The sequence below is a fragment of the Ambystoma mexicanum genome, chromosome 8 (genome assembly GCF_040938575.1).
Source record: "Ambystoma mexicanum isolate Mex_15411 chromosome 8, UKY_AmexF1_1, whole genome shotgun sequence".
Classification (NCBI taxonomy): domain Eukaryota; kingdom Metazoa; phylum Chordata; class Amphibia; order Caudata; family Ambystomatidae; genus Ambystoma; species Ambystoma mexicanum.
The window spans coordinates 1,013,610,187-1,014,186,902 of NC_090929.1; the positions used below are offsets into that span (position 1 = coordinate 1,013,610,187).

Sequence of the window (576,716 nt, forward strand, 5' to 3'; positions counted from 1 at the left end):
GTGTATATAGGGTGGTGTTGAAATGGATTTCTAAACTCTGCCCTGGTGGATAGATGGATGTTTAGGATGCCACCCTTGTTAGATGACCAGGGTACACTTCTGGGAAGATAGCCAGACAAATTCACAGTAGTTTGACGGGCAGTCGAGGCTACATCTGATGAGGCGTGAGGGTGATCAGGGGTCTCCAATAAGCACACACAGTGAAACAGCAAGAATTACAATTAGAAAGTAGTATTCAAAAATACACTATTATAGGCCCAATAAACAACACATTATGTAATATTTATACACTCACTGGAGTCAGTGCGAGAAAACTAATAACTCCACCAATACCTGCAAAGGAAAAGGGGTGAATAACTTTTATAGCACCAACAGTCTCCAAAGATTGGATTGGATTGGATTTTGTTATTTATATAGCGCTCTTTCCCCACTTGTGTGGCCTCAGTGCAATTTTTTTCTTGGTGACCATTGTCGGTGGAGAGTTCTAGGAGATGAGTTTAGGAGATGCGTGGGTGCATGTTGCCGTTCTAGGACTTGGGTGGCTGACGAGGCTCGACTAAGCAGCCCAAGAGAGATCAGACACATGGGTGGGTGTTGTTGAGAGTTAGAGATAGATTGCTATTGTTGAGAGAGTTTATGTGGGTCAGCTATACCAATTTCCTTTCGGGTGGTTGTCGCTGCATGCTAGTGGTAGAGGTGTTGAGGTACGTCAGGTGTTTGTCTGGGTGGCTATGTGTGCGCTAGGCCGGATGTGCTTAGCAGTAGGCGTATTCTATCATGCATGGATGATTGGCCGTGCCTGCGGCCCGTATCCACGCTAGTGGTGTGAGATACATACATACCTTAGGTTCGAGAGCCACGTATAGCGGAGAGAGAGGCACACACCCAACAGTGCAATATGAGAAAAAGGCTAAGCACAGCTAGATTCGAGAGTCCTGCATAGTGGGAGAGCGGACCACAACCGACAAAGCAATTGGGTACAAGGCTAAACAAGGTAGAGTCTACATTAACAGTGCAATTTTAGTACAGGGCAAGATGGAGAATCCTTGAGTAGCGAGTCCCGGGTATCCCTTTGCAGTATGTTTCGTCATGAGCTAAGGCAAGCCCTACAGCTCACACTGACCCCATGGCTTATTGAGCCCCAGATTGATAATCCTCTATGGTCAGCAGGCGGCCCCGGTTTTGCGGTGCAGGGGGGTCTCCATATAAGATGAACAAATGGAGTGGGCTGCCCATTGATTCGTGAAGGTGAAGAAGAACCTAGGCATGAGAGGCCTTAGGTTACAGCCTATTATATAGTGTGTATCTGTAATGAAGCGGACATCGAGGGCTTGTTGGAACTAGCTTATGGAATAGCGGTGAGGAGGAGATTGCTAGTGGTGGGTGATTCCCAGGGTAAGCGCAGCGGGATTAACAGCGGCAGAAAATAGTTAATGATGTGGGTGAGCTAGCCTGGGCCCTTATCTCATTGTTAATTGTCTCTCGTGTGTCTGGTGGGCAGGGTCTCGCGGAGAGTGTGATGCGAGTGTAGCCACAGCGAAGGCTGCTGGCTTAGCTCGGGTTCTTGTAGGGTTGGATTGTTGTTGTGGGTGGGATGTTGGTGGATTAGGAAAGCAACAACGAAAGCTGCTGGCTTACCTGGAGATTCTTGACGGCGGGTAGAGTTGTTGAGCGGAGAGTGGTGGTGTGTCCGGAGAAACCGATGCAAGATCTTCCAGCCCGAGGTATGATTGAAAGAGGGGGGAGATTATTAGCAGGGTATTCACAGGGTGCAGTGGCTTAGGAGAGTATTGGAAAGAGCCAGGCCTTCCTGAATTTCAGGTGGTTTTCGATGTTGCAGATGAACAAGTTACTTTCTTACCTGGTAACATGCTTTCGATGGGATGTTCCGACGTATTCCACATCTATGACTGGTAATCGCCACAGTTGTGCTGCTTCAGAACATTTTTGGCGTCTGCATCCTGCGACGATGTTATAAGTAGGACGCACTACGCCCGTAGCCTCAATTGTAGTTTTTCCCCCAGAACGTGTGGCACCAATCTTCTGCCAGTAGGACTACAGAAAGCCTTGCGGAAACATAAGCTGTAATCGCATAAGAAATTCTGTAGAGGGGCAGGTTGGGAGGGTTCGATGTGGAATACGTCGTCGGAACATCCCATTGAAAGAATGTTACCATGTAAGAAAGTAACTTGTTCTTCGAGGGGATTGGTTCCTCTGACGTATTTCACATTTATGACAGACTCCCAAAGCAGTACCAACATATGGAGGTGGGAAAGAAATGTAGAATTTTAGAATGCCCAATCAAATTGCAGAATAGAGGACTCCCTTACCAAAGGCCAAATCTTGCCCATGGATAGAATCCAGGGAGTAGTGTTTGACAAAAGTATGGACACAGGCCCATGTGGCTGCTTCACAAATGTTACGAATGGGAACACTCCTCTGTAGAGCAGTAGAGGCAGCCACACCCCTAGTAGAATGGGCCAGTGAGCCTACTGGAGGGTCCTTATCCGCCAAATGGTAACATTAAGAGATTGTCAAGATAATCCATCTAGACAAAGTCTGCTTAGTAACAGCTTGTCCCAAACGCCTTCCAGCATATCCTACAAAGAGCTGATTGTCCACTCTGACCCGGACATGCGTGAGATGTAGAAACTTAAAGCTCTCCTAGGATCCAACCTTTGGAGCCTCTCCTCTTCCTTACCAGGATGCGGAGGAGGATAGAATGCCGGAAGCATGACCTTCTGGCTCAAATGAAATTCCCACACAACCTTCGGAAGAAAAGGATGACAAACCCTAAGGACAACCCTGTCCTTATGGAACACCGTGAAAGGTGGCTTAGCGGATATTGCCTGCAACTAAAAATACAGTTTTAAAGGTCACAGTCTCAAAGGACAAGAATGTAAAGGCTCAAACGGAGCTCCCATGAGGAATTTTAGAACCAGGTTCAAATCCCAACCGGGCACCTGGAAAGGTGACGGTGGGAACACATTAGTGAGCCCTTTCAGAAACTGAGAAATCAAAGGAATCTTAAAATAAGAACGCTCCTCAGACGAGTGCTTAAATATGGACAGCGCCACCAGGTAATCTTTAATGGTACCCACTTGCAGGCACTTATGGGCTAACGAAAGCAAAAAAGACAGAACCACAGAAATGGCACATGAAAAAGGATCCACATTCTTAACCCTGCACCAGTCGCAGAACTTTCTCCAATGGCAACGTACAGGGACTTTGTTGCAGGCCTTCTGGCCGAAAGCAACACCGGTCCCAATCCTTATACCCCAACCTTTCAGAAGCCGAGCATGAAGGTTGAGAGACTTGACCTCTGGATGGAGAAACTGACCCCCATACCGTGAGAGCAGATCGTCTCGGTAGGGAAGACAGCATGGAGGGCAGATGGACATGTCGAGAAGGTCCGGGTACCACTTTCTCCTGGCCCATGCCGGAGTAATGAGGATCATTCGGGAAGCGAACCTCCGTAACCTCCGCAGCACTTGCGGAATGACAGGTACTGGAGGAAACGCGTACAGCAGTGGTAAGGACCACTCCACTACGAACGCGTCCCCTAAGGCTCCTCTTGGAGGAAATTCCTGCGAGCAGAATCTCGCACTTCCGGTTGACACTGGTGGCAAAGAGATCCACTTGTGGGGTCCCCCAAAGGGCGAAGATCTCCAGGAGAATCTCCTGAGCCAGCTCCCACTCATGAAACCGTGCTCTGCTTGCTCACAGCGTCCGCCGCCTCGTTTTCGTCTCCGGTCATATGAACTGCTGAGATCGAAATTTCCTGCTGGATGGCCCAGAACCAGAGCTGCATCACCTCTCTGCACAGAGGGAGAGCCCCTGCCACCCCCTTTTTGTTGAGGTAGTGCATGGCCACTGTATTGTCTGTCAGAATCGGGACCTTCTTCCCCCGCACAGACGGCAGAAAAGCCTTCAGGGCTAGCCTGACGGCCCTCCGCTCCAACAGATTGATATGGAGTTTGGACTCCGACGGAGACCAACAGCCATTGACTGTCAACTCGTTAGCATGAGCTCCCCATCCCGTGAGGCATGCGTCCGTCACAATCATTACCTCCGGCCAGGGTAGCCACAATGGAGCCCCCTTCATCAGATTGCCTTCAACAGCCCACCACAGAAGATCCTGGGCGACTGAGGGCGGCACCTGAATGGGATCTAACATCCTGCCAGAGGACTGTGACCATCTGGAGAGCCCACTGCAGAGATCTCATCCGCAGCCTGGCCTCTGGCACCAGGAGAATGCAGGATGCCATGGGCCGAGCAACCTCAAGAACTCGAACGCCGGGAGACTGGGCATGTTGAAACTTGTTCACCATCTGCAGAATGTGAGAAGCCCTCACCTGGGGAGGCAAACACACCCCCAGGGATGTGTCGAGCACTGCTCCGATGTACTGGAGCCGCTGGGTAGGTGTCAAGTGGGACTTCTTGAAGTTGAGGGAGAAGCCCAGCCTGTGAAGGGAGTGGCAGGTGACTGACAGATGATCCAGGACTTGCTCGGGAGAGCGCCCCCTGATCAACCAATTGTCCAGGTAGGGGTAGACGTGCATCCCCCCTTTTCTGAGATACGCTGCCACCACCACCACCATGAGCTTGGTGAAGACCCTTGGGGCAGAGGTCAATCCGAACATCAGGACCCGAAACTGAAAGTGCGAGTCGCCAACCGCGAACCTCAGGTACTACTTGTGCTTGGAATGAATCGGCACATGAAAGTAAGCGTCCTTGAGGTCGAGAGACACCAACCAGTCCTGAAGTTGAAGGGCCTGGAGGACTTGAGAAAGAGTAACGATCTTGAACTTGTCCTTCCTGAGGAGCTTGTTCAAACCACGCAAGTCCATGATGGGTCTCAATCCCCCGTCTTTTTTCGGGATCAAAAAATAAGGGGAATACCATCCCTTGTTCCTCTCCGCTACAGGCACCAGTTCTATGGCGCCTTTCTCCATCAGGGAATTGATTTCCTGCGCAAGGAGCAAATCCGGACTCTTCAAAGAGAGATTCCCTGGTGGATTGTCGTGAGGCCTCTGCCGGAAAGGAAGACAGTAGCCATAGGCTATGATCTCCAGAACCCACACATCTGAAGTAGTGGCACGCCATTCTACAAGATGCTGCGCCAGCCTTCCCCCAACTGGCGAACCATGGGACATGGCCTCATGACTGAGCTGAAGCGTCTGCGGCAGTGCCTGAGGGCAAAGAGGCAACTGCCCGAGCGGCCTCGGCACCTCGAGTACCCTTTTTTCCACCTCTGGTACTCCTACGTTGGCCCCTTTGGTAGATTGAGGGGAGATGCAAGTCAAAGGTAGAACAGTATCGAAAGGAACCTCCCCTCCATTGCTGTCCCCTAGGACGAAAAGACAGAGGTTGGCGAACTGCAACCTTGCTGCCAAAAAGATGTTCACCATCAAAGGGCATGTTGAGAAGCTGGGCTTGTACATCAGGCGCAAACCCCGACTTCCGCAACCACGCAAATCTGCGCATCACGGTGCTCACTGCCATGGACCGGCTGACAGTCTGCCACGTCCAGAGCCGGTTGAATTGATTCACACATGGCATCCTTGCCATCCTGTACAAGTGCAAGAAATCCATCCCGTTTTTCCCCTTCGGGAATATGTTCGACCGCCAAAGAAACACAATTCCACAGAGTGTGAGTGAAACGTGCTAAGGCACACACAGAATTGGCTGCTTTCAAAGCCATACCCCCTGAAGAAAATACTTTCTTCACCCAACAGTCAAAACGTTTGTTGTCCCCATAAGGAGGGATGGTAGGGTATGACGCCTGCTTTGCTGGGGCCGTAGCCGCCTGCACCACCAAACTCTCCGGAGTCGGGTGTGCTGACAAGTAGCAGGGGTAACCCCTGGCTGGGCTGTACTTTTTCGCCAACGACTTACCCACTGCCGGGAGACTCTCCAGAGCAGTCCAAGCCACCGCCACCCTTCTTTGCAAGGCCATCTGAAATGGCAGTACCGGGTCAGTTGGTGGACCTTGGTCCAAGATATCTGTCAGGTCATCCTGCAGAAAATCCACTGGTGGCGCAGACCACCCCAAGTGCTCTGTCAGCCTCGACATGAGACGCCGGTATGAATACTCGGCATGCGTGCCAGTCTCAGGCCTACCGAATTCAACCTCTGGAGAGGTGTCCAGACCACTGGCATTGTGCAAAGACTGACACAGGTCTTCCATCTGGCAATGACCAGACAATAGTTCGCCAGGAACCTCATCAGGAACCAGACCATCATCAGACCCTTCATCCACCTCAGAGATGTAATCCAAAGGCTGGAATAAATCCCTGGATGAGGGCACAGAAAAAGGTTCAAATACAGGCCTCTGACTTCTTCAGGGACTTCCTCGGAGTTTCCACAGATGCATGGGGTACCTCCGGTAAAGCCTCCACAAAAGGCACTGAGGGCGTCAACTGAATCAGCATCGACGTAGAGAGTGGCGCCGATGGCTCTGACGCAGGCCTTGAGGGCAGTGCCCCGAGCGTGTCCTTCGACGGCCCCGGCGCCGATGGCATCGACGTCTTCCTCGGAAGCCAGCCTTGAGAGAGTCCCTCAACGGACATGGCACCGATGGCGTTGACCTCTTTTTAGAAGACCTCACAGGCTCCGACGGTCTCGAGGACGTCGGGGACCGGGACCTGGAGCGGGCATGGCTAGAGCGATCCACCTTGTCTGATCAGGACCGCGACGGCTCTCGATGATCGCAGCGACCGACCGAGCCCGAACGCATGCGAGCGGTGGCCCTAGCATGTTCCCTGCCGGCTTCTCTCAAAGGCGCGGACGGAACGGAGCCCTGCGATTCACAAATTGCCATCTCCTTACGAAATGAGTCCCATTCCGCAAGAGAGGAATGCTTGTTGGGACAAGCTACCCGCTGTCTGGCGGAGTCCTCGGACAGGGAAGGCGACCGGTGACGGTGCTTCCGCGCTTGCCTCGAAGAGGCAGAGGAATGGCGGCAACCACTCTGGGATCGAGACCCCCTGGACTTAAGCCGATGCAGAGAGTCGCTCCTCGAATCGTCGGTCGAAAGCCCAGCTGATTTCGACTTGCGGGGTTTGGAAACCCTACCTACAGATAGCTTCTTCTTCCGCTCCCGCAAGGCCTTTGACGTCAAAGACTGGCAATCGTCACAGTCGTCGGTAGCTTGGCCTTTGCTGAGGCACCAGAGGCAGACGTGCGGGTCCGTAAGCGACATCTTGGAACCGCAGTCCCAACACTTCTTGAATCCCGACCGCGGGGAAGAAGACGACAAAGACATGATATCTTCACAAAACAACCAAGTTCGAAGAACCGATAGAAATCAGAAGAACCGAGGCGCGCCGAGATCTCCGCAGCGAACATGTTCGCAGAAAAAAACGGAACTGAGGCTACGGGCGTTGTGCGTCCTACTTATAACATCCGGTGACGTCAGCTCGACGGAGGCCCTCAAAGACAGCATATCGACATCATCGATGCAGGACACAGAAAATTTTCCTAAGCTGCACAGCTGTGGTGATTACCTGTCATAGATGTGGAATACGTCGGAGGAAACTATCCCCTTGAAGTGTAGGACCTGGAATTCCAGATGATTGGTGCTTGGATGGAGAAGGAGGAGCCGCCAAGTGTTATGGAGCTATGCGTTGGGATCACTAGGCGAAATGTATTGCGTGATCTGATGTTCCTGGACGTTGGTAAGGGACAATTTTGTCTTGTAGGAATTCAGGGCCAGTGTTGTGGATTGCGCGATGGGTGATACACATGGCTTTGAAGGTGGTGCATCGAGCAATAGGGAGGCAGTGGAGGACTCTCAGGGTAGGGCTGATGTGTTCTCTGGCGGTAATGTTGATGAGCAGGCGTTCTGCCGCATTTTGGATTCTTTGGAGTTTCCATAGTTGGGAGCCGGGGGCTCCTAGGTAGAGGCAGTTTGCATAGACCAGGTGGGAGAGGATGATGGATTTGATGGCCGAGAAACAGTGGGAAAGGTGAGGTAGGGGAAAATCTGCCTGAGGATACATAAATGAAAGAAACAGGTTTTGGATACGTTGGTGGTGTGTTTGGTGAGGGATAGATCGCATCCAAGGTTTTTAACCATGTTTGCAGGTGCTGATGCTTGTCCTAGTGATTCGGGCCAAGGGATTGGTTGGGGAATGAGGGTTGTTTTCCCGCAGAGTAGGATTTCAGTTTTCCCAGGGGTGAGGATGAGGTGATTGGTTGTCATCCAGTGATCAATATCGGAGAGGCACGATGCTAGGTCCGGGCTGCCAGATCCTTCGGAATTTGGGATTTTGAGGATGATCTGTGTATCATCAGCATGTAAGGTTGTACGACCGGATGATTGCGGGGGATGTGTTGTATGTAGAAATTAATTATGAAGATTATTATCAGTGATGTGGATGCTCCTTGGGGAAGATGGCAACCCTAACATTTTAAGTCCAACCCTAAGATGAAAGGAGCCTTGTGCTCAATGTTCAATGTGCGCATAGAAGTGCACAGTTTTGCTCAAAGTTCACAAAGTACTTCTTGGAGAGCAGGAAAAAGTTAGGGGGACAATTCTGAAGTGGTGAAACAGGTTCCAAGAGTCGGGTGAGGATCTTGTACAATGAACAAAGCTGTTTCCGACTTTCAGAGGGCTTTAGGAAGGAAATACTACTGAAGACAACCGGAAGGCCAAAGTAACCTTCTAGGTTAAAATTTGTTTGGCTGAACAAAGGCGTACGGATAAGTAAGTGCCGTCACTACTCGCCATCCTTGGCTCGGTTTTGATCCAGATTTGGCAGGTCTACAGGCAGTCGCCAAATGTACGATTTCCCGCCCTCTGTTCGGCTTCCAGATGCACAGATGCTGCGGGTGCAGATACTGATATGGTACGGTACGGGACAGGAGCAGTTACTCTTTATTCCGATGAAGAAACACTGATACAGCAGGACTCGGGACACTGGAAGGAAAACAGGAAAACAGTCTTGAGCGACTGTCGCACAGTGACGTAGGGGGACCCAACTCTCGTGGTATGATGCAGCCTTCTATCTCGAAGCCCAAATGTGCTGGGATGATGACATTTGGTAGAAGGGTGCTTTGTTAGATAAGCTGAGATTCCCCAAGGTCTTGGTTCAAAACTCGAAATGGCGACAATCCTGCATGGTAACCTAGGATTGAGCTGGACAGCCCACTGGATGGCCGAGGGACACTTCCGTACAGGCTCACTTGCAGGATTACAAGGAGGCTTTGAGAGTGATTGGTCCTACCACTCCTAGGTTTCGATGAACCTTCACAGGTCTTCTGAGATCATGCGCAAAGCAGGGCTCCACCGGGACAGCAATGAGATTCGGGTATCAGGCCTCAGTGTATCAGTATACTTGGTTCCTTCTTCAGATCGGTTATGATCTGTTCATGATCTGCTGGAATCAATGCAGGACCGCTCATCTTAACCAGTCAGGTGCGTTTTTGCACTCAGCCCACCAATGACAAGATCTGCTCCATGCATGCACACCAGCAGTGGACCAATCGGGGGCCACTGGGGTTCTCATGAACACCAGATACCCTGGCACCAGTAGTGTGTATTGGGACCAGACAGTCCCAGCCCATTTCTTGGGTTCTTACACACGTGACCTGCATTTACCCAGGAAAGAAGCAGGTTTTGCGGGCAACTTCATGCCCAAATAAGGAAATAGCAGCCCTGGAAAGGCAGGGGGAAAGCAAAGAGACAACATGGCCATATGAGAAGATAACAGACCTCATGGCACGGCCATGTTAGACACTAGCCACAGTCAGGAGCCAGATGTAAATGCGGTAAGGCTTGGTAAAAAGTTATACAAATATAAGAAAAAGCTACTACTACCACCAGACTGTTCCAAGGCACATTCAACCACCATAAATTCCTTGCAGGGTGTCTAGGGCCATAAAACAGACCCCATTGTGCAGTACTGTGTAAGGTACTTTGTGCAATGATAAAATGCTACCAACAAGTAGCAACAAAGTTTGTTTCTCAGTACTGATGGCCTGAAGCATGCGTCAGTTTCCCCATAACAATGTGCTAAAGTGGAGTGCAGTGCAGCTGAAGGCTGTGCTCCGCTGTAAAAGGTCAGGTCACGATAAAGAAACAAATGCAAAAGGTTTGAGGGTCCATGGACTATGGAGGAAAAGTTGCTTCGAGAGAAATCTTTTGTAACAGTTGTCTAAACACATGACCCCTCTATAATACATGTACCAACAAACATTAAAGTACATTTTATGAACAACATTTAGAGTTACAGCTCAAAATTGTCTTCATGAAAAATTACAATAATGCAAACTGATACCCCATTTGGAAAAAAAACACTTCAAAGATTGCAGGAATTACAGGTAAAAGGGAAAATGTTAGTCCTCGTTCATACCACCAAGGGTGACCGTGTGTAGCCTCTTGATCCAAAAGGTTTCATGATGATGGTACTTATTACGTATATCTTCATGTGGCCATATTGGTGTCACAACCTCTGATTAGAAAACGTATCTGTGAAGTATGATGTTATTGTTCAAAATGTCGTACCAATGACAAATTCTGTTAATTGGTATAAATGTTCGATCTGTGCTCATTCCACCTCAATGTAGACACTCTGGTAGATTTGTGTTCTCATTAATCCAGCTATTTTCTTTAGCTAATGTTAATGGATTTTGTAGATTGGAGGCAATCAGTGGAATCCATGTCGTGTTTGGTATATGTGCCAGAGTCCTCTAGCTGCTTAGTGCATTGTCCTATAGTCACATTTATTCAGAAAGACCAGGGCACCGCTCTTGTCCGCTGGTAGAATTGTGATGCTCTCATCACTATAAAGAGATTTGAGTAATGCTAGTTAGTCATTGCAAATTCTGATATTTGGGTTTGGTAAATTACATTTATTTCAAGTCTTTCAGAATAGCATTGTGAAAGATATCAATAGAAGGCACATTGATGGGTGGCATAGACTTACTTTTAGGTTTGAATTCAATACCTTTTGATTAGGTTGTCTACGTGAAAGATTAATAACTAAAAATTCTTGTTCTGCAATCTGGTTAAAATCTTGAGGCTGCTTCTTCCTGCTCCTCCAGGTCGTTTTTTCTCTGCTTCTTTTTTCTATAAAAAAAAGAAATAGTTGTGGAAGATTTCTGGCTCTCATCAGTTACAATATTTAGTTGTTCATCAGTGTTGCCTATAACGGGACCGTTTTTTGTATTGGAGCTAGAAATGTTAGATGAGCTACTATTTTCGTGGCTGCTGGTAGATTATCTCCATCTATCTATATGTACACCTCATCGTTGAGATAATCAAATGGATCTTTTTTTCAGAATAATTTCAAGCAATTAATCACAGAATCTTGGCACATTATCACTGGCCAAAATGTCGGGACCATGAGCCAACAAGTAACATTTTAATCTGTGACTGATTTTGAGTCCAATATTGTCCTTTTCTTCTGTCTTCACAATTATTTGGTATGCTTAGGATAATGGTGTTACTATTTGTCCTTCCCAGTGATCTTCCGGGGTCTGCAATGTTTGGCTCTGCATATGCTTTGGTCGGTGTCCAGTCATAATTTCGAAAACATAATTTCGAAAGTAAAAAAAGTCGAATCAAAAATGTCGAAAAAAAAAAGTCGAATTGTTTTTTTTTCGATATTTTTTTTTTTGGCTCTAGTTTCTGTGAAAAAAATAGGTAAAAATAAAAAAGGGGGGTTGAGGGGAACCCCCCATTTCGAAAAAAAAAGTCATTAAAAAAAATTCGACATTTTTTTTTTTCGACATTTTTTTTTCGACTTTTTGACTTTCGAATATTTTGTATTTGAAATTGTCTATGAACTGCTTTGGTCTACTGCTCCTATCGGCCCAAGCCAGCATGGTCAAGGGTGAGGGATCATGGGAGTTGTGATCCCAAACCTCTGAAGAGCTCCAGGTTGCAGACCCCTGGTCCAGGTACTGCAACGGGATGCTGAGAAATTGGCTTCAGGAAGGCAAGTGTTCCCTCTGCCTAAAAAGGTCCAAACACACCAACGAAGAATAAAGACAAATTATAAATTGACATACAGGGGTGACTTTTTAATCTAATCCTGGCTTTTTTTTTTTTTTTAACAAAAACATACTTTCCAGGCCAACAGAGAAGTGTCTCAAGGCTTTAATCATTGGCTGAAAGGTAAAATATGAGAACTCAAATCGTTTTTTTTTGGAATCTGTGGTTTGAACGTCCTCACTCTAGACAGTTGGGAAGATGAAAAACTGCAAGCTTTGAGGGGAGACACCTATTTGGCAGTGCTTTTCTACGAGAAAAGTGACTGTCTAGCCTATAATAATCTGCTAAGCAGAGGATTTAAGAAATGCAGCACACGATTCCATGGTGAGGACATGCGTGTGGGCACTCTCAGTATTCCAGCCTGGCCTTCGCATAATCCGGGAAGAGAAGGCCGTGATTGCAGTCTATCCTCCGGCAGAAGCTCTCTAGATGATCTCTGGCAGCCCGTGTGTTTTAGAGCTGGCGCATGGCTCCTTGAATTGGGTCGGCTCGAAGGTGAGGCGTGGTGACCTACGTGGCGGATCTGGGCCAAGTGCCTTTTACTTCGTCGCCTCCGGAGCTTAATGCTAGCTTCCCCCTGTGGTGGCCACATGCTGGTTGAGGGCTCACTCATGTTATCGGGAGGCCTGCAGGAGGTCCGGTGATGTTGCTGCAATGCGCTGAGCCCTGGATCGGTATACAAGGGCTGGTTCTTCATACTGGCAGCAGAGCAGTAAGAGCCCCATATTCATACAACCCGTGACCGGAGCAGGGCAGCAATAGCCAGCAAACAACACAATCCCAAGGCTATACAAAACAAATGGAAGGTGGAGCGAGGGGCAGTGGGGGACGCATGCAAATGGTGGCAGGCAGAGGGCAGCGGGAGCCAGAGTGGTACTTTTCTAAAAGTGTGCTGTAAAGTCCTCAGCGCTACTATACACCCAGCACATTTGCATGCAATTTCGGACAGAAAGCAAAGGATCATAGTTGTATCACCCAGGGCTATGGTGGAGGCTGGGAATGTTCCAGGCTTATATCCTTTTCCCAGGAGTTAGCTATTACTTCCTCACAAAGTACTTTATGCGCATGATGCCAGTAGAGCATTAAAGAGTCAGGCTGCCACGCACATTGTTCTATTTTGTTAGGGCACACCTGTCCGAACGGGAATAAAGTTTATCAGCCTATACACAAGTGCCGTAAACGGAAGGTTTGCAGTGTGATCGGGGGTATCCTTGTATGAACCATGACTCTTAGCACATTCCAGGAGGCAGGAAGAAACAGACCTCGATTGGGCAAACGGAGTCTGATCAAAAACTGTCCAATCCATTGGAAAAACTCTGGGCAAGGGACTCTGGCACACCCGGGTCCTTGGCTCTGTCAGTGTCGCAACATCCACTGGCATTGCATATAAAAGACCCTGAAATAACTGCTTGCAAAGAAGATTTTACCAAGAGTTTTCAAGATTTTCATGACAAATTTGCTGTCTCTTTCCAACTGCAGTTTCCCACATTTACCTCGGAAATTAGGCATTCATTCGCAGATTTTAGCAAGGAAATGTCCTCTCTGAGGGAGTGTGTCACTATGAATGAGTGCGCAATTCAGGAACTTGTAGATGATGGCAGACAAGTGGATGCTGGAAGAATTGTCAAGGATGACACACAACCTAGAAATCAAATATGAAGATTTTGAGAATCGATCTTGGGGCTCCAACATCTGAATAAAAAATCGCCAGGAAATGGTCAGGGATCCAGAATTAAGAGCGGCTATTACACAGATTGTTTCAGACCTGATGGTAGCTGAGGAAGACATTAACATTCTGCTAGACCGGGTGCATAGGGCAGGACTCAGAAGGACAAAATTGGGAGCTCATCCTCGTGATCTGCTGGTGGTATGTGCATTATACCTGCAAAAGGAGCAGATACTCGTTCAGCCGAAACAGCTGCACCAATAAAGTATAATGGGGCAGAAATTCATCTTTATCAGGACCTTTCACTGGTGACTTTACAAAAACAGAGACATGCAGATAGTGGTCAAAGCTCTTCAAACACGTGGCATCTGTTATAGATGGTCTTTTCCATTTGGGCTGGTTTATTCCTTGGAGGGCAAACAACATAGTCACCTCAAGAGAGTCGGGTATGGCATTGATTCAAATAGAAGAGGACGCCGCTGGGTCGGTGCACCTCACCAAACAGTCTAAACAGCCAAAGCCATGGGAATGGTCCTTCCCAGAGCACTGCAGAAGGAAGCACAAGGATCCGCAAAGAGAAGAGCGGCGATCCCGTTTTAGAGGTACGACTTTGCAAACTACTATATAATGAACATTTCAAGGACATTGCTTTGGACTCAGTAACGATACGCTGAAGTCACAATTCAACACACCAGAGACAGAGCGCCACATCTTGGAACACATCTGTACTGGTTACAGATGGGGTGCTAGGATAACCCGCACCACTTTGCCCTGGATTAATCAGTGACTCAGAGCCGGTGGTTAGTACCCTAGGATATAGTAGGTACTGAGATTCACTCCAGGGGACATTTTGGGGGGGTTATGGGGGGGGCATAGGGTGATATTTGGTGGCGGGATTGGGAAAGTTGAGGAGGGAGAGAGGGTATGGGGGAGGGGAACCCGCTGTGCTTGGATTGCTTCAAAATATCTCAGTGGAAATGTAAGCAGATTTAGCAGCCATAAGGGAATGATGACAGATAAAATGTAGTTCAAGTTTTTATCGATGAACATTAGGGGGCTTAATACACCACTAAAACGCTGGAAATTGTGTCTAATGAGGTGCTACCAACCTGATTTGGTGGCGCTTCAAGATACCCATATTCGGCGTTTGGATAGACATAAGCTTCGTCTGCGTCAGTATCCTAATATTGTACAAACAAATGCTGAAGGGAAGGTAGCAGGAGCGCTCATAGCAATTAGGGCGGGCACCCAAATGAAGGTTCTATGCATCAAGAGCCATAAGGATGGCAAATATATCTTTACGATTTTGGAACAAGGCTCTATCACACTGACGGTAGCAACAATATATCCCTCTAATGCAGGCCAAGAAGGCTTTCTGAAAACGACTTTGGAACATTTGGAATCTTTCACGTGGGGTCATATATTGCTTTTGGGCGACTTCAATTTGGCATGGGACCCCGCTTGAGATTGTAGTATAATAACTTGAGATGCTCAAGTCCTGCCTTCTGTGAATTACATTTTTTTTTAATGACTCATTGGTAGATTTGTGGATAACTCTGAGGGATTGACAAAGGTTATACATTTTATTCGCATGTATACTGCTCGTTTTCATGCATTGATTATGTCTGAGCCTCTTTCGCTAGTAGTTAGTATAACCCAAATTACGACCCATGCAATTACAATATCAGACCATGCACCAATTACGATAGTCTTATTCGTAGCTAAGGAAAATCAGCGGCTTTGGGCATGGAGATTTCCTTCCGAATTGTTACAAGACCATGTTATCCGGGATAAAATTGCAGTGCAAATTTGTGAGTTTTATAGTTAAACCTGACGGAGGAGATTACCCCTAATGTATTCTAGGGTGCCTTCAAGGCAACCCTGCAGGGTAACCTGATTGCCGAAGAGGCTGCAAGACGTAGGCAGAAAGTGGCTCTTGAAATAGAGCTGGAAGAGGAATTCACAACACAAGTGATGAAAGGCTTGGATACAAATACTGTGCCGTCTACACAAAAAGCATTTAGGGCTGCAGCAGGCAGGCTTAATCTTTATCGAACTAGGAAGGCGGAGAAATCCCTTCTCTTCCTCAAACATAAATATTATATTAAAGCCAACAAGGCAGATCGATTGCTGGCTACTCAACTTTGCCACAGAGCGGTATCTCACATTATACAGCAGATCCGCCTTCCTTCTGATGACATAATTACTGAAATCCCACACATTCGTACGCAGTTCCATTCTTTTCACTCAAATCTTTATCGTTTGGAACTCACAGATTTGTATTCTCAATTAGAATATATGCAGACGGTCACCCTACCTAGTGATGTCTACTGATGCAGAGCACCTTGAGCTTGTTATCACTCAAGAGGAAGTTCTCTCGGTTACCAGGGATCTTCTGCGAAATAAATCACCTGGCCCGGATGGATACCCAGCATTGTTTCATAAAACGTACCGGAATGAACTGGCTCCCAAATTGACCTGTTAGTGTAATTCATTTGTACACTCTGGTATGGTTACCCCTACAATGGACAAAGCGAAAATAGTGTTATTCCCTAAACTAGGTAAAGACCTGAGTAGTTGCGGGTCTTATCGTCCTATTGCATTGATACATTTAGATACGAAGATCTACACTAAAAAGTTAGCCAATAGGATGGAGGATCTTCTCCCATCACTAATACACCCATTCCAGTCTGGCTTTATTAAACCGGGACAGACACACGACAATATAAGGAGAATGTGTCATATTTTAGAAAAAATAGAGAAGAGAAAGATCCCAGCAGTTCTTTTATCCATAGAGGCGAGAAAGCTTTTTATCAAGTTGAATGTTAGTTTCTCCTTCACACCCTGGCAAAGATGCAGTTCAGCACAAATGCATTGATAAAATCAAGGCCAACTATAAACACCCAACTGCGAGACTATTAATAAACTGACACCTATCTCTTCCTATTTCACTACAGCATGGGACCAAACAAGGGTTCTCCCTTTCTCCATTACTGTATACACTAGACTGGGAACCACTACTTGCCAGGGTTAGACAAACAGATGACATCTGCAGAATTAAATTTAGGGGGAATCCCACATAGTCATGGCTTACTCAGATGATATGCTTCTGTTGGCTTCCGTTGTCGTAAATACGCTACAAGCAGCGACTAAAAAATTTGTGAAGTTTGGAAAGGTAGTGAGTTTAAAAATAAATGAGTCCAAATCGGAAATCTCAAATTTATTTCTACCCCCCAAGGAAGTGCTGGTGTTACGGTTGCATACACAATTCGGCTGTGCACAAACAGGGATTCAACTATTAGGGGTGTCTATAACTCCTACATTAGTTGGGTTATGTGAAGATAACTATCCCCCTATGTTAAAAGAAATCAAAACCCAATTAGTTAGGTGCGACCCCTTAACTATCTCTTGGGCTGGTAGAATTAATTTGGTGAAAATGGTTACATTACCCAAAGCTTTACATATGTTTCAAGTACTACCAGGTCAGGTCCCTTCCACGTTCTTTAAGACACTATATAAAGCAATCTCTGCATTGATATGGAACAATAAAACTCCTAGACTGGCCTTAAGTATGTTAATGATTCCTGCAGAAAAGGGGGGGGTTGGGTCTTCCAGACTTTTTAAGGTACTATTAAGCACCTCAAATAAGGGTTTTCAAGGATTGATCTATGGAGGACTCTGGGAAAAGGTGGGTACAGCTGGAGAAGACGCTGGGTGGCCCTCAGCTTGGGGATAGACTGTGGCTGCCCAAACAAGACCGACTGCCGAATATGCATGCAAGTAGAATCATGAATCTGGTTGAGGAAATCTGGGAGGTATCAGTCAAGAAATATCACTTGATGACGTATCCTTCCCCTTTCACGCATTTATTTGATAATCCCCAATTCACTGCAGGCTTGGAACCAAATGCATTTATTGAATGGAAACAGGTAGGTTGTAGGAGAGTGAGAGAGTGGTGGTTCAGGGGAACAACCTGAAATCTTTTATTTAATGCAAGCAGGAGTTTGGTCTTTCGGAAGCAAGCAGATTCCAATTTGCCCCACCACTGAGGAAAGCAGCAGTAAGAGAGTTTACATCATTTGAAAAATTTGTTTGAAAAATCCACCCCATTTTAATGAATGGTCTTCCAAATTGTGGAACTTCTTAGCTTTAGAATGGATTACGTATTCTATGCAAGGGGATCATGCTAACTTTGCCAAGGACTGGAATGTTGTGTTGAACTTTTTGAAAAATTACCACAATGTGTATTGCCCTCAGAGCTTGCGTATACTGGGAATAGCCTAAAAAGGTGGCAATCGACTGTAATAGTATAAAGGCTTGCTCTGCTGTATGAGATTTGTTTTATGCACAGTTGGAAAGGAGAGGTTGGGGGCGGGGGGTGTTGCTGAAGGGTGCGGAAGGAGGGGGTGGTGGGGTCAGTGTATGATTGCTATCAATGTAAATGGCAATAAAAACAAGTAAAAGAAAATCCAGCGTCCAGCACACACCTCACCAATCCAGGTCCAGTTGAATTGTTTGGTTACAGTTACAGGTGGGATGAAAATTATTGGGTTAATAGATTAAGCCTACGGTTAAATTCCTTTTGTCCAACACTTTAATGTGCTGCTCACAGTATACCTCGCACTGTGAACCATCAATTTTTGACTTCTGTGTTTATGTAATTTGGCATATGTGGCAATTAATTATTTACTCACTCTCATGGTATTTATAACATGATAAATTACAAGATGTCTTTTCATGACACCTGTTCTTGCAGAAGAGTTGGTCATCACTTAGTATGAAAATACGGAATGGTGGAGGGGAGGGGCGGCTTAAGGCACCAGAGATTGCAGGGTTTAAACTCACTGTGGTGCCAAGGTCAATCTACGATCACAGCACATAACAAAGATCCTGCAGGATGTGTGATGGGTCATACACTATGTAGAGCCTTCTGAGCCAGGTCTGTCTTGAAAATGATGCAGAGGTTTCCTGGAAAACAGTAAAGGTCAGTGCTGATGACTCAAATGTTCTAAATAGCAGATTTACTAAAACATTTGCGGAGCCACACTCTTGAGAACGTTTAGCCTAATACTAACACATGCGTTATGATAGTATACAGGATGTTTTAGAGTTGAGGCTTTTTAATACAAATGTTTATTAACTAGTAATTTTAGTTCGAATGGATTCATGCCTCACTCAGATTCCTCATCTTTGAAATCCACCAGAAGATTTTCAACAGCCACTAAGTGGCGCTGGGCCACTCCATGGTTGTCTCCATCATGGTTGTGTCCACACCCTGGATGTTCGGATCTCATCCAAACTCCCCCTCTCCAGCCCTCTCACCACTCCTCTCTATTGGACTGGCCACTTTCTTCTCTCCTCTCACCTTTCGGCGCTCTGTCTCTCCGATTAAGCAGACGCCAGCACTGCCACCCACCTTCTCGGTCATCCGGCCCATTAAGCGTGTATCAGTGGAGGCTTTTGCTGCTGCTTTCTCTCCTCCTACACCTTTGGCTGACTCGCACTCTGACACAGCCCCCTCAAACCTTTATCTTTCTTCTCAAACACTCTGGATATCCTTGCCCTGTCATGAGGATCTGGTTGAAGCCTGCATCCAAGTGCAACTCTTAGTATGATTCTGACCTCGTCACCCGTAAGCGCAAGTGTGGGGTGGCTGAAAGGAAATGGAGGGTATCAAGCACACCCTCTGACAAACTGGCCTGCCACCTGCTCCAAAGGCAATACATACTCGCTGTCCTCTTTAAGAAGAGAGCATTCATCCAAGGCCGCGTCTCAGCGGCATCTAACAACTCGGATTAACTTTTCAAAATCTGCAAGGAGTTGGCCAGTCCTGCTGCAGTCTCTACCTCTCCTGTTCCCTCCCAGACCCTCTGCACGGCTTTGGAATCTCATTTCACCACTAAACCTCTGGACATCCTGTGCACTCGCTCTGCCTCTACCACCTCTCCCTCTGCCATTCCAGACCCCTTCCCGGCTGTTTCTCCTCTCTTTCTCCTCTTTCTTCCTGTTCACTCCCAGTGATGTTTCTAGACAAGTCATATCTATGAAAGTCTCATCAAAGTAGGTGCTCCCCTGTTCCTCCAAAACTATTAGGGACCACATCAACACCCTTGGCCTATTTCTGCAATCACTCTTTTGCCTCTGGAACCATCCCCTCAAGCACTCCCTTATGCACCCTCTTCTTAAGAAGCCCTCTGCCGATTCTTCCTCTCTGGCAAACTATCACCCAATCTCCATCACCCCTTTACTGGGAAAACTCCTGGAAAAGCGGGCCTTCTCCCAGCTTAATCTACATACTGAATATGTTGGTCATCTCAATGACCATCAGTCTGGCTTCAGGGTAAATAGAAACATTGAAACTGCTCTCCTGAACACCTGTGAAGACTTGCTCGCCAATCTGGACTCTTGCTTCTGTACTCATTCTCCTTGATCTATCCTGTGCTTTTGATACGGTCTACCACTCCGTCCTGCTCAGTCGTCTCTGCGAAAACCTGGGCATCTCTGGTCAGGCCCTTGCCTGGTTGAACTCCTTTCGCACTGATCGACCCCCCTGGTCCAACCTGGGTCTTTCCTCTCTTCTATCTCTCTCACTACTTGTGGTGTTCCCCAGGGGTCTAATCTCTCTCCCTGGATCTTAAATTCCTACCTGGCACCTCTGGCCCACAGAATCTCTACTTTATGCTCTAACTTTCAGTGTTATGTGGATGTCATCCAGCTCTCCTTCAGCCTCTATTGCTCCTTTTCTCATACCAGACTGTACGCAATTCAGGAATGGTGTGCCTCGAATGATCTCTGCATTAATGCCAGTAAGACTAAGACCCTCGCCATTGGGACACCTGCTCCCGCCTTCCCTCTCGCACTTTGGCCACCCACCCTGGGCCCTCTACCTGCCCCTTCCTGTGAGCCTAAGAACCTTGGTCATCTCAGATTCCACCCCCTCCTTCTTTCCTCACATCTTCGAAGTCTCTAAGAAGTTACACTATCAACTGCACTTCCTCAGAGGTATTCTTTCTTTACTCACTGTCTCCAGAGCCCTAGTCCCCTCTAGGCTGGACTACTGCAACAGCCTATTTCTAAATCTGCTGGCCTCTACTCTTCGCCCTATACAACTTATCCAGAACAGGACTGCAAGACTTGTCCTTGGCCTCAAGCCCACCTATCGTATCTCTCAAGCCCAGAAATCTCTCCACTGCTTCCCTGTGGCTGCAAGGATGAAGCTGAAGACCCTCTGCATTGTCCACAAGGCTTTCTGGGGCCAGGGACCACACTACATCCAACTTTCTCTTCTTAAACATCTTTCTTGAGCCCTCTGCTCATCCACCTCCAACTCTCTGAGGGTCAGACACTTCTCCAGGCAGACACAGACAGTGGGGGGTAGATTTCTCTCTTCGGCTGGGGCCTCCCTATGGAAAGCCACCCTGCCCCTCTCAAACTTGAGCAGGACCCACTAATGTTCCGGAAGCAACCAAGATCTTCCTTTTCGCTTTCTCTGTCTCGCTCCCTTGCTGATGTCTGCTGCAGACTCTAGTTACCTAGCCACCCACTGAAATTATGGGCCCAGGCTCCTGCACAACCCTTGCATTGACTCTGGGCCTCCCAACCACTTAAGGGACTGCATCTGCAACCATACAGTCCCCCGACTCTCTGCACTTGCCAACCGAAGCACTTATGAGCTACTTGCACTCTCTCTCCCCCTGGCACTTCTCCCCCTCACTTGTGTTATCTGAATGACACAAGGCCTAGTAAGATCTTTGTTTTGTCCTCCTCTGCCCCCCCTTCTTTGTCTTGTCGCGCCTAGAAACACTTGTGTACATGCGCATTATAAATATCCTATCATATCATCATGGCTCCTTGGTGCTTTTTGTGCTGAAAGTGATGCCAGTATCTATAGCTGGAGCCACTGACGCAATTTCCAACAGTTCATTTGTCCTGCATTCAACACAGACAGACCTTTTTCTAAAACAGTTGCACTTTTTCAACATTTGCGTAAAATGACTCCTTGCAAGTCCTGTAAGAAGTTTGGTCGGTCTCCGCTCCCTACTTGTGGTGCCAGTTTAGAGACTGTGACATGTAGGAGTGTGGGTTGTCCTGCTCCATGCACCTGAAGGTGGGTGTGGCAAAACATTTTCTGGCCCTTTGTAAAAAGACAATCCAGAGCAATCTGCTCTGGAGGGTTTTCAGATTTCAGATTCAGCATTTAAGGCCGCGGCTCTGGAACACTCTTCTAGACCTGAGGAAAGTTTGGAGCAAAAGAAGCAACTTTAGGACCACTCTTTTAATGAGTCTGTTTTCCAGGACTCAAGATTTCTCTTGTAGAAAGCAGCACAAGAGTTCATTTGGACATCGGTTTGATAACTCTGCCCTCCACATAGTGCAGGCAAGCTCTGTATATAGACCCGATGTGGGTCTTTGAGCGGGCTTCCCTCTGTGTGAAACTGCTCATTGTGCTTTCTGCATGGAATTGCCGTTGACCACTCTCATTCCTAAGACTTGTGCAGCATGTTGCAGTGCTCAGATCAGAGTTTGATGCCCGGAGAGCTGGTGCCATCTGCATCTTTCGCCCTGGGGCTGTTATGTTGGGTGTATTTATTAAAGCGCAGTAAAGACCCGAGGGTATCTTGGCACTGATGATCCAAAAGTCACCCATTCGGCCACCACAAAGCAGAGGAGAGGGAAAAGGCCACTCCTAATGATTAGACAAATACAAAAGTCTTAAGTATTTTCCTGAAGGAGAAGAGATCTGAAATAGCCCTCCATCAAAAAGGAAGGGATTTCCAGAGAACTACAGCCACTGCTGAGAAAGCCCAACCATCAACAGAGCTCCTAGACACCCAAGGAACAGAGAGGAGCATGAGGTCAGCTGAGCGAAGATTACATGAAGGAGCATACTTGACACACGTCTCCTGAAGATACACAGCTCCAGGGCCAGTGCAGGGCCTGTGCACAATGCAGAGATTTTTGTTTGACTCTAGCTTCCACAGGGAGCCAATGGAGGTCCCATAACACAATGAGAGGTATGTGCAAATTCAGGCAAGCCACATAATTTTGTAAAGGCCCGCAGAAGTTCGGTCCGAAATGTAGCTTGAGGAAGAAACAAAGCATTACAATAATCCAGTGTACCAGATACAGCGGCAGAGACCACCTGGCTTCTCAGACTCTCAGGAATGTAAGGCATGATTTTCCTCGAAGTTCTAATTCTAGGTAAACTTTCATGCTGGAAAAATATTTCTGTAGGGCCACTCTAAAATTGTCTCTGGTCCAGATAGCTGAGACAAGTGGTCTGGCCCTTCTCCTAACTCAAAGATGGGTACCTAGGTCCTAGGCTATTTATGTACAAGGCCCAGAGCTTGGATCCCTTAAAGCTGTAATATCAAAAGCTATGAATATACTGGTTTTGGCATCCCTTTCAAGTGGGAAAAAAGATTCATATTGTTAGGGACATCTTCTAACCAAACTGATTGAAGATACAGTTGTTGCCATTTAGCTGGGCATTGACTGATCTATTGATGTCTGCATGGAGGACACAGGCTTTTCCACACGTTCAGCCCATAGGGACCTCGCAATAAACATATGACACCCACTTCAGGTTCAATATTTTTTAGCGCAAACGCCACACCAGCGAGTTTAGCCATTGGGGGGGGGGGGGTCACATTAAGCACTAGGCCTTACAGCATTTCACACTGCTGTGCAAGTAGACACGCTAAAAAGATTGGTGCATGGGGGAGCATGGCTCTCCGTACCCTGAATGTGTCATGTAGCATTGTTTGGGATGCAGCTGAGGTTGCTGGGCAGCGTTTGTCTATAGACTTTCAGAGCTCATTCTTGCCGTTACCACATAATGGGGAGGAAACGGCAAAATAGCTTTCATACGCTCCACCTTCAAGTGGTAGACTGGCATGAGCAGTCAAGGCACACTTTCAAAAGCAGAGATCTGGTTTAAAGGCACAGTAAATAACGTTATCACTCAATAAGGAAAGGCACAAACAATTTAGCTGTACAACTTTATTCTTTATCCAGCAAAGTTATATTTAGTAATTAACTACAAAATATACTGGCGAGTACACTCTGCAGGATGTGAATGATAGTCGTAGGTTCGCAGGAGCATACAATATTCAGAGCACACAGCACTGGACTTTTTGTAAAAGAATATTAAGTCTAGAGACTCCAAGAGGGACCAATTGACTCACCAGAGGCAGTCCAGCACAAGAGCTGCTCGCGCCAAAATGCGGGATGGAAGTTTGCAGAAGAGAAGTGGGTGATGAGGTTGCCTGTAGGAGAAGTTCACTTTTGGATGGGCTAGCTCAGTGCGGGAGCCCTACAGCCAGAGATGAATGGAACACACCCTCACAGGTGACCGAGGAACCCCAGTGAAGAAATTGCCAATTGAAGCCCTTGGAGCAGCATCCTGCACTGCTACCATTTAACAACATGGGAGCAAAGGTTATCGCAGATGACCCAATCCTGGAGGAGTGCAATATGGCTCTGCGGCTGCACTGTTGGGCACCTTTGACGCCGTGCCTGATGTTGGATGGTCTATATGAATGCAGCAGTGCCCCGCTCAGTTCTTTTTTTCTGTGCATGCAGGAGGCTACTTAGAACACCACTGGATTTTTTTAAAAAAATGTTTTGATCACTGCATCATGCATAATAGTTTGTAACTTCAAGCCCTGCAGGTATTGTGAGATTCAGATGTCGGTGTACAGGAATACACACGTGACCTTTGAACATGCCTTGCTGTCACTGCAGGGCAACAGTTGGAGAGTTCAGTAGAATGTCACAACAAGGTGCTTGTGTGCTGAACCGAGAGCAGAGCATGCGCAATGGAGGCCTGGAAAAGTGAAGCCTTTATGAAGTAACACAGAGCAGAAAAGAGCAGTGCAGGAGAACTCCAGGGGAAAATATTTGCAGTTCAAGTCCTGCTTGTGAGTTTTTCCCTCCCAAAGTCTCTTACTTGAGTACAGAAGATTACAAATAACACTCTCCTATCAAGAAGTGGAATGTTCCACCGGTACAACGCTGTGCCTCACCAGTATATTCAGGAGCATGTGCACAGAGCGGTTGGAGTGCACGGAGCATAAAGGCGCTCGATCTCAAGCACCTACTGAAAACCACCATATCACATTGCCACGCTTATTCTCTTCTATACACTGCCACTCAACTAGAACACAGCGATACTATGACACATTCGGTATAGCTGTTCTCATACCAACACCTGCCACATACTGCCACATACTCCCCATCATCCTATCTAAACACAGCTGGCTGCGCACCCGCCAGTCTAGGTGTTCTCCTCAGGTCTAACACAGCCAGAATCAGTCATGGTATCACCCTGTCAGAACGAACACATACTCCTGATCACCCTCTTCTCCCCCCCCACCCTCCCCGACTTGATCTACGGTTCTCCAAGGGTGTTCAACCTACCAGCGCCTTGAGATCATGCCAATGGTTCATAAGGCGCTATATAAATGCAAAGTAACATAACATGTTACAAGGATAAATTGTGGTTCCTGTGTTTCTGTTCTGCCTTCCAAACCTGTATTTATTTAGTTCAAGTTATGGGTTTTATGACAGGTGGCTGATCCCTGGAAAACTCCTCTATTCTTCTGGGCCTCCCACTGCATTCATAGTTCAGCACATTTTATTAGCGCGCGCAGCAGCCAGGTTATACCAGCATATTCATTTGCTTAAAACACAAGGTAACATTCCCTATTCCCTTGTTTAAGACTATACTTGACTGCTTTTGCCAACCCCTCCTTTGGTTTAATGACCTCCGCTGGACTAACATGTCAAAGACATTAAACGGAAGATTTCAGGAAAACACTTTTGCTCTTCTGCAATGTCATTCTCTTGACATTTAAGACGCTTACAATGTTGTGTATCGCCATTTGTGTTCCTCAATTGTGCATCCACAGATCATTATAATTTTAAAAGACAAACACTCCTTTCCCCTTTTTTAAACACAACCTGCATCATCCATTGAAAAAATGCAGAGGCTGAATTCAGCCCGAAGTGCATCCTTTGGAGCTGGCATGTTCCAGTGGGCATAGTTATGTTGCAGTATGACCTTATGATAGATCCAAGTTCCCAAAAATACTTGCCCCACCTTCATATGTGAGGCAACGAATACTGCATTCTCGGAAGTGGGTGACAGTCCACCCACATCGTTGCATTTAGGTTCTATTACTAGCTGCAGTTCTAATAGATATGAGGAAGGGGGTACCACAGGTTTCTTTATGTCCTGGACGGCAAGAGTAGATAACATGTTTAGACTGCTGAAAGATGATGGTCGGGCATCAAATTGGACTAGGAGTAAAGGAATGTGGAGTTGGATGTTGCATAAGTGTGTCAGTATTATTGACTCCCTTTTCATTGGTGAACCAGGCAGGAAGGAGGAAATGAGACTTGCCACGAAAGAGGCCTCCTCTCAAACAGAGCTAGGGCCAAACGGGCCCCCTCCAGTGGATCCGCGGCACCACCACTTAAAATCAGGGCACATCAAGGCAGTGAACCAAGAGGCTCTGCAAAAGGGCAGGGATGGGCTGCCAAAACAGCCCGTGCAGGCACCTCTCTGCCAGCTGAGTAAGGAGAGGATGCAGCCTGGAGAGAAATCCGAGCATCTCTCCCCTAGCAAGATCAAGTTCTCGGCAGAGACTGATTGGAGTCGGCCAAAACCTCACATGAGGCCTGGGGGCAGGCCGGCTCCCAGTGGGAAAGAGCCGAGCAACACGGCCACTAGGCCACAATTAGTACAGAGTACAAGAATGTAGGGAGATCTGTCTGTGTGGAGGGAGAGAGTCAAGACTGGGATGGAGATGTATGAACTTAATACGTAGATTTAAGGGACGAACCCACAGTAACAAAAAAATCATACAGGGGAACTGCTTTCTACTATCTTGGATGTAAATGATATAACTTGCAACATTTTCTCCACAGTGAGGATCCCGGCTGATTGTATGTTTTGTGGGGTTGAGGGGTGTAGTGTGCGGTTAGTTTTAGGAACCTCTTCATCAGACTAGCATCTTAAATTGTAAGGAAGCATCACTTCAATATTTGCCACCTACACAACGACCGGCACATACCAATTACAGCACCTTGGCCACCAAAGTCGGACTGTACGTCCCCATGTACAGCCCAAACAGCTATGGCTACCAGAGGCTCGCTGCTAGATTGCCCAAGAATAGAACTTGAGAACTTGCTGAAGGAGAACCATGGACGCACTTTCATCTCGCGCCAGACAGTAGAAAGTGTATACTGATGTAATGACCGTGTACCACATCATCATCCGTGATGATGTGGATGCAGAGGAGAAAGAGTGTGGTATAAATTGTGTGAGTCAAGTAGTAAGGGCACAAGATACTCGTAAACACAAAGGGCTAAAGAAGGGGCAAGGGGACTGCCTGAAAGCAGGTAAGCTGAGGTTGATTAGTTGGAACATAGCAGGGATGAAAAATAAAGTATGGGACGTGGGTGGATACAGTGGCTAAGACCATTTGATGTTACAAGCCTGCAAGAAAACTGGTGAGAGGATGAGCTTATACTCAAGAGACCTATTCCCAGGCTTTGAAATCTTTGTTGTGAAGGCTCTTAAATCCCCCAAAGGCAGATAGAGAAGGAGGCTGACCACAATGGCACTTAACCCCCTACCATCTCTGATGGTGAAGTACAAACAGTCTAACGGCATAATATTAAAAACTGATATTTGTAGGAGGGACCAACAGCTCCTTTCAATAATAAATATATCCCGCCTAAACTCACTGATGCAACCATGGCTGGGCAGGGAAACTTACTATGTCAGCTCTAGATCTGCCACCAGAGTCTGATACTACTCAGGGATTTTAATGCCAAAATTGGGTCAGATCCAGCACAAACTGATGCTGAGCAATCTCTAGCAGACCTTTTTGGCATCCGAAACAGGAATTTATCTGACCCAACTCATGGTGCCTGAGGTAAGGAGTGTTATATAGTGTTTGGAGTGAATGCAGGTGCATACTGATACTGAGAGAATGTTGGTGTGCCTGAGAGAATGTTTGGGTGTGAATGCTGTTGTGAAGCTTCCAGGATTGAGCAATTGGAGAAGCTAGCCTGGGTGATGGGACCCAGTGGTTCACTGAAACAGCTGAATAAGTAACTACAATAAAGCTTACCTGTCGAACCTTATAGATGTGTCCAAGGAATCTGCATTTCTACACTGGCGACGAGGATGGTTTTCTACAAGACAAGCAACGGACCTGCACGGCAAAAGAGATGCAACTCATAAAAGGCGGGGAGCGTCCTCCCCTACATACTATGTATCTGTACACGGAAGGCATCCCCCCTTTCTACACTTGCTGACCTTAACATGATGTAGCGGCCAGCGTTCTGGCCCATCAAAAGCACCATCACCAGTGCTATAGCGTCATCACTTTGGCCCCGGTCACCAAAGACTGCGTAGCTCTAACGGACGCTCCCCACAGCACAGGAACACATGGACCCTCTGGGGCAGTCGAAACCTCTCCAGTGCAGCTGAACTGGTATCTACCTCAGGTCCTCATTCGGGAAACAACAGCTTCCAGCTGCTACTCTCACCAGAGACAACTTCTGAATCTCCAAGTGGCAAACGTGTGCACACTGTCGCAGAGTACATTTCTCCTTGGGGCACTCTCTTGCTCATGGTTGGCTGAAATAGGCACCTGCCATTACTCCAGACCTGTCTTTTCAAGCTTATATTCATCCTGAGGTTCGCCACTTCCTCTGTCCCAAAATGCTCAGCAGGTTAGTTCACTAACAACAGATGCGTGCATAAGGGTAGTTTGAAAAGAAGTTTGCCGGATAACTGAGACCAGCCCCCAGTGTAACGTAGTGAAGGCGGCGCTGGCGGACTATGGGCGTTAGAATTTTTAAATGTATTTTTGAACCGCAGCTGTGTGCTAAAATGCATGACTGTACTGGGAATTAAGGTGTTTGGCGGTATCAAGAGGAGAGTCATGATCACGTAGTGTGTGTGTGTGGGAATGGTGTCCCCCCAGGTAGGAGGGTAGCACCTTTCGTAATTTAAGTGGGAGTGAGTGGAGTGAATCCGTACTAAGTTATTAGTGGTCGTGCAAGCTTGCATCGGCCTCGGTTGATAGGGATGCGTTAATGTTAAAGTCAGCAAGTGTAGAAAGAGGGGGACGCCTTCCGTGTATGGATACATAGCATGTAGGGGAGGACGCTCCCCGGCTTTCATGAGTTGCATCACTCTTTAAAAAGATGCCGTGTTAGTGTGTCCCTTATGTGTTTCTTTTGTGGTTTTGTGTGCGAGTGTAAAGGAGGGAGATGTTATATAGTGCTTGGAGTGAATGCAGGTGCAGGCTGATACTGAGAGAATGTTGGTGTGTGAATGCTGTCGTGAAGGTTCCAGGATTGAGCAGTTGGAGAAGCTAGCCTAGGAGATGGGACCCAGTGGTTCACTGTAACAGCAAATAAGTAACTACAATAAAGCTTACCTGAGTAACCATATTGAAGTGTCCTAGGAATCTGCTTTCTTACAAGGACATTGCCCAAATTATGCACTCTAACCATCTAGTGGAATGAAATGGCAGCTGTAGCAGGGATAAGCCATCAAAACGTACTTTCAAGCGAGGCGGCAAGTAATCAGTTATTGAATACGCTATAGTAGACTGTCTATTCTTCAATAGGGTCAAGTCATTTACAGTCAGGGCTGGTGACGATCGAACCCAGAGAGAACATTGGGAACCTGAACTGAACTGTATCCTACAGGATTCAGAAGTTCAAGGATGGGGCACTAAAACACTGAATGAGAACGTTTAAGGAAGGATCATATCTCAGTTTGAATACCTCATGGGCTGCGTCTGAGGTAAATTACTAGCTCCACCAGCAAAGTTACATAACATGCAAGTTAGAGAGGCTGGAGATGCCCCCTGATTTGACGCGGTTAAAAAATCAGGACGTAAGGGAAGGCACACTTAAGATCACAAAACTGTATGGGAAAAAATATGGATATAAAAAGCTATTCAGAAAAAAAGGCCAACACATAGAGAAACTATGGGTCTCATTACGAGTCCGGCGGCAACCTGCCGTTTTTTTTGGCTCGGTTGCCGCCGGACTCGTATTACCATTCAGCCTCCGTGACTCCCGGAATTACCAGGGCATTACGACCCTGGTGTCCCAGGAATTCCGGAGGCGGAATTCGGTAAATCCCCATTCCCATTGAGTCCCATAGGACTCACTGGTAATGGGGAAGTGGAAACAACGGCACCATCTCAAGATGGTGCCGGTGTTTCCACGTCCGCCTGTAGGCGGGCGGTGTTAAACCCGCCAGGTCAGACCTGGCGGGAATGCCACCTCCCGCCTGCAGGACTTTACTGCCACTGTTATTTCCGGACCGCCCGACTCGTAATGAGGCCCAATGGGACCGACTAGATAGAGCAGTACAAGAGAAAGTGTTCTAGAGGCTGGGTGCAAAAAGATTTGGACAAAATGAGAAGGGGGATAGTGAATCTATTCCTCTGGTTAGGTGGGTAGCACATTTTTAGGCTATGCTAAATAATTAGGAGGCACAGAGTCCGCCGGATAAAATCAATGCCCAAAAGCAGGTGGAGAGATTAGTTTTCGGTCAGGAAGAAATCAAAGACACATATTTCTAGGTTAAAAACAGGCAATGCTGCGGGCTGGATGGGGTGAGACGAGAAATGTTTGTCTGGATGGCAGGTTGGTGGGCACCTGTGTTAACACGTTTTTAATGTAATCGCTTCAGAGCGGCTTGCCCAAGCTCATGGAATAGAAGTCTACTAATTACGTTAGCAGATCCCCACTGCATCGTCCAATCGCCCTACTTGATATCTCACGTACGATATTTACAGGGTGTCTGGCAGCTACGTTACAGTGCTGGGCCTTGGATAATAGGATACTGGATAGCCAAACAGGCTTTAGTAAAGGTTTCTCTGAATTGGATCAATGCCTCATTCTGCAAATTATTGTTAGAATGAAGGTTAGAGGCAGCAAAGTATATGTAGCATTCCTCGATTTAACTTGGCCATTTGACTCAATTGACAGGAATTTGTTATGGATGAAGTTAGCCCAAATTGGAGTTCCTGTTGGTCTGATGCAACTGATTCAATTGGTATATCAAGACAGTTCAATAGCGATCTGATGTGCGGGTGTGAACAAACACTCAGAAGACATCAACACAAATAAAGGAGTTAGACAGGGATGTCCACTAGCTCCACTTTTATTCTCCTTATTTCTGTCTGATTTTAATCCACATGACTTTACTTCTAAAGTCATTCCGTTAGGCGTGTTATAAAAAGCCAATATTAGGTGTGTTATAAAAAACAAATACCTATGGAGGATAGCACAGGGGCAACACGCTTCGAATCCCAGATCCGCGCTTAGAAACCAAACTCGGGTATGGTATTAGGAGCATTATAAAAAAACAAATCCTGCCAAAGCTAAATGGGGTGCAGTACAGTGCCCTGCTATATGCCAATGGCATGGCTCTAATTCATCTCACCGTAGGGGGACTCCAACACAGTCTTCTACACGCAGATGCCTTTCTCAGGGAACACACATTTTCATTAAATCTATCGAAAACACAGATTGTGGTATTTGGAAATGGCAGATCTATGGGTACATGGTGTATTTAGGAAAAAATAGGGGTGGTTGCAACATATAGATATGTGGGGCTAGTGTTCTCGAAGGAAGGGAGTTGGAATGCACATGTACAAATGTTGGCCAATCAGATGGAAATTAGTTTTGAAGGACTTCACTGGTTTTATTATTTATATGGGTGAGGGGGGGGGAGCAGAGGCTGGACAAGTGCATCGACGTGTACTCAAGACCCACATGGCAACATTATACTGTGGCAAACTGTGGGGCTTCACTTAATGTATAACATTAGGAACTGTGCAAAATGCTTTTCTAAAGAAAATAGTGGTATTATCCACAGCTACCCCGAATGACACATTACGGCATGAACTGGGCGTTCCCCGTGTAGGGTGCCAGCCGCACTACCGCTTTGCCCAGTTCTTCTTGAAATCACATTTCGATGCATAATTGAATCCTTACATTGAGAATGCACTGAAAGAAATGACCAGTTGTACCAGGCAGGGCAAATACCAACGGTTATCAAAGGGGGTTGCCCTAATTGAAAAATGGGGGCTGAGAGAGTTAGAGTTGTTAAGAATATGTCAAAAGGCCAATGTAAAAACCTGATTATTAAGTGTGCCAAAAAAGAAGAATGGGAAAATACCCAAGAACGCATGTCAAGGCTCCAATCTCTGAAAATATATAGGGAGTAATGTGCCGAGATGACACCAGGCAACTTTACTATAAAAATTGAAATCTCACGAATGCAGGAGAATCATGTTAATAATTAGATTAAATGTTTTATCGTACGTATTAGAATCCCAAGGTTAGGACTAGATAGGAAATGCCTATGTGGATCGGGACTGAATGGAAAGCTCCTACATTTTTTACTTGTATGTAAACAGCGTCGGATTGGGTCGTCGGCCAATCGGCCCGTGGCCGATGCAAAATCATGGCCGGAGACCTGGGGGCCGGTTCCTGAAGCCCACGTGGGCCGGTTTCAGCCCAGGCGTGGGCTTCACACTTCAAGAACCAGCCCCCAGGCCTCGGCCTCGCCGGGCGGATGCAAGTTGCAAAGGATCTGTAAGTAAATAACTTACAGATCCTTTGCAATTGCAGCCCCGCCGCCGGCCCGTCGCAGATGCAGAGAAAGGTAACACTGAAGTGTTACCTTTCTTTGATAAATGCGGCGGGCCGGTGGCTAACTGCCTTGGCCCACGACACCCTGGCGCCAGCAGCAGTCAGTGCTACAAAACACTGGGAGGGGAGCGGCGGCAGGGCTGGGCGGGACTGCCGCAGCCCGGCCTGCTCCCTCCCAGTGATTTGTAACAGACTCTGCTCGCCTCTCCGCCGCTGCCCCGCAGACCAAATACTTTCAAATCAAGTACAATAAAATAGTAAGTGTTCCACGTCATTGTCTCATGACTTTTCCAGTTGGTCGTTTCTTGTGTTTAAACTTGGTTGAGCATGTCATGGCCACTAATTTGCAATTATGCACTTTTTACTAGCACCGACTTGTACCTGGGTTATCCGTAAACGTCACCGTTGACTTTTGTCCTGACGAATGGCGTTATTATTATGACTGCGTCCGCATACACTGCAAGGTAAGACTCGTTATCAGTTATTCTGAATGCCACTTGCCGATAACGCATTGAAAATGAAAAACAAAGCCATACTTTCATTGCCGGAAAGGTTATTATTCGCTCCATCTATAAAGAGCTTTAGCTCGGAGTTAAAACTCTGCAGCACTATGTAGCGGTCCTCGATATCAATCAAGGGCTCTGCATGCGGCAGGGTACGCATTGGTGAAAGCTCTGTTATAGTCTCAAACATTTTGTAGACACTAGTGCAACTGTACACTTTGGGGATTGAACTGTTAATGTCCCTTTTAAGATCTTTTGTATCCGTGCTTTTGAGTGCTGCATTCCTTTTTTGTTTGTTTAATTGTTATTGGAAATAACACTGCACACGCTTCTTGTTATTGGAAATTGGCTGTAATGTATGTATGGATGCTACTTTTAGCCAGGTTAAAGGATATAAAAAGAAGCCCCCCTCAGTCCAAAGCAATCAATTGTTCCATGATGCAGTGAGTGCCCGGCTATTGGCTCATTTCATCTTAACTGATTTTCAGTGCACCATCTTGGAGTGGCAGGACACGCCTAACAATGCTACCATTTACTTGTGTGTGTGTGTTCGCAGATAATGTTTCAAATGTTCAAGTTCCCCCATAATTATGAGGCGGGACTCGTTACTTTAACACTTTTGTGTAAAGTGGTCACTGCCGCCTAATTTTCCTGCACGTCAGAGTGCAAAATGGCGGCACACTCTGTTGTATGCCACCCTTTTGCACTCGGATGTGCCGACGGCCTAACGCCATCTGCCATGTACGCATGGCAGGCAGCATTTACAATGGATTGCTATGGGTAGATAACACACTACATTATCCCCGTACCACAGCACAAGGCACATGCCACAATACCACACATTCTCCACATAACCACACACAGACCAGACCAAAAGCCTAACACAGACTGCAAGATGATGGAGAGGGCTACAAGGTTTTCAAGTCCTTGCCAGAACCACTTATCACTGAACACGGTCTAAAAAGTGATGAGAAGGTGGCGCCGCACACCGCCACTGCCGCCGGCACCATAGGTTGCAACTTGCAGCAGTGAGCTGCTTTCATCGGAATTATTTCTGTGTCCGCTTCGCTCCACTCAGGACTCAGGAGGCATAGAGTGCCTGCCTGGGACCCCACGGGGGAAGACCACCAATCCCAATGGTACGGTAGGCCGGATCTCCCTCCATAACCGTGGCTATGTATTTTGCTTTTTGCAAGTTGCAGTAATAGCATGTTTTTTCTGCCGTTGTCTCTGTTACGATCATACAAGACATTCCATCTCTGTATCCTCAGTCACTTGACAAAATCCTTGTGCCTAAAAGCTTGTGTACAGTGTACAAATATTTGACCATAGCATCACGTGTTTGCATTATGCAGGCACCGTTGTGGTGGGTGCTTCTTTGTATCCAGTGTGTTTGGGGTTCAGTTTTACTGGTGGGTGTGCACGCAAACGCAGTCATGGGGGGGTTTGCTGGGAAGGGGGGGGTTGCTGGCGTGTAAAATAAAAAAGTGTTTTTGTCCAAAGAAAGGCCTTGATTCCGGCTGGATGTAATTGGTCTTACGTGAGGGTGTTGGAATGGGGGAGTTTTAAACATTAAACGTATGCAAGGCTTTCTGTGGGGCATGGTAGCCTAGTTATGTGCTAATTAATGGTACCGTCCCTCGGATGTAGCCGTGATGTATAGGCTACCAGTTTGAGTCGACACGAAGGAAGATCGATCCGGTAGGTGGAACTCTTGAGGGGGGACACGGGATGGCTTGCAGTGCAAGACCAGACTGCTTAGTTAGCCATGCTGGGGGGGCGCCTTGAGTTGCCTCATGGCCCTAACTGGCATTCATTCCAACCTGGCATCCGAAACCTCCTCTCCTCACCCCCCCCAAAATACGGGTAACTGTTGTGGTCCTAATGCTTGCATGTGTGTATGTGCGAATCACCCTGGGCTAGCTTGGGAGATTAGCACTGCGTTGTACGTGTTAGAGTGGCTGCTCCACAATGCTTGGCATAGACGGATGTGGCAGGATACAGGCCTAAGGCTTAGGGGGCCAGCAGAAGGGTTTAGTATAGGGAATTGTCGCCAATCTGCTGCAAGCAGGGACAGTAACCTCCTCCCCTTCTCCCAGCATTCTCCCACTCAGTGCCGGGAAGCCCCGCTAAGGCGCGTGCTAACAGCACCAGGTTTACCCCACCCCCGGAACTACAAATAAAATAATGCATGGGGGGGACACTCCAGCTAACTTCACCTGCCTGACGCAAAACATTTCAACCATTGGGGCTGAAAAAAAAAACACAGTGTTACATCTTGGAGTATAAACTGTGGTGGTGAAGGCAGGAAAGGAGACGAAAGCAATAACTGCTTACATAGCCATACTGTGGTTTACTCTATTTCAGTCAAAGGCAAATCAATACAATGCAGCTATAGACTGCACAATTATGACTTTGAATCATTTGCTACGATTGTGCACAACACTTACACTTTCATTCTGTAGATTGGTAAAGTGTGTTGGAGTGTGGAAGCATTAAGAACTATCAGGAACAGCCAATGGGATTCAGGTGTTACTGTGGTATAGAATTAGAAAAGGTCCCTGTTAGGCTATAGCAGCACCACCACCATTTTAGGGATTTGCCTGGTCTTCTATTAGAATGGCCATGAAGGGGTTCTAAATGTGCTGGAATAAACTTCCATGGGTGACATATGAGAAGGGTTCCAACTCTCTTTTCCTGTCCTCTGTTTTCAGATACACTCCCAACAGAACCCAAAACCACACTTAACCACAACCGCACAACACTGGAGCTATGGCAATACTCAAAGTATTGGGTAGTTCATTAGGGCGCAACTGGTGTGGGATAGCACATCAAGTGGTTTACCATTGACTTCATTGTGCCACAATGAATGCTTTGTTGTAATGTGGCTATTTTTCCCATCTCCCTGGCATGCTGTTCAGAATGTTTGTTTGCATGTATGAGGTAATGAGTGCTCAGAGTATTCAATGTCCTATGAGTACACTGCTTTCCCTATTATGCCAACCTCTGAAGCCTGAAAAGTAGATGCACGCATGCATGAAATGCAGCCAAATTTGCACCAGACATGCAGATGAGCTAAACTGGTCTGCTGTTAAATCTGTTACCAGTTTAATGGTATCCACACTCCAGAATAATTGCTCATTTTACTCTAGCTGATTTGATAGCTCAGTGGGTTGAGTGCTCGCTGCTGTGATGTGTGTGTGATCTGCAGGTTGCAGGTTCGAACCATCTCAGCCTTTCATCCTTCTGAGGTCGATACATGAGTACCAACACAGGTTAGGTGATATTGTATGCATATTGGTTCTATAAAAAAGAGCTTAAGCGTAAGTGCTATACAATAACATATTATCATTTGGCCTTGGACGTCTGCTTGCTTTCACAGTAATTTGACAATATGGATCTATACAGACAGATATTAAGGGTACATATGGTGATCCATTCTTGTATGAAATGTATATCACATTAGTGAAATCATAACCATATTTTTCGTAGTGTACTTAGAAGCAATGCTATTTGATGCCACTTCCTGTTTTGTCAAGGGGTGAAAGGTCGTGTTCATGCTACTCCTGCTCGGAGCTGTGGACCCTGTTACAGAACTGTATGCAAAGTTATGTTATTTTATGTGTTGTAATGTAACAGACACATGAACCCTCCATAAGTAGCATTTTCTGTAAAGTCATGAATTGACGCAATTCACGGATGATGGTTTGAGGGCCACTTTTTTTGAGGCGAGGGGTGGGCCACTTTTTTTAAATGAGGGGTGGGCCACTTTTTCTTGGGTGTCCGGGCCTATTTCTTGTCCCAGTCCGACCCTGTATGTAAATTTAACATGGTGTTACGAAGAAGATGGCTAAAGCCACACTTCTTAAAGAATATTATTAGAAGCTGCTCAGAGGCCAGGTTTTTAATGATGCATTCGACAGACGAGGATTTTATGTTTGTTTTATCTTTTGTTAAACAATCTTTGGCTTGGGATATGTGAGTCCCACGCATTCGCCCAGGTACTATTATGCTGCGAGGCCTAGGCCTTAAGATATTTTATTGTGTATGTTTAATTTATTATGTTTTTTCATTGACAGTTAGGTTAAGATTTCACTATATTTATTGCAATTATTTAACGCACTGTAATTTTATATTGTGATTTTAATGGAGTATACCGAATACGCTTTGTTTGACTGACTCCAGGCTCCCAGAGGGCAGAACCAGGAGTAGAACAGGGGTAGTTTTGCATTCTGCAGGGAGGCAAAGATATCCACACTGGCAGTCCCAAACCTCTCGCAAATGCTCTGAAACCCATCCTCGTGTAGCTCCATTCCGCATGAAGGAAAAATCCTGCTCAGCTTGTCTGCCACAAGAGTTGTCTAGACCTCTGATATGTACTGCTTTCAAGACTAGGGGGTGCGACTCTACCCAGTCTCCCAACTCCTTTGGTAGCAGGGTTAGGGCTTTTGAGTGGAAACCCCCTGCTTGTTGATATAAGACAGTTATTCTGTTGTCCGTATGCAGCAAGGTGCTGCTAATTCTCTCTAGTTGGAGCAGTGTGGTGCTTCTTGTCTTGTTCATAATTCCTGGTGAGATTGTTTCCCCAGCACAGCTCATCAACCCATTTTGTTCGGCGTCTGTGGTAAGACTGATTGGAAGAGGTTGTTTCAGAGGGAAACTTCTTGAAGAGGTTGGTCAACTGGAGCCAACATTGTAATTCATGCTATAGAGATGGTGGGACTAGGATCAATGCTTTGAAATTTTGTGACCCTCTTTCCAGAATCAGTGAAGATGAAGCAATAATGGTCTCACATAGAGGCAAGCCCAGGAAACCAAACAAATACACAAGATCATGTGCCTTTGCACCCACAGAAAGTTCCTGGGAGTACCCAATGGCTTTGATAGTGAGTCCTTTAAAACTTCCTGTAGCATGAGAGCTAGGTCCTCTGGGAGCATCACCTTCCCCTCTGATGTGCCAAACCTTGCTCCAATGTATTGGGGATCCTTTGATGGAAGGAGAAGTGACTTGGATTTGTTGATCAGGAATTCCATTGACTCGTGTTCTGCAGGTCTGGTCCATGTTTTGCGCCAGCAAATACTAGGTCTTAATCAGCCAGTCTGTATGGCAAGACCTGGTTTCCCTTTAGATATACAGTGGCTGCAGACAGAGCCAGAATCTTTGTAACGATGCAAGGTGCCAATTTCGGCCCAAAGGGTAGAACCCTGATTTAATAATGTTCCTTGCCCACTACAAATCGAAGGAACTGTTGGTGAGCATTCCAAATCGGCACCTGGAAGTAGGTTTCCTAAAGATCCAGTGATGCTAAAAAGTATTTTTCCTGAACCAGGGTCATGACCTCCTGAAGACACTCCACCTTGAAGCGCTAGGACATCACCATGGGATTCAGCCATTGCAGCTTTATAATGAGCTTGTGCTTCCACGATTGCTTGGGAACTGGGAACCCAATGGAGTACACACCCTTCCTCCCTCTTCTACTGATAGCCTTTTTCAGCCTTAGTTACCAGATGGCTCGAAGCACTGCTCTCCTTTTGGTTTCCCCGCTGCGGACAGGGGTGCAAATGGTCCCTGAGTGAACAAGGCATCAAGGTGAACTACATTCAGTATCCCCACCATAACAGCTAGTTGGCCCAGGCATCACCAGACTTTTTGTGCCATTCCTCCCAAAACCATCTGAGGTAAACCACCAGTGGCCTGGCACCCACATTTCTGCTTTCTCAAAGGAGATGGAGGGTGTTTACTTTGTCCCCGTTACTGCCTGTTTCCCATTAGCTTGCAGCGTCTCTGTGCAAAGCCCTGAGACCTGGTGTTCTTTTTTAGAAAAGGATGATTTGGGTTTTGGATCCAGCTTCCTCCTGACAGTTACCATGTGATTATCAGACCTAAACGCCTTGTGAACATTATGCTCCAGGGAGTCTTTATACAACATTTGACCTTCAAAAGGGATTTTTATTGCAATAGACTTTTGGTTACAGTCAGTATGCCAGTTGCTTTATGTAGGTGTCTGCAGCCAGATTTTTCTCCGCCTGTAAAACCTTGCAAAGAGATTTTTGTCCTCCCAGCTCCATCTCAGCTGTATATAAAGGAGTATGAAGCTGATCTGAGCACTAATTGAGCTCCACCAGTGCCCCATCCAACTGTCTGTAGGGTCTCTAATGGCTTTCTCTGGGGCCATACAAGACCTTTCCGACCACGCTAGGGGTGTGTGAACAGGGAAGGGGGGGGGGGGAGTACACACCTGGGAGGAGGTAGACCTTCCTCCTCAACCCACCACACAGACTTTGAAAATCAGCCTGCAGAGAGGATGAAGGTGGAAGGGCAGAGGGAGCACTGGAAGGACCACCTTGAAGCTGCAAGAAAAAGAAGGAAAAGTGAATGATGGGTACAAGAAGAACAGATAGACCACCCTGCAAATACCTGATCCACTCTCGACCAGTCTTCGTGATATTGTGGGTGTGTCAGGAAGGAGGAAACATAAGAGAGTCCATATGTCAGAAAACCTGTTCCCAAATGGGAAAAGAAAGCGGTATTGCCCAATTTGTTAGAATTTAATTAATCGTAGGGTAGTTTTGGCCACACTGAGCCAGTACCATTTGTTTGATTAAATTCGAACAAATTCGGAAATCAATACCGAACATGGGGAGCAGGGGTTGTGGGGGTGTCCCCTGCTCCGCATGTTTGGTAGTGATTGCTTTGGGGGGTGGCAGCGGTGTCCCCTGCTTCCTGAGGACTGGATGCAGCGGAGGGAAAAGAGAAAAAAAAGAGAAAAGCAGACCCTGCAGTATCGGATCCGACCCGCATAGGAGGGACAGACCGATGCTGCAGGGTCAGAAGGAAGCAAAGAAGAAAAAGGTAAGTGGGGCATGGGGATGTTTTGGGGGAAATGGAGAGTCAAGGTTTTGCTGGATTTGGCCGTGAAAAAATTGTATTCATTTTGCGCCGCAAAAAATTCTGCCACGGGCAACTTGCGTATATCCAAAGAAAACACACGAGGGAGATGATCCGGGCGACATGAGGACCGGATACCAATGGAAAAGGGAACCAAAGAAGCAGAAATCCAAAATTGCATTGAATCAGGATACCAAAGAACAGGAACTCCTTCAAATCCTTGTAAAGATAAGTCCATACAAGTAAATGTCCAAATCCCAATGGAAGTAATACATTTCTTTTTAAAGACGAAAATGCCAAGGTCAAAAGCATTAGTCCAAAATCAATCCAGGAAGAAGAAGCTGAGTAAAAAAAAACAGGATAAGTCAATCCTTACCAAAAAATGGCAAATCCAATGAAGGGGTAATCCAAGAGAAAAGCCAGTTCACTGAGAAGGGATCCAAAGACCAAGGAAGAAGAACTGGACATGAATCAGTCGGAAACACTACTCGCGAGAGACCAGCTGCGTTGATTAGCAGAGTTGTATACAAAGTATGAGCAGCGTGACATGTGTGTCACAATCTCTTCTGGAGATGGTAGTCACAGGGCCAGTCCTGTATTTGCCACGGGAGCTTGCAGCTGCTCCTGAAACGCGGAGAGGGGTGCAGCAGCATCCAAGCCGTGACAGGAGGATAGTATACACCTGAATAGTCTGTGGCATGAAATGTTCTGCTCCTTTTAGAGGATAGTGCTTCACCAAAAACCTGGAACAGAGGTCTACCTGGGTTTTTCCCTTCCGTTAAATATCTTCTGAACCTCTGCGAGGAGGGAAGAGCAGCTCTTAAAGTGTGCTTGAATTTCAGGAACGGGGCTCTAGAGCCCCTGTCAACAGAAACCAAAAGGTCACACTCTGTGAACCCATGTGTAGTGTAGCTGGATCAAAATAGGAGCTTCTGCCTCTTTATCGAGGTATTTTCCCTTGTGATCTTTAGTCAGCGAAGGGGCAATCATCTGATGAGCTAGAGAAAGATGACGAGGAGGGAGACACATCTTTGCTTTTTTCACTTTACCGCCTCTTCCTTGCTGGATTTTTTAAAACTCTCAAGAAGCTTTTCCTCGGAAATCTTGAAATACCTCCTCTTCTTTCTGGGCCTCTGAAGGGATTGGGAGGAGGAGGTTGTTTTGGGCTGCAGATAGTGCCTTATCTATCTTTCCCCATTATTGAACCAGAAACTACAGCTACTTCCAACACTCCTTTAAAGAAAAAGGGTGCTCTATAGTGGTGTTGGGTGTGGCATTGTTGCCATGGCAACACATGGCTTGGGCATCCCTACCTCCTGCCTCCATGTCACTGCCCCAGTTTGGCTCCTGGGGCACCGCTGCTGAAGTTCGTTGCTCTGCTCCTTTCCCATGCAACATGGCATCTCAGCCTATACTATGCAAAAGCTTAGCAGCATTGTGTGTCCTCTTCTTTCAGTTGGGCCAGTGCCTCTTGCTCGGCCGGAGAACCAGGAACACAATCCGCTGTGCACCTTGCTCAACTGGCGATCCCTTTCTTTCCAATGATGCCAAGGGATTTTCCCGAAACAATGCGGCCTCCACAGTCCAGCATGGAGGCCTTGATGAGGCCAAAGGCCTTTCCACCCCCTAGCCCGACCAGGAAAGGAAGAGCTATCCAGCAGCTGCTCTCAGTTCCTGCTTGAGGGCAAGAACATTAGTTAAATGATGCATGTCAAGAGAAAGGGAATCATGCCCCCTGAGGGAGGTGGCTGGGACTCACAGGAAAAGAGCATGAAAAGAGAAGAATGGTTCCTGAATGGGCGGTAAGGTTACCTCACAAGGACTATGATGTGGAAGAGTGATGTAGGTCTGGAGTAATACGGCTTGCACGTGCTAGTGGTTTGATGTCAGCTCTTAAAGGGCAGAGTATATTTATTTGTTTCATATATGGCACTTTTATTTGCAACTGTCCCTGTTTCACTTTTTTATGGTGAGTGCCCGTGCTTCTCACAGTTCTCTCTTCTCTGGGAAGCAGACTCAATGCATTTTTTCTTTTATGAAGACATGAGTGTGCTGTCCCTGTGTATCAGGGACACGTGTGAAGGAAGAGCAACAGGCTCTTTTGCACACGCACGGATACAGAGATGCTGTTGCAACTTTTATTCACTGCCCAATGCACGGCTCCTGTCGTTACTTCACTTTTCTCTGCATTACCATGGCTCCTCCCACAAAATGGAGCTAATGGACCACAACATGACATTGGGTTCTATTATTCCTCCCTTTCCCTTTGCTGTGAAAAGTGGCCAGGGTCAGACATGGCAGTGCCCTTGCAACTCAACTCTCCATTAAAATATTGCGTGGGCATAGTTCCTGTCCACACTTTCTAGAAACCATGGCTCTTTAAATGGTGACCGCACGTCCTGAGTATTGTGCTGTATGATTGGTCAGAAGTTTGATGTCTGCTCTTTATACAGATGGCCTGGTAGGTCCCAGGCATGTAAGGGCCCCTTTAGAATATCAGACGATTCACTAGGGCTTTCTTGGACCGCATGTTTTACTCCTGGTGTAGCCCTCTGTGCTCACTGGCGGAAGCGGCCGAGAGTTGGAGTTTAGCGGCGAGTAACAGGACAGACCTGACTTGGAGAGCGCGTGGCAGAGTTAGACATGGTAGGTGGAGAGTCAGCCGGTCCCAAGGGGTGAAGCCTGGGCGGCCGCAGGGTGGCTGTTGTGGGCCTCGCCAAATCTCCCCCAGTGAAGAGCAGTTTCTGAGGTGGGTGTACTGTTTGCCACTTTGTGGGAGAGGGGTTAGTTCATTAACAGGCTGCTGTAGGCAGTGCCATAGTGGAAGTCATGGCAGATGGCGCTATGCATACTGCAGGGAAGGATGAGCCCCTGAGTAAAAAAGGGAAGCTCAGTACAGAGGAACACAGTGGAGAGACGAAAGACAAGGGGGCACACAAGAAAGGTGGTGGAAAGGGTGGGAAAAAAAGAAATAAAGGGGAGTGTGGCAAAGGGAGACTGTTGGTGGGAGGAGGGGCAGAGGTAACAATTTAGAAGGTGTTCCTGTGGGAAGCAGTGTCAAGGGGAGAAGAGGAGTGCAGAGAGCTGGTACAAAGGAGTAGTCCCGCAGTAGGTCCCCAGTGGATAGGAAGGTTGAAGAAACTGGGAGGGCAGGTAGTGGTCAGCAAGGTGAAAGAGTTGATAGCAGGTGCAGAACTGGGGAGGAGCTCATGGAGGCAGATTTGAGGTTGAAGGGGGTAATTAAGTCGGCTAGGCCTTATGAGGACCTTGGAGTAGTTGGCCTTTTTGTTATTTCAGAATGGGTAAAAAAATGGGATTGTTGAGGTACAATCTGTGCAGGTGATGAGTGGAGGGAGATTGCTGGCAAATGGCATAGGTGTGGAAACCAGGGAAAATGCTTTGGACTTGGGTAGTCTTGGAAAACACCCTATAAGTATGACAGAACAGTATGGGGATACGTGTAAAGGGATGATATAGCACACATGATAAGGATATAGTGAGATCACTGAAGGGTACGGGGTGTTAGAAGTGTGGTAGATAGGTAGGAAGAATTCTAATGGGGCACTAGCTCTATGACTGTGGCACTGCTGTTTAAGGGGAGCGAAGTCCAAGAATGTGTGTATTTGGAGTATCCGCACTTTAGGGTCGAGCAGTATAGCCCGGCGCCTTTTCAATGTTATGCCAACATTATGGCCATGTGGCACAAATATGAAGGAAAGATAAGCAGTGTAGAAAATGTGATGAGCCTCATGATATAAAGGAATGTGTGACCTCGGATACGCCAAAGTGCTGTATTACTGGTGGTGAACACGTTGCATATCATAGAGGTTGCCTTAAGCAAGTAGAGGCCTGGAAAGCAATGCAAAATAAATGTCAGCTATGCTGCAGTGGTTCAGAAAGTGGGAGTGGAGAGAAAGGAAGTGGCAAGAAGTCCTAAGGTCCCTGGGGTACAGGCAGAGGTGGAGGTGTGGAAGATGCATAGGAGTGGTGAGATGCCTGGGGAGCGGTTTAATGTCAGAATTGAGGACTTGTTATGTTTTATCATTGCAACCATTAACATGTCTGCCGAGTGTCAGTCAAAATCCGACAGATTGCAGGCGGTCGTGAGGGCTGCAAAGATGTATCTGAAGATGGGGAAAATCACCGACAGGGATGTTCACAGAATGTGTGTAGGTGATGCTACTCATGATAGTTCAGGGGTATGAAATTATGGCAGTGGAATGCTAGGAGTTTATTGTCGAATGGACAGGCCCTGAAGAGAGAGCTATTGAAAGAGGGTGATGTGGATATTGTGCGTATATAGGAGACTTGGTTGAGAGGTGGTCTAAACTTTCACTTGCCTTGTTGTATTGGAAGGAAAGAGCAGTGGGTAGAGGGGGTTGTGTTGGTATTTTGGTTAAGAGTGTTGTTCAATGCTCAGTAGTTTAGTTTGATGGAGACATTCAACTTGTAGGTATAAAAATGGGTAATGGGCCACTAGTTGTGCTCAACCTCTATAACCTGTGCAAACCCTTTGATATAGGGGCGTTAAAGCACACCCTGGGCCAAGGGGGCACATTTATATTCTGTATTGATTTCAATAGTCATAATACATTAAGGAATCGTTCTGTGACAGATATGAATGGGGATAGACTTGAGGTGATGGCAGAAGAGTGTGGGCTTGTATTGTTGAACTCTAAAGAATACACAAAGACATATATGACTACAGGAAAGGGGTCCTGCCTTGATTTGATGTGGGTATCAGCGATTTTGGTGCCTAAGTGTGTGTAGAAGGTGAGGATGGATGGGGAGCGATCATGTGTCTATTGCGATGGAGGTAAATGTCAGTATGGTAATAGTGATGGGTTTTGGCCCCCAGGGTGGTAACATTAAGCAAAATGGACTGGAAGATGTTTGGTGCGAGGTGCACTGGATTGATGGTTGACAGTGGAGAAGGTGGAGGGCAGAGTTCATAATTATCCTCCACAGTAGAAGAGGTGGATCAAGCGATAGTGCATGTGTTTCAGAGTGTAGTGGAGAAAGCAGTTTAGGTCCCGTGGTGGTCGTCGGAATGTTCGGTGGCTGTAAGGGATAGGAAGACAAAACCGCAGAAGGCCTTGGGTTCCAAGAGTGTGGAGGATGTGGTAGCCTATAAAAAGGCAAGGGCCTTTGCCCACTTTGTAGTCAGGCCACATAAAAGAGATTATTGGAGGGAATGCTAAAGTACACTTTCTGGGCATATGGGTATGGCACAGGTGTGGGCGGGATTTAAACATATGTTAGGTCAGGAGTGACAGAGTTATCAGATCCCACTCATCACTGTCGACGGTCGTGAATTGGTTGATTGTAGTAAAACAAATGCATTAGGGGCACATTTTGCGGGTGTGCACTGTATGTGTAATTATTCCCTGGCAGCTAGACAAGAAATGACAAATTTCATGTTTGCAAAAGTGAGTGTGTTGTAGAATGTGGAGCTGTGGATGCCCTGTATGGATGTGCCTTTCCCGAAGTGGGAGTTACGGAAAACCTTGAACGGGAGTAGGGACTTCCTGTTGACGTTACCAGATAACTACTTGGAGGCAGTTTTGAGACTGTATAACATGGTGTGGGCCAGTGGGATGATGCTACTTGGGTGGAAGAGGTCTATCACCCTCCCAATTTTGAAACAAGAGAAACCAGCCAATTCCTGGGGTCTTATCGATCCTTAGCTCGGACGGCTGTCATATTTTAAGTAATGGAGAAAATGGTATGTGAAAGACTGGTGTACTTTCTGGAGTCAGAGAGTAAACAGAGTGTGTTCCAACATGGATTTCGGAAGCATAGGTCAGTTATGGATTCCATGATTGCTCTGTCAGACATTGAAGAGGCCTTGAGCTGTGGAGAAATGGTGGGCGCGATCTTCATGGACATGGAGAAAGCATTGCGGAAGAAATGTATTCAAGGGAAATTATTTTGGGTGAAGAATATTTGGGAAAATAGTGTTTCGTGTGAAAGTGAGGGATACGTTATCCCAGGAATATCTAACGGAGAATGGGACTCCTCAGGGCAATGTTAGTAGTGCTGTCCTCTTTAATATAGCAGTGAATGGTCTCAGAGAAAAGATACAGCAGTGTGGATGTAAAGTAGGGTTCTATGCGGATGATGGAGTGCTTTGGGTGAGAAACAAGCGAGGTGCTAGTATTCAGGCGAAGTTGCAAATGACATTGGACGTCATGGAAGGATGGTGCAAGAAATGGAGTTATACGATGTCTAGCTACAAATCAGTTTGTATGCTGTTTCACTGACGTAGAACAGGAACAAGCCTGGACCTTAGACTGTGTGGGATTGTGTTGGACAAGTGACGGAATTTAGGTATCTGGGAGTGTCTCTGGATGAACGTTTGCATTGGAACACACAGATGGACAGAACGGTGGTGCAATGTAAAAGGTGCCTAAATCTGCTACGGGTGGGGGGATGTCAAAAGATCATGAGACTGCTGTGAATAAGAATGGTTAGGAGTGTTGGAGAATGGGGTTCAACTGCAGCCTAGCTACAGCAATACTCAGCTTTGTTCGCTGGATAGAGTCCAGGCAAGAGCATTTTGAATCGTGACAGGCACAGTAAGGTCATCACCTACTGAATTGTATGTTAAATATTTGTAGAAATGCACTCCTTCAGTGAATGGCACCCAGTAACAAAGTGCCTGGATGTTAACTTGTTGCATGTGTACAAACGTGAAAGCTTGGAGAGAAGAGGGGAGACATTTGGGTTTCATGATAGGTTAGTTAGCGTCTGGGGGTGGAGGCACTACGGATCATGGAGAATATCGAGAGAGTGCTTTTTCCCATATGTATGTTGCATGAACCAAAGATCTGTTTAGAATTGGCGAAGGTAGTGGTGAAAAGGAAGGGAAATAGAGGAGAAATCAAAAAATTGGTGCTTGGGTATGTGGGGGTAAAATAGGTGCACAAGTGTATACCGATGGATCCAGGGACCCCGACAGGCACAAAGTAGGTATTGCTTACTATTTTAAGGAGGAAGAGGCGTTTAAGATGGCAAGGCTGTCAGATATTGTTTCCATATGCACGGCAGAGTTGATGGCACTGAATATGGCAGTGGTTAGAGCTATGGAGAAACAGCTGGCAAAAGAAGTGGTATTTGTGTACTCACTAAGTGTGTTACAAGCTATGAAGGAATGTAACAGCAATAGAAAAGATCCATGGTTGCGTATTAGACAGCAGCTGGAGAAATGCGCAGTGGGAGGGATAGTGATTGCGTTGGCATGGATCCCCAGTCATTGTGGGATATTGGGTAACAAGTTGGTGGACAGGGCTGCGTATGGGGCCATGGCCAGGGAAGTAGTGGATTTAGAGATCCCCTTAAGTTTGTCTGAGGATCAGGTCGCTGTGATAGGGAGAATGGCAAAGCAAATGCGATACGAGCAGGAAGGGGAGACACTTGTACAAAGGAAGGCTCAGTGTAAGAGATGTGGGGGGGGTGCAGAGTTGGCACACAGAGAGGAAACTATCTTAAATTGGCTGAGTGGGCCATGCAGGTTTGAAAGGAATTGTGAGGCGCGCGTAAGCCCAGAAATGGTGGATCACTATATGATAGAATGCGAAAAGTTCAGACTTCAGAGGGAACTGCTAATATCCAGGATGAGTATCATCGGGGTGTCAGTGAGGAGTATATCTGACTTGCTTCACCTCAAAACGGGGTCAGAGGATAAGCAGTGCAGGTTCTTCCTTCAGTTTGTTAAGGAGACTGGGAAGTGGTGGGAGCTTTAGCAGAGGTGCATGGCTAACAAAGGTGACTAACGGCGAACATCATCGCTCCAGATGGAAATCACCGCCAGCCCTTGAGTAACCATCCCAAGAAGAAGTATGCTCTTTAGCTTGCTGCTTTCAAATGCTGAAACCTGAGAGAGACAACATCTGTTAATGTGTAAGACGTTTTATGGTTCTGAGCATACCCTCTTTGATTTACTTAAAACATGCAATTACTCAACTGTGTTTGCATGGGGTCTTACGCTGCACCAATAATTGTCCCTAAGGTTTGCTGTCATGTGAGGGGTTGCTGCTAAATAAAATGCCTCTGCATGTGTTCACTCTATGGAACTTTATGGGGCTTGGCTTCCCTGGAGGAACATTACCTGATCAGTATTGTTGACTATAGCAAGTCTTTCAAAGGTCATATGTTTAGCTATACAGTGAACCCCAGGTAGGGTTATCCCCTTCAACCTCCAGTCGTATGCCCTTTTTATATCTGGATAAAAGGATCCAAGCATCTATTTTGGGTTTCTCCCTTTCCCTCACCCACTTGTTCACATGCTCAAGACAAACAGACCATTTACCTGTGTTCCCTGGATCCTGATTGTCCATAAAGATTTCCCTGGAAGGAGATTGATATTTCTTCGACAGTTCCCTCACAAACAAAATGTTGGGTGTTATTGTTTTCATGGTTTTCTTGCTGTAGAGATCTGAGTGGCAGAATCGCCCGTTTCCTTCCTTTTATGAATGGCTCCCATTAGTTTCAAAATGTCATTTCAGTTCCAATCTTTAAGGTTTAATTATTTTTTGACTTTTTTAATTTCCCTTTCTCCTAACGTACAAAATAAATATCAGAAGACAAAGATGTTCTGGTACAAATTTCAGATCTTCAGTGTAGACTGGGTTCCTTTCCTGATACTTTCCCCTTGTTTTTCTGAATTGTTGATATCAACATTGGGGATAGGGGAGGTTGTTTACTAGTTTCTCATTCATCCACTGTCAACATTTCAGTCAGGATCTAGAGCACGGGCATCTTGAGGAAATATTTTAATTTGTCCTTTTCTCCTTTTCTATAATGGCACATGTGGTTGCATAAAACAGATGTTGAATATGGTCTGTTGCGATGCAAGCTCACCCTGTTCTTGATAGTGTGTTCCATCGTGCACACATCCAAAGGGTTGCATGTCAGTTTATATTTATACTTTGAACTTCCATAGTAGGAGGCATCTGGTCTTCACATAGAATGGCTAATCCCCCTCACTATCGTTAGTGGAGGGTTTGATTTTTTAAAGACGCAGAGGAGAGAGTGCTGTTCCCCCACTCTCCTAAAGAGGTTGCGTATCATCCATTTGATCCCATGTGGTAGTTCTGAAAGTAAGAGATAAGTCATACAATGCCCCCTCCTCGCATGTTTTTCTTCAAGGAAACCTGTTTCTGCTTTCAATTTACTCTGACACTAAGTCAATTACTTGTTACATCCTGTACTAAGGAATGCTCTGTTCTCCCTCCCTTCTTTTATACTTAAGTGTCATTCCTCTAGTTAATTGTCAATTAGATGATTGCACATGCTGTCCTCCAGCAGATGGCTCGGCCCTGTCACCGACGTTACAGAGCTATCAGAACATTCCAGTGTGTTTTTGGTAGGTATGGTTATTGTCCACATGTAAATAGGGGACCCACATTTTGGGATGTCTGATTACGAACGGATTATAAATTGACAGCATGCAAGAAGCATGTTGTAATTGAAACCTTTCAAGTGAATCAAAAGTACACAAGCATGGAAGGTGTCTTGGAGAGGCTATGAGGATCTAAATAACTGAGAATAATTATATACTGTTCTTGACCCTTAGCCTTTGCCAATAAGGGACCAAAAGAGGTCATGTGAAAAATGGTTTCCTTGGTTTTAAACTCTCTGCAAACTGCAGCATTACCTTTAAGGCATTTGATAATGATAGATCACACCATTAAAACATGTTGACATATAGGTTCCTTTCAGATATGCTTGCTCTCAGAGAAATTGTCCAATTGCCTCCATTTCCTAAGCAGTTCTGCTTTCAAGTATCTCCTCTCAATCAACGTTCTTCCACATTTAAAGCTAGAGTTTTTTTCTGTGTATCCTTCGGTGTAATGAAATTGTACAAATGTATGTTCCAGTGCACATCCATGTTAGCTTGTTCTCCATATCACTTCCTTTACAATTTCTTTTAAGTTCTCATAGAGCGGAGGAGTTTAACCAGGTTATTGATACGCGCTCTGTAATTGAGCATTCAGCCTCCTAATCTTGGCTTGGGTTTGTTAACTTGTGTCTTTTGCCCCACTCCAGCCTGGTCCTTCAGTATCTTTTGTCATACCTTTTAGAAGTCTGGTAACGTGCATGCCCTTATAGATTTCAGATAATTCCAGCCTCCTGTATTAAATCATACTGTTTAACTCTCAGGGTCTCCCTTGAGATGGAGAATATGTACTCTATTGATCATAAGTCCTCAGAATGTGCAAGGGTTAACAAATGCATGTATACCCAATCCTTTCCCAGTTTTTAATGTTTAAGAAGTAGGAAATATTAGTTTGCCATCTGTCATTATTCCTTTCCTAATTAAAGAATGGGCGAGTTCACCTCAGTCCATTGGTTTTAGTTTAAGGGGTCCCCTTTGCTTTCATCTTTGCTCAATAATGTTCTAACTCCTTCGAATGATTTCTTTTCACCCAACTGTTTCTCAACAGGATGTTAACTTTTTATTTCATTATACCATATATCTCGTATATATTTAGACTTTTTCCATAAATGGCAATATAACATCTGTTAAACTTTCCCCAAGTTTTCCACTTTCTTGATATAAAATTGCATGCCACCTATAACAAATTTGCCATTAATGATAAAGTATAGATTGTGGACTTACATAGTGCTTTGAGCAGCGTATCTCTTGCTTTTAAAAGCTATATGAAAAGTGTGCAATTTGTTATCATGTCCAAGGTTACTTAGTTTGTCATAAAGTTCATTCTTATATCTTGCTATATTAGTCTCTCCAAATGTATTAGGGGGTCACAAACTAGGAGTTCTAGGATTATTTGCTCCTTCACCCGCTTTCTCTTTACTCAGTTGAGTAGTGAACAACACGCTGAAGCAATTTTGCTATCTCTAATGTGTCTTAATAATGGATCTTGCAATGGCAGTGGCTGAAATCATGTGGAAAGAGGTCTTGGTTTGCCGATTGTGCTTAACTCTAAAGGTGGAGGATTTCTAATGGGAAAATGCTTAATTGGTTTCCAAGCACAGAAGAGGGACTGAGAACAAGGCCTTTTATGAGATGTGATCTGTTGTGATTTGCTGTTACAGGGGCCATGATCCCAGCTCATTAAGGAGCTCCATCTCTTGTTCTGACTCAAAATATAGGTTTAAAAGAAATCTTAGTGTATTTTATTTTGCTGATGGATGAGTAAAGAAGATGAAATGCAGATTAACCTCTTTCTTTAATAGAATCTAAACACCCACTCGCGATAGTGGGGGGGATTAGCCATTGCTAATACTGACGCGTACAGCACAAGAAAGACATTCACAACCTGAGTATTTCATCATTCACAAAGAAAACCAAAATTCCCCCCTTAATCTGGATTTTGTTTAGAGTCCATCGACTTCATTACCCTTGCAGACTTGAACATTGGGTTGCTTGATAGTCTTTAAATAACATAAAATATGTATTATTCAGACAGTTCTCCAAATACCAGTCAATCATGGAGCTTGTATTTTGAAGATCTATATTTCTTTTGGCCATTCCCCACATAAAAAAGGTTGACGCATGTTAGGGTTTCCCCTGAGTATCTCATCCCACTTATTGCTCTGCTGCCAATAGTAGAATTCTATAATCAGAACAAAAACACATCCTTTGTCTGGAATGCCATGAAGTGCCGTTCTCCAAAGAAGGACCCTAACCTATAAATGAGAGATGTTTAAAAGTTTAATTTTAAGAAACTACACACATCTTCCACGGTTTGCTTTTCAATGAGTTTGCTTTATTTCATATATTAAATAAAAGGTGTTCTTCACCTGTCTGTCTATGGTGATTACATCTTTTCTTTAGGACAATGGTCAACTTCCATTTTTATATTCTTTATAACATCATACATTACACATGGTCATTGCTGAATTCTATTATAATGGTAAGTTGGTCTGGAGTTGACGGGCAGTATTGTTTTTCTACAAGCAAGAAACTGGTGGTGCAGATACACATTGTTTGGAAGAAGTATGCTCTAAACCGTACGTTTCTTTTGGTGCAGAGTTAATCGTGTAAAAGTGGGTTCGCCCTTTATAGTCAGGCATCCATAACCGCATGACCATAGTTGCTAGCCATATTGATGTGCTTTTCAGAAGTGTATAACCAAAGTAAGGGTAGAGCAAGGCAACAACTCCCTAACCAAACCCAGTGTTCTTATATTATCTGTTGGAGACTTGGCTGCTTTAGGCATAGGGTATTAGGTGGCTATGCGCAACACCACCTAGTAAATAACAATTTTGAACAAAAAAAGGTCCTGTGTTCCTAGATCGCTAAGTCGATCATTAATCAATTGCAAAACAAATTGGAGTCTGAAACAAAACAATGTTCAACCAACTGGTGCTAATGTAATATAGATAAGATTGGACTGCACCATTACAAATGATGTCCTCATGTGTTCATTTCCACAGATGAAAAATGTCCGGCAACCAAGAAAAGCGTTTACTATGAGGTCTGGAGCATGCCAAAACAGGCCACATCTTTATTGAAATTATCCACCAATGTGCCGGGGTTGGCACTTCAGCGAGGGGGGTTGAACTAAAGTTTGTTATTACACCATTCTAATTGTGACAGCGGAAATGACATTAGCTGTATGACATTAAACAATCCAGCACAAGAAGGTTTTTGAACCTATTTGGCGTCTCTCCTTAGGCCAATCCAACTCCTAAAAATGGACTGGGGGCATATGATTGAAAGATCCCTAGATCTTCCATTGCTGCCCTTCAGAGATTACCCAAATCTCTTCCATGTCACAATCTAACCACCAAACCTCCGTTTTGACTCGACCATAACTGACATTTGAAATGACAGAGTATGCAAATTGTTTTGAAACCTGAGGATGCATCTGGTTTACTACTTATTTCAGTAGTAGAGGTAAAGACTTAGAAATCCTTTAACAGATAGATTGATTCTTCCAGACTCTGAGGTAGTCGATTCTGTTTAGAAGAAAGAGCGTCCCCAGCCCTCAATGCAAGGATTTCCTTCCTGTTCTCCCAAAAGCCTGTGCTGGAACCTCAAGAACTGTGCACTTACTTATCTGAAATCATTCAATGCAAATGGGTGAAAAACCTTAAATTCTTTCTTTTTTCTTAGTACTGCTGTCTCAATGGAGACTGAAGAGTTGTCGTAAGATATTTAGTCCACTTTGATGGGTTGGGAGATATGCACAGTGAGGTGACATGAACTCCAAAGCAGCTGTTTGCAAGAAAGGGTGTCCTCTCCATGTTGTTTTATTGGGTTTAAAGATAATTAACCACTTTACTTAGTCAAATCTCTAGTTTGAGTTCACCAACGTTGACACTTCATTGCTTTCATCATGTGCATCCCAATTGCGCAATGGGATAACTGTTTAAACCTTTGAAGACAAACCTGGCTAGCCAATGATGTACGACATGGCATTAGACCAAGAAGTGTTAATAAAACGATTGGTGCATAGTGCAATCTAGCTCCCACAGTCTTAATACTGACCTGAATTTGGGGGATAGTTGAAATAATAAATTGCATCCAAGAAATGCTGGCCACATTGACTTATAAATTGTGGGCATGAACATCTAGGCAAATTATGTCTCTGGAATGTTTGGTAAGGCCAATGGGCTTCCTCATTCTCCTATACTTTTTTCACCTTGAGTTGAGTCCAGAAGAAATGCTTATACATGTTAGTCATCTGTCACATGGGATGTACATGGTTTCTAACCTGTGACTGAACATCGTAAGGTGATGTGTGGGCCCACATATCTGCTATTAAATGGCATGTGTTGTAAAAACATATAGACAGCCAAGGTTGGCAAGGGTGAACTCTTAGTCATGCCTTGTGTGTGTGACTTGCCCTTGTCAATCACGTTATCGCAAACCTTCAAGAGGTAGGTAGCCCTCATTTCTCACGGTTGGAGATCTATGTGTGAGCTGTTGGTTGATCATTGATAACTGGTCTAATCATGGCTAGGTACAAGGAATGGATGTCTTTGGCCCTTTCATTTCTTCATGATCCACAGATCGAGGTCTGTAATCCCATTACTTACAGCAGTATATAGCAAGTTAAGACGCTCTTTAATGTGAAGCTCATTTCACTTTAAACAGTCTGTAGAAATATACTCCTATGGGAGACTTCTTTTAGAAGAAGTGGTTCCTGGAATGACTTTAGGACAGATAAAAGAAAGCTTGACCACAGTTGATGGTTTTCATCATTTACTTTGATCTTAAATGTAAGCCTTGTCCTGTACTTGTGGCTCTACATAAGGTAAGATATCCAATGTGTTTTAAGGGCCTGTCAGACAGGTGTTTGGCTCGTGATGATTGATTGGTAGGCTGGCCATCAACCTAACTTTGAGGATCCAACATGGGTGATTTTGGCTGTCGAGTGTCAGTAGTCCTAATGCTGCTGGGTTGCATTATACATGGTGGATTGATGGTCTGGGGTCCACAGCTTTCCTTCCACAGTAGCTAGCAAGGAGATCTGATTTCTGAGTGTTGTGAGGCCGATGTTGCTGGAATGTTAGCTGTATCTTGGGGTGTCACTTTACCAGGACGACCCTTGTCCTTCCAGACGCAGCTCCGGGTGCAAAGGTGGCAGGAGGCACAGAAGGAGTTGCAGCAGGGGATGGCACGGCAGGCACTGACTCTCCAGATAAACCATCCTGGTGACCAGCAGCACCAGAAGAGCAATGCCAAGCCTACAATCAAGCCCAGGATGATGTACAGTGCCAACAGGGATGTGTAAGTCTTTTTATCTGTTAAAAAAGGGAAAGTTGGTTAAAGTTTGAATCTAATTTCCATGTCAATTTTCTTCCAGAATACACTAATTAGCAATCCTTCTTTGCAAGTACAAATTGAAAAACAAATTATCTTAAATAAACAATGTTACAACAAGGTGAACTATGGGTGGATTTTCCATTCATGTAACCACTCATACTCCAGGTTTGAAAGGGAATTCAGAAAATATTTGCCATATTTTTTAAGAACGGCTTGTGTTTTACTCAAAATCTTCTTTTCATTGTACAAAACAATTCTTCAGAATTATCCCAACCATAAGGGGAGCCCTATGCTGCCAGTTCTTTAGTATTAATTTACTGACAATGACTATAGGTTTTGTGACCATGCCCCATCGAGTAAACCCTGAATAAAACAATAAAATAACACATCACCAATACTGGGTGATAAAGCACCACCACTGAGGTGAAATGTGTCCAGAACTGAGTCAAATTTGGACAGGTGATGAACAAGTGATTTATTCTTCCTTTCAAATTTCTTAAGAGTGTTCCCCTAGCAAGCACTGCTGGACACCACTCATTATTGTGCCTAGGGGTAAGGTACTTCCGATACAGGAAACCGGACTTCCAAAACAAGACCTTACACAGATTTAAAATCTTCTTTGAAGTTATGGTATATCCACCACTGGAAAGGCCTATTGCCAACACCCTGTTGTACTCTCCTACACAAACACCTAGATTTTGCTCCCCGAAAGTATACATCCTGGTAAATAACTGTGATTAGCAAGATTCTGAATGCCGGCAAAAATGGGGAAAAAAGGAAGGAGTCGGTACATTGTATCTTTCCTGAATTTGAGCAAAAGATTGTAAAGTAATTCTTGGTTGTTACAGTATTATGATATGAATGTTTTTTTCTTGACAATGAGATTGCTTAGATCTAGGTTGTCCCGGTTTGAGTGTTTTTTTTGTTTCTAGTGACCTTTCTCCAGTGCTTTAAAAAGTGAAATTTTGATTTCCCATTTTCCTCTATAAAAATCAGAGAATAGTTGTTTTTCCAGTTTGTACAAGAAAACATTGTTGCATGTATGACATGTTAACGCAGCAAAGCCAAAGGATTTGTAAACAAAATAAAACTATTTTCTGCACAAGATAAATACTGCTTTTATTAGAAGTATGCGTTTTCAAATGGCACTATTTCTTGATTGTTTTTTTGTAATGCGCAATATGCATCAAAATTGTGTGTCAAGGTGCATCAAGACAGGTGGGGGAGAAGGGAGTAAAATAACCAAAACGTTCTTAATTCTTTTTTATTGAATTAGCTGAATTAATCAACTTTTCAATTAGAAAATTTCATTTAGCAAAATTAAGAGAAATATTAAAATTAACAAAAATGTAACATCACATAATACGATAAACATAATAAAGATAAAAGTTCCCATTTTACAGAACAAACATCTGGGTTGAATAAGAAAAGAAAAAGACAGTGATTACAATAATTGCAATGTGATACAGGTAAAGTCGGCTCCTGTGGACAGTCAATTTGGCGTAAAGATGCAACTTATGTTGCTCATCAAAAACTGAGTTACATTAATCATTGTTTGGGTGTCTTTAAATTCTCATATCATGCAACAGTCCAAGCACAGACAGCAAATTAATTCATGTTTTTCAACAGAAGTTAAACTATGCCCAATACTTTCGAATCCAAAACCCTCCAAACACACTCACAGAATCCTCTGTTGACACAAACTGATGTGAACAGGTTAATCCTGATCATTATCATTATTCATCTTGGTTACTTACAGGATTATACTCGTGCCACGAATCGAGCGCACTTTGCTCACACATGCTTTCCCAATCATCTTCCCGGCAAAGATATTACATACGTGAATTCATTTTAACCGGAGATTGTTACGATTGTTTACAGTACTTTCCGGCCCTACATCTTCAAAAAACACAATCAGGCAACATGGCCTTGTATATTTAAGTTGTTTCCAGTAGTACCACTTTCCGCCGATCAGCGATGTATAGTAATTGCATGAGAATGAAGCGCAGAAACATAAAAACAAAAACAACAGGCATTTTACACTGGAAGAGATGGCCTTGCTAATTCCAATTCGCCGATATTCACTTTACCGGTCTCATCTAAGTAAGATTTCAAATCAACCTGGTTATCTTCCAAGATATTGTTGGTGAACCCCTTGATTTTACCCCTACTGTGTTAGTAACAGAGTTAGCAATTAGCCAATCGATTCAAGGTTGGCATGCACTTGCATTTAGTAATTCAATGCCAATGCTGAAAGGAAATTTACCATTGCTATTCTGATGCCGATGGAGGGGGTAGACAAAAGCAACTGCCATCTAAGGTTAGGACTCAAAGATCCTAGATACGTATAATGTTTTGCAAAATATTTTTGTCTTTCTACTATCAAGGTACTGCAGTGAATTATGAGATGTTCTAATGTCTATTTACAGCCTGATTCTCTACAGAATCGACAGATGTTTTTATTGACTTGTAGTAATTTTTGATCAGCCATAAGATCACAAGTCGACCGGAGGTTCAATCTAAATCAAAGGATGGAGGATCTGATAGAGAGGGACGGAGATTTACATAAATATGGTTCCATCACCCGAAACATTTTTCGCCCAAATGGATTTTTTGCAAAGTGTTTGTAGATTAAATAAATGTTCCTTGTCTCTATCCAATCCGCCAGATATATTTTCATTTCAGCACAGTCTGGGTCAGAGACAAGGACTTCCATAGCAACATCAGCATTAGCCAAGATTCGATAAATGCCCATAGTCCAAGAATTGGTGAACGTATGGTTGGACAGAAAGGCATAATCGGATAGAGTCCTAAGCAATGTACCTGACTGAGAGGATATGAGGCATTTTCTACACATGGCACAAAGTTGCCAGGGATATAATGCATTCAATGAGACAAGACCTAATTTATAGCACAACCATGCTAGCGGGGTGCACTGTGGAAGTTGCAATACTTGTCTCCTGAATTTGCTGTCAAGTTTATCAAAAAAAACAATTCGGCAAAATAGTTCTTGATTCCATGCCATATAAAAGGACCGGTGTGACTTTGTGTCTAATACGTCATAGCCAGACTTAAGGAAAACTTGCCATGGTTATACATAATGATCTTTGTCTGAGATACAGCTGATGTTGATTTACCCTCAAGATTCAGGAGATGACTTCTGTTCTGCACTTCTTGATCTATAATCATCCCCAGATATATATATTGAGATACTGTATCCAGACAAATGTTAATCGTCCACAAAAATTTGACACAAATTAGTTTCCTAGCGGTTCTTGCTAGTATTTTTATCTTTTGAAGATTAATCTTCAATTGATTTTCCTCTATATACTGAGACAGGGAGTTCAATAATCTCTGAAGACCTATTGGTGTTTTTGAGATCAGAACTAAATCATCAGCACAGAACAATGCTTGGATTAGTACACCATTTAATTTAGGGGCATCTGAGGTAATATCCTTAAATGCATCCCCGGCATCATGTGTAAAGAGGTTAGAGGGCTGAAGCAAGGACACATCCCTGCTTCAGCCCTCTAGCTGTGTGAATAGATGTTGAAAGCAGCCCCTCTATGGTCATTCTTATTTGAACAGAGGTGTTAGAATGAAAAGCATGGATTATATCGCACAAAGTGGGAGATTTGAAATAAGAAGGACTCGTGAAACAGAGTCGAATGCAGGGTGGAGATCAACAAATGAGAAATAAATGGGTTGTTTTGTCAGGAGGGCTTGCACCTTGATGGCATTAAGGCATAGAAGATTTATTCCTGTCCCCATTCCAGCTACAAACCCAGTCTGATTTGGATCTCGTTGATGATGCACCTTAATCCATGCATTAAAGTCTCGTAATACTAATCGATCAAAGACTTTACCTGGCGTATCCAACAAAGCTATGGGCCTGTAGTTGGTCGGGGATGAGCGGTCAACTTTTTAAAAAAATTGTGACAATCAACGATTTGCACCACGAGATTGGAATGGTGCGTTTCGTGACTATGTCCTGTTATACAAAATAATGGCCCAATTTCGAGCGTCTGCCTTAAACATGGCATTGTTAAGCCCATCAGGGCCCATGGCGCTTAAACCACTCAATTTATTTATTGGATCCTTTATAATTCAGACAGAGTAATGTAGGTTCCATGTTTCCGATGACAGCTGTAAATACACAATGTCATTGAATGCTGTGTTGGCATACAAAGTAGTATAATGTTGTAACCACTGATGTTCCATGACACCAATTGTTTGACTACTACTCTGCATGTTATAGTTAGTATTATTCAGAAGGTGCCATGTTTGTGCTGAGTTTTTATTATGCAAGGATTCCAGCATGGCTTCACTGTCACATTGAAACCACCATGCCATTCGTCGTCTGGTCCAATTGCAAAATCTATATTTCGCTGATTTTAAGGCTGTTGGTCTCTCCACTATTGGCCGTTTCAGAATGTTTTTTATTCTTTTCGCCACTCTGCTTTGATCCTGAGCTATGATGGAATGCTTTTGATCCGGCTGTCATCATCGACCACTTCAAGCCTTCCAGGATTTCTGAATATTGCTTGGTAGAACCACTCAGGTTCCACTGTATTAGTTTGTTATTTAATAGTTGTAAGTTGTCATCACACCAACATAAGCGAATTTTGACATTGTTGATAATTAATGCCAGCTTATACCATTGTGCTTTCGAGATGTTTGATTCTGATTGCCATGTCCATGACAGGGAAAGCATATGATGGTCACTGTGGAGTTGTTGCACAATTTCAAATGTGTCTACTACTGCAAATAGATGATCCTCGAGGTGGATGTAATCAATCATACTTTGCGAGCTCCCTCTCCTCCGTGTGCTCTTTGGTGGTACATCACCTGTCAATGATCCATTTGCCATTCTAAAATTTTGTTCTGATCTAAGCGTGGTCCATCTACTGAGATCAGAATATCTTGCTTTATGCATGGAGTTGAGGCAGTCTAAATTAAGATCTCCCGTAATTATGGTAGTGGATATACTTGCGGTCATTAGAATGATATCAAGCAGTGATGTTTATGCTTTGTAAAAGCTATCATCTGCTATGCCTGCAGGATTCCTGTATAAGTTCAACAGGGCTATTTTACGATCAAAACGTTTATTTGGACCAATTGTATAAAATAGTTTGGAGCTGCCCAAGTTTGAATGGTGAGCCCAGAGCTTGTTTAACAGCTACCAGCAGGCCAGATGTTCGTTGATTTTGCTGGTAGTAGGATAATGGCATGGTCATCCCATATCGGAGTTACCGTAAGCCAGGTTTACTGAAGGACTAAAATGCCAAATGTATTCATTTGATTATCATTGGATGATTGTAAGTGTAAATGAGTGCGGGTTTTCCATCTAGCCAGTTGTATTTGTTTTTTTGTAGTTTTCTACTGGTGGTTATGCCTTTTCATTTTGTTGCATGGCTAGTTGCTGAATTCTAGCATGTTCACAATTTATACAATTTGATGTGGGCTGATCAATTTGATTCGCTGATGGAGGCATATGGCTCATCTCTGGGTTTTGTGCTATAATAAAGCCTAACCTGAAGAGATCCATCTTTGCCCTCCACACTGCATTCAAAACCACACCAGAAGGGATCCAGAGTCTCACAATAGGTAAGTCCACATCATTCAAAAACTCAACCTGTTCTATGTCAATAGAAGTAATATCTTTTAATGTTGGCACTTCCGCAAAGATGTTCAATTTGCTTGTTCTACATAGGTCATATTTATTATTTGGCATTGGGAATCTCTGCAACGAACCTCCACCGGGGACTACTTCTGTTGGTATGCAGTCCCTAATGGCTTCAAGTTCATGCAAATCCAAAGTTTGATTTTTGAGATGTTCTACCAAATAGGCATCTACTGCCTTTTTGATTTCCGTGCATCTTTCCTCATTTGTTTCTTATGTTACTTGATTTGCTACCTGAGATTGCACTGTTTTTACCGATGGTCTTGGGATGTCTTGTTCTATTACTGTGATAATGTCATTCAAGGGATCAAGTGTTAGAGACCGTTCTCTTTTTTGTTCTTCAGAAATGTTCAATGGTGTATCATTTTTAACTGTTGTTTCTTTGCCTAAGGATTCCCCATTTGTGACATCTGCCGGGCTCTTTAAAGCTCTGCAGATGGCACAAATTAATGGTTTGGCGCTTTTAACGCTGGCTGGCTTCAATGCTCGCATTTTCTTAATTTTCTTTTTTTGTTAAGCTCTTGTTCCAACAATTTAGATTTAGACTTTCGTATGATCTGTTTTTCTAGTGTTGTTCTTTTTTCGGTAAATATGTCAGAAGGATTCGGAATGGTGTTGGCCAGTTGCAGGGAATTATTCTGCTCCACACTAATCCAGGAGTCATTTATTTTTACAACTGATGCATTTGGAATATCGTCTCTTACTGGTCTGATTACTTGATCAACCTGGGGAAGAACGCAGGACATAATATGCTTTTCTAATGACGTTAATCGTGAATCAGATAGAATAGGTACTGGACACGGTTTGGAATTTTCAATTGAGATTGTATTGCTTGTTCTAATGAGGATCTCTCGCACAATTCAATCTGCTATCAGTTGAATTTGAACTGATTGTTGGGCCATTTTGGGCTAATGATTCAAAAAGTTTAAACAGACTTGATATTGTAGGGTTAACCGCCGATAAAATTATTTCCAGAATCACACTCTGGTTTACATGCGTTTGCAGTGCTCTCGCTTGTGATAGCATGCGCCTTCGCAGTGTTGGTTGTGCATATGACGCCGAATGAACTGAAGAGTTCATTGAGCATCTGTCATGATGGTTAGTTGAGGAGGTATTATTCATGCTATGAGATACTTCACACACATTTGCATGGATTGAGATATCTGCGATTACATGATTTGTATTTGGGGGATCAGCCACTACCTCAGAAGCTATTGAGTCCAGTACAGGACGCAGAGGGGAGTGAGTTCCTCCCAATATTGTTTGATCAGAAATTACTTGGGTGGATTTAGCGCTTCTCAGTGTGTTTGAATTGATAATGATAATGTTAGGGAGCCTGTAGGCAAGGTGGTGTTGCATTGTTGGTTCAACTTGCCTCATGTGGGCATCAATCATCTCCAGTCCCTTTTGGGCAGATTGTGAACACAACACAGGAACGCACCCGGGGCGTACTGAGCAAAAATCGCGAATATCTGTGTTAGAGGGTATACGCTTGTTAACTGGCACCAGTGTTAAGACAATTATCTTCTGCAAGGTTTTTCGTCGGGATTCATTACGCTCAACAGACGCCATGGCCTGAGGTGTGTTCAAGTGCTCGGGCATGCTTGTTTTCAAGGAATAGAGACGTACAAGCATGTGTTGTTTTTTTTGTTGCTTGGATTCAGTGCCCCACTCGCAAATCCTGCAGCGACACAGTAACACCCCAAATGTGAACCACCAGTTGCCAACACTCACCGTTCGCCACTCTCGCCGCTGTGGAGAAGTGGTGCTTCACAAAGGTGCGCGCACGTGCTCGTTTTTATGCGTAGCAGCCAAGGAGGAGCCGCCAAGCGTTTGTAATCCACAATAAGTCCAATATTTCCTAAACGAGGAGAGGCAGGATAAAGCAGATAGTTATATAGTGGTCAAAAGTCCACAATGGATGATATTAGTGGGCTGTGAAATATGGTTACTGCTTGGCACGGAATAGTTGAGGTCAGGATCAAAGTCCAGATCAAGGTCCACAGGAGCAGCACGAGCGTCAAAGCGGTACTTCCAAGGTGTTTCACACAGGTGTGCGCGTGCGCGCAGTCGTGTTTTTATGCGCAGCAGCCAAGGAGGAGGAGCCAAGCATTTGTAATCCACAATAAGTCCAATATTTCCTAAATAAGGAGAGGCAGGATAATGCAGATAGTTATATAGTGTTCAAAGGTCCACAATGGATGATATTAGTGGGCTGTGAAATATGGTTACCGCTGGCCACGGAATAGTTGAGGTCAGGATCAAAGTCCAGATCAAGGTCCATAGGAGCAGCACGAGCGGCAAAGCGGTGCTTCCAAGGTGCTTCCCACAGGTGTGCGCACACACATGCTAGTTTTTATGCGTAGCAGCCGCCAAGGAGGAGGAGCCATGTGTTTGTAATCCACAATAAATTCAATATTTCCGCTTGCCACGTAATAGTTGAGGTCAGGATCAAAGTCCAGATCAAGGTCCACAGGAGCAGCACGAGCGGCAAAGCGGTGCTTCCAAGATGCTTCACACAGGTGCGCGCATTCTTAATAGGTCTAGAAACATTTGAACGTGCAAGTGCTATAGAGTGGGAGGAGAAAAAAGGGAGGAATGGGAGTGCAGGAGCAGAGGGAGGGAAGAAGACAATAACATAGCATTCTGACTAGGTTGTGAGACGATCTGGAATGTGCAAATGCTGAACAAAAAAAGGGGTGGGGGAGTGGTGACAAATTAAGTGCGGGAACAAGTAGGTAAACTGCAGTGAGGAAAAACCAGACATGCAGTTGAGTAAGGCAGTTAAGAGTGACTGAAGCCTGGAAAATCCTTGCCTGAGGGACAGAGGGACCGCAGGCATAGAGTCATGCACTAAGGCTAAGCAGGTGAGAGTGGCTGCAGCCTGGAAAAACCACACCTCGTGGACAGAGTGGCTACATCAGGCGAACAGACATGCAATTATGTCATTCCGATAGTGCAAGTACTGTGCAAGCAAGACAGAGAAGGGCGAAGTAGGGAGGGGGCTGCAGAAGGAGGCAGATGAATACACTAGTGGGGAGAAATGGTAAAAACAGTGCAGATGAAACAATTAGCAGCAAAGCAAGGAGATGCTTCAAAAGGGTGCACAGTTGGAAAAGCCTCGACTCACGAGGAGGGGCCTACATCAAGTGTGCAGGTGGAGAGGTAGGTCAATAAAGGAAGTCACCACCCTGCGGTGCAGGGGCTACAACAGATAAAGCACAGACAAATCAAAAGAGACGAGAGGTAAAGTGCAGTACATAGCACGAGCTGCGAAAAGTCACACCATTGATGCAGGAGAAGGTCCGGTGCACAGCGGGCTGCACAAAGTCGATGAAGCTGTTACAGGCAGGTACTGTGCGTTGCACAGCGAGGGATGCACAAGTCAATCAGATGTTACGGGTAGGTAAGGTGCGGTGGTTGATAGTATGCCAGGTATAAGGGAGAAAGCGCAGGGTGGGGCGTGAGGTACACACGTAGGGATGCATGTTAAGAAAGGTGAGAGAGACAGGATGAGAAAAGTCAGGTAACAGGGTGTTAGAAGGGAGGGACTAAGTGGAACGGCAGTGAAGGCAAGCGACTGAGCCGAAACAGAGACACATCTAGAGGGGGATAAAAGGATAAAAAGAAGGGAAAGGAAAAGGGACGTAGGGGGAGACCGTGAGAGGCGAAACGGAGAGGGCAGAGCCTGGATGTTGAGGAGTGTCGCGGGAAGCCGAGACAGTCAAGAGCGGACTGCAACCATCTTGAAATGGAGCACTGGCTCCGTTGTTGTAATCATGAAGAAGGCATCTATCTCCTCCCGCACTCGGCGACATGCAAGACGGGCCTGATGCAAGTCTCCTGGTTGGTGCAGATGGCTTCACAATCCTGGTAAGTGTGCAACTAGCTTGCATTCTCTTCATTTGTAAAGCCTGTTTTTTTTCTTGCCGTTGTTCTGAAACTGCATTGGAGGCCAAAGTTTCCTTGGTTAGCCACGCGAGTGTGTGATAGTTTAAAAACATTTTCTTTAAAAGCTATGGGAAATGTGCACTTATGGAAGGGGTGGAAGAGCAGGATTACTGTAATTTTTGGGGTGTTTGGCTGGAAAAGGTGATTGTTTTCTACAACGAAAGTACAAGGCCTGAAGCATGTACGGCAAAAGAAAAACGTCAGAGGCGGCCTTTCCCCACAGAAAAACGGATCCATGAGCATAGAAAATCTAACAAATAGCTGCGTTCAAGACACATCCATCAGGCTGTGCTTTTGCAAGATCCTATATTTACTGCTGTTCCTCTCTAAGTAATAATTTCAGCACATGCACAATACACACAAAAACACAGCTAGGCATGAAAAGGGTTATTTTTTAAATTTACTTTTATGCATCAATTAAAGATTTTACAAGGCTTCTGTTAGTTCATTGAGTCTTCCTTAAGTTTGAGTTTTCCTCAGAAATGTTGGTCGTTTAAAGATATTTATTTCTGTAATTTTCTCTTTCAAGTTAAAATGAGATCCAAAAGTAAGCCGAGGAGAGAAAGAGTAGTGCATCTATGATATGTCGACACTACAGATTGTCGCATGATGGTTTACCATGGGTCGTTTTTTGAAGCTTGTCAATAGCGGTCATGGCATTTTGCAAAATCTTCGCTGTTGCGATTGTCCATGCTGTTTTTTCTCCACTCATCAGGCGAGCCCACCATGTTTCTTCTTTGCATAAGCTGTGTGGGGGTGTTATTCGTTTTAAGTACACGTTTCTAAAGGGTAGAGTAGCTGGACATGTCATCAGTAGATGTCTTATAGTCTCTGTGTCTCATCGTTACACAGTCTGCAAGTGCTGGAATTCGATAATCCTCTGATATGTAGAATTTCGTTTGTAGGTAGCAGATTGAAGCATGCTCTAAGAAGATTTGTCTTGGTGAAAAGGTTTTTTTCGTTTTCTACTAAAAAGCGAACATAATCAGTTACAATCTAAATCCAGAGAGAATATGTGTATCCTAAGATTAACTGCAGTGTATATTGTTGTTGCAACAAATGCTCCATTAAAAAAAAATGTTCAAAAAGCAGTTGCCCTAAATATTCCACTCCCAGAGTATGTCGTATGTCTGAATTACTAGATCACTGAAATTCTTCTGAAAGCTTGTGTTCTCCCATAAACGCTAATGTACTTATGAACCTGTCTCACGCCAGAGGCCCTTGCAAATGCAATGGAGCATGTGCTTCGGTGCCTCTGTGGTGTGAATTTTAAAAAAAAAAGATTGAATCCCCAGTGCATCCTTTTATCGATTGCAGTAGCTTAATATAACTAGGGCCAAGCATCCTTTCCTGCTAAGGAGTATTATCCGACTCTCCAAAGTTGCAGGATTGTATATCTATAACTCTAAGGTCCGGAATGCCTTTACAATCTCATTGGCTGATCATCCTTGAAGACCTCTCAGATTCCTCCTTCCTTCATGTGTCCAGATTCACCAAGCATCTCCTTGCCAGATGCCCCTTAGGTATTCTCGGACACAATCTCTGGAACCGGCTGGCTACCCTACAATCTTTGACTTGAAGGCAGACATGACCGTTTTTGATGCTTATTCAAAAATGTTTTCCCCAAAACACTCTAAAACTCCCACCTCCTTCTCTTGAGTGTCCCCCATTGGATCACAAGCTCTCAAGCTATTTTTATTGAATGAGCAAGCAGCAAGAACTCTAAACCCTTCTTATTCGTTATGGAAAAATCCTAAGGGCAGCACTGCTGCGTGTGAGACTGAAAGTCCCCTCCTGCCTCTTCGGGAGGAGACCCTTTGAATGTTTGACTTTCAATGATGTGTTTACCTCAAATTTCCCCCTGATTAGTTCTTATCTGAGGCTGCATCAAAGATGTGAATAGCCTTTGGGCCGTCCCCACCCCCCGGGTCAGGGTACACCAAGAGCGCTTTTTTCACTGTGCGAGTTTCCTTGTATGGCTGCCTGTGCATGCTCCAGTCATTGGTGGCAGGCTTTTCATATAATCCTAGTACGGTACAGCTACTACCAGTGAATTCTGTGGAAAATCCAGGAAGCGTACAACAGTCATTGAGTCTATAGGTAAGCGGGATACACTTGTGGCCACACACGTCAAGGCTCCTGCCTGTTTCTGAGAACAGGGGTATAGTTTCTAGATCCACAGATGAATATGTGATTGGTGTCTGGGATTTCAAACCTGAATACACATCTCAGAATAAGCATGAAAGGAAGCATATGATAGTTGAATAAGGCAGCTCCCACCAATTGTGTGGCTAACCGAATATTCTTATTGGACCCTGGGTTTTCTCTAGAGCCCAATACCCTTTGAAGGAGGTGTCCTTCTCCCTTACCTTGTGTCATCTTCAGTTCAGTTCCATAGCATGTCAGAAGATGCAGAACTGGAGACTGATTGTGAGTTGGCTCTATCTGTGTCACCAACCGGCCAAGACTCTTCTTGAAGCAGAAGGCCTGCACCCGTTTTGACTGGTACTTCAGTTACTCAAGAGAAGTCAGGTATGGTGCTCTCTTCCAGTGACCCATCAGGATGAGTCAAATATTGCAGGCCATCAATATCACATTTAACTCGAGCGAACCTTCCTATCCCATCACTGCAGAACTCAAAACAGAGGAGCGAGAGAGAGCATGGCTCGCAGGACAAACCAGCAACCAAGGTTGTGAATGTTTGAACCCAAGAAACCTAGTTATAACCCAGAAGAAAAATAAAGTAAATGTCTGTACTCTGAAAAGTAAGCCTCTTGTCTGAAGTGCTCCCGCTCAACAATAGCGCTCCTCCTCCATTGCAACAGGGAGATGGCAGCATCCCATCTCCAGCAACACTTTGGCATTACTAGCCTCTCCAGTGGCTTCGCCATTTATTTATTTTTACATTTGTATAGCACACAGACAGCCCTTGGGCATCTAGGCGCTTTTACTTGTGAGGAACTTAGTTACAAGGAAATGGTAGTACAGGTTAGTCATATACATTTATACATTCTTATCTTACAGGCATAAGTCCCAGGCTTGCAGGAGTGTGGTAGAAGGTGGTGCTTCGGTGAAGAGCAGCGTTTTCACTGCTTTGCGGAATGCCAAGTGAGAGTTTTTTGCTCGCAGGGGTGGTGGCAAAGCATTCCATTGTAAGGCTGCTCTGGCTCTCTTGATTTTGGGTAATGTTGGCAATTTTTCCATGTTTTTGCAGACGTGCACAGGAAGAGGGCATTACAGTAATCTAATCTAGACTTGTAATAGCTCTTGCAATGCTAATGCAATTATCTTTGGAGAGGAATGGTCTGGCTGCGTTCAAGAGTTTGGTGTGGTATGCCGCAGACGAGACGATGGCGTTGACTTGCCTGGTCATTGATAGGTTAGAGTCAAGATAGACTCCCAGTGTTTTCAATGAGTCGGCAACTGCGATTCTAATGCAGTCATTGGTGAAATGGCTGAATTGTGAGTCGAGGTTCTTGAGTGTTTCAGTAGATTCTATCAGGAGCAGCTCAGTCTTGTCAGAGATCAAACAGAGTCTTTTTGCTGCCATCCATGCCTGGATGGTAGTGTAGATGTCGTTGAGAGTCCTGGAGTCAGTGTTGTAGTCGCCTGTCAGTGTGAGGAGGATTTGAGTATCGTCAGTATAATTGGTGTAAGAGAAACCTAGTGAGCTGGCCTACTTGCTTAAGGTTCGGTTTCTCCAGAACCACCATTCGTGTACTGAAACATAAGAACTACCCCTTTTAAACTCCAATCCCTCCTGAACTCATTCATCCAGTGGATAGCAGTTGGACATTGCTGTAGACAATCTACCATGTGATTCCCACTACTTGCCTCAACCTGGGAAAAGCACACACGAGCTCCAGAAACAATGTCCTAGATGTACAATTGCCCCTACCTTTAACACTGGGGCCTCTTTCTTAGCACTATCTATCGTTCCGTCTCAGCACCAATATGAACTCGGTCAATCAATCTTTAAGAGAGTTTCCAATAAGAGAGGCTAAATCCTGCTTTTTGAAAAATAATACTACTGCAACCATGGGAAATCCTATGATAGATTTGCTGGAAATCTTACCTAGTGCCTTTCAGGGACGCCCGCAGACCTACCGTGTCTGTGGATTCCTGGCGACTTGAGTCTGAGATGATATATCCAAACCTCTAGTACACGATCACTCTTGCCCCCAAATAGATGGGATGGTTTTTGCATGAAAATGAGTACTGCACTGGAATAAGGAACTCTTTTGTGCGTTTGGAAATGGTAACAAAGTGATTGCCCTGTTGACAAATTAAATAATGAGATTTGATGGGAATACTGGCCAGGAAAACACTCACTCTGGGTATTACAAATCCAGTCAGAATATACATAACTGTCCTTACCAAGATAATGGTCTTGAACTGGTGCAGCTGATGCAATTGGATTATGCAGTTCCCAGGAAGTGTGCCCAAAAATATCTTCCTTGCAGTTATAGGAGAGTGAATACATCCATCTCTTGCAACAGAATAAATGTTTAAAACAATTATTATGCTCTCCTTCGCAGGACAGGGAATCAACCAATGTCTTTTCTTTTTCAAATGTTCACATGAATGTCGGTGCACTGGTAGTAGGTTTAAACCAAGAATCTTGACTTCAGCTGAAGATGAATCCGCAGTGAAAATGTACGAACAAATTCAATGTCTAGAATTAAACTCGTGGCTCCCAAAGTAATATGCAAAGTCCATAAACTTAATTAGTGGCACGCAAGGTAAATACTTCAGATTCAGTATCCCTCTAAAAAAGTGCGAGCTTGGGAGATTGACTAGCCCATGAGCTGCTTTGCAACTGCAGAGGATAAGGTGTGCTGGCAGCGAGGAACTTGGAAATGGACACGGCAGAGGATAAGGTATGCGGAGTCCATGAGCAGTCTTGTGAAGAGCAGAAAACGTGTAACTAACACGCTGAGAACAATCTCGTGGAGAGCCCAGAATGTGTAAATGACACACTGCCTCCTTCTGAAACCACACCCTGAATGCAACTTTCATATAGAGAAAAATGAAGCAAAACATTCCTTTTAATGGATTCCCATTGCGAAAAATCTTGACATTCAAAAATGGTATTGCAGAAGCTGAAATCCTACCGCAAGGCAGCATACTGGAGTAGTCCGGTTTCTGCCCACAGGTGCAAGTCTTTGGGCAGTACATTCTGCGGGCATGGGCACTGAAACACACAGTAAGCGTAACGGCAAGCAAATGCAAAAAAAGGCTAAGCACTGTACTTCCTCCTGATAGGTGTTTTTAGAGGGCTGGATAGTTACAGAACTGCACAGTTACTGGTCTCTAACCTGTGTAAGGAATCATGGTGGCAACAGTAAAGACAGACACAAGCAATCACAGTTCAGGGGGGTTTATTAAACTGTTTATGCAGGGTGTAAAAACCCCTAATCTAAACAAAATCTAAAATGGGAGCAAGCTACGACCATCAAACAATAGGGTAGTCCTAGTGGCGTCTTGTCAAATAAAAGGGCATATATTAAGAAAAACCTATTGCCAATCCTTACAACTAAATACAAAAGGGTGTGGGATAATGTTCACAAGAAAGAAGTGTTCACAAATGATAAGTCAGGATGTGGTAGCCGGGGGTCTCCCTTCCCCACGGTTTAGAGCATGGGACAAGGTGGGACTCCTGAGCACAACACACTCAAGCTTTCCCAGCACGAGACAACAGTTCCGTTTTTAGCTATCAGGACCTTAGGTGGTTACGTTTCTTTTCTACAAAAAGTCTCTTTTCTCTGCGGGGCAGATATGGTCAAAATAACGGAATAGGAAGAAATGTCCGTATAAAAATTATCAACCCCACCAAAAGTTCTAACTACCAAAAGTTTGAACTTTTCGTGGTATGTGTTTAGGTGTTTTGGTGGGGTCGGTATGAACATTTTCTTTTTAAAAAAGGCTGTGGGGGGGGCACCCAGAGCTCTCCCAACAGAACATTCCACTGCAAAATCCCGCTCACTATACGTCGCAGTATAGTGAGCAAGGGTTGCGGGGGAAATCCCTGCATGTTCGTATCGGAAATGTATGACCATTTTGTGTTCCTGCATTTCCCATGCAAACATTTCCATCGCGGGAAATGCAGCCGCAGTAATATCACGTAGATCCAAAATAACAAACAAAAAGTTTCTTTCCAAATGTACCTTGGGTGATGACTTTTCACCCCTGAGTCTCCTTCTTCCGGAGTCAGACCCTTCTCAAATATCAGCCTCCCTCCGTCGGGTTCACTATGGCTTTTTCTCAAAACAGTTTCGTCTGTGGCATTCACAAGGCCTAATGTCTTTTTAAACAGTTCACTGTGGACATCCTTCTGTCGGGTTCACTCCTGTCAACACACTGTTCATCGGGACTTCAGACTTTGCCCCTTCCTATTGGCATCCCTCAGTCGTGTTCACTCTTGCCAACTTTTGCCAATCACACAATTTCTTCTACTTTCTTATGATGCAGGATTCACTTCCTTGGCTTTACAATCTTCTGCCGGTCAAAGACTTTCGACTGTACTGAGGATTTTAGTAGACCCGTGTATGACCACTTTGAACCTTTTCTCGCCCGTTCCCAAGGCCTTCTGGTAATGGTAGTTTCTACAATAGTGTAATCGCCCAGATTTTCTCGAGTGAGCACCCAGATGGTGCAACTGGTTTTCCCCTCTCGTATTGACAGTTCTTTGTACTTTTCTACAATTAGCCATTTGCTACTTTTGCTCAACACATTTTGGTTTCTTGTCGCTTCTCCCGTTGACTCACTGGCTGTGATGAACTGCTTGGCTTTCCTGGAATATGGAGTCAAGGACGGTACCACGGTAGCAGGCGTCTCTCTTGATCCTGCTTATCAGTGTAGGCATATACCGTTGACATCTGCTGCAGCAAACGTTGGCTATTGTTCGCAGTCTTATGACTCCTTTCTCTGAGGCTTCGCAGGTCTGGGTTGGATAGCGCAAAGTCACTTCTCTCCTTGTCACCCTCTCGATTCTTGCCACCTTTCTCCTCCTCTTGACCTTCTGTGCTTGGATGGCTGTCTCATCTCGTGGTCTGCCTAGCTCATGTTGTGCTGTCGTGCTCCACCTTTTATCCATGTGGGGAAGGGAAAGGGCTGTCAGTTGTGTGTGGTTCTGGTCAATTGCCTGACTCTGTCTGACCCTTGTGTTGGGACATGTCAAGTAAACCACTTTAGTGTTAGTCTGCTGTCTTTCGTGGTGTAAAAGTGTTTGTATTGGAAAAGGGGCAGGGATAGAGTGTTTGAGTATCCTACGTGGTAGGCTGGTGAAAAGGTATTATAAGAAGGGGATACCGCATCTCGCCCGCCTGTGTCCCCCCATACAGATGATCCTCCCTCATTGGTCCACCCCCAGGAACTGGATCCAATAGCGATGGCAGTGTCCTGGCCACCTGCATGACAGATCCCCAGGGACTAGTCCGGGAGACACCTTCAGGTTTCTCACACCTATCTTGACCCCACCTGTGGCCATCTTGGAGGTGTTCTTACTGGCACTGTGGCTTTAGAATATGACCATATAAGAACGGGACATACAGTTTTTACGAAAATCAAATATGCTATACATAACCGTTAATGTTTGGTCTTCGGATATTTTTCAGAAAAAAAGGTCCCTATCTACCTCACATTTTACATTTCTGTAAGAATTTGACTTCAGTTGCCCTCCTTTGTGACCTGCTTTCAAGCCCTGAAGGAAGATGTGACCTCAGAGGAGTCTGCAGATCCATTACAGCCTCAAAGGGACAAAGTAAAAGGTTGAATTTTATTTTACTTTACACTAGAAATGTCACTTACCTACTAATCCTGGCCCAACAGTAGCAGTGCTACTAAAAAACATAGTACCACTGCTAGCTACAGCAGAACTAAACCCATTACTAGTAGTAGCACTATTACAATTAGCATTTTAGGTGGAGCGTAGCTCACTCCAATGACTGATTTGTAGATGTATTCATTCAATTTAAAAGCTTTATTCGGATTAGACCTTCAGCACAATTAATCACAATAATCAATGATACAAAAATTTTAAATCGTCATACACACAACAATCGTAAAAACACATATAACATTTTAAATAGAATTCACGTATGATATGATAAGTCATTTATAATGTGCCTGTACAAAAGTGTTTCTATGCGCGACAAGACAAGGGAGGTAAGACAAAGGGGGGGCAAGACAAAGGATCTTACTAGGCCTTGTGTCATTCCGATCATGTGAGACCAAGAAGTGCAAGGGGTAAGGGTGGGGAGTGAGCGTAAGGGAGAGGAGAGGGGAAAACAGGGCAGCAATGCTCTGAGTAAGTGCAGCCAGGGCAGCGCGGCTCTGGGTAGTGCAAGGAGAAAAAGGGACTCTTGGGTTACAGTTACAGCCCCTAAGTGCGTGGTAGGCCCGAAGGCAGTGCAAGGATGGCTGATCAAGAAAGAGACTGGTACCCAGTGAGCATCTGAGGGTAGCCAAGCAACCAGTCGGTGCAGCAGAAAAGTACGTCAGGTAGGTCAGCAGGGAAACTTCAGGTGGTTCGGCTCACGTTTGAGAGGGGCAGGGAGGCCATTCCAGATGGAGGCACCTGCACAGGAGATGGATCTACCTCCCACACTCTGCCCCGAGAAGCGTCTAACCCTAAGAGAGTTGGAGGTAGCTGAGCGAAGGGCTCAAGAAGGAAGGTATTTTGGAAGAGGGTGATGGATGTAGTGCGGGCCCAGCCCCAGAAAGCCTTGTGGACAATGCAAAGGGTCTTGAATTTGATCTTTGCAGCCACCGGGAGCCAGTGGAGAGATTTCAGGGTTGGAGAGATACGGTCCTTGGGCTTGAGGCTCAGGCTAAGTCTTGCAGTCCTGCTTTGTATCAGTTGCAGAGGGTGGAGAGTAGAGGAAGGCAGATTGAGAAAGAGGCTGTTCCAGTAGTCCAGCTTAGAGAGAACCAGGGCTCTGGAGACAGTGAGCTTCTGGGGAAAAGTGAGAAAGGGAAGAGTCCCTTTGAGGAGGTCTAGCTGGTAGTGGGACTTCTTGGCGATGTCTGAGATCTGAAGAGAGGAGAGAAAGAGAGAGTGGAGTTGAAGATGACACCAAGGTTTTTTGCTTCGCAGGAAGGCAAAGGTAAAGGGCCTAAGGCAGGCGGCCAGAGTGAGAGAGGGAAAGCAGGGGTACCAATGAGAAGGATCTCAGTCTTACTGGTACTGAGGCAGAGATCGTTGGAGGTGCATCAATCCTGATAGACAGTCAGGAATGAGCGAGTGAGGAGAGGAGTCTGAGGGTAGCCTGAAGGAAACGTGAGTGTCAGCTGCATAACACTGAAAGTTAGAGGAGAAGGTACAGATGAGGTGGGCCAAAGGTGCCAAACACAGGTTGAAAAACCAGAGCGAGAGGATAACACCACAGGTAGAGAGAAAGGTGGAGGAGAGAAAGGGAACAAGTTGGACCTGGGAGGAGCGGTCCAAGAGGAAGGAGGTCTGCGACTCCAGGGCCTGATCCCTGATGCCCAGGTTCTCACAGTGCCGATTAATCAGGATGGCGTGGTTCACTGTGCAGAAAGCAGAGGAAAGATCAAGGAAGATGGAATCAAGGTTAGAGCACAGATCTTCAAGGGGGTGTTCAGGAGAGCAGTTTCCGTGCCTACGGCAGCTCAGAAGCACGACTGATGGTCATGGAGACAACCAATAGATTCAGTGTGGAGAGTAAGCGGGGAGATGGGCAGCTTTTCCAAGAGGCTTCCCACGAAAGGGGTGATGGAGATTGGGCTATAGTTTGCCCGGGAGGTAGGGTCGGCAGACAGTTTCTTGATGGAGGGGATGCACAAGGGAGTGGTTAAGGGGAGAGGGGAAAGTTCCAGTGGCGAAAGAGCGATTACAGAAATTGGCCGAGGCTGCAGCAAAGGTGTCAATATGGTCCTTGATGGTTCTGGAGGAGCAGGGGAGCACTTGTTTGGATGAAATTTTCATAGATCGGTCTTGTCTAGAAACCTTGTTGGGTGTTGTCAGAGAGAAAGAGGAGAAAGGATGAGGAGAGGGAGAGATGGCCAAAGGAGGCCGAGAGAGGAAGAGGGAGAGAAGAGATAGAGGACAGGATGTCCTGAGTTTTAGCATAGAAGTGAGAGGCCAGAGCCGTACAGAGGGCCTGGGAAGGAACAGGAGAGGTAGACAATGCAACAGGATTGGCCAGTTCCTTGCAGATTTTAAAGTGTTCAGCCGTGTGGTTCAGTTGTATAAGTTACAAATTGCCCATCAACCTCCTTCTTAATAACCAGGTGTGATGCACATATCTAGCAAAGGCAAAGACAACTTTCGACTCCAAAGTACAAGTTAAAAACTGCATGGCGGTGTGTTTCTTATTCTTCAGTCAATCAGTAGAGCTTTTAAGTACCTGCACCTTAACTCTATTGAGACTGGGCAAGTTAGCATAAAATGAGTCATTTTCATTTGCTGATCTACCGAGAGGACATTCGCCAGATCTCGACAGTGACTATGCCCGGGTATATATACCAAGCTGTATGCAGAATCCCTAGCCTAAAACGGATGTATAGAGAACGGAGGTTGGATTTCATCTGATATGTTTACATTTTCCAATCATGTTACAAGGTAAGAATTTAGGGTCGTTTTTCAGTGAGTACCTTCACACAGTTACGTTGAGTTTGACTTTTGATGTTATTTGACACTCAAGAGGATTATCTCAAATGGATTTAACATCCAGCCCACATAACAATTCTTTCACATGAACTATTCAGCCACACCTTTTGGCACCTTCCATTTGGAGAATGTTCCTGAGTGCATCGCTATATAGAACTAGACTCTGGGAAGACCAAAGTCTTACTCAGTCTTACCAAGTATAATGCAGGTTTGAGGGCAATATGGTCGGCTATCGGCCATACTTGAAGGTCCATTTGGATCAATGAAGATGGGGGTGTTTTTCGGTAACAGCAATAGGTTCTTCACAAAGAAGCAATGTTATACTAGAATAGCCCCAGATCTCAGAACCATAAAGAGCTGCTGGTAAGGCTTGTTTTTCAAATAATTTCAAAGCCGGCAAAAATTCACCACTACATGACTCCTAAAGAAAGAATAGATACCCTCACCATATTTACTTAGGTTGACTTTAGCTTTAAGGAGTTGGTCAGACCATTCCTCCGTTTCGTTAAACCTAATCCCCAAGTAATCAAAACACTTTACTTGCTCCAATTTTAAGCCCTCTACCTCTTATTTTCACACGGCAGGGCTTGGCGAACAGTGGTTTTAAAAACCATAACTTTTGTTCTTCTGTTGGCATTCAATTCAAGCTCTGCCTGCATTTTCCCATGAAAATGGGAAGGGATGTTTTCAAACCCTTTGGTGATGTGGCATGTTACAAGGTAAGAATTTAGGGCCGTTTTTCAGTGAGTACCTTCATGCAGTTACGTTGAGTTTGACTTTTGATGTTATTTGACACTCAAGAGGATTATCTCAAAGGGATTTAACATCCAGCCCACATAACAATTCTTTCACATGAACTATTCAGCCACACCTTTTGGCACCTTCCATTTGGAGAATGTTCCTGAGTGCATCGCTATATAGAACTAGACTCTGGGAAGACCAAAGTCTTACTCAGTCTTACCAAGTATAATGCAGGTTTGAGGGCAATATGGTCGGCTATCGGCCATACTTGAAGGTCCATTTGGATCAATGAAGATGGGGGTGTTTTTCGGTAACAGCAATAGGTTCTTCACAAAGAAGCAATGTTATACTAGAATAGCCCCAGATCTCAGAACCATAAAGAGCTGCTGGTAAGGCTTGTTTTTCAAATAATTTCAAAGCCGGCAAAAATTCACTACTACTATGACTCCTAAAGAAAGAATAGATACCCTCACCATATTTACTTAGGTTGACTTTAGCTTTAGGGAGTTGGTCAGACCATTCCTCCGTTTCGCTAAACCTAATCCCCAAGTAATCAAAACACTTTACTTGCTCCAATTTTAAGCCCTCTACCTCTTATTTTCACACGGCAGGGCTTGGCGAACAGTGGTTTTAAAAACCATAACTTTTGTTCTTCTGTTGGCATTCAATTCAAGCTCGAGCTGCCTGCATTTTCCCATGAAAATGGCAAGGGATGTTTTCAAACCCTTTGGTGATGTGGCAAGAATTACTGCATCATCTGCAAAGAAGAGGGTTGGCCACCTATTGGATGCAATTCTAGGGCACATCCAAGGCACCCACCTCCAATGCATTAACCTTTTCCTGAATATATATTGAAAAAGAGGAGCGGTGCCGAGACGCATCCTTGGTGGACCCCCTTCTGCACAGCCATGGGTTCAGATTGTTTCCTGCCTAGCCCATAACGGACCAAGGCCTTTGTGTCCACACGTAGGAACAGAATCAAAAGCAGTTTTGAGGTCTAAGAAAATGGCAATTTTATTTTGAGCAATCTGTTTTATTTCTGTATTAATAAGAAGAGAAGAAAGCAATGGTCCACAGTACCCCTACAGGCGCGAAACCCAGCCTGAGCATTGCTGATAATCCCAGTATCATGCACCCATTTTTGTAATTTGCCTTGAAGTACTTTCCTGAATGTCTTCCCAACACAATCCAATAACTGAATCGGGTGGTAGTTTTCAGGGTGCTTTCTTCCTCTTTTCTATACACTGGAACTATTATTGACCCTCCATGTTCTAGGGACTTCCCTTGAGCGTGCAGCAGCATTAAAGACTCTGGTCAGGATCAGGGCCCAGTTGGCCAGTTCAAATCCAGAGGTACCAAATCAGGACCAGTGGCTTTTCCCAGTTTTTGGGAAACCAGGGCCTCTTCCACTTCTTCCCTAGAAATCGACAATACCGCTACGGGGGGGAGGCAAGACCAAATCATCAATTTTAGCCAACATAAGCAGCCTTTCTGGGGCAGCATATAAGTTGGAAAAATGCCTCTTCCATACAACTCCCAGGACACAACATGGCAGGGTCCAATCACCATCCAGCACTTTCAGGGTGATCAATTTCCAAAATCGAGTTGTGTCCCTTTCGTCCAGAGCCAAAATATATTGCTTCCAAGGAGGCTTCTGCATATACCCCTTATTTACTTCTTAACAGCTTATATATTTAGCGGTTCGGTGTTGTCATATGCTTTTATCCAAGGTTCTGTCTGTTCTAACACAGAGAACTATATCACTCTTTGCCATTGAACACTCCTCGTCATACCACAGATTTATCGCAGCCGCCCTCCTTTTATCTTATCATTTGAGGAGGTCATAAATGATAATAAATTCATGCCCAGAGTCTTGAATTCTGCATTTACGGCACTAGCTGGGAAATTGGGATTACAGATGTTTCCCACATTCTCCACGATTGCTGCACGTGCCTCTGCTTTTAATTCCCTTTCGATCCAATTAGCCCACTTAACAGTTTTTCTGGGGTGACCATAGCAATAATTTGGTTATCCCTTCTCCCCACTGAGCCCACCAATCCCTATACATGATTTGAAGGAGAGAGGATTATGGCCACTCCCATCCTCATCAACAACTAGGTCCCTGGTTCTAAACCAGGTACTACCAGTGATGAAGATGTAATCAATACGAGAAGACCCCTTCAAGCCCCTAAATGTTGTTCATGCTGGTTGATCACCTGTCAATTTTCCGTTTCAGGCTCTAACATTTAAATGTGCAATGATACTCGCTGATTCCACCGCGACTTTGAGTTTATTTAGGGCGGGGTGGTCAGCAATGGTGGGATAGACCAAGCAGTGTCCTTGTCTTCCCAGAGGTCTTCAATATCTACCAATGGTTTTAGCTTCAAGTTCATGTCTCCGGCAACCAGGGTATACTGACCTTGTGAGGTCAGGGAGATATTAGAGTTAGTCAGTTCCTGCATCTTCATTAAAACCTCCAAACCTGTACTCACACTCGGTCTGTTATAAAAATTGAAGAGCAGGAACCGCTCACCCACTTTTGTAGACACTGCCAGCAATTATAGATCTGGAGAAGCAATTTCAATAGGAACCACATCCCAATCCAAATTAACATCATACCAAATCTGCAGACTTCGCACCGGTCTTCCTCTAAGGCCTTTGGTGGCAGGTTGTGGAATTTGCATATCCTTGAAAATCAATGCAATCCAAAGCCCACGTTTCCTGGAAAATTAAAACCTGGTGCTGTCTGACAATGTCACACCTGGCCGGGTTAGTAATTACTCTTTTTAGACACGCTATGTTCCATGATAGATTTTTTAGGGGGCTGCAAATCAATTCCTCAATCTTTATCCTCTTCAGTCAATCTACCTGCTCCAAGTCAGAGTCACACCATTACCTTCTACATGGGATTCTCTGCCCCTGGCTATCCCAACATTCCTATTTAATCTCACATCGTTCGAGTTCCACAACTTTGGGCAGTTTTGTCTAAGATTAAGTTCAATATATTGCTGGGATTGTAGCAAGATCTTTACACCCCTTGGTCGAATTACACGCAGGTCGATAGTTAAGATGCCGTCCACCAATTCCCAAGAACTCCACTACATCTCGTTGTAACCAGTGCAGCAATTGGGAACTGAGCCCCTAGCACATTTTATGAAGTCCTTCCCAATAACCAATAGGCGCCCCCTGGTTTCCCCGAACAGTGTAAACACTTATTCTTGAGAGCATTCACATCCTCATAAGGACCTCTAGCTAGACGCAAAACATTGGTCATATAGACCCGAGGGGCCATATTGCCTCCAGCCCCTTTTCCACCTGCCTCATGAGGCGCCTGTCCAGTTCTACCACCAAGAGAGAGTAAGTTAGAGCCAGAGAGGGGCAGACAAAAGCCCTGATGCTGCCTATAGGTAGACCTATCAGGCATATGTGGGTTGCTAGACCTTTGTTTTGTTCGTGTGTATCATGAACCCAAGAGTGTCAGGTGCCCCTATTTTCTGGGAGACACATCCATCGTCCACCACAGCCTTGGCACCCATCCCTATCCTGCTGAAAACCAGCCATATTTTCATGTGTCCTCCCCAAACTATTCACCCCCGACTCTCCCATTGTCCTCCTACTGTTGACACACTACAATGCCTCCCCCACATGAGCACTAGAGCGAAGATCATATGGGGTGGGTCCCTTCTCATTCACAACAGCAGTGCTTAAAACAGCCTCACTGGTCAAGGCAACAATCAAGCCCTTGAGTTCCTTTAGTTCTCCCAATAAACCTCTCATATGGTTGCAAAAAACATCAACAAATGCCTCCTTTAAGGATAAAATGCTGTTCTCTAGCCAACGGGTTACCCTATTCTCCTCTATGTTGATACAACTAGGACCCAAGACAGTGGGACTTTTCTGGGTGCACACTTCACAAAATGTGGTGGCCAACCCCTTATTTTCGCTTCCCCAGTTTCTGTTTTCCCTTGGGAGGCACCCTGCGTTGTTCACAACGTTTAGTGCGAGACATCATCTTCCATGGTGTTTCTACATGACTAACCCCAGTAAAAATAAGCGGTCTCACCAAGGGGTTCAAAATGGTTAGATATGTTCACCAAGGGGATTTCAGCACTTTTGGAAACAAGATTGGGTTCACGTTGTGTCAATTCCAGAACATGTCCCAGTAGGAGATGAATATGGGCCACCAATTGTACTTATGATGCCCTTGTCTGCCCCTAGATCTAAAATGGGCAATTTGAGGGAAGGAGAACGGATCGCCACAATGTTTGGCACCAAAGCTCCCAATTTCTAGCCCTTCTGGTTTACCTGAAGAACAAATCTTCTGCCCCCTTCTTGATTGAGATTAGGGGACACTTCAAACTGTCCCATGTGGTCCTCCCTTGTAATGTGTGGTTGGGAGCCCAGTGTACTCTCCCTTTACTGGGGTCTTATGACAAAGAGATTCAATCATGGGTTTCAGTGATCACACAATTGAGAGCAGAGTTCAAGGGCACTTTACCATCTTAACCGCCCCTCGTATCTACAGCTACCAGTATTTCATTATCTGGCAAGCTAATAGCCTTCAATGCAGCTGGGCCATCAATATTGTATAAAAAAATATTTGATTTCAGTAATCAAAAGGTTAACCTCATTGATTGGTTTAAAAAGTCTTGAGATTTTTTTTTTAAACAGATATTTTACTAGATTTTCAATTTATAACACAGAGCAGTAATGAAAAAACAGTTTGATAAAGTTCCTCCTAAATTCATACAATAAGAATAAGCGTAACAGTAGGTCATCTCCTAAAGCCATTGAATAGTTATTAAACAATAATCGACCTTCCTCCACGCTATGTTTAGCAACCCTATTACATAGTCCGACTTAGCTTGAGATCGAGTATGCAACATATGGGGGTACATTCGGGAAGTATTTTGCCCACAACAATGGATTCTAACTTAAGGTTCCTGTTGTGAAACTTTACAATACATTGCCTTCCCTGAAGCTTTAATAAACTCAGAATACCTCTGAAGGCATTGTAAATGACAACTCTGTTCAACTCAATTAATTACCACCAGGGCTTAGTTCGGGATTGGCCACGCTTCACCCTCCATTACAAGTTAAATAGCTTTCGTAAATGAGTAAATCCATCATTTGTCCTTAGGCCATGTTCTTTTAGTATTGTTTCAAAATGAAATTGTGCTTTTAACCAACTTTATATGTACAAAATCAATTTCACTTACATACGTTATATAGGACCGAGTTGTCTCTTAGTAACAGTCCATTCTAAGGCTGTTTCTCAGTCTGACATAACCATTTCGGTCTAGCTCCCACGTCTATTTTTGGTTCGAAGGCATATAAGCTATTACAGCATAGCTTTTGAGCACATTGAACTCTTATGCTCTACATTTTACTCATGTTCTTGTTTTACAGAACTTTATAGATCGCATTACCTCCTGAGATTCCCCAGTTCTCTCCTTCCCTCCCTCATCCCTCCTCCCCCACCCCCCCATTTCTTTTTATTAACCCCCCCACCTCTATACAATCCACTACCCCCCTACTATAGGTATTATTTTACATTTCAGATTCTAGGCTTTTACAGTTTTCTACCCCTTCTTAACCACAGCATCTCTTTATCTTTGTTTTTGAGAGAGTTCAGGTTACATGTGTGTTTCGGAGCAGGCAGAGTTTGAAGAAATGGGCTTCTCTGTCCCGTACATGTTCATGAAATGGATTCCATACAGTTAGGAATGTTAGGTATTTGCCGATGCTGATGGCGCATATATCTTCTCCATAGCCATCACCCCCCAGATCTTAACCCACCAGCATGCTGAGATTGGACCTTCTTTGTTTTTCCAATTTTGTGCAAGAGTCATTCTAACTGCTGATAGTAGATGGGTGATGAGATTTTAGCTGTCACGCCTGACATCGCGTATTTCCCTTCTATAGGGACTCCTAAGAGGATTGTCTTTGGAGATCTCGGTAGATCCACCCCTGACATGTCTTTTATGTAGCTTAATATTTCCTTCCAGTAGGCAACTGCTTTAGGGCACGTCCACCACATGTGGAACAGGTCTCCCTTCTCACTGCAGTTTCGCCAACAGTTTCGTGAGTAAGACTTTGCAATTTTGTGGATGCGGTTCAGGGACATATACCATCTGATGGACAGTTTGTACGCAGATTCCTTTATTGTGGTGCATCTGGAAGTGCTATATGCACGTGCTCATATTTGGTACCATTCCTCCTCTGTTAGTGACTCTTGCATATCTCTCTCCCAATTCATTTTGTATGCGAGATGGTCGGTTGGCTGGTCATTGGAGAGGAGTTTGTAGAGTCTAGAGACCCCCTTTGCCGTATTGCCTTCTTGAAGCGACAGTTCTAGGCCTGATGGCGTCCTCGTGCCTGCCTTCTGCACCGTTGGATGGGTAATCCAGTGCCTAATTTGCGCATATCTATAGCGTTCATTTTCCCCTATATTGAATTTTAACTGGCAATCTGTGAAGAGCAATGGAGCGCCGTCTTTGTACATGTCTTTCAGGTGCATCGTTTCTGCCCCTGACCAGCCCACCCAGTATCCCCGCTGGAGACCCGGTGTGAAGTCTGGGTTGCCCATCAGTGGCGTATATGGATTCAGTCCACCAGGAATGCGTTTCTTTTTCCGGGCTTTGTCCCAGCTTAGTAGAGACCATTTTGTCATTTCTAGTAGAGCTTCTCTGTTGTTTCGGTTTTCTTTGCTCAGGCTCAAGAGGGCTATTAGGGGGACGGATGAGACTGATTGTTTGATTCTGCACCATCCTTTATGATACTCTGGTTTCGCCCATCGCAGCATTGGTGCTAGTTGTGCCGCCATAATGTATCTGTCCATTTCTGGAACTCCCAGACCGCCTAGATGAGGGGAGCGCATTAGGATTCGTTTCTGGATTCTAGGTTTCTTATTATGCCATATGAATTTGAATATCGCATCTTGCAGTTCTCGGATCTTGGCCGGTGGTATTGGCCTGGCAGTGAGCTTACTACATAGAGGAGGCGGGGGAGAGTGGTCATTTTGATCGCTGTGATGCGGGCAAACCATGACAGCTCCTGGGAGTCCCATCTGCGCAAGTCTTCCTGTAGTTGTTTCCACAGCGGCGTTATGTTTGTCTGATATAATTTGTGCGGATCGCTGGCAATGTGAATTCCTAGATATTCCAGTTTTCTTTCAACCCAGCTCATCGGGAATGATCTCGCCAATGTCTCGATATCTTCTCTCTTTGCCGTTATGTTCATAGCTTTCGATTTGGAGAAATTTATGGAGAACCCCGAGACTCGTCTGAATTCCTCCAACTGGGCCATAGTTCTGGGCATTGTATTTTTTGGGTCTCCCATGAAGAGCATGATGTCATCCGCGTATAGGGCTATTTTGTGGTTTTCCTGCCCTATTGTAACTCCCTTGATACTGGCGGATCTGCATAGCACATGGTTCCATTGCCATTGCGAAAATTAGAGGGGAGAGAGGGCAGCCCTGTCGTGTGCCCCTTCCAATCTCCACGAATTCTGTGCCCTGACCATTGATCCTGAAACTTGTCGATGGATGGTAGTTGGCGAGCACCATTTTTGTAAATTCTGGACCGCATCCAAACCGCTCCAAAATCAAGCTCAGATAGCCCTAGTCCATGCTGTCGAAGGCTCGGGTGGCATCCAGGGCTGCTACAGCAAATGATTGTTGTGTACGTCGCCTAGCATCAATGACGTCTACTGCCCTTCTGACGTTGTCTTGTGTACGTCTGTCTGCGATTAACTCTGCTTGATCATCCTGTATTATGTTTGGAAGGATTTCCATTAGCCAAGTTGCTAAAATTTTCATGTACATTTTTACATCCGTGTTCAGCAATGCTGTAGGCCGGTAGTTTGCACAATTTTGGGATCTTTGCCTGGCTTTAGCGGTAGTATAGTTATGGACTTCCCCATATCTTGCGTGACCTTCCCCTCTTCTCTAATTGTGTTGAACAGTTTTGACAGCGGGCCTAGCAGTTGTGTATGGAATGTCTTGTAATAGCCATTGCCAAAACCGTCCAGACCTGGCAAAAAGTCTTGAGATTTTACTCTGCTCCCGCATCCCCCACTACAGCACTCTCAGCTTTCCTTTTCACCATGTCAAAGTGAGGTGAGTACAATATATAACCAATAAAAGCAGTATAAAAACACTATAAAAACATAGATCAATCACACTTTAGCGGCACTAAAAACATTGTAATATATAATGACATATAACACAAATGAGTGATGCAATTCTATTATCAATTTGTTAAATCCATTAGGTGGGAGAGAGGTAAGCCCGACTGGCTAAAGGGGCCTCTCTAGTCCCACTCCCCCTCCTCTCAACCTCACGTAGAAACAGTAGAGCCCAGCAATGCGTCTACATAAGAACAAGAAACGCCCCAGTTCAAGAGGCGGGTGTTTGGGTCGCAAGATTGATAAAAACAAGGTAGCAGTTCAATCTAATAAGGAATGTACTACAGAACCCCACAGGCCACACCACAGGCCACACCAAGTCACATCAGGCCGCATCCGTTGTTAATTTCAAGCCCCTCTGCTCTGGTCACTACTCCTACTTCAGTAGCGTGCCCAAATGCTCCAGCTGCTGCAGCCACAACTTTATTCTTGATGCAACAATACCCAGCAAGGCCCAGTCAACTTCGTTCTTCAATCAAAAATGAAGTATAAGAAGTATGAGGGCTAGCTGGAGCCCTCCCCTCCGAGCCGTACTAGCAGCTGCAGCTTGCAATGGGGTAGCAGCACTGAGATGTCGGCACCTTTTGCTGCCAACCGAGGGACAGTATAGGGCCAACAGAAGAACGACAGGAGGAATTGATAAGTCACCTTACTTGCGCACCATCTGTAACGGCAAGGAAAAGGGCTTTTTCACGAATCCATTGACCTTGCCGCAGGGTAGATCTAGAGTGTCGGTATTAGATTCTTGGCAGCCCACTACTCCAAAAAAGCCCAAGGCTCACAACAGCCGGCCAGGACACGCCGGACTTCACCGCTCCAGGTCCATGACTGAGGTTTTGAAGGCGGAAGGGGTGTGGCTTAGCTGAGAACGAGACTTCCTTGGCTCAGCTCTTTCGCAGCTCACAACAGCTGCCCTTGACACGCTGGGCTTCACTGTTCCGGGGCCCTGCCTGTGGCTTTGAAGGCAGGGGGGTGTGGCTTAGCTGAGAATGAGATTTCCTTGGCTCAGCTCTCCCGCAGCTTACAACGGCTGCCATTGACACGCCTGAGTTATTTAGATTCAGGGTGTGTGTACAATCTCCTCCTCTTGACTCAACCAACACTTTTCAAGTCCCTCATTCCAGAATGGAACCATGATGATATTCCATTCCACTCATCCCATGCAGAGATGAGATCACAACATATTATATCTTCCGTCTTTACACTTTACCTCAAACTTGGACATTTGGCAACCCTGCCCAGATTCCACCAACAACCATCCGGCATCAAAACACTGGTATTGGTCACTCTAACCACCCTAATGGGATCACAAAATGCTGAGTCACCATTACAGGGTGTGGCACTCTCACCTTAACCATATCACCAAATCTTACACTTGCATTTCCAACACTGTTTCTTTTATCATACTGAGCCTTAATCTTTTCTTTACTTCTCTATACAGCATTCTCATCCACACACCTCTCCATCTCTCTCCTGTCTTTCGGTTAAATCGGTCTGCCAAACCATTCACCTTTGGGTCATGTAAAGGTGTGGTAACGCGTTTAACCCCACTTTCCTTTACAAACTTTCTCATTCTTTCAGAAACAAATTGTATGCCATTGTCTGACAATTTCACGAGGTACACCCTCTCTGATAAATATGTTCTCCAAGAACTTTATCACCACATCTGTTTTAATTTCCCTTACAAATTGAACTTCTGGCCAATGGCTGTAATAAACTATCAATACCAATGCATAACTTTGTTTCTCTGTAGCATTGTGAAATGGCCCCATTATATCCATGCTCCATGGCTCAGTTTGCATTTCCTATGGCACCAAAGGTGGTGTCCTTGTTATAAATAACATATTGCTCAAATTACAATGAACCCACTCCCTGACTTATCTGTCAAACTCTCTATCCATACCTGACCACCAAAAATGTTCTCTGATCTAACTCTTTGTGCCTATAATTCCACAATGACCAATATGCACATTATTTATTATTTGTATCCTGACATCTCTCGTAGTAGTAACTTTCTCACCCCTCCTTAATATTCCTCCCTCCATTGATAACTCCTCTCCCACAATGCCAAAAGGTTTCAATTCTTCAGGATGGTTCTTGGGCAAAGGCCACCCCTCTTATGACTTACCTAGGGCTGGGTCGCAGAGACTTGGACAACAGCAGTGACTGTCCAGACATTTAATAAGGGGGACAGGGCTGACCCCAGCAACTACTGACCCATATCGCTGCTGGAAAATCTTTTGCAAAGGTAATCCTACAGCACCTAACGGCGTGGGTAGAGGAAACAAACCAACAAAGCCACCTTCAGGCAGGGTTCCAAGCAGGGAAAATCACTGTCAACCAATGCTTTAGATTCCACTTGATCATCCAAAAACACCTAAGGATTACAAAGACCAACTTGTATAGGGTCTTTGTGGACCTAATGGCAGCATTTCACAATGTACCCTGAGGGGCAAAAACATCCCTGAAGAACTACTTCGCCTGATTCAACTCCTGTAAGACAACACCAGGGCAGTTGTCAGATGGTGTTTGGGAGGCAAAGTAACAGACCAATTTTGGATGGCCAGTGGGGTTCGGCAGGGATGCATTCTGGCACCCATCTTATTCTGCCTATATATAAACTCAATAATAGTGAGATTGCAGCAGGAAAATGCGTATCCCCTGAGGATGGGGAGCAAACGTATCCCGGCTCTTTTTTCCCCCGGAAGATGCTGTCCTCCTGTCCACTTCCCCAATTGACCTGCGGCGTGCTTGGAGCACGTTTGAAAGTGAGTGTGCCAAATTAGGATTAGAAATTAACACCTCAAAAACTAAGGCTATGGCTTTCTCAGCAAAAACTGCAAGGCCAAAGCCCTTAAACTTGCGGGCAAATGGCAGCATCTTGGAGCAGGTGGATTGGTACGATTACCTTGGGATCCGATTCTCAAAGAGGGGACGGTGGGAGATCCAGGTGCTCAAGACCAACATCGTGCTAGAGAAAGCCAGTGGGGCGGTCAAGGTTTACTATGCAAGGCATGTCAGTGGGGCATTAGGGCCGGCTTTGGGCCTTTATCAGGCACAAGCTAAGACATTGGCTATTTACGGGGCATAGGTCTGGGGCTATACGGACACATCGGCCATGAGAACAACTGAAAATAAATTCCTGAAAGCTATCATGTTGCTCCCCCAAAGCACCCCAACTAGCTCCTCTTGCACGGAGTGTAATCTCCCACCAATTGATGAGGAACTAGCAATTGGACCAGTTTTTTATTGGGTCAGGATTTCACGTAGCTGGGATCTAGAGGAATATCGCCAGATCTTGGAATATGTGCTATCGCTGAGGGGTTGCCAGACGATTCCCTGGGGGTCTCTGTCTACTGGCAAAACCCACGTGAGATGGATCAAAGTGCCAAAAATAGAGTGAAAGACACCTTCAGCAGATACAAGGAAATAAGAGCTAGGACCCTCACACTTGGTCTGGCCACAGGCCTAGTGTATCTTGCCATGATAACCTTGTACTGTGACCCAACTGTGCGCTGCTCCATACTATAACCTGTACCAAGTGGCACAAACAGGTCTCTCATACTTACCTCTCCTCCATTTGCCTACGCTGCCTATTTGCATACTGTCCACTCCCTGATCCCTGCATTTAGCCATTTTGCCCAAATATTTGTTTGTTGCAGCATTGTGCCTTATTGACCTAATAGAACTGCTGTCTGCCAACTAATTGCACAATCTCAAATCTAGATATCACTTTGCACTGAGCCCAAATTGATCCCGTAGTCTGCGGTGTTAACTGTGTCTTAAGATACCTCCGGCGCTAACTGTATTTTAGCTACCTAGACATTGCTACCTTAATTGTAATCCCTCCTGTGGCACTATACTGATCAACCACCACTGCTTGATGCTTTTATCCAGTATGTATCTACTTACCTCCTACCTGCTGGCCTATATCCTGATCAGCCTCAACACTGCAATACCTACTAAGATGACTCCACAATTACCCAACATGCCAGCTTTATCTAGATCTAACAACCAAGTACCTTATTTAGATTTAATTGAGCCTCAGGTACTGCCACCCTCCAGACACCCTCGTATTACCACAGAAAGGAACCTTGGACTTAGAGCCAGGCTAGCCAAAATTTACCAGCCTTTGGCCCGCTCATTGCCTAATAGACAAAACCGCAGAACGCAACCATTCCAACCCAATCCCGTTACACAATTCAGTGACATATCACCTAAACTTCACTCCTCACCCCCTCATAACTCCTTCAACTTAGGCACTCCTCAACCCTTACAGGATAAGCGCCACACTACCACCTCAGAAAAGACAGATTCCATTCCCAAAAACACAGTCAGCCCCAAGATCAAGGGAGCTCTGATCAACGCCAGATCGTTGGTAGCCCATGCCATTGAAATAGCTGACTTAATATCGATAGCAGACCTTGACTTCCTCGCCATCACCGAAACATGGTTACACCCAGCAGCAGGCCCTATGGTCACATTGGCAATCCCAGATAATTACACCATCTTGAGACAAGACCGACCCAACTCTAGAGGAGGTGGTGTCGCCATTATCCATAAGTGCAGTCTTACCATGAGACTAGCCACCTCTATAGATGCCCCCTCCTGTGAAACCTTAGCAGTAAAAATACCTCTCACTAACACCCAAACCCTTAACATCTACTTGATCTACCGCCCGCCAATAGCGAATATTACAAACATCTCACCTTTAGCCTGGACTGACCACCATCTGATTTCATTCATGCTTTCCACTGATAGACCAACACCCCCGCCTATCATTAAGGCCCCACCCACCCTTACCAGAAACAAGAAAAACATTACAGGAGAAAGACTTATCCCTAATCTACTTCCCACTCTCAACACATTGCCAGACGACCTGAACTCTGAGTCCTTGGTCGAAGAATATAACAAGGTTATGGCCACCGCGATGGACCACATCGCCCCACTCAAACTCCGATCAAGCAAACCAAAAACACACCTCAACAAATGGTATACACCATTCCTCAAAAACTTAAGGCAGCAAAAAAGAAGTTGTGAGGCCATTTGGAAAAAAAAACCTTCAGACTCAAACAAACTCAAACTCTCCAAATTAGCAGCACTGTACAAGAAAGAAATCTACCTGGCCAAACGAACCTCATTTGACTCCCGTATATCCAAAGCCAAATCGAACATGAAAGAACTCTTTACAATCCTTAAAGAAATAGAAACCCCCATAGCACCCCCTGACACCTGCACCAAAGATAAAAACTGGTGCTCAGATATTCAAAATGCCCTAGCTAATAACATTGTGACTCTTCAAAGTAAAATTTCCAGCAAAAGAGCCTCCCTGAATAACACACTCAACTTAAAAACTCACGACAAACCTATGCTTACCGACCTAGCCCGCTTCCAGTTCGCCAAAGTCAATACTCTGGAAGTGGAAAAAATCATCCTATCTTTGAAACCGTCCAACTGCCAGGGAGACCTGTGCCCTGCTCAGCTCATCAAAGATGCTGCCCGGGACCTCTCCCCTTTCATCACAAAATTGATCAATGCCTCCTTCGCCACTGGATCTATCCCCACTAATTTAAAACAATCTTGGGTACTCCCATTACTGAAAACACCTACTCTCGACCCTGCCATACCCACCAACTACCGACCCATAACAACCGTTCCCTTTCTCATAAAAATTCTGGACAAGGTGGCCTATGTTCAAATACAGAAGCACCTGGAAGAACACAACCTCCTAGGATCTAGACAGTCTGGGTTCCGGCCCTAACACGGGACGGAAACCGCTCTCATTGACCTAAAATCCCAGATTGATTTGATCAGAGACAACGGGCAAGCTGCCTTACTCCTTCTCCTTGACCTATCTGCAGCTTTCGACCTGGTCGATCATTCTGTCCTATGTTCACATCTCCTTACTGCAGCTCACTTCTCAACAGAGGCCATCACTTGGATCACATCCTTCCTCAACGGTAGGACCATGAGGGTCTTCTCTCCCATGGCCGCAGCAGATCCCATTCCTATCACCTGCGGTGTTCCCCAGGGCTCGTGTGTCTCCCCCACACTGTACAACATATTTACCAAGCCCCTTTTCGATGATTTGGATCATCTCGGTGTCACCTACACTAATTATGCAGATGATACCCAGATCCTCCTTCCGTTTTCTGGAGATTATGGAAAGGATTCGGCCTTGTTAAATAGGGTGTACATCATCATCCAGGCATGGATGGCCACTCATGGACTATACCTGAATGATGATAAAACCGAACTCATTATCCTAGGTACTACACTTAATATAAAGAAACTTGGCCCAGCTTACAATTCCTTCATGATTGACGGAAACAACATCAAAGTTGGACAGGAGGTCAAAACATTGGGATTCTACCTAGATTCCAATTTTTCCTTCAAAAGACAACTGAGCTCCCTTGCATCCTCCACGGCCTACACATGCAAATTAATCCGCGCAGCCAAACCCTTCCTGTCGGATTCTAGTTGCCTGACACTCGCCAGAGCTCTTATTTTGTGTCGTCTTGACTACTGTAATGCCCTTTATCTGGGAGCCACCAAGGCTACCACCAGCAAACTGTAAACCCTTCAGAACAATGCTTTAAGAGCAGCTCTGGGCATTTCCAGAAGGGAACACATTACAAATCTCAGCCAACAGAACAATTGGCTAGCCACTAAAGATAAAATCCTTTTAAAAACAGCATCACTCATTCATAAGTCCTTGAACAATGCCGCCCAACTTACCTGATCAACAGATTCAACCGACAGTCTTCTTTAAGACCCACCAGAACCGCATACAGAAATTGTCTATCTGTTCCCTATTACAAACGGGCCACCATAGGGGGCAACAGCTTTCCAGTAAAAGCTGCTTTGTTGTGGAACTCCTTGCCTCCAAACCTTAGAATTGACATGCCCTATCAGAATTTCCGCTCACTGGTAATCGCATGGTTGAAACGTGAGACCCATTAAATTTGAAGCGCCTAGCGCCTACTGCATATGGAAACCACTTGTGCCCTCTTGCTTACCTGCCCGTGTGCCTCCTATTTACCTGTATATAATCACCTGTATATAACGGCCTTCTGGCCTACTACTGATTTGTATATAACATTGGTGTACTTTATTCTTGTATTATGTATTTTCTGTGTACTGTAACTACGTTTCGAATATTCTTGTAAAGGCTGCGCCTTGATACCCCCGGGTACGCTCGCGCATTATAAATAATAAAAACAAACAAACAAATAAAAGTGTCCCAGGGGTTTGAAACCGATCTGAACATTCTTAAACCAGCATTTGCCCGGGAGCTGTACATGAGGCTACCCCTGGGATCCTTGTCCTTACGACATACAACTAAAAAGTGGGCCGGGTCAGAAAATTCTGTGTGTCAACTGTGCGAAAATGGGGCGGAAATAATGGCACACTTTTTATCACTCTGTGACACATTGAAAGATCTCAGAGTATTGTATCTGAAACCCCTGTTTAGACTATGTGGTGCCCTATCTGTCAGCAATGCTGTTCACCTATGCAAGGAGTCCATGGATCTGACTGTGGCTCACTTTGTGTCTAAATACATTCATAGAGCTTGGCTAAGGAGGAACAAGGACCTTGTGTGTAGTCCATGAAGGTTTGGAAATGAAACAACCCCCTCATTTAAAGTTTCAGTTCTGATGAGGGGGGTACTGATTTGGTTTTGTCAGGTCTCTGGTCAAGTAATTACTGTATTGTATGTTGCATCCCTATTTTATGTTTAGCAAATGTTTTTAGAACTTATGAATTGTTCCCTTTTTTAAAAGAAATTATGATTTTAAAACCTTGTGCTGTTGGGATGTTTTTCGAATGAACATTTTTATTGTTGTGATGTTAACCGATATGGCTTATGGAGAATAAAAGTTATTTTGAACTTGAAACAGACTTACTTCCATCATGATGCCATCATTATTGTGTGCATCTACACACCTTTCTTTTGACATAGCACTCCCAGCTAACACACATACTTCAGCCACAGACATTCCCTCATCCTCCAATGTTTCAGCACTGTCATGTTGCTTCTCCAATACAGGTATTCTCGACAAACAATCGGCCACTTTATTATACGGACCTTCCTTAAATTGTATCTTATATACTCCATACAATCTCGATGCAATACTAAATAATCTAGGTGATGCATTCTCTACTCCCACAACACTTAATATCCTTCACAGTGGTTTGCGATCAGTTCTTCTAATGAATGGTACTCCCCACAAAAACTGTCTGTAATGCTGTACTCCGCAAGTACACGCTAAAGCTTCCCTCTCTATTACTGAATATGCTGTTTCGGTCTGTGACAATGTTCTTGATGCAAAACGTATTGTGACTTAACCTAGTTTCTCATCTTCCTGTGATAATACTGCACCATATCTTTTGTTACTGGTATCAACAGTAATTATTGTTCTCTTTTTTGCATCAAATGGTTTAAGTGTGGATGCTTTCAATATACAATCATTTGCCCTTTCAAAAGCAATTTGCTGTCTCCCCTTCCATTCAAATTGTACTCTTTTCCCTAACTGCTGTCTGAGTGGTTCACCATTTTATTTTTATTTATTGTGTGCTGACATTACAACAGAATTAAAAATCAACATTTTGGTAACAGCAAGTACACTTTTAGACAAACATTATTTTTAACTTTGCAGCATAAAATATATAGTAAAACGTTATTAAGGATGGAATGCGGTCACAGCGATACGATAGAACAGGCACTGATCGTTTGGGCCCTTAGACATAAGGTACCTTTAGAACTTTTGATCAGGGTCTTGAATTAACAACAGATGACTTCGGAAGGGGGCCATATGTATATGGGTTTACAGTTCAAAGGCTGCAGTAAGGCTCACCATTATTCAATGTCCGACGCCCATGTGACTGTGCGCAACCACTGCGTCACTGTTGGGGGTGGTAGGGCGGAGCCAGAGCAGCAAAATTTCACGGGCGGCTAAAAGCGAACAGAGGCTGACCAGCTTGCGATAATTGGACATTTTGGTGAAACGGACACTTTAGTATGGGATATGCTCAATAGTCCTATTGAAAATTTCCGACATGATCTCACATACCCCCCTCCAGTAGTCTCCCAGCTTAGGACCGCTCCAGAGCAAGTGGAAGTATCCTGCTTTCTCAGCATGGCATCTGGGGCATAGATTAGGATGGGACTGGAAAAATCGATGCATTATGGCCGGGGTGTAATGCAATCTCTGTAATACTTTAAATTGTATTAGTCGGAACCTAGAGTTGAAGGGCACTGCCCGGGTCTGTGAACACATGGATTCCCACATTTTGTCTGTAACGTTATGTCTGAGATCCCTAGCCAAGGCCTCCCGGAATTTGATCAGTGGTGTACCATTACGGTTCTGCAGTGCATTGTATAGTGTAGTTACTCGTCTTTGTGCAGTGGTCCCCCCCATTACAGTTTCTATTATCGGTTTGTCGGGTGGTTGTATGGGGAACTCCTCTGACCAGGTTTTTTTTTGTAGCTCGGCGCAGCCCTGCGTATTGCAACCATTGTTGCGCACATTGACGAGGGGGGCCAGGTAAATCTTGAAAGGAAATTAAAGTCTCCATCTTTTTGTGTAACCGTCTATGTCCCACCGGGTTGATTCTGTGCTGCTAGTGCTGGGGAGGGATGGGAAGAAGTTCCACAAGGGAAAATCTCTATGATAGGGTTGTGGGTTGCCCACCGACTTCCATATCAACTCCCAGGCATGTGCTGTCACCTGAACAGGGCCTGAGGTTTTCAACGTTAACGTGTTTTGATGGTAGTGTCAATGAGCGGATATCGCGTGTGCCCGCTGAGAGTCGTTCAATCTTTAGGTGTGGGTGTTTTGAGTCGGTGTCAAACCAGTAAGCCGCATACTGTGCCTGTGCAGCTATCCAGTTATTTTTAAAGTCTGGGGCGGCAAATCCCCTTGTGTATGTGAATGTGTCGGGGTGTCCCATTTAAGTCGTACCGCACCTGAATGCCACATCTAGTTGTCAATCGCTGCTTTTCTTAGCAGGCCGTAACGGAATATTTGTGAAATAATATAATAGCTTGGGGAGGATGATCATCTTGAGGAGAGCAACACGACCCGCAATGGCGAGTGGGACACTAGCCCAGGCTTTGAGTTTGGCCTCTCGTTTAGGTAGATATATCCAATAGTTGAAAGTGTATAGGGACGTGTTATGTCATGTTACAGTCACTCCCAAGTATTTAATCTCTGATGGGGACCAGACAAAATCCATCAAGTCGAGCAAGGGGAGCGGTGGAATCAGTAAGCAGGAATAATTCCGATTTGGTACAATTTACCCGTAGTCCTGACAGGACGCTAAAGGTGTTTACTTCCTGCATGATCGGCGCGAGGTGCCTGGCTGGGTCCCGGATAAATAGGGTGTCATCCGCATACATCAAAGTGATCTTGAGTTCCCCTGTGAGGCGGATTCCCCTAAGCAAGTTTCTACTGCGGATGGCGTCGTCGAAAGGCTCAATTACTATTGCAAACACCAGGGGAGATAGTGGACAGCCCTGTCAGGTCCCGTTGCTTATTTAGATGGGGGAGGAGCGAACACTGTTTACATTTACCATTGCAGTGGGCATTGTGTACAAAAGGCGAACCCATGCTATAAATCCTGTCCTGATATTGCATTTTTCAAGCACTGCCCATATGAATTGCCATGAGACAGAGTCAAAGGCCTTTTGTACGTCCAGAGCCGCAGCCACTGCCTGCGCATCTGGGTCAATTTGTGGCATTATGTCAAAAAGGCGTCTTAAGTTTATGGCCGTGCAGCGGCCGGGGACGAACCCAGATTGATCAGGGTGAACAACATGGTCCATATACGGGGTCAGGTGCACTGTCAGCACTTTGGCGAAGATTTTAACATCGGAATTTATAAGTGAGAGGGAGCGGTATGATCCACATTGCTCTAGAGGTTTTTCTGGCTTAAGCAATACAATGATCATTGCCTCGCGGAGGGAGGGGGGTGCATGCTTCGTCCCATTGTGAGAGTAGCCTGGGAGCTAAGGATGATTTAAAGTGTTTATAGAACTGCATAGTGAGACTGTCTGGGCCAGGGGCTCTGCTGGGTGGGAGGGCATCAATGGCACAAGATATTTCATCGAGGGAGATTGGGCGATCCAGATTTATTTTGGCATCTTTCAATAGCATGGACAGTTTGAGGATATCATGGAACCTTGTAATTTTGGAAATTTGTGTCAGTGCCTGAATTCAAATTCAGTGCGGTATAGAAAGCGTGAAACACTTGGTTCACGTCAGATGCACAGTAGACCACCCAGCCCGACGTATCTTGGACTGACAGGATTTGCTGGTGACCACATGCTTGTTTAACCAACTTCGCCAGCAGTTTCCCAGGAAATTCTCCCTCGCCGTATTTTCTAGCAAAGCTTGGGTTGCCAAGACATTTTATCTCCATGTCGGCATGTCCCCGGAATTTGTCAAGTTCTGTTTTAATGTCTCCTAATATTGCACTATCTGGCCAGTTTGCGTATGCCTGTTCCAGGAGGCGTAGGTTGGATTCACTGTAGTGTATGTCCCTTAGTATCGTTTTGAGCATGGCAGATTCCCTCACCAGAGCGACGCCTCGTATATAAGCCTTGAAGGCTTTCAAGAGGGTCGCAAGGCTGTCTATCGAACCTGTGTATTGTTTCAAAGTATTCTTTTATATGTTTACCTATATTGGCTGCAGAAATGGGGTACGAAAGTGACTGAGGTTTGAGACACCACAGTCTGTGTTGTTCTATAGCGTCTCTCAATGACAGTGAAATGGTGATGGGAGAGTGATCTGAGAACGTCCTGGGCAAAATATCAGTTTCCGTAAGGTGGCCAATTAGTGTATCTACACCCACCACAGATCTATTTGGGAGTGCGAGTCGTGGACTGTGGGATAGAATGAATACTTGCGTAGGGTTGAGTGTCCTCCAGGCGTCCACTATCCCCCAGGGTCTGCTGCAGTATCAGGGTGGATTTCATGAGATGCTGGGGTTTGGAGCCGGACCTATCGAGGGTAACCTTCATTATGGTATTAATGTCACCTCCACATAGCACAGGGACCTGGGGGTTGAGTGCGAGTAGACCCAGTAGCTCGGCATAAAAATCGGGGTCGTCAATATTCAGGCTGTACCCTTTACATAATAAGAGTTCTCGTCCCAAGAGAGTACCCCCGGTGTAGCACATATATCCCCAGAGGGTCTAGGTGTGATTTGATGTGAGTGAAATGCAATGAGTTATGGATGACGATCATGACTCCCCTACTCTGGGAAGAGTATGTGGTGTAATAGAGCTGCATCGCCCAACTCTTAGCGAATCTCTCATCTTGCGCTGTCAATGCACGTGTTTCTTGCAGAAATAGTATGTGGACTTTGTGCCTTTTGGTGTAAAGCTGGAGACGGCGCATCTTTACCCAGCCCCCCTACATTCCAACTCATATAAGTTTAACGGGATCAACCGCCATCCGGCAAAGGTTCCTTAGTGGTTGGGTCTCGTCAGCCCGGCTCTCATCCTTTTATTTGGGCTGGATACACAAATCTCACGTTTGCTGTCAACAATTACACGTATGTCAAACACATTAATTTTAACTGAACCATACCTCCCATTCCCGCCCCATCCCCGATTCTCTCCCAATTAGAGAAGTGATCATCCCCTTCAGTACAACCCAACAACGATTGCAACATTGCTTGGGGGGCCTCGGAGCTGACTGCAACCCTGCCTGTGGTTAGCTTAAAATTGCGTATTCATCATGCTATTGGGTGCTGAATCAAAGCTGTAGAGCAACCCTAGTTGCTGTGAATGTCAACAATTAAGGTAAAAGAGGGCTTAGTCCTGTTAAGCATCTTTCATAACATTATTGTGGTAGGATCTGCATATAAAGGTTAATTGCTGAGAGAACACGTCACGTTGGAAAGTGTTCGTCCATGAATCTCATTGCCTCTTCTGGTATGGTGAAGAAGTATACCTTGTTGCAGCATTCAATTCTCAATTTTGCCGGGAAGAGCATGGCCTACTTCACGTTGTGTTCACAAAGCCTCTTTTTGGCGGCCATGAAGGACTTTCGCTCCTGCTGCACATTAGCCGAGAAGTCTGGGTACAAGTGGATCCTGTTAGAGTCCCGTAGTAGCTCCCATTGGCTCTGGCAGCTCAAAGTAAGGCATCCCGGTCTCAGTAATTAAGCACCAGAGCAATAATTGGGCGGGGTGGGACTCCAGGTTTTGGCTTAGCAGCAAGCGTACAGTGGGCTCTCTCGATGGTGAACTGTGGAGACAGTTTGGGATTGTCTAGCAATGACAGTAGGGTGTGCTCCACGAACTGCTCCATTGGTTCAGTGACGTCCTCAGGCACCCCTATGACCTGTATGTTATTGAGTCTGGACCTGGATTCAAGATCGTTGCTCTTGTTACCTATAGCAAGCACCTGCTTTGATAGAGAGGCGACATCTGCTCTTAGTGTGCGGACCTCGTCTTTGGTGGTTCCAACTCTGTATTCCACTTCTGTGATTCAGGCATGGGATCTGTCCATGCGTGACTTGATTGAACTAATTGCACCACTCATATCATCCAACTTGTGTGGAGGGCAGCAAATCCCTCTCACATGTACTCCATCATCTGATGCAGTTCGCCGGGTTCGTGATGAGTTGGTGTACTGCATGATGCCTCGCGTGTGTCAGTGTTATCCTAAGTGGGCTTGGATGTGGTTTTCAAGGACATATTGATGGAGTTCTGTTTTTTACTGGCACATTTTTTCATAGTGTTGGACGGTGTAGCTGAAGCAGAGCACTGTGGGCAAAGCTACGGGGGGGGCCCTCGTGAGGACCTGGTGGGACTGCGAGGTAAGCACACCAGAGTTGTGTCTGCGAGTCACAGTAACATTTTGTGAGCTGTTGCTTCTTGTGCCGCACATGGTGGTTATGGTGGTCATAGCAGTCTTTGCCGCAAAAAGAAGGTGAGTGGAGCAACAGTGATCAGGTACTTGAAATAGATCAGGTTAGGGGATATATTGGGACTCCAAGCTCCAGGAGGGATTGAGCCAGCTGATAGTCGGTGTTAGATCAGTGCCAGATCAGGGTTACTTTTGCTGCGCTACTGCTTAGTCCAGTTGGGAGTACAAGCGTCACTTTGGCCAATAGATGCACTTCCCTCTGAGCGGCAGTTGAGGGCCCCATGTAGATTGCAGGGTCCACCCCTTTAGCTGTGTGCCGGTTGTTACTGTGTGCTACAGTGTTCCTGCGCTAAGGATGAGTAGGGAGTTCCAAGCAGTGGGACGTGGTTTAATATAGGCTGAGGCCTCAACTGAGCTCAAACTTAAAAGTGCGTCGGAGTGGGATAGAGCTGCCTTAATACACTGGGAGATTGTGCACTGGTGAATCCAGCTTCCCCTGAGGTTAGTTGCACCTGGCTGCTCCTGGCTCCGGGGGGGCTGAGTGGGAGGGAGCAAGGGGGGTATGCTTTAATATCTGCATTGTCAAGTATGTAGAAACTGGAGCTGGGACACCATTAGTGAGAGTCCAGCAGTTTGGCCTTCAAAACCATGCAAGGGGTCACCTGAAAGGCAGCAAGTTTACCTTCTAGGTCCCTTTACTGTTAATTAGGGGGGAGGGGCCGCCTGAATAGGCCTGCTGCGGCGTAGCTCTGGCGAGGAGGGGCCCTGATGGGGCGTCTCGGCCGAGTGTTGGGGCAGGCCACTACTGTTGATTGGCAGCCCAGGTGGCCACAGTTAGCAGCGTATTGGGGGCGAAATGGGGGAGGTGGCGTCGGGCTGGAGGGTGGCCGCCTTTGCATTCTGTCTCGGAAGTGGCTCTGGTGACGGACGGCTGCACTGTGGTTCTGCAGGGATTCACATGCGCAGGGACAGCTACACAACGAGCTGGCAGCTAGCTGTGCATTGCTGCGGGGGCTTGGTGTGGTCGATTATGATGCAGGTCATGGGCCGGAGAGTGGGCTCAGTGCTGGGCACTCACTGGGCACTCTTGCAGTGACGGGTGTAGATAGCGCAGTCACAGCCCCATGCTGTTCCTTCTGTGGTCTGGCCCGGGGGAGCGAGCAGGGAGGAGCGTATCATAGATGGGGTGTCGGGAAGGGTCCTCCGTGATGGCGGAAAGCGGGCTCAGCACTAGGACCTCACCGGGCACTCCTGCGATGGCAGATGTGGGTAGCGTGGCCTCGGCACTAAGGTGCTCCCTCTCTGGTGTATCCCAGGGGAGCGAGCAGGGAGGAGCGCACCACAGATGGGGTGTCGGGATGGGATGCTCCGTGATGGTGATGTGTTTGGAAGCTGGTCCCAGGAGTCCTCAGTCAGGGCAACCGGCCCCTCATTCAGCATGCCACGGTGTGCCTCAGGATGTCGTGGCCGGCATCAGCTCCCCTCAGAGGTGGGGACAAGGCCTCACCGGGCCGTTCCTGGGGTAGTTGTGAAAACGATGTGCTGCAGCAGTCCCTGGGCAGCAGATGTGTGGATCAGCCCTATGGTCTCGTTTCTGTGCTCTCTTCTAGGACTCACAGCAATTTTATGTCAGTATCAGCACCTTTTAACCAGTAATATTGTGAGAAAGTGGTGCTGGGCTGCGGCGCCCAGGAATCAGGCGGCCAACATCCTTGAGCGCAACAGCGCCCCCCCACCCCGCCCCAAGTGGTTCAACATTTTCAACCAAGTCCTTCATGAACTTCGTCTAAAATTCGCACATGCCTAGAAACGACCATCGTTCAGTTTTATACTTTAGCTCTGGAGCTGCAACAATGCTCTTCACTAATGACACCTTTTGGCTGATTCCATCTTTGAATAACTTGTGTCCAAGGTATCGTTGAATAATTTCTGAAATACTGAGGCTAGGCCGAATAGCATCCTATTGAAGTGATAGAATCTGCAAGGCGAAATAAATGACGTCAAAAGCTTACTTTCTTCTGTCAGGTCAATCTGATAAGCATTTCTCAGGCCTATTATCAAAAAAATTGTAGCATCCTGTATACTGTGTATCATTTCCGTTATATTAGAGGATGAGTTTCTACCACAAGGTTGTCATTCTCAATTATATGCAAAGTCTTATTGTTTTGTCTGGTTTGCTGACAAGAACAAAAGGCACTGCCCACTCTGCACTTTCTGCCTCTTCAATTATGTTCTGCTAAACCAGTTCATGTAACAGTACTTGCAAAGGACCCATCAGCCTTATAGGTACTCCACTGACACTATCTTTGAATGCTTTGCACCGTCTTTCAATCTGATGCTGTGATGATATCCCTTCAGAATTCCAATCCTTTCTGAGAACACATCTGGAAATTGTGCTATAATATAATCAAATTCTGCACAATAATCATTGTTCAGTCCTTGGCACCCGGTTTCAATTCCATTCCAAATTCTGCTTGATGTCCACGACATTCACCATTCCAACTATTTCTCGCTCTTTGAATTTAATTTTTCCAATTAACCAACTCGGCATGTCTAGTTGGTTTTGTAAGGAAGGCATGGTATCAACATTAAGACAGACACAAGTGACCACAGTTCAAGGGTGTTTATTGAACTTTCTCACGGATGAGATAAACGCCTACCTACACCTAAATCTACAGATGGGAGCAAGCTACGACCATCAAATAATAATAAGGCAGTCCTAGTGGAGTCTTGTCAAAGTAAAAAGAGCCTATACTAAAATAAATATTGCCAAACCTTACAACTAATTATTAAATAAAGTGGGGTAGTATTCATGAAAAAGAAGGAATTGTTCACAAAATTATATGTCAGAATATTCGGACCGTTGACCTCCCTTCCCCACGTTTTCAGCACAGGGAAAGGCGGTTCACTCGAGCAAAGCACACACTCTGGCTTCTTCGACACGAGGATACAGTTCGATTTCCAGCAACAGGGCCTTCTGTGGCCAAATCTCTTTTCTCATCAACGTCTCTTGTTTCAGAGGGCCTGATGTACACAAAATTAAGATTCACAGTTCAAGTATTCAACTCGAGTGCTTCACCCTGATCCCCCTCAGCCGGGATCAGATCACTGTTATTTTACTATGGCAACTGCGGATCCCCCTCTTCCGGGCTCAGATCCTGTCACGATGCCCGCTCCCGGGGAGCCGGCTCAGGCCCTGCGTCCCCAAAAGCGGACATCAAGTCCCCGGGGAAGGTCCCAGCAACCCCTTATAGGGGCCCTTTGGACAGCATCCTGGCGCTTATGGCGCCAGGCTCATAGAAAACGTCAGTCCTGGCGCCATAGGTGCCAGGCTCATTATGAAAGTGTTTGGGTGCACTTACCTGATGCAGACCATGAAAGGAACTACTTTACCTGTGGGACTCATTTACCACCCGGGCGTGGTCGGGGAAGGATACATACCTGATTGGAGGAAGGACACATTCTAGGAACTTCTTCCAAGGCTATTTAAACCACACCCGATCAGCCACACGTGCTTCGCGTTGTTCTGCATCTAGCAGCTGGACGCTCACCCTGTCTGCTCCTGCATCTTGACTTCTGCCACACCTGCCAGCATCCTGAATCACCTGCAAAGGAAGGGAACAAGAGAACAGAAGAAGGAAAAGGCCTCACCTGCTAAATCTGCATCCCAGAGACATTTCGCCGACAATCCTGAAAGGGAAGACATTTATTTTTAAAAGCACATCGCATCGATCACTGCAGCACCGCATTCTACGCACCTTTACAGGGCGCCTCCATGTTCAGCAGCGACCATCCGGATTCGCAGTCGTGCCCCTGCGCGTAAGGGAGAAAAAGACAAGAACAAAGGTGAGTGAAAGAAGGGAAAAGGGAAGCTAAAACTCCATGCCAAGACTTACCTGTTGGGTCATTCCCTTTTCATTTCGGGTCCGCGCCGCATCCAGGCATTTTCAGACCCCGGCCCCTAAGGGGAAAAAGACATCAGCGTAAATGAGTTAATGAAAAGACATTACCAAAACACTCATTAAAGACTTACCTGATTTCCACAAGGATTTCACCGCTCACCTCGGGTCGGTGCCTGTTCCCCGGCATTCCGTACCCCGGCCCCTAGGGGGAAAAAGACACTAGCATTAGAACATTAATGCATGGACACAAGGGGACCACTTATAGAAAAAACTTACCTGGAAGCCAATCAAGTTTGGTTCTCACCCATCCGAAAATCCAGTGACGTAACTGGATACCAACGCGCCCCTGCATCAGAAGCAGGATGGAGAGCTCGTCCTTCCAGACCCTAAGGTGAGACGCTACGGGGAAGCACAGAAGGGTTTTGAGGAGGGTGAGAGGGGTAAGTGGGAGGCCGATTGCATTACCCCGCAGATAGTTAACCCCCTATTCTCACCTACAGAAGGATACTTCTGCGAGTCAGACAAGCCAGATCTGGGGCCCGATCCAGTCCGTCTTCCGAACCCTGCGCATCACCTTAGACGAGGTCACAGCAGCGCGAATCAGGCCAGCGCCCCCGTGGGAGTCAGGTGAGCGTTACAGAATGCGAAGCCTTCCTACAAATTCCCACCCAGGCGCTATGGAAACTTCTGAGACTGATCAGTTGGCCCAATTACTGGGGGCATTACGGGCCGAAGTACATGCCGCTCATCAAGAGACTAATGCCCTCAAGAGGGAATTAATAATATCAAAGGAAAGAACTGATGACCTGGCCAGACAGCTTTTGCAAGGTCAAGCTGGACAAACTCCTCTACCCTGTTCCGGAGGGAATCCCGCTCCTGTGGTTCCCAGTAACCCTGTGCAGATTAATCTACCTGGAAACATGCCGCTGGCCCCACCTGAACGCTTTGCTGGGGACTCCAAACGATTCGCCGTATTCATGAATCAGTGTTGTTTGCACTTCCTATGCAGACCTGGGGCCTTCCCTAATGATCAGACCAAAGTAGCCTTTGTATTGTCATATCTCAGAGGCTGCGCTGCCGATTGGTCAGTTCCACTGGTTACTCAAGATGACCCGATTCTCCGTGATTTTCAAGGATTTCAAGCAAGCATGGAAAGGTTATTTGCTCGACACTCTCAGGGGCAGGCTCTGGATGACAAACTTCTATCCCTGCGACAGGGCAATCAGGACCTCCTATTCTATATTGCAACCTTTAATAGACTAATTGTGGAAACGGGATGGCCAGAGGATAAAAGAGTCACGTTATTTTATCGAGGTCTACGCGGAGAACTTAAAGATGTCTTGGCCCAAGTTGTAAATCCGCCCCAAGAATGCACAGAATATATAGACTTAGTGGTCCAATTGGATCACAGACTTCAAAACAGAAAAACAGATCGGTCCAGGTTTGAGACCCGGGTGTTGGTCAATACCCACGCTAACCCCAAGGGAGTTGATGTCTCTGAGCCTATGCAAATTGGAGGGGTTAAAGAACCCTTAACTCAAAAGGAACGTGAAAGGAGGCGGCAGTTAAAATTATGTCTTTATTGTGGGAACTCTGGACACTTTCTACGAGATTGCCCGGCAAAACCGCCCCGAAAAGCGGTAGGAGCCGCTGATAAAAACCATGAAGACTCTGTTTCGGGAAACGACTCAGCCCGACAAGCATAGGGGTCCGCTTGCCGAGTTTGAAAACTAACTCTCAGTCCTCGCATTTCATTGTGCCAATGGTTCTCGTAGATCCAGAAAAGCCTAAGCGGTTGCATGCAATAAAGGCATACATCGATAGTGGGGCTATTGGAAACTATGTGGATCGTGAATTGGCCTCTAGGTTTAATCTCCCTCTCCGTCCTAAAACCAGCAAAGATGTCATCACCACAGTCGATGGAACCGAAATTGCCTCTGGACCGGTAACACATTCCACTACTGGGGTGACTCTTATTGGTCCTGACGGCCATCGGGAGGCAGTTGTGTTTGATGTAATCAAGGCTCCACAGTTTCAGGTTATTCTTGGAATTCCTGGGTTAGAGACACATAATCCTCAAATTGATTGGCGAGCTAAGAGAAAAACCTTCCCGGATTGTGCACAAACATGCTACCCAGAAAACCTGAAGATTAATCTAGCATCTGTAACCTCTGCCTCCATGCTATTACCTCCGGAATACCAGGACTTTCAGGACGTCTTCCAAAAGGAACAGGCCAACACGTTACCTCCTCACCGATCGTACGATTGCCAAATCGATCTGGTGCCCGGTGCACAACCCCCTTGTAGCAGGATTTATGCCCTCACCGAACCTGAGAACCTGCATTTGAGACAATATTTGGATCAATACCTCGCCAGTGGTTTTATTCGCCCGTCAAAGTCCCCGGCATCCTCAGCTTTGTTCTTCGTGCCTAAAAAAGAAGGCGACCTTAGAACCTGTATTGATTACCGCGCATTGAACCAGATAACGGTTAAAAACCGTTATCCTCTGCCTCTGATTCCTGAACTCCTTGACCAGGTGAAGGACGCTTGCATATACACCAAGTTAGATCTCCGGAGGGCATATCATTTGGTGAGAGTAAAAGAAGGCGACGAATGGAAAACAGCCTTCCGTACAAAATATGGATTATTCGAATACCAGGTAATGCCTTTCAGGTTGTGCAATGCGCCTGCTGCCTTCCAATTCTTCATGAATGATGTCCTTCTGGAACTCATCGATGTTTGTGTTGTCGTCTATATCGATGACATTCTAGTATACTCCTCTTCGGAATCTGATCACAGAAAACATGTTAGGGCAGTTCTGGAAAAACTGCGCCAACACAAACTATTTGCTAAACTGGAGAAATGTGTTTTCCATACCACAGAAGTTGAGTTTCTCGGTTTCATCCTGACACCCAAAGGAGTCCGAATGGACTCAAGAAAAGTGGATGCCATCCTCAAATGGCCATCACCTAGCTCTGTAAAAGGGGTTCAAAGCATGCTCGGCTTTGCCAATTTCTATCGCAGGTTTATCCCGGAATTTTCACGCATAGTACAACCCATTACTGCACTCTTGAGGAAAAATAAACGTTTTGAATGGTCAGAAGAAGCCGAGCAGGCCATCCAGGATTTAAAAGCTAAGTTAACCTCCGCACTTATATTGAAACACCCACGTCAGGATCTCCCGTATGTCGTCGAAACTGACGCATCCAGCCTAGCCATGGGAGCAGTTCTGTCTCAAAGAGATCCTGAAACCAAGCAACTGCATCCCGTAGCATTTTGGTCCAGAAAATTCTCGGCACCAGAGATTAATTACGCAATCACTGACAAAGAACTGTTAGCCATAAAGTCCGCTTTTAAAGCCTGGCGGCATTACCTGCTTGGCGCTCGACATACCATCACGGTGATCACTGATCACCGGAATTTACAGTATTTGAAAACCGCCAAGGCCCAGTCATCACGGCAGCTCCGATGGGCTTTGTTTTTCGCTGAATTTGATTTTGTGATTACCTATCGACCTGGCTGCAAGAACGGCAAAGCAGACGCCTTATCCCGAATTGGAATGGGAGAATCTGATACAAACTCGGAACCAGTACCAATAATTCCCGAACAGAGAATTCTAGGCATGACTTCGTTACAGACGCTTGAAGACATTCAAGTCGGAGTGAAACAACTCCTGGACCCTACAGTCCTAATGGATTGGATACAAAAGGGATCAGACTTTAACCATAGATAATGGTTTACCTTATTACCAAGGACGCTTATTCCTGTCACACAAGGATTTACACGAACTAGTTATTTCAGGTTATCATGATACATTAATAGAGGGACACCCCGGTATTGCCAAGACAATGGAAAGTTGAAACGACAATTCTGGTGGCCCTCTTGGCGAAAAGATGTTAAATCTTTTGTGATGTCCTGTGGTGTTTGCGCCCAAAATAAAGGTCAAAAGAAAAGACCAGCCGGTCTCCTTCAACCTCTAGACATACCGCCAGCACCCTGGCACACCCTATCAATGGATTTTATTACGGACTTGCCTCCTTGTTCGGGATACAATACCATTCTGGTAATTGTGGATTTGTTTTCCAAAATGGCCCACTTCATTCTTTTGAAAGGTTTACCTTCAGCTTCTGTCCTAGCCAAAGAATTCCTCGAAAATATTGTTCGGCTACATGGATTCCCATCTATACTAATCTCTGACCGGGGAAGCAAATTAATTTCCCACTTCTGGCGCAAATGTTGTCAAATGGCACAAATCGACGTAAGATTATCGACCAGTCACCACCCTCAGACCGAGAGGACAAATCAGACCCTTGAGCAGTACTTACGGTGTATGTTACAGCAATCTGAAAGCAACTGGAAAGACATTCTTTGGATAGCCGAATATGCATATAATAATTCGGTACACTCTGGAACTGGCCATAGTCCTTTTTATACCTTGTTTGGACATCACCCTCGAACCTCAAACCTCGACTCACCTCAGATCCTCGGAGTGCCCGCAGTAGAACATCTGCATTCTACCATTACCCGAGCCTTCAAAGAGGCAACCACGCATTTACAACAAGCCAAGAGAAAATACAAGGAGAATGCTGACCTACATCGGAGTGAAGCACCTCCGTATCAGATTGGGGATCAAGTGTGGTTAGCTACCAGACATTTACCGCTCAAAGAGCCTCGAACTTTTAACCCAAAATATCTGGGACCTTATTCTATTGCGGCAATAATGAACCCAGTAGCGGTTAAACTCAATTTACCAGCTAATATGCGAATTCACCCTGTTTTTCATGTGTCACTTCTGAAACCAGTGGTCCCCGGAACCCGACTACTCAAACCTCCAGAACCTATTCAAATAGATGGGGAACCCGAATTCGAAGTGAAGAACATTTTAGATTCAAAAATGTTTAGGTCAAAGCTTTTCTACCTAATTGATTGGAAGGGGTACGGACCTCAGGAGAGGTCGTGGGAACCCAGTGACCATGTGCATGCACCTAGATTAGTCAGGAAATTCCACCGACTCTTCCCAAACAAACCAAAACCCCCGGAGGGAACAACCTTGGGAGGGGCCTTGCGGGGGAGTGCTGTCACGATGCCCGCTCCCGGGGAGCCGGATCAGGCCCTGCGTCCCCGAAAGCGGACATCAAGTCCCAGGGGAAGGTCCCAGCAACCCCTTATAGGGGCCCTTTGGACAGCGTCCTGGCGCTTATGGCACCAGGCTCATAGAAAACGTCAGTCCTGGCGCCACAGGCGCCAGGCTCATTATGAAAGTGTTTGGGTGCACTTACCTGATGCAGACCATGAAAGGAACTACTTTACCTGTGGGACTCATTTACCACCCGGGCGTGGTCGGGGAAGGATACATACCTGATTGGAGGAAGGACACATTCTAGGAACTTCTTCCAAGGCTATTTAAACCACACCCGATCAGCCACACGTGCTTCGCGTTGTTCTGCATCTAGCAGCTTGACGCTCACCGTGTCTGCTCCTGCATCTTGACTTCTGCCACACCTGCCAGCATCCTGAATCACCTGCAAAGGAAGGGAACAAGAGAACAGAAGAAGGAAAAGGCCTCACCCGCCAAATCTGCATCCCAGAGACATTTCGCCGACAATCCTGAAAAGGAAGACATTTATTTTTAAAAGCACATCGCATCGATCGCTGCAGCGCCGCATTCTACTCACCTTTACAGGGCGCCTCCATGTTCAGCAGCGACCATCCGGATTCGCAGTCGCGCCCCCGCGCGTAGGGAGAAAAAGACAAGAACAAAGGTGAGAGAAAGAAGGGAAAAGGGAAGCTAAAACTCCATGTCAAGACTTACCTGCTGGGTCATTTCCTTTTCATTTCGGGTCCGCGCCGCATCCAGGCATTTTCGGACCCCGGCCCCTAAGGGGAAAAAGACATCAGCGTAAATGAGTGAATGAAAAGACATTACCAAAACACTCATTAAAGACTTACCTGATTTCCACAAGGATTTCACCGCTCACCTCGGGTCGGTGCCTGTTCCCTGGCATTCCGTACCCGGCCCCGATGGGGAAAAAGACACTAGCATTAGAATATTAATGCATGGACACAAGGGGAACCAACTTACCTGGAAGCCAAGCAAGTTTGGTTCTCACCCATCCGAAAATCCAGTGACGTAACTGGATACCAACGCGCCCCTGCATCAGAAGCAGGATGGAGAGCTCGTCCTTCCAGACCCTAAGGTGAGACGCTATGGGGAAGCACAGAAGGGTTTTGAGGAGGGTGAGAGGGGTAATTGGGAGGCCGATTGCATTACCCCGCAGACAGTTAACCCCCTATTCTCACCTACAGAAGGATACTTCTGCGAGTCAGACAAGCCAGATCTGGGGCCCGATCCAGTCCGTCTTCCGAACCCTGCGCATCACCTTAGACGAGGTCACAGCAGCGCGAACCAGGCCAGCGCCCCCCCGTGGGAGTCAGGTGAGCGTTACAGATCCTTGTTATTTTAAGTTCAGAGAATATTTGTTTTCTTGGGTGAATCACAGTTCACACCGGATGCCCCTCAGCCGGGCTCAGATCCTCCCCTTTTCAATTAGTCTCCCTTAGCCGGGCTCAGACCAATTGTAGTTCACCTTGGTTTATCGAAGACTTTCGAATGTGCACAGGATTTAGCTTGACCTGTTGCAGGACCTCTTCAATACAAACTTCTGTTTCACAATACAGTCGCCATTCCGTTGGATACCTAACAGAGACCTTCGAAAGAGCACTGATGTGGCGCCGGACTACTCTGTATACAGTATCTCACTTGGCCTCCCAAAGTTCATTCACTCCTTTAGTTTCCAATTATATTCGCGTCGCTCATAACATGCGTTTCACACAGTGTCGTCTTTGGATTTCTTCATACAATGTTGCCACTTGCAAACTTGGTTCAAACACAAGCTTGTTTGGTATAAGTCTCTCCGACTCACCGGCTGTGCTGTCTTTAATGACGCTGCTTTGTTGTAGGAACCAAGGACAGTACCACAGCGGCAATCGCTTCTCCCTGCCTTGATTACTGATGCGGTAGAGCCCCAGGTACCTTCGATGCACATTGTAGGTTTGTTCAGCTTTAGTACCCGGTCTCGGGCTTCTTACTTTCCAAGGTTCCCGAAAGTTAGTCTTTGGAGGACAAGGGTACTTCCCTCCTTGCAACCCTCTCTGGTCTCGCCGTCTTTCTCCTTGTATTAAATTGCCATCTTGGAACTGCTGTCTCCTTGTGTGCTTTTCGTCGCTCCCAGTGAGCTTATGTGCTCCGCCTTTTGTCTGTGTGGGAAAGTGTAATGGAAGTCGGGTTTGTGTAATCATAAGTGATTGCCTGACCTTGCCTGACCGTGGTATTGGGACATGTCAGGTATATGGCTCTGGTATTAGTCTGTTGTCGCTCACTGTGAACTGTCCATGAGAAAATGTTTGTGTCAAGAAAAGGGAGCAGGGGTGGTTTAATTTCATAGGGATCCTACCTGGTAGGATGGGGAAAAGGTGTTACAGGGAAGGGGATACTGTGTGTCACCATCTTGGTGCCCCACTTCCACTCCCCGAAGACCCCTCATCCGGGTGATCCTCCCGCACTGGTCTAACCCCAGGAACTGGATCTAAAACCGATGGCCTTGTCGTGGCCACTTGGATGACAGATCCCAGAGGACTAGCGGGTGAGACACTGTCAGATTTCTCACAATGTCCAGAGTATGCACATGGCAGTTTTCTGATTGGATTACGTACTCCTACTCTCTCCTGTTATTCTCCTTTGTACAGCATAAACCACAAGCCCTAACTAGATGCTGGACCTTCAGTTTCACTGAGACACCAGCCACCATATTTAGGATGCACTCGCACGTCCGTTAGCACAGAACCTGATGCAAACGCACAGTGAAAAGGCACCACAAACAAGCAACTGCAGACTCAGCAAGACAAAGGGATGACCATAGACAACGATGCTGGACAGGGCTCACTAGTACCGGCGATAATTTCTAGAATGTAGTGCTACGACCAACAGAACTGAACTAGATGCAGCGGTACACCAATAAGCAATTGCAGATCCAACAAGACAGAGGGCTGACCTTAGCCTAACAGCCCAGAACCCCAAAGGGAGATACTATCCTCTCAACAGGCACTGGAAGGTCATCAGGAACAGGGTCTCCCTCCAATATGCTAACTCTCTCCTCTGCACCAACAAACAATAGAATGATATGATATGGCATTTATAACGCGCCTATACACAAATGTTTCAGAACGCAACTATACCCCTTGATTATGGCCTAGCTGCACACATACTTATACACTTCCATGATCACCTCAAAAGTCTTTAGAACCCATCTATACCCCACAAAAATTGGCAGAGCTGCACGCGTAATCCCATTCACAAATTATACCGCCACCAGAAAGCACCTACCCAAGTCCAACTGGCTTTGCTGCACACATTCTATTGATATTACACAACCACGGCACCATGCCTCGGACTAGAATTCAACTACACAACTTAATTCGCCCCAGCGGCATACATACAGAGTGCACCCAATCCCTATTTACTACACTACGCTCTCCACTGACCTGGACTACGGTCCCCAAGGGTGTTCAATGCACAGTGCTTTCGAATCATACCAGTTGTAAAAGGCGCTATACACATGCCCAATAACATAACATAACATCCTTTGAGGTATTATTGTATGCAATGATTCTGAGTCTGCCATTAGCTCTATTTTCAGTCCTGCAATATCGATCATACAGGTCAGTGTCGCAATGTTTGCAAGTTCTGTGTCATTCTTATCCAGATCCCACTCCATTAGTACATCCTTCCTGCGAAAGGATTCACTCCCTTCAACTGTAGTTTCGCCAGTCGGTTCCGAAATGTCTTGCATTATCATCGCTTCCTCCTTCTAATCACTTGTTGAGAAACTTCTTGGATTTCTATTTCTACACACTTTGGCTATATGTCCCATGTTTCCACATATGTTGCATATTTTATTTATTGCTTGGAATGCCTTCGATGGAGCGGTGTGACCTGTAGCTCGACATCTGTAACATCTGATGTTGCTATTCATTGGTAGTGTATTTTGATACTTATTTTGTTTCTTATCCTTCCTGGTGTCAACTGCACATATCTGACAATGATCTGATAATTCTTTTTTACCTTTTTCTTTTTACATGCTTCGGATGATCTCTCTATGCTCTTTTCTATGTGAATGACTTCCTCTAAAGATGGTTTTGACTCGTCCCATACATATCCTTTCTCTGATCTGGTTATGGGTGGTATGGACCATAAATGGATCCCTTAAACTTTAACTTTTTTTTTAAAATTGGCCAAAATTGCATTGTGCTGCAAAACTCCTAAGAGCCACCAAAAATTAATCAATGTACTCTTCTGGGAGTTGATCCCTAGTGCAGAATGTGTGTCCTTCTAGGATAACACTGTTCTTTTTCTTGTATTGCCTTTCCATTCTGGCCACCACTTCATCGTAGACAATCGAACCTTCTCCTTCATGGCCTTCCAAAATTGGTATTAGGGTTCTACACACCTCTTGTCCTTCTGACCGTAAATTGTGCATGAAGATTGCTTTTTTCCTTGCTGCAGAAAGTCCCTTACCATCTATGACCTCTAAATACGTGTCAAATTCTGCCTTCCATCTAAGTCAAGGAATTAGTGGTCGACCAGGATTTTGAAGAAGCATGGGAGGAGTATCAAGGTGTGTTGCATAATAACCACACTGTGTGTATAATTTACTTTATTGGTTAAGACTTGTGACACAATGTAATGTGGTTTCTGGTAATTTCTTTGTTTTCTCGGTAACATGTCCTTTACGGCTTACTCATTTAATGCCCTCCTTTTTTTTATCCTGCAGTGCGGTGAGTGAGCATCGGCAACGGGCAAAGCGGACCCCGTTGCTATGGATGCTGTTGCGTTCCTTTACAAAGTATCTCTGTACAGCGGATGTCGCATCACGCCAAAGGGCCCCTTTTTCTAATGTTATGCGTGTTAGCCCTGCGTGCGAGGAACGGTAATGTCTTTGCAAATAAAGAAATGCATCTCAGTTGTCTGAGGCCCTATTTTGCATTGACTGAATTATGTATGTACCAAGACTTGCCTGTAGCTGCACGCATAGGATTCCTAGAGGCATGGCCGTCGGATCCGCAGATCAGGCTGTAACTGTCAGAGAGGGTTGAGGTTGTCGCCACATATAAGTATGGCTTTCCTTAATAATTCTCTTGAATCATTGCGTTCATTAACTTGTAGGTTTATTGATTCAGGTTGTATATACATGACAGCTACAACCCATGTCCTCTTTCCTTGGCCAACTCTTCTTCTTTTCAAATCCCTCATTGCAGAATGGAACCATGATGACATTCCATTCATCCCATGCAGAGATGAGATTGCAACTACCTTTAGCAGAAATAGTACTGCTATCAGTATGGCTATTACTACTATTTCTACAGTAACACTAGAAGTGGTAGTACTCAAGTCATAGGCCCTCATTATGAGGTATGCCGGTAAGGGAAAAACGATGCCGGTATGCTAATACCGGCATCGTTCACCGTTCCGTAGCATTCCAACCTGGAATCCCGGTATTAGCGGAATACTAAACAACAGTGCCGTTCAGGGAGCAAATGCCGGCAATAGGGGGTAATTCCAACCCACGCATACATGCAAATACCGGCATCACGAAGCCGGTAATAACGGCCAGCACGATGCCGCCAAAACAGGCATTGCGGACCACCCGCAAACAGCAAGCAAGATACAAGGCAGCTGCCACAGGTGCACACAATCCCCAAAGGTGGAGTCAAAGGAGGCTGTGCCAGTATAAACTGAGCACACCCACACACCACAATCCCCCCACAGGTGAAGGCAATGTAGAGTTGCCCATTACAAAAGGAGCACAACTAAACACCACACCCCTTCCTATACCAAAATGCTACCACTAGCATTTGCAATCATGGCGCAGGAGGACATGGCCATACTGATACAACTACAGCAACAACTTCAACAACAACAACAACAACTACAGCAGCAAGAACAGGCAGCACAGAGGAGACACAGGAGAAGAAGGAGGGTGAGACAGGCCCAGCCATAACCACCAGCGCAGCAACCAGAGCCTCGTAGGCAGCCAGCAATCCCTCGCACCAGACCAAGCCCATTCAACCTAACCCCAGAGCAGATCCACACCCTGTACCGGATGGACTGTGACACCATCACCACCATAGTGGACATGATACAGAACAACATTGCCAGCCACATACAAATACGCACTGCCATCCCCCCACTACTAAAGGTGGTGTCTGTGCTACACTTCCTGGCCACAGGCACGTACCAACACACAGTGGGCCAGCTGCATGGCATTTCACAACCACTATTCTCATGCATGCTGAACCAAGTGCTGGAAGCCCTCCTGAAGCACGCAAGCACCCATATATCCCTACCACAGACTGGCCAGGAGATAGCCGAAACCAAAGTAGGCTACCACGCAATGGCAGGCATGCCCAATTGTGTCGGTGCCATCGACTGCGACCATGTGGAATTGGTAGTCCCCCATGCCATAGAGGCGGTGTACCGCAATCGCAAGCAATACCACTCCATCAATGTGCAAATGGTATGTGACTCCATCAAGATCATCAACCATTGCTGCGCCCGATATCCCAGATCCACACATGATGCCATGGCACTGCGCAACTGCACGCTACCCCGTCACATAGAGCGACATGTGGACCACGTACCTGGCTGCTTGGTGAGTTGCAGAACAGGGCACATCAGTGTGCGGATGAAGAAGAGGGGGGACTACTGCACCAGGGTGGGAAAGGGTGGGGGGGAAAGGTCACCTGGGTGGCAATAGCCAGTGAGTGGAGAATGCATGCAGAGCTAAACACTCCTCACCTTAACCAGCAAAATGGAACAGGAGACATCACTGGGCCACATATCACAAACATTGCATATGGATGACAACAAGTAACAGGCACAACTAGGGCACCATGGTGATGGCAGGCAATGCATGACTGAATCGGATGGCAACTGTGGCAATGCAGCTAGTGTGGCCATGCATACCAATCAATATACAGCAAGAATTTGAGACTAAACATTGTCGCACTACCACAGCACATCTGCCTCAGCATGCAGGATTACACCCTGCATTATCTAGTCAACCCCATCCTGTGTACCATACCTCTGTACAGTATACATTGCATATAGGTGACTATTTTGGACACGCACAGGGACATGTGCATGCCCACACCAAATAGCTGCTACCATGACCATGCTCCCTAAAGGTGGCAGTTCAGAGTGACACACACCTATTTGAATCTTCTTGCAGGTGATGGAGGATATCCCTTGAGGCCGTGGCTACTTACCCCTGTGCGGAACCCGCAGAACAGCCATGAAGAGGAGTACAATCGTGTGCACACTCATACCCGTGATGTGATTGAGCAGACCTTTGGCCTGTTGAAGGCACAGTTCCGCTGCCTAAGCAGGTCTGGTGGGGCCCTCCTATATAGGCCCGAGAAGGTGGCAAAGATCACCATGGCCTGTGTCATGCTGCACAACATGTGCGTCTGAGGGAATGTACCACTGCCACCTGACATTAACATGCATGGGCTGGGTGAGGATGAAGGGGATGGAGACGGAGTCGAAGGAGCCCCCCTGCCATTACGTGATGCACGGGATGGCCATGCTGTACGCCAAGCACTAATTGACGAATACTTTTGAAACGCAGGGACAATGTAAGTAATGTGTCTGCAACACACTGGCTGAATCTGGACATGCACACTGTTTTTGTTAGAATTGGCCCACTGTACACCATCACACAATAAATGTACATGTACAAAAAGAACGATGTCCAGCCAATGATTTGCTTGCACACAACAGTGTATTTTAAGCAGACGTGATATGGTGAACATAATCCCCTCACAACCCCCAGTAAACTCCCACTCCCACCCCACAAACCCCAAAAATACCCCAGTAAACTCTCACCCCACAAACCCCAAAAATACCCCAGTAAACTCCCACTCCCACCCCACAAACCCCAAAAATACCCCAGTAAACTCCTTCTCCCACCCCACAAACCCCAAAAATACCCCAGTAAACTCCCCCTCCCACCCCACAAACCCCAAAGATACCCTAGTAAACTCCCTCTCCCACCCCACAGAACCCAAATGTCCCCATATGTCCAACAAACAGTGGTCCCTTCACCAATGTACATTTTCAAAATGTCATTGCCTGTCCTATTATTTCTTGGCAATTTTTGGATCCGAGGGTGCCATGGTCAAGCGCCGTGCACTCCTCCGCGTGAACCGCACAGGGCTCGATTGGGCCGAGGTGGAAGGGGTTGTTGCAGTGGAGGTGTCAATGGTCAGTCCCATGGCTGGCTCAAGGTGTGGGCGCTGCATTTGCGGCAGATTTGCAAGAAGGGCCTGTGTAAGTGACCCCATACACTCCCTAAAGGCACATGTCGATGCCTCCACAGCAGCAGTATTGACTGCAATGGCCGTGGCAATGGACCTCATGGCCTCATTCCCAGTGGTCACTTGTTGCCGCATGAGTTCCAGCATGGACTCTTGTCGGGCCTCAACCCTTGCCAGGCGAGCCTCGAAAGAGTTGTCGGCTGCAGGAGTACTGGTGGCCAGGGTGGCGGTAGACAGGGTGGTGGCTGGTTGGGTGGTGGCTGACAAGGTGGTGGCTGGCAGGGTGGTGGCTGGCAGGGTGGTGGATGGCACCTGCGTGGGGCCCACGTCCAGGGCACTGTCCTCCTCAAAGATGCCAATGTCAGAGTCTCCTAGGTCCGAGTCATGGAGGCACGGATCGTCCATGCTCTCAGACTCTGTAGGGGGGGGGGAGACTGGTGATGGGGTTTGGGGTGGGTGTGCCGGACATGATCTCTGCCTCATTATCCACCTCTGTAGACACAACGTCTGTGGTGGCTGGCGGAGCATCAATGGATACGCCTCCCACTGTTGTGGGTGGCTGCTGCTGTTCTGTGGCTGCAGGTGTCCCCTGCAGGGTTACTGCCTTGCGTGGTACACTGGCTGTTGCTCTAGGCAGTTTCTTGGGCTGAGGGCTAGCCGTGGCCGTGGTCCCTTGGTGTGCAGTGGATGAACTTGCACCCCTGTCCTGCATTCCATCTTCCTTATCGGTGCCTGGGGGATAGAAGAGATGCAGGTCATCAGTGATGGTGTCAAATGGCAGCTATGATGTATTGCGGTGTGATATGTTCATACATTCAGGCATCATTTCATTTCTGGGGTGTGGCATTTGGTGTTCTGAGGGGGCATGTGGGCAATCAATGCATGGCTGGTGGCATGGCATTGGTTTGGTGTCTGTGTGGTGAGTTCCATGGGCATGGTTGGGTCATGTTATACCTCTGTTGGGATTGGCACTCAGCATGCGTGTGGTGCAGGGTGTGGCACACATTCTTGAATGGGTATGTTGATGTAGCCTTGGGATATGCATTACCTTGCCTAGTCTCACTTCCACATCACTTGTGCCACATCATGGTTTAGTCTGCATGGATGTGATGGTTCACTCACCTTCCTCTGTGGATGATGCGGCGCCAACCTCTTGGTCTCCAATTCCCTCGATTGATTCAGGGTCAATGAAGGAACTTGCGGTCTCCTCCCATGCCGTCAACTTCACAGGGGAGTGTGGGCCCCCGCCTGTCGCCATTGCGGCCCTCCTGTTCTCCGCAAGGATCTTCCTCACCGGGAGGCGGAGGTCGTCCCACCGCTTCCGGCAGTCACGGACACTCCTTGGGGTGCTCCCCACTGCCGACACCCTCTGTGCGACCTCCTGCTATACTTCCTTTTTTTTTGTTTGAGCCGCATGCTTCAGGTCAGTGCTCTTGATCTTATCTGCATGCTGTGCAAGGGTGTTGGCAAGCATGGTGAGTTCTGAGTCTTAAAAACGCTGCTTTCTCTTCCTTTGGGTCGACTTCTTGGTAGCCTTAGACATCCTGCTTCTGTTGTGGCACACAACAACACTAAAGAAGTGGTGGTTATGGAGGATGGCAATGGATTGTGTTTTTAAAGATGGCCGCCGGCCCTTTTCCCGTTCCTGCGCGATAACGTAATTTCCGGGTCCTTTTTTGCGAATACAGTAATATCATCCCGGTATTACTGTGCCGGTATTTAGGGGTTGTTATGAGGCGGTAACGCTATGGACGGGCCCCGCAATGCCGGTATAGGGGGGTTGGTGGCCCTTTACCGGCATGGCGGTATTGCCACTACCGGCATGGGGGAACGCACGTGCTTGCGCACTCATAATCACCCGCTGTTAGCGGGTTCATACGAGCACGGACCCGCTCATTCCGGTAATGCACCCGCTTTTACCGGGCAACTCGTAATAATATCTATAGTAATAGTACTACCACTATTAGTACTACTGATAGTGCTACCTCTGATGTGGCCAGTGTATTTATGAAGCTGCTAGTGCCACTATTACTACCAATGCCAGTAATAAAAAAACTACTATCGGTAGCACAGGCTGTAGTACTACCACTGGTGGTAGCACTACATCTATGTCTGTTGTAATATTTCTATCAATAATAATGGCAATAGTACTGCTACTATTGGTAGTAGTGGTATGAAAGATTCTACAAATATCATGACTACTATTAACAATAGTATTAGCAGAAGAAGTTTTATTAGTACTATTAATGGCATAAGAAGTAGCATTATAAGTAGTATTACCAGAACCACTAGAATTGCCATTATTAATATGACTAATACTGGAGGTAGTACTGCTAGTACTTGTACCACTGGCAGTAGTTCTATATGAAGTATGTTTGGTATTTTGGTATTACTATTGTTACTCAACGTCTTACTACTGGTAGTACAAGTAATATTACTGGTGCTAGTGGTACTACTGTTAGCAGTAGTACTATCATTTATATTAATAGTAGAACTACTCCTTCTGGTGCTGCTACTATTGGTGGTGTATGATTAGTGGGTAAGTAACATGTTGCAGTAAGATAAGGTGAAATAAAATTCAACCTTTTCCCCTCTGCTACTATAATGGATCTCACAAGTGCACTTCATCTCCTCTTATGATGTCACGTCCTTTTGAGTGTCTTGAAAGCAGCTCACAAAATGGGGATACATCTAGCAAGTACAATGAACCAAAAATGTTGAAAATCGGATAGATGGAACTTTATCTGCACTGGAAAATATGCAGAAGATATATCATTAACCATTAGGACCAACTTATTTTATTTTTGTAAAACCTGTATGTCTTAAGATTTAAAAAGAACATTATGGGAAGATGCCTCCTCCTGAGGCTCAGTTTGACATGGTGTTGTAGGTACTTTTAGTTTTTTTCTGTTTTATTGGTTTCAAACTGATACAGCAAAGTATTAATAGAGAAACCTTTAACAATTAAAAATATGTAAGGAGTAGGCCCCATACCGCCTACGGATGGCAATTCCCTGATTTGTAAGGTTTTTAAGTTTATTTCTCAGCCAATCCAATTGGGCACTTTCAATTATATTTTTGTTTATTGTAACTCCTAAATAAACAAATGTTTCTACTACTTCTAACCAGCATTCTTCAACCTTCCAAGTGAAGGATGTCCTTTTTTTCCTTCTAGCAGATGACATGATCAGGACTTGTGATTTTTGGACATTAATTTTCATTCCATTCATACCCAAGTACTCATTAAATGTTAACATTCTACGCTGCAGGCGTACAGCTGTTTGATCGAGGAAGACTATATCATCTGCCTTCCCCCTGCCCGCCCTCCTCCCCTGATTGGTGGCGGTTGATTTAGGCTTGCAGCCTACCTCCACGCTGAGCTCACCGCTCGCCATTGCTGGCTTGAGCAGGCGAGTGCTGCACAGTCCTTCCAAGAACCTCCTGGGCCTCTTTTCTAAAATTTAAATTTAAAATTTAATCTGTTCCTTGGCGCTCCCAGTCCTGTCGTTGTTCTCCTTCCTTCCCCTGCCTCCATTTCAGTATTGCCTTCTCCTCCTGCCTCCCTGCCCGCCCCCCTGATTGGTGGCTTGTTGTTAATCTCCGACCTTCCCGGGGCAGCCCCATACCCGGCAGCCCCTGTGGCTAAGGGCCCTAAGGCAAAGGGTGGCTCCCTCTGAGGCGGCTCGAGTTAGTGTCTACAAGTGTCAGCAGGGGAAGCCAGTGGCCAGCCGTCAACCAGCAGCAACTAAGTAAGGTAGAAGAGGCCCGGGTTAGGGATATAGCCTCACTCTGACCAACCTGGCCACATAGCAGACTCTCAGACTTAGGTGTGTTTTCCTCCATTACTTAAATTGCATTGTGAAAGTATCTAAAATTGAATTGTGAAGCAGCCTAGGCCTTTTTTTCCCACTTGCAGGACTCTCGGACTTAGGTGTGTTTTTCTCTTTTATTTAAATTGCATTGTGAGAGTGTCTAAAATTGAATTGTAGAGCCTAGGCCTTTTTTCCCCCACTAGCAGGACTCTCGGACTTAGGTGTATTTTGTCATTATGAGTGCTCCCAAACACCTGGAACTGATGGGCCCACCCCAGTCACTGACACCCATAAGGGCTCATCAAGCCCCAAAGGAGTGTCCCAGAACCTCCTGGACTGAGTCCTGGCATCATTGGTGCCAGGCTCTTAAGATGGATTGAACTGCATGGGACTACTTATTCAGCCTAGTGAGGCTGAGCCTTTCTGCATACCCTGGGTGTGGCTGAGGGACTACTTTACCTGAAAGGCACGGTGTGGTAAAGGGACTACTTTACCTGGAACTACTTGCAAGGCTATTTAAGCCACACCCTGCAGGCAGAACACGCTTCACATTATTCTGCACTCCTGCAGCGTAACGCTCACCGTGTCTGCTCAATCCTCAAACTTGTACAGCCACGCCAGCTCTGAGATTTCCATCTATCGGTACCTGAAAGAAGAAAGAGAAGAGAACAGCAATTAGTACAGCAACAAAGGCCTTACCTGCAGTTTTCATCCAATCGGTCGCGCCTTCAGCTGATCTTCGGATCGCCGTCCTTGCAGAGAAGAAGGCATCCGTGCAGGCATCCAATACTCACCCCGGGGTCTGCATTCCGTCCTGGACCCGTGCCGCGCCTGCACAGAAGGAAAAGAAACAGCAGCTTAGTCGCACGAAAACGAACAGTTATTCAGACATTCAGCGCCACTCACTCGCGCTAATACTCACCTGAAGGGAACCTGCTCAGCATCCTAGGAAGAGTCAATTCTTCATCCAAATTGTGCACGAGACCAGGCCTGAAAGAAAAGATAAAACACGTTTAAATCTGGGGCAATAAAGACTTTGAGAACCTAAACCAAGCATCCATTGGCATAGAGACTTACCTGTTAAATCCAGATATTCCAGACTCTGCGACAGCCACACTGGACCAGTGAAGTACCTAGGTCCGGGGAAAGACTGTGCTACTGCGCCCATACTAAAAAGACAAGCAGGACGGAGAGCCAACCTCACAAAACTCTAAGGTGAGACCGAAGAGGAGTTGGGCATCAGGAGGTTAAAGGAGGTGGGACCTAGCCACCCCCACTCAATAGCTAATTTCTTGTTTTGACATTTCAGACAAAAGTCTCCTGGGGTGATAACAAGGGAGAGGACATCATCATTCAAGCAGTGCTACACCAGTGTAGACATCATTCGTGCGGCTACGTGCTACGCCCCCGTGGAGACCAGGTGAGCGTGACATATTTTCCTCTGTTATTTAAATTGCATTGTGAAGTAGCACAGTCCCAAGGTTTTGCCTCCTAGCTAAGCATTCATCTCCTGAACTTTCTCCCATTATCTAAGCCCCTCTGGTCTTGTCCAATTGTCTACTCTTCTCTCATCTCTCTCTGTTGCTTCTGCTTGTGTCCTTCCCTAGTGTTTCTCCCCTCCTCCCACAGCTTTCCTCTTCTCTCCTGTACCTGCCTACCTACCCTATGGAAATCTGTCGCTCCTATCTTTTCTAACTGATTCTCTATCTACTATCCTGCTCTTCTCACTTAATCTGGTAGGAAGAAGTTTAAAAAGGACATCCTGTTCTCCAACCCAGGCCTCCCTATCGCTGATACCTATACCAGTGCTTCTTGGAGGCAAACTCTCACCAACATCCTTTTTGTCGTTCCCGCGCCAGAACTATGGACTCTTCATATGGTCTCTGTGATTTTTCCTTTCTCTTCTTCTCCCATCAATGGTGGCACACGGTGGGAGGCCCTCCTGGCCCCCTTCCACTCCTCTAAGGTCATTATTAATGTCTACCTGAATGGTACATTTTTGGTCCAAGACCCTCATGCCAACCTTCTCCAATTTGATAGACGCTTCTCGCACCTCATCAATTTCCTCTCCTCTCCTGCTGTCCCCTCCCTTCCCACCATGGTTTCTTGTCTCCCCCTGCTGTCTCCCCCTTGGCTACCTTGCCCTATCCCACCTCCTCTTCTGCCCGCCTCTGGCTTTTTCTACACCTCTGCAGGGCGTACTTCTGATTTGTACCCCTCCCGGGAAGTCTTTCAAGGATGGCAACCTTTTCCATATTGCCACTCTCAACTCTAGCTCTTCTGTAAAACACTCCTCTGACATCTGCCGTCTCCTGGAAGAACTCGACCTTGATGTCCTTGGTGTCATGAACTTCAGATCACGCCCCTTTTGGACCTCCTGGTCCTTGTCTCAACGGGGCTTGCATTCCATACTACTTCCAACATGGCCGTCCAGAGCTGACGCCCTTGCTCGCTCCTTGCGCTGAACGCGGCGTGGTCTATTTATAGACCACGCCTTCCGCGGCTCCGCGCGTCTCAATGCTATTGGAGAGTAGCCCAGACGTGTGTTCGTAGCTCGCGGTATTGTTTCCCTTGTCCCAGTGCTATTACCCATTCCTTTTCCTTTCCCCTTTCCTGGTTCCGAGCTTTTCTAGCCTTTTCTAGTCTCCCGGATTCCTGGACTCTGTGATCCCGGAACTAAACGCAACCTGGAACCAGACAAATCTCAAGCAGCGCTGTTCAAGACCAGGAGCATTTCGCAAGAAGGCAGCAATCGAAGTCACCCGCAAACATCGGACTCAGGTGAGAAGGGGGGAACTCCTTGACCGTTTGAGACGCCACCCGACTGAACCTAAAAACGAGATGTAAGCCGCCGTGCAGGACATAATGTGACGCATGCAAGAACTATCAACCGAGGTTCAAAATCTTAAGGCGGAAAACGCCACGCTCAAACAATTGGTGTTATCCCGGGATTCTGCTACAAAGGAGGGTGCCCTGTTGGGCGGTATTGTTGACAAGTATGATGGTTCGGCAAAAACACTCCGCGGATTCCTGGATTCATGCCTGGTCCACTTTACCTTCAAGCCCTATTATTTTTCGACTCCTAGGGCTAAGGTGGGTTTCATCATATCCCACCTTTCCGGCAACACCTTAACTTGGGCAACACCCCTTGCCAACTCCGGCAATGCCCTCCTAGACGACTACGATGGGTTCATACAGGCCCTTAAAGGCATGTTTGACTGTTCAGAGCAGGTCTATACTGCCCAAGAACGCTTGCTGGACTTTCAACAAGGCTCTCAAGATATGCTCACTTATGTGACCAGATTTAAACAATTGGCCAAGGAAGCAGACTGGTCCCCTGAGGCTAGTTTTACCCTGTTCAGGAGAGGCCTAAACGAAGAGATCAAGGATGAACTGGCCAGGGTGGCCAGACCAAATTCATTCCAAGCACTAATGGACCTGGCCTTGCAAATAGCCTTTCGCATCCAGGAAAGGAAGGCTGAAAGAAAGAAATCCAAGGGAAACCCACCCAAGACGTCCTTTGAGAGCACAGCCAGATTGGACGCAAACCCAAGTCCAGCCCCAGAACCTGAACCCATGCAAATTGGAGCCTTTCGTGGACCCATATCGCCTCAAGAAAGATTGAGAAGGATCCATACGGGTTTGTGTATGTATTGTGCTTTAGACAAACATTTGGTCAGGGAATGTCCTCTGGCACCTTCTCGGCGTTCGGGAAACGCCAGCTCCCGATCTTAAATGGAGCAGAGATTCGGAGAGAGATGTTTGCTCCACATCAATTCCAACCTTGAATTCTCCTGGACAAAACAGTTTGGTGATACTACAGGCTTTCCTGTCGCCCTCCAAAGACAAGACCTATCCCATTCTGGCCTTGGTGGACTGCAGAGCTATGGGAATTTTCATTGATCAAGACTGGGTGGTTAGTCATCATATTCTGTACGAGACCCGAAACACCATGCAGCCGGTGGAAGCAATAGACGGAAGACCACTCTCTTCAGGGCCCATAAGCCTGCAGACTAAAGAGATCCAACTTTCCATAAACCATCATCAAGAGCGGATTACATTCGACATCATTATGTCAGCCCATTACCCTATGGTTTTGGGAATGCCCTGGTTACAAAAGCACAATCCGTATATCAATTGGACAGCAGGATCATTATTCCTGGGCTCAGAGTTCTGTATGTCCCACTGTCTGTCCCTGGATCCCTCCTCGGTAACTCCTAAAGAACCACCAAGAGACCAAGAAACACCACTCATGGTTTCCAATATCCTACAAGTTCCAGAGGCCTATGCTGATGTATTCTCTAATGCCATAGTCCAGGCCTTACCCCCTCACAGGCCCGAAGACTGTGACATAGATACTGATCCCTCAGCTGTAATTCCTTTCGGCAGAATGTCAATTCTTTCCGAACCGGAGAAAAAGGCCCTTCGGGAATACCTAGACACTAATCTTGAAAATGGCACCATAAGACCCTCAAAATCTCCAGCGGGTGCTTCATTGTTCTTCGTTCCCAAGAAGGATACCAAGGAACTCAGACCTTGCCTCGACTATAGAGGCTTAAATCAATGTACTCAAGGATCGGTACACACTGCCCCTGATCTCGGATATCCTGGAAGCTGTGAGAGGAGCCGTAATATTCACCAAATTGGATCTCAGGGGTGCCCACCATTTGATCCGTATCCGGGAAGGAGACGAGTGGAAGACCGCCTTTAGAACACCCTTTGGCCACTACGAGTACCTGGTCATGCCCTTTGGACTAGCCAATGTCCCAGCAGTTTTCCAACGTTTTATGTATAGGGTGTTCTCTGATATGTTGTTTCTCTTTGTCATTGTCTATCTGGACGACATATTGATTTTTTCCAAGGACCCTCAGAAGCATGAAGGACATGTCAAGGCAGTTCTACAAAGACTCCGGGAACATCACCTTTTAGCCAAGTCTGAAAAATGTTTGTTTCACGTTACCTCTGTGCACTATCTGGGATTTATCCTTAGTCCAGAGGGGATTGGCATGGACCCTTCAAAAGTAAAGGCCATTCTCGCCTGACCTACTCCCACGTCCGTGAAACAAATCCAATCCTTCCTAGGACTAGCCAATTTCTACCGGAAGTTCATAGCCACCTTTTCCGGGATTGTACAACCCATAGTGGCTCTGCTAAAGAAGGACACCCCATTTGTCTGGTCAACTTTACAAGAAACTGCTTTCCAGCATTTAAAGACTGAGTTCACACAAGCTCCCATATTGGCTCAACCCGATACAAGTCGACCCTTTTTAGTGGAAACGGATGCCTCTAATTACGCCATAGGAGCAGTGTTGAAGCAGAAGATGGAGGACGATTTGGAACACCCCGTTGCTTATCTGTCAAGAACCTTAACTCCTAGTGAAACGCACTACTCCGTCCCGGAAAAGGAACTCTTAGCCATTCGCCAAGCTTTCACTGAATGGCGACACCTACTTCTAGGAGCCAGACATCCTGTCCAAGTCCGTACTGATCATCGAAACCTACAGATTCTACAGTCACTGGAGTGCAGGAACAATCGTCATGCACGTTGGGCCTACTTTTTTGCCCATTATCAGTTCCACATTACCCATGTCCCTGGATCACAGAACCAGATCGCTGACGCCTTGTCTCGCCGTCCTGACTACGTGACCACTGAAGATAAAGCATTTCCTAAAATGTTCTCTCCCACAATATTCGTAGCCCAAGCAGTTAATCTCCTGGAAGAAGTCCGATCGCAAACCCAATCCTCGGAATGATGGAAGGACATTTCAACACGAAATCTCTGGAAATTAAGAGCCAAGGAAGGCTACTTATTCAAGGACAACACACTATTCATTCCTACACGGAAGCTACAGCAAAAGATAATAAACCTTTGTCATGACACACTCCATTCCGGGCACTGAGGTATCAACAACACACTCCGTCTTATACAGAGACAGTTCTGGTGGCCTAAAATGAAGTCTGACGTTCAGCAATACATCCAGACTTGTATAACCTGTGCCCAAAATAAACATGATAACAAGAGACCGGCGGGTCTTCTTCTGCATCCCACTCTACCCTCTAAACCATGAGAAATCATCGCTACAGACTTCATAGTGGAGTTACCACCTTCCCGAGGATATACTACCATCATGGTCACCATAGATTTGTTTACCCATATGGCCCATTTTGCGCCACTGATGAAACTACCCTCCTCTTCAGACCTAGCTGGAATATTTCTGGAACACATATTCCGACTACATGGGCTTCCTTTCAAGATCATATCTGACCGGGGTCCCCAATACATTTCACAATTCTGGAAACACCTCTGTCGGGTATTAGGAATCCAACGTGCCCTCTCTTCAGGATATCACCCCCAAACCAACGGAGCCACAGAACGTGCAAATCAGACCCTGGAACAATATCTCTGATGTTTCGCTACCAAGGTTCAGGATGACTGGTCTCTCCTGATACCCGTTGCGGAATTCGCTTACAACAACTCCGAACACTCAGCGCTACAGACCAGCCCCTTTTATTGTAGTCAGGGGTTCCATCCATCGGTCTTACCTTCGGTTCTTCCTGACCCTACACCAGTACCTACTGTTGACTCCTGGATCGAAACTCTTATCAACATTCACCGGGAGGCTAAAGAACACTTAGAGAAAGCAAGATTACAGACCAAGAGGTATGCAGATTCCAAGAGAAGACCAGGTCCGTCCTATACGGTCGGTGACCGAGTGTGGTTGTCATCAAAACTATTCCCCCGACACTTACGACCAAACAAGCTGGCTCCCCGCTACTATGGTCCATTTCCCATCAAGGAGATTATCAATCCTGTCTCATATCGAATCAAGCTATCTGACTCCTGGAAAAGAATTCATCCAGTCTTTCACACATCCCTATTGAAACCCAACATCCAGTCCGCTCGAAATCCCAGTAGACCACCTCCTCTACTGGTTGACAACTAACTGGAATATGAGGTGTCCCGGATTTGTGACTCCAGGTATAAGCGGGGCCATCTTCAATATCTAGTGGAGTGGAAAGGATATCCTCCTAGCGAAAGGACCTGGGAACCTATTTCAAATATCAAGGCTCCTTGGTTGCTCAGAAGATTTCACCTAATACACCCGGGCAAACCTGGAGGGAAAGGCCTTCGGAGGAGGCATGCTGCCATGAACTTCAGATCACGCCACTTTTGGACCTTCTGGTCCTTGTCTCAACGGGGCTTGCATTCCGTACTACTTCCAACATGGCCGTCCAGAGCTGAAGCCCTTGCTCGCTCCATGCGCTGAACACGGAGTGGTCTATTTATAGATCACGCCTTCCGCGGCTCCGCGCGTCTCAATGCTATTGCAGAGTAGCCCAGACGTGTGTTCGTGGCTCGCGGTATTGTTTCCCTTGTCCCTGTGCTATTATTCCCCTTTCCTGGTTCTGAGCTTTTCTAGCCTTTTCCAGTCTCCCGGATTCCTGGACTCCGTGATCCTGGAACTAAACGCAACCTGGAACCAGACGAATCTCGAGCAGCGCTGTTCAAGACCAGGAGCGTTCGCAAGAAGGCAGCGATCGAAGTCACCGGCAAACATCAGACCCAGGTGAGAAGGGGGGGGAACTCCTTGACACTTGGTCTCACCGAAACATGGTTCACTGCCAGCTCTGTCACGAGCTTTGACACTCTCCTCCCTGATGGCTACAATATCCTCTTCGAGCCCAGAGCCAACTGTTCTGGAGGGGGTGTAGCCCTGATCTTCCCTGAGTGGATCCCTGCCTCTGTCATTCCTATGCAGGCCTACTCCCCTTTTCATTGCCTCGTCTACAGGCTCTCTCTCTCTCCTGGCCATTCCCTTTCTGTGGCAACCATCTATTGGCCACATGGTCAGATCTCCTCCTTCCTCTCTGAGTGGGCTGACCTCTCCTCCTCCCTCCTGGTCTCAACCACTCAACTCCTCCTTCTTGGAGACTTTAACATTCAGCTGCATGCTTCCCGTCCTTCCTCTGTACTCTTTTGCAACCTCTGCGACTCTCTCTCACTCTCTATTCTCCTCTCTGACCCGACTCACTCTGCAGGGCACACTCTGGATGTTCTGATCTCTTCAGACCATCCCCTTACTATCCCTCTCACCACTCCTCTCTCTTGGAGTGATCACTTCCTCCTTTCCTACCAGCTCACCCTCTCCAGCCCTCAGGCTAACCCACCTCCAGCACTGCCACCCACCTTCTCAGTTATCCGACCAATGAAGCGTGTGTCAGTTGAGGTTTTCACCGCCACTTTCTCAACCCCTAATCCCCTGTTGGCTGGCTCTAACCCTGACACAGCCCTTTCCATGCTCCACTCTGTTATATCGGATACTCTTGATGTTCTTGCCCCTGTCATAAGGATCCGCCTGAAGCCCAAAGCCAAGTGCAATGCCTGATACGACTCTGACCTCGTCACCCTCAAACGTAAGTGCAGGGTGGTTGAGTGGAAGTGGCATGCTTCTGGTATATCCTCTGACAAACTGGCCTGCCGCCTGCTCCAAAGGCAATACTGGCTCTCTGTCTGCCCAAGAAGAGAGCTCACATCCAAGCCTGCGTCCCTGCGGCATCTAACAATTCGGCCAAACTCTTTAAAATCTGCAAGGAACTGGCCAATCCTGCTGCAGTCTCTACCTCTCCTGCCCCCTCACCCCCAGGCCCTCTGCACAATTCTGGCTTCTCATTTCATCTCTGAAACTCAGGACATCCTGTCCTCTCTCTCTTCCTCTCCCCCTCCTTCCCGATTCCCTGCTCTTCCTCTGGCCCTTCTTCGGCCATCTCTCCTCCCCCTTCTCTGCCTTTCCCCTGTTCTCCCCAGACAAGGTTTCTAGACAAGTCCGATCTATGAAAGTCTCATCCAAACAGGTTCACCCCTGTTCCTCCACAACCATCAAGTACCATATTGACACCCTGGTTCCTGCTTTGGCCGACTTCTGCAACCACTCCTTCGCCACTGGAGTCTTCCCTTCCCCCCTAAAGCACTCCCTAGTGGACCCTCTTCTTAAGAAACCTTCTGCTGACCCATCCTGCCTGGCAAACTATTGCCCAATCTCCATTATTTCCCGGGCAAACTACTGGAAAAGCTGGCACTCTCCCAGCTTAATCTCCACACTGAATCTGTCGGTTGTCTTCATGACCATCAGTCTGGCTTCAGAGCTGCCAGAAGTACGTAAACTGCTCTCCTGAACATCCGTGAAGACCTGCTCTCCAGCCTTGATTCCAATACCTCCTGTGTCCTCATCTTACTTGATCACTCTTCTGCCTTTGACACGGTCAGCCATGCCATCCTGCTCAACCGTGTCCATGATAACCTGGGTACCACTGATCAGGCCCTGGCTTGGCTGACTTCTTTCCTCTACGATCGACCCTCCCATGTCCAACTTGGGTCCTTCCTCAACTCCATCTCTACCTGTGGTGTTCCCCAGGGGTCTAACCTCTCTCCCCAGTTGTTCAACCAATACTGGGCACTTCTTGCCTACCAAATTGCTGCTCGCTGCCCCAACTTTCAGTGCTATGCGGAGGACACTGTGCTCATTTTCAGGCTCCCTTCAGCCACCTCTTCTCCTTCTCTCATCTCTGACTGTCTGTCTGGTATCCAGGAGTGGTGTGCCGCCAATGACCTCTGCCTAAATGCCAGCAAGACTGAGATTCTACTCATTGACACACCCGCTCCCTCCTTTCCTGCCACTCTCTGGCTGGCCTCTCTTGGCCCTCTTCCTGCTGCCACCTGTGAGGCTAAAAGCTTTGGGGTCATCTTCGACTCCACACTCTCCTTCTCTTCTGCCATCTCTGACATCTCTAAGAAGTCACACTACCAGCTGCACCTCCTCAGAGCTATTCTTCCTTTCCTCTCCTTCCCCCAGAAGCCCACTGTCTCCAGAGCTCTGCTTCTCTGTAGGCTGAACTACTGCAACAGCCTCTTTTTAAATCTGCCTGCCTCTATTCTCCGCCCCCTGCAACTCATCCAAAACAGGACTGCAAGACTTGTCCTTGGCCTCAAGCCCAGGGATCGTATCTCTCCAGGACTGAAATCTCTGCACTGGCTCCTAGTGGCTGCGAGGATTAAGTTCAAAACCCTCTGCATTGTCCACAGGGCCTTCTGGGGCCTGGGGCCTCAATACCTTCAACTCTCTCTTCCGAAATATCTTCCTTTCCGAGCTCTTCGCTCATCCGCCTCCAACTCCCTCAGGGTCAGTCGCTTCTCCAAGCAATGAGTTGGTGGTAGATCTCTTTCTTCGACAGGGGCCTCCTTCTGGAACAGCCTTCCTGCCTCTCTGAAAATTGAGGAGAACCATCTCCGGTTGCGGAAACACCTAAAGACCTTCCTCTTTGCTTCTGCTTTCTCTCCTCTCTCCTGCTGAATGCCAGGCTGAAACTGAAACTGTCCTGGTCACCTGGCTACCCTCTGCTCTCGGGCACAGGTCCCCTTCCCGCCAGTTGCACACCTGCACTGCCCCCCTGGCAACTCTTGCACTCTGGGGCTGTTTCTGTGTCCCTACAGCCACAACACCTGATGTCGGCACTTACCTTTGCACCTGCCACCAGCTGGCCGCACTTCTTATTTATTGTTCTTGTTTATTGTTTTTATTTATTTATTACTTTTATCCTATGTACTGCACTTCACCCCTTTCCCCCTCACACTGTTCCCCTTCCCCCTCCCCTGCAATTGCACAATCTCAATGTCACCTGACCTAGCAAGATCGTTGTCTCTGTCTTCTCTCTGTTCCCCTCTCCTACCTCGTTGCGCCTTGGAACACTTGTGCATAGGCGCATTATAAATGCTATATCATATCATATGTAACCATGCGAGCTAACAGTCGTTCAGCTTAGGTGGAAATGCTCCAATAGATACAGGCTAAATAGTAAAGGGGAGATGGCCCAGCCCTGTTTCAGCCCTCAGAAAGTCTTGATTTTCCTAGACATCAATCCCCTTTCCCCCAATCTAATCTGTATTGGTGTTCCTGTGTATAGTGCCTGCATGGCTTCCAAGATGTCATCAGGACAGTTCCAATTTTTCAATTTTACCCAGACTATTCCGTTCGACTCTGTCAAAAGCCTAATGAAGGTCTAAAAAGGCCATATAGACTGTGGATTTATTTTTAATCGACCTCTGCTTCAATAGGTTAAGGATAAGTAGATTTCTAGATGTCCCTACACCCCTTATGAAGCTTGTCTGTCTAGGATCAAGTATTCCCGACCTGGTCGCCCAAGCGTTCAGATCTCAAAGAAACACTGAGGCAAAAATCTTGACAAGTGAGTCAAGGCGGATGACAGGGCGATAGTTTTTTGGGTCAGCCCTGTCGCCCTTCTTGAACACTGGGACGACCCAGGCTTCTCACCATGATTCAGGCACCTGTCTATTCAACATCACCTGGGTAAACAGGGACACCAAAAACTTCACCCAAGCTTCAGGATTGCTCTTTTGGACACCATTGGACACACCTTCTGGCCCAGCCGCCTGAGAAAAGCTAAGCTGCATAATCATGTATCGTGCATCAGTTATATCAAATTCGAAGCTCCAGCCCTTAGTCCCTCAAGCGTTTTGGGTCGGAAGCTGGGTGTCAGCTCCCGCAAACAACTTAGAGTAGTGGCCTACCTAGCCCTCCTCAGTAACACCACCCAACAGATGGTCTTTCCTGGAGTTTCCTCCATTGTTAATGAGCTCCCTCATATTGCGTGAGTTCTTCCCACAAACTGCGTGCAGCATCAACTCTGCATCATTCTGGGCCAGCACAGCTCTATGTGCCTTGACCCAGTTCTTAAAGGCCTGTCAACGTTTCTTAACTAGATCTTCCCAATCTATTGCATTTGTTCGTCTTAATTTCCTCACCTATGCCCTACATGCCTTGCGGGCTCTTACCAGGTCGATACTATAGGCGTGTTTGGGGGTCTGATGGCTTTTGTCCCCTCTAACTTCCCTCTGTTTGAACCCACAAAGGATCCAATCATACTCCATCAACCTGCAATCTCTAGCAATGCCCTGGTCCAGCCAAGATGGTAACAGGCACATTTTATTTTCCGGGATTTTCACTCTATTCATCCCCCCATTTAGCTCGACCCGAGGCATAACCTTATGCTTGTGCTGATCTAGAGACACCCGCACGGTGAAGGATAGCAGGTCATAGTCACTCTGTGGAAGGGGGGCTATCTCAAACTTAGTGACCCTCCCACCCAGGTTAGATGACATGAAACAGTAGTCCAGACAAGCTGTCTGTTATCCATTTCTCCAAGTGGGGGCACCCGGGCAGTCACCCTCAGTTTGTCCATTTAGCAGCTACAATTCCCATATTTTCACTTCCTAGGCCCATCTGCGTGCAATCCCATTAAGAATCTCCAGCCGCAATGGCCGCCCCTCTTTGGATAATAGCCATAGATTGAAGTTGCCACAGATCAAAACTTCAGGATGGTTCCAATCTATTAGAGCCTCATCAACCTTTTTCATAATAAGATCCACCAACTTATTCGCTTGCAGTCCCTTCACTCCCTTAAAAACATTTATCAGAAGGAAATTGGCTGTTCCTTTTAAATGGTGCCTGTCTATCGATAAGATTTGGACATATGGGTTAGGTGTGAGGTGATGATGGACCTCAAATCCCTGTTCTACTTTGATTAGAGTAAAGAGGCAAATGGCCTAGAGTTCCTTTAAGAGGCGGGTTCAGGAAGATTTGATAATCGTCACAACCCGACTTGTCCCGGAGCCATGTCTCCTGGAGACATAGAATGTCATAATCCCTCAAGACCTTCCCTTTCTCTAAACAAAAATTCAAAGCCCTGGGTGTTAGATGATCCCACTCTCAAATATTCTGCAGGTTCTTCCTTGACAGTCTATTCTCCAGCAGGTCTTGCAAACGCCCCCGCTAGCCATCTCAAATCAGACTGGTTTGTTACAGTATTGACAGGGAGCCTGTTACCGATCTTCTGAATATATATAAGTATATAAGTCTATTGTCCCTGATCGTAAAGTTCCCCAAGGATCTCGTTTCTTTCTTATGGTCACATGTGGTTAGTGCTGGCAGATCCGCCTCCCTTTTGCCTTCCGACTTTTTCCTACCTATGATAGAGGTTGGCTGAAGTGCCCCTTCCTTAACTTAATTATTACGAGTACACTCCGCACTGCATTCACTCAAATCGTACCCCATTTGTAACAGCTTTTCACTCTGTTCCAGCAATGCTTCCTTAACAAGGTGGGATTCAAGATGAAGGATTACAGAGTCTCCTCAGTCCTCCGATACAAATTCAATCACTATTATATCGTCTGTTGTTATAAATCTAAGTGCTGGGATGCACTGGAGGAGCTTCATCACATTTCCCCTGTTCAGAAGTGGAGCTTTCCGATCTTCTATAATTCTTTCCAGGGATATTTTCACGATCTCCTGTGTTCTTCTTTGGGAGTATCAGCGCTATTCCTGCAAAGGATTCTTCCGCGGTCTGTCGATGCTATTAGAATCTTGCCTCCCTTCGGGTTTGGTCTTAGAGCTGTAGGAGCTGAATATCTCTTCAATTCTGCAGCCTTTCTTTTTTCAAGGTTTGGAAATTGTAGGCCGATAGTGATTGTGTGGGTCTCACGGCTGGAATTTTGTTTCCGGGTTTTGTGATATTAAAGCTTTCTGCTTCTCAATTTCCCACCAGACAGAATCACTCATATTGTCCCACTGGTCGTATTCCTCATTATCCATAATTTCCAGATGTTCACTAAGACAGGTATCTGACTGAGAGGTAGTTTCACCTGCCCTCGATTGCAGACTTTGGTCCAGACGGTTCTCATCTGGGTCCTCTCGAGGAGACGTATCTTTTGGCATCACTAGTTCAATGCAGGGTCTTTTAGTAGGACGTGGGAGGTCTCTTTGGGGCGGGACTTGTATGTTCCGTAAGAATGCTCTTGAACCGTTCCTCTTTCTTTTCGGTGCCTGTTATAGATTTTTCGTTTTTTTTCTCTTTTCGAGCATTGCTTTTTCTTTTCCGGCCAGGGACTTCCCCCTCTGCAAAGGACGAAGGATTAAATATTGAAAATATGTTTGCCTTGGTCAACTCTAGGCAAGGTGCTTTTGTACAGTCAATCGTAGTGTTTCCATTCTCCTTGATGACCTTCAAGGCAGGCCTGTTCTCTGTCAGTGGATTGACCGGGGGAGGCATCCTGCAGATCTTGGGCCAGATATTGGGTTGACTTCCAGTGGGCCCTCATTCATTTTCCATCCTCAATGATGGCCTCCATTAATGAGGATTTATCGGCCATCTCCCTTCTGGCTAAATCACAAAGCCTTTGCTGCCACTGATTAGAGGTTTCAGCCTCAATGTCAAGCCTTTGTTCTAACTTTTTTGTGAAAGGATCTAAGTTTATCAGATTTTGCTGCATCGTAGACATGAGGCTTCCTTGGTCTTGTGTGGTCGTATTTATTGTCTCATATAATTTACAAAATTGAGATAGGGATATGGCCAATGAGGCCATCAATGTGTTTTGTATGTTGGCTATCTTGTCTTTACTACTGTGTGCCCCCTTTCCGGTGACCTCTCCTAGCCTCACTGTAGTTATTCAGCATACTGCAGTCCGAGGAAGATGAACCACGTCTTCTAGCTGGGAACACCTGGAAACCATCCTCCTCCTCAATACTTTCACCTACCAATGATGATTGCAATGGGGTTTGACCCCTCACAGGCACACTTCTGCAATTTGTCATTTTGCTCTGGGGGACTTTATCCACTATAGATTCCACTACCAGCGCGGGATACCAAACCTCTCCCTGGGAATCGCCTAAGTGGACGCTTTCCTGTGGTTCCGTAGGGGTGGCTGCCCTGAAGGGGCTTTGCTCTTCTCTCAGGGCATCAAGCTTCTCTTTTATCATAGTGATACTCAATCGCCTTTGCATGTTTATTTTGTCCGTCAAAAGCGATAGGTCCACTGCAAGTTTTGCTGCAAGTCTCGAGTTTTTCGGGTAATCCCGCGCCTCCTTTGGGGTTTGGTTCTGGGGGTTTTCTTCAGAATCTTCAGGGTTAGGGATTAGCCTATTCCCACCCCCTTTCCGCTGTGTCACTCCTGGGGAGGTTGCTTTCCAGTGAGCTCTGTACTGGGCTTATCAGCCCTGCATCTCTCACTTGCTCCTTAGTGCAATCGTTCATATCCCTCTCCCGAGACCACTCAGTGCCATTTATTTTGTTGTTTCTTTGCAGCGGGCTTGGGGACTGCATTTCCTGCTCTATCTGCCGGCTAGCCCCCTCCCCTAGATCCACAGAGTCTTTTTCTAATCTGTCCGAGTGCTTCTCTGCATTTGCATCCAATACCCTTCCTTCAATAAGCTTCATATGGACAGTCCTCCACTCTGATGCCCTTGGCTTACTTACAGAGCTCTTGTGATTATTATTGTTCCTTGATTCACGCGGCAACATGAGTCTGTTCCTGGGCCAGATCCAGCCTTTCCCTGGTCCATGTGCATGGGTGTGCACACCATGCTTACATTTGAGGACTGAGAGGTTACAGGGCTAGAGGGACAAATTTAACTCATGAGGGGAAGGCGGGGGGAACAGAAACAAAAATGGAGTTTTAACACATGCACTCACCTGCGCAGGCACAACAGGCTCTCCGTCCAGTCTCAACTGGGGTCTTGATTATTTGTTACCCCTCACGATCACCCACTTTACGCCACCAAATAAGGAAGGAAAGGTATGCAACCAGCTAAGCAGCCAGGACAATAACAAGTAGCTCTGAGCATGCTGACCGAAAAATGCAGTTCTGACAAGCATGCTTACCTTTCTTTTTGCCAGTAGCACTTTGCAGCTGTGCCTCCGCTGTTATAAAGCCATAAAGCCGCCCCCTGTGGTGCTCATGGGGCTGCTCTATGGACTCTTACAGCAGCTCAGCAGCACAGCCTCCTGACCTCTCCGTGGGGCAGCCCCTCACGAGGCAGCGCTCTTAGGGCAGCTCTTGGAGCAGTGGTATAGTAGCTCAGCAACGCAGCAGCCACCTAACCTCTCTCCTTGCTCTGCTCAGCTCCGCACAAGGATAGGACCTATCTGTGTAATCGTGACCGTCAAGCCGCATCGTTGAAACTCACAGAATCACTGAATCTTAGTTACTTGGTCTATGCCCAATCTAAGAAGCATTCCTATCTATAAGGATATGGGTTGAGGGAAATGCCTAGATAAACCACAGTGGGAGAAGGAATTCTACTGTTTATGTGACTTTGAAGAAAGTGGAGAAGATGGCAAAGAGGTAAGAGTCTTTTACAAACAGTAGTGGATGGGTGAGTGGTGTCAGACTAATAGGTGATGGGTGAAATGCACCACTGTAGGATAATAGCAGTGTAATAGGGAGAGGAATTGTTCTTGGAGAAACATGGTGAGATGTGGGAACAGATTTTGTAGCACACCGCTAAATCACAGAAAATGTCAACTCAAATCTTACTTAATGGTAGGGCATGTTACAAACTGGTATGCTGAGGTGATCCCCCCATCACCCCCTTGCTTACGAATACTGTGGGATGCTTCACGCGAGTGTCACAATCAAAGTCAAATGTAGAACATCCTATTACAAATGTGATGTCACAGTTTACAGTTGCAAATAATAGGGTTTAAAAGGTTCTGGTATCAAGTTGAAACAAATGTAGGTGTCTTTTTGAGAGCCAAATACAAATCCTACAATCGCACATAAGAGACGAGATGAGAACTGTTTGCCTGCATCAAATGATACCAAATCACTACCAGAGAAGGAGTGGTCGTCTACCTGCTCCTGATCCATGTTGAATGATGTTATCTGGTGAATATGGTTGCACATTCCACGTTGTTGCACGAGACAGGCTGTCTGATGGTAGCACTCTTGCATTTGGACGTGCGCTGGTGCCTACAGCATGTGCGGGTGCTGATGATGTCGAAACACCTGAATTTGGGGGATGAGAAAAAAGGAACCATTTGAGTTGTATTCATTGTATATTTCACTGGGACGGTCATCTGCAGACTGGACTGTTACTGCTCTACCATGCTGTCCTTCGCAATCAATGCTCTTCTCCCCCATTATCGCATGATCCTTGGCAGTATAATATCTGCAGTAGGATCACTTTGTAGCTTTTACCACATGCTCGCATAATCTAGATCAATGTTCTTTTTCCATCTAGTATCTTTCAACATTCTCATACGAGAGGCTTGCAGGCTTAATCAAATAGTGACTGTCGGTGTTCTCTCTGCCACTGAACACCTCCCCTGTGGTTCTGCCATTCTTTTTTCACAATTCCAGGCCCACTCTAACTCGGGGGTTGGGGGGGCACATACCATCCACACCCCTGTCGCCCACAAATTCCTGCATCCCAACATCCTACCTCCCCTCTCACCCCCCTTCTCAGACCTCCACATTACCTGATCACCACTGGGCAATAGTCATCCCATTCATGGAATTAGTAAAGGAACACTGTCCCTTTACTATTTCCCTGTCCGACTACCTTTGTTTGTAGTTTTTGTAGGGAAATTCAACACACACAATACACAAGAGCTCATTTCCCTTCAAAAATAAAACATGAACAGTATTTGCAGTACAGATGAAACTCCATGGTACAAATAGATATCACCTCCACTTTCAGGGGCGTACATGGGCAGTAACAGCCCTGAGCTCTCGTTGAGGCCCTTGCTTTATTGATTTTATTCATTTACAAAGCACCAGCAAACCCATAGGCACCAGGGTACCTAACATTTAACATCAAGACAACACAGAACTAACTGTACAAACTGAAAAGGTCACACATAAAAAAGGTATCAAATACATCAAATCAAGAAGAACAAAATCCAGGAAGCAGACGAAGAATCAATCACTTAAAAAGGTACGTTTTAAGGGCACGTTTGAAAGGCAAAATGGCTTTGATTTGTCTCAAATCAGGTGGAAGTGAATTACAAAACATTGGTGCCATGAGGTCGAAGATAAGTTTACCAGCTCGCTCTAGACGATATCTTGTTGGCTGAATTGGCATGTATTGTTGGAGCGCAATGCTCTGTGGACAGGCAGCCAATCAATTATCTCCTTAAAATAAGCTGGAACTACTCCATGAATACATTTATGGGTAATCTTGAGCAATCGGAATATAATCATTGACGCCACTTGGAGCCAAAGAAGTTTGCAGTGCACACTTGAAACATCTTTCTTGCGTGGAAGATTGTAGATGACATACACAGCCCCATTCTGGGCTGTCTGAAGCTTTGCAAGCTTATCTAAAGGAGTGCCCACCAGAAGACGGCCACAGTAAAGCATCTTGGAGAAGATAACAGCTTTTGAAATGATGCAACAGCTATCTTTAGACAGGGCTGTTGTAGCAGCTTAAGATAGTAGGCACAACTGGACACTATGCTATTAATATGTGGCCTCATAGAAAGATTGGAGTATAAATAGACTCCATGGGTTTTAGCCTCGATGGCAACCTTGATATCAATGCAAGCAATTTCAAGGCTCTGATACTCCTCTCCGAATTTCTTTAAACAAATAGATGTCCAGTAATCAGCAGTTCGGTTTTAGCATCATTCAGCGCAAGATGGCTGTGTGCCATACAGCTTTGGATGTCAGCATAAATGTTATTAATAAGCACAGTGTCCTTCCCGTGATCACAATATCGGGGTGTCATTGGCATAGTTCGCATAGAAGATACCTTTCTAATGGGTCATGTCCTCTCACCGATTCCTCATCTTTGATATACCCAATATCCTGCCTGCAGCTTTGCACATTTTTCGACAGCAGAGGTCGCTGTGCGTCATCGACTGATGATCCCTTGGCGGCTTCCGCATTGGCCATGACATAGAGGCTGGTATAAATAGCACGCACTGCGCCCGTTGCCTCAGTCTCGTTTTTCCACATGCACAGCACGCTTCGAACGGTTCGATCACCTCAGCACATTTTCTTCTGCATTCTACCCATCTTCGAGAATGTCAACTCAAATTTAAGAGGTGTGCGGACTGTGATTTTAAAATGTTGATCACAGATCCGTGCAGAATTTGCCTCTGTTGTCTTGGTACGGAGCATAGGGTCGACGATTGTGGGTTGTGTAAATTCATGAGCATCAAGGCTGCAAAAGAGAGGAATGTCAAACTTGTCTTAGGCCAGTTGGCTTCTAAATCTCCCATGTCTTCTCTTTCCAAAAGGAGGTCTTAGAGGTGTGTCTCTGCAAAGACTTAAAGAGCGCTCAAAACAATCAAAGCGCTCGAGATCTAGGAGCGACACTCACCGTTCTTCATCATAGTTGCCTCGATGAAAATCAAAGAAGAGACGCCATCGCTTTTCATCGTCTGAATCCTCGCCTGACAGGAAGAAGGTAAGGTTTACTCACATCTGTTTCAAAAGCAGAGTGGGAGGAGTTTAGTCTCCAAATGTTGGAGGTGTTTTCGAAGGCGGCTCCTACTAGCCCCTTGAAAGAGCCAAAGAAAGCTTCAGACTCCATCGCAGCTCAGAAGGCTGACAGGGAGTCGTCAATTGCTACCCCTTATGCGCCCAACTGCCCGTGTTGTGTTCTGGAGGATCTTCCTTGAGAGGCGTTGACCCAGTTTTCGTCTGGAGAAAAGTCAAAGCGCCTGGCTCCCTCTTCCTCAAAGGTTTCGGTGCCGACACCTTCGACGTCAAAGCCATCCATATCAAATGCGACCCTTCGACGGCTTTCAATTTTTTATTGAAGAAGGATCTTTTCAAGTCCATGGGGTTTATATTTGAGGGAGAGGATAACGTTGATTCTCCTTTTGGCTATCATTGTGGCACCCCAAATGTGCCAGAGGAACTTATTTCTGATGAAGCCAGACTGGAAGATTTAGCAACGTGCTTAAAGGAGGCTAGTGGACTTGACACTTCCCCTGAAGTGGAGTATGCCACGCCAGATCTTTCTGCTCACTCTAGTGGGGCTTATAGATGTGTTATGGGTAAGGTAACAGAGTACTTGGGGTGGGGGTCATCCTGCCAGGGACATAGTGCAGGATTATCTAACTGATATCCTGGACAAGGGAACCCCCAAAGGAGTCTTTGTTTACCTTTTCATTCAGCCCTAAAGAATCCAGTCCTTGAGAAGTGGCAGCCACCAGATACCACGCCAGATGTGTGCCATGATCTGGTCCGAAAATATAGACCTGCTTCATTTTACCTGGAATTTCTCTCCAGGCATCCTGTGCCTGAAAGCTTAGTAGTGCAGGCTGCTACCTCTACATCAAAAGCAGCGGCATACTCTACAATTACACCTGAAAGAGATGACAAGAAGTTTGACATCTTAGGAAAAAGAGTATTCTCTTGCACTTTAGCAAGATATTCTCACACTTTATGGGATTTTGTGGCACAAGCAGCAGAACATATTCCTGAAGGTTGTTGGGAAGGAACCAGGGTCCTCCCGCACCCCAAGCGCTTTAGAATTAGGCAACACTTCTTTTAGACGCTATAATGGACTGGGAGGAGGAGGAGTACTGGGAAGACTCGCTCATGCTGATATAATCACATGCAAAACAAAGGAGGTGATGGCTGGAAGGTTTAGAATGAATCCTAACCTCTGGCATTGCTCTGGGCAACCCTCCAGACCATCGTTCTTCGCCTGCCAAGCCATTACAGAAGGGGAAAGACCATATGCAAATCAGGCTTGGCCCCACCCCCAAAGGGGTAGTCCAGCCCGAACTGCTAGGTCATATCCCTTCTGCACGAGACCACAAGCATCCCCAGACATGTTTCAGCCTTGTTGGGCATCATCAGTGAGGAGTAGCTTGGGTCTCTAGGCCCAGCAGGCACGGGACCCACGTCTGGGTATACCCATCCCACTCTGGGTGACAATAGCAAAACAAAAGAGGTGATGGCTGGAAGGCTAGAATGAATCCTAACCTCTGGCATTGCTCTGGGCACAGACATGGGCAGGCACTGAAGAAGGACATAGGCAGACACTGAAGAAGTCAGTTATTGTTTAAATATATCTATTAAAAAATAGTCCACAGGCGCCCCTCTGCGAGAACAAACATGGCTAAATGACCTGTTCTTTGAGAAGGTACCCACTCGAGAGTCCGCAGCCACACTTTAGCTCACTGTACCTTTCACAGAAGGGAAACATCCATTATGGCAATTTTCTTCTGAACAAGAGTACCAACAGCAACCCCATTCATGTGTTTCGGCCTTGTTGGGCCTCATCAGTCAGGTAGTGCTGTGCCTCTCTGAGCATAGTGAGCAAGGGGTCCACGTCCGGATGACCCTAGGAAACTTAGGGTGACTAAACCTAAGTTCCTTAAACAATCAAAAAAGAGTCCATAGGCGCCCCTCTGCGAGACCGAACAAGGCTAAATGACCAGTTATTTGGGAAGGTATCCACTCGAGAGTCTGCAGCCACAATTTAAGCTAAAGTGTGGCTGCGGACTCTAGAGTGGGTACCTTCCCAAAGAACAGGCCATTTTTGCCATGTTCGTTCTCATAGAGGGGCGCCAATGACTAATTTTTGATTTTTTTGATGGGCCTTAGGTCTAGTCACCCTATGTTTCCCAGGGTCATCCAGACGTGGACCCTTTGCTCACTGTGCTCAGAGAGGAACAGCTCCACCTCACTGATGATGCACAACAAGGCTGAAACACGCGTATGGGGTTTCTGTTGGTAGTCTTGTTCAGAAGGGAATTGTCATAGCATTTCGGTGCTGGACTGCCCATGTGGGTGGGACAAAGACTGATTGCAAATGGATATTTCCCATCTGTGAAAGGCACAGTGAGCTAAAGTGTGGCTGCGTACGCTAGAGTGGGTACCGTCCCAAAGAACAGGCCATTTTTTGCCGGGTTCATTCTCATAGAGGGACACCCATGAGTAATTTTTTATTTTAAATATAATAACTGACTACATTTGTAAATATCAGATCCTATGCATTGTAAAGATCTTAGTACGGTAGATATAAACTCCCCCTCCCTCCCTTCAAGGAAGAATGTGGCTTGTGCAAAAAATGAACTACAGGCTTCTGCTGTGTTTGATAGCACTGGCAGAGCACACAGTGACACACAAGCTGTCTAATGTCGTCAAAAGTCCATGTAGGCGAAAAATGGGATTTATATGCTTGATGCACAAAATGCAGAAATGGGACATATTATGAGTATTAAGGGTGGGGGAAACCTACAGGGACCAGATGAGCATGAGTAAAATTAGCGAAATCTGGAGAGAATGACTGGAAAATGTTTTTATATAAAAAATGTTCATAGATAGTAAAATGAAAGAAAGCATGAGCTACAGTGTATTCTTACATATGCTAGCAAAATGTAGAGCAGCATGTTCTGACAGAAATCGCTGACAATGAAAAAAGGAAGGCTTTGGATCATCCCTTGTATGGAAGAAGGATGGATTGGGATGTAGCCATGGCCCGTATCCAGTGACTGATGTCACTGGATACGGGCCATGGCTCCAGTAAGACAGGACTATATAAACCCATGCCTGGGACCACTTTGGCAGGGGCCAGAACGGTAGAGGCACAGGAGTAGACTGTTCAGAGAGCAGTGTCCTTTGCTACCATCCTCATTTTTGTAAGATTAAACTTGTTATTCTTACAAGATAGACTCTTGGCCTTATTTCCCTAGAGGTGTATATTTATTATGGTGAGAGAGTAATTAGGGACACCCTTACAATTAGGGACACCCTTACAAGTGGTGACGTTCCCGACGTGATCTCAATTTTTACCTGTACTTTGCAAAGGTACCGGCCTAGTCACCAGGAGGGAGTCACACCCATCTACAGAGACCGGTCCCCCACATAAAAAAAAATGTGTATTCTGAGTGGTTTTTAGAAGAAATCCTTTCTGATCACTGAAGCGGGGCGTGGCTCCAGAAAGAAAGAGAGGCCAGTAGTGGGACTTCATTATTGAGGAAACTCGAGTGAACACACACATTTGAGTATATTCTTTTAAGAGATAACAATAAGGGGACATGTATGATGTTTGACAGTATGTTGGTATGAATGGATGAAGTATGAGGTCAATAGATTGAATAGGACTGTTGGTGATGTGTTATGGTATAGAATAAATAGGACTTTTGGTGATGTATTAAGGTATAGATTGAATAGGACCTTTGGTGAGGTGTTACGGTATAGATTCGATAGGATTTCAGGTGATGTGTTAAGGAATAGATTGGATAGAAGGTGGGTTGCATATTGAAATTGTCACGTATTTCTGTTTTTTTACTTTTTATAATGGAAAAAAGGAGCCTCAGCGTATAAAGACTGAGAGGAAAGGGATCCTCAGCGTCTAAAGACTGAGAGGTAAGGGATCATCAGCCATAATAGGTTGAGAAGGTAATATCGCGCGTTATTTTTTTACGACGATAAAAGCAATGGGCTCCTCAGCATATAGAAAAAGCAGGGAAGGTGGTATTACAAGGACATAAGGACAAAAAGTAGTGGCTCTGTATAAGGAATGACATGGATGTTAGTCAGTAACTTTTGTATATTTTATCTTGCTGTCTTTTGTGGTAAGAAAGGAAGGAAGGTAGAGGAGTTGTGTGTGTGAAAACAAAGTGGAAAAGAACAAAGGGGTTGGGGGAATAAGTAGGTTAATCTGTGTTTTTGTGTAACAAGCAGCAGCGTGCACAGCATGGTAGTAAGGTCTAAGTGAAGCATTAGAGATGCGCGCAACCTTATAGGGGAAGAAACCCCAATAAAACGCATGCATAGGGCCCTGCCACTGTATTGTGACAGGATAGATAAATATCATAAACAAAAGATATTGGAGACAAAGGAAGGGGGGATGTCCTGCTCCTGGCCAGAGCAGGGCTCCCATAACAGAAACATGCTAGAAAAAATGTCCATCTTTTTAGCAGCAAAATATAAAGAAAAAAAGAAAAAAGAAGAGATTCTAAATCTCTGGTGATTATTCAAGGATATGGAAGATGAGGAAGATGAAAAAGAGATCCAATGTAAGGAGATATACTCTGCAACGCCTAAACCTACATTAGGGTATACACATCCAGTCTACAAGCTTCCAGTGGTAGAGAGAGTGTCAACAACAGGATTAGCAACTACTAGGGGACAGAGGGGGGGGACTCGAGAGCTTTTGCACCTCCATATAACCAATCCACAAGCACTGACATGCCTGTAGAATCAGTCTACTCAGAGGGTTCACAAGCAGATATAAACAATGAGTTAAGAGCATTGCGGGAAAGGTGAGTCAGGTAACAAGAACCTGAAGAAGTACCACCAGAAATAAGGGTACTGATGGAGAAAATAGGGGAGTGGAAGTCAGGAGATTTTTTGGTTAGACTCAATCCTGGGGCAATAAGAAATGTTTGTGTTGAAAAAGATGATGGGGAGGGTTATGGACGGCCCTGGTACAAGAAGTAGAACAGGCAAGGGAAAATGAATGGGAAGATCAAGATAGCAGAAATAATGAAGAGGCAGGGCAAGAAAAAGATCAAGGAGAGGATGCAGCGAGAAACCCATCCACGCCACAGGAGGCAGTGAGAAGGGATAGACCAAGAAATAGACCAAATTTAATGGTGGTAGTACAAGATCAGAAAAATACTAAAAAAAAAGGGGTAGAAAACAAAAAACAAAATAGACATGCAGATGCCTCTTATACATAAAGGAGTAGGGATAAAGCAGTACGTGCCATGGCCTCAAATGAACAAAAATAATTTGATTAAACCTCTCCCCCCAGCTTACAGCCGGAGCCATTAAATGAAACTATGAATTTGAGAAACAAACATTAGGGGTAGCCTTAGCACTAGGATACCTTAAGAGTTTACTGGTCACCATAGTTGGGGACCAGGCTGGGGACATTTGGACAAGGGCTGGGTAACCTGGGGTAAGTCTTGCAGATAATGAACATAATGGAGCAGCCTTTAATGAAGTAAGGGCAAGGGTATGGGATGCCCTACGAAAGATGTACCCAGATACCCCTGATTTACATTCCTTAATTCAGTGCGCAAAGAGTGATGATGTGGACCCAGTTAGGTTTCTTCTTAAGTTACAGGAAATGTGGAGAGTTGAAACAGGAGGGCAATGGGACCACTCAGTACCATTTTTCTATTTTATCGTAAAGAGGGGATTACCAAAAGAGGTCCAGAAGGCACTAGATAGAATTGTGGGAGTTGAAGTCAAAGGGTGGGCAGAGATGCATTGTAAGAGAATCAAGGAGCAGGACAGGGAGACCGCCCAGAAGCGGCAGAAGGACGAGGCAAAACTAGTGGAAAAGAAACTAAATAAAGTTGTTGTCCAAGAACCAGTGACAGCATCGGCTCTGGGTAAAAGGACAAGAGACACTCAGCAAATTGTGAATGCCACAATTGCGGCACTATGGGACGAATGGCAGGGACAATGTGGTGGGAGACTGTACCCAACCCACAGTGGTAGTATGAAGGAGCACCAAGGGGATGAGGAGGATTTCGAGGAGCAAGAGCAGGAGGCTTTGTGGGGATAGGGCCCCAGGGAGGAGGATTGGGAACGTCACTGTGCTGGTACTAGAGGATTTGGGGCACTTTGCAAAGGAATGCAAGAACAGGCCTGGGATGGGATTTAATTATAGGCCATCACCTCCAGAGCAGGGATTCCAAGGGCCTCAAGGAATGGGACACCAGCAATTTGGGCGAGGGGGTCAAAATCAGTTCCTTTATGGGGCTGACAGGCAAGGGCAACGTGGGCAACCACTGCAGCAGGGTGAGGGAACACAGTTTAACAGGATGACAGGGGGAGCAGGTGCCCCGTTCCAAGGAGTTACATGGCGGGTGGCGGCCCTTTTTCATTCCCCAGGACAAATGCATATTCTGATAAGGACAGCCCACAGAGAGCACTCGCGTGTCCAATCCTATTGACAACCGCACACCCTGAAGAGGAACTCTTGTTGGAGGTGGAAATAGGAAACAAGCAATTTATATTTATGGTAGATTCAGGTGCAACTAAATCATGCATTATGGAGGGGAGCTTTCCATTATCAGGTAAAACTCTTGACATGCAGGGATTCTCTGGGGCTATTTCTACGGTTCCATACACTGAGGAGCTGGATATAAAAGTGGGAAGGAAGGTAGTACGAGCCCCCTTGTTATATTCAGAGAGCTCCCCTGTTAACTTGTTGGGTAGGGATCTGCTCAGTAAACTAAATGTAACTATATCATTCACAGATCAAGGGGTAGTGTGTTCCACTCCAGGGATGTGTGTAGCTCGAACAATGGTAATAAACTAATGCAATGGCAAGGGAGTCAGTAGTCCGTGGAATTCCTGTGGTCCCAGACACATTTGTCTATGACATCAAGGTACTAGCAAAAGCAGTGCCTAAAATTGCGACAAAATGTTGGCGAGTGCCCACAGATTTTATTTTCCGACCCATGGTGCCACCCAAGATGTTGGCAGGGACAATATTGTCATTAGATTTGCAAGGACTAGTAGTGTCAGACAAAGGAGTAGTCCTGATTGGAACAGATCCGAACGGGTGAGAGTAGCGCACGGTACTATGTGTAGACCTGACAGTACAATTGAAGGAAAGGACTGATGAGGAGTTATTTGAGGACAGTGAGCAAAAATGGGGAGTTCATTTTGTAAATCTGCATCCCCTGAGATATCATGGTGCAGTATAGGAAGTAACAGTGCCACCTGATGGCAGTGGTGACCCCATATTTATTTTTTGAGGACATGCGATATGTGCTAGCACAATTATGGACTATTGATCCACATGATATTGGGTTACTGAGAGATGTGACCCCCAGTATAGATTACATTGAAGTCAGGAGCAGTACTCCCGAGGGTGCGGCCGTACCCGTTGTCAAGGGAAGCAGAGGAAGGGATAAAAGGCACTATTGAGGCTCTAATAGAGCAAGGGATCATTGTGCCATTCATGTCCCTGTGTAATACGGCCATATACCCAGTCAAAGCAACAGTGGGTAGTTGGAGGATGATCCAGGATCTAGGTCCTCTTAATGACGTGGTACAGAAGGAGTTTCCGTAGTTCCAAATCCGGAGACAATCCTATGTAGCATTCCCAAGACAGCGATGAACTTCACAGTGGTGAATCTGAAGAATGCATTCTTTTCAATCACACTTCACCCTGATTCATGGTATCTCACTGCATTTACTCATGGTCAACGGTGCTTTGAGCAAACAAGATTGCCTCAAGGGTACTGCGAAAGTATGTTCAATAGAACACTGCATGCCGACTTGGGAAATATTCAGGTGCCTAGCACAATCATCCAGTATGTGGATGATCTGCTGGTATGTAGTGAAAATGAACATCAGTGCAGGAGGGATTCTATTGCATTATTGCAATTGCTGGCTCACAAAGGGTACGAGGCAGATAAAAAGAAGCTACAATAGTGCCAACGGGAGGTACTATACTTGGGGCAACTTATTGCTGCAAATGGGAAATAAATATTACCAGATAAGGCAGCAGCAGTACGCCACACAGAGGACCAGTACTGTCAAGGAAATGCAGCAGTTTTTGTGCTTATGTAATTATTGTAGGGCATGGATCTCTGACTATGCAACCTACACAAGGCCGCTGTTACAAAGTCTCAGAGAAGGACAGAAGACAAAAGTGGTAAATTGAAATGGACTGAAGAAATGAATAGACAATTTGAGGACTTAAAAGAAGCTATTTGCACAACCCCTGTTTTAGCAACTCTGGATTATACACAGGAGTTCTATTTATTTTCCCACTCAGATGGACGGCTCATGACAGCAGTATAGATGGACCCAAAAGAGCAAAATTGGCCATAAGCCGTTGGCTTATTATAGTGGGACGCTCGACTCAGTCATGCAGGGACAGTTTGCATGCGAACAAGCACTCGCAGGGATTGCATTCGCGATAGAGAAAAGTTCCACGATTGTCATGGGGTGCTTTGTTACCTTGTTTGTCGAACATTCACTAGTCGTCATTTCTGAAAGGTCTAAATAAACCTTTGATGACTCAGAGATTCTGTGCATATGAGATTATAATATCCAAACCTCATATTCATATAGTAAGGCGTAGGACGGTGAATCCAACCACATTTTTGACAGAAGCATCCACTGATGATGACCTGACAATGCATGACTGTGCTACATATGAGCGTGAAGAGGAAGGTAAATCTAAAGCTAGAGACATTACATTGACAGAAGGAGATACTATATGTTGATGGGTCCTCAACAATTGACCAGGAGACAGCACAGAGGCATACATGGGGGGCATTGGTGCTTGGTAAAGGGGGGAAGAATGAAGTTCTGATCATGAAAATATTACCTATGCATTATTTAGCTCAGGCAGCAGAACCTGTCGCTCTCATTGAGTCATTGAGAGCCTCCCAAAGCCAGTGTGTCACAATCTACTCAGACTCTGCATATGTCACGACAACAGTGCATGCGGGTCTGTCTCGGTGGAAGAGGAGAGGGTTTCGGAGAGCAGATGGCTGTCCAGTGCAGCATGCAAGGCTGTTCGAAGAACTGATTGAAGTCTTATCATGGCCCTCCACTGTGGCAGTGGTCAAATACGCTGCCCATACTAATGCCACAGATCAAGTCTCTAAGGGCAAGATGGCTGCAGACAAGGCGGCCAAGTTGGCAGCCTATCTCCCAGATACAATGTTAACAGAGTGTATAGTAACCACCCCTGTAGAAAGCGAGACCACAGTTCTATACCCATCATTGCCCATATCACAGATTATAGAGTTGCAAGGGAAAGCACCAGAGGAGGAAAAGGAGCTCTGGTTGCGCAGGGGAGGCAAATAGTCTCCCACTTATCTATTGTGGAGGCAGGAGAGTTATGAGAAGGTGGTGATGCCCCAAGAATTACTCTGTGGCATTTGAGCAACTCCATTTCCTCTCCCACAGCTCCAAACAACATATTGTGGCAGATATTCAGGTGGACTGGTTTGTACCAAACCTCCAGGAGAGCATTTCGGAAAAAGCAATACACTGTCTGACATGCCAAGGTTTCAGTACAGGGATGACATTACAGACATTAAGAGATACATTACCTCACCCTATGGGGCTGTTCCGTGAACTGCATATAGATTATGCAGATATGGGAAAAAGGTGCAATGGATATAGGTACCTTATTGTGGTGGTTTGCCCCTTTTCAAGGTGGGTGGACACAGGACCATGTGCACACCCAGATGCAAAGTGTGCAGCACAGTTCCTGGTCAGAGAGGTGTTTCAACAATGGGGTCTGTGCAAAGTATTGAAATCAGATAATGGCACACATTTCTATAATGCACTATTTCAGAATGTCGCAGTGTTATTGGGCATAATACATTGAATTTACCAGCCTCGGGCTAATGGAGTTGTGGAGAGAATCAATGGGCTTTTGTGTTCCACGTTACAGAAAAACTGGGTACACTATTTGCCCATGGCCCTCTTCAGTTTACGCACACAGCCTAGTAAGGACCACCATTTGACACCACATGAAATGGTCACAGCCAGACGCATGCAAACCCCCATATCCCTTTTGAGGAAAGCATCAGATGCACATCAAGCAGCGACAGTATTCAGAGAAGAATTTAGGGAATATTTAACTGCACTAACACGTGCTATCAAATATATCTCTCGACATATTGCACCACCCAGGAGTGAAAGACAGAACACACCGGAAGGGACAGCAACTGCAAACATATCTGCCACACTGGACCATTAGTACCCGGGGAGCTGATCTCCATGAAAAAATTTGTGTGTTGATGGAACAATCCCAGGTATCAAGGTCCATATGAAGTGGTTTTCTGTACGTCACTCGCCGTACACATGAAGGAGTTACGATATTGGGTGCATCTCTGGGATGTTCGAAGAGCACCCGAGACAAAGCAAAGCTCAATCGACAGAATAAGGACATAATCGAAGAAGACTTTTAGTAAAGGATCCATGCCTGCGTGGTGTGCAGTGGCACACGCCTGATTTTTCTTTTCTTTTCTTTTTTCTTTCTTTATTGTTCTTTTCTTTTTGAAATTTTTAGATTTTTTTCAAATTTTGAAGGTCCATAACCCAGTCGGTCATGGTGGGAAAAGTGTCTCTCCCTCGCCCTCTGTCTCTCTCTCTCTCTCTCTCTGGGTAACCTTTTTCTCCTCTCGAGGGATAAGCAAGGATGCCTGACCGACGTGTTCAAACCTCTCTGTTATGTAGGGATAAGGTTAAAATGAATGTCATTTGTTCTAGGAATTATACATTATATTTTTTTGGTATTATATTGTTTGATATGGCACTGGTCGTGGTTGTTGGAGCGTATGATGGTCTGTCTGGTATATGGGGTGGCCATATAAGGGGGGGTGGACAGTTACATAATGCTAGTATGAATATGCAGTTACATAATGCTAACATGAATATGTCTATGATAAAAAAATGTAAACAATGTCTCACTTTTTGCCAGCCGCCACTACAGGTTTTCTTAGACAAATAAAATGGGCCGTACAATTTATATAAGGGGTTGGGCTTTGACGCCATTTCCGACATTGAGTTCTCAGAATGTTTTGAACAGCTGGTACTCCGATATGTGTACTGCAGGAAGGAATGTGATCATTGAAAGTTGTGCACTTATGCTGCACGTGTCTGAGGCTCCTAAGGTTTTAGTTACACATCCAGTCCTAATTACAAAGGCACAATGCTTGGTACATCTTGCACTATTTAGGATAAAGTACACATTCCAGGCATGCAGCGTGCAGTTGAGGAGCATTGATCCAGACCTAGCACTATGCAATGGCAGTATGAAATATAGCAAGTGTCTACAAGCACCATATTTATCCTTGGTAGGACACTCACATGTCAACGACAAATGGGAGGGCACCACAGTGACGTGCCCAGTGGATGGACTGATTGAGTACAGCAAAGAAACAATAGCCCAAGTAGAGACTATGTGTGCGCAAATATGGTTCCAATACATCACAAGGCTGACATGGATTGCAACAATGGAGAAGCCAGTGCGAATACATAGAGACGTAGGGCCTCATTCCAAGTTTGGCGGTAAGGGGTTAACAGCGCCGCTGCATTATGAGGTCCTTTAGCGGGTCCCGCTAAGGGCGGCTTGTTTTACTTGGTGCCCTTAGTGGGAGCCGCTAAAGGACCAGGGAGCTAATAACCGTTGTTAGCTCCCTCCCCATTCCCATTGAGCCCTATGGGGGCTCGAATGGGAATGGGGATGGGTTCGCTAAATGGGGAAATACCGGGTCCTCCAAGGTTGGAATGGTCCGGTATTTCCCCATTCAGGGAACCCGGTATGAGGTATGGGGGTAGCCATGGCGCTAATAGCACAATGGCTACCTCCATACTCGTAATGACACCCATAGACTATGAGCTTTGTTTTTGCAATGAAGGAACAGTTCCTGTTGGCGCAAACACAAATTGCAACTACACTCTTGTGATCCCTGATATGACGTAAGGTACGGCAACAGTGATGCATTACTTCTGGGCTTGTGATCAGCAAGCCTACTTGCATCTCCCACCATCCTGGAGGGGCAAGTGTTCACTGGCCACCCTGCACTCAGTACTTCTAGTAATCCTGAAGGGAAAATAAATGCCTGTCAAGGTGCCAACAGCCACTCCAGCACCTAAGGAAGCAGAAAGAAACTTGCAGATCCCAAAAGAATTTGGTATGCTGCCAGAAAAAGAACGGTTTCAACAGCTAGGAAGAAAGAAGAGATCAAACTATGCCCTGAAAGACTCTTCTTTTTGGCTTCTGGGGTACAAGCAGCTACTAATGCCAACTGGATGCAGATAGTCCGATGGGAGCTAGTCCAGCTGGCCAATGACAGAGAGAATGGGTTCAACGCCATCAAAGTCGAGCTCCATGCATTGAGATTCATGACAATGTAAAACCGCTACATGCCGGATCTGTTGACGGTCATAGAAGGAGGAGAATGTAAAAAGTTGGGAAGCAGCTGCTGCACTTTTGTACCCACAGAGGATGCTGAAAATGGTTCACTATCACACGTCATGAGAGGCAGTGCACAATCTAGGTGTTCAAATAAAGAAGGTGGAGTTCAGAATACAGATTGGCTATCGCTTGCCTTTGATTGGGTCCCGTCATGGCTGGGGGCAGCAGTAAAAATACTGGTGCATGTTATCGTTTTCTTCTAGGTCCTCTTCTGCATGTGCCAATTGGGTCTCCAATGGTGTGTCAATATAGTTCCTAATAGTGCAAAGATGACGGTATCAATTGGGGGATCTAAGACACCTTGGCATACAATAAACAGTGAAACTCAAACTAATATTTATGGGGTTGTGGAGTTGTCAAATGGGGATGAGTTAGTTACTTTAGAAGTAACAAAAGGGGTGTCCCGCACCCACAAGCGCTTTAGAATTAAGCAAGACTTCTTTTACTTTAAGGTGCTATAATGGACTGGGGGGAGGAGGGGCACTGGGAAGGCTCTCTCATGCAGATATAATCACATACACAGACATGGGCAGGCACTGAAGAAGGACATGTGCAGACACTGAAGAAGGCTGTTATTGTTTAAATATAAGGTGCAATTAACTATTAGCTGACTAAATTTGTAAATATCCAATCCTATTCATTGTAAAAATCTTAGTACAGTAGATGCAAACTCCCCGTCCCTCCCTTCCAGGAAGAATACGGTTTGTCCTAAAAATGAACTACAGGCTTCCGCAGTATTCGCTAGCACTGATAGAGCACACAGTAACTCACCAGCTGTCTACTGTCCATCAAGAGTCCATGCAGGCTAAACATGGGATTTACATGTTCGGTGCACACAATGCAGAAAGGGGACATATTACCCTACAGGGCCCAGATAAACATGAGTAGAATGAGTGGAATATGGAGAGAATGACTGGAACATGTTTGTATATATAAAATGCTCACAGTTAGTAAAATGAAGGCAAACATGAGCTACAGTGTATTCCTGCATAAGCTAGCAAAATGTAGAGCAGCATGTTCTGACAGAAACTGCTGACAATGAAGAAAGAAAGGCTTGGAAACATCCCTTGTATGGAAGAAGGATGGAATGGGATGGAGCCATGGCCACTTTGGCAGGGGAAAGAATGGTAGAGGGACAGGAGAAGACCGTTCGGGCACCTGAGTCCTTTGCTAACATCCTAATTTTGTAAGATTAAACTTGTTATCCTTACAAGATAGACTCTTGGCCTTATTTCCCTAGAGGGGTGTATTTATTCTGGTGTGAGCGTAATTATAATAATAATAATAATATAATAATTATGGACACCCTTACAATTAGGGACAACCTTACAAGGGGAAATGAGAGAAGGCTTTCTTAACATTATTCAGGAAGTCAAAGATGCAGTATGCCAAGCTTTGCAATTAGGGTTGTACACATCTTATTCTGTTTGATAGTGTATGGCGCAGTAGCTAAAAGCTAAAAGATTTGCGTGGCTATGTAAATTGGGTTTTGCTCCAGAAATGGCGTGTAGGTTACTAGACATGGCTTTTCATACATCGCAACTTTTTGGCACAAAAGCTGATGAAAGCATAGAAAAGCTTCAAGCTTCCAAAGCAGCTGCTAAGTCTCTTTGTGCAGCTATTTGTCAGCCGCAACAGACTGTCAACTTCTCAAATTTGGAGGGGTTGGTCCTTTTGTTTTTATTCTTCCGTCAGGAGAAGTCAGAGAAGACTTCCACGCAGTGCAAGAGGGCATTGAGATTGAACTGCCCAGAAAACTTCTGCCTCTCTCCCATCTGCTGTAGCCACAGCATCAAAAACACTTAAAGTCCTTGTCATACAAGACTCCGATGGGAGGCAGAGTGGCCCAGCACTATGAAGAATGGTTAAACATTAGTTCAGATGCTTGGGTGCTGCAGACAGTGGTTCAGGGTTACAGCCTTAATTTCTTTTAAAGGCCGGCATATTGCCCACCGAGCAATCTCTTGGGGAACCAGACCCACTCCTCCTGGAGAAAATTCTTTCTCTGCTGGAGAAATGTGCCTTGGAAAGGGTACCTTTAGTGGAGCAATACCAAGGTTGGTAGTCCACAACTTTCTGGTTCCCAAGAAAGACAGGGGACTGTGCCCCATCTTGGACCTGAGACGCTTGAACAAGTTCCTCAGGAAGGACAGATTTAAGATGGTCACTCTTTTGTAGATCCTCCAGGCTCTTCAGCTCCAGGATTGGATGGTATCACTCTATCTTCAGGATGCTTACTTTCATGTTTCTATACATCCCAAGCACAGAAAGTACCTGAGGTTCACCATTGGCAGTTCTCACTTTCAGTTTTGGGTTCTGACTTTCGGGCTCACCTCGGCCCTGAGGGTCTTCACCAAAGTGATGGCTGTGTTGGCAGCAAGTCTTAGCAGGGGGAGGGAGGTTCACATCTTTCTGTGCCTATGTGATTGGCTGATCAGAGCTCGCTCTCCCGAACAAGCTCTGGAACATCTCAGAAGCACTTGCCATTCTCTCCTCAAACTGGGCTTCTCCCTGAACTTCAAGAAGTCTCAGGTGATACCTTCCCAAAAGCTGAAATTCACTGGCACGGTCCTGGACTCTTTCTCGGGAAAGACTTCACCTCCCGAGTTAAGGGCTCAACATATCTTGCAGATGGTGAAAAAATTTCAGAACACCAAACAGCCTTTGATTTTCCAAGGTTGTTCGGTCTCAGGGAAGCATATCCGATGCCCCCATTTCAGCCTCCACATCCGCGTCAGGCCCGCTCTCCCCCAGCAGACCCAGACACGGGGACGGATATGGCCATGACTATATCATCGCAGCGGGCGGAGGGTTTCCCCAGCCTAGGGCGTACCCACTGGATGAGGTGGTGGTGTTCCATTCCACAATCGCCTGAGCCCCCAAGCTATTTCCACTTGTGTCCTAGGAAACAAGGAAGGAGGGTTTCTTGTACCAGGGGCGCGAGGCTGAGAGGAAGACAATCATGGCGGTGCCCCTTCTGGATGACACGTGAGAGGAGGGCCTGGCCCTCTTGAAGAACCCTTGCACGGCTCAGGCCAAACGGGATAGGCTGGAGAAAAAGTACTGGGTGCCGGAATCCGCATCCAAGTGCCTGAGGTCGCAACCAGCCAGATTCTGTGGTTTCAGCGGCTGCAAGGAAGAGGTTGGCTAACTTGTCCTCTTCAGTCCCTCCTGACATCGAGGGGAAGAAGATGGACGCCATAGGAAGGAAAGTGATTTACACCATGGCGTCCACCATCAAGGTGGCCAACGCACTGGCAATCCTAGCCAGGTATGAGAACATCTGTGGGACAAGCTGGGTCTGATTTTGGGGTTCCTGCCTGACGACAAGAAGATGGAGGCCATCACTCTCTTCCAGGATGGGGAGGTAGCATCGAATCACACCATCGTAGTGGGGCTGGACATTGCCGACACAGGGTTCTGGCAGATGGGGGCTTAGTCGCCAAGGCTGGTTGAAGGACACAAATTTCCACCAGGAGGTCCAAATGAAGGTACTGGACATGCCTTTTCGACAGAGATAACCTTTTCAGGACGGTCGTCGAGGACCTACAGGCTATCAAGCGGGATACGGAGGCGGCCCGTTCCCTGGGCACCCTGCAAGAACACTGCTCTTCTTTTCGCTCCTCCAGAGGAAAGTCGAGCAGGTCTTCAAAAGGTTTCTCCTCTTCGGATCGTCAGCCTTCCAGGTCCACACCTCAGCTACCCTGCAACCTTCTGCAACATTTTACTATAGTAACATTAATATAATGTATTAACATTCTACACTTGATTTGCTGAGAGCAAAGGCAATCCCTGTCTTTTGGGGTCATTCCTTTGCAGTTCCTGCATGTAAGTTCATAATAGCACACTGGCTATGTTTGCAGTATGTTTGGACATACATGAGACAGGATATGCTGCTACACGCCATTCCAATGATCAGTGTAGCAATGGTATGTAAATAACTTACAGCATAATGCTCAGGAGTGGGACCTGGAATGCAAGCCCTGCACCTTATGTACATAAACACACACTGTTGTCTTAAGAGTTGGTGCCAGGGTGTGCATCCTCTGACTCTACTGATTTTATGGCCAACTTCCATGACACCCACCATTGACCACGATAGTAAGGGCTAATGGAAGCAGTGGACCAAAAGATCTGGAGAGCCAACGGTAGCACATCCTTCATTTAAACTAATAATGTGTGCCTAATGCTGCATCACAGAAAAATGAACAAGAAAGACCTTAACATTAGGCTATGTTTTCAATTCAGGTATGCTGTTCCAGTCTGGGAATGCTTTAACATTAAAGAAATGAGCAGTGGCACATTTCTCTAGGCAGCAGCCATAAATCTGCCATTCTGAGTGCCCATTGTTATCTTGCCTTTTGAAGAAGGGAGACCATCCTCAGCTGGTTCAAATCCTACCTCGCTAAACACCACTGAATCATCTAAATGGATGTCTCCAGATCACTAACCCTACCCATCAACTGTGAAGTCCTGCAAGGATCCATCCACTCCCGCTTGACATGCAACCTTTATACAGAACTGCTCTGAACCCTCCTGGTAACACAAAACATAAAAATCCATCAATATGTAGGTGACATGCAGCCCTACCTCAATATCACCTCCCTCACAGACATCCATGCCTCCCTCACTTTGGTCCAGACATGGATGCCCGTTTACCTGAAGCACAACTCCCTCAAAACCGACTTCCTACTGCTGACCAATAACGCCAAACACCCTAATATACAGACCTCGCTTTCTGTTATGAAAAATGAGAGCTTCACACCCCAGCCAACCACCTCTGTCAAATAAGTCCCTTGGGTTCTACATCAACAGACACCTCTACTTCCAGAAGCACATAGCAAGGAAGACACACCTTTCTCTCATACAGAAGATCAAGCCCTTTATTTCAGAAAACAACTTCACTTCTGCTGTCCAAGTCTTGGTCCTCTCCAAGCTGGATCGTGGCAATGCACTCCTAGAATGACTTCCGGTGACCTGAAAGCTACCTCCCTGGAAATGTCAACATCTCTGCAGGCCTATGATCTACCAGAAGCCAGGACATATGTAGACTTGCGCTCTGGCAGTGCAAGAAGGAAAAAAAAACATATGACAGGCATTTTATGCCAATGCCCCCAAGAACAGACCCCCTTACTTCTATATTTCAGGTAGAAGCTCAAGATGCTTCTCTTCAAGGAATGGCTCCTCACAAACACCTGGGTCCACACCCAATTCACTTCCCACCTAACCTGAGACTAGGCCATCTTCTCCCCCTGGTTTCCTCCCTGGTTTCTTTTAGATCTGTTGCTGCCAAATTGCCCGCCTTAGACCTTCCCATTGTTAGCTCAGCTCGTTCACCTATTGATCTCTTGTGATCTGCTTCTCGCGCCGTGTACTGCCCTCTATGACTTCTAAAGCACTCTGTTGCATCTCCAAGATAGCTCCATACTCAATAACTGCCATAGCCATGTTATTTTGCCTCATTCATATGCCCTAGGAAAATTGCTCTCAATGGGGAACTAATCTGCAGCTAGCCAGTTCCCACAATACAGCCAATATTTCTGGCTAAATATTTATTTTGCAATTGCTGTTGAGGAAATAGTATTGTTGACCCTTACAGAAGTCTATTACAAGCTACCTTGGCAGCCCGGCCCCTCTGCTCAGCCATCCACACTGTTGTGGGCCTTGGAAGATCCTTTCTACTTGTCTTAGGTATGGTCTCAACTCTCACTCCTTCTGTCTTCATGCACTCAAACTCCCCTGCCAATAGAGCTAGAGCTCTGATACTTGTCTCACAGTCTACAAAGCCCCAGAGCTGCACACGATCAACATCTCACAGCAGTATTAGCAACTTGAACAATTACACATTTCCAAAGAAACAGTTTGCCTTTGGGTGGTCGTGAAGCACCAAAGCCACTTAACACATACAGCATCACATTTTTGCACAGCGGCCAGTTGGAGGTTCTAGTAATCGGCAGCAGGCCAGATGCCATTTTTCTTATTCACGTGGGTGAACCTGCTGGGTGGTGCCTTTATTCCGCTAGAAGCATTGTGGTATTGCATTTGGTATTACATTTGACACTGAGCTATTCAGCAAGCCATCCAATTTGCCTGCTCCGGAAGGCACTACTGTATGACCGAAAGTTCCAAGCTATGGCTCTGAGGAAGCGCCTCTAACTTATTGCTTTTGTCACTGCTGATTCTGTCACAGGTAAGCTTGATTCCTAGAACTCATCAGGGACACAGACATTGATATATCTTCTGGGGGACCCTAAGCCCTTGAGGGTCAGGGTTCAATCAAGTACCATGTATTCCCTGTGTAATTAGCCATACACAGCTGCCTGTGAGGGCTCCACTGATTGGGGGCAAGGAATTCTACCTTCTCCCCAAGGGGGGTCCTGCTAAGCTTAACATCTCCTAAGGGACAGGGCAATGTTGGATTCCACTGGAGGCGACTCCCCCTTAGAGGACAATTAATCCCTAGAAAGGGATTTTATTCATCCTCCCTAATGTGAAAGGTCCCATGTGTGTTGGCTATATGGGGAGTGACATGTATAATTGTACTTAAGACTCTTTAGAAATGGCTGGTGTAATTAGAAAATCTACACCAGCCATTTCTAAAGAGTCATAAGGGACTCTGATTTGAATAATTCATTGTTAGATATTGAATGGAATCATGTGTGTGCGGGTCTTGTTAAATATAAGGTGGATTTGGATTTGAGGTATATTTGGATTGTAACAGAGAGGTGGGTAGCACGATCCACATGTTGTGGTTATGAGGAAAAATACAGATATTTTGTGGTTATGAGGAAAAATACAGATATTTTGGGATAGTGTTTTCCAGAGGATGGAACTAGTTTTGGGCTTACCTATACCTAGAGACCCTCTTCTAGGTGTGCTAGGTTTGATTCCATTGGGTATTGGGCTGTCTAACAGCAAAATGTTCTGGTTATATAGAGCCCTTCTCCTAGCTAAAAAGCACATTTATAAATTTTGCAAAAGTGATGCTTCTTCGAATACTGAGGATTGGTTGCAAGGTTTGTCCCTGCTATCCAGGAGAGAGAGGGTGTCTGTTAAAGCAGCAAGGAGCAAAATCTGAGAGGATTTGGGGGGTATTTAATGAGCTCTATGCTTAGTTGTCTATTGTAGTCTAGGAGAGGTTTAACAAAAAATATATATATTTTCTTTCTTTCTGCCATTTTAATTTCTATCCTTGATTGTTCTTTATGGATAAAGATAATGATGGAATTGCATAAGTATTCCTTAAGTATTCCTTGAACATTGTGTTATTGTATTATATTTTGTTGTCAATGTGAAATATTAAATGTATAAATAAAGTTGGAAAGGAAATAAAATGAGAAATGGCTGGTGTGGTTTCTGATTCTGGTATCGGAAACCCTTTACGATAAACACAGAATCAAGGGATCATCCAATATTGTTTCAGCTTGGGACATAAAGACCCAACAGGAACAAGCCGCAAGAGGAAACATCTCCTATAGGGATGAGATGCACAAGAGCACGACGAAGAAGGTGTCTGAGGCAGAAGAGCCCAAGAGCCTGCAGAACGCTGCTAGTTCAGGACTGGTCTGGGGTCAGTCAGACTCAACCATGAAAATGGAGGAGCACCGTCCAGACTAGAAGTGGTTGTGTGGCGCCCACAGCACAGACAAACCAACGAGCCTATGGCTGAAGAGGAGGCACACTAAATGAAGCAATGTGGAGAACGCAGGAAGAAGCCGAACCATGGTACCACAAGAGCAAAGAGACATCCTCTCAACGAACACCACCATGACACAGAAGGCACACAGCTGTCAAAGACTGTTGTACAAGGAAACAAGAAACATTTAAAAAGCTATTCCACCAAACACAAGGCGGAATTCTGAGCTATTCCACCAAACACAAGGCCTGGACATTTCCAGAGAGACATGTGGGTGTGGGTAAGAAGCCAACCACCATTTCAGCTATTGAGGAAGGAAGCATTTAGAGACCTGTTCTGGTCAACCTTTTGTTAGTTCATTTTATTATGCTTTTTGGGACAGCAGACTGTTTGTAAGACTTACTGATGAGCAACCAGGGCTTGCAAAATCTACTAACCCACCATCATTGGCAAGTAGTTTTTATGATGGGCGAGTGCCATTTGCATACTTGATTTTGCTGGCGAGTATGGGGATGTTCGAAACCTATTTTTCATTTACTGCAAGCACACTTTGTTTGCAAAAAAAAGGACAAATACAAGTTTCACTGTGCAAGCCTGACAGCATTGCACCAAATATGAAGTGTTTATGGCGACATGCACCATTTTACAAAAAGCACTAGTGATTATTTTGTCACCAGTCACCTTGGGGTAAGTGCATTTCTCTTAGGTCGAGTATGTAAACTAAAGAACTCGCCATGTAGGTCTTGTGGGATTTTTAAGAATTTGCAAGGCCTGGCAACATTTTTTCGTCTTATTTTTAAGATAGTGTCCAAGATACACTTTAGAGATGGGTTAGAACAAGTATTTTGCTTAGGCTAAATAAATCACAAGTTTGAACCTTGACCTCTTGTTCGCCTTCTGAGTCTGACTCATCGCAATACTCTGTCTTCTCTGGGCATGATCCTATCAGCTAACCTTGTTAAGAACTCAGTATGAGGTAATGCAGCAAGATATTGTTTCCATGGAGGAAGATCCACACACAGATCTACAAAGCAATGAGTATGTGTGCTGTGTCCCCTGCCAAGGTCAATTCTTCTATTGTATCTCACTCATATGGAATAAATCACTTGTTCCATAAAGGTTTTGTTTTGTGAATACGGGTCTACACTGATTATAAATGCATACAAATTAAACTTTGTTAAAGAATGTTTTGATTCGGTTCCTACCAGTTTTATGTAGTAGGAAAAAATGAGTTCAGGCCAGTGTGATCTCGTATAGATTGAAGATCCAAAAATGCAAAACTGAGCTGGGATGTGGGGACGGGGTGAGAAGCCAAATCATAGCAGAATGTCAAGGGATGTTTCTAAAGCAATTGTTCGAAAATCTGGATACTCGTTGAATCAAGGAAGGGGCGAATAATTACCTGTAGTCAGTCTCCTGGAGAGATGTATGTCCAATGCTCAATGGTTAGCAAAGCATATGTTACCTGGAACACTGGGAATGATTTGGTACTAAAGGACTATCAACATGCTCCTGGTTATTTAAGGCGAAAATACTGCAACATGTTATTAAAATTATCCCAAACTAAGTTAAATGAAAGAAATACGGGCATGCTAGCATGTTTACAAGGATACACCGACCCAGCATTGTTTACTATGGAAAGACGTATGTAGGAAAGAACTGGGGTTATTGTATTTAACATAGCAAATAATTATAAATGTTAATATATGAAAATCGGTTTATGTTTTCAAACTGGTAAAGAAATAAAAGAGAGACTTGCACAGCCATAGAAAAGGGCTTTTTTGCCGTACTTCGTAGTCCTTCATTTTTGATTTTTTTTTTTTTAAATTCAACCTAAAAGCAATCTATCGGAACATGTTTAAACTGGCGCTATCTCATATAACGTGCATCATTCAAAGTCAATTAATATGATACATACAATTAAACAGAGGAACAGGATTGTGGCTATTACTGTTGTATAAATTGTAATAATGAAAGATTAAATATGGAATAATTAAACTAATCATGTGGCATTTACTATGACACAGATCTCTTCCTTTGTTAACAAAGGTCTCTAACAAAGTCCTTTATGCCATAGCACAGATCACATCCCATACACAAACAGGCTATTACAAAGGTCACAAGACACAGTCTACTATGTAAAGGCTCATCGTTTGATTTTTATGACTCTTTGACTCTTTAGTGAGGAGGCTACTGCCATTGCTAACTAGAAACATCAAAGCGAAACGCTACTTAAATAAAAAACAACAAGGCTGGTTCGATCCAGAGTAAAAAAGCCAAACTGGCTCTCCTGCAAGAACTAAAGTCATCTAAAGGAAGAAACCCTGAAAGAAATTACAACAAGAGCTTAATTGAAAAGAAGAAAGCCGAGTCTCCTTAGAGGCTCTTTGGGTATCTCTCCTCAATGCAGTCAAGTCTCATAGTACCAAAGACTTTTGGCATATAATAAGGTCTGGACTAAGTTCAGATAACGGAAACTCTCCTAATAACATTCCGCCTCAGCCCGGCATGATTATTTTCAGTCATTGTACTTCAAGGAGGGGTATTACACTACATCTCATTTGGAACTCATAGAGAACCTCATTCAGGAGATGGACACTACTTCTGCTAGTACACCTCATCACTTAGTTTTTCATCTAACAAAAGCTGAGAGGGCTATTGCCTTTCAACATGTTGGCAAAGCCCCAGGTCCTGATTATTTTCCAGCAGACCTCGTCAAGAGGAATATTGATACCTGGGTGCCCCTCTTAACCAAGTTTTTCAATGAGGTGAATAGATCATACTTCCCACCTCATAGGTTGATGGGAGCAACAACACTACTCATCCATGAAAAGGGAGACGGAGAGGTGTCATCGAATTATAAACCAATTTTGTTGATAGATTCTCTAGCTAAAATGTACTTTAAAATCATGTTGTATCGACTTGAAGAGATGGCAGACAATGTTAATATTCATTCAGTAACTCTGGCTGGTTTTCGCAAAGGTGACTCTGCTGTAGACCAGTCCTTTAGACTATACCGCATTCGGCAGAAGTTTGTAAAACTGGACAGCCAACTATGCATTTGGAATCATGGACCTGCAGACTGCTTTAGATTCTGTTCCTAGAACGCTACTATGGCAGACCCTAGAAGAGCTCCAGGTACCTACTGATCTTTGCTGTTCTGTAAAATCCCAATACTGTTACAACTACCCCAGGATACATTGGGGATCTAACGGCGAGTGTACTGCTCTAATAAGTATTAATGCTCGAGTGAGACAGGGCTGTGTGCTGGCCCCTCTGCTATTTCTATTATATACAAATGATACTGCGACTGAAATTAACACCATAGCGGTGGATGCTCCATCACTAGGCCAAATTAAATGGAGTTTTTTATTTTTTGCACATGATGCTGTACTCCTAGCTAGGAGCCTTGTTGGCCTACAGTACCAGCTCTTCCCTTTTGTGATGATATGTAGGTATAAAGGATTAACAACACTACACAAACCAAAGACATGACATGTTACCCAGGGGGTTGTGGTCGCCACACTGTACCAAATTTCTTCTTAAACAATTGCCTTTTGGACTGTGTCAACAGTTCTGAATATTTAGGAATCTGGTAATTAATTGAATTGGGCTAACCAGATTGACAAGAGCAACATAATAGCGACCAGGCAAGGTGGTACTGATGCAAACGTTTTCTCCTGTTTTGGGAGGAATCCATCCTCACTTGCTTTGAAGGTTTACAAGTTGCAACCATCCCAGAAATCATGTTCTGATCAGAGCTCTGGGGACAGGTATCTTGTTCCAAAACCCAGAGCACAGAAAATAAATGTATGAAACCCCTAACGGATTTACCCTGTAGTGCACCATCTGTACCAGTTGCCAAAGAATTAGGCCTTGACTTCATACTGTGAGAAACCAAGGGGTGTCTCACCCGCTAGTCGTCAGGGACTTGTCATCCAGGTGGCCAGGACAAGGCCATCACTTTTGGACCCAGTTCCTGGGGGTGGTCCAGTGCGGGAGGATCATCTGGGTGAGGGGTCTTCGGCGAATAGGGTTGAGCCACCTATGGTGAGACGAGATATTACCCCCTTTTCCGCACACCTAACCCATCCTATTTCATAGGATTCCCCGATGTCCCGACTTCCTCCTCCCCCTTTCCACAAAAACAATGGGCCGAGGAAGAGGGCGACAGAGTAACAATGCTAACTCTTATACATTGCATTGGACATATCCCGCTAATTGGGTCAGGCAAAGTCAGGCACTTGACTTTAAGTGCATACATATGATACCAATTAGCTCTCCTCACACAGATAAAAGGTGCAACATGGAGACACACTCTGAGCAAGGTGGAACATGAGTAAGAGCAGAACTTCTGGGGACAAGCCGAACCTACTGGAGCAGAGCAACGGACCGAGGGATGAGAGCCACGGGTAGAGAACCCCAGGAGTTCTCTGCAGGAGGTTGTTGCCTGCAAAAGGCTGCAAGACATATGTGGAGAAGGCTGAATCGCAAACAAGAAAGCTGCACTGTGTTCCAAGGATGCCTGCAACCCTCCCGGGTGAACGGAAGAGTTGGGGAGGCGAGACCAAGCCTGCGGTACTAACCTTGACTCGCAAATTGGAAGAAAGTAAAACACGAGAAAGAAACGCACCCAGCCGGTGAGTTAGCAAGCGATGTGAGAGACCGGTGAGCGTTAAAGAAAGAGTGAAGTGGAAAAATTACATTGCAAAATTGAAGGCTGAACGCGTGTGGATGAGACGCAAAGAAAGGCAGAACTGCAAATGAACTCTGAAGTAACGATAGCTGTAAAGTCAGCAATAATGAGTAACGGAGTGGTCCGGCGAAAGGAAGTAGCCCACTCACAAGTCTCTGTGAAAGGTAGTAGGTTGTCTCGATAAAGTGAATGAACTGTAAAAACATGGTAATTGAAGTTAACCCAGAGGGAAGGGAAATGTGAAAAGCTGAACGTTAAACTGTGGTACATAATTTAGTGAACTACCCAGACCAGAAAGCACTGGGGTAAATAACATAGGAGTGTGAGATGCAAGCTGGAAAGTCGAAGTGGTCCTGCGGAGGTCTGTCACAAAAACCACACACATTTGAAAGTCTTCGACATCAGGAAATGGTCCGAGCCCGATTGAGGGAGACCGGAAGTATAATTAATACGTTAGGGGAAGGGGACCCCTCAAGGATATGAGTTAAGCTTGGGGAAGGGAACCGCTGCAAGTGTTGTGAACATTTAGCTGTGAAAGGTTTGAGCCTGACAAAGGGGGACCGACGTGAACTTTTGCTGTAAGAGGTCTGAGACTGATAGAGGGGGACCGCTGTGAACTTTTTGTTGAACTGTGTTTGTGGAAAATGGAAAGCAAAACGTTAACATGTAAGGCCAGGCGGGCCTCGATCCACGCTTTGAACTGCCTTGTGTTAAGTGACTGAGCCAGTGTGTGTTGTCTTGTCTACAAGGACCGCCTTACCCTGTGCTGTCCAACGTGGGGAGGAGAGCTGACTCAGCCACATTTATTCTTTTGAACACTGACTTTCCTTTATATACATATATTCCTTTTCACACTTTTTGCACTAGATATAGGGCAGGCATTAGGCTTTTGTTAGTATAGGCCATTTTGATTTGACGGACACAAGTAGGACTATTTTGCTAGAGGGCAAAGAAGGAGTTTCTCCAATCACACTGAAACTTTAATAAAGGTTTTACAAATTGTACCTTGTGTGTCAGTGTCCTACTTGTGATACCATGCCTCCTTTGTAATAAAGAGAGGGCTTCCCTGATGCACTACAATCTAATGTTGGTAATTCACCTGCCTGGTTCAAATTTGTGAAGCATATGCTTACGAACATAGGGCTTGAAGCTCTGTGGAATTAACCAATGCAATTTGGTACCCAGTTTAAAAGTGTTTTAAGAAATTATTTTAATGACTGGGTTTTGAAAGACATGTTGGACCTATGTTATTCTTGCCCCCTATCATCAAACTATATAGCAGTTAACGTGAACATAGGTATGGAACATTATGTTGACTTCCCCGCCCGTGACAAATTAAATCTCTATATTTAAATTTTGTCTAGGCACCCTGCTTCTTGCTATGTTGACTGGCCATTGAGGAGCAGGCAATGTGACTAAATGTCCACTTCGCAAATTAGAGGTTGAAGACTCTACTCATGTGCCCTCTTCATGAACGACCTAGACACAAGTGGCTTGGGCCGATTCTTGTTCAGTACTGTATTAGAACCAGAAGTGAAGCTGTTAAATGAATTAAATCTAACCTAGCCTTTCCAATATTCTTTGCAGTATTCTCATTTTTAACTAATGCTTTTTAAACGAGGAAGCAATTTGTGACCAAAGGATTATTGCCTAATTCTGTTTGTTAAATGTTCTTTTAAAGTTAATTTCTGATGTAGTCATTCAGGCAAAATACGTAAAATATGCTCTGCATTAATTAATGAACTATATGTGATGAAAAAGTATTTTTTTATTATGTTTTACATGCATATTTATGTCTTCTAGTGATTTAGGAAAATTTTACATGAAATGTTAATGCATAACTACATTACTCCATATTATTTGTAGTATCTGTATTGACATTAACTAATTATTTTCTATTAGCAAACCCGTTTGGTTTCCTTTTGCGGTTTCTTTTATTTTTATATACGCTTTTATGGTGGAGACTGAAATAAAGCTTGTTTGATTGGTAAAGGCACAGATCTCTCGCAGGTTATTACAAAGATCTAAATACAGTAAATTGTGTAAAGACAAAGATCTCTTCTGTGGCAGGTTAATACAAAAGTCTCTAGACACAGCCCAGCATGGTATGGCACAGACAGATTTTCATGCTTTAGAAGCTTATTTTAGAGGTATTAAGACACAGTTGTCCATGCATAGGTGCAGCTCTTTTCCAGTACTTTGGTATGTTATTACTAATGTCTGTAGACACTGCCCATCATGGTATGGTATGGATCTCTTCACATAGGTGGATCTGTTGTGCAAAGGTACCTTCGCACAGACCATCAAATAATAGCATCTACATCTTCCCATTTCATAGCACATTGCTGCATGGGTACCATTATTTAATATTTTATAACAGTCATCTATATACCATTGATCTAGCCCCAAGAGGGCTGAGAGATGAGCAGGTGTCATGCAATCTGGACATCACACCCAAGCTTCCAGATAATGGTCGTACCAGGACTTTTTACGCATAGAAATCTTGTAAATACGACAGCTTTAGCATTTCCCTGCGTACATTTACTCAGAGGTTTAGAGCAGAGGGCACTGTAAAGGTCAGGTTAGTTGACATAAACCAGAATGCTTCTATTGATTTTTATCTACATGGATGTAATTGCAAGCAATGGAGAAAGGCCTCTGAAACAGAATTATTTTCTCTGAAAAGTTTTCAAAAAAAGAAATCGCACACCGTGATAAAAAGAATGGCTTCTTTCCGTTCAGCTTCTGCTGTGTTGTGTGTAGGTGCTCATGGAGCAAACAGAAGCACTATGCATATTTATTTCCGTAGCATTTTAGGATTGCAAAATTAATAAAATGGATAACTAAATTGCAATTGAGGATTCATCTTTAGTAACACATGATACTTGTTTTCCCAGTGAAAGCAAAGCAGTATTGCACTATTTTATTTTTCAGAGTTCCTGTGCTGTGTGCACAATCATGCAGAGGTAGCTCATTTTTACAATGCTAATTTAATCTACACTCCAATTATGAACAAATTATGTAAAATCATGAATATGCACGGTTTAGATTACATCCATTCAACCTTGGGATACATTACTATAAATGGTCAGTGGCAGCATAGTCTTTGCTCAAGGGTGAGTGGTTGTCATTACACCAATCACAGGTTTTACAGCCTCTCAAATCTTCAAGACCTCAATTAAAACATCCAAAACCTGACTCTCCGGGAAGAGCTACCGCTGTTCAAAAACAAACAAATGAGAGTTACATTTGTAATTGAAATAGAAACTCAGCATAGCCTGTCCCTGTGATAATCCAGATATATATGTGACTTTATGTAGCGCTTCATGCATAGTTCATCCAACAACGAGGCACTGTGATTATTATACCTCATTCGATACTCAGTTTACCGACCTCTGAAGGATGTTAGCCAATAGGAGAGCACATTGAGCACTCATTGCTGTGATCTGCGTGATCTGTAGGTTGCAGGTTCGAATCTCGGCAATGCCAACTCAACCTTTCATCCTTTCGAGGTCGATAAAGGAGTACCAATTTCGGTTTGGTGATAATTGTGATAAATAAATATGTTCTCTGTACTGAACTTTGCCAAAAGCAGTATATAAATAACAATGACCATGAGATTAGATAAAGAATTTAGCATGGAGTCCTTGCCTCTCTGCACTCTTGTATCATAACATCCGCATACCATTAGGTAGTAATAGTTCCAGGAAATTAGGACTTTCATTAAACATCAAAAGGCAATAGTGCTGTCGAACCTCAGAACACACAATACAATTAATGTTTGCTTTACTATGGAATTGGCTAGGTTTTTGTGATTACAACATTTAAATATATACAGGAGAGATCAAAGAGCCAGACAGTAGAGAAATAATGATGGTTGTATTCATTCACAATGCAGAAAGCTGCCGCATGGTAACGATTTCCATGCAGTTTTTGCACACATCGGCTGGATGTCACATACTTATTTTCTGAGAAAATATTTTCTGAGAACCTTTTTTTGTTCACCTTAAAAACTGAATAAAGAAGGTCCTATAAATAATTTGATCTCTCTTATTCTTAAGTTTATGTTCACAGTTAGTTTTTCATGATTTGTAACATTTTCTTCCTTCTATTTTGTTACAGGTTCTGGTATTTGCAAGAAAATTTTAAATTTAAGAGCATTTGAAGCGTGAAATTTGATTCTATCTTCCAGTAAAATAATTTTTTTCAAAATGTCGATACCTCTAGATGTCGGAAGCCATTTAAAAGTAGAACTTCTGTAGAACCATTAAAAGTAGAACGTCTGCCAACAGCCAAAAAAAGAAAAAGGATAGCTGAGTTTTCTGTGTGTATCTTATGTCAACAGAGAAAGAAATCACCCCTGGTTAAACCAAAATGTTATGAAAATGTTTAAGAGTGTAGTAAGAAGAGAGCCGAGTGGAACAATAATGAATACTTGAAAAGGAGCCTATGATTAGGAAACTTAACAGCTCAAGAACTCATCATTCGATTCAGAATGCTAGAAGCAATGTACTCATAAGGCAAGCATGGATCGAAGCAAAAGATTGTATGGAGAGCAGTTATGTGAGCCAAAGCCGTCTATTTCCAGCCATGAAGAAGAGGAAGAAGTAGAACAAAGCTACACTACAAAATCAAAAATACCTATGTAAGACAACAATAAATGCTTCTGTTGTAATAAAGAAGGAAAAAGAAGAAATCAATTATATTCGATAGCGACTGTACTATACTCCCCGAAGAATCTCTAGGTTCTCGAATATTGATACACATACATGCGCCCATGTGGGGAGGAGCGTGCCGACCACCTGCACATGTTTTGGATGTGTCGTAAATTGGACCACTTTTGGGATGGGATTCTGAAGGCCCTAACTGAAATCACAGGTGAAATAGTCGATCCTGGCCCACTGGGAGTCCTGTTCGGGGTGTGGGAAACCGAGGGCACCAAATGGGACAATACATTTCTGAACATAAGCTGTATGATGGCTACAAAATGTGTGCTTCAGTGCTGGAAGAGCCGCACCCCCCAACCTTTCAGAAGTGGCTTGGTGCACTCACCTGGTCCCGGACCTGAGAAGAGGAATACTTGACTATGCTCCCTGCACACTCTCGCCCCAGGAATGTGTGGTCTTCTTTCAATAGTTATCTTATCAATCAATCTGAAAATGCAGCTGATGGTAACTCACCTATGGTTCAACAGGATTGCTCTTGAATGTTAAAATGCCTTACTAAGCTTCTGCCTTTAAATAAAAGTTAAAAAAATAAAATTATATTTGATAGCAACTGATTCAGCAGGCATCCGTTTGAAGAGGACAGTAGGACTGTCTAACAATGACACATTGAAGATTGGTCTTAACGATTGTACAGAACCTGGAGACCCTCATGCAAGGGAAACCGAGACTGATGAATTTGAGGCAGAATAAGCACCACTCACTACAGTACCGACTTGGTCAGCTTAAAATTCCATTATAAGTGATTCACCAACTAAAGAAGCTAGAGTCTGTGCACTCCAACTCATAAATGACAGCCCAACAAGCACACACACACAGCTCACAATCATGAACACGGTGGAGAAAATAACATCAGTTGTCACCCGAGAATTAAAAACAGTTCTAACATTGGATCATGGTCTTTAATAGCATGTTTAAAAATTAGCTATGGCTAAAAAAGACCTGCCAAAGAACTGGATGCTTAGACCAGATGAGCTGCATATAATAATGGCAATGCTTTGAGATATTGGTTCTTTCTTGGATGGTAGAGGCATTAAGGCTACGTTAACTGTACTTTATGATGTGAAGGCTGTGTTGACCATTCTATCAGGGAAGTGCGTAAGGAGAGCATCGAAGCACACATGTCAATAAGGCTTTCACTTTTCAAATGCCTTATCGATGAATTCTAAAAAGAGCATGTTGAAATCAAAGAAGGGTGGAACCTGAGCTGAAAAAAATACTTCAAAGTTTACAAGTGGATGAGTCCAAAGAAACAAAAGCAGTCTATAATTACGTTGTGACAGTTATGACAAATTTGAATATGATGGCCAAAATAGAAGCATCTGAGGCTACAGAATCTCAGGAAAAACTAACACTCAAAGTTGCTCTTAAGTACATTCATGTGGTGCGCACAATGCTTTTATTCATCAGATACATCCAAACTGGGATTTACACCTTGCATCACTTGAAGAGTTTGTTAAGTACTTTCTAGCCCTCGATTTGATAAACTATGCACATATGATAGCGGTTCTACGTTATTTTGCCGCAGGATTTTTCGTCGCAGGACTTTCCATCGCCGTTTTTTTATCGAAAACCACCCTTATTTTTTTTTAATTATTCCTTTTCACTCACAAATATTTATTTAATTTTTAAACCCCCCCACCCCCCAAAATCCTGCGGCAAAAGAACTGTATACCATGATAGCATGGTACTTCGCAGAAATGCAACAGCTTGAAAGCAAACACCCAGACTTGTGGAGCGAGTTTCGGAAAGGCGACTGGGTAGTAAGCAAGATGGTTTAGATGAAGCTCTGGAACATCAAAACAGGGCAATGAAAGTACTTGGTGGTGTGGTTAATTAGTCAAAAGAAAAAGGCTCTAGCACTACTCTTTTTTTGCTTCTCCTGAGCTGCCAAGGCTGTCAACAGAAGCAAAAAAAATCGTATGAATCACAGATTACAAAACGTCAAAATATCACCACCTAACAGCATCGAAAGCAACACGCCAAGAGGAAGATGTTCAACAGATCTACAACTCGATCATGACATTGACTAATCCTGTGAATTATGATGGAAAAGAACTCATTAACATCTCGACAAAGGTAGTATTTGATAAAACAATTCAGAAGGGCTCATCACGAATGACACAAAAAGGTTGCCAAATGTACAACAGCTTTAAATAAAACCAGATTAAATCAGACAGTTGTAGCCTCTGGACACCAATGAAGAAGGAGAACCTTCAGCTGTGTAAAAGTGCACACAAAGTTGTTAAGACAAGAGTATCAGACCCCAAGTACAGTTAAGGCAGATCATTCTTTGTTCATGCGTTTGTTGACAAACTGACATTGATCTTAGGAATGCTTGAGTAATTATGAAATCTCTGCAGTACATCTTTCAAGATTCAACTTAGATGGTACAATGATTGTATCTGCAAGCAAAAGCAAACTGATAAAGATACTGGAAGAAGAACAACATACAGAGGTTTCTAACAACATGACAGGGGTTTCTTCACTTGTTCATGAGGGCAGATTATCTGTACCAGCGCAAACATATTCAGCAGCTGTCCTTCATAGAATGGCAGAATTGCAATCACTGCAAAAACTATCATATGTGAAGACATGCCATAAACATGCAATTGAATTAAAACTGAAAATAGAACCTTATCTGCTCAAGTATGATGAAACTCACTTAGTATTAGATACCTGCCTAGACAATTCACTCAAGACCTCCAGGTGAAGGAAAAGAGAAGAAAAAGCAACACTCTTTCAGTAAAAAATCACGGATTCAACATTCTAAAACTAAAGATGAGTTAACAGCTTACCTCTCCAATAAAGCAATTCTGCATGCAGAGATAAAATGAAGCACAGTAACAAGTTAGGCTGAGTCATCAGATAGTGATGATGTTGGAGAACCTGAAAGCACACATGAGGAGGCAGACACAAAAATAATTATTCCATCCCTTTGTGTATCATGTCATCGTACTACTACCCTTTTTTGTACTTTCACTGTGGTGGTCAATGTTTTTCCCATCTGACAGCATGTTTGTCACAGGATATGGAACTAAGAGAAGATTTATAGATCTCAAACGTGTGTGCTCCTGCTTAGGGCCTTTATGCTCTTTCAGGGTGTGATATTACTGGGTGCTTTACGAAGAAAAGAAAACTATCTTTCTGGAAAGTTTTCAAGACTTCAGAAAAAGAAATCCTTGAAGTTGTAGGAAGACTTGGATGTCTAGAAGAATTTAAGAAGGAAGATGAACGATTGATAGAGCGATTCATTTGTGAAGTCTACTCGCCAGGAAGAAAGATTTTGGACATTGATCAACTGCGTTGGTGTATTTCACAAAAAAGAGATGCAAAGTGAAAATCTGCCGCCAACAAGATCCTCTCTAATACCATACATCTTAAGGACTCATTACGAGGTGATGGAGTGGTGATGCGCTGGTCAATAACACCCGAGTCTCCCATTATGTGTACACTTCCATGTGCACCACAATCAATCTTACAGCTGGTACGGTGTGCATGTGTCGAAGGACGGTATGCTGTGCATTGCAAAAGCCAAACTCAGTCCCTAAAGTGCACAGAACTGTGTAAGTCTGGTGGCGACAAAGAACTCTGTGGTAACGATTTTGTAGAGGATGAAAATGAACTCTGTGACTCAGAAAATGACCTGCAAAACCTTCTCTCTTCAAATGTAAATAGCTATCGTCGTTTTAATAAATAGTATATTCCACCGAGAAAGTTGCACATTATTTTTAACTTTTTAATTTAGTGAGCATACAGTCGAAGGTTTGCGATGAAGTAGCAATACTTTACGAGGCTATATCTCGGAAACGGTAAAAGATATTAAAAAAATCCTTATTGGAACTTTTCTATTCCTTTGATCATGTTTAACTAAAAACCTACTTACCAAATTTTTCATAGAACCACGATAAAAGCAGTTATATCTCAAAAACTAAATTAGTATCTGTAACGGGTTAATGACGTCACACAGGCCCTCTGCCACAAATTCAGACAAAGCACCTGGTAGTGCATTATTGTATGCTTCATTATCAATGTATCCCCAGTGGGCATATGTTCCCTTCATTCTAAATCCTACAAACTAGGTTATTGTTATAGATGCCCCTCAACTATGCAGTCCACTACCCAACATGTGCTGGCACAGTTTTGTTCCCACACGCCACCTCACCTGAACACCTGGCTGGTGGTCGTGTGGACTGGTCTGACCCATCTCCGCAATTATCAATGTTCCTTCTGTCACACACCAGGCTTGTTGGGATACATTTGCCATTCCGGCAATGGAAGTATGGCTCATCATTGCATGCAGAGGAATTGAAGCCTGAAACCAGAAGCAGAAGAACTCACCATTAATACCACATATTTCAAATCCTACCTTCACAGTAAAAACCTGTAATTGAGCCTTCTCCCCTCACATCCTCTTAGGTTTCTCTGAACACTTTGCACCTTAGGTGTCTCACTATGGCGACCATATTGGTGGTCCTTTTTTGCAGTGTTCCGACTTTAAATGAGGAGTACTAACCAATAATATATACTTTTGGAGCACAGGTCGCTAATCAGATTTAAGGAACTCAGTTGAACAAGAACATTTCTAAAGAGGTTCCCTAGTTTCAATATTTCTTTTAATCATCCTTGGGTCCATATGTGTCATTTGTATACAGTTGGTTTGTATTTCATTGTTTTCTTTTAAATATTGACATGCTTCTGTGACATACACTTGCATTCTTCTTGGCTCTCATGCCAATCCACTTCCCTCTGTTTCAAGGTGTAATGGTTTTTCCTTTCTTTCTTTATTACAGTACACCTTATATATATTTCACACATGTCTATCTTTATGTCTAGTGCCATATTTGGATATAAGATTGCATTTTGTATTTGAATGCTTTATGGTATCCTTCTCCCCCCAAGCCCCACCGAGTACAACAATAGGTAAACCTTCTCTCGGCCATTATATAGAGGGTCTATGCTTCGTTAGCTGTGCAAGTAGGTTGCATTTATATACATGCTTTTCCTTTTCGGGATAGGTCCTGTGCTCTCATTTAATATGTACAGCATCAACAAATAATTAACCTACATATTTCAGGAACCCCTGTGAAGCCTTCTACCAAGAAATATTAAAGAGGACAATCCCTTACATTTGACAGACATGGATTTTAAAAGGAAAGCTAGGCTATGGGTTTAAAGCCACAATATATCAAAATTGGCTATTAAAATTAAAATTACCAAATATTTATTTATTAATTTATTAATGGCTTTGTGTATACAACATATAAAACAACAGAGCATTACAAACAAATGATCACACATATTTCAACAATTAAAAATCTGTATAACTAATTTCCCCATTCATATGTTACATAAAATCCATAAATAAAAGTGAACTGGGATGCATACAATGCATATTCTTTAAATAAATAAATAACACCAAACATATTCTAATATAAAATCATACCCTACAATAAAAGAAGCTCTATTGTATTGGGGAAAGACACATCAATCTACTATCTCAACAATTTCAACACATTTCCAATAGAGTTTAATCAAATAAAAAATCAGATTGTGGTCACACCCATTTAAAAACCCTGACCATATTGATGTTGGGTCATCCAAGATAATACAATTGTTATATGCCTTCAAATAGCTTTGAAGGCTTTCACAATATAGTAACAAGTGTTCAATTGTTTCCAGTTCCCCTGTCCCACATAACCTACAAAATCATGTGTTACGCAAGATACCTAACTGAGCACCATTAGTCATGAGTGCTATACTTATATTAAATTTCACTCTTAAATACTGTCTTGCAATTGCGCTGTTAGGGAATGCGGTTATATATGATGGTTTGACTTCTCGCCAGGCTCAGATTTTAACAACTTATCACAAAAGATTATAGACTTCTCACGTGAATCAGTTACAATCCCAGCGAGTTCAAATTCTAAATACAAAAACTCAACTGGAAGAGATGATGGTAAACAGAATAGCTTACGCAGTATAACCGCTTCATATCGTCTTATCGAAGGTCCACAGTTAATGCCCCAAATTTCAATTCTATAGAAAATAATTGAACAGATACAGCATCAAAATGGTTTGGATGCCTACTTATAAAAGACCTAATAGTGCTAAATGCTATATTACATTTGCGTTTAGTTTCACGCCAATGAGTGTCCCACTTCAAATTGTTTTGTAGGTGTATACCTAAATATTTATAGCAGTTGACATTCTCCAGCTACATCCCATGTAGAGTACAAATGAGATGCCAACTCTTATGGGCTGACGGGGAAAAAGTCATTATTTTGCTTTTTTCTATGTTGATAACTAAACCATTTGTTTCAGCAAAATTCCCAAGTGTGACAATTAGACTTTGTAGTCCTCTGGGGGTGTGGTCTATAAGGACCAAATCGTCAGCATATGCCAACCAACTAGTGAAGTGATGTCCCATTTTTACTGGGCAGATTGCCAGATCGTTAAATGCTACTCCTAAGTCTGAAAGATATAAATTAAATAGGGTAGCAGCGACAATACACCCCTGCTTAACTCTACGTCGTGTTGGCAATGGGGCAGATAAATATGTACAGCATCAACAAATAATGAAACTACATATTTCAGGAACCCCTGTGTAGCCTTCTTCCAAGAAATTGGCCTCCATATTAAAGAGGACAACCCCTTACGTTTGACAGAACTGGATTTTAAAAGGAAAGCTACGCTATGGGAGTAAAGTCACAACATAGCAAAATTGGCTATTAAAATTAAAAATACAGAATATTATAGATTCCTGCAAAGCACAAGCACCTCCAAAAGTATATTTGTCACTTCCCCTGATAGACAGATGACATGGCTCTTTTTACAATTTCGATTAAATCTTCTCAAAAACATGGAGGTGTTGAGTCCAAGGTTAACAAAAAGAGAACAGAATTTCTAGATTATATAACAGTCTGAAGATCAAGGAAAGCATGAAACACTTGTTTATTTATTTTCCTGCTTTAAATGAGTTTACAACAGAGTGTTTCAGGAGATTCCGATTTTTTAAAGATGCAATTAATTTGGAGCATTTCTAGGGTTGCTACATATACTTGTCTCAATTAAGCACTGGTTCAGTACTGGAAAAGAATATAAGTCACATTGCATAAGATGGCTTTTTAGATTAATGTATATTTTCTTTTTAGATTACATTAGTATTGCATGTTTAGCAAACTATTTTCTGGTACTTTTATATCAAGTCTTATTTTTCAGTGTTTGTAAACGTGTATACATTTTAATTATTATCCAAACCACAAAAGCACTTTAATTTAAAAATAAACATAAAAAGATAGTGGTCACAGATCTTCCTTCACAGTTATAGCTAAAGTATGAGACATCACCTGGCATCACTGAATATCTTTCACAATTCTCTTTTGGTGCGTTTAAGCCTTAGCATCGTACAGAGGAACAATATATGTTATAAATAACAATGAAAATTGAATTGCTTTGCAAGTACAATTAACCAAAACATATTTGTAAGCTGACAGCAGCCGTTATACTAGCTTTCTTAAAGTTTGAACCCTATCTTTGCATCTTTTTGCACTGCACATGTGTGTATGAAGTACATTCTGGAAGTTAGTACATTGTCTGTCCTTCCTGGAGCAACTGATTCCGAGAGCCTAGCCATAAAATGTACATTCAGTTGTTCATGATTGTTCCATATTGTCATGACTGTAGGTGTGATTAGTAAAGAATCCTGTTCAAGGAATCAACTACTTGAAAAAGCAAGCTGCAAATTGCATTTGCAAAGAAATCAGGTGTAGATTACTCCTGATTAACAACCTTTGTCAAGTTTGCAGAGTTCACTTAGATCAGAGAAGAAAAAGCTGTTAAGATACCTTCATCCCGTTACCATCATAGAGTGGGGCAGGCGGTTCCCTGTCTATGGACTCAAATTATGGAACTCATTGCCGCAGGAATTAAGGAACATCTGCTCTTTATTTCTGTTTTTGTAAAGCGTTAAAAACCCACTTCTTCCAATGGTCTACCTAGAACTGTTTTATTCTATCTGAGTCATGCCTAATTTTTATGATCAGCAATTAATTGCAGTTGAGTCTGCCCAGCGCACGATACAAATAACTAAAATCAATCAATCAAGTTTTGTCCAATACTGGCAATCTGACAGGACATACTCTTATAGAGGCGTAAGCTTACTCAATGTCAGAGAGGAAAATATAAAACTTCAGAAAAAATGTTTTCAAACTTTTTTTCTCCCCATCTATTTTTATATCGCCTGTCCTTGTATACCCTACGCATACTACATATTTGACAACATTTTCATTTCATTACAAGCCTCTCATTGTATACTTAAACCTAGAATGTCCACATATACTTTAACTGCATTCACAAATCTTTGTAAGAAAACTATGAACTTATTTGAATACATACTGTTATGTATATGAATAACTGTCTTCTATCAAACCCTTTCTCTAGCATGGGTGTTTCCAGTGTTTTAAATTTGGCTTCCCCAAATAAACTAGCAAAGGTGATCCATTTGCAGCAATGACTCCAGAAAGTTCATTGATATAAATATGCGGGAGTCAATAGGGGAATGGTTGTTGATGTAAGGAGTCCAACACACAGCTAAGTTGCAACTTCACTTTATTGGTTTAAGTATGAATGCATAACAACCCTGCGGACACTTCTCTGTCAGCTCATGCTTCTCCGCCAGCTCTTGCTTCTCTCCACCTCAACCGTCTCCCTTCAAAACTTGCTTCTTCTAGAACCCTCTCTGACACAGAACTCCATTACATGTTTCAAATTCAAATGACCTTTCTGACACTCCATAACTACCCATTACACATCCCCTCCTTTCCCTCTTTTTCATTTTTTAGATTTGCTACTACCATGAATACGGTAATATGAAAAGTATACCTAAACATCCATTATCATATATATTAGATATATTATAATATATCTATAACCCTATAAGAAATGCATAAAATTCACACAACACAAATCATAGTAATATCACTCTTACGCATACACTTCTTAGTCTCTGAATTTCCCTCCATTTCCTGGTTCTCACTTTCAGGGACCGAAATTAACAGTTGATAAAGAGGAGCGAAAAGCAGCTCCTGGGGATTCAGCATTAACCAGAGAACAGGAGCTACTAGCAGGAAACAAAGAGCTAGTACATAGCGGTACGTACATCTAACTTCCACATAAAAGAAAAAGTTACTTACCAACTGGTAACGTTCTTTCAACTGGATGTTCCTCCAACGTATTCCTCATCTTAGATGTATTCGTCCAGTTTTGGCTGCTTCGGAAAATTTTTCGGCAGAGGGTGTCGTGCATCGATGTTGTTGAGTTGAAGTCCCTCAAAGGCCTCCATCGAGGGTGATTTCATCGGGTATAGAAGTAGCACGCGTTGAAGTTGTAATAACAGTAGAAATTCTACAGAGGGGCAGGATGGGAGGGCGATGAGTAATACATTGGAGGAACATCCAGTCGAAAGAACGTTACCAAATGGATTGCGTCCTCCAACGTAGTCCTCATTTTAGATAGACTCCCAAAGCAGTGTAAAGGTTCTTTGGAGGGAGTAGATGAACAAGTTCCTCTCTTACCTTGTAACGTTCTTTCGATGGGATGGTCCGACGACATATTCCATATCTATGACAGTAATCACCACAGCTGTGCTGCTTCGGAAAATCTTCGGCGTCGGCGTCCTGCGTTGATGACGTCGATACGCCGCCCTCGAGAACCTCCTCCGATGGCCGACATCACTGGATGTTAGAAGTAGGACGCACGATGCCCGTAGCCTCAGTTGTCGTTTTTTCCAAGAATGTGTGCCACCAGTCTTCTGCCAGTCTGACTCACAAAGCCTTGCGGAAACGTAAGCTGCAATCGCATAAGAAATTCTGTAGCGGGGAAGGTAGGGAGGGAGCGATATGGAATACGTCATGGGACCATCCCATCGAAAGAACGTGACCAGGTAAGAGAGTAACTTGTTCTTCCAGGGGATTGGGTCCTCTGATGTATTCCATATCTGTGACAGACGCCCAAAGCAGTACCAATGCAAGGAGGTGGGGAAAGAATTTAGAAAACAGAAATTTAGCATGCCCAATCAAATTGCGGAGTAAAGGACCGCATTGCCGAAGGCCAGATCCTGCCCCCGGACGGAATCGAGGGAATAGTGACGTACAAAAGTATGTACCGAAGCCCAGGTGGCTGCATCACAGATATTACGAATAGGAACACCCCTCTGCAGGGCGGTAGAGGCAGCCATACCCCTGGTAAAATGGGCCTGTAAGCCGACCGGTGGGTCCTTACCCGCCAAGCGGTAACACTCAGATATAGACAAAATAATCCAGCGAGACAAAGTCTGTTTCGTCACAGCTTGTCCCAAATGCTTTCCAGCATAACCAATGAAGAGCTGATCGTCCACTCTGACCCGGGACATGCGTGAAATATAAAAGCTTAATGCTCTCCTAGGATCAAGCCTATGGAGCCTCTCCTCTTCCTTACCAGGATGTGGAGGAGGATAAAATGCCGGAAGAAAAACCTTCTGGCCTAAATGAAATTCCGACACCACCTTTGGAAGAAAAGAATGACGAACTCTAAGGACAACCCTGTCCTTATGAAACACAGTGAAGGGTGGCTTAACTGAAAGTGCCTGTAACTCATTCACTCTGCGAGCTGAAGTGACCGCAACAGAAAATACAGTTTTAAGAGTTAACAGTCTCAAAGGGCATGAATGCAAAGGCCCAAACGGAGCACCCATCAGAAGCTTGAGAACATGGTTCAAATCCCAACCGGGCATCTGGAAAGGTGACGGAGGGAACACATTAGTGAGCCCTTCCAGAAACTGAGAAATGAAAGGAATTTCAAAATAGGAACACTCTTCAGACGAGCGCTTAAATATGGACAGCGCTGACAGATAACCTTTAATGGTACCCACTTGAAGGCCCCTTTGGGCCAAAAAAAGCCAAAAAGACAGAACCATGGGAATTTCATATGCAAAAGGATCCACATTCTTAACCCTGCACCAGTCGCAGAACTTTCTCCAACGGCAACGGTACAGGGACTTTTTTTGCGGTACTTCTGGCCGAAAGCAACACCTCCATCATGTCTTCAGGGAGGTCCCAATCCTTATACCTCAACCTTTCAGAAACTAAGCGTGAAGGTTGAGGGACCTGACCTCTGGATGGAGAACCTGAGCCCCCTCCCGTGAGAGCAGATCGTCTCGGTAGGGAAGACGACCTGGAGGGCAGATGGACAAGTCGAGAAGGTCCGGGTACCACGTCCTCCGGGCCCACGCTGGAGCAATGAGGATCATCCAGGAACCGAATCTCTGTAACCTCCGCAGTACTTGCGGGATGACGGGGACTGGAGGAAACGCGTACAGCAGTGGGAATGACCACTCCACCACGAACGCGTCTCCTAAGGCTCTGTTTGGAGGAAATTCCTGCGAGCAGAACCTCTCGCACTTCCAGTTGACACTGGAGGTGAAGAGATCCACTAGAGGGGTCCCCCAAAGGGTGAAGATCTCCAGGAGAATCTCCTGAGCCAACTCCCACTCGTGAGAGATCGCGCTCTGCCTGCTCAGAGCATCCGCCGTCTTGTTTTCATCTCCTGCCAGATGAACTGCCGAGATCGAAACTTCCTGCTGGATGGCCCAGAACCAGAGCTGCATCGCCTCCCTGCACAGAGGAAGTGACCCTGCCCCCGCTTTTTGTTGAGGTAGTGTATGGCCACCATGTTGTCCATCAGGATCAGGATATTCTTTCCTCGCACAGTCGGCAGAAAAGCCTTCAGGGCTAGCCTGGCGGCCCTCAGCTCCAACAGATTGATATGGAGTCTGGACTCCGACAGAGACCAACGACCGCTGACTGTCAACTCGTTGGCATGAGCTCCCCATCCCGTGAGGGATGCGTCCATCACGATCGACACCTCCGGCCGGGGCAGGCAAAATGGAGCCCCCCTCATCAGATTGCCTTCGTCGGCCCACCACAGAAGGTCCTGGGCGACCGAAGACGGCACCTGAACAGGGTCCGACATCCTGCCGGAGGACTGAGACCACTGGAGCTTGAGTGCCCATTGCAAAGATCTTATCCGCAACCTGGCCTCTGGGACCAGAAGAATGCAGGATGCCATGAGGCTGAGCAGTCTCAAGAACTCGAACGCTGGGAGAGTCTTGGAAAGTTGAAACTTGTGCACCGGTGGTCAGTCAAAATGTTGGAAAAAAAAGTTGAATGACAATAATGTCGAGAAATAAATGTCGAATTCCCTCTTTTTTAATTATATATTTATTTTGGGGTCCGGGAATAAAACAAAATGGGTAAAAAAAAAAAATTTAAAAAAAGGGGGGTACATTTTTTTCCCGACATTTTGCCATTCGACTTTTTTGTTTTCGATTTTATCACTATAAACCTTTTGCACCATCTGCTGAATGTAATGAGCCCTCACCTGGGGAGGAAAACACTGCCCCAGGGATGTGTCGAGCACTGCTCCGATGTACTGGAGCCTCTGAGTTGGTGTCAAATGGGACTTCTTTAAGTTGAGGCAGAAGCCCAGCTTGTGGAGGGAGTGGCAGGTGACTGACAGATGATCCAGGACTTGCTCGGGAGAGCGCGCCCTGACCAACCAATCGTCCACGTAAGGGTAGACGTGAATCCCCCCTTTCCTGAGGTGCACTGCCACCACTACCATGAGCTTGGTGAAGACCCTCGGGGGCGGAGGTCAATCCGAACGGCAGCACCCGAAACTGAACGTGCCAGTCGCCAACCGCAAACCTCAGGTACTCCTTGTGCTTTGGATGTATCGGCACATGAAAATAAGCGTCCTTGAGACAAGAGACACCAACCAGTCCTGAACTTGAAGGGCCTGGAGGACTTGAGAGAGAGTAACCATCTTGAACTTATCCTTCCTGAGGAGTTTGTGCAAACCGCGCAAGTCCATGATGGGTCTCAATCCCCCGTCTTTCTTGGAAATCAAAAAATAAGGGGAATACCATCCCTTGTTCCTCTCCGCTACAGGCAAAAGTTCTATGGCGCCTTTCTCCAGCAGGGATTGAATTTCCTGCGCAAGGAGCGGATCCCGACTCTTCAAAGAGAGATTCCCCGGTGTATTGTCTTGAGGCCTCTGCCGGAAAGGAAGACAATAGCCGTGGGTTATGATCTCCAGAACCCACACATCTGAAGTAATGGCGCGTCACTCTGCGAGATGCTGCGCCAGCCTTCCCCCATCGGCGAACCATGGGACATGGTCTCATGACTGAGCTGAAGTGGCTGCAACGTTGCCTGAGGGCAAAGAGGCAACAGCCCGAGCGGCCTTGGCACCTCAAGTACCTTGTTTTCCACCTCTGGCACTCCTACGGTGGCCCCTTTGACTGGCAGCTCCTCTCGCTTTACCGAAGGATGAGTAATAACGAAAGGAACCTCCCCTCCATTACTGTCCCCTAGGACGAAAAGGCAGAGGTTGTCGAACTGCAGCGCCCAACGACTTTGCTGCAGCTTTTGAGGTCTGCAACCTCTCAAGGCTCTCGTCAGCCTTGCTGCCAAAAAGATCTTCCCCGTCAAAGGGCATGTTGAGGAACCTGGCCTGCACATCGGGAGCAAACCCCGACTTCCGCAACCACGCAAACCTGCGTATCATGGTGCTAGCCGCCATGGACCGGCTGACGCAATCTGGCATGTCCAAACCCGACTGAACGGCCTCACACATGGCATCCTTGCCATCCTGAATCATGGCAAGGAAACCATCCCGTTCGTCCCCTTCAGGAATATGTTCAGCCGCCAAGGAAACACAGTTCCACAGAGTGTGCGTGAAACGAGACAAGGCACATATGGAGTTGGCCGCCTGAAGCGCCATACCCCCTGCAGAAAACACCTTCTTCGCCCAGCCGACAAAACGCTTGTCGTCCCTATCAGGAGGGATGGTAGGGTACGACTCCTGCTTTACCGGGGCCGTAGCCGCCTGCACCACCAAACTCTCCGGAGTAGGGTGCTTGGACAAGTAGCAGGGGTCACTACTGGCTGGGCGGTATTTTCGCGGCAAAGACTTGCCCACTGCCGGGAGACTCTCCGGAGTATTCCAAGCCGCCTCCACTCTCCTCTGTAGAGCCATATGAAATAGCAGTAACGGGTCAGTTAGTGGACCAATGTCGAGGATATCCGTAAGGTCATCCTGAACAAACTCCCCCGGGGGAGCAGACCATCCCAAGTACTTGGTGACCCTTGACATAAGGCGCCGGTACGAGGAGTTGGCATGAGTGCCAGGCTCAGGCCTACAAAACTCCACCTCCGGAGAGGTGTCCAGCCCACTAGCATCATGCAGGGACTGCCTCAGGTCCTCAAATTGGCTATGGCCCGAGAGAATTTCGTCTGGCACCGTGTCAGGCACCATGCCATCATCAGAGCCCTCAGTCACCTCTGAAATAAACTCCAGATGGCTGTAAGAAGGCACAGAATGTGAACCAAAGCCATGCTTGACCTTGGCCAGAGCCTTTCTAGGGGGTTCCACCGAGCCACGGGGTTCCCCCAGTCGACACAGCCTCGAAAGGCGTCGAGGGCGTCGAGTGAATCGGCGTTGACGCCGAGCGCGGCGTCGACAGCATCAACGGCGCTGACACAGTCCTCAAGGCCGGGGCCCCCGAGCGTGTCCCTCGATGGCCAGGACGCCGATGGCGTCGATGACTTCTTCGAAGGCAAACCCTCGAAAGATTCCGTTGACGACCTCAGCGCCACCGGCGTCGACGTCTTCCGTGAAGACACCACAGGTTCACACGGTCTCGAGCGCGTCGAGGACCGGGACCTGGACCGGGCAGGACGAGAACGATTCCCCTTGTCCGAGCGGGACCTCTTCCGTGAATGGTGACGACCACGCGAACCCGAAGGCGTGTGGGTGGTGTCTCTCGGCTGATCACGACCGACCCCACTCGGAGGCGCGGACGGACCAGTGCCCTGCGATTCGAGAATCGCCAACATTTTCTTCCCGAAGGAAGCCCATTCCTCCGGCTTCGCATGCTTGGTGGGGTAAGCGACCAGCCGACGGGCGGAGTCCTCTTATGAGGACGGGGAAGGCGACCGATGACGGCGCTTCCGGGAGAGCCTCAAAGAGGCAGAGGAGTGGCGAGACCGACTCCGGGACCGAAACCCACTGGACTTTCGATGACGACGCAGAGAGTCGCCCCTCGAGTCGTCCGTCGAAAGCTCCGCAGACCTCGACTTCTGGGGCTTGGACACCTTACCTACCGATAACTTCTTCTTGTGCTCCCGCAAGGCTTTAGACGTGAGCGACTGCAGTCGACACAGTCATCCATGTCATGTGCCTCCCCGAGGCACCAGAGGCAGGTGTCGTGCGAGTCCTTAACCGACATCCTGGACCCACAGTCCCCGCACTTCTTAAAGCCCGGACGCGGTGTGGAAGACGAGGTAGACCTCTTCACGAAAAAGTACTTCACAAACACCAAACAGGTTTGAAGAACCGAAAAACAACAGAAACTCCAAAGAGTCGAGGCGCGTCGAGATTCCCAAAGTGAACACGTTTGCGGAAAAAACGGAACTGAGGCTATGGGCATCATGCGTCCTACTTATAACATCCAGTGACATCGGCTGTCGGAGGAGGTCCTCGAGGGTGGCGTATCGATGTCATCGACGCAGGACGCAGACGCCGAAGATTTTCCAAAGCAGCACAGCTGTGGTGATTACTGTCATAGATATGGAATACGTCGGAGGACCCAATCCCCTCAAATTTTAATATTATATAGCTGACTACAGCACTGCTTTACCAAAAGTGAGCTCTTTAGAGAGGGAAGCATCCAGATCATAGAATTTAGAAAAAGTGTGCAGCGAAGACCAAGTCACCGCTTCACAAATAGATTTGAAGGGGCATTTCATGTTCTTGGGGGATTCGTCAGAAGATGAGGTGGAAGGGGACCGGTGGCGTCTCTTTTTAGACTTTTTCATCGAAGATGAAGAGTGGTGGGAATCACTTCAGGACCTAGACCTATGTTTTCGCCTTTCACGTCGAGGAGATACCTCCTCATGGGTTCTCGACTCGACGCTTGAGGCTTTTCGGTCGGGTTTTCAACCAACCTGTAGCTTTCCCTTCCTCTCTTGCAAGGCCTTGCCTATCATTGCCTGACACTTCGTACAGGCTTCCATGTCATGGTTTTTGCCGAGGCACCACAGACATTCTCGGTGCAGATCCGTGATCGACATTTTGGGACCACAGGTTTTACATTTCTTGAACCCTGAACGCAGGGTAGTCGGGGTCGACCTGGAGGACATCTCGAATATCTCTTCATAATAACTGCGTCACAGAACTATCGAGGCGTGCCGAGTCTCTGAAGCAACACGTACTGCAGAAAAACAGAACTGAGGCCAACGGGCGCCGCGTGTGCTACTTGTATACCCGATGACGTCACCCTCGACGGAGGCCTTCGAAGGACTTCGACTCAACGACATCGACGCACAGCACCCTCTGCCGAGAAAAATTTCCAAAACAGCTTAAGCTGGACGAATACATCTAAGATGAGGAATACGTTGGAGGACACAATCCATTTGAATGCAAACATATCCTTTTGTCCATTATGTATGACCTTTATGCTTTAAATGTTGCATAAATGTGTCCTAGTTTTTTTTTAGATTGCCCCAAATACACAGTTCAATTCATATTGGTGTTTTCTTTTCAGCATCAGTTCGTCTAGGGAGTCAAAAGTAGCTCCTGGTAGCTGTTAGTGTCAAGCTAACCAGGCCACAAGCTAGAGCTAAATATCTCCCAGCTCCCCTCAATTTCGAACCGTGGACTCTTCCTCCCATTTTCTACATTCCACTCTACACCTCTCCCTTGCCAGTGTCTCCCATTCCCCTTCCACACGTGTCCCACACTGTCCTTCCCTGCTACATATATCTCTTGAATGATCCCACACCATTTTTTAATCGCATTTCCTCTATTTTCTTTATCTCACCTCTCCCTTGCTCACACACCATACGATTTCATTTAGTTACGTTGATTTTTCAAGTATTTATAGCACGCGTCGAATAGACTCAACTGCATCTGGGTGCAGGTGATAATGGGAGACACAATTCCATACAGTCCTATCTTCTAATCTCATCACATTATTCAAGAGTTTGGCTACTTTCATCGAAACAGAGTATTTAGACATGCTTTTTATTCTTTGTCTTCCCCATTTTACTTTAACAAAATCTCTAACCTTAACTCCATAAATACTCCCTTTTTTATTCAAAGGGACCTTTTTATCATGGTATTCCTTGCACTTCCTCTGAGCAGCCAACATTTTGAGATAAAAATCCTCCATCAATTCTTTTAATTCCTACTCTCTCATTCAACCACAATGGCGAGAATTTACAGTTCAGCTCTCTGCACCTCATCAAAAAGTCTTAACAGAAACTGTATTTCTCCAGCATTGGTATCTTTCATAGATTCACAAGCTTGAATATTTCCCATCATCAGACCGGGAATCCTCAGTGATTTAAAAATAATTATATATATATATATATATATATATATTTACTATAGTAAAAAGCAATGATAATTTCCCATTATGTCCAATAAGACATTCACTTGTGCAGTGCCTCCACTTCACTTTGGTCGTTTATGACCCTAACCAATGAGGTGGCAGGTCTTAAGCTCCACCCCAGGCAGCCATCTTCAGATTTTGACCCGTATGCAGACTGCCGTGCCTCGGAGCAGCCTCTTAGGGGAGGCGGGCGGGCGCATGTGAATCTATGAAAGATACCAATGCTGGAGAAATACAGTTACAGGTAAGAAACTAAGACTTCTCCGGCATTGGATCTTTCATAGATTCACATGCTTGAATAGAGTACCAAGGAGTTAAGCATGTCCAGAATAGTTACGCCCTGAAGGTTAATCTTCAGTATACCTAATGTATAGCAACTCAACTTAAGCCACATATACTAGGGAAGGTGGGAGAAAAAGGCTGCACCTACCTTAAACAAATAAGTGGCGGAGGACCGCCTGCCCAACCGATTCTTCTAGCTGATGTGATGGCTATTAGAAAAGCAACTATCCAGGATAAGAATTTTAGGTCACATCTATGGATGTATTCATAGGGTGACTCCATGAGTGCCGACAGAACTGTGTGTAGGCTCCAAGAAGGCAATGGTTCTGGCGTTGATGGAAAGGTACATAGCAATCCCTTGAGAAAATCTTTTATTGCTGGATTGTTAAGTAATGACGCTTGTCAAGGGTTTGTTGTATAAGCCGATATGGAGGATAGATGTACTTTCATGGAGGGCAGTGAGAGCCCTGTTCTTGCCAGGTGTAGTAAATATGGTAACACTTGCTCCACTGATGTAGTAAGCAGATGTATACATGAAGTTTTCCACCATTTAGTGACATGGGTCCACTTCTAAACATATGTTGTTCATGTGGACAGAGCTCTAGATGCTTTAATGATGTCCCTGCATTTTGACAGAAGCATTAGGTTTGCTAATTTTCGCTGTTCAGGAACCATGTTAGAGCGGCAGGCACGCTGGGTCGTGGTAGAGAACCTTGTTGTTCTGTTGCGTCAGCAAACTCTGATGCGCTCTGAGGCAAATTGGGGACCCTTGGGAGAGGTGGCGGAGGGTCGGGTACCCATTCTAGGGCTATGAGTATCATCTTGCACGGTTCCTCCTTCACTCGGCATAGCACTCGTGCTATCAACAGGGTCGTTGGAAAGGCGTACAGGAACCCGGCCTGTGCAGGTTATTGAGAATACGTCCCCCAGTGACAGAACCTCTGGGTGTCTTGAGGCGATGATGTGGCATTTCTTGTTGTCGCTGGTGGCGAAGAGATCGATCTCCGGTTGTCTCCACATGCATACTATCCTCTGAGTCTCTTCCTTGTCTAGTTCCCATTCATAAGAGGTTTTGTAATCCCTGCTGAATTTGTCCGGTAGGACATTGTCTACTCCTGGCAGGTGTTCTGCTTTCAGCTGGACCTTGTGCTGTAAAGCCCAAGTCCAAAGCTTCTGTGCTTCCTTAGATAACATCTCTGATCTTGTGCCTCCCAGCTTGTTGGTATAATGTATGAAGGTTGTGTTGTCGGTCTGAATCGTGACTACTTGCCCTGCTAGTACAGGTAAGAAGGTCTCAGGTGCCCAGCAGATTGCTCTGAGCTCCAGGACATTGATGTGTAGTCGAGACACTTTGGTTTACCACATACCCTTTGTCTGCAGTTCTGCCAAGTGTGCTCCCCAGCCTGACAGGGACGCGTCTGTTCTGAGAAGCGTCAATGTGGGAGCTTGAAATGGCACTCCCTTTGAGAGATTTCGTGGTGTGCCCCACCATTGAAGTGTTCTGTAGAAGATTGGTGGAAGTTGGATGACATCTTCCGATGACCTGTGTGCTTGGGCCCATTGGTGGTCCAGAGTCTCTTGTAGTCTGCAGTTGGGTATGAGATATATACATGAGGACATCATGCCCAGGAGCAACTTGAAAGATTGTACCGTGGTTGTTGTACTGTCGAGGAACCATGTAATTAGTTGCATCATTGTGGATATTCTGTCTGCAGAGGGTCGTATGCTGGGGATGCAAGTGTTCAACTCTGCTCACAGAAAGAGAGCTGTCTTGGCAGGTACTGGACAGGATGTGGCTTTGTTTATGGAGAATCCTAGGTCTTTCAGGAGATCACTGTCTTTGCCACTGCCGCAGTTGCGAGGTTGAATGAACATGCCTTTATTAACCAATCGTCTAAATAGGGAAAAACCTCAGTTCCTGAGCGTCCGAGGTTCTCTGGCACAGGTGCCAGGCACTTGGTGAAGACTATTGGCGCCGACCTTAGGCGGAAGGGGAGAACTCAGAATTGGAAGTGTGAATCTCCCACTGAGAACCTGAGAAATCTTCTGTGTGCTGGGTGGATGGGACTGTGGACGTACACGTCTTCCAAATCCAGGGATGCTAGGAAGTTGTTTTTGTTTAACCCTGGGAGAACATTTTGTAAGGATGTCATTTTGAATTTGATGCGCTTGACAAATTTGTTTACCTCCCTTAGGTCCAATTCTGGTCGCCACTGGCTGTTCTTTTTTTTCTGATCAGGAAAAACCAGCAATAGCAGCCTTTCCCCTTTGGTCTACTGGCACTGGTTCTATGGCTGCTTTTTGGAACAGTTTGCAAATTTCTATTTTCATAGGTTTCATCAGGTGTGTTTTGCGTGGTTGGGGCAGGAGGGAGTGTGGTTGGTCTAACCATTTTATCATATGCCCCTTGCGAATGACTTGTAACACCCACTTGTTGGGGTGTAGGAGGGATGGGTATGGATTGTCAGTTCTGTTTAGATTGTGTTTTGGTGTGGTTTTAGCCACATCTGCCCCTTTGAGTTTTGAATCTGGCCGTAGATTCGTGATATTTATTGTCTTGAAAGGTACTGCCTTGCGTTCTCTGACCATAGGCCGGTTTGTTGTAACCTCTGAATCTGGAGGATGAGCCACGAAAAGACCAAAAGGTGCGGCGGTCCTTGTCTTTCGGCGAGCTGATAGCTCTGGCTGTGTCCGATTTAATGCCTTTAAGATGGTTATTGATCTTTTTGCTAAAAAGGTCATATCTAAAATGTGTGAACTTCTGGTCTGAAATTGGTTGCTTTCATCCAAGCCTGTCTTCTGAGGACCATTCCGTGAGCCATTTGCCGGAAACCTGATTCAGCAACATCTACCGCTGCATCGATCATGTGATTGGAGGTGGCTTCCTCATCAGTTATTATTGCCCTTGCTTCCTCTTTAAACTCAGCCGGTAGGTGTTTGGTTAGCTTTGATATACCAAGCCAGAGTTCTCGGTCAAATTGAGCTGTCATAGCTACAGCATTACCTGCTCTGATGGTTAGAGATGGCTTCAAGTTTTCATCCTTCCTTGCCAGGTGGTGCTGTCAATGGTTACAATTGTCACACTCACCTGTGTCTCTGCAGGAGCGATGGACGAGCCTCCCTTGACCCTGAGTCTTCACTTCCCCTGTTTCACCCAGATAAATACCTGTCAAATACAAGGTGTACACTCAGACCTGAATTCACCCGATTCCCCTGGGCCCTTCCCTTCTCTTTACTGTGTGCTGCGATGTCCCCCTATGGGCTTACCTTGATCTTTAGTAGGGTGTGCACTCCATCCTGCATTTGCAGGGGCACAATTCACTCATGTGATTGGTGCCAATGTCTGTAGTCTGAGTTCAGATGCCAAACACTGTTTTATGCCTTCACAGCGAGGCCGAGAGTTCAAGGCACCAGTTTCTTCACTGGCTAGAAAGTCCTTCCCACAGGTGAACGTTGCACGGAGAATGTTGAGTGTCCAAAATTGTCTGTATTGTCTTTGTTTGCCGGTATTTTTGTGGGTGAGTAGCGCTGCGTGTAGTAGCTAGCTGCTGGTAGGTTTGCGCAGCGCGTTCAATTCGCGCGCACCTGGTAATGTCTCTCCCTTTCCCTTGCAGGAGAAATTATGTGGTATTAGCGCCTCGAGTCTGGGTTCAGCGCTACTGGAGACTTGGTGGTTAGGTAAGTTTGCACGGAGGCTTTTGGTAAGTATGCACCGCATAGAGAGAGAGCACAGTGAAATAAGTGTCGGCGTTGTTGGAGCGAGCGCAATGAATAAATGTCTCTTCTTTCTTACAGGGGTTTGTGCGCTCGTGCAACTAACCTGGATTCCAGCATCGCGGGAAGATTCGGTGAGTATGCGCAGCGTTACTGATGTGCGCGTGTTAACGCTGTTCTTCTTTGTTTTTACAGGTGCCAGTATACAAGTCCCCTCTTGAATGGAGATAGCTGCGGCGTGGAGTAAGAACCAGGTAAGCTGAAGCTGAATGATCCAGAGCGGGTAAGCAGAAGTAGGATGATCCGGAGCAGGTAAAACAGAAATAGGATGATCCGGAGCAGGTAAGCAGATGCTGGCTGATCCAGAGCATGGCAAGTGTGTTGCTGATACAGCTCACAGTAAGCAACACAAAGCACTGGAAGAATCTTGGGTGTGGCTTATATAGCCAGCCACACCCAAACACTAGAGCGCTCATGAGTTATCATGCACTTCCTGTTTGGCAACAGGAAGTGGTAACCAGGAAGTTACTACAAACACTAGGAAGGAATGAAAGGAGGGATTTGTTATGGGTTCTTTGTGTGCCTATGCCAGGCCTGCCAAGCCTCCACCCAGCTTGCCCCAACTACCTGCCTGATATCCATGACAACAATGGATTTGCTAGGTTCTTTCTTGCTGCAACTGTGATGACTGACTGAGGTTTTGTGTGCCCTCTTTAGCCTATAGGAGCCGTGTCTGGGGCCTTATATTTTTTCTCTGGCTGTGTTACCAGAGCGGGTGTAGACAGAGGTGTAGAAAGGATTCTTACACCTGCATCCCAGACTTTGTCTAAAAGAGAGATAGTAGTGACAGTTCTTCTTCACTTATCCCTGAGATCTGTGACGTCCTCAGTGGTAGAGTGCCATGGCGAACTATTCTCTTTAGGGGTGCAAATGGGGTGTTCCCCCATGACTTCAGTGTCAGAGAATTCTGCTTGCAGAATGATATCTGGTATCTCTACCATCCCCTTGATTTGTGATAATTGTATTATTACAGGATCTTACTCTCCTCCTTGTGGTTAGAGTTGTGTCTTTAGCCTTATTTGCGTTATCCTCCGTGGACGGTGTTCCTGCCGCTGATGGGATGCCTGTGGACAGCTTTTCTGGTGTGTTGATCCCTGTCGACGTTAGTGTCAATGGTTTCGCCGTCGACGACTGATGCTTCATCGACGATGATTTCATGGACGGGTGTTGTGACGTTGGTTCCTTCGACGAGAGCTTCGTGGACGAATGGTGTGTTTCCTTCACCTTCAATGATTGTTTCGTCGACGACGACTTCGATGATGAGGATTCGCTCATTGACAAGGACATTTGGAGTGCGGTCGTAGACGGTTTTTCCTTTTCCTTCATGGACCGCTTGGATGTCGACAAATCCTTGTTATTACTACTGCTCGTAGACGGCGGTCCCATAGATGAGCGTTCCCCAGGTGAGATTTAGAAGTTATCTCCTTACCTTTTGAGGTAGTTTTTTCTTCCGTGTGATGCTTTTTCTGACCCACACAGCTCAAGGGAGGTGTAAGGGAGCTCTTCTCTACCTTTTCCTTGATCTTGTGAGGAGGGGAGGTCCCCCTTTCCACTAAAGAGGCCCTTCTTTTAGAAGCTTGTCTCTCAGTTGGTTTGTGAGATGTAACAGGGGCTGTTTTGGCAGATTTCTCATCCGAGGAGTGGCACTTGGACTCCAGATGTAATAGTAGCCACCTGTGCCTGTCTTGTAAAGTCTTGTTGGTGAAAATTTTACAGAACGTTTTACAGATTTCACACTGGTGGATATCATGGATATCATGAGGGTATAAACAGTAGATGTGCTGTTCATGTGGATCCCTCATGTACACTAGCTTCTTTCTGCATCTGCTGCAATCCTTGAACAAAGAAGGCTCCTTGGCAGTTGGTGTTTCCTCAGCCATGGTGTGAAGTAAATCTCGACAGAAAAAGGTTGAAACCTTGTGCTTTCTGATCACAGAAAGTCACAAATGGTAGTCCTTGACTAAATGAACAAGATAAAATTTAATTTGAAATGTATTTTGAACAGCTAATGATAGGAAAATCGAACAAAGCTCATCGAGCTGGAGGATTGCCCCTGTCTGGTAGACCATGGTGAAAAATCTGAAGATGGCTGTCTTGGGTGAAGCTTAAGCCCTGCCACCTCATTGTTTAGGGTCATAAAGGATCAACGAGAGGTGGAGGGACTACACAAGTGAATGTCTCATTGGACACAATTGCAATTCTCACTGCTTTTTACTATGGAAGTAATGTATATATGTAATTATTTTTAAAACACAAAGGATTCCTGGTCTGACGACGGGGAATATTCAAGAATGTGAATCTAAGAAAGATTAAATGCTGGAGAAGAAAGGTGAAACCGCCATTGTGCTATGCTGTGTTACTGACATACTCCACACCAAGTCCCTCATTGCTCTTTTCAAGTTCAGATCATTAGTCAATGCGTGTTGTACGCAATCATCCACTACATGATACATTTTCCCTATCATTCCATTTGCCTCAGGATGATACACAGAAGTGAACTTCCAAACATGGGGAGGAAGGATAGCTCAGGTGCAACGCGTTCGTCTTGGAAGCAAGACAACGCAGCACAACACAGGTTTGAATCCCAATCCCGTGCTTAGAAACCACTCGCTGGTATTAAGCTTGTTATAAAAGAACAATTATAATGATAATATATTGAACTTGCTCCCACAATTGCTTCTCTTCCTTTGCTGCAAACTGAGGTCCATTATCACTCAATACAGATTCTGACTTCCATCTCTCATTAAAAAAAAATCTAACAATATCACTGCTACCAGAGATTACTCTATCCATAACAGCAATTTCTGGCCACCAAGCGAATTGATTTTCTAGGACTACTACTACAAATGTGTTACACTGGCCTAATCTTTGATATGGCACTAGAATCTCTATTTCTAGATGCACCCACGGTTCTTTTGGCACCAGAAGGGGACTCAGCCATTATCTGCGTGTAGATATACTCTTATCATAATTTCTGCAGGGTGTACAATATCTCACTATCTGTTCTACTTGAGTGTCCGTTCCCGGCCACCAATACCTTTCCCTAAACTTCTGATTTTGTTACGTGGGTACCAGTGTGTTCTTCGTGAGCTAGATGGACAATACATACTTTAAGTTCATCAGGAGCTATAACCTTCCATCCTCTCATCAACCAATCTCCTTCTGTAGTAAGTTTCTTGACCACATAATAACCTCTATAAACTTAATTCAAATTGTTTTTATCCCTTTCCTGACCCAATCAGTAACAATGTTTAGAATGCAATCACTTTTCCTCTGCTTGTCCAATCGTCACTACTTCTAGCAGCATTCATCCGATAAACTTGTTCTCCTCTTATCTCTGCTTTCTCTTGCTCAACTATATTCCTGGATTTATGAACCATATCTGGGACGGGGAATGGCATTCTCAATAGGAAATCGAACACATACTTCCTGCTCCCTGATAAATACTCTACTTGAAGAGTGTGCATTAGCAATCGCAATCGTAATCTCACAATTATGGGGGTGTTCTTTGACATCCCTTGAGCTGTCACAACATCTACTAATGGTTTATGATCCATCCTCTTAATAAAGTATTCTCCCCAAATGTACTGCCCTCCCAATAACACACTAACAATTCTCTTTCTATAACAGAATAGCATGTCTCAGTGACTGCTCTGCAAGCAAATGTTATGATCCTTTTACAGTCTCCTTCCATCTGGCAGAACACTGCTACCAAACCCTCGCAACTCACATCCATTGTACTTATAGGATTTCCTCCTTTAGGATCACGGATTTCATGAGCCTTCCCAACCCCCTGATTACCATGACGGGGACTGGAGGAAACACGTAGAGAAGTGGTAACTCCCAGTCCACCACGAACATGTTTCCTAGAGCTCCTCCAAGGGGAAATTCCCTTGAGCAGAACAGTTTGCACTTCCGATTGGCACCTGTCACAAACAGATCCACTTGAGGGGTTCCCCAAAGGGTGAAGAGCTCTTGAAGGACTTCCTGTGCTATTTCCCACTCGTGGGAGACTGTGCTCTGCCTGCTCAGAGCGTCCGCTGTTGTGTTCTTCTCTCCGGCTAGATGAACTGCCAATAGAGAGATTCCTTCTTGTATTGCCCAGAACCAGAGCTGCACTGCCTCTCTGCACAGTGGTGTTGACACTACACCTCCTCTCTTGTTGAGGCAGTACATGGCCACTGTGTTGGCCGTCATTATCAGGACATATTTTCTCCGTACAGAGGGCAGAAAGGACTTCAGTGCTAGTCTGATTGCCCTCAGGTCTAAATGATTTTTGTGTAGTTTGGACTCCGATGGAGACCAACGACCGCTGATGGTCAAATCGTTGGTATGGGCTCCCCACCCCATGAGTGAGGCATCCGTCACAACCGTTATCTACCATGGTTGCCAAAACGATTCTCCTTTCAAGATGTTCTCCTGACAGGCCCACCACTGAAGATCCAGTGAGACTCTGTTTGGGATTAGTAGAAGATCCAACATCCTTCCTGAGAAATGTGACCACTGGGTTCTGAGAGCCCACTGGAGAGATCTCATTCGCAGGCGAGCCTCTGGCACCAGAAAAATGCAGTATGCCACGAGACCGAGCAACCTTAGAAAGCCGAATACCGGAAGATGCTGGGCATTCTGGAATTTTGACACCATCTGCAGAATGTCTTGAGGCCTCACCTCTAGTGGCAAGGCTTTTCCCAGGGATGCATCCAGTACTGCTCTGATGAACTGGAGTCTGTGTGATAGTATCATGTGGGACTTCTTGAAGTTGAGGGAGAAGCCCAGCCTGTGGCAGGAATGGCAAGTATAGCTGAGATGATCTAGGACTTGTTCTGTAACACCTTTCTGTAGCGAGTTAGTATCTCCTGCACAAGGAGCTGATCTGGAACTTTCAAAGAGTTGTCCCCCGGTGGTCGACTCTGAGGTTTTTGCAGGAAAGGAAGGCAGTAACCTTGAGCAACTGTTTCCAATACCCAAACATCTGAAGTAATAGCAAGCCATTCTGTCAGTTGCTGTGGCAACCTACCTCCTACTGCAGTTTTGTGATCGAAGACCTCAGAGAGGTTTTGGAGCGGCTGACGCAGTGACTGAGGGTAAAGCAGCCCCTGCTGTTGCGGTCTTAGTACCTCTACCCTGTCCACCACGGGGGAATCATCTTTTACCTTTTTGAGCTGGCTGTCCTCTGCCTTTTCCGAATGCGAAATAATATCGAAAGGACCTATCCCTCCAGGGTGCACCTTTGGGGAGGTTTGGAGTTTGCCGTATTGCAGCTCCAAGGGATTTGGCTGCCGCCTTGGAAGTTTGCAGCTTCTCCAAACTTTCATCAGCTTTATTCCCAAATAGATGTGTGCCGTCAAAGGGCATGTTGAGAAGTCTGGACTGAAAGTCTGGGGCAAATCCAGACTTCCACAACCAAGCAAATCTGCAGATTACCGGTCTAGCCGCCATGGCTCTGCTGATGCTGTCAGCAGAGCCGAGACCAGTTTGGAGGGATTCGCACATAGGTGTCCTTCCTGTCCTTGCCAATGTTCAAAACGGTCTCGTTCATACGCTTTGGGGATGTGGTCAGCCGCCATTGAAATACAGTCCCAAAGGGTGTGGGTAAATCTCGCCAGCATGCCTCTGGCATTAGCCGATTTTAACGCCATACTACCGGCCGAGAAAACCTTCTTGGCCATGACATCATATTTTTTGTCATCCGTATCTTGTGGAATTGTGGGATAGGTATTTTGTTTGCCAGAAGAGGTAGCTGCCTGCACTACCAGGCTTCCAGGTGTTAGGCATTTTCGAAAGGTATAGATGGTCAGAAGATGAAGCTCTGTATTTTGCTGTTAGTCTCTTATTCAATTTGGGACAACTTTGGGTGTTTTGCAGTTGGAAGTTACCCTCCTCTGCAGAGCCGTATGAAGTGGTACAATAGGGTCATCCCGTGGTCCTTTATCTACTATGTCCGTTAGATCGTCCTGTTTGATAACATGTGCGGGCCTGGACCATCCCATGTATTCCATTACTCTAGTCATGAGCTGTCTATAGTTGCTCTCAGCATGATCTCATGATTCTGCCCTACCAAATTCGATTTCAGGGGAAGTGTCAATACCACTTGCCTCGTGCAGAGTGTCCTGCAGGTTCTTTATTTGAGGCTCTTCCGATATGAGTTCCGCTGGTATACAAGGTGTCCCATATTCGAGACCGAATGGTCTTTCCTTCTCAGATGACTATTATGCATCTTCATAGATTGAAGAGTTTTGGAGAGAGGTAGGCCTCAAAAAACTATTACCCCGTCCAAACGTAAATCTTCTGACGAGTCGAGATCTTCGTCTCCTCGTCATAAAGAAACTAAACTTCCCTCTGCGCGCCCTCAATGTCTTGGCCGTCATCCACATGCATTTGTCACACTCGAAGCACGGATGTACTGCCCCTAGACACCACAGGCAGATCCTGTGCGGGTCCGTCATGGACATTTTAGCGCCGCAGTCGCAGCATTTTTTAAAACTGGACTGGGGAGTTAACGGAGCCGATGAGGAAGCCATCTCGTTCAAAAACTCGAAGTATATTCTTAGGAAACTCAAAGAGACCTCCGAGGGACATCGACTCGACCAGTCATCGACACACAGCGCCCTCTACTGAAAAAAAAAATCGGAGGCAGCAAGCTGGATATTGGGAAATATCAAAGATAAGGAATACGTGGGAGGACAAAATCCATTCGAAATATGCATACTATCTGGTGCTTATCATTTTTTATTTTACCTGGGCTTTCTAGTCAGAACACTAAATTAGGTTCTTAATTTCTCTCTTTTTGATTTAATAGAGTGTGTCAAGGTTTGGTGTGCTCTGCATAAATAGACCACTATCCTTGAAAGTCTTTTCACAGCATAGTTCCCATCCCCATCGCAAATAATACATTTCACATTCTTAACCACAACTGTGACATTGCCAAATTACATTATGAATGGTATCACATTATGGAGGATCTCGGGAGGATAGTTCAGCAGCAACATGCTCGCCTTGGAAACAAGACGACACAGAGCAACACAGGTTCGAACCCCGGGTCTGCGCTTAGAAACCTCAGGGTATTAAGCGCGTATAAATAACCTATTATATCATATTAGAAAAAATTATGCCTGTGAAATTGAACATTTGATTTCTTTGGTGGTAATGCAAATGAATCATGTGTAAATAGTGATTGTGCTCATGCTGGTTTTTGTAATACGACCCAATATGTGATTGCCCAATTTTAGTTCACTACCTACTCCATGTGACAACCTTTGTGGCAGGCACTCTTAGGTGCCTTCTCTGAAAAATTGAGCGGTCCAGTCCTTTTCCTTTATTTAGTAAGAGTTTTAGTTAAATTTGTTGGTTATCACACTCGACATTTTTTTCAAATGTTCTATGTTTTTGCTTAATACTCCATTTCTTCTTGGTTCTGGCGGCATTGCATGTATATCCTGCATATTTGGCATCTTTAGGTGGTAGTTTTTTCTCTGTTACGTCGGATGAGTTGTTTCCGGTTATATCCGAGTGGTCTTAAAGTCTATCAGGTGTAACTTTGGCGTGTTTCTATTACTGGCTAAAATGATAATTTGTTTCTATGCATTGTGACGTTAGCAGTCACCCGGTCTGCTGCCTTTAACATAAACTGGTACCTAAATCTTAGCTTTCAGAGGATAAAAGGCTTTGGGTTGGGGTGGGAGGATCCCATAGATGTTTCCTTCCTTGGGCCCAGTGTACAATGTCCACTATACTGTTGGTATGTTTAACAAAACAGAAAGAAAAATAAAATTCCGCATTGGCGAGCACATTAGTTGCATTAGGAACTGCACTCAGAATGCGGCCCTAGTTGATCACTGGAAAGAGGCAATAGACGACCTAAGATGGACTGTGCTGTACAAACTAAAAGCAAGGATGGACAGCAATAGGGACAAAAGGACATTGCTCAAAAAGGAACAGCAGTTGATTTTTGGGACCAACAGTATAAACTCAGGCCTGAATGAGAAAATTGACTGGTGGGCGTAATTGCATCACTTTCACTGCTTCACTTAAACACAGAAAGAAGATAACTTTTTTGCTAAAGTGTGTCTTTTTGTATCCTGAGTCAGCACGGAAGAAATGCCACAAGGATGCTAAGAAACATCAGCCAATGCATCATTCAAACTCAGGAGTTCATAAATGGAACTCCAAGTAGTGAGTAATTAACACAGGAAGGCGACTTACACATGCTCGGAAAAGAGGCTAAAGACCATTATCATATGAGCTTTAGCAACTGCCAAACGTTAATCTATGGCGGTCTGTGCATATCAGAAGAGCCATCTCAGTCTGTTTATTATCTTGAACTAAGAAAGCTTTACTCAATGGAACACCAGGACTCTAAGCTTGCTTATCCGCCCCAGAGGGGAGTTTGTTTGTTTGTTTGTTTGTTTGTTTATTTATTTATATTGCGCACCAGACCCTTAGGTTACCGGGCGCAGCAACGAGTATATGCGAAGCTTACAATGTTACAATGTTATATAAATGAATTTACAATATTACGCCATATTACACAAATTACTAGAATGTACAGATAAAGAGTTGCCGTATTTACATGAATGTACAGTTAACAATATACATGATTAGCAGTAATAAACATAAAGGTTGATGTCGCGTCGGGGTGCATTAGGTAGGACTACGCTTGTGAGTGTTCGGGTGTTAAGTCATTGTTGGCGATAATGTGTTTGATAAGGTTCCTTCTGAAATGGGGGAAGGGTTGGTCAGCTCTAAGGTTAGGTGGCAGGGCGTTCCACAGGTTAGCAGCTTTCACAGGGAAGCAAACGCCACCAATTTTGGCAAGTCTGAATCTAGGTACTGCCAAACAGTTGGAGTTGGCGAGTCTCATGGGTCTATTGGAAGTTTTTCTTTTTATTTTGTCCATCAAGTAGCTAGTTTAGCTAACGAGCCTCAAGTGGCTGTTCGGTACCTTATGAGAGCGAGCCAGAGGGGAGGGTCTCCACCTGGAGTTGATTACGTCACAACGCACACGTAAACATGCACCGGCATTACTTTAACAGAGGAAAACCCGCCCGGGATGCAGACGCGGTAGAGAAGCGCCAGCGACGGTTGTACTAACCGATGCAGCACGGGAGTCTTGGTCTACTTCTTTGACGGTAAGATACTACGGAACTCGTGGGCAAGGGGGCGTAACATTAGATTTTCCTGATTTAAGCCATGCTGAGCGGGTTGATTTTACATAGACTTCCCTTTCTATCTGACAGCCCTGAGCTCGAGCCAAGGAAAACGGTCGAGTAACAGTCCCGACCTCCTTATCACAAGTACCTCGCTGCAAGGAGAAACTGAGAGAATCTAGACCTAATTAGACGAGATGAAGGTTTTAGCTGATACAATTCCACCAACGTTACTAGCAGAACGCGCAGCTCCTACCCACTAAAGGTATTGATCTATATCCCTCGGCTGAAGGTTACTTTAAGAATGGCAAAGGTAAAGTAAGTTATTTTTCTATAGCCGACACTAGGAACACACATAGGAATCGAACCTTAGCTAATAGCGCAACCAGTGACTGGCACCCCAGGATTAGGCAGCCAGCACTGACCAGGACTCCTGTTGCCACAGAGTACGCTAAACAAGAGCGCCACATTGATCAACCCGCTCAGGGTAAGATGGAAAGAACCAATAGGGCTATCTACTAATGCTAAGATGTAGACTGCTAGATAACCTCTACTATATTTATCCAACAGTGTCACTCGGGCTCCCAAGAATAACAGACCCACTCCGCATTTACCCTAGTGGAGGACGTTTAAACCCGATAAAAAGAATCCCAAACTTCCACACAACGCGGACCCTCCTGAATTGACTTATGGTGAGTGTAGCACGACTGCTAGGGACCCGAGGTCGGGAGGAGAGTAATACCAAACAGATCCCGGCTACACAGCCCAAACTGGTAGTGAAACACCACATGGAAGTTAGTCCAGGGTTAACCTATCCATTACTTGATGGACTGAACATACAAATTGAATCAAACACTATAAGAAAAGATAATTTGCTTTGCTTACCAAATTGATGCTAAAATGAAACAGTGAAATGAAACGATGTTCCAGTTTTAGATCACAACCAACCCATAGTCTTGACTTCTGTTATTGACAAATAGATGTCTAGCGTAGTACATTTACGAACGTAATGGATAAGATATTAAATCTCTTATTGTTTGCTGTTCTCCTTTTAGGGAGAGACTCCTTCACTCTGCACTCAACGCAGATCAACCTAAGCCTATTGATGTAGACTCACGTACGACCAAGAAAATTTATTGTTAAACCGCATTTGTGTTTTGTCCATGCAACAAGTATTGCGCATGAGTAACCAAACTTTTGTCTTTAGCCCCTGAAGTATTTCCAAAAAGTTAGTAGATTTGTAAAACAGTTGGAAAGAAACAGGTCGGGCACTTTATAGATTGTTGTTTAGATATACATTAGAGGTGTACTTTACACAACAGAAACAGGATGAATGGTATGAGAATATGAGTGGTGTGTAGAATGAGGTATGTCCAGTGTGACGTATTTGCACAGCACAAGTCACTTTATGAAAACAAACAATAGAAATAGAGTTTGGTTATAGAAAAGTTTGTGTTTGTATCACAGCGGTAACGATGTTCTGGCCTGATGTAATATATCTGCGGCAGGACCACAGCGTTTCAAAATTGTTTTAACTGTATTGATGAAATATTAAAATATGTATATTTTTTTACAAACATTTGTGTTTGAATCTTCTCCTTATGCTTAATTTATTTCACAGTAGGTGTAGAAGTCATTTCCCTTTAGGGAGAACAGCTATAAACCACAAGCTTTGTGTTTGACGTTTTGAGGGTTTGTTTCCCCTTGTATCCAGAGGGTACGCTTGTTGGTTTCGCCTCCCCTTTACCTCTCTCTCGTGTTGTATTTTGTTTCCTTCCTGGGGCCCAGTGTACAATGTCCACTATACTGTTGGTATGTTTAAGAAACACCATCATCATTCGTTTTTCAGTGTCCTGTGGCATAAATCACTGCTCCAAGCTTTCTGCATGATCTAAAATCTCTAAAGTTGATTAGCAGAGTTTGCTAATTAAAATGTGCTTGGTTAGCAAACACACCTATTTGGTCAGCAATGATGCATTAATGTCTTGAATGTCACTAGACATTATTTGCTACACAATTGTTAATTGAATTAGAAAACCTACAGAACTGCATAGAAAATTGCTATGCAGCACTGCTCATTTTATGTCTCGAATCTGCACAATGTGTGTATTGGTTCTTTAAGGCATAATTAATCTGCGTGTATTGCCGTGGTACCTTTAGGAAAATCTATATCCATTTCAGAGGGGTTTGGGTAAACTCCACTATATTCCATTAAGATTTACACTCTATTGCAAGATCAGGGTGCTCACGATTAGTGAATGAAGATTGCTGGCTTACGTGTACGTTGTGGAGGGAATAGGCGTGATGGCACAACTATCTGCATTAGGGCTTTATCAGCAGCATTGCAAAGTAGCTAGACATTGCTTACCTTGTGTGCCTCTTGGCAAGTTATGACAAAAGGATTACAGATTGGCCAGAGAGATGGCTAGTTAACTTTGAAGTAATCAAGATGAAAATCATGTAGTCCAAACCAAGCAATTCTGGTAGGCTTACTGGCGCGGAGGCATCTAAGCATGTGAGAAGGCAGGGAATAAACAGATGAAAACAAATTACAGACAGCCTAAAGGTGGTCCGGGGTCTGCATCTGAAAATCCTTTGGAAAGCGATTCTTAAATAAAAATATGTACTAGTGTAATGGAACAGAAAAGTGGGTAACCAAGAGATTGGCGTTGGAATGTATTTGTGGCATTGAGTCACCAAAGAAGCTTTGTATTTTTAAAGAAATGTGGGTCTAGCATAAGAAGCTGCCCTCCAGCAGGAGTCTTTCCTAAAGACCATGATCACACACAGGAATACAGGTCCCTAAATAGACAAACCCACAACTGTTTCCAAAACTTGTGGATACATTTTACAGTTTTTTCCCTCGGAAAAGTGGCATAAAACATGCCTCTTTCCTGCTCAAAGTAGGACCAGAGCCAGAGAGCTGCTATAGATTCCTTAAACATATAATTTGTGAAGTACACAAACTCGTACACCAGTTTGTGAACACAAGATGGTTGCCAGACACAGAATGTTCACTCCGGCATGCACCAATCATGGCCATGTTTATGATTTCAATTCTGGTCTGCAAACTGTTTGCAAACTCAACGGAAATATATTTCTACTTGTTTCTTAACCCACTTTTGCTTTGTTTTTCTTTTTAAACACTGAACTGATTTTTACAAAACAAAGTAACAAATGTGCATTATAGCAGACACAACATTTTTGTTCAAGTTTGATGTCGAACCATTCAGAAGTTTTACTGCTCAAAGAGAGCAACAATAATTCTCTATGGATTTCTTTGCTGGGGGTGCTCATATGCCTTTTCGACTCCTAGAGAGAACTTCATATAACTTTCTCAAAAGAATCAGGGAGAGCTGTATTTTTTGGGGGGAACATTTTGTGCAATTAGGTCCATGGCAGCATCTTTCAAGCTACGTACTTACTAGCAGGAAAGTGAGCCGAGACACATGGTGATACAATGCTTTTCCCAAGCTTGTACAATTGTGATCACCTCCAGAGTCTGAGCATTTAAGCACTTCCTTCTTATTTCAAAGTAAACGACTTGGTCAGTAGCCTACATCTACTCCTCATCAGTCGTGCAAATATAAATCCCAGTAATAGATTCATGCCTTGGACTTTAAGCTTTCATTGTCTATGCCTCTTGCAGGAACAAGAGGACGGGCTTTAAAGGGCAGCAGCACTTGTTTTCAAACATGCACCAACCACTAACAAAATGAAATACATTACATCAATGTAACATCTGATTTTGAGAGCCGTGGGTGTAGATGAAACAAATATTCACAACATATCGGTTTTAGGAAAATAAATGTTTTTTGTTTCCGGTAAATCTCGTACCCAAACATATATTTCGATAAATAATCACTGATTTTTATACATGGTGTGCATTTTGGTAATTAACGCTGTTGGCAGATCAACACTTTGCATTGTCATGACCAATTGCGTTAAGCTACTTGAGGAGTTTATTCCATCCACAAGTGACTGTGGTGCAAATCCCAAGCTCAAAGAATTAACATTGTTGGTGCATTTGGTACACTTAGCATTTGCACATCCAAACTAGTTTTGCAGTTGACCATGTAATCCAGATTACTGAAGTGATACACAAGGTTCATCAATATATTCTGTTTGCTCTAACTCTTCACAACACTAGAGCATTATGTGACCTTTGAGAATCATGTCTTCGCTGATGGGATAATCTAAACTGCCGGATGATATAAGAAACTAGTTCTCACAATTTTGAAAGACATAACACAAAAGACCAAAATGAATATCGGTAGCAATGTTTACCTAATCGAAAAGAAGTGAAATCTCCAACAAAGTCCACCCGTGGCTGCTGGCCTCTAGTCACCAATCTAAGTGTAAGATAATTTCCGGTGGACAGCACAGGACGCGGGATGCTTTTCCCACACAGAGGCGGTCCCAGCGGCTGTGCACCCCGGTCCTTGCCATCATAAAACTGCACATACGAGCCTGAGTTACAGGGATCTGGATCATCTCGGCCATCCGCGCCCCTTAGGACAGACCGCGTGCTCTCCAAAAGTGTAGGCGTCCGGGTGGTGTTGACTAGAGGTGGAACAGCAGGTGTGGGCTGCAGGGCGGTTGACATGCGCAGCAAGCTGTATACCAGGAAGAAGCGGAATTGGAATTGGACCATATCTCTGGGTGATGAAGCCTGCATGGTTAGCCGGCAGTCTGTTCCTATGGCTACAAAGTAGTACTTCCGGGACTCTGCATGTGAGTAGACAACCATCCCGTCGTCTTTAATGACTTGTCCACAAAAATCCACCATGTGAACTAAAGAGAACCAAAGAGAAAAAGGTAAGATTAGTTGACATGGGAACAGAGATGGGACTTGTGTACACAAAGCATTCAGTCATCAGCATGATATCACTCCGTCTAGTGGTTACCATGTTCTTCTTGAGGCTACAGTGAGACAGTATGTCTAGCTCAATGTGAATATATTTAACTCTGAAATCCAGTGCCAGCAACATTCCTTTTTGAATGTTAATAAAGGTTTATTTTTGTATTCTAATCACAAAATAGTTTTGCTTACTGTTTTTATGTGCAACATGATAAGCAAAATACGGAATACAAAATAAAATTATTGACACATGAATACACAGGTAAGGAAAGAAGAAACACCCCAAAAACAGCATTCTCTGAGTGGCTTATTAATTGTGCCAATTTCCATATTAATACATCAATTTACTTTCAATGCCTTTTGTTAAGTGCAGTCCTGCTGCGGTTTAAAGGTGTGTCGCAAACTTTATATTTAAGTAAATAAGTCAACAAATAGTATGAGAATCACAATCAGGCCTAGGCCGATGAAGATTAAACTAGACTGGCTATGAGTATTGCGCTATTCCTGACTGAAACACCACATGCAGTACTGACCCCTATGGCATGTGATATTCTGAAGAGTCCACATGGGTTATGACTTAACTGCCACTAGGCTGATAAAGTCATGCAAACATGTAGCATTACAGAAATACTGCATGATGTATGTCTAAAACACAAGTCAAAAATGCAAACGTCTATTTCCTATCTGTTTGAGAGATGGAAATGCATATGGGAAAGGTTTTCCCATGGAGAGAAAATACACAGGAGGGTCAGTAGGGACCATTCTGCATATTGTGTATCTGAATGCACAAAGTGAGAATGTGAGGGCGACATGTGCTTACATTCTTTGCCCTTTGTGGCTTTTTAATGTGAACTAAAGGAACTCTGAGTTGATCCCAAAAAATGCTTTCTCCGCTTACAAGAAGTCGAGCGGCCCATGTGAGTTGCGACATGCAGACCATTTGCTGGCTTTGTGGCCAGCCTAATGTGTTTAGGAGTAGCCTACTCTGTATGCATCCATGCTGCTCATTACTAGCCATATTCTTCATTTTCTGGGCTTATCTGCTAGCCAGGAATTTTGCAAAATCTTTGCTCTCCATGTCGAGGAGGGTGTTTGCCAATCAGAGAGGCAATATCTAGAATATTTTTCTTTTACAAAGTTTATAATGATTGTCTCAGGATACCATCCTTCCTGACACTTTTCCTTTGATCATTCTCTCGTGGTCTTTCAAATCTCCTGAGTTCGAATATCCTGCCCAAGTTGATGACTCTGTGTCACGGGAGGATAGCTCAGTCCTCTAGTCTCCGGGGTATCAATAAATCAATCAATTTTTTGTCTAGCCAATGCTTCACAAAACAATACAAAAAACTGGGTACTGGAGAAGGAAGGGGCTCAGCAATGATTTCCAGTCTTTTTAGCTGGTTACAAGTCCAGGGGTACGAGTATCTGCTGAACTGAAACGTGCTCATTGAGGTCCAGCAAATTTTACCCATTAAACAAGAACAAGGACGATTCTACCATATCCCAATTAAAACAACTGTCATTCAACATTTCTGCTTACATGGTTCTTTGCTACTGTGTGCTTTTAAGAGTTATTAACTACTTTATACTTCATAATCCATGGGGATTCCTCATATTATTAAGGTGAAAATTAGTCTTGTATATAATGTAATGGATGTCAGTATTTTTAATGAAGCCTGTGATAAAATGACTTCCACGATGCAGGATAAACCGCCTACTTAGACCTCACATTACTGCTACTACTACGAGTTCTAATCCTCTTGAAGCATACTTGGATCATCACTTAAGAACATTTCGTTTGGCCCTGCTGAGAGAGCAGTTCTTTCTAAAGTCCTCCAGTTGTGAAGTGAAGGCAGTTGTTCCAAATGCATAGGCAAGCTCTGTCCCCTAACCAGCCCCAGGTACCATTGGGGGTAATCTGATGCTGGAATAGGACCTGCCTCTCTGCCAGCCACAGCAGTACCCAGGAACTCATTGTGTTGGAGGATGCTTGCAGCTGTGTTCCAGCCTCCCCCTGTTTGGGATCCCAAGAACAGGTACCTATCTTGTCCCAGAGTCACTGGTGTGGGACTCACAGTAGCCTAAGAAATAACCTGCTGCTGGAGCAAGACTGCCTCTTTGCCAGCCACAGCGGTACCCAGGAACTCACCGTTTCTAAGGACCCCCACAGTTGTGTGCCATCCTCCCTCATGTTCGGGAGAACAAGAAAGGTACCCATCTAGTCTGTGAGCCTCTGCATTGGGACTCACAGCACCCTGAGAGCCAGGACAGCCAAGATCCTAATATATTTTGCGACTGAACTGCTTGGAGCATGTTTCAAGAACTATTAAACACATTTGAACCAGCAGGACCCTCCTTCCTGCTGTATGCTGTGTCCCGATCTATGCGCAGTGCCAAGAAGTATGGTTTGGCATTGCCGTACCAAGAACTGCAAAGCAGGTGCTATTGATTACTGGCTGCCCTGTTGGTCAATTTGTTGGGCCTGGAGACTGGTTTGGTCACTTTGAACCCTTTTTGCTCATAGGTGCATATCCTTTTTCAAGCACAGTATTGCTTTTGATTGCCGTTCACCCCTGATTCATTACTCAGAGTGCTTGCATTTACCATTTTTGCTTCTCCTGCGTTCTTTCCTCAAGGGTGGGTTTTGTGTAGTGTTTTCAAATTAGTTAGTATTGTACACAATGTGTCTGATTAAAGTATATATTTTTTTATAGAACCTTCATTTGACATTCCTTTATTTTGGACTGTTATACTTCATTGTTTGGGTTGCTACTGGACCATATTCACCCCCATCTTAAGAGTTTGACCTTCCCTCTGCCCACATTAACACAAAAGGTAAAGGAGGAATATCTTTGGACTGTGCCTGTTTTACCTTCATGATTGTGTTGGGTCTTGGCTTGTAGAAGTGTGAGGGCTGAGTTGGCTTTTAGCCTCTACTTATCCTTGAACTCCTGCAGGGCAGAAGTCAATTTGTCACAGGCATGCAACATATAGTTTTGCTGAAGATTCTAGCATTTTGGTAATAAGAAGGGAGATGGGTGGTTCCACGTTACTTAGGTTTTTATTTTGAGGTGGGCCCCCCATCTTATGCTGAAATCTATGGATTTAGTATCCCAGCATCACCACCTGTTTGTATATCCTGACACTCCGGTGTCATATATTTTGTTTGAGATTTCAGTCAGGCACCCCCAGCACACAACCCTGGAATGGGCCTCTGGCAGGTATCAGCCTCAGGGCATTTAGCGTTATTTGGGTTTGGGGTGGAAAATGTATCAAAGGTGGGATGGTACTTGTAGTAGGGATATGCTTCAGATAGAGGATGGGCATGGCCTGGAAAAGCCTTGCAGTGGTGATGGGTCTCATCTGGGATGGGCCGTGGTTGAGGTGCTTCGTATGGTTTACGTCTGCTGCAGAAAGCAATGAAACATAAATTTCATTTGCAATGTGATAATCTCGCAACTAGTGGATTATATTATGCTACTTATGACCTATATCTTGCTGCGTATAACATTATTCTGAACTGTAAATTGTGTCTGTTAGGTTACACATTAAGTATGATTATGAATTATAAATTACTCACCGTAGTGACTAACGTTAGGGGGGAGGTTGGTGGGACGTATGGAGGAAAGGGGACTATGGACTAGGAGTACATTAGTCACTACGGTGAGTAACTTATAATTACTCTTACGTCCCGTCCCCTTTCCTCCATACTGTATGGGCGATTACAACTGATTGTAGCTCTAGGGTGGAGAGGAGAACCTCCTTAAGCAAATAGGTTCCTGAGAACCGTCTGTCCGAAAGCCGCATCCGATCTAAAGCCAGCACCCAAACAGTAATGCTTGCAGAAAGTCGAGGGAGAGGCTCAAGTGGCCACCCTGCTTATGACTTGCCAAGGGACATGGCGCTGGATGCTATGGCCGTTGCGTTGGCCCTGACTGTGTCGGCATGCATGTTGGCCGGGAGCAGCTTGTGCTGGCCCTCATACGCTTCTTTGATGGCAGAGACCATCCAGCGGGATATGGAAGCCTTAGAGACCTGATAGCCTGGCCTCGAGCCTCCGAAAGCAACACACAGGGCATTCGACCTGAGGAAGCCCTTTGTCCTGTCCAAGTAGAATTTTAGGGCACGCCTGACATCCAGGCAGTGCAGCACTCTCTGTGCTTCATCCTTGGGATCGGGAAAGAATGTAGGAAGGACTATTTCTTCGTTCCAGTGAAATGCTGTTGGAACCTTCTGCATTACTCCCTTGTCCTTGTGAAAGGTGGTATATGGTTCAGAGGCGACCAACCTGGATCTCGCTGACTCTGCGAGCTGAGGTAAGATCGACTAGTAAGGCCATCTTGATGGTGACCAGCCTAATGACCACGGAGACCACTGGCTCGAATGGTTTGTGCGCCAGGGGGCCAAAGACTATGTTAAGGTCCCACACCAGGTGCAGTCTCTTGATGGGAGGGTAGAGCCTAGCGAGACCAGTCAGATGTTTCTTGACTATAGGGTTGGAGTAGAAAAAGATGCCTTCCTCAGAGTTCCTATAAGTCCCAATGGCTGCAAGGTATGTGCGGCAGGTGTCCACCTGTATGCCCGAATGAGCGAGGTGCGTGAAAAGGAGAGCATGTCGTCCAAATTGCAGGCCAAGGGGTTGATTCCCCTGGAGTCTGCCCAGTGGCAGAATCTGGTCCATTTGCTTTGTACTGGGCCCTGGTGGCCTTACTCCTGGCGCCCTGTATGATCTCCAGATTGGCCTGTGAAAGGCTAAGGTGCTGCAGTGTTACCTGCTCAGGTACCACGCTGTGAGGGCTAGTTTCCCTGGCGCAGGGTGGATGATCCTGCCCTCTGCTGTGCCAGAAGATGTGCTGGGCCCGTCGGAAGGTGCATCAGGGGCACCTCCGAGAGGCTGAATAGTTCCGAAAACGATGGCCTGGCCGGCCACCATGGAGCTATTAATATGATGCGGAGTCAGTGAGACTCCTTGATCCTGCAAATTACCCTGTGGATCAGGGGAGTAGGCGGAAAGGCATAGGCCTTCATGCCTGTCCACTGGAGTTGAAATGCGTTGCCCAGAGAGCCGGGGCCCTGACCCTGCAAGGATGCGAACTGGGGGCACCTCTTGTTGTGCCAGGTGGCAAAGAGATCCACTTGGGGATGACCCCACCTGTTGAAGATCTCCTGAATAACAAGGTTGTTTAGCTGCCACTCGTAATTGTCCACTCACAGCCTGCTGAGGCTGTCTGCCTCCAGGTTGAATTCCCCCATGAGGTGGACTGCCGAGAGGTAAATGTCGTTTTACATGGCCCATTCCCACATGCTGATCGCCAGCCTGCACAGAGGAGGGGATCTGGTGGCTCCCTGCTTGTTGATGTAGTACATGCTGGTCGAGTTGTCTGTCTGGATGAGGACAACCTTTCCCTTGAGTAGTGGTAGGAAAGCTCTGAGCGCTAGCCAGCTGGCGTTCAGCTCCAGTCAATTGATGTGGTATTCCTGCTCCTTGCGAGTCCAGGTGCCGTGGACCGAGAGATCGTCCAGGGTGGCTCCCCAGCCTTCGTGAGAGGAGTCTGTGGGATGGTGGCCTGCGGAGAGGGCAGCCGAAAGGGCTTGCTCGTCCGTAGGTTGCAGTCCATGGACCACCAAGTTAGGTCCGGGTGGAGAGATGGAGGAATGTTGATCATCTCGTATTGCGAGCCCCGCTCCTGATTCCATGAGGCTGCAAAGTGCAGCTGAATCCTTCTCATCCTTAGTCTTGTGTGTGGTACGGCTAACAGGACTGCTGCCAGTAGACCCAGGAGATGTTGGTACCACCATGCCAAGGTCCCCTCTCTGCTGAGGAAGTGGGCGGTGGCCCTCATGATGGCCGAGATTTTGTCTTCCGACAGGAAAACCCTCTCGGAGCACGTGTCCAAAATGAGTCCCAGGATAGTCAGTCTGCGTAGGGAGCAGCTGTGACTTGTTGAGGTTGAGCGAGAAGCCCAGGTCGTGCAGTGTCTTCATAAGGGCATGGGAAAAGTGGTGAATGGCTTCCGGATGATGTAGCCCTGACGAGCCAGTCATCGAGGTATGGGTAGATGTGCGGGCCATGCTCTCTGGGGAGGGCTGCTACAGCGTTCATGAGTCTGGTAAAGACCCTGGGGGCCGAGTTGAGGCCAAATGGAAGGACTTTGTATTGGAAATGGTAGCCCATGATCCTGAACCATAGGAAAGAACGATGGGGCTGCTAAATTGGGACGTGTAGGTACACGTCCTTCAGTTCTAGGGAGCACATCCAGGCTCCCTTTTCCAATGTCTCTACTATAAAAGCTAGTGTAACCATCTTGAATTTTTTCAGGGGTACGGAGAGGTTGATGGTGGAAAGGTCCAGCACAACTCTCAGGCCCGCCTGGTTCTTCTTCTCATTGGTGAAAATCCTGGAGTAGAAGCCAAAACTTCGCTGGGAGGCTGGGACTTCCTCCACTAGCTGGCTCTCTACGAGCGACCGGATCTATGCCAAGAGTTGCTGTCCCAACCTGTGGGAGTAGAGGGGAGATGGGAGCAGAGGCTGTGATAGGAAGGCGGTACGACGTAGATACTACGGCGAGGATCCAGGTGTCTGCGAAATTCTGGGGCCAGAATTGTGCATGGAGAGCAAGCCTGCCCCCCACTGGAGACACGTGGACCCGAAGGGGCGTGTCATGCCTTCTTTCCCTCAGAGGCTGAGGAGGGGGACTGGAAAAAGCCCTTACTCCCCTCCTCCCTTTTTGTTGTTTGCACTGGTTCTGAGACGGTGAGCAGTCTGGCTGCCTGGATCTGCGTTCCTGGAAGCCGCGGAAACCCTCCACATGTACGACCCTTTTCTGAGCGCTGCCGAGATTGGGTGTACAATTTGGGCGTGGTCTTTGTACGAATGGATAAAGACTTCGCTGTTTGTGAGCTGTTCTTCTTTTTGTCCTGCTCTTTGTCCGTAGAGGAGTGGAAGAGGCCCTCTCCCCTCGAATGGTAGATCCAGAATGCGCTCCTGGACATCAGGGTTGAATTTCATCGCCCGGAGCCAGGTGGTTCTCCTCATGTCCATGGCAATGCAGATGGCGCGGCATGAGGTATTGATATGAGCCAATGTGGATTCCATGAGGTCATGCGCCACGAGCTTGGCTTCCGCTAGCCCCATCTTAAATGTGATTGGCAATGGGTGTGGAGTTCCGGGAGGAAGTCCGCAGTTTCCCACTATAACCGTTGATTCGCAGCAGCCAGCATGGCATCGGCGTTGGCCTGACGCAGGTGCAAGGAGGAGTTGGGGTAGATCTTCTTGCCGTATGCCTCCAAGGTCTTCTCCTTGCCTAGAAGTGCCGCAGAGGAGGAGGCTGAGGACGACTGAGGCTTGGAGTATAGTGATGCCACAGCGATCACCGAGGAGTGTGGCTGAGGATGGGTCGAGAGCAAGAGTGTATCCCCCTCCATCGGCCTGTACTTGGCAGCCACGCATCAGTTGACGGGCTGGACCGAGTGGGGCTTGAGCCAACCCTTCTTGGTCAGGTAGACTACATCTGTTTGCAGTTGAATCCCAGTGTTGGCAGAGGGGCGTCTTGTGAGGACTTCAGCCAGAACCCCCTCTGCCGGCTGTTTGACCTCGGGGTTGAGGGAGGCCAAGGTACTCCTCCACGCCAGCAAGACGTTCATGGAAGGCTCTGGCTGAGGATGGCAGGTCCGGATCCTGCTCCTCGTCCATATCCTGGGATCTGGAGCATCTTGTGGAGGAGGAGGAGTAGAGGGCGCTGGAGGCTGGGGTACAGGGACCGCAGCTGGAGGCTGAGAAGGCGGCAGAGGTTGCAGAGTTGGCTGTGGGGCCGGAGGAGGCGGCTGCACCGGGGCCTGGGGGCCCGATAGAGATATCTATGGTGCTGTTAGCATGGCAGGCAGGACTTCCCTGACGGCGTCTTTGATGATAACCCCCATCTGAGAAGACCTCATGAGGCCGAGAAACTTCTCGAAGAGCACCTCCTCACTGGCCAAAGAGGTGGCAGGGGGTACCGACGAGGTAGCGGGGGGCTGCTGGAGCCACTGTGTACCCTGCTCATACGGACGCAAAGGAAAGTTGCCCTGTGCAAATGAAGGGTAGACTGTAGGCCACGTACCTGGTTGAGGCCAGTCCCACCTTGACACTCGTTCTTCGCCGAATTCGTGGAATGCCGTCGGACGGGTGCCCCTGTCAAGCTGCCTGCCACGTGTTGCTCAGCCTGCTGGGCCCGGCCTCGTCCACGACTCTTGCGTGTGGATCACAAGGCCTACCCTGCTCCTCGGGCCTCGGCCCGGTAGGTGTAAGACTCTCGACCCAGGGGTCAGTAGAGCTGCATTTAGGCGCTCCCTCTGACATATTGCTGGTATTAGGGCATAGCCCCTCGGATGTATTGCCGGTGTTAGGGCGTAGCACCTCGGTCATTGTGCTGGTAAAAGGGTGTAGCCCCTCGGGTGTAGACCCGGTACAAGAACCTTCCTGTCCCTCAACACAGCGCACGGGAGGATCCGAGGACCCCTCGACCCGAAGGCCGGTAGCTGTAGCAGCTCGGGGCACATGCCAGTAGAAGGAGCTGGCCGGTCCCTCCCACACGTGAGAGTCCCTGGGAAGGAGTCTCGATTGGGTGGTGCGCTGGAAAATATTGGCCCTACCTTGGGCCTGGTTCGATGCTTCACAAAGTTCTTGAGATCCTCTGGAGGCGACCTCTGGAAGAGCTCCCTCCACCTGGCTAGTCTGTTCTTCAGTGACTTTGAGGACAGTGAGTCACACGCTGAACATGATTGCCAACCGTGTTCTGATCCAAGGCAACATAGGCAGAGGGCGTGGGGGTCTGAAGTTGGGAAGAGCCAGTGGCAGGAGGGTCACCTGCTGAACCCTGTAGAAGTCGACATGCGCCGGGGAGTAGCGTGACGCCTGAGACGCGAGTAGCTGAATGATAGATGAGACAAAAAAAAGACAAAGAGAAGAAGTATTCGTGAGTGGAATTACATGGCCGAAGCCAAACCCAGGAGCTCTGGTGAATTCGGCCCGTTCCCGTCAGTGCAGAAAAGGGGACTGAAGTGTGGCGCCAGAGGGCGGAGTCAGGGCAGCGGATGCTCCCTGGGCCGTCCAACCATGCGCTTCTAAATTTAAAGGGGAAGAAGGTTTTTTCTGGTGAAAAGGTTCCGTCTCCCGGCCCTTGGAAGGGACACCCATAGAGTATGGTGAAAAGGGGACGGGACGTAAGAGTATGTCGCAGACGGGCTAAAAAACGGTGGTGTGGAAGGTTGCCCAGAGCAACGCCAGGGGTTCAGATTAATTCAAAACCTTCCACCCATCACTTTTTTGGTTTCAGTTTGTCTCCCTATGTGAGAGAGGCTATGCCCAGACGTGGGTCCCTTGCTCGTTGCGCCATAGGGAACCAAGCTGCACCTCACTGATGAGGCCCAACAAGGTGGAAACATGTCTGGGGTTGCTTGTGTTTCCGTGCAGAGGGGACCTGGCCTAGCAGTTCGGGCAGGGCTGCCCCCATTGGTGGCCGTACCTGACTGATTTGCATATGGCTGGACCCCATTTGCAATGGCGCAGACGGGCTAAAAAACGGTGGTGTGGAAGGTTGCCCAGAGCAACGCCAGTGGTTCAGATTAATTCAAAACCTTCCACCCATCACTTTTTTGATTTCGGGAGTATAGCTTGTTATCCCAAAAATATACAATTATTTCTACATTTCATGTGAGCATCTGTCATTTATTTCTCATTAATGCAGCACACTAAAACCCATACAGAATTAAATACCTTCTGGATTCCTAACAAGGTCCTATTACCTATGGAACCATACTCGTGTACACTGAAATCACCCGAGTCTAGGAATTTGTTCACAAGTAAATCTGAAAATCTCTGCATATTTAGAATATATTTTGGCAGTCTTTATTTCAGTCTTCTACTGTAGACTTATATAAAAATATTACGTTTTGTACCAGACGTGTACACGTTAACTATGATCAAAAGATTATAGATGTGTTGTATAATTATAGTATTCTTACAATCTGCCAAATAGTGTTGCTCATTTTGGGTCTGGGAAGAGTTTTTGTGTACCCTGTGATGAGTTAACATGTGTGAGGCTGGGGGATGACGACTGGTGAGGGGATAGCTCGGGGCAACGGGTTGTGTTGGAAGCAAGACAACGAACGCAGTGTAACAGAGATTTGAATCCCGATCCTGCACTTAGAAACCAATCTCTGGTATTAAGCGCGTTATAAAAGAACAATTATAATTATAAGAGACCCTGCGAGTGGGGGTCCACCACCCACTCTACGATACTGGATCGAGATGCAGTATAAGGGCGGTCTATAAGACCCCCCTACATTCATAGCCTTGTGTGTCAAGTTTTGTTTTACAACGCAAGACCCCCTTGTGGACCAAGAATTTTAGCGTAGGTTTTAGGAAGTAAGCATGAAGAATGCACAGGGAGTCACTCGCACAACCGTGACTGCAGATCTCTGAGCTGCCTGGGAAAATTCGTGAGGGCCTGATTCAGAGGACGGTGGAAAAATAGAAATGTGTTGTTCCAAGCCAGGCCAACCCATTTCTTAAATGCACCATATTCTCCCTTTAGCATGTGCCTGATTTATGGGTTGACAGCAGCCCTAGCAACCATCCGGAATGCAGGGCAGCCACATGGAGGGGATTTCCCTCCCAATAGCACTGGTTTAGTACGTGAATAAAAGAGTTACAATAAGACAGCTCTGAGGTGCAGTTAAAATCCGCTGCACACTTTTTGCCCTTAAAACAGCATTTCTTGGATTGCAGCACTACTTTTCTGTTTGCATTAAAGTTTAAGAAAACTTTTTCTTAAATTAGAAAAGTGGCTGTCTTTAAAGAAATGCTTGCAATGCCACTGGAGCACATGTTTGCCACAGCGGGAGATTTTAGCAGCTTTTGCTGCTGGAAAAGTATGACATCTCCCATCCAATACTCCCACACACTTCAGAATGGTGGTGCTGGAAACTGGAGTGGAGAATGTCGTAGTTATACACCCTTTTTTTCATCATTGCTCAGAATCGGCCCCTCGGTCTCCCTTTATAGAGTGAAACCGGTGCGCAAGCACTGCCGCAAACGCAGCTATACGCCCTTCTCATGTCACGTTGCATGGTCCCATGTTCCTTCGAAGGAAATCGGGCTTCACAGTTCGGGAATGATTCAGCAGCAAACCCCAGAAGTGCCATCAGACAATAGGGTGACCTACAGGAGGAAGTTCTGCCCAATTCAAAGATGGCAGATTTACATTATTTTTATCCTCGTGCATGGAGGAGTGGGGCAGTGTGCACAACTGACAAGTTCACCAGGGGAAAACGTAGAGTGCCCACACCTACCCCAATCCTGCTCCTTGCCCACGCACAGTTACTGAGCATTTCATGCTCAATATGCCAATTTCAAACCCCACTAACACATAAAAGGGTAACGAGTCGGCGAGACGTGGGAGTTAGATGATGGTTAGAGCACGAGAAGAGTGAGAGAAAAAGAAGTGTGGAGCAAGAGGGTGGAGAAAAGGAGGAGAGAGCGGAAGGAGTGGATGAGCAGGAACCTGTGGAGAGAGAGGAAGGAGCAGAGAGAGGGGAACTTGTAGAGAGTGTAAGGAACAGGGAAAGAGCAGGTGAAACTCACAGAGTGAGAAAGAAAAAGAGGTGAAGGAGGACCATTTCAGGGGAGAGGAAAGGATGAAGAAAAAAACGGCCATCAGCACAGAGAGAGAACGGACGGGTCAAGGGAGAGGGAGACAGAGAGATAGATAAAGTGCTGTATGAGTGATGAGAAGGCTCCAGAGAGGAGAGATTAGAAGTAAACCTGAGGAAGGCAAAGGGAGTGAAGATCTTCAAGACCTGGGCTAGAACGGAACTCCTAAGGTGATGGAGGATGGCTCTAGGTGCTAAAACTAAGCCAGCGACAAGCACTTCTCGGTGGTGACCTCTAGGATGGCCTATGTTGGAAGGTAGTGTGGTAGGACCAAGCAAGAATAGGGATAAGTGGGTATAATCGGGGGTCCAACTGTGTGTTCTATGCCTGACCCTCCTTGGGAGACCGAAGGGTGCCGTTGGTGGCGGCTGTTAGTAGATTTCTGAAGAATCCATGTGAGGGCCCAATGACCCAGCAGCAACCAAGGAAAACCAAGAGCCAAGAAAGACACGTTTGGCATACTACAAGGTGTTTAGGTCACTGTTACACCCCACAGAAGGTGAGTGACTCCTTGAACTGCCTATGATGTGGCGTTGGACCAACAGGAGAGAGGTAAGGAATGAGGACCTCAGTCCTAAAGGAAGGTAAGGCACTGGTTGAGTGCTAGATTATTATACCATTTACAACCCCACCACGGTTAGATCCGTCAAATATAATTCCTTGAGTGATTACAAAAAAAGAAGTAGAGAACCTCAAGTTGACTCTGAGTTTATCACATGGGCATGATAGTTCTCACCCTTCCTCTTTCCCCATAGATCCTGAGATGTCTCATCTAAGGACTGGGCTGTTCATCCAGTCTTTCTGTCTACTTTCTGGTATTTATTGTTTGATGTTTCTATGATATGAAAACCTTTTTCTGCACACGGAAGCAAGGGAGCAAGCAGAGCAAAAGTCGAGGGTAAGCGTGAATGGCCAGAGCTGCCCAAGCGTTTTTTTTGTTGATGGAACTCAGTTTGCCCATAGGCCAGCAGAGGGAGAAGTGGATGTCCTATGAAAGTGTGAGTGTGTGGAGCAGAGCACCCAAGGCAGGGTTTCATTCGGGCTGCAATTGTTAACATCCCATCACTGTTTGTTTTGAGCCATATGTGTTATCTGCCCATTTGCATCTCAAATCCAAAACCCCACACAGCCCCCGATTGACTGTTAAGTACTTACATACATTAAATAACAAACGCTAAATGTAAATAAGAAATCTTTTAAAACTACATGGGGCATTTACAGGCTGAGGGTTTGCTTGATGGGTAAAAATGCATCTATTATGTTGAACCATAAATATAACCTCATCATGCATAACAGCAAGCTGCATGCGTATGTCAAAGGATGACTAAAACTTGGTTACTATATTGCAAGCACTTTTGACATTTGCTGTTCTATAGGAGAGTTCACGGAGATCTTAAATTGCCCCACACAAGGAGTTAGCTGCTCAGCCAGTCCTAGCGGTTAGGCCTTCAGACCTTGCAATCCCGCACTTGTAGTACAACATTCGTATGCAATCAAACCTTATGGCATGCCCTTGGACGACAGCAGATATAAAGTGGGCAATCTTGCGGCTGAAATACTCAAAGGCACCGGGTCCAGGCGGCATTCCAGCCTGTGTGATCAAACATGACGCAAGATTTTGGGCTTTGATACTCAAAATAAAATTTGATAACATCTTAATTTTTTATAAAGACCAAATTAATGGCATAAAAGGTAATCCTGCAAATCCAGGGAATTATCGTGCCATTGCACTGCTAGATGTATCTGAAAAGTTATTTTCTATATTAATTCTAAAGGAACTAGAATCTCACATAAAACAAAACAACTTATCTCGTTTTCATGTGGGATTCTGTCGGCAGATGGGGACCCCTCTCAACGCAACTATTTTAGCACATTTTCTGGAGACGAGCAGAAGCGCTAACTCTGGTCCCATTTACATGGCATCCTTAGGCTTAATTGCATCATTTGATTGCGTTATTCGTAATGTTCTTTGGAGAAAGATGACTGAATTGGGCTTCCAAACACACACAATCTCGCTTTTGTCTATGTTACATGAAGGTACGACTGTCAGAGTAAGAATTAACCAACAGGGAGCTTTCACTGACTCGATTCCAACTTATATCAGAGTCAAACAGGGCTGCAACCTGGCGGCTACTTTAACCTATACTTGTGCGATATGGGCACTATATGGTCTCAGAGAACAACTTTTCCGGCTATGCAAATTAAAGATCCATTGGCTAGTATTCGCTGTTTATATTTTTCTTTTCGACACTACGCTGTTTGGATTGCAGGCTAAGTTAGATCTTTTTGCTTCCTATACCAACCAACTGAACCTGCAGGCCAACCCCACCAAATCAAACATCATTTTCAATAATCATAAAAGTACAACATTCTTCAGGAAAAGTAAAACAGTGCAACTACAATAGTCGAATTCAAAACTATGCGACTAAAATCCAGGAGTGGATCACCTGAGGCCACTTCATGTGAATGATCAAAGATTGACATTAAATCACTAAGTGCAGCAGATTGTCAGCATTACTAGGTTCAGTGGCGTACCGAGTGGTTAGGGGCGGGGGAGCAGCTTGCCCCTCCCAAATGCTCTTTGAAGAGCCAGACCGGGACATTTGGGAGTGGGGCGCTGTTACATTTCTAATTGTGCACTTTCTTTTGGTTTCTTTGAGATTCATCAGATACAAACGGACTGGCCTAAAATCTGAACACCCGCAATGTTGCAGAGCAGAGCACAGAACAGCTGAGCTGTGAAATGCTGTGAGGTCTCAGACATGGCATGAACAGCCCCTCCTGAGAAGTACACAGTGATGACGCTTGCTGGTTCAAATCCCAAGGCTGCCAGAGGCTGCCTCGCAGAAACAGCCTGCAGTTACGAAATGTACTTTTCTTCCCCCTGTTTGGCGAAATTACCTGTTTGTTATGTTACGTGCTGTTAATGGGTGGATAATAGAGCTAGCTGCTCCATTGTAAATAATGATGAGCCAAGGCTGGGAAGGGCAGAGCAGAATGCAGCCCTCCTATGCACTTGTGTATGTTTGCATTACAGCACTTTTCACCCCACTTCTGGTCTCTTGTGTATTATTTGTGTCCGAGTACCCAGTGCCTGGAATGCAGTAGGTGGCGTGGAGGAGCAGGACGCGTCTGTAACAGACACTTCTCCCGTTCGGCACCCTATTGAAAATGAGGCTGCCTAATGGGAAAAGTGTTCCGCTGGCATGACAATGAGGGTGCTGAGCAGGAGCAAAGTGTTCCTGCTCAGCATACTTGTTTTGGTAGCAGGACACATTTGCCCTGTTTGAGCAAAGCATTTCAAGTGGGTGCGATTTAGATGTGATGGCCCATTTAAGAGACCATTGTTTTGGACAAGACTTTCTTAACGTTTCCTGGTTAAGAATTGCAAAGGAGCATTTTCGTTTTGGAAGCACACGCAAAGTACAAGTTAGCTGCCTACAATATATGCCCTCCACCAGGAGAGGTTAAAAGTGTTGTGTGTGATATATTTAATATTTTAATGATCTGCCTTATTTTCACAGGTTCATATTTAGCACACCAAAAAGCGGCTATTATAGATAGAACGTAACGTTTTTGTCACATTATATACAAGGCATGACTTTGTCAAACATTGAAACACGAACAGTCAACCTTTTCACACATTTCCTTCTGTTACGAGTCTTTTAAGTCTTGAAAGTACATTTTCAAAATCCACAGGCTATTTTGTGCCTTCTACTGAATTGCATTCTGGTGTTTGGAGTCTTCCATTCACGGTGGTGGGTGGGAGGGGGGATAATGCCATAATTGTACACTTTTTGCCTAGCATATTTCTATAAGGAGTTATAGATTTGTGTTTGTACTTTACTAAAGCGTATGTACATTTAAAGTTCTCTTTATAAAACAGAGTATGGTTGAAAGCTAAACATGGATGTGAGGAGTGGAAATGATGAGAGGGCAAGTGAGTCATGAATATTTGACCAGGGTGTGGCAAGAGAGGTTGCAGTCCAGGAGACTGGAGGGGTTATTTTCCCTGGTTCCGGTCCTCTGTTGATTTCCCGGCACCGAGGATACATGTGGGTTGATTACCTCCGTTCACTTTTTTCAGAGGGCAGACGCAACCCTGTTGGGAGTTCGAGGCAGGCATTAAAAGAATTGTGCTTGCCTATGTGTTTCGCTAATAGGATTTCACTCTAGGTAATCATGTTTCCAGTACAGACACTTACCCCTAAAACCACATACAAGTACAAGCACACGTCTCATATTTGGATTTTGTTTTCCATGTTATATATCATCATAAAGTGTTGGATTTAAGAGCCGGGCACCTTTAATACTTTGCCAGCATAGTTATTGCAAATTCTCCCCTCTGGTTATTTTTATGGGGTGAATCGTTTTTTTTTAAAGGCAAATTCTCCTTTGTCTTGCTCACTTTCTTGTGCAGGGTGGCTGAGAGGAAATGGTGTGCTTCCTGTACATCCTCTGACAAACTGGCCTGCCACCTGCTCCAAAGGCAATAGGGCTCTCTGTCCGCACCAAGAAGAGAGCCCTCATCCAAGCCTGCGTCTCTGCAGCATCCAACAACTCGGCCGAACTCTTTAAAATCTGCAAGTAGCTGGCCAATCCTGCTGCAGTCTCTACCTCTCCTGTCCCCTCCCAGGCCCTCTGCACAGCCCTGGCTTCTCATTTCATCTCTAAAACTCAGGACATCCTGTCCTCTCTCTCTTCCTCTCCTCCTCCGCCCTTGACTCACTGCTCTTCCTCTGACCCTTCTGTGGCCCCCTCTCCTCCCTCCTTCTCTGCCTTTCCCCTGTTCTCCCCAGACAAGGTTTCTCGACAAGTCCAATCTATGAATGTCTCGTCAAAACAGGTTCTCCCCTGTTCCTCTAAAACCATCAAGGACCACATTGACACCCTGGCTCCTGCTTTGGCTGACTTCTGCAACCACTCCTTTGCCACTGGAGTCTTCCCTTCCCCCCTGAAGCACTCCTTTGTGCACGCTCTTCTTAAGAAATCCTCAGCCGACCCCTCCTGCCCGGCTAACTACCGTCCAATCTCCATCACCCCTTTCCTGGGCAAACTCCTGGAAAAGCTAGCCATCTCATAGCTTAACCTTCACACTGAATTGGCTGGTTGTCTCCATGACCATCAGTCTGGCTTCAGAGCTGCCAGAAGCACGGAAACTGTTCTCAAACCTTGATTCCAATACCCTGTGTCCTCATCTTACTTGATCTCTCTTCTGCCTTTGACATGGTCAACAATGCCCTCCTGCTCAACCGTCTCTGTGATAACCTGGGTATCACCGATCAGGCCCTGGCTTGGCTGACCTCTTTGCTCTACTATCGACCCTCCCAGGTCCAACTTGGGTCCTTCCTCTCCTCTATCTCTATCTCTACCTGTGTGTCTTCCCCAGGAGCCTAACCTCTCTCTCTGGCTGTTCAACCAATACCTGGCACTTCTTGCCCACCACATTGCCACTCTCTGTCCCAACTTTCAGTGCTATGCGGACGACACTCAGCTAATTTTCTGGCTCCCTACAGACCTCTTCTCCTTCTCTCATCTCCGTCTGTTCGCTATCCAGGAGTGGTGTGCCACCAATGATCTCTGCCTTAATGGCAGTAAGACTGAGATTCTCCTCATCGGTACACCTGCACCGTCATTTCCTATCGCTCTCTGGCCGGCCTCTTTTGGCCCTCTTCCTGCTCCCACCTGTGAGGCTAAAACCCTTGGGGTCATCTTCAACTCCACACTCTCCTTCTCTCCGCACATCTCTGACGTCTCTAAGAAGTGACACTACCAGCTGCACCTCCTCAGAGGTATTCTGCCTTTCCTCTCCTTCCCCTGAAGTTCACTATCTCCAGAGCTCTGGTTCTCTCTAGGCTGGACTACTGCACCAGCCTCTTTCGGAATCTGCCCGCTTCTATTCTCCACCCTCTGCAACTCATGCAGAACAGGACTGTGAGAATTGATCTTGGCCTCAAGCCCAGGGATCGTATCTCTCAAGGACAGAAATCTCTGCACTTGCTCCCAATGGCTGCGAGGATTAAGTTCAAAACCCTCTGCATTATCCACAAAGCCTTCTGGGGCCTAGGGCCTCAATACCTTCAACTCCCTCTTCCTAAATATCGTCCTTCTCGAGTTCTTCGCTCATCCGCCTCCAACTCCCTCAGGGTCAGTTGCTTCTCCATGCAACAAGTTGGTGGTAGATCTCCATCTTCGGCTGGGGCCTCCCTCTGGAACAGCCTCCCTGCCTCCTTGAAACTTGAGGAGAACCATATCTGGTTCCGGAAGCACCTAAAGACCTTCCTCTTTGCTTCTGCTTTCTCTCCTCCTCTCCTCTTCTGAACTCCTGACTGAAACTGCACTGTTCACCTGGCTACCCTCTGATCTCTACCTGCACTGCCTCCTGTGCAACACCTGCACTTGGGGGCTGTTTCTGTATCCCTAAAGTCCCCTACCAGCTCTTGACACCTGATGTCCGCACTTACCCCTGCACTTGCCACAAGCTGGCCACTCTTTTTACCTTCTGTTCTTATTTTTTTTAATGTATTTTACTGTTGATCCTATGTATTGCATTGCCCCTTCCCCCCCCTTGCCCACCCGCACTTTTCCCTCCCCCCCCTCCACTGCACTTGTGCAATCTCAATGTCACTTGGCCTAGTAAGATCGTTGTCTTTGTCTTCCCTCTGTTCCCTCTTCTTTGCCTCGTCACGCCTTGAAACACCTGTGTATAGGCACGTTATAAATGCCATATCATATCATACCATATTATAAGGCAGTGCTATTCACACTTTTTCATACCAAGCCTCCCTTGATGAAAAAGAATTGTTTTCTGCCCACCTCCACCTAGGCGTTGGCCTCCCTAGGGAGCCCAAGGGATGTCTGGGGGTGGGGGAGCAGGTTTAAGGTGACTGATTTTAATAGAAAATATAAGCAGTGGAAGATCTGTTTATATTTTATATTAAAAACAGTAATCTTAAGTCCTTTTTAAAGAGTCTGAACGCCCACCCCCCCCCTCCCCTGAACATTTGAAGACCACCGTTTTAAGGGGAAAGGTCAATTGAACTATATGTGTATATTTCACTTTAAGATAACGTTCACTTACTCTGAATATATTAATGAGTGGCACTTTTTTTTTATTTTTGCTAGAGGGGCAGGGATTCCCACACTGAGTGACGCAATGGACCTGTAACCATCCCCAGGTCGAAACAACACATTTTACAACAGGAATAGGAAAAAAAAACATGATTTACAGGAATGTCTAAACATTTAACATCCCAGCAACGGTCACCTAACCTGATGAGTTGTTTTTGCAACATTATGCTGTAGGATCCCCTGGTGCCCCCTGCTCTGGCATGTCCACTGCCTCTAATAAAGTGTCTGGTGGTCCATTAATGAGGCTCCCTTTCCATTTTGAAGTTAGCAGAACTTGCAAATTCTGCAAGATGCATGCTAACACGTCACCAAGCTTGAACCCAGCAGGAGAGGAGACAGAAATATTGCCACAACCAGTGATCTGGATGCCCAGAAAAGAACATCATGCCATGGTAAGAAAGGGCTAGACTGGCTGCCCCAAATGCCACTCTAGCCAAGTAATAACATATACCATACCTGGTTTAAAACCAATTATGGTATGCGTTAATACTCGACTAGACTGGCATTTTGGGGCAGCCACTTTATCCCTTTCTTACTGTGTGGTGTGACATTTTTTTATGGGCATCCTGTCCGGGACAGCAGTGTTGTTGTATGCTCCTGCTCGGCCTAACTGCCTGTAGAACAGCGGTCTGGACCAGGACACGGACAGCAGTGTGGCAGTATGCTCCTGCGCTGCACCCTCAGTGCACTATGGGGGCGTAGCTGGAGCCTGCTCTGTGTCCCACTCCACGCCATTGACCTCACTGCAGGCCGAAAAGGGGGAAGAGCAGGAGCACACAGCTCCATGTCCCACTCTTGTCCGAATGTTGCAGGGAGAGGGTACGGAGTCAAGTCATCATATGGGGGGCTGGAACAATTGTGTGTCAGTTTAGCAGTTTTAGGTGCATTCGGGGGGAACAGTAGCATGACTTTCTTTCCTACACCCTCCCACTCTTGCCATGCTGCATCCTCCCCAGACTAGGTTTATTGGAATTCAGCACTTCCATAACTTCTCAGAGGAAGTAAACAGAACATGTTCTACATGCCCTTTACTAAAAGGTGATGGCATTGCCATGCCTTCATGTCCCCTTTCATCACTTTCCTTGGTGTTGCGCATACTGTATGCATTTAATTAGCTACCTCACACTTTTAGGATTTGGGCCTGACACAAAGCCAGGCTAAAACCATGACTGTAGGAGGAAACTGCAACAGAGATAGTACACCTTGACATCCCTTTTTCTCAAATTCCCCAAGATCCCTGGGTTTACCAGCTGTCGGATGCCAGTTGGTGTAAAGATTTGTTGCATCCTCTCCCCTTTCCAATAAACCGCCCCCACTGGCACTCCCGCCCTGTGCTTAGCCCTCCCTCGGCGATAATCGAATTCCATCTGATACGCAGATTTACGTCCGTGGCCTTTATTGGCCAGATCTCTATGGGGCTCGGAATGCAGGAATCCCACAGCGTGTGTGAGAATCCAGAGGAATGAAATGCAGGCACACCCCCAGACCTTTCTGTCAGTGGCAGGGGGCGATACAAATCAGTTAAAATGTAACTAGCCCAGTTTGAGATAAGGATGTTGGGCATGACTGGCTAATTAAGCTGATACAGGCCTCTCACACCACCCCAATGCAGCTTGCCTGGCGGTATAGGGCTCAGCAATTCCAATGGTTGGTCAGGAGTCCAAGAATTAAAGGCAACGTGCATACTATTTTAAAGTATACCTCCGGGTTAGGTGCGTTCTACAAATGGAAATAAAAGTTCAAACGTTCCATCTTCTGCTGCTTTAATGTCTCTTTAATAGAGTGAAATCATATTTTGTTTCAGACCCATGCCTTTGTTGTGTATGGATTCGCAAATATTGACATTTAATATGGAATTCATAATCAACTGCTATGATGAAGTCACAGCAAGGAGATGCATCATTTTTTCTACAATGTATTTTTTTCTTTCCCTTCCTTGTTCCTGTAAAGACAGGGGAGAGGTCAATTCATGTTCTTCATATGGTATACAAAGCCTCATGCCGCCACTCTACACCGCATGCAAGGCTGGTCGATAAAGGACCGTTCGGGCGGTAAAGGGAAGACCATACACAAAATAAAGTCATTGATGTGTAGCTTTCAACTATGGAGTTATTTCACTTCAGAATGACATTAGAGACAACTGAAATGTTGCTCTTGTTGTCTATCAATGTGACGAGTTACCTACTGCTCTACAGGGTTACGGAGATGAGCAGTGACTAAAAAGCATACGCAGTCCCACACTACTACTAATGCAGCAGTGATCCCAAAGATAAGGATGAAAATGGCACATGCCGCAAGGTATACTCCTTCGCCTTGTGTTGTACCACATTTTGGGGGCAGGTTATATCTCCAGGAGGGGTGTGAGGTGATATTGGTAGGAACCTTTACAACTTAACTACAACAGTCCAAATAAAAAGAAGGCCCAATCAAGGTTTTATGAAAATATAGACTTTTAAATAAACATAAAAAATGCAAATAAACCATCCATATGAAGAAACACGGAAAATTCAAGCTTTCGTAGAATAGCACTCTAGGTAGATGAGCAAGGGAGTTCAGGCACTCAACTGGCAAAATATCAGTGTTCACAAATATCTTGAGAAAAAGGGAGATAATGTGGCAATAAGACCCGAGGCGGCGGGCCAATACAGTCCCAGGTAATGCCCCGGGGCCGTAGTTACGGGGGCATTACCGTGGGCGGTATTGGCCCGCCGCCGAGGGTTTTATAGCCATTAGTACCCCAGCCACTTAGACCAGGGTACTAATGACAGTTTTTTCTGTTTTGAAACGCTGCTGCGTTTCAAAACAGAAAAAAAAAGTTGAAATAAAATGGCCGCCGGGAAAGGGAAAACTTAGTCCGTTTTCCCTTTCCATGGCAGCCATCGGGAGCAGACGCGCTGGGAACAGAAGTGTTTCCAGTGCGTTCGCTCCAAGAAAAGAAGAAAAAAGAAGGTAAGTGGGGTTGGGAGGGGATAGTTTGCGGGGTAGGGGTGTGGAGGAAAAAAAAACGTACCTGACTCCCCGGCAGGGGCACGAAGGCAGCCTCCAGCCATGGGGAGGATCGGAGCGGGGATTGCCCCGTTTCAAGCCTCCTCATTGGCTAAAGGACTGCCACGCCCCTCGCTGGGAACAGAGCACCCGGCACGCACAGCGTACACGGGAATACCATGTGGTATGGCTCGGAAAAGAGCCAATTGACACGTTGTATTCCCGGTGCGCATGGGCCCAAAAGTGGACGGGGGATATATCTTCTTCACAATACATTATTTATTGAGCTCAGGAGTCTGTACATCGGCCCGACGGCGAAAGCGTCCTGTGGTGGGTTGGCGGTGGCAGGTCCCAACTATTTTGTGCTACAATGGGAATGGCAGGCAGTGTCAAGTTGGCAATGCTGTGAAGCTCGGGCTGAAGAAGCAGAGACTTGCCACTGGCAGGCTGCCAGTGGACTCAGCTGGCTCAACACAGCATTGAGGCACTAACGCAGCATCGGCCAACAGCTCAAAGAAGCTGACATTGTCAAGTTAGAGACACTAGAAGACTTTTATGGCCGCAGATGTGGAAACTTTGAGCCTTCAGCTCAATGTCGAGCGAACTTGTAGTTCCAGAGGCAGTCGAGTGTCAAGATCAATGATATGATATTTTATTTGTATCACGCTCATACACAAGTGTTTCAAAGCGCGACGAGGCAAGGGACGGGAACAAGGGAGAACAAAACAACAATCTTACTAGGCCTCATGACATTGAGAATGCGCAAGTGCAGGAGAGGGGGAAGGGAGAAGTGGAAAGTGCTGAGCAAAGGATAAAAAACACAAGTTTTGCCATCAAGTGGCAAGTGCTTGGTTTAAGGCACATAGAGGGGGTGTCTGATAAGTGCAGAAGAGGGGGACTGTAGGGTTACAGATACAAACCTAAGTGCAAGGGTTGCCAGGAGGCAGTGCCGGTACGTGGCAGGGTGGACAAGTACCTTGGCTCGAAATCAGAGGGTAACCAGGTGCACAGTGCCAAAGCAGACGAGAGCAGCAGGGGAAAGGAAGAGAGAAGGCAGAAGAGGAAGGTCTTGAGGTGCTTCCAGAACCAGAGATGGTTCTCCTCACGTTTCAGAGTGGCAGGAAGGCTGTTCCAGAGGGTGGCCTCAGCTGAAGACAGAGATCTACCCCCAGTTTGTTTCTTTGAGAAACGACTGACCCTGAGGGAGTTGGAGGTGGAGGAGCGAAGAGCTCCAGTGGGAAGGTATTTACGTAGGGAGAGTTGTATGTATTTTGGACCCAGTCCCCACAAAGCCTTGTGGACATTGCAAAGGGTCTTGCATTTAATCCTTGCAGCCACTCAGAGCCAATGAAGAGATTTCAGGGCTGGAGAGATACGATCCCAAGGGTTGAGGCCAAGGACAAGTCTTGAAGTCCTGTTCTGGATGAGTTGCAGAGGGCGGAGAGTAGAAGCAGGTAGATTTAAAAAAGAGGGTGCAGCAGTAATCCAACCCAGAGAGAACCAGGGCTCGAGAGACAGTGAGCTTCTGGGGGATGGAGAGCAAAGGCAGAATACCTCTGAGGAGGTGCAGTTGGAAGTTTGACTTTTTAGAGACATCAGAGATGTGGGCAGAAAAGGAAAGCGTGGAGTCAAAGATGACCCCAAGGTTCTTAGCCTCGTAGGTGAGGGTGGGAAGAGGGCCAAGGGAGGCTGGCTAGAGAGTGACAGGAAAGGAGGGTAAAGGTGTGCCGATGAGGAGAATCTCTGTCTTGCTGGATTTAAGGCAGAGATCGTTGGCGGCACACCACTCCTGAATAGCAGACAGACAGTCTGAGATGACAGAAGGAGAAGAGGTGGCTGAGGGACGCCTGAAAATGAGTTGAGTGTCATCCGCATAGTACTGAAAGCTGGAGCTGAGAGCGGCAATGCTATGGGCGAGAGTTGCCAGGTATTGGTTGAAAAGCCAGGGTGAGAGGTTAGACCCCTGGGGATGACTGTGGTGGTTCCCTGGCAGCAGCTTAGATGGTGTTGAAGGTGGCCATACAGACGTCAAGGTGCTTCAGAGATGATGGGAGAGCCAGTGGTAGCTTCTTTGTTTCTGTGGTTGATGCAAATCCCAATCCAAGGGCTTCAGGATTAGGCAAGTACTTTTGTTGTACTCCCAATCGATAGGGCTGGACTGAAACCTACGGGGGTTCCTTCACCTCCAGTAACAGAGTCATGGTACCAGTGCAGCCACAGTGAGGACTTGGTCCAACAGCAGTTACCCGCTCTGTTCCCACAGGCTGGTTTCTGGACAGTGCTCTCCTCTGCCTTGGATGCCTTCGTTCTTCACATCTATGGGAGAGGACTCTGGAATGTACTGCACTCACAACAGAAGTTCAAAAGTGTATTCTTCCTGGTGTTTATGAGGGGTGCCTCTCTACTTTTAAAGGCAAAATGCCCCACAGGTTTGATCCAGAGAAAGCCTAGTGCAAAGGTTCAAATCCCCATAGTAACAAGCGTCTTTTGCTGAATAACATCACACCCAGAGTGTCTTGCTTGCAGGAAATGGTGGGGACAGAAAAGGGAAGGAAGCAGAAAGCAAGATGGTGAGACCCTTCCCCAACCCTTCTTGGTCACTCTGGCTACTCTAAACCCCACCCACTTCCCATGCCTGTTGACTTCTAAGGAATTCCAGTGATCAGCACCCTGGTATGAGGCCGGCTTTGATATGAGATGCCTCAAAAGCACTGTTCCCAGGATACCTCCTAGGAGAGATTTTTATGCTGTGTGGGAAGGTGTGCCCCTCTGTACTTGAGAATCAAAGGAGGCAGCATACTAGCCATTGCTCCATAAGGCAGCTGTGGAAACGTTCACCTACATGCCAAAACACATCACGCCAGAGCCGTGCTCACAGAGTTAATGCTGCTTTGATATCAGATTGTTATGGCTTTCATAATAGTATGCGCTTATCATTCACCATGTCACATTCAGGCATTGCTTACATTTAGAGACTTACCTGCCACCAGACTGATTAAGGTAACCAATTATTATAAAGGAGATCAGAGGTCAATAAGTTCAAATTGCTACCTCTGTCTGCAGTGACTTTGTCTCCCTGCAGCTGTCAGATATGCACATGAGGCATTGAACCTGCACTGTGCCAATGCAGAGCTGTGCTGTTATCTCAGTAGACTGGTTACAGCAAGTCACCTGTGTACACTATGATTTTGGCATGGGGAATTTTTAAAGGGGGTTCTGATTAGCAGACCTCCCTTTCAGGAACAGAATTACCTGCATCATTTTATATTAATAAAAAATAAAAGAGTTAGGGCTTTCACACCCTTGCATATGGCAATTCATAACAATCAGATGTCACTTGAAACACATTGATGGAATATATCCCCGTAGTTGACAGCTCGCTAATAGGCACCCCATTACACAAGCTGCACGCTGTGTCGTTTGGCCACACAGGGCTCAAACTGGTATTCAAAAAGGGGACATAGGTTTCTTCTTTAATACCAAATGCATGCCCCCAAAGCACTATGCATGCTTTAGGGAGAGGATATGTATTTGTTTGCATGGTTGCATGTCCCATGTCCATGAAAAGGGAACACTCCTATTGCATGCACAACCGTGGATTTAGTGCACATGCATGGTGCACGTAGCAACTGTGTACTTATAAAGGGGAAAAAGAGATCCCCTGGGACACTGTGGGAGCCACAATTTACAATGGGTTTGCAGTTAAAACCTGTACCCCATTTGCTGTGAAAGCCTCAAAGCTCTTGCGCTCACAGCCTGTCGTTTATGCGGTCAGTGTGCCAGCGGCCACTGCACTGACATTAGCCTGGACCAATCAATCTATAGGATTTTGAAATGTATGCAGCGTCACTCCCACTTGCTGTTTGGTGGCTCAGGAATGGCAACACTGGGAATGGGCTCAGGGAGGGTGATCAGCACTTCCTTTCTGCGATGGGAGTGCTGTAACAGAGGCAGCCTAGAGCTTTATTAATAGAGCTACAGGTGTTATCACTCAACTCAACGGTTCTCCTTTCATGTGATTGAAATCTCTGACTGGCAGCTAGTTGTCCGAGGCCGGTCCTCAAACCACAGGTCTAGTTGCCTGAAGGCGAGAACCTTTTATTCTGTCCACTCCCACAGTGTTGCATTTATGCAGTACTCATGCCTGAGCTGTTGTTTATGCTGCCACGTCATCAGCTTTCCCTAGAGATTTGGTATGGTAGAGAAATACATTTTGCTTCCATAAATGCACCATGCTGGAGTTTTGAAACAAAAGGGCTTCATTACTAGTTAGGTATAGTTCCAAAAGGAAATACAGTATGAAGAGATTATGGGTATTGCAAGGTGTATTTGAAAAAAACGGCCTAAATACCAGGTTGGCAGCAAAGGATGCAGATTTCCTAGAATACTACATGAAATATTTCAGGGAATCTGCATGCATTATTTTTCTATATGTTTCAATCTATTTCCCTGACAGTGCATGCATTGTTGAGAAAATCTGCATCTACAGGGGCCTAAGATCCACCAGAAGTAAGAACATGTGCAGACTTGAACTCAGCCAGTGCAGGAATGAAAGAACCAGACGGCAGGCCTTCTCTGTCTACACCCAAGACTCTGGAACCTCCTCCCTGTCAATATCAGACTCACCCCTTTGCTTCTACATTTCAGGAAGAAGTTCAAGACCCTCCTCTTCAAAGAATTGCTTCTCTCTAACACCTTGGTCCATGCATCGTCCACTTCCGAACCCACCCCACATGAGACTTGGGGGGGTGGGGTGTCTGTCCCCCCCTCCGATTCTAACCCTGGTTACTTGTAGATCCCTTGCTACAAAATTGCCTGCCCTCCCTCTCCTCTGTTATCTCCCCACTCCCTTGTTTCTCTTCTTCCTTCACCATGCTCTTGTTTCTATAACAATAAAGCATGCAGTGCTTCCTGAAGCCAGGTTTGTCGTCAATAAATACCCTAATAACAATAATATTGCTCCCTTATGCTACCGTATTCTAGGTGATCCAATCTGTGAGAGGTTTTGTTCTGCAACCCCTCCACCCCCAAAACATTTCTAATATGTTCTTTTTTCAAAATCGTCACTGTGTAGGAGCAATCACTCTACAGGAACATCTCTCTGTGTTTCCTTACAAGTTAGGTGGTAGAGGGGAAGGTGCCTTGAGTTAGGGAGCTGTTGATGATGGTCAGGTAAGGGAAAATTGCTTCCGTCGGAAGGGTCTCGAGTACAGAGGCATGGAGACTGCTGTCTGTGTACAATGTGGACGTGAGAGATTCTGGGGTGGCAGTGAGATCTTCCATAGTGAGTGTCTTGAAAGTTGTCCAGGTAATTGTGGTTTTGAGAATTGGAATGTGTAGTATGTTGTAATTTGTGGCATTGGTGTTTATGTGCTGGTGGGACATGCTGATGAACAAAGAGTTGGTGGCAGTGGATCTTTGGATGGAGTGATGTATGGGTGGGTCAGTCAGAGGGTTGATACAGTGCTTAATGGCTTTGAGGAGTTCTCTGCCTTCCTTGTTAGCCTTGGAAATAGTGTTTTAGTAGAAGTTGGCCTTGTCAGTGGTGATCAGTCGTCTGTGTGTAGCATGTAGCTCCTTTAGCAGGGCAGGGTTGGATGCGCTGCAGGTTTTTCATCAAGCCTTTTCTTGTTTACTGATGGTTTGTTTGTTGAAGTTGAGTTCTTGAGTGTACAAGAGTGATTAAGGTTTAGGCTTGAGGGTGCATTGTTTCACTGGGGCATGCTGGTTGATGTTGGTTGTGAGGGTGGAGTTGTGTTCTTGGAGAAGCAAGTGTCTGTCCTGGTTTTCCAGTAGTAGATCAGCCTATGTGAGTTTGTTGAGATCTTTCATGAGATCTTTCATGAGAGCCTCCACTGGTAAATTCTTGAATGATGTGTTGGCTTGTTTGCTGGGTTTACAATGGGCTTGACTGAATGGTGTGACTAATGTCAGCGGGAATTGACAGATGGTCTGACCGTTGGATCTTGATTGGAGAGCTGTGATGTAGAGGGAGTAGGGAGGTGATGAGGTCGAGGATAGTACCTTTTCTGAGTTGGGACTTTCGTGTGCTGTGTGAGGTTGAGTGTCGAGTAAGCAGTGGAGATTTTCCTTCATTGACTTGGTTGCTAGGGATGTTGAAGTCGCTGAGGAAGATGATGTTGGCATGCGTGAGATATATAGTGGTGGCCAAGTTAATTAAGTTTTCGATGAAGGATGTGTTGGACTTCGATGCTCTGTAGATGAGGTGAAAAATGACTCAGTCCATTGGGGAAAGCAGGAAGTGGTAGGAAAGGTTTTCAAAAGAGCCAATGGTGGCGACGTCTAGCTGGCTGCCTGGCCATGATGCCTTGTGAATAATGGTGAGGCCTCCACTGATCTTGTTTGGCCGGACCTGTTGTAGAATTCTGTATTTGTTGGGGACGAGGACAACTAGGATGTGGGAGGATGTGGATGTCATCCAGTTCGCAGTAATAATTGTTCATTTATAACGCGCTTAATACTGGGCACCAGTTTCTAAGCACGAGCCTGGGATTCAAAGCTGTGTTTCTATGTGTTTAATTGCTTCCAGGACAAACGCGTTGCCCCTGAGCTATCCTCCCGGCCCCATGAAGATAGCATCCAAGTCATATGTGGTGATGAGGTTGATTGCTCAACGGGCATTGGCCACAATCATTTTCGTGTGGTGGTGGGTGATGGAGTGCTGATGGGATCTATAGTGACGCAGGTGAGATTGCTGCGATGCAGTCTCTATGATATTGCTGGTGAGCACCGTGGTTGGTGGTGAGTAGTGATGGGAGGGATGGGCTGTTGGGAGAGAAGGGTGAAATACATATTGAAGGGAGATTATCTGATATTAGAGAAGCAGGGGTTCTGCTCCTGGCTCCTTCCTGTACAAACAGGAATTGCCCTTTTCTTCATTTGCCCTTCACTTCGACACCCGGGCGAGAGACGCCCTTGATCTAAGAGTTAAGAAAGGAAATGAAGGGGTAGGGGTAAGGCTAAGTAGATAGGTGGGGCTAATGTCATGTGACCATGATCCGCCACCACCTGCTCACCAAATGCAAAGGAAAAGAGGCTGGAGGGGGCTGCATAAGAAGGGAAAACGGGGGGCAAAACAAGAATACACCAAAAGATTACCAGTGATACCAGGTGGGTGAGGATTAGGTCGGGTGAGCAAGATCCACTTACACCTGCTTACCAAATGCATAGGAAAAGAGGCTTGAGGGCTGAGAATGATTGGGGCCGGCCCTATGATTTTTGGTGCCCCATACATAAAGAAAATGTGGGGACCCTTCATGGGGGGTGTAGTCTGCAGGCAAGGCCTCGGGTTGTTGGGGTGGGTTTAGATGAGTTTTGTGCATGGCCTCCTATGGGAGATCTCCAGCAGGGGAGAGTGGAAGATGTTCAATAAAGGCTTTAATGGAGGGGTTGGGGAGTCTCCAGGACCTCCTAGAAAGTACCTCCAGAGCCTTGATGCAGGTGAGCAAGAGATCATAGGGCCTCGTGGGGATGGATGAAATGCCTCTCATCAAAAAGCATTCCCTTCAGACTCCATTTTATTGAGTGCAGCAGCCAGTTAGTAAGGAGCTCTCAGGTTTCCCCTTGACATGTGTGACAAGGCAACTTCGTTCCTGTTTGTTCCTGAAATCCTGAGACGAGTCGTTTTTGAAAATTTAAAATGGGAAAGAAAAAAAGGAAAATGTCCCAGAATTCGAAAGGAAAAAAACAAAACTGGAAGGTCTCCGACCATGGCAAGGCAAGGGGAAACCTATAAGCTCTACTAGTATAAAAAGAGCACCTGCTGTCTGCTGGCCCCTGTGACGAGTCAAAGGAATTCGTCCCTTCTCCCCATGGGGGAGCCCCCCTCGTGAGGCTAGGGAGGTGAGCCCGATCCGCAACACCCTCCCTAGGAGTCGGGGCAAGTGGGACCTCCCCGGGACAGCCTCCCCCTTAGGGGACTGAGACTCCCATCCCTCTGAGGAACTCCCGAAACCATTACACAAAATGGCATGCGTGGGACTCTCTAAAATACCAAGGACTTACAAGTCCCAAGACTTGGGTGAAGAAAGTCAATTTATACCATTATCAAGAAGATAGAGAACATGTCCCTTTAAATACAAGTCTCCAATCAATTGAGACAAGTATGTTGAATAGTGAGCACATGCTGAACAGCGTGGAGAGAGATGAACACATACAAATGCATGGGAGGCCCACTTCCTGTGTAACACATGAAGGAGGTGGAGCAGAAGCGAGCCTCAAAGCCTGCAACATTCGAGCTTGCTCTGCACTGAAGGGGGGACCCAGAGACACAGCGTATCCCAGATGCAAGAAGCAGAAAGGGCCCAAAAATGAGGTGGTGGCATGACCATGAAGGATACGTTGTGGGAAGGCGGTCCACAAACCAACGTGATACCATCTTGAGAATGAAGCAGCAATCCAACCGGTTACTGAAGGAACACCGGGATGCCGCAGGAGCGAAAGAGAATCCCAGGAAAAGTATGCCAGTGACAGTGACCAAGAGAGAAGCTCCCAGACAGGCACAGAATCCAGAGATGTTCCCCTACGTTGTTGAAGGTAACGGAGAAAACAGTAAGACCAGGAGGCCAAAGGGGAATCTTTATACAGTTCAAGAAACTCGGGCCAGTACAAGTAAAGAAAGTTGAATATGAAACTGATAAACTTAAATTTCTTTTATGTAAGAAAAATAATAATTGAAGTCCCTGAGAGGGAGAGAAGGCAACCTTAAATATCACGACCATGGTAAAAGGGGAAAGTACCCAAGCCTTCAACACAGAAAGAAGGGAACGTAAGAGAAAGAGAATATTATGAATGGAAATGCAGAGAAAGCTTTAGGAACAATATTTATGCGAGAAGGAAGCTTATAGAAATCCATGAGGGGGAGAGCAAGAGAATTTTGATATCAATGCCCTGTGAAGAGAAAGCAGACAAACTATTCAAGACAGGAAGAAAGGAACCTAAGAGAAAGATAGTCGTATAACTTGAATTTCATAGAGATCACCAAAGTAAATAATATACAAGATCGAGAATATCAGAGCAAGGTGACAATTATCTAGAAAGGTAGAAGAAATTGTATGTTTCCAGGTTGTTCTGAAATCTCTAAAAAGTATCAAAGTCCTGACTTTGTTTATTGAAAATAGTGGTAGGGCCAGTTAAATTAGTTTTGGACAGCGGATGTATTCATTTGGACATTCACGGATGACAGTCAAGAATCCTAGTAAGTATATAGGTAGGGAATATCCCATAGCGATAGGGAGAGTTAGGCCTTATTCTTATTCTATAATAAATACATTTGGAACATGTCCTCATAGTGTCTGTGTCCTTCATTTGCCCCACCCCTTGTGACTCATGGCTCTGGGAAACAGCACAGACTACCAATGCCGGCCCTGGGCATTCTACTCATGTTCTATGTTTGGCAGGTAAGCAGGGGATTCTATGACCGAATGTTGGGGAAACAGATGGAGAGAGATAAGCTCTGGAGACTGTACTGAAATAGTCGTCGTCCTTTGCACTTGCTTTGTCTGGAGAAGACATTGTTTCACACAACTCAACTAAAACCACTGATGTGCATGTGTTTTTATTTGGCCAGACTTCCTAAGTGCGGGAGTGGTGTAAGGAACTCATGGTGGCAATAGTAAAGACAGACACAATCGATCACAGTTAAAGGGTATTTATTAAACTGTATGCAGGTTGGAAAAACACCTAATCTAAACCTAAATCTAAGATGGGAGCAAGCGTCGACCATCAAATGAAAATAAGGCAGTCCTTGTGACGTCTTGTCAAAATAAATGGCCTATACTAAAAAAAAAAAACTTTTGGCAATTCCTTACAACTAAATATAAAAAGATTGTGGGATAGGGTGTTCAATGGAAAAAAGTGTTCACAAATAATATGTCAGGATGTGTTTGCCAGGGGTCTCCCTTCCCCACTGTTTTGAGCACGGGACAAGGTGGGTCTCCAGAGCGTAGCACACACTCGAGCCTTCCCAGCACGAGTCGACAGTTCCGTTTCAGCTATCAGGTTTTCAAGGACCAAGTATCTTTACTCTCAAAAGTCTCTTGCCTCCGAGGACCTGATGTCTCCATAAACCAAATAAAAGTTTGTTCCAAATGTACGTTGGGTGATAGCTTCACCCCTGGGTCCTCCTCTTCCGGGCGCAGACCCCTATCGAATCTCAGCCTCCCTCCACCAGGTTCACTATGGCTTTCTTCTCCTTTACAGATCTTAAACTCTTTTTAAACAGTTCACGTGGACATACCTCTGCCAGGTTCTCCTTTGCAAACACACTGTTTCTTGGGACTTTAAACTTTGGCCCTCTTTATCAGCATCCTTCTTTCAGGTTCAATCTTGCCACTTCACATTCACATTTAATCTCAGCTTCAGGGACCATGGTGTAACAGACCGACGGATTTGACATAGGATGACCTGTGACACAGGGTGTTCTGAACAGAGTCAATATTCCCACTTTCGGCGGGCTTCACACAGTCTCAGCGGCTACAGGGTCGCCCTTGGCCCTCAGACATCCTCCTCCCACCTTCTCCATATTTTCCCAGCTTTCTGCGGGCAACCTCTTGCTTTGTACACCCGGTGCTCCATTACAGCACAAATGTCCACGTCCGTGACCCACTGGTCGTAGCTGGGTGTACGCTCCGAGCCCCACAGCTTTGCAATGTTCCACCTGAGAACCGCCAACGCAGCTGACCACAGCAGTTTCTCATAGCGGGATAAGTCAGATTCACCGGAGATCCCCAGAAGCAATTGTTTCGGGCACCTCTGTATCGGTTTACCCAGGATGCTAGACAGTTTGTCACAGCCTTTCTGCCAGAGCAGTTGAATATGACTACATTCCCACAGAATATGAAAAAAGGTATTCTTCTCGCTTGCAGCGTAGGCATTTTGCATCCGAGGCCCTGCCCCAGCGGAAAAGGGCCACTCTCGGGTAGTAGGAGCGATGCAGGATCTTCAACTGGACCAGTCGGAGCCTTGAGGAGATGGTTGTTTCTCGCGGGTACATCAGGGCCTCCACCCAATCCTCTAGTAGAAGTGGACCCACGTCACGTTCCCACTTTGATTTCAGACTGGATAGTTCCGGCGTCGCGAAGGAAGTTATCACATTGTACATGGTAGAGGTGACCTTCCGTTACACACGCTCCAGGACTATATTACGTTCTAGCGGTGAGCTTTCCGGCAGGTCTTGTGTGATCTGTCGATGGGCCGTCCAGGCATGATTCAACTACATGTGGTGGAACCTCTCTGTGTCCGGCAGGGAGAACCTCTCTTGCAATGTCTCGAATGTTGCCAGGTTATCTTCATGTACCACATCCCCAATGTTGGAAATTCCACACTGGGTCCATTCGGGCCATCTTGGCAGCTTTTGTATTTCGGGAAGGTTGCAGTTGTTCCACAACGGTTGGGCCAGTGTTATTTTCCCTCCCCACCCTATATATCGAAGCGCTTCTTTCCAAACTCTCATTATGTGTGATGTCATGTCAGGATTCGGGGGGCGACCCAGGTCTCTATAGAGGAGCTCTTTTGATTTAGTCGTGGTGCTACAATTGAGACCCTTGATGTGTGGGAGGCTCCCGTCACGGTGAAGCATATCATTCACCACCTCCATCTGACTGGCCCAGTAATATGATTGCAGCCTGGGCAGCCCAAAACCCCCTCCCAAATGGACCTCTGAAGAGTAGCAAGAGAAATTCTTGGGTGTCCTCCTTTCCATAGTAGTTTCCGGAGGATGCATTCGATTTTGTGGAATTCCCGATGGTGAATGTACAATGGTGCGTTTTGCAGGACGTATAGGAATTTAGGAAGGGCAATCATTTTGAACAATGCTGCCCTACCCATCAGCGTCAGTGGCAAGGAGATCCAGTGGCGAGTGTTGTCTGCAAATCTTGCTACCAAGGGGGAGAGGTTCAAGGTTGTGTATTCAGTAAAATGCGTCGTGATGCATATCCCCAGGTATTTGAACTGCCCCCTCTCGATCCGGTAGGGGCCAGTCGCCAGCTACGCCAACGAAGTGTCCCCTATAGGGAAGAGAGTAGTTTTGGACCAGTTCACACGTAACCTGCAGAATGCCTCATATTGCCCCAGCAGTTGCATAATTCTTGGCCAAGAAGTGTTCGGGTCCTTCAGGTAGATCAGTAGGTCGTCCGCATAGAGGGATATTCTGTCCTCCCAGGTCTCGGACCACCGGAAGCCCTCCCAGGTTGGAGTGTTCATTAGCAGGATCGCCAGGGGTTCGATAGCGATGGCGAAGATCATGGCCAACAATGGGCAGCCCTGCCGTGTACCCCTTCCCAGCCTAAACAGTCCTGATCGCCAGCCGTTGACCCTGGTCTTAGCAACCAGGGATTCATACAGCAGCCGCACCAAGCTCATGAAGTTCTCACCGAAACTCATGCGGCGCATTATGATCCAGACAGCCTCCCATCTCACCAAATCAAAGGCCTTTTCAAAGTCAATTGCTAACAGGGCTAGTGGCCCCTGTATGCCGTTGGCTCTTTCCAGAGCTGAATATAGCCTGCGGAGGTTCATGCGGGTTGATCTCTGTGGCATGAAGCAGCACTGGTCCGGATGTATCAGGGAGGAAATTACCTGTTGTAGGCGGTCCGCTAGCAGTTTTGCCAGTATTTTAGTCTCAGAATTGATAAGTGAAATGGGCCTGTACGAGCTGCAACTTTCCGGGGGCTTGTCTGGCTTGGGTATCACTACTATCGTTGCTTCTCGGAGGTCTGGAGGGAGAGTGCCATTTTCTCGTGCATGGAGGTACATTTGAAGTAATTGGGGGGCTATCACATTGGTGCCCAGCCTTCGCCATAGCTCTATCGGGAAGCCGTTCGGACCAGGGGTCTTGCCGGTCTGGAGACCAGAGATGGCACTTAGGATCTCATCTTCTGTGATCTCCCGCTCCAGCTGTTGCCGCTGTGCCTCATTTAAGGTGGGGATTTCAATTTGGTCCATCATCGTAGCGTCCATCGGGGTTGTGGGTTCACTGTATAGCTCAGCGTAGTATTCCGCGAAGCCTTGCGTTATCTCCTGATCTGTCACCCCTGTGTTTGATCCTTTTGCTTTGAGTCTCTGGACATGAGTGCGACCCTGCTCCTTCCTTTCCAGCCATGCCAGCATCTTGCCAGCCTTGTCGCCTGTTTCGTAGATCCTTGCTGTCATTGCAATGTGCGCTTGTTTAGCATTGTCCATTGCTATGCTTTGCAGTCTTTTTTGTGCTAGTGTCAGCGACCGATTAGAGGCCGGCGTGTTTTCACCTGTGCCCCTCCTCTACCTGTTTGACATGAAGCTCTGCTTCAAGAATCTTGCTCAAGTGCTGCCTCTTTTTGGCCGCTGTCCATGATATTAGTTCGCCTCTTAGCACCGTTTTATAGGCTTCCCACAGCATTTCAGGGTTCGTTGTCGTCTGAGTGTTGAGCTCAAAATATGTGCTGGTGGTCTCCTGTAATCTGTCCACCAGCTCAGGGTCTCCCAGATAATAACTATTCAGGCGCCAGCACGGTGGCGGGATCTTCCGGGATGTTATGATTAACATTTCTAGCGGAGAGTGGTCAGAGATACCTCTAGGCAGCATGTGTATTTCCTGTGCCCTGTACAGCTCAGTTGCGGGAGTGAAGAAGTAATCTAGTCTGGAGAGCGAGGCATGGGCCCCCGAATGGAAAGAGTACGTTCTAGTGTCTGGGTGGAGTTCCCTCCATACATCGCACAGTCCGAGTGCATTGGCGAACGTGGCAAGTCTGGTGGGGATGTTGGGGTTCCTGTTACGTATATGTGATCTATCCAGTGTCACATTCATGACTTCATTAAAGTCACCCCCTAGTATCATGCAAGTGGAAGTGTCATTGGTGATTAGCGGGGTAATGTTGGTGAGTAGTGGCTCTAGAAGTGTTGGTGGTGCATAAATAGCTATTAATGCGATGGATTGCCCCCACATCTCTCCCATCACATATAAGTATCTGCCGCCTGTGTCATGGGTCACTGTATAGAGGCTGAGGGGGAGGTTTTTGTGTACCAGGATCATGACGCCTCTTGAGCCCATCGTGAAGCCCGAGTGGAATGTGAGCTTATAGTTTGTACGTCTGAATAGGGTACATTCTGTGCCCGCTCAGATAGGAACACTATATCAGTCCTCCGTCTGTTCAGAAATTGGCGCACCAGATGGCGCTTGATTGCATTGCCCAGACCATTAACATTCCAAGACATGAGCCTCAGTGTTCTGAGAGCGTCAACATTACTACTATACTCTGCCATGTAAACACGTGCTGATAGCGGCCCTAATTGCCACTGGCGGTGTTATGCGCCCATTGGAGCCATGCCTGTGGGGTATTAACATCCTTTCTGGCCACATTCCCTTATGAGTCCGGCTGGTCCCCAATGAAGCTGTACTTAACAAACCCCTAACCCCCCACCCCATACTCCTCCCAACTAGAAGCATTGGTCGCCCGAACAAAAGACTCTATGGTATCAACTGGACACCTAACATGCACTGAACTAAATTTCAGGTAAAAGTGACCTTCCCTTAAATGGGACCGAGGGGTGAAGGTAGTACTCCTCTAAAGGTGGCCCCCGTGGGAGTCTATACGTATGATACACGTGGAATTTGTTGCACTCCCGGGGGAGGGGTTCTCCTTTTACTGTAGGGCTTGCGGCATACCGCGGCCGCTACAGGTGGATGTATGCTGCCTATCATTGCGTGTGTGTGTGTGTGTACTGTAGAAGGATCTATAGTCCGACTTGGGTATCTTGCATGGCCACGGGATATTGACAGGCACTGTGGGGTGGGGGGGGGTTCAACCCCCCAAGTCTTCCGGCGGGTCCTGCGCTGGTGGTCGGCGGGGTTCTCGCTGTTGGTCTAGCGGAGGTCTCCGATTTCTCCCCCTATTTTCGCAGAGGGTCGACCAATCTCCATCTATGTGTTGCTCGGCCCAGCGCCAAGCCTCCTTAGGATCACTAAAATGGATTGTTGTGCCTTTGTGGTAAATCTTGAGTTGTACTGGGAAGAGCAGGCCGTACTTCACTCCCATCGTGTGCAATTGTCTTTTCAGGCGGTCGAAGGATTTCCACGCCCTTTGCACTTCCCTTGTGTAATCCGGGAAAAAGGTGATTTTGGAGCCATTGAATGTGACAGTTCCTTTGGCATGTGCATGTTGTAGTAGGGCGTCAAGGTCTCGGTAATTTAGAAATCTTGCTATCACAGTTTGTGGGGGGGCGCCAGGGGGTGGTCTGCTCGTGGGTACTCTGTGTGCCCTCTCTATGGAGAAAAACTTGGAGAAGGCGTCAGGCTCGTACAGATCGGAGGGCCATTGTTCTAGAAAAAGTTCCATGCAGGCGCCCTCCGCCTTTTCGGGTATACCAAGGATGCGCACATTATTGCGTCTGGACCTGCCTTCTCCCTCTTCTATTCTATCTTCCAGCACCTTCAATTTGGATGTCGCGTTATGGAGCTGCTGTTGTATGCTGTTCATCCTCTCCTCCGTGTTGGATATGCGCTGCTCGGCCTCCCCAGTGCGTGCAGTTAGCTTTTGGAGGTCGTGCCTGAGGAGGGAGACATCCATGCTTATACTGTCCATTTTCTGCTCCATGGACGTGCGGGAGTCGGCTATGGCAGCCATGATGTCTTTCAGCGAAATCTCCTGGACTGTCTCCATCTCATCCGAGGATTGCAGTTGGCATTCAGTCGGCTGGAGAGGAGGAATGGTGTACTGATCCATTTTGCTCTGTGTGCGAAGCCTCCTCAGTTTATCCTTCCCCATGGCGCCAATCACGCTGGGTGTTTACGTTTACGTGTGTTGACCCCTCTGTAAGGGGTGCTTTACTATGTGTTTATGAGCAACCGCCCAGCACACGCTGTGGGCGTAGGGGCTGCAGTTATGTACCCCAATATGGAGCACACCAGGTCCAGTCCTCCCACAACGGGGCCAACCAAAGGCAAGCCAATATGTCCTGCTGTCGGGGGGCCTGCTTGTAAGCCAATTGTCCCGTCTCACCGAGCCCACCCCCGACTATACCCCACTTCGGCTCGGCCAGGCGACCGAGGGTGCCACAGTCCACCTTGCTCCAACTGCCACCCAACGTGCCTCTTGTCACTAGTACCGCGTTGGGTAGCCAGTCCCTTTCTTGCTGCCGTACTCTGGAGGTATGGTCTTGCTTTGCTTTACTCCCGGGGCCTCCCAGCTCCGTGCCTCCAGGGAGCCTCCGTTCGTGCTCCTCGTCATTGCAGTCGCCCACTGCCAAGCCATAGCATGCCTCCAGGGCAAGGCGTCGCCTCCGCCGCGGGCACACAGGTCCCTGCACCGGCGCACAGGCCCACGCGTTAGTCGCTGGATCAGCGGTGCCCGCCTTTCTCCGGGGCCGCCTCGCTCGCCGCTGTTGTCGGGGGGGGTAGGCTCACATGGGGACACAGTCTATACTCCCCTCGCCGGCCCTTTCGGCTTCCCAGCTGCCGACGTTCTGGTCCGATGCTCCCGCTGGGCTATCCAGCGAGCGGGTGTCGGTGCGGGGGGGCCCAGACTCCACTCTTCGGCGGAATCTCTCGCCACTCTCTCGTCTGTGTTGGCCTGCGGAAGCGCGCCCGCCAGTCGGGGTCTCTCTGGAGCCCAACCAGGTCTGCACCTTTCTTCCGGCGCAATCAATGGGTCTGTCGCGGTTGGGCTCCGCCTCAGCACGACCTCGCTGCATAGGCACAGGCCGTTTAGTTGTGCGCGCCCAAGGCCATTTTGAAGGCAGGCTGGATGCTGTTCGCCGCCAAACTTCACACGGTCGTCTCCGGTGAATCCGACCGCGATTTCCTTCGTTCTTCACTTCGTGTGTGCCCAAGGGTGTTTGCCGTCACACAGGGATATTTCCAGCCCTTATTTCATCGGAAAACAGGCTTTTTCATCAGGATATTGAATGCGGCCGCGGGAGCTGAGCAGACGCACGTCTACCACATCCCGCGGTTAGCCACGCCCGTTCTTGGAAGGTTTGCTTTTCTTGATGCAGGATTCACTTCCCTTGCCTTCTTAACATTTTGTCGGTCAAAGACTTTCGATTGTACAGGGATTTTGCTAGACCTCCTGTATGACCACTTTGACCTATCTTGGCGTCTTTCCTACGGCCTTCTGGTATCTGTAGTTTCAATCAACACTGGATCAACCAGAGTATCTCGAGTCAGCACCCACTTGGAGCCGATCCCCTCTGCAGCTTATTTTCCCTTAACAATTTTACAGTTCTTTAAACTTTCTTTAAAGTGCCACTTCGCGACTTTCATTGAACACAGTTCGATTTCTTATTGGCTCTCCCCTCAACTCACCGGATGTGATTGGCTTTCCTTGTATCTGGAGTCAAGGCCGGTACCACGGTAGCAGGAGTCGCCCTCGCTCCGACTTATCAGCATAGGCACGCTCTGTGTACCAATGACATCTGCTGCAACATACTTCGCGGTCTTCCACTTCCTCCTACGAAGGCCTTGCGGGTCTGGGACGGAAAGGGCAAGGCTCGCTTCACTCCTTGTCACCCTCTCAGCTGCCGCCGCCATTCTCCTTCTCTTGACCTGCTGGGCCTGGATAGCTGTCTCGTCGTGCGGTCGACTTTGCTCACTGTTTGCTTTCGTGCTCCACCTTTTATCCCTGTGGGGAATGGAAAGGGCCATCAGGTGTGTGTGATTCTGGTCAATTGCCTCACTTTGCCTGACCCGTATATTGGGACATGTCAGGTAAACGGCTCTGGTGTTAGTCCATTGTCCTTCGTGTTGTGCAAATGTGTTTGTGTCGGAAAAGGGGGGGGGGGTTGGGCAGTGTTTTCGAATGTCCTACGTGGAAGGATGGGGAAAAGGTGTTGGAAGAAGGGGGATACCGGGTCTCACCTGTTGGTCTCCCACTCCCCAAGGACCCCCCCATCCAGGTGATCCTCCCTCACTGGTCCACATCCAGGAACTGGATTCAATAGCGATGGCCGTGTCCTGGCCACCTATGACAGATCCCTGGGGACTAGCTATGGAGACACCTTCAGGTTTCTCAAAGTGGGCAAAATGACAGCAGTGATAACATTTTACAAATGTGCAATCACGTTGGAAAAAGCCTTTCTTTTAGCAGGACTCAATGGGCTCTGGCCCAGTGGCAGACCGAGGAGAACCCAGGGGGTTGACTACTCCCTTGGACACCTCCTGCTTCCCAGTGGGCTGGCCTAGATCAAAACACTAGATTAATAACATATTTACATTGAATGAGCAAGTGCGCCATTCAAGCGTCACACACTGGAGTCTATTGGTTTCTTGGCAATCAAGCTTCGATTCCAGGATTGGTGCCCTGCCTGACCTCAGCCATTTCTGCAGAAGCAGAAATAGACCAGCAAGCGTAGATAGGCATAGAAAAAAAGGGGTGCGAATGAATGTGTGTTTGAATGTGATTTAGCTTGTATGTGCACACAAGAGTTTGAATGCGTGTTCATGTGTGTGAATGTGTACACAAATGTATGAGTATATTTGTCTGAGCAAGTGTGACTGTGTATGCATGCATTTGTGCAGATGAGAGATGTGTGTTATGTTTGTTTGGCGAAGGAGGGAGGGGGCACATCATGGAAGGTATTTCCTGGATATAGTGTGCGCGTGACATCACCAGAGTAATTTGTTTAGTGCATATATTGTGGGAACAGCTTCTTTAGCATGATATACAAGCTGGTAAAATTGCTCACAGTGTTGAGAACTTGCTGCTATGATCTGTGTGGGATCTGCAGGTTACAGGTTTGAATCCTGGCAAGGCCAACCCAGACTTTCCTTCTTCCGAGGTTGATAAACGAGTACGAACTTGAGTTGGGTGATATTCTATGTATATATGTTCTATGTTAAGCGCTTAGCCGTAAGCGCTATATAAATAACACATCATCATTATCATACAGCAGCCATGCTGACAAATAACTCAATGGTGCATTCATGCCTGTACCACTGCCAAAAAAAACCCATCCCATTAATTTATTCCAACCCCCTGCCCCCCCATTTTATTTTAATTCATCCCGACCCTCTGCCCTTAATTGTCATTAATTTAACCCAACCCCCCTGCCCTTCATTTTAATTAATGTATCCCAACCGCCTGCCCTTAATTTTAATTAGTTTACTCCAACCCACTGACCTTAATTTTAATTATTTATCCTGACCCCCTGCCCTTAATATTAATTTATCCTGACCTGCTGCCCTTCATTTTAATGAATTTATCCTCAGCCCCCTGCCCTTCATATTAATTAATTTACCCCGATCCCCTCCCCTTCATTTTGTATTTAATCTAACCCTTATGCCTTAACTTTAATTTAACTTCTAAAAAAAGAGAATAAAGAAAAAAGACCCCAATCCTACCTCCCCCTTTCCCAACCCGAGACTGTACAGATTAGAAGGGGCTATCTGTATTTCTGCACCCTATGTGGTAGGGTAGAGACACCGAGCATCCCAGCCAAGGTTCTCTACATGGTCGCTATGGACGAGCAAACAAGGCTTAAGCTCTCAGGAGTTGATGCCTGCTAGTTCTTAGGTACAGTGAGTCCCCAAGCCACTACAAAGGAATGTCTACACACTAAGTTTTGTGCTAACATAGCTCTTTATATAAAATTAAGGTTCATATATATATATATACATACACACACATTTCAGTAACACACTTTGGACTCTGGTAATACTATAATTACAAATCTTTACAATTCTACGTGGTACCACACCTTGACCTTGAGCCGCATTACGACCCTGCTGGTCCAGTAACAACGGTGCCGGTATGCTCACCAGCACTGTTGTTACCGGACCGGCAGAGTACAAGTCTGTGAGCAGGATGCCTTTCCACCCGTAGGTTGCAGCAGATGACACGGTGCTGTTGCTTCCATCCTCCCCATTCCCATTGAGTCCTATGGGACTCGAATGAAGAGTTACTTTTTCCTGCGCCTGGCTTCTGGGACTGCCGGGGCTGTAATACCCCGGTAATTCCCCAAAGCCAGGCGCCGGGAAAAAACTCAACTCAGGCGGCAGCCGTGTCGTTTTTACCAGCACGGCTACCACCGGGGCCGTAATGAGGCCCCTACACTTTAGATTCCTTTAAAATGCATCAACTGCTGACAGTTATAATAAAGCATACAAATCATTCAGTAAGGTGTATAAGCATAGAAATAGGAAAGACAGGCAAGTTAACATTAAGCAATGGCAGAATGCTTTCTTTGGAGGCAGATACACAAATCTGAGTGAGGATCTCCCTCCTGGGAAACCTGTAATAAACGAGTTAATAACAAGCCCAGTCCATAAATGATCAATAAGCCTTGCTTCTTGGTTAAAAAGTTCAACCACTCCAATGTACCTAAAGTGGGTGAGTTTCTTCCACGGTTGTTCGATGGTGTCCTTCGAGGATGGACCCCCTTTGAAGAAGGAGCCACTGGGCGTCAAGATCCTCGAGGAAAGGTAAAAAACTTGCTGTGATACAGCAGCTTTGACCTTCGCGGTGCTCTCGACGATCGATCGTTTCCTCGATGGTGGAAGTCCTGGGAAGAAGAGGCGTGCGGTAGACCTCGATGTAAAATGTTTGGTGGTGCAAATAAAACTCTGTGGACTTGAAAAACCTTTGGCGGTAATTAATGCAGACCCGGCAGTGGGCGTCAGTTGTCGGGAGTCGCGGTCAGCGGTCCTCTGGCCTGTCGGTGCTGCAGCCGCAGCATGTAACTCAGGATAACTTCAGCAATTGGGACTAGACTACAGGCTGGACCCCGGATCTTCACTCTGTCAGTGTCCTGGTACCGGTAAACTCACTGGCGGACCTTCCTCGGTAGCCGGTGACCTCGACTTTCTCCGGCGGGACAAAGTGGTCGACAGTGATGGCAAGGTAACCCTGTTTCAATGTTCTTAGGCAAGGTGAAGCTTTCTCGGTTCTGGGCGTCGAGCAGCACAACGTCAAGGCGTCCCTGCTTCAGGGTGACATGATTCGACTTGGCTTCCAGCCGTCATGGAAATCTTCTGATCCTGGACGACGCCAATGGACTTCGGCGACCCTCAAAATCCAGGCGCTCTCTTCAGGATTCTCGGCGGACCCCTTCTCTGAACGTCAGACTAACAGAACTGGCTTCCAGGGTGCTTCGATGAAGAGCAGCAGTTTTTGCATGATGGTCCCTCGTAGCCCAGGGAGAGGTCTCCAAGCCAGGTCCTCTATTGGATCAGTCCTCAACAGCTTTTGAATTACATCGAAGGAAAAACAGCAGCAATTCTCCTCCAGCTGGGCTTCAAGGATTAGCTTCAAGTTTTGACTTCAGCTTCTCAACAAATTGGTAAGTGAGAGGCCCCCAGATATACACATCTGTCCCTCATTCACTCTGGCTGAGCCAGGCTCAGTCAGCCAATCACACAGAAGGGCATTCATGCAGGCAGGCAGGCAGGCAATCAGGCTCACATGTAGTCAGGCCATTGACTCCACCCAGACACCCATAACAAGGAATGTGGACTGGGGCAAGCACCCAGCCTTTCATCACACTACATGACATTCATGTCAGTTTCAAGCAGGGCTGTCTCATTCATTGTTTCACACACACAGACACCAGACACCCATAACAGGGAATTCATATTGGTCACACACTCCATTCACACAGGTCCCACCCCAAGGGTGTACCCACAACATACAGTCACTAGGAAGGCTCCAGCTCGTCTGACCTTGACTTCCCCCACAAGACCATATATGGTTCTTCCACCCAAAAGCCAGTCAGGGAAAAGGACAGGGTCAGGGCTTCCCAGGAGTTTGGGAAAACAAGGTAACAGGCAATAGAAACCAAGAGGCCTGAGGGGGCATTTTGCCTTCTATCAGGAATCCACTGATTCCTAGGGCAGGGTCTGGGTATGCCAAAATGGGGGATACTTAGAGCTCCTGTCACATCAGCATGAAGTTGCCACCAGGCCAAACCCTGTGGGCAAGACACAGCTGCCCAAAAACATAGACTAGAGTTACAGGTTTTTATCCCCGCCCATGGGTGCCATAAGGGCATCCCAAGGGTCTTGGTTCACCAGAACCAAAACGAGGAAGAGCTGCACTGCCAGGGGTCCCAAATGGACTCCTGTGCAGAAAGTAACACAGAACACACATGATAAGGGAGTACAGGACAAGGACAGGGAGGCCCTGTACCTCCAATGCATGTCCAGCATCACAGTCATTGTCGTCCCCCAGACTGAGGTTAGGGTGGTCTAATCTCCCATGAGATTGACACCCTCATCCAGACGGTAAACATACCTTCTGGAAAGGCAATCTCCATTATCATGACGACTCTTCCCTGGTCTATGCTCAATAGTGAAGTCTAGCCCTTGCAGGCTAATGGATCACCTGTGCAGTTTAGGGTTTTCACCCTTCATCTGCATAAGCCACTTTAATGGCTTATGGCCAGTTTGGACCTTGAAGGTAGACCCAGTAAGGTAGGGCCTAAAACCCTTAAGGCTCCAAGCTATGCTAAAACATTCCTTTTCAACAGTAGCCAACTTAACTTCTCTACCTTTGAGTTTCCTACTGATGAAGATAATGGGATGTTCTCTCCCTTTGTCATCTAACTGGGACAAGACGGCTCCAATTCCGGTGTCACAGGCATCAGTCTGAACAATAAAGGTTTTGCTGTAATCAGGAGCACACAACACAGGTGCCCTACAAGAGACTTTCCTTCAAGCCATCAAAGGCCCTCTGACAGTCTTCCGTCCAATTAACCTTCCTAGGTTGCTTGGGTGATGTCAGAGCTGTCAGAGGGGCAGCTATGGTGCCATAGTCTGCCATGAAGTTTTGGTAGTACCCGGTGAGGCCCAAAAAAGCTCTCACCTGGGATTGAGTAGTGGAAGTCTCCCAGTCATGTACATCCTGTACCTTACTGGGGAGAGGTTGGATTCGACCCCCTCCTCCCTCATGACCAAGGTATGTTACCTTTTCCTGAGATATCTGGCACTTGGTGGCCTTGATAGTTAGGTTAGCCAGTTTCAAGACCTACAACACTATCGAAATTAGTGAAATGCTCTTCCAAGGTGGAACTGTAGACAGCAATGTTGTCTACATAGGCCACACAAAAGGCTTCCAGCCCACTGGGTGCATGACTGACCAACCTTTGGAAGGTGGCAGGTGCAATCTTCAACCCAAAAGGCATGACCCTAAATTGGTAGAGCCCCTCAGGTGTTGAGAATGCAGTTTTCTCCTTGGCCTCTATTTGCCAATAGCCTGATGTGAAGTCAAAGGTGCTTACAAACTTAGCAGGACCTATGGTGTCCACAAGCTCATCAGCCCTGGCCAATGGGTGAGCATCAGTCTTGGTGACTGCATTGACTCCTCTGTAGTCCACACAGAACCTCCAATCTTTGGCACCTGCCTGGGAGCTTGCCTTGGGGACAAGGACCACAGGGCTGGACCATGTGCTGGTTGAGGGTTCAATTATACCCCAAACCAACATCTTGGCGACCTCTGCCTGGATGTGGTTCTTTAGTGTCTTACATCTGATAGCATCTGATTCTGACAGGTACACTGTCACCAGTGTCAATTTTGTGACTACACCACAGGGTGAGGTCTGGTGTCAGTGAGAACAGAGGGGCATTCTGCCAGAGCCAAGCCCTGCAGGCCCTCTGCTGCTCTGTTGTCAGATCGGGAGAGAGATGTACTCCCTCCACTGAGCCATCCTAGGGGTTGCTATGCAGCAAATCAGGAAGGGGCTCACTGTCATGCTTCTCTTGCTCTGAAGGTAGCAGAGGACATGCGACTTCGTGTCTTCTGTGGAAAGGCTCAAGTGCAATCCACTTGTGAGGCCTTAAGGTCATGCCAGTACTTATTCAATTCTTGGCTGGCCTTAAAATTCACTGATGCCTGGCCCATCATCTGTGCCATCCTCCTTCTGCGGCCTAACACATAGCCTCTCATTTGCTTGGCAGGACCTGGAGGGGTGGCTTCCAAGCCTTCTCTGATTAAGGCAAGGGACCCCTCACTGGATGTCCAAAGAGAAGCTCAAAGGGGCTCAAACCAACAACTTCTTGAAGCACCTCTCTATAGGCAAACAGCAGGCATGGTAGGAGAAGATCCCATTTCCCCCTTAGGGGCTATTCCAAAGACCCCAATATGCCTTTGAGAGTTTTGTTAAATCTATCAACCAGAGACCATTGGTCTGGGGGTGGTAGGAAGTAGAGAACTTGTAGGTGACCCCACATTCCTTCCACATTGCTTGCATGTAACTAGACATGAAGTTGGATCCTCTGTCAGAGACCAACTCTTTAGGGAAACCAACTCTGTTAAAAATGCCCAGGAGAGCCCTGGCAACCACCTTGGCAGTTATGGTTCGAAGGGTTTAGCATCAGGGTACCTGGTGGCATGATCAACCAGTACCAGGATGAACCTGTGTCCAGCCGATGTGGGAGGGTCCAAAGGACCGACAATGTTGATGCCTACCCTCTCAAATGGTGTGCCAGCCACTGGCAAAGGCTGCAGTGGGGCAAGGACACTGTCTCTAGTCCTGCCAGACAACTGACAAGTGGGACATGTCCCGCAGTGGGATTCCACCTCTACTCCCATCATGGGCCAATAGAAATGTGCAGAGAGCCTTTGCCTGGTCTTTGTAGTGCCAAGATGGCCGGCTAAGGGCACCTCATGCGCCAACTGCAGAAGGAAGGGCCTTAAACCTTGGGTACTACCAACCTCAGGCTTAGTGGGCTCACTATAAAGGAGCTCACCCTCCGAACAGAACCTGAATGACCTAGGCACAGGGAGGCCCTGGCCCTCCAACGCATTTCCAGCATCACAGAAACCGTACCCCAAACCTCCCCAAACTCCTGATTGGTACTGTTGGGGGTCGCTTGACCCAACCAGCACTTTTACTGGACCCTCCCAGAGCAGCCGTGCCCAGGCAGCCGGAAAAGGGCCGCGGATAAGGGTGATTCCTAATGGCCTGTTCGCCTGCAGCCCTCTCATTCCCCTATCCAGAAGACTATAGAAAAGAGGGTAAGGGACATGGCAATATAATTCGACCCAATTTGGTTCATGCTGCTTTTGATTTTAGCCACACTAGAACTGTACCGATTCGGTTCACAGTGTCTTGAATGTAGCCGCACTAGAGTTGTACCGATTTAGTTAATGCTGCTTTTGAATTTAACCGCACTAGAATTGTACTTATTTAGTTAACAATGCCTTTGTAGATAGCCACGCTAGAACTGTACCACTTTGGTTCTCACTGCCCTTGAATTTAGCCACACCAACAACTGCACTGGCTCAATCTCTGCTGCGTTTGAGTTTGGGAACACTGCAATGGTACTGGTTTAAACCCTACTGATTTTGAATTGTGCCACACTAGGGCTGTGCTGGAGACCTGTGTTGCTTTTGAATTTTGGCCACAATAATTCTATGCTAATTTGATTTCTGCTGCTTTTGAACATGGCCACTTTAGAGTTCATTCATTTAGCCCCTGCTTGCCCCAGATTTAGACACTCTAAAACAGCACTAACTTGCTTACTGCTGTCTTGAACTTGGCCACACATTGGAGTTGTAGTGGTTTACATTCCACTGCCTTCAAACCTTGCCTCTTTGAACTCTTCTGCTTTGATTGATACTGATTTTAACCTAAGTGACATGCAATCATACCAGTTTGGATTTCCGCTACTCTGATTTTTGGCAACTGAACTCTGCCGCCTTCTGAACTTAACCAATTTAAACCTGCTGGCTTCTACCCTGCTGCTATGAGTTTTGCTAAACCGGAACCCTGACTTCTGGCTCTTTGCCACTTGGAACCTTTACACACTGTAATTCTGACACCTTCAACTTTCTGGCCAAAAATCTTGCCGACTTCTGCAGCTTTCGAACTAAACCATCCTCAAACCTGACAATCTGAACTTTGCCAACCAGAATTCCGTCACTTAATCTTAGGACCTTTTTGAACCTGGCCTTTGTGAACTTTGAGACTCTGAATCTTTACCTCTCTGAATATTCCTGCTTACCGCAAAGCCCTGTGCTTCATTCCTCAGAGGGTAGCAAAACAAAAAGGTGATGGGTGTAAGGTTTTGAATTAATCATAACCACAGGCATAGCTCTGGGCAACCCTCCAGACCATTGTTTTTCAGCCTGCCAAGCCATTACAGAAGGGGAAAAACCATATGCAAATCAGGCTTGGTCCTATCCCAAAAGGGGCAGTCCAGTCCGAACTGCTAGGTCACATCCCTTCTGCACAAGACGACAAACATCCCCAGACATGTTTCAGCCTTGTTGGGCATCATCAGTGAGGAGTAGCTTGGGTCTCTAGGCTGGGTAGACTCGGGACCCAAGTCTGGGCATACCCATCCCACTCGGGATGACTTTAGCAAAACAAAAAGGTGATGCTGGAAGATTTTGAATTAATCATAACCACGGGCATAGCTCTGGGCAACCCTCCAGATCATCGTTTTTCAGCCTGCCAAGCCATTACAGGAGGGGTGATATGTGGTCACAGTTTGTCTCACTATGTGAGAGAGGGTATGCCCAGACATGGGTCCCTTGCTCGTTGCGCCATAGGGAACCAAGCTGCACCTCACTGAGGAGGCCCAACAAGGCAGAAACATGTCTGGGGTTGCTTGTGTTTCTGTGCAGAGGGGACCTGGTCTAGCAGTTCGGGGTGGGCTGCTACCATTGGTGGCCCTACCTGACAGATTTGCATATGGCTGGACCCCTTTTGCAATGGTGCAGACAGGCTAAAAAACAGTGGTGTGGAAGGTTGCCCAGAGCAATGCCAGTGGTACAGATTAATTCAAAACCTTCCACCCATCACTTTTGTGGTCACAGTTTGTCTCACTATGTGAGAGAGGGTATGCCCAAGGGGGGTCCCTTGCTCGCTGCGCCATAGGGAACCAAGCTGCACTGCACCTCACTGAGGATGCCCAACAAGGCTGAAACATGTCTGGGGTTGCTTGCGTTTCCGTGCAGAGGGGACCTGGCCAAGCAGTTCAGACTGGGTTGCTACCATTGGTGGCAGTACCTGACTGATTTGCATATGGCTGGACCCCTTTTGCAATGGCACAGACAGGCTAAAAAACGGTGGTGCAGAAGGTTGCCCAGAGCAATGCCAGTGGTACAGATTAATTCAAAACCTTCCTCCCATCACCTTTGTGGTCACACTTCATTCCTCAGAACCTGCTTCTTCCAACCCCTACTACATTCATTCACACCAACCTTACCAATTCTAACAATGCCACAACTGAGTGAGTTTTGTCACTTTGGACCCTCCCACCTCTGAACCAAGACACCTGGAATTATACTGACTCTTGAACCAAAACCCCTTAGACTGTGTCCTTTGAACCTCCCCCCATGGAAGTCCAACCTTTCCCATTGCAACTCCAATCACTTCCGAAGCATATCACCTCAGAAAACTCCAGAGACCAAGAAACAACTCACCATAGGAGGGCTTTTGTGCGTGCAACCAAAAAAGCACACAAGGCCCTGACACACACAGGCCACCCCCACCCCATAACCACAGTGAGGCATTTGCAACTGTGTTAAGCCAACAAACGCAGGCAACTCTGTTTTGTACATGCCCAACAACATGGCATAACTGGTGTAGTTAGAACCAACAGGACCTATCAACATCAGCGAACCTCACAACCAGGAATCCTTCGACCGGAACGGTTTGACGCACAACCACCACATCAATAGATCACATACCCACAACAATCACAAAACATCCACAACTATAAAGATGACCAGATATAAGAAGGACAAACGAACAAGGATGGAAACAGAAACAAAAAGGGCAAAAGCCACCACAGCTTAAAGAAACAAAAAAGAATAACCTCCTGAAATTCACAACACCTCCAAATCGCCACCAACACCAACTAAACAAACTAAAGATCCGGAATAAGACAAGAACAAAGACATCATACATCTCCTGCTACCCCTCCACCTACAAGCCAGCCACACCAAAAATCAAAGAGCCCACAACTAAGGGCACGCGGAGCACTAGAGGAGACCACAGTATACTAACAAAAAACAGACCACAACAAAGAGAACCCATCAATGGAGAAAACAGTATCCGAAAGACACTAGAAGAACGAGAGCTAGACTGGAATCGCTCACCACCTACAGCCCTTACAAAACCAGAGATTGGACAAAAGACCACCAAGACAACTAAACATCTAATTATGGCTTGGAAAAGAGAATCCCATTGCGTAACCTAATGCACCTCCTCAACAGAGGGACAGCTGAGACAACTGCACACCTGACAATTAACAGTCCAAACCAATAGAGAGTTGAAGGACTGACAAATGTTGCTACCACTGAAACACCAGAAATAACTCCTAACAGGCTAAACCGCACAAGCTACACTGCAGCCTAATCAACGTGCAGTCTATGAAAAAGCAATAAAACAGAAATGTACGACCTCCTTAGTAAAGGATATCTAGACGCTCTAATCTACACAGAAACATGGCTCTCACACAAATACAAAGTAATCGCCCATGAACCATACCCGACAATTACAAACTATTACAATCTAACAGAGCGATTCCTCCTGCTCCAATTTCTGCAACGCACAAAAATCACATCAGCTCCTCACCACTACTCTTAACAGACACAGAAGACTGTGAATCACTCCTAGTCAACCTCAAGGTCAATGACCAATTGAACGTACTTGTCCTTTCTGATTTACAGACCACCCTCCTATAACCCTAATTTTGCTGGAAAAAAGTCACTGACGCCAGAGCTAACCTTTCTACAAATCACGAAAACATAATTGCTGTGGGAGATTTCAACATCTGTTTCGAAAGAGAAAATGAAACCACAACAAACTCCCTCAGAACACCACTGAAAACTCTTCGATATCAATCATATGGAGTGAGCATCAAATCATCCCTTTCACCATCAAAATCACAAGCTGCATGATGCCCACAAACACGCAACTGCCAACGACAAACAAAAGAAATTGGAAAGACTTGAATTTGAAACTTTACCACAGAAATATTAAACTACCAAACCAGACACCTCCCACCTAAATGAATTGACACCAGACACACTTCACACCTGGATTACAGACACGTTAGACCAACTGACACAGCACAATGGTTCACACAGGAACCAAGGAAACTGAAAAAAACTAACCAGAAACTAGAAAAGCGACAGATGAAGCACTACAACCAAACAGACAAAATCAACTACCAGCGACAAATCTGGCTATATAATTATGAAAGTCAAGAAAACATGCTACACTGTCAGAATCCAGTCGGCAAAAAACTTATTGTATTCTTGTTGTTATAATGTACAGCGCTTTGTCGTAAAGCGCAATATAAACACAATAAACATAAACATAAACCCAAAAAGAAATGTTTTGAATCATCAAGGAAATAAAAACCTCAACCTCATGCAACAACAACATCGTACCCTCACAAACCCTGTGCAAAAGCATCACAGGCCAGCTAAGAGCAAAAATAGAAGCAATAAAAATGGTCATCGAAACATCGAGCAGGAGCACAAACAACACCCTCTGAATTACCAGCACCCCGACAGCCAACACAACACTCAATCGGTTTGAACCTATAAGCGAGGAAATCTTTGACAATCTAATGAAAGATAAGATACCAACATGGCCGGATCTCCAAACAACCCATGCCCACCAGATATCTACACAAAACGACTCTCCCACAAAACACCAGCCCTCTACATCGGCTACTAATGAACCTATCACTAGACATTGGAATAGTACCAAAGTCATTCAAATCAGCATATATCACACCTCTCCTAAAATATGAGATTGGAAATACAGATGACCCTACAAACCATAGGCCCATATCAAAGTTACAGTTACTAGAGAACATCCTGGAAAACCACATCTACAAATAACTACTCAATCATATAGAAAGCAATGGAATACCTGACCAATCCAAGGTCGTTTTCAGACCTATGAGAGGAAAAGAATCAGCATTCCTCTCCATATGCGACAACCTAAAAATTAACACAGACAACACCCAATCAGCCCTCATACTACTGGACATATCAGCTGCCTTTGATACGGCCAGGCATACAATCCTAATCAAGAGACTGGAGGAATCCAGAATACAAAGCTTTGCACCACAATGGCTGAAATCATTCCTCACCAACCAAACAAAAAGAACCCACATTCTACCGTACACAAAAGATATTGCATGCAGTGTACCACAAGGATCAAGCATCTCCACTCCTCTAAAACATCTACATGACCCCCCTTAATGAAACTCATTCAAACCCAACGTCTGATGGCCTACAACTACGCAGACAACACCCAACCCATCTTCAAGATCACTAACGACCCAGACAAAGCCAAATGCCTCACTGACATAAACACCTTGATGGCAAACAACAACCTCAAACTAAACCCAACCAAAACAGAAATATTAATCGCTCCACAAGAAAACAGTCCAACACAGACATCCCTCACATGGCCCCCGACTATGGGCACCCAACCAGAGACGTCAACCGTGATACAAAATGTGGGAATCCTCATGGACAACGGCCTTATCTTGGAACTAAAAGTGAAGGCAATAGCTAAAAAATGCATCAACCTCCTCTGATTAATAAGAAGGATCCTCCCGTACTTCAACTTTGCACACACAACACTTGCAAACATCTCCTTGGCATTATCAAGGATAGAATACACAAATAGTATATACCTGGGAATGTCTGAATGCCTCACCAAAAAACTACAACACATCAAAAATACTGCAGCATGACTACTCCAGAGATTAAATAGAAGAGACTACATCACATCAGCCCTAAAAACTCTACACTGGCTACCAGTAAAGAACGCATCAACTTAAAAGCCCTCTGCATTGCCTATAAACCACTACATGAACAAGGACCGAATTGATCCAAACTAAGAGACTAAAGAGAGACTAAAGATTCAGCACCGACCTCCAAATAGAAAAAAGACACTACGAGAAAAGAAAATTCGGGGGAACTGTCTTTTCCTATCTGATCCCCAAACCATGGAACTCGATCCTTAAGGAAATAAGAGTGAGGGAAGACCAGCCCACTTTCAGGAAAAGTCTAAAGACCTGTCTTTTCAACTACACGAGACAAACACAGATCGACCAATTAACTCCATGAACGAGCCGCCCAACCCATACAATCCCTGCTGCTACAAACCAGAAACAACGAAAACAAGGGATGAATTTAGAAGGCAAAACAATAACATATCTACAAATAACCAGAGATCAGCCAATACCCATTAACCACTCATTCTCTCCTACACTAATCAAACGCATGCCCAGAGGGCTAGTAAATAAACCCACCGAAACATGCAAACTACACATCACTCTAACCAAGCCACAAAGCCAACCGCCTCAGCCAACAAACAAATTAAACACTGGATGCCACCCTTCTGAACACAAGAAGCCCAGTGCACAAAACAAAGCATATCCAGAAAGTTCACATGCACAGACGCCAGTTGCACCTGGTTCTGCACCCATCAACAGATGAGTATAACATCTATTCTATCCCTCACTAACCAACCGTAATCACTTTTCCTTGCAGAGCCACGTGTGCGCCTGGAGACCATGAAAATGGCTGCGGTGCACAGTATAAATCAACTGAAGACAACATATTGGCAGAGCAGCTTTATGAAATGATTTGCATTGGTGATGCTGACATTTAATGTTAGGACAGCTTCATGAAAGGGGTTTACAGTTGTCAGGAGGCAAGACATGAATCCTTCCAGTATGGACCCAAAGGGGGACCAAAACTTAAAGACTCCAAGGTTAGCAGGGGCTAGCAACATTAGAAACAGACTACTTCCTCACAGGAGACTGTTATGTCCCATTTGCAGGAGAATGGCAGCAAAGACTTCATTACCCAGATCCCCCTGGGTACAGAACTACAAGACCAAGCCCAAGAGGGGCGGGACTTGCGTGCGCACAAAGAAAACCCAGGCAAGGGGCTTGTGCTTAAGCTCCCGGCAGGAGAAGACGTGTTCGGAAGAGCTCCGAGGTCGGGGATCAGTACGAAGGGCCACACCCCAACCAGCTCCCATTTTGGCCCCTCGCCAAGAAAAGCTGAGTAGCGCTCGCGCTGGGGGGACTTCAGAGATAAGGGGAGAACGTATGGTGACGCCACCACGGAGATCCAGGAAGGCAGTTGGGGCACGCGCAAGGGGGATTCCGCCCGCATTTACTGACCCCCTTGCCAAAGAAAAGCTAAGTCACGATTGGGCATTGCACCGCAAACCTGGCATATCGTGCGTGTAACCCTGGGGAAATCCCGAACCCAGCGCAGTGCATGATGTTTGCATGGCAATAGCCACGTGGGGAAATATTGTAGAGCGAAGTGCTCGAGCCGCTGCAAGCCACGTGCGGCCGACACCGCGCTTCCTTGGTTTATAGGCGGATCGACCCTGTGGCTTCATCAGTACAGTGCAGGGCCCCACGCGGCGACACCGCGTTGTTGGTTGACTGAATTAACCAGCGCACAAACTAACTACTAACTAATAGTGCTCTGAACTGTAGCATACGCAATAGGGTGTGAATAACCAATTGCATGCTCATGCTGGCCAGTGAAGTTCTGAGTGAGTGTGTGTGTGTGTGTGTGAAGTAACACACAAGGTTGTAACTCCATGCTCTCTTGCAGCGGTAATACGCTCCAGATTACGACCGGACCAGAGAGTACGCAGGCAGGAGGCCAGTACTCACCCCAGAGCCAAGTCTATTTCTATCTTCTATGACTCACTGCTGTATATGTGTACACTGTTTCTTGTAAATGTATATTGAATGTTTTATCCGATGTTCCCCTCCCTATCCACTTCCCCTCACCTAACCCTCTCACCGGTTACCCTACAATTGAACCTATCCAACCATCGAGTCCCTAACCCTCTTTCCCCGCTGGAGTCTCGGTAACTTGAATAAGGTCAGACTTGCAAGTGCCCAGACTGCTGAGGGGATGGTTGGTTCGTGCCACTCCTGAGCCTGAAGACTGGAGTCTGACAACAGTGGAAATGATGAATAGCTGAGGGCACAGAATCAAGGAGGTGATGTGTAGTGGTGGTTGCACATATTGTGGGTGCAGCACAATGGGTTGGCAGTATCATGAAAGTGATAAATAGTAACAATGCTGTCATATATTGATGTAGTTTCATGAAAGCTATTTACAGTGACAATGCCGCCAGATATTGTGTATAACACAGTGATTTACAGTGAGAAATCTGACATTTATTATAATTAATGCATTATACTGTTTGGTGGCAATGCTGACATATATTGTGGATGCAGGCATCATGAAAATGTGGTAAAATGGTCTTGTATACTGTTTAGTGACCGGAAATCTTTTGGATTTTTCATGTGCAACCCTACAGAACTAAGTACTAATTGTATGGCTTTTTTTATCCCTTTTGCTCAAAGGGTGTTCTGTAAAAAAACATTTCAATCGATTATTTAAAATAATAATAAATAATAATTCATAGAGCATGACATCCCTGACCTAACCGAACATCCCTAGATTACTCAAGGATCCCTGGTTGCACTAATTCAGGGGAGTTGTTAATGCGGTTCCACTAAAAGTAAACAGAAGCTACTACCACTGATTGTCAATTATTTACAATGCCAGTTCCTCCTAATCCCCTGCCAAACCCTCCAGGGTACCAAAGGTTGTCTTTGCTACTGCTCTGGACACTGAGAACATCTCTAGGTTATATGCGAGAACCAATCTCTGCACTGCATTTCGTAAAATTCTTTTCACTTCTTTGCATGGATTTTTGATCTGCATTAGGGCCCCCACACCATTTGGCCTAGGCACCTTCAGTCCTTGTTTACTTGTTACCGAGGAGCTGTTACAGCTTGTTCATAACCACGTTCACCTGTTTCATATATTGCTGCTTTAATTGTTGATATTTTGATTAAGATCATTAACAGTTCACATTTGATTTGTCTCCTCTTTGTGATCATGGCCAGTTTGCCGTGCTTCATCGAAATGAAGGATGAAAAGCTTAAGATCGCGAAGTATTTATTAAGGAAGGAGACACAGGAGATGATTTTTTGCAGGAAGTGGGCAGCAGTTTAACCTTCATTCAAACCCTGCAGGCTTAACATTCCACAAGAGGAAGCCGCTAGCACGGGGACGTGCAAGTTACAATGATGTGGATATCAATGTACACGAAAATGAGAACACAACACCCCTCACCCCCCCTCCGACCTCCCATTTAGTCAAATTAGAAAATATATAACCATGCTGGAGACAAAACGTATTGAAGGAGGTAGTGCACCCGTCATGCAAGTCCTGAGTTTAGGCCTAGGGCTGAGATCCCCACTAACACTGTCTCCCACATCTGCAGAGGATGTGGTTCCTCTATGTATGGACGCAGGAATGGGATGGAAACAGCTCCCATTATTGACCTGCTGGCTAGGTCTGGCTATACTTGGGGTAGTCAACCATCAGTCCGTCACATGTGAAGAAGAAGAGGTTATGTTAACCCTTATAACAGTCTCTTTATTATAAATGTGTGTTTTGTGCTTATTTAAGCATGATGTATGTTACGTATATCTGGCAACACATTTCAGTATATATCGTGCATGGTCTACATGATATGAGGTTATGAGAGTTGTCCATAATTTGGGTAACACTGTTCCAACATGTCCACCTTGTCTAGCCATATGGGTCGGAGGTAAGAGGATCCCCTTTCTAGTCTAATTGGTTGGGTCAGGTTGTAATTGACACAGTTCTAAATACAACGCGAGCAACATCGTTTTAAGAAGGTTGTTTGTACTAGCATTCGGTGGTGTACTCTAATTAGTACTTTTTCTATGTATGCAAGATATTAGATTTAAAGAGCACCTGCTGTAAATGACCACTTGGTTAATTCTGGCACACGATACGCAGCTTGCATTCATTTAAAGATGAGTGAAACCATTTCAAGATGTGCACCCGTGATCGTGACGAATGCCGTATATGCAAAGTAGCATGTTGTTTACATACGGACGGAATTAGACCTAACAAACGAGATTCTCACAAAAGTTTAGTTGGTTCACAATCGAAGTGGCCAGTTGGATATCTGTAGCAAAACAGTAGACTACTAGACAGGTAAGAAATTCACATGCCCTGTACTTTTAGTTAAATCTGGCTCGGGCATTTAGGTAGCCAGTATTTGGTCAAACCTTTACACTAGCCATTACAGAAAGCGTCCGTTCAATCCTCACTATGGACTCTTTTCACTTTTTTAGAATGGAGGACAGTTTGATCCCTGCACTTACCAAACAGACTAATGTTGCCAACTTTTGACAGCAAGCAAGATGTTTGAACAAGCGATATTGATTTCAAGATTGAAGTAAGCACTCTTTGATGTTAGAGAGGTGTCAAATACGATGCAATCCGAGTCTGAGTAGTTTGCTTGCGTGTATTCCCTAGAGAATGGAGCGATTATAAGTAATGCAAAAACGTATTAATGACAGTCACCTCCTTCTATGTCCATGAATCTCTGCAAGATTAGGTTATTTGGAGTGTTTGAAGTATATGCAATTGCCTCAACGCTCTAAGCTAATGCGCAATTTCATTTACATTGCAGATGCCAGGTGCTTATTCCCAGTAAGAATTTCTATGTTTACTGTTGAGAAGACAACCACACATATTGAGCTGACATCTCTACTCCACATAACCGTGTAAATTACTGCTCTAATCAATTACCCTGCACTAGATAAATATACAACGGTAATGATAGTCATTTGAAATCTTAAGTCTCTAATGACTGGTCCATGCACTTGTGTTGTTATAGGAAGTGAGTTATGCGAGTAATTGAAACTCCTTGAGATAACCTATGTAAACAAATGTACATAGGTAAGTGAGTGAATTATTTTTGCCATTTAGTGATACATTGCTGATAATATTCCTCAGATTATATGTCAAGTCAATGACAAAGAACAACTAAGTAATAGTTGCTCTTATGTATTTTAAAATACAGGATACTGCATATCTATTAAAGAGCCAACTAATTCCTCTTTGAAGTTGTGTTCATCACAACGACACAGACTCTAAACAAAATCCCCCTGAAGAAGTTCCTATAATCTGATCAATATGTGTAGATAGGAACGAAACATGTTGGGTAGCAAGGGTAGCAATTTCTCTTAGTTTAAAGTCTTTAGAAATTATAGATTGGCATTTATGCACTTTGTTCTAGTTAGAGATTAGAGTGGCTGTTTGGCACAAATTAACACTTATAGTCAGAATAATGTATTCATTCTGTTTTTTGTCAGTGAAGTAACGATTGATGTGGATCGTAGTCTATGTGTATAGTTCAAATATTTGTATATCAAGGTATTTATTGCTAGTTTTATTGTGAACAATTAATTGTAGTTTTAACTGTGAACAATATAGCTCTTTTGCATATTAATAAATGATCAATTGACTGTAATCGAACAAAACAAATTGAATATTCTTTCTCTCTGAATAACTTTCTCCTAATGTGACGTGGTCTCCTTTATTAGTGAATTATAGCACCCGGTCTTTATTTTATATGTTTTGTATTGTAAAATCAGGATTGACCGGAGTGCCTGTAAGCCTGTTGTCCGTAAATTTGTAATTGGGTCTGGCTTTGACCACATCCATCAATTGACTACACAGATCATTGTCATGTTATAGCCTTGGTGAAGCACAGAGAAACACACCCGATTTTCCATCTGCCACCATTCTCAAAGAACCTAGAATCCCCTCTTCACTCTTTCATTCTCTTGGGGCCAGGGAACCTCAAATTACTCTTAGAAACTATTCCAGGCTTTTTCACTCTAAACAATTCCCCCCTCTAATACAACTTGCTGCCTGTGTAGGTTTTTCTCACGCTATTTTTCCACCACTGTTCTTCACAGATTGCATTCTTTCTCGGAATCCCTTACAACAACACAGCCACGCTTAACACTAATTAGTGCATGAAAGATGCACTAACATCAGCTAAAAAGGGTTAGCTTGGTTGTGCCATGCTGTGTGGTGCAGTACGAAAGTATCCACTTACTATTGAAGTCCTATTCATAGACTTAACTGCACAAACTTCCTTAAGCTGCAATTCAATCTTCTTGTTTAATCATGTCCTATCGGGTGGTATACAGAAGTTTGTTTGAGTAATACTGATTTCCTTCAGTAAATGAGTCATTTCTGTGGATATCACTATCTGAAACACGTTCCTGTGATAGGTCCTCATTAGTTGCACTTATATGGGCATTCTTACTGTATTTCTAACTAAGGCAACATTACAAGGAGGAAGTAATGGCAGTTTGTGAAGAAGTGCAATGCAGCAATAAAAGATACATTGCATTGTTACATTCCAAATTGGGAATGACTGAAGGGACTGTTACAATGTTAACATACTTCAAGACATACAATGACAAATAAACTGAATAGACACGGTAAGGGGATATCTTCTTTTTAAATAGGTGTTGACCTATTGTTGCCCTTTCGTTAAAAGGTAATTCCCTATTTGTTTTGGTTTATTTGCTCAATTTATATCAGTCTTTTCCAGAATCCTTCAATACTAGCTGCATTCAGCTCACGCACTCATTGAACTATTGGCCACCTAGATAAGCAGTACACTAGGCTGACAAGATACTTGTGATTCTCTGGTAAGGCGTACAATTGCCTTCAAAGGTCTGAAACATTTTTTGCCAGAGTCTGTGAGGTTTATTGAACACAAACATGGAACTGCCATCTTATCACCCAACTGGCAAATTGAACACAAATGCACCTTTAATTCCACGTCTATATGAAGCCAGCAGAATTTCCACCTTAACTTTCCCTGTGCATCATTTATACTATGAAATCTCTGATAAGCAAGCATGATAAACCTGTTCCCTACACCTTGGTGCAGAGCTATTGGCCCATCACCCATCTCCCTTTCCTAGGTAATATCCTCGGTAAAGAGTATCCCTGCAACACATCGAAGCCAACAACTTGCTTCCGTCCTACCAATACCATCAAGGCGGTCAACGGTGGCCTAAACTTCCTTGATGATGGCCATCCTCATCTCCTGGATCTCCTCAACCTCTCAGCAGCATTCGACACAGTAGACCACCAGACACTCAGACATTCTACATCGCTGCATACGCATCAGCAAGATTGTCCTTAGATGATTAAAATCCCTCCTTGCTAACTGCCACCAATTCATCCAAATGGATTCCTCCAGATCACAAACTCTATCCATCACCCTTGTAGTCCTGCAAGGATCCACCCCCTCCTCCATGATCTTCAAACTTTACACAGAACCACTCAGAACCCTCCTGGATCCACACAATATCCACATCCAGCAATATGCAGATGACATGCAGCTCTGTCTCAAGATATCCTCCATCGAAGATATCTGCAAACTCAAGTCTTGCCTCACATTGATCCAGTCCTGGATGCCCAGTGCTTTCCTGAAGCTCATTTCCTTCACGACCAAATTCCTATTGTTGACTAACAACACCAAACATCCTGACATTCAGACTTGGCTCTCTGCTATGACCCTCGAGGGCTTCACACTCCAGGTGACCAACTGTGCCAAGTACCTTGGGTTTGACTTTGACCAACACCTCTCCCTCAAGCAGCATTTAGCAAGGAAGACACAAATGACTTGGTACCATTTTTCCCTCCTGTGGAAAATCAAGCTCTTCGTTCCATGAAACTACTTCAGATCTGCTGTCCATGCCTTGGTCCTTTCCCACCTGGATAGTGGTAATTCCCTTGTGGAAGGCCGTCTGATGACTACCCTGGCACCAATGATATGTGTCCTACATGCAGAAGCTTGACTCAAGCTTTGACTCTGAAAGTTTGACCACACCACACGTTACCATCTTCAAATCCTGCTGCATCATCTATAAGGCTGTCTTGCTGAAGTTGCCAAGCTAACTCACTGAGAAATTCCACATCTTTGTTGCCCTACAATCCACCAGAAGTAATAACATGTGCAGACTTGAATTCCGCCAGGGCAGGAAGGAAAGAACCAGAAGATGGGCATTCTATGTCTATGCCACCAGACTCTGGAACCTCCTCCCCATCAATACCAGAATAGCCTCCTCACTTCTACATTTCAGGAAGGAGCTCAAGACACTGCTCTTTAAGGAAAAGCTCCTCCCCAAAACCTAGGAACACACATCTACCATTCCCTTTCTCACTTGAGACTGGGTGACCCGCTCCCCTCCTCCCCCATTTCCTCCTCTGGTTGCTTGTAGATCCCTTGCTGCCTCTTTTCCTCCATCATGTGTCCTTCCCCTTATGACTTCTAAAGTGCTATGTTGCTTCCTGACATTAGGTTTGGGCTCAATAAATAACCTAATAATATTAAATATCCTTGAATTACACATCATGGCACCTCTCGTCATCATGAGTTCCTCACACAATATGCTGTAGGCCTGTAGTTCACTCTTAAATCCTGCTCGTATGGCCAACCCCTGACGCAGTACTTTTCTTCTAACCAAAGCACTTCATCTTTACGCTGAGCTTCGTCCTATTGTGTTTTGGGTAATACTGACTCATTGGCCCTCATTACATTACTTCCGCCTCTACATTATTCTTCCCAGGTACATGCTCCACTTTGAGGTTTTACTCAGATCGATGGCTAAAATGCAGCTATTCCAATTCAAAGACAATTCCGTTCATCCTCCTTTGGACAACACATTGACAAGTGTCATGATGCCTACCCCCAAGGAGCCAGATCAGATCCAGCGTCCCCGGAAGCAGACATCATGTTCTCGGGGGGAGGTCCAGCGGCCCCTGGTAGGGGCCCTGTGGACTCAAAGGCGCCAGGCTCGTATTGGACATCAGTCCTGGCACCACAGGCGCCAGGCTCATAACAAGTGAACTTATGTAAAGAGTGATTTTGTGTAAACTTACCTGATGCAGACCATGCTGCAACATCCAGGCCTCCTTGAGGCCTGAATGGGACTACTTTACCTGTGGGACTATTTTGCCACTCGGGCGTGGTCAGGGAAGAATACATACCTGGTTGGGGAAGGATACATACCTGGAACTTCTTTGGAGGCTATTTAAGCCACGCCCAGAAAGCAGCTCACGCTTCGCGTTGTTCTGCTCCAAGCAGCTGGACGCTCACCGTGTCAGCTCCTGCATCCCGGCTCCAGCCATGCCCGATTAGATCCTGGAACACCTAGAAGGAGAGGAGAGGAGAGAAGAGAGAAGGTGAGAACAAGAACATTGCCAGTTGCTTACCTGTGTCCGGAGTCGTCACGCCGGCTACCTGAAGAAGAAGAGTTTATTTTAAACGCTTCGCGTCGCTTGTTGCAGCGCCGCGCTCACTCACCTGTCCACGAAACATCTTCATTCTTCATCGCGACCCTCTGCATGGTCCACCACATACCTGCACCTAGGGGAAGAAGAAAGACAAAAGGTGAGCAGCAGGATCGTTATGATGAAACCTGGGTTCCATCTTTAATACTTACCTGAATGTACTAGGCGGGTCCTGTCAGCATCTCGGGTCGGCGCTGCTTCTTGGGCAGTTACCGTACCCCGGCCCCTAAGGGGAAAAAAAACAAAGCATTACTGGATGAAATTAAAAGACATTTTCAAGGAATCATCTTACCTCTTATCCACCTGAGTTATTTCCGGCGATTCCATTCTTCACTCCTAAAACTCCCGCAGTTTCTGTAATAAGGAACAGACTTCAGATTTCGAAGACAGATGAAAGGGAGATCATTTTCTTGAACTTTTACAAATTACATACTCACGGCGCTTGCCTGGAAAGTCAGGTGAACTTGAACCTCACGTTTCCAGCTAACCAGTGAAGTAACTGGATATACACGCACCCCTGCACCAGAAGCAGGATGGAGAGTTCATCCTTTCAAAACCTAAGGTGAGACTTAGCGGGGGGAATTTTAGGAGGTGGCCAACGGAGAGTGAACTGGGAGGTGGGAAGCCAAAGCGTCACTCCGTAGATAGCTAACCCCCTTTCTCCATCTGCAGAAGGATTCTCCTTTGGATTAGACAAGCAAGATTCGGGGGTCCTGTCCAATCGGTCTTCCGAGTTCTGCGCATCACCCTAGAAGAGGCCACAGCAACCCAGACCAGATCAGCCCCTCCGTGGGAGTCAGGTGAGCGTTACAGAATGCAAAGCCTACCTACAATTTCCTACCCAGGCGCTATGGAAACTTCTGAGACTGACCAGTTGGCCCAATTACTGGGGGAATTACGGGCAGAAGTGCATTCCGCCCGCCAAGAGACTAACGCTCTCAGGAGAGTACTGATTCTATCCAAGGAACGAACTGATGACCTGGCTAGACAGCTATTGCAGAGTCAGGCTGGACAAACTCCTCTACCTGGTTCCGGGGGTAATCCCGCTCCTGTGGTTTCAAATAACCCGGTTCAAATCAATCTACCTGGAAATATGCCACTGGCCCCGCCTGAACGTTTTGCTGGGGACCCCAAAAAATATGCCGTATTCATGAACCAGTGCCGCTTGCACTTTCTATGCAGACCTGGGGCCTTCCCTAATGATCAAACCAAGGTAGCCTTTGTCTTATCATATCTCAGCGGCTGTGCTGCCGATTGGTCAGTTCCACTGGTAACTCAAGATGACCCAATTCTCCGAGACTTTCAAGGCTTCTAAGCAAGCATGGAAAGATTATTTGCTCGACACTCCCAGGGACAGGCCCTGGACAATGAACTTCTGTCCTTACGACAGGGTAATCAGGATCTCTTATCCTACATCGCCACCTTTAATAGGTTGATTGTGGAAACTGGGTTATTCATCGAGGCCTGCGCGGAGAACTTAAAGATGTCCTGGCACAAATTGTAAATCCGCCCCAAGACTGTGCGGAATATATAGACTTAGTGGTCCAACTAGATCACAGGCTTCAAAACAGAAAAGCAGATCAGTCCAAGTTCGAAACCCGAGTGTTGGTCAAGACTCACCTTAACCCCAAGGGTACCGATGTTTCCGAACCTATGAAAATTGGAGGAGTTAAGGGACCATTAACTCAAAGGGAACGTGATAGAAGGCGGCAGAAGCAATTATGTCTTTATTGCGGGGCTTCTGGACACTTTTTACGAGATTGCCCGGTTAAACCACCCCAGAAGGTGGTAGGAGCCACTGACAAAAACCTTAAGGAATCTGATTCGGGAAACGACCAAGCCCGACAAGTGTAGAGGTCCGCTTGCCGAGCTTGAAAACTAACTCTTTGACCTCGCATTTCATTATGCCAATGGTCCTCGTAGATCCGGGACAGCCTCGGCGGTTGCATGCGATAAAAGCATACATCAATAGCGGGGCTATTGGAAACTATGTTGACCGTGAATTGGCCTCCTGGATTAATCTCCCTCTCCGTCCTAAAACCAGCAAAGATGTCATTACCACAGTGGATGGAACCGAAATTGCTTCTGGGCTGGTAACACATTCCACTACAGAAATGACATTAGTGGGTCAGGATGGACATCGGGAGGCGGTTGTGTTTGACGTAATCAAGGCTCCACAGTTTCAAGTAATTCTAGGAATTCCTTGGTTAGAAACACATAATCCTCGAATTGACTGGCGAGCGAAGAGAATAACCTTTCCAGATTGTGCAGAAACTTGTTATCCAAGAAATCCAAATTTAGGCCTGGCCACAGTAACCTCCGCCATTATGCATCTACCGCCCGAATACCAAGAATTCCAAGATGTCTTCCAAAAGGAACAGGCCAACACGTTACCTCCCCACCGGTCGTACGATTGTCAAATCGATCTGATACCCAATGCACAACCGCCTTGTAGTAGAATCTATGCCCTTACTGAACCGGAGAATCTTCATTTGCGACAATATTTAGATCAGTATCTGGCCAATGGTTTTATTCGCCCGTCAAAGTCTCCTGCTTCCTCAGCTCTGTTCTTCGTGCCGAAAAAAGAAGGCAACCTTAGAACTTGTATCGACTACCGCGCCCTAATTCAGATAACGGTTAAGAATCGTTACCCTCTGCCTCTGATCCCTGAACTTCTTGACCAAGTGAAAGATGCCTGCATATACACCAAGTTAGATCTTCGGGGGCTTATCATCTGGTACGAGTAAAAGAAGGCGACGAATGGAAGACTGCCTTCCGCACCAAATATCGACTCTTCGAATACCAAGTAATGCCTTTCGGGTTGTGCAATGCATCTGCTGCCTTTCAATACTTTATGAATGATGTCCTTCAGGAACTTATCGATGTTTGTGTTATCGTATATATCAATGACATTCTGGTATATTCTTCCTCGGAATCCGATCACAGAAAACATGTCAAGGCAGTCCTTGAGAAATTGCGCCAGCACAAACTGTTTGCAAAACTCGAAAAGTGTGTTTTTCATGCCACGGAAGTCGAGTTTCTTGGATTCATCCTAACACCTAAGGGAGTCCGAATGGACTCGCGAAAAGTGGATGCCATCCTTAAATGGCCATCACCTAGTTCAGTGAAGGGTGTTCAGAGCAGGCTTGGCTTTGCCAATTTCTATCGCAGATTTATCCCGGAATTTTCACGTGTGGTTCAACCCATCACTGCGCTCTTGCGGAAAAATAAACGCTTCGAATGGTCTAAGGAGGCAGAACAGGCCTTTCAAGAACTGAAAACTAAATTTACCTCTGCACCTATTTTGAAACATCCGCGTCCAGATCTCTCATACATAGTTGAAACCGACGCATCCAGCTTAGCCATGGGAGCTGTCCTGTCTCAAAGAGATCCTGTAACAAACCAATTGCACCCTGTAGCCTTTTGGTCCAGAAAGTTCTTGGCGCCTGAAGTTAATTATGCAATCACCGACAAGGAGTTATTAGCTATTAAGTCCGCCTTCAAGGCTTGGTGTCACTACCTTCTTGGCGCAAGACATACCATCACGGTGATCACGGACCACAGAAATTTACAATACTTAAAAACTGCCAAAGCCCAATCATCACGTCAGCTCCGATGGGCTTTATTCTTTGCTGAGTTCGATTTTGTAATCACCTACCGCCCTGGCTGCAAGAACGGTAAAGCGGATGCTTTATCCCGAATTGGGATGGGAGAAACAAATTCAAGCTTAGAACCAGTACCAATAATACCTGAGCAGAGAATTTTGGGCTTGACCTCTTTACAAACTATTGGAGACATTCAAGCTAGAGTTAAACAACTTCTAAACCCTACAGCCCTGCAAGAATGGATTCAAAAGGGTTTGTACTTTTCCGTCAATGATGGTCTACCTTACTTCCAAGGGCGATTATTTCTACCTCATAAAGAATTACAAGAACTTGTTATTGCCCATTATCATGATACACTGATGGAAGGACACCCAGGTATTGCCAAGACAGAAGAAAAGATTAAACGGCAATTCTGGTGGCCATCCTGGCGGAAGGATATTAAATCTTTTGTGATGTCCTGCGGAGTTTGCGCCCAAAATAAAGGTCAAAAGAAAAGACCAGCCGGTCTTCTACAACCCTTAGACATTCCCCCGGCACCATGGCACACCTTGTCACTGGATTTTATCACGGACCTGCCTCCTTGTAATGGATACAATACTATCCTTGTTATTGTGGACCTATTTTCCAAAATGGCTCATTTTATTCCATTAAAGGGGTTACCTTCAGCTTCCATCCTAGCCAAGGAATTCCTTGAGAATATCGTTCGTTTACATGGATTCCCATCCATACTGGTCTCTGACCGAGGGAGCCAATTCATTTCCCATTTTTGGAGAAAGTGTTGTCAACTGGCACAAATCGATGTACGATTATCAACCAGTCATCACCCTCAGACCGATGGTCAGACGGAGAGAACCAACCAGACCCTTGAACAGTATCTTCAGTGAATGTTGCATCAATCTGAATGTAATTGGAAAGATATTCTATGGATCGCCGAATACGCATATAACAATTCAGTACATTCTGGAACGGGGCAAACTCCTTTTTATACTTTGTATGGTCATCACCCTCGAACCTCAGACCTTGACCCCCCTCAAAGTCTCAAAATGCCCGCTGTGGACCATTTGCATTCCACGATAACTCGAGCCTTCAAAGAAGCAACTACTCATTTACAGCAAGCCAAGAAAAAATACAAAGAAAATGCTGATTTGCATCGAAGTGAGGCACCTCCATACCAAATAGGGGACCAAGTGTGTCTTGCGACCAGACACTTATCCCTCAAAGGACCGCGAACTTTCAACCCAAGATATGTAGGGCCTTAACCAATCAAAGCTATAATCAACCCGGTGGCCATCAAACTCGACCTACCAGCTAACATGCGGATTCATCCAGTTTTTCACGTGTCACTGTTGAACCAGTGCAACCTGGAACCAGGCTAATCAAACCACCAGAACCAGTTCAAATTGATGGGGAGCCTGAATTCGAAGTAAAGGACATTTTAGATTCCAAGGTGTCAAAATCAAAACTCTTCTATCTAATTGATTGGAAAGGATATGGGCCTCAGGAGAGATCTTGGGAACCTAGTGACCATGTACATGCGCCTCGGTTGGTAAAAGAATTCCACCGGAATTTCCCAAACAAACCAAAACCCCCGGAGAGAACAACCTTGGGAGGGGCCTTGGGAGGGGGTACTGTCATGATGCCTACCCCCAAGGAGCCAGATCGGATCCAGCGTCCCTGGAAGCAGACATCATGTTCTCGGGGGGAGGTCCAGCGGCCCCTGGTAGGGGCCCTGTGGACTCAGTCCTGGCGCCTTTGGCGCCAGGCTCATATTGGACATCAGTCCTGGCGCCACAAGCGCCAGGCTCATAACAAGTGAACTTATGTAAAGAGTGATTTTGTGTAAACTTACCTGATGCAGACCATGCTGCAACATCCAGGCCTCCTTGAGGCCTGAATGGGACTACTTTACCTGTGGGACTATTTTGCCACTCGGGCGTGGTCAGGGAAGGATACATACATGGTTGGGGAAGGATACACACCTGGAACTTCTTTGGAGGCTATTTAAGCCACGCCCAGACAGCAGCTCACGCTTCGCGTTGTTCTGCTCCTAGCAGCTGGACGCTCACCGTATCAGCTCCTGCATCCCAGCTCCAGCCACGCCCGATTAGATCCTGGAACACCTAGAAGGAGAGGAGAGAAGAGAGAAGGTGAGAACAAGAACATTGCCAGTTGCTTACCTGTGTCCGGATTCGTCACGCCGGCTACCTGAAGAAGAAGAGTTTATTTTAAACGCTTCGCGTCGCTCGTTGCAGCGCCACGCTCACTCACCTGTCCACAAAACATCTTCATTCTTCATCGCGACCCTTGCCTGGTCCACCGCAGACCTGCACCTAGGGGAAGAAAAAAGACAAAAGGTGAGCAGCAGGATCGTTATGATGAAACCTGGGTTCCATCTTTAATACTTACCTGTCTGTACTAGGCGGGTCCTGTCAGCATCTCGGGTCGGCGCTGCTTCTTGGGCAGTTACCGTACCCCGGCCCCTAAGGGGAAAAAAGACAAAGCATTACTGGATGTATTTAAAAGACATTTTCAAGGAATCATCTTACCTCTTATCCACCTGAGTTATTTCCCGCAATTCCATTCTTCACTCCTAAAACTCCCGCAGTTTCTGTAATAAGGAACAGACTTCAGATTTCGAAGACAGATGAAAGGGAGATCATTTTCTTGAACTTTTACGAATTACATACTCACGGCGCTTGCCTGGAAAGTCAGGTGAACTTGAACCTCACGTTTCCAGCTAACCAGTGAAGTAACTGGATATACACGCACCCCTGCACCAGAAGCAGGATGGAGAGTTCATCCTTTCAAAACCTAAGGTGAGACTTAGCGGGGGGAATTTTAGGAGGTGGCCAACGGAGAGTGAACTGGGAGGTGGGAAGCCAAAGCGTCACTCCGTAGATAGCTAACCCCCTTTCTCCATCTGCAGAAGGATTCTCCTGCGGATTAGACAAGCAAGATTCGGGGGTCCTGTCCAGTCGGTCTTCCGAGTTCTGCGCATCACCCTAGAAGAGGCCACAGCAACCCAGACCAGATCAGCGCCTCCGTGGGAGTCAGGTGAGCTTTACAACAAGTGGCTTGTCAAGTAAATATTATTTCCAAGAAATACAATAAATGATGTACCACACTGTATGTTGCTTATGTTGCCTGTCTTTAGCATCCCTTAAGAACATTAAGATAGTACTCAGCCCAAGTCATGAACACTGAAATCCCACTGAGAAAGCACTCTTTACATATATAAAGGCTAAATGACGAACTGTCATTCTTGATATCATTCCTGATGTCCATAAAACATCTCTGCAACATAGATATATCTCTATTCATACTTGGTTCTGTCCAAGGCCAAGTGGGCTCCACAGAGGACTCAACTATGGATGTAGTTAAGAGTTCAGTATTTGCTCATACTCCCAATATAGCATGTCAGCTACATAGCTGCACATTTTGGTGACCCCCCTTTCTCCTTTATTTTTCTTCTTTTTCCCCTTCTTCCTTTTTCCTTCTGTCTCTTGAGAAGGGCCTCGGATGCAGCTGAAGACGGTAATTTGAGTTTATTATGCAGAATAACATTTGTAATCCAAGCATATTCTCAATGCTCAAGAGGTTATTTCAAAATGTCAGATGATCCAGAATCTATGTATCGTTCTAATTCTTATGCGATTGTTGTTTATGGAAACTTAATACAAAAACATTTTTTAAAAAGAGTACTGTATTTGGAACTATGTACATCGTTTGGGCAACTCAAAACAGGGGTCTGAATGGCAACTGAAAGTCTTCAGACTTGAAAAGGCAAAATGATTAAGAAAACAGAGTTTGGCAAATGGTGATAATGAATCGAGAAGATCAGCTAAGAGCTAAAATGCACCTTTTGAATTGCTACTGTTATGTCATGATCATAAAATAATTTAAAATTGAACCAGACTATTCATAACAAAATTAAATAATGATATCAAGAAGAACTGATAGAAGCTGAAGGAAAATATCTATACATAGCACAGCCTTGCAGCCTTGCAAGAGTACCTTGCATTTATTTTCTTCTACATTTCCACCTGTCAGACCAAATTGCTATGGTATAAAAGGGGTAACAGAACACTCGTCAGAATTTATAGATGAGGTACTAAATAAGATAGTCATTCAAAAACCATATTATCTTCAAGACATTATAACAGTGCTAATAATCTGCAAAGAAATACATTGGAGTTTAGACTATCTTCTAACAATGGATGTATTAACATTCTATATTTTCATTCATCGTGCTTTGGGTATCAAAACAGTGGTATATTACCTTAACTCAGTAATAAGCCAGGAATATGATTATAGAAATGTTGGAACCTATTATTCAGGCCTGGTGCACCTCCAATGATCTCTGCCTAAATGCAAGCAAAACAGAGATCTTTCCCATTGGGACCCCTGCTCCCGACTTCTTCCCTTCACTCTGGCCCTCCTCCATGGGCTCTCCCCCTTCTACCTCGTCAGAAGCCAGAAACCTTGGAGTCATCTTCAACTCCTCTCTCTCCTTCCTCCCTCACACTCAGGACATTGCCAAGAAATGCTACTTTCAGCTCTTCGTTCTCAAAGGAATTCTACCTTTTCTCACTTTCCCCCAGAAGCTAAATGTTACCCTAGCCCCGGTTCTCTCTAGGCTTGACTACTGCAACAACCTCCTCCTGAATCTCCCCTCTTGCCCTCTGTGACCTGTCCAACTAATCCAGAATAGGTCAGCAAGACTTATCCTTGGCCTCAAGCCCAGGGACTGCATCTCTCCTGCACTAAAAAGCCTTCACTGGCAACCGGTTGCTTCACGGATTAAATTCAAACCCCTCTGTAACATCCAAAAGGCTGTCTGGGGCCAGAGACCACACTATCTGCAACTTCCTCTTACTAAATATTCCCCCTTCAGACCCCTGCGCTCCTCTGGAATCAACTCTTTGTATGTAAAGCATTTCACTAAACAGAGGGCAGGTGGCCGATCGCTTTCCTCTGCTGGCTCCCTTCTTCGGAACAGCCTCCCCATCCCTCCTCGTCTTGAGCAGGATTTTCTTAAATTCCAGAAGCTCCTCAAGACTTTAAACTTTCACCTCTTCCTTCCCACTCACTCTCCTCTGCTAATCACACAGTTGCCTGTTTGGTGTGCAGGGCCCTTATGCATCCTTGGGGCCCTGACCTCCCTCACCAAATTGCCCCCAGCTTCTTTCTTCCTGAGCACTTGCCTCGGCTAACCCTCCTCTACTGTGGCTTGCACTTACCCTGCATTGCACTTCACCTATTGCTCACCCATGAGCACCACAGCACTTAACCCATTCCCCCTCCCTTCTGCACTTGCACGTTCTAAACACTCACAAGAGATTATAGGTTTGTCCCCCTACCCACCCACTGTATTTAATATTTTGTATGTATTTAATGGTATTCATTGTTTAATTTCACATCCCCTTGTCCCCTCCATGCTGCCCTGTGGGGGCTTTGAAACAGTATTTACTTCCTGTATAAGCGCCTAACAAGGAAACAATAAATTCATAAATAAATAGATAAAACCTTTTTTGCATTTGATGGTGACTACTTTTTGCAAAAGAAATGATTGGCAATGGGGGCAAAATGTCTCCCATCACTAGCAAATGTGCTTATCACTTTACGAAAATGTACATGTCAAACCATTAATAGAGGATAAATATAAGGAGCAAATAATGTTATGGACTAGGTATATAGATGATATCCCCCTATTATGGAAAGACTTAGAAGAATTAGAAACTTTAAAGATGGTGCCTAATAATAATGCCAATGAGGTGTCACTAATGAAGATTTACAGTCCTAGTAATACTACACAGATTTAGTAATTGTAGCCGACAATAACTGTTTGCATACAAATACCTTTAGAAAGAAATGTGATGCTAATACAATTCTCCACATTAGCAGTACTGTGAGGGATCAGAAATGGAAGGCGTACAACTTTGTGAAGGTTTTTCAAAAGATGCCATTTTATTAACTCAAAAGGTTGGATAAACGCCTCACTATCCCTACCCTGACAAGGATTTCCCTGCCTAAACGAACTAAGGAAAACACCCTAACAAAAGGTTTTTGTCCCTCCCACTTGTACATACACCAACTCAACAAGGTAATATATGGCAGTTCAAAAGCAACAAAATATAACAGTTAAATTCATAATATGATAACTGTCTCTCCTTATAATCTGGGGGAATTTCATTTACCCAGATTGAAGCAGGATTCTGTAAATTAATTCCAAAAGAATAAGGAAACCCAATGTAGTTCTTTTGATTTCCACGTAACAACAAAAGGTTGAAACACTTGAGGATTGTTCAACAAGGGTTATTTCTCTTTTACTTGTGATGTTATGTAAAGCTACCTACTTCACATAAACCACGAACATTTCCTGAATTCAGTAGAATTAATATCAATTGTCTTTGTCAGGATTATTTTGCAACCACATATTTGTTTAGAAACAATTATACACTTCTGCAGCAGTTTATACAACACTTTCTTGAGCAGTGAATATTTGTCAGGATGATTCGTTAATACGATTTCATCAACTTCCACCTGTTTACTTCCATACCAGGCCTACTACAATTGCACCTGATTTACTCCCATGCCAGGCCTATTACCTAAAAATTATTTGTTCGGGTATATTCCCCTGCCTGTGAAAGTGTTACCACAACCCCTGACCTGGTGTAATTCCCTCTCAGGTCAGAATATTATGAAAAAAAAGTGTTTCTGTGGTTAAGATCAACTTACAACAACTTCCCAATGTCTCTTGCTTCACAACACCACGTTTTAAGAATCTCTTCAGGGGAAAACAAGATTCACAGTGGTGCGATTTATTACTCACAATATTTCCAAAACCTCTGCAAGATATGCTCCACTCATTCTGAATATCCTTTACCAGACGGGCAACCTTCATGCCACTCTTGTTTCCTCACTTCTTCATTAACCAAATACTGACAGTAATATGGTGTCACTCTATCTCTTTGGCTTTGGCAATGTGGGTTTTCACCAGCTTCGTTTATACATTTCTTTACAAACCTTAGATTCTTATTTCCCCCCTACTGATTTTGGCAATATGTATTATTTTTAAATTGCTTTTGGCCTGGGCAATTGTAGTTTGTATTGGGTTCTGAAATTATTGTCACCTCTTGTTGCTGACTTTGAAACAAACCTGCATGCTTAAAATAACAGTCAGTTTGTTTTACAGAATAATGCTTTCTCTGCTTTGTTTTAGATTTTTTAACACAGCTTTATTCGGCAATTGCCATACAAGCATAACACATTACAATTTGTAGTTATTAAAAACAATAGTACATCAAAATCACGTCACCATTAATAAAAGTACAGACCACAAAATAAAACAAGAATTCTTATAACATTTCTAAAAACCATCATTAGCTGTTGTCTACACAGAACATAGTCTTAGAATTCCACGTTAGACCACTAAAAATTAAACCCAAGCAGAGCACAGGGACCAACCGTAATAGACATAGTTCATGTTTCATACAAGTGTTTCTGGAGAGTTTCACACGAGCCACATGGCGCCCTGCCACAATACAGTGGTATATATGTAATTAATTAGGGCGCTCCACAGCAAGGAAATAGGGGGGCATTAAACATGGCCATCAAAACGGATTTCACCCGTCACTTGTCATTGCTTTGGCCCTTCGCAGCCAGGCCCTATTGATGTACTTTGCTGCAAAGTGAACTGCATTCAATTTGCCAGAGGATCTGCATAACTGCATGGCATCACCAGTTGTCGAAATACTAAAAAGCCGGAACAGGGGCTTCAAATGCCTAACCCTAAGGTCTTTTAGTCCTTTGCATATTAGCATGAAATGGAGAGTAGTTTCCACATTTGCCCCAAATATCCGGCAATCACCTCTGAAGTTCCTGCCCCAGTGGCTGATATAATCCCACACCTGAAGGCAACCTAGTCGGATTCTCAGATACAAAGAACGAGCATATACTGGAGTTATTGTATCCAAGAATTCTTCAAAGCCCAGGGTTGGTTTCAGGTTAAGATAGTCTGATATGCTGGCCAAGGTCTCGGGAGGATAGCTCAGCGGCAACATGCTTGCCTTGGAAGCAAGACAACACAGAGCAACACAGGTTCGATTCCCGGGTCTGCGCTTAGAAACCTCTGGGTAATAAGCGTGTTATAAATAACCAATCAATCAAAGGTGAGACACACAGTTGATGCCCTATTTTGCTTGTATCTCGCAAATGCAGGTTTCGCCTTGGCCTTTGGACCTCCTTCCATGGTGCTTGGGTTGTCCCAAAAATCAGAACAACCCAGAAGTGCAAGACATTTTCTTACATGGGCGAATCAGCAGATCTTTTGCCAGCCCCCCAGTGACATTACATATTTTAGAGCCTCTTGATATTTCCCCAGCTCCTGTTTTCCCCACGCCCGGAGCCAGTAGTAGACCGGTCAACTTCTTCTCCGTGTGGGGGCAAGTCGCATTCCATGCGAGTTGTCATGCTGGGCGTACTTTGAGGCAACAACAAGGTGCTTTTCAGAAATGTATTTTCTGTGACAGTCAAGGACACAGCATCTATGTGACCCCAAACTCAAACATTACTGCTGCCCTTACCTGGGCCTGATACAATTTTAGGGCTGTAAATACACTGTACAGGTTAGTATTAGAGATCGTTAGGTGCTTTTGAATTGTCAGATAAAGCCTGAAGCTTTGGTCGACTATGCTCATTCCCACCTGGAACCCAGCCTGCAGATGGCGAAGCTGGTTGGTGCCCTCGACCCATGACATTAAGTGGTACGACAGTGTCTTTGCAAAGTTTTTCCCTGCTGCGTTCAATAAGGAGATTGGCCGATAGTTGGCAGGAACCGTCCTATAGCTTTTTTTAACGGGACAATCACGGCATAAGTCCAACTAACAGGCACCCGGTTTAGCTGCAGGATGACATTAAAGACAGATGTTAGCACCGGGGCCCACACAATGATCTCACTTTGGTAGAAGCGCACCTGTGTGAAGCACCTTGGAAGCACCATTTTGCCCGCTTGTGCTGCTCCTGTGTATGTGGATTTGGACATTAACTGCTTTGTAGCAAGTGGTAATTGTACCATTTAGACCACTTACATCATCTATAGTGGACTTTGAACATTATATAACAGCTTGTACTATCTTAATTTTTCCTATATAGGCATTCGGAATGTTTTTTGTATGGGGTTGATGTAGGTACTCTTGTTCAGAGAGGAATTGCCATAGCATTTCGGTGCTGGACTGCCCATATGGGCGGGACAAAGACTGATATGCAAATGGTTATTTCCCATCTGTGAAAGGTGCACTGAGCAAAAAGCAGATGGCTGCGAACTCTCAATGTGGTTAACAACCACTGAACAGGTTATAATGCCTTGTTCTTCTGAGAGAGGGGCGCCTGCTACCTTTGTTGAATTTTTTGAAGGAACTTGGGGTTGGTCACCCTAGGTTACCTGGGGGCAACCAGACGTGGACTCCCTGCTCACTGTGCTTAGAGAGGCTCAGCTTTACCTCACTGATGATGCCCAACAAGGCCGAAACACCTGTATGGGGTTGCTGTAGGTACTCTTGTTCAGAGAGGAATTGCCATAGCATTTCGGTGCTGGACTGCCCATGTGGGCGGGACAAAGACTGATATGCAAATGGTTATTTTCCATCTGTGAAAGGTACAGTGAGCAAAAAGCAGATGGCTGCGAACTCTCAATGTGGTTAACAACCACTGAACATGTTATCATGCCTTGTTCTTCTGAGAGAGGGGCGCCTGCTACCTTTGTTGAATTTTTTGGGTTTCATTATAGCCCAAAATCCGGAGATCAAAAATATGTCTCAAATCGAGAATAAAAATTAACAGCCCATAATAAATTGCAATAATTGGGAACATGCCAGAAACCAGCAATTGCCAATGCAACAACTTGGCAAGGCATAACCATCAGTAGAAAAGTCTAAAAAACAAATACAATTGGCTAGCTGGAATACTCGCAGACACACACATTTACAATCGTCCCAGGATAATTATCTAAACACATTTGATATCATAGCCCTCCAGGAAAGCTGGCTCATGATAACACCAATATGGGATGAACATGACATTGTTTTACTACTGATGAAGCATTCAATAAGAGGTAGACCAACCTCTGGACTATTAGTAGCTGTAAAAAAAGCTCTGGTCCCACTATTCAACACTGGGCTGCACCAAATAATTGTTTACAATTGGTACAAATAAATTGCTCTGATCGTAAAATAGCCCTGTTGAATATATATAGGAATCCGGTAGGTATAGCAGACAATAGTTTCTATAAAGAATAAATAGCACTGCTAGACATCATGACGGCAAACATATTTACTACCATAATTGTGGGAGACCTTAATTTGGAGTGCATTAATTCCGGACCTAAAGCAAGAAACTCTGATGTAACGCGATGGATTATGCTTATGTCCGAACAAAACTTTAGAATGGTAAATGGATCGATAGGTGATGTTGCACCACAGAGTAGATGGGGAAGAGGAAACTCACAAAGCATCATCGATTACACCTATATCAATAACCATCTATTCGCTGTAGAAGATACATTTCAAATTGTGCACCAACTCCAGAGTGACCATAATATGCTTTCACTGACATGGACCTGGGAACTTGATCCAAATATCCCGAAAGCGCAATGGTATAATCCGGCTCTAACCATCAACAATGCCAAAACACGCTTTCACTGGTGTGAAGATAATTTGCAATTATTGAATGAGAAACTACTACAGAACCATCTAAGTCGCTCCATTAAGCACTATACAAAAATCTTGGACGACCTTAAGTGGTCATTGATGACAGCCGAATTAAAGGTATATCAACATAAACACTGCTTTGATCCTGAGGTAAGCGCGAGAAGAGCAGATTGGCGGAGAGAAAAGAAAGCCATCATCAAATTGCCGATAGAGGAGAGACTTATAGCTCTAAATCAGCCAAATGCAGGTATCACAATTGGATACAAGGAAGAAGAGCATGGTTGCTCCAGTGTGACAGTGAAGCCATGTTCACATCATTCCATAACAAGAACTCAGCACAAATTTGGAACTTATTGAATAATACCAAACACAACATGAAATTTGGAGCCAAACGAATGGAGTTATGGAATATCAGTGGTTACAACATTATACCACATTGTATGCTGATGCAGAATTCGATGACATGGTATATCCTCAAATGCCATTTCAAGCATGGAATTTACATCATTCCGTCGTAATTATAGAAGAGCTCATTAAAAAATCTAGTGGCTCACGGGCAATGAGCCTCAATGGGTTTAGCAATGCCATCTTTAAGGCAGACTCTCGCAATTGGGCTATAATCTTGTATAACATCTTCCGGTACATAGTCACGAAACGCACAATTCCAACCTTGTGGTGCAAACCAGTGATTGTCCCCCAATCTTTAAGAAAGGTGACCGTTCATCCCCTACCAACTACAGGCCGATAGCCTTATTGGATGCCCCGGTAAAGTCTTTGCTCATTTAGTTCTTCGAGATTTTATTTGTATTTATTGTGTTTTATATAGTGCTTTTTTCCAAAGCGCTTTACATAGGACAGTCAACAATATAATGAATCAGAATGCAAATCAGTGTTCATAAACAGTAACAATCAATTAGCGTTCATAAGAGTAAATGTATCAGTGTTCAGGGCAGATTAAATCAATTAGAGGACTGTAGCAGGTGGGTTTTTAGGGAGGAACGGAACAGAGGATAGAAAGTAATGGAGCAAAGAGACAGGGGAAGCATGTTCCAGTGAAAAGGGGCTAAGAGCTGGAATGAGCGAAAACGGGATTGGGCACAAGGGGGACGTGGGAAATTGAGTCTAAAAAGATTAGTAGAGCGGAGGGAGTGAGATGGAGAGTAAAAAGAAGGGAGAGATGCAAGGTAGTCAGGAGCAAGGCCATAGAGACATTTGAACACAAGACAGATAAAGTTGTATTTAAGTTGAGAATAGAAGGGCAACCAGCCAAGAGAGGTCAGGGAAGGAGAAATTGGGTCATGGTAGGGGAGTAAACGGAGTGAGCGAATTGAAGAATGATAGATAGATTTAAGAGGAGCAAGTTATGAGTGGGGCAGACCAAAGAACAGAACAATAGAATAGTCAGGAGAAGACTAGTGAGGAGATTTGTAGCGTAGAAAGTGAGAAAAGGGCGGACTTTGCAAATGTTGTAGAGATGAAATCGACAGGCGCGGGATGTAAGGGAGATTTGATGGTCAAAGGAGAGATTAGAGTCAAAGTAAATGCCAAGATTGCAGGCGGGGGGAGAGATTGAGAGACAGGAGGGAGGAAAAGAGATGGAAGAGAGAGGAGATTAACCAGGTTACTCACCATAGTGACCATCTTACTCGTAGTCCATAGTCCCCTTTCCTCCAAACTTATGGGACATCTCTCCGTCCTGTGGGACGGGACCGGAGCACTTTGTAAAAAGCATCCGAATTCTTCCAAAAATGTGTTCTTCCTCTCTTTCTTGCGCGGGGCCCAGCACGTGGCCGTAACCCCGCCCACCTTGGCTCTGCCCCACGCATCGCCCATCAGTCCTTTTCTATCGCCAGGTCAGAGACCTATTAGCAATAACAGAGGAACCTTATTAGAGGGGACGGTGGGCGTATGGAGGAAAAGGGACTATGGACTAGGAGTAAGGTGGTCACTACGGTGAGTAACCTGGTTATACTCCGACATCCCTTCCCCTTTCCTCCATACTTATGGGAGATTCCCAAGCACTCCTAACAGGAACTACGGGTGAATGGAAATACCCCTTACTGAAACAGGTTCTTCCGCATAGCCTGACCAAACTGAGCATCAGCTCTTGAGCTCATGTCGAGACAATAATGCTTACAAAAAGCAGATGGGGAGGCCCAAGTAGCTGCCCTAGCGATGGACTCCCAGGGGACATATTTCTGAAAAGCAACCGCGGCTGCCTTGCCCCGCACCAGGTGTGCATGAATACCCTTAGGAGGTTTCAGCCCTTGGACGGTGAAAGACTCTGTGATGCAGGCGGCGATCCACCGAGAAATAGTCGCCTTAGACGCCTGCTTACCCTGAGGGTTACCGAAGGTCACAAAAAGTTGAGAAGAACTCCTAAGCTCGGAAGTCCTGTCCAGGTAGAACTTAAGAGCTCTTCTGACATCAAGACAGTGCAGAACCCTTTCAGCCTCTGAGGCAGGGTTCGGAAAAAAGACTGGTAGGGAGATTGACTGATTCAGATGGAATTCAGTTACCACCTTCGGTAGAAAGGCCGGGTTTGTGCTCAGGACTACCTTGTCCTTGTGAAAGACCAAGAAAGGATGCTCCACTGACAAGGCCTGGAGCTCACTCACTCTCCTCGCTAACGTAACGGCGACCAGAAAGGACACTTTCCAGGAAAAGTATTTGAGGTCCACCGTGGCCATTGGTTCAAAAGGTTTATAGCACAGCGCCGTCAGGACTACATTAAGGTCCCACGGCGGATGCGGACTACGAACCGGAGGGTAGAGGCGTGTCAAGCCTGCAAAATGCCTCTTAACTACTAGGTTACTCAGAGAATAAGAACATTGGTTTGTAGAAAGATAAGCGGAAACCGCTGAAAGGTAAGTTCTGCATGACAGACACAGGACACGAAGGACAGTAGCCACCCTTGGATCCAATTGCTTCTCCAAACACCAATGACAGAACCTGAGCCATTTACTCCTGTATTGGGATCTGGTCGAGGGTTTCCTGGCTGCCTGGATAATACGCATGTTATCCGTAGACAAGTTAAGATGCTCTAAAGACTTGAACTCAGGCACCATGCCGCAAAGCTGAGCGATTGTGGGGAGGGGTGCCACATCTGCTGTTCCCCCTGATGAAGATTGGGAGTTACTAGTAACCTGATCAGCGGATATACCGACAGGTGTTGAAATTCTGAGAACCAAAACCTGGCCGGCCACCACAGGGCTATGAGTAGAAGCACATTTAGTATAGGTCAAGCCTATTCTTTGGGAGTAAAAGACCAATGGTTACTTTCCGATTACTTTTGGTAATACAAGGACAGTAGGCCCTTCCAATTGTACAGTGGGCCTCATTACGACCCTGGCGGTAAGGGGTTTACGCCAGCGTTAGCTGCGCCGACCCCTTACCGCCAATTACGAGGTCCCTTAGCGCCATGGCGCTTTTAACACCTGCTTTTAGCAGGTGTTAAAATCCATGGCGCTAAGGGACCATGGAGTTAATTACGCCACAGTAATTTACGGTGGCGTAATTAACGCCTTCCCCACTCCCATTATGCCCTATGGGGCAAAAATGGGAATGGGGAAGGGTAAATGGGACATGGGGATTGACCGCCCCGCCAAGGTCGGAATGGGGCGGTAAATCCCCATTCCGCCATGGCGTAAACTTAGTTTACGCCATGGCGGTAAAGTCACAACCCAGGCGGTAACTTACCGCCTGGGTTGTAATGAGGCCCAGTGTCTCTTGGAACAAATCACATAAACAGTCAACTGGACAATATACTTTTGGTGAATAGTGAAACACTTATTCTAGGTGCAGTAAAAACCTATAACTACTTTTGTCATAACACACAATTATACCAGGTGAGTAAAACCTAAGGATGTAATATACAATTACAGATGCTTTGGAAATCAGGGAACCCGAGATTGAGGTAAGCAATAACTCTGGTAACTTGTTTTAGATGGCACACAGCTAACACAAGGTAAGTAAAACCCACTTACTTTAACTTCACAATGAAGGGGAAAGTAAAACCCAATGTCACACTTTACTGAATAATTATTCTAGGTAGGCAACAACCTAATGTAGACTTATTAAGGGTAGGCTAGCAGCAAGTCAGGGGAAGCAAGACCCAGTTGGGGGACACTCATACAGTTATCCTAACAGGACTAACCTGGTGATACCAACAGTTGGAGGACACTCATACAATTACTCTACAGGAATATTCTGGTGAAACCAACACATTACTTTTGTAAAGAGGCACAACCTAATCACAGGAGAGTAAAATACCTTCACATCTACTTTCTTTTAGGCTGGTAAAACAGTGGCTAAGGAAGAAAAGATGTTAACCATACTTTTAAGAATAGTGCATCACACCCTCAAGATCAGTAAGAACTTTTGTAACTGTTCACTCTTAGAATTACAGTTACCAACCAACCAACTCTTAGCAAGTAAGTAAAACACTTGATTTCTTTTCTAGGGAGAAGTCCCAATCCCTTCAAAGTCTTTCCCTTAGAGCATTAGTGTTCTCAGTGGCAGAAGGGGGGTCACTATGACGAGTGACCAACAGGCAGTGTTAGAATAAGTTCTTTAGTAGCAGAAGTCAGAGTTTCCTTAGGAAAACTGGCAAACAAGTGAGTACTTTACTTCTAGGGTTAGAAGAGGGTCCAGGGGCTTCACAGAAGACACCCTAGCAGGATTCTAGCAGTGGGACTGGGTGTACTGGACGAGGGACCTCCCAATCACAGAAAACACCCCAGGACTACAAAGGAATCCCATCAGGCTTAAGGTAAGTATATACCCAAGCCAACACAGTACCTCAGCAATGAAGAAGAGATTGCAGCAAGAGAACTTCAGGGACTGCAGCCAAATACATGGTCAGTGGGTTCCTTGTCCTGGAGGCTGAACACAAGACCTCAGAAGGGACTTTGTAGCAGGGATCGATGAAGAAGGCTCTAGGCAAGATTTCTCTCACGGCTGAATGCGGTTCTGCGGGTTTGGACCCTTGTCAAGGAGCACAGAAGAAGACAGAAAATCGCGGTTGAATTCTCTTCGTTGAAGAGGTCCATCACTCTTGTGAGGGGACTTTTTGGACTCGATTTGTGTCTCTGGAGATTGACCAGGATGCCCACGAAGTTTCAGCGAGATTCGGAATTCGGAAGACTGTGCACCGCACAGTGGCTGGAGGTCCCAGGGTATTGGGGTATTGCAAGAACGCAAGGTCGCAGCAACCCATGGGATGGCTCAAAATGCAGGTTGTCTTGAGTCTAGTGGGTCTCACCAGGCTCTGGGTTCGGGTCGTCGTTTTCGGAGACCCCAGGTCGATCGGAAGGAAGGGCTGCAGCAGGCTCCGGTTACTTCAGCTTCCAGGTTTCCAGTATTTATCAGGAACTGCAACACAACCTCTGCATTCTCTCCCCACATTTTACAAGAAAGGGGCGTCTGGCTGTCCAATCAGGATAGCCAACCCCCCAATGGGATTTGGCCCAGTTGAAGGAAGACCTAAAACAAAGGAGGGGGAAGTTTTGGACTCCTCCCCCACTTCCTGTGCTTACAGACTGACTGGAGCCTGGGCGGGGTGTCCAGGGGACTCTTGCCAAAGCCAAAACTCAAACAAAGGAATATCCCACTCTGGATGTCAGGGGAAGGAACAAGAAACGACAAGAAACACTAAAATGGCAGAAAAAGAAGACAGGGGCCATTTTGGTAAAATGAGCACCCTTAGGTGCCTTTACTGCAGCTGTGATCACAGGCAGCGGTAAAGGTGCACCAAATTAGTAAAAGGTATCACTGCCACCAGCCATTAAACGTAAGCCTGTCACTGTAACAGAATTGTTACAGTTTTAATGTGAAAGGGGATACATTGTATCTCCCCAGCACGACACATAAACTGGGGTGTGCTGGTTTCACAGAATAAAATGTAAAAGGGATCCAAAGATGCTTTCTACCCTTGGGAACTGTAGTTCACTCAAGGTTAGCACAAGAAAGTTAAATGGGGAGCCCCTATGGGAACCCAGCAACAACAGGCACGTATTGCCAATAAGTTGTTAGACATGATAACTTTAAAAAGACACTATGGAGAGTCTTAAAAATGACACCCATAAAAAGAGTTAAAGATTAGGTGAGTGTGGAAAAAGGTTCCCACTCATTGAGGTATTGATGAAAAATATCCCACTAGAAAAGCAAAAAGTTCTGGAGTTGAACCAGGAAAGGAAGATTTACCAGCTGTGTGGAAATCTTACCTAACACCAACCGCCAACTCAGCCTTCGAAGGAAGGACCTCGGCACTGCCGGTAAAAGAAGAACTCTTTGCCCCCTCAACCGGTCTGGTATCACTGCAGGTGCGGGAACGGTGAGAAACAGCTTTCACCGACAAGGCCTTGTCAGGCCTCTCAGAACTGTTGGTAGCTTTAGCCTCTGAACGAGGGACCTCGGACCCAGGCCCAGTAACAGCCATATCCGCGCGGGCCTCGAACATCCGTTCGGTGACACCAAGCCCAACCAAGGCCTCGAGGTGCACCCCCGTCTTATTCTTGAAGGAAGCCGATAGAGAGGCCTCAGAGCGAACTCCGGTACCCCATGACTCAGTAGAACTGGGTCTACAAACAGCCCCCACAGGAGGGGCCTCAGAGTGTACTCCGGTATCCACAGGCCCCTTACGGAGACCCTCGGAGAAAACTCCAGTAGAATGATTAGGCCCAACGGGCACCTCAGGGCGAACCCCGGTGACAGAGCGATCAACGCCCCTCCCGGCCCGAGAGGAACCCGGAAAGGTATCCCCTGGCCGGGGTGCTCTGAAAAGTAAAGAACTTACCCGGCCTTTTTTCTTCTCGTCGATGAACGCCTAAAAATGTGAAGGAGGAGTTTGTCAAAACACCTCCTCCCACCGCTCCAACCGACGTTGAAGTGCCCGGACCGAAAGGGAGTCGCAGTAAAAACAGGAGTCCCAACGGTGATCCGGACCCAAACACTCTAAGCAAAGAGGATGGGGATCCACCCTCGCGAAACGACGGTGACATGATGAACAATCTGGAAAGTCTAGTTTGAACGACATAGACAGACTAGTAAACGATCGCTAGCGAGAGCCAGAGAGGAAAAAGGGAAGAAAATCTTCTGAGGATGCAAGTGCGTCCAGTCCTGAACGAGCAGAGAAAAGAAGAAAGAGAGGAAGGACACATTTTTGGAAAAATTTGGATGCTTTTTACAAAGTGCTCCAATCCCGTCCCACAGGACGGAGAGTTGTCCCATAAGTATGGAGGAAAGGGGACGGGATGTAGGAGTATGCGAGATGAGAGTGTTTACGGGAAAGAATAGGACCTCCGTTTTTTCGGCATTGAGAGTGAGGAAGTGAGAGGTTATCCAGGACTTGATGGCAGTGAGGCAGGATGAGAGAGTCTGATGAATGTCTGAGGAGAAGGACGAGAAGGATAGAAGAGCTGGGTGTCGTCAACATAGAAGTGGTGTGACACTCCAAAGGATGAGATAATGGGGGATATTGGGGGCAAGAAAGGAAGTATATAAGGAAAATAGAAAGGGACCAAGGACTGAACCTTGAGGAACGCCATGGACTAGAGGAACGTGAGGAGAAGTGTTGCCGCCCCAAGTGACAGCAAAGGTACGGTTGGATAGGTAGGGGAAAACCATGATAGAACAGATGCACAGACCAAGGGAGGAGAGAGAGTCCAGGAGCAAAGAATGATTTACAGTGTCAAAGGCAGCGGACAGATCAAGTAAAATAAGGATAGATGAGTGTTTGGAGTAGAGAGCAGTGAGAAGAGAATTGAGTATGTAGTAGGGCTGTTTCAGTTGAATAGTGGGGGCGGAAACCAGACTGAGTTGGAGGAAGGAGAGATAGGCTAGACACGAATGATGAGATTCGTGAATAAACAAGGCGCTCAAGGAGTTTGGATAGAAAAGATAAGAGGGATATAGGATGAAAATTAGAAGCAAGAAGGGGGTTAGCTGTAGGTTTCTTTAGGATAGGTATGATAATTGCATGTTTAAAGGCAGAAGGAAAGGTAGAGGTGGTGAGACAAATGTTAAAGAGGGAGGTGAGAAAGGTTACCAGAGGTGGGAAAACTTTGGGGATAAGTGAAGATGTCCTGGCGTAGGGAGTGTACTTTGGAAGAGAAAAGATTGGCAAGGTCAGATGCTGATAGGGATGAGTTGATGGATGGGTCAGGTGTAGGAGGAGAGAGAAGTCGGGTTAGGGTTTGGAAGAGACGTTGAGGATGAGTGGATTGACTGTGAAGAAGGTCAGAAAAGTAAGTACGTTTGGCAGCCTTAATACAGTTTAGCAGCCTTAATAGAGACTTTAATGCATGGACCGAGGCGCATCACCAACGTGATCCAAATCAGACTGGCTTTGTAGCTGGAATGGCGACTGGAATTAATCTTTTATGTCTTAATGCGATCACGGTGCAAGCCCAGCTGACAAAACAACCAATTTACCTCACATTTATAGATCTCCATTCAGCATTTGACTCCGTTTCACAAGTCCTTCTCATGGCCAAACTTAAGAAAACAGGCTGACCTCTTACATTGTGTGATATAATGTATGCTTTCCATTCTAATACCTCAGTGCAAATAAGAATGACTACGGAGGGGTTACTATCATCGTCAATTCATACATTGAGAGGGCTGAAGCAGGGATGCATCCTTGCTTCAGCCCTCTTCAATTTCATCATACGTGATGTCAGGGCAGCATTTTAAAATATCATCTCAGATTCCCCTAAATTAAAGGGAGTACCAATCAAAGCACTGTTTTATGGTTGATGACTTGGTTCTTATCTCAAACGCTGATAAGCCTTTAGAGATTAATGAATGCCCTGGCACATTATCTAGAGGAAAATCAACTGGTGATTAATCTCTAAAAGACCCGGGTATTGGCATGCATCTCAAAGAAATCCAGCTGAGGTAAAATGTCGTGGACGATTAATAATGCTCGTCTCGGCATAGTATCTCATTACACATATTTGGGGATGATTATAGACCAAGATATGCAAAACAGAAGCCACTTGCTGCAACTCGAGTGTAAATTAATATCAGCTGTATCGCAGACAAAAATCATGCACAGAAAGTTACACCGGTCCTCTTATATGGCATGGACTCGAGAAGTATTTTGCCAAAAGCCTTCTTTGATAAACATGAGGGCAAATTTTGGAGCCAGGTCCTGCAACTCCCACAGTGTACTCCGGTAGCATGGTTGCACTATGAATTAGGCCTTGTATCGTTGAATGCATTGTATCACTTGCGACTTTGTGCTATGTGCAGGAAATGTCTCATATATTCAAACTCAAGCACATTGCTAGAACACTATCTGATTATGTGATTTTTTCCAAGCATAAGTTTCTCAAAGTTTGGAACATGAGCATTTATTGAATTCTGGCTAATGCCGATGTTACCATAGAAGTCCTTGTCTCCCATCCAGATTGTGCCAAATTGAAAATATACCAGGTAGATTGAATAGAGACGAGGAGACACTGTCTAACCTACAAACATTTTGCAAAAAATCCCTTCGGGGAAAACATTTTTCGTGTGATGGAATCATATCTATGCAAAAGTCTGTCTCCTACCATCAGATCCTCTATCCTCCGATCCAGATTGAACCTTTGGCCTACTCGTGATCTTTTAGTCGATCGAAAATTACTACAAGCCAGCAACAATATTTGTTGTTTCTGCAACGAGTCAGGGTGCAAGGAAACACTAGAAAATCTTGTAATTCATTGCATCGCATTAGTAGCAGAAAGACTAAAATATTTCGGCAAGCATTACAAATATCTGGGTTCTTTGAATTTTGATATTAGATGGCAGTAACTCCTGCCCACCCCCTCTATTAGCATCAGAATAGCAACGGTAAACTTGCTTTCAGCATTGGCACTAAATGATTAATTATCTGAGTTTACTGTCCTAGAACCACTTGATTAAATGCTATCCTTGTTATTAAAATGAAGGGGGAAAACAATATTCAGGAAAGTAATGATGTTGGCTTGAAACATTGTGGAGTTGTGTTCATGGTTCTGATTCAGGGTTGTTGGAATTGGCAATGCTATTCATACATGAGCAATCTATCTACTGTGCAAGAGTAATTTCAATGCAATATTGTCCAATCACATGAATCAATTTTTGTATTGACCTCTGATATGAGAATTTAACACACCTATATTGGGCTGAATGAAGTCTGTTTTTAATTACTAATGTAAGTTGTGCCCTATGTCGCATTGATTGTAAATGGGTATCTGCTTACAATTGCGTTCTATATTGTAACTATTGCAACCTTTGTATTTTGTTATTTTTATGTTAATTTGCTTGTTTTAAATTTTCTAATTTCTTTGATGTTATTTCTAATTGAAAAGTTGATTAATTCAGCTAATTCAATAAAAATAAAAAAATAAAAAAGTCAACCAGGACACAATCCGGGCCAGGCGCTTTTCCCCCTTTCTGAGACTTGATCGCCCTCTCCATGTCTCCCAATGGTTAATACCAGATATGGGGTTGCCCACCCCCTCTTCCTCCAAACCTACACCTGTAGTACCCTGCACGCCTTGCCTACCCCCACCAGCTGGTGGCTGGTACAGTGCTTCAAAGTGACCTTTCCAACTGGTCGGGGCAATGCGCTCGTAAATATTTGTATCACCCTTCAGATCTGTGTCAGTGATCGATTTCCAGAATCTGACATGGTCACCCTTGGTCACAAAATCTGCCATACTGGCCCACTTCTCTGCCATGTACTGACTTCTTTTTGTGGCCACTAATCTCTTATAGGCCTCCCTCAGGGAGCATAGGTGTTCTCTATCGATCTGTGCCGCTCCCCTCAGGCAAGCCATCAGACTACGCCTTGGCTTCCCTACAGTCCCCATCATACAATGTTGCTGCTTTTTTGCCGTTTTCATATTGCCAGATGCCGGGGTTGTCACCATGGGCTTTATGAGTGATGCTGTTACGTCAAAGCTCCGGAATATATCCTCGGGCTGCCTGTTCACATTACACATTGTTTCAATCTGGCTCTGAATTTTACCATATAATATCGGGCCAAAGTCCTCCTGAATCATGGAAGCCCATTTAATCATATGGCGGGCATGGCCTCAGACAGTTGTCTCCACAGAGTTACTGCCAGCCCTGACGTGGGCTGTGCAATGCCCCTAACACAGAGGATTATTGGCATGTGGTCACTTTCTAAATGATTCAGCACCTCAAACCCCACCACCAAATTCATTTGCATCCCAAAACCAAGGTAGTCTAAGCTCGATCTCACGGTTGGGCCATAATATGTGTTGTTTTCCGGTTGGTTGGCTTGAAATCGGCCACTGCAGGCCCTGAGCCCAATATTGTGGAGCCTCCTCACAATCTCGGCCCTTCTCGAGTAGGTTTTTGCTGGTATATAAGCCGTCGCTTGCGAGACTCCCCAGGCCTCGTCCTGGTCATCCCATAGACCTTCCAAATCTCTCCACAGCTCCAGTTGGATATTAAAATCTCCCAACACGATAACCCCGTTGTTTGACCCATCAATCAATTCCCTGTTGTCGACCTCTTCGCATAGGGCTATTACTGCATTTGACATTGACTTGTCTTTCAGTCTGTTGTAGACGCTGAATAACAGAAACCTGTTGCATTTAGGCATACTAACCTCTCGTAGTAAGAGATCCGGCGATCCCATGGTACCTTGCATAACCTCCCAGTAGGGCTGTCTTCACCCAAACTGTCAGGCCTCAAACCCCTGTATCACTGTGTCCTCGTGGGCCAAGGTCTCCTGGAAAGCAATAACATCATATTCCTCCAATGATCTGACCCATTTACTGTCCACGAGATGTTTGCCCAAGTCTGCTATATTCCAGGAAAAACATTTTTATCAGGGACTGCCCAAGGGTTGTTTGTGATTCATCGGTCTGGGATAGTCAGTCCACACCCTCCAGGTTTGTGGTCAGTGCAGTCCACCTGTCCATAATGGCAGGCCGGCCCCAGTGGTTCCCTCGTTCCGCGGGTACCGCAGGGCTCGCTCATTATACGTCTGCCCTCCTCAATGCCCTAGGGCATTACCTTGAGCAATGTGGCCTTAAACGTGGTTTTACAGCCCGGGGAAGGGCAAGTTGTAAATTCAATCCCCAACAGTCCAGGCACCAACCACTCTTCCTTCAGGAACACTTGTATACAATGGCCCTTGGCATGGGGGACACCTAATCGCTTGCAGTATACAATGTCACCTCGAATCACTGTGGTGCATCCTCTCCTGTGGCATAGCCAATAAGTAACTTTATTGGTCAACGCCTCTTGACTCTAGTATCTTCCTTCGGCTAGCCTAGGGGCACTGGTCATAACTTCGAAGTGTTTATAACCCCCCCTGTCGTCGGCCTCCTGTCAGGGTCTCTTGGTGGTACCTACCTTGGTGCATTCCTGGGCTCATGTATGGTCCCAAGATTGGGGTTTCCTTGGGCAAACCTTGACTTACCCATTGAGGTTTTGTCCCATGGGTTCCTGCTTGCATTGACCTCCTTGTCCCTACACAATCCATGAGCCTTTACAGTTTGATGACTTGATATGACATGGCATTTATAGCACGCCTATACACAAGTGTTTCAAGGCGTGACAATGCAAGGGGGGAAAACAGAGGGAGGACAAAAAACAACGATCTTACTAGGCCTAGTGACATTCAGACCGTGCAAGTGCAAGGCTGAATGATGACTTCCATTAATGGATTTGCCCAGTTGGGGGCCCTATTCCCTTGCCTTTAGTCAGGATGCTGATCACCCTCCCTTGGCACACTTTGATTGAAATGGACCCAAGCCTGGCCCTCAAATTGGTTGGAGGCCTGGGGGCGCTGATGCTTAATCCTTTGTAACTATCTACAAGGGTGCTGGCACGCGCCTGGTCGGGGTTTGCCAATGCTGCGCCCAGTTCTGTCATGATTTTCACCAGCATGTCCTTAATGTGTGCCACACACTCCACTAATGGTTCAATAACCCCCACCTTACAGTGACATAATGGCCCTTTCCTTTCTGCTATCTTCTGCCCCTTTCGCCTCCTCTTCCAACACCTGGCCTCGGTCCCCCTCTGCTTTCTGTCATTTCGGTATTCAAAACTGCCTTCTTTCGTGGTTTGCCCTCTACGTGTTTGCTTTCTGTTATTAAAGCGACCCCCAGGTGCCATCGCCTCTTTTGAGGAAGACATTTCCCACCTACTAACATTAAATGCCAAACCAGGCTCACAAATCATTCTATTGGGTGACTTTAATTCAGGTCTGCATGATCCTAATGATGCTAATGCCTCTCTTCTTGATGACACCATCACACAACTAGGCTTCACACAAAGTATCAACCAGCATACCCACACCAAAGGCAGAACACTGGACTGGCTGGCCGACTCCTCCCATTCTTTAGAAAAATCGACTCCAACTGTGACACTTCCTTACTTAACATTACACCCTGTGCCTGGACAGACCACCATTGCATCACCTTCCCCATACCTAAAGATACTCCCAAGAGCACACCTACCACCACTGCACCACACTTTTTGTCCAGGAACAAACGTAATTTCACCATAGACAACCTGAGACCACTTCTACAGCCGATCACCAACCTTCAGCCCAACACTAACCCAGACCCAGCCTCCCTAGTTGACCTCTACAACGTCACCCTGGAACAAGCCCTAAACCAAATTGCACCACTAAAACTGAGAAAGGCTAAATCGACCGCCCATCTAAACAAATAGTTCTGTGCAGAACTAAAAGCGCTACGGAATATAAAAAGAACATTGGAAGCTAGCTGGAGAAATGCCCCATCCTCCCCCACCAAGGAAAGGTTCTCCATCGCAGCTGCCACATACAAAGCTGCCATAACTAACACTAAAAAGGAGATATTCAAAACCAGCATTCAGAATGCTAAATCTGGTACAAAATAACTTTTCTCTATCTTAAGAGAATTGGAATCCCCGATGCCGCCTATCGATGACTGCACTAAGGACAAAACTTGGTGTGATAACATCCAGCAAGCCTTATCAAACAAAATAGCTCTCCTGCAAGCCAAGAGCGAGTCTAAAAAGGCCATCCTTGCCCCTAAAGACCACTCACGTAATGTGCCTAGCTCTCTTCGACCAGACTGTCCCCCTTTCCACTTCTCCCCAGTCACTGCGGACGAAATAGTAAACATAATTGCAAGTCTCAAACCTTCTAATTGTCAAGGTGACTCATGCCCAGCTTCAGTAATCAAGGGTGGTGCTAAAGATCTAGCTCCCTTTATTACCACCTTGATTAACTAATCTTTCAAGAACTCCTCAGTCCCTAACAAACTTAAAGAAGCGTGGGTCATGCCGCTACTCAAAAAACCTAATCTAGACCCCAACATACCGACTAACTACAGACCTATTACGACTGTCCCATTTCTCCTGAAGATACTAGACAGAGTTGCATACTTCCAAATACAACATTTGGAAGACAACCACCTCCTAGGACTGCGACAATCTGGCTTTAGACCCAGGCATGGGACTGAAACAGCCCTCCTGGACCTAAAAATCCAAATTGATGAAGCTAAAGACAAGGGCAAGCTGGCCATCTTGCTCCTGTTGGATTTGTCTGCAGCCTTCGACCTGGTTGATCATCAAATCCTGACCAAACACCTCTCCACGACTGCAGCATTCTCCCAGAATGCCACTAACTGGATTCAATCCTTCCTTTCCAATAGAACGACTAGGGTCTTCACTCCGTCGGCTGCGGCTGAGCCAGTCCCTATCCAATGCGGAGTCCCCCAAGGGTCCTGTGTTTCTTCCACGCTTTACAACATCTTTACCAAGCTCCTTTTTGATTGTCTTGATTACTTGGGTGTCACATACACAAACTACACGGACGGCAACCAGGTCCTCATCACCCACTCCGGTTGCCATGAGAAAGATGTTGTAAAACTAAATAAAATGACCTTGAAATCCAGGCTTGAATGGCTACACATAGCCTCTGCTTAAACGACGACAAGACGGAATTGTTGATCGCCTTAACAAGCTCGACCCCCGTTACCAGTCTGTCACTATTGACAGTAACATAAAAGTCGCCAAAGAAGTCAAAATCCTGGGTGTCTATCTCGACTCCACTCTCTCGCTTATAAAACAAATAAACGCCACAGTTTCCTCCACTGCCTACACTAATAAAGTTATCAATGCATGCAAACCCTTCTCGTCCACTAACAGTTGCCTCACCTTAGCGAGGGCACTGATTCTGTCCAAAATGGATTACTGTAATACATTATTTCTCGGCTCCAGTAATTATAACCTGAACAGATTACAAGTTCTTCAGAACAACACCCTCAGATGCGCCGTTAATTTACCTCATACCACCCACATCTCCACCTTCAGAAATGATGCTCGCTGGCTTCCAATACATGACAGAATTAAACTACGGACCCTTGTCATCACTCACAAATGCCTTTCCCTGACAGCACCCCAATATCTATCTGACAAATTCACAAGACAGTGTTCCACCAGACCGACCAGAGCCCCATATTTACACCAACTGAACAAGTTTACCTTGAAAACAGCAGGGGAGCGAGCTTCCCTGTGCTAGCAGCAAAATGCTGGAATTCGCCCCACATAGACATTAGAGCTGAATCATCCTTTTGGTCTTTTAGAGCCAAGGTAACCTGGTCCTCCTAATGTATTTATTCTATTCATTTGTAACCATTTTCTCACATTGCACTTTCTATTTGTAACCTATGTTTCAGCTCTAATGTATAACCTATGTTTTGCTCCAAGTTTAATGCGCACAGATACCCCAGGGTTTGGCTGCGCTATACAAATAAATAAAGTAAAGTCAACTAAACTAAGCCTGTTAGTAGCTGACGAGTGGTTACTCGCACTGCGGTATCACAATAGCTTAGTTAACTCACCGGGTGTGGCGTGAGCATCCGTTTCCCTCGTTGTTCCCAGGTCTACCACCTCTGCTGCTCCTCACAGTCAGGCCATCTGCTCTTTCCAGTCTGCCCCGGTCCGTGCCACTCTCACACAGAGCTTCCTCTGCTCCAAAGGCTCTCCGGTGCTCGCCTGCCACCAGAAACAGCCTTTTGTGGGTGAAGTTTTTCAAACTTTTGCTTCCCGGTACGCAGCCTCTGTAATTTAGTTCTCCAGGGGGCAAGCTTCTTTCTCCAATGCTACCCGCTGCACGATCTTTGCAATTAAGGCTTCTGGAGGTGAAGACCTTCTGTGGACCGGCTACTGCTCGACATTCGACAGTGGTGCTGGCGGCTTCTTTCTCCTCCAGTATCTGCTTCTGCTGCAACATGGAAAGTTCACAACTCCTCCACCTACAACTCGTGCTCTGCTCCTTCTTCCTTCTCCTTGCCTGCACCTGAGGGGGCCTTTTAAGCCTCCCAGTCTCCCTCAGGCGTGGGTCATTTTCATTAACAAGCTGCACTGTGTAGTTTTGTTCCTCTTCAACCTGCTTCTTCGTCCCAGTACATGAGGGATTATGGGACTTGGAGTCCATAATGCAAAATTCACCTTTTCTAATGGAAATGTTTTCATGCTCATTTCTTTTCCTAATTATATTCCTTAAAGGAATATCACAAGGATAATTTGACAGGCTTGGTTTTACGGAGAAGAACAAGTTACTTACCGCTGGTAACATTCTTTCGACTGGATGTTCCTCCCACGTATTTCTTATATTTGTTATTTCCAATATCCAGCTTTGCTGCTTTGGAAAAAAATGTTCAGCAGGGATGTCCCTCGGAGGTCTCTGTCTCGATGTCAGCGTCACTGTAGGTGTATGTAGGTATTGTAGCATGCCGCTTTTACGACTAAAGCATTTATCTTGTGTTCGACGGTTACTCCCCCTGAGAGAGCGTAGAGTGCAACCGCAAAGGAAATTTTACTGTGGGGTAGGTTGGCTGGGGCGAAAAGGAATAAGTGGGAGGAAAATCCAGTCGAAAGAACCTTACCAGGGGTAAAGTAACTTGTTCTTTGAATGGATTGTGTCCTCCCACGTATTCCTTATATTTTATACACTCCCACGCAGTTTTCGTAATTTGGAGGAGGGAGTAGAATTTAATATGATATGAATATTTTATGGTTGTGTATGCACTGAATGCAACACTGCTTTTCCAAATGCAGATTCTTGACCCGAGGAAGAGTCTAAACTGTAATGTTTAGTAAAGGTGTGTACAGACGACCATGTGGCAGCTGCACATATTTCCCTTATCGGAAAACACCCCTCTGTAAAGCAGATGATGTTGCCATGCCCCTGGTCAAATTAGCTCTTAGGTGTTCTGGAGGATCTTTACTTGCCAGTTTGTAGCATTCCGATATTGCTAGTAAAATCCATCTGGATATAGTTTGCTTGGTAATGGCCAGTCCCAATTTGTGACCTGAATAGCCCACAAATAACTGGTCATCCTGTCTTAATCTTGCCAATATGGAGATGTAAAAGCTCAGTGCACGTCTAAGGTCAAGCCTGTGAAGCCTTATCTCTTCTTCATGTGGAGGAGGATAAAAGATGGTAACGTTATCTTCTGAGTAAGATGAAACTCAGAGACTATTTTGGGGAGAAAAGTGGGCTTCACTTTTAGTATCGCTCTGTCTTTATAAAATACAGTATGAGGAGGCTTGCAGGATAAAGCCTGTTGCTCACTCACACTTCGGGCTGATGTCATTGCTACTAAAAAGATGTTTTTTAGAGTAAGAAGTCTTAAGGGACAAGAGTGTAAAGGGTCGAAAGGAGCTCCCATCAAAAAGTTTAACACTATGTTAAGAGCCCAAAGTGGGACTTGAAACGGGATTGGAGGTAAAAGATTAGTCAGTCCCTTTCAGAATTGTACAATTACCTCCCCCTAAAGCCTGCACTGGTGCAAGCAGACCAAGCCGGCTTCATTCCAGGGCGAAGCACAACATTCGGCATCTGCAGACTCTTTGGTGTTATCGAGGCACTGGACCCCTTGACGCAGGCCATTGCAGTCTTACTCGACGCAGAGAAGGCATTCAACTTTGTCGAATGGCCCTATTTCTTTGCAGTACTACAGAAGCTGGGCCTCGGAAGATACTTTCCCAATTTAACATCTCTCCTCTACGAACACCCCTTAACCAGCATCACACTGGGGACCACAAAATCCGAACCCATTGAAGTAAAAAGAGGGACCAGGAAGGGCTGCCCTATCAGCCCTACTGTTCGCACTCGCGATGGAACCCCTAGCAGCCAACCTCAGATCCAAACTCATGGATAAAGGCCTCACCATCGGGCCCCACAAATTGATCCTATCCCTCTACGCTGATGACGACGCCATCCTAATCAGTGACCCGGCGAAAAACTTAAACCCGGTAATGAGAGAGGTCTTCATGTTTAGCGCCCTCTCCGGGTTAAAGATCAATCACAAATAATCAGTCGTAGTCCCGCTAACCCCGAGCACAGAAGCATTCAATTACGATTTCAAATTCAAATGAATTCAATAAACAAACAAACAAATGGGAAACATCAGGGGTCAGGTACCTAGGAGTCATGATGTCCAGGTGCTACGATGACCTATTCTGCGATAACTATGGAAGGCGATGACGATGCTCAACGAAAAAAATATCCAGATGGAAACACCTCCGCCTCACACTATGGGGCTGAACTTCAATTGTCAAACTTGTCATATTGGCCAAACTTTTATACCTGTTCGTAAATATACCACTGCTATTAACACAAGGCTTCTTCGAACATCTGCAGAGCCTGATCCTCGAACTACTCTGGGTGGGCAAACCAGCGAGAGTTGCTTACACAACCCTTATTCAACCTATAGCGAAAGGCAGCCTTGCACTTCCAGACTTTGAGCGATATTACTGGGTGGCCCAGGCACAATTCCTGAGCCACTAGTACACTACCCAATTTGTCCGGCCACACGTCCAAATCGAAAGAGCCCTCGTAACCCCCAACTTCCTCCGTGCGACCATTATAGGGGAACTTCAAGTACCACAAAAAACCCTAAACGTAGTGCTGACCACATATGAAATTTGGAGGAAGATCGCTCACAAAAACAACATCACTGTCAGATACTCCCTCGTCCTCCCAGCGAGATTTATACCGGGAATGCCACTCACAACGAATAAAGTATACCTCCAACTTACAGACAAACTGAAGATAGTCACCCTGAACGATTGGTTAGTGGAGGGTAACTTCATGACGCTTCAACAGGCCAGAGAACGGGGTGCAGACTCCCCCTTGGACATATTCATCTACTTCCGACTCCAACACTCCCTCAGGTCTCTGTTCCCCTCGTTCCCCGCTCAATCACCGACATAGCAGCTGCTACACGGAGTGATCCAGGCGCAGTGTGAAGGCAGACTGGTATCAAGAATCTACAAAGACCTACTGGCTACCACTCACCAGCCAACAATCCCTAAACTGAGATGGGAAAAAAACACTGGCAGACACAATAAGTGCAGAAGACTGGTCATACATACAGTGGCAGACACAAAAGGTGTCTCTAAACACAAGATATAAATGTATCCACTTCAGCTTCCTCCACCAGGCGTACCATACACTGGCCATGCTCTACCGGCACTATGCAACCATATCGGCGGCCTGTGAGAGATGTGGCACAGTCCCGGCAGATTTCCTCCACCTAGCCTGGGAGTGTCCGTCAGTCGGACGATTTTGGGACGAGGTACTGAACACAGCTTCCGCAATAATAGGAGAACAACTCAAACAATGCCCCACAGTGACAATGCTGGGATGCACTAGAGACCTATATCCCGCGACGAGGAGACTGGCCGGACTACTACTAGTGCTGGCGAGACGACAGGTGGCCATGACCTGGGGAAGAGGACCACCCCCTACCAAGCGAAAATGGCTACAAGATGTGGGGTAATCCCACAATGTCGAAGTGAGCTTTATTAAAACCTTACCCCTACACGCTCGGCCACCCGACGTATGGGGACCCTTTGTTAATTATTTGCTATCAACATCAGACTGAACACCATCTCACTGCTAATCTGAGGCCACCAGCTGAAATATTCCACTGTTCCACAACGACCGCACATGGCACATATAATTTATGCAAGCCAATCCAAGAAATTGAAATGCTCTGAGTGGGGGGGTGCAGGGTGAGTACCAGGACCACACAATGCAATTTCTGATTATCTGTTTTCATTTTGTAATGTAAATGTTTGTTTGAAAGACCAAAAATAAAGGTTTAAAAAAAGAATTGTACTATTAGAGGAATCTTAAAGTAAGAGATGTCCTCTGAAGGGTGCTTAAAAATAGAAAGCGCTGCCAGATATCCCTTGATAGTACCAATCTGGAACCCAAGATTTGCCAAATGTAATAGAAAGGATAGCACCATCAGTGTATTACATGTAAAAGGGTCAACATTCTTATCTCTACACGAGCTGCAGCACTTATTCCAGCAGCAGCGGTATAAAGATTTAGTTGCTGGCCTTCTGGCCGAAAGCAAAATCTCCATTACATCATCTGGGAGATCCCAATCCTTGTATCTCAGCCTCTGACAAACCATGCGTGAAGGCTGAGCATCCGGATATCCGGATGGAGAACCCGGCCCTCCTCTCGCGAGAGAAGGTCCTCTCTTAGTGGAAGACGTATTGGAGGACAGATGGACATGTCCAGAAGGTCCGGGTACCACATCCTCCTGGCCCAATCCAGGGCATCTAGGACCATGGATTTCCTGAACTTTCTCAACCTCCTGATTATGTGAGAAATCGCAGGGACTGGAGGAAATGCGTACAGGCGTGTAAAATCCCAGTCCACCATGAACACGACTACTAGAGCTCCTCTTGGGGGAAATTCCCTTGAGCAGTTCAGCTCGCACTTCACTGACACTGGTCGCGAACAGATCCACTTGAGGGGGTTCTCCAAAGGGTGAAGACCTCTTGAAGGACTTGCTGAGCTAGTTCCCACTAGTGGGAGACTGTGTCTGCCTGCTCAGAGCGTCCGCCGTCGTGGTCTCCTCTCTGGCTAGGGGAACTGCTGACAGAGAGATTCCTTCTTATATTGCCCAGAACCAGAGCTGCATTGCCTCTCTTCACATTGGTAGTGACCCTACAGCTCCTCTCTTGTTGAGGTAGTACATGGCCACTGTGTTGTCTGTCATTATCAGGACATTCTTTCCCCGTACAGATGGCAGGAAGGCCTTCAGCGCTATTCTGATTGCCTTCAGCTCTAAAAGATTGATATTTAGTTTGGACTCTGATGGAGACCAAGGACCGCAGATTGTAAAATCGTTGATATGGGCTCCCCTCCGTGAGTGAGGCGTCTGTCACTACTGTTATCACCGGCCATGGTTGCCAAAAAGGTTCTCCTTTCAAGATGATCTCCCAACTGGCCAACCACTGAAGATCCAGTGAGACTCTGCTCAGGATTTGACATCCTTCCTGAGAATTGTGACCACTGGGTCCTGAGAACCCATTGGAGAGATCTCATTGTTAGCCGAGCCTCTGGCACCAGAAAAATGTAGGATGCCATGAGGTCGAGCAACCTTGGAAAATCGAAGGCCGGTAGATGCTGGGCATTCTGGAATTTGGTCACCATCTGCAGAATGTCTTGAGCCCTCACCTCTGGTGGCGAGGCTTTTCCCAAGCATGCATCCAGGACTGCACCGATGAATTGGAATCTTTGTGATGATATCATGTGGGACTTCTTGAAGTTGAGGGAGAAGCACAGTCTGTGAAGGGAGTGGCAGGTATAGCTGAGATGTTCCAGGGCTTGTTCTGGGGAACTGGCCCTGATCAGCCAATCGTCTAGGTAGGGGTAAACATCAATTCCCCCTCTCCTGAGACTTGCTGCCACAACCACCATCAGTTTGGTGAATACCCTTGGGCGGAGGTCAGCCCAAATGGCAGAACTCAAAACTGATAATGAGAACCACCAACGGCGAACCTCAGGTACTGTCTGTGCTTGTGATGGCTCGGGATTAGAAAATACAGGGAGTACCGACCCTTGTACCTCTCCGCTACAGGTATAGGTTCTATGGCACCTTTCTCTAGCAGGGTTAAAATCTACTGCAAAAGGAGCAGATGTGGAACTTTCAAAGAGTTGTTCCCCGGTGGTTGAATCTGAGGTTTTTGCAGAAAAGGGAGGCAGTAACCTTGGGCAACTGTTTCCAATGCCCAAGCATCTAAAGTAATAGCAGCGTGGAAAAACGGAACTGAGGCCAAAGGGGGTTGCGCGTTCTACATATACCTATGGTGACGTTGACATCGAGACAGAGGTCTCTGAGGGACATCGAATCGACAGGCATTGACGCACAGCGCCCCCTGCTGAAATTGTTTTTCTGAAGCAGCAAATCTGGGTATTGGAAATATAAAAGATAAGGAATAGGTGGGAGGACACAATCCATCCAAAATAAAGATTCTTAAAGTCTAAATTGGTATTATTTTCAGACTTTTCTTTACTAGTCCTTTGGGGTGTAGAGAAGCATTCGGCTTTGATTCTCCCTGGTTTTAAAAGGACTTTCTTTTCTTCCAATGCCTAAGGGTCTATGAATGTTTTCACCCACATTAAGGTGTCCAACTTGGGAAGTTAAAAGCTCTCTCTGACAAGTCATCACAGATGTTGGTATCATTGACATTTCTTCCCAGGAGGAAGATAAAAAATGCATCTCCCCCAACTGAGTTCTCTTATTCCCCTGGGCCCTTTCTCCTCCCAGGTGATCCTGCCGCAGAACACCACCCTCAAGGTCAGGATCAGAAAGCCTCTGCCTTTCCCTGGCCACCTGGGAGAGAACTTTAGGTGGGGTCTTTGTAAGGACTCTGCGGGATTCATCACAGTACGCACAAAGAATCTGTACTTGACAATATCCCACAAGGATTATTCTTCGGGCTAAATGAATATGCAGTACACAAACTGAATTCCAAAAAGCTGCAGATGTAATGACCTCACAATTTTGAGGCAGAGGATACAATATAAAGAAAGTATATTAAGTTAGGGGAAAAGCAATCACGCAAATAGATACATTGGGTAAACCTAGAGAAAAGATGGACAAAATTACATTAATTTCAGAGATTTCAAGAAAGAAAGCACACTTGACCAACATTTTAAAGTTGTTATGTCTTGTTGTTAGACAAATAATGATGTCCACTTCTGGATGAAAGATGATCTAAAGGAAATCAGAAACCCTTAAAACAAGATTAGTTCAAGTTGTGTTTTCACAGAGATGACACTATCACATAAGAATAATAATAATTAAATTAAAAAGAATATCATCAATTGTAAGACAAAACTTGTAGTATATGTAAACCCATGTATCTGTAGAAAGTAGTATATTGGCAGTACCATAAGAAAAATAAGAGCATGCATGAATGGGCATTTAAGACGTATACAGAACAATGATGTGAGACAATCACTTAGTGCTCATTGGCAACAGGAACAGAATTGTTTAGGCCTTGGAAATGTAGCTTTTTTTGGATTCGACTGGATATCACCCTTAGCCAGAAGTGGAAATAGAGACTTGAAACTAAGACAAAGGCCTTCATTATGAGTGACCCGGTCTAGAAGAAAGTTCTGGTAACAACGGTTACTGGCACCTTGTCCGGACCGGGTCACTCTGAGTCCGCTGGTAGGGGCTATGAACTACAGGCAGGCCTGACCTGCCAGTAGTTCAGGTCCCTACTGGCAGAAAAATCACTGAAGCACCCGCACCGTTGCTAACTGTGCCGGTGCTTCTGTGTTCCTATTCCTGTGGAGTCCTATGGGACTGCACGGGAATGGGAACTTACCGTTCCGCCGCCGCCCGTGATATCCCAGTATCAACAGGATATCAAGCGGTGGAAACAGTAAGCCGAGGAAACAGTCAGCAGGAGAGACGTCAATTCCTCGGAGTCAAATAACTGCTAAGGGAGCGTAACGTCCCATATGCCATCCTCTTCCCAGGCAGGCTCAAATTCACCTTCAAAGAAAAGCTGTTCTTTTTCACAGTGCCTGAGGAAGCAGTCAAATTTATAGAGTCACAGGTACCGCTGCCGAACCCCGCTGGCAATCTTGCTGTTGAAGACTGAACTCAAGCCACGGTACATTATGACTGCTTGCTCAACATGGCTTGTCTTTTCATGTGTTGATAATAGTGTAGCCTTTAGGGCTCACCAGGGTACACGGGCTGAACACATATATTGATCACTTATGCTCAACTTGCCACAGGGGCCCGGGGGCGGCTCGCCGCCATGCAGTCCGGCCTGCCATTCCTGAATGCTCCACCTGACAGGCTACTGGCCCACTTGTCCCTACAGGCCTGGACGCGGAGTACGCGGCGGTGCGGGCCCTTACCCCCGGCCGGCTTTCGCGGCTCATTCAGTAGTTCTGCTACCTGGTCATTACTGCTTGTTCCTTATGTGTTGATGGTAATACACTTTTCGGGTTCGTGTTTGAGCACCCACTGATCACAGATGCTGTGCACCTATGCATGGTTCATATGTGTCATGCAAGACTCCGCTGGTACCCCAATGTCAATTATGTGCTCTATAAGCCATCCGCACGGCAACAGCGCACCCCACTGCGATTGCAATGTCTAATTTTGTTGATTTGGAATTGGTTGTTGGCCCCCGTTGGGCCAACGGGTTGGCAGGCTCATACTGGGCACTGTCTGTTGTTCCCCTCTTTGTGGGACCGGTTTGTATTTGCGGGGGGGGGGGGGTGGTGGGGAGTTCCACCGCCCGCTTGGGTGGGGTGGTGTGGGAGGGGGGCGTTAGGGGGCGTTTGGGTGTTATGGAAAATGGCAGAGGCGGTTTGGCAGACCACAGGGCATCGGAGTGGTGGGACGTACATTAGACTTTTGGGATACCCATGATTGCAATGTCTAGAAGCGCTTCGGGATTGAGCTACTGTGTCAGGGCTCCAAAGGTTATGGCATACGCCAATAGTCATGGGCGTAAAGATTACCTGTGCAAAAACACACTCCAGGGGTTCTTTATTTAAGTATGTATTATTTAGACCATTAGGATGCCGATAACAATAATGTCCTGGAATGTGCGGGGCCTAAGCAATTACACCAAGGGTCGCAAGATTATGGCATAGGCCAGCAGAAACGGCTGCAAAATATTGCTACTGCAGGAGACACACTCCACGGGCAGACTGGCTAGGAGTATAGCGCCAACTTGGGGACTGCACAGATATTTTATCTCATATTCCACTCGCTCAAGGGGAGTGCTGACATTGATCCATAAATCACTTAAGTTTGTTCTCCATAAGAGTTACATAGACCCTGAGGGGAGGTACACTGTGTTGCATTGTGCCATTGCCAACAGGGACTATTTGCTGGTAAATACCTATGGCCCTAATGTTGACTCCCCCGAATTTATTGACCAGGTGGTATCCATACTGATGGGGTATGTGGGGGTGCAGATCATCTGGTGGGGGGATATGAACTTCATTCTTGATACCCTGTTGGATAGGACTGGCACAGCCCCCAGACCCTTGCCAGGCGCAGCGCGTAGCCTCCTGACCCACTGTGCGACACTCGACATTCATGACGTATGGAGGACATTGCATCCGCAAACGTGGGAATTCACTTACTATTCATCAGTGCACGACAGTTCATCCAGGATCGACCTGTTCCTAATATCCGGCTCCATGCTGGGCAGGGTGGTGGAAACATGCATACATGCACGCACATTGTCTGATCACTCGCCGATTTCAATATACTTAGAACTGGGAATACCGGCTCCCACCATCAATACATGGCACTTCAAAACGGCTGCTCTGCAGGACATTGTGTTCAAGTCAGACATCCTTGCTGATATTCAGTCCTACTTTGAACACAACCTGCCACAGTCCACCACGCTGGGGGTCCGCTGGGATGCCTTCAAAGCCTTCATTAGGGGGGGCGTCCATCTCGAGGGAGTCGGGAGTCCTCAAATCCATAAGAGCCGCCCTATCTCGTACTGAAAATAAACTTTGGGACCTGGAGCAAGATCACCCAGGTGTCCTTTCCCGGATCAGTGAAGAGCTTAAGACCTTTAACGAGCTGGCCAATAGGGAAGTCCAGTACTACAGCCGCCCACAGGCCGCACGGAAATACGGCGAGGGTGACAGACCAGGCAAGACGCTGGCCGCTCTGGCGAGGGAAGAGTGGGGCCAATCCCAAATTACCTGTGTTAAGGACAATCGGGGGACAACACAGTGGTCTGATCAACATATCCTCGAGGTCTTCACAGGCTTCTAGTCTGAACTATACTCCCAGCCCCCCGAACATAGTGAGACTCAGATGCGGGAGCTCTTGAAACAGATTCCCACCACTATCGTCTCCCCAGCGACGAGAGACCAATTAGACTCCCCCATCGCATTGGATGAAATAGTGGAGGCTATCTCTGGTCTCCCAAAAGGAAAGGCACGAGGCCCCGATGGACTTACGGCAGAATTCTATCAGGAACATGTGGCTATACTTGCCCCCGAGTTGCTTGGGGTGTGGAATGAGTCACTTCGGTTGGAGTCTCTCCCCCCGACATTACGTGAGGCCGTTATCACGGTCCTGCTCAAACCTGGTAAGCCTAGTGATGACTGTGGATCATACCGGCCCCTTTCACTCATGAACTTGGATACAAAAATCTTTGCCAAGGTTATTGCTAACCGCTTCCTACCGGTCATGCCATATATGGTGCACGACGACCAGTCAGGGTTCGTTCCCGGGAGATCCACGTCACACAACATCAGGAGGCTTCTTAACGTCATGGCACGAATCAATCAAGATGTGAGTGCAGTCGCGGTCACCCTAGATGTCCAGAAGACCTTTGACATGGTGTCCTGGAAATACATGTGGTTGGTCCTGGAGACCATGGGTATCGGGCCTAGAATGATTGCATACATCCGACTGTTGTACACTTCCCCAGTCGCCAGGGTCCGAGTCAACTCTCAAACGTCCGCCTTGTTCCCTCTCTTCAGGGGCACCCGCCAGGGATGCCCGTTCTCCCCGACCCTGTTCGCACTGGCCATAGAGCCTTTGGCAGACTTTGTCAGGGAGCACCACTCACGCAAAGGGATACAGCTGCAGGGTACCCCCGAAATCATCTCACTTTACTCAGACGACGTGCTGCTGTTCGTTAGAGACCCAGACCTCCACCTTGACCCTATTCTGCGTGACATTACCCGTATTGGTACATACTCGAGGTTCACCATTAATTATACAAAATCCAAACTCTTCCCCCTCTCGAACTCCACGACCCAACCTGCCACGGAGTATCTGCTCCGCTGGTCCCCTGACGGGATTAAAATATCTGGGAATCCAGGTGTCTCTGACCAAAGAAGCTCTTTTAGCTAACAATTACCTGGCCGTGGCAGAATTGGTGGAAACCAAGATAGCGCGCTGGCGCCCTCTCCCGTTGTCATTGGCGGGGAGACTATCTCTGGTTAAAATGATATTGCTCCCCAAACTGTTGTACACATTCACGAATGTCCCCATATGGCCCGGCAAGAAGTATTTTGCAGACCTACACAAGCTGTGCGCGCAGTTCCTATGGCACTCTGGAGCAGTGCAAAAAAAAATGGATTGCCATGACTCTTTCCTACGAGAAAGGCGGATTCACTGCTCCTGATCTGATGCGGTATTGGACCGCAGCGCAGGCACAGTTTGCCACATACTGGTACCTGGGGCCCCCCCGCCCACATGTCAAGCTAGAAACCCTTGCTGCCTCTGGCACCAATATAATGACCTTAATCTTACACCCACGATATGAGCCAGACTCACCCATAGACCCAGTCCAAACCACTTTATTGGCTTGGAAGCGGATATTTGATGCGGGCAATGAGGAACACCCGTACTACAAGTGGCTCCCTGCCTGGCAATTCCCCGGGTTGGAACCCACGAATGACACAGCCCTGGCACGACACTGGCGGTCTCTGGGATACCTAGCCCTAACGGACTTCTACCCAGATGGGATATTCATAACACCACAGACTTGGAGACCGGGCCACTCGGGATCACCGTTGGAACTGTTACAATACTACAGACTCCGTGCTGCATTCCGTGGCACATGGCCTGAATTCCCCAACGAACCCCCTGACTCCCCGGGGATCTCCTATATCGCCAACTCGGGTGGGGCTCACGGGGTGGTATCATTATTGTACAAACTTCTTCTCACGACTGCCACGCCGCAGCTCTCTAGGGTGCGGGATGACTGGGCTTCCGAACTGGAGGTAGAACTCACGGATCAACTATGGGGGAAAATGTGCTCTCACACTAACAGGATCTCCCTGAATTTTAGATACCGCACCATACAGTACAAACTACTGAACATGCTATATTACACCTCGCGCAGGCTCTCCAGGTTCGCCCGCTCTGACCCACGACTCTGCCCTCGCTGTGGTGCCGGGGATGCGGGCCATCTACACATGTTCTGGGATTGCCCGCGGCTAACCCCATTTTGGGATGAGATCCTGAAGACTCTGTCTGAAATTTGCGATACTGTCATTGGGCGTGATCCGATGGGTGTACTGTTTGGAGCATCGGGGACGAGGAGGCCAGAGGTTCAGCTAAACTTTTAAATGTGTGCTGTATAATTGACAAAAAGTGTGTTCTACGGAGCTGGAAGAGCTCCGCTCCTCCTACTTACCGGAAATAGCTAAAGTTAGTGGCTTGGTCTCGGAACTGTGAGGAGGATACATCAGTACCCTCCTGGCCCGATCCTGGCCTAAAAACATTTGGACTGCCTTTAACAGTTATCTTAATGGTCTTGATGTCCACTCCTTGGCTGACAATTCACCGTAATTATTATTATTATGTGCCCTGACGCCATATGCTCTGTAGTGCTGCATTCTCCACGTGACCATTGTTCGCTGCTCATATGTGCCTTTGCTTTCTGTTGATGCTCAGACTGACATCTCATACCTGTTCTGTTGCATGTGTATGTCATTTGCCTCTGCCAACAAAAATAAAAGTTGAAAAAAAAATAATACATATTTGGAATTATACGTAATTCCTTCAATTGTTAATAAATATCAATACATATCTTACAATCACAATAATAATAATCACACACTTTAGGACGCATTTAAAAGATTATTTAACCATAAAAATTGCCCTCTTCCATATATAAAAAGCTGCCCCAATGTATACCATGGTCTCAGCCTCATAAATGGTCGACCAAAACTGGTCAGATGATATCATATTTAAATCACTCACCAAGTTACCAGATCCATTATAGTACCATTCTTGTAATTTACTGCACATAGTGAGTATATGTCTGGCGGTTTCTACCTCTATATTACAATGTCTACACAATCTTTCCCCCCGGGGTGTTTTCGTCCAGATCCCGGTATATTCTTTAAATGGGAGAACATTAAAACAGAGCTGGATAATAAATCTCACCATTTCTCTATTTCCCGTTTTTATGCAGAAGCCTCTGGGTGTGGCGGGTTTAAGTCCCTGTAAAGCATAGAAACCATATTTTTTCTTTGTGTAGAGGTATGTCAAATGTTTACTCAAGTCCCAAATTATTGCTTTTTGCTTAAGGTATTTAAGGTATTTAAATAATATGAAAACCTCCTCTTTCTCGGTTGGAGCCTTCAGGCCTATTTCTTTAAGAAAGGAGAGTACAGTGTCTTTTAGGCTTTCCATATAAGTATTACTTTTTCCTTTCCCATTCCTATTTTTACCAGTAAGCATCATTAGGCTCTCTTCCTCCCCCTCCCACATCACAATCCTAAAATAAAGTTTACAACACATAATTTTCCACAAGGTCGCCAGCGAGGTTACCCCCAATTCACACCTTATCGCCTCTATCAGTATGGCCCCAAAAGTTGTTGGGGGGATTATTCATGATAGGGATACCCAAATAGGGGTATATGTCCACCACCTCTAATGTTTTATCCAATAAAATGGTATCGTCCGCATACATTAGGCCATAAATAGCCTTACCTCCTACTTTAGGTGGATAATTATTTATGGTTGCATATCTATCCAATAAATTCGAAACATACATGTTGTATAGTACAGGGGATGTTACACATCCCTGCTTAAGGCCCAGATCTGTTCTAATAACTGGGGATATTTTCCCCCTTTACCTAGGCTAATAACAACCATTGTGTCTCTATACATTTCTTTCAGGAAATGAAGGATTCTGGGACAAAGTTTTCTATCTCTCCGTTTTTTTCCAAAGAAGTTCCCTATCGACACTGTCAAATGCCTTGGAATAATCAATATATCACGCATATAATCTTGTCCCTTTATTGTCCATGGTGTCAGAAATAATATGATTCAACATGGTCAGATTATCCAGGGTGCTGTAGTCTTTTCTGAATCCCATTTGTTGGAGAGGGAGTAATCCCTCCACTTTACTCCATTTATTAATACTATCCACAAGCAGGGAGCAGAAAATCTTACAGCTGCTGTCTGCTATTGCAAGTAGGCGATAGTTGTCGGGGATCTTTCTATCCCCTTTTTTAAAAATTGGAACCACTATGGCTTTCCTCCAACTATCTGGGAGGGTACCCTTTTCTCAAATCCCAGTGAAAAGTTGGAACAATAACACTGCCCATTTTCTAGGGTTTCGTTTAATCACAATATTAGCCAACCCGTCGGGGCCCCAGGCACGGGATGCTTTCATTTTATTTATAATTGCTAAAATGTCTGAAATTTCATAAGGGAAGTTCTGCTTCCCATAGTCCCAACTACTTTTGTGCATATCCTCTATCCTGTTTTCTATGTAGAAAAGTTTAGAAATAAACTGCATCCAGGTATCCTGTCCCACATCATTATTCTCCCTATTTCCTTCTTCTAACAGAAATTGGCGGTACAAGTACCACATTTATTAGAGTCATGGTTTTTACAAAGTACATATATGCTCCTCCAATTTGCATTATGTATGTTATATGTATGTGCCTTGAGCCAATTTTTGTATCTGGTCCTGATGTTTCTTGTTCTTAATCTTTTTTCATCATCATTTACATCATATGCCTCTTTAAAGGGATGGTCTAGTAAACATTTTTATTTAAAAAATAGATAGGCCACATAAAAAAAAATACTAGCATCCTCCGTTTTAAAACTTCCTATGTAAAATTTTGAAGCTATTCAAGCTCAAAATTCGACAAAGCAAGCACAGGGGTGCAGCCATTTTGTGAAATGGAGGCCCTCCTGTGCTGGCTTTTGCTTGTGCGGCACTAATGAAGGAAAAGCCAGCCAGCTGTAGTAAACAAAGTCTACCGCTGGGTGGCTTTCCCTTCATTAGTGCCGGGACTCGGAGGACGCGGACCGGAGACCAGAGCAGGAAAGCTGCAGCTGAAACTCAGTAAGTGCTATTTATTTTTTTTACAAAAAATAAGCACTAGCTGCGGTTTTTTTTCTAAGTTTTCCGGGCTGGAGGAGCCCGGAAAACTTAGAAATAAAACCGCAGCTTTAAAAACGTTGAAGCGACCGCAAACATAAATACAATGTTATTGTTTCGGAAAACGCTGCGGCTTTTCTTTCCAAGTTTCTCAGGCTCCTCCGGCTCGGAGGAGCCTGAGAAACTCGGAAAGAAAAACTGCAGCGTTTTCCAACACAACCGCGTTGTGTCCCACAGGGAGCCCGAGAGCCCCAAATGGTAAAGCAGATTCAGGCAGACACAACGCGGCATTGCGGAAAACAACCGAGATTCAGCTGCAGCTTTCCTGCTCTGGTCTCCGGTCCGCGTCCTCCGAGTCCCGGCACTAATGAAGGGAAAACCACCCAGCGGTAGACTTTGTTTACTACAGCTGGCTGGCTTTTCCTTCATTAGTGCCGCAAAAGCAAAAGCCAGCACAGGAGGGCCTCCTTTTCACAAAATGGCTGCGCCCCTGTGCTTGCTTTTTCGAATTGTGAGCTTGAATAGCTCAAAATTTTACATAGGAAGTTTTAAAACGGAGGATGCTAGTATTTTTTTTTATGTGGCCTATCTATTTTTTAAAAAAACATTTTTACTAGACCATCCCTTTAAGGTTTGCTATCACCTGCTTCATCTCTCTTTTTCTTTACTGAATCTATGTTTTTGTTTCACGTACAACTTAATGTTCTCTTTTCGTATGAGGCCCAAAAGATTACCATTCACCTTAAAACCATTGAGGGCTATCTCATGGCCATCTAAGGGTAGTATATCAAATAGTCTATCGAATTTATCCAAGTTCTTCTCAGACCACATGATCATATTTCCTCCAACAGAGGGCTGTATATTAATTTCCTTTCCTACTTCCCAGCTTCGTTGGGCAAATTTTCCCTTCAATGCCTTGTGCTCGCTAAGGGTGGTGGATATATGTTTCGAAGGAGCTCATGGAATTACTTAACCTTTTACTAACGAACAAGTAGTCCAGGCGGTGGGTGACCTTTCCATTTGTCCAGGTTTTTTCACTAATAGCCCTGTTGTTTGGTTCCAGGTATTCCAGCCCCCTATTTAATAATAGTTTCAGCCATAGGATCCCATTCACTATTTGTTTATGGTGTTTCCTATCTGAGCCCCGTTTCCCCATCTCAACCGGCATGCTATCTAGGGAATCGTCCCATAGCTCCTTCCATTTATCCATCTCCCTCTTAGCGACATCACGATAAGCATTGAAGTCTCCTACTATGGATATTTCAGAATCAGGAGATTCTAGTAACCATCCTTCTATTGTGTTATTTATAATATCACCTATTTCAGACATGTTTTGTCCCCCCGGGCGCGAATATATATTAATAAGCAACAATTCACCAAATGGGCTCACATTACCTATGGCTGCACACATAACAAAAGGGGAGTTCCCAAATTGGTCATAGACCCTATAAGGGATATGATTTTTCATCCCTATACACAGGCCTCCAACCAGCCGTCCTTTTTCCCCTCTAATGGCAGTTTTATTCCATTTATTATATCCCTCCAATAACATTTCTCCACACACCCAAGTTTCTTGGAGGGCAAATTTATCACTATCCAACAATAGTTGTATGCCATCTGTATGCAGGAAGGAATTAAATCCCCTACTATTCCAAGACAATAAAGTAATTTCATTTCCACTTTCCTTATCTCAGTGACCTGGGAAGTAAATACTCTCTGGGATCCATACTTCCTTTTGATTTCTCTCTGTATCCGTGTCTATTCTTTGATACCTTTGCACAGGCTCAATTTTGTTCTCCATCTGTTCAAAATTAGTAATAGTGTTACATATTATAATCTCAAAATCTTTACCCCAGATACTTTTAGAGTGTTCCCGAATCAGATCTACAAGAACCGCGGATCTGCATGTTACTATTGCCCAATTTTCCCAACTGCCAAGCTCAGGCAAAATAACTGTATCAATATCCATTGATTTCATATTGTGCAGTTGAGGGATTTTTATCAGTTGTTCCACCAGTAGCCAGGTCCAGTTCATGAATGGGCTCACCTCAGATGTGACTTTCTCAGTAATCTTAATACTTTTTCCCAGATTATTATATGTTACCTCCTCATTTCCTTTATTTTTACACATACTGATTCTAGAGCTTCCACTAATTGCCAGCCGTTCCATTTCTGTTATGTATATATTGTTCTTTCTTTATTTGTAAGGTACTGTGCTATTTTATTAATGGGGATATTTAAGTATCTTACTTCATTTACCATAACCTCTTCATCTTCCAATTCTGCCACTTCAAGGCTATGGTTTTTTCCCTTTAACCATTTTTCCCAACCCACATCTCTACTTGGAGGGATTTTTACTTCATCCAATTTCATTTGGCATATATTTCCAAACCTGTTTCCTACTTCCACACATTCAATATCTGATGGGACTGTAGCGGCTAATGCCACATTATTCCTTTTTACACACTTATTCTTTCTGACTTTGGCCATGGCCACCCTACCTCAGGTATTTTTTTTATTATTCTGTTTATGTCTAGTTCTTTTCTTTGAACCATGGGAAGCCGTTATGTCTGCCATTATTCCCAATGCTTTTGTGTTCTCAGTGGTCTGATGAACCAAGGATTTAATGTCCTTTTGTTCTTTCAATAACTTTGTACATATAACAAGGAGAACATCAATCGTGGTTGTCAAGGCATCCAACTTTTCTCCTAAATTTAAAGATTTATCGCCTCTACAACCTAGTACCAGATTGAGTGAGTTTTCAGTATCGTTTCCTGATTTATTCAAGGACTCATCACCCTCATTAAATTCCACATCTTCCTGTGCACATTTTCCCATGTCTAGTGTGGCTGACAGATTTATTCCTATTACATTATTCATACTGCTACCAGTTTCCATGCTGGTTTCGACATGGGAAATATCCAAATCTGTCCGTGCCCCCATGGATTGTCATATAAAATTCTGTACCAGGTTCAGCAGGGAGTTGTTATCTAGCATCAAACTATTGATAGGGGGGGGGGGGTTGTGTATCCTCAATCTGAGGTTCTTTTGGTTTGTCTTTTAAAGTAAGGTAACTCAATATTTTTGGTTGTTCTAAGGGTCGCTTATCCTGTATTATCTGACTTGTTTCTTTATTCCTTTTACCCTTTATACCTTTCTCTTTCCAATCTCTATTACCCCTTGTTTAACTTGATTAGATAGCGTATTTCTTTGGCATTTCTTAGATCTTAAATTATGGGAGCGCAGACTAGGACCCATATTACTATTCCTTAAGTAATGGGACAAATAATTCTAAATAGGGGTAGAGTAGAGTAATGTGGAACCAAAGGTATGCTACTTAACCCTCAATAAGTCCAAAATGTTGTACAAGAGTATTCGGCAGCTACCGGCTCCTTACTCACATTTAAATTTATACAGGGGAGGAATATAATCTATAAGGTATCAGTAAAGTCTAAATATCCCTAAAGGTCCCAGGATATATATGTAGATACTAACAGTCTAGCAAGAGACCTAATTCCTAGATGCCATATGGAGGGAGACAGTGGCTGAAGTTGTAATAAAAGTCAACGGAGGAGAGGAAACACCTTGCAGCCTCCAATGGTTAGTTTTCAGAATTTCACAAGCCAAACCCAACAAGGTAAGTTGTCCGCAAGAACATTTATATTCACCAGGTTAAAGTGCAATGTGCTAAAATAAAACAGTAATACTTTATCTGGGCATGAATTGGGGTACACATTTGTATAAAATACAATAATAACAGGGGAGAAGATTACCTTTGCAGCACCCGTAAGGAAGAGAGCTGTTTATAAGAGAATAATACAACAAATAACTAACAAATATTATAAGATCCACAATGTAAATGATAACACTATGTCCAATAAGAATAGATATTTATAAGTCCGCCACTGTCGGATGTCTGGATTTATAGTTTCCAGAAAGCACTTTTTTCTAGGAGAAATATCAGATCCAGCTCCGATGAAACGTGAGTTAACATTTTTGGGTGCTTATTGTACACAAATTTTGTCCAATCCGATAGTCACAAAGCAAAGGAGATCCTGCAGTACTATGAGTAGATTCAGGAGGGCAGTGGGACTCTTTCCAATAATTAATAATAAGTATCCTCAGTTACAAGCTGCAGCTCACAATGCGACTTTTCAAGTAAAGATTCCAGGATAAGGGAAACCGCCCGGATTGGGGACGCCCGACAGCTCGAGGAGCTGCCTTAATCCGACTTTCCCCCCAACTGGGTGGTCCCTCTCAATTGAACAAAAATTCAAACTTACTGCCAAGTGTACTCCAGCATGAGGGATCGTGGTTCACAGATCGAAGGTGCTTTGATGCAGCAGTCCGAAAAGATTTCAATTGATGGATCGGTCCGCAGGCTCGTTTCCGTACGACTACACGCCCAGCAGCCTTACAATATGGCTGCAACCTTGTCTTCGCTGCGGGCTTAACGCCGCAAGGGTGCCAGCGTACTCAATTTATTCTGCAGCTTCCTGAAAGGATGTGTTCCCAGCCCTTAAGGTGACAGGCACTGCAGTATCTCCTAGAGCCCTTTTGAAAAGTAAATGTTCTCCTGTTTAGCGTTTCCGAAGTGAAAGCACTAAACAGCAGTAACACCTAAAAGTATAGTTCTACTATTATAATTTAAAAGGGCATTTTTTATGTTATTTTACATTTTTTACAAATCCTACTATGTATACAGTCTGCTGGTGGTGTAATCTCAAGGGCCCTCCTGACAAACCAGACATGATTTATCTTTAGATGTTAACCTACCACCAGTTCCCAGGATACAGTTATTACTTTGGCAAAGGGTGTCTGTGAACACAAAGGCAACCCCCTCTCCAACCCAATCCACCTGCTGGAACTTTGGTCTCCAGCAAGACTCTATTCAGGCATGTACATGTGACCCTTGGCCTGCTCTGTTGAGACAGCACAGCAGTTGCTGGATGTTGTGAAGAGACTGTTGTGAACTTGGAAATACGTCAGGAGAGGGTGGCTGTGATGGGAGACACAGAATGTGCCGCAGTAAAATAGCCAGATAGTACTCTCTTGCGTTGTGTTCCAGAGTCTCCCTCCCTCTAGCAAGGAGTGTGCCACCGAGTGCATGAGAAGGAAGCACTGATTCCTTGTGTATGGGTCAGTTACAGTTTCACGTTTATTCAGGTGACCTCAGGATTACAGGTGCTCACAGGTTACAAATAGGAGATTTCAGGGTAACCGGCTTTGCTGGGTATACCGGGTCTCAGAATAGACGGGTCTCTGTCTGCATGAGGCTTCAGGGTGTACGTAGTTTCAGAGTGCTGGCTTACTGCGGGATGCTGGGTTCCTCAGGGGCGACTGGGTTCCTAGGGTATACCGGGTCTGAGGGTTTACTCAGGGTTTCAAGCTAGTTTGGGAGCTTGGGATCTCTGGTGGAGCACCAGAGTCTCAGGCTGACAGATGAGCGGTGAGGCTGAGGTGTTTGCTGGGGGAAGAGAGAGAGAGATATGAAATGGGACAAGGATCCTGCAGATCTTTGCCTCGACAGCACGACTGAGCAGTTTCACCCTGACCACGGGCCACAGGGCACTACTATCCCCCTTTCCGCTCTTCACCCAGTGCTGGAAGTACATTTCCAGATGGGGTGTTGCCTTGTGAGTGATTCTTATCGCTACAGCCAAATGACCCCTTGGTTAGGATGTGCCGCAGCCACAACATTAAAGACCAGGGCCCCCAGGGCTCTCCGGCGTGGGCTTGTAAAGCTGTTTGGGCAGAAAGCAGGTATTGTGGACATTCCCAAACATTCCCAAACCCACATGTTTTCAAGGAGGGGGTTCCGGGATCCCCACTGAAGCTGAGGAAGGGACAAACATGGCTGAAACAAGACAGGATGAGATGGCTGCACATAGGCTTGGCATTAACTGGCGCTAACTGGGGAGGGGAGGCTGCTCCAAGTGCACAGGGGCCAACCACGGACCACCAGGGACCAACACCAGACTAGCAGACGGAGCAGGGGTGACCTGGGCATGCCAGACTGAACATGGATCATAACGTGATACAGAGAATCCTAGCAATATACACAAACCATAACAGTGATGAATCAATACATCTAGTGCAGACAGGAATATTCCATACTACTAGGCCTAAACATTATGCATACCAAGCTACAGGCCAATACATGTGTAAATAGAGAGTGTCAGCCATTCGTTAGTAAGACGGGCATTTCCACACTGTCCCTAGAAGGATGATGTGGGTATACTATGGTTTTTGGAATGGGGCATTTATGAAGGAGATGAAAAAATGTTCAAGAGAAGATGCGCCTGTGCTGTATTTAGTTTGCTATGCGTGCTGCGAAGCTGTAAGTAGTGTGGCGAACCAGAAAAAGGCCTCGGACTACAAGTTTTATTGCAATACAAATCAAGACGCCTAACTAACCTTATTGCTATGAGGGAAGTTCCCTATCTAATAAAAGTAACTTCAAGGGTGCTCATCAAGTCCAAATAAAAAGACTTCTGTCCGAATCCAAAGTAGCTAACTGGCTCTACCACTAACTTAAAAGAAAAGGGAGCATTATTCACCAGCCTCTGTATGGACTTCTGCCTGGCACAATTGAACTGACTTATTCTCATTCTTAGTTCTTGTATATTGGCTTCACAATATTTGTACCAAAATCCTTTGGAAAAACAACAACTATCTCCTGTATAGGTTTCCCTCACCCTCTGATAAGGAAACCTTTTCTTATTTGTAAATGTTCCAATTCCTCCAGGACGACTTGAAAATATACTTATTTTTTTCCCACCTTTGTAGCGTTAGGACCTCCCAACATCTGTTAGCTCTGTGGTAAAAAGTTATGTATAACTATACACTTTAACTTTAGGGTTCTTGGCCAAGTCGAATAACAAAGTTCCTCGTGATTTATGCACTATGCTGTCCATGTAAGGAACAAGTTACTTACCTGTAACTGTTGTCCTCCAGCATGGGTCTGGCATGGATTCACATGCTCATGAATATTCCCCGTCGTCAGGCCAGGAATCCTCGGTATAGAAAAAAATCAGTATCAGTTTTGTTTCTGATCTGTCTTTCTTAGTAGTAACCAATCACTGGTCTCTGGGTCATACTGCCAGCAGCCAATGACTGCCCTCTCCCTAAGCCCCGCCTCTGGCAGCCATCCTCAGATTTGGTAGCACGTAAAGTGGCAGTATGACCAAGTGAAGAGCCGCAGAGGGGTAGGAGGGAGGGTTTCCATGTGAATCCATGCCAGACCCATGCTGGAGAACAACAGTTACAGGTAAGTAACTTGTTCCTTCTCCAGCATGGGGTCTGGCATGGATTCACATGCTCATGAATAAGAGAATACATAGCAGTACACACATGCACAACCACAGGAGGTGGCGATAGGCTCAACATTAAGCAATACAACAACTCAACATTAAGCATCTCTTACCTCCTCACCAGGCTCACCTTAGGCGAACAGGTTGCGCAGCACTGCTTGGCCGACCCTGGACTCCTCCCTGGAGTCCCGATCGACGCAGTAGAATCTTGTGACGGTGTGCGTTGACCTCCACGTCGCAGCCCTACAGATGTCTAGCAGGGGCACACCAGACAGGAACGCCGTGGTAACAGCAATCGTTATGGTCGAATGGGCTCTCGGACGGCCGGGCAGCGGTCGGTTCGCCAACCGGTGACAGTGCATGATGCAGCCGGAGAGCCATCTGGAAATGGAAGTCTTCGAGAGAGCCTTCCCTTGACTCACAGTCCCAAAGTTCACAAACAGCTGTGACGTCTTCCGAAAACTCTTCGTGCGGTCCACGTAGAACTTCAGCGCTCTAGCTACATCCAGCGAGTGCAAAGTCCTCTCGGCCGGCGACGAAGGCGACGGGAAGAAAACTGGCAACACCAAGGGCTCGTTGAGGTGGAAGTCCGACGGCATCTTGGGCATAAAGGAGGGGTGCGTCCTCAGCACCACCCTCGTGTCATGAAAAGTCCAAGTATGGAGGCTTGCAAGATAGGGCCTGGATCTCTCCCACTCGTCGTGCGGAGGTGATGGCCACGAGGAAAGCTGTCTTCCATGACAGGAACTTCAAAGGCATCGAAAGCATAGGCTCGAATGGGGCCCCCATGAGCTTGGTCAGCACCACATTAAGCTCCCACGCCGGGGCAGGAGCCTTCACCGGCGGAAATGATCGGAATAGTCCCTTCATGAATTCTTTCACCATGAGATGAGACCACAAGGACGCCCGTCCCGCAGTCCTGGTATATCGGGAGATTGCAGCCAGATGTATTTTGATGGAGGCGTGAGCCAGTCCAGCTTTGGCCAGCGACAGTAGGTACGGCAGTACTTGAGGGGCCGTAATCCGCAGAGGGTTAATCTTCTGTGCACGGCACCAGACAGAGAACCTCTTCCATTTATGTCCATAGCACTTGAGAGTTGAGGACACCCTGGCCTTTGCAAGAACCTCTCTGCAGTCGGCCGGGATGTCGTACCCTCCAAACTCTAGTGTTGCAGGAGCCAGACCTGTAAGTTCAGCGACTCCGGGTTGTGGTGAAGAATGGCACCTCCTTCTCTGGAGAGAAGGTCTGCGTCCGTCGGCAGCTTGACTGGTGTGGACGTTGACAAGTCCAGAAGGTCCGGGAACCAGATCTGTCTCGGCCACGCCGGTGCGACGAGGATCATCCTGCACCGGGATCTCTTGAGCTGGTTGATGAGCCGGAGCAGCAACGGCAGCGGAGGGAATGCATAAAGAAATAGGCCGTCCCAGGGGAACGAGAAAGCATCGCCCATGCTCCTCGGCTGGGGGAACCTGCTGGCGAACCTCTGGCACTTGGAATTCGTTGCCGTCGCGAAGAGATCGATTTGGGGTTCGCCCCATCGTCGGAAGAGTTGATCCACTTGATCCTGGCGTAGTTCCCACTCGTGGCACGAGCGCAGCTCCCTGCTGAGTGAGTCGGCGATCGAGTTTTTTATTCCTGCCAGATGAAGAGGCACCAGAAACATCCGTTGGGCGACGGCCCAATGCCACAGATCCTGGGCTTCCTTGGATAGGGCCGGGGACCTGGTTCCGCCCTGCTTCCGGATGTAGAACATCGTGGTGGTGTTGTCGGTGAAGATTCTCACCACCTTGCCCTTGAGGGACGGGAGAAAGGACCTGAGGGCCCAGAACACAAAATGTTGATGTGGAGTGACTTCTCCTCTGGGAGCCAAAGGCCTCTCGCGTGAAGATCTCCGGAGTGCGCTCCCCAACCTTCCAGGGAGGCGTCCGTCATCACCGTATCCTGGTGAGCTGGGATCTGAAAGCCCGTGCCCACCGACAGATGGGAGCGTGTACCCCACCACCGGATCGCTCGACGGAACGTCTCGTTGAGAGGGATCCTGTCCTCGAAGCTGCCTGTCGACTGGACCCAGCGGGCGTCGAGGAACTCTTGTAAGGGGCGCATCCGAAGCCTGCAAAGGCGCACCAGATAAATGCAGGAGGACATCATCCCGTGGAGGGACTTGATAGATCTTACCCTTGCCATGTCCGTGGCCAGCAGACGCTGCACCTTGCCCAGAATGGTCCTGGTCCTTTCCTCCGACGGCGAGGCCAGCCGCGCCACTGTGTCCTGCTTGGCTCTCAGAAACAGGGCCACTTGCGACGGAACCAGGTGGGATTTTGGAAAGTTGATGGAGAATCCCAGGTCCGTGAGCAGCTGGACGGTCTTCGCAGTGTGCTCCACGGCGAGCTCCCTCGTACTTGCCCGGATGAGCCAGTCGTCCAGGTAGGGGTAGACCTGGATCCCCTGTAGGCGCAGCCGCGCCGCCACCGGTGTGAGGCACTTGGTGAACACCCTGGGTGCCGACTTCAATCCTAACGGGAGGGCCTTGAACTGGTAGTGCCGCCCTTGGACCACGAACCTGAGGTACTTTCGGTGTCTTTTTAGAATGGGGATGTGGAAGTACGCATCCTCCAAGTCCAATGACGACAGGAAATTGCCCTCCTCCAGCTGTCCCAGCACGTGCTGGAGGGTGACCATACGGAACTTCTGCGCCTTGATGTACTTGTTCAATCGTCGTAGGTCCAGGATGGGGCGCCATCCTCCTGTCTTCTTTTTTACGAGGAAGTACCTTGAGTAAACTCCGGAGCCCCGAAGCCTCTTTGGGACGAGCTCGATGGCACCCTTCTTGAGCATCGCCCTTACTTCCAACAGTAGTTGAGGGAGGTGATTTTCCCTCCTGGCCACGGGTGGAAAGCGAGGGCACCTCTTTTGAAACTCAAGGGCATACCCTTGGGCCAGGGCGTCCAGCACCCAACGGTCGGTGGAGATGGACTCTAACAGAGGGGTGATTTTGAACCACAACTCCCTGTCGTAGCGGGCTACGATAGCCAGGGCGTTGGCCGCCTTTATAGTCGTCGCTGCGGATGTGATGATCCGTCATCCCATCGTGTCCAACTTCCTGCCCTCGCCTTCCGGCGGGGAAGTTGATGTCGAGGCCGATGCCCCCCCAGCTTTCTTCTTTGCCGCCGCCGAGATGACCGAATCCGGGGTAGGTTGTGCCCGAAGGAACAAGGGGGCAGCGTCGGGGACCCGGTACTTCTTCTCGTACCGGTCCCTCTTTGCCGGCGCCGTGGTAGGGTTCTTGAGGAGGGCGAGCCCCTCATCCCAGATGTCATCAAGAAGCGGTACGGCAAGGACCGTCTTCCTTTTAGCCTTGCGCCGTTGGTAAAGGAACCCTTCTTTCTTCTTCTCTTCTGGGCAGAGCTGGAAAAGCTCGGATGCCCTGGAAATTATGGCATGAAAGGATCCAATCTCGTCGGGCGGGAACGCCTGAGCAGGGGGCGACGGGGGACACGTCCCGTTGTCGCCTCTGTCGTCATCTGTACCTGTCGTAGCCGTGTGCGTGCCTGTATCATCCCCGTGGGTAGTAGACCGGGGGGAAGGCAGAGCAGGCCGCAGAGGTGGGAGAGGTGGCGTAGGATGCGTCCTCCTCCTCTTATGCGGTGGACTTTCCGAAGGTCCTGGCTCCGGTTCCCCCATCGGGTCTGGCTCAGGTACCTCCGTCGGGGGAAGGGGCAACTTTGTCCTTATCTCCGAGCATAAGGACTGAATCGCTGACAAAATGGCCACCGAAGTGTCCTGCGGCGCCGGAAACGACAGGCGCGAGGGCTCTTGAGGAGCCTTGTCGGCGATACCGGCGCTCTCATCGTCGCCCTCGTCGGGATCCCTCCCGATGGGCTGGGCCTCTTCCACGACTTCGATGAGCTCTTCTTCAGAGGTCGTGTCCGTATCCACGATGGCCACCAGCCCCTCCCCCACCTTTTCCAACGAGGACTTCGTGGGGGTCTTCTCAATGGGCCTGAAAGACGACTCCCTCCGCGGTGGCAGGGAGACTCTGGGTCCTGAGGGCGCCTCCACTGGTGTAGCCTCCACAGGCTGAGCCAGGGCCGCGGCGACATCATCAATCGAGGTCTTAGCAGGGTGAATTAAGGCCATCGCAACCTTCTGGTTGCCTGGGGCCTTCACCTTGGGGGGAGGGTCTGAGCCTCGCTCCCCCTCTGCCGGAATCTTCGAGATCGACCGGGGCCTCTCCAGAAGCTTTGCCGGGTTCTCCGACTTCCTCTTACCCGAGCCAGAGCGTTGGCTCGTGGTTGATGGCGCCGGGGAGGATGCACCCTGCCTGGCAGCCAAGGAGCCCGACCGTTCGGCGCTCCCGGTGCCCGCGGACTCGCGGTGCTTAGCCTTTTGTTGGGCCCCCGTCACCGGGGCGCCCTCACAGGACTTAGAAGACCGCTCGGACTTCTTTTTCTTCTTCTCGCCTGACGGGCTCTTCCCTTCCAGCCAGTTGGCGAGACGGAGGTGGCGATCCTTCATGGTCCACTCCAACATGTTCCCACAAAACGCACAGTCCTTCTCCGTGTGCGTCTTGTCCTCATGGAGACAGTAGAGGCATAACGAATGCTCGTCCTCCTTGAAAACATTCTGAAGCTGGCATCCATGGCAGGTCCTGAACAGCTTCCCGGGCATCGAGCTTCCTTTCTCCTGGGCCATGTCCGGGGTAGGCCTCGGAACTTCTGGAATCCTCCAAAAGCGTAACTCAACGAAAACTTCATCCTTGAGGGGTGTAGAAAACTCCGAAAAGGATCCCTGTTTATCGGATGTAGAAACGGTGGAGCTTGAGGCTCTATTTAACCGAAAAATGAGAAAAAACTCCTGAAAAAGCGCGGAAACGCAGCAAAAGCTCGAAAGCTACGGCACGAGGACTCCCAACACTTGAACGTGCGGTAAAAATCTGAGGATGGCTGCCAGAGGCGGGGCTTAGGGAGAGGGCAGTCATTGGTTGGGGGCAGTATGACCCAGAGACCAGTGATTGGTTACTACTAAGAAAGACAGATCAGAAACGAAACTGATACTGATTTTTTCTATACCGAGGATTCCCGGCCTGACGACGGGGAATATTCATGAGCATGTGAATCCATGCCAGACCCCATGCTGGAGAATTGTTTTATTTTATTGTATATGGTTTAAAACCTTTACAAATCGACCCAAAAAGAAACAGAAACATTTTACAATTCATCATAGCATTTCACTCATCATTCTAAAATCAACATAAATCACACCTTAATAGCATACACATTTTTAAAAAACCTTTTAGAACATTTGAATCATTAAAATAACAACTGACCTAAATAACAAACACAGATAAACATAGATTAAGACTTTCAAACAATAAGACATTTAAGTGAATTCAAATAAAATAATAACAATATTATTATAAAAGAGAATCGATTCATTTTGATTTAATGTTATACCACTGATTTCAAAGTCAAGACCTATGTTAGTCTTTTCATTCCAGTTGCAGAGATTTAAAAAAAGCTGCTACAGCTATAGTATCAGAAGGGTTTTCTCCATATAGACATCTATGCCAGATATTTTTATCAGAGCACCAGTGGCGTGAGGCGAACATTTTACCTAGGTAATTCACCCTTATATCAGTGATGGCTGTACAATGCAAAATCAAGTGTCGTGTTGTTTCTATAATTTCTTTATTCTTGCAAAATCTTCATCCAGAATCTGCAGCCAGAATCAAACCTCTGCGCAAGAGGATTACGTTAGATGGTAAAATAGTCTGGTGGAATTCAAGGAATATCGCTCTATGCACTTTATCCAGGAATCGAACTAAATGAGATGGCATTGATCCCCGTTTTTTATGTTCATTGCTGAGATGACACATTGATGAGTAACTGTGCAGTTTCTCTGTAGTAGCAATCCAATCGTTGCCATATAGGCAATTTTTCTTACCTTTATAGGATTCTCAATCAAATCTGCAATGTTCAGATCTAGACTTTGCAAGATAGTTTCACTCGACATAAGGATCTGGCAGATGTAGTTAATGGTTTTCCCTCAGGGATTATAGTTCATGCACTCACTGAGATCGCCATATAAAAAGCCATGAACCGGAAGGAGTATTTTCATATATAATGAAAATACCCTCCACTCTACGCGTGCTCGGATAGAAATGAGACCAAGCTCAAATTGTATTGCGACCAGTGGAACAGCATTCGGTACACACAGCACTCTCCTCCAAATCATTACCTCTGTCGAGTCCAACCATTTGGGGACCATGTGAAAATATAATTCCTGGCCATAGACACGTTTTGGAATTACTTTTCCTTTGTAGAATTTTAATACAGGGATGATGAAAAAGAGTTAGAATTTTAGATTTATCATAGAAAGTTGGGTGAACAGAAGTGCAGATTTTTGGAGGAGAGTTTGTCTGACGTTACAATAGCCTGGTGACGCCGATATGTGGAAGCCTAGATATGTCATGCCAGACGCAGATCTAATTACAGTGTTCTCCCATGACCACAACTGTACCCTCCTTTTGCTGCTTCTTGAGATCACTAAGATTTTCGTTTTCTTTGTGTTGATCGTAAGACCATTGTCACTCGCGAAAGATGAAAATGCAGCAAGTAGTCTTTTTAAGCCCACACAGGTTTTATCAAAAAGCAGGAAATCGTCGGCATAGCTAGCCAAGACGCCTTCAGAACACCTACCTTAGGGGACACTAATCCGCCTGAACACAAGTAGTCATTGACGTCTGATACATATAAGTTAAATAGACAGGCGGCCAGAATGCAACTCTGTCTAAGACCAGACAAAGTAGGGATACTATGAGACATGGCTCCCTCTCTATTCAGCCTAACCTGAATACTAGAATTTTCATTAAGCCAAGTTTCAGCAGACCATTGGGAATACCCCAACCTGCCAGTTTTCCTCATAGTCTAGAACGGTCCACACAGTCGAAAGCAGATGACAGGTCAACAGAAGCTACATAGGTACAGTCATCAGAGGTGGACCAGGTTGATGCTTGCATTTATCTCAAAACGAGACCATTTAGGTTTGTAGAATGGGCCTTACGGAAACCCGACTGAAATCTAGATAACCTATTAGAAGTAGAGGCCCATAATTCAAGGTGCTGGAGTAATATAGATGCAAAGATCTTACTATCCACGTCTAACAATGAAATGGGTCTATAATTCTTTGGTTCGGATCTCGTGCCTTTCTTAAATATAGGGACAACATGTGCTGTTTGCCATGATTTAGGAAAGATTTTAGTTGTAATGACGCTTTTGAAGATGATAGCCAGTACATTTGCCCAATTGTTTGGGTCTTTTTTAGAGTATTATTAGTAAGGCCATTGGGTTCTGCAGCTCTTGATGATTTACATCGGATATCAGGTTGAACACCATCTTGGTTTCAATCTTAATGTATATATCTTGTTGCGATTCCTTATCTGATCTGTTATTGATGATTAAGGGTTTGGCTTTGCCAGACTCATATAGGTCAGAGAAGAACGCCACCCAAGCTTGCTCAGCAACTGCATTTAGCTGTGAGGTAATAACTGATAAGTCCTGTCCATTAATTAATGCCTAGAACATGCCCAAGTCCTTTTTAGATAGGACTTGTCTCATAATTACTGGGTCTCGCTGTAGCAAGGCAGAGCGTCTATACTTACAATAATTTCTATATGTCTGTTTTTCAATTTTACATCTGGCTATCTGAGCATCTAGGGGAATATCTAGGCTCTTTATTAATCTTAGTGCTAATCTCATATCAGCTTTCTTGAAAGCTAGATGATCATCGAATCTGTGGAGATGTTTCTGAGTTGTTCTCTGGTGGATCAACCTAGGATTATTTGTAGCGGCCTTCATCAACTTTTAAATTGTGGAATCAAAATGGTCAACAATGAAAACTTCCATTTTCCACTCGCTGTCCGTGTTATAAAGTATTCTGTTTCCTTGTACTCGATCTCAACGTGGGACCTCTGTCGGTGCTCCCATAATCCTCGTAGCAATGATTTCAACGTTAATATACAGTTTCTTGTTTTACATTACATCCCTTTTGTCTATATATCAGAGGGGCCGGGTTTCTGTGATGTTCTCTTAACTGCTCGTAGTATCGGCGGCAATCTATTTACTTTGATACCCCCTTTGAGATCATTACATTCTGGGGGTATTGAGTTTGTTTCACTTCCCTTGGCGAGCAATACCCATATGTCTTTTTAATTTTACTCTGATATTGGGGCAAATTTGGTGTAGGGAAGAATGTATATTTTGCCCTGCTTCGGACAGGACTTGTTTGAACTCAAATGCAGCAAAGTTGTTCTTGACTCCACCCAGTACTGTACCAAATCTGCCTGTAACATCCGATAGTATGGCTACACGCTTATTAGCCTCCATTCAATCGGAGACACCAATAATTTCTAGGCTAAAAGATGTACAGGATTGTTCTTGGGTGGAGTCTGCCATTAAAACCTTTGCACCTCTTACGGTAGGACTAAACCAACCCTATCCCTTGTGAAATCACGATCTTATCTTGGAATGTATGTGGTTTGACAAGTTTTAGGCATACGTGGAATGGTTCATTGTGTCTACGTAATTGTAATGACGTGCATTACTCACTGTAGTAGCATTTCTGATGATTGTATCTGCTTAGATTCACATGCTGTGCATATGGTCCGACATCCAGTGGTAACCGCAGAGTATTGCATCTTGTCTTTCGGGGATCGAAAGGGGACGTCGGCATAGGCGTGTATGTAACACTATCCCTAACGTGATGTGTAGTGTACTCAAAATCCCTCACACGCCGAAATCCCTCAGATTGTATTTTTCTGCAATGAGGGAGCCCAAGGACTATCGTGAGTGAGTACATAAAAGAGCGAAAGTAGTAAGATGTCCATGTTCTTTCCACCCGATCGGGGAGGAGGGGTGGGTGCATGTGAATCTAAGCAGATACAATCATCAGAAATGCTATTACGGTGGGTAATGCATGTCTTGTGATGCTTGTTAATCTGCTAAGAATCACATGCTGTGCATAGACAAGCGAGCAGCACCCGGAGTTGGAGGTGGGTAGTGAGAAAGAACAGTAGTGAAAAGATGTCTTAGTACTGCTTGTCCCACCTGAGAATCAGACCTAGAATGAGTGTCTAGGCAATAGTGTTTTGTAAAGGTGTGTACAGAACTCCAGGTTGGCGCTTTGCAAATGGACTCTAGAAGAACATTTGCAATGAATGCTATGGAAGCCTCAGTGCCTTGAGTAGAATGTGCTCTAGGATTGAAGGGCAGTTCTCCCTTAGCAAGAGTGTAACAAAGTGTGATGCATTTGACTATCCACTTTGAGATTGCTGACTTAGAGCCAGGATCCCCTTCTCTGCCAGCCGCCACTGAAACGAAAAATTGGTTTGTCTATTCTCAGTAGTTTAGTTCTTTCCAGGTAAAACATGACTTCCCTCCGCAAATCTAACGTGTGTAGGCTTCTTTCGGCCATGTTAGAGGGGTTCTGGAAGAAAGTGGGCAGTTCCATTGACTGGTTCATGTGGAACCTGGAAATAAATATAGGCGCAAATCGAGGGTGAGTGCACAGAACCACCTTATCTCTGTGAACAGTAACGAAGGGGTCTAGTACTTTAAGGGCCTGTAGTTCACTAACCCTTCTTATAGAAGTGATAGCCACTAGGAAGGCTGTCTTATAGGTAAGGGCTTTAAGACTTGCCTTGTGCATAGGCTCAGCCACTAGGAAGGCTGTCTTATAGGTAAGGTCTTTAAGACTTGCCTTGTGCATAGGCTCAAAGAGAGACCCCATGAGTCTAGTCAAAACCACATTTAAGTCCCATCCGGGAGCTGGGTTTGAAATGGGGGGGATGAATCCTCTTAACGCCTTCCATTAAAGCCTTGATAACTGGTATTTTGCACCACAACACCTTTTGTTGTGACGTAGTGAAGGCTGAGAGAGTGTAACGCCCACCTGGTTCCCACGGGGGCGCTGATCTAGTCTGGATTACTGCGGCCTCTTATAGCGTGATGCGCAGGACCCGGAACACCGATTGGACAGGACCTCCAAATCGTGCTTCCTTGGCCCGTAGGAATATCCTTCTTATGGTTTGGAAGGTTGAACTCTCCATCCTGCTTCTGGTGCAGGGGCGCGCGTTCGTCCAGTTACTTCACTGGTTATCAGAATGGCGCTGGCAAAATCCACTTGACTTTCCTGAGCGATGCGCCGTAAGTATGAAAGTTCAAAGTTCAAGTGAGGCCCCCTTTATGCTGTCTTTCTCACCTGTGATCTGTCCTTTATTTCAGGTGCAGAATGAAGGTGATGTGTCGAGGGGTTAACCTGCCAAGGTGAGTAGTAATGAGGGCGATCCCTCTAGATGTCCTTATCATTCCTCTGAAATGTCTCTAGTCCTTTCCCCATAGGGGCCGGGTTACAGTACCTGCCAACGGGGCGGCGCCGACCCGAAATGTGGAAGAAAAGCCGGTAACTATTATGGCTGTTAATCAGGCTTTCCTTCTGTGTGTCCTTCTGCTCACCTTTTGTTTCTTCCTCTCTCCCCTAGGTGCAGAGATGTGGCATCCGATTTTGACAGCCGCGATGGAGCCGGGAGATGTCTCGAGGACAGGACAGGTGAGTGAAGCGTGGCGCTGCAGCGAGCAACGCAATGCTTTTAAATTGAAGTCTTCCTTCAGGGATGCTGGTGAGAAGATTCCGGATGCAGGTAAGAAGCTTGAAATAATCCTTGGTTTTCACCTTTCTCTTCTCTTCCTTCCTTGCAGGTCTTCCAGGTTCAAGACGGGCGTGGCTGTAGTCCAGGAGCAGGAGCAGACACGGTGAGCGTTAAGCTGCAGGAAGCAGAACAACGCGAAGCATGAGCTGCTGTCTGGGCGTGGCTTAAATAGCCTCCAAAGAAGTCCCAGGTATGTATCCTTCCCCAACTAGGTATGTATCCTTCCCTGGCCACGCCCGAGTGAAAAAATAGTCCCTATGAAAAAATAGTCCCTTTCGGGTCTCAGGGAGGCCTGAAGCGTGCAGCATGGTCTGCATCAGGTAAGTGCACAAAACACCTCCCTTTATGAGCCTGGCGCCTATAGCGCCAGGACTGATGTCCAACATGAGCCCGGCGCCAAAGGCCCCAGGGCTGAGTCCAAAGAGTCCCTATAAGGGGCCGCTGGGCTTTTACCCGAGGGCATGATGCCTGCTTCCGGGGGTGCTGGGCCTGGCCTGATGCTCCGGGGGTAGGCATCATGACAGCACTCCCCCCCCCAAGGCCCCTCCCAAGGTCGTTCCTTCTGGAGGTTTTGGTTTGTTCGGGAAATTCCGATGGAACCTTTTTACCAGCCGAGGTGCATGTACGTGATCACTGGGTTCCCAAGACCTTTCGTGAGGCCCGTACCCTTTCCAATCAATTAGATAGAAAAGCTTTGATTTTAAGATTTTGGAATCCAAAATGTTCTTTACTTCGAATTCTGGCTCTCCATCTATCAGGATTGGGTCTGGTGGCTTTATTAATCTGGTTCCTGGTTGTACTGGTTTCAAAAGAGACACATGAAAAACGGGGTGAATCCGCATGTTGGCTGGTAGATCGAGCCTGACTGCTACTGGGTTAATTATAGCTTTGATTGAGTAAGGGCCTAAATACCTTGGATTAAAAGTTCGAGGTCCCTTGAGCGATAAGTGTTTGGTAGCCAACCATACTTGATCCCCAATTTGGTACGGAGGCGCCTCCTTTCGATGTAGATCCGCATTCTTTTTGTATTTCTCTTTCGCATGTTGCAAATGTGCAGTTGCATCCTTGAAGGCTTGAGTTATCGTAGAATGCAAATGATCCACTGCGGGCATTTCAAGGCTCGAAGGTGAGTCCAAGTCTGAAGTACGAGGGTGATGTCCATATAGGGTAAAAAAGGGGCTTTGACCCGTTCCAGAGTGTATCGAGTTATTATAAGCATATTCAGCCACCCACAGAATATCCTTCCAATTACCCTCCGATTGGTGCAACATACATCGTAGAAATTGTTCAAGGGTCTGGTTCGTTCTCTCCGTCTGACCATCGGTCTGTGGGTGGTGGCTGGTCGAGAGTCTTACGTCGATTTGTGCCAGCTGACAACACTTTTTCCAAAAATGAGAAATAAACTGGCTTCCCCGATCGGAGACTAGTATGGACGGGAATCCATGCAAACAGGTGATATTCTCGAGGAATTCCTTGACAAGAACAAAGGCTGAAGGTAATCCTTTCAACGGAATAAAGTGGGCCATTTTGGAAAATAAATCCACCACGACCAGAATAGTATTGTAACCATTACAAGAGGGCAGGTCCGTGATAAAATCTAGTGACAGGGTGTGCCAAGGTGCTGGTGGAATGTCTAAGGGCTGAAGAAGACCGGCAGGTCTTGTCTTTTGACCTTTGTTTTGGGCACAAACTCCACAGGACATCACGAAAGATTTAATATCCTTTCGCCAGGAAGGCCACCAGAATTGTCGTCTAACCTTTTCCTCAGTTTTGGCAATGCCAGGATGTCCTTCCATCAGGGTGTCATGATGACGGGAAATAACCAGTTCTTGCAATTCCTTTTCTGGCAAAAATAAGCGTCCTTGGAAGTAAGGTAAGCCATCCTTGACTGAAAAGTTAGACCCCTTTTTGATCCAATCCTGCAAGGCTGAAGAGTCCAGGACTTGTTTTACTCATGCTTGAATGTCTTCAAGGGTTTGTAAAGTGGTTATTCCCAAAATTCTTTGTTCGGGAATTATCGGCACAGGTTCTGAGTTTGTGTCTATTCCTTCCATTCCAATTCGGGATAGAGCGTCCGCCTTACCATTCTTAGAACCGGGGCGGTAGGTGATTACAAAATCGAACTCAGCAAAGAACAAAGCCCATCGGAGCTGTCGAGACGATTGGGCCTTGGCAGTTTTTAAATATTGTAAATTTCGGTGATCAGTGATCACGGTGATGGTACGCCGGGCGCCGAGGAGATAATGCCGCCAAGCCTTAAAGGCGGACTTAATGGCTAATAGTTCCTTATCGGTAATCGCATAATTTATCTCCGGCGGTGAGAACTTTCTGGACCAAAATGCTACGGGGTGCAGTTGGTTGGTTTCAGGGTCTCTCTGAGACAGGACAGCTCCCATGGCTAAGCTGGACGCGTCGGTTTCGACTATATATGGGAGATCAGGACGCGGGTGCTTCAAAATAGGTGCGGACGTGAACTTAGCTTTCAACTCCTGAAAGGCCTGTTCGGCTTCCTCGGTCCATTCAAAACGTTTATTTTTTCACAAGAGTGCAGTGATGGGTTGCACCACACGTGAAAACTCTGGGATAAACCTGCGATAAAAGTTGGCAAAACCAAGCATGCTTTGGACACCTTTCACTGAACTAGGTGATGGCCATTTGAGGATGGCATCCACTTTCCGTGAATCCATTCGGACCCCTTTAGGTGTCAGGATGAATCCGAGAAACTCAACCTCGGTGGTATGGAAAACACATTTTTCCAGCTTGGCAAACAGTTTGTGCTGGCGCAGTTTCTCTAGGACGGCCCTGACATGTTTTCTGTGATCAGATTCCGAAGAGGAGTACACAAGAATGTCATCGATATACACGATAACCCAGACATCGATGAGTTCCCGAAGGACATAATTCATGAAGAATTGGAAGGCAGCAGGCGCGTTGCACAACCCGAAAGGCATCACCTGGTATTCGAATAGTCCATATTTTGTACGGAAGGCCGTTTTCCATTCGTCGCCTTCTTTTACTCGTACCAGATGATAAGCCCCCCGGAGATCTAACTTGGTGTATACGCAAGCGTCCTTCACCTGGTCAAGGAGTTCAGGGATCAGAGGCAGAGGGTAACGATTTTTAACAGTTATCTGGTTCAATGCGCGGTAATCGATACAAGTCCTAAGGTCGCCCTCTTTTTTAGGCACGAAGAACAAAGCTGAAGATGCCGGGGACTTTGACGGGCGAATGAAACCATTGGCGAGGTATTGATCTAAATATTGTCTCAAATGCATATTCTCAGGTTCAGCAAGGGCATAAATCCTGCCTGAGTACCTGCCAACGGGGCGGCGCCGACCCGAAATGTGGAAGAAAAGCTGGTAAGTATTATGGCTGTTGATCAGGCTTTCCTTCTGTGTGTCCTTCTGCTCACCTTTTGTTTCTTCCTCTCTCCCCTAGGTGCAGAGATGTGGCATCCGATGTTGACAGCCGCGATGGAGCCGGGAGATGTCTCGAGGACAGGACAGGTGAGTGAAGCGTGGCGCTGCAGCGAGCAACGCGATGCTTTTAAATTGAAGTCTTCCTTCAGGGATGCTGGTGAGAAGATTCCGGATGCAGGTAAGAAGCTTGAAATAATCCTTGGTTTTCACCTTTCTCTTCTCTTCTTTCCTTGCAGGTCTTCCAGGTTCAGGACGGGCGTGGCTGTAGTCCAGGAGCAGGAGCAGACACGGTGAGCGTTAAGCTGCAGGAAGCAGTACAACGCGAAGCATGAGCTGCTGTCTGGGCGTGGCTTAAATAGCCTCCAAAGAAGTCCAAGGTATGTATCCTTCCCCAACTAGGTATGTATCCTTCCCTGGCCACGCCCGAGTGAAAAAATAGTCCCTATGAAAATATAGTCCCTTTCAGGTCTCAGGGAGGCCTGAAGCGTGCAGCATGGTCTGCATCAGGTAAGTGCACAAAACACCTCCCTTTATGAGCCTGGCGCCAGGACTGATGTCCAACATGAGCCTGGCGCCAAAGGCGCCAGGACTGATTCCAAAGAGTCTCTATAAGGGGCCGCTGGGCTTTTACCCGAGGGCATGATGCCTGCTTCCGGGGGTGCTGGGCCTGGCCTGATGCTCCGGGGGTAGGCATCATGACAGAGAGCAGCTAAGTGAACCTTCAGGGAATTAAAAACCAGGCCTGAATCTAGTAAGTGAATAAGGTACAATACAATGAGAGTAGGAGAGCAGTCAATGGGACTGACGCCCTTGGCATTACACCAGATTACGCAGCGTTTCCATTTACTGGAATAGCAATATCGGGTGTTGGGTTTCCTCGCTTCCCTGAGTATGTCCATAAATCTCTGAGGGATTTGAAGGTACTCTATGAGCCAGGCCGCTAAGTTCAGAGTTTGCGAGCATCGGTGCAGTGTTTCTCCCCTGTCCTGAGATAACATGTTGTACAGGCAGGGCAGTTTCATAGGAGGGGAGAGGGACATCTCCATCAGATGCGAGAACCAGGGTTGGCGTGCCGACATAGGGGCCACCAATATCGTGGTGACTGGTTCCTGGTGCATCTTATGCACGATTCTGTTGAGTAAGGGATTCGGGGGAGGAGGGGAGCATAAACAAATTTCACTGACCATGCTATCCAGAGCCCGTTCCCCTTGGAGCGGTTACCTGGAGGTGTAATCTTCGCATTGAGCGTTCTCCAGAGTTGCGAACAAGTCGATCACTGGGAAACCCCATTCTGTGAAAACGTTGGAGACAAAATGTCTTAGTGTAGTCGCCATTCGTGTTCTACGGGCAGTGGGAAATCTCAGCTGAGCATGTCTGCCAGACGATTGAGCTCCCCTGGAACAGGTTGGGACAACAGGAACATCTGTGTTTGAGAGTACATATCCAAATGTTTTGAGACAGCTTGGATAGCCCTGGAGAGCGTGTGCTTCCTTGTTTGTTCAGGTAGAACATGGCTGTGGTGCTGCCTGTCAAGATCAGGACTGTCTTCCCCTGTAACTGTGCTAGAAAGGCTTTCAGTGCTTTGAATACCGCTAATAGCTCCAACAGATTTTTGAGGTTGGACGCTACTTGTGGGGACCACACGCCGTGCGTCGTCTGCTGAAGCAGGTGAGCCCCCACCCCGTGAGAGATGCGTTGGTCGTGAGAGTGGCTACTACTGCAGGGGTGGTGAAGGTCTTCCCCTTCAAGAGGTTTTCCCTCGACCACCACTGCAGAGAGAGAACGAGGGCTGGCGAGACAACTACCAGATCTTCCCATTTTCTGCTGGCCTGACACCACTGGCTGTTGAGCCACTTTTGCATGGGACACATGCGCAGACGCACGTGAGGAACTAAGTAAATGCAGGACGCCATCATTCCTAACAGTTGCATGGCTTTGCGTACCGTCACTTCCCAACTGGCTACATGCTGAGGGATCTGAAACAGCATGTTTTGAACCCTCTCGTTGGACCGAATTAGAGCCCCTAGAAACTGTTTGACCTGACTAGGGACTATGCTGGATTTCTTCTCGTTGATGGAGAATCCCAGACTGAATAAGAGGTCTATTGTCTTCTGCGTGTTCAATAGACCTATTCTGTAGGACTCCCCTGTTATGAGCCAGTCGTCGAGGTAAGGGTAAAGCGGGATGGATAGTCATTCCAGTATGCTGCCGCTACTGCCAGTACCTTTGTAAACACCCTCTATGCCGAGACAATGCCGAAGGGGAGTACCCTGAACTGATAGTGCTTGTCCCCTATCATGAACCTTAGGTATTTTCTGTGCGCTGGCAACATTTAAATATGAAAGTATGCATCTTTCATGTCCAGTTTTGCCATGTAATCCCCCTGTTTCAACAGCGGGATTACTTCCTGTAAAGTGACCATATGAAACCTTTGAGGTTTGACAAACTTGTTCGCTGGGCGCAAGTCTAGCACAAGGCGCATGGTGAGATCCTTTTTGGGTACAAGCAAGTACACTGAATAAATACCTTAGTTTCCTTTCCTAGAAGCGTCCCCACCTCTTGCAGTAGGATCCGCAGGTGGTCTGGCGTCTTGACTTTGGCGGTCTCAATTGGGATGGTCAGGCAAATTCTATGCAGTACCCGTGGGCGACCGTCTTGAGTACCCACTGGTCTGTTGTCTTAGGAAAGATTATTCCCATTTCATGTGTAATTTTACCTCCAGTTGTGAACCCCCAAACTTTTTGCTAATGTCTGAACACCATAGTCTGACTTTACCAGAGGAGCATAGCCTTCTGCTGCTCTCCCGTGGGCTTTTTTTCGCTCGCTCACTTCTTATGGGGAAACTGACATGCCCTTAAAGACAGTCAGTACTGGCAGACTTGGTTACCCTTAGTCCTTGTCCATGTTGCAACTTTTCTGCAACATGTAACAAGTGCACAATGTACCTTACAGTACAGTGCACTTGGGTTTAGTCATTTCCAAAGGCCCTAGATACTCTTGAAGAATTTTTTAGGAGAAGTGCAGATGTGCCTTGGACAGGGCTGGTGGCAGCTTATCATTTCGCATATTTTTACCCCGTTCTTACCAGGTAAACTGTGATTACCGCGTTTTGCACGGTTAGGTGGCCTGGCTCCAAAATGGCCATGCCACAAGGTTCTTTGTCCTGTCCTTTGGCCATCTTGCCCCTTCACCTACCACAGATCGAGCAGACCCGGGTCAGTCCTTATTTGGGCATGCATTTTCCCGCAAAGTGCCAAGCTTTCGTGGGCTTTTGCATCCCTTGTGTGCGCGCCCCCAGGATGTGGGCTGGAACATCTGGTTCCAATACACATCCTGGGTGCCAGAGATTCTGGAGTGCTGTGAATGCCTGGGACCAACGTGGTCCATGATTCGGCCACGTATGGTATGCCTGTATGTGAGCAGATCTCCCATTGGGTCCTCCTCGTTTTGTCGCGATGGAGATTCTGGATAAGACAAGGCCCCAAACACCTATACCATGCCGATCTCTGGAGTTCTCACTGAACGAAGGATAGGATCCAAATATCCTGAAACTAAGAAGCTGAGTCGAGGAACCGCTGGAGACCCGCTGGAAGGTTTGGCACCCTGAGCCCGCTGTCATCCCGCTGGAGCCCTATGCATCTGATCGTCCTAGAAGGTTTGTGAAGGCGCTTCGACCCATTGGAATAGTGGGAACAAATATTCTCGGCACCTTCATCTTAAGCTGCAAGTAAGCCTTTTCGGCAGTGTCTCTGGGCCATCCAGTGTACTGATCAGCTTGCGCAGACATTGTGCTCTGATACTGCCACGTTTTGAGTTGGTCCTTGAAACTTGGCACATCGCAAGCTCTGTGTTCACAGCACTCTCACATTTCGTACACTTGGCGTTCCCAGGTCTGGAGTAAAGTGAGTGTGCCCAAACAGTAAAGTGAGTGCGCCGAAACCGCAGTTTACGCGGTTGCCGTGTCGGCCAGCCGTGGTGATAAACTTTGCAAGTTCATTGCAGCTGTGGTCCTCTGTGCCCTGAAGCCTGTTACAGCGGAACTGGCCTGATCCATCCACCAGGAGCGGCGAAATCGCCACTGTCCCGTAGTGGAATCAACGCTGTAACTGTGTCACTGAAAGCCGCAGAGCAGCGATTGGCGCATCTGAACCTCCAACCACAGTTGAATTGACTGTCGAAGTTTGGTCCGAAGTGCACCGGGGCTCAGTGAGTAATCGCAACCCTAACCGGTGACCCCTAGCGCATCCATCAATTTTTACGCACGAGTGGCCCCTGAGGGCCCATCTCCTTTCCACTGCTAGTGCGAACTGGCAAACTATTCTCAACTCTTGGAATCAACTCTGCCCTCAAGTGGAGGCCCTCCTCGCATAGTGGGAACCTATTCTTCATCACCTTACCCACCTTCCTGAGTTGCTACAGACCCTTGAAGAGTTCCAGTTTGGCCCATTTGAACTACCGCGTGCACCAGCAGTGCAAGTACATTTGAGCAATAGGCTCCACTCTCCTTAGGGATTGGACTGCCTCTTAGTTAGGAGTGTGTTGGATGCAGAAGGGACTAAAAACTATTTACACTGCCTGTTTCCTTCCCCTTTTAGGTTGTGGACCCATTTCGCCCATTAACCCTTTAGACCCGATTGGTCTTGTATATATGTATTTAGATAGGATTGTGTTGGCTTAAAAGTATTACTGTGATTTGATTTGTGTGTTGAAACTCAAAGGCCTTGAAATAAATGCATTTGTATTTTTAATATATATACACCTGACTGGGAGTGATTTGTAAGTGTCCTTTGCTCTGTGTCCTCATTGAGGTCTTTCAGTCACCCTCACCCCTCCTGAGACCTAGTCTTGACCGCCGCCATAGCTACCATGATTGGTCTGGCTTGTCCAGAAGGTTACCCTGTTCCAAGAAACTAGGCTGGCCTCCTGAACCTTTGCCCACCAGGTCAGAGTTCAGAAATCTGTCTTAACAGTTTCCTGGCACCCTGCCTATGGAACTGAACCCCAATCCCAAACAGAGAAATTCCTCAGAGTTTGAAAGGGATTTTAAGAGATATCTATTGTCTTTACACTTCAAAAGCCACATTTTCTGGATATTACTGCATAAGGCATGGGAAACTCAGTCTTTATGGCTAAGAGGCTACCTGTGACAGACGTACTCGATACATTTAAGCACATAATATAACAAATGTTACGCTAGATCTCCTTTGCATTTCGGAGTCAGTCGAGCTAAAATGATAGAAGTGGTTCACAGGGTTTGACAACTATCTGGAGTACCTACAAGGAAACTATTCAACATATTTGATGCTTTGAAGCTACCGTAGAATTCTGCATAGCTCCAAAATAAAATTAGAAAAAATTAAATAATGGAGGATAACTATTCTTGGACCTAGGTATGAATGAGGTAGAACATTTTTGTGACAACTGTTTCACTGTGTCACAGAAACTCTAAGATTGTATAATGTTTATTGGACCAACTGAAAATAGTACGCTGCGATGGTACAATGTAATAGCTTTCAAAGTCACATAGACTTCTTCATCAGATGGTGAACACAAAATGAAATGAGTAAGAAATGTTTTGGGGCACTAATGTTCATCGCCCTACTGGGTGAGGTCACAAGAAGTCAACAAAGGCAATCTAGAGTATCTTAGCTCAAATGGTTGGCCCCCATAATTGGGGATGAGGCATACCGAGAACAGTGGGTATTGCACCGTCCAAACATGGGCAACATATGTTGTGCAACATTGCATAAAAGCAAGCAAGCCTCTATCATCAAGCAGGAGGCCCACTGTGAGAACATGGGACATTATTCCATTTAAACTTTTGCTACATTTTATGTATTGGTCACATTGCATGCGAGCCAGTAAACTTAATAAAATACTACACAGACATGACACTGTATAGAGGCTGCAAAACACATATATATAAATTTTTGACGTAATGCTTTAGAGCACACAAAGTTGTGCAAAGTGTTATTCTTAAGCTTAGTTGGACAATGAAATCACTGCATGAAATTATAAGGGGCGGGGATGCCAAGGTGATTGAGTCTAACATTTACTGTAGGAAAACAAAAAACTGAGAGTCGATTGCAGCAATTTAGGAATTTATAAGGATACAGGCCTCATTGCGACCCTGCCGGTCCGGAAAGAATGGTGGTGGTAAAACGGCCATCACCGTTCTTTCCAGACCGGCTGATTAAGAGTCCTGTAGGCGGGAGGTGTCACAGACGGAACCGGTGTTTCCCTTGTCCCCATCCCCATGGAGTCAATGGGACTCCATGGGAATGGGGACTTACACAATTTCGCCTCCAGAATTCCCGGGTCACCGGGGTCGTAATGCCCCGGTAATTCCGGGAATCACAGAGGCGGAATGGTAATACGAGTCCGGCGGTAACCTGCCGGTTTTTCCGGTTCGGTTACCGCCGGACTCGTAATGAAGCCCCATGTGCGTAAATGCAAACAACATGTCCTGATTTCAAATCTTGTGTTTTTAAAATACCCTGAATAATGTTTGCAACTTACTGGGTCCCATTTTAAGATTCCTAGCGCCCAATTTTTTTAACATATTATATTCAACACTTTTTTGTCAGTAACGCGTACCTTCTTAGAATGTAATTCTCAGCACTTTTAGAATTGTGAATCGCTTTTAATGAGAATCGTTATGTTCCCTTCTTGGTACCAGATTTTTGGCTCTAGCGATACAGTTGCCATCCAAAGCCTGCATTCCATGCATTCTCCTCCTTCATCCAATGCAGTTTAAATGGAAAAGTCTCTCTATTTTCTATGAAAAAGAAATGGCTAGCACTGTTTTATTATCATTTTACTATGTGAGCACCATATGATGAAATCTATGGGATTCGAAAGCTAATTCATTGCACAATCTCAGCATAATTGCAGCACAATGAACCGGACAACATTGGACAATGTGTAGGGGGGCGGGGGCAAAGCAAGTGACGCTGTAAACAATCAGCCTATGACACCTCTGGCTAAGTGCACCCCAACAATAACAACCTGACTACAAAAGGCCTGAAAATGTTGCTACTTAATACCAGGTAATTACTTAAACATGCCCTACAGGTTGCCACATACATAGTACTATATCATATTGATATATGTGCCTTAACTGAGATCTGGTGTCACGCGGCTGCTGGCCCCTCACTTGCCCTAGCCACACCTCAGGGGTACAACATTCTCCATCAGGATAGAACAGATATAAAAGGGGGTTGCGGGGCGTTTGCTTATAGTTTCAAAGTCACTCTCGACATCTGGAGAATCGAAATATCGGACCCTGGTGGGTGCGAAACTTTACATATCAAAATAAGGACAGATGCAGAATTTACTTTTAATATGGGTATTGTGTACAAGCCTCCATCACCCATGCCAGAGTTTGTAAATCAACTATGTAACTCTCTGCTCTCTTTTCTAAAAGCGAATTCCAAAGCCCTGGTCTCAGGGGATTTTAATTACTGGCTGGGTAATAAAAATGACACTGGTGCAAAGTCTCTAGAGGACGACCTAGGTGACCTACGGTTTGAACAATCTGTAAAAAAAAAAAAAAATAACAAGGGAAACATACTAGACTGGATATTCCTTCATAACATGACCTTGACCAGCCAAGAAAAGACCCCAATTGGTCAGACCATTTCTTTATTCATTTTACAGTTGCGTATGAAAAGGTGGCCACACATAGGGATGCACCCAAAGTCACAGTGGCCTCAAGAAACTTTAAGAATCTCACACTGAATGCATTACACCCCTGGCTTCTACCCTTAGCCCAGGAGATAAAGGACCTGGTCTCAGTGGATGCCATTGTTGACAAGTACCAAAGTACTCTTCAGTATGCCACCAATGCCCTAGCACCTCTTAAAAATAAAAAAGGTCACCCAGAGGCAGGCCAACTTTTGGTTTACGTCGGATTTACAAACTCTCAAGAGCGCCAAGATTAAATTATTATATATATGGAAAGCCTCTCTTAATGAGACAGACAAAGAGGGTTATAGGTATGCGGCGAAAAGATTTAAGGAAGCAGTCATATTAGCAAAAAAGTCTTCTTTTGATGATAGAATTAGTAAAGCACAATAGCTATCAAAGGAATAGTTTAGAATTCTCGAGGAATTAGAACACCCAGCTCACGGTATGACAGAGACCATCAGCAGGGACGCTGAATGGTGTACATCCATTCAGGATGTCATTTCTAACAAATTAAATACAACAAAACTTAACATTGAACTTGCCAAAAAATCCATGGCACCTAGTGAAGAGATAACTGTCAGTACTACCCAGAAACTGTGGAAGCAAGATGAACAGTTCTACTTTAAACCTGTATCTGAATCAGAACTGGCATCCCTAATAGAAAACTTGAAGCCGACTTCCTGCAAGGGGGATGCGTTCCCCGAGATGGTCATAAAACATACTCCCCCTTGTTGATCAGCATCCTTCATAAGTTTTTTAATGCTTCCTTCAGTGAAAGTTATGTGCCGGTGCCCATTAAGAACACATGGATCACGCCAATGCTTAAGAAGCCAGGTCGAAGTCCTTTAAATCCCCTGAATTATAGGCCAATCTCTAACTCTCCTTTTTTGCTGAAGATCCTTGATCGTGTAGCTAATACACAAGTCATGACGCACCTTAAGAACAATAAGATCCTGAACAAATGGCAATCAGGATTTAGGGAAAACCATGGCATGGAGACCGCCCTTCTAGATTTGAAGTTCAGACTTCTCTGTATCATGGACAAAAGGCAGACAGCCCTCCTAATGCTGCTGGATCTCTCTGCCCCCTTCGACCTGGTAGATCATGCACTACTGATCTTTTGGTTGAAGAAGGTGGCAGGGTTCTCGGGGTCAGCAGCCCGGTGGGTTGAATCATTCCCCACTAACCGATGGTGCAGAGTCAGCAGCGCTTTGTCTGAGGCAAAACCTGCTGTACTTACACATGGGGTACCCCAGAGGGCTTGTTTGTCTCCTACTTTTTATAACATTTTTGCTGTCCCATTTCTTGATCGCCTGGAGGAAAACAAAAGACATGCATTACTTACCGTAATGGCATTTCTGATGATTGTATCTGCTTAGATTCACATGCTGTTACATATAGTCCGACATCCAGTGGTAACCGCGGAGTATTGCATCTAGTCTTTTTGAGACCGTAAGGGGACGACGGCATAGGCGTGTCTGTAACACTATCCCTAACGTGACGTGTAGTGTACCCAAAATCCCTCACGCGTCGAGGTCCCTCCGATTGTATTTTTTCTGCCATGAGGGAGCCCATGGCTATAGTGAGTGAGTACATAAAGAGAGAAAGTAGTAAAGCGTCTATGTTCCTTCCACCCCGAGCGGGGAGGTAGGGAGGGCGCATGTGAATCTAAGTAGATACAATCATCAGAAATGCTATTACGGTAGGTAATGCATGTCTTCTGATGCTTGTTAATCTGCTTAGAATCACATGCTGTGCATAGACTAGTGAGCAGTACCCGGAGCTGGAGGTGGGTTGTGAGAAGGAACAGTAGAGAAAAGATGTCTTAGTACTGCTTGTCCCACCTGAGAATCAGACCTAGAATGAGTGTCTAGGCAATAGTGTTTTGTAAAGATGTGTACAGAAATCCATGTTGCCACTTTGCAAATGGACTCTAGGGGAACATTTGCAATGAATACTATGGTGCCCCGATTAGAGTGTGCTCTAGCTTGAAGGGCAGTCCTCTCTTAACAAGAGCGTAACATAGTGTGATACATTTGACAATCCACCTTGAGATAGCTGATTTAGAGACAGGATCCCCTTCTCTACCAGCTGCCACTGAAACGAAATTTGGTTTGTTTTCCTCAGTGGTTTAGTTCTTTCCAGGTAGAACATGACTGCCCTGCGCACATCTAGTGAGTGGAGGCTTCTTTCGGCCATGCTAGTGGCATTCTGGAAAAAGGTAGGTAGTTCAATCGACTGGTTCACATGGAACTTCGATATGAATTTAGGCGCAAATCTGGGGTGCGTGTGCAGAACTACCTTATCCCTGTGGACTGTAACAAAGGGTTCTAGAACAGAAAGTGCCTGTAGTTCGCTAACCCTTCTGATAGAAGTGATAGCCACTAGGAAGGCCGTTTTATGAGTCAGGTGTTTTAGACTTGCTTTATGCATAGGCTCAAAGGGAGCTCCCATGAGCATGGTCAAAACCACATTTAGGTCCCACCCAGGAGCTGGGTGAGAAATGGGAGGATAAATCCTCTTAACCCCTTCCATAAAGGCCTTAATCACCGCTATCTTCCACCACAACACTTTTTGTTGTGATGTGGTGTAGGCTGACAGCGCGGCTAGGTGAACCTTTAGGGAATTGAAGACTAACCCAGTGTCCAACAGATGGGTTAGGTACAGCACAATGTGTGTGGGTGAGCAATCGATGGGATTGACACCCTTGGAATTACACCAAATGACAAAACGTTTCCATTTGCTGGCATAGCAATAACGAGTGTCGGTTTCCTGGCTTCCCTGAGTATGTCCATGCACTTCTGATGGAGTTGTAGGTGTCCAAACTCTATGACCTCAGGAGCCAAGCTGCTAAGTTCAGAGTTTGTGGGCATGGGTGTAGGGTCTCCCCCCCCTGTCCTGAGACAACATGTTGTACGGGCAGGGTAGTTTCACTGGTAGGGAGTTGGACAGTTCCATCAGGTGAGTGAACCAGGGTTGGCAGGCCCACATGGGGGCCACCAGTATCATGGTAACTGGTTCCTGGTGCATCTTGTGCACTATCTTGTTGAGAAGGGGAGGCGGACGAAAAGCATAGACAAATTTCCCTGACCATGTTATCCAGAGACCGTTCCCCTTGGAGCGGTTGTGGGGGTACCTTGAGGCGTAGTCTTGGCATTGGGCATTCTCCCGAGTTTCGAACAAGTCGATCTCTGGGAAGCCCCATTCTGCGAAGAAGTTGGACACAATGTCTTTGTGCAGACGCCATTCGTATTCTTCGGGAAGAGGAACATCTCTGCTGAGCACGTCTGCCAGAAGATTGAGTTCCCCCAGAACATGTTGGGACAACAAAAACATCTTGTGTCTGAGAGCCCATATCCAAATGTTTTGGGACAGCTTGGATAGCCCTGGAGAGTGAGTGCCCCCCCTGTTTGTTCAGGTAATACATGGCTGTAGTGCTATCCGTTAGTATCAGCACTGTCTTCCCTTGCAGTTGCATCTGAAAGGCCTTTAGTGCTTTGAACACTGCTAATAGCTCCAGTAAATTTATATGGCTGGATGCTACTTGAGGGGACCACACTCCATGTGCTGTTTGCTGAAGCAGGTGAGCCCCCCACCCCGTGAGAGATGCGTCTGTCGTAAGAGTGGCTTCCACTGCAGGGGTGGTGAAGGTTTTCCCCTTCAAGAGGTTTTGTCTTGACCACCACTGCACAGAGAGAACGAGGGCTGGCGAGACAACTACCAGATCTTCCCATTGTCCGCTGGCCTGATACCACTGGCTGTTGAGCCACTCCTGCATGGGAAGCATGCGCAGCCGCGCGTGGGGAACCAAGTATATGCACAATGCCATCATTCCTATCAAGCGCATGGCCTTGCGCACTGTCACCTCCCGACTGGTTACATATTGAGGAATCTGAAAATGCATGTTCTGAACCCTCTCGTTGGAGGGAAAGACGAGACTGTCTTCCGTCTGAATTAGAGCTCCCAGAAATTGTTTTGTTTGACTGGGGACTAGACTGGATTTCTTCTCGTTGATTGAGAAACCCAGACTGAACAGAAGATCTGCTGTTTTTTGGTTGTTCGAAAAACATGTGTTTTATGAGTCCCCTGTGATGAGCCAGTCGTCGAGGTAAGGGTAAACTGGGATGGATAGTCTGCGCAGGTGTCCTGCAGCCACTGCCAGGACCTTGGTAAACACCCTTGCCGCTGAGGCGATGCCAAAAGGGAGTACCTTGAACTGGTAATGCCTGTCCTCTATCATGAACCTTAGATATTTCCTGTGCGCTGTCAACATTGAAATATGAAAGTATGCATCTTTCATGTCCAATGTTGCCATGTAGTCCCCCTGTTTCAGTGGTGGGATCACCTCCTGTAGTGTTACCATGCGAAACATCTGGGGTTTTAGGAACTTGTTCGCTGGGCGCAGGTCTAGAACAGGGCGCATGGTGAGGTCCTTTTTGGGTACAAGGAAGTACACTGAATAAATACCCTAGTTTACCTGAAGAATAGGGACTGCTTCTATGGCGTCCTTTCCCAGCAGCACTTCCACCTCTTGATTCAGGATCTCCAGATGGTCCGGTGAAAGGCGCCATGAGCGCGGCAGTCTGAATTGTGGAGGTCGAGCGAATTCCACGCACTACTCGTGGGCGACCGTCTTTATGACCCACTGGTCTGAAGTTATCCCCTCTCATGCCGGGAGGAAAGATGTTAATCACCCCCCTACCGGGGTGACATGGGAGACGACCTGGATCTGGTGGTCATTTCTGACCAGAGGCTGTGGCTCCTCTAGGATTGGTGCCTCTACCTCTGCCTTTGCCGCGTCGCTGACCCCTTGAAGGGTAGTATGCAGTGCTTCCTGAAGTTTGTCCTGTGTTGAAATTCCCCGTACCATAGTTGTTTTAACCTGCACAGGACTGCCCTTGAAAGGACCACCGAGAGTTATTACCTCTCTGGGGGGAAGGTTTTTGTGTGATCTGTTGCAGGGATTTAACCCCTTAAGTGCCAAGGACGAGGTATCTCGTCTTTGAAAGTGCATGTGCAGTGCCAAGGACGAGATAGCTCATCCTTTTTGGCACCTTGTTTTGTGTGTTCCCTGCCAATCTGGCACTGGGGTACCCAAACCTTACTGCCCCACCCACTGGGGTGCCTGTCCCACCATTTTTGGGGACCCTCTCCCCCCACACCCCAAATGGAGGGGGGTGTACCTCACTCAGCCGTTTGTAGGAGGCCCAGGGAGGCCTGCATGAGGTGCCCCCGCCACCCATTTGGGGTGAGTGGGACCACAAAAAGGGTGTGACATGCCCCCCAGTGGGTGGGGCAGTAAGGTTTGGGCACCCCGGGGCCAGATTGGCACATCAATGTGCCTCTCTGCGCCAAGGGGAGTTGGGTTACTAAAGGAAAAAAGTGAAAATAGTGGAACGCTTTTTAGGGGGCTGTGGGTCACCCCAAAGGGTTTGGGAATTTTCTAATGGGATGGGACGTTGACTTACTCCCCCCCACCCGCAATGGAGTGGGTGCCATGTCATGCAGCCCTCCCTGGGACCAGATATCTGCTCCTAGGAAGGGACGCCTGACCCCAGGGAGGAGTGCAGGACAGCCCCCCCCTTATCTGCCCCCGGGGAGGGCTACATTTTGCTGGTGTGACCGTAGGTAACACATGTTTTTAGTTTTGTTTACAGCTTTTTCTACCCGAGCAGCTGCAAAGTTATGTGAGAACTGTTTTTTATTATTCTATGGTTAGGGCCCACTGTCAGTGGGGTGGGTGAGACTGGGGCTGGATTGTTGGTGGTGTGGGTGGGAATGGCCCGTCTGGGCAGATCACCTCAAACTGTCCTGGAGTTGCAGCTGGGTTGCATTACAGCTTTTCCCTTCGGGGAGGTATTGGCACACTGCCGAGACTCCTTGGTGGGGAGAAGCTGTAACGCAGGGCAGCCAGGGCTCCAGCAAAGTCGGCGGTAATATCCCTGGCTTTGTGCACCCTTCTCCCATGTGGGTCTTTGCTGGGGGTTCTGGGTAATAAATTCTGGGCATATTTGCGTAAGTCAGACCTCTGTGGATTCCCACGGGTGTCCTCTTTTGGGAAATGCATGGGGTTCCCTGTTTTCCTTGCTGGCTTCAACACCCTAGGCCCAAATATGTAGGTTGCCCACATGAACAAAATGGTCAGTGGCAAAAGGCTTGGGGTTACCAGTGAGTTACCCTTTTCCTTTTGTGCCCCCGCTAGGTGCACCCACACATGCGAGGTACCGATTTCATCGGGGCACGTGCGGGGATGCGGGAAGTTAGGCCATGTGTTGTTGGCGGTGTGTTTTCGGTGGGTGGCCAGAGTGAAATGTCTGAGAATTGTCTTCATTTCCAGCCAATTTCAGAGACATTTCCGTGTCCACTCACTGAAACACGTCGCCAACAACAGATGTCATACCTTCTCGCGTTCCCACAGGTGTCCCGACGAAAAAGGTACCTCACATGTGTGCGTGCACCTACCGGGGGCGCAAAAGGAAAAGGGTAACCCGCTGGTAACCCCAAGCCATTCGCCACAGCACAATTTGTTCATATGGGCAACCTACAGATTTGGGCCTAGGGTGTCGAAGCCAGCAAGGAAAACAGGGAACCCCATGCATTTCCCAAAAAAGGACACCCGTGGGAATGCACAGAGGTCTGACTTGTGCAAAGCGGCCCATAATTTATTACCCAGAACCCCAGACAAAGTGAATATTGTGTTTTTTTTCCCCACCAAATATCACACTTTGTCAGGGATTGTGGCTAATAAAAACTGGGGCAATTTGCGCAAGGCAGACCTCTGTGGATTCCCACGGGTGTCCTCTTTTGGGAAATGCATGGGGTTCCCTGTTTCCCTTGCTGGCTTCAACACCCCAGGCCCAAATCTGTAGGTTGCCACCATGAACAAAATGGGCAGTGGCGAAAGGCTTGGGGTTACCAGTGGGTTAACCTTTTCCTTTTGCGCCCACGGTAGGTGCACCCACACATGTGAGGTACCGTTTTCATCGGGACACGTGTGGGGACTCGGGAAGGTAGGCCATGTGTTGTTGGCAGTGTGTTTCGGTGGGTGGCCAGAGTGAAATGTCTGAGAATTGTCTTCATTTCCATCCAATTTCAGAGACATTTCCCTGTGTCCACTCTCCGAAACATGTCGCCAACAACAGATGTCATACCTTCTCGCGTTCCCATAGGTGTCCCGACGAAAAAGGTACCTCACATGTGTGGGTGCACCTACCGGGCGAGCAAAAGGAAAAGGGTAACCCGCTGGTAACCCCAAGTCTTTTGCCACAGCACAATTTGTTCATGTGGGCAACCTACAGATTTGGGCCTAGGATGTCGAAGCCAGAAGGGAAAACAGGGAACCCCATGCATTTCCCAAAAGAGGGCACAAGTGGGAATCCACAGAGGTCTGACTTGCGCAAATCAGCCCAGAATCTACTACCCAGAACCCCCGGCAAATTCCAAATTTGGGGGAAAAAAACACAATTTCCAGAAATTTCACTCTGCTCAACAACCGAAACACACTGCCAACAACAGATGTTATACCCTCCCACGTTCCCACATGTGTCCCAACGAAAACGGTACCTCACATGTGTGGGTTCACCAATCTAGCCGCAAAGGCAAAAGGCTAACCCACTGATAACCACAAAAAGGTCTGGGTTGATAACCTACAGATTTGGGCACAGGGTGTCCAAGTCACCAAGGAAAACTGGAAACCCCATGCATTTCTGAAAAGAGGGCACCAGTAGGAATCCAGAGAGGTCCAACTTGCGCAAAGCGGACCAGAATGTTTTAGCCAGAATCCCTGACAAAGTGAAAAATGTGGGTTTTTTTGGCACATTCCGGAATTTGACAGGGCTTCTGGGTAATAAATTCTGGGCCGATTTGCGCAAATCATACCTCTCCGGATTCCCGCGGGTGTCCTCTTTTTGGAAATGCACAGGGTTCCCTTTTTTCCTCTGTGGCTTGGACACCCGAGGCCCATATCTGTATGGTGTGCCGGTCGGCAGAGCATCTGAAATTCAGGTGTCAAAACAGACTTGGGGTTACTTGTGTTTTAGGCTTTCCCCTTGGTGCCCAGGTGGGTGCACCCACACATGTGAGGTACCGTTTTCATCGGGACACCTGTGGAAACACGTGACGGTAGGCCATGTGTTATCAGGGGCGTGTTTCGATGGGTGAGCTGAGCGAAATGTGCAGAAAATGCGTTTTTTCCCCCACATTTCTGACTTTGCGGGGGTGTCTGGGTAATACATTCTGGGCCGATTTGCGCAAATCATAACTCTGCGGATTCCCACACGTGTTCTCTTTTCGGAAATGCATGGGGTTCCCTGTTTTCCTTGGTGGCTTGGACACCCGAGGCCCATATCTGTATGGTGTGCCGGTCGGCAGAGAGTCTGAAATTCAGGTGTCAAAATAGACTTGGGGTTACTTGTGCTTTAGGCTTTTCCCTTGGTGCCCAGGTGGGTGCACCCACACATGTGAGGTACCGTTTTCATCGGGACACCTGTGGGAATGCGGGACAGTAGGCCATGTCTTGTTGGGGGCGTGTTTCGATGGGTGAGCCGAGCGAAATGTGCAGAAAATGCGTTTTTTTCCCCACATTTCAGACTTTGCGGGGGTGTCTGGGTAATACATTTTGGGCCGATTAGCGCAAATCATACCTCTGCAGATTCCCACGGTTGTCCTCTTTTAGGAAATGCACGGGGTTCCCTGTTTTCCTTGGTGGCTTGGATACCCGAGGGCCATATCTGTATGGTGTGCCGGTAGGCAGAGAGTCTGAAATACAGGTGTCAAAACAGTCTTGGGGTTACTTGTGTTTTAGGCTTTCCCCTTGGCGCCCAGGTGGGTGCACCCACACATGTGAGGTACCGTTATCATCGGGACACGTGTGGGAACGCGGGACGGTAGGCCATGTGTTGTTGGGGGCATGTTCCGATGGGTGAGCCGAGCGAAATGTGCGGAAAATGCGTTCTTTCCCCACATTTCAGACTTTGCGGGGGTGTCAGGGTAATACATTCTGGGCCGATTCGAGCAAATCATACCTCTGCAGATTCCCACGGGTGTCCTCTTTTCGGAAATGCATGGGGTTCCCTGTTTTCCATGGTGGCTTGGACACCCGAGGCCCATATCTGTATGGTGCGCCGGTCGGCAGAGAGTCTGAAATTCAGGTGTCAAAACAGACTTGGGGTTACTTGTGTTTTAGGCTTTCCCCTTGGCGCCCAGGTAGGTGCACCCACACATGTGAGGTGCCGTTTTCATCGGGACACCTGTGGGAATGCGGGACAGTAGACCATGTGTTGTTGGGGGCATGTTCCGATGGGTGAGCCGAGCGAAATGTGCCGAAAATGCGTTTTTTCCCCACATTTCGGACTTTGCGGGGTTGTCTGGGTAATACATTCTGGGCCGATTTGCGCAAATCATATCTCTGCGGATTCCCATGGGTGTCCTCTTTTCGGAAATGCATGGGGTTCCCTGTTTTCCTTGGTGGCTTGGAAACCCGAGGCCCATATCTGTATGGTGTGCCGGTAGGCAGAGAGTCTGAAATACAGGTGTCAAAACAGTCTTGGGGTTACTTGTGTTTTAGGCTTTTCCCTTGGCGCCCAGGTGGGTGCACCCACACATGTGAGGTACCGTTGTCATCGGGACACCTGTGGGAACGCGGGACAGTAGGCCATGTGTTGTTGGGGGCATGTTCCGATGGGTGAGCCGAGCGAAATGTGCCGAAAATGCGTTTTTTCCCCACATTTCGGACTTTGCGGGGGTGTCTGGGTAATACATTCTGGGACGATTTGCCCAAATCATACCTCTGCAGATTCCCACGGGTGTCCTCTTTTCGGAAATGCATTGGGTTCCCTGTTGTCCTTGGTGGCTTGGACACCCGAGGCCCATATCTGTATGGTGCGTCGGTCGGCAGAGAGTCTGAAATTCAGGTGTCAAAACAGACTTGGGGTTACTTGTTATTTTAGGCTTTCCCCTTGGCGCCCAGGTGGGTGCACCCACACATGTGAGGTGCCGTTTTCATCGGGACACCTGTGGGAATGCGGGACAGTAGACCATGTGTTGTTGGGGGCATGTTCCGATGGGTGAGCCGAGCGAAATGTGCCGAAAATGCGTTTTTTCCCCACATTTCGGACTTTGCGGGGTTGTCTGGGTAATACATTCTGGGCCGATTTGCGCAAATCATACCTCTGCGGATTCCCATGGGTGTCCTCTTTTCGGAAATGCATGGGGTTCCCTGTTTTCCTTGTTGGCTTGGAAACCCGAGGCCCATATCTGTATGGTGTGCCGGTAGGCAGAGAGTCTGAAATACAGGTGTCAAAACAGTCTTGGGGTTACTTGTGTTTTAGGCTTTTCCCTTGGTGCCCAGGTGGGTGCACCCACACATGTGAGGTACCGTTGTCATCGGGACACCTGTGGGAACGCGGGACAGTAGGCCATGTGTTGTTGGGGGCATGTTCCGATGGGTGAGCCGAGCGAAATGTGCCGAAAATGCGTTTTTTCCCCACATTTCGGACTTTGCGGGGGTGTCTGGGTAATACATTCTGGGACGATTTGCGCAAATCATACCTCTGCAGATTCCCACGGGTGTCCTCTTTTCGGAAATGCATTGGGTTCCCTGTTGTCCTTGGTGGCTTGGACACCCGAGGCCCATATCTGTATGGTGCGCCGGTCGGCAGAGAGTCTGAAATTCAGGTGTCAAGACAGACTTGGGGTTACTTGTGTTTTAGGCTTTCCCTTTGGCGCTCCCAGGTGGGTGCACCCACACATGTGAGGTGCCATTTCCATCGGGACACCTGTGGGAATGCGGGACAGTAGGCCATGTCTTGTTGGGGGCATGTTTCGATGGGTGAGCCGAGCGAAATGTGCGGAAAATGAGTTTTTTCCCCCACATTTCGGACTTTGCGGGGGTGTCTGGGTAATACATTTTGGGCCGATTAGCACAAATCATACCTCTGCAGATTCCCACGGTTGTCCTCTTTTAGGAAATGCATGGGGTTCCCTGTTTTCCTTGGTGGCTTGGATACCTGAGGCCCATATCTGTATGGTGTGCCAGTAGGCAGAGAGTCTGAAATACAGGTGTCAAAACAGTCTTGGGGTTACTTGTGTTTTAGGCTTTCCCCTTGGCACCCAGGTGGGTGCACCCACACATGTGAGGTACCGTTTTCATCGAGACACCTGTGGGAACGCGCGACGGTAGACCATGGATTGTTGGGGGTGTGTTTCGATCGGTGAGCTGAGCGAAATGTGCAGAAAATTCGTTTTTTTCCCCACATTTCGGACTTTGCGGGGGTGTCTGGGTAATAAATTCTGGGACGATTTGCTCAAGCCATACCTCTGCGGATTCCCACAGGTGTCCTCTTTTCGGAAATGCATGGGGTTCCCTGTTGTCCTTGGTGGCTTGGACACCCGAGGCCCATATCTGTATGGTGTGCCGGTCGGCAGAGAGTCTGAAATTCAGGTGTCAAAACAGACTTGGGGTTACTTGTGTTTTAGGATTTCCCCTTGGCGCCCAGGTGGGTGCACCCAAACATGTGAGGTACCGTTTTCATCGGGACACCTGTGGGAACGCGGGACAGTAGGCCATGTGTTGTTGGGGGTGTTTTTCGATGGGTGAGCCGAGCAAAATGTGCGGAAAATGTGTATTTTCTCCACATTTCTGACTTTGCAGGGGTGTCTGGATAATACATTCTGGGCCGATTTGTGCAAATCATACCTCTGCGGATTCCCACGGGTGTCCTCTTTTCGGAAATGCATGGGGTTCTCTGTTTTCCTTGGTGGCTTGGACACCCGAGGCCCATATCTGTATGTTGTGCCGGTCGGCAGAGAGTCTGAAATTCAGGTGTCAAAACAGACTTGGGGTTACTTCTGTTTTAGGCTTTCCCCTTGGTGCCCAGGTGGGTGCACCCACACATGTGAGGTACCGTTTTCATCAGGACACCTTTGGGAACGCGGGAAGGTATAACATTTGTTGTGTTTGTGTGGTTTTCATAACGTTTTGACCCATTTGCTGGTGCCCTTTGTCACACAACCCTTTCATTTACCAAAGCGACCTACATTTGTGTTTAACCCTCCCCTTTCTATTCTTATTTTTTTTTAAAGGTGTTCCTTGATTGTGAAGCCCCGCCCCCTTCACAGAATCCCGCCCGCTACTTTTCCTTAAGTAGCTTCTCCCAGGCGCACCCTCGCCACGCACCGCGAAGCACCAGCAAAGCACTGTTTGCTGTTTGCTGCTTCGGTGTTTCCAGTGTTTAGTCATTCTTTTGATTCCTACTTTTTGTTTATATTTTTTTTTCTTTATGGTATTTGCCTGAATAGTCAACTCGGCTTGAACCGACTTTAGATTGGTGAGTTTTGTATGAACTTTTCTCACCCTGTTTAGTTTTATTTTGTATTTATGCTGATTTTATTAATTTTAATTGAAATTAAGATTCTTGAGTTTATCCCGTTCGTACAACTATTGCCGCACGCGTAACAATGGCAGGCGGCTTGCGGAGCAAAACCAATGAACTTGGTACTCTCTCAATCACATGTTTGAGTATTGATTCGCAGGTTTGCCACGGCCGCACCTCCTACATTGAACCTTATACCCCAAAAATAAAGACTCCAAGTACTTTGGGGGAGCAGTCGGTTGTGCCTAGACTTCCACCGCGTGTGGCCATGGTACATGGCACCGAAAACTCTCCTTTGGTATTCTCTCCTTTGGTATTCTCTCCTACCCATGAGAATTTTTATAATTCTGTAGGTCAAACCCAGAAGGAAGTTTACAGAAGTGGGTCTGAATCCCCTACACCCAACTTATCTCTTAATGATCAACATGAGTCTACCATAAAAAGTTTGGCTGTCCTTGATGCCCAGGTGTCCTCTGCAATCGGTATGTTAACTCGCCTTGTTTATGGACCCCTAAAAATGAGTCAACGAGCAAATCAACATACAATGGGTGATCAAAAGTTTTGAAAAGGACCCTAATAAGGACAGCCCTCATGAATCCAACCATGATTTACAGCCACCTCGTCTTATTCACCAGACCCGATAAATGGGTTCATTAAGCCGACTCAAAATTAATTCGCAGATGGTTCTATTGATTCAACGGAGAGGGCTTCGCGATCTCCATGTACCTTTCGTGTTATAATAAAAATACTTGACTTACTGGACAAGGGTCATGATTTAACCCATTTGGAATTGAAGGATGTTAAAAAAACTTTGCATCACTTATGTTCCCAAATGGACAAGATTGAAGGGTTTATTATTGCCACTGATACCCTAAGAACACTTAATAAGCAGTGTATGGACACTAAATCATCCCAAAGTGATAAAGGTACTCAATATTGTAATGAAGCCCTGCTCTCTTCTCCTCAGCCAAATGCGCCTGCCATGCTTGCACAGTGCAATTGTAGTAATGAAATCAAAGATCTTAAATTATCTATTGAAGGTATGAATTTGATAATATCTACTCATTTTGCTAAGTTGGACATAACTACTGATTCACCAGATAGTCCTTCGCCCCTGGTGAAAGCTTTGAATGAGCAACAGCAGAAAGATAATGATTGTTTGACTAGCGATGAGAATTTTTCCTTCTTGTCTCGCCGTGCAAGAAAAACTCATTTAAGAGCAGTGAAGCGATATGCTAAGAGGAGAAAAGAAGCAATCACTAAAAAACCCTGAACAATATGCCTAATACCTCCATATCACAACTCTCTGACGGTTCTCAGTCCGCCCATCAAGATCCTACGATATTAATTTCCGATGAGGAAAGTATTGGCCTAGGCCAACTAGCCAAAGAAAGTCAAGAGGCTCTCATTCCAACCCCAAGTACGAATTCAAAAGTAATATCTCGACTTAAGAAAGGCGAACCTATGTCAAAAATATTAGTGGATTCTTTAAAATCATCTAACGTCAAATCTCCTAAAGTTAATACTCCTCTTAAAGCCTCTCGCCTTAATAGTGAAACAGGTGAAAGTGCTAAGGAGAAAAAATTGTTAGAAACTGCTTCCACGCCTAATTCAAAATTAAATCTGAATAGTTACTTTCCGATTTTAGGAAGATTCTGTACATCCAGGAAGGATCCTTTAAACATACACCTTACTGACACTAATAATAGTGAAGTTAACAATGAGTCCATTATGTCCAAAAGAAAATCATATAGTGCTGTTTGCATTGAGTCATCAGGCGCACAAAGGGTTGACTTGCAACAGAACACTACGAATCATTTGAATCCTTTGAATATGGTAAATGGTAAAGGAAAGGCCTTTCAACTCGACATTACTCCAAGACAATCTAAGACTCCTTCTCCAACATTGTCAACTGACAAACGTATGGTCACTTGTGCGGCTATTGAGTACAGTATTGGACCTTCTATCGCTCCGAAAATAAATCACCTCATACAGAATGAGCCCATAAAAACGAAATATGCTCCCAATCGAATTTCCATACATGGCCCTGCACTTAGCAGGGTTATTGTAGAAAATTCCAAGGAGGACCTTGTGAAGCTCCCTCTGGAGTTAGATGAAACTTCGAGGAAAACTTTCGTTGATGGCTCTGTAAATGTTGAAATGACATCAAAACCACTTACTTAACTCCCATTGGAGCCCACTAAGGTGGAAATGACCCTTCCCCCTCCAATAGAGCGGAAAACTCTCGAGACCTCTCATTATGACATTCTTGAAATGTTTAGGAAGGCGTTATATGAGGACTCTCTGAAGAAAACACCACCAATGAATGAGCATCTTGCACCTTCTCCAAGGATGAGTAGGGCAGAAAACACTCTCCCTACACAAACAGAAGATACAACTTCTCAAAATAAATCTGAATCAGATAAAAAACTCTTTCTTATTGGCCTTGAAGGGGATATGATCTCCACTGTTGGGAAGCAAATAAATCGTTCTTTCATTTTAGATTTATTCTCTCGAATTCCGCAATTGAGAATGGTAAAAACAGAAGATATTCTGAGAGTTTCCATAGTGCAGTCGAACAATTGTAGAGCTGTATGCTATCTAAGCTCTGAGTCCATTCTGAAGTTACTCTGGTTCAATCGAGAGGAGTTAAAAAATTAAGGTTTTAGTTTATCAACTTTTGAATTGGAAACAACTGCAAATGATTTCTTGGCATACATTAACCCTTCTATTGCTGAGACACTGACGACAAACTCCCTTCCAAAAAATTCTAACATTAACGCCGATATGGATCTACAGGCATTAATGACCCATGTAGCAACAGGAAAAGGCATTCCGTGGCTTGCGCCTATGCTTACTGCTATTCTGGGGTCTACAAATCTGTCTTCTACTTCCTAGCACCCTGAAAACACTTTATTAAAGGTTCTATCATGGAATACGTGTGGATTTGCTAATTTTACTGGCTGGTTCTCATCACTCCTATCTGAGAATCAACCAGCTATATTATTATTACAAGAAACAACGAAAATGTGTTCCTTTTCACTTCCAGGGTTCACCACTTAATGTATGCTCGCAAAAAGAGCCCTTCAAGGACGGCCACGTGGAGGCCTCTCAATTTCAATAAATAATTCTGTTAACATTCAATCAAAATGGATATGAGAATCGGCAAGCTTGCTTGGTGTATTGTTGGAGACCAAATTGCCTAAATGCTCTGCAATCCTAATATTGTCCCTTTACTGGAACCCCGCTGACATTTCAATTGACGCAATGTTAGACGAACTAGATGATTGCTTAGAGATTATATCTAACCAATATCAATCTTTAGAAATAATTATTGGCGGTGATTTCAATTGTGATGCTCGAGATAGAAGCGTGACAGGGTTATGTAAAACATCTAATTTATCAATTGGCAGGGGTGCTAAATTTCGAGAATTATTAAATGATTGGGATATGGACATGGTTGTGAGTAAAGACTCTGAAGCGCATTGTTCTTGGTCCCGGGGTACTAAATCATCAATGATCGATTTTATATTTGTTACCCGTACTCTTGCTATTCTTGCATCACCCCTTCATATTAGTAATATTTCATCTAGTGAGCATGCACGTATCTCATGTACCTTGAAATTAGATTGCAAATTGCTGGCTGTGGAGCCAGCGCTAGCTCTGGTAGAGATGGATCGTCCTTATCTCTCTATTAGATGGAGTCATTCCTTATGTCAGCAATTTGTTAGTCATGTCTCTCTTAAAATACGATCACTTGATTACTTAAATATGAAAATGGATACGCAATTTATTAATCATCTTTCTGAACTGATTAATGAGACACTGATACTTTTCAGTAAGAGGTATATTAAGAAAAACCATCCCCATCCCTTTGACTTCAACTGTAAGGGTCTAAAAAGGGAAAAAAAATAAGGCACTCAGACAACTCAAGTCAAAGCGGCTGGATGTTATTTCATGTAGGAGTAAGCGCTTACTTATTCTCAAGGCATACAAATCCAATCTTAGGCACTTTCGCATTCTGAAATATAACAGTGACAACTGCGCTCTCATACGATCTATTTCATCTCATGATACCCGATCAATCTGGCGCACAATTAAAAGTGTTGATAAAAAAGTTGTGTTGGATACGTCTAACTGTATATCAGATCAAATGTGGCAAGACTACATAACAGCCAAATTTCAGATTCCAACTAAATTTGAGTCCACTCCATGTATAACACTGTGTTATAGCCATATTACCCATCTAGAATGGTCACTTGAAGACCTTAAATGGGCAATCTCTAGACTATCTTACTCGAAAGCAGCCGGTCCAAATGGCCTGCCACCATGCCTATACAAAACTAATCCTTAAATTTTGGGCTGCGATCCTGAAAATTAAATTCGATTCTATTATCAATCTTTGTTTGATCCCTCCTTCTTGGGTATCAACAAATATTGTGCCAATATTTAAAAAGGGCGATCCGACTCTGCCTAACAATTATCGGCCAATTTCCTTAATTGACACAGATGCGAAACTGTTCGCAATTTTTCTTTTGTATGACCTTGAACATTTTATAGCCAAAAATAATCTCTGCTCTAAATATCAAATAGGTTTCAGGAAAGGCATGAGTACTACCCTAAACGCTACTATCATGGCTCATATGATAGCGGGTACTAGAGGAAAGAACTCTTATCCCATCTATTTAGCCATGATAGATATGTCAGCGGCATTTGACAACGTAGTTAGAAACCTTTTATGGACGAAAATGATGAACATGGGGATTCCCATGGTACTGATCTATTGGTTCATTAAACTGCATACAAACACTTCGTATAAAATAAAAATTGCAGATGATGGAAGAACTACTCAGCCAATTCCTACATTTCTCGGTCTGAAACAAGGATGTAACCTTGCAGCAATATTCTTTAATTTATATCTTTCCGACCTTGATGCAGTATGGAAACTGAAAAACTTGTTCTCTGTTAAAATTGGGGCTCTTCGCCTACAATGGGTTGCTTTTGCTGACGATATTATTATCTTTGACCCCACTCCGGCTGGATTACAAACAAAGCTACTCCTTTTTGAGGAGTTTGCAATGGCACATAATCTGACACCTAATCCAGCAAAAACGGCTATCATGACTTTTGGCAACACAACTAACACCAAACGTTGCAAATGGTACATTATGAAGACTTAATTATCTCACATCATTAGTGCAACCTATCTAGGATACAAGTTGTTGTCTCAAGACTCGATCAAAGCATGGGTAGAGATTATTAGAAATAAGATCAGACCACTCATATCACAATTGAAGATTATATATGCTAAATATTGCAAATTTTCTTTAACACCTCTGATTGACTTCCTGACCTTGAAAATCGAAAGTGTCACCTTGTATTCCCTGGATATGTGTCTGTGTGACCTGAGTGCATTCTTAGATTCCACACAGGGATTCATTATTAAGACTGTAATGCGCCTACCCATGTCTGTACCAAATGCTATTATTCGCCATGAATTCGGTCTAGTGGCATTATCTGGACGCTGGAAATGGCGTCAATTATCCAACTATGTAAAAATTAATTATCCGCCAAAGAATTCATTATATGAAGATCTAAAGGATATGTTGGATTCATCCTCCTCGGCTTCCTTTTTGCAATACCATTGCAAAATGAAGCAATTATTGAATTTATTATGCGTTTCTATTGAAGATGTACACCAGCGTCCAGGTTATGCAAAAAAGAGGCTCTTTGAATATGATTGGAGGATGACTATAGAAAATATTTTGACTTACAAATTGTACAAGGAATATGGTAATTATGTCAAGCTACGTACTCCAAGATATGATCATGTTGTTTTTTTTCCCTGCAATCATATTAGGAATACTTATATACGCTATAGGATGCACTTATTCCATACCAGGGAAAGAATTGCAAATTGGAAACAGGAAGAGGAGAGCAAATTAACTCAGTGTCGCTTTCCATCATGTACTGAGCCCATGGAAACTATGAAGCATTTGATTCCTGAATGCCCTCATTTTAAACTAATCAGAACGAATCGTTTGATGAAATTTGTGAATATTGAATTTGAGGAGTGCTTGGAGTTTCTTTGGGCTCGCATGATACAGGGTATTCATAAACCTCTCCTTTTTGAGTTGGTTAGCTTCTGCAAGTATATAGAAAACAAACTGCTTAATTTTAATTAGTTTCTAGTTCCTACTTGAATAGGATTTCTTTTCTATTTTGTTTTGATATGTAAATAGATGAAAACCGATTTTATTTGTCAACTAAAAGGAAAATACAAAATATGTAAAATGTGAATTTAACTTGTACAAATTTTATGTTTTTAAATGTCTTTATTTTTTTGTAAAGGTTCTACTTCTTTGTAATTCAACCAAAAAAAAAAACAAAAGCAACCTACATTTAGTTGCTGCTTTAGGCACCATACACTTTTGTAACCTGCACAAGTCACCTACCCTTGAAAAGGTCTGCCTGTGCTCTTTCAAAAAACGTATGCTTGCTGCTCCTCACCACATTGGTTTTCCCGATTTACACATGCTAAGTGCGTCTGTTCAGGCCGTGAGCGTAAAACTCCTGTGTACCATGGCTCAGTGTTTGGCTTGTGATATTGCTTGTTTTGTAAAACACTACAAAAAATGTGTGCTTTCCTAACTGCAAGAGTCGGGGAAATGTAGCGCAGAATTGTTTTTCTCAAGATTCATAGAAGCCATTGCCGTACCAAGCCAACCATGTCAAACACATAACTTTTTTTTCAGGCATTTTCCCGCTTTTCCCCCAATCTATGGCATTTTCCCCTACCTAGTTGTTGCCTGACCGACGCAAATCACCCCTTGCTAAACTTGGAATTGTGTCTACTTTTCAGAAATATATGCCTTTCTGTCCTCCAATTCAGCTTTGCTACCCTTTTCTTCCATTCCGTCCATGCATGTCCAACTGGCCAAAATGGCCAAATTCGCCTACCTCTCACAAAACAATTGATAACCAAAATAATGTTTTTTTGTTTCCACTCAACTTGTTCTTGAAAGCCAGGAAATTGGGGAATTCAGCACAGCAAACTATTTGTTCCCAGCTCGTACAAGGAAAAAAACACAGGCTTCTTTGTGCATCATTTTATTTGCATTTTTTGAAAAAACACACATTTTTGCCCTTTTTGCTTATTTTCTCTCACCCCCCTACAGCAGCCTAGGATTCCTGGATGGCGTTATGACCGCCTACATGTGGGAAAAAAAGGAGCCAAATTTGGCCAAGATATCTCAAGTAACAAAAACGTTACAAGGCATTGAATGGCCACATACCGAAATCACCAAAAAAGGCCCTGGCACTGGGGGGGAAATACCCATGGCACTTAAAGGGTTAAGAGTCTCATGCTCTTTCTTAGCTGTTTCCAAGGGCTCATCAACCACTTTCCCGAAGAGGTTATCTTCCTCAACAGGCTTATTGATGAGAGAGGCCTGCGTTTCGGGTTTAAACCCTGAAGTACGCAGCCAAGGGTGTCTTTTGAGTAGGGTCTCTTGGGCCAGAGACCTGCCTGCTGTTTCAGCCATGTCCAGGGTGTTTTTAATCACATTCTGGTTCACTTGTCTTCCCTCAACTACAATAGAGAGAAGCTTGGATTTGACGGGTTCTGGAACCTCTTGGAGGCCTTCCTGGAGCAGGTTCCACTGAGCGTCAGCATAACTTGCCAATAGCGTGGTATTATTTGCTATTCGCGTAGTGTATGCAGCAGCCGAGGTGACTCGTTTGCCTAGAGCATACGGCCTCTTGGATTCTTTGTCCAGAGGTGCCTCCCCAGTGGCAAGGGGTACCCTGCCCTTTTTCGGGTGGTAGTCACTACCAGAGAGTCGGGGATGGGGTGCCCTCTAATGTATAGAGGGTCGGAAGGAGACGGCCGAAACAATTTTTCCACTCTTGGGTTCACTGCCCGGGTTTGAGCTGGTGATACCAAGGAGGGAGCCAACCTTCTCTTGATAGAATTAAGGAGGGGAATGGCTTGGCTAGATCGAGGCTTCTTCTTAAGGATATCCTCTACAAAATCCTGCTCAGGCACAGCCTCTTGAGTAGAGATCTGAAAGTGTCCAGCTGCCTTTTTCAACATAGAGTTGAAGGCCATCTGGTCATCTGGTCATCTACAGGTGAGGCCTGGCAAGCCAGGGTAGACGGAGGGGAATCCAGACACAAAACATCAGTGTCCTGATCTTGATGTGGCAATGTCCATGGGTCCGTTCCCTCCTGCTGGGTTTCTTCCCAATTGTCTGTGGCACCCTACTGTTCCTCTTCATAATTCTGTAGAAATGAAGCTTCTTCCTCTTCATTGTAAATGTCCCTATAGGTGTCCATATGGACAATGTCTTCCTGCTGGACGGGAACAGAAGGCTGATCTTCTTGAAAATGAGAAGAAAATTGAGGGTTAGGCTCTCGACGAGACCTTTTCGGGGATGGATAGTCAGAAAAACTGATAAGTCTCTCCAGCCGATCCATACACCCTTCGAATTTCTCTCTAGTCCATTTGGAGGACCCATGCGGGCCTATGGGTGGAAAAACATTGTCTTCCGCCATACGGCGCCGAAAAGGGTGTCAGAAAGAGGCTCTTGGCTATCTTCATGAGTATAGTGAGAAACGGTGCCCCAAACCGCATCTGAAGATTTTCCGCGGCTTGCCCCCTAATTTTAGGCAGAACCGGGATAAGTCCCACCGCCGCCGTAATCCTCTCGATGCTGTCTTCGATAACCGCCAAATCGGCGTGAGATAATTGCACCGATGGTCTATCGGTAGGTGTATTACCTTCCGTGGCGTTAGGGGGCCTAGCGGTCGGTTTTTCGACTAGAGGCCCAGTCGTAGCTTTCGGGCCTACTGCGGCTTTCGGGACCGTCGCAACGTCGGATTTCCGTGCTTCGACGTGCGAAGTTTTTGGAGTAGCGCCCTTACCTGTTTTTGATTGCCCAGTCACAAAACGCTGCTGCGGATGCGGGGAAGGCTTTGGATATGTGTGATCCGAGGAAACCGTTGACATTTTTGACGGACCTGTTGGCGCTCTCACCTTTTTCAACGAGGACATTGAAACCGGTGTAGGGGTTGTATGCTTAGTGAGATGAGTTTGTACACCCCTGTCGCCGGGTGTTGTCCCTGAAGCGAGACCAAACCCAAGCCTTAAAAGGTCGGGGTGGGCGTGGCAGACCTACAAGTGTCCGCCTCGAGGTCTATCACATCTGCAACGGATGTTTGGACATTTGAGATGCCCCCGTCGCTCTCAGCGGGTGTGGCGGTGGGGGACGGGGGTTCCACCCGCGACATACCGCACGCGGCCCACCGCTTTACACATCGCTCCTTAAGGGTCTTAGGCTGAAGGAGTTTGAAGGCCGCACACCGGTTTTCGTCGTGATCTAAGGGGAGACGGTGTTGCACATCCTGTGTTCGTCCTTTCAAGGATATCTGACCCTACACTTAGGGCAGAATCTAAAAGGAGTCCTTTCCATAGCCAAAGGGGAAGATGACTAGACCAAAACGGGAAAGGAGGAAAGACATACCGAAAATATGGCCACCCCGACCCCACTCTCCCTACTGTAAAGGTCGGCCAGAGGGCCCGACCACGTGGAAAGTCCAGCCGCCGGATCTTAGGTGCCGAAATCCACAGTCTTCGTCGAAGATGTTCTTGTGACCGAAGTGACTTAACGGGGAATAACCGACAAGTCGGTGTAAGATAAACAATGTCTCTTCTGTAAGAGCTCCGCTATAGGGTGACCAGTTATCTGGGCGGAAAAAAACAATCTGAGGGACCTCAGCGAGTGAGGGATTTTGGGTACACTACACGTCACGCTAGGGATAGTGTTACAGACACGCATATGCTGACGTCCCCTTTTGGTCCCCGAAAGACAAGATGCAATACTCTGCGGTTACCACTGGATGTCAGACTATATGCACAGCATGTGATTCTAAGCAGATTAACAAGCATCGGAATTGATTTCACAAACTACGCAGATGATACACAGTGTGTTATCCCTCTCTCTGGTAAACATAGGATGATTAGCAGAGGATGATAAAAGCATCAATCAGACTTATGGACTGATCCAACATTGGATGAGTGATAATGGGCTGGCCCTGAACACCGGCAAAACCGAACTGATGGTGCTAGGCACTGTAGCTTAACCCCATAAAATGAGAAATGAGTACGTACAGTTCCGAATTGGTGGTTGCAACATAAAAACCAAAAACAAAGTGAAAACTTTGGGTGTTTACTTTGACTGTAATCTCAATATGAAGGCACAGGTCGACAGCCTGGTATCCTCAGCCTCATATTACATTAAACTGCTGACTCAAGCACGCCCTTTCATCTCTAGGCCAAACCGTGAGATATTAGTTAGGACCATAATCAGTTAAAGGCTTCATTATTGTGGCAGTCTGCTTGCTGGCCTTTGGAAGTCTGACATGGGTCGGCTCCAAGTCATTCAGAATAATGCAGTCAGAACCGTCATGGATCTCAAAAGAAGGGATCATGTCTCAGAGGCAAGAAGGAGCTTGCATTGACTCCCTATAGAATCCAGAATTGATTTTCGCCTACTCCTTATAACACAGAAGTGCTTGACGGGATTGTCGCCTCTATATCTGAGTGAAGTGCTGGAGACAAAACTAATGTACGCAATCTGAGATCAAACAACACCAACGAACTTAGAGTCCCAGCACATAGGATGACCCAGGTAAAAAAGGAGCGTTTTTTGTGGCACCAAACATGGCATGGAATACCATCCCACCGGATATTAGGGAAGAGAAATGTACAGCTCAGTTTAGGAAAAGGCTAAAAACCTTTCTGTTTAGATAGTGGATCTGCACTGTCCTATGACCAGTCTCTGACACATATCTTCTGTACCGCCCTGAACTCGGTTCTATTTAATTTTATTTGCCTCTTAGTTTCATGTTTTTGTTTGTTTGTTGTGCCCTTAAGCATCGGGTCAGTGGTGCATGGTACAAATATAATAAAGTAAAAGTAAATAATATGTGTACTTAGTCAAATAAAAGATATCAAAAACTTGGATTTTTTGGTCATTTTAACACAGGACTTACATGATGTCAAACCGTTCTTTGCAAACTACTGAGAGCCAAACAAACGCCCCCTCGAGTAATGTTTGTGAGATTACTTGATGCTTGCCAACATAGACTCATGGCCAAAATCAAAGCAAGAGCAGATGCTCCAGCAGCTAAGAATTAGATACAGAATGTAACCTATGACCCCAGATGTCAAGCTAGTGAAAATAAAGAAAATGCCTAAGGGCAAAAGATCGGGCCGGTAAAGATGCAACAGGTGTGGCCAAACCTTTCCTCATGCAGTGTTTTACCAAGCAATGGGGCAAAAATGTTGCAACTCTTAGAGGGATAAACGTATGCAATTCAGAGATCGAGATGTAAGCCATGACAACAAAACGATTGTCAGTGAAAATTCAAAATGGAAACAATATACAAAGAGTTGTCCACACTTGGATTACAAAGCAGCTCAGATGTTATAAATCTACATCATGAGGCAGCAAGCGTGAAAATGACATAAACGTCACACTTAACATTGGACTCACACCACCAAATCCTTAAAAGATACTGTACCGTTGATCCACATCATGTGTGACAATGAATACAAACGTATTAAAGTAAAACCCACTCTGTCCCAATCTGATGTGTTGCAGGGGCAGTGAGTTCTCATATCAAGAACCAAGACAAATTCCGCACCACCGAGACAAATTCATCACCACCACATGGTATGAGCATATAACTGCAGGTAGTGAAATACATCTATTGGAGGGCCCGGTGGCTAGAGGCAATCTACTGGGAAAGATCACAGCACATAAAAAAAGTCAGGCTGCTATAAATGTCTTCATGACACCAACCACCAGGATTTTACAACCACAGCTATTCAAAGGAAGTGAAAACTGCGACACTCAATTAACTTTGCATTTTGATGCTACGGTAAAGTTGGGAGCCCAGATCAGGGAAGAATTTTAAAACACAAGCACAAGTGAACTAAGAAATGCAAGCTCTCATCCATTATGGCCTGAGTGAACAAGCTGAAGGACTGACAGTCTGGATTTGCCATGTGATATTTGTTTAAAAAAAGAATAGCACTAGCCAGATTCATGTGTGTCGGCAGGATGCAAAGCAAACGCAGCCATTGAGTGGGAACAACATCCAGGACTCCACATTACCGAAATGACTAGCTACCTCAATGGAAGACGTACCTTTTCTGGATTGGATCTCAACAAAGGAGATGGAAACTTTGAGTCTTTCAGGTGGAAAGAACCAAATGTTCACTCTCTGAATATGAATTTAATGGCCATGTGAGCCGGTCACCGTCCATACATGAGGGACTAAGGATATGTCTTGCTCAAATGTAAAGACAAGGTTGTGAATGTGGGCCATGGAAAAGCAAAAGGACTCCATAAACCAACACCTGCTTTGAGTCTAAGTTAGGTCTGAGCCATTGATGGGCCATTCACTCCTCACGGGTAATCGTGCATTCAGGTAAGCGACTGGAGTTGTGTAGTGATCCTGTTACAAATGTACTAAGGTGTGCATGTTGTGTGCACAGGAATAAAACATTAGCCAGAAGAGTAGATTAAGTGTGCAATGGGCCCTTTGTTTTGAGTGGACAGTATACTATGCCCATTTCTGCAATCACATGTAAATGCAAAGCGTCTGAAATTGAAGGATACATAGCTAAAAATAAAATGCACACTGGAAAAAGTCGGTGGTACAGAATGTAAACAAATCCCTCAATTTGACGACCCTCTTTTAATCACAATATGTTATCAAACATACGATTCCCCTATCTTTTGGTAAAATGAACATTTTCCTAACATGTGCCTCGCCTGATAAACCGAATGTTGGAAAGCAATGGCCGATAAAGAATCCTTGAGAAATCCCTGCCCGGAGCTCTGATTGTTCGGCGTGCATGTGTCACTGTCTAGTGTCCTCTTTATCTCGCCCCCTGCCCCCCTTCGACTATCTCTGTGTCACAGGCATTTGTATCCATGGCAATGAGAATACCAATGGGCCTTGTGGTAATACGTCTTTTAAAAGGCTCTCGGAGGAACCCTGCCGAGTACAGCGTTGCCCTCTGACGGAAGCGATCTACTGTCTTATCTTCCAAACAGTTGCCCGCCCTCTCCAGTGTATGCGACTGTTAGAAATACACAAGTCCCTCCCGGATCCCCTAACATCCGCCTCACAAGTGAGAGTATCAACAGGAGGAATGTGTGTCTGCCTATTACAATCCCTGCTGCTGAGAGCTTTAGTTACATTTGCTGTATGTAGCAAGGGTAAATCATACGTATAAAGCAATGTGCTAAGACAGAAACGGAAGTTCCCCACACAGATAGTGCTTGATAACCCTTTTACTAGAAGCAAATGTTTGTATACTATCAAACTCATCATAGCACTCTATATTTCAGGAACTATGCTCACTTGTCATACAGCTATCTACCTACACCTGGCAGAGCAGCAAATTCACCTTCCCTCCATTCTTACAGGTTAGGTGAAGTTCCATACATGCTGTGCCCCAATACAGCAAGGGGTGAGTACAATGCAATGTCGACCCCCTTTACGCATCAGTAACACCAAACACACAATGCATACCTCTCAACTCGCAGTTTTGGCAGGTCTCATCCACCATGTAAGCAGCTCTCTCACCCACCATGCCCCTTACGCACCCATATAAATCAATGGGATGTCACCTGCCAAAAACTAAATCGGGTGTTTTCACCCGCCCTTGGGCTACAAAAGGCTGAGAGCTATGCATGTTCATAACTCATAACAACCCATATTCTTTGTGCAGCAATCCAGTCACGGCACCCAGACATGTGTGGTGTCTAGGGTTGTGGGTGCCTCTGCTGTCTATTGGTATCTTGGTGGTATGTCATGATGTAAGGAGTGTTGTGTGAATGACTGGCATGTATGTTCTGAGTGTGTCAGTTAGATCGGTTGAGCTGGCTGGATGGATGTCCAGTGTTTTTCCTGTCACTACAACTTGACAACTGGTTATGGAATAAACATACTCTCCTACTTACCTCCTGTTTCTGGTTTAGTGTGTAACTAGAAGAACCCCATTACTTCACTGGCAACAGGGTGGTTTTGGCTGTTGAGGAGGGGGCAGCAGGTGGACAGGACACTGCCCTCCAGGATTTATATCCATTCAGGAGGGTGCCAGCCATAGTCAGGACCGGGCGGTATTGGTCCTGTGGTGCCTGCAAGCCGGGTGGTGTAGGTGCGGTGCCTAAAGGTGCTGGCAGGAGTTTGGGGCCCAAGGAGGACGGTCCTGAACGGGCTTACAAGCTGAGTGGTGCAAGTGGTGGGGCTGGAAGGAGCCAGCTGGAAGAAAGGGTGCCTGGCGGAGCAGGCCCACAGTACTAAGGAGCCTGAACACTGTGAAGCAATGGCAGTGGACAAAATCTTCTGCTGGCCGTGCTAGCGGGGTAGGGGAACCAGCAAGGAGGGCCCAGCAGGTGGCGGTGCCCCAGAGCGGTCACGAGAGTCAGCCTGGCAGATTGGACCCGTGGTCATGGTAGAAAGTTTACAGGCCGTTTGGTACGAGGAAGCGGCACACAACGGATCCTGCTGTCCAGTGCTTTAAGTGAGGTGGTAAAATGTGGGGAGGGGCTCTCGTTGTGGGGCGTGGCCTAAGTATGAGTGCATAGGCCACCCCCCCCAACAGGAGCCCCCAACAAGAGCCCTCCCAGAGCTTTCATTCAAGGAGCCATGGTTAAAGAATTGCCAGCGGAGGGTCACTGCCTCAACCAGGCAACCCCTTTAACCACACTGCGCAATGTCTCTTTATTCCAAAACAGGAGGAGGGCTGGGTTGGCCAGCCTCTTCTTTTTGTTTCTGAGTAAAGAGCTAACACGCAGTGGAAGACCTTTACGTAAGCACGGTTAATGGGCTTCCTGCTGCATGTTAGCTCTTTACTCGGAAACAAAAGGAGAGGTTGGCCAAACCAGCCATCCTCCTGTTTCGGAATAAGGAGACATCACACAGCCGTGTAGCCGAGTGCTGCTCGGTTACACGGCTGACTTCAGGTGTCAGGATTTCGGATTAGCAAAAAGAAAAGGCAATGCCTAATCCGAAATGCTGACACCTGCAGGCAGCCGTGTAACCGAGCAGCACTCAGCTACACGGCTGCCTGAGAGGTCGCCGTGGCTGGGGCTAGTTGGTGTGAGCCCCGGCTGGGCCCCGCCTCGGGAGCACATCTCAGAGACTGCAGGTGCTTTGCTCCGGCTAGCCCTGGACCACTTAAAGTCCTGTTGCTGTCGGTAGTGGAGGGGTATCAGGGAGATCCATCCTCTTTGGTGGACGTCTGATCAGATGTCATCAAGTGCACACTTGGTGGAACGCAGCAGTGAATGCTGTGTCGAGCATGGCTTGGAGATTGTGCGTGCTGGAGGAACGGTGGAGCAGGTTTGCTGAGGTAGTGGACTGCGTGGTGCAGCATGCGCACTCTGGCTTCTGGGCAGGAGTTATCACGGGGTGCCACCGTTGTGGGGGCAAGTGGTGGCATTGGTGTTCGTGGTGCTCCCGGGAATGTAGTCAAGGAGAGGAGAATCTAGGTGGAAGGGCGAGGGCTCCAATTTCAGCAAGGGAATTGGTAAGGGACTTAGCATGGTGAACATGTGCAAGGAGAACTTGAAGATAGCACAGTGTGCCTGGAGGGTGAGTTTACTGATAGAGCAATGTGCCCAAGTTGTTGGAGGTTTGCCAGGAACTTGAGGGAGCTGGACCCTAACCTCTGGGATTTCTTTATGTATATGAAGAATAGTGTTATGGAGGAGGAATAATTGGTGGAGGGTTATGTAGTCGTGGGGAGGGGCCTGTTTTGCTATTATGCTATTTGTGGTATATATTGGTGGCCTCTTTTAGTTTAGTTTTGGGTTCATTTCTCCCTAAGGGTTGGAGGGGGATATGTTTAGGTTTTGAGGCCTGTACTTGTATGGTGTGGGTGTCCACATGTTGTGGCCTCATTTTAGGTTCGGTGCAGTATTAGGAACCTGGGATTTCTAACTGGAGACATTGGGCCTTATTACGACCCGGGCGGTAAGGGATTACTGGTACCGGTAAGGGCACTGGTGCCGGTAATCCCTTACCGCCCAATTCCGAGGTCCCTTTGTGGGTCCTCCCTTAACGGCTGGTTTTACCAGCCGTTAAGAACGGGACCCGCAAAGGGACCTTGGAGGTAATTACAGGACCGCAATTTGCGGTACCATAATTACTGCCTTCCCCATTTCCATTGAGCCCTATGAGGGCAAAAATGGGAATGGGGAAGGGCCAATGGTGAATGGGGAATGACCGGCCTGCCAACCTTGGAATGCGGTGGTAATTCCGCCATTCACCATAGCGAAATCAGTAAGGTACCGGCGTCAACCATGGCGCTAACAGCGCCATGGTTAACGCCTGGGTCGTAATGAGGCCCATTATCTCAATGCCCTTTGCGGGGACAAGTGGTGCACTCATTTTGGACCTGAGGGAGCGGGGAATATGGCTGTATCCCAGTTACAAGTTATTAATTGGGTGTTGTTCATGGGGTTGGACATTTTGGGACTTGTGGTTGCGGAGAGGCGTTTCACTGTCATTTCAATTGTGGTAATTTATATGCACCTCAAAATGAATGCGTAGTGATCATTTGTGTGGTGCAATGTTGTCTTTGTCAGTCTGGTGTGACTGGAGTGGTTGTTTGTCCGGGTGGTGGATGTCTTATTCTTCGAGGACCGGTTGGTTCGGCGTGTGTGGAAGTTAACTTGCACACCATGTAGACTAAATTTAGGTTACATTCAGGTGGCAAATGTTGGGTACAGTTGTGGTTGGTCAGGGCCATGTTAGGTGCATGGTATTTTCAATGGTTGGTTACAGTAGTGGTTGGTCAGGGCCATGTTAGGTGCATGGTATTCTCAACTGTTGGTTACAGTTGTGGTTGGTCAGGGCTGTGTGAGGTGCATGGTATTCTCGACTGTTGGTTACAGTTGTGATTGGCCAGGGCCATGTGAGGTGCATGGTATTCTTGACTGTTGGTTACAGTTGTGGTTGGTCGGGGCTGTGTGAGGTGGATGGTATTCTAGACTGTTGGTTACACTTGTGGTTGGTTAGAGCCATGTGAGGTGCATGGTATTTTCAACTGCTGCTTACAGTTGTGGTTGGTCAGGGACATGGTTGATTGTTTCTGTGCTTCCATTATGGAGTTTTGGTTCCTATTAATCCTTAGGAGGGTGTGGAGTAGTGATGGTGTACTATTTACCTACTATTATTGCCATCTGTTATTGGAGTAGTGATGGTTTCTGTGTTTCCATTATAGTTTCCGTGCTTCCATGTGCTTTCCATGCTTCCATATGCCTACTATGATTGCCATCAGTTATAGGAAAGGGTTTTGCCTTTTTCCTTTCATTTCATTTGAATGGAGCATTTCGGGCTATAGGTAGTACTAGCTGTATAGTTGGCCGGAAACCTTTTGTGAGTGTGTCTGGCGTTTCCATTCTGGTTATCTTACATATGTGTAGCATACACACTTTTTGGTAGGTTGGTTTGTGCTTTTTGTTGGTGCAGTACAGTTGGGTTGTTTCAGTGGCCCTGTTTTATTCTTGCAAGGTTTTCCCTCTGGCTGTCTTGTCCATTGTGTTTCCACTTGTGGGTTCTGCAGTAACTACGTTCTCACCGCGCTCTCACCCAGCCCAACAATGGGAAGATCTGCTCCATGCATGCACACCAGCAGTGGTCCCATCAGGGACCACATGGTTCTCATGCTCTCGTGCACACCATACACGCCAGCATTAGTAGTGTGGATTGGGACCAGACCGTCCCAGCCCACTTCCTGGGTACCTACACACGTGACCTGCAGGTACCCACGAGAGAAGCAACTTTCACAGGCAACTGCATGCCCAAATAATGAAATTCTGCCCCTGGAATGGCAGGGGAAAGGCCAAGGGAACAGATAAAAAGACCTTGTGGCATGGACATGTTAAACACTAGACCCAGTCATGAGCCAAATGCGGTAAACGCGTTATGGCACAGTAAAAAGTTACACAAATACAAGAAAAAGCTACAGCTGCCACCAGCCTGATCCAAGGCACATTGTACAATTGCCAAACATTCCTTAGAGGGTGGCTAGGGCCAGAAAACACAAATACTATGTTACCTGGTACTGTAAAGTATTTTGCACAATGATAAGATGTTACCAAGAAGTGGCAACAAAGTCAAAAGACTGAGATAAAAAATGTTTCTCAGTACTGACGTGTCAGTTTTCCCATAACAATGAGCGAAAGTACATTGGGGTGCAGCTAAGGATGTGTTCCACTGTAAAATGTCAGATTAGGATACAGAAACAAATGCAAAAGGTTTGGGGGTCCATGGACTATGGAGGAAAAGTTGCTTTCAGGGAAATCTTTTCTAACAATAGTCTTTACTAATATGCACACAATAATTAAATACAGAAATACTGTAACCTTCCAATGAAAAAGGGAATACCGTCTGGGTGTCTTTACTTATACGCAGGTAAAAAAAAACAGAGAATTGTATTGTAAGATGGAAAAAATAGGCAACTGGCAAAAAAGGAAAACAAAATATTTTTGAAATGTCTTTGGAGAACGTAAGCAAATGGGGACATAATCATTCTCAAAGGCCCAATGTAAGGCCAGCAGGATAGGATGACTAGGATGCCTCCGAATGACACCTAGCCCACAGACTCTCTACTTCAGTCTCTTGTAGAAGGCTCAACAGTGTTATGCTAGTCTTCTGGATGCTTTCTAAGGGTTTTGGCTGTGGTTGAAAGGTGTCGAGCTGACTCAGGGTATTTGGTTATCACATTTGGTGTCAATAAATGAGCATTTCCATGAGTCAAAGTTGTTCAGGCGCTGTGGTTGTATCTTTAAGTCAGGCAGCTCGATGGTCACAATGTGCAACTCAATCGTAGCGTAGCAGAATGCTCGGTGCAGGTGCCTTGAAATTAGTGAGCGGATCAAATATGTTCAATCGTTGCAGGGAAGGCTTCCAACCAAGAAGGCTAGACTGGCCATTTCAGGCAGTTCTACGTGCTAAGTGGGTGCTCGAATATAGATGGTGGTGGGATCTCTAATAGGCCTTGCTGCTTGATCACGGTTCAAAGACGCTCAACGCTTTGAAATTGACTCAGTTCTGTTCTTTGTCTGCTGAGCAATTTCAGGTGCTTGTAGTAATGCCTATGAACATAGGGTTGTTTGGGAGTCTTTTCCAGCAAAGCCCACAGAGTTGAAGTGACTTACCCCTCGGGCTGAAGTGTACTAAAGCACTAACAAGCGCACTGCCTCCCTCTGGGTACTTAGGCATCCCGGTCAGTTGGTCAGTTGGTCCTAAGATTCAGGGAAGCTTAAAGTTCTTCTAAATGGTGTCCTTTTAATATCCCCGGGGACATTAAGGGAAGCTCCTTTTCACATCTATAAAAAAAAATTGAGCTTTTAACAACTCACACAGGTAACAAACAGGCTTCTACTCCATTTGTAGATGAATCCTAGCAGGGATTGCTGATTTCCCAGCCCTTTGCTAGGATACCTCTGGGACATCTCCCTAGAAAAGTACCCTCCCTCTTTGCTCCCAGTAGAGTTGCTGCAGAGCTAAGCATGCTGGTGGAAAATATGTTTCCTGTGACATAGCTCCCATGCTACCTTAGCTTTGCCCATCTTCTGCCTCTCTGAGAACAAAGGTCCTTCCTGTGATTGCCTTTTGTTGCACAGAGCACCCTCTGATGATAAAGCTGCAATTTCATTTTGGTTTCAGCCCAATCTTTAGAAGTCCTCCAGCTCACATGCTGTTGGGGTTGTGAAACTGTAAATTGGGATCAAGCAATCTAGTGTGATTTAACTAGAGGATCTCTGTTCCGAGCATGTAAATGTCTCTTTCATTTTTAGCACCAATGTGTTGAAGTCAAGTTTTGAAACTTTATTTTTGATAAAAAATAATATGGATATACCTTTGTTTCCAAGCATGCAATTTTAATTATGCTTTTTCTTATGTTTCCTTTAACCTCTGATCCAATTTATAGGACACTGTTACAAGGTACAAGTGAACATTTTGAATACCAATTGGTTTTAACATGAGGCCTTATGATTTTAAATAAAACTCCATTAAATTCATAAATTAGTTTTCAAAAATTGATTAGCAGTGTTTGATAATTCATATTTTCTTGATTAGCAAACAAACCTATTTGATTATTAATGTACTAATATTTTTTTATGGCACTGGAAGTTATTTGTAAGCAAGACATAAAATGAGCATTAATAGAGCATTTTTGTGTTGCTGGGTAAATGTCAACTTCAGGTGGCCACAATGGCCCTTGCCTTTCATTGATACCAACTGTTTTCAATATAGCGTTAAATAACACTTTCAAGGGAGGGCAAGGCTGCAAACGGCACTCAAGCCCAAGCGAGGTGGGCCCTAGCGCAGCATTCCAGCCCTGCGTACCCATGAAAGCAGTATTTAGCACTCAGAGCCGCTATCTGGTTTGCTGATACATTTCGTGTTTGTTTTTAAGGGAACCAGGCTTTGCGCAATTCACACTTCCCTTAACATGAAATTAAACATATGTCTGTGATTGGAAATAACTATTTCCAGGGCCTGGAGGTTAGCGAGGAGGTGCACAGGTGAGTGGGTGGGGGTAGGGTGTGGGTGTCAAGGTATGTCAGTCCATTGGAGATTCAGCCTGTTGCACAGCTTCCAAGGACAGGGTGAAGGCTGGGCAGAGGCGGAGCAGGCCGGCATGAAATGCGGGTGGCTACTTGCAGATTCTGCTTGCGTTACCAGCCACCGGATTGGTCAGCTCTCTCCCACAGGTGCTAACGTATAATGCAATCATAATCGTAGATCAAAGCAAGCTTTGGAGCTAACTCCAGCGTATGGTATTGCAGTAGGTCTGTAGATGTACAGACTGGATGGAACTATTGATCAATAGTTTGCATAAACATCTAGTTAGCTTTGTGTATTCATTAATTAAGAGACTAAGCCGAGTGGATGGTGTAGCAGGCAGAGGACTGAGCAAACTCAAGTTCAGGGTAGCTGGTAAAAAGCAATAGGGTGTTAAGATAGAATGTCAAGAACTTTGTGATCAGCTCATAGATGGAGCACCAGTTGTACAGATGTATTCAACCAGCAGGTCACAGAACTAGGTTTGCCATCAAAAGAATTTTTCTGTGTGGTCATGTACATTTTTAAAAGTGTTCCCTCGTTAATATGATGCACCTTCCCAGACAAAATGAAATAGAGTGGCACTATTAGATTTAGAAACACTAACCACTTTACTGAAAAACATGGAGACACTGAAGTGTTTTACAGTAGTAATACTATAATTATGCATTATGTAACAAACATTTTTAGGAATGGAATTGTCTTTTATGTGTCTTTTAACACATACTGATCTTTGGCAAATGAAAGTATCTTCCCGATTACTTCTGGTTTGCAAATATTTGAAAAAGAAAGACCTTTTCTTGCTAGCACACCCACGGAGGATTCTGGCACTTTTAAGAGTGGAGATGATTACTGCTGCGCTCTCCTGCCATTAGCTCCTTTGAACTTTCAGTGAACAGAGAAAAGTGGGTGGAGAGAGCTCTCAGGGCAAGCGAGGTGAACTGTGTTTTCATTGAACAGGGTAATTTAAATAGCTAGCAGTGCTACACACGTGTCAATTTACTTAGCAAACATACAGAATTGCATAGCAAACTTCTATGCAACACTAGTTATTGTATGCTCTGTCATTGCTGCCAGGAATGGTAGCTGTAGCAGATTTCCTTGATTAAAAGTATACTTTCTGTACTGATGGGGTCAGATGTGCCAACAGATGTGAATATAACAGACTAACTTCGTAGTGCAAATGCGTTCTTAAATGAAGATAGTACGAGAAAGCTGCTAAAGTTTCTCATAGGCACATTTGAGGCTGCATGTAACTTTTATATGTGAAAAATTGACATTTAGCCTTTTATATGCCTGTATGACATTGGATAGTACACAACAGAAGTACATATGTTTTTGCTATAAGAGAGACTGCAGGTCAGGTGCAACCAATGACACAACATTTTAATCCCAGATCATGTGAAGAAAATATGTTTAATGGAACAAATTATTAACTAAACACACTTTCATGCTGAAGTCCCCTTCACTTGGTCTTTACAAAATCAAAAATAAGTAGATTACACTTTTGCAGATGGCATTCTGTTACAGTACTACTGAAACATTTGAATATGATCACATTACCATGGTGATGTCACAAAGGAATTCACACTTTCTGAAAGGTTGGGGGAGGGCAGAGTGGGCCTCTACTGAATACAAGGTAGTGGTTTACCGCAATTAAGCCATTTTTCAATTCCACCTCAGCCTGTCAGTAACTTGCCAGTGATGTGAGCATATAGCAGCAATAATTGTCATTGGGAGAATTCCTAGCAAGTTCCTGCTATATAGAAGGACTTAACGAATGCCAATTCTATAGGGTTTGTCAATGTTCATTAAAGTAAGGCCTCCCTCAGTGGCATGCATGTGCAATTCTTCAAATGTCCCACCATTTAAAATCTCTCCTCAACCAATTAAAAGCCAGAGAGATATTCAGACCAACCCATCCTCCTTATAATTCTGCCTCTATGTAGTTTTCAGTGTTGGATAAAGTAGCACACTGCTGTTGGCACCACCTAAATATAAATGAGTCAGAACAGCCGGTAAATGATCTGCTTACTTGGCAGCAAAAAAGTGGCATGAGCTGCCAGTAAGTACCCACAAGATGGATATTCTGTTGACTCCAGGAAAACAATCAAGACATATCTGTTTAAATGTCATCTGTTTGTCTGTATTTTTAGAGCACTTGGAAGCCCATTGCTGATTTTTACTGCTATATAAATGCCAATAACAATTACAAATATAATACTGGGCCCATGCAGAGATCCCTTGTGTGTTGTGGCAGTCAGCCCAGAATCAGCGGCGTACACAAAAGGACTGAGACATCCCGAAAAATGTGGCAAAGGACCCCCGAGATTCCTGCCACATAGAGATATACAAAGGCTTTGGGCGGCTATGGGGGAGAATGAAAATTGGGGCGCTCCCTGCATACCATCTGCTGCATGGGGTAACGTTATGCCTATGTGCAGAATGTTTTAGATCTTAAGCGCAAACTTATCAAAGTCCAGCCAGAAGCATCTCTTCAATAGTTCTTTCTCTGTACAGTTAATGTGTGTGGGAACAAGGAAAAGGGGCGCTATCGTTGAAATCAGCCTGCTATTGAAGGGAGTGGTTTTCGGCATCCATTCTAGTTTAAATACACTTATAAATGTAGAGTAGACTGTTTTTCCAATTCCTTCAATATGAGATAGGCTAATGGTAGATAAGTTAGTTTTATGGGAACAACTTGGCATCGCGTGCAAGTAGGCAAGTATATTGCATTTTTTTCGCTATGCAATCTAACCTCTCAAAATGCAAAGTGTAAGAGTGTGCGATGCTATATTCTGTGTTTAGCATGCTAATAGTAACATTCTGGAAATCAACTATATTTTCACAGAGATTGGGGCAATGCTACTCTAGTGTACGATGAGAAAAATAGCTTGAGCACAGAAAGGAAGGCTTTTCTGAAACCCACCACCAATCAGAGTGGGCCATTCAGAATATGGCTTGTCCAAGCTATAATGAAAAAAAATAACTTGCACGTAGACACATGGGATTCCTCTGTATTACACTTAACGTATGTTGGAACTCCTACAGCCTGGACACATCATCTGTAAGTTCATATGTTCACAAGTACTGCCAAGGTCAACCTTTTGACGAAAATGATTTTGGTCATAGGATGTACAATGGGGAGCAAATGCTTTTAGAGTAGGAAAGTCAAAATATGGCTGGTTCAAGCTACAATGAAACGAATAACTAGCCGTTAGAAAAGATTTCCCATAGGCACAATTTTCCCTCCATTAGTGTACCCCCAAACATTTTGCTTTTGTTTGGCTTACCTAACCTGACTTTTTTCAGTGGAGCACAGCCTTCAGCTGCACTCCTCTGGGTTTTCGCTCATTTGTATTGGGGAAACTTGACACGTCCTTCAGGCGGTCAGTACTGTTTCCCTTAGTCTTCAAATATGCTGCCATTTCTTGGTAACTTTTTATCTATGTGCCAGATACCTTACAGTACCGTGCATGGGGGTCCGTTTGTTTTATGGCCCTACCCACCCTCTAAGGATTGCTTTGTGCAAGTGCGCCTAGTACAAACTGGTGGTAGCAATTTACTTTTAAACTATTTTTGCTTCGTTTTTAAGGACCATACCACGTACAACGCGTTTGGCCCAAGTCTGTGGCCAGTGCCGAAAATGGCCGTGCCACAAACAACGTATTTTGTTCTGGCCTTTGGCCATTTTGTCCCTTTGCCTTCCCACAGGTCGAGAGACCCGGCTATTCCTTATTTGGGCATGCAGCCTTCTGTGAAAATCACATCTTTCGCAGGCTCCTGCATGTCACGCGTTCTAGTGCCCAGGAAGAGGGTTGGGACTGTCTGGTCCCAATCCAGACTACTGGTGCCAGTATGTCTGGTAGTCCTGAATGACGGTAACCACTGTGGGCCACGACTGGCCCATGCCTGGCGAGCATGCAAGGGAGCAGATCTTCCATTAGCTATCTGAGATTTGAGCGCAAACCGAATCTTGTCTAAGAGAAAGGGCTCTGCATCCATTCCAGGTCGATCAACTAAGGTTCACACCAAACTTCAAAAGGAGCCAAGTATTCTTAACAAAAGCACATACTTGAGGAACCGTTGGTGACATGCTAGGAAGGTTTGGCACCCTGACCCCGCTGTTGTCTTGTCGGACCCCTGCTTTTGCATCGTACCAAGAAGGCCTACAAGGGTACTTCGGCCCTTTGGAATAATGGGAACAACTACTCTCTGCACCTCCTACTTACCCTCGCAAAGAGCCCCATTGGAAGTGTTCCTGGGCCACCCAGTGAACTGTCCAGTTCAAACCCAGGGTACCACACAGGAACAACGCCGTCCCGAGTTGAGACACAAGACTTTGGGAATCGCTTACTTGTGGTCCTGGGCCCTGCCCCACCAAATCTCGTCCTAGCTGCACTGGGTCGTGATTTATGAGAGTGCGCCACGCCGCTAGCATTTGTGGCTCCTGTGTCGCCGTGCTGCGGTGACTATCGCTGTAAGTGCCTGTAGATCTGCCCCACCTTGTCCTGAGACGTGCTGCACCAGAACTATCCTTCTCCTTTCTTCGAGAGCTGAGAAAATGCTACTATCCCACCACGGATGATTGTTCCGCCCTGCAGCTGCTGAGAGCCGGAGCGTCCTGGAACTGCAAGGTTGAAACCTACGAGAGAAGTGGACTAGACTGCCAAAGTTTGGTACGGACTGTGTCGAGGGTCGGTGAGTACTTTCAGCACTTACCAGTGGCCCCCTGGCACGTCAATCTATTTTTACGCATGAGAATCCCTTATTTATTTATTTCGAATTCTTGTAAAGCGCTGCACGGCCACATGCCTCAGAGCGCTACACAAAAACAAAACGTACAAAATCTTAAAAGATACTCACCTTGGCTGGGATAGCCGGCACTCCCCAGCAATTCCCGAACTCCGAAAGTCGCTCTATCTGCAAGGGTGGACCCTCCTCTCGGAGTCAGACTTTATTCTTCATCACCTCAAGACCCCTCCTCAGCAGTTACAGCCCCCAGAAGAGAACCTGCTTTTCGCTTTACGCACGACCACACGTTGTTAACACACAACTGTACTTTGAGCACAAGGCTTCTCACTTCTTAGGGCCGGACTACATAAGTTAGGGTTTGGCTACAAAGAACTGCCTAATGCGATATCTGTGTTGAAGTTAACCCTTTCTGTTGCAGGCTGTGGTTATTTTCTCCTCTCTCATCAGCATTAGGCTAAACATAATTTGTATATATGTTACATAGTGAATACGTGTGTGTGTTAATTGTTTTCTTGATAACTGTGGTTTAATAGTGTTTTGTTATAAAGGTCTATAATAAATGTTTTTTTGATATACATCTGTCTAAGAGTAATCTGTGGAGCTTTACTGTGTGTGCTCATTGTGGACTTCTGATCACTCTCACACCTCCTGAGACTTAGGGCCTCATTACACGGTAGGCAGTGGCACCTTGGTCCATGCCGGTAAATTACCGGCACCGCCTGGGAGGAAAGGGGAATTATCGCCCTATTCCAAGGTTGGCGGGGCGGTAATTCCCCCTTCCTCCATTGCCCTTCCCCATTCCCATTTTTGCCCCATAGGGCATAATGGGAATGGGGAAGGAGCTAATTACGGTAACGCAAATTGCGGTACCATAATTAGCACCTTGGTCCCTTTGCCGGTCCCTACTTTAACGGCTGGTCTACACCAGCCGTTAATGTCGGGTCCCGCAAAGGGACCTCGTAGTAAGGCGGTAAGGGTTAACGGTCACCGGTAACATTACCGGTGACCGTTAACCCTTACCGCCTTCCGTGTAATGAGGCCCTTAGTCTTTACCGCCTGCCAAGCTACCAAAGATTGGTCTGGTTTGTCCAGAAGGTTCCCTTGTTCCACTAAACTAGGGTGGCCTCCTAAACCTCTGCCCACCAGGTCAGAGTTTAGAAATCCATCTTAATACTAGCAATGAGACCAATGGGATTCCTCTCTATCCTATTTAACACATGTTGGAACCCTTACAGCCTGGCACATTGAACAACATCATTTTTAATTTCAGATGTTCACCAATATCACCAAGGTTAACCTTGTGACGAAAACTAAACTGTTCAAAGGATGCACAATGCAGAAAAAAAGAGTTTATGGGATATTCCTGAAGCTATACCTCTACTCTGTTTCAGTCAGGATAGGCAGAAAAAACAGAGTGTTTACCTCCTTTGACTTCCTGTACTTTGGTAACATGGGACAAGTGCAGGCTATACTCGCCATGCACATAGGTCAGTTGTGGAAGCTTCCAAAATAAAATAATACAGCATGTCCTACGATACAAGGAATGTTATGTTATATGATATGGCATTTGTATAGCGCCTACTGCCATTGTTAAGGCCTTAAAGCACTGTGGGGTGAACGCCCTTGTAGGACCGAGGTCCGAGATGTGAGACATGAAGAAGGATTCTAGAATGCGTGTGTGCATTTCTTAGCCAGCACAAAGGTAGCTGGGGGTGGCCAAGTCCCTGACAGTGACCCATAGTGATCTGGATAGTGGATGGGTGCTATGATAGACTGATTATGTGCACAGCTGTACCAAATCTTTCGTGGGACTCATCTGCATTCTATTGACAGGGGTGATGTGTGTTGTGAAGTCGAGTATTGATTAATGCGGGTGTGATGTGTTCAGGCGGGTGGCTGTGCCCCCCGGAGGGATGCAGCTATGTTCCATTGTGATGAAGTGCAAGCTTACAACAATATCCCTGTGGAGATAAATGCAGAGTGGTGGCATAGAAAAGTCGTGAAATTCAAATATGCAAATCCACAGAACTATCTCTGTAGAGAGGAGGAATGCAGATTGTTGGCACAAAACAAAGCGAAATTCAAATATGCAAGATCTCAACAATATCTCCTAGTAGAGAAAAATGCAAAGTTGCCACACAAAGCAACCGTGAAAGTAAAAATGCAAACTCCCAACAATATCCCTGTAGTGAAGAATGCAGAGTGATGAAGCAAAACAGCGGTGAAATGAAGATATATGCAATTACAGGCCAGTGGCATAGTCTCCTACCTGCCTGTAGCTGCAGACAGAAGACGAGGCATGGCATGCTGGAGCACTAGGGCAAAAAGGTAAACAGGTAAGGAAGGTGCCCAAGGAAGGTGCCCTTTACCTGATTTCTAGTGGGTCACATGACCCAGCTGCAGGCTCCAATCAGGGGAGGGTAGGCGGGAAGGAGTGTGCGGAGCAAGGATGGCCAGGGCGGGCTGGGGAACTGCTCAGAGGTCACGTTGGGCCTGGAGGGGCAAAGAAAATGGCGCTGGGAGCGCTATGAGGTCCTCTTTGCCTGGGGTCTGAGTTTGCCGCAAAAGTAGCTTGTACAGGGTGTGAGCAGGGCCAGTAGCTTCTTTGTGGGTCACGGGATCCAGCTGCAGGTCGGATCATTAAGGAGGGAGTGGAGCAAGGGTGGCTGGGGGCGGGTTGAGGAACTGCTCAGAGGCCGCGTTGAGCCTTGACGGGCAAAGAACATGTACACAGTATAGCAAAAAAGCACCACACACCCCCTACACCTGCAAAGGATAATGCACAAATAAAGACTGAATATGAACGTTAAGTCAATCTGTAGGATCACAGAAATAGGCTATTGACTGAAGGTGTGCTCTAGCACCTTGAAGCATCTTTTTATGCTAGATGGAATTACAATAATGATCTCAAACCAAATAATTGGACAAACTAAAAGAATATGGCAAAGTAATACTTTATTGTCAGGTAATAAAGTAGGGAGATCTCACAGACATCGGACTGATGCCTGTGCACTCAAATAGCAGCTTGATTGCATGGAGGGCTTGTACCCCAATATGCGTCATCTATGATGTCATTCTACGTGGTAAAATACAAAACCTATCAAGGGGAGGGGTTGGTTAAGGGAACATATCTACTTATAGATGCGAGAAACCCATGGTGACAACAAGTAAGACAGACACAAGTGATCACAGTTCAAGGGTGTTTATTGAACAATGAATGCTCTATGCATGTTGGAATAACGCCTAATCTAAACCTATATATAAGATGGGAGCAAGCCTTGACAATCAAATGAAAACTAAGGCAGTTTTAGTGGCGTTGTGCCAAAATAAAAAGGGCCTATACTAAGAAACCTTTGCCAAGCCTCACAACTAATACCAAAAAAGGGAGTGGGATTGTTCTAGAGAAAAGAAAGAAGTGTTCTCAAATAATATGTCAGGATTCAGTAGCCTGGGTCTTCCTTTCCCACGTTTTGAACACAGGGTAAGATGGGAGCTTGGAACACAGTGCAGTCTTGGGCTTCTTAAGTATGAGACAAGGCAGTTCTCAGCACGGTCGATGGACAAGTCTCCTTTCCCGTGAAAGTCTCTCGCCTTCGGGGCCTGATCTGTTCAAATAATTTAAAAGAATGTCCTTTAACAAGCTAAAGTTCATTTGGGTGATAATGATTCACCCCTGGATCCACCTCCTCTGGGCGCTGACCGTTCACATATCGTATTCTAGGCTTTATTGGTCAGTTCTTTTCTTACTTGACGTTTGGATGATAGCTTCCCCCTTGACTGTCAGTACTCGGTTGATGCTTCACCCCTGGATTCCCTCGGCCGGGCTCGGACCTCTTTCGACTACTAGAACTTGGGTGATAGCTTCATCTCTGGTATCCCTCCTTCTTGTTCACTCTTGCCGTTTCTTGCTTTGAGTTTCCTTAATTTTGGGGTGACAATTTTTCACCCTTGGGTCCCCCTCTGACAGGCTACCATTCCTCTCTATTCTTAGCCTCCCCTCACCGGGTTTACTGTGGCTCTCGATCAGGGTGATAGTGGCTCACCCTTGGGTCCCCCTCTTCTGGGCATTGACCCCCTTTTACTTTCAATGTTCTCCTTTTTACACAGTTCAATGTTTTCAGGATTCACTTTCCCTTCTTTCAAAGTGCTCGTAGATCAAAGTCTTGACCCTCTGTATGACCACTTTGACCTATTTCGCTGGCCCTCCTACAGCCTTCTCGTACTTGTAGTTTCTCTCATATGGGGCTCGTCACAGTTTCTTGAATTAGCACCCATGTGGTGCCACTTTCCCTCTGCAGCTGGTCTCCCCCTCACACTTTAAACAGTTAATTCAAAGTTCATCAGCTTTGGTTCAAAACTTGCCACTTTGCGATTCTCACTCATCACAGCCCGGGTTCTTATCGGTTATCCCCTCGACTCACTGGCTGCGTCGAACCGCTTGGCTTTTGGCTTCTCTGTAGTCAAGGCCGGTACCACGGGCGCGGGAGCTTCCTCTCACTCCTGCTTATCAGCATAGGTCTGCCCTGTATACAGTTGACATCTGTTGCAGGACAATTGGGCTATAGTTCACGGTGTTAGGATCAGCGGGCCTGAGACAAAAAGGGCAAGGTCACTTCTTTCTTCGCCACCCTCTTGATTCCTGCTGCCTTTCACCTTCTCCTGAACTGACGCGTGGTAGCCATCTCGTCGTGCTGCCTGTTGTACTCGCCTTGCTCATACTGTGCTCTCTGGCTCCCCCTTTTATTCCTGTGGGGAAGGGAAAGGGCCGTCAGGTGTGTGTGATTATGATCATTTGCCTGACTTTGCCTGGGACATGTCAGGTAAACGGATCTATGTGATCACTGCGATGGCCGAAAATGCCGACTTTTCTTTTTTTAACCCTTTACACCACATTTATATGCGGGGGAGACCCCCCGCAGCCACCACCGATATTAATATTATACACTTAACCCCCCCACATATATATATGGTGTAAGGGAGGGGTAAAAAGAAAATAAAAGTCGGCATTTTCGGCCGTCGCAGTTCCCAAGTCGACATTTTTGTACGATTCCAGGTAAACGGCTCTGGTGTTAGTCCATTGTCCTTAGTGTTGTACGAAAGTGTTAGAGTTAGAGGGGGCAGTGGTTTGGAATGTCCTCTTTGAGAGGATGGGGAAAAAGTGTAAAAGGAAGGGCGATAGTGTGTCTCACTTTTCGGTCTCCCACTCCCTGAGGACCCCCCCCCCCAGGTGATCCTCCCTCACTGGTCCACCTCCAGCAACTAGATCCAATAGCGATGGCCGTGTCCTGGCCACCTGGATGACAGATCCTTGAGGTTTAGACAGGGAGCCACCTTCCAGTTTCTCACATAGAACATATAGGGATGAGTGCATCATTGGCTACCCCTTATCTGTAGGGCACACATTGAACTACCGTTATATAAGTATAGTACTGATTATAGCGGACAAAACAACAGTGGATTGGTCTATGCTACGTTGCATTTTAAGTTGTCCCTCAATTCACCTGATTGGTTGGAATGCTATCCCAACCTTGGACTTTTGGCTCTTTAGCCGCATGTACGTGAAATGAAACTTGGTGTTTGAATCTCACCAACTACTCCCCGCTTTCCCAATTAGTCCATCCTCTCTCATCGATAGGCCATAAGCCAAAGTCTTCCGTTTGTAGTTCACCTTGTTGCCTGTTCACTGTCCTGGAACATTCAAGGGAGTGTGAGCACACCACTATCTTAGCTTGAGGCTCTAATGTATAGACTTTGTTTTCAACTTCTGAGTCACGTGTGAAGAGGCTACGAATGTGTTCATTTCAGCCTCTTATGTACTGCTATTTAATTTCGGTATACCTGGCGCTGTTACTCCTTTTGGCCTCTAGAGACTTGCTAACTCCATCTCATATGAACTTTGTATACTTTTAATCGACCAAAAATGTGGCGCTTACAGATGTTTTCTTCTTCTTTCATCTATGAAGAATGCGCCACATTCAGAGTTTATCCACATACTCCATTTGTGCTCTGCTTATCCTTTGAAAATAGCAACCTTAACTCTGGGCCAACGTTCACTCATCGTCAGCTCTGCAAATGGAGCTGTTTTTCTGTGTCTCCTTATTCTATAGCCTTCGCCTATCTCTGAGGTAACTTGGTTAAATTCAACGTGAGCGAGCGTCCATTTTATCATTATGGCCGTCCTTAGCACGTTATATATTCCCTACACTAAGCTTCTATACGTTTTCTTTCTACCTTGCTTTACTGCGTATTTACGGGTATTGGTCAGTAAGTTACTTCATCTTCTTTAGATCCATGATGACTTTTTTATTAGTGCTTCAGTTACATTGTAGCTCTTAAAGTATTTTCATATTGTTTCAGCATAGGTTCATATTTCTTCTTTATGACATCATCTTGGCACGCACTCCTTCTTCCATTGCTGTAATTAAGTCCAGGACATATCTCTTCTGGAGGGCCATAAGCCTGATCACCCTAATTTCTTCTTGAATTGCATTGAATCCTTTTATTGTCTTGTTTATCGTTTGCAGCCGTTCCCATCTGGTGATCTGTAACCACTTCATTCACTGCAGTCTGAATTCCTAGCATGAAGACAGATGTAAATATCACTGCTGTTCTACTAAACAGCTTATGTTTATCTGGAATGTCACAGTATGCATCTACTGATTTTGCTGAAAAGTAATTCTCTCTCTTTTGTCTGTGTTCCTCAGGTGTGCATCCATTTTCGACAAATGTACTGTCTGCGAGTCACTTTCTGGTACTACCAAGACGGTACACTCCTCCCCATTTTGGCGGTAATTTCATATATGCTCTGATTCCACAGGCCCAATAGTGCTCCATCAGAACTGCTGTTCCTTCCTTCATGCCTGGAACGTCAAAAACTCGACCACACTTGTGAGGTTTTCCCCTACTTTCATTGTGCCATTGTTCCTAAAACATAAAGAAACATTCTTCAGGGGTGATATTTGCATCTCATCATCGACCCATGTCAACAATCTTGCAGTCTTGGGCCACTGGTTTTTGCATTCTTTTTCTGCGTTCATCACGACTGCTTCCCATTGTCCAAAAGCAAAGATGGCCCATAATCAAACATATACATAAAAAATATTTTTAAACAAAGTTCCTATGTAAAGTTTTGAGCAAATGAGGCTCAAACTCGAAAATGTGAAGCACTAGGAGGCATCCATTTTGTGTAATGGATGAGCCTCCTGTGCTTCTGTTAAATTCTGCCCTTGCGGCACTAATGAAACAAAAGCCAGCCAGCTGTAATAAACAAAAGCTAAAAGCTGGTGGCTGTTGCTTCATTATTGCCGGAGAGTAGAGAATGCAGACAGGAAAGCTGCATGCGGGTAAGTGCTTATTTTTCTTTTTCTTAACATATCACTGCAATTATAAATACAATCGGGTTGTATTTATGATTGCCGTGGTTTTCTTTCTAAGTGTCCCGGCTACCCCGGCTTTTGCTTTGAGTCTACTGGGCTCACGGGGGGGGCTACAACGACGGCCACTTACCGCCTGTTGGTTGTTGCTGCTTAGTTCCACAGCAACACACCACCATTTGGAAAAAGTTGCGCATGAACCAGCGCTTGTGTTTCTTCGCCTGTATACTACATGCATACAGGTGGGTCCTCTTTGCAATAGGGCAAGCATGCACCACCACCTTTGATTATGGTTGCATGAAGAATAATCGCCTCTATATGCTGTCTTGAGACACGTTTTTCTTCACCACACCACCCCTTCAGTCCTAACTCCCCCCCCCCATTTCCTCATCCCTGGAGTGCCGGAACTAGTGCACTGCCAAAAACTAGTGGCCATGTATACTTGTAATACAACATATTCACAATTAATTTCACATTAACAAACAGTGTGTATATTATTAAAAATTGGCATCTTGCCTCTCCATGCAGATGAGAAATGGGTTGATTTATATCCCGTTCTCTCTCATTTGTTTTATACCCTCTACAGGAGACACAGCAGCTTTTCCTTCTTTGCCTCCACCCAAGGCAAAGCTGGAATACTGATTCACCACAGAAGACCATTTTCTGGTCCTGAAGAAGATGGTGTGAATCATCTGTACCATCGAAACCAGTCGACCTCTTTGGCCATGAGGGTGCCCATGACCACCTAGGATATCCCCTACAATCAGGAGCGATACATAATGAAATAAGATTTTAGTGCATACCTCACACTACATGAGTAATCCATGCTGTCATAGTTGATATGGGTACCTTTTAGCTATTGAAATCACAACTTCTGCATGTGGCAAAACTAGATGCCCTAGGATGAATAAAAACCGGATGAAAATCCCACAGCCATTTGAAGTCCATGCAAGCTAACTAGCTGCTCTGACAATGATCTAATAGTCAGTCTTGTCAATTGCAGCAGCTTAGGAGTTGTGCTTCACATCTATGTTTACCTAAGCCATTGGTTCATTGAATCTCCTACAAGTTTGTTTCTCCTAGAGAACAGTTTGTGATGTGATACGCCAACCCATGCAAATGACACTGGATATATTATTAATGCTGAGCCAGTTAAAATAACTTCGAATCCTGCCAAGCCCTTGCCATGTGTACATCAATATCCTATTTCCGACAGGCTGACAAAGGTGTCTGTCCTGTGATAGAATCCCTTCTCTAAAAAGTAGGGGCGTACCGAATAGTAGATTTAGTATCCGGACGAATACCGAATAGTTGTCCAAAGTATTCGGCCGAAGCCAAATACGCAGCCAAAATGTTCCTTCCTGCCTATGGCATGAAGCATAAGCTGTCATTGCTTATGTATTGCTTGAAACTTATGTAGTGCCCACCAATTACTGTCACTGGGGGGGGGGGGGCATCACTGTTAAAAGCAGCCTTTCTACCAGCTGGGTACACTATTGTTTTCCAAATATGCATCTTACACTTTCATAGAAATAAAAAAGACATTTCCAAACTCAGAAATGCTGCTTAAACTTGCATTCACTAGTTTTCTTTGAAATGTGTTTCTTTGCACTATTGGTCCACGCAGTGCTGGAGGGGGTGCAGGTAGTCCTAGTAAATTCCTATGGCCCGAATAATGGCAGCACAAACGCATCCGACTGGATCATGACCCAATTAACCAGGTTCCAAACAGTCACGTTTGTGTGGGGAGGAGACCTCAACACCACACTAGACCCCACCTGGGACAAGTCAGGCTGGGCCCCGGGCGAGGATTCCAAAGCAAGCAGGCAAATTTGAGAAATCTGCAAGTCGTACAATCTCGTTGATGTTTGGCAACAACATCACTTGAAAGCTGTGATTTTACATACCACTCATGGGTCCATGGCTCCAGCTCCAGGTTAGATTATCTGCTGGTGTAGCGAGAGGGGGGACTCCTTTGGAGGGATAGCCGCATTCTTCCTAGAACACTCTCAGACCATTCCCCAGTACTAAAAGAATGTGCACTTGAGACGGGTGGGAGAGAGGGGTACTCCTGGCGGTTCAAATCAAACGCACTCCAAGACCCAGTGTTTGCCCAAGAACTGCGAGTCGAAATCCAGTCCTTTCTCCTACATAACGAGGGAACAGTTGAGTCGGCTGGAGTGCTATGGGAGACCCTCAAATGTTATGTGCGGGGAGTCTGCATGTCCAAGGAAAGCGGTATCCTGCGGACCATCAGAAGAGAAATCACTGAGGTGGAAACCCGGCTTAAAACACTAGAAGGGGAGTACGCAGACAAACATGAACCCCAGGCACTAGCACATCTCTGCGAGGAACTAGATAAGTTTAGGATGAATACCGGCCGAGAAATCTGGTTCCTGTCCCGAGGACACCAGGTCGGACAATATGGCGAGGGTCAGAAACCAGGAGCGATCCTGGCACGACTACTTGCCGCTGATAGACACCCTCCCTTTGTGGAATGTATACAGGACACACGTGGGAAACTGATCCATGCCAAAAAAGGCATAGCAGAAGTATTCCGAGCCCTGTATCAGGAGCTGTACAGCTCCAAATCCTCAAAGGACCCGGCAGCTCTGAACAGCTCCTCAAAGAAACAGAATTATACTGGACCGAGGGAGCCCTGCGCGGATCTCTCAATGAACCAATCACCCTATAGGAAATACTAGCAACAATTAAGGATCTACCTGGGTCTAAAATCTCCAAGTCCAGATGGGTTAACCATAGAATTTTATAAGGCGTTCGCCGCCACCCTTGCGCCACTCCTCCACGAAGTGTACAAGGAGGCAATTGAAAAAGTGACATTACCCCCCCATGATGTGTGAGGCCAGCGTGATTCTGCTTCATAAGCCCGGAAAAACGCCCGAGGATTGTGCCTCGTACAGGCCAATCTCACTAATTAACCTCGATAATAAGATTATTGCAAAAACTCTGGCCAGAAGACTACTCCCGTTGATGCCTAGCCTGGTGCTGGCGGACCAGGCTGGCTTCATACCGGGACGAAACACCTTGTTCGGCCTTCATCGACTTTTCGGTATAATGGAGGCTTTGGCACCCTCATCCCAGGCAGTCACAGTGCTTCTGGATGCCATAAAGACATTCGATTCAGTTGAATGGCCATATCTCTTACAGAAGTTAGGGCTCGTGACCCACTTCATCACTTTGGTATCTCTTCTCTATAAGAACGCTTCAGAAACAATTGTAATGGGGAGAGAGAGAGATCAGCCCAATTTACTATGGAGAGGGGACTAGGCAGGGCTGCCCCCTCTCAGCAATACTGTTTGCTCTGGCTATGGAGCCGCTTACGGCGGGTCTAAGAGAAAGACAAATTGAAAGAGGGATTAGGCTCATATCATATCATTGTATGCCGACAACGTGGCCCTCTTTATCAGTGATCCAGATGTTAATTTAAACACAGTGATGTGGGAGGTTCTTAGATTCGGGGTGTTTTCCGGCCTCAAAATCAACCACAACAAAACCGTGGTGTTCCCCCTTACGGCAGGAACCAAGGAATGTCGAGGCGAATTTGGCCTCAAATGGGAATCCATGGGAGTGAGGTACCTAGGAGTGATGCTATCACAGAACCGCAAAGAACTTTTCGAAGACAATTATGGGAAAGCCATAGAATGACTGCGCGAGAAGATAGCCAGGTGGCGACACCTGCCACGTACTCTACTTGGGCGTATATCCATCGCTAAAATCCTTATACGACCCAAACTTCTGTATCTATTTGCAAACATTCCCCTAGTATTGTCCGGGGGCTTCTTTTTGGCAACTGCACGGCCTGATTCTGGATTTACTATGGACTGGAAAACCTGTGAGAGTTGCGTACACAATAATCGTGCAACCAACAACAAAGGGAGGCTTAGGCTTGCCTGAGTTGGAACGCTATTACTGGACAGCACAAGCACAATTCCTGGGACACTGGTACGCCACCCACCTCCTACGACCACATGTCCAAATCGAACGAGCTCTGATGACCCCTAACCTGCTGAGAGCAGTTCCCCCAAACACTCTGAACATGGTCCTGATCACATGCGCGATATGGCGGAAGATAGCAGCCAAAACTGGCATCCACTGCAGATACTCACCCCTATTGCCAGCTAAATACATCCCAGCGCTATCCATGACTAATGAGCAAGTATATCTGCAGTGGGCGGACAAACTACACATTGAGACCTTAGGCGACCTATTTGTGAACAGGGAATTCCTTACAATCCAACAGGCAAAAGAGCGTGGAGTGGACTCAGCCCTCGACATATTTCTGTATTTCTGTTTACACCACACATTTAAATCCTTCTTTCCTTAATTTCCGGTGTAACCGACCGTTTAGCAGCTGCTGCATGGGGTGATACAGACACAAGGGGAAGGTCAGCTGATCTCACGAATATATAACGACCTAATGGCAGACAGGCAGGAGGAGATGGAAAGCCCGAAGAAACAGTGGGAAACAACCCTGGGAATTAGCATTGCCGAAGAGGACTGGGCCTACATACTACAGCAGAGTCATAAGGTCTTCCTTAACTCCCAGTACAAACTGATTAATTTCAATTATGTACACCAGACATACCACACCCCGGCCAGACTCCACAGACACTTTCAGTCCATACCCGAGACATGCATTAGATGTGGGGACACCCCGGCCGACTTCCTGCACCTTCTCAGGCTCAGTGCCTGAGAGTCCAGCAGTTTTGGACGCAGATGTTGCCCAAGGTATCACAAATGGTTGGAGAACCTCTCGAGGCAAGTCCCTTGGTTGCTCTACTGGGTTGCACGAAGCCCCTACAGCCTGCCATGAGACGATTTGCTGGACTACTTCTGGTGCTGGCACTCAGGAGGATAGCCATGTCATGGGGAAGGGACCGCACAGCCAGTGCACAATTATGGCTTCCAGATGTTGTTTATTTTCACGATATGGAAACAACGTTTATTAGAACTTTGCCACTGGACGCGTGCCCACCAGAAATCAAGGGCCCCTCCTTCAATTATCTGATAACTGTTACAGACTGACAAAACACCATAGGCGGAGACTGCCATTCAAGCCTCATATGCCAAAGACTATCATTCTGTGTATCGATTGGAAATGTGTGCTTTGCAGGGAACAGGGGGCAAGGGGGTGAACCGGACTTCATGTTGTTTTTTTTCCTTGCTGTTTGTTGATGTTATTAAATGCAAAAATAAAAAATACAAAAAATGTGTTTCTTTTTTGTTGGACTACCACACAAATACTCAATTCACAAATGTTTGGGCCCCTTCCTTTGTGTTTTATCACAGGTTATATTTATGAAGACTCTAGAGAACCCAACATGCAGATTCAAATACCATACCCAAATAAAAACGATAACGTGTGTTTTTCATGTTGTCACACAGGTTTACCCTTGAGAAAACTAGCGCACATGGAAGTAAAGCCGCACTAAACACTGCTTTTCGGTGCCATTCCCTGTGCGCATGTTGTGAGTTTTAAAGACTCCAGTACCTCTGTCTTAGATAGCCCCACTTGACTCATTTTCATATCCTCTTTGATCTTTAGTAATGTGACAACGGGTGCCTAGACCAGCGAGCAGGGGCAGAGGTAGCGAACAAAAGCCATTTGGTGAAGAGCAGATGGCCTGCCAGGGGGGCTGATGGTATCTAAAGGTGTGTCCCCCCTCCCCTCCAGTCCCGCTCTCAGAGGATTGCACTTGTCACTGCAATAAATGAACATTAGAGTGCAGAGAAAGGAGGAATGACCATGGCCCGAGTCCCCCCTTAGTTCCTTCCAGCCACTGGTGGGCATGAGTTAAACTGCGGTAAGTTAAATAGTCTCCCCGTCAGGCCGGGCCTGTGAAAGGAAAAAAAAGGGCAAACTATTTAAAGAAACCCGAGGTTGCTGTCTGGGATGGTGTTGCTCGTGCGCTGCAGCAAACACATTCCAGAGCTTACAATAATGGGCTCCGATAATAGCGCACATTTGGCTATTAAGTTGTCATAAACCGATGTAGCAGAGGAATGCAGACAAGAGCAGTTCATTTGGAGCTGAAAGGGCACGCCCAGCCCAAGCAGGCGATGTGCATCGGGGGAGCCTCAAGTCACTGCTCGCCAAGTCTTTCATTTCCTGGGAGTGAAGAGCCTGCTTGCCTCATACTTCCGTGAGATATTAAAACTGAAATTACACTAAATAATAAAGCAGCCTAAAGACCCTTTTAACTGTGTAAGAACTACGCCCTCTTCAGATCTAACTGTATCAACTGGATCAAAGAAAATGACCGATAGTCCCGCCCTACACTAATATAACTACTGTCCTACATTCGTACTATGTACATAACCAAATACTCTCTATTTTCCTACTGCATATTTCCTGTATATATTATGTTATATGTTTATATTATGCACAATGTATACTCTATTGTCCTGCATTATGTAATTTCTACTATGTTTAACCACCATTTGTAAGCATGCGTAACCTGTAAAGTTTAAAGTATCCTTGAACAACGCGCCCGGTTACCCTCGGGTTTGGTGCGCGCTATAAATAATAAACAAACAAACAAACAAACTATCTTTCAGCAATGTTTTGTGACAGAGCTGATGCAAAGATGGATGATGGAACTTGCAGATGCTGGACTACCGTTTACCTCGTGTGTGTGGGCATACGGGGGAAGGTATTGGTAACTCTTACGTTTGAACAGAGGCAGGCCACAATTATTATAAGTTGATTTAATTTCACAATAGTGTACAATCGCATATTTTAGCAAAACAAACCTTTATCTGCAAGAAAGAGCACATAACCGGGCGTTTACGTATTGAACACTCACGTAGGGCAAACCGCTTCGACTCATACAACTCTCTCTTGTCGTTATCTCTTAGGAAAACGGCCACAGAAGAAAAAAATGCATTCTAAGGTTTTCTTTCACACAGGTTAGTGGCTGAACAAAACTGGATATCTCTTTCCCAAGCCCACTTGTTTGAGTTCTATAATATTCTTGTTTGAGTTCTATAATATTCCAGAGCAGTTTTTGTGAATCACATCTGTTAACGATATGGATTAAACCCAAAACGTCGCTCAAGAAAACTAACAAGAGTTCACAGCTTTAATTTAACATATGGTTTTTGGCAATGTTAGTGAGGGTTCAAGACTCAATGTGCCTTTTAAGATTATTTTAGCCTCACAGACACACGTTCTTAAAATGGCATAACAAAACAGTTTCATAATAGTTTGTGGCCTGTCACTGTGAATACAATACTGTATGCAAAACACATTAAGCTCAGAAATAATTAGGAGTGTAACTTCGGCTTTGAGTAAGGTTTACAGCAAGTAATCGGCTGAAACCGAATACCTTGTTTTTGGCAGAATTTCAGATGAATACTTACTCGAAGCCGAAGTTCGGTACACCCCTACTAACAAGGCATTACTGTACCGACCTGCAGCCCCAGTAATACTCCTATCTTGCCCACTAAGAAGCCAGGTAAAGAGGTTTATCATTTTATTCAGGATCTGCCTGCAGTTATTGCCTATGTGTTGCCAGCTTTTCCAGTTGTCCCCAATCCAGCTACAATTTGTCATGTATTTCCTACACAGTCAAGTGTTGTAGATTTGTGTTCAGCATTTTTCTTCCTACCCATACATCTGACATTCAGTAACTGTTTGCATTTACCCATAAATAAACCAATAAACGTTCACTAAGCTTCCAAAGGCATACGTAGAAATCCCTACCCAGTTCTCCCAAATTTTAAAGGAAGATTAATTTGATAGTTTCTAGGAGGGTCAGTGCTGGTGCAGTATGTAGATGATCTGCTCCTAGTCACGCCCTGCTTGGAAGCGTATAAGGAAGATTCACTTATTCTGTTGAAAGCGATTGCTGAGAAGGGTCACAAGGCATCTAAAGTCAAATTACAGTTGTGTCTGACCCTTGTGCGATACCTAGGCAATGAGAATTCTGCTGGGGAAAGACATTTGTCCCAGTATAGGATTGCAGCAATCCAGATAGTCCTTAAGCCCTAGACCAAGTAGCAGATGACAGGGTTCCTCGGGATGGTAGTTTCTGTGGGCAGTGGGTCCTGAGATATGAATCCATAACCAAGCCACTTCAGAACCTCACACATGATTCGACCCCCGAGGCCCTGCCATGGTCTCAGGAAGCAGAATTTGCCTTTGTCACCATTAAGCATGCACTGGCAATGGCTCCTGCTTTAGGTCTGCTGGATACAGAAAGCCCTTTGTGCTGTTTTGCGACAAGCGCAATGGGTTTGCTCAAGGTGTGTTGACTCAGTTACACAGTGATGAGCACCAGCCCGTATCATATCACAGCATAGCTTTAGATGCAGTAGCTGCAGGACTCTCAGCTTCTCTTAGAGTCATCGCCGCTGCTACACTGTTAATAGAGATAACTGACTCCCTGGTACAGGGCATCCTGTTACAATTGCGGTTCCCCAAGCAGTTTTTTCATTATTGCTTAAAGGAAAGACACAGCATGTGTCGAATACCCGCCTTACTCAGATATTAAAAGTTGCTTATTTCTTCTGCCAATGTAACCCTGATTCCCTGTTCAATCCTGAACGCTGCTCCCCTATTATCAACTCCTGAGGATGGGCAGGTGCATGACTGTCAGGTTGTCGGCGAGGTACTCTTGGCATACCGCTTTGATTTGTCTGGTGTACCTTTGCTGAATCCAGACCGGATCCTCTTTGTTGACAGATCTTGTGTCCGTGTCCCGAAAACTGGGGAATTCATTTTTAGGAATTCTGAATGTACGCCCCATGCTGTTTTAGAAGCATATTGATTACCTATGGCAAAATCAACCCAGGTCACCCAACTCGCGGCTCTCACCCGTGCGTGTACTCTGGATCGAGATAGATCGGCTACGATCTACACCGAATCCAGGTAAATCCAAGGGATGGTCCACAACTTCAGCATCCCATTGAAGCAAAGTGGAAATCTAACTTTCACGGGCACCCCAATAGTAAATGGAAAAGATGTTTCAGCCATAGTGAAATGCAAGGGACATGATCCTCCGCAGTCATTTACAGACCAAAGAAATGCTTTAGCAAATGGTGCAGCTTGCTCAGCAGCCTTGAACAGACCTCTGGCTCCTAATTAGTTTGTTGTTTGTGTTGCAGTGCCAATGTCATCTACCCCTTCCCTTTCCAGTCTGGGAATCCTCCAAGATCACACCCAAGAAGCAGAAAAGGTGATCTGGACTCAACGTGATTGTAAACTGGGAATAGACTCCCTGTGCCGTTCCCAGACGGCTACCTGGTCGCACCTAAGGTACTTCTCCCCTACCTGGTCGTGAAGCTCAAGGTGTGGCTCATTCGGGTAGAAATTCTATGCTCACTTTATTGCATTGAGATTGGATTGTTCCAGGTTTAGCCTTTATGGGTCACAGTTACTGTGAAAATGGCACTATATGCCTAGCATACAATGTTGGGAGAGTGGTGCCCACGAAGCTGTCTGCACGTCCTGTACCAGAAGGTCAATTTTTATACCTGCAGACAGACTTCATACAGCGCCCCGCTTGCATGACGTATGGTTACTCTTTAATCCTTGTGAATTTATTTTATGCCTGGGTGGAGGCAAATCCCTGTAGAAAAGCAGACGCTGTCAGACAGGCAAAGAAGTTGTTAGCAGAGTTTATATCTCAGTTTGGATTGCCCCGCATATAGACAGCGACCGAGATACCCACTTTACCGGTCAAGTCATTAGAGAAGTGTGCTAAGCTCTAGGAATAACTCAACAGTTCAATTGCGCTTATCACCTGCACTCTAGCGCCCATATATAACACTGAAATGGATACCTTAAATTAAGGCTGTCTAAAGTGTGTAAGCAGACGACGTTCAAAAGGCCCCAAGCTTTGCCCCTGGTTCTCTTTACCATGTGCAACAATCCGTAGCACAAACACAAATTGTCTACCCATGAAATCCTCACAGGTCACTCTATGAGAATAGGAACTTCCCCCCAAGCAGTTCCCTCTCATTCAAAGCCTGGCCTTAGAGGCTGATACCTTGATTAAATATTCTTGCATGTTGATTAAAACTGTCCGATTTTTTCTTGCCCAGGTCCGTGAAGCTGTGTCTGAACCAGCTTTTTAACCTTGTCACCCTTTACAGCCAGGACACTGAGTCCTGGTGAAGGTCCACTAGCAGTCTGCACTCCAGCCAAGGTAACATGGTCCCTTCCAGATTTTATCAACAACGAATTCCGCCAACAAGTTTGCATGTATCACTGCCTGGATCCATGCAGCGCATTGCCACAAAATTGCTGCCCCAGCAGACATCACCAACATGGCAACCGGTCATCCTCGGCTTGGCTCAGGCTCCACCGCGCCCGCCGACACCACCACCAGTGACGTCTCCAATCGCTAGCCAGTGTCAGACTCTTCCAGTGTTGTTTGAACGGAATGGCCATTGCCAGAAGGTGAGGGCTCGTCTTCCAATCAATCAGTATGTTCATGTGCTGAAACAGGATCTGCAGATTCAGAATCTCTTCCACACATAGAGGTCCCTGCAAAAGCTATAGCTAAAGCTCCTTCATCAGGCCCTCACTCTTGGCGTACCATCTTTAGTGTCTGACCTCTTTGGACCGCACAACACAAACTGCAAAAGGTACACTTTGCGATCCCGTGCAAGAGTACCAAGGAGTCAGTATTCTGAACAAAGTGGCAACTGGCCAAGTCATTTGCTGCTGGATTTGTCCTCTTATCAATGATGAAATCTGAAGTATTCATACATGGACAGGTAGGTAGCTATGCAACTCTGTTGATTGCAAAGATTGTATCATAATAACAGGCCCCACAACTGTCCCCCTTCAAACTCTCTACATTCTACCAACCTCAACACTCCATATTCTATTACATCACCACTGTGTATACAATAGCAATGCTGTAATAACTAATACAGTAAGATAAAACAATACAACACATGGCCCTCCACCAAATACAATTCTAAAATTAAAAAAATAAATTAAAAACAAATATCACACAATGTAAAGAGTCCTCTAAGAATACCTGAAAGAAAAACATACATGCTATACCTAACAAGGTACTACATGCCCTTGTGGCCCAGGGTGTATTTTGCAACCACTACAACCGTTTACATATCACATAATAACAGTACTTCAAGAGAACCTGAAAGATTCAACAGCATTATTTATATTATTTATATATCATGAATTCTCTATTTCCACATTGTCACTCATACCTAAATGACCATCGTCACTCAACACAGGAGAATAGTGCCAATGATCCCATTGCCTCACAACAATATCATTGTTCTTCTTTGCTCCATCGCCCAGCAAATTAAACATCTTGTTATGATTCCAAACCGCTCCACCTTCCACTCTGGCAGCTTTCTCAAAACACTCTATTACTCTCCTAGAATTGGAAAACTTAGAAACTTCTTTCCTACCCATTCTTCCTTTCTGCAGTTTTACCACATCACTCACCTGGGATTGATCACCCTTCAACGCAATGCTACCTTTGTACTTCCTATCATGATATTCCTTCTGACCCTTCAACATTTCATCAGCCACAAACTGTTTATCTACCACCGACACACTCCTGTTATTCAACCAAACAGGAGATAACTTACTGTTTGGTTCTCGCCCCTCATCAGCCTGAACGGTGACAAAAAAGTAGCACTATGTGGCGTTGGTCTCAAACTCCATAACATATCACAAAGATTATCCTTCCAATTCAACCCATCAGCCAGAGCCAACTGCACACAATCTCCAATGACCTTGTTAAGTCTCTCCACCATCTCACTGGTCTCTGGGTGGTACACCGAAGATCATTTCCACTGGAAACCCATCTTCATAACAAATTCACCCATCTTCTTGCTCCAACTAACTGCAGAGCATTGTCACTCAGTATCACGTTAGGAATACCTTCCCTCTTAAACATCTTCTCCAGAAAACCAAAGACCTTACCTGAAGTGACACAATCTAAAGCAGCAACTCCAGGCCATTTAGTGTATCTGTCAATCAACACTAATATAAATCTGTAGCGCCTTCCCAGACCTTGATAAGGACCTAAAACATCAATAGCTAATTCCATTCATGGACCATCTGCAACCAGTATAGGGGTCAGCGGTGACATCTTAACTACCATGTTGTTGTCACAATTATTACACACATAATATGATCTCACTTATCTTTCAATTTGTATAGCCATAGCAGGCCACCAAAATCTTACTCTAATCTTCCTTTTCGTTATAGTCACACCAAATTGTCCTTCATGTGCTAACATTATAATTTCCTCCTTCACCCCTTCCAGAGGTATCACCTTCATACCTCTAAACATTGAATCTCCCTCAATCGTCAACTCATCTCTTGCCATGAAATAACCTTTAAACTTATCCTCCACTAGTTCTTTCTCTGGCCACCCACCTACTAGACATTTCTTCACCTGGTTAAGGATTTCATCTTCAGTATTAGTGTCACTCAATTTCTCTTGACTTAACGCATACATGTTCCTGCTCATCCGAATTCCCATCAATGCCACAGGCCACATCTTCATTATTACCATTGCACGGCATGCAGGACAGAAAATCTGCTATGCAATTTCTCTTCCCTGGAAAATATTCTGTCACAACTGTACTCCAACAATTTGAGACTTAACCTAGCAATTCTAGGTGTGGCCTCCGCCATACCTTTCACAGTCAACACTTCAACCAGTGGCCTGTAGTATGTTTTAATAGTGAATCTTTCACCCCAAGAAATGTGTTCAAAATATTCCACACCCCAACTTGCTAGCAATTTTCTCTCCACTGAATAACGTGCCTCAACATCCCTCACCACTCTAGATGAAAACATAATTATCTTTGCGCGGTCTCCTTCCATTTCAGATCAAAACAACACCCAAACGCTTACCACTAGCATACAGGGTAATAATTGACCTCCTCCCTGGCATAAAGCTTCCTACCAAATGTTGCTTTCATGATACATTCCTTTATCACATCCACAACTTTACTATGCTCTTCCGTCCAAACATATCTTTCACTCTTCTTCATAAGCATTCTCAAAGGTTGAGTAATTTCAGCAAAGTGTTCCAGATTATAAAGCGTTTTAATTCTGGAGAACATAGCTTAGTCAAGTAACTCTGTGGTTTGCATATAGGAAAACCTTGGTGGGAATATTCCTTATATCTTTGTTTTGTATGAAGGGTATCAATGTTATTTATCCTATTCCAAAGTCTTGCCTTCATTTTTAATTTCTTCTCAAAGTTTGGGTCGGTGTTAATCGTATTTCTATCTATGCTCACTTCTTCGAAAAAGGTTTCTGTAGAATGTTTCAGCTCTATTAAGAAGGCATTCTTGTTTACCAAGCTGTTGGATTCCCCTAATAGTTTATACAGCTGATTGAAATTTGAATTTGTTTGCCAAAGTTTCATATTTGCCCTCTGTACTTGCCAGGATGATCTTAATGACAGCACTTCAAATTTAAGTCTTAAAGCCTCCACCGGAGTGGCATTTGGCATATGCATGACAGTTTGCACTATATTCCCTTCTAGTCCATCTAGCCATTTCGTCATTCTTTGTGGTAGAGATTCCAATGCTTACATGATGCCTGGTATTATCGCTGTCCTATGACACCCTGTATGTTATATCCGCCATGGTGGATTATATAATGACGTACAGTCATCCACTTTTTCCAAGATTTTGCTGTTATGTGAATTTTATAGTATTTCTCATCTGGGTTGTTCTTTATTGGGAAACCCAAGTAGACATATGTCATGAACCTTCGAACTCGCCCTTTCTGGGCCTCCTGGTCGCTGACACGTCGGGGATTACACTCCATAATACTACCAACAAGGCTGCAAGCTCAGAACGCTGCTCACCAGTCTTCACGTTCTACGCAGCGTACTCTATAAAGAGGCCACACCCCCGCGGCCTTGCGCGTCTCAACGCTGCTGTTAGCTGTGACCGGATGTGTGCTCTGTACTCTCCCTTGTATTATTCTGTTGTATCCTGGTTCCTGGAACCCCTTCTTCCAATCTACCTTCCCTCCTTCTTATCCAGCCCTTCCCGGAACCCCTGCACCGCCTCCGCGTGCTCCATATCCTTTTTCTGAATTTCCTGGAGTTTTCCCTTGATCCCGGACATCGAAGCTGAACGAACACTGGAAGCCGAGGACGGCCGAGCGGGCTTGTATAAGACCCGAACCATACGAAAGAAGACTCCTCCTAAAGAAGTCATCAGACAACGAAAACAGGTGAGAAAGGGGGAACTTGTGACAGATTGAGACACCACCTGACCGAAGTCGATACAGACATGAAGGCGGTCATCCAGGATCTTATGCGCGGCATGCAGGAACTAACGACCGAAGTGCAGAACCTGAAAGCTGAGAACGCCACGTTAAAGCAATTGTTGCTATCCCGCGACTCTGCCACAAAAGACAGTGTGCTATTGGGCGGCATTGTTGAGAAATATGATGGCTCTGCAAAAACCCTCCGTGGATTCCTGGATTCTTGTTTGGTCCACTTTACCTTTAAACCTTATTATTTCTCCACCCCCAGGGTTAAAGTGGGCTTTATTATTTCACACCTTTCCGGGAACGCATTAGCCTGGGCCACACCATTAGTTAATTCCGGAGATGCCCTCTTGGATGATTATGACGGATTCATTCAAGCACTTAAAACCATGTTTGACCGCCCAGAACAGGTCTTTAGTGCTCAAGAACGTTTACTTGATTTCCAGCAAGGCTCTCAGGACATGGTCACTTATGTGACTCGATTCAAGCAACTGGCTAAAGAAGCGGGTTGGCCTCCTGAAGCTTGCTTCACTCTCTTTCAAAGAGAGCTAAATGAACATATCAATGATGAATTAGCCAGGGTGGCACGTCCAAGTTCTTACCAGGCACTTATGGATCTTGCTCTACAGATTGAATTTCGCATCCAAGAAAGGGGGAAAAGGAAGACCAAGTCACCCCTCCAGAAGAACCCCTTAGAGACCTCCTCGAAATCCGAAGATACTTCTGTTCCTACAAACGAACCTGAACCCATGCAACTAGGGGCCTTCCGTGGACCCATATCCCCCCAAGAAAGGTTGCGAAGGATCCATACTGGCTTATGCATGTACTGTGCCTCGGACAAGCATTTAGAATGTCCAATAGCCCCTTCGCGGCATTCGGGAAACGCCAGCTCCCGATCCTAGATGGAGCTCAGTTTCGGGAGAGAGATGTAGGCTCCACATCTATACCATCCTTGAACTCTCCTGGACAAAACTCTCTGGTAATTTTACAAGCCTTTCTATCGCCATCCAAGAAGGAAACCTACCCCATCCTGGCATTAGTGGACTGTGGGGCCATGGGAATATTCATAGATCAAGAATGGGTCCGTAAACATCATATTTCCTACGAATCCCGGAACACCTTGCAACCCATAGAAGCAATTGATGGGAGACCCCTCTCTTCCAGACCTATAACCCTTCAGACCATGGAAATCGAGCTTGCAATAAACCATCATCGAGAGAAGGTAAAGTTTGACATCATAAAATCTGCCCATTACCCAATGGTATTGGGAATGCCCTGGCTGCAAAAACACAATCCATACATCAATTGGACAGTAGGTTCCCTGTTCCTAGGTTCCGAATTTTGCATGTCTCATTGTCTACTCCTGGATCTTTCTCCGACACCATCGGAAGAACGTTCAACAACCCAGCAAGGTCCTCTTATGGTCTCCAAAATCATCCAGGTTCCTAAAGCCTACCAGGAATACGTCGATGTGTTCTCTTCTGCTATTGTCCAAGCCTTACCACCCCATAGGCCGGAACACTGTGCTATTGAAACCGAACCTTCAGCTGTGATTCCCTTTGGAAGGATGTTTATTCTGTCTGAACCCGAGAAAAAGGCCCTTCGTGAATACCTAGATACTAACCTAGAAAACGGCACCATACGCCCATCCAAGTCTCCAGCCGGAGCTTCACTATTTTTTGTTCCTAAGAAGACACCAAGGAGCTCGGACCTTGTCTTGATTATTGAGGTCTAAATTAGTGCACCCTTAAAGATCGTTATCCATTACCCCTGATCTCAGATATCCTGGAAGCCGTAAGAGGAGCGGTAATATTCACCAAATTCGATCTCAGGGGTGCCTACCATCTGATCCGTATTAGGGAAGGAGACGAATGGAAGACAGCCTTCAGAACTCCCTTTGGTCATTATGAATACTTGGTCATGCCCTTTGGACGCGCTAATGCTCCGGCGATCTTCCAACGCTTTATGGATTGGGTGTTTTCAGATATGCTGTTCCTTTTCGTCATCGTCTACCTGGACGATATTTTGATATTCTCTAAGGATCCTTTCAAGCAAGAAAGGAAGTATTACAACTGCTTTGTGAACACAAGCTCCTAGCAAAACCTGAGAAGTGCCTTTTTCATGTTTCCCCTGTTCACTATCTAGGATTTGTCCTTAGCCCGGACGGCATAGGAATGGATCAATCCAAGGTTAAGGCCATACTATCCTGGCCAACTCCGACCACCGTAAAACAGATCCAGTCTTTCCTGGGCCTAGCAAATTTCTATCGGAAGTTCATACCATCCTTCTCCGAGATTGTTCAATCGATTATTGCTTTGTTGAAGAAAGATACTCCCTTCCATTGGACATCAGTCCAGGAGAAGGCCTTCCAACACTTGAAAACAGAGTTTACACAAGCCCCCATCCTGGCTCAACCTGATATAAATGGACCCTTCCTAGTGGAAACAGATGCCTCTAACTATGCCATCGGAGCAGTTTTGAAACAGGAACTCGATGACGGACTAGAACATCCTATTGCCTATCTTTCACGGACATTGACCCCCAGTGAAACTCATTACTCGGTTTTAGAATAGGAACTACTAGCCATTCGCCAAGCCTTCACAGAGTGGCGTCATTTACTTCTAGGAGCTAAACATCCTGTCCAGGTTCGCACGGACCATTGAAATCTCCAAGTATTACAGACCCTGGAATGCAGGAACAGCCGTCAGGCCCGTTGGGCCTTCTTCTTTGCCGAATACCAGTTCCAGATTCACCATGTTCCTGGAACACAAAATATAATCGCTGACGCCCTGTCTCGGCGTCCTGACTATGAACCCCCTGAAGACCGAACATTTCGTAAGATGTTTCCCCACACAATATTTGTAGCTCAGGCAATCAGTCTCCTAGATGACGTTTGCATGCAAACTCAATCCTCTGAGCTCTGGAAAGACATCTCGAGCAAGAACCAGTGGAATTTGAAGACTAAACATGGATACTTGTTCAAAGATAACGCCTTGGTCATTCCAACACAAAAACTACAACAAAGGATAATAAACCTCTGTCACGATACCCTTTACTCCGGACATTGTGGTATTACCAATACCCTTCGACTAATACAAAGGCAATTTTGGTGGCCCGGAATGAAAGCTGACGTACAACTGTACGTTCAGGCATGCTCTGCCTGTAATCAAAACAAACACGACAACAAAAGACCGGCGGGTCTACTACATCAACCTCCACTGCCAACAAGGTCTTGGGAATTCATAGCAACAGACTTCATTGTGGAGTTACCACCTTCCAGGGGATACACAACCATCATGGTCACCATTGACTTGTTCACTCACATGGCTCATTTTACACCCCTGTATAAACTGCCATACTCGTCAGAACTTGCTGGAATTTTCCTGGAACACATATTCCGACTACATGGACTCCCTTCCAAGATCATATCGGACAGAGGGCCTCAAAACATTTCTCAGTTCTGGAAACACCTTTGCCGGATATTAGGAATTCAACATGCCCTCTCCTCAGATTATCATCCCCAAATCAACGGAGCTACAGAGCGTGTTAACCAAACCTTGGAACAATATCTCCGTTGCTTCACTACCAAGGTCCAGGACGATTGGTCCCTTTTAATACCAGTGGCTGAATTTGCTTATAATGATTCGGATCACTCGGCCGTTAAGACCAGCCCTTTTTCTGTAGCCAAGGATTCCACCCTTCGGTTCTACCTTCTGTCCTTCCACATCCTACACCAGTTCCCACAGTAAACTCCTGGATTGAAACACTCATTAATGTACAAAGAGAGGCCAAAGAACAATTAGAGAAGGCCAGGACCCAGACCAAGCTGTATGCGGAATCTAAAAGAAGACCGAGCCCTTCCTACACAATAGGGGAAAAGTATGGCTATCCTCGAAGCTACTGCCACGGCATCTACGACCAAATAAATTGGCTCCCCGGTATTATGGGCCTTTCCCTATAAAGGAAATCATCAACCCAGTGGCCTTTCGACTCAAATTACCAGACTCCTGGAAGAAAATCCTCCCAGTCTTTCATACATCCTTAATAAAGCGATACGTCCAGACCTCTCGAAATAACCTCCGGCCTAACCCAGTGCTCGTCAATGACCAACTGGAGTATGAGGTCTCCAGAATTTGTGATTCCAGATATAGACGTGGCCAACTCCAGTACCTGGTGGAATGGAAAGGATATCCCCCCAGTGAACGCACTTGGGAACCTATCTCAAAGTTAAATACCCCCAGGTTACTCAGAAGGTTCCATCTCATACACCCGGGCAAACCCGGCGGGACGGGTTTTCGGAGGATGCGTGCTGTCATGAACCTTCGAACTCGCCCTTTCTGGGACTCCTACTCCCTGACACATCGGAGATTACACTCCATAATACTACCAACATGTCTGCAAGCTCAGAACGCTGCTCACCAGACTTAAAATTCTACGCAGCGTACTCTATAAAGAGGCCACACACCCGCGTCCCCGCGCGTCTCAACGCTGCTGTTAGCTGTGACCGGACGTGTGCTCCGTACACTCTCTTGTATTATTCTGTTGTTTCCTGGTTCCTGGAACCCCTTCTTCCAATCTACCATCCCTCCTTCTTATCCAGCCCTTCCCGGAACCCCTGCACCGCCTCCGCGTGCTCCATATCCTTTTTCTGAATTTCCTGGAGTTTTCCCTTGATCCCGGACATCGAATCTGAAGGAACACTGGAAGCCGAGGACGGCCGAGTGGGCTTGTATAAGACCCGAACCATACGAAAGAAGACTCCTCCTAAAGAAGTCATCAGACAACAAAAACAGGTGAGAAAGGGGGAAACCTGTGACAACATATTCATCTACATTTTCCAGCATTCCGTCCTTTATTTTCCACCTCTTTACTTTAGATCTTTTACCACTTTTTCCCCATGATCATGATTTTAGATTTTGATTTATTAATGTTCATGGCATTTCTATCAGCATTAGCAACTAATGCATCCAATTATCGATAAAGGCCGAGTAAGGTTTGATCTAACAAGATAATATCAAACGCATAGGACAGCCATGTTACATGTGTTCCATTTATCTTGGATGGGTAGTTGTTTATTGAGTAAAATATCAGCTGTATATCGGCCGTGTAAAGGTTGTACAGTATGGGTGAAAAAACACATCCTTGTTTAAGGCCACAGTTTGTGTTAACATAGTTGGTATGGTGGCATGTCTGATTTAATAAAACAGCCATGGAAGTATCTGTATAGAGTTGTTGTATAAAATATAGAATATATAGTATAATATGGGGATTTATTCCCCAACCTGTTAATTTCTTCCATAGTATTGGACTAGAGATTAGGTCAAAAGCCTTAGAGAAATCTATATAATATCAATATTGATTTGGTCTACTGCTTTTTTCTGTTTCAGCAATGAGGTATTGAAGGGCACATATATTGGTAAGTGAACTATGAGCTTTTCGGTATCCTGTTTAGAAAGGACTTAGCAAGTTCTTTTTTTCCACCCATATGGTAAGCTCTTTCAATGCCGCTGTTGCAAATATCTTATATCTAGTATCATTCATAGCCACCAATCGGTAATTTGCAGGTTTAGACCTATCCCCTCTTTAAAAGACAGGTAGTAATACCGATTTGCGTCAGCTGTCCGGTATTTTTGCAGATTGAATAATCAGCTGGTATCATTGTTAGTATTTTTGCCCATAGTGGCGGATTTGCTTTCATAACTATATTAGGGATCCCATCTGGTCCCGGTGCGCTCAAACGTTTTAATTTGACAATGTGTTTTCTATGTCATCTTCTTTCATTTATATTTTTGGCGCAGTCAGGTCTTCAGATTTCACAAGATCCTGTTGGTCATTGTGAGTGGGATTATAATAGAAGTCCCCGATATATTTCTGCCATTTGGTTGCGAGACCAGATTTATGTTTATAGGAGTCTCAATTTTCCTGAAAGCATTAAAATGTGCCCAAAATTTCTGGGTGTCATAAGATTTTAGCCATCCAAAGAGGCGAGACCAGTTTGCCGTGTTAACTGACAATTTGTGTTGTCGTACCCAATTTCTGTATCTTGTAGCTACATTTTTAATTTAGTTAATTTCTCCACCATAGGGATCAAAATGTTTCTCATCACTGCTTTCTTTGCCACTCGCAGAATTTGTTTCTGATCTGCAATTAGCAGGTCGAAGAATACATTTCCTTTAGTACCATTTTTAAATTTCATTTTTTCAGTATATTCTATTTGACTTCTTTGTCTGCTCCAGATCCGTTGATTTAGTTCCCAATTTACAGACAAACCATTTGTCACAAGCTCATATAAATTGTAGTTTAGGAGATCATTTATGTAAGTTATATCCTTTACACTCCATTGCAATCTATTCCCTTGTATATTTATGGTGTTCCTCGAGAAGAGTCTATGTTATATTTGTTTTCCAAAGTCAGGGACCAGATTAGCACTGTGTGATCACTAAGTATATAGAAATTAATTTCAATCTGAACACATTTATTTGCCAATACTGAATCGGCCATTACATAGTCCAAGTGAGAAACAGATGATCCATTTGACAATTTATACGTTTTTTCTCCAGAGGCAATGTTGGCAAATATAAGTTGCTCAGGATCATACAATGCCAATAGTGACGCCCAAAGGGATTTTGGTTTGCTGTTCTGAGACTGCTGAAGACTCAAACTCTCTGTGTTAAGGTTCCCAGCTACTATCATTTGACCTTTCAGTGAAATTTCATAATTATTATTTTGATATCTCTGTGTATCTGCTCTGTATGTAGTTCTCCAGGTGGATCATATACATTTATTATTAATACTGGAGCTTGAATGTTTCCCTTTGGGGAAAGAATGGCTGCTAAAACATAAGCAGATTTTGTCTTTACCGGAAACGGGCTTAGATTTTGTAACAATGTGGTACCAATAGCAATCCTCCCTCTACTTCGACCTCTATTTGAGAGAATTGCAGAGCTAAATATAATTTGAAAACCCTCTATTATGAAAGGTCTCACACACACCAGGTCTCCTGCAATAAAAATATATCCACTTCCATTATAATTTCAAGTCCTCTTGGGTTTGACAAAAAATGCCATAGCCAAGGTTCCAAGTGAGCCATTTTAATTTTTTCCAATCTTGTGTGGAGTCAATATGTAGCCTTGGTCATTTCATCCAGATCCCATTTCTCGATTTCATTATTGATCTTCAGGTTTTTCTTGACAGGAAAAGAATGTAATGCTGCTTTATCTGTCGATTCCATGTGTGTTTCCTTTTTATCATTATTTAATGATCGTACAGGGTTTCTTCTATGGGTAGAGCTCTTATTCTTTCTGCAAATTGTAAGAGATAGCCCTATATCACTCAATTCCTTTATACTTGCTTTCAAAAGAGGTACTATCAATACAAAAGAAAATTCCACTAATGCCCAGTTTGCTTTACTGCCCATCCAGGGTAATTCAATACAAGAGATGTCAGATGAGTTTATGAAGTCCAAAAGTGGTAATTGACCCAATAACTCCAATAGTCTTGTACGATTTAGGAAAGGGCTATATTCAATGGGTGTTATCTCCTCCAAGATAACCCATTTACCCAAGACTTTTAGCTCTTGATTTCCCTTGGCTTTATTTTCGCTCGAGGGGACATTTGGCATCTTGGGGTCCTCTGTATGCTTTTGGGACGTCACTTGTTTCTGTTGTGCTAGATTATTTTCTACATTCTCTTTCTCTATTTGCCAAAAACAATCAGCAGGATTTAAGCAGCAACATGATGAAAAATTATTCCTTTTTGAATCGGTTGTTTTTTGCTTTTTCCAATTACTTTTGTATAGCCTGTTTTGGAGCTGTTTTCAAGATCTTTGGGCCATTTAATGGCACTTTCCATATGAATCCATCCGAGAAAGTATGTGTCACCATCTTATTCGGACTTCCCCCTTTCCTTGTACCTTCCAACTTCCAATCTGCATTTAATGGCTTTATTTGTTTTCTCTTTGTCTCATGCATTTGATTTGTGTCCCCTAATCCAAATGTTACTGTTTTCAATGGCTTTACATTTTTTTTTCTTTATTTAACATCATGGCCCTATGTGTGTTTGGAGATATAAACACTTCTTCGTATTCCCAACTTTTATTTAGAGTTTTTTATTAATTTGACTATGTATAAAAGGGCAAGGGACCACCAAAGATCTGTCACTCTTTGATAAAGATGGCACAAGCTTTGTTTGTGATCTTTTCCTTTAATTTCCATGTTTACTGTTTGGTTTGTAAATGCAGGTGTTTTTTGTCCACTTTGATTCTTCGCCACCAATACTACCAGCATCTTTTTCATATCTGTCTGTTCATTAGACACAATAGAGACCAGAGCAGCCAATGCTTCAATTTATTAGGTCAGAAAATCAAAATTCTTAATGACGATTTCAGCAGCCAACTCGTTATGAGAATTACTTTCTTCTATGCTTGTAATGGATGTATCCGAACAAAAAGAATGAACAGATGCAGATAGCAAAGCTACCAAATCTGGTGAGTTTGAGAGATCTGTTTCATTCTTATTTCCATCATCCTCGTAGGAAGGAAGTACTATTTCCCCATCCAAAGATACTCGCTGCAGTCCACAACCATATTTAGGAGTGAATTATTATTGTCAATTGTAGGGGAAATGGAAAGCTCTGAGTTTTCGCACAATATACTGGATTGTTTTGTCCGTTTTGATGGAGCGCCGATAGAATCAAAACATTTTGCTATATTTGTTTTCAATGTTCCATCAGTCTTTAATTTCAAAGGTGGTTTTTGTAAGCGCCTAACATTTTTTACTTTAGTTACAGGATTCTGTGCCTGAGGCAGTTTTACTTTTGTACTCAGTGAAGTAGTCTTACGTGGATTTACGGTTGGCATCTTTAGTGCAGTTTTCTGGGTGTTTGAAACCATAAAAAGATTTAAGCGCTTACTTTTCAAAGGTAAAGATGACAGAAGAGTGACCTCGCTCCATGGCCACGTCGCCACCAGACTCCAGACACTCCTATTGCACTCATGGTGCACGACCTTGTATACACAAATCGCACTTTCAAGCATGGATTTTGAATGACAAACTAGTGGCTTGTGTCGAGTTCATCAACTTTTTTGTTTTCCTGGGATAGTAAAGAAACTCAAGTCCAACTAGAACGTAAATTGCAGGGCGTAGTTCGGAAGATTACCCCCCACAATCACCCAATCTGCTCCAGTAGTGCTGCTGTTCCCAAATTGTAAAGAGTAGAATAATTTGGTTAGATTTGCACCAAAGTACAGATTAGCTCAATGAGAATACAGCTTCTCCGCAGTCACAAACACTGCTTTTCAGAGGGCACTATTTAGTAGCAAGTTAGTCTCATTATATTAAGTAGAATAAAACACAGCGTGGCTCAAATAGGATTCAACCCTCCGCAGTCACCGGCTGCGTTTTCTATGCACAGAGTCTTTTACTTAATCAAGACCCGAAGCAGATCACGGCAAATCCAAATGTAGAAATGACAGCTGTTTATTTTAAACAAAATTGCAAGCAAGCTTCAGTTGAAAAAAAAGCAACTTATACAGAATGTACAAAACGACTGCTTGCAATTATTATAATTGGAATGTTTGTACTAAATGAGGCACAGCGTGACTCAAAGAGGATTAATACCTCTGCAGTCACCCTGTGTGTCTTCTAGAAGCAAAGTCTTTGCTTAAATCAATTCAGAGACAGTTCGCGCCTAGACCAATTGCCAAAATAACAGTTGTTTAGCAGTTGTGAGGCGGCTTCAGTAGAAGGCAATTACACAAAGTGTGCCGAGTAGTATATAAAACAGAATTATGGTTCCTTTTCCAAGCAGTGTGCGGTTTGTATTGAAAAGACAATGCACTAATTACAGTGAGCGCTTTCCATAGACACAAATCACTGAATGTAGAGATACTCTTCTCCGCTGTTCGGCAATAAAAAGTGTCCACTTGTGATGGGAAGCATAAATATGTCGGAGGAAAGGGACTCAGGAGGGGAGGTTTACCATGTTGATTTAAGGTGAGCAAGATTCCCTCACCTCGGGTCCTACACCTCTCCTCACCCCGCAAACACAGCAGAACCCTTTACTTCACTTTTCGCTCCACATTCGCCACTACAGCTGTTAATGAAGTACGGGATGCCTTATGGAAAAATAAGTTAAAGGTGCAGCAGCACTCCTTCTCCTTCTCTCACACAGAACACTTCACTCCAAAACGTGTATACAAATTTACAATCATAAATTAAATGGAAGAAATCGGCATTAGGTTAATGACAAGACAAGCAGTTATTGAGTTATTATTACTTTTGTGATTCTTAAAGGAGTAAGGAATGCTCAGTTGTAAAATAAAAAATGTAGTTTGAGTTAGATTGGCCGCTACAGGTGTTGAATAATATAGTTTCCATATTTTGGACCACATTTCTGAAGTGGGTTGAAAGTTCCATTTGAGCTCCCATTGCCTGATAATACTGTAATTTAACAAGTTAGGAGACTGAGCAACGTTTAAAAATGTATATAATTTGGCAGCTTTAATGTAACGATTGCTAATTAAAAATGCTAATAGAGGGGATAGGGATTTTTGAGTTAATGTGGGTAAGGATTTAGCTAGCGATTTGAGAAGAGATCTATGAAAGGGTAGATCAGATTCAGGGATATTGTATTGTAGACGAATCTGTACAAAAGGGATTTCTATAGAATTATGGAACAGATGTTTAACGAGTTTGATACCTGATAAGTACCATCTATAAATATTAATAGTGTTAGATTTGATAGAACAAAGTTTATTAAACCAAAGGAAAATATGCCCTAATTCAGTTCCGGAAAACAAACTGGCTGGAAGTTTATTCCAAATGGATTTGAAAAAATGTAGAGATGGAAATAAGGTGATGTTAGGCCATGCAGATGTAGTTAAGAAGTGGGAGAGGGAGAACGGGGCAATAATATTGGCCTCGATATTGATCCACTGAGGGTGGTTTTCATAGTGTTTGAATGTAACTAATTGTTTTAAAGCAAAAGTAAATTTGGGAAATTGTACTCCTCCTGAAAGCTTGGGAAGTCTCTGTTTATTAATGGCAATTCTAGGTGTTTACTGGCTCCATAAGAATTTAAGGCACAAGGAGTCAAGTTTTAAAAAAAATGTTGCTTGAATAGCTAAGGGAATCATAGATAAAGAGTAGAAAATTATAGGGCTGATCATCATTTTTGTAGACTCATGTCGTCCCCACCAAGACAAGAACAGAGGTGACCACCCAGAGACTATTTTAGTAACCTTTTCTATCAAGAGGTTGGTGTTAAGAGTGATTGTAGCATGAATCTCTTTAGCAATATGTAGTCCTAGGCATTTGATATGCGAAGATTGCCATGCCATACCGAACAGTGGAGTGTTGATTAAAGTACAGGCGTTAGTAAGAGGCATAACTTCAGATTTGTCAAGATTCAATTTGTATCCCAAAACACTAGAGAAATTAATTTTGCTAGATATTAGATGCTGAATGGAAGAGGCAGGGCTAGAAAGGTAGAGTAAAATAAGGTCAGAGTAAGCAGAGACTTTCACTTCTACGTTATTGATGGTGATACCTTTTATGATAGTGTTTGCTCCTATACTTTGTAGGAGGGGTTCTAGTGTTAGGTTAAATAAATAATAAGGGCGAGGAGCCAGCCTTGATGAGTACCCCTCTTTATTTGAAAAGAGGGAGAGAGGGACTTATTGATGAAAATTCGGGTGGAAGGAGAGGAGGATGAGATACGAATAAGGTTTATTAAAAAAAAGAGAATAACCATGCAATTTTAAGGAGTGAAACATAAAGGTCCAAGAAAGAGGGCCAAAAGCTTTTTCCACATCAAGCGCAAGAAGGGCTAAGGGGGTCGTTAGATTTTTGGGACTGTCATAAAATGTTTTAAAGTAATCTAGTTTCGGAGGAGGCGTACCGATCTTTAATAAAACCTGATTGATCAATATGTATGAGTTCAGGAAGATATTTTTCTAAACGTTTAGCTAAGAGTTTAGCAAATATTTTAGATTTACGATTTCTGTCCTCCAATTCTGTGACGTAAAATTCTAGTTGAAGAATATTTTGCTGCATGTTTTGAAGGCCTTCCACCCTATCCTCAACAAAAGATTCTTTCCTCAGCTTCATCCAATCTGCCTGAGAACATTTTTATCTCTTGTTTGAAACCTTAGTTTTCTTCCTGAATGTTGGAGGAATGGGAATCAAGTGAGGAAATGGAGGCGAATATTGTTGAGCTCCTCTAAAATCTTTTCCATGCAGGAGCTGAATGAAGGGTTATCTAATCTAGGTGATGCATTGGTGTTATCAGCTATAGTTGTAATGGAAAGCAGTTATAGCATGCCAGAAATTAGAAAAAGCAGATTGAAATAAAGAACGTAATATTGTATTTGGTCACAGAGTGTCAATATTGAGCAGGCCACCGAAACTCAGAAGAAGCCGGGGAGTAACGTGATCAGTGGGCCGAGTGACAGGAAGCAAAACAGCCGCATGAGGAATAAGGGCACCAGATATGAACAAATGTGATGGCAGTCGGGCAGAAATTAAATTGGGGTGCTAATGAGGGCAATTCCATTTTTTTTTCAGCAACGCTGTGGCTCTGTGACAGGTGAAGGTCCGCCAAAGACGTTATGCTCAAAATGTGTGGAGAGATTCACCTCAGGTGCAAGGCCAAGACTCTTACCGGCATTAAGGGTGCGTCGCTGCGATCAGTGCCTGAACAAGACAGGATGCCGGTAAATAACTTACTTCATCTATTTTGGCAGACTATACCAGCAGGATCCAGGAATACATGTAGAGGGAATGTATTCAAGAGACACAGCGTGTCGCGAAAGTGGAACCCGCTGCTGTTTAAAACTCCAAAATGATGTTTTGTTGACGATCAGAAAGATAGGAAAAAGTGCCTATGTTTAAGTAATTATCTCTCTGTCAGGGAGCTTCTCACTTAAGCAGCCATTGTCTTTACCGCTTAGCCACGCCCCCCCAAATCACACATATTCATACTTTCCCATCAGGCTTCCTAGACATCACAATGGGACACACCCACTCTGACGCATCCACCTCCTCAATCACTCCCTCACTTTTCAACAGAACAATTCTGTTTTAAGATCCTCTCTCAGCGCTATAGGTATGTGCCTTACACTATGCGACATTGGTTGAACTCCCTCCTTCAACTTTATTTTATGCTTATATCCATGTACTTTTCCAATACTCTCGTTAAATACATTGGGAGACAACTCCTTCTGCCTTCCTTTGACATATTTAATTTCCCTCTTCTTGCAGTTAGCCACGACAATTGAGATTGGCTCTTTACTGCCTGGATTGAGTTTAATCTGGAGTTTGGCTTGGTCCTCCCAACCTCAAGCATTCACTCAGTTGGATAATACATAAACTGTAACCTCGCCCAATCTGCCTTTGAATTCAATAAGGGCAAGTTTATAACCCAAAATCTTTATTATTGAACCCTTAAATTCACCTGGATTTCTAGGTATTACCCAAATTGGTCGTTTACAATTGTTCGAATGAACAATTGACCGAATTTAAAGGGTCACAATTGACCTTTTCACAATTGACCGAAATATATATATATATATATAGGTTTTGAGGGGTTTGGCGTTGGGTGGGGGGGTTGTGGGGGGTTTCCCCCCACATTTATGGTACAATTGACCTTCACAATTCGGTCAATTGTGAAAAGGTCAATTGTCATTCGAGCAGTTGTAAAACCATCAATTCGTATACAACCGATTTCTAATATCAGGCGCTTTCAATACTGCATCATATCCCTTCCTGCACAGTTCTTCCCATTTTTCTTTGGTAATTGTAGTATATGGTGAACCAAAATCTACAGTAAATTCCGAAACAATGCCATCAATAGAAAACATGCTTGTGGGGGCTTTTTTCTTGTTACCATTTCTCACCATAGTAACAACTTCTATTTCTTTATTTATTTCTTTAATATGCATATAACAATTAAGGTTTTATATATATAGCACATAAAATCACATAGTTTTTTCAGAACATACTATGTATCGCACGCTTATCTTACACTGATTAAAATATCGCTATAGAAACTTCAATACAGCATTTGATAGTTCTGTTAAAATCTCTAAGATTTTCGCATAAAACTTAATCAAATAAAAAATTAAGTTCATATCATTTCCAGCCATGAGACTCAGCCATATTTCAGACATATTGCACTTATATGTGCTATTATATTTCTTTAGATATTTTCTACGTATTTCATCAAGACTTTCACATTCACATATTATGTGGTGAGCAGTTTCCAAAGTATTTATCCCACATAATCTACAAAATCGAATGTCCTTATGAATACAATTTTTTGCACCTAATATTACTAATATATTACAAATATTGAATTTAAACTTTAAATACCATCAAAGGATATTACACTCTGGAAATGCATACTGATAGGTGGGTATGCCTTCTCTGGACATCAAATGATTAAGGAAGGGACCGCTATTTGCTTTTTCACCCAGGTTTACTATCATCTGGTCATACTCTTGTTTACAGATTAACCTTTTTAATTTCAGCTTAATCCGCGCAATAGAGAACAGCAACCAGTCATCTTTGTCAATTTTTGTCCACTTGTCATAAATCTTATTCCACTTGTTTATGGTGACAAAATTCTGTTTCGTTGTAGAACTACCATATTGTTCCATAACCTTTATCACAAACTTTCCATTTGTAAGTCAATTCAGTTTCACATATAGCATAGCCACCATTAGCTCAATACGACTATTCACACTAGTCAGTCCACATTCCAGCAATAAATATTCATTTGACAGGCTTTTAGGCATCCTCAACAATATATTTAGCATTTTAGCTTTGAATACTTTCAACTCTTTTTTAAAACCGTTTCCCCATATTTCAGCACCATAAAGTTAACAGGATACAATTTTGGCAGAATATAGAGTAACAACAGTATTCACAGAGATGTTTCCTTGGTTACCGATAAATTTACTTAAAGCCATGGTGGCTATCATGCATTTTCTCTTTGTTTCACACCAATGTTTTTTCCAGTCAAGCTTATTATCTAAGACCACGCCTAGGTATTTGTATTCGTTCACAACCTCAAGCTGTCTCATTGCAATCATCCATTTTGTTTTTTGGTGTCTAGTCAGGTGTTTAGAGTCAAACTTCATTACTTTAGTTATATCAATATTAATAACCAAATCATTCTCATTTGCAAACTTTACTAGTTCATCCAGTTTTACTTGAAGGCCCTTAGGTGTGTAGTCGATTATGACAAGGTCATCAGCGTATCCTAGCCAACCACGCTTAGCTGTGCCAATCTTGATATCAAATGTCTGACTATTACTGGCCTCGTTTAGAAAGTCTGCCAGATATAGGTTAAAAAGTATGGCTGCTAGTGTACAGCCTTGTTTGACTCCGCGTATGGTTGGTATCGCTTCTGATAATCTCCCTTCTAGGTCCAGGCAAACTCGAACCAAGGTATCAGTATATAGCAGTTGTATCATATACAATAACCCAGGCGGTCTACCGCATTTTTTAAGCTTAGCCCATAGCTTATTCCGAGTAATGGTATCAAATGCAGCTGAAAAGTCAATAAATCCAACATATACTGACAGCCCACGTACCTTGTGTGAATATTCTATGGCGGTTACTAGATTTACTATATTATGTGTTGTTGATGATCCTGCTCTGAAGCCAGATTGATTATCGGGAAAAACTCTGCATTTGGAAATCCCTTGATTTAAATCAATTAACAGAATCTTGGCAAATGTTTTTGCCGGGATGTCTAGCATAGCCAACATCCTGTAATTAACAGGATCTTTACGTGGGCCTTTCTTGTATATAGGCAGTATTATACTTTTTTTCCATGACTCTGGAAGCTTGCCTTGTCTCCCAATCCATTTAAATAAGGTGATTAGGACCCTAGCCCATAGTTCAGGGGCCTTTTGTAGTACTGCGTTACAGGTGCTATCTGGTCCAGCTGCTCTTGACTTTGGCAATCTTCTTATTATGTTTACCAGTCAGTTTACAGTCGTTTTACATTTCCATATCGTGGGCACAATCACTATCTCAATTTCTTCTCTTAGTAGCGTTCCCAAGGTACTTTTAGCATGAGTAACCCATCTACTTTCTAGCACACAATTAATAGGGAGAGAGACTTCTTTTTTACAGTTTATTATGTTCCACATTTCTTTACTATTTCAGTTTTTTGAGGCATGCGCCAATTTTAGCCATGTTTCTTCATGTTTCTTTTTCTGGTGGTGTTTCAGCCAAAAATTATACTGCCGTTTAAGTGTCTGTGGGCCTCATTACGACCCAGGCAGAAAACAATGGTGCTAATAGCACCATGGTCCATGCCGGTAACTTACCGACTCCGCCATGGAGAAAGGGGGAATTACCACCCCATTACAAGGTTGGCAGGCGGTAATTCCCCCTTCCTCCATGGCCCTTCCCCATTCCCATTTTTGCCCCATAGGGCTCAATGGGACTGGGTAGGGCGCTAAGTACGGTACCACAAATTGCGGTACTGTACTTAGCACCAAGGTCCCTTTCAGGGTCCCTACTTTAACGGCTGGTGTAGACCAGCCGTTAAGGTCGGGTCCCGCAAAGGGACCTCGTAATCAGACGCTAATGGGTTAACGGCGCCGCAGCCTTTTACGGCGCTGTTAACCCATTAGCGCCAGGGTCGTATCTTATAGGTTGCATCTATAGCCCGCTCCTTTATATATTTTTTTAATACCATCTCTGAGCTTTTTCTTTTCCTTATGTATCTCATTGTCAAATCTCTTATGATTTATCAGATTCCACTTTTCTCTGATTGTTTTATGTGTTCTTTTTTCCATGACTGATGTTTTTATATTTTCAGTCATGGAATTGAAATCACTGAGCATTTTATTCATTTTGTCAAGGGGGTCATTGTCAAATTTGCCTATAAAATTTTCCAATAGTTGTTCAGCGATCACATTTCCTTTCTCTATATTTCGGGGGTTCCATTTTATACGGTTTCCCGCCTCATTTACCTCTATATCGCCGTTCATGTGGTATTCATTGATTTTTACATGTTTATCTATTAGGCAGAGATAGAGAGGCATATGATCACTTTCCTCTCTACATCCGATTGCCATATCACATATTAGCATTCTTGCTTTTTACTTACAATCATATAGTCAATTGTGGTCATACTGTTTCCACATATGCGAGTAGGTTTTAATTCAGTATCTCCTAAAGTATTACCATTCAAGATAAGAAGCTGATATTTGTTTAGTAGGGAGATCCAATCTTTTACTTCCTTTTTCAAGTGATATATTTTAACTGGTTCAGACTTACGTTCAGCATCAGTGAATTCAGACTCGAACCTGAGCTTGATGTTTAGGTCTCCAACTATAATAACTGGTACTTATTTCCAAATTCCACCAGTACTTTGGTTAGTGTAAGTATATTTTCCCTATTATATTTTCCCCCGGGCGGGTTATATACATTTACCAGAATTAATGTATCTGTTGTAGGCAAAGTGCATATTACTGTAACCACTAAAATCATCTTGGTGGATGTTTCATGTTTAATCCCGCTCCACGGTGCTTTGACAGAGATCATGAGACCGCCCTTCGGCCGCCCTCTAGTTCCTTGTGTTGCGGGACTGACATAGTTGCTTTGTCCATCAATTTCGCAATCAGTTACCAACCACGTTTCCTGAAGGGCAATTATTCTGAATTTAGCAATATTCGCAATCAGACCGTCATCACTAATGTAATGTGCATTCCCTCGAGTATTCCAGGACATAATTACCTCTAGGTCATCAAGAACAGGTTTCAAAGTGGGGTATGAAAGCAATTGGGAGCCATTGCCAGTAGCCATCAGGAATCTTTGAATCAGACGGTGGATTTGAATTCACTTTCACTACGTTCTTTTGGTTTATTTGAGTCACCCCTGGTTTATTATTCACTTTCTCTTCCTTATTGCCAACTTGTTTAGTTTGTTTCACTTCATGTTTTTCCCTAGGAATTAGTTTTTTGTTACATGTATAACCAATTTTCTCAAAATTGGCTTTTTGACTCAATATAAACTTGTGTATTGTCTTCTCATGGCACCAGACATTGGTTATAATCCGGGTGGGATTAACAACTTGGTCTATTATTTTAAGGTCATCAGATACGATCATCCTCAATGGTATGATTGCGGCACATATTCTAATTATTTGTTGTCTGTTGAGCACCACCATTTCACTAGGATCTATCTTTTCAACTTGAAGGGCCCAGATCCTATTATTCATTTCATCCCGAGCTTCTTCGTTCAAGGGCGTACACCCATTTATTCCCTTTTTTACTTTAGGTGATCTATTCTTGGGCTGCTCCTTCTCCCGCAGCCCTTTGGTGTTTTCTATATTACTTACACTTCCCTGAGCATCTCCAAGTCCTACTGTGCATTCATAGAGCTTATGTACATCTCTCAATATATCATCAGCACATTCTATTTTTCTTCTCTTTTTCTTTTTTGGGCAGGTTTTCTTCTTTAAGGGGGTCTGACGGTCGGTATTGGGTTTGTCTAAAAGGGTCTCTGAAGGTTTTATAAAGAAGTCTCTGATATCAGTGTCAATCTCATTAACCTTCTTTTGTTTGTTCAGTACTTTCCCACTACTACCATTAATTCTGGGCTCATGTATTTCAACATTATGATCGCCTACAAAATTCGGTTCTTTATAGATAGATTTCGCTTTCTATTCTACTGGTTTTCTTGAGTCATTAGCTGTTTTATCAACAGATTTCCCAGGTTCGATAGTGTCTTCTATTTCAATTATACATCCATTCTTAACCATATTTATCTTTTTAGCACTATACATTGCTGCTTGCCCGTACTTATTTTTCTTTTTTCTTGCTTGTGACTTTCTTAGGTATTTTTTATGATTTTGTTTTTTTGTTTTCCCTGTTTCTTTTTATCACACATACCCTTTTTGCTTGGTGATCTATACTCTAGCACATTGTATTCATTCATTTTTTGAACAGTCAGACACGGTCTTATCTGATCATTTGTTTTTTTGCACGTATGTGTTTGTCCTCTGTTTCTATTACAGTATTCACACCTTTATCGATCATGTTTTTCTTATTTCTTTTACTGAGATCACATAATAACAGTGAATGGATTGCTAACTTGTCTTCTATAGACTCACATCTTTCTATAATGGTAGTTAATGCATTTTCTAATGCTTGAAAAAGATCTTCTGTGTTCATACTTCCAAAACTTGTTTCATCTAATGATTCAATTATTATGGCTTCTAGTTTTTCTACTATGGGTCTATCAGGAGTCTTATTGTTAATTGCTAAACAGGCTTTTCTTATAACTATTAGTCCTGAATCTGCATCAATTTCAAACCTTTCTCCTGCTTTTAGCAGATCACATTTTTCCACCTGCTTTTCCACATATGGTTCTGTCCCCCCATGCCCCATAGGGCACGAACAAATATTATCATCATGAATTTTTACATTGTCTTCACACGAACTTAGTCCAGTTGGTTTCACCATCTGTGATAATAATTTGCTACCAATACATGGAAAGGCAATTGCTAATTCATCCATTATTTCTAGTGCAGAGCATTCAATCTCTTTTGGTGTCATAGTTTGCTCGCTCTTTAAAGGCATTTTATTTTCAGAACTCTCAATTTTATTAAAAAATGTCGTCATTTTTGCCAACTTGCATACGGTTAATAGGCCTGGTTGTGATATGATTTTCCTTTTGCAAGCACGATTGGGCTTGCTCATTTGCTTACCAGCATCTGGTTTAAGGTCACCCATTTTCCTATGGCTGTTGTTCACAGAGCGTAATTACATTTAAAACCACACATACACACTTCCTTAGTACAAATCACAATCTACCACTAATATCCTTAAAATATAGCTGAGTCCCGAACTTTCTAATCAACTTACTTTAAAATTGGCTCAAGTGTTCAACCCCACAGCATAACATCAAACACTGTGCACCGCAAACAGCCACCAGCACACTTACGTGCACTTACTGGTGCGCGCGCATGGTGCGCTGTATGCCGGGATTATCACTTGGCTCAAAGGAAGTGGAGGGGAGGGGCCACCTGCAGCGGGCCAATCCTAGTGTCTAAAATGATAAAAGAAATAAAAAACAACCATTAGGGTCGTGCGTGTAAACGCTGGGTATGTCCAATCTAACAAGGGTCTGGATAAATGCCAGGTGAGGGCGTGTCCAATCTAACAAGGGTCTGGGGAGATGCAGATAAGCAAAACGTTTCCAGTCCAACTGATAAGACCAAGAGCACTCATCAATATTTACTTCTAGGTCAGGCAGTATCCGGGTGCAACTGTTAGAGACTTCCTCCACGCACTCGCGGCTCGCGAGTAGAATCCTCGAGGCTTGTGTCAGCCGGCAAATAGATCCAAAGTCCAAGCAGAGTCTGTGACAGCCAACAGCACACTTCCGTGCACTTACTTCTACTTCTTGCACTTCCCCCTCCCCATCATCTTCTTCCTGCACACATCTTATCTTTTGATTGGCTTTCTTGTTTCTATACACAATGCTAAAATGGCCCTTCATTCCACAATTTGAACACTTCTCTTGTTCAATGCAGGACAATTCTTCTTAGGCTTCACAGTATTCACCTTAGCCGCCAAGTCCCTTTCTCATTCCTTTATCGCTTTTCTGCATGTCATCATGTGCTCAACTGTCTTAGCAATTGCCATAGTTTCATCCAGAGAGGGATCCCCACACATCCATAGTCTCTCTTAGACAATGTTGCTATTCGTATTGATGATTATCTGGCATTGAATTAATTCCTCTTGCGTTACTCTTCTGCCAAAGTTCCACGATACCACCAATTTCCTAACAGCATTAACATACTCTTCCACTGTTTCATTGCTGTCTTGTTTCCTCATATCGAAATAATATCGGTTGACAGCTACAATGGTTTTCGGTTGGTAGTATTCATCTAAGGCCCTTAACACTTGTTCATAATCATCCATGCCTTCTCCTTCACCCTCACCCGCCCTTTGAGGTGGTAATTCTCGGTAGATCTTGTGCCCTTTAGGACCCAAGAGTGTAGAATCAATGTTTTCTTCCTGATAGCTGTGAAGCTATCATTTTCAATGGCATCAATATAGTTCCCCCAATACTCCTTTCATTCCTATCATAGGGTTGGGGGGAGGGGGTCACCTGCCATTGCCAAAAATGGCTGAGGTGCACAATTGCCACTAGCCAGAATGACAAATTCCTTTAGTTAAAGGACAGAGGTCACAAATTCTGCAAGAAAATGTGCTTTAAATCGTGCAGGGGATACAATTCTTTAAGTTGTATAAGCAGATGCAACTTTTACATTCTACGGGTAATTATCTTCAAATTGGGCAGGGCAGAATTGTGTAAGCAATTGCAAGTCCTTAATAGTACCAGGTATACTTTAAATCTTGCAGGCAGATACAGCTCCTTAAATCATGCAACAGAATTATGCAGGTAGATGCCGGCAATATGTTTGAATTGTGCTGCCAGATGCAATATTGGCTGGCTGCTACAGTCTCTAATGGCGCACAATCATCCACATGCACAGTAATGCGTTCACTGTATACCAAGGTACTTGAGACGATATCACTGTATCGCCCGTAATACGTGTTCACTTTATATAAAGGCTCCGGTATAAGCCTGGAGCAGAAATGGCTGCATGCAATGTCATGTTCGAGGGTTCTTTCCTCGAATGCGCGTCAGCAATCACCAGCTTGATGGAGACACCGTCCCTCCATGGAGTGTGTGCACAACTTCATATAATGCCAGCAAATTCAAATCTGGGTCAAGTCAACTTCTGAGAGAGGCATTGCGTGTCCACATCCATTGGAAATATGACCGGCAGGAGCCGAGGAAGAAAATGAAATAAAACGTACTGGCAGCAGCACTGTGCGGCCTGACTTCACTGGGCTGAAGAATCACCATGGGCATGGCGCTGTTCGCATCCCATCCTCGTCGCCAGCTGAAGTACTCATACACAGACAGCTATGCATTGCTGTTTATTGCAAAGATTATATCATAATAACAGGCCCCACAAATGCATGCTACAAGCTTAACAGCTACAATCCAACTGTCCCTCTTCAAACTCTCTACATTCTAGCAAGCTCAACACTAGGGATGTAACGAGTAACGGTATACCATTAAAGATACCGTGAACCACTTAATTGAACAATAATAACCGACACATTGTTTATACCGGTATACCGTTTATACCGTTAAGTGTGCTTTTCAATCTGATTTGGAAAGGCTGCAGTAAGCAAGTGCTGCACAGTCTTGGTCTTGCACTGTTGGATGTGCCGTCTGCCAAGAGGTTACAGTTGGAGCAGTTTTTAATGCCATTCCATAAACCACACGTGCCTGACATAAAATCAATATGTTAGCAATAGGAAGATTAAATACAGTGCCAAGAAGGAAAAAGGTTTACTTTGGGATCGCGGCTTTGGGGTTTATATATTTATAATGGATAAGGTTTGCTAAAGATGTGACAATGGGGGATTTCCCTGGTTCCATCATTGAATTTACATATAAGTCACACTGCGAAATTCACTCATCTCTGCGGGTATTTCCTGCTGCCATACCAAAGGGAAACATGTCCGTGTTTGCTGAACACCTTTTGGCCCGCAAGTAAAGTAAAGGCTGTAACGTAAAGAGAGAGTGTGTGTGCGTGTGTGTATACGCACAAGCGTATACTACCATCAGCCTCCATTGATCTGTGGCATGCAGATTATCAAGATGGCCACATGTTCATCTTCACCAGTAGCCAGTGGGCTAAAAGCCTAAATGACCTAAATGACCACTTAAGAAAAGCTATTCAGTTTGCTTTGCCAGTGCAGCAGGGCTCCCTCCCCCACCCCCCCTCCTCTCCACACGTGTGTTTGGTGGAAGCAAGGGGGGCATTTCAGTGGAAAGTATGTTGAAAAGCCCAATTCTGGCCCTGGTTTTGTTTGTGATGATGAATCTGACAATTTATGACCATTTAGAAAATATTTGTTAAGATTAGTTAACTCCACCTGCTATACCGCGATAACCACGATATACTGTCATTTGGCAAGAAGGTTATCGTACCGTCATAAAACTAATACCGTGACACCCCTACTCAACACTCCATATTCTATTACATCACCACTGTGTATACAATAGCAATGCTGTAATAACTAATACAGTAAGTTACAACAATACAACAGAATCCCCCAGAAGTGGCGGTGCACTTGCAAAGATTAAAGGCCACTGCTGTTGATTCACCAGCATCTGCAAGTTATGGCCACTGCTGGTATCATCTGTTGATCATTCTATTTGTCAAGATGACCCTCATGAGCGCGTGGCTCTGGCACCTGGGATATTTGGAGTTTGGAGACTTTTAGGCGGAACCTTCGATCCCAAACCGTGGACAATGGATTTCTTTACCCAGTATATGAATTTTGAAAGAACCTTTGAACATGGAAACCTACTTTGCTGCATTGTCGCTAACCCTCTAAACTGGCAGTTTGGACTGGTGGATTTCTTTTTCAAGTTTCTTGCTGCATCCTACCAGCTTTGATGAACTAAATCGAACTTTGTCTGCAAGTAACAAACTATTGTACTGCTGGTACGACCTGATTTCTGAACGTGAACAATCAAGGATTGAATATGGTATACATTATGTCGGGCTACATTTTTGTTATCAATATTATTGCTTCACTGCCGCAGATACGTTCCACACTGCTTGTAATGAGAATGACGGTCTCTCTGCACATCCTTGGGTTCACAGTGAGAACACTTACTTACACCTCTCCTGGCAGTATGCCTGCATTTTTAATCGACTGTTTGCTGGGTTTGTGCTAATTTGCCTCATGACTTATCCTCAAGGTTTCCTATTGCACCCATCCCTTTTCAGTGGGGGGGATGTTTGTTTGGATATCAAGTCTCAGACCCAAGGCCCAGGACTCTATAGGGATGCTCACTCCCAATTGGGCCTTACCAGTCCTGTGAATTTTCCCACCCCAGATCAAGTACACACTAAACCAGTAGCACTCCATCTTTACTCCCCAGCAATTGGTCTCATATGTTATACTAACCCACGTCCTTTGTTCATGGGAACTAGCAAATATCATTATTACCTGTCCACCAATTCCAGTGTAGTGATCAATAATGTTACATTGGCTTTTGAATCACATTTTTCTATTTCCCAGTCCAGATACGCTATGTATTCTGTATCTGTGGTGACAAATCCCTGGTTACCCATTAATTGGGGAGGGAGTTGTTACATGGCGTATATTCTGCCCGCAGTGCATCGTACTCCAACTTTTCCAGCTCAGTCCCATTTTGGGAGAAGGGCCGCCTGGGAAAACTTTGTTGTGGGTGGGATATCTAATACCAGCCCCTGGGATTAAAATAGAGATCGTCTGACTCAATTGTCACGGTTAGTAAAGGATATTGCAAATGCCACTGCAGCATTCTCATTGACTCTAATATCCTGAGAACAAGTAGTCATTCGAACCATGGTGCTTCAGAATCGTATGGCTCTAGATATTGTACTGGCCTCTCAGGGTGGCGTCTGTGCAGTCGTGAAGAGTGCTGTACTTTTATACCAAGTTTTGCAAGCAATACAACTGAATTTGTCATCCAAGTTCTTCATACTGTAAGCCTCCTTCACATCAGTCCGGAGGCTTCCTGGACCTTTGGGTCTTGGAATGTAGGTCTATTAGGACCCCTGGGTGTGTCTATTGGTCAGATTTTACTTATGGATCTAGTCATAATTCTGAGTTTATCATGTCTGTCAATTAAGTGCCTCTATTATCAGTGATGTAATAGCTTTTCTGAAGTTTCTCAAACTGCTCAAGTGCTTTACTGAAGATGTAATGTATTTGTTCCCCTCAAGATGTTTGTAATGAGACTGGAGTGAAGGTCTCATAGGAGGGGACTGTGGGGGAAAGTACGGCTCTAGCTATTGTAATGGCCTCTCAGGGTGGCGTCTGTGCAGTCGTGACGAGGGAGTACTGTATTTTTACACCAGGTTTTGCAAGCAATACAACTGAATTTGTCATCCGAGTTTGTCATACTGTAAGCCTCCTTCACACATGTCCGGGGGCTTGCTGGACCTCGGGATCTTGGATTGTAGGTCTATCAGGACCCCTGGGTGTGTCTATTGGTGAGATTTTACTTATGGATCTAGTCATTATTCTGAGTTTATTCTGTCTGTCAATGAAGTGCCTCTATCATCAGTAATGCAATACCTTTTCTGAAGTTTCTGAAACTGTTCAAGTGCTTTACCTTAATGGTACTGAAGATGTAATTTATTTGTTCCCCTAGAGATGTTTGTAATGAGACTGGAGTGAAGGTCTTATAGGATGGGAATGTGGGGGGAAAGTTTGGGAATTGAAAATGGTATGTACTCTCCTTGCATATTTCTGCATTATAATATTGAGCAGGTACTGAAAACTGCCATGTTTAAACAATGGTTCTTGCTTGTGCAAGGTGAGGCTGTAGACTTTACTGCACAAGTCTTTACAATTAAGGCGCTTCGCTTAGTCTGTGGAGATTCTTGCCTTTTTTCATCTCTTGCTTTCCCTTCTGAGATATGTAAGCATGTTTTAGGCTCCTGCTTTCTTACGAAAAGCGGCGTTAGTGGATGGAAGTCATCATTTTATAAGCAGTCTCTCCTCAGCGAGACCTTCATCAAATACATCAAGTTATGCTGCCCTCCCTGATAACATTATCTAACAGGAAAGAACTTAGGTTGCATAAAGGATTTGTATAATGAGGCTTTGTTCCATGCGAGCAACAATGTTGCAGTATGATTCCTTGCCCAGTATGGACTACCCCTTTCATTGAAATGCATGCGTTACTTTGGTTATAAGAGAGCAGTGTACAGAGGGATGGGATGTTCACTTGCGCCAAAGTCTTGTGCTGTTGGTTTTTTGTTTGTTATTGCTTTTATTAATAAATTGTTCACCAATGCACTGGAATCGTGAGAGGTCATTTTTTCCAGCACAATTCCATCCCATGCCAGGTTAGAACATTTCATTGGGCATTTTTGCCATGGGCTGCATCTCAAGGACTTCAATCTACTGCGTTATGCTGCATGTAAATGTCGGGTGCAGGTTTTTGATCTACACTACCCGTTCGAAAGCGAGGAAATGTAATATCAGAAAAACGTAAGAGAGGCTAGTATTAGTAAAAGAGGTGGAGGCATATACCGTTGCAATAGTTAGTCCGACTGTGAAAAGAAACTTTGCACTGTTGATAGGGTGGCCCGAGGCATGGGCAGTCTTTGCTGTTGCCTAGGACCCCACTGTCAGAGGGGCCCTGCAGGCACCAGTTCCTGCCTCTGCTACACCAAGTAATATTGTTTCAAAGGAGGTGGTGTTGCTTCCATCTACAAGGCTCGCTTTTCTGTTTGTCCGAGTGGACCCACAGTGTCACCTCCCAAACCCCCTGTGATGTTCTAAAGACAAATACCCCCACCCAGAGGCCCATCAGACTTTGTATTTTCTAGTAGAGCTTTTAAAGTAGGAGCGGTTTATAGCTCAGTTAAGACAAGGTAACCTTAACATTTCTGTGTTAAGAAATACACAATTTTTATTATGAAAGTACACACAAAGAACCAGTTGCCTAAATCTATACCCTCCTCCAGGACAATTAAAATATATCACACAAAAAAGTTTTAAACCAGCTAGATTATTTTCAGATGTTCATATTTAACACACCAAAAAGCATTTATTTTTGGTCAAATGTAATATTTTCACTCACTACATAAAATAGGAAGCGTGCATTGTCAAACATCAAAACAAAAATATGTGTTTCATATATTTCCTTTTGTTAGGAGTCTTTAATTCTTGGAAGTAAATTTTCAAAACCCAAAGGTTACCTTCTGCTGAATTGCATCCTGGTATTTATCGTCTCCCATTCAGGGTGGGGTTAATAATGACACAATTGTACACTCTTGGCCTAACGTATTTCTATAAGGATTTATATATTTGTGTAAGTGACTTACTATGGTTGCTGTACTTTTCAAGTTCTGTTTCTAAAACAGAGCATTATTGAAAGCCAAACATGGGAGTGGGAGGGAAAGTAAGTAGTGCATATTTGCCCAGGATGAGGCAAGGGGGTTGCAATCCTGGAGACTGGATAGGTTTTTGTTCCCCTTGGTGTGGACAAGTAATGCTTTTCAGGGCACAAGTAGAGGATGCATGTGGGTGGACTGTGTCTGCCCACTTTTTTCATCGACACAACACTCTTTGTATGTTTTTAAGGCCAGAAAGCGTGCTCATGTGTTTGGGTACCATGCTCTTGGTTCATCTCAGTGCGTCGTGCCTTATGGTCGCTAACGGACCACTTTAACTGTGTTGTGCCTTATGGTCGCTAACGGACCACTTTAACTGTGTGGCGCCTTATGGTCGCTAACGGACCACCTTAACTGTGTTGTGCCTTATGGTCGCTAACGGACCACTTTAACAGTGTTGTGCCTTATGGTCGCTAACGGACCACTTTAACTGTGTTGTGCCCTATGGTCGCTAACGGACCACTTTAACTGTACTGTGCCTTATGGTCGCTAATCGGACCACCTTGATTGTGTTGTGCCCTATCATCATTAACAGACCATGCACTCTAGCCCATACTGTGCTTCGTGAATATCACGCCCTTTATCACTAGGCGCAGCCCCAGCTTCAACTAGCCACCTGCACTACACCTTTGAGCCACCCTAGCCAGACATCTTAGCCAAACAAGGGAAGTAAAGTGCATCAGCGGACCACACCAACTACCATGTGCAGTAACTTGACCTCCCTGACCCTCCTAGCTACAATCATGACCTTTGCTACCCTCAGCTCTCGTCCCCCCATTGATAGAAATTTGAGACTCAGGGCAAGGCTACCTTGCATTTACGAACCTAAAAGAAACAGTACCAACAATACTGCTAGATTCCCATCTATACAGACACACATGGATAAGCAAACTCTAGCTACGACACCCTTAACTCCAACCCTAACTCCTACTCACCTCTATCAAAAGATACGCCAGAGTCAAAATAAGCATACAAAAAGACTTGCAAGTTATCCTATTCCCAACAACACCCTAACTCTTACTGGATCCCTTATCAATGCCAGATCCATGGTAGCACATGCAATTGAAATTGCTGACATACTGAACAACAGCAGCATTGACTTCCTTGCCGCAACTGAAACCTGGCTTCATGAGGCAGCAGGACCCTCACTGATGCTAGCCATACCTGACAACTACCAGATCCACAGAGTAGACAGACCCAATGCTGAAAGGCGGTGGCCTAGCAATCATCGCGAAAACCACCTTGCCTATCCGACTCACCACCTCACACCCCTGCGCTTCCTGCGAAGTACTCTCAGCAAAAATGCAACTCTCCAATAACCGCACGCTAGCCATTCACCTGATCTACAGGCCCCCAGGCCCCCTGGGAACCTTTGAAGATGACCTTACTACCCTCATAGCGAACAATACCCAAAAACACTTGCAAACGCTGCTGATGGGCGACTTCAACATCGGCTTCAATGAGCCAGGCAATAAAAATGCCCTTTCTATAACAGCTATCCTAAATGACCAAGGCCTTACCCAAAAAATTCTCTCCCCCACACATGCTAAAGGCAGAACCCTTGACTGGATCTCAGAACTCAACTGTAACATAGTCATCACCTCCATCACCCCTCAAATATGGACTGACCACTTTCTAATAAATTTCACTGCCACACTTGACCTCCCCAGCCCCAAGACTATCAAAATGATACCACCACTCCCTACCAGAAGTAAAAAAGATATTACTACAGAAAAACTTATCCCCCTCCTCCTGCCCACTATCAACGGTCTAAAGGACAACACCGACCCAGACACACTAGTAGACACCTTTAACAAAGCTATGTCTCACACACTAGACACCATTGCACCTGCAAAACTACGCAAAGCTAAGCAAGAAGCCCACCTCAACGCCTGGTTCACCCCCCAGTTTAAGGACCTTAGAAAGCAGAAACGAAAACTCCAAACCATCTGGCGTAATTCGCCCACTAACGACAACAAAGCCAAGCTAACCCAAGCTACAAAACATTACAAGTCTGAAATTATCAACACCAGAAAAAACGTATTCAATGACAGAATTACCAATGCCAAATCGAATACCAAGGAACTATTTGCCATCCTCCGGGAAATGGAATCCCCTATCCAACCATCTGACACGGTCCCAAAGGACAAGATATGGTGCACTAATATACAGAATGCCCTATCAAACAAAATCTCCACCCTCCAATTTAAAATAATGAACAAAAAAGACACCCTCTCTCTTACTGATCAACAACTGCCTCCAGTAACTGAACCTACCACTATCCCCCCTTTTAGCTTTAAACCCATCTCCATCATCGACACTGAAAATGCCATCCTCTCCCTGAAGCCCTCTAACTGTAATAAAGGACGCTGCCAGAGACTTAGCCCCTTTCATCTCAAAGCTTATTAACTAATCCTTCAAATCTAACACAGTGCCAGCCAACTTAAAAGAATCCCCCTTCTCAAAAAACGAACCCTCGATCCTTCCATCCCGACTAACTATAGGCCCATTACCACGGTACCCTTCCTACTAAAAATTATCGACAGAATAGCCTATCTCCAAATTCAAGAGTACCTAGAAGCTAATCATCTACTAGGCTCGCGCCAATCGGGCTTCCGCCCTCTCCATGGCACGGAAACCACCCTGATAGATCTCAAAACCAAAATGGAGGAATTTAAGGATAATGGGAAAACAGCGCTGCTACTTTTACTGGACTTGTCAGCAGCTTTTGATCTGGTGGACCATGCAGTCTTATGCAACCACCTCAAGCTGGCTGCCAACTTCACAGGAGATGCTATAGCAAGGGTCCAATCCTTTCTAGCCAACCGGACTATGAGAGTGTTCTCCTCCACCACCTGTGCTGACCCCATCCAAATCACATGTGGAGTCCCACAGGGCTCCTGTGTCTCACCCACTATGTACAATATCTTCACCAAGCCATTGTTCGACAAGTTGGACAGACTGGGCGTCACCTACACTAACTATGCAGATGACACCCAGATCCTCATACCCCTTTCGGGCAACTATGAAGTGGACTTGGCTCTGGTGAATAAAATTTACATCCTCATTCAAGCATGGATGGCCACACATGGCCTCTGCCTGAACGACGATAAAACTGAAATCCTGCTCCTCGGTTCAGACCACAAACTATCCAAACTCACCCCGGACTACACCTCATTTAACATTGATAACAATACTATTAAGGTTATGCGCGAGGTCAAAACGCTGGGTTTTTACCTCGACTCAGCTCTAACCCTCAAAAAGCAAGTGAATTCCCTCGCCTCCTCAACCACCTACACGTGTAAACTCATCCGTGCCGCCAGACCCTTCCTGTCCAGTGCTAGCTGCCTCACCTTCGCCAATGCCCTTGTCATGTCCAGACTCGACTATTGCAACGCCTTATACTCAGGTGCCAACAAGTCGGTCACTGATAAACTACAGAGATTGCAAAATAACGCTCTTAGAGCAGCTCTGAACATCCCACGCAGAGAACATATCTCCAAACACCGGTTAGAAGCCCATTGGCTAAAGATAAAGGACAGAATTCTACTTAAAACTATTTCCCTCACTTCTAAATGCCTCAACAATCAAGCACCCCCTACCTAGTGGAAAGAATCAACTGGAGACCCTCCAACCGACTGACGAGATCTGCCAACTCCTTCCTACTGGAAGTCCCCAGATTCAAACTTACCACAGCGGGCGGTGCAAGTTTCCCAGTTAGAGCTGCACAATCATGGAACACACTCCCACCCGACCTTAGATGACCTTTACCCTACACAAGATTCAGATCCTACGCTCTCAAATGGCTGCACAACAACGACATGCAACGACCCTCACCCTAGTGGAAACGGCACAACCTGATAAAATGTTGCTCTTATGCGCTTAAACTTGATATTTCATATGCATTGTATCACCTACTGTAAGCAACCACTGTTTTTCTGTAATAGCCTGTGTCAGGCACTGTAACTAAGTTTCGAGTCTTCTTGTACTGCTGCGCCCAGATGCCCACGGGCTCTGAGCGCATTACCAAATAAATAAACAAACAAACAAACAAACATGCTTTCACCCAGGTTATCATGTTTTCAATGCAGCCGCTTACCCTTAGGACCACATTAAAGTGTCATGAAAGCACAGGTCTCATATTGGGATTTTGTTTTCCAGGGAATATTTCACTACAGATTGTTGGATTTAAAAGGTGGGCATCTTATATACTTTTCCAGCGTAGTTATTAGAAAATCTCCTCTCTTTATTTTTCCGGTGTTAACACATTCTTTGAAAGGCCAACTATTTTGTAGTGTGCACTTTCTTCTAAGGTCAACTGAACTAAATTGGTATATTTCTCTTGAAAACATGTTCAGTTACTGTGCATATATTCATGGTGCAAGCTTTTGACATTTGCGATGGGAGCAGAAGTTTCCACACCAAGTGAAGCAAGGGAGCTGTACGAAACCCCAGGTTGAAACACCAAATTTGACAGCACATTTTGCAGCAAGAATAGGAAAAAAGCCATATGATTAACAGAAAAGTATAAACATAACATCTCAGCAAGTCACCTAACCTACTGAGTTGCTTTTGCAACGTACTGCTACAGGATCCCCTGCTTACCCGTGCTATTCCGCGCTCGTCAAACAGTTTTGACCTGCTCACCCCCTCAAATTAAGGCTCAGGGGGTAAATTGATACGGCTCCCTACATATAGTGATTTAGAGGAGCACAGCACTCAATCTGGATTTTTGTTTTATTTTTAGTTGCCCCATGAAAATATTCTACATAATCTCCAGAGGCAAAATTACACTCTTCACCATGTTGTTCAAGGAGAACTGGTGCAACTGTGCCCTGGGTCCCTATTTACTCAGCTCCTATACGTATATTATTGTGCCCCTACTTTTTTAAGGACTTGAGCCCTGTTAATTTGTTAACATTTGAAGAACTGCAAAATTGCTTCTCTCACTGCCTCACGATTCCCAAGATAAATAGGCTCTACCGCACTATACCTTTGCCAGGATCAATCCCTGCCCTGACATCCTTGGAAACTGCTTGAAGTCATTTCTTTTGACAGTTAAAATAAGCATAATCTGTGGCTTCTGAAATAAAATCATATTGCTAGTTTGGACAATAGGGCAAAAAATATTCACAATAAAAAAGAATTGTGAAACGTCCTGAAAAATAGCAGCTAGCTTCAGTTAGCAAAATGCAATCTCCATATTTTTGCAATACCTTCTACAGTCAGATGGTGTTTCCAAAACAAAGTTTCAAAAAGAAGACCTTTTGCAAACAATATTTCTACCAATTATATCTGTGAAGAGGTCTGTTCAAGTGGCTGAATTGCAGACGCTTTGCCACTTAACCAAAGTGTGTGCTCCCGGGCAAATCATTTTATCTCACTTCACCTTGTCCGTCAAAATTGGAAGTCTCTACAAGGTATTCAGGTCACTCGGTCTTCTATGTAAAAAAAAAGCCTCAATCACGATATTGCCACATAGCTAAATATTAACCATGGCACTTCATATACTGGACGTCCCAGTGTATTTGGCTCCTACCTTATCATGGCAACGTTTTTAATTTAACTTCTCATGATACCTTCGCGTATTAAAGACTCATTCTGTGATATTTACTATAATATTGATGTCACCATTTATGCAAATAAGGGGGACTCACACATCTTATGCCACCCAGGGCCATGCAAATCCGAATGACTCCCTCTCTCACACTTTATAGGCGGTGTCAGTGAAGTGATAAAATACAACAACTCGGGTGGAACAGGATACAAAGAATACAACAGGGACAATGACAGGCCCTGCGTAAATCATCAAGGGTTGTGGTGCAAATTCAGGATCACCGTGAAAAAAAATCGAACAAAAAAAATAACGTGGTGGAAAAGACCGACAGGGTAATTCATAGAATTTCGCAGAAAAGTGTCGCAAGCGGCTGGCGCAGAGTGTCCGCGTGCGATTGTCTGCGCCAGGCACATGCGCTAAAACCGATTTCCGCGCACAGCGTATTCATGGATTTCAGACTCCCAAACCAGCCGTGGCGCAGAGTATCGCAGCGACCCTGCAACAGCGCCAGTAACGCCCCCAAGAACGCCCTCGCGCAAGGAAAAGCCATCAAAATCGCTAAATCATCGCAAAGGGCTGCGCTAACCCTGGACCAGTTTACAGGGCTGCCAAACAAGGAACGCAAAGCGGGTAACGTGCATATCAGGGGTACGCGTGGTTATACACGCGATTAGCCAGGGTGCCAGGGTACGTGTATTTCAGGGGTGCGCGGGAAGTTCAACACGCGATAGTCCAGGGAACGTGTATTACAGGGGTACGCGGGAAGTTCAACACGCGATTGTCCAGGGAACGCGTATTACAGGGGTACGCGGGAAGTTCAACACGCGATTGTCCAGGGAACGTGTGTCCAGGGAACGTGTATTACAGGGGTACGCGGGAAGTCTTACATGCGATTAGCCAGGGCACGTGTAATACAGGGGTACGCGGGAATTATCACACGCGATTTGGCAGGGTACGTGAATTACAGGGTTGCGCGGGAATTCTCACACGCGATTTGGCTTGGTACGTGTATTATAGGGGTGCGTGGGAAGTTACACACGCGATTAGGCTGGGTGGGTCCTCACAGGTGTTCCCTGTACACCCTCCACGGCCCCTGCAGGCAGCCCACAAAACAGGGGACTACCCTGCACACCTGTTCATGTCCCCCTGCACCCCCACCCCCCAGCCACCAGGGGCACCCACCACCAGGCCCCCACCCATGTCTCCTACCACCCCCACCCTCCAGCAGTGCAGGGGCAGCCTCCACCAGGCCCCCATTCATGTCTCCCACCACCCCCACCCCCCAGCCACCAGGGGCAGCCTCCACCAGGCCCCCACTCATGCCCGACTCATGTCTCCCACCACCCCCACCCCCCAGCACTGTGGGGCACCTGCCAGCAGGCCCCAACCCATGTCACCCACCACCCCCACCCCCCAGCAGTGCAGGGGCAGCCTCCACCAGGCCCCCACCCATGTCTCCCACCACCCCCACCCCCCAGCAGTGCAGGGGCAGCCTCCACCAGGCCCCCACCCATGTCTCCCACCACCCCCACCCCCCAGCAGTGCAGGGGCAGCCTCCACCAGGCCCCCACCCATGTCTCCCACCACCCCCACCCCCCAGCAGTGCAGGGGCATCCTCCACCAGGCCGCCACCCATGTCTCCCACCACCCCCACCCCCCAGCAGTGCAGGGGCATCCTCCACCAGGCCCCCACCCATGTCTCCCACCACCCCCACCCCCCAGCAGTGCAGGGGCATCCTCCACCAGGCCCACACTCATGTACCCTATCACCCCCACCCCCCAGCAGTGCAGGGGCAGCCTCCACCAGGCCCCCACTCATGTCTCCCAGCGTGCTACGTGTATTTTAGGGGTGCGCGGGAAGTTCCACTCGCGAATTGCCTGGGCGCGTGTATTTCAGGGGTGCGCGGGAAGTTCCACACGCGAATAGCCAGGGCGCATGCATTTCAGGGGTGCGCGGGAAGTTTTACACGCGATTTCAGCAGGGTACGTGTATTTCAGGGGTGCGCGGGAATTCTCACACGCGATTTGGCTTGGTACGTGTATTATAGGGGTGCGTGGGAAGTTACACACGCGATTAGGCTGGGTGGGTCCTCACAGGTGTTCCCTGTACACCCTCCACGGCCCCTGCAGGCAGCCCACAAAACAGGGGACTACCCTGCACACCTGCTCATGTCTCCCACCACCCCCACCCCCCACCACCCAGGGGCACCCTCCACCAGGCCCCCACTCATGTCTCCCACCACCCCCACCCCCCCAGTTACCATGGGCAGCCTCCACCAGGCCCCCACTCATGTCTCCCACCACCCCCACCCCCCAGCAGTGCAGGGGCACGCTCCACCAGGCCCCCACTCATGTCCCCTATCACCCCCACCCCCCCGGTCACCAGGGGCACCCTCAACCAGGCCCCCACTCATGTCTCCCACCACCCCCACCCCCCAGTCACCAGGGGCAGCCTCCACCAGGCCCCCACTCATGTCCCCTATCACCCCCACCCCCCGCCACCAGGGGCAGCCTTCACCAGGCCCCCACTCATGTCCCCTATCACCCCCACCCCCCCAGTCACCAGGGGCAGCCTCCACCAGGCCCCCACACATGTCTCCCACCACCCCCACCCCCCAGTCACCAGGGGCACCCTCCACCAGGCCCCCACTCATGTCCCCTATCACCCCCACCCCCCCGCCACCAGGGGCACCCTCCACCAGGCCCCCACTCATGTCTCCCACCACCCCCACCCCCCCAGTCACCAGGGGCACCCTCCACCAGGCCCCCACTCATGTCCCCTATCACCCCCACCCCCCCAGTCACCAGGGGCACCCTCCGCCAGGCCCCCACCCATGTCTCCCACCACCCCCACCCCCCAGCAGTGCAGGGGCAGCCTCCACCAGGCCCCCACTCATGTCCCCTATCACCCCCACCCCCCCAGTCACCAGGGGCACCCTCAACCAGGCCCCCACTCATGTCTCCCACCACCCCCACCCCCCCAGTCACCAGGGGCACCCTCCACCAGGCCCCCACTCATGTCCCCTATCACCCCCACCCCCCCGCCACCAGGGGCACCCTCCACCAGGCCCCCACTCATGTCTCCCACCACCCCCCCTCACTCACCAGGGGCACCCTCCACCAGGCCCCCACTCATGTCCCCTATCACCCCCACCCCCCCAGTCACCAGGGGCACCCTCCACCAGGCCCCCACTCATGTCCCCTATCACCCCCACCCCCCCAGTCACCAGGGGCACCCTCAACCAGGCCCCCACTCATGTCCCCTATCACCCCCACCCCCCCAGTCACCAGGGGCACCCTCCACCAGGCCCCCACTCATGTCCCCTATCACCCCCACCCCCCCAGTCACCAGGAGCACCCTCCACCAGGCCCCCACTCATGTCCCCTATCACCCCCACCCCCCCAGTCACCAGGGGCACCCTCCACCAGGCCCCCACTCATGTCCCCTATCACCCCCACCCCCCAGTCACCAGGGGCACCCTCCACCAGGCCCCCACCCATGTCTCCCACCACCCCCACCCCCCAGCAGTGCAGGGGCAGCCTCCACCAGGCCCCCACTCATGTCCCCTATCACCCCCACCCCCCCCAGTCACCAGGGGCACCCTCAACCAGGCCCCCACTCATGTCTCCCACCACCCCCACCCCCCCCAGTCACCAGGGGCACCCTCCACCAGGCCCCCACTCATGTCCCCTATCACCCCCACCCCCCGCCACCAGGGGCACCCTCCACTAGGCCCCCACTCATGTCTCCCACCACCCCCACCCCCCCAGTCACCAGGGGCACCCTCCACCAGGCCCCCACTCATGTCCCCTATCACCCCCACCCCCCCGCCACCAGGGGCACCCTCCACCAGGCCCCCACTCATGTCTCCCACCACCCCCCCCTCAGTCACCAGGGGCACCCTCCACCAGGCCCCCACTCATGTCCCCTATCACCCCCACCCCCCCAGTCACCAGGGGCACCCTCCACCAGGCCCCCACTCATGTCCCCTATCACCCCCACCCCCCCAGTCACCAGGGGCACCCTCAACCAGGCCCCCACTCATGTCCCCTATCACCCCCACCCCCCCAGTCACCAGGGGCACCCTCCACCAGGCCCCCACTCATGTCCCCTATCACCCCCACCCCCCCAGTCACCAGGAGCACCCTCCACCAGGCCCCCACTCATGTCCCCTATCACCCCCACCCCCCCAGTCACCAGGGGCACCCTCCACCAGGCCCCCACTCATGTCCCCTATCACCCCCACCCCCCCAGTCACCAGGGGCACCCTCCACCAGGCCCCCACCCATGTCTCCCACCACCCCCACCCCCCAGCAGTGCAGGGGCAGCCTCCACCAGGCCCCCACTCATGTCCCCTATCACCCCCACCCCCCCAGTCACCAGGGGCACCCTCAACCAGGCCCCCACTCATGTCTCCCACCACCCCCACCCCCCCAGTCACCAGGGGCACCCTCCACCAGGCCCCCACTCATGTCCCCTATCACCCCCACCCCCCCGCCACCAGGGGCACCCTCCACCAGGCCCCCACTCATGTCTCCCACCACCCCCACCCCCCCAGTCACCAGGGGCACCCTCCACCAGGCCCCCACTCATGTCCACTATCACCCCCACCCCCCCAGTCACCAGGGGCACCCTCCACCAGGCCCCCACTCATGTCCCCCATCACCCCCACCCCCCCAGTCACCAGGGGCACCCTCAACCAGGCCCCCACTCATGTCCCCTATCACCCCCACCCCCCCCAGTCACCAGGGGCACCCTCCACCAGGCCCCCACTCATGTCCCCTATCACCCCCACCCCCCCAGTCACCAGGGGCACCCTCCACCAGGCCCCCACTCATGTCCCCTATCACCCCCACCCCCCCAGTCACCAGGGGCACCCTCCACCAGGCCCCCACTCATGTCCCCTATCACCCCCACCCCCCCAGTCACCAGGGGCACCCTCCACCAGGCCCCCACCCATGTCTCCCACCACCCCCACCCCCCAGCAGTGCAGGGGCAGCCTCCACCAGGCCCCCACTCATGTCCCCTATCACCCCCACCCCCCCAGTCACCAGGGGCACCCTCCACCAGGCCCCCACTCATGTCTCCCACCACCCCCACCCCCCCAGTCACCAGGGGCACCCTCCACCAGGCCCCCACCCATGTCTCCCACCACCCCCACCCCCCAGCAGTGCAGGGGCAGCCTCCACCAGGCCCCCACTCATGTCTCACACCACCCCCACCCCCCCAGTCACCAGGGGCACCCTCCACCAGGCCCCCACTCATGTCTCCCACCACCTCCACCCCCCCAGTCACCAGGGGCAGCCTCCACCAGGCCCCCACTCATGTCTCCCACCACCCCCACCCCCCAGCAGTGCAGGGGCAGCCTCCACCAGGCCCCCACTCATGTCCCCTATCACCCCCACCCCCCCCAGTCACCAGGGGCACCCTCCACCAGGCTCCCACTCATGTCTCCCACCACCCCCACCCCCCAGCAGTGCAGGGGCAGCCTCAACCAGGCCCCCACTCATGTCCCCTATCACCCCCACCCCCCCAGTCACCAGGGGCAGCCTCCACCAGGCCCCCACTCATGTCCCCTATCACCCCCACCCCCCCCAGTCACCAGGGGCACCCTCCACCAGGCCCCCACTCATGTCTCCCACCACCCCCACCCCCCCAGTCACCAGGGGCACCCTCCACCAGGCCCCCACTCATGTCTCCCACCACCCCCACCCCCCAGCAGTGCAGGGGCATCCTCCACCAGGCCCCCACCCATGTCTCCCACCACCCCCACCCCCCCAGCAGTGCAGGGGCAGCCTCCACCAGGCCCCCACCCATGTCACCCACCACCCCCACCCCCCAGCAGTGCAGGGGCAGCAGGCAGTCAGGCAGCAGCAGGTGGGAGCGTGCTCGGGCTCTGGGGGGCAGTAGTTCGGCCTTCCGGGCAGGAGCGTGGTATTCCCTGTGCGTACGCGTGGCCAGCTTGGTACGGAGTGATTTGGCACGTGAAAATCCTGCACGTCAGCGTGAAAACTGAGGAAAGGCCCTCAGCGCGTAAGCGCGTCTGTGACGTGACCCGCACAGGTGTTTCCCACACAGCACGTGATGACAGAGCACACGTGGAAAGACTGCACGTCAGAGTGTAATCGCGTGTGATTGGTGGAAATGGCCCTACACGCAGAAGTGACAAAGCGTGTGATTGGTGGAAATGGCCCTACACGCAGAAGTGACAAAGCGTGTAATTGGTGGAAATGGCCCTACACGCAGAAGTGACAAAGCATGTAATTGGTGGAAATGGCCCTAGCGCGTACACGCCGCGTAAGTGACGCTGGACGTGTGGGCCTGTATAAAAGGTACGTGTAGAACACGTTTTCCTTGTACGTGCTTTTCGTGGAGAGCGAGTGGGTGAATTCTGTACTTCTTGTCGTTTCACACGCGATTTACTTCACGGCGTTTCAAGTTCGTATTCCCTGTTACCTCTGACAGCTTTTTCTCTTTTTTCTCTTTTACTGGTTTACCTGGGCCTGTTCCCTCAAACAGTGTTCCCTTCTACTGTTGTCCTGTCTCTTGAGACAGCGTACAAATCTTCTTTTGGCAGGGGCGTTGCCAACCAAACGTGCTCCTTTTACACGCTCGTTTACCAGGCAGACGGTGAGTCACGCACGTATCTAACATCTGTGCTTGCCCCGTGTGTAGCCTACCCCTTCAGAGGTCATTCTAGGCTGCGTGTGACACGCATACGTTCATTCTTGTGTTACTGGGTGCCACAGCGTAGTGCAGGTTTTTCTTTCTGCACACATGGTCTAGGAGGGGTTGCGTGCACGTCATCTCCCTTTTTTGGGCCTCCTGTGCGTTGCGTGACCCGTCATCTTTCCCCAGGGGTTACATTCAGCCTTGCTAGAGCACTATGGTACAATTACCATCTGGTACCCAACCCCTTTGACCCCCAATTGCCCAGGACAATAGTCTACATCCACTCCCATACGCACATTAACATCAGTGCCATGGCTGGGAGGCGAGGATTCCGTAAGGGTGGCAAAGGTGGAAGAGCCACAAGTGGTGGCCGTGGTGGATCCGGTAGGGGACGTGGTCGTAACTTGCAGGGTGAGCCTGTCCCCCCATGTGTGGAGGACCAGTCACGGGCACCCATAAACCCCCCCCCCCCCTTCCATTGAGGCTGATGTGGCTGACACCATCCATGCTCAGCCCTTGTTGGACCAGCCCATTGTGGCACCAGACCTGGCTGACTCCATGGCTGACTTCCAGGTCAGCAGGGCTACGACACGTGCGCTGGTGCACGTTGATGCCATCATGCCACGTGGATCTGGGGCAGCAAGGTCATCTGCTGCACCAAGGAGGCAGGGCGGAGAGGCTGCAGGGGCAGCTGCGGCTCCATCCACCCCAGCCCTCACACACCCAGCCAGGACAGTGTCGGTCCTAGTCCATGCTGCTGACATTCCCCCTGACACCATCACACTAGAGCCAATGCCTGCACTAACTCCCATGCTGAGTGTGCAATCCCACACTCCTGATACAGAGTCCACCAAGGCTCCTGCCCCTAGTGTCCAGAGCGGCGCAGGACACTCAGGATCACCACCACCTTCCAAGCGGAAGAGGAAGAGTGCTCGTCCGGCACAGGCTGATGCCCCAGACACGGCTACACAGTCCGGCCCGTCCAGGAAGCCCAGCTTCACGGATGACGAACTGAATGCACTTGTCCAGTATGTGTCCGGACATGACAACGAGATGGTCATTGTTGCAGGATCCAAGACCACACCTGCACAACGCCAGGCACACTGGCAGACCGTTGCGGACATCGTAAGTGCCCTTGGAATCGTGAGGGGCACAGCCAATGATTGCTATAAGCGCTGGAATGACCTAAAGCGCAGGGCAAAGAGTAAGCTGGCCTCAAGTCATGCCGCAACTCTAGTGACTGGAGGTGGGTCTCCAGTAGTAGACACGGAACTCACTCCACATGAGTCAGTCGCTGGGACCTACGTCACGGAGGAACAGATCCAAGGCGTGGGAGATCTGGCTGATTACGAGGCATTGTCCGGTGAGTGCACATGCATGTGTGTGTCATCCATGTGCATGGTGTGTGTGTGAGGGCTTCTGTTTGTGTGCCAGGTGAGAGTGTGTGCGCCTGAGTCGTATGGGTCAGCCATGTGCTTCATGCAATACTTCCTGCGCAGCTGCATTTGGCCATAGCAGTATCCCTTCTGCCAACAGTAGACATCTAGCCCAACTGCACGCCAGTTGCCCTTGAAGTGTCACCTTGCCACAACATTGTTGCTTATTTTTCACTGTTCATTCAGTCAGATTGTTTGCATTCCCCCACTTTTACTAGCCATGTCGCTGTCCACTAGTCACATGTCTGACATGGCTATGGTGAAGTGGAGTGACTTTGTTACCTGGATATCATTTGTACACACATGTCCCTGTGCAATTGGACCATTTCAGACTGGCAGCTCCAGGTGAAAAATCTGACCTGTTAGAATTAGAAAAGCAATTACATGCGGGAACTGGACTGAATGAATAGGTGCTGCCCTCCTCTCCATCTTCACTCAATAGCAATGGTACATGCCATCTGTGTGATGGCATGTGTGTTTCACCTGGCAATCACAGGCCAATGTGTGATGCCACTGCCAGGCAGCATGCACAAAATGTGTTCATTTACCATCTTGGTGTCATCAGTGTGTGCCATTTGCCTGCACTTCATACGCAGTGAGGGTGCATGCATGGGAGGGTTTTAGTCATGTGGGACATGTGTCAAACAAGTACTGGTTCTCTTGCTTCTCAGCCCTCATTGTGTGCCATGGTGCTAATGCCTGTTTCCATTTCTTTGTTTTCATGTCTTTGCAGGGGAAGACGCACCTGATACTGCTGGGGTTGTGGAGATGGTGCAGACCCAGGAGGGGTCCGAGGGCCGACCAACCACCAGTGAGGGACGTGGTGTGGTGGTGGGGGAGAACCCACAAGTGCTGCAGGTCGTGCTCTCAAGGGGTGTCTCTGGCTGCACCTCCCCCGAGCTGTACTCAGGTGTTGATTCGGATGAGACCTACGTGCCGTCGCAGGTGAGTGTTCCAGGGAGGGATTCTGTTCTGTCTCACCCACCTGCACCAGGGTCAGAACCCTCCATGGGGATGTCAGTGTTGGCAGCTACGCCTTCGGTGGTTACGGATGCAGGGTCACACTCCGCGACATCTGATCCTGTTCCTGGGCCAGCAGATCAGAGGGGGAATGCAGTCCTGCAGCCTCAGGCAGTGCCGGCACAGCAAGGCGCAGTTCGCCTTGCCCCAGACAGGTGTGGTGCCCGCCGACGTGGTGGCCGTACGCCACCCGGCAATACCGCATGGGAGCAATCCATTTACGGTATGGCAACCCAACAGGCTGCATCATCCGAGATGATGGCTCAGGCCATGGATAGGGTGGCCACTTCCATTGTCCCCCCAGAAAGGCTGATGGAGCGACTAGAGCAGGCAACCGACTCCATCTGCCAGTCACACAGGGAGGACATGTTGGGGTCCAACAGGGACAGGCGGGCGGCACTGGCGACTCTGCAGGAGGCCATCTCCATTGAGTCCCAGGGCCACAAGGAAGCCCTGAGGCAGGAGCTCCTTCACCTCAGGACGACTCTTGTTGAGCTTGAGGCTTCAACACACCAAAGGACAGAACATCAGCTGGGGCGTCTCACCCGTACGCTCTCAGCTGAGATGCAGGCAACGAGGGCGGAGGTCCGGGCATCCCGTGAGTTGTTGCATGGGGACCTCCGCACACTCATCCTCCAGAACCAGACCTACCACACCCGCATGCTTGCAGCCATGGAGGAGCAGACTAGGGCCTTGCGTGGGCTGCCTCCCATAGTTCAACCACCTCCGGATGCAGCTGCACAGGGTGATAATAGCGACAGCAGTGATACTCCCACAACAGGGTAGCCGTGTGGGCCATGAGCCCATGGAGGTGTTTTATTTTCCCAGGATCCACGCAGGTGGGTTCTGGTGTGCATCCTGTCCTCGGACCTCCTGGGTGGCCTCCCCAACCCCCCCGGGCCCATCAATGGCCATTTTTGATTGTTTCTTATTTTTATTTTTATTGTTATTTATTTTATTCCCTATTTTTTTGGGACGATTTGCTGGCTTCCGTGGTTCCTGTGGGCATACGCTGCATTGTGGCTGGGCACATGCAGGCTTGTAATGTATTTGGTTCAGATGCTTGGGTTTGAGTCACACACACCCCTCCTGCTTCCCGTTTCCATGGGCTTGCAAAGGGTGTGCCCAAGTGACAGTGAATTACACAGTGACGTTGGACTCCCATGAGCTGTGTGGGCAGTCTGTAGTCAATACTGTGTATACATTCCTAGTGCATATTGCTGTTGTGTTGTACACTGCATGTTGCATTGATGTGTAACTCTTCTTCTGTGTCTACCTCCCAATTTGCAGGTCACTTCCTCATGTCTACACAAGGACCTCTAGTCTGGAGATGGGGTCCATGTTGGCAGCAGTGCACCTACAACTCTACATGGCGCCAACACTGCACAGTTGGTAGTGGTGGGAGTGCAGGCATTTCCAGGTGGTGAGACTACTAATATGTAACATTGGGGATGTCATGTTAATGGTACTACGTGCTCAAGTATGTTGTTGGTCCGGCATTGCTGTGAGCATTTCAGGTGTTGCAGGTTTCTAATAGGGACACTGTACATAGTGAGACTAGTGTCGTGTTGTGGGGATTACTTTGTTTACCTGCAATTAGCATGACATGGCACGGTGTGTCGTGTGGCGGTGCTGGGGTTGGGTTGGCTGACATGGCACTGTCCTCTTGTTGCATTTTGCAAGTGGGTAATCGTTTTAGCTGCTTGAATGTGTAACTTCACAAAACTGCATTGGTGGTGTCTGTGTGGGTAGGGATGCACACATTGTGACACTTCCAGGTGAACAATCTCAGGCTGATATGGTATTCACAGTTCATTCTCCAGACATTCAGGATCAGTGTCAGGTTGAGTCATCATTGATTGTCAGATGGAATGTGCCAGGGCAGTGTGCACTCCACAGGGGTGTGATTTCTATGTGAAGTAATTAGCCACTAGCTGTGTACGGGCTGCCTCCCCCCGTGCCCTTTCCCCTCCCATGCGCAGCGGCTGTGCATGTGGTTGGGGATGTGGGGCCACCACCATGTCCACGGCCAGGCCCCGGCGTGTTGCAACGTTGTGCAGGACACATGCTGCCACTATGATCCTGCACACTACTGGGGGAGCGTATAACAGCTGGCCGCCAGAACGGTCAAGGGAGCGAAAGCGAGACTTTAGCACTCCGAATGTGCGCTCCACTATGCCCCGGGTCGTAATGTGGGCTGTGTTATATCTTACCTCGGGTGGCGTGGTGGGGTTCCAAATTGGCGTCATCATGTGGGGGCTGAGAGGATAGGCACTGTCCCCTGTGGAGGTGGTGATTGGTATCATTGGTGGGGTTGTGACCTTGCTCAGTATCCAACATGCATGCATGTGCAGTGGCATAAATACTCACCAAGCAGCCATGTATCGCCATGCCGCCCAGCTTCTAGGTCCCGGCTTAGGGTGGACATTCGGTAAATGAAGCTGTCGTGGGTGGAGCCGGGATAGTTGGCATATACTGCGGTGATGATTCCCTTGGCATTACATGCTACCTGCACGTTAATGGAATGCCAGTGCTTGCGGTTCCTATAGATGTGCTCAGATGCCCTGGGGGGACGTAGAGCCACATGGGTGCAGTCGATGGCACCTAGCACTTTGGGGAATCGTGCCACACCGTAAAAATCCAGGGCGGCAGCATGCCTTTCTGCAGGTGTTCTGGGCAGGTATATGTGCCTGCGGACTGATGGGCGTGCAGTCATGATGTTCAAGACCTGGTGTAGGCAGCGTGACTGGGTGGCCTGTGACACCCCACCCACTATGGCACTTGTCCGCTGAAATGATCCAGTACATTGAGGACCTTCTCCAGGGGGCTGAGTGCTTGGGAGCACAGGGTGGGTGATGTGAGGTCATCCTCCCACTCACTCACCAGGTCCAGTATAATGTGTGGTGGAAACCTGTACCTCCCATACACCTGGTCATCAGGCATCCCGAAAAGGCTGGTTCTGGGTGTGAATATTCTGGCCCTGACTATCCTCCTCCTCCTCCTTTGGTAGCCCACTGCCACTGCTGCTAGGAACGGTATGTTCATCCTGGCGTCTGAGCTTGTTATTGTTAAAGTGCGCAAATTTATGCTTTGCGCGTGTTCTAGGCGAGCGTGTGACCCGCGCACCCCTGGAATCCAGTTCCCAGTCCAATAGCGTGTGGAAATTCACACGCACCACGGGATACAGCGTGTGACCCGCGCACCCCTGGAATCCAGTTCCCAGTCCAATAGCGTGTGGAAATTCACACGCACCACGGGATACAGGTTCGCTGACGTACATGCGTGTGTAAGTGCCCGCGCACCCATTAAATACACGTACATAGGCCAATCGCGTGTACGCGCACTTTTGTCCAATTACACGCGATGACACTCTGACGTGCAGTATTTCCACGTGCGGGTCACGTCACAGACGCGCTTACGCGCTGAGGGACTCTGGTCCAATAGAATCGCGTATGCGTGCTGACACGCTTACGCGCTAAGGGCCTTTCCTCGGATTTCACGCTGACGTGCAGGATTTTCACGTGCCAAATCACTCCGTATCAAGCTGGCCACGCGAAAACACACGGAAGACCACGCTCCTGCCCAGAAGGCCGAGTTACTGCCCCCCAGTGCCCCGAGCAGCCTCCCACGTGCCATCTGCTGCTGCCTGCCTGCCTGCTGCCACCGTGCCCTGCCATTTGGTGCCTGCACATCAGCCATCTGCAGGGGTCCAGTTGCTGTGTCCACCCCTGCTGGAACTGAAGACTCCCGACTGGGATTACATCGCTCCACAGCCCAGCCCCAGGACCCAGTTGCCCACCCACACCTGCCTCTGGGGTTGCCATGTCGGGCACTTCCACATCTGGCACCAGTGGCAACCCCAGGCCAGAGGGGCAGAGGGGCACCAGCTTCACTGCCACCGAAGTTGGTGTCCTGGTGGAGCATGTCCTGGGGCAGTATGCTGCCCTCTTTGGATCGTCCCGCGCCAGCAAGGAAGGACGGCAGAGGATCTGGGCCGACTGTGTGGTTGCCATCAACGCGGAGGGGGTGGCAACCCGCGACGTCCTGAAGATCAAGAAGCGCTGGGAGGACTTGAGGTCCAGGACCCTTGTGAAGGCCCGGCGCCTCGTGGAGGGGGGCCGGGGCCGCATGAGTTCCATCCAGATGAGGGTCCTGGAACGCGTACGCCCAGCGCTCCACGCCCAGATCCTTGAGAGGGAGGCCCGTCTGGAGTTGAGCAGTAAGTGTCCAAGCATTACTGTGTGAGACAGGGCATGTTGCGGTGTGCTGGTTCTATGATACTTGCCTGTATGTGTGCCATAGGCCATGTATGCATGTATGTGTGCAGGGACATCATGGTAATGCATGTGCGACCAGTGATGTGTGACCCACATGGTTGTTGCATGTGTTCAAATGCCGCATGGGGAGCCCTATGCAGATTTTGAACATGAGAGCATGCCAGTCTCTGTACCTGGACATGGGTGGGGGTGAGGGATGGGTGCTGATGCCAGGTACATATATGGTAGCCATGTCTGTGTGCCTGACCTGCGTGTCTGTGACTTGTGCATGCCATGGATGCATGACACATGTGTGTGACAATGCACAGATTCAGTGAAGCAGCCAAATTACCCTTGTATCCGCTGTGTTTGGTGTGTTTGGGGCCAGATGGATGTGACTGAGGTGAAGTGTGTGCATGTGATAGGCATGAGCCATGATGCATGTGAGTTACATATCATTGAATGTTTCAAGAGTCCATTGGACATTCATGGAAATGTCCATGGCATGCACCATGCCTGTTACTGTGTGTGTTTTGCCTGGACTGACCCATGTGTTGTGGAGGGACATGATGGAAGTGTACTTTGACAGTGGTGCTCATCTGCTATTGCTTCCTGTCTAGGGGACCATTGTACAGTGCCCTGATGCTTGTGTTCTTTGTCTCCCTCTACGCAGCGGCTAGTGAAGCAGAGGGCGGAGACGGCGCTGTGGAGCAAGGCGGCGGGGATGCCCCCACGGCTGCAGCGGAAGGGGTGGGTGAGCCCCCACAGGGGCCTGCTACGGTGGGAGACGGTGAGGAGCCATCCAGGTTGGTGGTTTGCACAGAGGAGGAGGAGGCCGCCACTGGGGCACACATGGGGCCTGGTGGGGGCATCCCTGCTGGTGCAAGTGGTGCAGTCCAGGGCCAGGGGCAGGAAGCAGCACAGGTCACCGTGGAGGGGCCTGTGCATGTCGCTGTCCCTGACCCTGTGAGTGCACCACCATGCACCAGCAGGGATGCCCCGTCCCAGGCCCGTCCGCAGGTAGAGGGGATGTCCATGTCACCTGACTCCCCTCCACCTGCGGACGTGGGAACCCCTGGCCATGCGGAGAAGGTCCTGATTGGGGTCGCGATGCGCACGGCTGTGATTCGTGATGCCGTGCGTGCTTCCCGGGAGGAGCACGCAAGTCATCACGAAGTGCACCGTGCCGACGTGGCCCAATTGGGATCGGCCATGTTCGGGGGTTTCCTGCATGTGTTGGCCAATGTGGCGGCCCTCTCCTCCTCTGTGCAGGCTATCCACCAGTCGTTCTCCTTGCCGTCTTCCAGCCCAGATGCCACCAGGGCCCCCTGTGGACCTGCCCCGACCAATGCAGCCAGCTCGGTGGGGATCCCATCCCTGCCACAGTTGGGAGTCGGAGGTCCAGCAGGGGTGGACAACACAGCAACTGGACCCCAGCAGGTGGAAGATGTGACAGCATCATCAGGCAGGGCACGTGCACGACGGCGTCGGTGGTTTCCATCAGCCTGGATGCCGTCGTGCTGGCAGAGGCAGTGGCGTCGGAGGCAGCAGTGGGCTCGACGTGGGAGGCATCATGGCTCGGGGCCATCAAGATCAGAGGGGCAGGCATCGGCCGGAGGGCAGGGCAACCCTGGGATGGTGGTGTCTTCCGTGTGGGAGCAGTTGGTCCAGCGGATAGGTGCGGAGCGGCAGCGGGCGGAAGAGGAGCGGCTCGCCATGGTCAGGGCGGAGTTCTCCATGCGTCGGGCGTTGAGGCGGGCTGAGTGCCTCGAGGAAGCTCGCAGGGAGTTTGAGCTGAACATGGGGTTATCCCTGCGAGACCTCGGGGCCAGGACAGAGTCCCGCCTCCAGGACATCGACATGGAGTTCGATGATGCCCTGGCCAGCAACATCAACAAGTGAGCCGCAGGACTTGCCCGCTGCCTTTGTATATAGTTATATAGTTAGTTAGTGTTATGTTTCCTTTATTTGTTTTTATTATTTTGGACCGCTCGGACAATGGCCACTTTTTTGTATATATTTTTTTCATTAGGTAGTAGTAGGTTTCCTTTATGGTGTTGGGCTCATGGACCCTGGTACATTCCTGTATTTAGTTTGTTTTTTGAAGGAACATTTTCTTTTTTTCATTATTGTGTTCACCATGTGGAAATGGTTTTTCATTCTTTTGCTTCTACTTGATATTGCTTTGGTCAACATTTGTTTTTGTATTCCTTTTTCGTTTTTTGATTTTTACTTTTGTTCTCCAACATGGACCATTTATTTTGTTATCCACATAGTTGTATGTTTGATTTGTTTACTTATTTTTAATCTTTAATGCATTTTTTATTTTTACTTCCACTTGTGTTATTTTGTCTTTGGTTTCATACATGTCATGATATGGGTTTTGACATTCACTTGCAGCCATTGTGTATGTGTGTGTGACGGACATGTGTTCATTTACATACTTGCCATTGGGGTTGTGTCATGTAATTGCATTCACTATGTGGGTGGATGCAATCCTTGCCTGGGTGTTTGTGCTGGGTATGCTGCCCATTACTGCCATGATTGTGTATTGTCAGGACCTGGGGGCAGGGGGACATGGGTGGGGGCCTGGTGGAGGCTGCCCCTGGTGACTGGGGTGTGGGGGTGGTGGGAGACATGAGTGGGGGCCTGGTGGAGGGTGCCCCTGGTGGCTGGGGTGTGGGGGTGGTGGGAGACATGGGTGGGGGCCTGGTGGAGGCTGCCCCTGGTGGCTGGGGGGGTGGGGGTGGTGGTAGACATGAGTGGGGGCCTGGTGGAGGGTGCCCCCGCACTGCTGGGGTGTGGGGGTGGTGGGAGACATGGGTGGGGGCCTGGTGGAGGCTGCCCCTGGTGGCTGGGGGGATGGGGGTGGTGGTAGACATGAGTGGGGGCCTGGTGGAGGGTGCCCCTGCACTGCTGGGGTGTGGGGGTGGTGGGAGACATGAGTGGGGGCCTGGTGGAGGGTGCCCCTGCACTGCTGGGGTGTGGGGGTGGTGTGAGACATGAGTGGGGGCCTGGTGGAGGGTGCCCCTGGTGGCTGGGGTGTGGGGGTGGTGGGAGACATGGGTGGGGGCCTGGTGGAGGGTGCCCCTGGTGGCTGGGGGGGTGGGGGTGGTGGTAGACATGAGTGGGGGCCTGGTGGAGGGTGCCCCTGCACTGCTGGGGTGTGGGGGTGGTGGGAGACATGAGTGGGGGCCTGGTGGAGGGTGCCCCTGCACTGCTGGGGTGTGGGGGTGGTGGGAGACATGTGTGGGGGCCTGGTGGAGGGTGCCCCTGCACTGCTGAGGTGTGGGGGTGGTGGGAGACATGAGTGGGGGCCTGGTGGAGGGTTCCCCTGCACTGCTGGGGTGTGGGGGTGGTGTGAGACATGAGTGGGGGCCTGGTGGAGGGTGCCCCTGGTGGCTGGGGTGTGGGGGTGGTGGGAGACATGGGTGGGGGCCTGGTGGAGGGTGCCCCTGGTGGCTGGGGGGTGGGGGTGGTGGTAGGCATGAGTGGGGGCCTGGTGGAGGGTGCCCCTGCACTGCTGGGGTGTGGGGGTGGTGGGAGACATGAGTGGGGGCCTGGTGGAGGGTGCCCCTGCACTGCTGGGGTGTGGGGGTGGTGGGAGACATGAGTGGGGGCCTGGTGGAGGGTGCCCCTGCACTGCTGGGGTGTGGGGGTGGTGGGAGACATGAGTGGGGGCCTGGTGGAGGGTGCCCCTGGTGACTGGGGTGTGGGGTGGTGGGAGACATGGGTGGGGGCCTGGTGGAGGCTGCCCCTGGTGGCTGGGGGGTGGGGGTGGTGGTAGACATGAGTGAGGGCCTGGTGGAGGGTGCCCCTGCACTGCTGGGGTGTGGGGGTGGTGGGAGACATGGGTGGGGGCCTGGTGGAGGCTGCCCCTGGTGACTGGGGTGTGGGGGTGGTGGGAGACATGTGTGGGGGCCTGGTGGAGGGTGCCCCTGGTGGCTGGGGTGTGGGGGTGGTGGGAGACATGGGTGGGGGCCTGGTGGAGGCTGCCCCTGGTGGCTGGGGGGGTGGGGGTGGTGGTAGACATGAGTGGGGGCCTGGTGGAGGGTGCCCCTGCACTGCTGGGGTGTGGGGGTGGTGGGAGACATGGGTGGGGGCCTGGTGGAGGTTGCCCCTGGTGGCTGGGGGGGTGGGGGTGGTGGTAGACATGAGTGGGGGCCTGGTGGAGGGTGCCCCTGCACTGCTGGGGTGTGGGGGTGGTGGGAGACATGAGTGGGGGCCTGGTGGAGGGTGCCCCTGCACTGCTGGGGTGTGGGGGTGGTGTGAGACATGAGTGGGGGCCTGGTGGAGGGTGCCCCTGGTGGCTGGGGTGTGGGGGTGGTGGGAGACATGGGTGGGGGCCTGGTGGAGGGTGCCCCTGGGGGGTGGGGGTGGTGGTAGGCATGAGTGGGGGCCTGGTGGAGGGTGCCCCTGCACTGCTGGGGTGTGGGGGTGGTGGGAGACATGAGTGGGGGCCTGGTGGAGGGTGCCCCTGCATTGCTGGGGTGTGGGGGTGGTGGGAGACATGAGTGGGGGCCTGGTGGAGGGTGCCCCTGCACTGCTGGGGTGTGGGGGTGGTGTGAGACATGAGTGGGGGCCTGGTGGAGGGTGCCCCTGGTGGCTGGGGTGTGGGGGTGGTGGGAGACATGGGTGGGGGCCTGGTGGCGGCTGCCCCTGGTGGCTGGGGGGGTGGGGGTGGTGGTAGACATGAGTGGGGGCCTGGTGGAGGGTGCCCCTGCACTGCTGGGGTGTGGGGGTGGTGGGAGACATGAGTGGGGGCCTGGTGGAGGGTGCCCCTGCACTGCTGGGGTGTGGGGGTGGTGTGAGACATGAGTGGGGGCCTGGTGGAGGGTGCCCCTGGTGGCTGGGGTGTGGGGGTGGTGGGAGACATGGGTGGGGGCCTGGTGGAGGGTGCCCCTGGTGGCTGGGGGGGTGGGGGTGGTGGTAGACATGAGTGGGGGCCTGGTGGAGGGTGCCCCTGCACTGCTGGGGTGTGGGGGTGGTGGTAGACATGAGTGGGGGCCTGCTGGCAGGTGCCCCACAGTGCTGGGGGCTGGGGGTGCAAGGGGACATGAGTTGGTGTTCATTAGTTCAAGGAGACATGTGCCTTTGCTGGGGGGCATGCCCATGTTGGGTGGGCTGCCTGCGGGACATGACCAGGGATGCAGGGTAGTCCCCTGTGGTGTGGGCTGCCTGCAGGGGCCGTGGAGGGTGTACAGGGTACACCTGGGAGGACCCACACTGTCAAATCACATGTGGGACTCCCCGGCACCCCTGAAATACACGTACCGTGCAGAAATCGCGTGTAAAACTTCCCGCGCACCCCTGAAATACACGCGCCCAGGCTATTCGCGTGTGGAACTTCCCGCGCACCCCTGAAATACACGCGCCCAGGCTATTCGCGTGTGGAACTTCCCGCGCACCCCTGAAATACACGCGCCCAGGCTATTCGCCTGTGGAACTTCCCGCGCACCCCTGAAATACACGCGCCCAGGCTATTCGCGTGTGGAACTTCCCGCGCACCCCTGAAATACACGCGCCCAGCCTATTCGCGTGTGGAACTCCCCGCGCACCCCTGAAATACACGCGTCCAGGCTATTCGCGTGTGGAACTTCCCGCGCACCCCTGAAATACACGCACCCAGGCTATTCGCGTGTGGAACTCCCCGCGCACCCCTGAAATACACGCGCCCCCAGGCTATTCGCGTGTGGAACTTCCCGCGCACCCCTGAAATACACGCGCACAGGCTATTCGCGTGTGGAACTTCCCGCGCACCCCTGAAATACACGCGCCCAGGCTATTCGCGTGTGGAACTTCCCGCGCACCCCTGAAATACACGCGCCCAGGCTATTCGCGTGTGAAACTCCCCGCGCACCCCTGAAATACACGCGCCCGGGCTATTCGCGTGTGGAACTTCCCGCGCACCCCTGAAATACACGCGCCCAGGCTATTCGCGTGTGGAACTTCCCGCGCACCCCTCAAATACACGCACCCAGGCTATTCGCGTGTGGAACTTCCCGCGCACCCCTCAAATACACGCGCCCAGGCTATTCGCGTGTGGAACTTCCCGCGCACCCCTGGAATACACGTAGCCCGCTCCCCCAGGCCCGATCGCGTGAGGAACTTCACGCGAACCCCTGTAATACACGTAGCCCGCTCCCCCAGGCCCGAGCGCGTGAGGAACTTCACGCGAACCCCTGTAATACACGTAGCCTGCTCCCCCAGGCCCGATCGCGTGTGAAACTTCACGCGAACCCCTGAAATACACGTAGCACGCTCCCCCAGGCCCGATCGCGTGAGGAACTTCACGCGAACCCCTGTAATACACGTAGCCCGCTCCCCCAGGCCCGATCGCGTGTGAAACTTCACGCGAACCCCTGAAATACACGTAGCAGGCTCCCCCAGGCCCGATCGCGTGAATAACTTCACGCGAACCCCTGTGATGCATGTACCCTGCAAATCGCGTGTGAGACTTCCCGTGCACCCCGGTATACACGCACACGTATTTTTTGTCAGCGGGTGTCCGTGTTTGTGGGTACCCGTTTGCACGTAATTTTTCCTGGAGGGCCACAGTATGGGACATTCATCATGGCAGTATATAGGTGCTATTTGTTGGCGCACCTTTTGGTGCACATTTCTTACAGCCGCAGAGACGCTACCACCTGCTTTCTTGTGGCGGTCGTGTTTGTGCCTGTGCGCTGGTTTGAGCGTGCGCTTTTTTCACCTATTCTATTCCATGAATACGTGTTGTAGGCGAGCGTGTGGGCGTTCCGCGCACTTGTGCCCTGTACTTCCCCCGTGACGCCCACGTTTTGGCAAGTTGTTCCCCATTCCGAGTGTTACGCCCGTGTTCCGCCTACTTTTGTTGCGTGCGCCGCGCTATGTGCGAATTTCGCTGTGGCCTGTGCGATTTTCGCTGTGACCTGGCGCACGCTGTTAGATGGCCTGTGCGCCAACGTGCGCCGCGCACTTTTTTATCGCACATCCGCTGGTTTTCTCGCGCACGGCCTTCCATGAATCGACGTGCGCTGCTTTTCGTGCGATTTTCGCACTTGCACTGCGATTTTCGCTATTCCACTGCGATTCGCACGTTTTTGCCCACTTGCGCCGCGCTAATTATTCCATGAATCGGCCTGCGAGTTTGTTTGGGTCGAATTACAAAAAAATCATGTTTGGCTTTTTGCACTTTTTTCAATGCTGGGAAGACCTCCCCCGCTTCCCGCAACTCCCACTTTCCCCCAACCATAAATTATACCCTTACCCCCCCCCATCTATTTTTTTATAACAATGTGCGAAATTCTCGCTAAAATTCGACCACCTCGTTTTTTTCTCATTCGTTTTTTTTGGAGCACACCCACATTTCACACGTCCTGGTCTCACTCCATTGGTCGCTGATGGTGTGTGACTGTGGGCACATTACACTCTTCTCTGTTGTGCAACTGAATACAGGAAACGCCTTAAAAGTGTTCATGTGTGAATGTAATGTGTTAGTGCTGCCCCTACTCTCATTGTCATTGTGGTGAAAGACTGGACAGAGGGAAAGTGGGATGATTTCACAGTAGGTCGGCGTCATCAAAGCGCCAGTAGGGGTGGGGAAGAGCCAGTCACATCAAGCTTTGCCATTTTGAAAATGCAGGTTTAAGCACTGGTCAAAAGAATTACAGTATTTATCTGGGGCCACTTTGTGTAAAAAAAAAATCCAGGGCCTTTGCACACTCATGATAATATTTACATACTGCTTTCTGTTTTGAGTGACCCTCTTGCTTAGGCTGTAAATATAACTTGATAGTATGACCCCAACTCAACAATACACATTTTACCAACTCACTGGTACTGCTTTTGTGAAGCACACAAGGAAGAAAGGCTGATTCTACCTGCAGAATCTGAACATGTAACTTGTGTGTTGTATACATATTTCAACAGCAGCTGCTGAACCCACAAAGATGTTTACCGACCTTTAGACAAAAAGGAAATCTACTCGTGGGCTTGCACTGTAATGTAATGTAATGCTGTATCCGGTTCTATTTAAGTTGAAAACATTTAATTTAAGCCAATATAGGTTCACCTAAGTTTGTAATATGTATGCATGTTTTGTTTCTTGATACTATAACATGCGTCCCACCTAAGGCCACTTTAAAGGGTTGCACGGGAACAAGAGAAAGTCAGAGTAAGCAGGATATTATGTCAAGTCGGTTGCATATGCATCATTTGTTCAGATATCAGCTGCTATGAAGTGCCTAAAAATGGGGGGGTCCTCATAATGTAGGCTAAAGATGGCAAAGCAGTCACCAATCAGAAAAGGTAATCCGGAGTAAAAAATACTTTGGGAGACAAAAAATGATGTGCTCTGCAAAGTTAGTTAATGCTCTTGCTGTGGAGATCGACGTGTGAACTACAAGCCAGATAGTTGACTTGGGACAAGGCCACTCTACTTTGCCTTGTATATAACGCTATTGTAGAATGAGTAACTTGACGTTCAATACTATTAACAGCTTCTATATCAGAAAACCCATCTAAACATTGTTAGTCGTATTAATTTGTAGTAGTATCATTGGCACCGTATGCGAAATAAGTACTTTGCTCTAATTTGTTAGTGTTCTGCAATGAATAGTTCATTTTTTATATTCAAATGCTGCGTTCCTTTCTTCACTAACCCTACGTGTTTCTCTCTTTGTAAAATGCAATTAGAATGAATGCATCAAACACAGTTCAAAGAGAATTCCTGTATTTACTATACTTTCACTTCAACGTTCCATAGCATAAAATAACAGCAACATGATTACAAAAAACTGAAAATGTCTACGCTTGCCTTTGTTCACCAAACGCATCCTTGGCTTTCACACACATACACTCAAATACAATCAGGCAGCCCTTCCCTATAAACATCAAGGTGATGTTTCAATTGTGTTCCAACTGCTCAAGAAAGGGACATAGATGGTCTTAAAAGCTAGCAGACAAAACATGTTAGTCTAATGGAGGTATCGTTGCTGCAGGATCTGTTTTTTGTGCTTATAACACAAATGTGCACTTTTTCACGAAGACCTTTGTGCTGTTGGTCTGAAACCAGCTTTGACTATCTACTTCAGCAGTCAGCCCTAGAAAGGGAAAGGCAGGTGGTGCAGGGCTGACTCTGTCCCTCGAGGGCACAGGATATGCCAAAAACCTGTCCTTCCCATGAAACGACGGGAAGGGATCCAAGTACAGGCAGCTATACACACTCAGCCACCGCACATAAATGGGTACCAAGGAAGCATACCTTGGCACGCTACACAGTTGCCATATCACCAGTAAAGGCCTCTGAAAAGCAAGCCCCCCGAGGATTGCAGTGCAGTGGACAAACCGCCCAACGCCTCTCGGGGAAAACAGACACTCAAAGGGGGAACTCCAAAGGGGACTTATAATATCCTTGAAAGGAACTTGAAGGTGTACATTACATGATACCAAAACGACAACAGGTCTCCTCTTTTTGAAGCAGTGAATTGGCATAATGAAGTTACAAAAAGGTTGTAGTGTCCCACAAGCGTATAGGGAAGTATCAGATGTTCCTGTGGGTGTCTTTAAAAAGCAGACTGTGATGGGACAAAATAAGCTTTGGGCATTAGATGAATAATTAAAATGGGCATAAGAATAATGGGAATAATTATAATAATGATTATACATTAAAAAGTGTAGCATACTATTAAACCGTGGGTGATATACAGAATAATGTGCTCAAGTGTCCCATCCAACTGCACATTAAAAGCATAATTAAAGCTTACTAGTACATTTTGGGACATCTAAAGGAGGACATCAAGTGCCTTATTAAGGCACAACGCTCCAAGGTGATTTATAATATCCTTAAAACGTACTGGATTGGGTTATACTCTTATAGAGAATACCAACATGATAATGGCTGGTCTTTTGGTGCTTTAACTTTTTTCTCAGTGCATAGTATGGGTCTCCCAGACCTCCAACCCTGCCACTTAAAAGTGTTCTTCCTGTGAACCTTAAAAGTGTTCTTCCTGTGAACAAGCGGTTGCTCACCGCCATAACCTACACAGGAATCTAATTTCATCAGACAATTGTGACGTCAAGCCGACAGGATTGTAAGGACATTGACTTCAAGAAAATATCATTGCAATATGTTTGATATTATACAAATAAAACAATCTTTTTAAAGCAATGGAGTATTCAGAATCTCAAGCGTGAGGAACTTCAAGAAATATAATTGTAATATGGTTGTATTATAATATTAATAATACAATATGTTTATAACACTGGCATATTCAGAATCTCCTGCAGAAGCGACATTGGGCAACGTGGCATAGCCTTTTCTGATGGGCAAAGGCCTCCAATTCTGATGGGCCAACTAGTTACAAAATATGAATCTGCAGGTGTTTAAATCAGAGGGCACATGGGTAGGATCGATGGGGCTGATACGACTCTTTCTTCCCATTAATTTGTCTGACATTTTGTGAATTGAGCTCTTCACTGCACATACTGATCAGGGGTGCACTTAAACTGAAATTTCAGGGGGCTAACCCTTCAAATGTTGGAAGTGGTGGTAACATCAGAGGCTGTGGGAGAAGGACAAACTTGGTTGCATGGGGGCATCGAACTTCTTTTCACATTCTAATGAACTATTTTGGTTCAGCTTCAATGTTACAAGCAGTCAGTTCTCTCCAAGTCTGAAACCACACACTTAAGAACTGCTGTGAGAATCAGCTATCTCCTGCCCCGCCCTACCCTTCCAATGACACCCTTGACATGCAAGTACTAACCCCATCACAATTTCAATTGCCAAAAAATAATGCATAAGAATGCAGGTGGCAATCATGCACCGTTTTACATTAGTAATTGCCGGGTCTTTGCTAACTGTGCAACCGCACCGCGGGCACTATTGTCTGTGTCCTGTCCTGCCACTCGTCTGTAGTTCAGCCAGGTCAAGTCAAAATAACCCAAAATATCATGGGGGTGGGTAGGGGAACAGGCTAAACCCCGATCTTCCCAATGGCCATTCATTGCGCCACTGATACTGATTGAAAAATTGAGTCCAACCTGCTAGTCTACACTCACGCAGTAATCATACATTAATTTAACTAGGACTATCCGTAAAAGTCCTCAATCGTTAATCGTAAATTTCAAAACGTTTTCACGTCAGGCGGTCGACACGTTGCATTACGAAACACATACAAAATAATTATTTTTTAATAATTCCCTTCCAAACAATAGCAGCAATATTAAAACGGTGGTGTTTATATGAGGCTGTCTATACTGGTCTGGCAGTTGACACGGCCAGAAAACACGAGTTTACCTCGGTCTAACAAGGCCCTAGTACAAACCGTCCTCCACCACCCAGCACATATACATGTTTGAATATCGTCTTTCTATTTCCGTGGAAGAGTTCCCGGAACAAGTAATTTGCGCGCGTGCCCCCTTTCCATGCGTGGCCACCGGCACGCACACTTCCGTTTCCAGTCAAGTGGATAGGGATTACAGTAAGTAGCAGCCTGTTGGAGAAGAGTTGCGCAGCTGTAAACGGGCCCTGGCGCCGAGACGTACCTGTTTCTATGGCGTGGACCTCCCCTGTCAACAAGTACAGCAGAGCAAACATTTTTGACAGGAGCAGTAAAGTTGTCCCCTTGTTTTTGCCCATCTTGGCATTCCTCTCTGTGCGCGCTGCTGCCTCGGTCTCCTGAGCTCTCGGAGCCTGCGGGGCCACGGGAGGGTGGGCTGCTGAGAAAGGTAACAGCTGTGCCACTGGGATAACACGACGACTCCACTGCTTTCGTCAGCGAGCCTCTGATTACTTACCCCCTCTGCGGAAGCGAAAGAGAGGTACAAAGGAGGCGAGCGTCCCACACTGCCCATCATGTGGGGGCACCAGACGTGGATGGGTATGAGAGCGCGAGAGGCGACCCCTCCCCGCCCCATAGGGACAATGAATCTTTAAAGTGGTTTTTTTTCTGTGGTTCACAACCTCCGCTCATTCTCTATGGTCTCGGCTTCTGTTCTGGGGTAGTCATGGATACTATGAGTGTTTAATAGAGCAAAGGAATACCAGCTTAAAGAAAAGTGTGTATGCCACCAATAGCCACAACTACTGGCGAGCATCACCGCCCAATCGGGTGTTTGGTGAGTTCTTCGAAAACATGGAGGGCTTGACCTCTGCTGACATCGATTCACAGCCACCATCCTACCAGTACAATACGATTGTAACGATGCATGCATCTATTTCAAAGTCACAAAGTATTGCAGACAATGCACAGGCGCAATAAAGTCTGAACATCTGCCGTCTCACAAGGCTGACTTATAGAGCAAGCCCTCATTTTGTGTGTGTGACGGACAACGTTCCAAAATACGGCAATGGTTTCGGCCCAGTATGCAGATGGGATGACTTGCCACATACTCGGAAAATGGCACTTCTGTCACATGTTGAATGGCGAGGGCTGCAGCATTCCTTTGGGTGTAAGACCATCACTCTTTAAAGGTGCTTAAAAGTAGCGCTAACAAAGATGCTCCTCATGATCTACCTTTTTTTCTTTTTCAATGGCAAGAGTTTGTCCGTAGATTTCCATCTTTGTGGAAAACCCCAGAGCTGATTTACAAAAAATGTTTTCAAAGGGTACTTTGTATTGCACACTGTCACCACCGGAGTGGTCCCCGGGCGCTCTTCTGGTTATGAAAGTGAAAACAGCAGGTGGGTGTGTGGTGGGTGGGACGGGGGAGTCATTATGGTATAGTGGGACTAGAAAAGTGAGAGTTGGGGGTGTGCTGTTGGCAGCTTCAGTTCGGTGTTCACCGTTCGCTGAGCTTAGGTGCGATTTCCGGGTCGGTGCGATTCCCATGTGCTGTTGTGCCAGGTTATATGTTTTTTGTATGTTGTTGCAGTGTGGTGAAGTACGTGCGGATTGCTGTGCACAGAGGTGGTTGTGTGAGTTTCTGTATAAGTGTATGTGGAAAATTGAGGTTTTAGTGTTGGGTTATCAGGGTTTGCCTTACCTCTTTGGGTTTCTGCGGTCAACATCTATGACCATATTCTGTTTTTGATCTTGTTTGGCAGCCTAGTTGGCACGACTGTTGCAGAGTGGTAGGTTTCCTCTGTAGAATTCTAGTGGCATGTGGACATGGGTGATGGAGGCGTGTTGCTCTGGCCCTGGGGTCGGATGGTTAGGTTGGGAGATTGGGAGATTATTACGGTCCTTCCCAGGCCATCTAGTGGCCATCTAGTGGGGTTCTTTACCTACAGTGGTTTTCCTCTATAAGCTAATTCTGTGTAGACATGAATGGACTGGGCCTCCTCCCCTCCGGTTAGAGATGATTAATTTAGGTATTATGAGTCTCTTCCTGGGCTTCCTGTTTCCAGATGGGTCTATGTTTCGTAGTCGTTTCCTTCTGGTTTGGGGTTGAAGAGCCATGATTTGAGTATTTTTCTGAATTCCATGTGATCCCTTGAGTTGCGTATGTTTTTTAGAAGGTTAATCCAGGTTTTTGGAGCCAGGTGAGAGAAAGATGATCCACCAAATGTTCTTTTATTGTATGGTTTTGGTTGTAGGCGAATGTTGTTGCTTGATCTGAATGGTCTTGCTGGGCAGTAGATTATTTTCTCATTTAGGAATTCCTCCCCTTGGTCGTGGATTGCTCTATGCATTATGCACATCGTTTTGAACTTTATTTCGTTGTTTTATCAGCAGTGGCGTCACCAGGAATCAAATTTAGGAGGGGCACAGAGGGGTCCACAGACAAAACATGGGGGGGCACAGAGAGGAGGGCGCCTATAACAGGGCAATGTGTCACATCAGAAGCACTCCTGCAGATAATCTTTTGTGCACACCAACTACCACACCCCTTTTGTGCATCTCCCCTCCCATCAGAATGTAGCCACTAAACTACCAAGTCACTAATGACCCATTATTAGTGGTTTTGTGCGCTACATTTTGATTGGAGGGGCTGCTCTTGGCTACATTTGTACTTTTGGAGGAGTTTATGCTTGCTTTTAGTGTTAAAAACTGTGTCTTATGCTATTAAAACTAATGAAAACATTAAAATGATATATAACTGGCAGCATGAGATTGCAGTAAACAACACTAGTGGGTCCTATAACCTTTATTTTAACCACATTGTTAAAGAGGTTGGATTATTGTAATCTTTTCTAAAGCAACCGAATTGCTGTTCGAAAGCCACTGTGCTCACAGTCTAAGAGTCGCAAAGAATTTGGGAGGGGAGTCTTGAATTAGTAATCTCCCAGATGAGGTAGGAGGGTACAAGGGGGGCCCAGAATTTCAGAGGGGAGGCCCGGGCGCCCCCCCCCCCAAACCCCCTAGCGACGCCACTGTTTATCGGTAGCCAGCATAGCATTTTCTGGGCTGGGGTAATGTGTTCTCTTTGTGGTAGTTTGAGCAGCAGTCTGGCCCCTGCGTTTTGGATATGCTGAAGTTTCGGCATTACTAGGTATAGGCTGTTGGCTTAGTCTACTCTGGACATGATGAGTGCGATGATGGTGAGTGATATTTAGGTGAAGGAGAGGAATGGTAGGATCCCTTTTACTGTGTGCAGGAGGAAGAAACATTTCTTGATTATAGCGTTTACTTGAGGCTCAAGTGTTAGTCCGTTGCCCATCAGGACCCCAAGATTTTTTACTATCATTGATGGTGTCGGTGCTGTTCATAGTTCTGTTGGCTATGAAATGTAGTGGTTGTTTTCCCTGTTTTTGGATATGACTATTATTTCTGTTTTGCCCGTATTGAGTTTGCGGCTGTTTGTGTTCATCCAGCCGTAGAGTTCTTGTAGGCAACTTTCCAGCGTTGTTTTCTTCCTGTGTGTCTTGTACTTTGTAGATGATCTGTGTGTCGTCAGTGTAGTTGTATCATGCAAGGCTGTGTCTCTTGATGTGCTTGATTAGCGAAGTTAGATATATAGTGGCGATAGGGAGGATCCTTGTGGTACTCCACAGGTGGATTCCCTTGGCGTGGATTTCAGAGGTTTGATCCAGACTGTTTCTGTTCTATTTGTTAGGAAAGATTTAATCCAGAGTAAGGATGGGTCGTTGATTCATATATCATCCAATCTCCTGATGAGGATGTCATGATTGACTGTTCAAATGCTTCGGAGAGATGCAAGAGTATAAGAGCTGCGTTTGTGTCTGAGTCTGCATTGGCCTTTAGTTCGTCCCAGATTGAGAACAGTGCTATTTCCATTCCTCTCATTGGTCTGAAGCCTATTTGTGCTTGCTCCAGCTGTAGGTGTTCTTCTATGTATTGTGTTATTCTATAGACATAGGTTTCGAGTAGTTTCACTGCGTAGGGTATGCTTGAGATTGGTCTATAGTCGGAGAGGTCTTCCACGTTGCCTGCTGTGTCCTGGAGAAGCGTATTTATGTATGCCGATTTGAATTATCTCAGTACTTTCCCAGTTGAAAGCGATTGGTTGAATAGGTTTCTGTAGTATTCCATGGGTGTTCCTTGTGTGAGGATTGATTTGTATATGCCTGGGACGCAGGGTCCATGGAGGAGCCTCCTTTGTTGCTGTTTCATACCAGCTTGACAAATGTCTCAACTGATATTTGGGGGAAGATTCAGAGTTTGTTTTGACGATCCTCGGCTGGCATGGCAGATTGCATGTTGTGGGTGATTGGTCTGCTTTGTATGGTTTGGTGGATGGTGTTGATGTTGTTTTTGTGGTGATCTGCGAGGTCGTTTCATAATTTCAGTGAAGGAGCCGGCGTATTGTTGCAGCCAGGGGTGTTTCTCATTTCGTTTATGATCTTAAACAATTCTTTTTGAGTGTTGGCGTCTTTAGTGATTCGTTTGTCGTAGTATTTCTTTTTGGCCTTATGGATTTCCTTTTTGTATCAACGGATTTGTCGTTGAAATTGTAATTTCTTTGCCTGGTCGTATTTTTGTTTCTCCATTCTAGTTCAAGCTTCCTGGGTTTTGTTTTCATGGTTCTGAGTAGCGGGGTGAACCATTTTGCTGTCGTTCTTTTGAGCAATGGGGTGAAAGGTTTTTCCTTGGAGATCTCGTTGATTGTTCCAGCGATCCATTTTTAGGAAGTAGTTCTGTTTTTATGTCGAGGTCAGCTTCGTCCAGGGTCGTTGTTGGTGGTTTGTTGATTTCTAGTTCTACTAAGTTGCTAGCTTTGATGGTGTTAGGGTGGACCCCCAGGCAGGCCGAGCCGTGCTAGGAGTCCGCGGGCGACGAATTTATGGAAGGCCTAACTCAGAATTGTTACAGTGAGCAAGCCCTGTGATTGGTCAGTGGCCCCCGCCATCTACCCCTATGGACCTTGATTTTGGTTGGCTGACCCGCGAGCCCCCAAGCCTGGGACAAACTCTGTTCCCAGCCCGCAGGTCACCTGTGAACGGTGCATGTGCAATTATGTGTCTACAAGTTGCAACTATGTGTCAGTATCATAACCGTGTGTAAACCATAGCTGCCGTGTGCACGCTCCAATGCAGAACAGTAGCGTGTATGTAACAACTTTGTTGCGACCATTGGTTGGTGAGACAGGTTACTCTTCTCAGTCACCAAATCTTAGCAGCTCCTCAGCTCTGCCAGATCACATGCTTGGAGACCACATTTGTGAGCTCAGGAGCTCTGAATTGCTATGTATTTTGTTGGAGAGCGCACCTCTCGTGCAGCCTGTGTTACTTTGGTTCAGAGTGAGGAATATCATTTACAACATTGCAACCTTGGCAGTGCCTTCGTTTCTGCCACAGTGGTTCTGCTTGCACAGCATTCTGTGAGGCTTGGGGTCTTTCTGAGTCGATCGTGGCCTACTAGATTTACTAAGCCATGGTCTGGCTTCTACTATATACGTCTCCCATAATGTCGATAGGTTAGTGTGTCATGGCTGTCAGGTCCCTTGAGTGCTCCTGCCATAGCATGGTGTTATTTGCATGTCTGCATCTGCAAGCATTTACACAAGCCCTTCTTGCATTCCTGTGCTGCTGTAGCAAGCCTAATGGCAGAAAATAGTAAACATGCAGACAGTATGTATATGTCACTATCCTCTAACTCATAGAGCTGTATACATGTGTTCTTCATGTAGTTGGGTGTGTGAATGTCCCAAGTGTGCGGGTAGCACGTGTGCTTCATGTCTAATGTAGCTATGTCGGTGTGATGTCTAACGACTCGTGGCATGCCTTCTTGGTGCCTTAGTCGATTCAGTCCATGTAGCCGTCTCCTGCTCCTTCCTGTATGATATGATATGATATGACATTTATAACGTGTCTATACACAGGTGTTTCAAGGCGCGACGAGGCAAGGGAGGGGGAACAGAGGGAAGACAGACAACAATCTTACTAGGCCAGGTCTCATTCAGATAGGGCAAGGGAAGGTGGAAAGAAAAGTGCGGGGGATAATAAATAAACAAGATAACTAAAAGAACGGGAAGGGCAGCACATGGGAAAATAAGTAAACAAATAAAGAGCGGCCAGCATGTGGCAAGTGCAGGGTGAGTGCTGGAATAAGTGCTGGTGGGGGGACTGTAGAGATACAGAAAACAGTCCCCAGGTGCAGGGGTTGCCAGAGGGGCAGTGCAGGCGTGCATCTGGCAGGGCTTGGGCCTGAGATCAGAAGGGGCCAGGTAACCAGTGCAGTCTCAGTGTCAACCAGGAATTCAGCAGGCAAGACCGGGAGAGAAAGCAGAAGCAAAGAGGAAGGTTTTTAGGTGCTTCCAGAACCGAAGCTGGTTCTCCTCAAGTTTCAGGGAAGCTGTTCCAGAGGAAGGCCCCAGCCGAAGAGAGATATCTACCATCAACTCGTTGCTTGGAGAAGAGACTGACCCTTGGAGGCGGATGAGCAAAGATCTCAAGAAGGAAGATATTTAGGAAGAGAGAATTGAAGGTATTGAGGCCCCAAGCCCCAGAAGGACTTGTGGACGATGCAGAGTGTTTTGAACTTAATCCTCGCAGCCACTGGGAGGCAGTGCAGAGATTTCAGTCCTGGAGAGATACGATCCCTGGGCTTGAGGCCAAGGACAAGTCTCACAGTCCTGTTCTGGACGAGTTGCAGAGGGTGGAGAGTAGAAGCAGGCAGATTTAGAAAGAGGCTGTTGTAATAGTCCAGCCTAGGGAGAACCAGAGCACTGGAGACAGTGAGCTTCTGGGGGAAGGAGAGGAAAGTAAGAATACCTCTGAGGAGGTGCAGCTGGTAGTGTGACTTCTTAGAGACAGCAGAGATGTGAGGAGAGAAAGAGAGTGTGGAGTCGAAGATGACCCCGAGGTTTTTGGCCTCGCATGTGGGAGCAGGAAGAGGACCAACAGAGGCCGACCGAGGAAGGGTTACAGGAAGGAGGGAGTGGGTGTGCCAATGAGAAGAATCTCAGTATTACTGGCATTAAGGTAGAGGTCATTTTCAGCACACCACTCCTGGATAGCAGACAGTCAGAGATGAGGGAAGGTGAAGAGGTGGCCGAAGGAAGCCTGACAATGAGCCTAGTGTCGTCCATGTCTTATGTCGTATGTCTTTGTCCATTCTGGGTAGGGTTCGTACAGCTGCAGGGTTGTAGGGCCTGCAGGAGGGTACCTTTCATGATAGCTGCCCATCGTAGGAGTAGTGGGAATGGATGTGTCTCTGGTGCTTTTTCTGGTTGGGGGGTCTTTCGGGACGGAAGGCATATTCTGACCTTCCCTCTTCAGTCCCCCCCCCCCTGGTCGACTTGTTGACCACACCACCATTGTTTCTTCCATCGTCTACCAAACGCCACACCTTCGTTATCATGGCCAGGTGACCATAGTAGTTGACATGATCGTCAAATAACCAATACATGTAGACACAACCACCTTTGGGTTTGCAATATACCCATTCCCAAACATACTTCTTTGGGTTGCAAGGGTTTTCTACCTTCATTCCTGGTGGGAAGATGTCAGATTATGCTATCTGTTGTCTCAGCTTCTCTCTTTCCTTTATGATGTCATGTATTTGCTCTTCCTTCTCCATCTCCATTAGTAGTTTTAGTAGTCCCCTCTTCCAGCTCTGTGCAAGCTCTCCACTCTGCAACCAGCCAGTTAGTCAGAGCCAGGACTCGGTCTCTCTCTGCAAGATCGATCTCATCAAGGCCTCATCAGAATGCTTCCCCAAGCTTCCGAACTCTCAAAGTCTCTCCTATGCCACCGCCAACCATCTCTCTTACATCATCAAAGAGCAGCTCCCTCGATCTCAGAACTGCATCTCCAACGACATCCCATAGAGCAGACCAGCAGAGCAGCAACTACTTCAAATCTCCATCTCCAACAACTAAAAACTCCTAAAGCCTTCCCTCTGGTTATACTGTGCAAAGACGTATACAAATCCCTATGGTTACATTTGTTCTCTAAGCTAAAAATGCCTCTTTCTGTTCTGTCAGCGTTTCTAAATATGAGCAATGCCTGAAAGTCTGTGTTTGCATGTACTTTCACTCCGGGTTCTGGTCGTGTTCTTTGTCAATGTGACATTGGTCATCATATCTACTAGCATGGCCTTCTTCTGTCTGCCTGCAATACACCATCTTACCATCTATTCCTCCATTCACTGCCATGAAATCCCTCTCTCCTCCTGCATACAAAGCTCTTCCTGCATGTGGCGCTGCCTGGCCCCCACCTTTTCGCTCTCTGCGAACACCAGCCCAAGGCTGATTAGGCCAGCATCCCTCTTTACTTGAACAAGGTTCATCTGTGCCTGCCAAGAAACTGTTTACATTCCTTTCTTTCACAGTGTACCATAACAACTTTGCACAGAACCAAATGGCGCTTCTGTGTGTCTCCTTCCAGAAATGGCTTTATAATGCCGTAGGCCTCATGCTTTCTATAGTGCTTACTCTTTCACTCGCAAATCCAAGCGCTATCTATAACGCAGACTTCATGCATATTCTAAGTGCACACTCATACATGTCTCTCTACATGCATACATAATACATAACATTCTCTTCATGGCTCTACATGTATAACAAGCCTCATTCTATAAGCAAATGCAAATGCTACCTAAATGTGGCAGAATGTTACATATCGGCAAACAAAGGCCGTGTTTCCCTGTCCCACGGCTTATCTGCGGAGAAGACATCACTCGCAGGCTCCCTTGTGGAGCAGATACAGGTTTACACGTTTTGTGCGTGGAAGACGTGTAGTGAAGCCACGCCCCCCTGCGCTTTAAATTCCCGTTTTCCTGGCAGCTTGTCGCTGCTAATTGTGGCGCTACTTTGCTCCTACGGTTACGCTCCGTACTCTTCGTGTACTCCTGTTACAAATTTCCATTGACTTCCTGGCTCCCGACCTACGCGTTTCTTCCTGGGCTGTTTTTTGTCTGGTCCCTCTGTTCTGGTAATTCCGCTACGTTGCTGATACGGACTGCCTGCGCTCCGCCCTATTGTCTTCCTGTCCTCCTGGTCTCGACACAGAACGCTACTGGATTGCCTCTGCCCGCGCCCCTGCCTCCTTGCAGTTTTTTCACCTTACTCCTTTCTGGACATCTCAGCGACTCTTCATTCTGCCCAAGGCTTCCTGCTACTCGCATTTCAAGGTAAACAAAGCATTGCACATTTAGTTGGGGATTCCTGCCAGCGCTACCTTCATACTGTCTGATCCCACTGGTACATTTCCTGGACTGCATATTGTTTGGAAAACAGCTCTCCAAGTGCATTATTGTGACACTTTCCTGTGCATGCACCAACCCGTCACTAGTGCGACCCTCGTGCCGCCCGGGTATACATTCCTGTACTAACCAGCCCCTTTTGTTATTTTATCCTGCTGTTGTTACCCTCAAAACTGGACATCATTAACTCTTGAGAATTCCTCCTTTCAGGTCTGTTTTTGGGTTTGTTTATCCATAGGGAGAGTAATGGGTTTGTTTCTCTTGTAGGTCATCCCCATAGTGACTCCTCGCCAATCCTTGCCTAGGTATTTCCGTCAGTTGTTGTTGTTTTATTGCTTTGCTTCCTCATCTTGTCACATCTAATCATCTTGTATTCCTTTGCTGCATTGGTTTGGCGGTGCATGTTTTCCCCGCTCTTTTATGCGATTGACACCTCTGCCTGTTCAGATTGAAACAGCAGAGAGGTACATTGTAGAGAAGAGCCGCTCTTCGGAGGAAGCCTGAATCAGAGAATTCAGGAGAGCTGGAATCCTGGAGGTTGAACAGTGAATTCCTGTTTACACTTCCACGGTCGACTAATCCCGATTTATTGACCTACATACAGAGCGGTGAGTAACATATAATAATGTGGATAGTCTAATGATGCTACTTCCTGTACTAATCAGAATATATGATGAATAACTAAACATGATACAATGATGGAATGATTCCATAGCAAAGAGTAATGATGCCATAATGATAACAAATCAGGCCTCTCCATTCTATCAAGTTCTACAAAGTGATAGGATAAGGGTCAGCCGCGACCAAAAGAGAGAAAACTCTCATAGACCTGTTATTGGAAAAGGATTGAATCCATTCAGTGGCTTCTTGGGAGAAGTTGGCAGCGGTAGACAAGTGTTTGCAGAGGACTTTGTGATCGACCAGATCAAACGCGGACGATCGATCCAGTAGGAGTAGCAAGGCGCATTGTCTGTTGTCTTTAATTTGATCAGTTTGCATTTTCAAGTCAATCAAATGGTTTCTGTACCGTGAAGTGGTCTGAAACCAGATTGTTTTAGTCCTAATAGGTTATTGGATTCAAGATACAGCTGGATCTGGAGATATGCAGCTTTATCTATTATTTTGAGTAAAAACGAGTTTTGTGCTTTTGTCCCACTCCTTGAGGCACTTGTCGTTTTCTTCTTTCACCTTATTCACTGCTGATTTTGCTAAGGTTACTTCTTTGCTTCCCACCACTCTGCCTACCCAGCCATCATCTGTGTATACTTTCCCATAGATCAAAACTTGTGGTCTTTCACAGCAACCGGGCTCTCCTCCTATCTCTCTTGCTCTCCACTTGCATGGCAGGTATTGCAATGTTATTGTCTTTGTCTCTCCTTTCTCAGGTCCTTCTGTTATGTACTTCAGGCCCTCAGCGAGTTACCAGTAATTGTCCATCATGGGTAACGTCTTAATATAATTGTCTTCATTTGGGAAGGTTGCCTTGGACATCCATTTTAAGGTGGCTGTTCTCCCTTGGAATCTTTCCTGTGTTTAGAACATTGCTAGATACATCAGGCATTGTGCTGTTGCTGCAGGCATCTCTGTTGCTACGAAGGCAATTTTGGAGCGTGGGCAGGACAGGATATGCACTCTGCTCAAGTTGTGGGTATGCTTGGGGCGGGTAGTCTATAAACACTAGGAAGTAAATTACGGGTGATTGGGTTCTAAAATGTCTGGGTCTTCTTATAGCATGGACAAATTGGTTGGAGAATGCTTCAGGGCGGTCAACAGGAGGCAACATCAAGGAATTCTCTAGCATTTGCACTTTCCTAATCAGTTTACATCACAGTCGCAGAACACTGCATGTGCGAGGAAGGAGAAATATTAGGAAAGTGTTAGTGCTGTAGTCAGTAGTACAAACTGCGTGTGGAGTGACAAGTTAAATCATGTTACTGCAATGTATTTGGCCGATTTGTTCCATGTTATGGGAGGGGATTTGGGCAGGGCAGTATTTCAAAGTACAGTTACTAAATGTCTTGGGGCTAGGGGCAATGTTTTTCACTGGTCAATTTGCACCAATGTTACTGTGGGAATTTCAGGGACTTGGGAGCGTCTGACCATAGGGTAGCCAGTAGTCTGTAGTTCATTGGGGTTTGGGACATTCGTGCTTTCTTGTTGATCGTTGGTTTGTGCAGCGATGGCACTATCGATTTCTGCAGTCGCGTGTTGGAGTGAGGCCGATGCTTTGTAGGGCTTGATGTCCTGTAAATGATTCCAGAACGCCGTTCCTTGCAGCTTCACTGTTCTGTCGGTGACTGCCTCAACTAGATGGGCGGTAAAGCGGGGCACATTCCAGCGGCGATAACAAAACACGTAGTCCCCTATTTGAACCTGGTGTTTTTTGTGTATTTCGTGGTTGTTGGTTGCCCAACAAGGCTGAAACACGTGTATGGGGTTGCTGTTGGTACTCTTGTTCAGAAGAGAATTGCCATAGCATTTCAGTGCTGGACTGCCCATGTGGGCGGGACAAAGACTGATATGCAAATGGTTATTTCCCTTCTGTGAAAGGTACAGTGAGCTTAAGTGTGGCTGTGGACTCTTGAGTGGGTACCTTCCCAAAGAACAAGTCATTTAGCCGTGTTTGTTCTTGTAGAGGGGCGCCTATGGACTATTTTTTTCATCAATGTATAGTACCTCTCCCCCCTCAAGTATGTCTTCCTCTTCCTTGCGTGTTTCAGTGAAGAACTGATTTTTGTACAGTCATGAGCCCATTCTCCTGGTTGGTAGACATTTGCCATGAATAATGCCGGGTTGACATTTTTACATTTCACTGTCTTTAATTCTGGTCTTGATAATATTATCTTGTACCCTGATGCTCTTTGTGTCGTCAGTGTGCTCTTTGGCTTATGCAGTATCACAAAGAGGGCATGTTCCACCTAAAGGGTTGTTGTGCACCCCATTGTTATTGATGAAGCCCTTTCTACTGCGAAGGCTGCAGCAGCCAAGTGTTGTTCACACGGAACGTGTCCTCTCATTACTGGGTCGAGTTGTCCACTGTAGTAAGCTATTGGCTTATGGCCGATGCTTGTTTTCTGAGTCAATACTGCTTTCATAAACACACCGTCGGCGTGTGAAAACAAGAAGAATTCTGTTTTGTAGTCTTGGGTCCCTAACACTGGAGCTGTGCTTATTGCTTCCTTCTTGAATGCCTCAGTCATTTCTCTTGTCAAACCCAGTGGTTTGCTCCCCTTTGTGCTTCCTTAATGGCAGTTAGAAGTGGACACGTGTAAGTGCTGTAGTCAAAAACCCATGCTCTGCAATAATTACACAATCCGAGGAACTGCTGCAACTCCCTCACTGTTTTAGGTTGTGGTGTGTTCTGTATTGTCTGAGCTCTTTTTGGTGCTATGGGCCTACCATCTTTGGATATTAACTACCCAATGTATAGTACTTCCTTTTGACAGTACTGGAGTTTGGCCTTGTCTACCTCGTGCCCCTTTTCTGCTAGTACTGTGAGCATGTTTACTGAGTCTTTTCTGCATTCGTCCTTTGTTTCGCTACAGATGAGTATGTCATCTACATACTGCAAAACTGTGCTTTCTGTCTGGAAATTCCCCAGATCCATCTGTATCACTCTGTTAAAGATAGAGGGTGACTCGCAGTACCATTGTGGCAAGCTAGTGTGTTACCATTTCTGGTTGCGGTCCATAAAGCTGGTCACATCTTGTGAATCTGGGTGCAATGGTACTGTGAAAAAGGGTTTTTTGAGGTTGATAACAGTGAAGTATGTTGCTTCTGCTGGAATGCCACATAGGAATGTTGCGGGATTTGCTGCTACAGGATACTCTGCCTCTACAATGTGGTTAAGGGTGCGTAGATCTTGTATAAAACGCCATGACCCCCCCTATTCGCCTTGCATACGGGGTACACTGCAGTGTTGCATGGAGATTCTGAGGGTACCAAAATGCCTCTTTCAATGAACGCGTTGATTGTCTCATAAATGCCCTCATCTGCCTCTTTCATCACAGGGTATTGTTTTACCTGTGGTAGTATTGCACCAGATTTTAATTTCACTCCCCTTGCTTTTTATGCACCCCACATCATAGGGGCTTGTGGTCCATAAATTGTCGGGTACCTTGGCCAGCCTCCTCCCAGAATGGGGGTGGCGCTTCTAGTACCATTGCAATTTTCTGAGCAACCTCCCTGTATGTGATGTGTAACCAGAAGCGCACACTCATCTCGAACATCATTTCTGCCTCCCCTTTGTCTTCTGAAAACAGATCATCGTCCGTCACATGTGTTAGCCTGCATCCTTCCACTACTGCAATTATGGCCCTCCATGCCTTCCCCTGGTCATCTATTGCTTGCACCCGCAGCCAATCCTCTCTCGCCACAACCCCTGAGTTGTCTATGGATACAACTGTTCCTTCTGTTTCATCTGAAGGTGTTTCTGGTCTGAATAGATACTCACCTCGTCTCCACCATACTTTCCCTGCAATCCCTGGCAACCATGCAAGGGCCATCTCTCTCCCATACTGGAACAGCTCAGGTCGGTTGGCTCCCCCCTCTGTACCATTTTCCCGCAGTATGCCTGAACGATTTGTCTTACAATGAGCTTGTGTATTCCTGGTGTGGAGCATATTATTCCTTTGTCTGTGAATGAGATGGTCATGTTTAGCCTGCTGTTAATGTCACGTCCGAATATGTTGACAGGTGCTTGTTTGGAGTAAAATAAAGGTAGAGATAAGTCATGATCTCCTATAGATAAGGAGATGTTATCAGTAAAGAGAACCACTTCTCGAGCACCACAGAATTCTTGAGTGTTCATGACATCACCTGACTACGCAAAAGTCTTTTCCCGGATACACGACCTAGTCGCCCCAGTGTCAACCAGAAAGGAAAACTGTCACCTATCGCAACCCTTATGCCAGGTTCCTCTGCAGGATTGGACACAGCAAGTTCATTTATGTACTTTCCTATTGGTGGAACAGATAACTCTTTCCCTGTATAAGGGTTGTTCCCCACTATGGTGACTCCTGCTATCCTTCGTATTGGTACCACTGCCGTTGTGTCCATGGGTTCTGCGGAGTGGTCGTGTATCTGTGTTAGCTGTTGTGCTGCTGGTAAATATTGGGGAGGCGCGCAGGCATTTGGGGCACTGTTGTTTGAGGTGGCGCTGCTGTGGGTGGTGCATGTTGGGGCTGTGTTTGTGGGGGCAGTGGCATTTGTTGCTGTGTGTTCTGCACCTGTCCTTGTTGTTGCATGTCTGGAGCATAGTAGTCGTTCTGCCCTCCCTGATAGCCCTGTTCTCCCCATCCTTGTTGCGACCCCCTGTTTCTGCATGCACAAAAAATGTGTCCTAGCTGCCCGCAGTTCCAGCACTGTGGTGGCTCCCTTGCTTGCCATGGGAATCCTCCTCCTCCCTCACCTGGTCCCTGTGACATATACTGTGGGTATCCCCGAAACCCTGCTGTGTTTTGGTGCGATGGTGGTCCAAACCTCTGCCCCCGTTGGGGGCCACTCCTCCCACAGAAATTCTGTTGATACCCGCCCCTTCCCAGGTACCATCCTCCCATGGGTGGCACGTATGGTTGCATGGTGCTGTATTGCTGTTGTGGTTGGTACTGAAGGATGTGGCTGAGAAGTCACTGTCTGTTTCTGTGGGCTGGGGCTTGTTATTAGTGCTTATTTTGACAGTTTCCTTTGGACTAACTTTGCTTCGTCTGCCTTCCTCTCTTCTTCCTTTTGTTTAATCTTTTCTTGCCATAACCTGCAATGATGCACTATGGTGAGTTATATTTCCGGCTAGGCCTTTGCCTCCATCCCTCCCAGTTTTTTTCAGGTTTTTCTGTATTGGCTCTGGTAGTCCTTGCACTAAGATATGATAACATATTGCTACCGTTTTGTCCCACTGCTCTTGAGTTTCGAGGCGTCAAAGCTGTTGAATCTCTTGGATATAATTAACAGAATTCTCATCGTCACGCATCTTGCGTGAATTAATGGCTCCTACGTCTGATGTGTCAGGGTATTGTATCCGCATTGCCTGCCATACTGCGGCTCTGCAATTTGCGAATGATGACCCGTTGTGTGCTGTGTTTTGGGTAGTTACCCCCGGGGACCCCACCCTCTTCCAGATGTCATGAGCTGCATCACCCAGTATGGAAACCAGCAAACCCTTGACGTCGCTCACTGCCAGTCTGTGCCCCACAGTTAATTTCTCCATTTCATAAATCCATTTTCCCAGCTCCCCCACTTAGTGAGGGCAACCTGCACTTAATGTTTTCCTTATCTGTGTTTTTCCAAGGCACATACTTGGGTCTTGTCCCTCCCCTTTCCAATAGCGGCATCTGTGAATATGCAGCCCTTTCCTCCGGTGTCCGTCTGTACTGCCTGACCCGGATGGGCCCTCTCTCGTCCTCAATTTCTGCACCTATGTCTATTTACTCTATTATGTGTGTTCATTGTGAGGTGTCCTGTGCCCCTGACATTCCCTCCCCCGCCCCACTGGAGCAGGAATGTCCTCTGGATTGTGTGATTGTTGCCCCGTCCCTCCTGTGCCCCGGGAGGTCTCTAAGTCTGTTGTTGCATGGTGTCTGGGGGGCTACCCCCTCTGCTAAGTCTTGGATTGGTTTGTCTATGTCATGCCCTCTACCCCTCTGTTCATGGGACCTGCACTTCCAGGAGGTCCCTTCACCAGTCCTTGTTAGATATGGCTTGTTGGGACCCTCCCTCTTCTCGTCACTATGGTCATCGTCATGTTCAGATTCATCATCCATCTGACTACAGAATCCATTTGAAAAGTTTAATTTTCGTGTTATGTTAGGATCGTACAGTGCATTAAGATCAATGTCTGTTAATGCATTTGCCTCCTCTCGCACTCCCAGGCGTGCCGTGCTGTGTCCTCCTGGCCCTCCCTTGTGTGCATCTGCGCTTTCACTTTCTCTTTTTTTCACCTCATCTCGCTGTTTCCTTGCCAACTCATTTGGTTACTTACCCGTTCTAAGCCCCAGGCGTCCTCATCCTCTCTATATCGTTCCCTTGCCCACCTCTCCGACCTCAACTGCTTCAGCTGCTGCTTCTTCTCCTCATACTTACGTGATGCCTGCAGTAATATTTTCCTCATAATGCCATTTCCATCTCCTTTTCCTCTTCTCCCATCTTCTCTATTTCCTCCCTCTTCTTCTCCATCTCTTCCTGTTACATTTCCTCTTTCGCCTCTCTCTCTCTACTACGTCTCTTTGCTCTCTTTTTAACATTGCCAAATGCTCTCTCCGTCCCTGCCCACGCAACTCCAGTTCCTTTGCTAACTCTCGCTTCTGCTCCAGTTCCTCACGTTTTAGTCTTGCTTCCTCATCCCCTTGAGGTTGCTCCTTCTCATCCTCCCCTGCCTGCTCTGCCCTTCCACGACACCCGTGCTCCAACTCCAAAGTTTCTATAGCCTTTGTTCCACCTTCTGCTTCTCCCATAGTGGCCCCTTTTAATTTTAGTAGTATCTGTGCAGCTATCCACTCTTCTGGTCCTATACCTGCAAACTCTGTTTTCGCGCACCGCAGCCCCTCCTTGTCGAGGTCGGAGCCACCGGCTGCGTGCCCTATGCCTCGCGATTGTTTGCTTTGGGCATATGGGGGTGGTTTATATGTAGGGTTTGAGTATCCTTCTGCTGCTTTTAGTTCTCAAAAATGGGTATATGCACTGCTCCTCCTTTGCATCATCGGATATTATGCTAGGTGGTGCGGTGGTGTGGAGCAGAAGGATCCGATTCCTCCTCCTTCACCTCCCGCAAGCTCACCATCCATGGCCTTTCCTCCTGGAACAATAGCCACAGTTCAAATATTTCCTTGCGGTTAGCTAATTTCTTTCCCTTGTATGTGCTCTGTAAGTGGGTCAATAGTGATTGCAGCACGTCCTTAGAGAAACTGCCGTTAGGCGGCCTTGGGCTTGCTATTTTCCCTTCCGTGTTCTTGGACCACTGTATACTATATTTCGCTATTCTATCTTTATATCGGGGCTGGGTCTTACAAAGGTGTTGTATGGGTGTTACCCCCCCCCCCGCTATACATGGTCCCTGTCTCAACGTATGAATACATAACAACTTTTATCTGTTACCTGACCTCTAGTCGAGGTTTTGGATACTCCGCTGTCAAGGGAGAAGAAAGAGTTATAATGCAATATTTGCCACTGTGCTTCACTACGAGTACCGTGGCTCTGCACCTTACACAGCAGGCTCTGTGTACAGTCCTGCCTGCACCAGCGCTGCCGTTGTCCGGCACACGACCTCAAACATGCGCAAGCACCTTCCACGTACCGCCACTTGTTCACCTCCTTACCAATCCCAATTCCGCAATGTTAGCTCCTCACCGTTCTAACACACCGCCCTATGCACCAACCTATAGGTGACATCACCAAGCTAAAGTTGGAACAGATATTTTTTGTGCGCACAGAACAATGACCCGTTGCTTCAACCCCACACCAATAACCCACAAACCCAAAACCCCACAGCTGTCTTCCCATATCTTCATGGTGGAGTAAACTCCTTATTCTCGTGATTAACTGCACTGGCTGCATCTCCTGACATGTGAAACGCCTCTCTACAAGAGGCTTAACCAGCTAAAACACCTTCCGCAATCTAGGATAGCTCCAGCTAACCCTTACGGGGATCCGTCATCTATGCTCCAAACTAGAACGTCCAACTCATAGGTATGCTATATATATATATATGTATATATATATATATATATATATTCACAGTCTGAGCCTATCAATCCTATAGCCCTTTGGCTCGCAACTCGAACGCTTCCTAAACATAGAAAAGGGACTTCTACCTCCGCTCAGGTCCCTACCACGATGCACGTGCTAACACGACTTCACTACCGGTATCTGTTGTGTTTTGACTGTCGTGTAGCCGAAGAGTCCTCTGTCCACAAGTGCCGCACAGAGAGAATCAAAGTCACTCTCTGTACAGCCTTTGAGGCCACAGGTGAGAGATGTTCTTCCCGCACGGCGGTACTCGTGGAACCCCGAACCACTGTAAAGGAAACACTGGTTAAGTGTCAAGCCAAAACAGAACCGACAACCAATCAACAAGTAAGTGGAACGGTCTTACCAAAAGGCGTCTGTGGAGTGGCGGTTGTACCTATGGGGGAGGTTCCGAGACCCAGCAAGGCTGTTCCTCGCACTGTGTAGCAATCCCAGCAACGTTGCAAGTGTCAGGCCCACCTGATGCCAGAATCCGCACAAGAAAGGCGGAACGTAGTAGGAGTCTGTGAAGCAGTCCGTGGTCGGAACATTGATCCAAAAGTAAGCACCAGAGCCAAGGGTTATCCGCTGCCAGCCCGTGAAACAAATCCGAGGTCAAGATCCAAAAAGGTGAGATAGAAGGTAAGTAGCGCCGTACAGGAATCCGAGGAAACAGCTGTGAAGCACCGAAGCACCGCGATACAGCCGTTTAAATACTGGCGCTTCTATTTCCTCCTGGTCACATGACCCGCGACCGCATCACGTGAGTGTAGTCCAGAAACACGTGAGCGGAAGGTGGCGGTCATGTGACGCGGAAGAAGCCGGTCTAGCTGCCGCCACGGAAGACGCCAAAGGGGCAGAAGTCTCTGCAGGCAAACAGCATGTCGACCCAAGCTTTGTGGCAATCGGTGCCGTAGCAACTAGGGCGAAGAGAGAACCTGTGAGTCCCGGAACCGGGCAAGAGGGCGAGGGATGTTAGGGGCACGGGGATGAGGAATGGAACCCCCAGAGGGACGAGTGGAGTGTGTGACAATATCGATCACAAGTTAAACATCCCTCCTCCCGCATACATGAAACCCACCCATACAACACATTGCTTTTTATGTGGACCGCAACTTATGTTCTCCGTTCGTCGATGTTGCTCGGCTGCTGGCTCCCCGTTAACCGATCTTCTCGCCCGACCGCGGGTGGGATATATTCTCAAGACGGCTTCCGACGGCCTAACTCCGGTTGCCCTGTCCTGGTATCTCGCAATTCCAGCGAGGGTCCTGCAGCTGTCATGATGCCTACCCCCGGGCATCAGGACCAAGCCCATCAGCTCCGGGAGCAGGCATACAGATTCTTATTAAAACCCCAAAAGCCCCGGCTGGGGGCTGTTTGGGTTCAGTCCTGGCGCCTTAGGCGCCAGACTCATAGACTTTACTTACCTGATGCAGACCATGCTGCTAGTGAGTCCAAGCCAACATGAGGCCTGGATTGGACTATTTTTCTACAGGGACTATTTTTTACTCGGGCGTGGTTCTAAGGAACTGCTTACCTGGAACTACTTTGGAGACTATTTAAACCACGCCCGAACAACAGCACACGCTTCGTGTTATTCTGCATCCAGCAGCGTAACGCTCACCGTACCTGCAGTCTGCATCCAGTCTTCTGCCACGCCCGCCTCGAATCTGGAGCTCCTAAAACCAAGAGGAAAGAAAAGGACAAGATTAGAAAACAAACTATTTCAAATTCCTCACCTGATTTCGGATCCATCTCGCCTCCGGACCTGGAAAGAACATCATTTCTGTACGCGTCGCATCTCCAGCGCCATGCCATACTCACCAGTCCTCGGAGCATCTTTCGATTCGGCGCTGCCTCCATCATTTCTTCGCCGAACTCTGGCACCTGAGGGACAAAAGAAAACAACAAGGTGAGCCGAGAAAACCAACAAATAAAACACTTATCATCATAGACTTACCTGATTACCACCGGAGGCATTATTCTATAACTCTCCACATCTTCATGTGCCGCACCTGCGAAGGGAGAGAAAACAACACGTTAAACACCGGCAACATTTACCGGACGGCGTCGGGTACTACAGACTCTTACCTGAGCGCCACCAAATTCCACGAGGGGTATCTTCTCACAATCTTAGTTGCAAGACAAGGAAGGAAGGGGGGACAAGAGTGAATCATCGGACATATTGAACTCTATGAACTTGATACCTACCGAACCTTGCCAGGAACCTCTGAGTCAATACTCTCCGGAACTCTCCCACGCCTTCAAACCAGTGAAGTAACTGGCATCAATGTGCCCCTGCAAACCACACAAGATGGAGAGCTCATCATTTAAAAACATAAGGTGAGGTTCCTAAAAGGGGATATCGGAGGTGCTAAGAAGGGAGAACGAGAACAGTGGGTGGGAGCTATCACTCATATCCACGGGTGGCTAAATCCCTTTCTCCACTTGCAGGAGAATACGTCTATGGATCAAGCAGGCGAGATTAGGCGGGCCAGTCCAGACAGTTATCTCGGCACTACGCATCACGTTGGTGGAGACCGCAGCTGTCCGGGTCCGATCGACGCCTCTGTGGGAACCAGGTGAGCGTAACAGCAGCCTTCTGGGTCCGACGGCTAACGAGGCAGCTTCGGCCCGGTCTGACGTCAAACGATCTCAGCAGTGCCTCCAACTAGTTAGGGTGGACCCGCAGGCAGGCCAAACCATGCTAGGAGTCAGCGGGTGACAAACAGGCAGAAGGCCTAACTGCTTCCTCTGCCCAAAAGAAACGCAAGGTCCACACAAATAGCAAGGTCTAAGCTCACGTTTACTACAGCCACAAACCCACAGGCAATCACATGCACAGAGGGAAGTCCATGCACATCGCAGCGAACTCTGGCTCGCAGGACAGTTTTGATGACATGTGACGTCACAATTTGCATCACTCTCCAGGACCTTCTCCAAAACCCATCTCCATTCGGGATAGGCTGCTGAGTGGTAAGTCCCATATAGGAGCCTATAGAGATGTGGTGTTATTGGTCAAGGCTGTGTCAGGTGCTACGCTTGGATTATCCCCAAAAACGGTCACTACAGAATTGTTACAGTGAGCAAGCCCTGTGATTTGTCAGGGGCCCCTGCCATCTACCCCTATGGTCCTTGATTTTGGTTGGCTGAGCCTCAAGCCCCCAAGCCTAGGACAAACTCTGTTCCCAGCCCGCAGGTCACCTGTGAATGGTGCATGTGCAATTATGTGTCTGCAAGGTGCAGCTATGTGTCAGTATCATAACCGTGTGTAAACCATAGCTGCCATGAGCACTCTCTGTTTCCCAACGCAGAACTGTAGCGTGAATGTAATAACTTTGTTGCGACCATTGTCTGGTCGGTGAGACAGGTTACTCTTCTCAGTCACCACATCTTGGCAGCTCCTCAGCTCGGCCAGATCACGTACTTGGAGACCACGTTTGTGAGCTCAGGAGATCTGAATTATTCTGTATTTTGTCAGAGAGTGCACTTCTCCTGCAGCCGGTGTTACTTTGGTTCAGAGTGAGGAATGTCATTTGCAACATTGGGACCTTGGCAGTGGCTTCGTTCCTGCCGCAGTGGCTCTGCTTGCACAGCAATTCTGTGAAGCTTCGGGTCTTTCTGAGTCGAACGTGGCCTACTAGATTTCCTAAGCCATGGTCTTGTTTCTACTATATGCGTCTTCCATAATGTCCATAGGTTAGTGCATCATGGCTGTCAGGTCCCTTGAGTGTTCATGCCATACCATGGGGTTATTTGCATGTAAGCATCTGCAAACATTTACACAAGCCCTTCTTGCTTCTTGCGTTCCTGCGCTGCTGTAGCAAGCCGAATGGCAGAAAATAATAAACGTGCAGACAGGATGTATATGTCACTGTCCTCTAACTCATAAAGCTGTATACCTGTGTTCTTCATGTAGTTCGGTGTGTGAATGTCCTGAGTGTGTGGGTAGCATGTGTGCTTCAAGTCTAACGTAGCTATGTCGTTGTGATGTCTCTAACGACTCGTGGCATGGCTTCTTGGCGATTTAGTTGATTCTATCCATGTAGCTGTCTCCAGCTCCTTCTTGTGTGTCTTCGTCCATTCTGGGTAGGGTTCGTACTGCTGCAGGGCTGTAGGGCCTGCTGGGAGGGTACCTTTCGTTATAGCTGTCCATCGTAGGAGCATTGGGAATTGATGTGAGCTCATATGAACGGCAGCCATATTGTCTCTGGTGCTTTTTCCAGTTGGGGGGGTCTTTCGGGACGGAAGACATATTCTGATCTTCCCTCTTCAGTGGTCCTCCAGTTTCTTTTCATGGTGGTCGGCAGTTTGTTGGGTTGTTTGCGGTTGCCGTGGGCAGGGTGATCACAAAAGGGATAATGAGGTGGTCGCTCCAGAGGATCTGTATTGGTGTGTCCTGGTCATGAGGTTTTTGTTGGCACAGATTGCGTCTAGCGTATTTCCCACTGCGTCAGTTGCTCCTTTGACTAGCTGATGTAGTTTCATTGTCTTCAGTTGCTTGGCTAATGATTTTTGTGCAAAAAAGGTAGCAGGCGCCCCTCTCTCGAAAGAACCTGGCATGATAACCTGTTCTGTGGTTTTTACCCACTGTGAGAGTCCGCAGCCATCGCTTTTAGTGCACTGTACTTTTCACAAAGGAGGTATATCAATTTGCATATCACTCTTTGTCCCACGTATAGTCCAGGACTGAAATGCCAGGCAAACCTTCTTTGAACAAGAGTACCAACAGCAACCCCATACACATGTTTCAGCCTTGTTGGGCCTCATCGGTGATGATTTTTGTGAGTTAGCAGTTTCTTCATCAAACCAGATGTTAGTCTCCGAGGATTATCAGGTGTTCCTGCTCGATGGCTAGGTTGATGATGGCTTCAGTGAAGGTGTCGACAAAGGTTGCATCGTATGTTGGTCTGTATACCAGAACAACTTTGAGGTTTGTATTGGGGTTTGCTGTTAGGTAAAGGATTAGGGATTAGCAGTTTTTGATGTTTAATGGTTCATCCGTTTTGATTTTCAGGTGTTCCTTGTATGCTACCGCCAGTCCTCCTCTTTTGTTTTTCCTGTTTGCTTGTGAGCACTTGAAGTTGTCACGGATGCAGTTATGCAGTGTGATTTTGAAGTTGTCGTCTAGCCATGTTTCGGTTATGAATAAGATGTCGATACCCCCATTGCACAGGTCGAAAATCTATGTGGCATGTTTGGACATGGATCTGGCTTTGGTTAGGTTTTAATGTATCATTTTGACGTGGTTAGGTTTGTTTTTTAATCCTTGTTTTATTTTTTAGTTATTCTGTTGGAGTTCTTCTGTGTTGTCACAAATTGGTTTATGGTCCGTGTAGTTTACTTCCTTGCTGAAATTATCTATTAGATTGATTGTTCAGTTGATGAATTCTTCTGCTTCTTCATCTTCTATGTTTTGATGTGGTTGCTGACGTGCCCTTGTGTTTTTGTGATATAAGGGGTCAGGGTGTTGGTTTCGTTCATTTCTCTTCCAGGATCTTCTCTTCTTTTTCTTTGGGGTTCCAGTAAGTTCTCGGTGTGCCTGGACATGCCGGTGGTGTTGAGGTGTCGAGGTGCTGAGGCAGTTGCGAGATACAGTGTTAGATATAGGAATTTTTCTCTTCTTGTGATGTTTGTTCTGTTGGCTGCAGTGTTTTTAGGGGTGTTTTCTGTATTGGTGGCGGTTTGCGCTGGAAGAGGGTGTGTTTCTGTTCAGTTTGTTCCTTGTTCCATTTTTCTTTGGCGGCATCCAGCTCTGTGTCAAGGCATCTTGAGTTCCTTGGTGGCAGAATGGTTTGTAGATTGGGCTACAGGGGCTGCAGCCCACCTGTAGGACCTTGTCTGGCTTGGATGTTGTTGAGTTTTAGCCTCTTGCGCTGTGATAGCTGAGTGCATTCTGTGGGCTTGCGTCTTTTTACGTTGGTGATGATATTGAGGGCTGCTGTTGTAGGTTGGCTGGGGTGTGTGCGTAAGAGTGAGTTGCAGATGGGGGGGTTCGGGCTTGGGTTGTTCTAGGGTGCAGGTAGTTAGCTCAGAGTTTCAGGGTGGTTGGGCAGGTATTGGGTAAGGGTTCTGGCTTCTTCCTTCCGGGGGTAGAGGGTCTAAGCGGGGCACTGTCGGGATACTAGGCATGGGAGGGAGAGTATCGCAGTTGCTATGGCTGTAGGTTTTCGGAAGAAGATGACTGTTTTGTATTTAGCTGGAGCAGTGACCTATCTGTAGGTAATTGCTTTCAGCGGTTAGCTGGGTGTTCCTGGATAGTGGGAAAGGCCTGGTTTTCACAAAATGGCAGACCTGAGGGAGCACAACAAGCTTGGAGATTCCTGAGTAGTGGGAGAAAGGCATAGGTTTCACAGAAGGCAGATATGAGAGAGCACAACTAGATTTGAGAGTCCTTTACAGTGGGAGAGAAGGGCTGGGTTTCACAAAATAGCACACACCAGAGAACACACCTAGATTTGAGAGGCCTGTATAGTGGGAGAAAGGCCTAGGTTCCACAGAAGGCAGATATGGGAGAACACACCTATATGTGAGATTCATGTATAGTGGGAGAAAGGCCTAGGTTTCACAGAAGGCATATATGAGAGAACACACCTAGATTTGAGATTCCTGTATAGTGGGAGAAAGGCCTAGGTTTCACAATACAATAGACATTTAAATCAGTTTGTATTCACAGCGGATTTCCTAGAGAGTGTCACAATTGTGTTTTGTTGGTGGTTGGTGTAATTATTGCAAGTGCTGGTGGTTTAGGATTAGGTGAATGTTAATGTAGCTATTAGTACCAGTAATTGTGCCTACCTTGTCTGTAGATGCTGGTTGACGGCTGTCTGTTCCTCGTTTGGCAAAAGTGGGCACTATCAGGAGCTGCTTTGCTGGTCGTGGGTGGAATTATGTCTTGGCAACCACATAGATGAGTAGAAGTGGGAGCAAGGAGCACGTTGGCTGCTGCTTGTGGAATAGGCAGAGTTTGCCTCTGAGACTGGGGTGCTAGGTGGGTACGATGCTCTCCTGTTACTTGGGCCTAGCATTGAGAAGAGGCCAGGCAGTGGGGTGCAGCTGGTTGATTTGGGTTATATATGTGATTGAGGACTGAGGGGATAGGTGGTAGTTTTGGCTGGGTTTGTTGTTAGTGCGTGGCTGCCTGCTTCCCCCGCAGACACCTCCTGGGATGTCTCTTTTGGGGCTGCCCTTTGCCTTGGGTCCTTAGCCGTAGAAGGGCTGCCCAGTTTGTGGGACCTAAGAGGGAAGTCTGGGCCAATCACGGGTTCGGGGAGCAGCGGGTCGGGGAAGGTGCGGAAACAACTGCTGGGGCAGGGAAGCAACAGATGACAAAAGGTGGTTTATAACACACATTAAAACAACAATTTGGGCACTAAAAGCGGTTACCTCGAGGCCGGAGAGCTAAGTGGCCAACGAGGCAGAGCAATGCCGGGTTAGACTTGCATTGATATTGGTGACTCAGATGGGCCAAGGACGGGTCGGGGGAGAAGCGGGAACAACCCTGGAGCAAGGAAGCACCGGATGGCAAAAGGTGGTTTACAACACAAATTAAAACAACAATTTGGGCACTGCAATCGCTTACCTCGAGGCTCGGGAGCGAAGTGGCCGAGGAGCGATGAGCAACGCTAGGTTAGACCCGCGTTGTTGTTGGTGACTCTGATGGGCCAATCACGGGTCAGGGAGGAGCGGGTCGGGGAAGGTGCGAAAATGACCACTGAAGCAGAGAAGCACCGGATGGTTAAAGGTGGTTTACAATACCAATTAAAACAACAATTTGGGCACTACATGTGCTTAGCCCAAGGCCGGAAAGCAGAGTGGCCGAGGATTGCTGAACAACACCAAGTTGGACCTGCGTTATTGTTGGTGACTCAGATGGGCCAATCACGAGTCGGGCAAGGTACGGAAACGACTGCTGGGCAGGGAAGCACCGGATGGCAAAAGTTGGTTTACAGCAGAAATTAAAACAACCATTTGGGCCGTACAAGCGCTTACCTCGAGGCCATCAGGCCCCTGATGTGTTAGAAGCCGGAGGAAAAGCTGGCTGTGAAAAGTGTGTTGGTTTCTTTATGGCCAGAATAGATGATGTTGGGTCCTTGGGCCTCATTACAACCCAGGCGCAAAGCGAAAAACGGTGGCGGTAAAGGATTACCGCCATCGTTTTCCGCTAGGTCCGATTAAGACCCATGACCGTTAACTACAATGCCATTAGCGGCATCGTAGTTAACGCTGCCGCTAACTGCACCAAGGACGCGCGCACGCGACCCCCCACACCGTAATTACCGGCATGGCGGAAAGGTACGCGAATGCCGACCCAAGCGGACATGCACCTAACACCATCACCCAGCCCGTTAAGTACCTTACCGCCATGCCGGTAATTACGCCATTGTGAACCAACCGTAAAGGGCCTTGTGCAGTGAATCCAGCTGCCACAGGTGCACAGAATCAGCACAGGTGGAGGTAATACAGACTCAGAAAGTACAAAAAGAGCACACCCAACCCCTTCCCAGACCCAGTCACACTCCACAATGATACCAATAGGACTAGCAATGTTGGGGCTGGAGGACCTGATAGCAATGCAAGCGCTACAACTACAACAACAACAGGCTGCACAGAGAAGACGCAGGAGGAGAAGGAGGGCAAGGCAGGCCCAGCAAGGCCAACCAGCACAGCCAGTACCACCACGCAGGCAGCCCACAATCCCACGCATCAGAGCCAGTCCATTCAACCTCACTGCTGAGCAGATCCACACCCTGTACCGTCTGGACCGGGACACCATCACCGCCATCGTGGACATGACGCACAACGACATTGTCAGCAAGATAGAAACACCAACTGCCATCGCACCCCTACTGAAGGTTGTGTCTGTATTCCACTTCCTGGCCACAGGCACCTACCAGCACACAGTGGGGCACTTGCATGGTATTTCACAACCATTATTCTCACGTACACTGATCCAATGCTCGATGCCCTCCTCAAGCACACAGACGACCACATCTCATTACCACGGTCTGCCCAGGAGATTGCAAACACCAAAGTGGGTTTCCATGCACTAGCTGGCATACCTGGTTGCATTGATGCCATTGACTGCACCCATGTGGAATTGGTGGTACCACATGCCATGGAGGTACCGTACCGCAACCGTAAACAATTTCACTCAATCAACGTGCAGATGGTCTGTGACTCCAACAGGATCCTCACACATTGTTGTGCCCGATTCCCCGGAACAACCCATGATTCAATGGTCCTGAGGAACTCCACAATACCACGCTACATGGAGCGACATGCAGGCCCAAGATCCTGGCTACTCGGTGAGTCTCACGTCATGACCTTGGTATGGCAGAAAAGGGGGGGGTGATGCATACTCCACCTGGTAGAAAGGGGGGGTGATGCATACTCCACCTGGCAGAAAGGGGGGGGGTGATGCATACTCCACCTGGCACAAAGGGGGGGGTGAGGCATACTCCACCTGGCAGAAAGTGGAGGGGGGCGATGCATACTCCACCTGGCAGAAAGGGGGGGGGTGATGCATACTCCACCCGGCAGAAAGGGGGGGGGGGTGATGCATACTCCACCTGGCTGTGACTAGCAGAGACGATCATACCCTAAAGCAGCACTAACCTAATCTCACACCTGTAGACATTATGCCTGACCGAAGCAGCCACACCATGTCAAAGAAGGTGTGTTCCAACCATGACACAACCATCTGCAAGTGCATTGTACCAATTTGGACCATTGACTCCAACGAAATGCACCTACATGCACGTCACTATACACCATCTACTGAAAGGCATGTCCCACATGACAGCGCACAAAGGAGGCACATGACGGACAGAAACACCACAACGCCACAGCACAGACAGCAAGGCCCACTAAATGTCCCTATCAACATCCGGATAGTTCACTGGGGTCATAATGATGCAGACAGCAATGTAGCAATCATGTGAGCATTGACATCACAGGACTCGTGCCAGGTCACCTGAACATACGGCATGGACGGACACAGTGGATGGGCACTCACAAGTCACTCGACCACCCTGCATACATGGTTTGTTGGCATGCAAAACTGTCCATGAGAGCCATGGACATATACCGTTTGCATAGCGTGAATCCATCAGCGCAACTGAAAGTGGTCCAAAGTAACAGTTCAATGTGCATGTTGGCACGTCATGTTGGGAATTAGATTTAATGACTGACACATACATTGTTTCCTACATACAGGTGATGCTGGCTATCCCCTGAAGAGGTGGCTCCTTACACCAGTCCGGAACCCACAGAACCACATGAGGCGGACTTCAACCGTGCCCATGCACGTACCCGTGTGGTGATTGAGCAGGCATTTGGCCTACTGAAGGCACGGTTTCGCTGCCTCAGCAGGTCTGGCGGGGCACTCCTGTACTGCCATGAGAAGGTTGCAAAGATTGTCATGGCATGTGTGATGCTACACAATATGTGTGTCAGACGGAATGTTCCACTGCCCCCTGACGCAGAACTGCAACCACCTGACGATGAGGATGATGAGGGTGGGGATGGGGCAGCACCTCAAGGAGGCAGCGATGCACAGGAGGGCCATGAAATGCGTCAGAATATTATTGACCAATGCTTCTAGCACACACGGCTGGTGTGTGTAACATGGAGACGGCACTTGGGGCATTGTGTGTGTCTGGGACATGCACACTGTGGACTGTACACCAATAAAGCACACAGACGCAATGAGCAATGTCCACACATTTGATTTGTGAAAATCAAAAAAGTGTATTATCAATATGTGCATAGGTCAGAAACACCCTATCCCCCCCTGAACTCCCCAACACACCCTATCCCCCCTCCCCCTCCCCCTGAACTCCCCAACATACCCTATCCCCCTCCCCCTGAACTCCCCAACACACCCTATCCCCCCTCTCCCTCCCCCTGAACTCCCCAACACACCCAATCCCCCCTCCCCCTCCCCCCTGAACTCCCTGCAAAGATGTGACGTGACCGTGGTGAAGGGCTGGGTAATGTTCCATTGGTGCACTGGCCAGCCACTATTGGCAGCCCCCTCTCCCGGCACCTGGGGCCCCCCTGCCTGTGCTCCTCAGGTTCCTGGATGACCTGCGGACTGGGCTGGCTGGGGCAGAACTTGCTGCGGAGGAGGTACTGGCCTGCTCGCTACGCTGTGTGTCCATGATTGTCTGTATGAGTTCACTTATCATGTTCCGCACCGCGGCTAGTTCTGCACAAATGTCCTTGCTTGCTGATTGGATGGCTGCCTTGATGTTCTCAGCACATCTCTCCATGCCTGCACTTGCGCCTCCACAATCAGCAACATGCTGTGTCAGTAGTGAGGACAATTGTTGTTGCCTCGTTGATATTTCGTCCAGCGATTGCTGGAAATCAGGGGCAATGGAGGTTGCAATTGGCGGCCCAATTGGACTACTCCCCTCCTCCCCGACTCCCACTGTGCTGGGAGTGGCTGGCCATGTCTCTCCAAGGGCTAGCCCCTGTGTGTCGTCTCTGTGCAGGCTACATGGGGACAGGTGTGGGGAGTGAAGGTGGGCGTTGGGGGAACCTTCAGTGTCATCCTCCATATTCCCCACGTCGCTGTCGGAGCATGCAGCGACGACAGCAGTCTCCCCAATGGTACTGCTCCCCGCAGACACATTGCCCTCAGTGGGCAGCAGTTGTTGTGTGTCTCCCGTGGGTGCTATCATGGCACTTTCGTCGGGGGTCATTGCTGCCCTGGGCGGTCTTTCGACAGGGATTTTGGCCTGGTGTGGTTTGGGCATGGGTCCAGCAGAGGTGGTGGGTTGTTGTGCTCTTCCCTCTGTCCTGGGCTTCTTGGCTGGGGTGGTGCCACTCTCGTCCCTGCCGGTGTCCGATTGTGAGCTTGTGGTGGAGCAGAGGAGGGAATGTGTTATTGATGGGTCAGCGAACATTGAGCAGGCATGAAGATTGCCATGGTTTTGAAGGATAGATGGTGGACTTTGTAGGCTGTGACATACAGGTTGTCTCCCTTTTGGGTGGGTTGAGCATGCAGAAATGTGTGTGTCTGATGTGGAGTGTGCATGCTGCATGTGTGCAGGGTGTGGGTCTCCTGCTGATGTGTTGTGTTTCCATATGGGGCAACATTGTGATTCCCATTTAAGAGGGTGTTTTGCATGGCTGAATTGGAGGCACCTACCTATGTCTCCTGATGTCGGGGCTCCTCTCTCCATTCCACCAACGCCCTCAATGCACTCTATGCCAATCGTCGAGGCACAAATCTCCTCCCATGGCTGCATCTTGATTGAGGAGTCTGCTCCCCCGCCAGTTGCCAGGGCCACATGGCTGCATCTTGATTGAGGAGTCTGCTCCCCCGCCAGTTGCCAGGGCCAGGTTTCGATTGGCTGACAGTATGCTCCTTACTCGGAGCCGGAGGTCATCCCACCTTTTGCGGCACTGTTTGGAGGTGCGTGGGGTGGTACCTACGGCACTGACCCGTTGTGCCACAAGTTCCCATATTTCCTTTTTGCGGGCTATGGCTGCTCTTGTCATTTCTGGCGAGAAGATGATGTCTGCCTTTTCCTGCAGCGTTTCTGCCAACATCGTTAGTTCTTCCTAACTGAAGCGGTCCTGCCGCTGCCGATCGCAGGCTTTCTTCAGAACTTTGGGCATGTTTAGGTGGGGAAATGGGTGGGTGATGGGTTTTACAAGGTCTGTGGGTCAAATGTGGTGTGGTTGGGTAGGATGGCAATGGATTGTGTTTTCAAAGATGGCCGCCGTGCTCTTTCCCGTTCTGCCGCGATGACGCTACTTCCGGTTCCGCTTATTTACGTTGACCGCTAATTATAGTGACCGCTAATTACGGTGATAGCTAATTACGGTCACCGCAATGATGGGTGGCGGTAGTGCACCTTGCGCGGCGTACAATGCCGGTAAGGGCCGTTTTGGGGTCATTTACGCCATGGCGTAGTTTACATTACCGGCATGGCGTAATGCTCGTGCACGATGGGTCGTAATGTGCCGCACTTTACGGCATCGGACCAAGGCATTAAACGCTAATTACGCAATGCCGGTAATGTTGGATACTTACCGCCTGGGTTGTAATGAGGGCCCTTGAGTTTTGGTGTTCAAGTCTGGGCAACTTATTAATGGAAAACAAGTTGCTTATACAACTCTTTTTTTTAAATTAAACAAAAGTGGGTCAATTGGGACAATAAGTATATAACACTAATATTGGCATCATGATATGATAAGGCATTTACAACGCGCCTATAAACAAGTGTTTCAAGGCATCAGTGACATAGCATACTGTAGAAGGGGTGGCCAGAGCAGTGAGCTGGACTCTACGCTCCCACTTAAGACTGAAGGCTAACTTTATTCATAGTTGAGGTACAAGCCAGCCTTTTTGCACACAGTCACTTAATGGGACTACAAGTGGAAAGAGGAAGGAGGAGGAACTGATCTCATTAGCCTTGTCACATTCATATCCAGGAAGTGCAGGGGGTGGGTGATGGAATAAGTGCATAGTTATACGCTGGTACCAACACAAGCTAACCAACAATTAGTGCATCACAGAACCAATTACACAAGACTCTAGGTGAATTTAAGAGCTTCTCCCAAGGCAAAATAGGTAAGTTTGGCAAGGAAGTGTAGGCATTAACAAGGAAAGCAGGCAGGCATGACAAAGACACTGCTCCAACAGCAGGGCAATTGATCCCAAGAGTAGGATACCATATGTGATGTGGCTGAGGACTGGGCCTCATTATAAGTTTGGCGGTAGCCTCACTGGTAAAACCGGCAGGCTGCTGCCGAACTTGCACATTTTTCCAGCGCCTGGCAATGGGGAAATACAGGGCCATTACAACCCTGGTGGACCCTGTATTTCCCCATTGCCAGGCGCTGGAATGCATTACTCTCCATTCCCTTTTTGAGCCCTAGAGGGCTCAATGGGAATGGGGAGGTCGGATCCACAGGCACTATACGTGAATGGTGCCGGTGCATCCGACATGGTCTGCTCGCAGGTGCCGTTCAGCCCGCCAGGTCAGACCTAGCGGGAGAAAAGGTACCCGCGAGCAGAACTCGTAGTTTGCCGGTGCAGTAACAATGGTAGCAGCAAGCTTACCAGTACCATTGTTACCGGACCGGCAAACTTGGAATGAGGCCCAGTGACTAGAAATGCATTTTCAGAAAAGTGTCGTCCACCATGTGATGGAAGCACCATTACCAAGACCTGAGATGACGCCCTGTGTATTGAGTTTAAATGATTGGGTCTCAGCGGACCGGCCCCACCCCAAATAATAACATGCACATTGGTTGATGGTGTAACTGCCACTGGTCCTGTTTTGGCGGGCTGTGCCTCTTTATTAACTTGGCCACGTCACAACACGTCATGATGCCTCTGTCCCTTCCTCTACACCACATCTCTCCCCAACTTGGATGATAAGACAAAACAACATTCAGCTTACAGTTCGTTGAGGAATTCCATGCAGGACAAAGACTGCGTCCGCTCTGTCTCAATCGCCTTTCTTGGGAGACCACACAGGGTCATTATGGGCCTCTTCTCTCATCTGACAGGGGTATGGGTGGGTCTGGACTGGACTTGGTGGATTGTCCATGATCTCACAGCGATCATTGTCAGTCTCTCTTCTTGTTGTCATGGGGCGGGGCTGTCCATTCCGGTGTCATCAACCCAGTCACCCTCAAACGGTCAAAACGATGACCAATTCCTGTATTGAGTTCAACAGTATTTATTACAAATAAACAAGAAATATATAGATCATTCTTGTATACACAATTAATTCAAAAGCACATTAATGCATTCTTCTCTAAAATAAATCCATGTTAACAGAGTTCAATACATATACAGTACATCACAGTTCTGTGTCACATCAAAGCAGAGCCACACCAGCAAAACGAAGTCTTCCTGATGGAGTGCTCCCTGTAGACACCAAACTACGCGTTTCGGGACGTGCTGCCCCTTCTTCAGGTTTAATTGTTGTCTAGTATAGTGAAGTAAATAGGATATAGAACGAAAAAAAGTGTCTATAAGATCAGTGTCTAATTGCTTACATGTCCATAATATTAGCACTAGAGGTTAGGCTACTAACCTGTCTGATTGTCCTATCTGGTCCATTGGTCAACCCTCAGGATGTTTTCACCAGTTTGAGCTGCAAAATGCATACATCTATGTCTCTCTTGTTGTAAATGCCTTCATGCATAACATCACATGCAAACTAACCTTCACTAAATACATTAATTCCACTAATCTATTGTATGTGCCTAGTCATCTCCTCTCTCCTCTGTCATCACTTCAATACAAGCAAAGTAGCTTGAGTCTTTGTTCAGACTCCATTCATTTAATGCTCTGGAGCGTACGGCACAATTCATTTGTTTGGAGCCCCCAATATCTTACCTTGACATTATTATGATGAGATGCTGAACACAGGAACAGGCAAGCGGCTAGCAAAACCGTCTCTTATCCCGTGTCGGCATTTAAACTCAACACACAGGGGGTCATCTCAGGTCTTGGTAATGGTGCTTCCTTCCACATGGTGGACGGCACTTTCCAAAAATGGGATGCGTTTCTATTCACTGGGCCTCATTCCAAGTTTGTTGGTCCGGTAACAATGGTACCGGTAAGCTTGCCGGTACCGTTGTTACCGGACCGGCAGACCATGTCGGATGCACCGGCACCATTCTCGAATGGTGCCGGTGCATCCGGCCTCCCCTTTCCCATTGAGCCCTGTATGGGAAGTAATGCATTCCGGTGCCTGGCAATGGGGAAATACAGGGTCCACTTACAAGGGGAGGAAGCCCGGTATACTGCTGTCTAATTGAGATTAGCAGTGTATACTTTGTCTATATCCGGGAGGATAAGAGTCAGTGTATATGGAGACAAAGTTAAAACACAGGTACTAGAGGTGCCAAGCCTTAGCACTCTTAGTAAAACGACATGAGGGACCAAATGTAGTTAAAAGGATATGTCAAATTTTTAATAACGAAAACATCGTACATTTTTAAAACGTTCAATTGAATTAATTGGTCAAGATTACAAAAACGTATTATTAATATCACTTCTAATGTATAAGACCACACAACAATAGGAAATGCGTAACGGGCTTAGATACCCAGTTTACAAAGCTGTTATTCACAAAATACGACCACTATGGGTACTTACTATCTACATAGTTTGGTACCCATCCAGAAATGGATCGATGTGTCATGAGTTAAAATCCCTGTTTAAGGTCCAGAGATAAGTCTCGACATGTTTCTGTTCCGTATGACAAGGTGTGGAACATTCGTCAGGAGGTAAGTATTTTACAGTATGGCCTATTTGACAGGAGGAGTAATACACAATACAATTATAGTATCAACGCACCTGTGGGAGACAAAAAACAATCATCAAAGGGTTAGCTTCTAAAGAACTTAGTCCTTTGGGGTGCTCGTAAAAATGAGCTCGGCAGCAATCAAGGATAAAGTTACCTATCATGGTGCGGGTGGGCGCTCTCTACTTAGATTAGTAGGTACAGGGAGGCGAACATCGCTACCCTATGAGAGAAGTGAAAAAACGTATTTCAGCTAGAGAAACAGCTTCAATCTCACAAAGCTCATTAGTACATATAGTGCAACAGCAATTACAGGGGTTGAATTATAGACACGCAGCTCGTATTGTATGGGGGTAGGAGACCCAGTAAAGCGAAAGAGAGGTAAAGTCCAGCGAACCTAGAAAACGGGTGTCTTGGTTCCCGATAATTACTTATAAACATTTATAAACATTTAACCTCACTCGAGAGGTGGAGGGGCTCCGCATCTGGACTAAGCCCGGGTGGCACACATTATACTACACTAAGTCAGAAAGTGCAGGGTGTGCAGAGTGGCTCCCCATGGAGAAGGACTACCGCGGTGACTTAAAGTGGAGCTCTATCGTGCAGAGAAGTGAAGGGCACAGCATTGGTTTATTACCTGCAGTGGTCGGGGATGGTGAAACCTCGCGGTCCGCACTAATGCAGGGAGATACAAACAGAGCGAATTCTGTAAGGATCTGGCGCGTTTACTCAAGGACAGAGTAAAACAGATGAGCGGTCCCCGCAAAACGTTAATCTATGTAAAGAGAACCCTATAACACTTACCACAGGCGGGAGTGAGAAGTGTCCCGATCTATCGCGCACGGAGGAGCCTGTAGTGAGTGTTCAGTGGCTACCCAGAGCGGCCGGTGCTACCTGGTAGTCTAGGCAACCGTGAGAAGTCCTCCAACTATGTTGGAACCACCGAACGGTACCGTGAATATGGGAAGAGCAGCGGCCATCTTGGAGTGGAGAGGTAAAACTAGAAACATGGGGCTGCAAAAGACCCTGGATGTACCAGCGGTGTTGATAAGTAGAGGGAACAGATATAACCTGCAAACTCGGGTGACAAGGTAAAATAGGCCATACTGTAAAATACTTACCTCCTGACGAATGTTCCACACCTTGTCATACGGAACAGAAACATGTCGAGCCTTATCTCTGGACCTTAAACAGGGATTTTAACTCATGACACATCGATCCATTTCTGGATGGGTACCAAACTATGTAGATAATAAGTACCCATAGTGGTCATATTTTGTGAATAACATCTTTGTAAACTGGGTATCTAAGCCCGTTACGCATTTCCTATTGTTGTGTGGTCTTATACATTAGAAGTGATATTAATAATACGTTTTTGTAATCTTGACCAATTAATTCAATTGAACGTTTTAAAAATTTACGATGTTTTCGTTATTAAAAATTTGACATATCCTTTTAACTACATTTGGCCCCATCATGTCGTTTTACTAAGAGTGCTAAGGCTTGGCACCTCTAGTACCTGTGTTTTAACTTTGTCTCCATATACACTGACTCTTATCCTCCCGGATATAGACAAAGTATACACTGCTAATCTCAATTAGACAGCAGTATACCGGGCTTCCTCCCCTTGTAAGTGGTTCACAGTGGCCTTTTGGTCACAGGAAACTCCTCTCCAGTGGGTAAACATTAGTACTTACGCACAGCAATCCCGGGGTATCTGTCACTTTCTCCCGCTTGAACATGGCCGAAGATAGAACTCTAGCTTATAGTGATGACTATGCAGCAGCTCTTATGAAAGCCATTTCAATTCTCAACCGTGACGATATTGTAGATATCTCACAAGATAAAGATGAATGGAACGAACTGATTCAATTAAAAAAAAGACTTACACGTACTGAACTCCATGGGGCGATTATGCTCGAATATCTCAAGAATAAAGCACTACCTCAAGGACTTACTGTCCTTAACGAACCAAGATTGTTCCTAGACAACGAAAAATTCAGAGTACAATGGAGCTACATAGCCAACCACTGTGGGCGGGACTGGCTCATTCTGATCATTGACACCGCTAAAGAAACAACTACCAAAATCGAGATTGAGCTTCAGAAGATTGAAGATAACCTAAAAAAACAGCTACCTCTTGAAAATTATAAGAAAAGATTAGAAGAAATTGCCAAAGAAATGAAGGAATTTAAATCTACCAATACCAATGAACGTATTCAACGGCTGAAAAAAGATTTAGCACGCTTCACGCACGAAAAAGCTTTTCCCTATGTAAAAGATGACTACGTCAACAAGTCCCTACAAATAAACGGACCAGGCAGACAGAACAGACGAGTGAGGTTCCGCAATACGTCCTACAGCACAAGTAACGATAGTAGTGACCCGGATGATGCAGGAGAAGGTACTCCTACAGGCAACAAAACCCCTAACAGGAGGGGCAGAGGTCAACCTACAAGACGACAAAGCAATGGAGGAAGAAGACAAAATCGGGGCAGTTTTTTATACCAGGCCCAGAACAGAAACAATTGGGACGACGGATCAAAACAAACGCGAAGCGGGAATCGCTTCTGATTAATCTATCGAACTACATACCTACTGAAATGGAACAACAAGTCCTTAATAAAGGACTGGGATATGTAATGACGAAAGAACACGACCCTTTCGAATTCCGAATTGAGTTCAAAAAATTAATGAGAAAAATCCATCTAAAAGAATTCTTCTGTTCTCAGGACAACGCCATCGATGGAGGACCTCCCAACTGTACTGGACTACGTAACCCCTCCACATTTTATCCTCCACCACAGAGCTTCTCTCCGGAATCACTCGTGTTTGAAAAGAAAGTCATTTCGGATGTTATAGCTATGGAAAAGGAACACCAGAGAGCATTCCACAACCTTTCAAACCAAGAACGACAAGCCCTCGATTCTCTGTCCAATAACTCTACGATCATCATCAAGAAGGCGGATAAAGGAGGAGGCATTGTCATCCTGAACCGTATCGACTATATTGATGAATGTGAAAGACAATTAGGCAACATCTCTTACTATCGTCCACTAACTCAAGATCCCACACCAGAATTATTACGACTTATAACTGATAAAGTGGGCAAGGCTAGAGACCGAGAATGGATTTCAAAACAAGAAGCTGATTTCCTCATCAACAAAAAACCTACGATTCCGACATTCTACACTCTGCCCAAGGTTCATAAAACCCTTCTGAACCCCCCTGGGCGCCCCATAGTAGCAGGTATTGACTCAATCTTAGAACCACTCTCCATTTTTGCTGATCACTATTTGAAAGGACATGTTCATAAAATGCGATCCTACCTCAAGGATTCTAGAGATGTCATAAATAGTTATGAGAATTTGGACTTTGACTCTACCAAAAATCTACTCATAGGCCTCGATGTTATCTCCTTATACACTAACATCCCCCAACAAGCCACATTGGACACCATCGAAGAGATACTCCTGACCCGTACAGATCATGATCCGGTCCCGACCTCATTCATCTTATGGTGTGTAGAACTCGCACTGAAACGTAACTACTTTGAGTTCAACGGGAAATTTTACCAACAAATTGAAGGTACAGCCATGGGGGCCACCATGGCTCCGAGTGTGGCCAACCTTTATGTGGAAACTTTCGAGAAAAAACACATTTATAACGACGATAATCCTTTCAACAGTAACATCACGAAATGGAGTCGTTATATTGATGACATTCTAGTACTCTGGAAGGGCACACAGGTTGAGGCCAATAACTTTTTCACATGGCTGAATAGTCTTAATCCCCATTTAAAATTCACTATGACTTCAAGTAATGAGTCGACTGATTTTTTGGATCTCACTATCTATAACCAAAGGGGAGTACTGAAAATAAAACCTGTCATGATCTCTGCTTCCAAAAGGTCAGGGTTTTCCCAACTCCCTTGGAAGCAGATCCATAACCCAGGTTCCGAGTGCCAACCAGTCCCAATTGGGACCTTTTGGACCCAGTCCTGGCGCCAGTGGCACCAGGCTCATAAATATGCCCAGTCCCAGCGCTGGAAGCGCCGGGCTCATAATGCTTGGGTGGACTTACCTGCAGCAGACCATGCTGCTTACTTGCCTGCCAGTTGAGCCCCTGATCCTCTTCTGTTTGGAACTACTTTTCCTGTTGGGTGGGGCAGGAGCCACTCCCTAGATTCAGAACACTGGAACTCTTCTGGAAAGCAGGAACTCTTTTCTTACCTAGGCGTGGCTGTGGAAGGAGACACCTAAGCACTACAGGAGGCTATTTAAACCACACCCGATGGATGAATCTTGCTTTGCGTTATTCTGCATCCTCTGCAGCAGAACGTTCATCGTGTCTTCTGCATCTGATCCTGGGCCTAAGGAAAAAGGCTTACCATCCTGAATCCAGTCTTCAGCAACAGCTATAAAGACAAGAAAGAACAGGTTAGCATTACGGTCTTCAGTGACAGCTCTTCACTTACCTGGTCCATCGGCTGTCACCAACGCCTTGCGCTGCATTTCGGCATCTGAAAGACAAAGGCTTACCTACTCTTCGTGCGCTCTGGAGGTCTTCACACTGCATTCCGGCATCTGAAAGACAAAAGCTTACCAACTCTTCGCACGCTCCGGAGGCCATCGGCGCAGCATCCCGCATCTGAAAGACAAAACAAGGTGCGTTTAAAGACATTGGGGAACTTTAATACTCACGTGCCATTACTCCTTTCCACATCTAACCCAGTGGGTATTCCGGCACCCTGCAGCCGCTCCGAACTTGTACCTGCAAAATAAAAAGACAGTTAGAGCGCATCGTGAAGCAGGCAACAAGCGCTTACTTACGTGCTTCCAGGCGCTTGTATTCATCACACGGGCTCCATCTTCAACTCACTTCAGCCCGTCATCCGCCATCACCGGAACCCTGCAAAACAAGAAACATAATGATGTTTAAAGACTTTATAGACATTAGAATTACTTGAAACTTACCGTTCGTGCAGTAAACGACGGACAGCAGTCCTCTGAAGTCAAGAGGCCTGCTCCCCTTATCCAGTGAAGGAACTGGTTACAGCACCCTGCCCCAAGGCAGATGGAGAGCACGGCGTTCACTTACCTAAGGTGAGAGCGTTAACCTTTGGGGTTCTACAGGAGAAGAGAAAGGGAAGAAGAGAGAGACATTCAATAACCCAGTTCCTTAATCCCATATTGTCTATCTGCAGACATTTTACCCTTCAAGTCAGACATACAGTGCACAGAGGTCCAGCCCAAAGAGCCAGCCGTGTGTTACACATCACCTTTGCAGATACGGTATACGCCCAGTCAAGACCGGCGCCTCTACGGGAATCAGGTGAGCGTTACAGAACGCAAAGCCTACCACAAAACTCCCGTCCAGGCGCTATGGAAACCTCGGATACCGATCAGCTAGCCCAGTTACTTGGGGAACTAAGGGCAGAAGTGCATGCAGCCCGTCAGGAAACGAACGCTCTAAGAAGGGAACTGATTATTTCCAAGGAGCGAACAGATGATCTTGCTAGACAATTGCTACAGTCACAAGCCGGACAGACCCGGGGGAAATCTTCCTTCTACAGCCTCTATGAATCCAGTGCAGATCAACCTACCTGGGAATGTCCCTCTGGCTCCGCCCGAACGATTTTCTGGTGACCCAAAGAGGTTTGCAGTATTTATCAATCAGTGCCAGTTGCATTTCTTATGCCGGCCAGCAGCCTTTCCAACTGATCAAGCTAAAGTAGCTTTCGTGCTTTCGTACCTTAGTGGCAATGCGGCAGACTGATCGATCCCTCTAGTAAATCAAGATGATCCGGTCCTCCATGATTTTCAAGCTTTTCAGCTCAGTATGGAAAAACTGTTCGCAAGACATTCACAGGGGCAGGCCTTGGACAATGAGCTTCTTTCGTTGCGACAAGGTAATCAAGACCTTTTGGCTTATATTGCGTCTTTCAACAGACTGATAGTGGAAACTCAATGGCCTGAGGACAAAAGGATTACGCTGTTTTATAGAGGTCTACGTGGAGAGCTCAAAGATGTGTTAGCCCAAGTAGTGAATCCCCCACAAGATTGTTCGGACTATATAGACTTAGTCGTTCAAATAGATCACAGACTGCAGAACAGGAAGGCCGATCGTTCCAAGTTTGATGCTCGAGTATTTTCCAAACCGCCAACTCCTTCCAAAGGAGTAGACCCCGGTGAACCCATGCAAATAGGGGGTCTGAAAGGTCCTCTAACACAAAAGGAGCGGGAAAGGAGAAAACAGTTGCAATTATGCCTCTATTGTGGAAACTCAGGGCACTTTCTTCGAGACTGTCCGGTGAAACCTGCCAAGAAGGCAGTAGGAGCTGCAGTTACCAAAGTTACAAACTCTGAGCAGGGAAACAACCTCGCCCGACAAGAATAGAGGTCCTCTTGCCGAGCGTGAAAACCAGTTCCGTGACCTCGCATTTCGTGATACCTATGGTCCTCATTAGCCCTGATAATCCGGATCGATTACATGCAATTGAAGCTTACGTCGACAGCGGTGCCATCGGCAATTATGTGGATCATGAAATGGTTTTAAGGATGAATCTAACTCTTTGTCCCAAGGCTGTAAAGGACGTCATTACTACGGTGGATGGTACGGAGATAGCCTCCGGGCCAGTAACGCATACCACTCAAGAGGTGACGCTAGTAAGTCAAGATGGACACCATGAGAAGATCGTGTTCGATGTGATCAAGGACGCTCAGTTTCAGATTATTCTAGCAATACCTTGGTTAGAGAAACACAATCCTCTGATCGATTGGCGAGCAAGAACGGTCCAGTTTCCAGAATGTGTCTCTACTTGTCACCCTCCACCTGGTGTTGCACTGGCAGCAATTTCTTCAGCGACTCCCCAGTTACCTCCCGAATACCTAGAATACCAAGATGTTTTCCGGAAGGATCAGGCTAACTCTCTACCTCCTCATAGGTCTTATGACTGCCAGATAGACCTGATACCTGGATCTACTCCTCCTTGTAGTAGAATTTATGCCCTCACCGAGCCTGAGAACCTTCACCTTCGACAATACCTGGATCAATACCTGGCAAATGGGTTTATTCGTCCTTCCAAGTCCCCTGCTTCTTCAGCTTTGTTCTTCGTTCCAAAAAAGGAAGGAGACCTTAGAACTTGTATAGATTATCGCTCCCTGAACCAGATCACCGTTAAGAATAGATATCCGTTACCTTTGATCCCTGAACTCCTGGACCAAGTCAGAAAAGCATGCATATATACAAAGCTGGATCTTAGAGGAGCTTACCACTTGGTACGAGTAAAAGAGGGCGATGAATGGAAGACGGCCTTCCGCACCAAGTATGGACTATTTGAATATCAGGTCATGCCCTTCGGACTTTGCAATGCCCCGGCCGCCTTTCAATATTTTATGAACGATGTCCTCAGAGAGCTCATAGATGTGTGTGTTGTTGTTTACATTGACGACATCCTTGTTTATTCTTCATCGGAATCTGAACATCGGAAACACGTGAAAATGGTCCTCGAAAGATTGCGTCAACACAAACTTTTCGCTAAGTTGGAAAAATGTGTTTTCAACGTGACTGAAGTTGAATTCTTGGGATTCATATTATCACCTGGCGGAGTGCGTATGGATTCAAAGAAGGTCGATGCAGTTCTCAAATGGCCATCACCATCCTCCGTAAAAGGTGTGCAAAGCATGTTAGGCTTCGTTAACTTTTACCGCAGGTTTATCCCCGAATTCTCTCGAATAGTCCAGCCCATCACTGCCTTGTTAAAGAAAAACAAACATTTTGAATGGTCTACCGAGGCGGAACAAGCTTTCCAGGATTTGAAGACTAAATTTATCTCTGCACCAATCTTAAAACACCCTCGCCCCGAACTCCCCTACATCGTGGAAACTGATGCTTCAAGCCTTGCCATGGGGGCAGTTCTATCATAAAAGGACCCGGTAACCAATCAGTTGCATCCCGTGGCATTTTGGTCCCGCAAATTCTCACCTCCTGAAATCAATTACACGATTACTGACAAGGAACTTCTGGCTACCAAGTCTGCCTTTAAGGCTTGGCGGCATTATCTGCTGGGGGCCCGACACACCGTTACTGTGATTACTGATCACCGAAACCTGCAATATTTGAAAACTGCAAAAGCCCAATCCTCTAGACAACTCCGTTGGGCATTATTCTTTGCCGAGTTTGACTTCATAATTACCTATCGACCTGGTACAAAGAACGGTAAAGCTGATGCCCTTTCTCGGATGGGAGTGGAAGAACACTTGATCAACCCTAAACCTGTACCAATCATTCCCGAACAAAGAATTCTGGGTGTAATCGCCACAGAATCCATAGAGGAAGTTAAGGATAAGGCCAGGCAACTTGTAACTCCAGCAGACATACAGAATTGGCATCTGCAGGGAAAGGACTTTGCAGTAAAGGACAACTTATTGTATTTCCAAGAACGATTATACCTACCCAGCACAGATTTACAGAAAAAAGTAATCTCTTGTTATCACGATTCTTTAATGGAAGGACATCCCTGTATGGCCAAGACCTCAGAAAAGATCAAGCGCTACTTCTGGTGGCCGTCTTGGAAAAAAGATATCAGAGACTTTATAATGTCCTGTGGAGTATGCGCCCAAAACAAGAGTCAAAAGGAAAGACCAGCAGGCCTCTTACGCCCTATTGACATCCCACCTCGCCCTTGGCATACGCTTTCTATGGACTTCATCACCGATCTACCTCCATGCTCCGGATACAATACGATTCTAGTAATCGTGGACTTATTCTCCAAGATGGCGCATTTCATTCCGCTCAAAGGCTTGCCAACAGCAGCAACTCTGGCCCGAGAATTTCTCGAAAACATCGTCCGACTGCACGGTTTTCCTTCGGTTCTAATTTCGGATCGAGGTAGTCAATTTATTTCTCATTTTTGGCGAAGTTGTTGTCGGTCGGCTCAAATTGATGTGAGACTATCGACCAGTCACCACCCTCAGACCGACGGACAAACCGAGAGGACCAATCAAACTCTGGAACAGTATTTACGCTGCATGCTGCAACAAACTGAAAAAACTTGGAAAGACATCCTTTGGATAGCCGAATATGCCTACAATAACTCTGTCCATTCGGGAACTGGGAAAACCCCGTTTTTTCTTTTGTACGGCAGTCACTGTCGAACCTCGGAGTTGGATCCCCTCCAAGATCTTGAAACACCAGCAGTAGACTACCTGCATTCTACAATCACCCAAGCCTTTAAGGAAGCTGTTTCTCACCTTCAAAGGGCTAAAGAACAATACAAGAAAGGAGCAGATCAACATCGGAAGGAAGCCCCTCAATATCAAGTAGGGGATCAAGTCTGGTTATCCACCAAATATCTACCTCTAAAAGGGCCACGAACATTCAACCCAAGATACCTTGGTCCCTATTCCATCACTACCATAGTAAACCCAGTAGCGGTCAAGTTGGACTTGCCCCCGCACATGAAGATACATCCGGTCTTCCACGTCTCTCTATTAAAACCCGTGCAACCTCAAACCCGACTAACTAAATCTCCAAAACCTATCCTGGTTGATGGAGAACTCGAGTTTGAAGTCAAAAGCATTCTGGACTCCAAGTTCTCCAAATCTAAACTATTTTACCTAATTGACTGGAAAGGCTACGGCCCCCAAGAGAGATCCTGGGAACCTGCTGAATATGTCCACGCTCCTCGCCTAATCAAAAGATTTCACCGAACATTTCCTGACAAGCCAAAACCCCCGGAGAAGCCCGGTTTGGGAGGGGCCTTGAGGGGGGGTACTGTCATGATCTCTGCTTCCAAAAGGTCAGGGTTTTCCCAACTCCCTTGGAAGCAGATCCATAACCCAGGTTCCGAGTGCCAACCAGTCCCAATTGGGACCTTTTGGACCCAGTCCTGGCGCCAGTGGCACCAGGCTCATAAATATGCCCAGTCCCAGCGCTGGAAGCGCCGGGCTCATAATGCTTAGGTGGACTTACCTGCAGCAGACCATGCTGCTTACTTGCCTGCCAGTTGAGCCCCTGATCCTCTTCTGGTTGCAACTACTTTTCCTGTTGGGTGGGGCAGGAGCCACTCCCTAGATTCAGAACACTGGAACTCTTCTGGAAAGCAGGAACTCTTTTCTTACCTAGGCGTGGCTGTGGAAGGAGACACCTAAGCACTACAGGAGGCTATTTAAACCACACCCGATGGATGAATCTTGCTTTGCGTTATTCTGCATCCTCTGCAGCAGAACGTTCATCGTGTCTTCTGCATCTGATCCTGGGCCTAAGGAAAAAGGCTTACCATCCTGAATCCAGTCTTCAGCAACACCTATAAAGACAAGAAAGAACAGGTTAGCATTACGGTCTTCAGTGACAAGCTCTTCACTTACCTGGTCCATCGGCTGTCACCAACGCCTCGCGCTGCATTCCGGCATCTGAAAGACAAAGGCTTACCTACTCTTCGTGCGCTCCGGAGGTCTTCACACTGCATTCCGGCATCTGAAAGACAAAAGCTTACCAACTCTTTGCACGCTCCGGAGGCCTTCGGCGCTGCATCCCGCATCTGAAAGACAAAACAAGGTGCGTTTAAAGACATTGGGGAACTTTAATACTCACGTGCCATTACTCCTTTCCACATCTAACCCAGTGGGTATTCCGGCACCCTGCAGCCGCTCCGAACTTGTACCTGCAAAATAAAAAGACAGTTAGAGCGCATCGTGAAGCAGGCAACAAGCGCTTACTTACGTGCTTCCAGGCGCTTCTATTCATCACACGGACTCCATCTTCAACTCACTTCAGCCCGTCATCCGCCATCGCCGGAACCCTGCAAAACAAGAAACATCATTACTAAAGACTTTAAAGACATTAGAATTACTTGAAACTTACCGTTCGTGCAGTAAACGACGGACAGCAGTCCTCTGAAGTCAAGAGGCCTGCTCCCCTTATCCAGTGAAGGAACTGGTTACAGCACCCTGCCCCAAGGCAGATGGAGAGCACGGCGTTCACTTACCTAAGGTGAGAGCGTTAACCTTTGGGGTTCTACAGGAGAAGAGAAAGGGAAGAAGAGAGAGACATTCAATAACCCAGTTCCTTAATTCCATATTGTCTATCTGCAGACATCTTACCCTTCAAGTCAGACATACAGTGCACAGAGGTCCAGCCCAAAGAGCCAGCCGTGTGTTACACATCACCTTTGCAGATACGGTATACGCCCAGTCAAGACCGGCGCCTCTACGGGAATCAGATGAGCGTTACAAAACCATTTCATAAACCCACAGACAAAAACTCCCCGTTGGATTATTCTAGCCACCACATTAAATATCTACGCGACAATCTCCCTTTTGGTCAATTCCTCCGTCTCAAAAGGAATAGCTCTGATAAAGAAACCTATGAAATGGTTAGCCTCCATACTTAGCAAAAAACTCAGACAAAGAGGTTATCCTAAAAAGTTAATTCATAAATCAGCCAAAAGGGCATTCAACAACAATCGAGAAGCCCTACTTGAACCCAAACCAACTAAACCTAAAGATGATCGCATTGTCTGTGTGACTACCTTTACGGACCGGAGCTTGGAAATCACCAACATCATTAAGAAAAACTGGAAAATTTTCAGGACCACTACTTTACCTCTCTCCACACCAGTGTTTGCTTACAAAAAAAGTACCACCATTGGCAACAGAGTTAGTAACAGTAGACTAAAATCAGTTTACACCATGGAACCCAAATTGACCACATTATGGGGTCTCCCTGATGCCACCGGGCATTACCCCTGCGGTACATGTGGAGTTTGCAAATTAACAACTAGAACGAAAGAAGTTGATGTTGGCCTATCTAAGCTCTGGACCCAAAAGAGTCTCACCAATTGTAATACTGATTACGTGGTGTATATGATTACATGTATATGTGGTTTGCATTATGTTGGGAAAACAGTGAGAAAAGTCAAAACACGCATCATGGAACACCGGAGCTGTTTGAAAAACAGAACTGAAAATGCCCCTTTGGTGAAACACTTCAATCTTCTGAAACATAAATATGAGGACTTCACATGGACGGTCCTTTTGGCCCTGAAGGGAACGAATAATACAACACGGGAAAAGAAACTATTGAAAATGGAGCAAAAGATGATCTTTACCCTTCACAGTGATGAGACGGGGCTCAACGAGTCGATTGACTGGTATAACATCTAATAGCCTTCGGTCACCCAACAATAGTATGTTTCTAATATTTGTGTAACATACTGCCTTTTACCCCCACAGATCATTTATGCCGATTCTGGTTGTATTTATTTATTTAGGCTCAATACACTTATCATTTCTAAGGTCCAGCAGCTGGGTGTTTTTTACCTTGTCACCCGAGTTTGCAGGTTATATCTGTTCCCTCTACTTATCAGTACCGCTGGTACATCAAGGGTCTTTTGCAGCCCCATGTTTCTAGTTTTACCTCTCCACTCCAAGATGGCCGCTGCTCTTCCCATATTCACGGTACCGTTCGGTGGTTCCGACATAGTTGGAGGACTTCTCACGGTTGCCTAGACTACCAGGTAGCACCGGCCGCTCTGGGTAGCCACTGAACACTCACTACAGGCTCCTCCGTGCGCGATAGATCGGGACACTTCTCACTCCCGCCTGTGGTAAGTGTTATAGGGTTCTCTTTACATAGATTAACGTTTTGCGGGGACCGCTCATCTGTTTTACTCTGTCCTTGAGTAAACGCGCCGGATCCTTACAGAATTCGCTCTGTTTGTATCTCCCTGCATTAGTGCGGACCGCGAGGTTTCACCATCCCCGACCACTGCAGGTAATAAACCAATGCTGTGCCCTTCACTTCTCTGCACGATATAGCTCCACTTTAAGTCACCGCGGTAGTCCTTCTCCATGGGGAGCCACTCTGCACACCCTGCACTTTCTGACTTAGTGTAGTATAATGTGTGCCACCCGGGCTTAGTCCAGATGCGGAGCCCCTCCACCTCTCGAGTGAGGTTAAATGTTTATAAATGTTTATAAGTAATTATCGGGAACCAAGACACCCGTTTTCTAGGTTCGCTGGACTTTACCTCTCTTTCGCTTTACTGGGTCTCCTACCCCCATACAATACGAGCTGCGTGTCTATAATTCAAACCCTGTAATTGCTGTTGCACTATATGTACTAATGAGCTTTGTGAGATTGAAGCTGTTTCTCTAGCTGAAATACGTTTTTTCACTTCTCTCATAGGGTAGCGATGTTCGCCTCCCTGTACCTACTAATCTAAGTAGAGAGCGCCCACCCGCACCATGATAGGTAACTTTATCTTTGATTGCTGCCAAGCTCATTTTTACGAGCACCCCAAAGGACTGAGTTCTTTAGAAGCTAACCCTTTGATGATTGTTTTTTGTCTCCCACAGGTGCGTTGATACTATAATTGTATTGTGTATTACTCCTCCTGTCAAATAGGCCATACTGTAAAATACTTACCTCCTGACGAATGTTCCACACCTTGTCATAGGGAACAGAAACATGTCGAGACTTATCTCTGGACCTTAAACAGGGATTTTAACTCATGACACATCGATCCATTTCTGGATGGGTACCAAACTATGTAGATAATAAGTACCCATAGTGGTCGTATTTTGTAAATAACATCTTTGTAAACTGGGTATCTAAGCCCGTTACGCATTTCCTATTGTTGTGTGGTCTTATACATTAGAAGTGATATTAATAATACGTTTTTGTAATCTTGACCAATTAATTCAATTGAACGTTTTAAAAATTTACGATGTTTTCGTTATTAAAAATTTGACATATCCTTTTAACTACATTTGGTCCCTCATGTCGTTTTACTAAGAGTGCTAAGGCTTGGCACCTCTAGTACCTGTGTTTTAACTCGTTATTGTCCAGGGTTGTGGTTCATATGACAGCGCCAGCTTGTTTGGCGGAGACCTATTCTTCACGAGCACAGTTTCTCCCGGGGTCAGAGCTCTGGGGTTAGTGCTTTGTGCCCTGCTTTCACCTCTCATTCCTGTCCTTCCTGGTCTTATCCCCTGCTCATGATGTCCGGGGCTATCCAGCTGGGGTGCACTGGAAGTCCCACCTGTATGGGACCCCAAACAGAAGGTCGCAGGGCATACTTTTGTTGAGTAATGCGATGTCTGTCGGTATATTCGGAGGAATCTATACACCTCAGGTATCCATGGGTTTGTTGGTCTTTTGCGATCCGTACTACTTTGTTCAGTGACACCATAAAACGCTTGGCATCTCTGCTGGCCTGGGGCCAGCATTGGCAGATTCTGTGATGCTGTATGTTTGTATTGTCCAATAACCCCTGCAGTTCCCTTCCTTTAAATGGAGGGCCATCATTGATTTTAATTTTGTTTGGCAGACGTGTATGGCGAGCATCTTCTTGAGCGCGGTTATGACCAATATCGCATTAATTGGGCCTCACCAGCTCAACCTCGGGGTACCTGCTGAACTCATCCACTGCCACTACGAGGTGCGCTTCATTGGCAACCGAGCAGAAGTCTATGCTGACCACGTCTCACCTCTGCTGGCTGCGTTTGAGACTCGCAATCATCTCTGGCGGGCCTTGTCGTTGGGTCGCTTGACACGCTGTGCATGATCCTACTACCAACATCACTTTCTGTTTTATGTTCGGCAACCACACTCTTGATTTGAGGAATTCCTGCGTTTTGATGATTCCTTGATCGTCCCCATGGCCTAGCCGCAGTGCTCGTTCCTCTAACGTTGTTGGCAGAACGATGCCGTGGCCTTTCAATATTATTCCTTCTGGCGAGACTCAGGGTTCGTGGCATACCCCAAATCGGCCTTGCAACAATTCTTAGGCTGCTGGAGTGCAGTGCGTTGTCACTGCCAGAAAATTTCTCCAGTCGCCTGACATGATGGATTCCTTTGCTAGCTGAAGGCACGTGGGTCGTGCAGTTTCACCTATGATTTCCTCCAATTTCATTCGTTTGGGTCGGGTGCATGCAATCACATGGTAGACGTGCTCATCAGTCTCCTGTGTCGCTTCTAGTTCCACTGGTGTCACTGGCCGTGGGTACCAGACAAGTAGTCAGCCAGATTGTCTCCTCTGGATCGGAATGATACCTCAATATTGTAGCGTACCAACTGGAGCAACCAGTGTTCAATCCTCGCCCGGGGATGTGGGGCCGACCCGTACAGGAGGGTGAGGGCCTCTCACTCAATGTGTGCATAGTTTTGTTCAGTCTTTTTAGTACCCAGCTGGCAAAAGCGATAGGGTGAGTGACTCCTTCTTGGTCTGTTTGGGTGAGGACTGTTTTCAGTCCCATTCAGACTGGCATCCACCAGTAGTTCTGTTTTTCATGTGGCGTTCAAGAATGCCACGGTGGTGTTAATTGTGAGCAGGTCTTTTATTCACTGAAATGCTGCAATGTGCTCTTTTCCCCTGTCCCCAGCACTTCTTTCCTGGTGAGTTCCCTTAGGGGAGCTGCGACCGTCACTAGGTCCGGTATGAACCTGTGGCAGTATGTGGCCATGTCCATAATGCTCCCCCGTTGCGATGGTTGGTGGCTTTGCTCTCTTGACATCCGCGACCTTAGTCGGGTCAGGGGATACTGAGTTTGAATTAAAGTCATATGTGAAAAAAGCCAGATCCCTTTTTCCAAATTGACATGTTTAGGCATGCAGGGTAAGTCCCGACTCTTCTAGCCATTGTAGCACTGCTGCTAGCCGGGTTTTATGTTTTTCCTCTGAAGTGCCGTACACCAGGGTGCACTTACAGCACCTTGTGGTTCTCATTCTGAAAGACCTCAGCTGCTGATGAAATGCCAAAATTGAGTCGGTATCTTCGGAGCACGAGGTGAAAAGAAAAGGTCGTAATGTACCGAGACTCCCAGGCCCACTTGATTTGATGGTAGCCTGACTGGAGATCCAGTTTGCTGAAAAAGGTGTCCCCAGTTAAATCAACAATCAGTTCATCAATCGTGGGGATTATATGTCATTTTTCGTCCAATTGCGAGATTGGGAAGCCTCATATCGATATATAAGTGCACATCGTTTGGCTGTTGACGACCATTGGGGACATTCATGGGGTGGGCACTGACGTTTTCTCGATAATGTTTAAGTCTTCCAATTTCTTTAATTCGGCTTCAACGGCCTCACACATATTGAATGGAACTCTTCTGTGTCGGACTGCCTTTGGTTCCATGGTGGGTTCTATGTGGAGCGTGACGGTCCGGTTTTTCAGACAGCCGATAGCTTTGAATAGTTTTGCATGTTTTTCCAGTAATCCGTTAATGACAGGCTTTTGCAGGTTGAAGGTGAAGTGAATGAGTTTCTGTATTTCTGCAGTTTTGCAGCTTAACAGTGCCTTTATGCCTGCATCAACAACGTATATCCTGGTGCAGCACGCTTCTCCATTGTATGCCACTTTGGCTTTTAAAGACCCTTTTACGTGGAGAGGCTTTTTGCTGCCATATGAGCTGAACCATTTTGTGGTGCAGTTGGGAGCTTTCTGGAATTTTCTTGAATTTATTCAGAGGCACAACATTCCCCATAGCCCCGGTGTCAATGAGCAATCGCATTGGCATGCTGTTCACGTGTACTGTGCATGTCGGCTGGGACCAGCGCTTGGTTCTTCTGGTGCTCTTTGGTGGTTCCACTGCCGATATGAGGTGTACTCTCTCACTCCGTCTGTTCTGGTGTTTTGTGTGTCGCTCTGAAGACGATTCTTGCTCTGACTGTTCTCTGTCGCTTTCACTTAGACTCTGGTTTCGCCCCACCTTCCTTTCCGGATCTTTTGGTAGCCTGCTCCCGGCGTCTGGGTGTCTCCCGAGTTTGACAGAACGTGGAGTTGATGCAGACAGAAGCAAACTGATTTATTTATCAGCACTTAATGCAGATGCCTGCTATGGCTGGGCATAGGTCTTCTTTGTGCCAGGGCCCTTAGCACCATTTGCTCAATTTCTGCGTCCGTGTATGGTGCTTTGGTAGGGTGAGGGCTCTTCTTCTGGTTTTTGTCAACTGGCAGGGACCCATGGCCGCCTCCATGGCTGCTACCTAAGAGTCTGTTCTATCTCTCTGTCGTCCCATCTCCAGAATTCATTCTAGGGATAGGTTTCTCGCCAATAAGATGGCTCTACTGAGCTTCTCGGATTAGATGCCATGAATGATTTTTTGTCACACAGAGATCTCCTCGTCAGGAAATTCACCAACTCTTGTGCTCTTGTGTGAAAGTCATCGATTTTAGGGCTAATGCCTCACCAGTCTCAGCTGGAACCTCTCATAATCTGGATTCAGTTGGGGCTTGAATGTATTATTGAGTGCCATTTTGACTGTATGAGGAATGTGCGTTTTTCTTCTGCTGCCACAATTTTCTTTGACTTGAGGTGCAGCTCAAACTGCTGCAGCCACAGCTCCAACCAGATGGCGGCACCTTCAGCGTAGGGGTCGGAAGGCTTCATGAACGAGCCTTGTGACGATTCTTGCCACGGGCTGGTGGCAACTGTTGCTCGTCCGACATGCTGCCTGGTGAGGTGGCGGGCTTCGGGGGCACTCTCCACACTTCCTGTGATGGGTGAACGGTGCTCCTGTGTACGCACTTGCTGGGGGTTGCAGGTGGTATGCGCTCCCAATGTTTCCCTCTTTTCTCCTCTGACTGCCTTTTGTGGGTCAGAATTGCATGCCACCCTCTGCTCTTCTGTATCATGGGCTGGAGTCTGGGTATCCTTTATTTCTATGTTTGCTGGGGGGCACACCCACCTTGATAATCACAAGCTCGCTTTGTAGCTGTAGGGGTTTCCTGCTGTCCCACTGTTCAAGGATGGTCTCCACAGCCTCCCCGACTGTCCTGGGGGCCTTGAGTGATGATGGTGTCAGCACACATGTACAGGCATGCGCCATGTTGTGTTGATTGTGGGATGACAGGATTTCTTTGCTTGTCCTTTCTATCCGGTACAACCTTGCTGAGGAACGGTTTATTTACACCGTTGTCTCGTTTCCCCTGCTCCGGTGATGGCGCCCTGTGCCCAGAGACACATGGTGTAAGGGTGGGTCCGGCTTCTGGTGCGCTGCCGGGCGGGGCTCTGCACCTAACGAGATGCCTGCGTGGTGTGTGCGGGGATCCAGATCCTATTCACCGGGCAAGGTGCTTATTTGCTGCAGGCAATGTTTCACCTGTGTGCTCCACGTGGCAGTGATGGACGGTGCAAGAGTGGATGGATTGCTGCCTCTCTCACCGCCAGGACCACAGGCTTGATTGCTCCGTCGCAGAGAGTAGGTGCCGACTGAGCTGTACATATATTCAATCAGGTGTGGGTCACGCGACCGCCTTGTCGCCAGTGTTACCTCGCTGCGGACTGGGTCCGAGTGGGCCAGCCTCACCACTGAATAGTGACACACACACTGATTGATGGTGTAACTGGGACTAGTACCATTTTGGTGTGCTGTGCCTCTTTTTATTAAGTTGGTCGCGTCATGGCGTGACACGTCATGACGCCTCTCTGTCCCTTCCTCTAGACCACAGCATTGATAGTATAGGTAGTAATACAGGGGCGGAAACCCTGGATAAGCTCATTGTAACATAATGCCAGCCATGATAGAGGGTAGACTGAGCTTTTTTGATTTTTAATAAGACCCCTTTCATAATACTGCATGCCAAAAACATAGTACACCCATGTACCTTTGGTGTAATCATCTCCTGACATGCCCAGCAACTGCCTGCAGTGGCAGCGGGCCAGGTCCCATGGTCACATTGTTGGCACACAAAGTTTCAACAAACAGAGGCGCCTATTTAACTGTATGCACCTCTAGTTCAAATTCTCATAATTGTCTAGCACAGCCTAAGTGAAAGCCATGTCTGATCATGACATGGTGGCTACTGAGATTATTCAATTATACAGCCACAAGCATTGGATATCATACTATAGAGACAGCTTGGTGTTACAGTGACTCATTTAGGCAGGGGCTTGTGTGTAATTGGTGTCTGGCCTTGGTGCACCTACAACCCCTGAGGGGGGTTAAACACCTTCCACCAGGGACAGGAACATGCTATGGGAGGTCCCCTGGGAACCAGTGCTTTAAAGATAAACCTGCCATGGCAATGACTACCACACACCATGGCGCTGATTACTGGAGTCCTTTTGAAGAAGGCACACAGAGGAAGGGGGCAGAGGTAGCATGATCAAGAGGAGAGCTTTAGTCCAGAGCGGTGTCTCACCATCTTGGATTTTGCTAGGATGTCCTGTACTCCCTACATCCTACAGAAATGGCACTCTTGGTATGATATCAGATGGCAAAGGACATTTGTTACAACAGCCAGGACTGGGCTCTTAATTCCAGGCTTGCTGTGGAGCAATCCACTGTAGCATTTTGCCTTTAGAAAGTGGGGGAGGCCCTTCCCCTTCATTGGCACTCCTTGGAAGGTTCCCTTGGGAAGCAGTGCTTCAAAGGCAAGCTTTTTATGACAATGGATGTCCCACACCAGGGTGCTGATTACTGGAGTTCTTGTAGCTGGCAGGGAGAGGAAGGGAGCGAGTATTGATAACCCACAGGAGAGCTTCAGTCCAGAGAGGGGTTTTACCATCTTCAATTTTGCTAGGGCGCCTAAACTTCCTGCTCCCCGTCCTCACTTCCTGCAGACAAGGCACTCTAGGTATGCCATCAGGTGGCAAAGGACACTTGGTGAAGCATCCAGGAGTGGGCCTTTAGTTACAGTGTTGCTGTGCATAGTAGCATTTTGCCAACATAACAAGGGGCATGCCTTTGCCCTCCATTTTTGGAATCTGCTTGAAGGAGGATTTATTGTAACCTGATTAGGAGTATAGTCTACTCCATTGTCCCCTTTCAGAGTGATGAAGACCAGGAGCTCCAAGGAGGATGAACACTGTTCTCCCTTACTATCACAAATGCCTATTGGCTGGCTGGACAAGGTCTACTGCAACTGAGACACTAATATCCAGCATCCTGTGCCACTGGAGGTGACAGATCCCTCTACACGCTCTCCACAAACCTTTTGTGGGTGGGATGGACAGGAGACGGGACTCACCTTGCCCCAGATAGCCTGGACTGGGTATTCCAGCAACTTCAAAACCAAGGTAGAGTCCCCTTTCTCTCCCTGCATCTACACACCACTTTGACACCGGGTTGGGCACCTTCAATGCTGCCCAAGCTGTTGCATTGGCACAGCAGGCATCTACTTCAACATTGAAGCTCGACTGTCTCCACATCTCCTGAGTTTCGCTGTACGCAGACCCCAGGCTCTGCTGTACCCACATCTGAGACCTGCCAAGTCTTCTAAGATACCCAACTTGGCACTGCTTGCCTGGTTATCAGCTTCTTCGAGGTGGAAGCTGTCGGCGTTGCAATGCCACAACGCTGTGTTAAGGCAGTTGAGCTTTCTCGCCGCCAAAGACATGTCTCTGCTTCTCCACCCATGGGCCGGTGAGTCTTCCTGCATCACTGAACCGACATCACCTTCAATTTTCCAGCATCTTCCACCCACAAGCCGTCACCACTGCAGAACTGCAATGCGACATTGGATCTCTTCAACGCCGCTCCCTGACCTTACCCTGGCTCAGCACGGTAAGCGCTGAGCTACCCGGTTCAATGCCTAAAAGCCAGGCTCAAAACTGTTAAGCCTTGAAAGACAAGAACTAAAGTTATATGAAGTTGCTCTGGTCCACCATGAGGGACCATTAATGAAATGTATGCCTCAAAGTTCAGATATCCAGAATCTTTGTAACAGAGCTATGTGCAAACGCCAAAAATTAATATAACACTTACTGCGATTACATTCATAGCTTTCTATTGTATTCCCTTGATCTATCTACTCATGTTCCAGAATACTACCCTTTATGTACATTTGTATTAGTTAAGGTGATTGCCTAGTTTCATATGAAATCAGAAAATTGTATTGCTAATAACTTTTGACTTGTGAATGGATTTGGATGAAATTCCAGACTGGAAATTTTGGGAAATATTCATGAAAAAATGAAAACGTTATTAAGAAATCGAAAAAACGCTGTTTTTGGCTTACTCCCATTTATTTTCCCATAGAGAAAATGTCACACATTTTTGCACGGCAAAGCGCAAAAACCGTTGGACGGAATTGGACTAAATAAAAAACTTGGGCACAAAGCGTTGACCTAATTTCTGGGACAGGTCTGTGATTATTCTGTTCAGTAGTTTTTAAATTTGAAGGGGGTGGCCCATTCTCCCAAATGTATAGATATATCTCCCGGGTTTTCAGAAATGAAATAGCCGGCAATTTCGTTATGCTTGATGCAAGCAAAAACCTTGGTTATTCCAGGGTAATGCAAAAATGAAAAAGTAAAAAAAAGCTGTTTGGAGGAGGGAAAGGGATGAAATGGCATCAGGCTAGAGGTTTGGAGGGGGAAGAGGACATCATGTGAAATTATGAAAATAGGGGTGTTCTGGGGACCAAGTTAGAGTTCAAATGTTTTGGTATTATCATGATGTGATAATAGCTTAGGCATCCTGTTTGATAACCGCGGCTAAAAAGGTAGATTGCGAACCTGAATGAAATTTCGACATACGAAACAAAGAGTGATGGGGGTAATGGTAGAGGATTAACAAAGGGGAAACAGCATGTTAGGGTAGTGGGGGTCATTGCCAAGAGGAGAGGGACCCTTTGTGAGTGCTTCTGCGGGCAGGGAAGAGTTTTGGATTTTTCAAGTGTTTTCAAATAATCGCATGCATGGGTAGTTCATTACCGTCAATAAACGCAGTTATGGGAAAAGAGTTTTGAAAAAACAGAAATGGGGTCTGTGACAAATGTGAGGGTAATGTCCCTCTTCCCCTTAGGCAGTGGTCTTCAAACTTTGTAGGCCTGCCTCCCTCCACCCCCCCCCCCCGAGCAAAATGTGGGCAGGCCCCTCACACCCCATAATGCCAAATGGACAGTAAGTCCAAATGGCTATGAACTATCGTGTGCCGTCACTGCACCTTACTCCCAGTATAGTCCCTGGGCTCCCCCACCTGCTCCCATCACAGTCTCTGGGCTCCTTCACCCTACTCCTACCCAGTCACTGGGCTCTCCCCACCCCACCACAGACCTGCTCCCACCAGTATCCCATGGCTCCCGCCCATCCTGCTCCCAGCACAGTCCCTGGGCTGCCCCAACCTGCTCCCAGCACAGTCCCAGGGCCAGTGGCGGCTGGTGAATTTTTTAAGTGGAGGGGCATAAATATTTCCCCAGATATGCCAAACCAATCAAGGGGGGTTCGCATGGTTTTCCCCCTAGAATTCCTTTTAAATAATGGGTGACAATGTTGCAGTTTAGAGCATACTTTAAAAAAAGAATTGGGTAAAAAGCCAAATAGTTTGCAATTGGTGAATGCAGCAGTCAGCATATTTTTTACTAGACATCTATGATAGATGTCCAGTAAAAATATATCATCCCTGTCCCCTGGGGCCCACAGTGCCTAACACAATCAACATGATTATGTGTGTATGCCAGGTGCTGGGGGTCCAAGGAGGAAAGCATGGTATTTTTGACTGGACATCTATGATAGATGTATACTGAATGCTGCTCATGCCAGGCCTATTGTTGGCGCCCTAAGACCTGTGTATTGATGGTTGTATCTGCCCTAGCAAGTGCCAACTTGATCTACACATGCGTATGGAATGTTGCTCATGCCTGGCCTAGTTAACTGCCTAACATATGTTAGCTGAAGACCGATCCTGCCTTGCACGTACGTCCTCGTGGCCGACATTTAGCCAACCTACTGCAGTCATTGCCTAGATATCCATGCCAGCATCTAGACCGAAGGAGCATGTGAGCCAGACTACCTAATATGTCTGCCTTCCTCGCCAAACACTACCCTAACTCTATCTCAATCATTATCCAGACCTTGGCCAGACCCACCCTATCCCTGTCCATGCCACAACACCTCCCTGACTCCAGGTCCATCCCACCGACTCGCTTCCTCCCACCAGGCTACAGCCCCTACCTCAACTTACCTCAGACTAGCAATAGCTTGATCTACCAACCCTATAAGAGGAGAATTGCGACCCCGCCAACGATGCCAAGTTACAGCCGCCCATGCCAACTAACCCTCAGAAACCAGAGGCGTAGCTTCAAAAACCAGGGACAACAGGGACATCATACTTACTACAACCCCCACCATCTCAAGAAGGAACACATACCTCACCTATAGAACAGCCAACTCCTGTGCCACCATGACTAAACGCCATTCCTCTAACACGAAGGATAAGCTCTATATAACCTCTAGCAATACCACTAAACCAAACCCACCCACTGAGTGGCACATAGTCCAATATCTAGTGCCCTTACACACAAAAGTATTAGCAAGCCCAACCTAGAAATTCAGGGCAACCTCATTAACACCAGATCATTACCGGCTCACGCCTTAGACATTGCAGACATCATCACCACACACAATCGCGACTTCATAGCGATTACAGAATCATGGCTCCACACGGCTGCTGGCCCTGCTCTTGCCCTAGCCATCCCAGACAACTACACGATCTTCAGGACGGACAGCCCCTCTGCTAAAGGAGGAGGCATAGCTATCGTAGCAAAAAACACCCTCAACATCAGATAAATACCAAATATCTTGCTACTCTCTGGGGAACTACTCTCACTGAAAATGACACTATTTTCTACCTCCACCCTGAACATCCACCTGATCTGATCTGATCCGCCTTGTGGCCCATGGGCGATGGGGCGCTATACAAAAATAAAAATAGATATATCTACAGATCCACAGGCCCCGTACATTCGAGAATGATGTAGCCCAACTCCTCTCAACCAATACCAAACCTAGCTCCCAGAATATAATCCTGGGTGACTTTAATCTAGGTTTAAACGACCCGCTGGACAAGAAAGCACTATCCATCGCCAACACCATCTCGGCATTAGGCTTCTCGCACTGAATCCTACACACACCAAAGGCTGCATCCTCGATTGGCTAGCAGACTTCAACTGCAATACTGCCATAACCTCGATCACCCATTGTCCATGGTCTAACCATAACCTCATAACATACAATATCATCAAGAAGCCGGGCCCCACAAACCTCCTACGGTTGACCCCTGCCACCCCATCTAGAAATAAACAATATTACGGTTAACAATATACTACCACTATTACAACCTATCTTGGCACTCCAAAATGTAGGCACTAATCCTACTATCATGGTAGAAATGTACAATGAAACTGTACTTGCAGCTATTGACAAATTAGCACCTCTCTCCTTGCGTAAAGCTAAACCAGTAGCTCACCTTAACGCTTGGTTCACACCTACCCTAAAGGCCTTACGAAGTTCCAAGAGAAAAGCCGAGACTAACTGGAAAAAGTTCCAAGTGAACCAAACAAAGCTAAATTTGGTACAGCAGTATACAAGTACAAACAAGCTGTCCTCCAGACGTAAAGTACCTCATACAATGAAAGAATAACCAATGACAAATCAGGAACTAAGGAGCTCTTTGCCATCCTCAGATAATTAAGAGTCCCCCGTACCACCAGCAGAAGTCTGCAACAAGGACACAAACTGGTGCTCTCTCTGACAAAATAGCGCTACTTCAATCCAGAATTGAATTTAAAAAGAAAACGACTATCCAACACACCCAATCACCCCATATGCCCCTTACCTCCAATAGCACAGTGCCCCAATTTGAATTTACACGTCTCCAATGCAGAAGTCCTCAAAATAATCACCAGCCTCAAACCTTCAAGGTGCCAAGGCGACCTGTGCCCGACAACGGTCATCAAGGATTGTGCCCCTGAACTCACCCCATTCATCACAAGCCTAATCAATGTCTCTTTTGAAAACAACTCTGTCCCAACCAATCTAAAAAACGCTTGAGTACTCCCTTTACCAAAAAAAATCTTCTCTAGACCCAAATATAATCGCCCAAGACAACAGTACCATTCTTAATGAAAATATTAGACCTACAAATGCGAAACTATGTGGAAGCTAATAACCTCCTTGGCCTACGAAAATCTGGATTCCGCCCAAGATATCGGATGGAAACAGCTCGTGGACTTAAAAATCCAAATGGATGAACTAAAAAATAAGCCTTACTACTCCTACTCGACCTCTCTGCAACATTTGATCTTGTCGAGCACAAAACCTATGCAAACACTTAACTTCTGTGTCACACTTCTCTCCTAATGCTACTCAATGAATACAATAATTCCTGACGGAACAATGAGTCTTTTCCTCAAGCGTGGAAGCACAACCAACCCCGGTCACATGTGGAGTACCTCAATGTTCTTGCTTTTCTCCAATGCTATACAACATTTTTACTAAACCACTTTTTGACTACTTTGATGACCTGGGTGTTACCTACACTAACTATGCAGACAACACCCACATCCTCATGCCTATCACAGGTGCCCATGACATAGACTCTGCCACTCTTAATGCCATCTATCTAACTATTCAAGCCTGGATGGCTCACCATGGTCTGTGCCTGAACAACGATAAGACGGAACTACTCCTCATAGGTTCACAACTCTGTCTTACTAAACTGAACGATACCTTTAAAACCTTCAACATAGATTATAACCTTATAAAAGTGTCTAAAGACGTAAAAACCTTTGGATTTTACCTGGACTCCTCACTTACATTATCTTAACAAGTTAATGCCAACACGTCAGCAGCAGCCTACACCTGTAGGCTCATCAATGCCTGAAGACCATTCCTGTCACCCGACAGCTGCATCACTCTGACCAGAGCCCTCATTCTGACTAGATTGGACTGCTGCAATGCCCTCTATGCTGGCACTAAGAACTCAAACATCAAAAAACTTCAGGTAATACAAAACAACGCCTTAAGAGCTGCACTTAACATTCCTAAAACCACCCACATCTCCACAATAAGACGGAATGCTCATTGGCTACCGGTTCAGGAACGTATCGTGTTTAAAACACTCATCTTGACACATAAGCGCCTTCACAAGTCGGCTCCCACATACCTGTCAGACAAAGTGTCCAGATCCCAATCCAACAGGCCCACGCGCTCAGCAAACATGCACCTGCTAGCCACACCGAGTTTCAAACTACAAAAATAAGGAGGTAGTAGCTTCCCCACAATAGCTGCTAAACATAGGAACACCATACCAGCCAAACTGAGGGCAGAAGACTCTTTCTGGACCTTCTGAAAACATCTGAAAACCTTCCTCTTTACACACGGAATGTGTAACTAACTCATGCCCCCAGCCAGTAAGTCAGCCTCAGAACCAAAATCACCTATAAGACTACACATCATCCATTCACTAGGCTGTCTGATCTGTTTACACATAACTATGTAAATAACTGTATTATCATGAGTCCCTCTGCCATGTATATGTGCAACCATGAGAATAACTGAATTAGTATGTAAACATTGTAAACAACTATATTGTCAGGAGTCCCTCTGCTATGTATATATGCATCTATGTAAATAACTATACTTCATACTCGTCTTATGTAAGAAAAGCGCCCAGGAGCTCCCCCTTGCGCATACAGACATGCAGTTCCCCAGCCAGTATTTCCAATGAGCTATGCAAGGCTTGCGAAGCAAAACGCCTCCAGCCTTCCATGGCTAAATGAGCATGTGCGGCTGGGGACTGAATTGTCAAAGGGAAACTGTTTCCCTTTCACAGTTCAGCCAACCCAGGAGCACTCCCTCAGCTGGAAACGCAGCTGAGGGAGTGCTCAGTGTTTCACTGGGCTGGCTCCTCGGCACCTCCATAATGGGTGAGCGGCCCACTGGTTTGACGCCCCCTCTCCCATTATGGATGGGCCACCAGGTTTGGACTGGCCTATAGGGCAATCCCTGAACCAAAAATGGTAAATGCTAGTGTGGGCCAGTTTTTCAAAAGGTTTTTGACAATGTGGGCTAGTTTGATGCGTTACTCCACTATGCAGCTAGTAGTTTTAACCATTTTTGCTGACTAAATATTCTTAAAATATCACTATTTGCTTAAATTTTAACAAAAAACACCCCCTTGGGTACGATTGACACAGTCTGCCACTAAAGGAATGTGTGGCAGGTTTTCATGGGTGCCGAGACAGTTGTATTCTCCAGTCCGAACCTGTAAGCCGCCCAAGCCCATTTCCTCAATTTTTGTTTAAAAGTTGTTTTTTAATATTTCAGGCTGGAGTCTCGTCGTGCCCCACAGTTTGAAGACCTCTGCCCTAGGGGGAGACATTTCCCATGGGGCCAGGGCTGTCCACAGTACAATAGTCCCCCTGGAGGTTGTGCATTAGAGGAGGATCACATGGGAGGGGAAGCCCCTTATGGGATTAGGGATGAGTAATCCCAGAGAGTACAGTATTCCGCCACCTTAGTAGACCCTCCCTCCTTCCCCAAATCAAGTTCTCCCTCACTTTCCCCATGCATTGTTAATATCTGCTATTATAAGACTAAATCTCTAAATATGATAGCGCTGACTAACAACCCTGGAAAGTTCAAATGCTTCCCATGTAGCTCTACAATGACTACTGTGAAGAAGAGCATCAGGAGTGTAATGATTACTCAAGAGAACTGGAATGAATGGTCTAGTCTTTCACCGTATTCGATTGGTTCAGAGAAATAGAAAAAAGTAAAACACGGTGGAGAGAGCAGTCCTCGAATGAGGAATCTGGGCAGATGCCGACCCGGCGTAGCAGGAACTGAAGCAGAAGAAATTGTGCAAGGAGCTGAGCGGGATCGAGAAAGCAGGCAGAGGAGGAGCTCCTTTGTGCGCTGGCCGAATGAGCCTCCAGGCGTCCCAAAGCCTGGGAAGCAAAGCCCTGTTCTGCAAAGGTAGAAGGGACTGGCATAGTGGCCGCCAACAATAAACCAAAGGGAAACTGATCTTGGCTGCCACCGACCGAAGCAAGCAACTAAACACACACCAGAGAGACCGGTACACGGGCATAGTTGTATGTGCTGAAGGTCTGGGAGATGTCAGGTAGCAACAGGAACATGAGTGTGAGAGGGTCTGGGACCCTGAGAGAAGCCGAAAGAGTGCAGAAGGGAGCATATGCTTGGCAGGAGAGTCAGCCAAGCTATTGCACCCATAACGTGCAAGTCTGGGACCTGAACTCATATGAAGACAAGAGAGTGAGAGGGTCTGGGACCCTGAGAGAAGACAGGAAAGTGCAGAAAGGAGCAGATGCTTGGCAAGAGAGTAAACCAAGCTATTGCAACAGCACATTGCAGGTCTGGGACCCGCACCCACATAGGAATAAGAGAGAAAAAGGGTCTGGGACCCTGAATAACGCAGATATTCTACAGAAAGGAGCACATGCTTGGCAGGAGAGTAAACCAAATCATTTCAACCTTGCGAGTCTGGGACCCATACCAGTATGAAAGCTGACGAATAAGAGGGTCTAGGCCCCTGAGAGATATGAAGACAGTCCATGAGAGGACATACGGTTGGCAGGAGAGTGAACCAAGCTGGACATATACTTGGCAGGAGAGTAAACCAAGCGATTGTGTTCATCCATCGCAAGTCTGGGACTCGCACCGAAAAGAGAGTTTGAGAATAAGACCGTTCGAGGACTGTGAAGACAAGAGAGACTGTTTAGATGAAAAACCCATGCTTGATAGGGAAATACACCAAGCCGGTAACATAAAGAATTATGAGTCTGGGACTCGCACCCTTATGAAGATGCAAAATACAGTGACATTTACCCAAGAAGATACAGGGTCTTTAGGACCCGAAAAAGGAAATTAGAACCAGAAGGACTCCAGTGGAAAGGAGCAAACCCCTCACACCTGGGACTTTTACCTGGTAGAACATTTCTTTTGTCTTTTGGACCACCCGAGACATTGGGAACTTTTCTGATGGCGAGAGTTATCATGAACACTTTACTTTGGAAGAGATCATCCCTACACAGTTGATTTAGGTTATTAGTGTTACGGACAGACGTATGGGTTTGAAACATGACAGTAACAGCCTTTTTGTTGTGACATTATGACATATTCCTTAGTTTCCTTTGAGGCAGGGACATCCCTCCTAGCATTTAGCGACAGAGATGCATTTTTCCTACCCTTTTATTGGTTAATACACGTTTATAGCCAAAATATGCAACTTTTATGTTCAAGCCTTTCTTCTGCACCCTTACAGGTCGCTTTAAGACACATATTGGTGCAGCATGTAAAGTGGCTATGGTCAAAGGCCATGGCTGATGGGCCACCAAGAAACCTATTGAGGCAACATGTAAAGTGGCCACGGCAGAATGCCATGGCTAGTGGGCTCCAACGAAACCTATTGGTGCAACATTGGCCACTGGCCGAAGGCTTTGGCTAGTGAGCCCCAAAGAAACCTATTGGGGCAACATGTACAGTTGCCCTGGGTAGTGGACCCCAAAGAATCTATTGGTTCAACATGTACAGTGGGAATGGGCAAAGGCCAGGGCTAGTGGTCCCACAAGAAACCTATTGGTGCAAGATGTACAGTGGGCACGGACGAAGGCCATGGCTAGTGGTCCCAAAAGAAACCTATTGGTGCAACATGTACAGTGGCCATGGCTAATGGACCCCAAAGAAACCAGTGGTGCAACATGTAAGTGGCCATGGCTAGTGGACCACAAAGAAGCCTATTGGTGCAACTCTCTCCTTCCTTTTTTATGAAACTGCTTTAGTCACTTGTCTCACCTCTTCTTTCTTCCTTTCTAGAATCATTCCCTTTCTTTGACTCCTTTCAGTCAGGTTTCCGTCCGGGTCGGGGTACGGAGAGTGTCCTAGTCTCCGTGGTGGATGATTTGACCATGCTGGTGGACCAGGGTGGTGTGCGGGCCATGAAACCACCATTCGTCCATATTTCCATCAACTGGTGCAAATTTGCCAAGATTAAGTGTCCTTAAGCAAAGGACATTCTGTTATTAAATGTTTTATGGATTCTGTTTTAACCAAACAGTATCTGCAGGCGCCGTCCTTTGTATCCTGTTTGTGTCTCATCACCAACATTTCCTTTGATTTAAGTGTGTTCAGGCGCAGTCGAAGAAAACCATTGCGATGATGTCGCGATGAAAATTGTTGTAAGTAAAGTGACATTTTTTCCAGTTTGTTCATTGTTGGGCCTAGATCTGGAGCTGTAGATAGTCTTTCATGGCTGGACAGATTTAGAATCCACGACCACTGTTTCAACTTTCTTTTCGTAATTTTTGGCAGAGCCAAAAGGGTGTCCATCGATATGTCAGCTGCTTGCAAGATCACCTTCAGCCTTTGAATCCATGACAATGGTATTCCAGCATACAGACGGATGTCATTTGGAGCAAATATTACATATGCTGGTTCAGGGTTTGGCATATTTATCTTCCTTAATAGTGCCATAGATTTCCACATCACGGTTGCATACAGCTCATCTAGTGCTAGCTCGTGTCTGATGATGGTCATTGATATATATTTTGGCAACCTCAATACTCGTTTCCAAAAAATCTCTTCTAGCTGAGACCAGATTCTATGGTCTAAGTTCCATCCTGCTTCTGCACCAAAAGTGATAGCAGGTATTACTTTTTGTAAATAAACAATAAAAAGTGCATACCGGATTTAGGGTAAATTTGCCATACAAGCTGTGGTTTCTGGCGCCTTGTAATGCAAATGTTGTCATGCGCCGGTAAATATCTTGAACCCAGCTCCATTCTCGTATTGATTTATTGATCATTACCCCTAAATATCAGATTTCAACAATTTCCTCGATCATTTCGTTGTCAATTATCCAGCTCTTGTTTTTTCTTCCTTTTGATGGACTAATCTTCATAATTTTTGTTTTTTTGTCATTTATTCTTAATTCATTTTCATTCATATAGGACTGCAATTTTAAGAGAAGTCGTTGCAGGCCTATTTGGGTGGAATCGATCAAGACTAAGCGTATGTTATACAGCTAATGTGGTGCCCATTCATTTTTGGAGGAAAGCACTTCACATCAGTTAGGGCACTGGGTACATCAGCAATAAACAGCTTAAATAGAGAGGCGGCGATGGGGCAACCCTATTTTACCCCTTTATGAGTATCAATTGCCTCCGATAGTTCCCATTTTTCGTTTATCCTAATTCGGATTGATGTCATTGAGTGAAGTGCTTTTATCGGCTGTGGTAGATTTTCCGGGCAGTCCCAGTTTTCTCATTTCTGCCATAGCATCTCACGGTTTATTGTGTCGAAGGCTTGGTGCATAACGATAAAAGCCAAAAAAAGATTTGACCTCTTTTCCAAAGCTTCCAATTTCAACAGATTTACCAACGTCAAATTGATCTCAGTCCCGACTCATGTAAAGCCTGTCTGTCCCTTTGTAAAGCCCGTCTGACGACAGTCGGAGATTCCTTTTTTGTTTGCCCATGCTGTTAAATTTTGTTGCAAGAAAGTGGCAAATATCTTGCCAATTGTGTCAAGGAGGGCAATCGGGCGACAGTTGGCTGGATCAGCCCGATTGCCCTTCTTAAAAACCGGGACAATTATCGCCATTGTCCAAGATGATGGTATTGACCCTAGGTCAGCAATTCTAGAGAATAACTTTACAATTAATGTGGACCACTCTTGTTTGTGTGCTTTAAGCATCACATTTGTTATGCCGTCCAGCACAGCGGCTCTCGAGTTTTTTTACTTGGCAATATGCCGTATGTCCCAGCTTACGGCAGCTTCCACAGGTGCAGTTCAGATTGTGTATTTTCTCATAGAAAAACACCTCATTATGGTGTTTTTTCCAGTCACCTTCTGCCACCCCATTTGCCATCATGTCACTTTGATTTCCAAAACCCTTGTTCAGAATACGCCAGATCTCTCTTGAATTATTTGTTTTTATTAGGGACAGCATCGCCTCACCCCGTTCTTGGTCAAGCAGATATGAGAAAGCTTTTACCCAATTCTGTTATTTTTGCTTCTGTTGTTTGATTTGACCAAGAGCACCTGCGCCCCATTTGATTTTTAATTCTCGTATGTCCTTGTTGACTTGTTTCTTTTCGTTGTTTACACTCATACTCCACTCATGAGTGTGTGTTTTTGTACTTTGTATCTTTAGTAAAGACCTCGCACTATGACAGGGTAATAGCGCTAGGTAGTTTATCGACTCTTGAGCAGTTTTGTCTAGTATTTGCAAGGCTTTAGTCAGCTGAATTATTTGTTGTTCATTCAATCTAAGCCTGTTACGCCCGTTGTTTACCTCCATTGCTTGACTCAAAGTCGATATTTCCAGTTTTCGAGGTATCTGCACAGACATTACCAGAGGATAATCTTCGCTGTTCGCAGTTGGGATTGATTATTCTCAATTTTGTTCAATAGATTCTTTGAGGTCCAAATATAGTCCAAGGTCTTGTCATCGCTCATGTTATGCCAGGTGTAATTAGGTGGTATGTCACCATTGACATGTCCATTGACAATATCGCAATCTCGTACATCCATTTAGCGTCCCATCTTGTTCTTCTGGATTGGATTCTTTGAACTTCCTCATTACTATCATGAATAAGATCTTTTTTGGCATCGAACCATGCAATGTTCATGTCCCCACACACGATAATCGATAAATCATGATGACTCATTTGGTTTTTATCAATTATCGTCGTTACTGATGATATTACATTTTCTGAGGTAATCTTAACTGGATTCCAGTACACATTAATTAGCAGCAGCTGTTGTAGTTTCTGGGTCTTTCTAATGGAGTATTGAATCAGAGTAATTTGAGCAAAACTGTTAGGATTTACTATTTCCGTCACTTCCCAGTTGTACCAATTTTCAGCATAGTTATTAGCCCTGAAAAGGGACGACCTTGGGAATTTTATCGGCTGGGTTTAACAATGTTATATATCCGTCTTTCACTGGAGGACTTCACAGCCACATTTCCCGAAGGCATATAGCAAAGTTGCTGATCAAATCCGCTGGAAAATCATTATATAAATGTCGAAATCCTCTCGTGTTCCAGGATATCAGTATCAAAGGCACTTCATGTCTCTTGTGGTCTAGCTAATGCTTTCTCACCCCAATGTGGCTATTGCCACACGATTGCTGGAAATTTAGCACAGTGTTCAGGTGTTTCCTTAACTCATCTCTGCGCTGCTCATTGGTAACCTCAGTAATAAGTTTGTCGTTGGTACTAGGTTGATTTGCTAGTACTTTATGCTCATCTTCAGAGATCTCGAAGCCCAGAATTAGTCATTCTTCTTTTGTAGCCATTATGGTCTTTCGTAGTGCCTGAGATTTTATGTGCAGAAAGACCCTTTCAGCTCATTCTTCTGAGATATATTCGACTATGCAAATGTCTTAAGTAGACACGGTCCTCAGAGCAGGTACTGTATGCAAAAGCCAGATAACATTTCCTCTGTTCAAATTGACGTCATTGTCTTCTTCAAATACGTCCTCAATTCAAATTTTCCATGCCAGTGGGTTTGAATCCACCGGTTTTTGTTGCTCCAATTGGATTGTTTTTTTTCTGTCTTTGTGCTAATATTAGTTTCGGATTCAAGCTCACCTGTGTCTTCTTTTTCGTCTCTGGTTCTGTGTTTGCTAGTCTTTCTGCAGATCTTCCTTGTGTGGCTGCGGGTACTACTGATCCTTCATTTAATGCTCCTTTTTGGATTTTTGGAATCATGAGATTAGCGGTTGGCCTCGCAGCCAATATACTCCGACTCTCGATACCTAGATGACAAGTGGAACTCGCCTCTTGGAAATCGGAGCTGCTGCCCTCCTCAAAGTCTTCAGAAAAGTTGACAGATTACATAAATCTTCAGATGAAGCCACTGACTGAATTGAGTGTGCATCAGAGTCTATTCTCATTCGTTTTTTGGGATTTGACGGAATGACTTCTATAGTTGCTTCAGCTGCTTTTTAACAAGCCATCAGTTTTAGCAGGTTTGGTAGGCAGAACAATTTTATCTCGCAAGAATAAACTTGGTTTGCAGGGTGTTGATAGATTTCTTATACATTTTCTTGAACTGCCAGTCTCTTTGTTCGGCGCTCAATTTTTTTCCTTTTTTTTTTGTAGGGAAAGACGCCGCTTCTTGGATTTTCGGCATATTCGGGGCAGTTTTACGATTTTTTGCTGCACCGCTGAATATCCCAAAGGACATTTTTTAGGTCGAATAGTGGGGGACTACAGATGGCTTTTGCGTGAGTTCTTTATCTAAGCTCTCCATGTTTGTTTTTTCAAAGGGCACATCAGGAATTGTGTGGGCTGTGTTTGCACACTCATTTGAAGTGGCCGCACTAGGGGCAGTAGATTTGTTGCTCGCAATCTGGTCAGATTGCTTAATGCATTGTGGGCCGGGACGCCCAACGATAATCACAGTGGGAATTGAACTCTTAGCTCCCCGTAAATTCCCTGCAAGTTGTTCAGCAATTTCTTGCACATTAGTCCCGTAGGGCACCTCGCCTTGAATGTAAGACTGTGTTCCGACATTTGTTCCACGGTACACCTGTCTCAAATCCATAATGGGTGTATTATATGCATTAGAGGTCATTTGTTTCATGCAACCTAGAACCGCCTCCATTAGCATATTTTTTTCGAAATTATCTTTCAAGGCTAAATCGCTCAGCCTATTTTTCCAAGATGCAGACTTTTCAGCCTCATTATCCAGTCGTGCTTGTAACACAGTTTTCCATTTTTATTATTTTTTTGTTTATTTGGCCTAATATTACCCCATTGTTATGAATTGCTTCATTTAAAGTTTCATAAAGCTTTGTGAATGGGATTAATGCCAGTGAAGTTGCGGCCAACACATTATTATGGATCTGTATTGCCGCCGCCACCGACAAATTGGATTTTGTAAATGTCTCTTGTTCACCAAGACTTCGTTGATTTTCTTTATTTGTGATTTTCTGCTCAGTGTTGCCTCGGACTGGAAGTCCCACGATGCCCGGCGACAGCTGATCCGACTCATTCATTGCACTCACCGTCTTCAGAGTAGAACAATAGGACGCACGCTTCGCCGGTAAGCTGTTTTCCACATTGCGTTGTGCAGGCATGCTATTACGTTTTTTTTGTACGTTTTCTTGTATTCGTTGTGCAAGTTGTGGGACAGGCACTGGCCCCGAGATTGTTATAGGGTCGTCTTATGAAACTTGTGCTGAAGTACTTGTTTGTATTGTTTGCAGGGATTTTCCTGCTCCAAATGTCTGATGTTGGTCTGAATCCATATTTACTCTTAAATGTCTTTTGTTTATTTTGTTCGTTTTAGAAAAACTCTCCGTCAATTTATCTTTCATTTTCTCAAAGTCTGCTTTCAGACGCTCTGTTAGTCTGGCCTCGCGATCTGCCAAATCACACCCATTGGTTTATGTGATTACTTCTCTTGGCGCATACGATCCCATATTTTTGGTGATCTGTGGAGCCTGTCAGGTCTACTTGTCCTTTCTTCATCGACGATTTTACACACTTATAATTTTTCTTGGTTTTTGTATTTTGGCTATTATTTTCAGTCGTTATTATGGACAGATTTCCTGTAAAATGCCGCTCTACGGCAGCGTTATTTGGTCTGCCAACCTCCACTGGAAAAGTGAATTTGAGGAGATTTACATCCATGACTGTCTTGTGGAACCTCCATCTCAGAGCTCGATGTCAGTTACATCGAACTGAGATTGGAAGGCTACAGTGTTGATTTCAATCACTTTGGAGCCATCTTCGGGACTAGTATTCGCATTTGCGCTTGTGTTTGTTTCTCCGCCGGCGTCGGCCCCCACGTGTTCAGCGACCTCTGCCGCTGCGCACGGGGTGCCCGCCGCAGAGCCAACAATAACAGCCTCAGCAACAGCCTGGTTCCTCTCCGAAGAGCTCTTTAGAGTCAAAGGCTCTTTTAGCGCTTGCAGCCTGTTCGTTGCCATTTGCGCAAGAGATGGTAAGACTGCTGAATGTGGTCCAATAGTTTGACTAATAGGCAACGAGTCCTCGCACTGCTCCCATGACCAGTCATAGCCCTCCAGATCACATGTTAGTACAGACTCTTCCCCTTGTAAGCATAACATATTTTCGTTCAAGGTACTAGCCCGTGGTTGCAAGGATTGCTTTAACTTTGAGCAAGTCAACGGCCCGTTTTCAGCCATGGTTTGCTGCTTACCTCTGCTTTCAGCTGCGGACTGCTGCAGACTGATCTCTGCGCATGAACTCCACGTGCGCTCCGCGTTTGCCTGAGGTTTTTAAGGTAGCTGGAGCTTGTTTTTCTTAAAGGCACAGGATGCAAAGCAAAGGCACAGATCCAATGTTCTCTAACCATTAGCTGCAGCTCCTCTCTGAACTGAACTCTGCGCACGAACTCCGTGAAATGAGCATATGAACAGTGTGTTGTAAAAGTTGGCGAGAGTGAACCCAGCAGAGGTAAGCCGACAAAAAGGGGCGAAGCCCGAAGACCATTAAGATTTGTGAAAGTAAGAAAAGCCACAGTGTACTTGAAGGAGAGAGCTAATGTCAGAAAGGGGTCCGGGCCCAAAAGAGGGAGATGCGGGGTGGAAAGTTATCACCCAAAGTTAATCGAAAAAGGAACTGTTTAGTTGATTTGTTGAATACGATTTTGTGAAGGGTCTACGCCCGAAAGAGGGGGGCCCAAGGGTGAAGCCATCACCCAAAGTACACGTAGAACCGAACTTTGTGTTTGTTTGTTGGATACATCATGCCTCCAAGCCAAGAGACTTTTTATTGAAAAGAGACTTAACCATCGAAAAACCTCATAGCTGATACAGAACTGTCGGCTGGTGCTGGGAAAGCTCGAGCGTGTGCTGTGCTCAGGAGATCCACTTTGTCCTTTGTTCAAAACATGGGGAAGGGAGACCCCTGGCAATCACATCCTGACTTATTATTTGTGAACACTTCTTTCTTTATTGAAAACCCTATCCCACACTCTTTCTGTAATTAGTTGTCAGGATTTGGCGATCGTTTTTTAAATTTTTAGTATAGGCCTTTTACTTTGACACGATGCCACAAGGACTGCCTTATTTTTCATTTGATGGTCGAAGCTTGCTCCCATCTTAGATTTAGGTTTAGATTAGGCGTTTTTCCACCCTGCATTTACAGTTTAATAAACACCCTTAAACTGTGATCACTTGTGTCTGTCTTTACTGTTGCAACCATGAGTTCCTTACAGCCCTAAAGAAACTATAGTATAACAAAATCCTTGAAATGTAGTGGAAAAAAAACCTTGGTTAAGACAGCGTTAAGGTGATCAGATTTAACGCAACAAAATCCCTGAAATTCAGCAACCCCATTTTGAGCAAGTCCACCTAACTATACGCCCCCTGTTGCGCAGCGTATGACCACAATGTGACATCAATAATTACATCCTACATGACATCATTGAGGAGAGTTAGTGAGCGCCAAAGAAACCTATTGGTGCAACATGTACAATGGGCACAGGTGAAGGCCATGGCTAGTGGGACTCAAAGAATCATATTGGTGCAACATTTACAGTGGCCACAGCTGAAGTCTATGACTAGTGGGCCCTGAAGAAACTATAGTATAGCTAAAAAAAACATTACTTAGGAAAAAAACATTACTTAGGAGAAAGTTAAGGTGATCAGATTTAATCTGTGTTGTGTTCATAGGCTGCGCAAGAGGGGGCGCAAAGTTAAGGTGGACTTGTTCAAAATGGGATTGCTGAATTTCAGGGGTTTTGTTGCTTTAATTCTGATCACCTTAACTCTCTCAACCGTTTCAGCCTCGTCCCCATTCATTTACCCTTAGAAGAAAATGTCAAATGTTTGCTCGAGCCACAGTTACAACCGCTGGACGGATTTGTACCTTGTACAAAACAACTTGGACATGAAGTGTTAACTCGATTTCCGGGGGGACAGAGAGGGAGAGGTCTGGGGTTAATGTGTCAAGTAGTTTAAAAAATCTTTTGACGGAAAAGGGTGTGCCCCCCCATTCTCCCAAATTTATAGTGACATCTCATATGGTGCTTTGCAGCAGAGAGGCTGACAGGAATTTCAGAAATGAAAAAGTAGCCATTTTCCCCAAACATTCTATTGCTTTTGACCTGCTGTATGGATTTGGATGAAATGTTGAAAACAAAATGTTTGTAGAGCTCCCCTCCCCCCAACTACCCCACCACCACATACTGCAAATTCTGGGAGCAATGCATTATAAAATGAAAATGTTATTAAGAAAACAAAACACCACAGTTTCAGAGTTTTCAACCTATTCATTTTCACATAGAGAAAAAGTGCAGTTGTTGAACGGCTGTAGCGTGAACACCACTGGGCAGATTTGGACTAAATAAGGAACAACTTGGGTGCAACGCGTTGACATACATTTGTTGACTCGTTTGGGTAAATACATCCAGTAGTTTTGAAAATATTTGACAGAGAAGGCCCCTTAAAGCCATTATATCAACTTTGGTGCATTTCATAACAGAGTGGTCGAGCGAGGCTAATAACCTTTGACTCAATGGATGGATTTGGATGACATTTTCCAAACCGTCTATAAAGAGCCCAACTAAACTGGACATTTTGGGAACGATTCATTAGAAGATGAAAAAGTTTTTAAGAAAACATAAAAACGCTGTCTTCCCTTAGTGAAAAAGTATAGTTTTTTAACAATTGTAGTGTGAAAACCAATTTGCATATTTGGACCAAATAAACAATTTGGACACAAAACATTGACTTAATTTCTTTGACTGGCTTGGGGTAAATTCATCCAGTAGTTTAAAAAATATTCGACTGGCGCAGGCCCCTTTGAGCCTTAAAACCTTTACATCAGTATTGGTGCTTTGCAGCAAAGAGGCTGAGAATTATAATTTTTGACTTGCTGGATGGATTTGGAAGAACATTTCTAAACAAAGTCATTCCCCTGCCTAAAGTGGAAATTCTGGGAACAATTTGTCAGAAAATGAAGAAGTTATTATGAATGGTGTCAATAGTGTGTAGTCGGCGGTAGCCACTTAGTCGGTCCAAAAGAAACATATTGGGGGAACATGTACAGTGGACACGGCCAAAGGCCATGGCTAGTGGCCCAGTAGTATTTTAAAATATACAGTGGGCATGGCAAAGGCCTTAGTTTCCTAGTGGGTGTAAAAGAAACATATTGGGGGAACATATACAATGGACATGGGCCATAAAAAAAACAAAGGTATAGCAAAACCTTGATATTCACTGGAAAAACGTTAGTTAAAGTGCAGTTAAGTTGACCAGATTTAATGCAACAAAACCCTTGAAATTCGGTACGTTCCTGTTACAAAGGCCATGAGCACATACATATTATGAGAAAAGGGATTCACAATGACATACAAAGTGGCATTATGGGGCACATCAATTGGAGCGTGTCGTGTTAAGCTGGTCATGACTTCCCACATTCGCTCAATTTCAAAGGTTTTGTTGCGTTAAATCTGGTCAGCTTAACTGCACTTTAACTAAAATGTTCTCAGTGAATATATATATATATATATATATATATATATTTCTAAGGCTTGTGGAATCTGCTTAGATCACATGCTGTGCATAGGCCGACATCTAGTGGAAGCTGCAGAGTATTACAGTTGTTGTTTTCGAAATTCGAAAAAAAGGGACATCAACAGGACGTGCCAGTAATACTATCCCTAGTGTGACGTCCACTGTACCCATGGTCCTTCACGCGTTGAGGTCCCTCAGATTGTTTTTTTTCCGCCATCTTAGAGAGACGCGCAATACCTGAGTTCCCTTTCAGCATATCACCATTGATTATAATAATTAGAGCTAGATCTCTCTTCCTATCCTTTATTCACAGACTATCAAGATCATCTTAGACAATGGTGAAGGAAGACGATCGTCGAAGAAGAGCCTTTCGACGAATCCGTTCGCACCTGGTGTGCAATCTCTGCCTCCCACGAGATCACGTCAAGGAGAACTGTCGAATCTGTAGGCTCTTCAAACCAAAGACGTTGAAGGACCATAAGACGAAACGCTGGGCCCACCACACCATGAAAGGCGAAGCCACAATGAACGTGGAAGGGACCTTCAGCGATGGTAACGATGCCGTCATTTCGGACGGCGAAGGCGACAGGGGAGACGATAGTTTCCCAAGCACAAGCCCCCGACCCCAGCGGACAGGCCAGCGGCCCTGTTATGGGGACAACCCCCAGCAACAAAGGCACTCACACAACCCCTACCTCCACTAAACGCACAACCCATGGCCGAGACTCGACGCAGTTATCAGCTATGGGTCCACGCACAATGTTTAGGTAGAGGTCCACAAGTTCACTGTCCTCTGGGCATTCGTGATCCCGATCGCCAGATGACAGGCCCTGACTGTCGAAAGACAGCACAGACGTTGGGCAGAAACCCGCACCCGAATGTCGCACGTCAACTGACGAGGCGTCAGGCCACTCCACGACCGACGTTCGACATTCTTTGTCGAAATCGGGTAAGGCAGTCGGGACTAACACACTTAGTGGAAAAACACGTCCTAAAATGGTTTAGGAAGGAGAAGGAGTCTAAGAAGCGCTCTTCCAAGACGCTTCATAAGGATAGGTCACTCCCCATCCAAAGCCCAGCCTCACAAGGCTTCCCACACTCAAGGGTTCTCAACCTCATGGGAAAGATTCCTTACCTGACCAAAGTACTCCCCCTGAAAGGGACTCCTTAGTAGGCACTGTAACCCCTCAGGCTTCCACTCTAGGCCCTATTTCCATTCCGAGCTCTGCCCAATGGACATGTGAAGACATAGATAGGGTCATGAGGAGGATAACCTTTATTGGCAATTGTTTCGACAAAAACCCAGAAGCTTTCCAAAGCATCCAAAACACTCCTCCTACTACAGCTGCCTCTTGCTCTGCAAATGTCCCTACTAGTCAACCCCGATCTAAATGGTCTCGTCCGGACACCCTGGATATTTCATTACAGGTTGATCTTCCCCACGTTGATCTTTATGACCCAGCCTATTATGATGATAATGCTGTAGATACTTATACAGCTCAAGAGGGCACAGGAAAAGGTTATGGTGACAACAAGGAAGAGACAGAGATGTACACTATAGCTTCTCCCGTCAAACACAACCCTCGGTGGCTGATCTGCCTATTCACAACCAGCCCCTGCTGAATGTCATGCTTATTAAGGCGGCTAAACACTTTCAGAACACAAGAGACTCAGCAGGACAAGGATTTTTTTGAGGATATCCTGGTGGATAAGAAATCCGTTACACAGTTTATTCCAATACTACAATCTGTCCAGAGAAGGATCCAACCTTCTCTGGAAACACCAAATCAAATACGTGCGGTTAACCCACGCATAGAGAAACTCTTCCGCCCAGCACCCACGGACCGCCTCTAAATGAGGGGACAGCTTAAACCTGACTCCCTCGTGGTCACAACCACAAGAGAGCGGGTACTCCACTAGTTTCCTCTGTGGTGCCACCTGAAAAGAAAAGCAAACGCCTATACACCATGGGCAGGCAGGTAGCCTCTTCTGCGGCCTTTCAGGCTAGAATAGCTAACAATACGATACTCTTAGCTAGCTATAATTGTCATAAATGAGACGAGGTGTCTGCACTACTATTGTCAGCCACGGAACCCTTAAAAACTCAATTGGCCCAGGTAGCCGCAGAGGGCAGAGCTGTCTCGAGCTGCATCCTGAAAAACAATTTAAACACCGCTGACAATGCGGGAAGAATAATTGCGGAAGGCACTATTATTAAGGAGACACAAGCAACACTGGTAAATATGCCTATCGAGCCCAATGTCCTCTTTGGAAAGGCAGTCGAGGACGCTCTAAAGTCTGCAAAGGACGATTACGATACTCTGAAGTCCTTGGTACAACTTACAGGCCAAAGAGGGAATAGTCATTTTCATTGCTTCAGAGGATGAAATTCACAAAGGGGTTCAGGGTATGGTCAAAACCAAGGGTCATCCTGGGGTAACAATCAGTGCCAATCCTCACAGGGTTACCCAAGAGGACAGCGCCTATCTCGCGGCCCGGGTAGTTTCTCCACCTCTAGAGGTGAAGCAACACCTTCACAGTGACCTTCCGCTTCAGGTGCCCTCCAATGCCTCTCCAGTAGGAGGGCGCATTTCAAAATTCACCCAAGCATGGGAGGGGATCGCCTCAGACAAATGGGTGATCTCCACCATGGCGAGCGGGTACTGTGTGGCACTAATCCCGCGACCCCGGAACCATCCCCTGCGCCAGAAGAAAAACTTGGAGCAAGAACGCATCCTTCTCAAGGAAATCGCAACGCTGCTCCTAAAGGAGGCCATAGAAGTCGTCCCGGCGAACCGGGTAAAAAAGGGTATTTATTCAACCTACTTCCTTGTACCAAAGAAAGATCTAATAATGCGCCCAGTATTAGACCTACGCCCTGCAAACAAATATGTCAAGCCACAAAAATGCCACATGACTTTGCTACAAGAAGTAATCCCTCTGCTAAAGCGGGGGGGGACTACATGGCATTTTCATATTTCAATGTTCCCAGCGCACAGACAATTCTTGCGATTCAAGATAGCAAACCAGCACTACCAATTCAAGGTGCTACCCTTCGGCATAGCCTCTGCTCCAAGGGTATTCACAAAGGTACTGGCGGTGGTGGCATTGCACCTGTGCAGGGAGTCAATCCCAGGGTACCCTTACCTGGACAACTGGCTGATTACAGGGAAATTTCAATTGGGCTTCTCAATAAACAAGAAAAACCCAAAAGAACCAAACAGTTCCTAGGAGACACAAGGGAGGCCTTAGTATTCCCCACAGAGGAAAGAGTCCAGAATATGTTACTGCAAATGCCACATTATCAGGCCAATCACCAGATAAGCATACGCAAAGCTATGCGATTGCTAGGCATGATGGCATCTTGCATTTACCTGGTGCTGCACGCACGACTCCGCATGCGCCCCATGCAGGAGTGGTTGGTGAAACAGTGGTCTCAGGCAAGCAGTCAGTGGGACGATCTAGTGGTTGTTTTGCCAACACTAGTACAAAACCTTCGCTGGTGGACAAGGGAGCATCTGTTATGGGGCAAACCCTTCCACGATCCAGAAGTGCAAGCTATAGTGACGACAGACGCCTCGCTTGCCGGTGGGGGGCTAATCATCTTCATCACACGGCTCAGGGTCTGTGGTCTCATGCCACGGCACAGAACCACATCAACCTGTTAGAACTGTTGGCAGTATTGAAGGCCCTTCAGACATTCCAGATACAGCTAACAAATCTGTCGGTACAAATCCTCACCCGACAGCACAACAGCGATGTTCTACATCAACAAACAGGGGCGCACACACTCTCCAAATCTGTCCAAACTAGCACAACAGGTTTGGAAATGGGTGTAACGCTCACCTGATTCCCGCAGAGGCGCCGGTCTTGACTGGGTGAATGCCGTATCTTCAAAGGTGATGTGTAACACACGGTTGGCTCTTTGGGCTGGACCTCTGTGCACTGTATGTCTGACTCGAAGAGTAAGATGTCTGCAGATAGAAAATATGGGATTAATGAACTGGGGTTATTGGGTGCCTCTCTCCTCTTCCCTTTCTCTTCTCCTGTAGAACCCCAAAGGTTAACGCCCTCACCTTAGGTAAGTGAACGCCAAGCTCTCCATCTGCCTCGGGGCAGGGTGCCGTAACCAGTTTCTTCACTGGATAAGGGTGCAGGCCTCTTGACCTCAGAGGACTGCTGTCCGTCGTTAACTGCACGAATGGTAAGTTCTGGGCACTTCAAATGTCTTAAAAGTCTTTTGTAATGATATCTCTTGTTTTGCAGGGTTCCGGCGATGGCGGATGGCGGGCTGATGAGAGTTGAGGATCAAACCCGCGTGAGGAATAGAAGCGCCTGGAAGCACGTAAGTAAGCGCTTGTAGCCTGCTTCACGATGCGCACTAACTGTCCCTTTTATCTTGCAGGTACAAGTTCGGAGCTTTAGAGAAGCTGAAGGGTGCTGGAATACCCACTGGATTCGGCGTGGGAAGGAGTAATGGCACGTGAGTAATAAAGTTGCCCAATGTCTTTAAACGCACCTTCTTTTGTCTTTCAGATGCGAGATGCAGCGCCGAAAGCCTCCGGAGCGTGCGAAGAGCTGGTAAGCTTTTGTCTTTCACATGCCGGAATGCAGTACGAAGACCTCCGGAGCATGCAAAGAGTAGGTAAGCCTTTGTTTTTCAGATGCCGGAATGCAGCGCGAGGCGTTGGTGACAGCCGATGGACCAGGTAAGAGATGCGCTGCCACTGAAGACCGTAGTGCTAACCTGTTCTTTCTTTGTCTTTACAGGTGCTGCTGAAGACTGGATTCCAGGATGGTAAGCCTTTTTTCCCTTAGGCCCAGGATCAGAAGCAGAAGACACGATGAGCGTTCTGCTGCAGAGAATGCAGAATAACGCAAAGCAAGATTCATCCATCGGGTGTGGTTTAAATAGCCTCCTGTAGTGCTTAGGTGTCTCCTTCCACAGCCACGCCTAGGTAAGAAAAGAGTTCCTGCTTTCCAGAAGAGTTCCAGTGTTCTGAACCTAGGGAGTGGCTCCTGCCCCACCCAACAGGAAAAGGAGTCCCAAACAGAAGAGGATCAGGGGTTCAACTGGCAGGTAAGTAAGCAGCATGGTCTGCTGCAGGTAAGTCCACCCAAGCATTATGAGCCCGGCGCTTCCAGCGCTGGGACTGGACATCTTTATGAGCCTGGTGCCACTGGCGCCAGGACAGGGTCCAAAAGGTCCCAATTGGGACTGGCTGGCACTCGGAACCGGGGTTATGGGTCTGCTTCCAAGGGAGTCGGGCAAGTCCTAATCTTTTGGAAGCAGAGATCATGACAGCACCCCCCCTCAAGGCCCCTCCCAAACCGGGCTTCTCCGGGGGTTTGGGCTTGTTAGGAAATGTTCGATGAAATCTTTTGATTAGACGAGGCGCGTGGACATATTCTGCAGGTTCCCAGGATCTTTCTTGGGGACCGTAGCCTTTCCAGTCAATCAGGTAAAATAGTTTAGATTTGGAGATCTTGGAATCCAGGATGCTTTTGACTTCAAACTCGAGTTCTCCATCAACTAGAATAGGTTTTGGAGATGTAGTTAGTCGGGTTTGAGGTTGCACAGGTTTTAATAGAGAGACGTGGAAGACCGGATGTATCTTCATGTGAGGGGGCAAGTCCAACTTGACCGCTACTGGATTTACTATGGTAGTGATGGAATAGGAACCAAGGTATCTTGGGTTGAATGTGCGTGGTCCTTTTAGAGGTAGATATTTGGTGGATAACCAAACTTGATCTCCTACTTGATATTGGGGGGCTTCCTTCCGATGTTGGTCTGCTCCTTTCTTGTATTGTTCTTTAGCCCTTTGAAGGTGAGAAACGGCTTCCTTAAAGGCTTGGGTGTTTGTAGAATGCAGGTGGTCTACTGCTGGTGTTCCAAGATCTTGGAGTGGATCCAACTCCGAGGTTCGAGGGTGACTACTGTATAAAAGAAAAAACGGGTCTTCCCAGTTCCCGAGTGGACAGAATTATTGTAGGCATATTCGGCTATCCAAAGGATATCTTTCCAAGTTTTTTCAGTTTGTTGTAGCATGCAGCGCAAATACTGTTCCAGAGTTTGATTGGTCCTCTCGGTTTGTCCGTCGGTTTGAGGGTGGTGGCTGGTCGAAAGTCTCACATCAATTTGAGCCAACCGACAGCAACTTCGCCAAAAATGAGAAATAAATTGACTACCTCGATCCGAAATTAGAACTGAAGGAAAACCGTGCAGTTGGACGATGTTTTCGAGAAATTCTCGGGCCAGAGTTGCTGCTGCTGGTAAGCCTTTGAGTGGAATGAAATGCGCCATCTTGGAGAATAGGTCCACGATTACTAGGATCGTATTGTATCCGGAGCATGGAGGTAGATCGGTGATGAAGTCCTTAGAAAGCGTATGCCAAGGGCGAGGCGGGATGTCAATAGAGAGTAAGAGGCCGGCTGGTTTTTCCTTTTGACTCTTGTTTTGGGCGCATACTCCACAGGACATTATGAAGTCTCTGATATCTTTTTTCCAAGACGGCCACCAGAAGTAGCGCTTGATCTTTTCCGAGGTCTTGGTCATACCGGGATGTCCTTCCATTAAAGAATCGTGATAACAAGAGATTACATTTTTCTGTAAATCTGTGCTGGGCAGGTATAACCGTTCTTGGAAATATAATAGGTTGTCCTTCACCGTGAAGTCCTTTCCCTGCAGATGCCAATTCTGTATGTCTGCTGGAGTTACCAGTAGCCTGGCTTTATCCTTAACTTCCTCTATGGATTGTGTGGCGATTACACCTAGAATTCTTTGTTCGGGAATGATAGGTACAGGTTTAGGATTGATCAAATGTTCTTCCACTCCCATCCGAGAAAGGGCATCAGCTTTACCGTTTTTTGTACCAGGTCGATAGGTAATTATGAAGTCAAACTCGGCAAAGAATAGTGCCCAACGGAGTTGCCTAGAGGATTGAGCTTTTGCGGTTTTCAAATATTGCAGGTTTCGGTGATCTGTAATCACAGTAACGGTGTGTCGGGCCCCCAGAAGATAATGCCGCCAAGCCTTAAAGGCGGACTTGATAGCTAGAAGTTCCTTATCAGTAATAGTGTAATTGATTTCAGGAGGCGAGAATTTGCGGGACCAAAATGCCACGGGATGCAACTGATTGGTTACTGGGTCCTTTTGTGATAGAACTGCCCCCATGGCAAGGCTCGAAGCATCAGTTTCAACGATGTAGGGGAGTTCTGGGCGAGGATGTTTTAAGATCGGTGCAGAGATAAATCTAGTCTTCAAATTCTGGAAAGCTTGTTCCGCCTCGGTAGACCATTCAAAATGTTTGTTTTTCTTTAACAAGGCGGTGATGGGCTGGACTATTCGAGAGAATTCGGGGATAAACCTGCGGTAAAAGTTAGCGAAGCCTAACATGCTTTGAACACCTTTTACGGAGGATGGCGATGGCCATTTGAGAATTGCATCGACCTTCTTTGAATCCATACGCACTCCGCTAGGTGATAATATGAATCCCAAGAATTCAACTTCAGTCACGTTGAAAACACATTTTTCCAATTTAGCGAAAAGTTTGTGTTGACGCAATCTCTTGAGGACCATTTTCACGTGTTTCCGATGTTCAGTTTCCGATGAAGAATAAACGAGGATGTCGTCAATGTAAACAACAACACACACATCTATGAGCTCTCTGAGGACATCGTTCATAAAATATTGAAAGGCGGCCGGGGCATTGCAAAGTCCGAAGGGCATGACCTGATATTCAAATAGCCCATACTTGGTGCGGAAGGCCGTCTTCCATTCATCGCCCTCTTTTACTCGTACCAAGTGGTAGACTCCTCTAAGATCCAGCTTTGTATATATGCATGCTTTTCTGACTTGGTCCAGGAGTTCAGGGATCAAAGGTAACGGATATCTATTCTTAACGGTGATCTGGTTCAGGGCGCGATAATCTATACAAGTTCTAAAGTCCCCTTCTTTTTTTGGAACGAAGAACAAAGCTGAGGAAGCAGGGGACTTGGAAGGACGAATAAACCCATTCGCTAGGTATTGATCCAGGTATTGTCGGAGGTGAAGATTCTCAGGCTCGGTGAGGGCATAAATTCTACTACAAGGAGGAGTAGATCCAGGTATCAGGTCTATCTGGCAGTCATAAGACCTATGAGGAGGTAGAGAGTTAGCCTGATCCTTCCGGAAAACATCTTGGAATTCTAGGTATTCAGGAGGTAACTGGGGAGTCTCCGAGGAAATTGCTGCCAGTGCAACACCAGGTCGAGGGTGACAAGTAGAGACACATTCTGGAAACTGAACGTTCTTGCTCGCCAATCGATCTGAGGATTGTGCTTCTCTAACCAAGGAATTCCTAGAATAATCTGGAACTGAGGGGCCTTGATCACATCGAACACGATCTTCTCATGGTGTCCATCTTGACTTACTAGCGTCACTTCTTGGGTGGTATGCGTTACTAGTCCGGAGGCTATCTCCGTACCATCCACCGTAGTAATGACGTCCTTTACAGCCTTTGGACAAAGAGTCAGATTCATCCTCAAAACCATTTCATGATCCACATAATTGCCGATGGCACCGCTGTCGACGTAAGCTTCAATCGCATGTAATCGATCCGGATGTTCAGGGCTAATGAGGACCATAGGTATCACGAAATGCGAGGTCACGGAACTGGTTTTAACGCTCGGCAAGAGGACCTCTATTCTTGTCGGGCGAGGTCGTTTCCCTGCTCAGAGTTTGTGACCCTGGTAACTGCAGCTCCTACTGCCTTCTTGGCTGGTTTCACCGGACAGTCTCGAAGAAAGTGCCCCGAGTTTCCGCAATAGAGGCATAATTGCAGCTGTTTTCTCCTTTCCCGCTCCTTTTGTGTTAGTGGTCCTTTCAGGCCCCCTATTTGCATGGGTTCCCCGGAATCTACTCCTTTGGTAGGAGTGGGTGGTTTGGAAAATACTCGAGCATCAAACTTGGAACGATCGGCCTTCCTGTTCTGCAGTCTGTGGTCAATTTGAACGACTAAGTCAATATAGTCCGAACAGTCTTGCGGGGATTCACTACTTGGGCTAACACATCTTTGAGCTCTCCACGTAGAGCTCTATAAAACAGCGTAATCCTTTTGTCCTCAGGCCATCGAGTTTCCACTATCAGTCTGTTGAAAGACGCAATATGAGCCAAAAGGTCTTGATTACCCTGTCGCAATGAAAGGAGCTCATTGTCCAAGGCCTGCCCCTGTGAATGTCTTGCAAACAGTTTTTCCATACTGAGCTGAAAAGCTTGAAAATCATGGAGAACCGGATCATCTTGATTAATTAGAGGGATCGACCAGTCTGCCGCATTGCCACTAAGGTACGAAAGCACGAAAGCTACCTTAGCTTGATCAGTTGGAAAGGCTGCTGGCCGGCATAAGAAGTGCAACCGGCACTCATTAATAAATACTGCAAACCTCTTTGGGTCACCAGAAAATCGTTCGGGCGGAGCCAGAGGTACATTCCCAGGTAGGTTGATCTGCACTGGGTTCGTAGAGGATGTTGAAGGAAGATTTGCCCCTGATGCGGGTAACGGAGTTTGTCCGGCTTGTGACTGTAGCAATTGTCTAGCGAGATCGTCTGTACGCTCCTTGGAAATAATCAGTTCCCTTCTTAGAGCATTCGTTTCCTGACGGGCTGCATGCACTTCTGCTCTTAGTTCCCCAAGTAACTGGGCTAGCTGGTCGGTATCCGAGGTTTCCATAGCGCCTGGGTGGGAGTTTTGCGGTTGGCTTTGCGTTCTGTAACGCTCACCTGATTCCCGCAGAGGCGTCGGTCTTGACTGGGTGAATGCCTTATCTTCAAAGGTGATGTGTAACACACGGTTGGCTCTTTGGGCTGGACCTCTGTGCACTGTATGTCTGACTCGAAGAGTAAGATGTCTGCAGATAGAAAATATGGGATTAATGAACTGGGGTTATTGGGTGCCTCTCTCCTCTTCCCTTTCTCTTCTCCTGTAGAACCCCAAAGGTTAACGCCCTCACCTTAGGTAAGTGAACGCCGAGCTCTCCATCTGCCTCGGGGCAGGGTGCCGTAACCAGTTTCTTCACTGGATAAGGGTGCAGGCCTCTTGACCTCAGAGGACTGCTGTCCGTCGTTAACTGCACGAATGGTAAGTTCTGGGCACTTCAAATGTCTTAAAAGTCTTTTGTAATGATATCTCTTGTTTTGCAGGGTTCCGGCGATGGCGGGCTGATGAGAGTTGAGGATCGAACCCGCGTGAGGAATAGAAGCGCCTGGAAGCACGTAAGTAAGCGCTTGTAGCCTGCTTCACGATGCGCACTAACTGTCCCTTTTATCTTGCAGGTACAAGTTCGGAGCTTTAGAGAAGCTGAAGGGTGCTGGAATACCCACTGGATTCGGCGTGGGAAGGAGTAATGGCACGTGAGTAATAAAGTTGCCCAATGTCTTTAAACGCACCTTCTTTTGTCTTTCAGATGCGGGATGCAGCGCCGAAGGCCTCCGGAGCGTGCGAAGAGCTGGTAAGCTTTTGTCTTTCAGATGCCGGAATGCAGTACGAAGACCTCCGGAGCATGCGAAGAGTAGGTAAGCCTTTATTTTTCAGATGCTGGAATGCAGCGCGAGGCGTTGGTGACAGCCGATGGACCAGGTAAGAGATGCGCTGCCACTGAAGACCGTAGTGCTAACCTGTTCTTTCTTTGTCTTTACAGGTGCTGCTGAAGACTGGATTCCAGGATGGTAAGCCTTTGTTCCCTTAGGCCCAGGATCAGAAGCAGAAGACAAGATGAGCGTTCTGCTGCAGAGAATGCAGAATAACGCAAAGCAAGATTCATCCATCGGGTGTGGTTTAAATAGCCTCCTATAGTGCTTAGGTGTCTCCTTCCACAGCCACGCCTAGGTAAGAAAAGAGTTCCTGCTTTCCAGAAGAGTTCCAGTGTTCTGAACCTAGGGAGTGGCTCCTGCCCCACCCAACAGGAAAAGTAGTCCCAAACAGGAGAGGATCAGGGGTTCAACTGGCAGGTAAGTAAGCAGCATGGTCTGCTGCAGGTAAATCCACACAAGCATTATGAGCCCGGCGCTTCCAGCGCTGGGACTGGACATCTTTATGAGCCTTGTGCCACTGGCGCCTGGACAGGGTCCAAAAGGTCCCAATTGGGACTGGCTGGCACTCGGAACCGGGGTTATGGGTCTGCTTCCAAGGGAGTCGGGCAAGTCCTAATCTTTTGGAAGCAGAGATCATGACAGCGGGCATTCAAACGGAGGATATTCCTATCCTCACAACACGTTCCAAGAGAACTCAATACGTTGGCAGACTCTCTAAGCAGAGATCCCCTACCAGAGCAACACGAATGGCAACTAGACACAGAAGTGGTAGATCACCTCTTCCCTCAATGGGGTTACCCCACGCTAGACTTGTTCGCTACAAGCTTAAACAAGCAATGTCCCGACTTCGCATCCAGTTTCCCACAACCAGGCTCCAAGGCGAAAGTCCTTTGTATGAACTGGTCAGGGAGGTTTGCTTATGCTTTTCTTCCCCCTCCTCTCGTGAACAAGGTGGTATCCATGGTATCCATATCTGAGCAAACTGGCGATGTGTGATCCCATCAAACTCCCTTGCCAGACATGCCTACTCCCTCAGCACGAGGCAACAACAGTGCACCCTCAACTTCAGTCTATGAACTTGGGAGTGTGGCTCCTGAAGTCAGAGTTCGGACATCTTAACCTGCCACAGAGGTGTATGGACATCCTAAAGGAAGCAAGCAAACCTAACACTTGGCACTGTTATTTCGACAAGTTGAGGCGATTTGTAGTTTGGTGCCAGTCTAAACAAATAAACCCCATAGAATGTACTCCATCGCACATTCTAACTTATATGCTCCACTTGCTAGATTCAGGGTTAGTCTTCAACTCTATAAAGTTCCAGCTGGCAGCTTTATCGGCTTACACCACCTCCCACAATAAAGTATTGTGGTGGAAAGTACCGGTCATTAAAGCATTCACGGAGTAAAACGACTCCACCCTCCCATTTCTAACCCACTGCCATGATGGGATCTCAATGTAGTACTCGCTAAGCTCATGGGGGAACCCTTCGAGCCGATGCATAAGTCAATTCTTAAACACCTGACCTACAAGACTACCTTCTTAGTGGCTATTACTTCCATAAGGAGAGTTAGTGAATTACAAGCATTGTCAGTGCAGGATCCTTTCTTTATCATACACAAGGACAACTGGTTTTACGCACTCATCCTAGGTTTTCCCCTAAGTTCATCTCTACATTTCACGTAAACCAGTACATTGAGCTACCAGCCTTCTTTCAGAACCCCACCAGCTCAGCTGAGGTTATACTCCACACACTAGATGTAAGGAGGGCGGTCCTTACTATGTAAACAAGACCAGACCGCTGAGGAAAACAGATCAACTGTTTGTCTCCGTAGCACCAGGCAGAGAAGGAGACCGCATTTCCAAGAATGCCATCTCCAGATGGATAGTCAGATGTATACAACTGTACTATTCTCTGCCTTTCACGCCATGAGCTCACTCCACAAGGAGCACAGGAGCCTCTCCGGCTTTCATTGCAAAGGTCCCTCTAGACAGCATTTGCAAAGCAGCTACATGGAGCTCAGTACACACCTTCACTCAGCACTACTGCATTGACACACATTCCAAGACAGATACACAGGTGGGCAAGCGGTTCTAAAACATCTGTTTGGCAATTAACCATCTCACAACCCACCACCTTCTCCTAACACTGCTCACTAATCTATGCACAGCATGTGATCTATGCAGATTCCACAAGCCTCCGAAAGGATACATTACTCACCGTAATCGTATTTCTGATGCTTGTATCTGCTTAGATTCACATGCGACCCACCCTTCCTCCCCTTGGAGAGAAGGTGCATTGATGCTTTATGAGCTTGTCTGATACATATCTGCTTGGATACACCTGTACTCGCGCTACACTTCATGCGACCTCATGTCAGAAACAAAACAATCTGAGGTAGCTCGACGCATGAAGGACCATGAGTACAGTGGACGTCACACTAGGGATAGTATTACTGGCACACCCTGTCGACGTCCCTTTTCGAATTTCGAAAACAACAACTGTAATACTCTGCAGCTTCCACTAGATGTCGGTTTATGCACAGCATGTGAATCTAAGCAGATACAAGCATCAGAAATACGATTACGGTGACTATGTATCCTTTTAGTGCACGGCCTGCGGTAGCGGCAGTGTAGTAATGGTTAAGTTGCTCAACCCATAGGAAGAGCAATTTTTGGGCAGCTTATAACTTTGCCCCCCTGGACAAATCCTCACACAACTTTGCAATGGAAGTATATGCCCCGTCAGTTTGATTCTGAAAAGTTTGGTGTGGTTTTGTGTAGGGGGGGGGGGGCGCAAAGTTATAGGGGGGCTCCCAAAAGTTGTGGTTTTTTCCCATAGATGCTATGGCAAAAACTTTTTGCTCACGCCTATAGCCCAAACTGCTGGACAGATTTTCACCAAATTCGCGCCAGGAGTGGCGGCTTGGTCCCGAAAGCGTGCTTTTGTAAATGTGGCGTAAAGCCATGCAGTATTTATTTGTTAAAACGCCCAAAAAGTAGGTTAAAAAAGAGTGATATTTGGGTTTTGTCCACGGACGGGCCTCCGATTTGTCCAGAGGACGGCGTGATATCCGCAGACATCGGACGTGCTACTGATGCGATGGTGGAAAGCGTGAGGTGCGTCAGGTTTTTGGAAATGCCTGCCATGTTGTATTCGGGACATTGCTGTAAAAACATATTAAAGAACACAACCTTGTACTTTCCAAACTAATGATACAATCTCTGGAGTCCAAAGAACAGGTGTTTTGTCCGCGAGCAGTCTGGATGTCCGGGGCAGTCCTGAGATGTTCGGGGACATCTGTGCCTATTTCTGCATTACAGGGTTGGTGAAAATACGTTTTTGGATGGCTTATAACTTTGGCACCACTCAATGAAACTGCAATGGTTCTGCAAATTGTGGCGCTGTTTTGTCAAGAGGGATTACAATTAGAGGGGGGGTCACAAAATATTTTAAAGGCTTATAAATGTTGTGCCATTTGACAATTCTGCACAAAAGTTAGCAAAAAGATTTGAGACCTAGATATGAATGTTTTTGCAAAGCTTGGTCGGATTTTGTCAAGAGGGGGAAAAATTAGAGGGGAGGTGTCTCAACATTTTTAGATGGCTTAAAACATTGTAGCTTTTTTGATGAATGTGGACAAACGTTTTCAGAAAGATTATAGATCCAACCTTGAATGTTTGTGCAAAATCTGAATGGATCAAGTGGGGGCTAAGTTACATGACTATTTTATGTACGTACATTTTGACACTTTTCAAAAAGTAAAACATGAGCGGATCTGCATCAAACTTGTGTAAGCAGCACTGGGAAGGACCTGAAAGCATGGTTTTGCAAATGGGTCCATGCCTTATTTTTTGAAGTGTCATAATGTAGGTACAAATAAATTGTGATATACCTTTGGTGACTGAGGTATAGCCTAATCATGAGGGACCAGCAACGGGGATAGTTTTGATTGAAGTGCTGGATGGGATTGCAGCAAATATGCACAAGGATAGTCAGCAAGAACTTCAAAGAATGGTTTTGCAAATATGTCCTGTGTTTTATTTTTTTGAAAGTGTGAAAATGTAAGTACAGAATACAGTGATATAACATTGGTGTCCGGGCAATGGGCCTGGCCGTCAGCAAGGATAAATGTGTGCTGCAATTTGCTTATTGGCAGCATCGTCGAAGCGGTAGGTTTGAATGGGAAAATATATTCTGCTTGCGGTTACAGCCTGAAGTGGTGGGCTAGATTACAACATACTTGCGTGACGAGTATTAGCAAGGACCTGAAAGCATGTTTTTGGAAATATGTGTTTTATTTTTCCAAAGTGTAAGAATGTAAATAGAAAAACTAGTGATATACATTTGGTGTCTGGGTAGTGGGTCTGGCCTTTGGCAAACGCAAATGTGTACTCTGATTTGCTTATTGGGGAATGCGGCATGACCGAAGCCCATGCCCCATGGATTTGGAGTCTGGCGATGGCTGCAAGCCATTAGCAATGGCCATTGGTTACATTATTAGGGTACAGTGGACACTGAGCTAGGATGCAGGGTAGGTGCTGTGAATAATAGGGGTGGTTTAGTTGGGCTACGGTCATGGGGGAACCTTATGCCGTAGGCTATTGAATGATGATTTGCATCCCCAGCATGCGCTGCTAACGACATACATATGTATGTATTGCAAAAGATATGTTTCTTAAAGGAGGTTTATAGTTCTTTCATATATCAGAAAAGAGGAATTATTAATAACTTATATACAGTGATGTAACACATGAAACATTTTCACTTATAAAAACCTATTAAATTGACAGAAAAACATTGGGCCTCATTATGAGTCCGGCGATAGCCATGCCGGTAAATACCGGCACGACTGCCGCCAGAGTCATGAATTTACCGGCACCTGGTAATGGGGACTTACCGGGCATTATAGCCCGGGCGGACCCAGTAAATCCCCATTGCCGGGTGCCAGTAATTATTACTCCCCATTCCCATTTGAGTCCCATTGGACTCAATGGGAATGGGGAGGCCAGATGCACCGACACCATTCATAAATGGTGCCGGTGCATCTGCCGAGGTCTGCTCACGGATGCCGGTATGCCCACCCGTTCAGACCGGGCGGGCGGAAAGGCACTTGCGAGCAGAACTCGTAGTTAGCCGGTCTGGTAACAACGGTACAGACAAGCTTACCGGTACAGTTGTTACCCGACTGGCAAGCTTGTAATGAGGCCCATTGTTATAGGGATGTTACGGTTTAGATGCATCCCACCATTGGGACTTCTCTGCTCCAGTAGTTAGCCAGTGGTGTCCCACCTTGCCATCCCTTGGCATTTAATACCACTTGCCCATCTGTACTGCCCCTTCTATTTATGCACTTCTATCTTTGCACAATGCAAATTTGCATTTATAGGAGCACTGTGTACAATTTTTTTGTATGAGTAAGGGAAATGCAGATAGAAAAGATTTGTAGAAAATTGTTAAGTGGCAGTTGATGTGGGGACACTTAATATGGTCATAGGGTTATATGTACAGTTTTTGGAAGTGATTGGTGGATGTGTGATTATTTGAAAGCAGGCCTTGAGGGAGTGTTGCATATATAAAATTGAAAAGGGTAGAAGGCTGCCCTCTGCGATGGTGTGCATGTGCCATCCAAGTCTTTTAATGATCTGTGGCCTGGAAAGGGGACTGTGTAGACCGCAGATAGTTATAAAGGTCCATCGATTATGGTCCTTATTATATGCTAGAGAAAATGATTTGGGGCAGAAAATTAAATGTTGTCCTTTTATATTTTTCTCTAGCATACAATTGTCCATTATTCCCATTAGCATAACACAAAATGCTAATGGAAATGTTGGAGAATATTATTCAGTCTAACTACTTAACTGAGAAATGTAAAGTAGATGGAGTCTATATTTTTTTAGTTCTACTTTTTAACTGTGAAATGTGGTTCCTAACGGAATCTTTTTTTGTGTTTTTTTTTTGCAGGAGAGGTCAGAAAGTAAGGCGGGGACGGAAAGGAGGGAAAAGGCACCAACCACAAATATAGAGGGGCAGGTGGAAAAGTGAATAAACTGCACATGTGTTAAATCTAATGTAGGGGACAGTGTTTCTCATTCATCTTGATTGCAGCTTCAAAAGCACTTAGAAATTGCTCCCCCCTGCAGAGTGGTGTGTTGCAGTGTATACAGAGTACTGTTGTCTTCATGAAATATGGATCAACAGCCTCTTTTATCGCTTGCAAGGTAGCTGGTGGGATTTTGTGGCCCACAGAAGTAGGCTGTGTGGTTACAGTATTGGTTGAGGAAGTTGAGGTGGAGGAAGACAGCCTACTACTTGGTAAGAAAGGAACAACTTTTCCCAGAGCATTGCTGTAGTTGGATTTGGTGTGGCGGCGCATGGAGGTGGTCCTGTAGGAGTATTGTCCAGGTAGTCCGCGATTGAGTACACTCAGTGCATTTCACGTAACTTAAGCCTTTGGTACATTCCCAACAGTGGTAAAGAACTGCCACACCCATGATTCTCTCTGGGTGCTAGAAGTAGGCGCTTCCTCTACCTCATCTTCTTGGTCCTCTTCATTGTCTTTTGAAGTACTGCGCTTTTTTGGTTGTGTAGGTCCTCCAGCTGGTGGTGGTGGCGGCTCTTGGGGAGGAGAGATGGCAATAGCGGATGCCATTTTTGGTTAAGATGCACTAATTAAAACCTATGAAATTCAATGAAAATTTTTGTGAAAAGGACGTTATATTTGCAAGTAAACCCGAAACCCCCCAGAAATTCTCCAGTTATGGTAAGCTAAGTACCCATAACTTGCGCCACCACCATGTACTGCTAAGACTAACACCCAGGACATGAAAGATGATATCACAAATGTCACTGATGACATCACATATTAAATTAATTGTAATAAACTGTCCCTACAAGGGGTTGAGTTTATAATGTTGGAAACAAGATGTTAGAGGTGATTGGGAGACCTATCATGAACTAGTTAATGTATTAAAGAATGTACTCATGTGAACAAATCATTGTATTCTAGTGTTGTTGTTAGTAGAGCGATCTAATTGTACATACATATAAGCAATGGTTACAGCATGCACCATAGAAGTACAATATTTTTTATCTGGTAATTTCTGATAGTAAAATAATAAATACAACCTTATGAGAGTTTTGAGTAATGTTAAACATGGAATAAATAGGTACCATTTGAAAACCTACAACACACTGTGTTAGTAGAAATAATATGTATAATAAAACGTACAATGCATATAAATTAGAGCCACATAGAGGGAAGCAAAAGCAAGGAAGAAAGAAACAGCACCAAAAAAATGACAATAACATTAGAGTTAATCATCATGCTTTGAGTGTGCTTATTGCCCGATGTATGTGCACTATGAGCTCAGATTTAACTCTAAGGAAAATACTTTAAGAACATATAAAAACATTAATGTGTAGATATGTAGCACCTTTTAAATTTTGGAAATTCCCATTGTCAGTAAAAACAAAAAACAAGCCTAATCATGTCAGTAAACAAAAACAAGTGGCCCATATATGTGATGTCATGAGTGATGTCATCAATGACATTTGTGATGTCATCTTTCATGTCCTGGGTCTTAGTCTTAGCAGTGCACGGTGGTGGTGCGAGTTATGGTTGCTTAGCTAACCATAACTGACGAAATTCTGTTTTTGTTTTACTTGTAACCATAATGTCCCTTTAACAAAGGTTTTTCAGTGAATGTATATATATATATATATATAATTTCTGAGCCTTGTGGATCTGCTTAGATCACATGCTATGCATAGGCCAACATCTAGTGATAGCCACAGTGTATTACATTTTTTGTTTTCGAAAATCGAAAAGGGATGTCGACAGCGCATGCCAGTAATAGTATCCCTAGTGTAACGTCTCATGTACCCATGGTCCTTCATGCATCCTGGTCCCTCAGATTGTTTTTTTCCAACATCATAGTCAGACGCAAGTTGTGGGGTTCCTTCTTCTGGCCAACGCCATTATTTATACAAAGTTTAAAATGTAGACTTTCTTTCTGTCATTTCTATGACCGTACACCGCAAGATCTCTGGTGATGGCTTTCGAGTACAAGACCCTTTGTCGATGACAACGACTCCCGTCTTGACGAACTTTGTCTGCGGCCTACCTAGGCCCCAACGGGCCTTGCCCCTGCACAGTAGGGAGAGTGGGGAGGTGTTAATTCATCTCATTTAGAGAATGCCTATTCACCTATACTTCCCTTTATCCCGCCAGGGTGCCATCTTTCCATATCATGGAAAACACATAATTTTAATTCTGCCCTTTGTGTAACAGGAAGTTTCCCTGGAAGGATTCACACAGGGTGTGTAACCTCTGCCTTCCGAGGGATCACTCCTAAAAACAGAGCAAGTACTGCAGACTGTTTCGGGCAAAAACTTTTTAAAGGTAAAACAAAACGCTGGGCCCACCATGCCGTGCAGGTCAAGGCTGCCATGAACATTGAGGAAGCCTCCAGGGATGGCACCATCAGCGTCCTTAGTGACGCCAAGTGCTTTCATGGATTCCCATGTGTGAGCCCCCGACTCCAACAGGTAGGCCAGCGGTTCTGCTACAGAGACAAAACCTGGCGGCTCAGGCACTCTCACTGCATGCCACACTAAACACAGACCCCATTTCCGCCAGTCGATTGCGTCATCAACCGATAAGCCATACGCGTTGTCGAAGGGAAGGTCCAAAAAATCCCTGTCCTCTGGGCCATCGCGTTCGCATTCGCCACATGACAGGCCCCCAAAACAGACGCCGAAGTCCGTTTCTGACACTGCGAGCAAATCAGGAAAGTCCTCTGGTTCCAGTGAACATGCGTCGCGGCCCTTGCTAAAAATTTAAAAAATGAGTGAACTCATTAAAAAACACGTCTCAGACACTCTCCTCAAAGCAAAGACATCGAAAAACTCAAAATCCTCAACGCCCCTATCCTCAAAATCACAGGTTTCAAAGGATAAGGAACACTCTGCCCCTAGGGACACCCTCGCAGGAGCAATGCACCACAAACAGACCCCTGCTCCAGAGCCTTTCCCTGCACCTGCTCCCACAGTGTAACCATGCTCCTCCCAATGGACCCCGGAACAGTTTGAAAGGAGAATGCCTAGTTTTGTTAACTTTTTTGATGATCGCCCAGATCAACTTACCAACCTCCAGGGCCCCCCTCTAGGCAGAGCAGCTAGCAAGCAGCCCAATGCCAGAAGAGCACGCCTGGACTAAACGCAACCAAGTACCACTACCTATCAAGACATGTCTGATGACCTATACTATTCTGACACTACAGGTTAGCAAAACCCTGGCTCATTAGCAGACCAAGGAGAGCAAGGGGGTATGGATGATGCAGACCAAATTTATGACGATGATGACCATGATGTATACATCATTCAATCTCCAGACAATATTGACCAACCAGTGGCTGATTCCGCTGTGGATAACCAGCTGCAGTATAATCTTCTTTTAAAAGCTGCAGAACACTTTAAAATCAATACCCAGGAGGCACAAGTCGATAAAGACTTCGTAGAGGACATATACGGGTATAAGAGATCTGCAGCACAGTTCATTCCACTGCTCCAATCTCTCCAAGAGGTGCATTCAGCCTTCTCTACTTACCCCCAATCTGACAAGGGCAGTCAACCCTTGCATTGAGAAGATGTTAAGACCAGCCCCATCAGACCCATTGTACATCAGGGGGCAGCTTAAGTCTGACTCTCTCCTAGTGACCACTACAAGGAAAAGAGTGGGCATACCTTTTAGCCTCTGCTGAAGTCCCGCCTGACGAGGAGAGCAAATAAATGTACACCATAGCAGGAAAGAAGCTTCCTCGGCTGCTTAACAAGTGAGGATAGCCAACAACACTATGCTACTGGCAATTTAGAATTGCCACAAGTGGGACACCATCTCACAACAGATATACTCGGTCCAAGAGCCCCTAAAGACTCAGCTTTTGCAAATAGTAGCTGAAGGTAAACAGGTGACAAACAATCTGGACGCAGCAGACAATGCAGGCCGGATAGTAGCTGAGGGTGCCCTCATCAAACGCCATGCATGGCTATGTTAATCAGGTTTCCAGCTAGAAACCCAAGCCCCCCTTTTAAATATGCCAATTGAGCCGAACGCCTTATTTGGTAAAGCAGTCGAGGACGCACTGAAAAGTGCTAACGAGGAGTATGACACTCTCAAATCCCCGGGACAACTCACAAACAAACCTTTGTGCAGAGTGGCGGGTTTAATAGATGCTGTTTTAGAAGGTAAAACTCCCAGCGGTGCTCCAACTACAACCAAGGCGGGCAAAATTCATCTGGCGGTCCTTGCAGGGGCAGTCCTCCCAACAACATTTTTACGGGGGGCACAGAAGGTCCAGAAGTAGAGGCAGATCCTCCTCCTCCAGAGGAAGCTCCACCCCACCAAAGCAATGACCACCTGCTACAAGTCCCCTCCCATGCTTCTCCAGTAGGAGATTGCATTTCTCAGTTTACGCACACATGGGAGGGGATCACGTCAGACAAGTGGGTACTTTCCACCGTGGTGGGAGGCTATTTCATAGAACACATACAAACACCACCCAACCACCCCCCAAGACAAAGACAAACAATGCAGGAGGAACAGCGCATTTTGCTGGAAGAGGTCAAAGCACTGCTGCTAAAGGACACCATAGAAATCGTCACGGCAAACAAGGTAAGCAAGGATATCTGTTCAATGTACTTCCTTGTACCAAAGAAAGACCTAACAATGTGCCCAGTAGTAGACCTGCGCCCTCGGAACATTTATGTCAAGCCTCCAAAATTTTGCATGACAACACTACAAGTAGTCCCATCGCTAAAAAAGGGGGACTACATGGCAGCCTTGGACATGAAAGATGCTTACTTTCATATTTCAATGTTCCCAGCGCACAGAAATATCCTGCGCTTCAAAATAGCGAATCAACACTACCAATTCAAGGTGCTACCCTTCGGCATAACCTCTGCTCCAAGGGTATTCACCAAGGTACTAGTGGTAGTGGCGGCATACCTACACAGTGAATCAATCCCAGTGTATCCTTATCTGGACGACTGGCTGATAACAGGGGAAGTTATAACCCAAGGGGCACTGGAGGTACAGTGTACAGGGTGAAGCCCTAACAGGCTAATGTTTTAACACAAAGGAGGAGGGCAACACACAACTGAATCTAGTTCAAGAAAGGCAATGGGGAAATCCCATACACGCAAGAAAATAGCGCTAAGGGACAGTGAACAAGGAAATGCTGGATCGATGTAGAAGACAGAAGGATAGATGGAAAACAACTTCCTGTCCCTGTCGAGTCCCAAGAATTTGGGAAAGCTTTCCTTAGAGAGCGCTGGTGTAACGCTTACAAAAAAGGGGACAGTAAAAGAAGGCAAAGAGAAGCCATTTTTGAAAAACCGTAACAACTTTCAGGTTGTTAGACTCCTGTATGTCCCAGGTCACTGAAATACCGGTTTCAGTGATGTATATTTTGGTGTAACCACTTTCGTCAGGACAGTCTTCTAAAAAAAGGGGGAGAATATTTAGATGATTCTCTATAATCAGTCACCGTGTTTCTCCCACAGGGTTCATACTTTACCCTGCTTCATAGCGCCAATGCAGGGAAGTTCAAGAGGAGAACCTATGGAAAAACAAAAGAATAAACCATGGTCACTCCCCAAAACACTGCCATGCGCTCTGATGCTAGGGGATAACAGACCAAGTATCTGTGTCTCCTTTACAGGTCGAGGGAACTCAGACCAATCCATTATGCACATTTAGAGATACATGAAAGTACAAGCAGCACAGAGTACTGCATCATAAAACCGTAAATAGTGTCTTTGGTTATATATATATTCACTGGTGATTAAACACTGTTTTCCAGACAGGATACACGTCTCCACCCAGTAGGAAAACAATACACTTACAGGTAGCCAAAAAGGGGGGGCACCACACACACAGACTAAAAACAGATTACAAGGTACTGCAAGCCGTATACTGGCCTTCCGGCTGCAGTGGGTGTGTTGTGTAGTTAGAGTTGTATAGGGAAGAATACCAATGATAAATTCAGAGGTCCATGTCAGGGACGGTATTGCGAGTGATTCGCTGTAAGGAAGAAAGAGCACAGTCACTCATATGGCTACCTGTCCATGGTCCCTTCTACCCTCTGTTTCATCAATTACCAGGAGACAGATTGAAAACATAGAGATGGTTGCCAGCTGAAAATATGTGCTATTGGCATCTTGGAGATATATATCTATTATCACAGAGGGGGCGAGGGGGCGGTCTAGTGGACATAGAATGTGCAAACACACGCGACCCCTAAGTTTTAAAAAATGAATCAATAATGCCGACTCGCTGCGTTTTGTTGTACTTGCGTTCTCCTCGCGTATGGGAGCGGCAGCTCTAGACGCCGATGTTCTGAGGTCGCTGCCGCTGAACCAGAAGAGAAGTAAGGCAATCGCCGCTTCACGTGTGTGAGTCACGTGTACGCTACGTGTGTCGTGTCGGGCGCGCCGGGACCGGAAAGACGTGTCCAAGCAATGTGTAGCCCAAGAGATGGAGCTGCCGATCAGGCAAGGTCAGGCTAAACGCCAACAGACCCAAGGGAACCATTTCAGCCAACTGTTGTATTAACATGAACTCCCTCTCAAAAGTGGGTGTAATGATAAGTGAACACGCTTTATTTGCTGCCAAGAACACTATAGTATCTAGGGTAAACACTCACAAACCATGGTGCCTATGATGTTACCCCCATCAGGATTCAGGTAAGGCAGAGTCAGGATAAATATTAGATAATACATTTTAATTATTGAAAATTAAAGGGGCGTATTCAGCCGCATATTGTCTTGGCGAAAAGACTAGCTGGTGCACTGATGCAATGGAAGTGAATCTTCCTATGTAATCTGCCAGAGTAGCGGTAGATAAATGGAATTTCTGCTACAAACTGGTGTCTGAAATTAGTCTGATAGGCACTCACTATCTATGATGTCTCAGGTGTTGCAAGAATCGGTTCAATTGGGGAGATCACAAAAGGGCTGTCAAATAAGAATGAGTGAGTCGAGCCTAAGGTGTATAGAGTGTACCGATAGAGATGGTACAGAGGCAGGTCTTGCCCACAGACAAAATTCCAGACCCAAGGTGCCAGGATCCTAAATAGGGGTCCGATTAAGGGATAGTGGAATGTTCATATCATGACAGAAAGAGCTTGCCACGGGATAGATTCATTGAGGCCTCCTGTATCAGTCTTGAGGCAAAAAATCCAGTTTTGCTCTCTTTTTAGAAGCATACTGGCAATGTCGCCTCCTCTTCTGGGACACTTCATCCTTTCAACAATATTCCATCTGATGTCCTCAGGTTTATGTTTAAGTGCCAGGAAATGGGCTACCAGGGGTGCATTTTCCCGCCTGGTCCTGATACAGGACATGTGTTCCTGTATCTGTTTTTTTTATAGGTCTGCTGGTCATCCCTATGTAGACAAGATTACAAGGATATTTGATCATATAGGTAGCATTTGCTATGTTGCAATTAGTCAACGTATTTTGTTTCCAAGGAGTACGAAGGCCCAAATCTAGAGCTTTAGTCCATGTGGTAATATTGCACACATTGCTGTGACCACATGGTGTATGTCCAAGTGCTGGTGTGGTATCCCATAAGGTAGTAGGTGTGTCATCACCTGGTTCCTTATAGGAATGCACAAGGGTGTCTCTAATATTTTTTCTTTTCCTGATGGCAAAGCGAGGGGGTGGAAGATCCACTGCCCCTACATTGAGGACAGGGCAAAGTTTCAGGATTTCCCTTTTGATTTAATTGATTTTGGAAGAATATCCAAAAATCGCTGTAATGATTTGTTGTCCCTGGTCGTGTAGTCTGTTGTAGTGTGACATCCCAAGGGATATTCCTTGCCCGTTTTCTGGCTTGCCTGATGATTTTATTGGGGTATCCTCTTTCCAAAAAACTTTCTTTCAAGATTAGAGATTGGGGGTCGTACTCCTGTAGGCTGGAACAGTTCCTCCTATACCTGAGGAACTGTCCAAAGGGCAAGTTGTCCTGCAGGCTTTTCGGATGAAAGCTTGAATATTGTAGGAGGGAATTGCGATCTGTGGGTTTTCTAAAAATGGTGGTGGTCAGAATACCAGAGTTTGCACTTATCTCCACGTCAAGGAATTGTGTTGTCTTTTTCTCAGCGCTATGGGTAAATCTCACATATCTATTTCTAGAGTTCAGCCATAGCATGAATTCATTCAATGCAGCTTCGTCCCCTGTGAAGACCAGGAAGATATCATCAATGTATCGAGCCCATACTGAGATGTTGTTCAAGTATGGGTTCGTGTGAGTATATATGTATGTTTCCTCAAAATGGGCCACATATAGATTTGGCAGGGACGGGGCAAAGGTAGCTCCCATAGCAGTTCCAGAGCACTGTTGGAAGAATGTTTCCCAATATAGGAAGAAATTCCTAGTTAATGATATTTCTGTGAGTTGTAGGATAAATTGAATCAGCATTTCCAGGTTAGACCCCATTTCTTGTAAGGTTTTTTCCACAATATGTAAGGTCTCCATCTGAGGAATGTTGGTATACAATGCCTCTATGTCGAGGGTGACCAAACATTGTGTCCCATGATCAAAGGGTAACTCCTTCACCATCTTCAAGATACTAGTAGTGGCCTTTAAATAGGTCAGCATTTTTGGAATTTCAGGCCTCAGAAAGAAATCCACAAATTCCAAAAGTGGTTCTATAATGGATTGGATTCCTGCCACAATAGGACGGGCTGGTGGGGGTGAAATACCCTTAGGTACCTTGGGTAACGCATAGAAAGCTGGGAGTTTTGGAAATTTAGGACAGAGAAAAGCTGTTTCCTGGGAGCTTATACGGCCTTCACAAGCCGCTTCTTCCACAATCCCTGTGATCATGATACGCAGCTCTTCAGTGGGATCATGGGGTAAGACTTGATAGTGGGTTCTGTTGTCTAAACATTTTTTCACCATCACGTCATAGTCAGCGCTGTTCAAAATGACTATTGCGCCCCCCTTATCGGCTGGTTTTATTGTGATGGCCTTGTTCAAGCTGAGATCCCGAAGTGCTCGGCGTTCTTCCTTGGAGATATTCTGGAAGTTAGTTTGTTCGTTTTCCTCGATTTCTTTCCATTTTTTTTGTAATCGCCTTCTCAAAGGTGATTGACTCTGCCGAGATGTTTAGTGGATAGAAACTGGATTTGGGATGAAGGCCAGTCGTGCGTCCCTTAGCGCTATTTTCTTGCGTGTATGGGATTCCTGATAACAGGGGAACCCCCTCAAATTTGCAAGCAAAATACCCAAAGGACAATCAATCTTCTGTTCCAACTGGGATTCTCAATCAGTGAGGAAATATCAAGTCTTGTTTCAACTAAACCAAACAGTTCTTAGGAGCTATCATAAACACGGGAGAGGGGCTAGTCTTCCTGTCAAAGAAAGAGGACAAAACGTACTGCTGCAAATACATCAGTATCTAGCCGGTCGCCAATTAACCATGCGCCAAATGCAAGAGTGGTTAGTGAAACAGTAGTCTCAGGCAAGCGGTCAGTGGGACGATCTAGTGGTTGTTTCGCTAACCCTAGTTAAAGCGCTACGCTTGTGGATAAAGGAAAATCTGTTAAAGGGAAAACCATTTCACAACCCTACAATGCAAGCGATTGTTACAACAGACAGTTTAATCTCTTTGCACAACACACCACATTGCCTGTGAACACATATCACAGCCCAGAGTCATATAAACCTTTTGGAGCTGCTAGCAGTGCTCAAAGCCCTACACGCCTTTTAAGTGCATCTAACAGGTCAAACAGTACAAGTCCTCACAGACCGCAACACTGCCATGTTTTACATAAACAAGCAGGGAGGCACACACTGTCCAAGTCTGTCCAGACTAGCTCGAAAATGTGGAGGTGGGCACTCAAGCGGAACATGTTCCTAGTGTCTCAACATGTTCTAGGGAAGCTCAATTCTCTAGCAGACTTGCTAAGCAGAGATCCCCTACCCGAAGAGCATGAGTGGCAACTCAGCAGAAACATTTTAAACGATATCTTTTCCCTCTGGGGCTATCCTCTTTTGCACTTGTATGGCACACGCCTAAACACACAATGTCCAGACTTTGCATCCAGGTTTCCCCAACCCAGATCCAAGGGGAACGCTCTGTGGATGAGCAGGTCAGGGAAATGTGCTTATGCTTTTTCCCCAACACCGCTCCTGAGCAGGATAGTGCACAAGATGCACCAGGAACAAGTAACTCTAATCCTGGTAGCTCCTAGGTGGGCGAGACAACCTTGGTTTCCGCATCTGCGCTAACTGGTGATGTGCGATCCAATGAAGCTCCCGTGCCCCTTTGACATGCTCACCTAACACGGGGGGACACTGTTACACCCACATCCCAAATCCATGAGCTTGGCTCCTGAAGTCATAGGGTTTGGTCATTTAAAACAACCCCAAAGGTGTATGGAAATCCTGAAAGAGGCACGTAAACCAAACACCAGACACCGTTACTTTAACAAATGGAAAAGAATTGTAATATGGTGCTAGTCCAAAAATGTAAAAGCTATCGATCTGTCATCTCACATTCTTTACTACATGCTCCACTTACATGACTCTCGCCTAGTATTCAACTCCATCAAGGTTCATCTAGCGGCTCTATCCGCATACACCACATCACAAAACAAGGTATCCTGGTGGAAAGTCCCTGTTGTTAAGGCTTTCATGGAGGGAGTAAAAAGACTTTACCCTCCCCCCCCAACCACCCATTTCCAGCCCGCCTCCAATGTGGGATCTCAATATGGGACTAGCAAAGCTCATAGGTCCTCCCTTGGAGCCTATGCACAAATCCAGCCTTAAACACCTAACAAACAAAACAGCTTTTCTGGTGGCCACCACCTCCATAAGAAGAGTCCGTGACTGCAAGCTTTGTCAGTGCAAAACACTTTCTTTGCTATCCACAAAGGCAAGTTGGTATTAAGAACACACCCTAGGTTTTCACCTAAGTTCATATCCAAGTTCCATATTAACCAATCCATTGAACTACCCGCTTTCTTTCAAAATCCTTCAAACTCAGCTGAGAAAAACCTCCATACACTATATGTAAGGAGGGCGGTTCTTTAGCATGTAAACAAAACAAAACCTCTAAGAAAAACAGACCAACTGTTTGTCTCCATAGCACCTGGCAGGGAAGGTGATCACGTTTCAAAGAACGCCAGCTACAGATGGAAAGTGAAATGCATACAGCTCTGCTACTCTCTCAAACAAAACTCTGCCTTTCACACCAAGAGCTCACTTAACCAGGTATTTATTGCAAACATCCCGCTGGACGCCATCTGCAAAGCAGCTACATGGAGTTACATACATACTTTTACTCTGCATTACTGTATTGACACACATTCTAAAGCAGATCCCACCACCTTCGCCAGACACAGCTTGCTAATCTATGCATAGCATGTGATCTAGGCAGATCCACAAGCCTCAGAAGGGATACATTACTCACTGTAATCGTATTTCTGATGCTTCTATCTGCTTAGATTCACAGGCACCCACCCTTCCTCCTCTGTGGAGTAGAAGGTGCATAGATGTTTTCTGGCTTTATCTACTCTTTTTTTTTAATAACATATTTTATTATCATTGTAAAAATACAAACAAGACAAAAGGAACTAATACTTGGTTCACACGGTCAAACACACAGGTGTTCACACTTTTTGGGTGCTTGGCTCTCTCACATGTGATATAATCATATTAAACACATTAAGTCTGTGGGCTCCTATCAGCCGCCTGGATCAATTTGATTTCTACAGTCCATCAGGTCTCTTGGTCGTTTCTTTGTGTCTTCAGTTGTCCTCCCATCTCTGCCATATCTTACTCGCTTTCCCTGGGCACCGCCTGGTGGTATACACTCTCGTCTGCTCTGGCACACACATATCCACGTCTGTTACCCATCTCTCGTATTATGGGGGCGAGGCCGAGCCCCACAGCTGGGCTATATTCCTTTTTACAAGACCTGTGGCTGTTGCGAGCATGAGTTTTTCAAATCAGGATATTTCTATGTCTGCATCTATCCCCAATATTAGGAATTTAGGGTCCATTGGTATTGTTCGGCCAATTACCATTGAGAGTCTCTCAAAGCATTTCTGCCAAAAGTTCTGGATTTGTGGGCATTCCCATAGGATGTGGTAGAAAGTCCCTCTTATTTTGTGGCATCATAAACAGTTAGGATCTGTCGCTCTCCCCCACTGGTGTAAGGCCTCTCTTGGGTAATATATCCTGTGTAGAATTTTTAGCTGGATCAATCTGATTCTAACCGAGATTTCTGTCTCCCTGGAATACATGAGGTCTGTGGTCCAATCCTCTGGTTGTATTGGGCCCACGTCTCTTTCCCATTTCTCTTTAAGATCTGTGAGTTCCGCTGTGGCGAATGAGGCAATCACATTATACATTGCAGAGGTTATTTTGTTGTCAATCCAGTCCATTACTATATTTCTCTCAATCGGAGTGCATTCATGTACGCTAGAGAGGTCTATCTCAGTTGTAATGAGTGCGTGTCTCATCTGCCTGTAATGAAAATGTTCTGTGGCTGGTAGATTGTATTTGTCTCGTAGGTCTTGGAATGTTATTATTTCTCCATCTTGTATTATGTCTTCCAGTTTTACTATCCCGGCTGCTTCCCAGGTTGCCCATTTGGGGAGTTCCCTAAGTTCTGGCAGGTGCCTGTTGCGCCACAGGGGTTGTTTCAGTGTGACCTTCCCTTCCCATCCTAAATATCTGTGTGCGTCTATCCAGATCTGTGTCCTTTGGCCCATTATTGTGTTCGGGGTTGGTCGTGTTTTCCTTTGATAGAGACTCTCTAATGGAGTAATCCCTTGTCCCATCCGGCTGTCTGCTCTGATGTGTGGTAATGCTGGATCATTATGTAGGATATCATTTACCACTGACATCTGGGCTGCCCAGTAGTATGTTTGTAGATGGGGAAGTCCGATGCCTCCCTCCCATACAGAGCGCTGCAGGGTTCTCAGTGCGATCCTAGGATGCCCTCCTCCCCACAACAGTTTCCTGAGTGTGTCATCTATTTTGCGGAATTCCATTTTGGGTATGTATAATGATGCGTTCTGCAGGATGTATAGGAACCGGGGTAGGGCCAGCATCTTAAACAAGGCAGCTCTTCCGAGGAGGGTGAGCGGGAGGGTCATCCAATGCTTCACGTCGTTCACAAATCTATCTCTGATCAGATACAAGTATTTGGTTGCGTATTGTGTGAGATCTGTCGTGATCTCAATGCTCAGATATCGGAATTGCTCTTTTTCAATTTTATATGGGCAGTTATCTAGATCCGTTGCATCAAGGTCCTTGATCGAGAACAGCAGGGATTTATTGTAATTTACCTTTAGGCCGCTAAAGGTTCCATAGCTGTTTAGTATGTTTGTGACGATGGGGTATGAGACTGCTGGGTCGCTGAGATAGATCAACAGGTCATCAGCATACAGGGACACTCTATCTTCCCAGTCCTGGGCCCAGTGAAACCCCCTCCATAACTGTGAATCTCTCATCATTATCGCTAGGTGTTCGATTGCTAGTGCGAATAGCATCGCCGAGAGGGGGCAACCCTGTCTGGTTCCCTTACCCAGCTTGATGCTGTGAGAGGTCCAGCCATTCACCCTGATCTCAGCTGTCGGGGCATTATATAGGAGTTTGACCCAGCCTGTGAATTGGTCACCAAATCCCATTTTACCCATTATGTGCCATAGGTCGTCCCAATGGACCGAGTCGAAGGCTTTCTCAAAATCGATGGTGAGGAGACCAAGTGAGTCTTGTAAGGATGGTGCTCTTTCAATGGCAGCGTGGAGTCTGTGAATGTTCATTCGCGTGGATCTCTGTGGGATAAAGCCACATTGGTCCGGATGGACGAGAGACTCTATCACCAGTTGTAGTCTGTTGGCTAGTATTTTCGCCAATACCTTGACTTTTGTGTTTATGAGCGAGATCGGTCTGTAGGAGCTACACGTGTCTGGTGGCTTGCCTTCCTTGTGTATCACCACTATACTGGCGTTTCTCAGATCTGGAAGGAGCACTCCTTCGTCTTTTGAATGCAGGAACATTTTTAGCATGTGGGGCGCTATTTCTCCAGAACCAATTCTTTTCCATGTTTCAACTGGGAAGCCATTTGGTCCCGGAGTTTTTCCACTTTGTAGCTGGGCGATGGCTGCTATCAGTTCTTCCTCTGTTATTTCTGCTTCCAGATTTATTCTCTGTGCATCGTTCAGTGATGGGATATTCAACGTGTCCAGTACACTGGGATCCGATGGGGACACCGGAGGAGCATATAGCGCCTCATAGTACGTTGCAAAGGCCTCCGCAATGCCTGGGTCAATTGAAGTCCATTCTGAGTTTGTGGTACTAATGCGGCGCACTTGGAGGTGTCGTTCATCTCTCTTCTCCAGCCAAGCTAGCATCTTGCTAGCTTTGTCACCTGTCTCATGGTTCTGTGCGCCTGTTTTGCACAGGTCATCGTGACATTATGTAGTTTCTTTTGTGCCACTAGTAGGGCTGTGTTGTCTTCGGCTGCTCCGGTGCTTGTGTATTTTGCCTCTGCGTGTTTCATCTCTGCTTCCGCATCTTCGACCTCTTGCCTATGTGCTTTTTTATGTGCAGCCGTCCAGCTCAGCACTTCGCCTCGCAGGGTTGCCTTATATGCTTCCCATATTATCCCTTCATCATTAAATGAGTCTTAATTCAATTCAAAGTATGTTGTGGTCGCCTCCTTGATCTTCTCTGTCAGTTCTGGGAATCCCAGGTAGTATGCGTTCAGTCGCCATTTTGGCAGGGGCTGGGGTCTTTCTGTCTCAAGCAACATCGTCAATGGTGAGTGGTCCGATATTCCTCAGGAAAGCAGAGTTGCTTCCATTACTTTATGTATGCTTTCGCCAGGGAGAAAGAAGTAGTCTAGTCTAGACATTGATGCATGTGCGCCTGAGTGGAATGAGTATTGTCTCTCTGCTGGGTTGAGGTCTCTCCATGCATCCCTCAGGCCCAGTGCTGTCGTGAAGGTAGCAAGTTTGGTTAGCGTTGCTGGATTTCCTCCCCTTATGTGTGTGCGATCCTCATTTACATTCATCACCTCGTTGAAATCTCCACCTATTACCAGAGTATATGCTGTGTTGTTAACTATGATCGGAGTGATGTCTTCTATGAAGGCAGTCATGAGTGCTGGGGGTGAGTAGACCGCCAATATGGCAATAGTTTGGTTCCACAGCGTGCCTTGTATGAATGCATATCTGCTTTTGTTTATCAGTATTAGTACTCCCCTCGAGCCCATGGAGAATCCTGCGTGGATTGCTGTCCTATATTTAGTTCTCTTGAAGAATTGGCACACTGTTCCTGCCAGGTGCGTTTCGGTTAGTAGCACTATGTCCGGGTTGTGTCGGTTTATATACTGTATTACTAGCCTTCTCTTAATGCTTTTTCCCAGATCGTTCACATTCCATGTCATGAAGGTAAGAGTCTTAGTGCTATTTCCGGTCGAGTTCATTGATTTTCGATGCCGGTCTGTGTGCGGGTGGCCATCTTTTGCACAGGAGGTCATTTTTACTGAGTCTGTTTGAGATGCCTTATTGTGCTTTGTATTCACTGTGATTGTTCGAGCCGTGTTCCAAGTGCCAACTGATAACCTGTTCAACTCCCAACTCCCCCTCCCCATACTCCATCCCCAACTGAAGCATCTGTCGCCCATTGAACAGAACATTTAACTAAACTATCTAATGATGAGTCTTTCTTATCACCTTGGTGTTAGGACAACTGCGGTGTGTACTTGATACTGTGAGGGGGTTGTATTGTGGCGGGTTGTGGGCCGCCAGCTTCCTTATGAAGTGCGTCTATTTCCTGGCTGATGTGTGTCTTAGGCGGTTTCCACATGATCTTGTGCAGCAAGTCTTTATTCCTTTCTTTGTCCGCTGCTTGTGTTTCATTCGTCTCCTCTCCGCGGCATTTCCTCCATCTCTTGTCGTGGTGGCTCTTCCGGTGGTCGGTTTGCTCGTGGCCTGTTTCTTTGGGCCTCTTGCCGCTTCCACGTGCCCCAGTCTTCCTCCAGGTTTCACTCTGCCCAGGCCCATGCCTCTTTAGGGTCCGTAAAGTGTATCGTCATTTGATTATGGTATATTTTCAGTTGTGCTGGGAACAGTAGACCGTACTTCATGTTCAGTGCCTGGAGATGCCTTTTGAGGGGGTCGAAGGATTGTCTCGTCTTTTGCACTTCTCTGGTGAAGTCTGGAAAGAAGCCTATCTTGGAGCCGTTATATGTTATCGTTCCCTTTGTCCTGGCCATATGTAGTACTGCGTCTCGATCTCTGTAATTAAGGATCTTGGCTATCACCGTTCGTGGTTGTCCTCCGGGAAGCGGTCTGCCAGTTGGGACCCGATGTGCTCTTTCTACTGAGAAAAATTTTGACAAGGCTTTGGGAGCAAATAAGTCTGCAAGCCATTGCTCCAAAAAGAGGTCCATGCTCGCCCCTTCCGCCTTCTCAGGCAGGCCAAGAATTTGAATGTTATTTCTTCTTGATCTGCCTTCTCCCTCCTCCACCCCCTCCTCCAGCACCTTGATGCGCTCGAGTACTCTCTTCATTTGGTGTCCCATGCCCCTCAGTTCATCTTCTGCAACAGATATGCGAGTCTCAGCCTCTCCAGTACGGGACGAGAGCTTCTGGAGATCATGGCGCAGCAGGTAGATCTCTGTGCTTATCCGTCCATTTTGACTTTCGTAGAGGCTCTTGAATTGGAGATAGCGTTCATCACGTCTCTTAGGGACAGGTTTTCATCAGGGTTTTGTGTGTCATCGGAGCAAGGGAGTGGGTCACCCTACGCTGCTTGTGACCGTGGATAGAGTGGTATCCCAGTCTTGTTGTCCTCAGTGCGGTCGCTTTCTTGACTATTTGGAGTTATCCCCTTATTGTGCTCAGTTAATCTTGCTTAGTGCGATGGGTGCAGATTGGGTGCCTCTGTCTGCAGGTATGATAGCACTGCCTTCTCCTCCTGTCCCTTATGGGGAAGCGCCTGCGTGGGTCTACCCACGCCTCCGATAATTGAAAGAAAGAAAGAAGACAAAGTTGTTACAGTGGGTTACTCATAGGGAGTGCCTCGATCCTTGTTCTGGTGGTGGGTGCTAATTAAGCATGTTTCTTTCACTAGATGGATTGAAGCCTTTCCTTCTGCTTATCACTGTATTTCTGTCCTAGACCTGTCCTTTCAGTCTCTGGACGTGTTTGTCCAGCTTTGCACTCTCTATGGCCTGGGTTTGTGAGCTCAGTTTGGCCCTTGTTCTTCTGGCACTTCGAGTTGGGGCGTTTGTGGATGTTCTCTCTCATCCTCTTCCCTCGTTACGGTAATTCTCCACCCGATGTTTAGCTCATGGGCTGTGCCAGCGTAGGTAGATAGGGGGGGTTCCTTTCTCTCTCCTGTCTGCTGTTTTGTTCGCCTGGTTTGGTGATCGGTGCTTGTACCCCACCTCCCCCTCTCCTTACCAGCTCGTTGCAACCCCGTCGGGTGCCTCTCGGCTGAAGCGGTCTGTTGACGGTCAGCGGGCGCTCAACGTTATACGGAGCGCCCGCGATTGCTTGTGTCTTGCCTGGCTCAGGGGTTGGGAGATCGTGATGCATCGCGCTTTCCGGAGCCGCACTTCTCGCTTGGAACCTTGGGTGCGAAGTGCAGCGGAGGAGCCGGTGTGTGTGCGCCTGTCTGGTTCCCAGGGATGTTTAGTCCCACGCCGGAGCACCGGAGCCTCTCCCTCGCTCCGTCTGCCTCGGCGATGTCGGGATGTGGGGAAGCACCTCCTCTTGGAGTCCGATGGCCGTCTCGGCGGAGATGCAGCGCAGCGGAGGGGTCAGTGTGTCTCTGCCCTTGCCGAACCTCGGGGTGCCTTCGTCTCACTTCTTCAGCTCCCACCTCAGCCGTTGCTCGTCTGCGATGCCTTTCCACTTTCTTGGCGCCCAGCGGCCATCTTAGGTTCGCTTGGGTGTCGATCACTGTGGTTTCTCCAGCAAATTCATCCGGATCTCGCCACCGGTCCACCCTCAAACTTCATCAATCTGTAGCCGGAGATACGTGCTCTTGATTCGTGTTGTTTGTGTTCGCCTTCACATTCTTTTTACCCCATGATTTTGCAGGATTCAGCTGCCGGCCCGGGAGCACCGAGAGGTCACGTCTCCAAGCCTAGCCCGCTGGCCATGCCCCTGGCTTTATCTACTCTTATCTGCTTTATTACATCTGTACTCACGCCACACTTCATGTTACCTCATGTCAGAGAAACAAAACAATCTGAGGCTCCTCGACGCGTGAAGGACCATGGATACATTAAACGTCAAACTAGGGATAGTATTACTGGTACGTCCTGTCGACGTCCCTTTTTGAGTTTCGAAAACAAAAAATGTAATACACCGTGACTACCACTAGATGTCGGCCTATGCATAGCATGTGAATCTAAGCAGATATAAGCATCATAAATACGATTACGGTGAGTAATGTATTATATATATATATATATATATATATATATATATATATATATATATATATATACATACACACACACACACACACAACTCTGAGGGTGTCTATGCATTGGGTTCTAGACATGCAAACAGAGAGAATACTTGGCTTCCCCTCTCAGCCACTCCTATTCAGAAGTTCTGTGAGGGCAAGAAAGAACAGTATTTTTGGAAACTAGAAGCCGGTCAGCCCCCATAATCTAGTGGGCTGGCAGATGTGGCTTCTATTTTATCCCCTCCCCTCATCCAAATCCTGAAGAAGTCAGAATGAATATATATATAGTTCATGGTTACAAACACATTAATGTTAGAGTTACTTTTTTCCTGGTCAATGAAATGAGCTTGGTGCCTGGCCTGTTTTGGTGTGGGACCATGCCTTATTTGCTTATGCTCTTTCCCCTTTCGGCAACGGCATGGCAGGCAAAGAACGATCCTCTTTTGTGTTGCGATCCAGTTACTTGCATAAACTATCCTGGAATGTCTCCATAGGTATGACAATTTCACATTTTACAATTTATTCTTCCAGCTTTGATAACCAGGTTTGCCCTTTCTTATTCCTTTCTTCGTGAAACACTTAATTGATCGCCCTATTATCAAAGCCAAGTACCTGGTTCAAGATACTATTAGCACCAAATTCTGACATCTTGCATTAAGGTTCCCTGCAATCATGATGGGATGCCCCAAATGTATACACACCCAATGCTATATTATTTTTGTACTATTTCCCAAATCCTTTTTGTTAAAGCCATATTAGGGTGAATCATAGTGTTTGATAACCAACAATCTATGCTATTTTAATATTTTCGGCTAATACTTGTGGTAACAATATCTTAAAAGCAATAATATGATGTACTGTGAGAAACCAGAAGGGGTCTCACCCACTAGTCCCCAGTGTTCTGTCATCCAGGTGGCCAGGACACGGCCATCACTTTTGAATTCAGTTCCTGGGGGTGGACCAGTGCGTGAGGATCACCTGGGTGAGGGGTCTTCGGGGAGTGGGGCACCGGATGGTGAGACGTGGTATCCCTTTGTAAAGAAACGCACCGGTGGGGGCATCTGTACTCCTGCTCTCTATATGGCAGAGGAGAGGCACAGAGGACCTCAGCCAAGATTCTCAATTGTTGGTAGCAATGGACGAGCAATCAAGGCCAAGCTTCTCAGGAGGTGATGCAGGCTGGTTCTTAAGTACAGTGTAGTCCCCAAGCACCCACAAAGGAATGTCCACACACTGTATTAGTGAAAACACAGCTCTTTATATAAATAAGGTTCAAGGTTATATACACAATCACGATAATACACTTTGTGCTCCGACAATTCTAAAATGGTAAATATATACAGTTCTAAGTGGTACCACTATTACTCTGATTCCATTAAAATGCATCAACTGTACTCAGTTCAAATAGCAAAACGATATCAACCATTGACTTAGGAGGAAGACAAGTTGGTTAGACAATTGGCAGAATACTGAGCCCCTACCGTCAGGCACAGTTATGTATGAGGATCCCCCCACCTGGGCAACCTATAAATGAAGATGCACTACAAGCCCAGTGCGTATATTGTCTATTTGAGTCTTATCTTCTTCTATAGTTCTGCAACCCAAATGTACCTTGTGTTGTAGAGTTCTTTGTCAGGGAATCGACAGGCCCTTCTTGAGTGTGCTCCCTTTCAGGCAGGAGCCACGGGTTGTCGAACTTCCGAGATGAAGAAAAAGGTGAACAGCGGTCGTCGAGGGAGCAGCTTTGATCTTTGCGGTGCTCGTTGATGAAAGCTCGTGAACGTCCTGTGAAGAAGAGGCATGCAGTGCACTTCGGTGACGAGTGTTCGTTGCCGCAAAGTGTGTATGAAGAACTTTGGTCCAGCAAGAGCATTGAGTCGTTGGCGTCTGGCATTGACGGATGGGACGTGACCACAGCTGGCTTCAGTAGCTTCGTCTGCGTCTCTGAGGTCTTCAGGTGACGGGAAAACCCACCAGCGGATTCTCCTCAGTCATTGACGGCCGTGACTTTCTCCGGCAAACAAAAGCGGTCAACGGTTATGAACAAGGGAGTCCTTGGATCAAATGTTCTTAGGCAAAGGGAGCACCGCGACTCCGGTCAGCGACGGTGGACGGCTGTCCAGTGCTTCTCTTCGTTCTCCTCAGCGGTCCCCTTCTCCAGTCAGCAGCCTTTCGAGGTCTGACTTCCAGGGAGCTTCGGCAAAGGTTAGCGGTGCACGATGGTCCCTGGTAGCTCGAGAAGAGGTCTCCTTACCAGGTCCTCTCTTGGATCAGCTCTTGGAGACACAACAGCTTTCAAATCGACGAAGTAGAGCAACAGCAAATCTTCTCTTCCAGCAGGGCTTCAAGATTAAGCATCAATTTCAATGTCAGTTTCAACTACAGCTTCTGAATGATTTCTATCAGTGAGAGTCCCCAAGATATACTAGTTGATCTCCCATTCATTCAGCTGGGTCACACTCAGGCAACCAATCACTCAGAAGGGCATTCAGTCAGTCAGGAAGCCAATCGAGCACATAGTGCATTCAGGCCATTCACTTCTCTCCATACACTCACAAGTAATGTGTATTGGCACAAGTACCCAACCATTCAACACTCCACACTGCATTCATACCAGTTTCGGGCAGGGCTGTCTCAGTCTTTGTGTCACATACCAGATACTAGACATCCACAACACGAAATGCGTATCGTCACACACTCCATTCACCCAGGTCCCACCCCTCAGGCGTACCCACAACATACGGTTGTTGGGAAGGCTGCAGCCAGTCTGGCAGTCTGGAACTTCCATCCAACAGCCAGTCAGGGGGAAGGGACATAGTCAGGGCTTCCTGGGTCTTCGGAAAAACCAAGGTGACAGGCGATCGAAGGCAAGAGGCCATGGGGGCCATCTTGTCTCCATCAGGAATCTACTGATTCCAAATGACAGGGCCTGGGCATCCCAAGATGGAGGACGCTCAGGACACCTGTCAATTCAGCACGGAGCTGCCACTAGCCCATATCCTGCTCCGTGGGACACCCACAGGTGCCCAAAAACATACACTAGGAGTAAAGGGTTGTACTCCCGCACAAGGGTGCCATAAGGGTATCGCAAGAGTCTGTTCACCAAACCAAGAGAGCTGCACCGCCAGGACTCTTGCATGAACTCCTGCGTGGAAAACACGACAGAACACAATAAAAAGCAATAAAGGACAAGGATACAGAGGCCCTGTCCCTCCGATGCATTTCCAGCATCACACACCTTCCATGTAACACCTTTACCCCATCCTACCAGGTAGTATATTTAGGAACTCTACCCTCACCCCCTTTTACAACACAAACACTTTCTCACGGACATCCAGCTATGAGAGAAAACAGACTAACACCTGAGCAGTATACCTGGCATATCCCAATAAAATGGTCAGGCAAGGTCAGGCAATTACTTACCATCACACACACCTGACTTCCATTAAGTTTCCCCACATGGATAAAAGGTGTAGCACAGGAACACGCTCTGTGTGAGGCAAAGCACTGCAGTTTCGATATGGCAGCTGAACGAGAGGAAAGACGGCAAAACAGAACGGGATCACAAGGAGGGACGTTCCCTTGACCAATTCGACAAGGAACTGTTACTTTCCAGAGATCTTGAGAATAGAAAGCGTAATACCAGGAAACCAGACTGAATAATCCTGCATTGTGTGTTGAAGATACCCGGGGCCGTCAAACGGAAATAATCCAGGTGGGGAGAAATGCCAGCCGCTGTGGTACGGTCCTTGGCTCCAAGAGCAAAGCAGCATCAGTGAATCAACACAGCTGGTGAGTTGGGGAAACCAAAACAAAATGGGTCTGTGTTGAAGCCAAGGTAGCAAGCAGCAACATTGTATGGCGAGCGCTGGAACGAACATTGTTAAAACACGTGTGATAATACACGCAAGTAAACTTGAACTGCTGATGAGTGATTGCACTTTGAAAGCAAGCTACAATACCTTTGACAGAATGGTCCGACACAGCGTGAGTGCTCAATCGAAGGTCTCTGTAAGGCATCCAGCTGAGAGTTGGCAAAAATTAACTGAGAAAAAGGTTTTAACAATACAATCGAAGTAGTGAAATTTGGTCTGAGCCCGGCAGAGGGAGACCAATTGAGGGGTTTGTGTTAAAGTGGGTCTGAGCCCGGCGGAGGAGGACCTGGGGGGAACAGTAAATCACCTGAGAAGTTGTAAATGTGAGGCATTTGGTCCGAGCCCGGCGGAGGGAGACCAATTGAAGATTTTGTGTCAAAGTGGGTCTGGCCCTGGCAGTGAGGACCCGGGGTGAACGGTAAATTACCTGAGAAGTTGTATATGTGAACTCCTAAGAAGAAATTAACTTTAATGTTTGTTGTGTTGGATCAGACCCTCTGAAATAAGAAACTTTGAATGGCAAAGAGACTTTGGCGCAGAAGGCCTTGATGTTGAAATTTGAACTGCATCCTCATGCTAGAGAAGCAAGAGAGTGTACCAAGCTCGAGTTTGCCGCCTTGTCCCGGGCTAAAAACATGGGGAAGTGAAACCAACGGCTTGAATATGCTGATATATCATTTCTTGAACGCTTTTCTTTTGCATAACATTGTTTCCCATACTGTTTGTATTTAGAAGTAAGGATTGGCAGTACGTTTATTAGTATTGGCCCTTTTATTATGACAGACTCTACTAGTATTGCGTTATTATTATTTGATGGTCGTAGCTTGCTCCCATATTTAGATTTAGGTTTAGATAGGCGTTTTTCAAACCCAACTGAAGTTCAATAAACACCCTTGAACTGTAATCACTTGTGTCTGTCTTACAGTTTGATACATTCCTTCCTTACAGTACTCTTATGAAGAGTCCTTTTTTAATGTTCTTGTTTCCCCTAATGGCAGGCTCAAGTATTGTTATGTTTTGCTTTATTTTAGTTTAATCTGTGGACCAAACTTCTTGAAAATGATTACACAAAGGTGTAAAATAACTTCTAATGAATCTTGAGCCAAACTGAGAAGCTGATGACCCAGATATTCTAGAGAATTACTTTACTGTCAACACTCATATTGTTAAGTCCTTTTGGTTGCAGGAAGATCCCATTCCAATTTCCATAAGGATTCAGTGGGCCTGATTATGAGGCTGCCGCCGGTATCCATTTTTACCGGGACCAGCAAATGGGCAATTACCGGATCATGCTGAGTTTGGCGGACCCGGTAATTGCCCATTCGGTGCCGTTAATAAGGGACTCCTCATCCCCATTCGGCCCCATAGGGCTGAATGGGAATGGGGAAGGTGGTCCCACTGGTACCGTTAATAACGGTACCAGTGCTACAGCCCTGTTCTGCTCGCTGGTGCCGGTACGGCCACCAGGTCAGACCTGGTGGCTGCAAAGGCACCCACGAGCAGAACTCGTAGTATGGCGGTACGGTAGCAACGTTGCCGGTAGTGCTTCCTGCACCGTTGTTGCCTTACGCCATACTTCTAATGAGGCCCTGTGTATGTTTCCACCACAAGTTTTAGAATATATGATGGAGTATGCTCAGTCATTGTGGTTCTCGAATTTCACCAGTTCAATATCTTCAGACCTGGAGTTGGGGTATCAACTGTAAAACATACACAATATGATTTAAATTACGAGTGAGCACTTACAGAACATTACAAAATGTGTGCAATTCACATTACACTGTTAGCAGCCCTTTTACATGTTTCCCACCCCTCTGACTCACTTGACGACTCCCTTTTGTCCGAGTTACCCTTACTGTAACTCAGGAACTTACCAAGGCTCCTGGGATTTGACATTGTTATTCTTAATCTTGATTGTTCATCTACTATCACTCCCTCTTCTGGGTCCAAATCTACCAAATCCCTAGTATGGGGTACTTCCCCAAATATTACCCAATACCTCCTCTAAAAGTCAAATGTCATTATAAATTGTAGTCACAATTAGTTAATAAATGTAAAATGTTGATAGAGTTAAATCTGTGTGTTGCCTTTCTAATGGATTCACTGAATCGACGCCCTGACTCCTGGAGGGATCAACAAACAACTTGACCTCACATGCTTTCTATGATAGTACTAGAAATGGATATCCCTGAGCTCATAGTAAGCTTCATTAAGCCTCATGCATTTACCTGGACAGGCTCTATGGTTTACGTTTCTGTGCTTCTTAAGGCATGCTCTAGTTTAATGCATCCTCTATATGATCCACGCACTAGTTTGTTTTACCTACTTTATTGTCTCTTTGGTCTGTTGTTTGTTTGAACGTTTTGGCGTCTGTTTGAATATTGTACTTTCAAGAACTACTTCAACAGCCTCTTTATCTTTTACACAGACATGTTGCTATTATTTATTTTCATTTCTTCAAGCTCAAAGTTTTCCTACTCTTTGTACACATTGGAATGTTAGCGTACGCAGTGTGCGTCTATGCGTGAATTTGGTTGCATACTAGTTCTGGCACACGGTATCTGTACTCTCTTGTATACCCTCAGTGTGTTCTATTTAGGCATTTTTTTCTTATCAGTGTTTTATATTTGACCACTTTGGCGATCCTGGCTGCTAGTTCTGTTACTTTACTCTCATGCATAGCCTCGCTATGCACAGTGCATTGTCCCATGCAGAGCCTTAGGTCGTTTTACCGACCCTTTTTTCCTACTGTTCCTTTTCTGTCTGTTCCTTCTTAAGAGATGTATCCCTTCTTTTCTTTGGTGTCTTAATATGTTTAGCTGGATATTTTGTAAAGCCTTTTTCTGCTGTTGTGCTTATGTCTCTTTTTTTGTCTATTAGGGCTTCATGACCTTTCGTAGCCATTAGATTTGTACTTTTTTCACGTTGAGTGACGTGTTGCTGTTTGTGAGCTCTACCGGTTTTTGATGTTTGCTCTTCATTGGTTTGTCATATGACATCATCACGCACGTTGGTGCTTTCCCCTTACTCCTGTCCTACGCTCCCTACATACCGGCACAGCCAACATGGTGTACTTCGTCGGATTGGCATTCTGTGCTGTTGTCTGGATTGTTCCTCAGCGCTCTGTGTGTTTCACTGCTGCACTAGCCTTCCGTAAGTCTTAACTTTTATTCCATCTTGCCAACTGGCCCGCTCTCTTACTCTACTAATGGTCTTATTTTTTCTGTTTTTCTTTATTTGTTGTGTCATGTTTTTGTCTGTTTAGGTTTTGTGTTTTGCAGGAACATTTTGCCACACAAGCTGGTTGCCGTCTAATCAGTATCCTACGTTTAAACTAGTGTTCTAGGTTTTAATTCCACAATATATACTTAACTTTTTGATTTGTATTTTTTTCTCCAGAAGTGTGACCAATCCACATGTATTGCAGCCTATTGACCATGAGGAGACAGGTATTTTGTTATGGTTCAACTACTTGTGGCCTGTTGTAGTTTATCGCTTTCTTCACCAAACATCTTTTTTCGTGTATTTGTATTGCATTTGAGTGGTGGCTGGACTATGTTATTGACTAAGCATTGGGGTTTATAACATTTCACAGGTTGGTGGGTTGACAGCCAGCCTTAATGTTGAGTGGGAAGGGGTTGTTTGTACCTTACCATTTTTCATTATAATTTTTGTTCATTTTCCTTTGCTTATGTTATAATATAGTGTTCTATATTTGGGTCTCATTGTCTTTTATTATTATTTTTACAGATGGGCCCTGCTGAAGGATCTTGAATGATCCGAAATACATTGGCCTTTCATTCTGTTCTCTCCTGCTTTTTAATGCCTTGTTATTAAAACACATTACATTATTATCTAAGTCGAATTGGAGCTGTTATTTGAATGACACATGTATATGTTTGAATATGATTGATTGATTGGTCATTTAAAATGCACCTATACACAAGTGTTTCAAGGCGCAACCAGGCAGGGAGGGAACAACAGGGAAGAACAAGAAAAAGATTTTACTAGGCTTAGTCTCATTTAGATCGTACAAGTGCACAGACAAGAAGTGCAGGGGAGGATAAGGGGGAGAAGTGCACCCAGTGGAACAGTGCCCTGGGATAAGTGCAAGGAAGGCAGGGCCTCCAAGGGGAACATGCCCTGGGAGTGCAAGGAATACCAGGTGGCAGTGAAGGAGGTCCCAAAGGCAAGTGCTGGGGACTGGGCAGGAGAGAGGGGGGCAGGTGTCCTATAAGACTCAGAGGAGCACCAGGTAACCAGTTAACGTAACTGAACAGGAGAAAGGGAAGAATAGCAAAGGGGCGAGGCAGAGAGAAGGAAGAGGAGAAAAGGAGGGTCTTGAGGAGCTTGTGGAACTTAAGGATGTCTGGCTCAAGTTGGAGAGTGGGAGGCCATTCCAGAGGGAGGTACCTGCAGAAGAAAGAGATCTATCACCCAGTCTCTGCTTGGAGAGGCGACTCACCCGCAGAGAATTGGAAGTAGATGAGTGGAGGGCTCTGGAAGGAAGGTAGTTAGGAAGAGAGCATTGGAGATAGTACGGGCCCCGGTCCTAGAAGGTCTTGTGGATGATGCAGAGGGTCTTGAACTTGATCCTTGCAGCCGCCAGGAGTCAGTGGAGATATTTCAGAGCCAGAGAGATGCCGTCCGTGGGCTTGAGGCCAAGGATAAGTCTTGCAATCCTGTTTTGGATGAGTCACAGAGGGCTGAAGGTAGAGATAGGTAAATTGAGAAAGAGGCTGTTGCAATAGTCATGCCTAGAGAGAACCAGGGCTCTGGAGACGGTGAGCTTCTGGGGTAACATAGAATACCTCTGTGGAGGTGCAGTTGGAAATGGGACTTTTTGGAGATGTCAGTGAGAAGTGGAGGGAAGGAGAGAGTGTAGTCGAAGATGAGTCTGAGGTTTTTTGCCTTACAAGAGGGTAAGAACACAGGGCCTAGGGAGGCCGGCCACAGTGAAAGTGGAAAAGTAGGAGCAGGGGTCCCAATGAGAAGAATCTCCGTCTTACTGGCATTAAGGCAGAGATGATTAGAGGCGCACCATGCCTGAATAGCGGAAAGACAGTCAGGGATGAGCGAGGAAAAGGCCGAGGGTAGCCTGAACGGGAGCTGCGTATCATCCACATAACACTGAAAGTTAGAGGAAAAGGTAAAGATCAGACCGGTCAAGGGGCCCAGATAGACATTGAAAAACCAAGGCGAGAGGATTTGTTCCCTGGGGAACACCACATGTTGAGAGTGTGGTGGAGGAGAGGAAGGACCCAAGTTCAACCTGAGAAGGTCGGTCCAAGAGGAAAGAGGATAGCCATGTCAGAGCCCAATCCGTGATGCCCAGGGTATCTCAGAGACGGGTGATCAGGATCCTGTGGTTCACTGAGTCAAAAGCAGAAGAAAGGTTGAGGAGGATGAGGACAAAAGGAGAGTTAGAGTCAAGGTTAGGGAGCAAATCTTCACAGGTGTTCAGGAGAGCAGTTTCTGTGCCTCTGGCTGCTCTGAAGCCAGACTGATGGTCATGGAGACAACCAACAGATTCAGTGTGGAGGGATAGCTTCTCCAGGAAAGGAGTCATATAAATTGGGCAATAGTTTGCCAGGATGGAGGGTATCAGGTAATAATGTCTGTATATATATGGTCGCCATACATAATGTTGCCGGGATAAGTGCATGGCGACATTATATAGGTGACCATATATACGGACAGGTGGAGCAGGTGTTGCAGGGGTGTCCCCCGCTTCCCTTGAAAAAAAAAGGTTTTGAGGGTTGCGGGGGTGTCCCCTGCATGTTCCATGTAATAATGTCTATGCAAAAAACTGGAATTTTTCAGTGAATTATTTACATGGCAACATTTTTGCTGGGACATTATTATATGGAACTGTATGGAGGGGTCAGCAGAAGGCTTTTTGAGCAGGGGGTGCGCAAGGGAGTGCTTGAGTGGAGAGGTGAAAGCTCCAGTGGCAAAGGAGTGGTTGCCAAGATCGGCCAAGGCTCGAGCGAGTGAGTCAATGTTGTCCTTAATGGTTCTGGAGGGGCAAGGAGACACCTGTTTGGATGAGACTTTCATAGACCGGACTTGTCTGGAAACCTCATCAGGTATGACAGAGAGAGAGAGGCAAGGAGGAGGGGAAAAGGGGTGGCCAAGGAGGGTCTGAGAGAGGTTGAGGGAGGGAAGGAAGGAGGGGAGCAGAGGAGAGTGAGGACAGGATGTCCTGAGTTTTTGTGGTGAAATGAGAAGCCAGGGCCAAGCAGAGGGCCTGGGTGGGTGTGGTAGAAGAAGATACTGCAGTAGGATTGGCCAGTTCCTTGCAGATTTTGAACATTTCTGCTGTACTATTAGAGGATGCAGAGATGCAGGCTTGAATGTAGACTCTTTTTTAGAGAGGATGAAGAGTCTTTATTGCCTTTGAAGTAGGTGGCAGGCCAGTTTGTCAGAGGGTGAACCTGGAGCTCCCCATTTCCGTTCAGCTGTTCTGCACTTGCGTTTTAGGGCAGCCAAGTCAGAGTTGTACCATGAATTGCACGTTTTGCCAAGTTTCAGGCGGATCCTCTTGACAGGGGCAAGGATGTCAAGCGTGTTAGAGATGGAAAGGTGAAAGTTGGAAAGGGCTGTGTCAGGATCAGAGTCAGCCACATGAGTAGTTGCAGGAGAGTAGGTGGCGGCCAAGGCTGCCACTGACACTCTCTTCATGGGCCGGATGACTGTGAAGGAGGCTGGCGGTGCTGGGTGGACCATTGACTAGGGAACAGGAAGCTTCAAGTGAAAAGAGAGAAGAAAGTGATCAGTCCAAGGGAGAGGAGTAGTGTGAGGGTGAGATAGAAGGATGTCAGAGGAGATGAGAGCATCCAAGGTGTGTCCGGCAGAGTGGTTTGGGCCAGATGGTAGAATGAAAAGGGCGAGAGAGTCTCAGAGGTTTCAGAAAAGTCCCTGAAGAGTCAGGAAAGTCCAGGTGGATATTGAGATTCCCAAGGTGGGAGGTAGAGGATAGAAGAGAAGAAGTGAGGTAAGCACATTCAGAGAGGAAGCGGGTGGCCTGGCCAGGTGGTCTGTAGAAGGTGACAAGGGTCAGTGAGGAGCCAGGCGAAACAGAGAGCCTGCAGACTTGGCATTTAAAGGAGGAGTAGGCTTGAGTCAGGAAAGATCAGGGCCACTCTGCCACAAGGCCTGTTGGGCCTGGGCTCTGAGGGGATCCTGTAGCCCACAGAGAGAAGTGTGTCCAAACTTGTGTCAGGGCTGGTCTTAAACCATGCCCCGGTAAGAGTGAGAACATCTTGATCCAGCAGTTCAAGGAGATGGCAGATGTCAGAGGAGTGTTTGACAGCAGAGCAACAGTTTAGAGTAGCAGTGTGGAGCAGGTTGCCACTTTTGAAAAACTTCTGGTGGGGGTAGAGGGGGCAGGGGTTCCCACCAGACGTGGCAGAGGAGCCTGGGCATTAGAAAGAGGAGGATGCAGAGGAGCCAAGGAAGACATGAATGGCAGAGGGGCTAGAGAGGTGGCACCCAAGGGAGGCAAGGTAGCCATGAGAGAGGCACCTGGCAAGGGAGCCAGAGAGGTAGAAGATGAGAGAGGCAAGGGAGCCAAGAGAGCCAAAGCTAGCAAGGGAGTCAGAGTAGTGGAGGGAGGGGGTGGCAAGGAAGCCGAAAAATAGAAGGTTGGGCTGAGGCCCTTGTACCAGGATGGTGCCATTGAGCTAGGCATTAATGATCATTCTGGAGGCATGGAAGGAGGCTAAGAGGACCTCCCAACTTGTGCCACCATTAATGGGTGAAGAAGAATAAGGAGAGAGTAGAGCGACTATATGAAGGGTCCATAGGTCGGGTGAAGAGATGACAACGAGGATGTCGGTGAGAGTCTCTCTGGCGGAAGCTCTGACATAGGTGTCAGCAATGAAAAGGCATGGGTTGGAGACCAGTGTGTCTGTCTTAAGCTTCTTCTTACCATACTTAGTGAGAAGAGAAGGATAGGAGA

The 576,716-nt window shown here is 46.2% G+C and overlaps 1 protein-coding gene across 1 annotated transcript; it reads right to left on the minus strand.

Annotated features, from left to right (window-relative positions):
* Window positions 1-51,477: 51,477 nt before the first annotated feature.
* Window positions 51,478-456,935, minus strand: LDLRAD2 (low density lipoprotein receptor class A domain containing 2). Its single transcript, XM_069610949.1, has 5 exons — window positions 456,535-456,935; window positions 202,452-202,958; window positions 171,634-171,783; window positions 135,376-135,528; window positions 51,478-54,485 (listed from the first exon to the last, which is right to left on the minus strand). The coding sequence occupies exons 1-5, from the start codon at window positions 456,626-456,628 to the stop codon at window positions 54,199-54,201; spliced, it is 1,191 nt and encodes a 396-aa protein (XP_069467050.1). The 5' UTR covers window positions 456,629-456,935; the 3' UTR covers window positions 51,478-54,198.
* Between the last annotated feature and the right edge of the window lie 119,781 nt (window positions 456,936-576,716).

What these genes read in the sequence shown, in the direction of transcription:
- LDLRAD2 (XM_069610949.1), bottom strand. Translation starts at nt 456,628, where the DNA reads ATGGGCAAAAACAAGGGGACAACTTTACTGCTCCTGTCAAAAATGTTT. An exon ending in TTTCACTTCTTTTCGATTAG is followed by an intron (nt 171,784 to 202,451) that starts GTAAACATTGCT and finishes TTCTGGTTTCAG; the next exon opens with GCTTCAATTCCTCTGCATGC. An exon ending in ACCACCAGCCAGGTGTTCAG is followed by an intron (nt 135,529 to 171,633) that starts GTGAGGTGGCGT and finishes CCCCAAATTCAG; the next exon opens with GTGTTTCGACATCATCAGCA.